Below are 479,785 nucleotides of genomic sequence, written 5' to 3'. Positions count from 1 at the left end.
TTGTTTTGATTCTGCGCTCCGTTCCACAGCGTTCCATTTCACTTTACTACGTTCCATGAGCTAAATGACGTTTGAACCATTTTTAATCTGAACGATGTGCAAATGAGCGGGGTACAAATTAAAAAGTGTTCAGATTAAATGTGGTCAAACCAACGGGGGTACCCGGTATTATTATAACTACACATGAAGTTTGAATTCTGGCAAACTTGCATGCACGTTTGTTGGCGGAAATAGTCAAATTTTGTATTTTCAACTATGATATTCTTGATAACGGCAATGCACACGCAAAAATGCAATTTTTGTTACGCTGTGTAACAGTAAAACGCATTCCGTCGGTGAAGAAGTAAAGCAAAAATAATAAAAATTACCGTCACGAATCAAATGCAACAATTCATCTTCTTCTTCTTCTTGGCATTACGTCCCCACTGGGACAGAGCCTGCTTCTCAGCTTGGTGTTCTTATGAGCACTTCCAATACAAATATTAGTAGTAGAACGCTAGTGGCGCTGTTGTCACAAAACTAAATTAACTTATAAATACCTTTAACTGTAGTTTTCTATTGTTTATTCAATGCAAGGTTGTAGAGGATGATTTGTGATGTTTTTAAAAAAATATTTGACACTTTGAGGGCCACTCCTCAGACTGTCAGCGCGTGGCAAACTAGATGTTGGTAACACGAACAGTAGCGACATTAGCATTCTTAGGTTAATGCTTATACTGTACTTCCACAGTTATTAACTGAGAGCTTTTTTTGCCATTTTCGCAGTCGTACCTATATCGTGTACGATTATACTCTATGCCCAGGGAAGTCAAAGAAATTTTCATTACGATAAAATCCTGGACCGACCGGGAATCGAACCCAGACACCTTCAGCATGGCTTTGGTTTGTAGCCGCGGACTCTAAACACTCGGCTAAGGAAGGCCCCCAAATGCAACACGAATCATATGAAACGTGATGAAAACGAAAAATATAAGTCATTAAAACGCAAATAAATGCATTTAAAACCATAGTTTGTACATAACAATAAAATAGGTCGCTTCCATTCAAGTTAAGATAAGTTAACTGTTATTTGAAAGTCAAAAAAATAGTCCCTTCCTTTCCATATAGAATTTCTTTGGCCGTCATTTTGTTATATATAAAAAAATGAAATGTGTGCTATACCTACAATGTCAGGTGATGAGGAGCTCTGGAAAGTAACACAAAGATGTGTGGAAATATTGAACCAATATTTTCAATGTTTTAACGAAATGTAAGACTGTAATCTTCCAGTGGTCGCGCGGTTGACCGCCGTCATAAACACCAAGCTGATGCTTTGTACGAGGAGCGAGATTTTTCCATTTTTGTTGTACAAAATACACCAAGCCCATTTTTCTCAAAATTTGAAATAGTTATTTATGCAACAAGTTGCAAAATGATGATTTTTTCAGCACGAGTTGTACATTTATCCAACGAGGCTCGCCGAGATGGATAAATATAACGAGTGCTGAAAAAATCGAGTTTTGCAATGAGTTGCATACAACATTTTTTGCTATTTCGAAAAATGCCGTTTCAGCTGGATGAACTCTAAAAGCACAAACAGAACCCACATGGGCCTACAGCCATGCGTAGTTTCAATTCAGCATTTTGCAATCACGTAGGCTGTGATAAGTACCCATGCATGTCACAAATTTTCACGCTCCCATCGGTATCATGCACATCTTTATTCCCTATTGGATGAAAGAACAGGTAAGACAGCACAAACAGTAGCTGACTACAAATGCTAGACGATCCGATCCCTCATCAGAATCGCCAGCTTGTGTCGGAACCAGATTGCACAACGGATATAGACTCGAGTGAAGTGACTCGCCGTGTAAACCAAATGGAAAGTCACTTCACTCTAGTCGAGAATTGTTACCTCGCTATACGACACCGAAAATTCTCACATCACGCCAGTCGTAGATAAACACCCAAATATCAGATGCAATTGTGCTTATTCTGTGCGGCATATAAAGAAAGACAAGTCGGTGAGGTATCGACTCGCTCCCATTTGAATAACATTAGTCGCCTAACGTCATCCTAGGGGAGAACGACTCGTCTCCACTCACAAGCCGCGCAGAACGCCTACCAAACCAGTACTGAAAAGTGCTACTTTTCAGCACCGAAAAGAGTGCTGAAAAGTAGCACTTTTTAGCATTGTTTTTTCGGTAGGAAAAGTAGGCCGTTATGTTGATCAACTTCTTAATGAAAAGTTGATTGATTTGCAACCGAATTGCAAAAAAAAAAAATGTTACTTGGTCTACTCTGACTTATATGGTCAGCGTTAAGTCAGAGTGGACCAAGCGACATTTTTCATATTTTTTTTTCAAAACTCGTAAAAGGCTTGGTTCAATATTTCTACACATCTTTGTGTTACTTTCATACTTTATAATGTGAAGTGATAATCATGAAAAATCATAATCCAATCCTCTGATAGAACGAATTTTTGATGGACTATGTGTACTTGGTCCACTCTGACTGAACTAAAGACCACCGTCCAGAGAGTTGGTTCACTCTGACTGAACAATTTCTAGGAAAATAACAATCATTTAATGCTTTCATGATCAAACTGTGTGCATATCTCTAAGATGAACAGATTATCAACATCAGTATCATAAATTCTTCAATAATCCATATCGTCAATCCCGGAATCAGTGGCATTTTGATATTTTGAAAATTAAGGTTTTGCAGGGTCAGGCCATTAAAAACCAGAAATATTCAAATATGTGTTCAGTCAGAAGGGACCAAGTGAAAATCTTGAGTACCGACCAAAATATACTGGGTTCTAGGACATTCCATACATACACCATAGAACTACGAAAAACTTTTATCGGACTTTGAAATCGACACAAAAAATGCAATAATCAATTAGTTTATTGCTTTTCAACACTTGGTCCGCTCTGTCTGCACAGAAATTGTTGCAATTTCTGATCACCCATCCAGATATGTTAAATGACCAAAAAACAAAATGAAATGCTTCGAATCAAATAATATTTATGAATTTCTATTGATGGATGAGTAGAAGAATCATTCGATGTCAACAAATCTGACAAATCTCTTGAAATGTTTTTCATTTCCTCGCATTCCTCAGCGTGTTGATTATTTTCGCTGTTATGGTTGTCCACTTGCTTGGTCCACTCTGACTGCATACTTTTATCGATTTTTATTGATCATCCAAAGTAAATTTATTACATATCTCTCGCAATTTACAGAATTCATCAAATCTGATCAAAGTGAAATGAAAGTAATTTCGCATCTAGTGAAAGAATAATCCTATTTTCCCGAATTTTGTACTTGGTCCCCTCTGACTTAACGCCGACCATATGTGTGCTATGGGCTGATTTGTTTGAGTCTTAAAGTAGTCAGCCACCATGCGTCTCCACCACCATAATTTTGCCTTACTATTGTGAGAACGCATGGCTTTGGTAGTTTTCCAAACCGTTCATTCAAACTCGCCCCTACTGCACGTACGCAGTCCAATTTTTCCTGTTGGACGCAACCAAACACTTGCACTTGCATTACTGCCGCAGCATTAACATAAGGCAACAGCATACCTTGCACCCCAGCATACACATCGGCTATCGGCGTGAAACATGATGCAAAACAAACGTCAACCCCACGAGGGCTGCAGATGTGTGCGTTCCATTTCTCGACCCAGACCGATCCGAGAGGGTGTCAAAGTTGGGCGAGCAAAGAAAGAAAAGTCAAATAACAAGAACAAGAGTGACGAGTTTTCCAGCAGCAGGACGGGCGCGATTTGGGCAAACTAATTTTCTGCAAAATCACCACCGAAAGGCAGCAGTTAATTTATCAATGAAATCGCCGCGGCTGTAATCGGTGAAGTGTGTTGCCCTAATTGAAAAGTTTCCGTGAAAAACCGCGCGGCCAACTGCCCTGGAACCGACCGACGACTGCCTCAGTGGAAAAGTGTTCTCTTGGTGAAAAGTGAAGTGAGACTCCCATCTTTTTTTTCCTCCCTGCTACAACTGCTGTGGTTAGTTACTTTGGGTGGATGGAAAATTGTTTGTATGAGTGATACTAGTGAGATCAATGGAAAATGTGAAAATATTTCACGAAAATCAGCACTTCTCGGAAAAAACTGTGTAGCAGACTTCAGTAAAACGGATATTCGAGAAAATCAAAACGACGATAACGATATCTAAATGGAACATCATTTAAGGGGGTGTACACTATCGCCAAAGGACTTCAACCTCAATCAATGCACAGCATCCGGCTTGACATAAGAACGTTTCAGGCAGTTCAGCTTTCAGTCATGGTCATGATTACTTGGAGATGATAATGGGGCATCAGGGCAGCTCGCGGGCAGCACCTATCAGATATAGGTGTTGGGGAGCATGCAATTTATTCGATTCGTGCGAATAATTCAATCAATTGTGTCTGTTTTATTTAATTACCGTGAGAAAGGTGCACACATATAGCAAATCTGTTTTCAAGCAATTCGCTCGCATAGGCGTAGTGAACGAAATGGGCAAGGGGGAAAATCGATAGGTTTGCAGTGAATGTTGTAGATGATGTGCGTGCGCGGAAAGTGTTCAACTGTTGAATAGTAGTGTTGAATGGATTGCCTGGAGCAAGCACATGAGTTCGCATCGAAGAATTTATAACAATGTATGACGAACAGTACCTTTATTATGTATCGCTTGTAGAGTGCTGAATATACGGAACGTTATCAAATTAAATAATTATTCATAACAGACACTTGAGATCTTAATTGAGGTTTACAATTTGTATGATATTAAGCTTTTTTTGTGGAACTTCCAACGGAGACAAACCTGCTACTCATTATTGTATTTCACGAGTACTATTTGTACAGTTAAGAACCCAGAGTTTTCCAAAAAAGTCTTCGATAGGATCCGGACCCGCCACTTTCAGCACAGTGTTGCTGAATAATTTTCCATTCACTGCTACACTTATTTGATCTTCTTTAAGAAGCTTAGACTTCATTTTTTCTTTAAGGCGAAGTAGGCCGTCATTGAAATTTGTACGCGTCGCTGATGATTGTTGCTAATTCATCTCACGATTTCGAATTAAGGGGACACGGGAGACCGTGTTATTTTCCCTATCTTTCGTCTCACTCTAACAATTATCATCAAAACTTTGTGGAAGCAAATCTCGAGTTTTAATGAACCGATAAAGCTGAAAATTTATCGGGTTGTGCACTACATATATAGAATCATAGTGATACATTTTCGCATCGATATATGGAGTGGTTCTTGGGATTTGCTTCCTGAAATGAATAGGATGATTATGATGACGTCCCGTGCGGCCTTAAAGAAAATCAGTTGGTTTTGTACTGACACAGCTGAACTAGCCCAGGGCTAAAAATCTCGTTAATAAAGATAGAAAAAAAAGCTGGAAAAGTATCAGCATATTTTAAGCATGTTAGCGCGTACAGTGATACTTTTTCAAGTTAATATAAACTAATAAGACTGAGTTTTTTCACTTTCAAATGCAAGCTGAAAAATCATCATTGTTGCCAAAACGAATGACGGGCTACTTAGCCTTAAACAATTTTGCAGAAAATGATACCATATAACAGGGCATGTAGCAAGTTACTTTTTAGTGACTCGACCAGGTCTCACTAAAAAGTAACTTTTTGCAACAAAATGTCACTAAAGTTACTTTTTTCAGAAAATTGGCCATTTAAGTCATTATTTTCGTGATGTGATGATAAAGGAATTATAGGCTGAGATAGCTACTCAAGGTCAAACAGCAAGATACTAACGTATTATAGAATTTTTATACACCCTTTGGATATTGGAATAAAAAAATAGAAAACTTTTTGTCGATAAATTCAAATTTTATGTCGAGGCTCTTTTAGTGAAACCTAGACACAATTTTAGATTTTTCTAGGTTGATTTTTGTTGCCAAGGTTTTTTTAAGATAATCATTCATGCATGAAGTTCTGCATAATTCCTTTGGCTTGATAAAAAGTGTAAACTAAAGGTTATTGTAAGACTAAATAAACAAATTACAAATTAAATGAGTAATTATTTTGAATTATTAAATTAGTAATTAGAGTTTCTGAAATAATTTTCGGTTGTACATCAATAGTAATCTTCATCCTTCTTTCTGAAAAAACTTTAGAACACTTCGTTGCAAGGTAAGCTAGATACTCGGAAATTCTATTCAAACATTACTAGAAGGATTTTTTAAACTTTTTCATTTCTTATATAGAAAAAAAAATGGGGTGGGTAATGTCTGTTACATTACTGCAGGGTTGACATAGAACTACTATGGACACAACATCGAACAATTCTGGGTCAGGCACTAACCACCGGAAACTGAATGCGTTTGCATTTGATTATGCCGCTCAGTTTGATACTAAAATAATAATTCTCTATGCAGAAGTGAAATTGAAATTTCCAAACCAAGAGCGTTACGTTGGCATGAAATATTTAAACTCTTATAACTTTTTGCTGGCTTAACGAAATCCCTTGATTAGCACCTCAATCAAAAGATAAGGCGTAAAAGGGTCATGTCGTTTACTTACTTAATCCCACATACCTGTCCAAATAGTTTAATAACTGTTTTAAAAGAGAACGTTGATTTCAAGCAAATCTATATATAGGGGTGCTATAGAAAAGTTGACGTTATCTGATTTTCACTCTCCGCTTGGATCGCATCTTAGCAGGCAATAGATTGGCTTGCTCTTACCGGGCGTGCTTCTCAGGCACAGACATCAATAGCGAAGGACCCCCCGTTAGTCTTGCTTCGCTCAAATCAAACTAATCGAGAGAAAATGTCGTCCGAAGCCAAAGCCACCACCGCTGCCGCTGCCAAGAAGAAAAAGAGGAAGCAGTCCACAGGAGAATGAGATGGTTGTGGCCGCTATCGCAGTCCTAAACTGTGGCTGTGGCTGGCATACGAAAAGGAGGAGGAGAAAAAGAAGTTCCTAAGCAAAACCCCACCCAAAGACTGACGCGATGAAGAAGCCGCCACCGCAAACCCCATCGGGCGAGGAGGATTTCAACCAGTACGTCGTCAAAATGGGTCCGTGTTACTAAAAAGTTATTTGTATATATATTTCCTAATGTGTAAATTACATACTTGCTATAATCTCTCAATTAATCTCGCAGCATCATACAATATCTGATTTATTACGAATAATCGACAATACGATCATTTGAGGATGTTTCCGAAGACGTTGCTGCAGTGCCGTCGGGATGCAGTAACAGCATAATACTCATCTTTTACATCCCTTGCCAAGACATCAATTTCATATACCTTATTTCCTATTTTGTCTATTTCTTCGCTTTCTGATCTGGGAAATAGGCTATATGACAACCAGAGGGATTAGTCGAAATCCGGAAACGTAGCTCAATCGACGATGCTCCTCCCTTTCGTATTCTTCGCCTTCTTCTGATCGACCAATCTGGGACACAAGGTATATGAAGTTGATGTCTTGGTTAGGGATTTACATATATTTGAAAATTAATGGACGCGTTCGGATGGACAATAAAACATTATTTCAATAGTTTACAATAAATGAAAAAAAAAAAAAAACACGAAAGCTTTGCCTTCGAGTTATGGAAATTGGAATTCGAAACCCAATACAAACGTTAAGGCAGCGTCCATAAATGACGTAGCATTTTTTTGGCCAATTTTTGACACCCCCCTCCCCCATCGTAGCCTATTTTCTCATACCTAATACATGGTTCGTAGCTAAATCGTAGACTCCCCCCTCCCCCTAAAATGCTACGTCATTTATGGACGGCCCCTAATATGAATGCTCTGCTTTATATAATATGACATTTGCAATGGATTTCTTAATTGAAACTAACATGTAGACAAATTTCAGATCAATAGATGCTTATTAAAACTGGTCAAGAAACAGTTTAGTGAACAGTATTTAAAATCTGTTGCAATTTTGATACATTTCTCAATGTCCGTACTTGCGAATTTAGGAAATGTTCCCCATTATATGATAAATCAACGATGCTGTTAGAAATGCTATACAATGCTGAGTACTATGATGTTATTACGGTCCGACGGTGCTGCAGCGGCGTCCACGAGTAAATTCTCAAATTCCATGAGATTATGTGGGATAAATTATGTGAACCAAATCAAGTTTTGTACAATACCGCTAGATTTAGATCATGCATGATAGATGAGCATGATACATAAGTCAGGAAACATTATTGAACAAACCCTTTTACCAACGTTTGATAAATATATTACGGGATGTTATCAGTTGATTGCCATGGTTAAACAGGGAAATCACAACGAAAGTGTATATGTGAATCTCTCTGTTAATACGACAAACCAGTTCAATATTCCATGAGTGCACATCAGCAACCGGGTAGCGGATCACAGGGATTTAGTTGGAATCTGGAAACGTAGCTCAATCTTGAAATCTTGAGCGATTTCCATTTCACAAGCCAGACGCTCGATAAGCAGCTCCTCGGATCAGCCACTCAGGGGGCTCTGGTATTGGTCCCTAGCGGGCTTGTTTCTTGACTCCACTACCGATGCTGAGTTTATCACGAGTCGAAATCTGGAAGCGCGTGTCGATTTCACAAACTAGATGCTGGTTTGGCAGTTTGAAGATTAACAGCTCAGCAAGTTTCTAACAGCAAGGTACTTCTCGCTAAGCAAGTTCGGAGGAGCTCTTACCAGCTCAAATGCGGATATAGAATGAAAATGAATCCGACAAAGGAAGCATGTTTTATAACCTTAGAATAGCAGATAATGCTCTTCGCTTTCCGATCGACCAATCTGGGAAATGGGTACGTGGCAATAAGGTGTTGAGCTTAGAATTACTTGAAAATTGCGGAGAATGCCAATACGTGAGACACTGATCGAACATGAATAGTTGAAAGAGTTGACATTTACTATATATATTCAATACTTAACTATTGATAATCAATAGTTTTCTTTATTATGAAGGTAAATTTCTGATCAATGAGTGCCAAAATTATTACAATTGTTCAATGAGAATGCCTTTTCAAAAACATTTTCAATATGTCGCAATTTTGTTACATGTGATAATTTTCCTAATCAACGTGTTCCCATAAAATATGGAACATCAAAGACGCTGTTGGAAATGCCACTCTATTTTACAATCGTTGTGAAATATTGAGCACTCACCCCGACGGCACTGCAGCAGCGTCCGCGAATATAGTCTCAAATTGTTGAGTCATAAATTATTCATGACAAATTAATTTTGTATGAAGCTGTGAAATTGATTTACGAATGCAAGAAGTCATAAATAAAGTCGGAAATATTTCTCTTTTAACTCTTTTCCATTAATTTGATGGCCCTGAAAAGGGCCGATGGCTTTGTTAGCTTTGATGCTTTTACAGATAAATAACACTGCGGGATGTTATCGGTTGGTTGTCATGGTCAAACGAAGAATCCTCAACTCAAATGTATAATTTGAGCAAGTTATTTGCTTATACGATGAACCAGCTGAATGTTTCGTTTCGTGGATGGCAAACAACAGCAACGGGTAGTGGATCACCGGGCTTAAGTAGAAATCTGGAAACGTTGCTCACTCTTGAAATCTTCAGCAATTTTACAAGTTCGACGCTCGATTAGCAGCTCCTCGGACCAGTAACTCAGCGTGGAGCGCAGGCTGTGTTTGTTTGATATCCTAAAGTTGAAGAACCGGCCTCGCAAATTCTCTCAATGATCATTTTGTAGCGTGCCTCTGCATATCGCCCATCGCTATGATAGCTGTTCCCCACTCGTGTGTGTTGGAACAGCTCTGGTAGATATTATAGGTACCTCTAATATACCTCGTGCAGCGCAACAGTTCTTTAGCATATTGACGAGTATGCGTGTGCTATCGATGCGGTTCTACGTACAGAGCTTCTAATTGCTAGAGCGCTTGATTATTTTATGGCTAACTTGTATCACATGACACCATCCTCTAAATTTTCGGGGTTCTATTCACTTTAATTTTCCGGAGGACCATATTGTGCAGTTTTGCTTGTATTTAGACGATGATAAGTCACCCCTGCCAGACAGAAACAGGAAAACAGACTCCGTTTTGGGAAAAGACGCTTCGGGTATGCATGAGCATTCCTTCTTTGTTAACGAACGACCAAAATTCCCAACGGGATTGAATACCCGATCTTCCCTAAGGTTGATTGCACCTCAACTGGTATCGCATATAGAGGTAGAGGAAGTTACTGGACAGTATTATATATGCCCAAAAATTAGGGTTCAGACCCACTTGGACACTTCCATGATTCACTATGGCATGGTTTTTTTTCTCGGCCGAATTTTCTGAAACTTTGCAATAAAAAGCGCTCTAATACGTCGCATATTTTAGCAAAATGTGAGCTGTAGCTGTAGCTTTCAAAACAGCCCACTGCCGAAGTGAATCAAAAGTGACAAGAATAGGAAAGAATATGATCCGGCTCTCTACCAAGATCACATAAGTTTTAAACCATTACGATTTGGCATGTTTCTTTACAATATTGTGGTAGATATAAAACTGTATTTTTTATCTACCTGTCTCATACTTAAGATAAATTTCATGCATTGCACAGGGCTGGATTCAGCATTAAGATCATATTTATTAGGAGTGCCCAACGTATGGCCTTCCGGCCACATTCCCAAGACATTCAATAACCTTATATGGCCCCTTGCTACGCTAATGCCTGTACATGTACATGAATTGTTTCGCGTCGATAGTGCAACCACATCAACAAAATCTCAATCGCTGAAGGCTGACTTCGATGAAATGTTAACCGATGCTTTTGCATGGAATTGAAACGTTAAATTTTGTTCCATTCAGTTCCGAGCGGCTGTGTTCATCCATAAGAAAAATCGTGACAAGTCTGGCTGGTGCTTTTTTGATGCAATTTCATTAACTCGTGACAGCACAGTACTGCAAAAGGAAGTTTAAAGGAAAACATCTGTTTACTTAGTGAAGTCTCTAACATAAATATAGGGACGATAGATGTATCTACACATTGCCGCTTATTCGGGAACGCAAGAGCAAAGCGTGTAGCGAAAAGGCTGATAAATAAATAAGATCACCTAATATAAACAAGTGTGAAAAAAACCGTCGTGTGGCGAACGGCATCAGAAACAGATCCACGCAGTCATTGCATTTCACAGAGCAATAAACAGATTTTGTTAAGAATAGTAAAAAAAACGATTTTTTCGAAGATAAACTTCAAAAAGAAAGGTCAAGTGGACAAAACGATAAGTAGAATATTCTTAAGGTGAAAAGTTTGTGTCGCTCTACAGAGCTACAGTTGTGGTGCTACTGTTCGATACTAAAAACTCTAGGGCCGATAGAAACGACACCGGAAGCCTCACCATGGGATGCACATCATCAGCTGAGGAGCGCGAAGCTATTGCTCGGTCCAAACAAATCGAACGAAATTTAAAGGAAGATGGAATTCAGGCGGCCAAGGATATCAAACTTCTGCTTCTGGGTAAGTCTTGCATTTGTTAATATTTTTCAATGATGTTCTAAGGTTAAACACTTTATGAAAAAAGCATTGACGTCGATATTAGCAATACCAGTCAGAAAGTCTACCAGGGCTGCCCAACCTTTTTAGCTCTTTTTCGACATAGGATTTCAATGCTAGTAATGGACCCCTTAGTAGCTGATATTCATTCTAGACGCTTTTCCGCAATGATATCTCAGACGCATATACGTTTTGTGGAGTCAACAACTCAGTCAACAACCAATTCAATGCCTTTACTTCATAGTACGTCTATGAAACTTACAAAATCTTTCGATTTTTCCAGCGAAATATGCATTTGAAAAACTGTTGTCCGAATGCCTATTATGGACCCTCCCGGGGTCCATAATAGGACTGTTTACAAATTTGACATTGCGTATTATGGACCCTCCATTTGATTCCCATGTAATCCGGCTCTCTGCCGACGAGCCTATTATGGACCCACCTGGAAATGCGTATTATGGACCCTCTTGTGTGGTTTCATTTACAAAACTGTTCAAATATCAAATATTTATGCATCTCAAACCAAATATTTTGCCTGAAACTGATGATTAACAATGTAATCGAAGTTCCCCCGGTGGATTTTCATAGGAATAAAGTTGCTTTGAGTGTTAATTTTATGTTTTTCTGTAGGGGGTCCATAATACGCAAAGGGTCCATAACCGGCATCGACTCCCTAAATGGTTGGTGCGTTCGCAAGAATAAACCGATATGAACAAAATTAGTCTCAAATGAAAGCTTTTTAGTATATTTGTGCAATCAATATTGCAAATTTAAAATTTATATCAACATCTTAGCTACCGATGCAATAAAGTCCAAAAAATGATGCGGGCCGCGGGCCGGACTGATTTTTACCTTTGCTTGCATCGCTAGCGAAGAGTTTGATACACATTTAAAAATTTCAGCATGGATCAGCATCATTGTAGTGTCCAGGATTCAGGGCGGTTTCTCTTAAAAGGGGAAAATATACAAACTGAAAATGTTACAAAGGGGGGATCTGCAGACAGACCCCTGAGGGAAGATTCAAATATGACGTCCATCTTTTTTTCAGAATATATAGTATTAAGATAAAGATGAATCGAAAACAAACCTTAAATTTTCAAGAGCACAAAGCTGGAGAACCAAACATCCGTTTAGGCTTAAAATCATATCGATTGGTGACAAAACGGTTAAGTTTTTAGCTCAAATGGGTGTTTGGTTCTCCAGATTTGCGCTCTCGGAAATTTGTAGTTTGGCTTCAATTCATCTTCACCTTAATTCCGGCAAGGGCCAGTGCATATAGCACTTCAACGGAAGAAGCCCGGATAAGCACGCCGGAAATTCTGCGTGCCCAAAACTGTGCTTGTACTACCTATTAGAGATGGGCGACTCACTCGTGAATCGTTCAAAAGAGTCGACTCTCAAAAATGAGTGAACGAATCACGATTCTTTTCAAAAGAGTCGCGATTCTCTAGCCTTGCAATATTAGGAAGGGAGTTTAAAAATTAAACTTTATAACATTTTTAAGTTGGATTTATCGTAATCAAAAGTACTAGACATGTTGCTTCATACATAAAAATGATATCATTCAGAAAATGTGACGTTATGTTTTTTTTCTGTTTATGATTTATTTTTGATTTTTTTAAATGAGTCACTGAATCGATCAAAATTGGACCAATTTGCCCATCTCTACATGGTCCTGACAGAAAGAGCGTCCGGTGGAAGTTCACTGCCAACCCACAAGCGTTGTCTCTTCATACGCATTGTGGACTCTTCTGATACCTCTTAGGTTTAATGTGAAACAGCTTGGAATCCAGCTTCAATGTCGTACATAAACTTGAAAAGCATAAACCTTACGATTGAAGCAAAAACAAATAAATTAGCTTCGTACACTACCAGAAAGCTTAACGTAAGAAAACCAGGAACGTTTGTACACTAATTCTTTAGTTTAGTGCCTTTGAAAATTTGAGAAAGGAGTCTAGTAGGTGAATTCCATTTTCTTCACAGAGAAAAAATTTTCTTCCATAATTACCCAGCAAGAAAATTTTCTTTTCTTCGGAGAAAATACGCGCCGAAATTTGCCCACAGTACTACAAAATAATCCCGTTCAGCAATATTTTGCTGAATTTTATTAAGCCGAATTCGTCAGCAATTTAAATTGCTGAAATTTCAGCAAGTTTGCTAAATTTCATCAAAACTGTGTTGGTGTTCAGCAGAATTTGCTGAAAATTTTAGCTAACAGAACTTCAGCATAAAAAATATAAAAAAATCAGCTCCGCAAAATTTACCAAAAAAAAAATGCTGATTGTAGCGACAAAGATTTGGCCGGAATCAGTTGATCTGTAGCTGCTTTACCGATACAGATCTATTTTTAACTTATCTATATTTACATTTACTTTTACTCTCTCCTACTCTTTTACTCTCACACCGAGCAGGTAGGAGAGAGCTCTGCTGTTAGTGAGGCTAGCTGCCTGCGAAGAGGGTCAGTTTGTCTCAGTCACCATCTGATACTGACGGAGGATGGATGTGCTCCCCAAAGCACGGTCCTCCGAGAGGCGTCTTCTGGTGGCTGGACGGGTTTTTTGTGGAGGGGCTGGGAATCGAACCCATGACCTTCCGCTTATGAAGCGAAAGCGTTACCTCAAGGCTACAGGCCCCCCATAGTACATACTTTTTGGAATTGTATTTTTTTTTTAATAAATCCGGAATCATGGGCAGTAGTATCGCAAAATTTTCGAAAATTCAGAATGGGATTTTGTTAACTGCACGTGAAACAAAAAGACTCAAAAAGATTCAAAAACTAGTTGGATAATTAAGTAGAGTGTCATCCTTTTGTTTAAACGATTATCTGAAGATCAAGTAATAGGATTTAATATTAATTTAATAATATTTTTTAATATTATTTAATAATATTAATTTAAACACTGCAGGGCTGATAGTATTAAAGTGCTTTGAATATAGGAGCTTAAGAGACAAGAATCAAAAAGAGACCGAAAATGGACTAAACTAGAAACAGAAAAACAAAGCGTAATCTAAATGGACCCAGTAGATAAGAGTTCGATTCTTTATCATATAATCAGGTCAGTATTTTTTTGGTAATTTCTCGTGAAATTACGGCAGGAGTTTATTAAGTGATTATTTTCAGGCGAATTCCCACAAGAATTTTTCTAAGTAATTCTTCCAATTATTTTGTTTTGGATGATTCAACAATATAACCCTGATTTTTTCAGGATTAACCATAGAAATTTGTAGCGGTATTCCGAAATTAATTAAATTAATTAGTATTATTGCATAATATAATAACGAATAGTAATATGATTCAGTCACTGTTGAAAAAGAACAATCCAATAAGTTGATAATCTTGCATACAAAAATGAATCCATATAGCTTGTAAGTAAATCCTGCATAAAAGTTCACTCATTTTAAGGTCGGTTCACTCACTTGGTGCGCAAATTACTCATCTCACGAAACATGCGTTCGGATCCGTTGGTTTGAGTTTTATCTCCCAACTGGAGCACTTGTCGTTGTAAGAATAAGAAATTACATAATCGAAAAATGATTTGAACGGGCTAGCAAGATGCGAAAAGTTTGGAAGGGAAAAGGACAAAACAACTGATCGGCTCATAAGGTAATCGGGACTCGTCTTTGATAAGATCGGTCCATGATTTCCGGAACGAAGACCAAAACCCATCTTGCGACCTATCTGAGGATCTACCAAAGTCTAACTCGTCCACTTTAATCTGACCCGTGGAAGAGGCAGCAGCGTGAAGTCTTCCTTTTAGTTTCGCGGTGTGTGTTCTAAGGTTTGTAAAACGTGAGAAGTGTCCCAAGTCAGTGTAATAAGTGTTAGTTTCTTCCTTTCCGATAGGTATAGTGCTAATTTAGCTAATTAGTAATTAGCCAGTGCGGTACTGTGCGTGATCTGGAGAATTCGATAAAAGGTAAAATTCAGTGCTATCGATTTATAATATGTAGCTAACCGAGCCGAATAGCCGTTCGACGGCTTTTATTGTCAGCTTTTGTTCGTCCGTTTTACCTCACGCTCCACACCCCGCGCCTATCGACCAGCCTTCCACGTCATTCTACCACACTGCTGACCCCACGCGCCAGCATTAAAGGTCCCAACTACCGGCCGGAGTTGGAAGGGAGTTGCTCCGTCAACCAAGCACTCCGGAAAGAGCTAATTTCCCGCCAAAGCTCATTACGCGCCGACGGCGGATTTGCCAATTCAGCAGCAAAGCGAGTGAGATATTCATCGTGTTCACTTGGGTGAATCAGCACCGGCGACGCGACGCAGCAGACAGGGGGACGTCGGTAAAGCAGAAGATAAAGTGAGTAGAAGCCTGATAATTGTTTGCATGCATGCAGAGCTTTAGAGAGTGAAAAGTTTGATAGCATGAAGGAAAAGTAGGTAGAATAGAAATCCGCACAGTTGAGTTCAGGAGAGAAGAGAAGAAAGCTTGGTGAAACAGGAAAGGAAGTAGGGTACCCGAGTAAAATGTGATGGCAATATATGTATGTTTAAAATTGAAGAATTTGTTGTTAGTTTTCATGTAGTTGAATGTGGTCTCAATTAGTTCCCCCGTTGGTTGTTACACTGGTCTGAAGAGTCTTCTCACGTTTCGGTCGTTTTGTTGTAAGGTCTAGTAGTGTTGTACTCCAAGTGTGGACTGCTTGGGAATCTCAGTCCCTCGTTGTTGCTTGTGAAACGTGTAGATTGATGTTTTCGAGATAGTTTGGCCTGTGATGAGAACTAGTCGCCCTTGTGTCATCGTTCGGTAGGAAGTCGGGTTCTTGATTACCTTTGCGTTGGTTACGAGTAGCGTTCTGATTACTTGAAGAACTTTGAGCATCTACTAGAACGTTCGGGTAGTTGAGGAAAATTGAACTCGCCCTGGGGTTTGAGTTTTGCCGGGCAATTAAACGACAAGTGGTCCTCTTAGGAGGTGGCGCGTAAGCCATTTGTTAATCAATATTTCGAACGCCCTAGTAGATCGGCTGCTCGGCCTCTCTGGCCGGCTACATTTGGCGCCCAACTGCAGGTTTCAAATTCGTTTTTTTTGTTATTTGTTCCAATTTTATGCAAGTATTTATTCGTTGTTATTTCATGCAAGTATTTATTCGTTAGATTAAAGTTCAGTAAGGAGTAAAGCCGCTTTTTGCTTTTAAACATATATAATTGTGGTTGTTAAGTTTGTTGTGGTTTTGTGGAGTATTAGTTCAAGATAATAGTTATATTAAAATGGCTGCCAAATTTCCTCGTGCAGACCACCTTACCAATGAAGAAGTAGACTATGAACTAATCATTCGGGGTAGAAGAGATGAGACTAAAGATGATTTGAATGTGAAACATCGACTACTCAGAAACTTATTTTTCGAGGATGTGAGAGAAAATAGAACTTACAACTCACGGTATACGATGGACCAAGAGTACGATTATATCGCAAGTAAACTGGACATTCTAAACAAAAGGTTACAGAAAGGCCATGATGATAAAAGCATCTCAAGGCTTAAGCATTACTTGATGAGAGTTGAACGTTGTGTAGCAGATGATCCTCGGTCATTACAGTTGAGAGATGAACTATGTCAGGAGATTCACTCGATTTTGAGTCGATTTTCGGCTAAGGATCTACCTACCAAAGAAACAGTAGGGTTGGAGCAAGAATCAGGAGCAATAGGAGGTCAGGGTATAGATAATCCGATCAGAGAACACGATAATAGCGATAAGATGCAAGGTAAAACAAACGAGCAGGATGAAGAAAATGCTGTTCAGCACAGAACTTCAAAAGGTTCTTTGGGAGCATTGCCCAAGGCCAATTCTGTTGCAAATAATGAACCATCACAGACGCTTTTAGAACAGGAAAATGAAGAACTTCGAAACAAAATTTATTTGCTTGAAAAACAGTTAACGGAAATGGCTTCCAGGGTACAGAACTCCACGGATAATATGCATATTCAGACTGTGCATGTTCAAAGAGAATATCCTTTGCGTCAAACAGAAGCGTTTCGTCGAGACCAAGACGTAATAAGGCACTCAGATAGACGAAGCACTCTAGGGAAAGAATTTTCAACGGGAGAAAACTATAGAAACTTAGAAACAGTTAGGAGAGATTTTCAAAATTGTGAACCAAATGATGGACCAGCTCAAGGGAATAGGCATAGTTTTTCGGCGTCAAATTTAGCAGTATTCAATGAACAACAGGAGAGTCAATTCAGCAATAGACGAAATCTGGATTATTCTATGGACGATAATAGGAATCGATGGAGAAATGAACCATCGGAGCACAGCGATAGGGGATATCCAGGAATAAGTCTAGACCATACACGGGGAAACAATGTGAGAATGGTAGGAGGTAGCCCTAGTCAACCACAACGGAACAGTCGAATTTTCAATAGAAGAAATGACGCTAGAACTAATTGGGATTATCTCGATGAAGAAGGACATAGCGAATACCCAAGAATGCTTGCAAGACGTCCAATTAATGAATTTGAAATTATCAACGCCGACAGGCGAATGGAGAAATGGCACTTAACATTTAGTGGTGATTCTCGTCAAAGATCTTTAGAAGATTTTCTCCATAAAGTGCGAAGACTCGCTCGAATGGATCGAATTGAAGAGCATGTATTACTCCAACGAATTCACACCATTTTGAGAGGAGAAGCATACGATTGGTATTTATGTTATTTGGATGAATTTCTAAATTGGGGAGACTTTGAGGAAAGAATTAGGTACATGTACGGAAACCCAAATAAAGACCAAGGCAATCGACAAAAAATTTATGAACGGAAGCAGCAACGTAATGAGACGTTTTTGGCTTTCAAAATGGAACTTGAACGATTGAATAAACTTCTCTCCACTCCTCTGGATCAGGGTAGGCTTTTTGAGATTATTTGGGATAACATGCGTCCCCATTACAGATAAAAATTAGCCTGCATAACCGTTAGGGACCTGAATATGTTGGAATATTACGCCTATCGTATAGATGCTAATGATTCGTCTCTGCGTCAACGAGAAGGCCCAATTAAAGTAAATAATGCGGTGCATAACATTCAAGTCGCTACTGAATCAGAAGATTCCTATTCGGCTGAATCAGAAACGGAGGAAGTCTATGAAATCGGAAAAAAATTTGACAAAACCAAACGAGTTACGAACAGAACCCCAATCAGCTCACAATCTAGAGCTAATCGGGAGAATGTAGAGAATACAAGCATACCAGTATGCTGGAATTGCGACAAGAGTGGACATCTTTGGAGATATTGCAAGGATCCAAAGAGAATCTTTTGCTATGCATGCGGAAACCCAGGTAAAACTACGGTTTCATGCCCAAACCATTCTCGAGAAACGCAGCAACCGGTTCAGCATTCGGGAAACTAGATTTGGGGTGTATTACGGGGAACCAGATCACTCCAAATGAAGAAAGTGTTCCCATGCTCAAACCCTTTGAAGACCCGTTCGCGCAAATTTGCGAAGTCAAAGTACATACTGGCAGTTGTCCCCACGTGACTGTTAAAATCTTCGACAAAGAATACAAGGCATTACTGGATTCGGGTGCAAGTGTCAGCGTAACAAACATTGCTGATATTGCACATAAACATGGTTTAAAGTTACACCAAAGTCCGTTCCGTATTGTTACAGCTGACAAAACAGCTCATGAATGTCTTGGGTATGTACATCTTCCAATAGTTTTCCGTGGTGTAACCAAAATCATACCTACTTTAATAGTTCCCCAAATCGCTAGGAACTTAATTTTAGGATGTAATTTCTGGGACGTTTTTGGGATTAAACCAATGATGAAAGGAGAAAATGGTTTTGAACAGGTGGCAACTATTACGGTTGAACCTCATTCGACTGAAACAATTGAGTTTTCTTTGTTACCCATTGAAACATTACCAATTCTCGAAAAAGTTGAACCAGACACGACGCTAGACATTCCAGCTTTAGAGCTTCCAGAAGCCTCCAAAACAACGCCTGAAACAATCGAGACGGAACATGCCCTGTCCGATGAACAAAGAATGGAACTTGCCAAGGCTATCAAAACATTTCCTTGCACTACAGAAAATCGTCTAGGTAGAACGTCGTTATTAGAACATGAAATTATTTTAAAGGAGGGAGCAAAACCTAGGCGGCAACCTTTGTACAGGTGCTCGCCGACGGTACAAGCCGAAATGGAAGCGGAACTGGACAGATACCGGAGAATGGATGCCATCGAAGAGTGTTCAAGCGAGTGGGCCAGCGCTCTAGTGCCAGTTCGCAAGTCGAATGGTAAGCTACGAGTTTGCTTGGATTCCCGAGGTGTCAATGCTTGGACAAAAAAAAGATTCGTACCCTATGCGTAACATGGGAGAGATTTTCCATAGATTAGGTAGTGCGAAGTTCTTTTCGGTGGTGGATCTTAAGGACGCATATTTTCAGATTCCTCTAAAAGAGGAGTCTCGAGACTATACAGCCTTCAGAACACCACAAGGATTATTCCGTTTTAAGGTTTGTCCATTCGGCCTTACCAACGCCCCTTTTACAATGTGCCGATTAATGGACCGGGTTATCGGCTTCGATTTAGAACCCAACGTTTTTGTATATCTAGATGATATAGTAATAGCCACGAATACATTCGAAGACCACATCAGGCTGTTGAAAATAGTTGCTGAACGTTTGAAAGCTGCAAATTTAACTATTTCGCTCGATAAAAGCCGATTTTGCCGAAAACAGGTATCTTACCTTGGGTACCTGTTGACGGAAGACGGTGTTTCAATCGACAATTCTAGGATCTCGCCTATTCTCGACTATGCTCGTCCTAGGAGCGTAAAAGACATCCGAAGATTACTCGGTCTCGCAGGGTTTTACCAGCGGTTTATACGCAATTATAGTTCGATAGTGGCACCAATTTCAGATCTGCTCAAAAAAACGAAAAGTAAGTTCATATGGACAGAAGCGGCAGAGAAAGCTTTTGGTGATCTAAAAGCGGCTTTGGTGTCAGCACCCATTCTCAGTAATCCCGACTTCAACTGTCCATTTGTGATTGAATCAGATGCCTCAGATAACGCGGTAGGGGCAGCCTTAATTCAACTCCAAGACGGTCAACCAAAAGTCATAGCATATTTTAGCAAAAAGCTCAGCAATACACAGAAAAAGTATGCTAGTGTTGAGAAGGAATGTCTCGGTGTTCTCCTAGCAATTGAGCATTTTCGGCATTACGTTGAGGGAACACGCTTCAAGGTTGTCACCGACGCAAGAAGTCTGTTATGGTTATTTACCATAGGGGTTGAATCTGGAAACTCTAAATTGCTTCGATGGGCATTGAAGATTCAATCATACGATATTGAACTAGAGTACAGAAAGGGAAAGAACAATATTCTGGCAGATTGTCTCTCGAGATCGCTAGAAACGATTGGAACGTTAGCGATAGACGCAGAATATCAGGAACTGCAAAACAAGATTAAGCAAGATCCTATGAAGTTCCCTGACTTTAGAATCGTTGATAATCAAATATATAAATTTGTTAAAATGGCCAACAAACTAGAGGACGGCAGATTTCAGTGGAAAATGTACCCACCGAAATCAAGACGATCAGAAATTATCAAGAATGTTCACGACCAGGCTCATCTGGGCGCTGACAAAACGATTTCGGCTATTAAAGAACGTTATTTCTGGCCCTCAATGGGGGTAGAAATCAAGAAGTTCTGTAGAAGTTGCCTGTTGTGTCAAACCAGTAAGGCCACAAACAAAAATACAACACCACCGATGTCAGAGCAGAAGAAAATGGTACAATACCCCTGGCAGTTTTTGGCCATGGATTATGTAGGCCCACTCCCAGCATCTGGCCGAAACAGAAACACATGTCTGTTGGTAGTCACCGATTTATTTTCAAAATTTGTCGTTGTTCAACCTTTTCGGCAGGCCACAGCCGAATCCTTGACACAATTCGTCGAAAATTCGCTGTTCCTTTTGTTCGGAGTGCCAGAAGTAATCCTTTCGGATAATGGTACTCAGTTCACCTCTAAACAGTTCCAATCTCTATTGGCTAAATACCATGTCAATCATTGGCGAACACCCAATTATCATCCCCAGATAAATGACACGGAGCGAGTGAACCGGGTTATCACTACCGCAATCCGAGCATCTATTAAAAAAGAACACGCAGAATGGTCCAACAACATACAATATATAGCGAATGCTGTTCGTAATTCGGTGCATGAAGCAACAAACTATACGCCATACTTCGTGCTGTTCGGACGTAACATTGTGTCAGATGGAAGGGAATATAGAAAACTGCGAGATGTTGACTCAACTAATAATCATCAACTAAAAACAGAAGAAAAGGAAAAACTACTAGAAGAAGTCAGGGAAAATCTTAAAAAGGCATACGAAAAGCACGCTTCATACTACAATTTACGCTCCAATAAGAATTGCCCAACATACGTGGTAGGAGAAAAAGTCCTCAAAAAGAGCATGGAGCAATCAGACAAAGGGCAAAAGTTCTGCTCAAAACTGGCACCGAAATACGTCCAGGCAGTGGTTAGGAAAGTAGTGGGCAGCCACTGTTATGATCTGGAAGACCTAAATGGAAAAAGGCTAGGAATTTTCAATTGCAAATTCTTGAAGAAATTAGTTCAGTAGAGCTGATTTCTTAATTGGTCAAGCTATGTAGCTCTCAACTAGTTGAGTAGTGACAATTGCACCATGATGCATTAGCTCTGGTTGCAGCGAACACGCTATGCCACCATTTGTGAAGTTTAGCATCAGACGTAGTCTGATGCAGCCCCCACAACAACTCTATTTACTGGGGGAATCCTTGGTGCGAGGACACCGTTCAAACCCAAGAAGAAACTTCACAAGTGAGTTGGTCAATGTTATCTATCGACCGCCTTAGGATAGTAAATTCTATTTACAATCAGGCTTGTTCTGGAACTGCCTATCCCCTCGACAAGAAGATAGAGCGAGTCCTCGATGAGTGCATCAGGACGATGACCTAATTAAACATAAACTCTGAGCTTAGAAAGCGCTGACGAGGAGTACCTTAAAGGGAAGTTCAAGCGGGAGTCTGAGATTGGGGATGCTCAGACGTTGATCGCATTAAAGACTCGGATGTCGTCCAAAGAGAACCGACAGTGAAGAGCAATCTAAGTCAATCGAGCTTACAGAACAGCCAAAGTTGCAAAAAGAATTTAGATACTAAGGAACTGTATTTTAAAATCCTATTCAGAGTCTTCTAGATCGTGAAACCAATCAAAAATGACGTTTTTCAAATTTAATTCATATACGTGGCCAATCAAGGGTATTTCTTTCATTCGATGAATGTTAGCAAGTAGTGCACATCGAGTCTTATGACTAATTTAGTACTTAAGGCTAAATGATTTATTACTCTCATTGTAAATATTTGTGAAAGTCTATAAATATAATTTTTATTTATTATTTATTAGATTGTTTATTTATTAATAATATATATATAGATTATTTATTTGATGCTTTATTTACATTAATAGATGGAATATTTATAGCTTTAAGAGATGTACTTTATTTTTCTTTTTTTTTTTTTGCTTATTTATTTATTTATTTTCTTTATTTATTTGTTAGATGATTTATATATTTATTAGATGTTTGTGTATTTATTTATTGCCCATGAATATCGAGGTGAAAATACGCTTGGAAGCTTCATTCCGTTTCGTCATCAAAGTGCCCATGAGCTTTTCCACATATGCATCGCTAGAACCGTTTTGTGGTAACGCCACTGTCTGATTGCACCTAAAAGAAAGCAAAATAATTAATGCATGCTCAATTATCAATCTGCAACTGGAATCCAACTTATCTGTCCAATGTAAAGCTCTCATCCAGAAACTACAATTCCCGTCCAGTCGTAGGTCCAAAAAAAACAGGCTATTTGTCCAGCGTTTCTTCAGCAATAGGCCGTTTCTCCACCAAAATAAAACCAAAATCGATGTCTGGTTCTGTACCGCATCCATCTCATCCATTCCATCGTCTACCTGAAGACAAACCAATCAATATACATTAATTCTTACCGTTCAAAATCCAAATGGTAACGTTATTACTTTTCTAAATTCACAATTAAAAATATAGTCTACTTCACTAATAACTAAAACTGAATCCACTGTTAAAACCACAACAACTTCGTAGCAGCTCATAATGTTTTGACGTTTCGGCGGTTCATTGCGAGTGATCGATGAACATGTTCATAGTTCATTAGCTGGGGTTATGTCGTTCATTTCTCACAAGTTTCATTTAGTCGAGTTAGTGTCTCGACGTGAGAAACATGAGAGAAGTGGTGTGTAGAAAGAATGAATTCAGCATATGTCGTATGTTGGGTTAAGTTATAATATGAAAGTGCTCTCTTCCTAGCCAATGCATTTGTACCTTAGAAAGATGGTGTACCGAGGTTCAGCCTCGATGTTCGATCTGAGGGCAAACAGTGAGGTGAATTTAGTTTGAAGTATGTTACTCATCATCAGGTATGGGGTAGCTTCATTCATAGATGAGCCGGTTACGTTGCGTATTGCAGCCTATGTGGGAGATTGGATAAGATTCGATCTCTAATCGATGTTGAGTTCGTTGTCGTCATTTTAGAGCATGGCTGAGCAAGTTTATTGATTACTTCAATGAACCAAAGAACCGTACTATATTGAAGATTTTGAGACAACCATTGTAAACATAAATTATATAGCTCATTTTCATATTTATTTATTTACATGGTTATTATTTAATTACATATTTATTTATCTTGTATGTAGTTAATTAATTTATTTATTCATGTATTTATTATTTATGTATTTATTTATTTATCTATTTCGTTATTTATTTATTCAGTCATTTTTTTTTATTTTTTTTTATTTATTTATTTATTAATTTATTTATTTATTTATTTATCTATTTATTTATTTATTTATTTATTTATTTATTTATTTATTTATCTATTTATTTATTTATTTATTTATTTATTTATTTATTTATTTATTATTTATTTATTTATTTATTTATGAACGTATTTGTTTATTTGTTCATACAATTGCTTGTTTATTTATTTATTTGTTATCCGTTAAATTCATATATTGATCGGATGTTGCGTTTTGATTGAAACTGTGTTTATATTGATGGAAATTTATGTATGAGAATAATTTATTTACAATGTGTTTTTTTGTCTCTAGTTAAGTAATCTGTTAAGTTTGAACTTACGAAAATTTGGTTGTACTCCTACAACCAAATTTTCGTAAAAGAAGTCCGGTGTTATGTAGCGGTATTCCGAAATTAATTAAATTAATTAGTATTATTGCATAATATAATAACGAATAGTAATATGATTCAGTCACTGTTGAAAAAGAACAATCCAATAAGTTGATAATCTTGCATACAAAAATGAATCCATATAGCTTGTAAGTAAATCCTGCATAAAAGTTCACTCATTTTAAGGTCGGTTCACTCACTTGGTGCGCAAATTACTCATCTCACGAAACATGCGTTCGGATCCGTTGGTTTGAGTTTTATCTCCCAACTGGAGCACTTGTCGTTGTAAGAATAAGAAATTACATAATCGAAAAATGATTTGAACGGGCTAGCAAGATGCGAAAAGTTTGGAAGGGAAAAGGACAAAACAACTGATCGGCTCATAAGGTAATCGGGACTCGTCTTTGATAAGATCGGTCCATGATTTCCGGAACGAAGACCAAAACCCATCTTGCGACCTATCTGAGGATCTACCAAAGTCTAACTCGTCCACTTTAATCTGACCCGTGGAAGAGGCAGCAGCGTGAAGTCTTCCTTTTAGTTTCGCGGTGTGTGTTCTAAGGTTTGTAAAACGTGAGAAGTGTCCCAAGTCAGTGTAATAAGTGTTAGTTTCTTCCTTTCCGATAGGTATAGTGCTAATTTAGCTAATTAGTAATTAGCCAGTGCGGTACTGTGCGTGATCTGGAGAATTCGATAAAAGGTAAAATTCAGTGCTATCGATTTATAATATGTAGCTAACCGAGCCGAATAGCCGTTCGACGGCTTTTATTGTCAGCTTTTGTTCGTCCGTTTTACCTCACGCTCCACACCCCGCGCCTATCGACCAGCCTTCCACGTCATTCTACCACACTGCTGACCCCACGCGCCAGCATTAAAGGTCCCAACTACCGGCCGGAGTTGGAAGGGAGTTGCTCCGTCAACCAAGCACTCCGGAAAGAGCTAATTTCCCGCCAAAGCTCATTACGCGCCGACGGCGGATTTGCCAATTCAGCAGCAAAGCGAGTGAGATATTCATCGTGTTCACTTGGGTGAATCAGCACCGGCGACGCGACGCAGCAGACAGGGGGACGTCGGTAAAGCAGAAGATAAAGTGAGTAGAAGCCTGATAATTGTTTGCATGCATGCAGAGCTTTAGAGAGTGAAAAGTTTGATAGCATGAAGGAAAAGTAGGTAGAATAGAAATCCGCACAGTTGAGTTCAGGAGAGAAGAGAAGAAAGCTTGGTGAAACAGGAAAGGAAGTAGGGTACCCGAGTAAAATGTGATGGCAATATATGTATGTTTAAAATTGAAGAATTTGTTGTTAGTTTTCATGTAGTTGAATGTGGTCTCAATTAGTTCCCCCGTTGGTTGTTACACTGGTCTGAAGAGTCTTCTCACGTTTCGGTCGTTTTGTTGTAAGGTCTAGTAGTGTTGTACTCCAAGTGTGGACTGCTTGGGAATCTCAGTCCCTCGTTGTTGCTTGTGAAACGTGTAGATTGATGTTTTCGAGATAGTTTGGCCTGTGATGAGAACTAGTCGCCCTTGTGTCATCGTTCGGTAGGAAGTCGGGTTCTTGATTACCTTTGCGTTGGTTACGAGTAGCGTTCTGATTACTTGAAGAACTTTGAGCATCTACTAGAACGTTCGGGTAGTTGAGGAAAATTGAACTCGCCCTGGGGTTTGAGTTTTGCCGGGCAATTAAACGACAAGTGGTCCTCTTAGGAGGTGGCGCGTAAGCCATTTGTTAATCAATATTTCGAACGCCCTAGTAGATCGGCTGCTCGGCCTCTCTGGCCGGCTACAAATTGCCTAAGAGATTCCACCAGGAATTTCTCAAAAAATTCTTTTGAATACTTTTCAAGAAAGGAAGTCCTAAGGCCTCCATGATTTTATCCGATGATTCTTCTATCGATTTCCTTAGTATAAAAAAGATTTAAGTTTAGCACATTTTCAAAAAATCTTTGTGAGGTCTCCTACAGTTCGGTTGAAGGATTATTGAAAAAACATATCTGAAGGGACTTCTTGTATAGTCTATGGAAAAAAATATCGGGATAATCCCAGAGGAAATTACTAGAAGTAGTATCGTTGGAGTGCTCAAGAATTTCCTGGAGAAAATCCTCTAAACATTATTTGAAAAATCGCTGGAAGAATTTCTGGGATAATTGGTAGAAGAATCTCTAAAATAATTTCTAGAAAGATCCCTGTATGAATCCCTGAAAATATCCCAGATGAAATCTCTGGACAAATCACTAGAAGATTTCTTGAAGTTGAGATGAAATTTTTGAAGAACCTGCAGAAAAGCCGCATAAAGTCTTTGAACATTTCTCAGGAGCCTGTCAAATTTAGCATCAGGATTAACTGCAATCGGAATGAGGAAAACAGAGACCTTAGAGACCTTCCATTTCTTTGTTATAACTTTGTAGATTAAAGTAGATGAAAAACCGAATTTAGTACTATACCATTTAATTCCACTAGAGTTTGTACCTTTGAAGATACGCGTGTTTCGACCTCAACTGTAAGGCCGTCTTCAGTGTCGTGTACTTACTAGACTCGACTTGTAGATTTGTCCTATTTTATTTATATGACATGTCACTGATTAATATTGGAGAAAAAGCATCTGGTATTGAAGTTTAATATCGATTATACAAGAACACAATTAAAACAAATCCTGAAGAAGACACAGTTTTGCAATGCTCTAATTTACTTTGCTACGTAGATAAAAAAAACCCTACTCTAAATAGGCGAAACATGCCGTTGACACTCCTACAGCAGTGGCTGTCGGCCTGGATAGCATAATAATGATCGAATCACCTAGATAAGACCAATCTAATTATAATTTCCCTCCCTTATATACGGCATACGCATGTTATCTACGTACTTCATACTACTGATTGCTGAATGGCCACTGTTGCTCTGAAATGATATCGATTGTATGCCGAGGAGGACGGTCGAAAATGAACGAATGGGGTTTTACAACTATTTTACTTAGTATTATACTTTTGAAAATAAAATTGGGAATCTAATTTGTTCATATGTTTGCTCCCTTTTTATGAGTGAATGTTAAAGCGATACATTCTGGCTTTAAGGTAATCTTAATCAAAGAGGGACAGATTGCACACCGTAACAAAAATAACATTTCAGCGTGTCTCAAGAATCAAATCTTGTGTCTTTAGTGAATTCAGGTTAGCTTAATCTGATTCCGCTTGAAGTAAATATCCACCACGTCTCAATTTTGAGGTCGCCAAAGTTGCATAAAACACTGGTTTTATCAATGTGCACATAAAATTTAAACATGATTTATCAACATTTTAGTGAAATAATCCATCAAGCATGTAGAATAGGACATAAACTTTCATGTAGGAAATTGTTTGGGTTAAATTGCAAGATTAATTTCGATGAAATTCATTTTTTCAACTGCTTGCAGTGTCCATGCATAATTACAATACTTCTCTATGGCATCAAAAATAAATTCTCAGAATCGAAAGTATTATGGAAATTTTGATAGTAATTCTTTTTAACATAAAAGGTTTGAATTCTGTGGTGAATTATGCAAATGAATCGTAATAAATGTGGGTAAACCTGCATGTGAGCTAAAGCTGCCATGTTATTATAGAAAACGGTAATGGAATCACAACCCTACATTAGAAAAGTAGCGTTATGTTGGTGCTTGGGATAAACAGACACTGATGATGTTGTGAGTTAAGTTATGAAAAAGATCTCGTAGGATTTGAATCCACGACTCTTGTAATTTAGACGAGCACTTAACCAAATAATGGAAAGTATGCACTTCAACAGAAAAGTAATCGCCTACCTCAATGCGTGGGAAAGTTCTTGCAAGAAATGCTCAAGAAAAGCATTTTTCTTTGATCGCAGTACGCAGTTGAAAAGAAATGTCAATTCAAATGGAGCTCACTGTAGAAATTTTTTTGATCATTCCTTGCGCAAAAAATTTTACTTTTCTTGAGCTGAACAGTTTACTACTATGCCACTTGGTGACCAAACGCAAAAAGGTTACTTGTTTTGAATTTAAATCTCAGTAGTCCATTATTATGTCATTAATCAGCAGAAACGTGTGTCAAATTATATGTTTAGAATGCACAATACTTCGAACAAGTTTGTACTATGCGTTGTGAAGCTCTCATCCCTAGATGTACCTACTTTATATTTCCCGACGGGCGGTGAGCAGGGTACGAAAAATTCATTTGTAGCTTAGAGCAATTTTCCGAGAAGAAATTTAAAGCTTCGAGGTGGAGCCTGCCAAACACAACCAACAGAGAAACAGTTTGCCAAAAGCAACAGCAAACCCATACGACATAAATTTTCGCCCCTCATTTTATTGGAAATCTCTTTCACCCATGCGGAACTACGCAGCGAAGGTTTCATGCCAATTTTCGAAAGGGAGTGAAAATGCCGAACGGTCCTTATCGTACTCAACTGGTGTCTCACGTGGTTTCCGCTGCGGTGCGGATTGAAGGTAACACAGGTGACGATATTCCGTCTATGGACGGCTGCCAGAAAAAAAAACTATATTATAGCCGTATTGGCATGTTATGGGACTGAGATTAGGCGGTGTCATACTTTGTATGCGAAGCATAACAAAAATAAGCAGGATTGAATCATTATCAACATTGGTGTATCACGTCAAGAAAAAATGCGCTAAATTAGTTTTCATGACATACGTTTCACTATTGACTTCCGTCGAGACAACATGATTTATACAAGCCAAAACTATGGCCATCATGAGCTTGAGTATTGATTATACTACAATTCGTAGAAGCTTCTCTCTGTGGTTTACCAGAATGATCCAAATTGCACAAATTTAATGATATTCATTGTGCTTTCATAGATTTTCTGAAAATAATGCATTTTTCTCTGTTGTCTACATTCGTTGAACTCAAATCTTGGTAGCAAAAAATGTTATAAGCTCACGTTATTAATCCTCGAAAGATCACTGGTTATGCTTGTAGATCTGTACGCTTTTGCTCAAAGAAGTTCTATTATAACCTTCAAAGGCCAATTACACAAGCATATATGGGTATAGATTTTATTCACAAACCTTCGAGAGATCGAGAGATCACTAGTTACGCTTGTTGATCTGAAGACATGTACTTAAAGAAGATTTTGGATAACCTTGAATAGTTGTTGAACTCAAAATATGGTTCTAACTACATATTTGAGCCTGTATGGTTATTATCCTAGTTTGTAAGATTCTGAAATTTCTTTCGTTACGCTTATCTGGTTTCAGCGTTACTGAAATATCTGGTAATTCTGGTAGCGTGCGTGTTCACTGGTTACGCTTTTAGATCTGAAAGCCTACACTCAAAAAAGTTTTGAATGTTTTTGAACTCAAAACATGGTGGAATATATGTTCAAGAGCCTATACCATGTTTTTTTTTACGCTGCAGCGCCGTCGAACCGTAATAACATCATAGTGCTTAGCATTGTATGGCATTTCTAACAGCGTCGTTGATTTATCATTATATAATGGGGGAACACTTCTTAAATTCTCGAGTACGAAAATTGGAAAATGTATTAATATTGCGACAGATCTCGCACACTCTGAGATAACGCCCTAAAAGCCATTGGTAACGACTTGTGTAGCTCGTTGTTTCTGAGCAAATGAAAGAATAAGCACCCAAACCAACATCACGGGCAGGTAGATAATGATCTTTTCTTCCCCATAGCGTTGTTAAATAACATGAAAATACATTCAAATGCTCAGAAACAACGAGCTACACGCATGGTTACCAATGGCTTTTAGGGCGATATCAGAAGTTATGCGAGAGATTTTAAATACTGTTCACTAAACTGTTTCTTGACACGTTGTAATGAGCATCTATTGATCAGAATTTTTTTACATACAAAGGTATCGACCGTGATGATAATTATATTTTGAATTTGTTTATCGGCATATCGGTCTATTTTGCTCGAAGTAAGAGGGAGCATGGAGAAGAAAGCAATGAATACTACCAGTGCGCATCGTACTTTCGTGCTGTGCGTACACGAATTCTCTCTGCTCTTGGAAGTTTTCTTAAAAACTACCTAAAGCAATAAAACAGTACTTTTCAGTGCTAAAATTAAAAACGGTACTTTTCAGTGCTACTTAAACAGTACTTTTCAGTACTATTTTTTCTACTATTGATCCCTTTACGATCCTTGTTTGGACCCGTGCCTTCGATTTTTCGTTGGACCCGTTGGCGAAAGCTAGCGGTGGTAATCCTTCTTGGACACCGTCTAGGGAAAAAAACCTCTCGAAGGTCACGTCTTTCTCGTTTATTAACTAAACATGGTATCAACAACTAACAAAAGGAAGGGTGAATCTCTGAATTCACTACTTCCTTCCAAAAAAGTGGGTTTTAAAACTGTCACTACACGTGGCAAGAATGGAAGAAAGGACGCTTCCCCGGAATGCGAAGTTTCTTCCAAGGGTGAAATGAATAATTGTATTGAAATGAGCAATCAGTTCGATGCTCTAGACAAATTTTCCGAACACCAAATCGAAGCAGCCTCTAGCCCAGGCTCTTTGATTCAAGTGAGGAAGCAAAGAGTGCCGCCTATCGTGGTCAGTTGTTCCGAATTTGGGGGATTTAGGCAGGAGATCTTGAACTCCATTAGGGGAATCAAGGTTTCCTTCCAAATCGCAAAGAAAGGAGACTGTCGCGTTTTGCCGGAAACTCTTAAAGATCGCGAACTTCTTCTCAGATATCTTGAAGAGAAGAAGCACAAATTTTTTACTTATGACGACAAAACTGAACGTTTGTTCAAAGTCGTCTTGAAAGGTCTCTCAAGTGACTATAAGTCACCTGAAGAGATCAAAAATGGAATAAATGATTTACTTGGATTTTCCCCAGTCCAAGTAATCATTATGAAAAAGAGAACCCAATCTGGCATTGTTCGGAAAGGGCTTTCTCAAGAATATTATTTAGTTCACTTTAACAAAAAAGAACTAAATAATATTAAAGCTTTAGAAAAAGCTAAACTTATGTTCGATGTCCGTGTGACGTGGGAACATTTCCAGAAACCTGGAGGAAATTACCAGAACCCCACTCAGTGCCGTCGGTGCCAAAAGTGGGGTCATGGTACAAAAAATTGTCGCATGGATGCTAAATGCATGATTTGCGGAGGTTCTTCTCACGCTAAGGACGACTGTCCTGTGAAAGAAGATACCAGAAAATTTCAATGCGCCAATTGCAAAGGCCCTCACAAAGCTAACTTTTGGGAATGCATTTCACGCAAAAGAGTCGTTGAGGCTCGTGCCAAGCAGATGAAGGATAATATCCGTTACGATAACGGTCGTTTCCGGAATTTGCCTGGTAGAGTATCGAACAATGCTCATTTTTCAGTTAACGATCGCTTGATTAGGAATCATACCCACCAGGAAGATCATAATCATGCTCATTCACAAACAAATTTTAATCCGTCGGGTAGCCGTTCGAATCTTTCAATTTCGAATGTATCTACCCACGGTAAATCCTTTGCCGATATCGTAGCAGGTAATTTGAACTCTTCCCCTGTTCGTTCCATGAGTACCCATTCTACTTGTTTCAAATCAAATGGAAAAAACCCTACCGCCACAGGTAACTCCTACCCCGCTTCTTCGTCTACCGAAAATTCCAATGGGAAATCATCAGATGATATGTCTGCCTCTGATTTTAATTTTCTAACTGAACAATTGAATCTAATGATTGATGCAATGTTCAAAGCCACCACTATGACTGAAGCAGTCCAAGTAGGTGTAAAATTTACAAATAAAATTGTTATTGGATTACGTTTTTCTAATGGATCCAAATAATAATTTAAATATTTTAAATTGGAATGCTCGTTCTCTGAATGGTAAAGAGGACGAGCTGTTTAATTTTCTTACAGCTAATAACGTGCATATAGCAGTTATTACCGAAACTTATTTAAAACCTGGATCCAAATTTAAAAAAGATCCTAACTTTTTTGTTTATCGTAATGATCGACTTGATGGGGCATGTGGGGGAGTTGCAATCATCATTCATAGGCGTATAAAACATCAACTGTTTTCATCATTTGAAACTAAAGTTTTTGAAACTTTGGGTGTTTCTGTTGAAACACAGTTTGGTAAATATACTTTCATAGCTGCCTATTTGCCTTTTCAATGCTCTGGACAGCAAGTTAATTGGCTTCAAACTGACTTACGAAAATTAACTCGCAATAAGTCAAAATTTTTTGTCATTGGTGACTTTAATGCCAAACATCGGTCATGGAATAATTCTCAAAGTAATTCCAACGGCAGAATTTTATTTGATGAGTGCTCTTCAGGATATTTCTCAATTCAATACCCTGATAGCCCTACATGTTTTTCCTCTTCTAGAAATCCATCTACGATTGACTTGGTCTTAACCGACTCTAGTCATCTTTGTAGCCAATTAGTTACTCATGCTGATTTTGATTCTGATCATGTCCCTGTTACATTTCAAATATCGCATGAAGCGATTCTCAATCCTATCAGCTCCACTTTCAATTATTTACGAGCCGACTGGAATATATATGAAACGTATGTTGACTCTAATCTTGATGTTAACATTTCTTTAGAAACTAAAATTGATATTGACAATGCTCTTGAAACTTTAACAAATTCCATTGTTGAAGCCAGAAACATTGCAATTCCAAAATGTGAAGTAAAATTTGAATCCGTGATTATAGACGATGATCTTAAACTCTTGATCCGTCTTAAAAACGTGAGGAGAAGGCAATTTCAACGCACTCGTGATCCTGCTATGAAAATTATATGGCAGGATTTGCAGAAAGAAATCAAGAAACGTTTTGCAGATTTAAGAAACAAAAATTTTGAAAATAAAATTTCTCAATTGGACCCCGACTCTAAGCCCTTTTGGAAATTATCTAAAATCTTGAAAAAACCTCAGAAGCCTATACCGGCATTGAAAGAGGAAAACAAATTATTACTAACTAATTGCGAAAAAGCTCAAAAACTTGCTATGCAGTTTGAAAGTGCACACAATTTTAATTTAGGACTTACTAGTCCAATTGAAAATGAAGTTACTCAGGAGTTCGAAAATATTCTCAATCAAGAGAACGTTTTCGAAAATTCCTGGGAGACTGATTTGGAAGAAGTGAGAACTATTATTAAAAAATTCAAAAATATGAAAGCTCCTGGCGATGATGGAATTTTCTACATCCTCATCAAGAAACTTCCAGAAAGTAGCTTATCATTTTTAGTTGATATATTTAACAAATGTTTTCAATTAGCATATTTTCCTGACAAATGGAAAAATGCTAAGGTTGTTCCAATTTTAAAACCAGACAAAAATCCTGCAGAAGCTTCTAGCTATCGTCCAATCAGTTTGCTTTCCTCCATCAGTAAACTTTTTGAAAAGGTTATTTTGAACAGAATGATGGCCCACATCAACGAGAATTCAATTTTTGCCAATGAACAGTTCGGATTCCGCCATGGACATTCGACTACTCATCAACTTTTACGTGTAACAAATTTGATCCGTTCCAACAAATCTGAAGGCTACTCTACTGGTCTTGCTCTTCTAGACATAGAAAAAGCATTCGACAGTGTTTGGCATGAAGGTTTGATTGTAAAATTGAAAAATTTTAATTTTCCAACATACATTGTTAGAATAATTCAAAGTTATCTGTCAAATCGTACACTTCAGGTTAATTATCAGAACTCCAGATCTGAAAGACTTCCTGTAAGAGCTGGTGTTCCCCAAGGCAGCATTTTGGGACCAATATTATACAATATTTTCACATCTGACTTACCTGAGTTACCTCAGGGATGTCAAAAATCTTTGTTTGCGGATGACACAGGCCTCTCCGCCAAAGGACGAAGCCTGCGTGTCATCTGTAGTCGATTGCAAAAAAGTTTGGATATTTTTTCTTCATACTTGCAAAAATGGAAGATTTCTCCTAATGCTTCCAAAACTCAACTAATTATATTCCCACATAAACCAAAAGCTCTTTATTTGAAACCTTCAAGTAGACATGTTGTCACGATGAGAGGGGTTCCAATAAATTGGTCAGATGAAGTTAAGTATCTAGGACTCATGCTAGATAAGAATTTAACTTTCAAAAATCACATTGAGGGCATTCAAGCCAAATCTAACAAATATGTAAAATGTCTCTATCCCCTTATTAATAGAAAATCAAAACTTTGTCTTAAGAACAAGCTTTTGATATTCAAACAAATTTTCAGGCCAGCCATGTTGTATGCTGTACCAATATGGACTAGCTGTTGTAATACCAGGAAGAAAGCTCTGCAGAGAATTCAAAATAAAATTTTGAAAATGATTCTGAGGCTTCCTCCCTGGTATAGTACCAATGAGTTACATAGGATATCCAATGTTGAAACATTGGAACAAATGTCAAATAAAATAATCAATAATTTCAGGCAAAAATCGTTACAATCTACTATTGCCACGATTAATGCGTTATATGTTTAGGTTAAGTTAGGTTAAGTATATTAAAAACTTTTTTTTCTCTTATAAGCAGGTGAAATCAACTCACCTGTAAAAAATCTGAACTGCTACGGCAAATGAAATGTAATATGTTGTTAACAAAATGTTAATAAAATCTTAGATTTGTTTTACCAAATTAGGATGATAGTGTTGTCTAATAACACAGAACACCTAGATATAAGAAATAATGAATGTAATGTTTGGAATGATACTAATAAAGAAATAAAAAAAAAAAAAAAAAAAAAAAAAGCAATGAATACTAGATGGATAGGTACCGTAAGGGAACGGCGAGAGAAATTGGATTAGATGTTGAAGCTTGTGTTGAAGAGGGTATACCCATATGAAACAGTATTACTTGAAACGTCCTTCCTTGTGGCTAACGTCCCCTATGGGAGCGGCTTGGGTGTGTTTTGAGAATGACACTACCAAGACAGCCAGGCTGTCCATGGGTCTCCATGCTCCCTCTTATTTCGAGCAAAATGGACCAATGCACGAATTCACTAATTTGATGTTCAGTGCGCATCGTACCTTCGTGCTGTGCGTACACGAATTCTCTCTGCTCTTGGAAGTTTTCTTAAAAACTACCTAAAGCAATAAAACAGTACTTTTCAGTGCTACAAAAACAGTACTTTTCAGTGCTAAAATTAAAAACGGTACTTTTCAGTGCTACTAAAACAGTACTTTTCAGTACTACTTTTTCTACTATTGATCCCTTTACGATCCTTGTTTGGACCCGTGCCTTCGATTTTTCGTTGGACCCGTTGGCGAAAGCTAGCGGTGGTAATCCTTCTTGGACACCGTCTTGGGAAAAAACCTTTCGAAGGTCACGTCTTCTTTCGTTTATTAATTAAACATGGTATCAACAACAAACAAAAGGAAGGGTGAATCTCTGAATTCACTACTTCCTTCCAAAAAAGTGGGTTTTAAAACTGTCACTACACGTGGCAAGAATGGAAGAAAGGACGCTTCCCCGGAATGCGAACTTTCTTCCAAGGGTGAAATGAATAATTGTATCGAAATGAGCAATCAGTTCGATGCTCTAGACAAATTTTCCGAACACCAAATCGAAGCAGCCTCTAGCCCAGGCTCTTTGATTCAAGTGAGGAAGCAAAGAGTGCCGCCTATCGTGGTCAGTTGTTCCGAATTTGGGGGATTTAGGCAGGAGATCTTGAACTCCATTAGGGGAATCAAGGTTTCCTTCCAAATCGCAAAGAAAGGAGACTGTCGCGTTTTGCCGGAAACTCTTAAAGATCGTGAACTTCTTCTCAAACATCTTGAAGAGAAGAAGCACAAATTTTTTACTTATGACGACAAAACTGAACGTTTGTTCAAAGTTGTCTTGAAAGGTCTCTCAAGTGACTATAAATCACCTGAAGAGATCAAAAATGGAATAAATGATTTACTTGGATTTTCCCCAGTCCAAGTAATCATTATGAAAAAGAGAACCCAATCTGGCATTGTTCGGAAAGGGCTTTCTCAAGAATTTTATTTAGTTCACTTTAACAAAAAAGAACTAAATAATATTAAAGCTTTAGAAAAAGCAAAACTTCTGTTTGATGTCCGTGTGACATGGGAGCATTTCCAGAAACCTGGAGGAAATTACCAGAACCCCACTCAGTGCCGTCGGTGCCAAAAGTGGGGTCATGGTACAAAAAATTGTCGCATGGATGCTAAATGCATGATTTGCGGAGGTTCTTCTCACGCCAAAGACGTCTGTCCAGTGAAGGAAGATACCACCAAATTCATATGTTGTAATTGCGGGGCTAACCATAAGTCCAATTTTTGGAATTGTCCTTCACGCAAAAAGGTCATTGAGGCTCGTGCCAGGCAGATGAAAGATAATATCCGTTACGATAACGGTCGTTTCCGGAATTTGCCTGGTAGAGTATCGAACAATGCTCATTTTTCAGTTAACGATCGCTTGATCATGAATCATACCCATCAGGAAGATCATAATCATGCTCATTCACAAACTAATTTTAATCCGTCGGGTAGCCGTTCGAATCTTTCTATTTCGAATGTATCTACCCACGGTAAATCCTTTGCCGATATCGTAGCAGGAAATTCGAACTCCTCCCCTGTTCGATCCATGGGTACCCATTCTACTTGTTTCAAATCAAATGGAAAAAACCCTACCGCCACAGGTAACTCCGCTTCTTCGTCTACCGGAAATTCCAATGGGAAATCACATGACATGTCTGCCTCTGATTTTAATTTTCTAACTGAACAATTGAATCTAATGATTGATGCAATGTTCAAAGCCACCACTATGACTGAAGCAGTCCAAGTAGGTGTAAAATTTACAAATCAAATTGTTATTGGATTACGTTTTTCTAATGGATCCAAATAATAATTTAAATATTTTAAATTGGAATTCTCGTTCTCTGAATGGTAAAGAGGACGAGCTGTTTAATTTTCTTACGGTTAATAACGTGCATATAGCAGTTATTACCGAAACGTATTTAAAACCTGGACCTAAACTCAAAAAAGATCCTAACTTTTTTGTTTATCGTAATGATCGACTTGATGGGGCATGTGGGGGAGTTGCAATCATCATTCATAGGCGTATAAAACAACTGTTTTCATCATTTAAAACTAAAGTTTTTGAAACTTTAGGTGTTTCTGTTGAAACACAGTTTGGTAAATATACTTTCATAGCTGCCTATTTGCCTTTTCAATGCTCTGGGCAGCAAGTTAATTTGCTCCAAACTGACTTGCGTAAATTGACTCGCAATAAGTCAAAATTTTTTGTCATTGGTGACTTTAATGCCAAACATCGGTCATGGAATAATTCTCAAAGTGATTCCAACGGCAGAATTTTATTTGATGAGTGCTCTTCAGGATATTTCTCAATTCAATACCCTGATAGCCCCACATGTTTTTCCTCTTCTAGAAATCCATCTACGATTGATTTGGTCTTAACCGACTCTAGTCATCTTTGTAGCCAACTGATTACTCATGCTGATTTTGATTCTGATCATGTCCCTGTTACATTTCAAATATCCCAAGAAGCGATTCTCAATCCTATCAGCTCCACTTTCAATTATTTACGAGCCGACTGGAATATATATAAAACGTATGTTGACTCCAATCTTGATGTTAACATTTCTTTAGAAACTAAACTTGATATTGACAATGCTCTTGAAACTTTAACAAATTCCATTGTTGAAGTCAGAAGCATTGCAATTCCAAAATGTGAAGTAAAATTTGAATCCGTGATTATAGACGATGATCTTAAACTCTTGATCCGTCTTAAAAACGTGAGGAGAAGGCAATTTCAACGCACTCGCGATCCTGCTATGAAAATTATATGGCAGGATTTGCAGAAAGAAATCAAGAAACGTTTTGCTCAATTAAGAAACAAAAATTTTGAAAATAAAATTTCTCAATTGGACCCTGGCTCTAAGCCCTTTTGGAAATTATCGAAAATCTTGAAAAAACCTCAGAAGCCAATACCGGCATTGAAAGAGGAAAACAAATTATTACTAACTAATTGCAAAAAAGCTCAAAAACTTGCTATGCAGTTTGAAAGTGCGCACAATTTTAATTTAGGACTTACTAGTCCAATTGAAAATGAAGTTACTCAGGAGTTCGAAAATATTCTCAATCAAGAGAACGTTTTCGAAAATGCCTGGGAGACTGATTTGGAAGAAGTGAAAACTATTATTAAAAAATTCAAAAACATGAAAGCTCCTGGCGATGATGGAATTTTCTACATCCTCATCAAGAAACTTCCAGAAAGTAGGTTATCATTTTTAGTTAATATATTTAACAAATGTTTTCAATTAGCATATTTTCCTGACAAATGGAAAAATGCTAAGGTTGTTCCAATTTTAAAACCAGACAAAAATCCTGCAGAAGCTTCTAGCTATCGTCCAATCAGTTTGCTTTCCTCCATCAGTAAACTTTTTGAAAAGGTTATTTTGAACAGAATGATGGCCCACATCAACGAAAATTCAATTTTTGCCAATGAACAGTTCGGATTCCGCCATGGACATTCGACCACTCATCAACTTTTACGTGTAACAAATTTGATCCGTTCCAACAAATCTGAAGGCTATTCTACTGGTCTTGCTCTTCTAGACATAGAAAAAGCATTCGACAGTGTTTGGCATGAAGGTTTGATTGTAAAATTGAAAAACTTTAATTTTCCAACATACATTGTTAGAATAATTCAAAGTTATCTGTCAAATCGTACACTTCAGGTTAATTATCAGAACTCCAGATCTGAAAGACTTCCTGTAAGAGCTGGTGTTCCTCAAGGCAGCATTTTGGGACCAATATTATACAATATTTTCACATCTGACTTACCTGAGCTACCTCAGGGATGTCAAAAATCTTTGTTTGCGGATGACACAGGCCTCTCCGCCAAAGGACGAAGCCTGCGTGTCATCTGTAGTCGATTGCAAAAAAGTTTGGATATTTTTTCTTCATACTTGCAAAAATGGAAGATTTCTCCTAATGCTTCCAAAAATCAACTAATAATATTCCCACATAAACCAAAAGCTCTTTATTTGAAACCTTCAAGTAGACATGTTGTCATGATGAGAGGGGTTCCAATAAATTGGTCAGATGAAGTTAAGTATCTAGGGCTCATGCTAGATAAGAATTTAACTTTCAAAAATCACATTGAGGGCATTCAAGCCAAATGTAATAAATATGTAAAATGTCTCTATCCCCTTATTAATAGAAAATCGAAACTTTGTCTTAAGAACAAGCTGTTGATATTCAAACAAATTTTCAGGCCAGCCATGTTGTATGCTGTACCAATATGGACTAGCTGTTGTAAAACCAGGAAGAAAGCTCTGCAGAGAATTCAAAATAAAATTTTGAAAATGATTCTGAGGCTTCCTCCCTGGTATAGTACCAATGAGCTACATAGAATATCCAATGTTGAAACATTGGAACAAATGTCAAATACAATCATTAATAATTTCAGGCAAAAATCGTTACAATCTTCTATTGCCACGATTAATGCGTTATATGTTTAGGTTAAGTTAGGTTAAGTATATTAAAAACGTTTTTTTTTTCTCTTATAAGCAGGTGAAATCAACTTACCTGTAAAAAAAAAACTGAACTGCTACGGCAAATGAAATGTAATATGTTGTTAACAAAATGTTAAATAAATCTTAAATTTGTTTTACCAAATTAGGATGATAGTGTTGTCAAATAACACAGAACACCTAGATATAAGAAATGAATGTAATGTTTGGAATGATACTAATAAAGAAATTAAAAAAAAAAAAAAAACTAATTTGATGTTTGAGCGGTGCCGAATTCACTGGTTTCCATGGACACATAAATAACACGGCACAGCTAAAACGTCAAATAGTGAAATCCTGCATCGGTCCATAGACCGATATGAATTTACATTTGAAAATGAGCTATAATTAGCTACCAAACTAGATAAATAGTTAAAAATAGTTCTGAACGGGAAATGAACGCGCGACCTCTGGAGCGACAGCGGCACGCCTGAGCTCTCTTGGCTGTCTCACCATCTTATTATTAGCTGACGAAAGTTAAACACGTGCTGCGTAAAATGAGTGTATCACAGAATCGCTTCGACGGTTGGCGGTTTCATCGAGAAGTGTTTGAAAGAGCAGTCAACAATGCGGAGCGTTCTCTCGGTCGCGTGATTGTTGAGCGTAGCTGGGTTTGTTTTGTGGCAGATTAATGTAAATTTCTAGCGGATTTAACTGAAATATAGTTGGAAGGGCCCTGATTGATTGACAGATGATCTTATTTGCTTCAGCTGTTGGCTAACGCTTGTAATTTACAAATGCCTGCCACAATTTTCCGTCGATGTCCACATTATGGTTGAGGTAAACGTGGAACATGATGATTTATTTTTGGCCGACGCACATAACATTGTGCCTCAGGGTGGGTGTACGGCTGTCAACTACAAACAAAGCTCGCCTAACAATCATCTCTCGGGCGGGCCGTCCCAAACAGCATCATCTCTCACACGGGGCGAACCAAACAGCACAGGTCGAACGCGGGCCATGTCAGACAACAAATGCTGATGCATTTCAACACTCAAACAGCGGGATGCCTAGCAGCGTTGTGAGCCAAACGAATACACCCACAAAACATGTACGGTAGGCGAACCTCGTTGCGTATACCCCCCCTGTTGTGCCTTGCCTTGTTGGGTGGCTCGAGAGGGTGCTTTAGCGGGTGGTTCGAGTGGGTGGCAACATTATGTTTACGTGCTCAATGAACTTTCACCTTAATATTCACAAATTTTTGCTGTGCAAATCAGAGCGTTCTAATCAACGCTTGTACAGTGTACCCCCGTTAATTTGAACGATACCTCATGCAAACCATTGGGGTTTATTTTTAATTTGAACATCTAGTCACCCTAGAACCGTGTTTCTGGTTACCTTTTTCACTGTTTTGTTTTGATTGTGCGCTCCGTTCCACAGCGTTCCATTTCACTTCACTACGTTCCATGAGCTAAACGACGTTTGAACCATTTTTAATCTGAACGATGTGCAAATTAGCGGGGTACAAATTAAAAAGTGTTCAGATTAAATGTGGTCAAACCAACAGGGATATTGGGTTTCGAATCCCGATTTCCATAACTTTTACGCACATGGATCAGAAATATTTAAAATTTGCTCGAAAGCAAAACATTCGTGATTTGCATTTATTGTAAACTATTAAAATAATGTTGATATTTTTACTATCCATCCGAACGTGCCTATGACTTTTCCAAGATATGCAAATCCCTAACCAAGACACGAACTTCATATACCTTGTCCCAGATTGGTCGATCAAAAGAAGGCGAAGAATACGAAAGGGAGGAGCATCGTCTGCTATTCAAATTGTGTAAAACATACTCCTTCGACTGATTCGGTTCATTTCATTTACACTTTCGAGCTAGTTAGCGCTCCTCGTGATAAACGCAGCATCGATACAGTCAAGATACAATCCCGTTAGGCACCAGTACAAAAAGCCTCATCAGGGCCGGATTTACAAATGTGGGGGCCCCGGGGCCGCAACCTTGTGGGGGCCTTTCCCCCAGAAAACTTTTTTGAGCTGAACTTTTGAATGGAATACGAGATAATTTCATTCATTTTTTAAGCTAGGCAAGGTTCTAACTACCAAACGTTAGTTTTAAACTACCTTGAAACCCTCATAAATGTACCACAAAATAATTTCAAGTGTGGGTTACCGTCTATTGGGATTAGAATTCTAGGATTGTAGATTATAGGATATCTTTCTGTAGTATTCTTTCGAGTATGGAAATTTGTTCATGAGTAATTTTTATGTAAAGGTTTTCACTGCTTTATAAACGTATGAAAATTGACTCATTCTCATGAAATTCTCATCGAGGGAGTGACATTGAATCAAAGAAATTGGATTGGGTCGTATTAGGAACAAGCAGATAAATTGTCCAATAACAATGATTATTATAAAATTTTAAAATAGTGTTCACTTTACTTTTTTTATCTGTATTAACGAAATTTTTAGCCCTGGGCTAGTTCATCTCGGGACCAACGGCTTTACATCCCTTCCGAAGAAGTCGTCACTGAAATTTTAGTGACTTTCTCGGGGATGGGATTCGATCCCAGGTCCTCGGCGTGAGAGGCGTGTGTTTCACTTTACTTGAAGTTCAATATTCTATGACACCCTAAATTTAAAAAGGAGTTATTCTTAACTTGACTACTTGTCTCAGAAATATACTTTTTAATTGGAGGCTCTCGACCTCTAGAAAGAGTGTTCTAATAAATGTCTGCATCAATATTTCAAATTAGGGAGTCGCCCCACTCACGAATCATTCAAAAGAGTTGACTCTCGAAAATGAATGAACGAATCCCGGTTCTTTTCAAAAGATTCATGATTCACTAGCCCTGCACTACCCATAACTGCATATTTGTAACATTCGACAAACGTAGGCATTGAATAAATGGAATACTTTCTTCTTCTTATTGGCATAAACGTCCTCACTAGGACAGAGATGGCTTCTCAGCTTAGTGTTCTTATGATTCCGTAAGTTGATCGAAAGTGTTTATCATTTGATGACTCTCCACAGTATGAACCCGGGGTTGTCAAAAATGTCGAATGTGACAAATATGCAGTTATGGGCAGTGCAGTTTATGAAAGGTCAGCTCAAAAATATCATGGAAAGTTTTTATTTTAATTACACCTAACATAGTGAAGTTCACCAGACATGTATAAGTAAATGAAGTTAGTTATATGAAGTGTGTTCTAATTTGAAAATTGTCATATTCGAGGTTCAATAACCGGAATGCATGATTTTATTTTCAATGAATCGATCAAAAAAGTCGAGTCACCTACGATTCGCTCCTAAATTTCGACCATTTTACTCATCTCTATTTCAAATATTAGCTTAGATATCTAAAATCCAACCATCCATCGTCACTTAATCGACGGAACTGTTGAATAAAATGGCATTTTAAAACTTAGGAACGAACATACTTTTATAGATTTTCTATGTCTTATACATTCAACTTATTTTGCCTTTTCATCATCGGTAACATTGATTCCATATTTTTGTGTGCTGTTCTTACTTTTTGTTTGAATTAAAAAATACGAATGGTTTGCTTATGACCGCCAAAGCGATATTCAAATAAATAAATAAATTGTTTTCTAAAGTATTGAAACCTCTTAAGCATACTTAAGAAAAACTTCGTTACACTTAGAATAGTTATTGGAGGGTTCTGTTTATAGTCGTTATTCGATATTACATAACTATTAACTATTCGGTAAATAAATTCTTTTCAATGCAATCTGTAGCATATTCAATAAATATTCTATATTTTTTTATTTCAGCCAATAAATTGACGCTCTAATTATATGACTCACATGGTTTTTGAGGTCTTTCTGAATCTTAAACAATCTTGTAAAGGCAGCTCAAGCTCATCCATGAAAATTTTAGTATTTAGCTTAAGTATTTTGATTTGAGACTAACTCGCCTAGTAATGTCTTTCAAATCGTTCGATGTGGTTCAAAAAAGTTGATACCATTTCATTGGCTTCTGATTATGATTTATGGGGCCCCCTGAAATGTGGGGGCCTGTGGACCATGGCCCCCTTGGACCCCCCGTAAATGCGGTCCTGAGCCTCATTATCGTCTGATCAGAGTTGCTGCCAATTTTCGGGCATGTAGAATCGCTCAAGATTGAGCTACGATTCCAGGTTTCGACATAATTCCTGTGGTTGTTATGCGCCATCCACTCCACAAGTTATTCAGCTGGCTCGATATACAAGCAGAGAATTTGCTCAAATATGCACTTGCGTTGCGTTGGTTTTAAGCTTTTGTCATGTTTTCAGAAAATCTTTGACCACGGAAGCCAACTGCTGGAGCGTACCACGAATACTAAAGTGGCAAGGTTATAGTATGAACGAGTTAGAAGAGTATAAGTACAATCGGTATTCTTATTTATATCGTTCAGAAACGAACATTTTTATATCTGGATGGTACAAAGTTTCTTCAGCTGTATGAAATAAATGAAGCGGACATCTTGAGGAAACGGAAGGAATATGATCGCGATCTCAATTTGGAGCAGATTGTCAAGGAGTACCTTCGTACTTGTGAGAACGAAGAAGATGGAGAGCACGAGAATGCTGCCACCAACAAGCATAACGAGTTTGTTCGAACAATTTGCACGGTTCCAAACGATGATGACATCGATTGCCAACAGGAACGCTAAACGCAGTCATCAGTAAGCGCACCAACGTCATGTTAAAAAAGAATTACTGCGCTGTGGTACGGGCTACCAATGTGGAGCAGCGTGACTTGATCTTGCATGTAATCGATGGACTACATAGTTATAACAAAATCAATAAGCCATTGCAGACTTCTTTTTACGCGTCCTGCAGGATGCGGTAAAACTTTCACGTTGCAAATCCTGATGGAGATAATTAACCGCTTCAGTCAGGCTCGCAACGCTCAGAAGAACGCGTAAGTCGCATGTGCTTTCATAGGAAAGGAAGCTGTTGCTATTGGAGGAACAACAGTGCACTGTGCTTTATTGATCACAATGTCAGAATAAAAGAACTCGAAGCTTATTTTTGAAATGCTTCAGATGTAGAGGAATGCTTTTTCATATACAAAAGCTGTTATCATAGACGAGGACAGCAAGATAGGAGGGGAAGTACTGAATACTATACACACGCGTCTGCAAGATATTACCGGAAATTATGACGAACCGTTCGGTGGAATCACCATCATATTCTGGTAAGTCACCGCAACTACATCCCGTATATGCAAGAGCCGTTTTCAAGCCAACTGGAAACTCTTTCCATGGTGCTGTTCTTTGGCAAGTGCTTAATTTCTTCCCGCTTGTCAAAGTTATGATGCAGTCCGATGTTGAAATTTGCAGTATACTTACAAAGATTGTTAACTGCCAGAAAAAGACTGCTGTTGGAACTAAATTGATCGAGAGTCGATTCCGTACTGTCGAATGGTGCAAGCAGAATGTTCCAGGCGCAATGAGACTGTACCATCGGAACATGGATGTCGAGAAGTACAATAATGATGCGCTCACTGATCAGGATACACTGGAGTATACCGCCGACGACGTATTTGCGAGATATAGGGATGCCGCCCAGTTGGCAAGTTCTCGCATCAAGCTCTACAAGATGAGCGTCGTTGAAAACGATGCATTACCGTACTTGCTACGACTCTCCGTTGGCATGTCATACACCATAACTACCAACGTTGATGTTGAAGATGGCGTAGTGCAATCGGTGAGCTGAAGTACATTGAAAGGGATGAAGTCGAATGCATCGTGAAACTTTGGTTCAAATTTGAGAATGAGGTGATTGGTGCTGCATTGAGAATTAAATCGAGGCCAGCTGTTTACTCGAGACCCGGTATTATGTAGACCGATTGAACACCCATCTCAAAACGATCGGCTAGTGTCATACTGAGCGGCATTATCAAATGCATACACATTCATCAAACATCCTATCATCTGCAAAAAGCTACTGCACTGTTGTTAGAGTCTGATCCAGAATTGATCGAAGTTGTGTCCATAGTAGTCCTACGTCAACCCCGCGGTAATGTAACAGACATTACCCACTCCATTTTTTATGTCGGTCGATGTCCCGCTTAAAAATAATTGCGTTTATTCAGAAAAAAAAAACCATGTAAAAAATGCGTTAATTTAAAGACGACTTAAAAACCGTGTTAATTCAAAAAATTTCGATAATTTTAGCATTACCATTAAGCATTTCGCACAAGTTCGTAGGTGGTACAGCCCTAGACCATTGTTTGAGGGTTGCCTCCTTCCCGTCCGTTACCAAAGTCAGAAATTTGGGACTGGCCTCTAACTCTGATTGACGACATCCTCCAATGGTCGAGAGCTGTCCATGCGAAAGCTGGGGAATAGGAAATTATGATTTATTGAACTTCTACTTAAGAAAGATGCAGAGAACTCTACGACCTCTCATAGGTGTTACGGGATGTTGCGGAATGTTGATTGAGAGGGTAGTGCTATAGAATACGTTCGGTAGACGTTCTGGTCGACAAATGTTATATATTTATGCACTGTGATCATGCGCTACTGATCAGAACAAACTCACTAAATTCCTTTTTCGAAACTCCTATGCAATCCGTCGCTCCTCTAACAATGAACACTACATAACATATACGGACACACTTGTTTTGAGCCGTAACTTTGCACTGCACGATCAAAATACACTTACAACGCAAGAAAACGACTAAAACTGTAGTTGACAATCCATCCTCAACGGAGCATCCACAAATCGCTTTTATTTTTTAAATCAACATGCTTAACACACACAGGAGATAAAAAACGAGTCGCAGAACGTATTCGATCGTTGGAGCCATCACAAAGCAAAACGCGCGAAAATCAAGAAAAAAAAATGAAAAAAAAAAAATAAACTCCACAAATCATCTTCAGATAATCTCCGAAAAGGAAAACAAAAACACTTATCACTTTGAAAAACATGTTTCCACAGAACATTTACACGTGACATAGCACCATCCGCCCAATCTAATTCTCACCAGTCAAATTGAGAAAAAAAGGCGGAACGAGATAAACGTGACACTAAAATCGAAAAACAGCCGCCCCCGCTGCGATCAACATTTCGATAACTTTATAACAAAAATAGAAATATAATTCGGGATAGGAATCACAAGTCCTGGAAGTTTCTAGTTCAAAGTATGAAACATAAAACTCTATAATTTATTTATTGTTCGTGTAATTTGAAATATGTTCAATACTAATGGCGTAAGCATCTTTGTAACTCAATAACCGTGTGTGTGAAAACCTTTAGGTAGTGTGATATTGTACTTAGGGTGTTACATCAAAAATCTTATCGAATTTACTTATCAATGGACAATGATCTTGTTATGAAGATGATGTATTCTCCATGCTAAATACATATCACAATTGCATTATATAAAATTGAAAACTATCGACCTACATTAGCCAAAGCATGCTTGGCAGCCTCCACTATCAGTTCATTTATAGGAATAGCATCAAACAGGCAACGATCGTAGACGGCATTCAGCATACTGCATCGATCCGCGAATCTAGAGGTTTCCAGCAGGTGTTGCACACAAGTGATTTTCCCAGACTGAGTCAGAGTTCTATTGCCAAATTGACTGTAAATGCTATCCATCAGAACACCTCCAACTTCATTATATAATCCAGCACGAAGAGAAAATATGTAAAGCAAACAATGCGCTTCTGGAACTTCGAGTACGTTCTCCACGGTTAATCGTTGAATCGCTTCTTGTGGAATATCTGCGATTGCAAAACACACGTTCAACGCACTTATCAACTGTTTTTGATTGAGGATTACGGCATGCACATTTCGGGCCAAATTTCCATACTGCTTATAGAAGCAATCGAACGTAACGTAGGCACGGGTAACGAAGTCACATTTGTCGACATAGGCCAAATTTTCTGTCAGACACATATCGGTTCGAGGTTCAAAAAGTGCTTCGTAGGCCGTTGGTTCAAAGAACTGCACGAGAGCAGATCGCCGCAATCCCGTTCCGTCGCTCCATGTATGCAGCTGCACCATCACACAATGGATCAGTAGCTTAGTTTGATCGTTGCACCGAAATTGGTCTTCAATGGATTTCTGCACGGTTGTTTTTGGAATGTTGAGAATTTCAGCGCATTCCAAAAGTCCTCGATGGAACCGTTTGAAAATAAAGCCATGCTCAGAGGTACTACAACTAACTATTGTTATGGACGTAAGGGTTAATAGATACTTTACTGTGAACATAGTACCTAATTGTATCACGTTTGAAATGCAAATGAGTTCAATTAACTTGAGGTTTCAAGTCTCGAACCAGTTCATTGTTTGTACTTTCAACAGTACGTGACTTGTTAGTCTTAGACGAATCATTATCAACTTGTATAAATCATATTTGATTGAGCTGTCATGTTATTTGCTTTTCTTTAAGGGGTGACCCATAAAAACGTTTTGCATACGGACATTTAATATAAATGCATTTGACAGAATAGACGTTTCTCATAAGGCAGGAAGTAGTATCATTATCAAAAGGCTTATGATTCCCTTTATGCCAAACGTTTATTATGCGAAGCCTTTCGTCCCTTTGTTAATGTAAGTACTTTGTATAATATTCATTCGATTTGTGAAACTCTTACAGTTACAATTCAAATCATCTTCATGGGTTTACTGAGTTCTAAGATGATGATTTGGAACGTCTAGAAAATATAATTAATAATCGATTATAGTTCTATGATGCTTTTTGAGAACTTTTAGCTTCCAGATACTACTGATTACTCATGATGTTTTAGATGATCTGCCACACCTAAAGAACTGGACGTAAAATATACCTTCTTTTTTATATACTTTACTTTGTACTTTGATGACTACAGCATAGCATTACGCCATTGTTAAGATCCATCTTCGTCGGTCTTGGGCGATATTTCTCTAGTTGCCCCAAGAGTTTAGGGTCGCTAAGTCCACTGCATATAGCTGTAGAAGTCTTAGCAATACCCCTATCGCTACTAAAATATGTTAAAATCTTGAAAAGCTCAACACATTCCATAGATCAAGCAAGAACAAACTAGAATAGTTACGATGCATAACTATTTTACTTAACAATTGGTTTTGTACTAGTTTTACACGAATCAATTTTGCATATTACTTTTTTTATATTTTATTGCTAAAATCAATGCTTCGTTAAAAAGCTGAATTTTTTTTTCTGAGTTTAGTATGTCAAAACAAATGTTTCAATGCAACATATCAAAAGCTTATGAGCTTGTGTTTCAAAGTAAGCAAATTATAGTTATATAGTTACAGCAATTTCCAATTTTAGCGTTACGTAATATTACCCGTTGCAAGAAAAATTTTGATTCCTGGAAAATCCAGGTCGATTTATCAGAAAATTTCCCATCAAAATCATCGTAGTCACCTCTGACCTTGTGCTATTTGAATTTATGTTTGGTCTCTGAGCGGTTCCTGTCGACTGTATTAAATGCCTCGACAATATCTATGTAACAAATTACTCAACGAACAAATTGAATAAATAGTCATACACTCCTCCCAATCCTTCCCCAGAAACAATTCCGAGCAATTACTCAACGCTCTCGCACATTTGATAACATTCGAATTTCCGCATAACTGAAGAAACACTTTTGATCAATTTTCAATGGATTTTGATATTCTGAATTCATAAAGCTTGCCCAACTAACCACCATTGCCAAATTCAATTATTGCAAATGAAACAAAGCTCGATGCCGGAAAATAGAGTTGAATTTGCATTTATCAGTTCACGAGATGACACTTCAGCCTTCCAAATGTTTACTTGTTTAGAAACGGTCTGCAATGGACCGATGCACGAGTTCACCAATTTGACGTTTGAGCGGTGCCGTATTCACTAGTTGCCATGGTCACATAAATAACACGGCACCGCTCAAAAGTCAAATAATGAACTCGTGCATTGGTGCATTGCTCGACTCGATAATAGATATCCATTGTTTCGGTGTAGGCAGATCAATATCTTCTTAGTCTTTTTCTTATGTTTCGCACATGAAATAAATTCCCAGGTGATAAGTTGTTTTTCGAAACTGTCTTCTTTAGTTGATCATATTTTTCGAAGACAACACATTTATTTCACATCAAATATTTGCCGACTAGCGCCATCATGATGGTAACTTCCGAACTAAAATGTTCGAGGCGAATATCTTCCTTTTTAATAAATCAGTGGACTGATATATAAGCGAATAATATGTGTGCCCACTAGTGCCATTTAGGTGAATTCCGAAGTAATAAGTTTTCAGGCGAATAGGTCTTTTTTAGTTCTTCAACTTTGTCAAAGGCAACAACTTTGTATCCAATCACTGGATTGAGACATAAGCAAAAAATATTTTGCCTATTAGCGCAACCTTGGGAGAGTTTTCCGAGCTGCTATGTTTGTGGTCGAATAGATCCCATTTAGTTGAACATTTTTTGTCGAAGACACTTATTGTGTATGTCACTACTGGACTGAGATATAAAAAATACAATGTTTGACCACTAGCGCCATCTTGTGAGTGTCGAACCAATTAGGTTTTTGTCGAAAAGGTCTTATTTTGTTGTTTAACTTTGTCGAAGACACCAACTTTGTATCTAATCACTTGACTGCGTTATAAGCAAAAAAAATCTTTGCTCACTAGCGCCATCTTGTGTGTTTTACGAACTTAAAAGGTTTTAGGCGAACAGGTACCGTAAAATCGGGTGTAATTGATCAGAAGGGTGAAATTGATCATCGTATCAAACGATCTTATTTATGCGTAATGGAGCACAAATATCAATGTAAGCTGCAATAAATGAACGTTGTTTGACGAAACAATTGTCGAATTGTGTGTTGTGAAGTGTTTTGCGTTGAAGAATGTTTATTACTATGGAAATAATGTAAAATTTCAAAATCATGCACGGTACAGTATTGACAAACACCTATAAACCAGTGTTGACCAGACTCATTTCCCCGAAATTCGAATTGTGAAGCCATGAACTGTTATAACTGTGCGTTGTATTCCTGAGATGGAGGGGGAGGTGGTTGGGCTTGAGTGTTGCACATGGGATCCGAAAATGCTTTTTCCGTAATGAAATAGTTGTTTCAATTCGTGGGAAAGAGAGGTTTAAGAAATTTTGATAATTTCCATCGGAGAATTGAGAATTGTCAGCAATATCTGAATTTCGGAATTCTAAGCGATATCCTCAAAATTCATAGCAAGCTCTTGGGTAGATGCCAATTTCTGTCCGGCACCAAAGCAAGATCCTGAGAATTTGAAGCAAGATCCTGTGGATTCTTAGCGAGCTACTTCTGAGTTCTGAACGGGTTTTTGTGGATTCTTAACGGACACCTGAAGATTCTTATTGGGCTCTTTGAAGTGCTAAGAAGCTTATTTGTGTATTCTACAAAATTATGGGCCACATTTATGGATCTTGGGGTGCTCATGCGGCTTGCGAGCCGCATGTTGAACATTACTTTTATTATCTCTTATTTAATAATTTCTAGATGAAAATCCTATGAAAATCTATAGAAGGCTTAAACAATAGTCTGTTCTTAAAAATATCATAGTTTTTAAGCACAGCAGTTGATTTAAGCTGTTTCTGTGCGCCTTTCTAACTGTAAATCATTTGATATGAGATACGTTACTATACAAGAAATATAAGTTTGTAGAGGAATCAAAATCCGAATCCTAGTATATGTAACATCTTCTTGGAGCAGGGACAGGAGTGACTTGATCGCCATTTAAATTTTCAACTCATTTTTGACTAATCGAAATCAAAATCATTAGAAGTTTAGGGCATTTATTCACCACAGAAATCACTACACGAATAACTGTGGAAAAGCTAATGTATCACTAAGCCTAAAACAGCATGGGTCCCTATTGGAACGTAATGTGACTTCGTTGTTCATTTAGAGCGAACTATTGCCCCGTACAATACAAACTTTTGCCGCGGTGAAAATTTCTAGGTTAGAATTCGTTACGCATGTTGATATGAAGGCCTTAGAACTCAAAATTTACTCTATGAACCAATCATGAAATACTTATATGAATATTAGTAACTCGAGCACAGTTGGGTAACAAAAAGATAACAAGTTGAGTTATCTGATAACAAGCATTTGATAACTTAGTTTGTTTTCATTGTTGGTGAATAAGCAGGCAACATAACACTACAGATATAATATAAATTTCTCATTATGGTATCATTTAAAACAGGTTGCTAAAATTTTTTGTTATACATTCAATTTTCTCCATTGATAACTCATTATGTTATCAATTTGTCATAAAGATCCAAGCAAAAATAAACAAACATTTGACGTCATTCACCCGTGGATGGAATCCTAGATCTGACGACTCTAAATTTGTTGATAATGAGGGTTTTCCTATTGATAACAAATAATAACAAAATTAATTCATGATATTGTGTCATCACTATTTAATGCGTTTGTGATTCGACTTTGCTCGGGAATGCTTTTAGAATGACTGTATTACTTGGATGTATTAATCATTAGTTTCAGTAATACAAATCGTATTGCATATTTCAAATTGATCTCAATCCTTTTTTGATCGCGTTTTAGATTAACTAATAATATTTATAGTAAATTTGTCTTAATAATCTGTTCAGAAGATGATACTATCATTTTTAGTTTAATTTTTTTCAACGAAACCGGGGAAGGTTAAATCTTATTTAGCGAACAAAAATTTCCTCGGTTAGCGAACTGATTTAATTTACTTATCAATTCAATTTACAAAACCCCGAACAAGTAGGCAAATTGAGGTGTAGCTTTTATAGTATAGCGAACTCTGCTATTGATGTGAATTTTCATTACACCGAATGTTCAATACTAATCCCTGATTCTTTGGTTCTCTCAATATCGAATGGCGTAGAGTCCACTATACCAAAAGTTTAAATTTCTTCGAGTTTAAATATCATGCAACAGTGCATCCGCGATTATGTACATTGCATTGAAGCTGTGCTATCTCGATTAATCTGATGCCGACCTGCATACCGGAGAGTCTGCTCGAGAGAACGTTGACGCCTATTAGTAAAAACGACAGATGGTTAGTATAAACAGCGTCATTGTTGTTCGCATTCGTCGCTAATATACATATCGCAAGTTGGTTACCGCTCACTCTTACTCTCCATATTTGGACTATCACATGCCTATCATAGAATGTAGTGCACAGATTGAACGCTGTGCGCACCGACGACAGCCGTTGCCGTTTAGAGTAAGGTGGGGCAAAATTTTGACCTTTGTGGATTAATCAGTATTTTCACAAAAACTATACCAGTCGAAAAGTCAACTACCAACATACTGGCTACAATTTTTTTGAACAGACTTGTGTCAAAATATTTACCCATTTTAGGTTACAACAGTTTCCAAATTGTTTGTACCAACGGTGCAAGAGTTCGAAACTAGTGTGGGCAAAAGTTTGCCAACTGAAATACAAAATATGAATAATTTTGTAACATAACAGCATTTGTTTTAAATTAAGTTATAAATCTTAATAACAAACTTTTGCCCCACTTTACTTTATATATTTTTTTTTCCTACGCGTTGAACATTTTATACATTCCGGTGAGCCCAGTTGCACGATCTCGGCCACCCTCTCTGAAATTATCAATGATGATTTGATTTGCAAACCGGAAGTGAGAGGGGAACCATGTGCAGAACACGGCGAAAACATAATTAACCGACCCGACTAGCGTTTTGTTGCTCATGAATTCCACGATTTTATCGTTACACTGGGACATCAGAGGAGTGCTTCCATCAGATGGGTCACTTACAAAAGACGTCTTCTATTTGGGTGGAGATGGTTTCAGCATTGCGTGAAAGTTCTTGTATGGATTATGAACAACCAAACGAAATGTGCGAAGAAGGATTCCTCCAAAAGGATTACGTGACGTCAGGTTTGAATCAAACCTAGCGTGGAACATCAATTTGGCGTTCATGAAGGAATGAATTATTCAGCTACAAGTAATGGATACTTTGGTTGGGGTAAAATTTTATTGATCATATCAATGAGCATGCGCTGCAGTTGATTTTTATATCACTGTGAACATAGGAGTACGTGACGCCACAGTGAATTTTATACCATAACAGTGGGAACACTGTGCGGATATAGCTGGTCAAATTTACACGTAATGATTACTGGGAACGACATATGCATGAAGGGCGGGAAGGCAAGTTTGGAACTGAACTCCTTAATTATTTTAATTTTGGGGAAATCTCTGGAGAAGCTATCCTCGATGAACTTGAATGAAAAACTTTGCGGAAATTGTAGGGAAATCTATAGAAAAATTTCAGAAGAAATTCTAGGAGTACACAAAGAATGCTTTGGAAAGTGTCTGGATGCTTTCATGGAGTTCTCGGAAGAAATCGAAAAATGTTTGGAGAAATATCTAGAAGAATTTCCGAAAATGAATGTTTTTGGAGACATTTCTGCTTTGATGGCCTAGAATAGTCTTTGAAATCCTAGAGAAAATCTAAAATTTACAGGATATCCAATGATTTTTTTCAAATGCCCGAATCTTCTTGATAAACTAGTGTAAGGTTCCTCACAATATTTCTGGTTACTTTCTTGTGGGGGTTTATACCTATGGAAAAAATTCTCGCAAGAATCGTAATATTCTGTATGCGCTTAAGAGATATATGGGGTCCATAGGTACTCAAATGCTTGCTGGAACTATAGAAATATTATTTGAGTTGTTATTGCGGTTCAAAATCCCGCATTAGGGGAATCAGGGTTTCCTTCTAAATCGCAAAGAAATGAGACTGCTGCGTTTTGCCAGAAACTCTTGAGGATAGCAAACTTCTTCTCAAACGTCTAGAAGGAAGGAAGCACATTTTTTTTTACTTATGACGAAAAACTGAACGCTTGTTCAATGTCGTCTTAAAAGGTCTCTCAATTGATTGTAAGACACCTGAAGAGTTAAAAATGGAATAGCTTAGCTTAGACATACTACAGATTTAAATGGTTGCTATTCCGTGATCAACCGAAGTCAGTGAAGATGCAAAAAAATAACTAGAAGTTTGGCTAGTATTGCCCATAATCTTCTTCAGAGTGCCTAGTTCAGCGCCTCTATTTATACGGTACCGGCCACGTCCTTACAGTCAGGCTTTTTTTTGACGTAGAAGTACGTCTTTCTTCTCTATACAGGAGTGAAATTGGAATTTCAAAACCAAAAGCGTTACGCTGGCATGAAATATTTTAAACGTTTATAACTTTTCGCTGGCTTAACGAAATTTCTTGATTAGCACCTCAATCGAAAGATAAGACATCAAAGCTTCATGTCGTTTACTTACTGAATCCCACATACCTGTCAAAATAGTTTAATAACTGTTTTAAAATAGAACGTTGATTTCAAGCAAATCTATAAATAGGGGTGGCTAGAGAAAATTTGACGTCATTTGCTTTTCACTCTCCGATTGGCTCGTATCTCAGCAGGCGACAGATCGGCTTGCTCTGACCGGGCGTGCTTCTCAGGCACAGACATCGATAGCGAAGGACGCCCCCGTTTGTCTTGCTTCGCTCAAATCAAACTGTCGAGCGAGCGAGAGAAGATGCCGTCCGAAGCTAAAGCCATCACCGCTGCCGCCGCCTAGAAGAAAAAGAGGAAGCAGTCCACAGGTGAATTTGCGGTCGAACTGTGAACACGGTCGGGCGAGTCATTCTCGCTTTGTGGTTCACCGCTTGTTTGCGTTCACCCAGCCATCGTCATCGCCGCCGCAAATTTCATCGGCCAAGGAGCTGTTCATCATTGGTGGTCAAGAAGCAATCCCGTTAGGAGCAAATACCAGAAGCCCCCTGAGTTTTGCTGGTCCGAGCAGTGTTATTTATCCGTAACAACATCGAAGCTAACAAAGCCATCGGTTCTTTTCAGAGCCATCAAATTTGTGGAAAAGAGTTAAAAGAGAAATATTTCCGATTTTTTTTATAACTTCTAATATTCCTAAATCAATTTCACGGCTTCATACAAAATTTCATTTGTCATGAATAATTTATGACTCAACCTTTTGAGATTGAACTTGCGGACGCTGCTGCAGTGCCGTCGGGGTGAGTGCTCAACATTTCACAACGATTGAAAAATAAAGTGGCTTTTCCAACAGCGCCTTTTATGTTCCATATTTTATGGGAACACTTTGATAAGGAAAATTATCCCATGTAACAAAATTGCGACATATTTAGAATGCTTTTGATAAGACATTCTCATTGAACAATTGTAATAATTTTGGCACCCATGGATCAGTAATTTACCTTCATAATAAAGAAAACTATTGATTATCAATAGCTCGTATTGAATATTTAGGGAATGCCAATCATTCCAACAATTCATGTTCGACCAATTTCTCACGTATTAGTATTCTCCACAATTTTCATGTAATTCCAAGCCCAACACATTATTAGCACATACCCATTTCCCAGATTGATCGATCAGAAAGCGAAGAGCACAAGAGGGAGGAGCATCATCTGCTATTCCAAGGTTATAAAACATGCTGCCTTCGTTGGATTCAGTTTCATTCCATTTCCGCTTTCGAGCTGGTAAGAGCTCCTTCGAACTTGCTTAGCGAGAAGTACCTCGCTGCTAGAAACCTGCTGAGCTGTTAATCCAGAATCTGGTTTGTGAAATCGCTCAAGATTGAGCTACGTTTCCAGATTTCAACTAAATCCCTGTGATCCGCTACCCTGTTGCTGTTGTGCACCCATGAAATATTTAGCTGGTTTGTCGAATAAACTGAGAACTTATTCACATCTTCTTCTTCTTCTTCTTCTTCTTCTTCTTCTTGGCATTAACGTCCTCACTGGGACAAAGCCTGCTTCTCAGCTTAATGTTCTTATGACACTTCCACAGTTATTAACTGAGAGCTTTCTTTGCCAAAGTTTCCATTTTTGCATTCGTATATCGTGTGGCAGGTACGATTATACTCTATGCCCAGGGAAGTCAAGAAAATTTCCATTACGAAAAGATCCTGGACCGACCGGGAATCGAACCCAGACATCTTCAGCATGGCTTTGCTTTGTAGCCGCGGACTCTAACCACTCGGCTAAGGAAGGCCCCAACTTATTCACATGCATTTGCAACTTTTTCTATTTTCCATACAAAATGACCAACTTTGGTAAGTTAGATCTCAGTTATTGACGTAGAAGTACGTCTTTCTTCTCTATACAGGAGTGAAATTGGAATTTCATAACCAAGAGCGTTACGCTGGCATGAAATATTTTAAACGTTTATAACTTCTCGCTGGCTTAACGAAATTTCTTGATTAGCACCTCAATCGAAAGATAAGACATCAAAGCTTCATGTCGTTTACTTACTGAATCCCCCATACCTGTCCAAATAGTTTAATAACTGTTTTAAAATAGAACGTTGATTTCAAGCAAATCTATAAATAGGGGTGGCTAGAGAAAATTTGACGTCATTTGCTTTTCACTCTCCGATTGGCTCGCATCTCAGCAGGCGACAGATCGGCTTGCTCTGACCGGGCGTGCTTCTCAGGCACAGACATCGATAGCGAAGGACGCCCCAGTTTGTCTTGCTTCGCTCAAATCAAACTGTCGAGCGAGCGAGAGACGATGCCGTCCGAAGCTAAAGCCATCACCGCTGCCGCCGCCTAGAAGAAGAAGAGGAAGCAGTCCACAGGTGATTTGCGGTCGAACTGTGAACACGGTCGGGATAGTCATTCTCGCTTTGTGGTTCACCGCTTGTTTGCGTTCACCCAGCCATCGTCATCGCCGCCGCAAATTTCATCGGCCGAGGAGCTGTTGACCCGCGCTTCAAAATTTCGACTCGTGATGAAATCATCAGCACAGTTCGATCAAGAAGCAGTCCCGTTAGGAGCAAATACTAGAAGCCCCCTGAGTTTTGCTGGTCCGAGCAGTATTATTTATCCGTAACAACATCGATGCTAACAAAGCCATCGGTTCTTTTCAGAGCCATCAAATTTGTGTAAAAGAGTTAAAAGAGAAATATTTCCTACTTTATTTATAACTTCTAATATTCCTAAATCAATTTCACGGCTTCATACAAAATTTCATTTGTCATGAATAATTTATGACTCAACCATTTTAGATTGTACTCGCGGACGCTGCTGCAGTGCCGTCGGGGTGAGTGCTCAACATTTCACAACGATTGTAAAATAGAGTGGCTTTTCCAACAGCGTCTTTTATGTTCCATATTTTATGGGAACACTTTGATTAGGAAAATTATCCCATGTAACAAAATTGCGACATATTTAGAATGCTTTTGTTAAGAAATTCTCATTGAACAATTGTAATAATTTTGGCACCCATGGATCTGAAATTTACCTTCATAATAAAGAAAACTATTGATTACACAGCGTAACAAAAATGACATGTTTGCGTGTCTCAAGGATCAAATTATGTGTCTTGGGTAAATTTGGGATTGCTGAATCTGATGCCATTTTCAGAAATGTTCCAGCACGTCACAATTTTTAGCTACAGGTCGCCAAAGTTGTATAAAACACTGATTTTATTGATGTTTACCTAAAATTTAAAGTATAATTTATCAAACTTTTTTGTGATCTAATCCACTAAGCATGCTATTTTGCATTTAAATTTTCATTTTGGATTAAATTTGGATGAAATTGCGCAATTAAATTTAGATTAAACCGATTTTTACGACATGTTTGCTGTCTCCATACAAAATTCTTCGTTTCTCTTATATGGGAAAATACAATACTTTTTTAATCCATCAAAAAACAACTTTTCCACATCGAAAGTATTATAAACTTTGCCGATAACTATTGTTATACACATGAAGTTTGAATTCTGTGGCAAATTATGCAAATAAATTGTCTTACAAGCTAGCAAACTTGCATGCAAGTTGGCTAAAATAGTCATTTTTTGCATTTTCAACAGCCAATATCTCAAAAACTAGACGTGCTATGAAATTTTTGAAAACGGCAATGGATTCAGCAACCCTTAATTGAGTGAATAGCGGTATCTTGCTGCTTGAGACAAAAACGTGTTCCGCAGTGTTATCAATAGCTCGTATTGAATATTTAGGGAATGCCAATCATTCCAACAATCCATGTTCGACCAATTTCTCACGTATTAGTATTCTCCACAATTTTCAAGTAATTCCAAGCCAACACATTATTGGCACAAACCCATTTCCCAGATTGGTCGATCAGAAAGCGAAGAGCACAATAGGGAGGAGCATCATCTGCTATTCCAAGGTTATAAAACATGCTGTCTTCGTTGGATTCAGTTTCATTCCATTTCCGCTTTCGAGCTGGTAAGAGCTCTTGATTAGCGAGAAGTACCTCGCTGCTAGAAGCCTGCTGAGCTGTTAATCCAGAATCTGGTTTGTGAAATCGCTCAAGATTTCAAAATTGAGCTACGTTTCCAGATTTCAACTAAATCCCTGTGACCCTGTTGCTGTTGTGCAACCATGAAATATTCAGCTGGTTTGTCGAATATACTGAGAACTTATTCACATCTTCTTATTCTTCTTCTTCTTGGCATTAACGTCCTTACTGGCAAGCATGGGAAACATTCACTCAAATATTGCAATTCTCTCGCTCACATCCACAAGCGGTCAAGAGCGAGATTGCCGTTTCTCCGAATTAGCTGAGTGTTTCAATTTCCAATGCGCTTTCTTCTTGTTCGCCGAGCGACAAGTTAGACAAAAACGGCAACAGAATGATTCACTACCGATTCCTTATGCCGAAGGCATCCGATTGCTGTAGCGAATGATTCTTTACATTCCGATTCCGCACGAGTGGCATTCGTATTTGAGAGCTGAAGAGCGTTCACTGACTGGTAATACACAAGGCGAAATGTTTCAGTGAACGCAAAATCTATACATTTCGCAGGAAGCTTTCAGTGATCGAATGGCGAACGCGTTCTTTCGTGTCTCCAATTTAAGAGAGGATAGGTGCTCTCTCCGCTCCGTATATCTTTTCATTTTCGGTTTATCTCAATCGTTTACGATTCGTCGGGATTGCGCTCACCCTAGTAGCGTTCGGCAGTCATTGAACATTCGGTGGCAGCAGATACTTTGCAGATATTTTATCGGTAGCGTTCGGGTGAGTGAGTGAATTTTCCCATGCTTGCTTACTGGGACAGAGCCTGCTTCTCAGCTTAGTGTTCTTATGACACTTCCACAGTTATTAACTGAGAGCTTTCTTTGCCAAAGTTTCCATTGTTGCATTCGTATATCGTGTGGCAGGTACGATTATACTCTATGCCCAGGGAAGTCAAGAAAATTTCCATTACGAAAAGATCCTGAACCGACCGGTAATCGAACCCAGACACCTTCAGCATAGCTTTGCTTTGTAGCCGCGGACTCTAACCACTCGGCTAAGGAAGGCCCCAACTTATTCACATGCATTTGAAACTTTTTCAATTTTCCATACAAAATTACCAACTTTGGTAAGTTAGATCTCAGTTATTTATGGAAATATTTTCAAATGAAACTTTCACAGAACATCAGATGTAACTTGAGTTTTAACATATATTTTTGAATAATTTTTCCAATCACAAGTTTATAAGTAATAACGATTTGACTAAACTGTAATTTTCGACGAAAAATTCAAAACTTTTTATCTTATTATCTGATAGCCTTACACAAAAACTGTCTTCAGCAAACTTATTCATCTCGTCAAAATCTACAAATTTGCTGAAGATACCATGAAGCTATTCCTTCAATATGTTTAGTTATGTCAATTATAAAAAATCGTCAAAAAATTAACTTTAGTCAAACCGTTACTGCTTTTCAACGTGTGATTGGAAAAATCACTCAATAATATATGTTAAAATTTCAGTTATGTCTGATATTCTGTGAAAATTTCATTCAAATCGGTCCATAAATAACTGAGATATAGTTTATCAAAGTTGGTCATTTTGCATGAAAAATCAAAAGAGTTGCAGTTTTTTTTCTCAGCGAAGAATCACACCATCAACGAAAATAGCGCGAAAGCAATAACCAATCGCGTGCGAGTAGCGAACGGAGTGACGAAACAACCAAGCGAGAACCCCACCACTCGCCATCGGTGAACGGAGCTCGAGCAAATAAAACCACTGGTTGTTCTGCTCCCAGCTCATTCACAAATCGAACGGCATAACGAACGGATCAAGCAGAGGAGCAGCAAAGAAGAAAGCCACAGCAGTGTGCGAGTAACGAACGGAACCAGAGAGCAACGAACGAAAGCAACAACTGAAAATCATTCAGTGGACAGATTAGTAGTCAGCGCCAACCGGCGACCTGTTGGAAAGTAACGCCAGCGAAATATACACCATCTGCCTCTCCTTACCATTCATATTATTGTACTTGATGAATTCAATGAAATGGTTTGGTTTGGCGATGGAGCAAAGAGTTATTTAGGATGATTTTATTTGACAAAGAGTTGTTGATAAATATTCCAATCAAAAAGAGTTGTTTTGAAAAAGTTCACTTTTAGCAGAATTTTCCTCGGAAAATTTATGCTTTACCAAAGAGTTGTTAATGAAATTCCTGCAGCAAAGGGTCGAGTTTCTCCCCACGAATATTTCCAGCCAGGACCAGTCATGGCCCCCGCTTCCAAAATTTCGAGTACGGAAATTGGAAAATGCATTAAAATTGCGACAGATTTTAAATACTGTTCAATAAACTGTTTCTTGACCAATTGTAATGAGCAACTATTGATCTGGATTGATTTTTCTACATGTTGTCTATTGCGTTAATCTGAGAAATAGGCTATATGAAATTGATGTCTTGGCAAGGGATGTACAAGATGAGCATTATGCTGTTTTTGCATCCCGACGGCACTGCAGCAGCGTTCTCGGAACATCCTCAAATTGTCGTATTGTCGATTATTCGTGATAAATCAGATATTGTATGATGCTACGAGATGAATTAAGAGATTATAGCAAGTATGTGGTAAGCACATTAAGAAATATTACTAGCTATACTGTGTTTATCACGAGAAGTTCTTACTAGCTCGAAAGTGTAAATGAAATGAACCGAATCCTGTTGTTGTTACAGAGGGATTTTAATCCGAAGGTCATTCGTCCCTTAAATGAACCGAATCTGTCGAAGATAGTAAGTTTTACAAAATTTGAATTGCAGACGATGCTCCTCCCTTTCGTATTCTTCGCCTTCTTCTGATTGACCAATCTAGGATAAGATACATGAAGTTGATGTCTTGGTTAGAGATTTACATATCTTGGAAAATTCACATACGCGTTCGTATGGACAGTAAAAATATCAACATTATTTTAACAGCGCACAATAAATTAAAATCACGCATGTTTTGGTTTCGTGCAAATTTTAAATATTTCTGATCAATGTTCAATGTGTTCTGATTTATATACTATGACATTTGCAATAGACTAACCTGTAGAAAAATTTAAGATCAAAAGTTGCTTATTACAATTGGTCAGGAAACAGTTTATTGAACAGTATTTGAAATCTGTCGCAATTTTAATACATTTTCCAATTTCCATACTCGAGAATTTAGGAAGTGTTCCCCCATTATATGATAAATCAACGATGCTGTTAGAAATACCATACAATGCTGAGTAGTATGATGTTATTACGGTCCGACGGTGCGCAGCGATAAATTCTCAAATTCATGTAATTATTTGGGGTAAATTATGTGAACCAAATTATAGTATACCGTGATATTTAGATCATTATAGATAATTCAGTAAACATCATCAAATAAACCCTTTTATGAACGTATGTTGGCCCTGAAAACGGCCGATTGAGCTTGGATGCTGTGACTACGAGTTTACCACGAGTCGAAATTTAGAAGCGCGGATCGGTCAACCTAGAAATCTTGAGCGATTTCACAAACCAGGTACTTTTCGCTGAGCATGTTCGGAGGAGCTCTTACCAGCTCGAAAGCGGAATTGGAATGAAACTGAATCCGACGAAGGAAGCATGTTTTATAACCTCAGCATAGCAGCTGATGCTCCTCCCTTTTGTGCTCTTCGCTTTCTGATCGACCAATCTGGGAAATGGGTATGTGCCAATAATGTGTTGGGCTTGGAATTACTTGAAAATTGCGGAGAATGCTAATGCGTGAGAAATTGGTCGAACATGAATTGCTGGAAGGGTTGACATTAACTAAATATTCAATACGAGCTATTGATAATCAATAGTTTTCTTTATTATGAAGGTAAATTTCAGATCCATGGGTGCCAAAATTATTACAATTGTTCAATGAGAATGTCTTATCAAAAGCATTCCAAATATGTCACAATTTTGTTACATGTGATAATTTTCCTAATCAAAGTGTTCCCTTAAAATATGGAACATCAAAGACGCTGTTGGAAATGCCACTCTATTTTACAATCGTTATGAAATGTTGAGCTCTCACCCCGACGGCACTGCAGCAGCGTCCGCGATTACAGTCTCAAAATGTTTAGTCATAAATTATTCATGACAAATTAAATTTTGTATGAAGCTGTGAAATTGATTTAGGAATATTAGAAGTCATATATAAAGTCGGAAATATTTCTCTTTTAACTCTTTTCCACTAATTTGATGGCTCTGAAAAGGGCCGATGGCTTTGTTAGCTTTGATGCTCTTACAGATAAATAACACTGCGGGATGTTATCAGTTGATTGCCATGGTCAAACGGGGAATCCTCAACTCAAATGTATAAATTTGAGCAAGTTAATTGCTTATACGACGAACTTCGCTCAACTTGCTGATTTGAGCGAAGCAAGACAAACGGGGAGGTCCTTCGCTATCGATGTCTGTGCCTGAGAAGCACGCCCGGTCCGAGCCAGACGATCTGTCGCCTACTGTGATGCGATCCAAGCGAAGAATGGAAAGCAAATGACGTCAAATTTTCTCTAGCCACCCCTATTTATAAATTTGCTTGAAATCAACGTTCTCTTTTAAAACAGTAATTAAACTATTTGGACAGGTATGAAGGATTCAGGTAGTAAACGACATGACCCATTGATGTCTTGTCTTTCAATTTAGGTGCCATTCAAGGAATTTCGTTAAGCCAGCAAACAGTTATAAGAGTTCAAAATATTTCATGCCAACGTAAGGCTCTTGGTTTTGAAATTCCAATTTCACTCCTGTATAGAGAATTTTTATTTAACTTTCAAACTGTGCGGCATAATCAAATGCAAACGCATTCAGTTCCCGATGGTTAGTGCCTGTGCTTTTACTGTTCATAAGTCGCAAGGTGGAACTTTCCCCGAGGTCGTGTACGACTATGACAAAAGCCAGGATCAGCAATTGGTATATGTTGGTTTGTCGCGGGTTACTTCATTGCAAGGACTATTTTTGTCAAACTCTACTTTTTTCAAGTTCCATCACGCCAAAGGCAGCAATTCTCCCAAGAGGGTTGACTTGAGGAATGAGCTGCAGCGCTTAGGCAATCATCGATTAGTGACGCTTTGAGACGAACTGCGTGAAATACTGGATCATAGCGGCCAAGCCTGCATATTTATGAGTATCAATGTACAGAGCCTAAATGCTCATGCAATGGATATTGCTACAGACCAAAGCACTGGACCGATTCTATCGATTCTAACGATCGAAGCACCCGAGCTATCAAACATCTAATCTACTAGAGGAGTTTGGCGAACTACCGCTGGAGCCAGAAACCGATCACCCAATCAAGCAACACAAGGAAGCAACGACCAAACAAACAAATTCAATCATCTGGCATTATTCCTGGAACACCAAACACTGGTTCTCGGACCCACAGAACGACAAATGGTTCTTTTCAGGACTACCAAAATGAGTCCAAAAAGAGAAAACTTCATCCGATCAATAACAACACAAAACTAGTACACTTACAAATTCATACACATGACAAATCAAATTATTGATCATCGTAGTTCTACGTCAACCCCGCGGTAATGTAATAGACATTACCCACCCCAATTTTTTTAATTTATAGTAGGGTACAAAAAAGCTTCAAAAGCCTGGGCTGTTGTGCGTTGGCACGGTGTGGGACTCACGTTAGGCGAGCTTAACCACTAAAAAACTTTCCCTACTGCTCCTGTGCCTCGATCCCTCCGGAACTACATCAGGCAACTTCACTGGGGGAGGGCTGTGCTCATGCACTTCTGTGCTCATGCACTTCGTCAATCTCAGCCTCTAGCTGTTCCACTAGTTCACTGTTGGAGCTTAATGTCGTCAAGAACGCTGCTCACTACGACATTTCTACGGTGTCTCTGCGACTACTCGTTTTGCCCGATTGGCGGTTGAAGATCTCGCCGGGGCTCTGGACAGCTTTCTGTGCTACGACCCATACTTCCATTGGGCTTTGTGCACTTCGTTGATCTTCGACGACTCGTTCTCCGCTGCTGCTGTTCGAGCTCTCCTGGTTGACCAGTTGGATGCCGAGGTCGGTCCAGTGATTCCGGTTGGAGGATGACGTCCGGTTCACTGACGCCCCGACGACCCAAAACTGGTTTGTGACGATCGATGCTACTCGGCCTAGTCCCCGACGGTGGAGCTATCCTACTCTGGGTACGCGCTTTTTCATGATTCGATACTGGCCGGTGGAGTGCCGAAGTCGGTCCAGCGATTCCGGTGTGAGTATGGCTTCCGGTTCACTGGCGCTCCGACGATTCAAGCCGGTGATACGCTACATACTACTCAGAGTAGTCCCCGGCGGTGGATCTATCCTACTCCGACAAAGATTTACCCGGCGGTGGAAGATCTCCCGAACCGATGCTATCCCGGCAAATGCTGAGGTTGGTCCTGCAGTTCCGGTGAAGGGAAACTTCTGGTTCACAGGCGCCCCGACGACCATTCGCCGGTGCTTATTACTCAGCTAGACCCCGGCGGTGGACTCAGCCTACTTCGATTCGACGTTGATCAGCCAAGCCGACCCTGGGGTTCTGCAACTCCGGTTGGAGGATTGCTTCCAGTTTGCAGGCGCCCCGACGACTGTTAACCGATACTACGCTACATCCGCTCTACTCGGTCTAGTCCCCGACAGAGGATCTAGCCTACTCGGATCGCGAGCCAGAGCTCTCTAGTCTTCACGCCATCTCCTTTGCAGCAATGACATAATCGTCGTTATTCCCCTGTTTACCGCATTCCAGGTGCTTTCATGCTGGCACATGTGCTGCACGATGTTGTCCGGATTTAGGACACTTGCGGTTTCTGGCATCATCTCGCATCGAATATCGAGGGCAGTCGAATATAGCATGCTCCGGTGTCTCCTTGATATTCGGACAGGCCGGGCAATGTGGAGATTCTGCGTGTCCGAATCTGTGCAGATATATCCGGAAGCATTCATGGCCTGACAGAAACTGGATCATTAAGAAGATAACTTCTCCATGTTTTCTGGTCGTCAACACCGACACGTTAGGAATGAGCCTGTGGGTCCACCTTCCTTTCTCCGAGTTATTCCACTCCTGCTGCCACCTGGCCATTGTATCCAACTCAATGGTATTCCTCACATTCCTAGTGTCCCTTTGCTGGTAGCATGCGATGTCCTCAGCCAGAGTGATGCAGATGGGGATCATTCCGGCGATAACGCACACTGCCTCCGATGATATAGTGCGGTAGGCACTTGCCACCCGTATAGCTAAGAGCCGGAACGTACCTGTTAGTTCATCTAGGTTACGTTTGGTTCCCAACGCTGCAGCCCAAGCCGGGACTCCGTACCTCAGTATAGACGATGATACGGTCGACAGAAGACGTCTCGTGCTGCTTCTTGGTCCTACAATATGGGGCATGATCCTAGCTACGGTGTTAGCAACTTTCGCTGCCTTTTCGCAGTCATAGTCTACGTGGCTGTTGAAGTTTAGCCTGTCGTCGATGCTTTAGAGAGCGCTTCGATGGGATTACGTGCCCTCTGACGTTGATCTTCAACTGCTGAACCGCCTTGCAGTTGCTGACCAGCACCACTTCCGTTTTATGATGAGCCAACTGCAGCTTGACTCCAGTCATCTACGATTCAATGGTGTCTAGCGATTCCGTCGTCAGCATCGCCACCTCCTCCACTGTCTCACCAGTTAACGCAAAAACTTCGTCATCTGCGGACCCGACGATCTCGACTCCATTCGGCAATGACAAGGTTAGCACTTCATCGTACATCATGTTCCACAGTGTATGGATCCCTGTGGAACTCCCACCGTGACTTCAATTGACATCCGTCCCTGGTTTGTGTTGTAGACCAGTACTCGGTTCTGAAAGTAACTTTGCAGAACTTTACCCAGATATACGAAAACCCGCATTCTGTGTAGGGCTGCGGCGATAGCCTCCCAACTGGCACTTAATTTTGCACATGTTTTTGGTATGGTAGAATAAGTTTTTTCCATAGAAAAATTGATCATTTTGACACAAGTGTAACTTTTGGCCTATAAATTTTTACATGCAACTTATTTGAAAAATTCTAACTTCGAAACTGTTGATTTTAGAGGAAAATGTTCAATGAATAAGTTGTAGTGAACCGTTTGGACAACAAAAAAGAAATGTACATTGATAAAATATTTTATATATTTTCATATAAAAATCAAAAATAAAACATAAATTTTAAATTACACACCCATTTTTTATATTTTTAAAATTTTCACCATAGAATCTTGATAGTAAAAATATGTTTGGGACAAAGTTTCATGATGGAGAAATTTTTAATAAAAAAGTTTTTCTCAGAAGAACTTTTGGTCGATTACGTATTATTATTAATGGAATTATTAACATGTTGAGTGCTAACAAGGTGTGAAACTCATTCTACTACTTAAAACCAATATGGCGTCAAAATCCAAGATGGCCGCCAGATGTTTTCACTTAAAATAATATTCATATTCTTTAATTGACGCGAAGAAAAAACTAACGATTGAAAACATGGTTTTCTGTTGTACATTGATTTTACTCGCCATATACGTCAAAATCGTAGAACATGATTTGAAAAATTGTTTATTCCATAGGGTAAATACCATTGCTCACCTAGTTTTTGCAGCCTATCTTACTCGTTTTTTTCTCAGCTTTCTGATGGTTTCAAAACCAGCGGTGCGCTAATGGTGAAAAAACAGATTTTCTGACGAAATTTAAAATGGTGGTCAAATTTAAAATATTAAGAGCTATGCTTCAATAGCCTCTCTCATAATGGAAAGTAGCAGATAAAACAATGTCAAAAATGAAAAACAGAGTCTGGACAGAATAATCAAATCAACTAATGAACAAACTTTAAGATTGATTTTCATTTTATTTAATATACTGTTTGTATATTGCGATAATGTTTTGGTAGGTTTAAGCCAGGGGTGTTCAGCCTTTTTGGCTTGCGGGGCACTTTTTTTATTGTTGTGTAGAGCACCTGGCATTCATCCCAACTCCGTTTGAAATCTGGATTTTTTACAAGCTCAAATCAACCGTATAATTCATATGGTAATCGTGAAGTAAGTACGGTATATGTTAGATGTTTCGAAGACAAACCTGAAATTCTCAAGAACATAAGAGTGAAGAACCAAACATACATTTAAGTTAAAAACATGATCAATTTGTTACTTGCTGTTGGTTTCCAGCTCAAACAGATGTTCAGTTCTCCAGATTTGTGCAAAAAAATATGAGGTTTGGCTTCGATTCATCTTCATCTTAGTTTTGATTTGTTTTTAACTTTAAATTCTAATCTCAAAAGATTTGTTTCATTTAGTTGAGAAAGTTTCCCAAGTAACAATTCCACAGCAATTTGGCATTCGTGTGGATTTATTAATGTTTTATGAGAGTAACGTGAATGCTATGATAGCTAGAGGCGACATTTAACGTTGCTAGAAATTAATATTTTGTAAGTCAGCTATTAGTTGTTTTCAAAACCTTTTAGAGACAACATATAAAGTTAAAATTTTGTGGCTACAAAACCAGTTTTATTGTAGCATATAATACCTCATTTAAACTGCTAGTGGTTGTGACGGCTATGATAAAAGATAAATATAATACACCTTGTTTTCATAAAAGCTGCTTTTGAACTGATTGACTTGCACTTGAATTTTGATAACTTACCTTATTTATGCCTCTCAAATCTGCATTTGGGCCGTTCAGATGCATTGCGAATGCATTGCGATGCATTGTAGACACTTATTCCTGATGAAAAAACGACAAACTGATGTCTGTTTTCATTGTTTTTGCAAATATTCTTGATAATAACATACCCAAACTGCAAACTTTGTTGAATGCTGCTTAGTTACCATAAAAAGCGAAAAAAAGCTGAATCATCTCCAATCAGCATTTATTGAAGCAATTTACATCCACAAATGCCGAAGCATAACCGTGTGCCCTTATTTGTGTATTTATGATGACAAAACAGCATTTGTCGATGGCAATCTATCAATTATGGTTCCGCCATATTAATTTCACTCCGGTTGCCACAATTTCATTTTTTCAAATCATATTATCTCCATTAATTTGCTCATAAGATGCTATGGTGAGATGATTAAACTGACTGAATATAATTTAAAGCACAATTACTGCCTAATCAAACAAAGAAATGTTGAATTCTTCACCTGAGGATTTTTTTAGCAATTGCTAAATAACTAGATATATGCCACTTTCAGAGGGGGCACAGGCAAATTCACTCCTTTCTCATCACATTTCACAATAAATCTCACTTGGCACTTAAGATTTAAGCACTATATCAAAAAAAAAATCACTTCAAATAAAAAGCACCACGAAATTTATTATCACAGACTTGATTTCAATCTTATTTTGTTTTGTTTACGTTGGAATAAATCCGGCAAGATCGACGTTATGATAAAATCATTTTCAAGATGAAGCGACATTCATCAAGAACAGGCGACCTCAAAATAGCTACCATTAATGCTATTTTGCTTTATTTGGTTGACATAAATAAGCACTTCATAGCCTCTTTTAGAATGGGCCAACTAGTCACGTTCTAGCCTCCAAGAGGTTTTGGGGGATGCGATGAAAGCAAAAGTTCCTTGACCGTGGTTTTATTTGCGTTTATTTATAGCACCCTGGAAGTAATTCGTAAAATCAAAATTGTTACTTGGGTTTTTTTTTACTTCAGACTTAACTGTGATGTGGCTCCTAAGTTAAACTTTATGTGTTTTTTCCGTCAAATTTGTCAAAATTCTTGGTTTGAAAACGATAAAATTGTTTGGCTAAGAAATTTTCGAACTTTTGTTTTGAGTTCGAGCTATAGAAACAACTGAGCGAGTTTCTATAGCGAAATATTTCTTTTTACGATTATATTAATTTGTTCGAATGGATTAAACAAACAAGTTCAGTATTCACGTAATTATTCATAATTTTGATGAAACTTGTGGTATACTCTTAATTTTGTATTACGGTATCAACATTTCGATTATTATCGAAGTTTTATGTTCCTCAGATATATTTTCGACGAGTTGTGATTCATAATTACGGACAGCTTCAAATTTCGGACACCTAGAATGTTTCAAAATGTTCTGTCGTGTTAAGTTGGATTTTCTTAATTTGAAAAGTTGTTTCCATCCTAAATTTAAGAAAACCCAACTGTCCCATACAAAAAATATGGCAAAATTCTCACCGACGGAATATTTTTATCATCCATTAATTAAATCTTAACCCTAATGTTGAAGGTTTTTGTTAAATATCCCAGGTACATGACGTTCAATAATTATCGAAAACACCGTGAATCGCAAGTCAGTCCCATCTGTAAAAAGTAGAAATAGGCTGTGAAGTTTCCAAAATCGTTTTCCATACGAATATTCGAAATATTCCAGAAGATTGGAACACGTTCAAATTTTGATGAAACTTTCGCATTTTGCTTTTCACTACGATATCATTCCGAGAAAAATATAAAGATGATCAAAATACAGTTCATTTTTGTGTTACACGGTGCGGAAATCTGTAGTGAGACAGATATGTGGTAACTTTTTATTATGAGCAATTAGACTTGCTGTTTTCTTTCATATTTTTCAGAACAAATCATATGATCTCATTAGTGCAGCTGAGATAGCATTATAAGATATGTTCAAAATTGAATTCAACTCAATTTTGACGAAAATGCAGATGGGACTGATTTCCGATTCACGGCAGTATAAGACTCGTAAAACCTTTGTTATGTTACCATAACAACTTAAGATTAATTAAAACCACCTCTAATCTTTTAAAAGCGCACATCTAGAAAACAGTACAGGGGTTTTAAAACAGAACTCTGGTTTGGTGTAATTAAAACAGTAATTTTAAGCAAAATTGATATTTCAACGCATCAGTATCAATCTTCAATGCTGTCGCGGAGCACCTACCAAGGATTTTTGGAGCTCGATATTTTATTCATTATTATGATAAATTTTACCAATCCATTGGTACTTCTGATAATACTGAACAATTCGCGGACGAAGTTAGATTTATGCTTAAATCAAATTATAGGGAAACCACAAATTTTCAAAAAAGTGAAGGCACGGAATATGAACGTCATAGGAAACAAATTTAAAAGTTTTAGCAAATAAATATGACCACTTAATTTCCCAACGTGTACTTGCTGATGCAAGGAACTGTCACTTGACAAGGTGAGCAACGCACACCAGTAACGAAAAGGGGGGTTGTTCGAATAATGGTTTGCCATGCCTTTATGCTAACCGAGAGAAGGTGGCTGGGTGGAAAATTTCTCACCGATCCGCGCGTGCTCTACAGCTCAACACGTCGATGCGAAAATCTCCCAATCAATGACAGATCGGTTTTCCTGTAGATTTCGTGCTCTCGGTAAACAAGCTGGATTGCTCTTTCTCTAAACGATTCTCCCGTTCGGTCGGTCGTTTTCCTGTGTGCTGTCTGTGCCTGTGGTCGCAGTCAATTCCAATGCCATCCGAATGTCGGTAGGCAACCGTCACACTGGTTCAGAACACGAAAAACATGCGTTTTTAGTTCTCGATGCTTAAACGTGATATTAAAAGGGTGGTGTTTTCTGAAGAGCCGGAGGGTGTCCATTTAACTTTTATCCATTCTATTTTTGTTCATTAGAACTTCTGTCCGTTAGACCTTCTGTCTATTCGGCCTTTTGTCCATTCGACCTTCTATTCTTCGAGTCAATAACTGGTCATTGCATATAAATAGAACGACCGAAATTCTCGTGTACTAATGGAAATATTACAATAGAATATAAATTACAAAAAAAAAACTTTTTAATAGAGATTAAATCTGAGACTATATATCAACAAAGCAGTTTAGAGCGTGAAAACAGTGTTAGCGTTAGCGTTAGCGTAGTTGCAGTTTAGAGAGTGAAAACAGAATGCATTAAGGAGCAACGCACGAGTTCACGTTTGAGCGATGACAAATTAATTCGTTTTCATTGTCACGTAAATAACAGGGCACTGTTTAAACGTTAACGAGTCATTTGAACAGTAAGTTATAATTTTGAAATAAATTATTTCAGTATTACATAGCCTGGTGCTGTTAGTCCAAAACCATTATGTCATCATTTTCCATTAATAAGGTTGTCGTCATTAAAAACATAAAGTGCGTATGAATATCACGTTTGAAAGTGAAAACTGCTAATAAGGACATTTTCAACTGGACACAAATTGTATGATTTTTGGAATACAAATCGTACATAGATACATACATACATACGGTTGAATATTCATCGAAAAATGTTCTTAAAAAACTTTTTTTATTACCATGAATACCTACTGTAAAAAAGGTCCCAATTTTAAAGATAAACATTAAGCTTTTCATAAACATTTTCTATAGCAATCCATGAAAATTTACAATGCTCAACTAGATATGACGTCTTTCTAGCGGCTTCTCTTCTTCTTCTTTCTGACGTTACGTCCCAACTGGGACAAAGCTTGCGAAGATACTCTATGCCCTGGGAATCGAGAAAATTTCCTTTACGAAAAGATCCTCGACCAGCGGGATTCGAACCCACGACCCTCAGCATGGTCATGCTGAATAGCTGCGCGTTTACTGCTACGGCTATCTGGGCCCCTTTATAGCGGCTTAGTATGTTTAATTGATGATTTGACTACCGTTTTGACTCATATTACGGACACCTAAAGCCTCAGTAAAGTATAACCGATTGAATACCTGTGCGTTATTAGGATTTCAAAGCATTTAACATCCGAGTGGTGGGTGAAGATTCGGATTCCACAGCTTGAATTGCCTGAAATAAACAGAAATTAATGATTTTCCTATGATTCTTATTCCGGACGCAACCTCACTTTTGCTTCATTTCGCGGGCACCTTGTTTCAAATTCCGGACAGCTTACGGAAAGCAAAACTCAAATACTTAAAGTATAAATTAAACTCCCGCAATCGTAAAAGCAACGTCAAAACTGTCTCATGTTTTCCCTACTTTTATTTTACATTGTTCTTTCGAATCATAATTTTATAATATTTATTGGCATTGTAGCTGAAAATAATTCCGTCAGAATTTTTCCTTCTAACTACCCCTTGAATGATTATGTAGATTCTATACTAGGATTTCGAGTAGTTTTAAGGCAGATCCATCCAACTTTTTTGGCTCTTATTCGACAAGTAGTTGATACGTCAGTTAAAAAAATGATCGTTTAAATAAATTTATGCTTGATATTTCCAGATAAATATAACAAATACAAATGAAATTCAGCCACGAAAACAAATTGCACTTTGATTGAACATCTCAAAAATAACTGATAATTTAGGAAAATGCGTTGAGCTGGTCTGCTTGCATATATTGCGACATCTAAAATTCCTAAATTCTAAAATATACAAATGCGGGAAAAAGCCGTTTTCGACATCTCTCCACACCTCTGAAACAGTATGTGTATGCATATTGCAGATTCTTCCATGACCTGTAATATCTTGAGGACACCCACTCTGCTCCTTCAGAGATATGTAATTTTCAATGGGCCTCAAATATATTCCGATCAAAAATTGAAATGTTTTTGATGGCATATACAAATTAGTTTATGCCAAAAGTCCATTATGTCTAACGTCTGCTACACATAATATCTTTATGTCTTACGTGTATTATGCCTAACATCCTTATGCCTATGTCTAATGTCTTTATGCCTAAAGGAGTGTACTCAACGTAACTTCGATATAACGTAACGAAAATAAAAATTGTGCAACGTTATATCGAGGTATTGTATGTATTTCTTTGTTCCAAAAAGTTGTGTACAGTTATAAAAGAAAGAATTTGTCTGAAAAAAAAAAAACTGTAGAGTGTGGTTCAGTTTTACCACCGACATTATCGTGCGTTTTGATTTTACACAACTTTTTAGAATAACAATTCTCGTATAATCTGCGATCTCGCCCTAAAAGCCATTGGTAACCGAGTGTGTAGCTTGCTGTTACCGAGCAAACGAATGGATTTACACGTTATTCAACAATGTTACGATGAAAAGCATGTCCTCCTTTTTCTCCCAGTGGTGATAGTTTTCATCGTGGTCCATTAATTTGCGTAGAAACAAGGAGCTACACACTCGGTTACCAATGGCTTTTAGGGCGAGATCACAGAACATGCAAGAATTATTATATCAAGTCGCGAGTTGTTGGTCTACTCAAATCGGCTTTTCCTCATCAAACGCTTCATTAAGCAAAAGCAGATGAAGCTAGAAACCAAACAAACAAACAAACAATAAACAAACAAACAATCACGTTTAGACATCGAAAACTAAAAATGCACGTTTTTCGACTTCTGAACCAGTGTGCAACCGTGTTGTGCCTGACAGCCTAGTTCACCTAACTGCTGGTGAATTTTTATTAATGTTTGTTCTCCAGATCGCGCACAGTACACACAGTAGTAGGTTATTCCGGTGCTATTCTCCCTCGTTCTCATTTTCTCCCATCAAGCGCAGGTGGGTGAGCTTCCATCATAGTATGCGTTCGGTGCTGGCGACTCTCGTCTTTCCTCTATTAACCAGTTCTCATTCAGTACGTCGAGCTTTTTAGGGCGGCTCCAGTTTTGTTTTAGTTTTCTCTCGTGTCTTATGGTGTTGGGAAAATCCTGCATGTTCCTGGAAAATTTCTAGATTTTGTGAAAATTTAGCAGCAAAAGTGCTGGAATTGTGCACAATTTTGGAGTAAGCATCATTTGGAAGCAGTAGTAAGTGAAATTTGACATGCAGAGTTGCGAAAATCGGTGAAATCTTAGTGGAAAGTTTGCGCGAAATCGATCTCTCATCCCGGGTACAAGCAAGTGTTTGTGCAGAAAAAAAGTGAGAAGAAAAGTGTTCAAGGTGCAAAGGTGGCGAAAATTTGTTACTGGAAAAGTTTGCCAGGTTGGATGTGAAAACCACGCTATGGCGGAAGACCCATGATTCAAGGATAACTCGTATACTTGCTAGTGTGCAAACGGATACTAAACGTTCTCACCGTGTCAGTGAAAAGTCGTGGGATTGTCAATTCCCGGGATATTCATGTGCCCATATTGTGCTATCATCCACCACCCCTCGAGGGGCTCATTGAGGGTGGCAGACGTTGACGGAAGACCACTTCAGCTTCCTTTGGCACTAACGGCCCTGTGTATTACCCATTCTTCTCCATCGGCGTGGTTGCTGGATTTTCCTTGATGCTTGACTTTTACCGCTACGGACATACACACAGCTCCAGACCCTGCCTGAATCCTGTCTGATTTTCTGCTATTTATTCCGTCGGCTCTCATACACGTTGATATTGATTTTTCCTTTCCACGCTTCATCGTAAACGTCGTCGTCTCCGTCGTCATCATCTCAAAGTAGCCTAAACTAAACGTTAGCACAGTGCGCAAAAATGACGTGTTTTATTGGTTTGAAATCGGAGTTGCTACCCGAGATCTGGCAGCTATTTGTACAAGCAAAACTGATTATCGATTAATCTGTGTGCTCTGGGGAGTTCTGGGATATACTGTGGCTCGGAAGGGATTTCCCGTACTGAAAAAAAAACATGTCTTTTTGCAGAGGTCTTGAGCTAGTATTGTTTGGTCATGTAAGCTGTATTCTACGTTCTGTAATTGAGTATTGATTGAAATCATATTTTTATTATTAAAGGTGTTGGTTACTGTACAGGAAAGCTTGGGCAATTACTTCAGACCAAGCTCATTTGACAAATTTCATAAAAATGTACCCTGAAGCTCAAAAGCTGATGTGTGAGTTTTGTTCAACCAAAACCGTGAAAGTTTATAGAAACTTATCATTTTTGATATTCAAGCATTGAAGATTACGTTTTAAATGTCGTTATGAGTGTGTCGCAGAACTATATATCAATCCCTAACTTGAACCCTAGGAATTAACTGTTGAAATAAATGCTGCGTAACGAAAAAGTGGGATTGCTATTCTGAGAACTGATTTACGTCTTGCATGTTTTCCCAAAATTCAAATAGAACTTTCGTGTTTAGAATCATATAGGTCTAACTGCAAGGATCGATTGAAGATCTATAAAGATAAGATTTTGTATATGATGAAGAACACTAATAGTACGTTTTGAAGCATAATATGGCATCATGGATTTTTTTTTCACAATTCTTAGATTAGCGTTTTAGTATTTTTACGGCTGTTTTACATTAACGCTACTCTCACGGATAAAAATTGCTTAGTGTTACTAAAGTGACCGTTAGCTCAATAAAATCATTCATTGTTTTCTACAACCAAATGGCTTGGTAGAGTCATTTGGTATATAATCTTGTATTTGGCCCAGCCCATGATATTATTCTTTCTGGCATTACGTCCCTGCTAGAACAGAGCCTGCTTCTCAGCTAGAGTTTGAGAGTTTTCTTTGTCAATTAATCATTTTTGTTTATATAGTTTAAAATATTTACAACCCAAAAAGAATTTTGACCAGTGGGGTTTGAAACTACGAGCCTCAGAATGCTCTTGCTGAATAGCTGCGCGTCTACTGCTACGGCTATCTGGGCCCAGTTTATCGTATCTTTTGTAAATTGGGACACGTTCAATGTCAAATGCATTAAAGATTTAAAAACCGTAATGGATCCGAAGGATTTGTTTCGATGTTCGTTTTCAATATGAAATCAACGGATTTTGATTACACAATACTTGGTACAACACTATGATATTATTAATCGATAGGTAGTTCAGAATTGGATCCGAAAAAAAAAACACATAACACTGCGGAACACGATTTTGTCTCAAGCACCAAAATACCGCTATTACATACTTAAGGGTTGCTGAATCCATTGCCGTTTTCCGAAACATCATAGTACGTCTAGTTTTGAAGATTTTAGTTGAAATTGCAAAATTTGAGTATTTCAGCCAACTTTCATGCCAGTTTGTCATCTTGTGTGGCAATTTTTATTGCTTAATTTGTCACAGAATTTAAACTTCATGTATGTAACAACGCTTATGAGTGAAGTTTATAATACTTTCTTTCCTCAAAAGCTATTTTCTGATGATTTAGAATAGTATTGTATTTTGCCATATGAGAGAAACGAAGAATTTTGTATGGAGACTGAAACCATGTTGAAAAAATCGATTTAATTCAAATTCAATTCTGAAATTTCACCCAAATTATATTTGAAATGCAAGTTATAGTCCTATTTTGCATGCTTGCTGGACTAGATCACAAAAAAGTTTGGTAAATTATACTTAAATTTCATGTAAACATCAATGAAATCAGTGTTTTATGGTGATTATAAAACGAAGCCAAACTTCAAATTTTCAAGCATCTCTCCATCCTCGGTTCTGCCCCACGCTCGCCAAATCGATACGCACTTGATCCGCCCACCTAGCTCGCTGCGCTCCACGCCTTCTTGTACCAACCGGATCCGAAGCGAATACCATCTTTGCAGGGTTGCTGTCCGGCATTCTTGCAACATGCCCTGCCCATCGTATCCTTCCAGCTTTGGCCACCTTCTGGATACTGGGTTCGCCGTAGAGTTGGGCGAGCTCGTGGTTCATCCTTCGCCGCCACACACCGTTCTCCTGCACACCGCCGAAGATCGTCCTAAGCACCCGACTTTCGAAGACTCCAAGTGGTTGCAGGTCCTCCTCGAGCATCGTCCACGTTTCATGCCCGTAGAGGACTACCGGCCTTATGAGCGTTTTGTACATGGTACATTTGGTGCGGGCGTGAATCTTTTTTGACCGCAGCTTCTTCTGGAGGCCATAGTAGGCCCGACTTCCACTGATGATGCGCCTCCGTATTTCACGGCTAACGTTATTGTCAGCCGTCAGCAAGGATCCAAGGTAGACGAACTCGTCGACCACCTCGAACGTATCCCCGTCTATCGTAACACTGCTACCTAGGCGAGCCCTGTCGCGCTCGGCCCCACCAGCCAGCATGTACTTTGTCTTGGCCGCATTCACCACCAGTCCAACTTTTGCTGCCTCGCGTTTCAGGCGGGTGTACAGGTCTGCCACCTTTTGAAATGTTCGGCCGACGATGTCCATATCATCCGCGAAGCAAACAAATTGACTGGATCTCGTAAAAATCGTACCCCGGCTGTTAAGCCCGGCTCTCCGCATAACACCTTCTAGCGCAATATTGAACAACAGGCACGAAAGTCCATCACCTTGTCGTAGTCCCCGGTGGGATCCAAACGAACTGGAGTGTTCGCCTGAAACCTTCACACAATTTTGCGCACCTTCCATCGTCGCTCTTATCAGTCTCGTGAGCTTCCCGGGAAAGCTGTTCTCGTCCATTATTTTCCATAGCTCTACGCGGTCGATACTGTCGTATGCCGCCTTGAAATCGATGAAAAGGTTATGCGTTGGGACCTGGTATCCACGAAATTTTTGGAGGATTTGCCGTACAGTAAAGATCTGGTCCGTTGTCGATCGGCCGTCAACGAAGCCGGCTTGATAACTTCCCACGAACTCGTTTACTACGGGTGACAAACGACGGAAGATGATCTGGGATAGTACTTTGTAGGCCGCATTTAGAATGGTGATCGCTCGAAAGTTCTCACAGTCTAACTTATCGCCTTTCTAGTAGATGGGGCAGATTACCCCTTCCTTCCACTCCTCCGGTAGCTGTTCTGTTTCCCAGATTGTGCCTATCAGCCGGTGCAGACAAATGGCCAGCCTCTCCGGACCCATCTTTATGAGTTCAGCTCCGATACCATCCTTACCAGCAGTTTTATTGTTCTTGAGCTGGTGAATGGCATCCTTAACCTCCCTCAAAGTGGGGGCTGGTCAACCGATATTCATGACATATCAGGAACTGCTCTTACTCGCATTGGTTGCTCCTGTCAAACTAATATTTAGTATAGTAATTTTCTTGCTTCTAAATTTTTTGTCATGATATTGTCTAAAAATCCATTCCTTCCCCCAATCCCACCTGACTGCAAGGACGTGGGCGGCGCCGTTATTGACCATGTATAAATAGAGTCACTGAATTATGCACACTGAAGAAGATGATGGCCAATCCCAACTGAACTTCTAATTGATTTTTTGTGCATTTTCACTGACTTCGGTCAATCACGGAATAGCAACCATTGATATGTGTAGTCAGTCTAAGCTAAGCTAAGCTGAGGAAAAGCTTACGGCATCCAAATGCCGACTTTTTTTTTGTAATTAGTTGAAACAAAGGCTGAACAGCTGTCTTGGAAATTGCCTGGGTTTTGTTTTAATCGAATATTTAATAACGACATACTCTTAAATTGCTTACAATTTTCGTGAAAAACGCGCATGGAGTAACGTTAATTGGATGGAACTTACCACCGAAGGAGAGGTCTTCGGGGAGCCCACCGGTCGCCCAATCCTAGGTATTCTCTGACGTGTGAATAGAGTTGGGTTCAGATTGTAGATTTGTCACGTACGGGAGTAGAGTCTGGCTTGAAGCGGGGTCGTTTGCGAGGGCGTCGTGGATGCTTCCGGGAACATTATTAGTCTTCTGTGGTGTTCGTACAGAGGGCAGTAACAGATTACATGTTCCGCTGAGTCGTGTACATCGCATTGTTCACACGGAAGAATCTGCCATCAAAGTTATAGGCAAAACGGTTATGTCCGGCTCTAAGGCGTGAAATTATTTTCTGGTCGCCGAGCGAGGAGAGCTCTTCCCAACTAAAAGTATCTCCCTTTACCTTCCGAATCTGAGCCGAAGTATTTTGATGCCATTCTTGAGCCCAGTAGTCTCTGACGGATTTAGCAACCCAGCGTTTTACGTCTGGAGGTGGGACGGAAAGGAAAAAGCGAGATATTTGGTGTCCCGTATCAGCTAACAAGTCTGCATCCACATTTCCTTGAAAACCGCAATGCCCAAATGTGGGACGGCCGTTTGGACTGTAAGGCTGATAGAACACTTGCAGAGTCGGTGAGGATAAGGATTGAAGCACTCGCTGGTGAGATGGCTGCATAAAAGATGGCCGCTGTTTCGGAAGAGAAAACCGAAGACTTTGACATAGTGTCAGATGGGTGTCGGAGATGCCGATACCAACTCCACGCTGGAAAAGAGAGACGTCTGTGTAACGGTGTATGTGTCCCGGGTATTTAGTCTGCAGAAGTTCCAGTACGGACTTTCTAAGCTATGGATATCGTTTTAATGATGTTCAGAAACGGTCAATCAAAATTCCTGAAGTCCTGACTGTTTTCTTGTTTGGAATGGGGTGCCCATCAATTTTGATTACTGGACTCACTAACTTGTGTCGCGAGTTACAAACGTGGCCGCGGACGCTTTTAGCTGCAGTGAGAGGAAAACCAACGGAAGAAGCCCATTTGTGTACTGCCGTTACTGTTGCTTGCGCTTTGACTCTAGTACGCCTAGGAGTATGACCAATGGCTACCAGCAAGATGTCGTCGGCATATATAAAAATGTAAATGTCTGGTGGCAAGTTTTCAAACGCTCCGTTCATCGCTACCAGGAAAAGCGTAACCACGATGACCAAGCCTTGTGGGACTCCATTAATTTTGGGAATAGGGATGACGAGACTTTCTCTCAATTCGTCCGGTAATGATCGCTGGTGCCACATACCATTGTCTAGCTCTAACAGTTTCGCCTTACCTCCAAGAGGGAGGATTTTTATGGGGGGGGGATAACCATTTCCAGCAGGGCCGGCGGATTTGCCAGTACTCGACCCGAGGGCAAAGTTGAGCTCTCGCATGGAGAAGGAGCAACTCAACTGAGAAGCGCCATGGTCCTCCGGAATCACAAAGTTGGATAGATTGGTTGTTAGTGATTCTTTGGCGGAAAACTGGATCGTATGCATCGAAGCTGATTAGACTACCAAAGTAATTTTCCAGGGCTTCGGCAACCGCAGAAGGCTCGGTGATCGTTGACCCTTGGATGTTCAGAGAAATCGGCGTGATTTTCCTTTTACCGCTAAGGGCGTGTGTACAGAATGAAACCGACTCCATAATTTTTTAAGTTAAATGCCAATTTAGTGTATTGGATATTACACATGGCTTATCTTGATTCAAAAATCTACACACGTTTTTGATACATTTGCGTAAGCTTTTTGGCTAGCCTTGTGTTATTGATGCCAGGTGGAATTGATCCCAAAAAGTGAACGGCGTCCAGAGGCCATTTTCCTGAATGTAACGAAATTTTAATTGCTAATCACATGACCACTACCGGTAACCAGAGGCCTCCTTAATTTATGCAATATACATTCGGTACACGTTTGGCTGGTCTGATGGTTCTAGCCTTTTTTTTTCTGTTTGGTCCTAGTTCCCTAACTTTGTTTGAGGACCGGTAACGACATGACGTTCGTGCTTCCCGTTTCATGGCGTTGTTTTCATATCGAACGTAAAACTTCCTTTTTATGTTTCCGTCCGTCGTCGTACAACGCCCACATGCGGGCAGAGAGCAATCGGAGAATACAAACTGTCGCCATTCGCCGAATTTGGCATTTGCTCTACTATTGAATGTATGCAACAGGGCGGTGTTTGGGTTTGCTTGTTTCTGAGGGCTATAAGAAGAGTTATATATTTGTATGTTTTACCTTTGGATGTTGCTGAAATCGAGGAAGGTTTGGTAGGGATTGGATCATCACTTGCTTCATTCTCTCATTATTGACTGTCATACATGCATAATAATTCAAGCGACTCAAAGGTATGTCAATTCTGTCGATGACTTTGGCTTCAAGATTATAACTTGTATAATAGCTCCGTTGAGAGTTTTTTTTTCGAGAACAATCGAATGTCAATAGGTCGTTACCCTTAGGCTTTCCCAACGATCACAAAAGCGTAAGATGCATCGAAGCCATACCAAGTTCTATATCATTCTAGCGAAAGATCTATTTAAAAATGTCCATCATAGTCATTACAATGATGTTAAAACTATTTTTGAATTTAAGGTGAAACAGTTTGGAATCAATTTCTAAGATTACACTGAAACTTCAAAGGCACAAATCACGCGAAGAAAGTATCCAACAACAGTGAACTTTTTATTTTGGCTTTGTGCACTAGCAGAAAGCTTAAAATAAGAAGATCAGAAACGATTACCAACTATTTCTCCAGTTTTGTGCCTTTGAAAACGTGAGTAGGGGCACAAGTCGGCCATTGTGACGGCCATATTTGGGTTCCGAGATGTTTCACCTTAATTGATTTTTTTGTTTTTATTAACGAGCCCTGGGCTAGTTCACCTCGGGATCAACTTACTTCCCTTCAAAAGAAAATCGTCATCTATAACGTTTTTGTCATAAGTGACTATTTCGGGGATGGGATTCGATCCCAGGTCCTCGGTGTAAGAAACGTGTGTTCTAACCAGTACACCAAGTTCGTCCCCAATTTGATAGATACAAAAGTCACATAAAAAATGCATTTTCAAGCCAAACAGCACTGTTTCGTCCAGTGAGGCATTAATCATAATTTCAAACATGACCACAGGTCTTCTGATAATAGCCATAACATTAACCTTTGAACCCAGCGATTAATCGAATAAGTGATTGATATAGCCCTAAACTGTAGAAGCCGAAGTTCAATACTCCATCAACCCCGTTCTCTATCAATTCAGCCTTTTCCAAATCTCACAGTGTCCAATTACTTTCCCGCCCGATCCATCCTGCACACCGTAACGGCGTTTCGTTCTAGTTTCCATTGATAAGCATCGCTGTACGGTACTTACTGGAAAATGCTGCTGGAAAATCAATCATCACGGGCTGTTACTGGTGATGATGCAGTCGAGCTGGACTGGCGCTTCTAGTTGCTATGCTACTGACGTCTATGGAAATTGTTTTTACTGTTGCTCACGGCCTTTACATCGGATTTTACTATGTGTGAATCCCCAACACAGACATTGGAGCTGGCTGGAGCATTCGGAAGGGGTTATTTTTAGCCCTTTGTGATGCGGTTCTCTACTGGGAGTCTGACCGCGGATAGATCTTTATTTATTCCGGCACTGATCTCAACTAGATTATATTTGTTTGCCATTTTCAACTGGATAGAGTTTCATATTTGTATACATCATACCTTTTATGGATAGTATACATTGTTTCAATGCATTGTTGACTGACAATTACTCGCCATAAAAGTGGGAACACTTTATTCCTGGTTTGCCACTAGGGAGCCATGTCGTTTTTACTTTATCCTTGAGGGCTAGAGTATGATGTAATAAAATTCCTTTATCACTCGCGGCGTTTGAACCTGACGTACTTTAAATAGTGCAAAGATTTTCGATGGTAAACTCATCTTCTTCGCACATGAAAAACGTTATTAGAAAATAAATTGTTCAATCAAACGAACTCAACTAACCGATAAAGATTCTTCTGATCGATTTAATCATTACAAACTTTATTAGACATCTTCGGGAAATGCTCACGTGTGAGAATAGTAGGAATAGTAAACTTCAAGACTGGTTGACTAACACCGGGCAGCATATGCTTTTCGCACCGAATTATAATAGTGGGAAATCCGGATTCTAATCGTTCCAGCTCCGGTCGGATCATTTACTAATGGTCAATCCATTATAGTGAGAAAATACGACGACTCATAAATACTTTCACACGTTCACGCTTCTCGGTGTGGACGCTGTTCAGGAGGGGTTCCCAAATCATTATTTTTTGCTCAGTAACTATAAAAGTTTTATAGCTGATATAAAAATATTTAGAAATATATTATATCTTATACTAACATATCATTAATTCCATTATGGAAAATTTACAATATCGAATTAGTTTAGCGCTGTATTTGAGCATTGCATAAAAAATATGGAATCCTTCATCAAATTTCGAAAAGATTTCACCGTTGGGTGAGTGACGTTACCTTTTTGTGACCTTTGTTCAATCTTCATAACTAATTGATAACATGATGAGTTATCAATGGGATAAATTGTATATGTTCAGAACTGATTATAACAACATGTTTCAAATTTTAACAAGATGAGATATTCATATTTATACATTTTTGGTATTTTCAATATTCCGCTAATCCACTCGGTTCATGGCCGCTTCTCTCCATCCTCGATTACGACTCACGCTCTCCAGATCCTGTTGCACTTGGTACATAAATCCACGTAGCTCGCTGCGCCCCTCGCCTTCTGGTTCCAACCAGATTCGTTACCCGGCATTCTTGCAACATGCCCTACCCAGCGTATCCTTCCAGCTTTAGCCACCTCAAGGGTACTGGGTTTACCGTAGAGTTGAACGAGTTCGTAGTTCATTCTTCGCCGCCACACATTGTTCTCCTGCACACCGCCTTACATCGTCATTAGCACCTGGCGTTCGAAAACCCCAAGAGCTTGTAAATCCTCCTCGACCATAGTTCCCATTTCAAGCCCGTAGAGTACTACCGGTCTTATGAGCATGTACAAACGTGCATTTGGTGCGGGGGTGAATCTTTCTCGATCGCAGTTTCTTCTGGAGCCCATAGTCGTATTTCCCGACTAAAGTTGCTGTCAGCCGTCCCGTCAGTAAGGATCCAAAGTAGACGAACCCATCAACCACTTCGGAAGTATCTCCGTCTATCGTGACACTGCTTCCTAGGCGGGCCCTGTCGCGCTCAGTAGGCGAAACCAGCATGTACTTTGTTTTCGACGCATTCACCACCTTCGCGTTTCATGCTGGTGAACAAATCTGCCACCATTCCAAATTTTATCCCAATAATATCCATGTCGTCCGCGAAGAAGACAAATTGTCCGGACCTTGTGAAAATCGTACCTCGACTATTAAGTCCGGCTCTCCGCATGTTACCTTCAAGCGCAATGCTGAACAGCAGGAACGATAGTCCATCACCTTGTAATCCCCGGCGCGATTCGAACGAACCGCAATTATCGCCCGAGATCTTCACCCAGTTTTGCACATCGTCCACAACGATGTCTCAATATGAGTTTCCCGGGAAAGCTGTTCTCGTCCATGATCTCGGTCAATATTGTCGTATGCTTCTTGAAATTTATGAACTGGTGATGTATAGGGATTTGATACTCATGGCATTTCAGGAGGATTTGCCGCACGGAAAAGATCTGGTCCGTTGTCGATCGTCCGTTGTTCGACGTTCATTTCGCTGCCATGGACAACAGTCAATTTATTTTCTGCATTCATCCGGTACCGTCAACTCTCACACACAGCACGAGGAGTAGAATGGTAATCAAGAAACACAAAAAACTGTCATTTGAATGTCGTCTGACACAATGAAATGTGCATTAATCATAAGTTTTGTATTTCGGTTCATATACATCAACAATAGTGTGATTCTAATTTTTATGTCGAATGAGACACACATACAGTGAAAATAGCGTCAATTACGAAAAATAACAGAAACAAACAAAACCGCAACATTTCCTAGCGAAGCTATCATGGTCAGAGGCATTGAATTGACATTTTTTCCGACATTCGTTTGATCGCTCGTGTTGTGAATGTTTATGGGAATTCGAATGAGACACACATACAGTGAAAATAGCGTCAATTACGAAAAATGACAGAAACAAACAAAACCGCAACATTTCCCAGCGAAGCATTGAGGCATTGAATTGACATTTTTTTCCGACATTCGTTTGATCGCTCGTGTTGTGAATGTTTATGGGAAGCACTGCCGAATATCAACGAAAACGTGTCGACTACCGTGACTGCTTACAACACTGGTCAGGCGGCCATCGATGCAACATCAAGTAGGTTTCATCGACGGCTTTAGATGATAGACGATGGACTATAATCTGGGATAGCACTTTGTAGGCGGCGTTTAGGATAGTGATTGCACGATAATTTTCACACTCCTGTTTGTCGGCCTTTTGTAGATAGGGCGTATAACGTATTGCTTCCACCCCTCCGGTAGCTGTACCGTCTCCCAGATTCTGACATTCAGCCGATTCAGACAAGCGGCCATCCTCTCCGGGCCCATCTTGATGAGTTCGGCTCCAATACCATCCTTGCCAGTGATCTTGTTGTTCTTGAGCTGTTGAAAGGCAGTATTGAATTCCTCCATTGTGTGTTTCCACTGTCCGCTGTGCTGAGGTAGCCATCACCTTCGCTGTCATGACCTTCTGTGTCTTTGTTTTTTTTTTTTGCGCCGTTGTTCGTATCTTGTGTCTGTCCGTCAATATGCTCTCATCCTTATCTCGGCATATCTCAACTCGGGGCATGAAGGTATTGTGGGATGCGTTGAGCTTCTAATAGGATTTTCGCGTTTCTTGAGAACGGTACAGCTACTCCAACTTTTTACATTCCACCTCTTTTACGTGGCGCTTTTTGTCCTTAAATAGATGGGTTTGCTGTTTCCGTTTCAGTCTGTATCGTTCCACGGTTTGCCGCGTAACAGGCTGCAGCATTGCAGCCCGCGCTGCATTATTCTCCCCCAAAACCTTCTGGCACTCCTTGTCGAGCCAATCATTTCTTGAACTTAGTGCCATCTATTGGACAATGCTTTCGCTGTTCTTCAGCAGTCTTCAAGAGGGGGCCCCATCGAGCTTGCCCTCAACAGGAAACGCTGCCTCAAGATGCTGCACGTACGCATTGGTGATATCCGGTTGCTTAAGCCGCACTAGATTGTACCCAGGCGGGCGACAGTACCAAACATCGTTGAAGACGGATAGTTTTGGGCGTAGTTTCACCATCACTAGGTAGTGGTCGGAGTCAATGTTAGCACCATGATAGGTTCTGACGTCGGTTATATTGGGAAAGTGCCGTCCATCGTTCTCGTTCGTCATCCGGTGGGCGCTGAACTTTCCAATCGTCGGTCTGAACTCCTCCTCCTGGCCATTCCGTGCCCTCAAATCTCCTATGATGATCTTGCCGTCGTGGCTTGGGCAGCGGTCGTACTCGCGTTCGAGCTGCGCGTAAAATGCGTCTTTGTCATCATCAGTGCTTCTGGAGTGTGGGCTATGCACGTTTATTATGCTGAAGTCATGAATCGGCCTTTGATTCTTAACTTGCACATTCGTTCATTGATCGGCCACCACCCGATCGAGCGCCTCTGCATATCACCCATCACTATAAAAGCTGTTCCCAGCTCACGTGTGTTGCCGCAGCTCTGAAAGATGGTATGATCACCTCTAAACGTTTGCACCATCGAACCTGTCCAGCACACCTCCTGCAGTGCTACGATGCTAAAATCGCGAATGTTCAGTACATCGGAGAGTATGCGTGTGCATCCGATGAAATTGAGAGATTTGCTTTTCCACGTACCGAGTTTCCAATCCCTATTCCGTCGCTGTGGTCTTTGCTGATTGTTCCGGTTCGTATTCTCTCGTTGACGTTCCTATGCTGATGTGTTTTTACGGTTGGCTTGCGGAGGACCATTCCACCTAAATGTTCGGAGGGCCATAGTGCGCAGTTTAGCTTAGAGTCCTTCTCTGGCACTCGGATGATGATCAGCCGCCTCTGACATGAGGAACAGACGCTGTTGTGAGCCGCTCCTAACATGGAGTACAGACGCTCCAGGTTTGCAAAAGCAAAAGCAAACCCCCCTTCCCTGTTAGCATACGACCAAAGTTCCCACCGACGTTGGTTGCCCGATCTTCCCTGAGGTTAGTCGTACCCCGGCCAGTACCACCAAGAGGTAGGGATAGGAGATGCTGGGCAAGAGGCTAAGGACCACACAATGGGGTCTATTTCATTCCTCCAGGTACGCGAGGTACCAATGGTACGCCATGCCCAGCCATTTACTGTGCCAGGCACTCATAATTGACACAACTATTATCGTTCCAAGGTGAAGAATTATCTGTTTTTCTGCTATGCACCCTCCTTCTTTTTTATTGATGAGATTCTTTCGAGTTATACTGTCCTCAGCATTTTTGAAAAGTCTGAAATTTTAAGCCACGTCCCTTTTCGGGGAAATTCTAGTGAAAGGGTAATTTGGGGAACTGGCATACATTGTATATGGTGGGTACTTGTGCACTTCGGATTATTGGTTACATCGAATAATAACTGCAGCAGAGAAATTCGAATAATTGCCGGAAGTCGTGCTCACTACGGACTGCACAAGACATTGCGATCTGGTAATCTTCACCACCGTACTAAGTGTGCCATGTAGGTACAAGATGTTTATAAAACCGGTAGTCCTCTACGGGTCTGAAACGTGGAACATTTTCAAAGAGGACCTGCGAGCGCTAGGAGCTATTGAACGACGTGTGCTTAAGAGATCTTTGGCGTAGGGGAACACTAGCACTAATGTTCGGCCTACAAAAAAATCCAAAATCGTATGAATAGGTCGAAAATTGGTACTTTTGCCCTATGGAAGAGAAGAATAAATCAGGAGCTTACGAAGCTTTACGGTGATATCGAGAAAGTCGCCAAACCTGGAAAGGTACGATTGGCAGGGCACATTGCGTTAACCACAAACCCGGCCGGTATAAGATGAAGAGGAGTGCAACGAGCTAGGTGGTTTGACCAATTGGAGCAGGATTTTGATAGTATGAGCTGGGCGCTAGCAGCCATGAACCTAACATTATACGTTACAGTATGTTACAGCAAACGCATCAGCTCAATTAGGTTTTATTTTCCGGGTGGTTAAGTCGTTCCGAGATGTTCATTGTTTGAAGTTCTTGTATTGTTGTTTAGTGCGTTCAGTTCTTGAATATGGATCGGTTGTTTGGTCTCCGTTTTACCAGAATGGAATTCAGAGGGTTGAGACCGTGCAAAGGAAATTTGTTAGATATGCATTAAGATTTTTACCGTGGAATGATCTTTCTAATCTCCCTAGCTATGAACATCGATGTAAACTAATTGATCTTGACTTGCTCGAAATGCGCCGAAATGTATCAAAAGCATTTTTATCTCGGATTTACTAAGTTCCAGAATTGACTGCCCCAGTTTACTGAGTCAACTTTAAATTAGTATAAAGAGTCGAACCATGCGTAGTAATGATTTCAAACGTTTACCGTTCTCGAGAACTAACTATTGTTACCATGCACCATTAACTAGTATGTGTCGTATTTTTAATAAGTGTTACAGTGTGTTTGATTTTCCTTTGTCTAGGACTACAATTAAGAAGTATTTTATACAAATTTTGTCTCTCGTCACGTGATGGATTTTAAGAATTTTATTTGTTAAGATTATATTTTTTGTTATATATGTATTGTTACTTAAACTTAAACAGGCTTTTCCCTGCTCCTAATAAATAAATAAATAACATTGTGGCACAATTCATGCCTCAAAGGACTTGGTACCATTAAAAGTAAAATAAATTTTACTTGGGAGTCAAGGAAATTCTCAGATGTTAAAGTTCTTTAAGACTCGAATTCAACCGTTTTTAGTAAGGTTTCGTTTTAACGATCGAGCTAAGGCTCTTAAATCTGGTATTAGTGGTTAATTGCAATGCAATAATGTTATATATTAATCAATGTGACTTACATTGTGATACTATTCGTAGTCTGAGAAACACTGTCCCACTGTTTTGCGTACCCCAAACAGAAATCAACGTTCGTTGCGAGCTATAGAGCTTGCTAGATGAATCACTTCCCTTTATTTCTGTTCTCGGTTTCGGTACCGTTTGCCGCGGAAGCAACGTTGGCTCTGCTGCCGTCTCAGTTCTCCGGCTGGACGGTGACGATGGCATGGAAAATTTACGGTGTAAATAATTGGAGCTGTTTTAAGGCGGTACGTCATCAGAAGCATTCTCCCGTGGTTGCAACAAATTATGAGCAAATTGTTTCTAGAGGTGAAGGTGGCCAGGTACAGACTCAGATTTCCATGATGTCTCATATTTCCATTTTCTCACCTAAAAAAATGTCTTTTATTCGTGTTTCATTTCATGACATGATTTCTAACACAATGGATATATTGTGCTGGTGCGTTAAAGAGCGTGGGACCTTCCTTAGACTAGTGGCAACGCTTGTGACTACAAAGAAAAATTTTGCTGTCCGGGTTTGGTGTCCGGGTTCGATTCCTGGTCGATAGTTTCTTTTCGTTTTCTCGTCAATAAAAACTGAATGGGAAGCCGTATTTATACAACAAATATGTCAAATGCAAGCTTTCAATCCATGTTATATGTGTAAAATATCAAAACTGAGCCAAAACCATTTTTTCGCTTTGAAAATCCCGTTGGTCAATATAGGCCAACGGAACCAGTTTTGGCCAGAGATTTATCTTCGGTTCCTAAATTGGCCAATTGCATTGATTTTTCATGAGAGTGGCCAAATTAGGAGTGCCCTGGCCAAATTAGGTGTATGGGAGGTAAAATTATAAGGAAAATTAATTGTTTTTCGTATGTTTTGAATCAATTTGGACAAGTAAATGAATGTAGCTCTATCATATGAATGTGATCTACTGCACATAAAAGGTTTCATGCTGATTGGCTATGTAAAACGGTGTATAATCCACTATGGCTACAACTGGCGTATGGCCAAAACCGGTGCTTCTACCCTATGACTTAATTTCTCTGACGTACATGCCACACGATTTGCAAATTAGAAAATGGAAACTTTGGCAAAAAAAAACTCTTAGTTAATAATCGTAAAAGTGCTCATTGAACACTATGCTGAAAACAAGGTTCTGTCTCAGTAGGGATGTAATGATTTAGTTATTCTGAGTTATGGATCTGCTGATTTGCCAGTGTGCAACTCTCAGATTACAGTAGCGAAAGTTTATTCATCTGCTGGGAGCGAATGGGAGGATTTTGGGAGGCCAGCATCCAGCAGCACCCGCTCGCTTACGAGATGCCACAAATACCACTACAAACCATGTGGCTCCATCGTTTATCGTTCTAGCAAAACCGTTAAAGCGGGGGGAGGGATAGCCGAAAGCTGTGTGGGTGTTGTGAGAATTTCCACCCGCTTCCGTTGGATGTTTGCATGTGGATGTGCCCGGTCAGTCAGGCAGTTAACTTTTTCGTAACTCAGCTGAAGGGGGAGCGATGAAGTGGGAAAGCTGCTGTTTTACACTTGAGGCTTCTGATTCGATAACACGATAAAATGTCTTAATCGTTACATAGCTTTTTATGCCGGTGTTCTTCTCCGTTATCTTAGATAGCGCTCTCTTCGTGAGATCTCCACAGAGCAGCAGGGGTTGACTCATCCACACAAGTTTAGAGAATAGGCACCTCTCTACACCCACACAGTCCTTCGCGTCGTTCTTCCTCAAGGTCATAGTTAACGAGGCTTTGCTTTCAAGCATTTGGGAATGTATCTGCTGGTTTTAATCTCAGATGGGAGAGACATAGATTTTGTGCTGTTGTTAACTCTTCTAAAGCTGGCGAAAATTAATTAGGTTATGGTTGTCTACGAGCTAGGGTACTTGTGGATGGGGGTGATGGTGATCTGTGATGTTGATTGGCTAATCTTGAGTTGATTGTTTCATTTGTATAGAAGGATTTTCTTCCGTAAACTCTAGATTGGTCCCAGACTAGCAAACCGCAAAAATCTTAAATTACAAATTCCCAAATTGTTCATTTGAACCACAAGAAACTCAAGGATTGAATAATGTCTCTTCAGTAAATTTGGGGTTAGTAAATCTGATTGTTTCAATACATTGCAGTTTTGTGTTTTATACAACTTGGGCAACATGTAGCTTATGTAACCAAAGTTGTATAAAATACTGGTTTCATTTGTGTTCACATTTAAATCAGCGTATGATTTATCAAACTTTTCAGTGATCTAATTCACAAGCATAGAGAAAAGGCTTAAACTTCTACATAGGATATTAAATTACATAATTAAATTACGATTAAATCGTTTTTTGCAACATTCCTACAATCTCCTTACAAAATTCTTTACTTATTTTATAAGGTAAAAGAGTATTATAAAATAACTTCTAAGCATCAAAAGTATTATAAACATTGATAATAAATCTTCGAGCTGTTTAGTGGAATACCTATAATTAAATGAAAAAAAAAAACTGAAATGAGTACAAGAGTTGTGAACTCTAGTGGAATTAAATAATATAGAACTAAATTATTTTATTTTCATTTAATTATAAATTTTGCTGATAAGAATTCTTCAAAACATAAAGTTTAAATTCTGTAGTAAATTAAGCAAATAAATTGCCATACAAACTGTTAAATTTGCATGAAAGTTGACTGAAATAGTTAAATAATGCATTTTTAGCAACAAATATTTAAAAAACTAGGCATGCTATGCCATATTTAATAACGGCAATCAAGTAACATTCAGTGACCAGGTATTTTGATGCTTGATATAAAAAAAAATCATCTTTGTTTACGGAAGAAGATGAAGAAACATTTATCATGTTACTTACGCCGTTATTCCAGCACATGCTTGATATATTTGGTCGTTTTTCTCGATGGAAATTTCAGGCTCATTTATACTTGATGCATTTTGCTCAACATTTCAGAGTACCTTCTTAGGGTTCAAATAAAGAAATTAAGGGGGTGTAACTAAGATTTTTCAAGTCGGTTTTTTATTCATATACACTGAGAGGCAAAATAAAGTGCCCACCTTATCAGTTTTCGAATTTCTCTCATGGATCTGGATCAAATTTAAGTTAACACACTTAAGTTTTTTTTTTTGATATTTTATTTTTGATATTCTTTTAAAGTTGCACTTACAAAATTTTGATAAAAAATAGATTTACTCAAAGAAAAAAGAAAATCAATTTGTATTGACAAAAAAATTAGTGCCAAAAACAGGGGCCCACTTCCTTCTTGGCCCCAAAAAAGGTGAATTAAAGAAAAATAAAAGCAATTTAATAGTTAATGTGTCCTCCTTTGGCCTTAATGACTTGCTGAAAGTACTTCGGCATGCTTTTCACCAGGTTTTTTAGGTGCTGTGGATCTAGTTCTTCCCAGGCGCGCTCCAAGGCTTCGAAATAATTATTGTTGTTGGTAACACCAGTTTTGTCAACCCTGGCATCGAGAATCGCCCACAAATTCTCGATGGGGTTGAGGTCTGGGCTTTGTGGAGGCCATTTCAGCAGTTTAATCCGACAAGACCGAAAGAAAGACTGAGTCTTCTTGGCAGTATGCTTCGGGTCGTTGTCCTGCTGAAATATAAATTTCTCTTCAAGGCCCGTCTGGATCAGCGAAACCTCCAGATTTTCCGCAAGATGTTGATGTAGAATGTAGATTTCCCGCAAGATGTTGATGAAGAATATCAAAAATAAAATATCAAAAAGAAACTTAAGTGTGTTAACTTTAATTTGAACCAAATCAATGAGAGAAATTCGAAAACTGGTAAGGTGGGCACTTTATTTTGCCTCTCAGTGTACAATGCGTCACGATAGAAGGCACCCTTCAAATTTGCATAATGGCTTCAGGAAGCTTATTGTTTCGGGTCTATTGGGTAGGCTCGACTAAGAATAAGTTCAACTAATGTCTATTTTTAAACCCTAAAAGAAATGATGTAATACATAAGGTTTTACATTATGTTCTTGACACCGTGCATTTATGACTTGTATGCTTTCGTATCAAATGACTGATGAATTGCTTGCATTATCTTTCACAACAGTCTAGACAATAAGTTTATTAGTGGGCAATGATTGAAGCTACGATATTATACAAAGTCTATGAGATTGTTTACACATGATGTGATGTAAGTGTATCTTAGATCTACAACAAAATCGAATCATTGCTGGTTATTATTAAGAACACATGCTCCGTCATTAGGCTTGGTGTAAGCGAGTGAATTAGAACCGGATATCCATATTATAGGTGACTGAAGAAGTTGAAGTGGTGATTCCGTTATATTGTCCGCCATAAAAGTGATCGATATCCAGAGAAGATGTGTTTTGATGGGCATAATAAAAATCTCATGCGCTTCATTTTTTGCAGTTTGATATCTGTTCTCCATCGTGAGAAGAAGTTCTGGTTGTAGGAAAAAAGCGGTTATTAGTGAAAATGTTTCTCTAGCGCATAGAGATGGTGGTCAAGCTAAAAGAATCTGTCGGAATCAGTGTTCAAATGTGCGACTGATACGAAAGCTCAATCTGTCGAATAGTTGCTCGGTCAGAGCTATAATATTGAAGTGAAGCATCATTCTTCGCACAAAATAGAGCGAAGAAGGTAGTAGAAGGCAGCGTTGTTGCCTAGAGTAAGCCGGAGGACGACGGTAAACATAACCGCAAAACGACGGTCGCGTGTTCTTTACCACTTTTCATTTGATCTGTGATTTCGGCCAAGCTGCTGCTGGCCGAACAAACCAAATTGTCCACGACGTTTTGTACGGAGGCAATCCGCATAATGGGGTGCGCACAATCGGCTGAAGAGCGTGCAGCGGCAGCACGAAGCCGCCTGATTGAGCGAAACCTCAAGGAAGACGGCATCCAGGCTGCGAAGGACATCAAGCTGCTGCTTCTTGGTAAGATATTAACACTAAGCAACATATCTGTTAAATACCTACAATAATTTTGATTTCACTAACGGTGTCTTAAGGCTAAATCATTTAACTGGCGATTAACAAAGTTTAAAACCAGATTCCTTGTCTTCTTATTGTTTTTCTAATTCCCTATCTTTCTGGTGTTATGTCCCAACTATCCCAAATGTGTTGCTGAATAACTGCGCGTTAACCGCTAAGGCTATCTGGGCCCCAATTTCCGATTAAAACCAAGTACATAAATATCAATGAAAATATCGCATCGGTTCTGATAGCCAATCAATCCTTATATTATTTCATAGTTTTTAGCCAAAAAAATGGTATGGTAGGTTTTTCTCGAACAAATTGCCAACTGTATTTGTATACACGGAGCTTATTATTGCAAAATAAAAACCTAGTTGAATTAAAAAAAGAACTCCAGCCGAAGTGAATCAAAAGTGCCACACAAGATATACGTCTCCCTAGGGGCGTCTTAAACCATGTGCAAGCAATAGTCAGGTCAAAGGCCTCTATCCAATACTCGATCAGATACATTAAAATCGAAACTTCACAAAAGTTGTATAATACCTAGATGACCCGATTTGTTCAGCCCCTTTTTTCAAAACGTTTTTCAGCTCTCCATTAAAAAGTAAACAAGTTATCAGAATTCTTTCTTCACTAAGTTATCCATACTCATAATAGCTTTAACTGGGTTGAATAAGATTTAAAGAAAATTTGATAATAAAACCTTGAGAGCAAATTTTTTTTTCGTAAATAGGGGCTGACAAAATCGGGTCAGTACTGTATCGTTACATCTTTGTTACTTTACAGTTTTCTGCACCTCATTCCTGCTTGTACTATGGTGTTGTTCACACATATGGCCCTCTGTTTAAACAATTTTCAATTTCTACTCATTTATCTCGTCGCTCGCTTGCGATTCTATCCATCTTGTCATTTCATTACATTCGTTATTCCCTTGACCTCTGAGTATAGGTATCGTATTCACCGAAAAAAGTCAATAAATTTTTATAATAATAAAGTCATGCGGTGATCTAAACCTTATAAATGTAGAATCCAATTGGCAAAGAAAGTGACGTTACTTATCGGATTTTTCGCGCCTAATCTCACATACCCTTAATTTGTCCAAGTGATCCTCTCCGAACTGAAGTTAGATTTAATCTTATGGCGTTATAATGTGGATCGTATTGAGAGAAAACGACACAAATCCTTAAAGTGGCATTTTGGACCATTTTACTCTACAGTTAGACGAGCTTGTGGTTCATCCTTTGCCTTCACACATCGTTTTATTGCACACCGTCAAAGATCGTCCAAATCACCTTAATGGATTTGTAATGAGATGCACATTTTAAGGCTATTCAAAGTCTTACCAGTAACTTTACAATTTTTGCTAGCACCACTGTGAAAACTTTTCCCAAATTTGAGCTTTTTCACGATTCTAAATCCTGTAGAAAAGTTGGTTGAAAATGGGGGTGTTTCAAAATGACCGAATGGATGGGTTAGTGCCATTTAGTATGGAAAACAGTGCGTCAGTAACCAAGCTTCTCCATGAAAATTCTTCAGAAATCAAACCCTGCATTGAATCTCAAGGGAAGACGGGGTAATAATATGCCCCTAAGGAAACACTTCATTTTAACTATGAATTTCGTCGAAAACGTTATATTTATTGGGTTTATGGGAAGTCGCATCAATAAACTCGTAATTACTAAAAACAGTCATTAGATTGCGAAAATCACATTGAAGAAATTAAATTTAAAGGAAATAAAACTATAGTAAACGATTTTTAAAACAGCGAGATATAAGAAACGCACCACCCAGTTCAAAACGGATTTTTTTTGGCACTATCTAGCTATTATTCAATTTATTATGTATGCAGCAGATACTAAAAAGTTTCTCGTTTAAGTTTGAATTTTTGAGGCATGATTTGAATTTCACCGATGGTTTTCAAGCAACCATTAAGTATGGCGTATTTTGCACCACATCATTTACTCCCAAGGTTGCTAAAACCCTTTTTTTTTAATTTAATTAGGCTGATACAAATATTAATTTTCTTTTATGTCACCCCCCCCCCCCCCCCTTCAAAAATCCGAAAATTTTGAAGGGGAGAAAAAAAAAGATTCATCATTTTTTTGACATCAGTTAGATTTTTTTAATTTTTAGAGTAAAAACCAGGTAAAATAATGATTCAGATGACGATTGGAAAAAGTTTAACAACTATAGTTAAAAATAAAAATTCGAAAAAATAACTTTTTTTTTCATTTTTAATTTTTTGTTCCTTATTTATTTTTATCCACCCCCTCGTACCTTCCAAGTGGTCTCGGACATAAAAAAAAAATAATATTTGTATAAGCCTTATTGTATGTGGAAATTGTGATTTTTTTCGGTGAGAGGCATTGGAATCGATAGAGAAATCGTATGAAATGATCGGGGCCCACCCAAGTAACAATTTAGATTCTGACTGGCTTTATTTATTTTTATGATAGTTTTATCGTAGATTTGCATATTCTTGTAGGTTTTATAGTGATTTTCACCCAGTAGAAATGATCTTGAACCGTTTTAGGTTTTAAATACTTCTTCAAGAACACTTCGGATGTATCACATAAAACTTCATTTTCAATAAGAACAAGTGACCTTGGCAATAGTTTTATGAAACTCTCGTTCTTATCTGTAAGAACGCGCTCGAGCGAGAGTAAGAACTCTTGGCCGAGAACACCATAAATTTCTCCCCCATCAATCAACGCACTAATATGTACACTACCCGTCATAAATACGGACTCACTAAAATAAGTATTGCAACACTCAGCTGAATATTGAATAACCCTGACAAGTTTAGCATCACCTCAAAACAGGTAATTTCACATTGCTTTATCTCGAGATCCGTATGACTTGCAAAGAAGCGATCTTCAGCAAAGTTGTACAGGGGATCAAGGACATCCGGAAAGCGAACAGTTTAGTTCGCAATTTTGCCGCTAGGTGGCGCTAGTGAGCATGTAAAATTGAGCATTTTAAACTAGTTCTAGCTTGTGATCCATAAGAGATAGAAGGTTCGGGTCTTCGGCAAAGTTGCTCAGGGGTTCAAGGACATCCGGAAAGGGAACAGTTTAGTTTGCGATTTTGCTGCTAGGTGGCGCTAGTGAGCATGCAAAATTGAGCTTTTCAAACTAGTTTTAGCTTGTGATCCATAAGAGATAGAAAGTTCGGGTCTTCGGCAAAGTTGCTCAGGGGTTCAAGGACATACGGAAAGGGAACAGTTTAGTTCGCGAATATAGAGTGAATCAAACCCGAAAGACATGAATATAAAGAGAATAAGACATTAATCACTTGGATATGAAGTCAATCAAACTTGAACCATGAAGAGATTCTGACTTGAATAATTTGAATATGATGAATATGAGTCCTGACTGAGTCACTCGCACATGGAGTAAGTCATACCAGAATCACTAGAATATGAAACAGATATGATACACTTGAATATACATTTGAACAGACCTGAATCACTTTAATTTAATACGATTCCATCCCTAATCACTTCAACTTCCAAATGTCAATGGATTTCTGAACAGCATTCTGGAAATTCTATCTTATCAAATTCATAATGTTAAGGTACAGTCATCCCTCCAGAGTAAACTGTTCCCTGGATGCCCTTGACTTTCCGAACAACTTTGCCGAAGACTCAAACTTTTTATCTCATCTGGCTCGAATGATAGAATTTGTTTCATATATTTAGTTAAATATGCATACTAGTGCAACCTAGCGGCAAAATTAGGAACCAAAAAAATTGATATTTGGATGTCCTTTACTTAATTTCTGTTCTTTACTTACCGAAGACTCGAACTTTCTATCTCTTGTGGATCGCAAGCTAGAACTAGTTCAAAATGCTCAGTTTTACATGCTCACTAGCGCCACCTAGCGGCAAAATCTCGAACCAAACTATCTGTCTTCCGGAAGTCCTTGACTTTCTGAACAACTTTGCCGCAGACTCGAAATTTCTATCTCATGTGGATCAAAAGCTAGAACTAGTTTGAAATGCTCAATTCTGCATGCTCACTAGCGCCACCTAGTGGGGAAATCTACAATCTAACTGTTTGTCTTCCGGATGTACTTGGCCTTCTTAACAACTTCACCGAAGACTCGAACTTTCTATCTCTTATGGATCACAAGCTAGAACTAGTTTAAAATGCTCAATTTTTCATGCTCACTAGCGCCACCTAGCGGTAAAATCACGAACTAAACTGTTCACTTTCCGGATGTCCTTGAACCCCTGAGCAACTTTGCCGAAGACCCGAACTTTCTATCTCTTATGGATCACAAGCTAGAACTAGTTCAAAATGCTCAATTTTACATGCTCACTAGCGCCACCTAGCGACAAAATCGCGAACTAAACTGTTCTCTTTCCGGATGTCCTTGAACCCCTGAGCAACTTTGCCGAAGACCCGAACTTTCTATCTCTTATGGATCACAAGCTAGAACTAGTTTAAAATGCTCAATTTTGCATGCTTACTAGCGCCACCTAGCGGCAAAATCGCGAACTAAACTGTTCCCTTTCCGGATGTCCTTGAACCCCTGAGCAACTTTGCCGAAGACCCGAACTTTCTATCTCTTATGGATCACAAGCTAGAACTAGTTCAAAATGCTCAATTTTGCATGCTCACTAGCGCCACCTAGCGGCAAAATCGCGAACTAAACTGTTCGCTTTCCGGATGTCCTTGAACCCCTGAGCAACTTTGCCGAAGACCCGAACTTTCTATCTCTTATGGATCACAAGCTAGAACTAGTTTGAAATGCTCAATTTGCATGCTCACTAGCGCCACCTAACGGCAAAATCGCGAACTAAACTGTTCACTTTCCGGATGTCCTTGAACCCCTGAGCAACTTCGCCAAAGATCCGAACTTTCTATCTCTTATGGATCACAAGCTAAAACTAGTTTGAAATGCTCAATTTTGCATGCTCACTAGCGCCACCTAGCGGTAAAATCGCGAACTAAACTGTTCGCTTTCCGGATGTCCTTGAACCCCTGAGCAACTTTGCCGAAGACCCGAACTTTCTATCTCTTATGGATCACAAGCTAGAACTAGTTTAAAATGCTCAATTTTGCATGCTTACTAGCGCCACCTAGCGGCAAAATTGCGAACTAAACTGTTCCCTTTCCGGATGTCCTTGAACCCCTGAGCAACTTTGCCGAAGACCCGAACTTTCTATCTCTTATGGATCACAAGCTAGAACTAGTTCAAAATGCTCAATTTTACATGCTCACTAGCGCCACCTAGCGACAAAATCGCGAACTAAACTGTTCCCTTTCCGGATATCCTTGAACCCCTGAGCAACTTTGCCGAAGATCCGAACCTTCTATCTCTTATGCATCACAAGCTAGAACTAGTTTAAAATGCTCAATTTTGCATGCTTACTAGCGCCACCTAGCGGCAAAATCGCGAACTAAACTGTTCCCTTTCCGGATGTCCTTGAACCCCTGAGCAACTTTGCCGAAGACCCGAACTTTCTATCTCTTATGGATCACAAGCTAGAACTAGTTCAAAATGCTCAATTTTACATGCTCACTAGCGCCACCTAGCGACAAAATCGCGAACTAAACTGTTCCCTTTCCGGATGTCCTTGAACCCCTGAGCAACTTTGCCGAAGATCCGAACTTTCTATCTCTTATGGATCACAAGCTAGGACAAGTTCAAAATGCTCAATTTTACATGTTCACTAGCGCCACCTAGCGGCAAAATCGCGAACTAAACTGTTCGCTTTCCAGATGTCCTTGATCCCCTGAACAACTTTGCTGAAGATCGCTTCTTTGCAAGTCGTAAGGATCTCGAGATATAGCAATTTGAATTAACCTGTTTTGAGGTGATGCTAAACTTTTTAGGGGTGATTCAATATTCAGCTGAGTGTTGCAATACTTATTTCAGTGAGTCCGTATTTATGACGGGTAGTAGACTGGCCCTTAAACAAAAAAGTTGTAAAACTCAACGGGGCACCCCCTAGATATGAGCCTTAGGGTAAGAAAAACGCTCTCTAAATATTTCAACTCAATTGGTTGCTCCACCAGCTGGCGCATTCGATTTGAAGTGTGTATGGGATATTCGTCTCAAATATATTGAAAATTGATCCTATGTTACTGTTTCGTTCCGTATACTAATTGTTCGCGTTCAAATAAGCCCAGAATGACAAATACACTAGTTGATATCTTAATGAACATAATTGCAGAAGGTTGTATCTGGATTTAATCACATTTTCATTACTCTTTCAGTTGTTGAAAGTTAGGCATAGATCAGCACTCCCGTACAGTCACTTATATGCATGCGACATGTGCCTCAGCTCGCCCAGCGTCATAGGTGGCTATGATGCGCTTAGTGGCTACCTTCAAGATATGATGAAGAAATACAATCAGTATTGCATGATATACTTCAGATGGTTAAAACCAAAATTTGTTAATTTTGATCATGGTACAATCTTCTACAATATTCTTCGCTATAGTATCAAGTAGTGATTTTGACATTCTGGGTCCAATTGAACGCGATCATCAATTTTCCTGAACCAAACAGTAGACGATGTGCTGTTGCTCATATGTTTGCGTTGAAAATCCCATATTAACTACAATTCAAATGCGCCAGCTCATGAAACAACCAAATGAGCTGAATTTTTCAGAAAGGCTTCCTCTAACTCCAAGAAATAGTTCTGGGGGGTGCCCCGTGGAATCATACAATTTTATTTTTCTCCCATACTAAGCTGGGCCAGTCTAACGGGTAGTGTACATTATTGATTGTAGTATTATAAATTCTTGCGTGGATTTTCGATCTGTTCTTCACGGAATCTCGTCGCAACCAGTTCCAGTGGTCTTCCTCCCCTTGGCCATGATATAGAAGCGGAACTGGACCACTGAACACCTCCTTGCAAGGTGGACTTCTGGATGTGGTTAAATGTCCGATTGCTTTCCCTGCTCAACATCTGGGCCTTATTAAGAAGTTATCCACAGCTGGTAATACTTACCTTTAGTCGTTTTGTAGCTTTAAATTTCATGCCGTAACAAAATCTAGCATGAACGTTTTTGTCCAAAAACGAAAAGTGTAAATAAACAAACGTCAATATGTGCTTCTCTCGAATAAAACGAACAAATCTTATTACGTTCTTCAAGAAGATCAGTTTGTCTTCATAAAGATCGCCTTAAGCCTAAGAACTCTCAAGTGATATTTGTTACGTTTGCCCGAGTTCAGCAAAATTTATCATGATTCTATGATGAGGTTGAGTAAAACTACCGCCATGATTGTAATAATCGATGCAGAGGCGCGTCCACGTTCAAAACCATGGGTAGGACAAACGTTGGCAAATATTTTGTACACAGTGAAGCCAAGAAATTTTTTTAACTCTGGACTGGAAATTGAAAGCCACTCTATTTGAGGGACTCAAACTACAAAACTTTCGAAAGATTTTCATCTTTATATAGTTGGTAGAGAGTGCCAATAAAATTAGAGATCGTTTGCCAGAAAAAAGAGACCAAAAAAGGCCGAAAAAACATAATAGGAGCCAGGACATAAGAGTTCGATTTTCATAGCACCAAAGCAGACATTTCTCTAAGATCTCAGACGTTTTATTTTTAATTCCTCGTGACAAGACAACAAGTATAACTGTATGTGTTTTTTCATAAGGTTTTTATCAAGAATTTATTCAGGTATTTGCTCTAATGTTTAGATATTACTCCGGGAATTTCTAAAAGAGTTTATTAAGTGATAATTTCCGAAAAAATTCCCGCGATTTTTCCTAGAGAATTTTTCTAAAAAAAAATATTTTAAATACCTCAAGAATACAACCTGAATGTTTTCAAGAAGAAATTGAATTCTTCCAAATATTGTATCAGAAGTCATCTGAATTCCTCCAAAAAATCTTCGAGAAATTTTTCAACAATGTCCCAACTTGTCCAAAATTTTATCCATTGATCCATCGATTTCCCTGGGACGTCCTCTAAGATTCCCGTTCTTGAAAAACATCTTCTAAAATTCAATCAAAAACTTTTCCAGAAATTTCTAGGGATTTTTACTTTATGAATCATCTAAGATTTCAACTAAGGATTTTCATGGAGATACCTTAAGCGGTTGCTCTGGAGATTCTATCTAATATTTCTACAGACTTTCAGTAATTCTTCGAGTATTGAATTTTTTTTAAGATTTATTTTAGGAATCTCTCCAGGGAAACGTCACGATTTCGAAAAAAAATCCGTGAGTTATTTCTAAAAGAAATGTTAGAGTAAAATCTGATAAACCTTGTGTAAGTTTAATGTTAAAGTAACTCTGAAATAATATCGGAGATGATCTAGCTATAGGGCAGAAAATCTCCTTAATGAAGGTAATAATAATAATAACACTGAAATGAATTCTGGACTCTTGAGGAAATTTAAGAAGACAATTTGCTAAGACAATGAAAAAACAAACGAATCTCATGATAGCCGAATTTTCCAAAGAAATTTCTCGAAAACATTGGAAATAATCTTTAAAGAAATTTGTGTAGAAATGATCGGAGGAATTGTTTAAAAAAATACTGTAGTACACACCGTTGTTAAAACTTAAACAAACTTTTGAAGATTGCATGGGAATTTCCAAAGGGGAGAACTTTAAAGAAATGTTTGGTAAAACTGCAAGAGTTAATCACTTGAAAATTGAAAATTCTTAGACAAAAAAAAATTCGAAGGAATGTTGGATTTCTGGGAGAAAACAGGTTCTTACAGGGTTCTTAAGCTGATATTTTTTTTAACACTGGAATTAAACTTTATGGATTTCCTCGGAAATAAAAACCCCTAAGAGTTCTTAAGAAAATCTCCTAGAGCAGCAACTGGAGAATTCTGATCAGTGCAAAAAAAAATCTGGAGGAAATTCTAGGCTAGTTTTGAAAAAAAAAAAAATCAAAATGAAATTCGAGGAAATAACTGAAGGTAGTAGCTTTGAAGTCCTCAAGTATTTCCTGGATCAAATTTTGAAGATGTTCTTCTGAAGATCGTTTGAAAAACCACTGGAAGAATTTATGGGAGAATTGGTAGAACAATCTCCTGAACTGGGGAATCTGAGACGAAATTCTTGAAGATCCTGTTGAACTCGTTATAGTCTCGGACGGTTTCTATGGAGCCTGTGCAATTTAGCATCAGAATTCAATACAAAAAGAATATGAGAAAAAGAGAGTTTAGAATTTGTTTCCCAGGATTTTCATTGTAGACATTCTCAATCGTTCTTCTCATGAAATTTGGGGGTCATGCACAAACCATGTCACGCTTTACTAGGTATAATAATACCATGAAAAATCTTATCGTGTCTTCGATCCTCTATTTAAATAAGTATGACGTTGATCGAGTTCATATTATATTGAGCAGTTGCCAAATAATTTAATTTATTTTTCAAGCTTTTTTCTTATCTTTTCTTTTTGTTGAATCGTGGGTAGGACATTCCTTTGACTGTTCTACCCAGATGTTTTTGTGCGTAGTACATGTCCTACCTGTCCTACCCACTTCCCGCGCCACTGAATCGATGCTTTGGCAAGGGAGCCATGATGGGAGAATGCATGTATGCTGGATTGTTCAACATTTTCGGGCACCAATTTGATAGAATTGTTTTTTTTTTCTGAAAATGCAATATTGCCGAGGCGCAATGTGCGTTTCGGGTGTTTCATGCATGATATTCACGAAGTAATAAGCGTGACAACCAAAACACAGGTAGGTGTCGAAAAAAAAGTGGAAAATTTTAATCACAGATGTTTTAACTTGCATTTTGTATTATTATTGATTGATAATTTTATGAAGAAGTATTCATAAATTCGTTAGTCAAACAAACACGATAAACATATTGTGAGTTTAACTTGTCTTGAGAACTACTTGTGGAAGGTTTATTGAAGTGTTGAGGATTACCATAAGTGATGATTGCGAGTTTTAAGAGATACTTGACAGTTGCTCTCCAACACCGTCTCTTGTGTGGGCCACTTTAGTCTTATGAGAGGTTTATAAATGGGCTAGTAGAGGTTTGTAGTATTACTGGTTTTATTTCTAGTATTATAGAGTAGTAGTAGAGAATACTTCAAGAATAGCATAAAATTAACTTTGCTACTTGGGCAGATAGCCGTAGAGGTAAACGCGCAGCTATTCAGGATCTTTTCGGGTTGGAAATTTTCTCGACTTCCCAGGGCATAGAGTATCTTCGTACCTGCCACACCGATATACGCATGCAAAAATGGTCATTGGCACAGTAAGCTCTCAGTTAATAACTATGGAAGTGCTCATAAGAACACTAGGCTGAGAAGCAGTCTCTGTCTCAGTGAGGACGTAATGCCAGGAAGAGGAGAGGAGAGGAGGAGGAGGATGAAATGATCAAAATTGACTAAATTCTTTTTATATTGGAGTTATTGTGGTGGCTCATTCTACCCCGACAGCGCATTTTACTCCTAGTTCCCTCTGGATTGCAGCTTTACCCTTAAACTACTTCACAAAGAACAGAAATAATCCATTTTACGAAACGACAACACTGATGATATTGATGTTACTTTCACACGTTATGACACCGCCTTCTGTAAAAATTTCATTCATAAAATAAGCGATCAGCTGTTCATGAACGTCTCGTAAAATGGACTATAAATGGACTAAATGGATCTAAACTGCACATGACAAAAACTCTCGGTCCAAAAGATTTCAAAAGTTCAATTCGATACACCTTTGGAAGAAAATTTGAGCCGTTAGTTGCCTGACTCGTCTTCTACTCAGTCATTTTGTATAGAGAAAAGACTATAAAGGAGGAGGGGAATTCCTTTCTATAGGCCTTTTCATGTGACAGGACCGTCTATGCATTTGTTCACATCGGTAGACGGCCAGTGCTTAAGCCCCAAGCACAATGTGAGCGGCAGCGCGGTACAACGGCAAAACGGCAAGCCCATCTTGAGCTACACTCTACTTGTCAAGTCAATGTTGAAAAGGATTTAGTCAACATGGGATTGATAAGTAATGTGTAGATCAAAATGGGCATGCCGTTCTGCCGTTGTACCGCGTTGCCGTTTACATTGTGCTTGGGGCCTTACATGGGACTGTCATCTTCATAGAAGAACTGTCAAAGAGCTTCCCGATCAGCTTATTTGAAACGTCTTGTGCCTATGGTCTACAATATAGACTCTATATGCTCGACTGCGTGGAAAGTCACATACACAGGCGACTGAGAGAGGAAACGTTGACGAAAACTTCGCTTTCAGTTGGCATATTTTTCTAACAAATGGAAAAATGCAAGGTTGTACCCATTTCCGAATTGTTTGGTGCTGAAGCTTCTAGCTATCGTCCAATCAGCTTGCTTTCCTCCATCAGTAAACTTTTTGAAAAGGTCATTTCGAACAGAATGATAGTTAACATAAAAGGAAATTCAGTTTTTATCAATGAACAGTTCGGATTCCGACATGGACATTCGACCATTCTTCAAGTTTTACGTGGTACAAATTTGATTCGTTCCAATATAGCCTTCAGATATTCAGATTCTACAGGTCTTACTCTTCTAGACATAGAAAAGACATTCGACCTGTGTTTGACATGCAGGCTTGATTGAAAAATTAAGAAATTATAATAGTAATGCTTCATCTCGACCGAGAACTTCCAGGAAATATCAATTTTATTTTTCATTTCCCGGAAAAGTTTTAAATCCTAGAGGGATCGAGTTTCTATTTTTTCAGAAATAGTATTTTCTGCTTTGTCAAATTACGTTTGTTAAAGTAAATCCATTTCATATAAGGTTTACATGATAAGAAATCAATGTTTTATTGCATTTTTCGTACTTAATAATCCTTCCATTAGTACCTTCATGTGTTCCACAGGGAATCAAGAGCAACGAAATTAAAAAAAATGGTTCGTAATGTTGTGACGATAAGCTTATTTTTTCTGTAATCCGCCAAACTCTACTTTTCAGAGGCACCACTTTGTGAATCGAACACGTTCTCTGCAATAAAGCACGTGCAATCGCGTTAACATTATTCAACAGACTAATTTCTTCGTTTCGCGGCGGTGACTTCGACCCGTAGAGGCTGGGTACCGACACCGACCTACGCTCGGTACGTCGTATTCACTCTAGCATAGATCCCTTCTTCCTTCTCACACTTTACGGTCGCATGCCGTTCATTCGCATCGCGCCTTCTCTAACAACCCGAAGCCGAATGCCCAGATGATTTCGTGTAGCTTTACGCGCTTCACTTAGCATGCAGATGCATTCGTCTCTACCCGAACACATTCCAATTCCGAATGCACATTCGGACGCTCGCTGCAGAGAAAACCCACCATAATCGTTTCACGCGGGAACTTTCCCATGATCTTATTTTTGTGTTCATTTCTTTTTTTTTATGGCAGGCTTAGTCATACACGCTTAACTTTTTCAAGTTATTTTCAATATATTTCAATGCAATCCATACGAAGCCTGAATCTACTACAATATTTCCCTCCTGTACTCTCTTCGATATTATTTTTGCGGAACAAAAAATATTTGTTAGTTAGCTAACTGCGCAATTATTATTTTTATCGACATGGAAATAGCATTTCGCGTTTTTCTAGTGTGAATTAAATATACAAAATAACATTGAAATTCACGCATGATTATTTCAATTTACTCCTTACATGCTTACTATGTACGAAAACTAAAGGCTTTCTTTGCCAGAAACAGGGAAGAAGTTTACTACTGTTCATTCAATCTTAACTCGTGATTTTTTTTTTAAATGAGAAACCCACTCATCCGTTTCCAAAAATTACTTTATATAATTCAAATCAAATCCAAATCCATTCCAAATCCAATCCAAATCCAATACAAATCCAATCCAAATCCAATAAAAATCCAATCCAAATCCAATACAAATTCAATCCAAATTAAATCCAAATCCAATCTAAATCTATTCAGATTTAATTCAAATCCATTGCCAATCTAATTTAAATTCAGTTCAATTCCAATCCATTCCAGATTCAATTAAAATCCAATCCAAATTAAAAAAAATCAATCAAATCGTAATTAAGCCAATCAAAATCCAATCTAAATCTAAATCCAATCCAAATCCAATCCAAGTCCAAATCAGATTCAATTCAAATCCAATTTAAATCTCATTTAAATTCAGTTCAAATCCAATCCATTCCAGATTCAATTACAATCTAATCCAAATCCAATCCGAATTCAATCCAAATCAGAATTAATTCAAATCCAATGCAAATCTAATTTAAATTCAGTTCAAAACCCAATCCATTCCAGATTCAATTAAAATCCAATCCAAATTCAAACCAAACCCCATAAAAAAAATCAAAATTTATTCTAAATCCAATCAAAATTCAATCCAATTTGAATTTATTCTAAATTAGGGTTTTGGTACCGGGAGTACCGGTACCGAAAGTACCGGTACTACCGACCAATTTTTGGTACCGAAATACCGGTACTGGAAAGCATTGAGTACCGGTACTTTCGGTACTGATGAAAAATCTAATAATCTTTTGAATCAATATTTTTTTTCACAATAAAGCTAAGTATGCTGTTTCGCTCAAGAAAAGTAAAGAAATTCCTTGACTGAAAGGGTCAAGAAATTTCCTACAGAGAGCCCCCTTTGAAGTGACATTTCTTCTCAACTGCGTACTGCGATCAGAAAAAAGTGATTTTCTTGACCATTTCTTGGGAGAAATTTTCCACGCATCGAGATAGGCGATTCCTTTTCTTGTCAGTAGCGAACCGGCCTTAAAGCCTGATTTGCTGCTGAACAGGAATCGCTACAGAAATTTCTCGCCGATTCCTTGCAGAAATTTTCTACAGCGACTCCCGTTTGAACTGCCAGTTCTTTTCAACTGCGTACTGCGATCAGATAAAAAGCGCTTCCTTGATCGATTCCTTGCAGGAATTTTCCATTCATCAGGAATCAGCGAATCAGGCTTAAATGGTTGACGACGAACTTCTCAGGTCGATCATATTAGCACGTATTATATGAAGGCTTATTCTAATAATCATCTTTTCAGCGTTTAGGATGTTTTTTTTTATTCATAGAAACTTTAGAAGCATGCTCATTGTTAATATCTTGTTCAAAACATGTTTTGAAACATTTGAAAAACACTAAGGGTGAAGAAATTGAACGGAAATTATTTAGCAGATCCTATGGTTACCAACAGGATTATCGAATGATTGATTATCGAATACAAATGATGAAGCTACTGATGATGAACATCAAGCTTTCTGACAACTAATTACAAATATTTCAGAATATTGAAACATTTGAAGGTGCTTCAGTGATGGCACAAGAGTTGATAGAAATTGTTTGGAATAATTCTTATATTACGAGTCTATTCAAAGCGAAATATTTGTTGATACTTCACGATGCATGGGCAAAAATTCTATCAACATCCAAATGGACCCAGAAAGAGCTTTTTCCGTGTCTGAAAGTTTTTTTTTTGAAAAAGTTCGCACATATAAGGCAGTAAAAGATTAAACTTTGAACATACTTTGTATTTTAAAATCAATGAAAAGCAAAGTGGTATCACGAAAAAGCTAATAAATAATTCATTTTGAACGATTCCCGGCACAATATATAAAATACACAAAACATCTGAAACTTTTTCGCATTTCCTATAGAACGGTCATAAAACGGATGATTAAAGAATATATTTGAATGAATTCAATACATATTTTTGAGTAGGTATTTCATAGGTTAGAAAGGTTTACTCATTATTATTTTAAGGGCCGATTTCTTCACCTTCGCTTAAGCCGTAAACCACGTTTACCCATAGGATTAAACCAGGTTTAAACCTAAGCGGTGGTGAAGAAATCGCTTATAAGACAATATTTTGCTAGTATTATTATTCATAAAAATATAGAGTAAGCATCAGCAAACTTGTGTTTATTAATGAACTTGAAAAAAATGCAAACTTTTTATCCAATTACACAATCTTTATATTTACACTGCGGAACACGTTTTTGTCTCCAGCACCAAAATACCGCTATTCACTTGATTAAGGGTTGCTGAATCCATTGCCGTTTTCAGAAATGTCATAGCACGTCTAGTTTTTGAGATATTGACGGTTGAAAATGCAAAAAATGACTATTTCAGCCAACTTGCATGCAAGTTTGCCAGCTTGTAAGGTAATATATTGGCTTAATTTGCCACAGAATTCAAACTTTAAGTGTATAACAATACTTATTATCAAAGTTTGTAATACTTTTGATGCGGAAAAGTTATTTTTTGATGGTTTAGAGAATGGTTGTATTTTGCCATATAGAAGAAACGAAGAATTTTGTATGGAGACTGCAAGCATGTTGAAAAAATCGGTTTAATCGAAATTTAATCGCGCAATTTCAATCAAATTATGTCTGAAATGCAAGTTCAAGTTCTATTTTGCATGTTTGGCGGATTAGATCACAAAAAAATTTGACAAATCGTACTTTAAATTTCATGTAAACATTAATAAAACCAGTGTTTTATACAACTTTGGCGACCTGTAGCTAAAAATTGTGACGTGCTAGAACATTTCTGAGAATGGCACCAGATTCAGCAACCCCAAATCTACTAGAGACACATAATTTGATCCTTGAGACACGCAAAAATGTCATTTTTGTTACGCTGTGTTATTGAAAAAAATCTTCCAGTACCGGTATTTTACCGGTACTACCGGTACTGAGAGTTACAGTACCGTAGAACCGGTACTCGTCAAAAGGGGTCGGTACTAGGAACCCTATTCTAAATCCAATCAAATAATAATTTCGTCAATCAAAATCTTATCCAAGTCCAATCCAAATTCTATACAAATTCTATCCGAATCCCAATCAGATTTAATCCAAATCCAAATCAGATTTAATCCAAATTTAATCCAAATCTAAATCATATTTAATCCAAATCTAAATCAGATTTAATTCAAATCCAATGCCAATCTAATTTAAATTCAGTTCAAAACCCAATCCATTCCAGATTCAATTAAAATCCAATCCAAATTCAAACCTAACCTCATACAAAAATCAAAATTTATTCTTAATCAAATCAAAATTCAATCCAATTTGAATTCATTCTAAATCCAATCAAATTGGAATTTCATCAATCCAAATCTAATTCAAATCCAAATCCAATCCAAATTCTATCCAAATCCAAATCAAATTTAATCCAAATCTAAAGCAGATTTAATCCAAATCTAAATCAGATTTAATTCAAATCTAATGCAAATCTTACTTAAATTCAATTCAAATCCAATCGATTCCAGATACAATTTGAATCCAATACAAATTCAATCCAAATCTAAATCAGATATAATTCAAATCCAATGCAAATCTCATTTAAATTCAGTTCAAACCCAATCCATTCCAGAATTCAATCCAAATCTAAACCAGATTTAATTCAAATCCAATCCAAATCTCATTCAAATGCGGTTCAAATCCAATCCATTCCAAATTCAATTAAAATCCAATCCAAAATCAAATCAAACTCCATAAAAAATCAAAATTTATTCTAATTCATATCCAATTCCAATCCAATTCGAATTCATTTTAAATCCAATCAAATCGTAATTTCGTCAATCAAAATCTAATCCAAATCCAAATCCAATCAAAATTCTATACGAATCCCAATCAGATCTACAATCTACATCAAATCAAAATCAGATTTCATTCAAATCCAATCCAAATCTCATTTAAGTTTAGTTCAAATCCAATCCATTCTAGATTTAATTAAAATCTAATCCAAATCCAATCCGTATTTTATTCAAATGCAATCCAAATCAAAATCAGAATTAATTCAAATCCAATGAAAATATCATTTAAATTCAGTTCAAATCCAATCCATTCCAGATTCAATTAATATCCAATCCAAATTCAAACCGAACCCCATAAAAAATCAAAATATATTCTAAATCAAATCAAAATCTTATCCCATTCGAATTCATTCTAAATCCAATCAAATCGTAATTTCGTCAATCAGAATTTAATCCAAATCCAAATCCAATCCAAATTCTATACGAATCCCAATCAGATTTAATCCAAATCTAAATCAGATTTAATCCAAATCTAAATCAGATTTAATCCAAATCCAATCCAAATCTAAATCAAATTTAATTCAAATTCAATGCAAACCTCATTTAAATTCAGTTCAAATCCAATCCATTCCAGATACAATTGAAACCCAATACAAATTCAATCCAAATTCAATCTAAATCTAAATCAGATTTAATTCAAATCCCATCCAAATCTCATTTAAGTTTAGTGCAAATCCAATCCATTCTAGATTTAACTAAATTCAATCCAAATCTAATCCGTATTTCATTCAAATCCAATCCAAATCAAAATCAGAATTAATTCAAATACAATGAAAATCTCATTTAAATTCAGTTCAAATCCAATCCATTCCAGATTCAATTAATATCCAATCCAAATTCAAACCGAACCCCATAAAAAATCAAAATATATTCTAAATCAAATTAAAATCCTATCCCATTCGAATTCATTCTAAATCCAATCAAATCGTAATTTCGCCAATCAAAATCTAATCCGAATCCTAATCCAATCCAAATCTAATGCAAACCTCCTTTAAATTCAGTTCAAATCCAATCGATTCCAGATACAATTAAAATCCAATACAAATTCAATCCAAATCTAAGTCAGATATAATTCAAATCCAATGCAAATCTCATTTAAATTCAGTTCAAATCCATTCCATTCCAGAATTCAATCCAAATCAGATTCAATCCAAATCCAAATCATATTTAATTCAAATCCAATCTCAATCTCATTTAAATGCGGTTCAAATCCAATCTATTAAAGATTCAATTAAAATCCAATCCTAAATCAAATCAAACCCAATAAAAAATCAAAATATGTTCTAGATCAAATCCAAATCCAATCCAATTCGAATTCATTTCTAATCCAATCAAATCGTAATTTCGTCAATCAATATCCAATCCCAATTCAATCCAAACCAATCTAAATCAGATTTAATTCAAATCCAATGCAAATCTCATGTAAGTTCAGTTCAAATCCAATACATTCTAAATTCGATTAAAATCCAATCCAAATCCAATTCAAATTCAATCCAAATCTAAATCCAAATTGAGTCCAAACCCAATCGAAAAAAATCCAAATTTATTCTACATCAAATCAAAATCCCATCCAATTTGAATTCATTATAAATCCAATCCCATCGTACCTTCGTCATTCAAATCCGAATCCAATCTAATCCATAAACAATCCAAGTGAAATACAAATCAATCCTAATTGAAATCCAATACATTTTAAATCCTCATCCATTGCAAATCTAAATCCAATCCAAATACAGAACAAATCCAATCAAAATCTATGTCAAATTATTCGAAATCAAATTAAAATCCAATTCAATTCAATACCATCTAAATCCAACCCGATTCTTATCCACATCCAAAAATTTCTTCCACATACATTTTAAGTTAATAGCAATTGTGGGTATTGAGCCAATCCAACCTTTGCAAATATATGACACATTTTTTTTAACCTCGGAGTCCTCTCGCTCCATGTTTTCTGTACTCGAAGACCTCCCGCTTCGGTATTTAAAAAATTACTACTCGGAGACCTCACGCTCCTGTATTGACGGACTTGTTTTATTTGTCGTGGAGACCTCTCGCTCCATTTTTTTTTCTAGGAGACCTCTCGCTCCCGTAGCTTCATTTGCTCTCGTTACAAATTCAATTGATTTCACTTCACTTTTTCGACGTTACTGCCACGCTATGTATTAGTCTGCCACTGAAAGTCACAACATCAAAAACTAAAATAATCCACGTGGCTTGGCTCATGGCCGCCATTTTACTAGCTCTGTATTTTATCATCCGTTCCAAATATTTGAGCTCTTATTGTTTTTTTTTTAAGTTCATGTAATTATCTGTTCAATTAAATACTTACGGGAGCTTAAACCACGCCATTGTCGTGACGATAAGCTTATTTTTTCTGTAATCCGCCAAACTCTACTTTTCAGAGGCACCACTTTGTGAATCGAACACGTTCTCTGCAATAAAGCACGTGCAATCGCGTTAACATTATTCAACAGACTAATTTCTTCGTTTCGCGGCGGTGACTTCGACCCGTAGAGGCTGGGTACCGACACCGACCTACGCTCGGTACGTCGTATTCACTCTAGCATAGATCCCTTCTTCCTTCTCACACTTTACGGTCGCATGCCGTTCATTCGCATCGCGCCTTCTCTAACAACCCGAAGCCGAACGCCCAGATGATTTCGTGTAGCTTTACGCGCTTCACTTAGCATGCAGATGCATTCGTCTCTACCCGAACACATTCCAATTCCGAATGCACATTCGGACGCTCGCTGCAGAGAAAACCCACCATAATCGTTTCACGCGAGAACTTTCCCATGATCTTATTTTTGTGTTCATTTCTTTTTTTTATGGCAGGCTGTATGACGCTTAACTTTTTCAAGTTATTTTCAATATATTTCAATGCAATCCATACGAAGCCTGAATCTACTACACGTAAGACATGTCATGTTATTTTCATTGGGGTTTAATTGGAGATGGTTACCTTCGCAAGAGTGTGTGAATTGACAAATGATTAAAAAAAATATGAATTCCACTCCCATCGTTTTACACATTGAAGATTGTTATCCTGTCAATTACTTTAATATACGCAAAAATAGTTGTTAAGAAGTATAATCAACTTACTCCAATATCAAATTTATTATCAACTCAAATTCACTCACTTCATTGATTCAGATATCCACTTGTTGTTAACTCCTGAGAGAGAGAAGACAGCTGGCTTAGATTGCGAGTTTCCAAAAGTCATGGGAACCTGTCACCAACTGTCACTGGAAAACCGCACATTCGAATGACAAAAAGTGAAAAACCGTCAAAATTTGAATACACCTAATTTAAATTTTTAAGTGTTTTTCAATGATTTCACATTTTAAAAAGTTGAATTACTAAATATAGTTGTGTGTTGGCAAACTTCTATTGATTATTTCATATACATACCATTTTCCATAGTGAACAACAAGAAGTGAATATAATTTTGACCAAAATAAGTTCATCCGATCGTTGAACACAACCCAAGAATAAAAAAATAAAAGAGGTCAAAGAAGGCAACAAAACATGCCAACTGTCAGTGAGCTGTCTCCTCTCTCTCAGGTTCTTCTTCTTCTTTCTGGCGTTAGGTCCCCACTGGGACAGAGCCTGCTTCTCAGCTTAGTGTTCTTATGAGCACTTCCTCTCAGGTTATCTCAAACAATACTTTCATAACTATCAATACCGTCGTTGGGGGTGACAATGGGTCAAAAAGGGATATGTGCGATTTATTTTTTGAATAACTATCGCAATTTAACTCCAATAAACTTCAAATTTGGTGTGTATGTACTCTGATGGTACATTAACAACCAACTGTTCAAAAAATTAAAGACAAATATTTATTCACCGCGGCACCACAAATGAATGAAAAATGACCCAATCTAACCCCATAGAGGGGGTGACATTGGGTCACTGTAATTGAAATAACTTGTTTTTGAGAATATGATTTCAAAACCATTCACAACTGAAAAATATTGACAAAAAACGATGCAAACAAGACAAAAAGATATCTAAGATGTTTCACAAGTATGATAAACCCACTTTAAAGAAATATTATACTGAAAATTGAAGAGCTATGAGAAAAAATATGTAAACCCAACATTTATCGTCAAGTTTACATAAATTTCATTGGTTTTTCTTTCAGATTGTCTTCAAAGTCTCATCCCAATTGCTATGAAGCCCATTCAGTTTTCCCAAAGGAGTACTGAAACAGTGATTATTTTAAACCTTCGTAAATAGTTAAATTTCGGTGCGACATTCCACGATCAATAAATTTCAGGCAGAAGTTGATGTCATAACTTCAGCGATCCAACTCATTTGTACTTCCGTGAGATGTTTCTATAATATGAAAACGCTGATAAATAATCAAATTTAGAAAAAAAAAAAAAACAGCCTTTTGATAAAAATTTACGATGTTGCTGCGCACGAAACACAGTTGTAGGTTTGAGAAGTTGTCAAAATGCGTTATATTGTTATTCAATGCACGGAATACTCAAGTAGACTTGTTTGATGTTTCAGAGATGCTGTATTTGGAAAGAATAAACACATCTTAATGAAAAAAAGAGAACACCCGGCACCGTAAAATGTCAAAAAAGTGGACTTGGAATTTCATTTACTATCGTTCTTGCTTGACCCAATCTCACCCCCATTTTCAATGTTTTAGACATCGTACCGAAAAAAATGATTTTTTGTGGGAAAATCGAACAGATTCCTGAAAATACCTGTGATGTGTAATGAAAAGACTTTCAACATTCTACTAATACAACGATAGAGGCTAGAGTACATGCGTGATACTTTGTACAGGAGAAATTTAATGTTGTAAATTTTATCTAGTTTCAACATGCAAGTTTTTTGATGTAGTAAACAAAAACTACTATTTCTAAAAATGTATATTGTTTTGAATTATGTGCAAAAATATGTTCTCTAACATTTGAATGATTAATTTTAGTAATATCAGCGTTATTAGCTGAAATATTTCACAAAACATATTTTTCCGTTTTGACCCAATCTCACCCCCTAGACCCATTGTCACCCCCATCGACGGTATCCGAAAACATTCACATAATAAGATAACCGTCACTCACGCAGGATACCATGTATCAAATGAAAGTTTGCCAACGCGCACTTTGTTATGATGTTTGCAATTATTTTTGAAGTCGATAAAGTAGCAACTGGTATTGAAAACTGGTGAGAAAATATTGCAGAACATTGTTTACATCATTAAAGGATGGTACAAATTATGTCACGCTAAATTTCAACTTTTTTGACCCCCCCTTTGTCACGTTTTTTGTATGAGTCTTCCAAAATGTTGTAAGGCTTGTCACACTTGGCTAAATCTACTCAAATATGCTTTTAGGCTACGCAGTCTATGTACGACGGCTTCATCCATTCCTTCCAGTCTTGCTCAGGGTGACACAATTCTAGAGTCGAAACGTCGGGCAAATAATGAAGCCGTTGTAAAAATAATTACTGCGTAGCTGAAAACCATATATGATTCAACCATACAGTCGTTTCTCAGCCAGCTCAATTAGACATACTTTTAGTCAATTATATTGACTGAGTAGAACTAGTTGAATTTTTGCGTTTATAAATTCAATCAAAATTATAGTTGTTAATTACTATGGGGTATAGTAATTTTTAATGATATACTGTCAGATCAATAATATGCAACAAGCTATACCCAAAATATAGCATATTTAACAGGAAAAAATATGAGGAACAATATATTTTGTTCTCCTTGTAATGTTACTGGCAACATAGCGTCAACATAAGGGAGACAATATAAACTACGCTACAAAGTACATCGACCACAATATTATAAAAATTAAATTATCAATTCGGTGGATGTCTCTTAGTAGACGGTCTCATATAGTCGCACTAGTGACTTTTTACGGCTTTTTATTGCGATAGACCCTTAACAACATTTTACCTTAAGGTAATATATTTAAAACTCTTTAGTCGCATGCAAGTGATGCTGTCCAAAATATAATCAAATTGTTGTTTTTACTGAAAATTTCCGCTCTATTGCAACTTTAGCAGTGCTGGCTGATTTTTTCACATTTTAGCGATGAGTCACATACCTACTACAATCTTGATGGAAGTACGCATGGTTTTGCAAATTGATGCAAGTTCTATGTTTTCAAAGCTGAATTATCTATTATAATTACCAGAAAAGTTCTGTTTGACGGTACAACAATTAAAAAATAAAATGCTCAAAGTTTTGAAATTTTATCAGAAAAATAATTTGATAATGTAACACCATTCTGATTCTAAACAACAATCTTGCAATATCTAACTGTCTAATTTTCTTTATTACAGGCGCTGGTGAATCTGGAAAAAGCACAATCGTAAAACAGATGAAGTAAGTATTCGTTGTAAATATGTTATGCAGCAAGTGTTTCATGGTATATTTTTTGTATCTTCTTTATAATTATATTCAACCGCTGATTATTTGAAGAAAAATGAGCTGGTTTTGAACTCTTACTCAAGGATGGAAAAAAATCGCCTCTAGCGACAAAAAACATATTATTTGAACGGTCTAAGAGGGCCGTCGTTCTCGCAGCAGCATGATTTCAACAGCTCACTACGCGCGCGTAGAACGGATATATGATGCATCCGATGCACTGTTTGTCGTGTCGTGGGACAAAGAGTTTATCGGATGTTTTTACAATTCGCGATAAATTTTTATCATGCCGCATTTGCTCTATTATTTTGCGGTCTAACAATGTCCGAACGATTTCGAAATCACAAACAGCATGTCCGGAGTTAAATCAAAAAAGTGGAAAAATCTTCAAAATAATAGAACTTTGATTCGCGAACAATTAATCGTTAGCACACATGCAACACGATGCAATATTCGGGGAGCATAGTTTGTTGTGATCACTTGACGACAAAAGGTTAATCGTTGTTGCTTTGATCGCAGGATAAAAGAACACCACAATGCATAATTTATTTTGTCATGATCACTAGATTTCCATCCTCCAGTCTTACTCCATTTACCTGATTATCACTCTGGGTTTGAATAACTACTAGTTCGTAGTATGCAAACTGCTTTTGAACTCGGTATAATATTTGGTAATCAAATAGATTTCGCGTATGGGCTAACCTCGCTTAGATTTCACTCCCTCATCCCAGTGTGGAACATGCTGGTGGAGCCGTTTCTGGGCCCAAAACCTGTAGAAAACTACGAAGACTACCCAAGTCTAGGCTAGCTCATTATAATTACCAAGAAAATAAGCTACATTGTTCATTCCACGGTAACAACTACTGTCTAAATACTATCAATGAGTCCCATACATGTCCACTAATGGGTACTACACTATACTTCTAATCAGTGATATCACAAAGACAGAGTTATCTGTAGAGGTACAGATTTTCTGATATATTTTGGTACAGATGACAGATTTTCACGAAAAGGTACAAATTGATACAGGTTTTCTGAATCGATTATTTTTATATAAATAAAAATAGAGTGGTGTTTGTATGTCACGAAATGGCTTGAGAACGGGTCAATGGATTAACGCAAGCTTTTCACAGTAGCACTCCGCAAGGGATGCTACGTGTTCTTATGAAGAAAATGTTCGGGGAAGTCTCCAGAATAATCGGGAAAATGGGAGAAGACTAAGGTGTTATTTTGTATGGGGGAATTCTTGACGTTTTTCAACATCCTACTTGATGGCAAGACGAAGTTTGCCGAGACCACTAGTTATCAATAAAAAATCCAATAGATATTGGAAATTATAAGCTTATTTCACAAAAAAAATACTAGGTAGAGTAAGGTGGGGCAAAAGTTCGACCTTAGTGGTATAATCAAAGTTTCCTGGAAAACTATAGCAGCTGGAACAAAACAAATACCATACAGTGAACCTTCAACATATTGGCTATAATTTGGCTGAATAAACTTGTGTCAAAAAAAGTTCGCTGGCTAAAACACAACATATTGAAACTTTTATGACAGGCATACTTTATACCAGTCGCAAACTTAAGTTTGTCGAAAAATACACACTAAATTTTCATAAAAAAAAACTTCCCAAGACAGGGTTAATTGTAATGTTCTCAAAAATAGCAGTTTTTCGCAAAATAAAGTGGAAATGTAAAATTTTGGTGACTTTTTTCGCACGATCAGGCAAATTTACCTAAATTTGTAGAAAATGTGTGGATTTTAGGCAATTTGCAAATTTTTCCGTGGGTTAATACATGGGTCGAACTTTTGCCCCGCTGATTCGAACTTTTGTCCCACTATGGGCTAAAAATTGTTTCCAAGCATTATACAAAAACTAATACACCTCAAAGCATCCTTATGATAGGCCTAGAAATGCCCTTACATAAAATATTGAAAAAGATTTTATCTCCATTTGATTCCATGCAACGAAAGTTTGACCGAAAATTACAATATGCACGACTAAAAACAAGAAATAACCATAATTTTTCCAAATCTCAATAAATTTTTATGATATTTGGAGTGAAAGTCTCTTACTTGAATAGAATTCGAACCACCATGATATTTATAAGTTTTGTTTTGAATTTAGCTAGAAATCTTAAAAAGAAACTGTTGCCCCACACGAACTTTTGCCCCCCTTTACTCTATTTATATAGAGTTTATGCTTTCCAACCCAACGTTAGTCAGAAGAAGAAATTATCTCAATGAGAGCTGTCTTTGGTTTTGAAGTTTTTATTTTTGGATTTAATAGAATTACAGATGGAAAGATTGTGTGAGACTCTACTATAGATAGATATAAGGCAACACTGCTCCTAGTAGTGTCACCTTAACACCGACGAAATGTAACGACAAACATAGTCCCTTTACCACCCGTTCCCTCATCAATGTGATTTGTTGTGTTTTTGAAAGGGGGTTGTTTATGGCTTTCGTTATAGCCTATTGAATTTTCCTAACATTCTTGGTCCATTATTTAATACGATTATATTGGAACATAAAAATAGTTGAAGGTTCCTATGAACGCCAGCATCATAGGTAGTATGTTTCTCGCTTATAGAATCAGTAATTCGCACGACATTCGATCTCTTGGGAACGTCTAATAATTACGCCACGCAAACCTATATACCTCTCCCTTCGTCACAATTTTATATGAGAGTTCAATTATTTTGTATGAGTAGTCATAGTCTGCTCTCCCCTAAAATCGTGTTGCAGTTTATGAATGTTCCCATTCAGGCGTATCAAACTAGGGTCATGTTACAAGTCAAGTGAGAAGGAGAGTCTTGATATTAAAACAACAATAGAATAACTTCGTGAAATTTATGGTCACCACACTGTACGCATACTATTTCCACTGTTACTTGTTCTGGTCTGTCACCACAAAAATCACGTGATACCATAAACGTTTATACAATCCACATCACGGAACAACCGTCCCTGGCGTGTACCGGCTTAGAAACCGGGTGAAACACGCGATCACGTCAATTTTCACTAATGTAGTATCGGATGGCAGGCGCATAAAATTTATTAGCATCTCTTCTGTGTACGTTTCACCTCATTTTTAGCTAGGTTCACTCCTAACAATGAACCCGTCACGGAAGTTTATTGATTTTGGTGCGGTCTTTCTTCGCCGTCCTGTTGAGTTCTTTCACTCTGATGCCAGACATAAATTATGCACAGGATTAGGGAAAGCTAAAGTTCAACTTTATGACATTTTTTTGTGTGCTGCGGTGCTGTATTATATTACCATTTCACTCGATGTCACAGCAGTTCACTCAAATTTTAGGGTAGAAGGACTCAAGTGGTTTATGTTGTTGATTGCCAAGCCAATACAGTGCGATTGGAAAAAGTAGCTTAGATTTTTCGATTTGCTAAAATGAAATAATAAAATAGGGTGACTGATCCACTGGTAGTGTGTGTCCAATAAAAGTGGTAGTGCGTTTAAAGCGTCCCGGTCAACTAGTCAGTGATTTTAGATAGAATCGATAACGATTCATTCTGAAACGTAGGCGATCACCATAAAGAAATTGTTGGTTGATCGGGGTGTTATAGGCAATTTTGATTTTTAGGTGTATTTTTATAACATGTTGTTTGTCAAAATAATAAGAATGCGTAAACATATCTTTGAATAAAGTTTGTAAATAGTAGAAAACAATTAATAACCTTAAGTTTGTTGCTACTTTGCACCAGTAGTAGTGATGCGTTCCTATTCGGATGTGTAAAACGAGCTTCCGTTATAGTTTTGGTGATTTTTTTTTCCCAATCCGTTAGCTCTATCACTGGCACAGGCGCCCTATTATAGCCAATTTCCTCGTAAAAATCCAAACGATTTTGAAAAGGATAATTTAAAAAAGGTAAAAAGAATTTAGCCCTTTAGGGATGGACGAATTTATAACTTGCTAAATGGTAGTTACTGCCGTTATACGTTTGATTGTCCCATGTTACTTTTCGTGCATTTTGACTTTTTATCATAAGTTTACTTTTGTTCAAATATTTCAAAATTGGATATTCTATGTAACTCATTACTACTGTACCAGGGAGGGAGATTCCGAATCATTTTCAAAATTGTATTTTGAATACTCTGCAGAGCTTTCTTACTGGTACTACAACAGCTAGTCCATATTAATACAACATACAACATGGCTAGCCTGAACATTTTTGAAGATCAAAGGCTTGTTCTTACGACAAAGTTTTGATTTTCTATTAATAAGGGGATAGAGGCATTTTACGTATTTATTACATTTGACTTGAATGCCCTCAATGTGATTTTTGAAAGTTAAATTATTATCTAGCATGAGCCCTAGATACTTAACTTCATCTGACCAATTAATTGAAACCCCTCTCATCATGACAACATGTCTACTTGAAGGTTTCAAATAAAGAGCTTTTGGTTTATGTGGGAATATTATAAGTTGAGTTTTGAATGCATTAGGAGAAATCATCCATTTTTGCAAGTATGAAGAAAAAATATCCAAACTTTTTTGCAATCGACTACAGATGACACGCAGACTTTGTCCTTTGGCGGAGAGGCCTGTGTCATCCGCAAACAAGGATTTTTGACATCTCTGAGGTAACTCAGGTAAGTCTGATGTGAAAATATTGTATAATATTGGTCCCCAAAATGCTGCCTTGAGGAACACCAGCTCTTGCAGGAAGTCTCTCAGATCTGGAGTTATGATAATTAACCTGAAGTGTACGATTTGACAGGTAACTATGGACAACTAATAGTGTATGTTGGAATTTTTTTTTTTAATTTTACAATCAAGCCTTCATGAAAATCACTGTCGAATGATTATTCTATGTCTAGAAGAGCAAGACCAGTACAATAGCCTTCACATTTGTGTGAACGAATTAAATTTGTTACACGTAAAAGTTGATGAGTGGTCGAATGTCCATATCGGAATCCAAACTGTTCATTGGCAAAAACTGATTTTTCGTTGATGTGGACCATCATTCTGTTCAAAATGACCTTTTTCCAAAGGTTTACTGAAGGAGGAAAGCGAACACATGGGACATTGACAGATTGAGAATTATTTTCCGCAAGTCGGTTTTAAGCAAATTAACTTGCTGCTGCCCAGTGGATTGAAAAGGCAAATAGGCAGCTATGAAAGTATATTTACCAAACTCTGTTTCAACAGAAACACCCAAAGTTTAAAAACCCATTGTTTCAAATGACAAAAAAGTTGATGTTTCAGACGCCTATGAATGGTGATACCATCATCATGCTCCATCCAGTCGATCATTACGATAAACAGAAATGTTTGGATCTCTTGAGATATAGGTTTCAAATATGTTTAAGGCCTTTTGGTGCGACATCACAAGATGGCTTCTTCTAAAATCATTGACACATTGTTATGATAGTATTGGTATTTGCAGTATCGATGAAATATAACTGCTCATCACCTGATTTTATGAAAAATTTATGCGAAGAAAAATGCTTCAGGTGGTATTTCAATATTTATTCAACACTTTCAGATATAGAATCAACAATTTAGCGATGAGATGAGATTTATATTGGCAAACAAAAAAATTCCGATCTTATGCCGCATTTCATTGCCTCACACTACTATAATTGTAAATAGAAGGTGCTTACCTTTTCCATTGTAATTCTGCAGCAAGCATTTGTGTTTGGATTCCATATTGCATTCACAACACTTCCACTAAACAAATATTTCATTCACTTTCCTTAAATGAACTCATTTCAAACGGGAATCAAATATTTATAAAGTTTTATTAACCACAACACTAAAAACTATACTGGCGGTGATTTTCACTTGCTGCAAATCAACCCCGCCACCGCACACTGAAACATGCCTGTGTTTGTAGTCTAATATTTCCAACATTTTTTTCCGTTGGAGTAATTTTCATCTCAGATAGGATGGGCATATCAAAGACACTTGTAACTTATACGCTATTTGTTTGCGATTGTCTCAAATTACAGAAACCATCTCTACGAAGCATAAAATCATACCAAGAGTTAATCAATTTGGGCCACCCAAAATCATGACAAGCTCCACAGTGCGATGCGTTGGGACGCGTCTATTGTGTGTGCACTGCGCTCAGCGATCGCGATGATGTCAGAGTTGCTGACTGTAAAATCATAGCATTTAATGTGAATTGATCACAAAAATCATTAAAATGTTATTAAATCAGTGATCTTGTGATAAAAACTATTTGCAAAATAATAAGTTTTATTTTTGCAGCAAATGTTCCGAAAACAAGCATATACCAATTGTTAGAAAAATCTGTCACCAGCCACCTGGCACACCGTCATCTCTTGCAAACATAAAATGTGCCAGTGCATAACAAAAAAATGCGATAAATCCAATAAAAAAAGAGAAATTCCATTGCCCTATTAAACATTAAATCATAATGTTTCCTTTTGATATGTACGATTGAAGAGTAGATTTTGATTTCCAAAACTCGTCAATCAACTAAATTTTCCATCTCTTTCATAAAAATATGCTTAACACAAATGTTATATTTTTTGTTTGTTTGTTTTGAAAATGTATATGGAAAGGCGACGCTACTACTATTACATTAATGATGATTCTAATGATTCTTTGAGTTACACGCCGCTTCACCTTAAGCAATAACTGCTACATGTAGGTTGATTAACGGCTTCGGCACCATTCGACTATTATCGGCAATTAATTTTTAATTTTTCTATTAAAACACACCAATGCAAACATTCAGATGATTCTTTGTTCTGTCAGCTCCTCACTGACGAGATTACCGAGACTGAACAAAAATCTTCGTCAAAGATGTGATCAATTAAAAAAAAATTCGCCTCAAAATGCGGCTGGAGCTGGCGATGAGATTCACCTTATGGACAGTGCCGGATTTGGGCTTCGGTAGGCCCAGGTGAGATCTTTTTAAAGGTACCCCATAATACAACATTTAGCACATTTCGAGATTCCACGAACTAAAGTATTGAATTTGAGTTTTGAATGAAATGCTCGGTCCTAGATATGAAGGCCCCAAATGCAAAGGGGCGTACGTGAAATCTTGACCAGTTGTTAGCAATAGATATTGCAAAAATCTCGACTTTTTTCATGCCTCCCAATTTCCCCCTAGGTTATTTTTCCGTCCAATAAGAAACATTTAATATTTAGAACAAGATTAGCTAGCGTTTTTGGCTTCTATATTATTTGTATGGAGTGAAAAATCGCCTTTTTCTGTTTATAAAAAAAATGCATATTTTTTCATTGAAATTTTAGAACACGAGCAAAAGTTGTATCAAGAATTTAACAGTTTTGACTCAGACAGGGTCATGCTACTTTGCCACTCTCTAAAAAACGCCCCTCTCTTCTTCGGACACTCCATATCAAGGAGAGTCTCTAGCATTCATCATTATCGCAACATCGAAAGTTTCTAGATGCTAAACAAACTGATTATCTGTTAGGAATACTTAAAAAATTGTTAGAAATTTCTTTTAAGTTATTCTGACCTCTGTTTTATTTTCGTCATTTTTTAGTGCCAATCAATCAAGTTTATCTCTTCTTTATAGTTTTTGATCCTTTTACTGGAACTTTTTTGACTATTGGCTCGCTATATGAATTGTCCGCCGTCAGCAAGGATGGGAGGTAAATGAATTCATCTACCACCTCGAAGGTATCCTTGTCAATCGTAACGCTGATTCCTAAGCGAGTCCTGTCGCGTTCGCGCCGCCCACCAGCATGTTCTTTGTTTTCGACGCATTCACCACCCCGACTCTTGTTTTCGCTCGCGTTTCGGGCTGTTAACCCCGACTCTCCGCATGACACCCTCTAGCGTCATGTTGAACAACAGGCACGAAAGTTCATCACCTTGTCGTTATTCCTTGGCGGGATCTAAATAAACAGAAGTGTTCGCCTGAAACCTTCACACAATTTTGCACACCTTCCATAGTCGCTCACTTATCAGTCTCGTGAGCTTTCCGGAAAAGCTGTTCTCGTTCATGATTTTCCATAGGTTTAACGTTTAACGATACTCTCGTATGCCGCCTCGAAATCGATGAACAGGTGATGCGTTGGGACCTGGTATTCACGACATTTTTGGAGGATTTGCCGTACAGTAAAGATCTGGTGCGTTGTTGATCGGCCGTCAACGAAGCCGGCTTGATAACTTCCCACGAACTCGTTTACTACAGGTGATAGACGACGGAAGATGATCTGGAATAATACTTTGTAGGCCGCATTTAGAATTGTGATCGCTCGAAAGTTCTCACAATCTAACTTGTCGCCTTTCTTGTAGATGAAGCATATTACCCTTTACTGCAGCAAAGTACCCGGCAGAACGTGGAACGTTATAGACGGAAACGGCACCAGCAGACCTGCCTCTTTTGGGAGAAAAAACGCCGCATGGAGGAGACGGAATGCGACGCGATGGAACAGCTGTACCGGTCTCGAGAAACACGTAAGTTCTATCAGAAGCTCAACGCATGACGCAACGGCTTCGTGCCGCGAGCCGAGATGTGCAGAGATAAGGATGGAAGCATTTTGACGGACGAGCATGAGGTGATCGAAAGGTGGAAGCAGCACGTCGACGAACACCTGAATGGCGCTGAGAGCACAGGCAATGAAGGATTGCAAAAGTAGGGGATAGTCGCAGTGTTGACCAGACTCATTTCTCCGAAATTCGAATTGTGAAGCCATGAACTGTTTTAACTGTGCGTTGTATTCCTGAGATGGAGGGGGAGGTGATTGGGCTTGAGTGTTGCACATGGGATCCGACAGTTTCGATCTCGGTGGGCCGCAATTCATGTTTCGGTGAAATGATTCGCACTCACTCACTCACTCATTTCATTTCACCGAAACTTGGCTCTCTGGGATCAAAATTGATCGATTTTGTGTGCAGTACTCAAGCTTAACCATCTGCTTTTCTATCTTAGGAGGATAGGGCATGGTTGTAGTAGTTCGTGGCTTCGTAGTTCGGAAAATGTTATTTTCGAGGAAATGAGTCTGAACAACACTGGATAGTCGTGCGTAGTGCGTTAATAGCCTCTACTTTGCTTAAAATTTAAATTGAAATATTTCATCGGCATACGGGTCTGGGTTCAAATGGTTGGAGTCAATATGAATAGCTTGCTTGATGCTGATCCATCTTCATGTAGTTTGAATATTGTAAAAACGTGAACATGTATGGTTTTAATCTTAATAAAGTTATACAAACATTCATGGAGCTATAATAATACCTAGACAGTTCGATGTATTTCTCTTTGATGTTCTTGCATAACATGTTATTCAAATACTTTATTATGGCTCATGCATTACACGAGATGTTGTATATTATACTAATAAACTTTAATATAACAAAATATACTCTCTGCTGCACAAAAAGAAGTATTTGGTGTTACTTGGGGAGTTGCTGGGCAAGAGGCTAAGGACCACACAAAGGGGTCTACTTTATTCCTTCAGGTACTCGAGGTACCAAAGGTTTGCCATGCCCATCCATTTACCGTGCCTCAATTGTGAGATATCATTTTCAAAATTTTTGTTTCCTTATATTTCCTAGATTTCATATAGTTATATAGTTTTCATAGCCGGATCGATTACATTGAAATTGCCTTCTCATCACAGATTAATAGTTTAAGATCGTCGTCTATTACAACTGATTCGAATTTTACTTCACTTGGTGTTGCAATTCTCATTGCTTCAACAATAGAACTTATTCAAGTTTCGAGGGAATCGTCTATATCAAATCTTGTTTGCAAAGAAATGTTAAAATCAAGATTACAATCTATGTATATTTTATATTAAGTACAATCAGCACTTAAAGACTTGTGCAATTTTATTTCATCCAAATGAGAACAAATTTCAAGGGGCATAAAAATATTAATGTTTAATGAATAAGTGATGTAGAGCGAAAACGGGTTTCAAACCTCATTTTATTATATGTACATTACAAACATTATCAACTTTTCCACTTTGCATGAGTAGTTTTATTCTCTAAGAGTAGCCACTTCCTCCATTTGAAGCTTTCTGAATGTTTCTTCAAAGGTATCTAGAGTTTCCATGTAGCTCCGATCACCTACAGAACCATAAATCCTTTTTTCTTTCATTGTATTTGAGCTTACCCACTTGTTAGGACTCTTCGACCAGGCACAGGATCCGGTTATGGCTTTCTTTTCTTTCCCCTCATAGACAATGGTGCCCGGCTGAAACAGACTTGGGTTCGGGATTGGGGTGGTGAATCGAGTGCAAAGGTGAATAGGCTGTTTGTATGGGCCACTGTTAGAGTCAGTGAATATAAAATTTCCTTTGTTTCCACGAAGCAGTTATATTTTCCACATTGCAGAGGCGCCTCTTTTTCTAGCTATGCGGCATTTAACGTCTGGAATTTCAGTTAAAAAATGTAGAAATGATTTATCGTGAATATTGAGTAATGAGGTTTTTGGTGTAACTTCAAAACTTATGAAAGTCTCGGTTTACTTCATACTTGAATTAGCTTGAGTGGTACTATTTCCGTCATCCTTCAAAATCTTTGGTTTCTCTGTTTAAATTGTGCTTGTTGCGCGCCGTCATATCAATCTGTTACTTTGTGTTTTACCATTTTTGTAGGAGAATGTTTTATGGAGCGGGTATAATTTCATTTCCCAATAGAATCCATGGAAAGACTTATGTGTTATGCATTTTCTTCCATTTAGTAGAGTTGTGAAAACATCTGTTTGTAATGTGAAAGTGAATGAAAAAGTGAGAACCCTGTCTTTTTTACCAAAGCCAAATCAGTTAAACCTCGACTTAGATATAACAGGAATAGTAATAGCTATTGCCTCAATCAAATACGCCAAAAACCTTTGTTGTCACTAGGTAGTTTAATCAGAGTTCCTCCTTCTATTATCCTTGCCATCATTTTCTTCAATTCGCGTCGGGCAAACACGCGACATACAGAAGCAGTGTCAAATCGCTACTCGATTGAATTACTCATTGAGGTTTGAGTATTAAATTCTCTTCGTTATACTCTTGTTGAAAATTCTTCACTTTCAGCTCATCGGTATGGAAAATACTTGTATATAAATTATGCTGGTTATATTGTTACCGTTTCTTCTTCCATTTCTGTCCATGCTGTTTTCCGGTTATCCTTTTTGTGATACGGTGAGTCTTTAGCTTCCACCGGTTGCATTTTTTACAGCCCGTTTAGTTCATTTCCGCTGTTGCTATTCTAGTTTAGCCCTTCGAGGGCAATTTAGTAGGTGGTTATCTGGTTGATGTACATCGTCGGGGATATTTTTGCACCATGCCAGAAGGATGTAACTATAGTGATAGATATAATATGCTACTGTTTCTTGGGGCTGACCAACAAATATGTAGACTGAACACTGACTATTTTTAGGGTTAGGAAGTGGAAGACTGCAATCATATTTGTAGTAAGGAATCGTCCATAAGCAACATGGTTATGAAGGACGAGAGGGGGATTGGGCCAAATGTTCACATAAAGCTATACTAGGGAGGATGTTGTAGTTTGGCACATAATTGTGTTTTGGGTTAATATTGAGCTGTGATCCTTCTACTATCCATTTTATCCAAATATTCTCCAAAAAATCATAACCGTTCATAAATAGTTGAAAATATATCATGACAATTTCCAAATTCTTCAACAAGTTTTGTCGAAATTTTATTTCAGAAGTTATAAACATTAACCTTCAATTCCGAAATAACCTCCTTAAACAGTTTCAATTGGTCCAAATTAATAAACTTAAAAATGGTTATGAACTTTCCAAGGAGCATACAAAACATCTGTCAAAGAGAAGGCTCCCAAAAATGGTTTAAATGATGTATCAATGTATCTGTAACTAACCTAACCAACTAATAATGTTAGCGCCATAAGCAAAGATCGTCTGCTTTCTGTTATATAACAGAGGAATTTAAATGACACTTATTTGCTACGGCTATGATAAAAAATTGATATAATACATCTTGCTGTCACAAAACTTTAAGCTAATTGACTTCCACTTGGTTTCTGATACATAAAATTTATTGGTATATCATTGATATTACAATAAAACCGCGTCAACAATTCCACGCCATACAACTCGATTCGCAGCTGCCTCCCTCCATCCTCGGCTGCGGCCTACACTCGCCAGAACTTGCAGCACCTGGTCAATCCACCTAGCTCACTGCGCCCCACGCCTTCTTGGACCGGATTCGTAGCGAACACCATCTTTACAGGATTGTTGTCCGGCATTCTTATAACATGCCCTGCCCAGCGTATCCTTCCAGCTTTAACTACCTTCACGATACTGGGTTCGCCGTAGAGTTGCGCAAGCTCGTGGTTCATCCTTCGCCGCCACATGCCGTTCTCCTTCACGCCGCCGAAGATCGTCCTAAGCACTCGGCGTTCGAAAACCCTAAGAGCTTGCAAGCCCTCCTCGAGCAGCCTCATGCCCATAGAGAACTACCGGTCTTATGAGTGTTTTGTACATCGTGCATTTGGTGCGGTGGTGAATCTTTCTTGACCACAGTTTTTTCTGGAGACCGTAGTTGGCACGACTTCCACTGATGATGCGCCTTCATATTTCCCGACTAACATTGTTGTCAGCCGTCAGCAAGGATCCGAGGTAGACAAACTCGTCCACCACCTCGAAAGTATCCCCGCCTATCGTGACACTGCTTCCAAGGTGGGCCCTGTCGCGCTCAGTTCCGCCCACCAGCATGTTCTTTGTTTTCGACGCATTCACCATTAGTCCGACTCTTGTTGCTTCGCGTTTAAGGCAGGTGAACAAATCTGTCACCGATTCCAATTTTCTCCCAATATTATCCATGTCGTCCGCTAAGCAAACAAATTGTCCGGATCTCATGAAAATCGTGTCTCGACTGCTAAGTCCGGCTCTCCGAATGAAACCTTAAAGCGCAATATTGAACAACAGGCACGAAAGTCCGTCGCCCTGTCGTAGTTCCCGCCGAGACTCGAACGAACTGGAGTGTTCGTCCGAGATCTTCACGCAGTTTTGCACACCGTGCATCGTTGCTCTAACCAATCTTGTGAGCATCTTGGGAAAGCTGTTCTCGTCCATGATCTTCCATAGCTCCACACGGTCAATACTGTCGTATGCCGCCTTGAAATCGATGAACAAATGGTGTGTAGGGACCTGGTACTCACGGGATTTCTGGAGGATTTGCCGCACGGAAAAGATCTGGTCAGTTGTCGAGCGGCCGTCGATGAAACCTGCTTGATAACTTCCCACGAACTCGTTTCCCGACTATGGGTACATGACATAATTATATCAGCATATGTTATAATGATATAAAGATTTTATCGAGGTTGTTACAAACTTGATGCAGGACGTTGTTAAAATAAAAAAATATAAGAAGAAGTTGTATGAACTGTAACACAAATATAACAAAATATATTGTATATATATCAAATACATATCAAAGTTAGTTATAATTTTTGATACAAAGTATCAAAAATATTATTTTGTCTGCTATACGGGATAACACATTCAGTTACGTGTTGTTTGATCAATTATAAGAAAATTCTAACAAAGCTCTATATTCGGAGCATAAGACAGTAAAATGAATGTTTTATATAAAACAAGCAATTTAAAATTGGGCTTATAGCGCAGCAACAAGTCAATTTTCAATCACTTGCAATTTAGGCAATAATTAAATTAAGATAAAAACAATTTGTTACCGCTTGGATGGATTAAGAAACCCAAGAGACTCTTTTTAAACTCCCTTATATGTAGGTATTTATATTTTATTTTAAAATTGATAAAAATAAACAAATAGAAATATCTATATAAATAAAAATAGAATGGTGTTTGTATGTCATGAAATGGCTTACGAACGGGTGAACGGAATTTTATGATTTTTTCTCTATTTTGTTCGTCAAGGGTTCCGACGTGTTTGTGTGTATAAAAGATCCAGGATATTCACCGGGAAAGTCGGAAAAACGAGAGTGAACGGAACTGTCATTTTGTATAGGACGATTCATAGCGGCTTTCAACAGCCTACTTGATGGCAAGACGAAGTTTTCCGGGATCACTAGTATTCAATAAATATAACATGTTTTGTTATATTTTTGTTTTAATATTTTCTTTGAATAACGGTGCCTAACAAAATTATATCATAACATGATATGCAAATCATATTCTGATAAAATTTTATTATATTTTTGTTATATGCCCTTAGTCGGGTTGCTATAGGTGATAGAAGACGGAAGAGAATCTGGGATAGCACTTTGTAGGCGGTGTTTAGGATAGTGATTGCACGATAATTTTCACACTCCAATTTGTCGCCCTTTTTGTAGATAGGGCATATAACGCCTTGCTTCCACTCCTTCGGTAGCTGTTCCGTTTACCCGATTCTGACTATCAACCGATGCAGGCAAGCGGCCAACCTGTCCGAGCCCATGATAAGTTCGGCTCCGATACCATCCTCGCCAGCGGCCTTGTTCTTCTTGAGCTGTTAAATGGCATCCTTAACTTCTCCCATCGTGGGAGCTGGTTTCCAATGCCCGCTGTGCTGACGTAGCCATCGCCTTCGCTGTCCTGACCTTCTGTGCCTGTGTTCTCTGCGCCATTTAGGTGTTCATCGTAGTGCTGCTTCCACCTTTCGATCACCTCGCGTCCGTCCGTCAAGATGCTCCTATCCTTATCCCGGCACATTTCAGCTCGCGGCACGAAGCCTTTGTGGGATGTGTTGAGCTTCTGATAGAGCTTCTTGAGAACGGTACAGCAACTCCATCTCTTGGTATTCCACCTCTTCCAGGCGGTGCTTTTTGTCCAGGAATAGGCGGGGGTGCTGTTTCCGCTTTAGTCTGTGTCGTCCCACGTTTTGTCGCGTACCATGCTGCAGCATTTAAGCCCGCACTGCATTCTTCTGCTCTAAAACCTTCTGGCACTCTTCGTCGAACCAATCGTTTCTTGAGCTCCGTTCCACATATCCGGCAGCGTCGTCAATGGCTGCTTTGACTGTCCTCCTGCAGTCCTCAAGAGGGGTCCTATCGAGCTCGCCCTCATCCGGCAACGCTGCCTCAAGATTGTACCGAGGCGGGTGTCGGTATCGTACATCGTTGATGATGAATAGTTTTGGGCGAAGTTTCACCATCACCAGGTAGTGGTCGGAGTCAATGTTAGCGCCACGATAGGTTCTGACGTCGGTTATGTTGAAGAAGTGCCGTCCATCGATCAAAACGTATTCGATTTGCGATTCTGTCTGCTGAGGTGAAATCCAGGTGTACCGATACGAGAGGCTGTGCTGGAAATAAGTGCTACGGATGAACATGTTCTTGGAGGTGGCAAAATCTATCAGTCGTTGGTCGTTCTCGTTCGTCAGCCGGTGGGCGCTGAACTTTCCAATCGTCGGTCTGAACCCCTCCTTCTGGCCAACCTGAGCGTTCAAATCTCCTATGATAATCTAGACGTCGTGGCTTGGGCAGCGGTCATACTCGCGTTCGAGCTGCGCGTAATATGCGTCCTTGTCATCATCCTTAAACCCACAGATGGGTCTAAGATTGGTGAAAATACAACAGCCGGAGTTTTTGGTCCTGGAATTAACAAAGTAATGCATATGGGGCACAGTTCCATTGTTTTTCAAGCAGAAATTCAAGCAATTATAGAATGTGCGATTATTTGAATTGAAAGAACATACAGATTTTCTAAAATCTGTATTTTTTCGGATAACGAAGCAGCTCTAAATGGCATTCACTTGTCAGTCGAAGCTAGTATGGGAATGCATTCTTTCTCTGAAACAATTGGCCAGTAAGAATAAAGTTACTTTATACTGGGTGCCCGGACATTGTGGAACTGACGGAAACGAAACGGCCGACAGTTTAGCAAGACATGGTTCTTCAATGAATTTTATTGGTCTCGAGCCATTTTGTGGCGTTTCAGAGTGCGCTATGATAGCAAAACTTAAATCTTGAGAAATACCTATGGTAGAACCCAACTGGAATACTACGGATACATCAAGACAAGCAAAAAGGTTTGTAAGGCTTAGTGGTTCTAAAGCTCATGTTATACTAAATTTTAAAAAAGGGTAATAATCGATCTGTTGACTGGTCACTGCTATATAAAATTGGGAAAATCCAATCTTCTGAATGTCGTTTTTGTCAAATCGAAAACGAAACTGCTCAACATATCCCGACTAAAGGATTGTAACAAAAATATAATAAAATTTTATCAGAATATGATATGCATATCATATCATGATATAATTTTGTTAGGCTCCGTTATCCATAGAACATAATAAAACAGAAAAATAACATAATTTGTTTTATTTCCCTTTAAGATATGTTTTTGTTCATTTTTAACAACTTTATAACAAAATAAATAGATAGTTATGCATTTCAATAATATACAATATTATCGTATATCGAACAGTATTATAATTTTGATACTTTATATCAAACATTATAACTTGGTTTGATATGTTTTTGATAGAATTAAAACACATTTTGTTATGTTTATGTTACTATTCACACACTTTTTGTTATAATTTTAGTTATATTAACAACATCCTGCATCAAGTTTGTAACAGCCTATGTTCGAAAAAAAACTTATAACATATTAATATATGCTGATATAATTTTGTTATGTACCCTTAGTCGGGATACTCTGCAGCTGTGGAGTTTTATTCAATCAAAGAAGATCAATGTTTGGAAAAGGGTTATTAGAGCCCCTGGAAACCTGGTAAAGTAATCCCAACAGGTTTATAGAATTTGTAAAACAAGTCAAGCCTAACTGGGATCGTGCGCTATATCAACCAATGTCTATCACACCTTAGTTGTGACAGGATATTTGATTAGCACCCAATCAAATATGAGTCATACCACAATATTCCTAAATAATGGACGCAGTTAAATAGGCTCTACAGAAAAGGAAAAAAAAGGCAAATTTATAAGCTCGAATGCCGAATCACAACGTTATGCTTTTGCCGAATCATTTGGTGAGCTCGTTTCATGCTTTTACTTTGAATGTACAATATATTCTTTTTCTTCTTCTTCTTGGCATGACGTCCTCACTGGGACAGAGCCTGCTTCTCAGCGTAGTGTTCTTATGAGCACTTTCACAGTTAATAACTGAGAGCTTTCTTTGCCAAAGTTGCCATTTTCGCATTCGTTTATCGTGTGGCAGGTACGATGATACTATATGCTATATGATATCAAAAATGAGTTCAGCAGTTCATATTTAAGCTTACACAACATTTTAAACACTCAAGGTTAACATGTAGGCATAGCCCAGTGGTTTGTTCAGCAACGACATTTCCAACTGTGTTGCTTACACCTTCAAAAAGTGTGAATATTTATATGCAAAACTGACCCTAATAAAAATGAAATAGTTCGAAATCATCATTAGACATCTATAAACTAGAAAACATGGAATGTCTGTGGTACCAACGAAACCTTCAGCATCCTTGGGAGGAAATGTATTTTGGTACCGACCTGACCAAATTCGCCCCAGTGATCAATTTGCCCCCGGGTTACGGTAACAGAGGATGGATGAGGTGTTTTCTATGGCCACAATGAAATATTTGACCAGAATCGTTAGTAGTCTTGGGAACATTCGCGGCTCATAACTTGTATGCTGCAACATATTTATTGTTAAATTACTGCAATATTTTTTAAGTACAAACTGATCTTGAAACTATTTATCTAACTATCATTTTCTCTTTCAATTTCAGAATCATTCACGAAAGTGGCTTCACGTCAGAGGATTTCAAACAGTATCGACCAGTAGTATATAGCAACACAATCCAATCGTTAGTGGCAATACTGCGAGCGATGCCCAATCTCAGTATCGCATTTGGGAATAATGAGCGAGAGGTAAGTGGGTTTTTTTTGCAGAGATTCAATGCTGTGCCAGTAATTCGATATCAGTGAAACAAACAACGCTTTTGCCGAAGCCGCAAACTCGAAAGGTTGCTCCTTTTGATTATGAGGGCAAATGACAGCGGCACGATTGACGTGAACTGAAATTCTTGTGTGGTTTGCCAACCACAAATGCTAATTTCAGTAGATGCATTAGGTGTTTGGTTTCGACGGTGGTATTGAGGATCCCTTTGACACGTGGTTAGGCTTATGAGAATATTCAAATGTTAAAATGTAGCTTTGTTTAATTGAAAATAAGTTCAATTTAACAAATTAAGATAATAATCGGAATGTAAATTTAAAAATTGTAAAACGGACAGGCGAATCAGCAGGAAACCCATTTAAAACGAATGTCATCAATGTACATACTCCATTTCTTTATGCTGATAAAAGCAATAAAACAGTACTTCTCAGTGCTACTTTTTATACACATTTATCCATTTTCGATCCTTGTTAGGACCCGTGCCTTCGTGTTTCCTGGACACTGCTTTAAGAGAAAACCTCTGTAAAGAGCATATAACTTTTTAAGTTTTCAACTCCTTCCTCCTCCCACTGGAGAAATTCTCGCTAAAAACTGGACGCCATCGGCACACATTGTTAGAATTCCAATTTTATGTCACTGATCACTAGTATATGCCAACACTAGAGGGTGATCATTTTGGTTTACTCAAATTGGTGGGCCCCTCGTACGCTAACGCCAGCTAAACAATTTGCGAAAAAGCCAATTTTTGATAAATTTTAGTTATTTCTTCACGTGATATGTTTAACAGCAAATTTATTGGCATCGTGTAGTGCAAAGATGTAAATTTCATTTGAAGCTAAAACAAATTAGGCAGCCATTTTAAATTTGTCCGCCATCTTGCATTTTATCAGAACAATCATTTTTTCATCATTGGCGCTCGTTTTGAATTCTGAGATCACCATCAGGAAGTTGAGAAAAAAAAATAGTAAGATATGCTAGAAATACTAGGTGTGCAATGGTGTTTATCCTAAGAAATGAACGATTTTCTAACGAGTGCAATCAATGCAAACATCATATTTTGCACAACAGAGAAACAAGTTTTCAATCATTGCCTTTTTTTTCGAGTCAAGTCAAACATAGAAAAAAGATTTAGAGTGAAAAGATCGGGCGGTCATCTTGGATTTTGACGCCATTAGCACTCAACATGTTGAACTTCGAGACTACCGCTGAAAATTGCTTACGCTCGCAATTCTTATTCTTTTTTTCTTTTTTCCTGGCGTTCCGTTCTTTCTGGAATAGAGCCTGCTTACAAGTTTAATTATTCATACCTTACCACAGGTTATCAATAGGAATTTCCTTTTATAATGCTTATTTCATACCAAAATGATTCTTCGGCATATCTTCAGGTTCAGGAAAAATCGTTGATTGAAATGCACAAACACATTTCAGCGGTTTCAACGAGAACTCCTAAGGGGTAAAATGAATAATATGGAAAATTGCACCAAGATTTCAAAGTATCCAATTCTTCAAATTTTCTGAGCAACAAATAAAAGCAGCCTCTGAGCCAGGATTTTCGACTCAAGTGACGAACCAAAGGGTGGCGCTCATCGTGGTCAATATTTCCGAATTTCCTGGATTTATTCAGGAGATCTTGAACACAAAGTACTGTTTTGATTCATGTTACGAACAGCTTTTAATTTCGGACATTCTACCTTGTATGCGAAATATTTCACATCAAATGTATCAATTTCTGCAGTTCAAAAGTTCTCACTTTCAAGGCTCATTTTTGATAAGCATTTTCCATAGATATAGGGTAACGGTCGTATTTTGGACCCCAAAGGAAGAGATTTTAGTTTTTTTGTCACAAATAATTAATTGCACAGCGTAACCAAGTCAAAGAACCTGCCAAAATGTAGAGAAAAACTTCCTCTACGAGATTAAAATGCCCATACGGTCATGTAGGATTCAAGAAACGTCAAAATAATTGAATTGTGAAGCATTGTTTTTCACTATTTTGGACACAACAATACATTTTGGACCCTCAAAGTATATATTTTGGACACTTGGCATTTTTTGTCGTTTGGCGACAAAGTCCACGACACTGGTTGTATGATATGCTTACCCATAGTCTAATCATTCGATTAACAATGGAAAACTGAAGAAATTCTACGCTTTTAGATCAAAAATTTGAAAAATGGTTTTGTTTACATTTGAAAAATTTCTGACGGCTTCAATTTCTGTGTGTAACGTGCTGTAACGGTTGGATGGATGAAACGATTAAATTAAATTAATTTCAGAAAAAATAAAAACATTTTCTATGTACAAACGGTTGATGCAAGTGCGGAATAGTCCTATCTTTCCAAATGGCATGCGAATTGAGTTAGTCTTATGATTTAAACTGGGAAATGATTTTTTCATGAGCTGTCCGGAATTCAAATCAAAGTGTCCGGAATATGAGGCAATAGTAAGGATCCGGAATAACTTCATGAAAAGTCCACACATTTCTGTTTATTTAAAAAAAATGATTGATGAGATATCGGCAACGCAGTCTTTTTTGTTAAAAACGAGTTTTATTATTTAACCCGACGTTTCGACGCTGGTATGGCGTCTTCTTCAGGGGAAAAATGATACGTTCCCCTGAAGAAGACGCCATACCAGCGTCGAAACGTCGAGTTAAATAATAAAACTCGTTTTATACGTTCCCCTGAAGAAGACGCCATACCAGCGTCGAAACGTCGGTTTAAATAATAAAACTCGTTTTTAACAATGCGTTGCCGATATTTCATCAATCATTGAAAATACAGTCGAACTCACAAAAGAAAACACATTCAAAATTATTCATATTTCGGGATCAAAATCTTCACCCACCATTTGAAAGTCAAGCGTTTTGATGGTTCGATAATGTGGAGGAATCATACAGAAAGATTTATTTTGAATGCTTTTTGGTGAGTTATACTTCACTGAGGCCTTCCCGACTAGCTGAAACTATCAAAATTATAACTTGATGTTTTATTTAGTTTATTGTAACACCGGTTGTTATAGATTAGATGCAGGATGTTGTTAAAATAACTAAAATTTTGCACTACAGCATATCATAATTATAACTTATTTGAGTAAAAATCAGTTAGGGTAAAAACTAAACATTTTTACTCATTTTTCGGGTAAATGTTTTTGAGTGTGTATGTCAATTTTTAGAAAAGCATAGCATAGCATAGCATAGACTGACTGTACATGTCAATGGTTGCTACTCCGTGATTGATCGGAACTGGTAAGAATTGCACTACGATCCAAATGAATAAGGGATGGGAGTTTCCGCTTACTCTCGAAGTGCAATTTTAGCAGATCTAATATTATTGATCAATAACGGCGCCGGCCAAGTCCTTACAGTCAGTTGGGATGGGGAAGGAATGTTAGGGTGTAATGGTTGTTGCTTCTAGAGACCGAGAATACCTCTGCATCTCCACAATCACCACGGGAAGGGTGTTTATTAGTGAGGGAGGAAAAGATCTGGGAGTCACCTCTGGTCGGTGATGCGATCCATGGACAAGGGGGAAATATACGACTTATATTTAAAGCTAGTTTTGTATTTTTGTCTCGAGAAGTTTTTGGTAGAAGCTTTTAAAAATACGTCAACATCTATAATGTCGAACAATTCAAAAGACGTTTTTAAAAATGACGAAAACTGAAAATTACATGTATAAATTTTAAATTATATGAAACAGGAATAACGCCGACACTTGTAGTGACGAACCATACATAGTTTGTTTGAAAATGACATATGAGTATTACTGTGCATTTTGTCTCGATATGGTAGAAGTTTTAAAAAATACGTCAACATTCACAATGTCGAACAATTCAAAAGATAATTTTTATTAATGTCAAAAAGAGAAAAATATATGTATATTGAAATTGTATAAAAAAAGCATAATGCCGACACTTATAGTGACGAACCATACAAAGTTTGATTTAATATTACATAAAAGTTACGCTTTCAAGAAAAAATGTGTTATCAGAAGCATGAAACGAACTCACCAGTTGGTAATCCATTCTCGACTGAACACAAAACTGACACTAACAGCAAAACTTCTTGGCGTACCGAAAACAAACCGTCTTGCTTGGGCCTTCTCAAATACCTACCCAGCAAGACGCTCCAAATCGAGGAAAAAAAAAATCTCCGGCGACGAAAACGCGCGAAATCGTGAGTAAAATCTATCGGCCGACGCAAACCCGAACTGTCCTGCTTGGGCCTCACGAAGCACTACCCAGCAAGACGCTCCAAAACAGGGAAAAAAATTCTCCGGCGACGAAAACGCGCGAAATCAAGAGTAAAATCTATCGGACGACGCAACACCGAACTGTCCTGCTTGGGCCTCACGAAGCACTACCCAGCAAGACGCTCCAAAACAGGGAAAAAAAAATTCTCCGGCGACGAAAACGCGCGAAATCAAGAGTAAAATCTATCGGACGACGCAACACCGAACTGTCCTGCTTGGGCCTCACGAAGCACTACCCCTGTGTATGTCAATTTTTAGAAAATGACAGAAATGAAATAAAAACAAAAACTATGTCTAAAACGGGAATCGAATCGAGACACGTACCGCACCACCGGGATGGACCAGACGCCCCTACCATTGAGGCTATTGGTACACTTGAAGTAAAGGGTGATACAAGCTCAGCTACGTTTCCTCGTCTCATATGAACATGGACTTGGTGTTTTTCAATTTGGTTTCACGTCAGAGCTTAAACAACATGACGTCACAGTTAGTGACGCAAATAAACGACAAACTTACTCGTTTTTGGTAAATGTTCTTCATACAACGAAACACAATTATAACATGTCCTGTTATCATAACAACCTAAGATATAATTTTGTTATTATGACGAATGTAGCTAAAATTCTGTTTCAGTTATAACAAGATTGTAACAAGATGTTATGATTTTTGTAACATGATGTTTTATAAAATTATATGTAACATATTCTGATATAATCATGTTATGAATCATTGAAAAACTAAAACGTCATATCTAAATTTCATCAACGAGAGATATTTATATCTCAATATGATATATTTATGGTATAATTTTGATAAGATCAGCTAGTCGGGTTAAGTGTTCGTAATATGAATCAACACGATAGACTTTTGCGTTTTTTTTCTCGGAAATCCGTTAAGATCGCAAAGTACTTCTCAGGGATTGAATCCTGAGAAAATTGAGAGAATCTCTCACGTATCGCTCTCTGTAACTATCATAACATGCTGCACATTATGAGAGACTGTTTATCGTATACTGCTACAAGTTTGATCAGATTGGGGGGATAGTAGTGCATGATAAAACCCCTCTAAACATGCTCCAAGCCTGGGGGATACTATTGTTATTGGAAGTTCGTGGATTGTTTATCGTGCCAGTAAAGAAAAACACCTATCCCCAACGGTAAACAAGCGAGAAAAATGGATTTTATCATCGCTCTCTCGTTGGGGCTCTCGCTCGCTGCTTCCATTTATCAGACTTGTTACACCTTGCGATACAATGACGATCGTGGACCGCAACAGATGGGATGTTTTTCTTTGCTTGCTTTGATCGTGCTTCATTCTCAAATGAGAGCGAATTCTGCAACGCCTGGTACTTCTTCAATATTTTAAAAAGAAGAAACATGTTTGTTTTACTTGCAATTACACTATTGAACGTCTCTCAAGAGATGACAAATCACTTGAAGAGAACAGAAGTGACATAAATGGTTTCCCGACTATGGGTACATAACAAAACTATATCACCTTATGATATTATAATATGAAGATTTCATCGAACATAGGTTGTTACAATTTTGATGCAGAATGTTGTTAAAATAACTAAAATTATAACAAAAAGTTCTATGAATTGTAACAAAAATATAACAAAATATGTTTTATTTCTATCAAACAATTATATCAAACTTAGTTATAATTTTTGATACAACGTATCAAACCTATAATACTGTCTGATATACGGGATAACACATCCAGTTACGAGTTTTTGATCAATTATGTGAAAATTCTAACAAAACTTTATATTCGGACCAATAGACAGAAAAATGTATGTTTTTGTATAAAAAAAAGCAATTTTCAATTGGGCTTATAACACAACAAGTCAATTTTCAATCACTTACAATTTAGTCAATAATTCAATTAAAATGATAACAATTAGTTTCCACTTGGATAATTTTAGAAACCTTAGAGAATTTTCTTCTATACTCCCCCACATGTAGGTATCTAATTTTATTATAAAATTGTTAAGAATAAACAAATAGAAATATATTCAATAAACATAACATATAATGTTATTTTTTTATTATAATATTTTTTTTTGAATAACGGTGCCTAACAAAACTATATCATAATAAGATATGCATATCATATTCTGATAAAATTTTATTATATTTTTGTTATATGCCTCTAGTCGGGTTACTTAAACTTGCCAGTTTAAGTAATCAAAATTGATAATACAATCGATGTTGTTGTATCTTGTATTGTCAGTGATGAAGTGCGTGGTTGGCCTGGTTACCCGACTTGCTATTATGTTATAGGGTTTTTTCGAACATAGGTTGTTATAAACTTGATGCATGATGTTGTTAAAATAACTAAAATTATAACAAAAAGTGTATGAATAGTAACATAAACATAACATAATGTGTTTAAATTATATCAAAAACATATCAAACCAAGTTTTAATGTTTGATACAAAGTATCAAAATTATAATATTGTTCGATATACGATAATATTGTCTATTATTGAAATGCATCTATTTTATTTTGTTATAAAGTTGTTAAAAATAAACACAAAAATATCTTAAAGGGAAATAAAACACACTATGTTATATTTTTGTTTTATTATGTTCTGTGGATAACGGAGCCTAACAAAGTCATATCATAATATGATATGCATATCATATTCTAATAAAATTGTTTTATATTTTTGTTACAAGCCTCTACTCAAGTAGTTCCCGTCAAGGGCACCAGCATTCAGGAAGCGCCAAAATGAGTGATGCAGACAGCAAAATTTTAAAAGAAAAATATTGAATAAAATCTAGCACTACAAAAATATTCATTGTTATGTTTTTTAAAAAATGGAACAATTTTTGATTCGATTTTAACAATTTATATAATTTGGTAGATGCCTGAAAGAAAGTCATGGGATTATCAATCAAAAAACATTGAACACTTTTAATCGTTATTTGATTGTTCATAGCAAAATAAGGGGAATAAGTTGACGGTGTTTGTGAAGTATCAAGGTGCTGAGCCGGTTTATCGCGTAATCCCAAGCAGAACATTTGCAAAATTTTGGGCAAGATTGTCACAGGATATTAAACAGGGTTATCCAGGAGTATGTACAGAAATCTCTTAGAATTCGGGAGACATGAAATGCTGAAAAGGTTTCATATAATTGAATGGTTTCAAATTATGAATCCTCGATACAAACCTCACATAATTCTGAAAGAGTTTCTCTCAGAATCCTGAGCAGGAATGTCGAAATATTTTATAACAGTTCTGCTTTAACACTTCAGTCGTCTCGTTGTTGTATTTTGTACAACAGTGGTGAAAAAACCTCGTTTATCGTACACAGTATCAGTGTCGGGGTTTTGACGGGGTCAAACCGCGCGACGACTGAAGGGTTAATGAAACAAATAAATTGAAGGAATAACTGATAATTTCCTTTGGAATATTGGTCTTAGATTATTTTGTAGAAATTATTGTTTTGAACTTTTATTTAAAATGCCTGGAATAGTTGCTGAGCCTGCATTTTATTTGTGTGTAACGCATTGCAATAAAATTTGTAACAAATGCTTTTAACCCGTATAGGCCTGAGTGAAAGCAAAAATTCTAAAACCCTCACCGCTCAGCGAATTCGTAATGAATTCAAATGATTTTTTGTCAGTATACTGGTACACATATCTAGTTTCTAGAAGTGGACAGAAGAACACGGAAATATTCCTGTGGTCGGAGTTATTCCGGTGGATCACTGGGTCAGGTCGGGTGAGAAGGGTACTGTGCGTTTGTGCCCCTGGAGGTAGGCAAATTTAAAGCCACAGATGTTTTCCGGAATCAGCTATAATGTGGTCACTACATGACGGAATTTAAAGTAAATTGCATCAGTATAAACCTTTTGAGAAACGATTGAATTGGATAACTATGAGTAAGGCATTTAATTTATCCTAAAAATGACCATTTTCGGGTCCCGGGACGCCTCAAACTTACGATAAAGTGGCCAATTTGTATCTGAACATCTATGGGAATGCATTTTAGTGCACTATTATGTTTGATTTCTACTTTTCGAGAATTGAAACGAATTGGTATTCAACAAATCTATAGCCGGTTCTTCCACACAGTTCGAACGAAACGTGTAAACATGACATGACATATAACACAAATTTACATGATTGCAGACTTAAATTTACATGACATCATGTTTACATTGCATAAATGAAGTTTACATGACGTGTAATCTCATTATTTTTAACTGTGCAGGCATTACGTCCGAATGGCCACACATGGTATATTTTAAACGGTGCAAAACTCTTCATTTATAAAGTTGAATGTCAGATCTTACTGATTTATGCAAATTAAAATGATTGCATTGTAAATAAATAAAGGTAACTTGGCATGTCCCAAAACATAGTTCTTTTTTACCCAACTTGACCCAGTGACCCTGTTGCTGTTGCAAACCTGGAGCGTCTGTACTCCACGTTAGGAGCGGCTCACAACAGCGTCTGTTCCCCATGTCAGGGGCGGCTGATCATCGTCCGAGTGCCAGAGAAGGACTCTAAGCTAAACTGCGCACTATGGCCCTCCGAACATTTAGGGGGAATGGTCCTCCGGAAATCTAGGGGGTTGGTGTCAGGCCCTGCGAGCCAGCCGTAAAAACACATCAGCACAGGAACGTCAACGAGAGAATACGGACCGGAACAATCGGCAAAGACCACAGCGACGAAAATGGACTAGCGATTGGAAACTCGGTACGTGGAACTGCAAATCTCTCAACTTCATTGGAAGTACTCGCATACTCTCCGATGTACTGAAGACCCGCGGTTTCGACATCGTAGCGCTGCAGGAGGTGTGCTGGACAGGAGCATTGGTGCGAACGTTTAGAGGTAATCATACCATCTACCAGAGCTGCGGCAACACACGCGAGCTGGGAACAGCTTTTATAGTGATGGGTGACATGCAAAGGCGCGTGATCGGGTGGTGGCCGATCAATGAACGAATGTGCAAGTTAAGAATCAAAGGCCGATTCTTTAACTTCAGCATAATCAACGTGCATAGCCCACACTCCGGAAGCACTGATGATGACAAGGACGCATTTTACGCGCAGCTCGAACGCGAGTACGACCGCTGCCCAAGCCACGACGTCAAGATCATCATAGGAGATTTGAATGCTCAGGTTGGCCAGGAGGAGGAGTTCAGACCGACGATTGGAAAGTTCAGCGCCCACCGGCTGACGAACGAGAACGGCCTACGACTGATAGATTTTGCCGCCTCCAAGAACATGGCCATTCGTAGCACCTATTTCCAGCACAGCCTCCCGTATTGGTACACCTGGAGATCACCTCAGCAGACAGAATCGCAAATCGACCACGTTTTGATCGATGGACGGCACTTCTCCGACATAACCGACGTCAGAACCTATCGTGGCGCCAACATTGACTCCGACCACTACCTGGTGATGGTGAAACTGCGCCCAAAACTATCCGTCATCAACAATGTACGGTACCGACGCCCGCCCCGGTACAATCTCGAGCGGCTGAAACAACCGGATGTCGCCAATGCGTACGCGCAGCATCTTGAGGCAGCGTTGCCGGATGAGGGCGAGCTCGATAGGGCCCCTCTTGAGGACTGCTGGAGGACAGTCAAAGCAGCCATTAACGACGCTGCCGAAAGCGTTGTCGGATATGTGGAACGGAGCTCAAGAAACGATTGGTTCGACGAGGAGTGCCAAGAGGTTTTAGAGGAGAAGAATGCAGCGCGGGCTGCAATGCTGCAGCATGGTACGCGGCAAAACGTGGAACGATACAGACTGAAGCGGAAACAGCAAACCCGCCTATTCCGGGACAAAAAGCGCCGCCTGGAAGAGGTGGAATGCCAAGAGATGGAGTTGCTGTACCGTTCTCAAGAAACGCGGAAGTTCTATCAGAAGCTCAACACATCCCGCAAAGGCTTCGTGCCGCGAGCTGAGATGTGCCGGGATAAGGATGGGAGCATCTTGACGGACGGACGCGAGGTGATCGAAAGGTGGAAGCAGCACTACGATGAACACCTGAATGGCGCAGAGAACACAGGCACAGAAGGTCAGGACAGCGAAGGCGATGGCTACGTCAGCACAGCGGATAGCGGAAATCAACCAGCTCCCACGATGGGGGAAGTTAAGGATGCTATCAAACAGCTCAAGAACAACAAAGCCGCTGGCAAGGATGGTATCGGAGCCGAACTCATCAAGATGGGCCCGGACAGGTTGGCCGCTTGTCTGCATCGGCTGATAGTCAGAATCTGGGAAACGGAACAGCTACCGGAGGAGTGGAAGCAAGGCGTTATATGCCCTATCTACAAAAAGGGCGACAAACTGGAGTATGAAAATTATCGTGCAATCACCATCCTAAACGCCGCCTATAAAGTGCTATCCCAGATTCTCTTCCGTCGTCTATCACCTATAGCAAACGAGTTCGTGGGAAGTTATCAAGCAGGTTTCATCGACGGCCGCTCGACAACGGACCAGATCTTTTCCGTGCGGCAAATCCTCCAGAAATGCCGTGAGTACCAGGTCCCTACGCACCATTTGTTCATCGATTTCAAGGCGGCATACGATAGTATCGACCGCATAGAGCTATGGAAAATCATGGACGAGAACAGCTTTCCCGGGAAGCTCACAAGATTGATCAGAGCAACGATGGACGGTGTGCAAAACTGCGTGAAGATCTCGGGCGAACACTCCAGTTCGTTCGAGTCTCGGCGGGGACTACGACAGGGCGATGGACTTTCGTGCCTGTTGTTCAATATTGCGCTTGAAGGTGTCATGCGGAGAGCCGGACTTAACAGTCGAGGCACGATTTTCACGAGATCCGGACAATTTGTTTGCTTCGCGGACGACATGGATATTATTGGGAGAAAATTTGAAACGGTGGCAGATTTGTTCACCCGCCTGAAACGCGAAGCAACAAGAGTCGGGCTAATGGTGAATGCGTCGAAAACAAAGTACATGCTGGTTGGCGGAACTGAGCGCGACAGGACCCGCCTAGGAAGCAGTGTTACGATAGACGGGGATACCTTCGAGGTGGTGGACGAGTTCGTCTACCTCGGATCCTTGTTGACGGCTGACAACAATGTTAGTCGGGAAATACGAAGGCGCATCATCAGCGGAAGTCGTGCCTACTATGGGCTCCAGAAGAAACTGCGGTCAAGAAAGATTCACCCCCGCACCAAATGCACGATGTACAAAACGCTCATAAGACCGGTAGTCCTCTATGGGCATGAGGCGTGGACTATGCTCGAGGAGGACTTGCAAGCTCTTGGGGTTTTCGAACGCCGAGTGCTAAGGACGATCTTCGGCGGCGTGCAGGAGAACGGCGTGTGGCGGCGAAGGATGAACCACGAGCTCGCTCAACTCTACGGCGAACCCAGTATCGTGAAGGTAGCTAAAGCTGGAAGGATACGCTGGGCAGGGCATGTTGCAAGAATGCCGGACAACAACCCTGTAAAGATGGTGTTCGCCACGAATCCGGTCGGAACAAGAAGGCGTGGGGCGCAGCGAGCTAGGTGGATTGATCAGGTACACCAGGACCTGGAGAGCGTGGGTCACAGTCGAGGATGGAGAGAAGCGGCCATGAACCGAGGGAATTGGCGAAATATTGTTGGCGAGGCTTTATCAAGATAATTGATGTAAAGCCAAATAAGTAAGTAAGACCCAGTGACCCACCGGAATAACTCCGGCCACAGGAATATTTCCGAGTTCCTCTGGCCACTTCTAGAAACTAGATATGTGGGCCAGTGAACTGACAAAAAATCATTTGAATCCATTCGGAATTCTCTGAGCGGTGAGGGTTTCATTATTTTTGCTTTCACTCAGGCCTATACGGGTTAATAATTTCTATACATTTGTTTTTTATATGTTTTTATCAAGTGATGTTTTCTTCTTGTAGAAATTTTCAACAATTTGATCTATACTAAATGCAAATTGAAACTTAAGCTTTGTCATGATAGTTTTTGAAGATTTAGATAGAAAATTCTTATTGAGGTCATCACAAAATTTTAACAAAATACGATAGATAAATGAAAATAAGCTTTAACTTTGACTAAGGGGCGCATATATAGAGGTTCGCCAAGGGCGCTATGAGGCAACGCTACGGCTCTGTGTGTTGTATATTGAAATTTCTACGAAAATATAAATATGAATTTTAATATCAAATATGCCAATCTCAAAAGGTGACCTCCAATAGTAAACATAATTTCAAAATCTCGAAGTTCATAGATTTGAATTAAATTTATGTTTTTACTTCATTAGTACCGTAATCCGGGGTAACATTGATCAGCGGGGTAACATTGATCGGAATGACTCATCTCGTTAAAAGTTCAAATAAAGATTTATTGATGAAACATTTTTGAATCATGAATGGTGCCTCTCTTTCTTATATTCATAAGCTAATGAAAATTAAGGTTTTTGCCAAAATTGCGTTTAGTTCATGCGTAAATTTGTCAACTTTTTGAAACAATGATTTCTATCATTTTCTCTGACACTACCGAAAATTAATGTCGCACATGAGTTCTGCAGACGATGTGATCAAGAAAAATACGGTTGTTAATAAATATGGCATCGTCGAAAACGATTACGTTGTCCAATCTTTTATAAGTTTGTTCAATTAGGCAACATTAACTAATTACTATTAAGAATGTAGAATTTCCTTAGGAAATTGCCTACGTTTAGGCGTATTCCGCAGTTGAAGGTGTTTTTAATTTTGAAAAAACTCAAAAAGTAAATAACTTGTAAGAGTTTGGTATTCATATTCGGCTTCAGGGGCCATGATTTTAGTAAATAACGACATTTCCAATATTACCGAACGTTGTTTACTTGGGTGATCAATGTTACCCCATATCGGCTAAATCAAAAAATCACTTAAAACATTTAATTAAACACGTTTAGATCTTTCGAAAAACAAAATAAAGTTTATAGTTAGGAGCGGTGGGTGCCAGTACTTGTTTTAAAAATATAAAACTTGTAACATTTATGTAAATGAACAATTTAAGAAAAACTCAAAAAAATTATCAATGCTACCCCGGGTTACGGTAAGTAATTTGTTGCTTATTCAAAATATATTTTGGCGTTCAGATGGGATTATTAAGTTGAAAATGGCATGCTAGACGTCTGACAAAACACTTCTTGTTATATGAGAGAAAAGAAAAAAAAACACGTTTTTGAAGTTGTCTTTTACACTTTTGAGGATCAACAATGAAACATGAATATATTTTGAAACATTAGTGTAGACATGACAATGATGCAGCAAATTAAGTGGCAGAAACTGGGGACAACACTTGGAAGACTAAAATAGTGTGTACCGTAATCCCGGGTAACATTGATCAGTTAATTTCTAATCTAATCTAATTTAATCTAAGCGCTTGCACAGCCAATATTGAATTGCATCCTGGAAATACTGGAATTTCTTCTAGTATTTTCTTGTCAGCATTAATGTTTGCGGAATATCGGTGATACTACACAAATATTAAAATGGCCAGGCCCACTGTGCAGACTTGGTCTTGAAGATAACTCAAAAGTTCACGGCGATCAGATTATCCACTTATGAATAATGTGATAGACGTAAATGTTGGAATTGTTTTAATGAAGAAACGGGGACAACCGTACCAACCGTCTCATTTCAGGGGAAAAGTTCAAATTGTTGGGAGTGGCGTTGCTAAGAATGTTAATGCACACTCCATTGTTGTCGATGCTCTTCTTTCAGGGATGGGACACAGGTATTTCTTCCTTATGTCCTGGCTCGGAAGCCTAGGCTAAAGCGCCGTTACTCGCTCTCTGAAACGAGAAGAAAACATTAAGGTTGACTATCTCACCCCTTTTTTATTTGCAGAACATATATAATCGCAAATGGTATATAGAATTCAAACATTACGATAGTTTGAAAACTATAGTTTTGTTAGGTCAGGTCTTCAACGCCCATTAATATTTAAATATATGCATTCAGCGCATTGATGCATCGATTAATGTAAAATTTAATTCATATAATAATACTCCTTTCAAATGCTTGAGAAAGCGCTCGGAACAGAAACAGCTTTCATAAATGAAGGAGATTTCGAAAATTAACAAAACAATAATGAATCTAAACAATTAACATAAGACTATACTAATAATGAACGATCTCACCATATTACAGTCGTCTACCATCATTTGAATTCCCTCCTGGATATTGGCTTCCGCCTGTGTTTTATCGCCAGTGATTGGATGTTTTGCTGGAGGGCACTTTGCACTTTTTTTTTGTGTACACAACAGCCAAATCCTTTCTCCTGTGCGAACTCCAAATCCTTCCGGAAAATGATGTTTCTTAGCAAGGCTAGTCACTTTCTAACACCTTTTCACTAAACAACAGGTAGGCAATTTCTGCATTCTTTAAGTAATTTATCTATTTTGCTGAATAAAAAAATATTTATGAAAATTTTGACAATGGAATCGTTTTTGACGATGCCATTTATAGTAAAAACAACATTTTCCTTGCTTACTACGTTTGCAGAACTCATGTGAGACATAAATGTCATGTAGTGTCATCCATAATCATGGAAATCATTGTTTTATAAAGATGAAAATTGTACGCATGAACGAAACTCAATTTCAATAAAAAGCTTAATTTTTATTAGCCTATGAATATATGAAAGAGAATTACCATGAATGCATTGAATATATTCCATCGATAAATGATGATTCAAACTTCTTACTAGGTAGGACATTTCGATCAATGTTACCCCGCTGATCAATGTTACCCCGGATTACGGTTTTTCAAAATGTTCAGTTTAAATCCAAAAGCATTAATTTTTCAGTTCAAATAGGGTAAATCATTTTTATGGAATCAACATCATTTACTTGATTAAAAAATATGCCAGAACCGCTATCTGAATTACGCGTAAAAACTGCAAATACAGTAACCCCATGCAGTTGAATCACCCACAATTTATGAATCAGCTGATTTTAGAAGACAAAATTATTATCAAACTTTTCACAAAACATCACAGAATCATTTGTACTGATGAGCAACGCATAGTGTTCAGCCATTTCAAGGCTTTTTATCTCAGTAAAAAAGCTCTTGATCGCGGTATGAATCAACAATATTACTAAATTCTTTTTGTAGCTATTTGGGCTGTATTATTGGCCAACTTTGTAAGCCTCTTGGCTATTGACGCTTAGCTGGAAACGGCGTTTTAAAGTTTGTTTCAAAGATTTTTCTTGAGAGATTAAGCCTCAGACAACATTTACAGATTCAATAAACATTGCTATGAGAGATAAATGCGTATTTAAACGGATTTGGCTAAGATTTTTGAGTAAAATACTTGATCAATAAATTGTGGGAAATATACACACCAGTCACAGTTTATGAATCAACGTTCAAACTACTAATGCTTAGTATTTCTAAAAATGGTTCTGAGTTTCAAATAATTTCCAATGTCAAATTTTGTTACGGGAGAGCAATAGTGGTTTGGGGCCGTTCATAAACTACGGATTATTTTGTGGAAAAGGAATCTGAACATACAAATGAATTTCCATGATGTTAGAAAAAACAAATTCTTATGAAAAAAGTTATTTAGAGGGTTCATAGTCTTATATGACTATAAAAATTGTGGACGTTGTTTATGTAAAGACTCAAAGATTATTATGTTGAATAATTTTTGGATAAATAAAAAATCCCTAATTTGCGAGGAACACAAAAAACAGTATAGATGTAAAAAATGTAAAACAATTGTAGCTACACCTCACAGGTTCTTCCTAATTTTGCTATAAAAACGGGTTATTGCTTCTGCAGAAGGACCAAAAGCAATGCGTGGGAAAGAAAACAACTGGTTTGCATCCTCTCTGATTGATATCAATACCAATTGTTTGTCATTTTTATGACCACTTTGGTTGCACGTTAGTTTTTTATTAACTCCCAGGCTGAACTGTTGGCTCTTTTATCAGACACATGGAGAAGTAAAAAATATTCATAATTTTAAAAAATAAAAGTATCGGACAACTTTACTAAAGTAAAAGAAAAATCGAATTCACAAATTTTCATATAACACATTCAGCTTCAGAATTTGCTTCTTCTCTTTGGAAGAATGATGATGACTGTTGTTCGACACGAGATTCAGCCGCAGTTTAGTTCGCTATGGATTGATCACAAACAATTTAGAAGTTTTGAACATGATGATCGATAGCAAAGGTCATCGATTTCATCATAACGAACTCATTGCGCAAATCGATCAATTGACCAACTTTAACATAATGATCATGACACAAGCTAACCATAAGCAAAACACACTGAATCCGTGTTGGGTGATAGGTTGACGCAAAAAGTTGGAATCTGTTATCGGTTGATGAATCAATCCATGAACCAAAACAAAGGAATTTAGTGTGTAACACACACGAAGTTTGCAAGAAAAACGTAGCAGTTCGATATGGACGTTTATGAATCGATCCATAATTTTAAACACACAAATCGAACGTGTGAATTTTTATCACTGTAGTAAAGGCAGTCGAAGAGTCAAGCATTTACGAGCTCTGCAATCTAGATCTAATTATTGTCTAATTACACTACCTGCCATCATCCTCCAAATAAACATGCTCCAGAAGCACATACATCCACAATTTCAATGTTCACTAGGCCCGCTTAGTAGCAACATTAAAAATCATGCAAAGTAAGGCAGATTCTTTAAATACTTGGTTCCGGTTCAGCTCCGGATATAATTAACGTTGTCCGAGGCGGTGTTCTAATAAGCATATGAACTATATAGCATTTAATTGCAAAATAATTGAAAGTAAGCACTGATTCATAAATCGTGTACACATTGATTCATATTTGTGGACAACTTTTTTGCCGATTCATAAATTGTGGTTTAAGACAACGTTGTGCATGAACTGCAGGTATATACCCCACTTTACCATTCGGCATTGATTTCATAAAAAAATATTGTTTATTTTGCTCCCCGACTAAGGGTACATAACAAAATTTTATCAGCATATGATATTATGTTATAAATTTTTTTCTAACATAGGTTGATACAAACTTGATGCAGCATGTTGTTAAAATAACTAAAATTATAACAAAAAGTGAATGAATAGTAACATAAACATATCAAAATGTGTTTTAATTCTATCAAAAACATATCAAACCAAGTTATAATGTTTGATACAAAATATCAAAATTATAATACTGTTCGATATACGATAATATTGTATATTATTGAAATGCATGACTATCTATTTATTTTGTTATAAAGTTGTTAAAAATGAACAAACAAATATCTTAAAGGGGAATAAAACACATTATGTTATATTTCTGTTTTATTATGTTCTATGGATAACGGGGCCTAACAAAATTATATCATAATATGATATGCATATCATATACTGATAAAATTTTATTATATTTTTGTTACAAGCCTCTAGTCGGGTCTCTATAATTTTCCAAATATAAGCTGAGCCTTAAATGATTCATAACTGTGGGACCAGTGTATATTGATCAATCAGATTCCCCATCGATTTTGTTGCTTTTACATTGATTCGATTGACTTTTTCCGATATTCATGAGCCCTTGCAAAAGCTCAATTATTGCACATATCGAAAACATCCTCATTCTATTATTTAACACATCTTTATTTTTGCATTTTACATCGAGCTGACTTGCTAGTATATTTGAAAAGGGCGTCATATACGACTAGTTTACATGATAATTCGTTGAAATTACTTTTTAATTATGATTCGTGGCTTACGGCTAACCAGCCGAGTGGAAGTATGAACAACTACCGTAAAACTAAACATTAATTTTACTTTACAATTAGATCAAATGGACAAATTGATGTGAAATTTGCGAAAAAGTTACACGTCTTCTCGTTAAGAATCGAATTCTCGTCTCCCTATTCACTAGATAGGGCACGTTGTCTTTCAATACGTAATAAATAATGCGCTCTCGGCTAGGAATTGCATATACAATAGAAAGCGTTGTGTTTGGATGGGCATTTAATTCTACCGAAAGAGGTGCGCTTTGCGAAAGAGCACCACGTGAATATTTAGCTGAAATCGAATTCAGGTTAACTTCTGCGTCCATATGTCCTCTCGTGGTGCAGGGGTAACGCGCCCTATCTAGTGAACAGGGAATCGTGAGTTTGATTCTCTTCATGAAGACGTGTAACTTTTTCGCAAATTTCACATCAATTTGTCTATTTAATCTGATTGCGAAGTGTATGTTATGTTTAGTTTTACGATAGTCATTGATATTAGTTATTTATGACACAAGTTGCAAATTGCAGATTTTTCAACATGAGTCGTACATTTATCCATTGAGATCCATCTAGATGGTTAAATACTACGAGTGATAGAAAACATCGAGTTTGGCTACGAGTTGCATACTTTTATTGCAATCCCAAAAATTGTCGTTATAGTTGATTTATTCCTGCACATCGATCCTGTATTCACTCAGAACTACTCACCTGAGTCGAATTCGGGTCGTCCAACGGATGTAGAATCAGAAACTATGGAGTTGACCCAGAGCAATTCGCAGGAAGCACTCAGGTATTAATTTGTCAACTACCAAAACAGAACTGAATTTTGATTTAAAAAAAAACAGATTTAATTTCTGTATTCTATTGCAGGTAATATTTAGCCCATGAAGTAACATTTTTGGTGGTATTTGAACCGCGCTGCATGCATTAGTTTAATTTAACTTTAAATACATGATTTGTCACCTTTAAATGAGAAAAAACAGCTGGTAACTAGAATGCAGTATAAATTTTTAACATTAAGATTGAGGTTTCGATCTAATGTCATGAATATAATATTCTAGAACATTGACAAGCGTGTATGGGTATTCCGGTATTGGATGTTCTTCAGTACTGGGAGATCTCGCCTTTCATAATCATCTTTATTCGAATTTGTACTCCTTTTTGGCGTTAGGTCCCAACTGGGACAAAACCTGCTTCTTAGCTTCCACGCTTATTAACTAAGAGCTTTCTCCGCATTCTGCACATATGCATTGAAAAATTTGATTAAATTTTGCAAACACTTCATGTACAAATCTAACAAATTTAATGAAAAACAAAACGTTTTCAAAACTTAGTAACATTTCTCAATCAAGTATGAAGCGTACACATTCTATAATTCGTATTAAACTTAACCAATTACTCAAATGCGGGACGCTTTACTAGAACAGTAGATCTGCACAACAATTTTAAAATGATACTAAATACTTTTTCTCCCTTTCAGTGTGATGCGAAAATGGTGTTCGATGTGGTGCAACGGATGCACGATACGGAACCTTTCTCGGAAGATCTACTATTAGCGATGAAAAGACTGTGGTCGGATTCCGGTGTGCAGGAATGTTTTTGCCGAAGCAACGAGTACCAGCTTAACGATTCTGCTAAATAGTGAGTACACATTGTAGCAAATTGATTACCGAAACCATTTGAGAGGATGACAAGTGATTTTGCGGTATAATTGGAGGGAGGGATTTTTGTCAGTTCTATTTGTAGGTGGATAGAAAAAAAAAAGTTATTCACAACTATCTCGTTATCTACATGTTAGTCTTATCTCAATTTATTCCATACATTTATGTACATAAATATTTTATTACATTCTCCGTACCCGTGTCGTGTGCATATTCGTTCACGGACATGCCGGTACGAACCCTTACATGCTATTATAGCTATTTTAACCCTTCAGCTTCTTTCATGAGCCGTATTTTACGCACATCGCCAGCTTACAGTCAGTCGGTGCGTTCGGTCAGTTTAAACTTCAGAGGCTTATCGGGGATATAGGTGGGGTTTACCTTGTAGGTTAACTTTTCATAGTTGTATTCCACATGGTACCGCCGGAACAACTACAAATGAAAAGAAAGGTCATAAAGGTCAGCACACAATAGTGGAAGATGTTGTTTCATGTACGGTGTTGGTGCTGCTAAGTTACCTTGGACAAAAGAATTTGTAGCTCGCATTCGGCAAATCGTCGTCCAATGCAGGTTCGCCGTCCGTAACCGAAGGGCAAACTAACGTAGGGGTGGATTTTCTGACCTGCGTGGGGACATCCGGCGTGTTCTTTCAGCTCGCCTCGTTTCAGCCACCGTTCGGGTAGGAAACGGTCTGGTTCTGGGAAATATTCTTCCAAATTGGATACCACCAGATGGGGAAAGATGACATGGGTCTGAAAATGTGTCACATGGTGAGAAAGCGGTGTATGGCAAAAGAAAAAAATATGATTTTCCCGGTGAAGGTTTCAATATGCCGAAACCGTCTACCGTCGAATGTATTACCCCCTTGGGAATGTGATATCCTCCGATAACGGCATCCGACTGAAGGCTCCTTCCGTTTCCGATTACAACCGGATACATTCTGTGGGAAAGAGAAGGTAGAAATTTATGAATCAGTAATGAGGTCTAGGTAGTCAACAATTGATCGAATGCTTAGCTTTGCGTGATTGTTCAATCTAATGTTACGATAGATACGTTCTCATTCCAGATTGTAGAGCCTGTCCACGTGGAACTTAGGCCAGTGAATCTTTGTAAACAAAAAAAGTCTTCTAGTCTTCACTCTGGATTTACGTTCCAACTGGGACAGAACCTGCTTCTCAGCACAATGTTCGTTTAAGCACTTCCACAGTTATCAACTGAGAGCTTTTTTGCCCAGTTACCATTTTTCCATATTGTGTGGCAAGCACAAAGATACTCTAAGATGCCCTAAGAAGTCGAGAAAGTTTCCTTTACGAAAAGATCCTCGACCGGCGGGATCCGAACCCACGAATCTAAGCTTGGTCTGAATAGCTGTGCGTTTACTGCTGCCGCAGTATGAACCCCTTTTTCGAAAACTTTATATCTGTTCCTTAGTTCTTCAAACATAAAAATGTTTTAAACATGAATGTTTAACAAGATATAGAGGTAATGGGGAAAACCTCACCAGGAATCCTCCCAAGGGGATTTGAAGAATCTTGCATAAATCATTTTTATTTTTCAACAAAATGGTAAAATCAAAAATTGTTATCACAGCTTATTATACCATATTAAACTTTAAATTAAAAATAAATGTTGGACAGATCAAGTTATGACAATTTTTACAATAAAAAATCGACAAAATTTTAAACATTCAACAATCCGTGATCCCTTTTATGAACTAGCTGAATAAAAATCCGCACGCACTCACCTCAGCGTTTCTTTGATGCACGCTCGCAGATATGGCATCGTTTCCAGCATCGAAATGGTGAATTTGGTATCTGGCGTCGGTAGACTGCGTTTGATTTCGTTAAACAAAATTTCCTGCTTGTCTGGGTTCTGGCTCAGCTGATAAATGGTCGAGGTAGCCGCAACGGATGTCTGCGAATGAGAAAAAAAAATACATTACACACATAGTTTACTCGCTGGTATTAGCGATATGATAGGTGGTACTAGCGGAACACTTCAGTGGCAATGCTGTAAAAGCGCATTTATTGGTCCTACTAACGACCGGCATTCTGGCTGTGGTTTACGTTGGATTGAGAATTCAAATTGCATTGAAAGGGTATATGGGTTGGCATACGTATGAAGATAAGTACCGATGAGTTTGGAATTTAACTTGTTTATCGAGTACGTAAGCGCAACAAATCGCCCATGCGATGCAGCGAATTAGCTAAGACACCAACCGAAGATCGTAGGTTACTGTCGCGCGACAAGTTTGAGCGAGGGGATCATGAACAGTGACGGATAAAACTTAAAGACCACTAAACTAAAAATTTCATTTTCACTGAAGTTCTTTATCTTAAGCATACTGCTGTTTTATTTTTGCGTTTATAATTTATTTTTTCTATTCTAGTTTACGAATAACGTATTTGCCAAACATAAAAAGCAAACATAGGTTATCATAGAAAACGTATGAACATTCACACTTAAACAGACTCTCTGAATTCCGTAATTGAAATCACCGAAAAAGATAGGTAATGCAAAAAAATACAGATGTTTCCGTGTATTCCGGCTTGATTACTGAAATCTGCGAATAAAATCACTGAATTTCGGTGAATTGATTCAAGATTAACGATATCGGTGACGATATTTACCAATAAATCGGTAAACAAGCTCAAGTGCTGACTTCGGCGAAATATTTAGCTGAACTGTCGGTAATGAGTACCTTGGAACAAGAAACGTCAAATTCGCCATAATGGTATTTTTAATCGGCTCTTGTAGATAAACCACGAACAAAACCCGTTTCTGCAAAAAGTTCTTTAATCTTTGCTTGAAAGAAGTGATTGGGAGCTGACGTTACAGGTTAGTAATTTATTTTTGGCTAACATATGACCAAGATTTGTAATGGGTATATTAACTTTTTACTACAGGATGTAAAGGAGCTAAAACTGAGGAAACTGGACCCTCCAAAAATGCGCCTAGATGGTGTAGAACATGTGTGGAGTAATGCTGACATCTGTGATTTTTAAGACGACTTTGCACCTCCAATTTGAAGTCTGCAAATGAAATAACCACCCGGCATGTTAGGTTCCTCAATCTGAGGTGATTATTCATGCCACAGAAATAAATGTTTGTATCGAAAATAAGAGTATGATTGGATTTTTTACTTTGCACAAATATCGGTAATTTTGCTTCGTATATCCAAAATAACCGATGATTCGGTAAATACCATTACAGAATTGGCGCGGGATTTCGGTAAGCACTACCGATCTACCGGTAGTTTTAACAGCTCATCTGTCAGCCTCAAATAACAGTGCTTTCGGATAACTTTTCGTTTACCGAGTGGATTACCGACCGTACAGCTGTTGTGATTTCGGTAAACGAACTACCGCCGTCGGTGATTTTTTCTAACTGTGTTAAGAATTTGAAAAAAGGCATGAAAAATGCATTAGGACCACTACTGCAAACGATTGTCTACCAAATCTATATAGCATTCAATATACCAATATAGAACATCGCGTTCACATTCGAAACCACGGGTAGCACAAACGATTGAAAAAATATCACATACACAGCCAATTCAGATTACCGACCCCAGTAAAATTTTACTGGGTTTTGGAACTACGGTTTTTTCGGTAATTTTTACGATTACCGAAAAAACCCAGTAAATCACAATATGTTTTGATTGATGGAAATTACTAACTTAGTCAGTAAAATTGTAGAGCGTTTTTACTGGCTTTCCAGTTTCCCATGCTCCATGTTTTGCTTTTTCAGATACTGTTTTTTCAGAAATCAATACAAATTAAAACCTAATCGACATGAACATGGACATCGACATGCATTTTTCGTACGAATAAACATCTACGGTATGCTCATATCACAGTGGAAGTAATCGAAAAATGTGTGACAAAATCATTATTTGGATGGTTTGCATACAAGAGGTAAACTCAATGATGCAGATGAATTTACCTCTTGTATGTAAACCAACCGAATTTACCAACGTAAGCAGTCCTGAGCCTTTTTGGTTGAGATTCTGACTAAATTTCGACTAATTACCACAAGTAAGCGCAAAATAAGTGCAGGAAAAGATTGGTTGCCATAGCCGTGTCTCCCGGCGCCGGACGATTTTACAACAGGAGATTCTCATTTGACACTTCCCCGCATGCGCATAAGTTTGTTTTGATTTTATTTCCCTAACGCTTTCCCTAACGCTTCCATTCTTCCACGCGCACGCCTTTCTTACGCCTGATACATAGGCAGTTTGCTAACCACAAAAGCAAACCTCTCTGCCATGTCTTTCCCTCAATCCATACACTCCCGCATGAACTGACGTGGATGCAGTGGAATATACGGTCTACGTGGGAGTCAGTTCAATGCATCATCAATTCCTCCCCCTTCCCCTCATTGGTCTGCATTATGACGTGGCAGGTGCCATTGTTGCCTAAAAATAGAAGATCACCAGCACTTATACACTGAGGATGCCTGTTAGTCCCAAGCAGTCATTCGGTTGGTTCCTTGTGTAAGTGCAGCTGATCTGGCGATACTGGAGTGCATCCACGGGCGGCCAATCAAGCTCAAGCTCAAGCTCAAGCTCATAATGCTGGAAAATTGGGTCAGACAGCAACCGTAGTTCAGTAAAAAGTAAAAATTATTACTGAACCTCAGAAGTTTTCAATCAAAAAGCTGAAAGTTCGGTATTTTAATGATTTACAATTCGTACCCAGTATAAAAAATACCGAACAAGCAAATCGTGATTGAGTGTGTAGCATAAAAAAACAGTGAACAGTAAAAGTGCTGTACATCTGTCTAGTTTTTTTGACTCTAGTTTTTTAATTCCTAGATTGTCATGAATATATAATATCATACAAATAAAACTAGATAATCATAATGGGCTGGGAATTTTACAAGCTCTATACGAATATTCAAAACATTCCGGAAGATTAGATCATTTCACAATCTCTTTGCCTTTCCGAGAAAATATAACGATGACCAGGAGACGGTTCCTTTGTTATCATACAGAGTAGTAATATGTACAGTACTGGACAGAATAAAGTACGCATTGGCCGTTTTTCCATACAAAATGGTCAAGTTTGGAGATCTGAATCTCAGCTTTTAGTGGTCCGATTGATCTGAAATTTTCACCACAGCCTAGATATAACATAGATTTTACTCAATTAAAATATCACTGCATTTGAAACACAATCTTTTAAATTATTGAAAATCTCTCAATTTGCAAAAAATTGCAAAATTTAATTTTGAAAATATTTTGAAAACAATCTGTTTTTCCGAAAAATGATGTTCTGCAAACTTGTGTGTCTTATCAAATTGTACATTTTTTCAGAAGAACATAATGCCCTAAATATTTTCATTTAAAAATTATTTTTACTTTAAAATTTTGTCATTTTTATCAAAATTTGAGATTTGCGATAACTTAAAAGTTCGTTAATGAAAAACTAGCCTTGCAAATTTTAGGTTACTTTCAAGCTGCAGTGAAAATTTCAGGTCAATCGGACAACTAGAAACCGAGATATAAGACTCCAAACTTGATCATTTTGTATGGAAAAACGGCCAATGCGTACTTTATTCTGTCCAGTACTGTAGTGGGGCTGATATGCGATTACCTTTCCTTAGGAATCTTCTCAAGAAAGATAATCGATTGAATGGTGTTTTTTTTTTTTTTAATTTTGGGCATGCCGTCTCATTAGAAAATATGCTGAAAACTGACATCCGCTCAATTGTGATTTATACAAGTTGAGAAAAATGTGTAGATATCACCGAAGTAGAAATAGACACTCCCGGAATAATTTTAAAATTTGTTGGATTCAGCTGAATGTTATTTGGTAAATGGATCAATGTGGAGGAATGGCTTTGAATATTTCGCTGGAATTTCTTCAGCAATTTTCATGCATATGGTAATTCTGACAAGAATTCTTTTAGAAACTCTTCATATTTTGATCCAATGAGTTTTCATAAATTCATCACGAATTAGAGCCAGAAATTCCTACGACAATTTAACCAAAAACATCTACAAGTTTGTCTCTATAAATTCTCTAGGAATGATGACACATCTTGTTGAATCATGGTTACGACAATCTTTAGACTACCCTACCCCTGAATCCTTATTTGCGTTATAAAATTAAAGTAAGCACTACTTTTGACTTTAATATAAGTCTTGTGCAAAAAAAAACATAAATACTATCAGTGCACCACATTCCGCTCATTTAACACAAGTTATTTGTTCAAATGTTTAACAAACAAAGACCATTGAGTTCATTAATACTATTTTCATGTTACAATGTGATACAACAGATTTCATGACGAATATATTAAGAAATGCACGGTGCCCCGACAGACCGTTATTATGCAAAAAAAAATTGTCCATTAAATCTGAGCACAGGGCTCGATTCCTGAGATCATTTTGCACTTCTGGGCAAATTTAAAAAAAAATCCTTATGAGCAATCTCGAGAAATCTCGATTTGAAGCTTTTGACTTGAAAATTCAATATAATCCATATTAAAAATTTTCAATAGCATATAAAAAACCTACAAAAACGCACAAAAAGTTAGCCAAACTGTTCTCAACTACTATATAACTGTTACCGTTGTTCTAATTATAAACATTTAGATCCAGTCACATAGGCTCGGCGTCATGATGACGATCAAATACGATTCCTTCGTTATGGGCGAATCTTCGTTCGGGAGCACCAAACCGACTAAAAATATGAACCGAATATACAGTAAACGCTTTCTTTATGTATGTAAGGGTAGCAAGCGGAATGAAGAAATATTTGCTCGTTGATGATTTTGGGTTGAAGTTAGTCATGCATTCTTTCGTCGATGACGAGACGACGCCCTGCCAGAGTTATTATACTGGATGACGTTGTTTTTTTTATTTCGTCGGTGACGAATCTTTTGATTGTCTGCCCTGCTTATACTCCTTGATTTTGCAGACGATGACTTTATTGGAATCGATCACAGTGCAGTAAAGCAGGGTTTTACCATTTTGAAGATAGATAACTAAGATAAGCTTGTGATGCCATTTACTCTACCCAAACGTATAAGGTCGCATATAGAGAAAAAAACAGGTTCAGATGTGTTGATGTTGAGGCAGTTCTTGATGGAGATGTAATTAAAGTTGTTGAAGAGCCATATACGTGTGACGTATGATAATAATGTTTCTCTTGTAGTAAAAACACGTGCGAATATCTCCTTTTGGATTACGTAACCAGCTTTTGGACCCGCAACTTGCAAATGGAGACGACATTTCTACACTGTTGCTTGATAAAGGCTTATCTGACTTCAAAGATCCATTATTTCGTTAACAACTTCGCCAAAACACCTCGCGGTCCTTTATCGTGCAACACTGAAAAGTGTTTCGAAAACTTAAGCAGTTTTTTAATAATAATGCAAAGAGAGCAACGATTAATACAAGCTTACCTACATGAAACATCATTGTCAATTTTCCCTGTATAAAACGCTTATTATTGGCTCTCTAAGCACATTTATTTAAGAATAGGAGCGAAAACTATTGAGCGAATAAAATAGGCAAACTTCAGTGAGCTGGTCATTTAGTACGAATGCCAGAAAAGTCGTGAATATTTCTAATTATAGCAACGGTAACAATGTTTTACTAGTTGAGAACAGTTTGGCGAACTTTTTTAGCGTTTTTGTAGGTTTTTTTCAGTGCTATTGAAAAATTTTAATATGGATTATATTGAAATTTTTAGTCAAAAACTTCAAATCGAGATTTCTCGAGATTTTTTCTAGGGATTTTTTTAAAAATTGGTCCAGAAGTGCAGAATGACCCTAGGAATCGAGCCCTGTGCTCAGATTTGATAGACAATTTTTTTTGCATAATAACGGTCTGACGGGGCACCGTGGAATGAACTATTTCGAATTTCGATATTTATCCTGATATTTTTTATGGTCAATCTTTATCCAGAATCATCCAGCCCCACTCAATGTTTGATAACAATAAAAAAATAACAATTTAATATGAATAATTTTCTGAATCAATTTACATGACTCTTGTTATTAACAAAAAAAAAAAATTGCTTCAGTAATTACTTTATTTTACGTTGTACAACTATAGTGAGAAAACCTTGCTTGTCTTACATAGCATCAGCGTGACTGTTCTGACTTCGGTGAATCATGCGACAATCGAAAGCTTAGCCGTCCAGCTGGCGATCAATTGGTTACTGTTAGAACTAGTTTCTTGTTGTATGCGATAAGCACAATTTTCCGACATCTCCGTTGCAAAAAGCGAGATACAAAAAAGTGTCAATATCCTGGATATTTGATTCCCAAAATTCGTTTTTTTTTTCTGAATATCCAAATAATGCTATTTCAGCTTAAAGGAGCATATTCACTGCATTCTGATTTCTCATGTTTTTGATGATACCCTGCTCGAAATGTCCGGTGATGATGATTTCCCTTATGAGGCTTCACTAAAGAAATCCATACATTAACTTTAAGTCGTTAATACAATTTACTTTAAGTTAATACATCAACATTGTGAAGAGAGCTGACGACTGAATTCTTCTTTAACGTGTCAGATGAATTGGCTCAGCAGGCTTATTTAAAAAAAAATCGAGCGAACTAAAATTTACTCGCTCCGACGTTTCGGTCCTGGATTGGGGTCTTCCTCAGGGATCTAAAATGTTTTTATTACATTTTCAAATATATACGCATAAATTATGCTGAACACGACTTGAAGACAATATTACTAAATTGAAGAATTGTTTGAAGACATTAACATAAACAAATTTATTACTCACGAAGAAATGATCGCTCTTGTCCTGTAACTTCTAGCCTGTCGTGTGGTCGGTATTGTTTTAACATTTGTTGAATCCTAAGTTATTGCACGTTGCGTTATTATTATTGTTTTTGCTGTATGTCTATAAAATCATTTACTCACTGATGTAGGTGGTACTGAACGCATACTGGTATCGTCTGATTTCAAGTAGCGGGATTGTTTGCTTTTTATTGCACCTAATGTTTCACTGTCGGGTGAACGCGAGTTTAAACTTTTCCAAATTCCAAACAATGAAAAAAATCTATTTGGAATTTTTGGGAGATTTTCTTTTGTGAATATCGTTGGTGTGTTTCATAGAAAAAAGTGTTGTAAATACTGAAATGAATCTCTGGTAATATTTTCGGGAGAATCTTAGGGAAAGAATACTATAATTCTCTGAGAAATGCCTGAACAAATTACTCTGGAAATTGCACAAAATTTCATATTAAGGGCCGTCCTTATTTGTGTTATAGTTTAAAATCACTACTTTTGATTTTAGAGTTTAGAGAAATCTATAAAAAAAAATATCTTTGAAAAAATGCAGATAGATCTGCGGAGAACCTATTTGAGAAATCATGAATTTTTCCCAATTGATTTATTTTAAATGCTTATGAAATTTTTGTGGAATATTACGAGGGATACTGAGAGTAACACCTAGAAGAATCGTTTATGGATTTCTTCTGGAAGTCTGGATAATTTTTGCTGTGATTTTTTGAACAATTCTGTAGAAAAACTTTAGGGAGAACTTCAAAAGCATTTTTCTTATGTATTCTCTGGAAGGATACTTTTTTCTTTTTTTATGCAAATCGATAGAGCTTCATCAAGACATTTTTTGGTGAGATCAGAAAGTCTGGGCATCATTTTCTGTGGAAACCCCAGGAGGAACTCCGTGAAACCTGGCAAAGGAGTTCTTGAAGAAAGTATTGAATAGTACGAAAATAATTCATAAAAAAATCCCCTAGGAATTCTAAGAGGAATCTCTTCAAATGCCTGAAAAAATTGTAAAGGAATCATAAAGAACATTCCTTCTGATTTTTTGCTAGAATTCTTGGAAGATTTTTGGCTGGATTACAAAAATAGTGAATTTGTAAATTTAAATTTCCAAATATCACTGATGTGCCACGAAATGAGATGAAACTACAAATAATTAAAATCAATACCAATTTGTTAAAACTACGAAATTTGTGAAAGTCGTGATTATTGTGACCGACATTACATCTGTAAAACAAGTATATTCCAGGCCCCCTAGGCCCCCTTCAGAAAAAAAATCCTAGCTACGCGAAAGTCAAGCTACTGTAACAACGTTATTAAAGAAAGCTGTATATTAAAATCGACTTTTTTTTTTAATTTTGTTGATTTTTTTGCATGAGCGGTAATTGGAACACACAAAATTGCTCATTGATTCAAAAACCGCTCCAAAGGTCTTATGTTGTTACTTTAAAGAATCATTTTAACAAATGAGAATAATGTCAGGCTTTTTCATTTGAAAGTTGTTAATGTTGTTGGAGCGGCTACTGGTGCACTGATGGTTTTTCATGAAGGAAAACTATAGGAACTTTGAATACTTTTGACAATTTATCCAAAATAATAATTTTCCATGCCATTGATTATGTTGCATGTTCCTGTGAGTGAGCGATAGAGTCAGGAGCAATCGGGCCCGATTCGCCTTGTACGAGTGAAATGATATTCATGTTCAGTCGAGGATGGAGTAACAACTGGTGAGCTCGTTTCAAACGTATGACAATACATTTTTATCGTGGCAACGTAAGGTTTTTATAATTGACAAACAAACTATGGATGGTTCATAGCGGATCTGCGGTTGTACGGTTTTCAATGCTCATGCTCATGATTTATTTTTATAAAAATTGTCATTATTAGTCGTTTGCAATAAACTGCATTAAATTAAGTAGATTAAATAGTGTTTTAGCTTCTTTTCAATCTACTATCAATATCATCACCGACTAGAGGTGACTCCCAGATCTTATCCTTCCTAACTAATAAACACCTATCCCGTGGGGATTGTGAAGATGCAGAAGTATTCTCGGTCTCTAGAAAATTCTTTCCCCATTCCAAGCGACTATAAGGACATGAATGGCGCTGTTATTGATCAATATGAGATCTGCTAATATGTGCACTTCAAAAAATAAGTGGAAAGTCCCATTTCTTATTCATTTGGATCGAAGTGCAATTCATACAAGTCAGTATATGCTATTTAGTTATATGCGCAATAACTATGCATTCTTCTTCAAGTTGAATAGTAAAATGAAAATATGGACGCAAAATACCGATGGCAGTATGTTAAAAATATAGCAATTCAGCAAATGGAAAAAAAAATAATGACGTGCTCCTCAAGTTTCGTCCCTCACTGTACGTTGCGCCGATGATGATACATACCGTGTCGACGCCAACCATGATCAAGTCCAATGCAAGCACGGCGGCAATTTTAGGGTTGTTGGTCTTTTGCAGGATTCGTTCGACTATGGAAATGTGCTCTTCACTTTTCACTTCAGAGCTATTGTTCATCTTTTCCATCGCGATGTTGATGTGTCGCATGCATAGCCTACAAGAGAATATCGTTATAGTGAATAAATAACAATTGAATCTTGGCTACGTCTGTCAATAAAATCAATCTAAAACCGTCGTTCACATACTCCCGGAAAGTGTCCAATGCACCGAGGTACTTTTTGTAGGCACTGGTCTTATATATCCTCCAGATGGGCATCCGCAGCTCAACCTCGGCAACGGTCCAGAAAAAGGTGTTGATTGAGTCGATGATTCGTTTCGATTCCTCGTTGCCCGTTTTCGAAACACAGCCAAGTCGGGTGTCCAGCGCAACACGTCCGATGGCTGGGGCGAATTACATGGAATGGGAAGAAAATCGTTTGATCAAAGCTGGGATTTTATTGAATTAAAGTGTTTTGCTTTTTTGGCTATTTACACTCGAGCGCCCACTTGTAGAGTTCATGGAGGAAATCGCCCGGCAGTTCATTGTTCTCGTCGCGCATTTCGTGTATTCTGCACAGTGCATATTGAGGGAAAGTATATGAACGGGTAAGAAAAGAAAGAAGAACAGCAATCGATTAATTAAACCCTAGTTTGGGCCATGTTCAAAATTTTCACTGTTTGTGAAACAAGATTGGTGAATGTGCAATGATATGGTAATGGCGAGAAGACCGAATCCTGCAGAACTTTTTTTTCGGCAGTATGTACAATTTGAAAGCAAGTCCGTCGTTCCGGACGATGCTGAGCAGACGTTCCCAACTTTGAAATAGAATAACTATACGGTAAGGTTATTTGGTCCTTATTGAGATGTGAACCTGGGAACATATTAAGATAGCATCGTCAGAAATTATGATTACAGAGCATTGTTTTTGTTGAATGGACACAGTAAAATAGGTAGGGCATCTGTGCCAGTGATAAAGGCAGTAGTATCCCGACTAGAGGCTTGTAACAAAAATATAATAAAATTTTATCAGAATATGATATGCATATCATATTATGATATAATTTTGTTAGGCTGCGTTATCCATAGAACATAATAAAACAGAAATATAACATAATTTGTTTTATTTCCCTTTAAGATATTTTTTTGTTCATTTTTAACAACTTTATAACATAATAAATAGATAGTTATGCATTTCAATAATACACAATATTATCGTATATCGAACAGTATTATAATTTTGATACTTTGTATCAAACATTATAACTTGGTTTGATATGTTTTTGATAGAATTAAAACACATTTTGTTATGTTTATGTTACTATTCATACACTTTTTGTTATAATTTTAGTTATTTTAACAACATCCTGCATCAAAAGTGTAACAACCTATGTTCGAAAAAACCTTATAATATAATAACATATGCTGATATAATTTTGTTATGTACCCTTAGTCGGGATGGGTTGAAGAATAAAATATCGCTAATTTATAGAGGAAGCTCCTTTTGCATATCTGAATACGTCATTCGAAAGCTTTTCCATTCTATTTCACGTAAAAATTTATCTCAGAATCTATGCTATCAATGAGCGGTGAAGGGCGTCCTTACGCTAGTAGTTGTTACAGTGCAAGAGCTTAACACCGATTATACATATGCAATAGACCTATTCATTATTTCAAAAATGTCTGGAAACTCCCTAGTCAACTAATACTTTAATTTTACATGTCGGAATGAGCTTCTGGCCAAAATTTCAGTCAATTTGGAGTAAATTTAGGTGTGCTTCAAACCCATTTTGTGTTTCTGGGCTATTTTCAAGCTTTTAAAAAATCATAACTACCGAAAAGAACACCAACCCGACTAGAGGCTTGTAACAGAAATATAATAAAATTTTATTAGAATATGATTTGCATATCATATTATGATATAATTTTGTTAGGCTCCGTCATCCATAGAACATAATAAAACAGAAATATAACATAATGTGTTTTATTTCCCTTTAAGATATTTTTTTGTTTATTTTTAACAACTTTATAACAAAACAAATAGATAGTCATGCATTTCAATAATGTACAATATTATCGTATATCGAACAGTATTATAATTTTGATACTTTGTATTAAACATTATAACTTGGTTTGATATGTTTTTGATAGAATTAAAACACATTTTGTTATGTTTATGTTACTATTCATACACTTTTTGTTATAATTTTAGTTATTTTAACAACATCCTGCATCAAGTTTGTAACAACCTATGATCGAAAAAAACTTATAACATAATAACATATGCTGATATAATTTTATTATGTACCCTTAGTCGGGGAAGGTGCTTACCTTTTCCATTGTAATTCTGCAGCAAACATTTGTGTTTTGGATTTCATATTGCGTTCACTACACTTCCACTAAACAAATCTTTCATTCACTTCCCTTAAAGGAACACATTTCAAACGGGAATCAAATATTTATAAAGTTGAATCAACCGCAACACTCAAAACTATTATGGCGGTGGTTTTCACTTGCTGCGAATCGACGCCGCCACCGCACACTGAGACATGCCTGTGTTATAGTCTAAAATATCCAACTTTTTGTCTGTTGTATTAATTTTTAGTGCGGATAGGTTGGGCAAAGCATAGAAACTTGAAATTCATACGTTGTTTGTTTTTCGATTCTCTCAAATTACAAAAACCATCTCTACGAAGCATAAAATCATACCAAGAGTTTAGCAATTTGGACCACCCAAAATAATTGAAAAGCTCCACAGTGCGATGCGTCGGGGTGCGTCGGGACGCGTCTATCGTGTGTGCACAATCATCGCGATCGTTGAGCGCAGCGATGTCAGAGTTGCTATCTGTAAAATCATAGCATTTAATGTGAATTGATCACAAAAAGCATTAAAATTTTATTAAATCAGTGATCTTGTGATGGAAAACTATTTGCAAAATGATAAGTTTTTATGATATGCAGCAAATGTTCCGAAAACAAGCATATAACAATTGCTAGAAAAATCTGTCACCTATCACCTGGCAACACCGTCATCCCTTGCAAACATAAACCGTACCGATGCATAACAAAAATATGCGATAAATCCAATTAAAAACAGAGAAATTTCGTTGCCCTTCATTAAATTGTAATGTTTTCTTTTGATATGTACGATTGAAGAGTTGATTTTGATTTCCAATACTCGTCAATCTACTAAATTTCCCATGTGTTTACATAAAAATATGCTTAACACAAATGTTATATTTTTTGTTTGTTTGTTTTGAAAATATACATAGAAAGGCGACACTACTACTATTACATCAATGATGATTCTAATGATTCTTTGACTTACACGCCGCTTCACCTTAAAGCAATAATGTTTACTCTTCAGAGTTAACCTTATCCGTGGTGAGTAATCATATATTGCCAAAACTAATATAGAATGATAATATTTTTAATATATGTTTCAGTGGCCTAACACACTGAAGTCTTTCTATATGGTTTGACTTCATTGGAAAATTATTGGAAGGACGATTAAACCACATTTTCAGCGTAAGTATGAGGTATCGTATCATGATTAAGTGATTCAAGCTGTTTATTTTTGTTTCAGCAGAAACATCTTCTTTTTTAGCAGACCATCCCGAAAAATCCAACAACTTAAGATGATCACCTATTTCCGGTAGAGCAATCTGTTTTTCATAAATTTTAAACCTAAATGAAAATAAAAAGTTTTAATGAAACGTTTATTTGTTTCCGCATTTTATTTTAATAATAATAATCACCATGGAAAATAATAATGTGTAGTGATATGTAGATTGGCCACACTGTCCTGGTATAATTTTTCAGTGTATATCCTGAATGACACTATGTGCTCGTGTGAGTGTATGAGTGCGTGAGGTACTGTACTAAAGAAGCATATGTATGAGTGGGGAATTGATTGAGACGAGTGAGAGAGAGTTCGAGAACACACGATAGAGGAAAACCGCTTCAGTTTGTAAAAAGCCACGAACGAATAAACATCGGAAAACTTTTAATATCCGCGTTTCAAAAGAAGTCCGAAAAAGTAAAGTTTTGGCCGGTTACATCTTCAGAAGTGGGATTGCCCTCGCGTTTACCGGAGGACCAGACTTGTGTGGAGGAAGCTGAATTTGGAATTGGCTGCAGTAATGGCGGATGCAAAACGGATGACCAAAGCCGAGCTCATTACTTGGCTGCAAAACCGCCATGTTGAATTTCCTCCTTCCGCTACAGTTCGGCACTTGCGGATCCTGTTTGAACAAGTGACGCTGAGAGATAAAATCAATGCTGAGAACGACCAACAAAATGGCGGCCACGATGAGGAGGCCGATTCGGCTAACGAGGAAAAACGTGAACTGGATGCTGAAATCCGCGTGCTACAGAAACAAGATGATGGAAAATTCCATCCTGTGGCATATTTTTCACAGCGCACTAGTCCAGCCGAGTCACGTTACCACAGTTTCGAATTGGAAACATTACCCCACTAAGGGTACATAACAAAATTATATCAGCATATGTTATTATGTTATAAGTTTTTTTTCGAACATAGGTTGTTACAAACTTGATGCAGGATGTTGTTAAAATAACTAAAATTATAACAAAAAGTGTATGAATAGTAACATAAACGTAACAAAATGTGTTTTAATTATATCAAAAACATATCAAACCAAGTTATAATGTTTGATACAAAGTATCAAAATTATAATACTGCTTGATGTACGATAATATTGTATATTATTGAAATGCATAACTATCTAATTATTTTGTTATAAAGTTGTTAAAAATGAACAAAAAAATATCTTGAAGGGAAATAAAACACATTTTGTTATATTTTTGTTTTATTATGTTCTATGGATAACGGAGCCTAACAAAATTATATTATAACATGATATGCATATCATATTCTGATAAAATTTTATTATATTTTTGTTACAAGCCTCTAGTCGGGTAGCCATTATTTACTCGCTCCGTAAATTTCGAATTTATCTGGAAGGTATCCAGTTTCGAATTGTGACGGATTGTAGTTCTGTAGCAATGACTTTGAACCAGGCCAACATGAATCGAAGAATAGCTCGTTGGGTTTTGGAGTTGGAAAACTACCATTACACCATTCATCACAGAAGTGGAAAGTTGATGAGTCATGTCGATGCATTAAGCCGCCTCCCTTCCGTTTCCGTTAAAACAGTTGAAGATTCCGCGCAAATTGTTTCCGCCATTGATCCAGAAGACATAGCGTTCCAGCTACAAATAACGCAAAATCGAGATACAGTGGGATTCCGTTTTTGGCAACAAAGTTGAAATTTTCAGTTGCCAAAAGCGGAACCGTGCCAAAATCGGAACCCATATTTCAAATTTTATTTTTCAACTATTGGTTTTGAAAACATCATTCCAATGTAAAAACATCATTTTTATGGAATCATAAGGCGTTGAGACTTCGAAAAGGTTCACTTCGAAGCATTTTCCCGAAGGGTTATACTATGAATCACGTAATGTTAAATCTGACAAACAATTTTCTGGTGGCGTTCTTACGCCAATTATTTTCAATTAAAATTAATTTTTAGAGGCTTTATGTATATTTTTTGTATAAGAGGGCCTTGTAAAACCAATAATCGCATAAATGACTTTTATTGAAGAACTGAACATTTTCTTAAAACTATGAAAGAATTTTTTGTTTTGTTTAAAGACGTATTTGCGAATCAAAATCAAAATGACATGAGCCTTTGGACTTAAGCGTAAATTTGGTAAATTCCGTGAGTTTAGAATTGCTCCTTCAATTTATGTTTCTGATTAAGTATTGAGGATTTTGCCCTCTAATAGACTCACACCTAAATAATTTTGTCACACCAAAATATTCTCCCACTATGTTTGCCATATATTGGATGGCGTCGTAGCTAACAAAACCAACAAGTAACACGCATGTAACGCATTATGTTGGATTGTACATTGAATGCAAGTTGCGTGCTTCTATTAAAGTGCCATAGATACTGACGTGTGAGTATTTATTTTTCCACGTTCAAAATGTGCACGAGAATCTATTCCTCAATAAAACGAACAATAAAGCATTTTATAATGAATGGTTGACTGCATCAAAAGGGCAAACATAAACATGAGATGATGCATACATGTGACTTGTAATTTTGTAGAATTTAATTTTTACTTGAAATAATTTTTAATTGAGCATATATGTTTTACACCTACCTTATGAAATCAACTGAAATTTACCCCAAGAACCTTATAGAAATCTTCAGGTTCTCATAAGAAATATACAGAAAAACGTTTGAGCTCTGAAGCATCTTGCCAAGCATCCGTAGGATCTCGCATAGTTCTCAGGATTTTGCTAAGGAGTTAACATCTTGGAATTCCGCTGCGATGTTGCTGAAAATCCTCATGTCTCCGATGAAAAAAAATCAAAGTACCAAATTCAAAGTAGTAATTCAAACTAACACACCTCAAATTCCTCTGGGAACCTTTTCAAAATCCCCAAGCTTTCGCCGGATATATTAAAAATACTACTATGAATTCGCATTACCCGCTTAAAATTTACAGAACGCCCTAGAGTTTATTAGGAATCACCTGATTTTGGACATAATCCTCCATAACCAATTATACACTCTAAGGGAGTTCTGTTTGATCTTTCGACCTTGACACTTGCTTTCGCCGGGGCGAGCGACGAGGGCAGGATCAAACATGTCGCGCGTCGGTCTCGTAAGTGAAAAAGTGGCGTGTCGGTGAGTTCGGTTGAAGAAAGTGAAAAAGTGCCGCGATCGGTTAGTTCTATTTGATCTTTCGACCTTGACACTTGCTTTTGCCGGGCGAGCGACGAGGGCAGGATCAAACATATCGCGCGTTGGTCTAGTAAGTGAAAAAGTGGCGTGATCGGTGAGTTCGGTTGGAGTAACTGAAAAAGTGCCGCGATCGGTTAGTTCTGTTTGATCCTTCGACCTTGACGCTTGCTCCTGGGCAGTGCGTCAAGAAAGCCCGAAAAGTTTTTTTTATTCTTTTTGGGTCGCGCGCTTATTTTTTTTTCCTGAGTGCTTTTTTATAGCCGAGCAAACGAGTGAAGCCGAAAGTGGATTGTGGCTGCTCAGTCAAGGATAACGGATCAATTGGTGAGCTTGTTTCATGCTACTATTTCTAATCTATAAAATATGTATGACTGCACATTCAATCGTTACAATGGTGGGATGTAAATATGATTTTTCAACAAACTATGGATGGTTCGTCACTGTGAGTGTCGACACAAACTCTGATTCATGATTTATTTATGTTTAACATTTTTTTTTTCAGAACACCTCTTATATACCTTTATTTTTGTAATTAAAAAAACTTTGAATGGTTCGACACTACAAGTGTAGACTTGCCAAAGGTTCACTTTATTCAACAAACTTTGGATGGTTCGCCACTGTAAGTGTCGGCATAAGAATAAGAGTGTTCTATGATGTCCCAACCAATCGAGTTTTTTGTTTCTTTTCAAATGAGTAAGATATAATAACACATGCTTTCGTCCTGACAGCTGTAGGAATATTACATTTAGGTATTTGTTCAACAAACTTTGAATGGTTCGTCACCTCAAGTGTCGGCATAATTTTCCTCTACATAGAAATTGTTCATATCAAATGAAAATATTATATTTACGTATAAGCATGTACGTATAAGCATCTCACAAATCATTGTTTATCATGGTCTAATCGCTTATCAAAGTGAATCCTATGACCCAACGATCCTCCCCATTAACAAACATTCCTCCCAGTAACCTTTGTGGAGATGCAGAGGCAAACACGGTCTCCAAAAAGCAAAGGTTACACACTAACATTCCTTCCCCCAATCCCACCTGACTGCAAGGACGTGGCCGGCGCCGTTATTGACCCTGTATAAATAGAGGCACTGAATTATGCACACTGAAGAAGATTATGGCCAATCCCAGCCGAACTTCTAGTTGATTCTTTGTGCATTTTCACTGACTTCGGTCAATCACGGAATAGCAACCATTGATATGTGTAGTCAGTCTAAGCTAAGCTAAGCTAAGCATAACCAATTATACACTCTAAGGATCCCTTAAGAAGCCCTCAGTGTCCACTTGGAATCTGCATCCTCATGAATTCGTTAAAATTTCTGAAAAGTCCCACAAGAACAAAGAATCCCTTAAGGATTCTCCAGTGTACAGTTAGAAAACTCATAGACTCAGCGCGTAAGGAACATTTTGATGATGTTGAGTCCCGTATCCTTAATTAACAATCTTGTACAGAATTTTGGATCGTCTCTTATCAAATCTAACGCCTTACAGAGTCCATAGAAAAGGGAGAACGTAGCTTTAAATAGTTGACGCAGAAAGATCATTATAAACACCAATACCACAGAAAAAAAGTTAAAACACTTTCAGTCGTATTTATCACACGCTTCAATGATATTATTGAGAAAAAAATTGTAGTTTGGACTGTATTCGCATTTGTCATGTTATTTAATGAAATTTATAAAAAATGAATGTTGTACATATTTGTATCTTTTATTGCGGTGTGTTTTTACATGCGCAATGCATGTAAATCCATAATAATAAAGACAGTGAGCCAAAAAGATGAGATAAAATTTATGATTGTAACTCTGTGTGAGTCATAGATTTTTTGTTGCTCTTATCTCGGTCGGGCTTTGTTCAAACAAGCTGTTCCAAATCTGAAGATCAGTGTTTTTTTATTGTATCACCTACTGGCAGACTGAAGTGCGCTGGTCATTAAATATGAATGCCTAAGAAAAGAGATTGATCTTTAGTTAAGATACTGGTGGAGATTATTGGCCTCATGAAACGTTGTCATTCTGAAGTAAATAAGCGCGTACGCGAGTCCTTAGTACCCGACTAGAGGCTTGTAACAGAAATATAATAAAATTTTATTAGAATATGATTTGCATATCATATTATGATATAATTTTGTTAGGCTCCGTCATCCATAGAACATAATAAAACAGAAATATAACATAATGTGTTTTATTTCCCTTTAAGATATTTTTTTGTTTATTTTTAACAACTTTATAACAAAACAAATAGATAGTCATGCATTTCAATAATGTACAATATTATCGTATATCGAACAGTATTATAATTTTGATACTTTGTATTAAACATTATAACTTGGTTTGATATGTTTTTGATAGAATTAAAACACATTTTGTTATGTTTATGTTACTATTCATACACTTTTTGTTATAATTTTAGTTATTTTAACAACATCCTGCATCAAGTTTGTAACAACCTATGATCGAAAAAAACTTATAACATAATAACATATGCTGATATAATTTTATTATGTACCCTTAGTCGGGAAACCACACAGTAGTTTATCGAATTCTACGAACTTTTGTCGAACACGGTTTTATGATTGGAGCAAGTTTAAACATAGTATGGTTGAGGTTTGTGTCTCGAGGTTCTTGAAAATCTCTATTTTTGGGGAGTGTTTTCTCTGGAAAGCATACCTGTATGAAAATGTCAGAATTTAAATTTCCAGACATGATGACTATGCACATCTAAAAGTTAATTCCGTTCAAAGTTACCATTTATCTTACGAAAATAAATTGTAAAAAATAGATAATTATGAAGCACATTTGTAAATCCGCTGTGAGTGAGCCAGAAGCACTACCATGAGCGTCAAAGAACATAAAAAATGAACACGTTAGCACTGCCTTTTCTCAGTCCATGATGATGATTGTTTTCAAATCGTTCTAAATGGTCAGTGAAATGCAATCAAAACAATCATCAATTCGAAAGAAAAAGCAATGCTAACTTGTTCAATTTATTCATTCGTCGGTACATGTTTCAAGCACGATTGAACTTTCATCAGGTTGCGATGCTGTGCTCGATCTTTGGGCATTTTTTGTAATTTATTGCCTCAAGCAACATGTAAGCAGTTGATGGTCAATGAATTCATAGGTTTATTATGTTTGATTCCCGTTGACTAGGGCTTGAAGAAATAATATCAATGTGTGTTTTCTATTCCATATATATTGAGAAAACTGTGATTTCTGGGTACTGTGGCGAACAAATCTGGATCAAACAATGTTAAAACTCAATTTAATCTTATTCCTTCTTTGACAAACTTTAACAGAATAAAATAAGGTTTCAAATAGTGGTAAAAGAAAGTGGTTTTGATTTTCCACAAGCCAGTTATGATTTTTCAAGCCCAAAAACACATATTTAACTTGAAGCATACCATAATCTTTATCAAATGAGCTGAAAATTTGATTAAACGATGTTCTTAGCATGAGAATTCAGAATACTACTTGACCGGAAGATTTACAGAGATTTGTTCAATTATGAACAGGTCTAATATGAAATTATTACATCATTACGATTATAAAAAATCCAATCTCCCGTACCTTTTTTACCATCATTACCATAAAAATAGTGTTCTGTGAAATTTTCAGCTTTTTCTGTAGTGATTTAAAGGTGGCCCCAAAAATAATGTAAGTTTATATAGAAATTACTATGAAGAATTTTTGAAATATGTTCCTAACACGTTAACACTAGACTGGCCCAGCTCAGTATGGGAGAAAAATAAAGTTGTATGATTCCACGGGGCACCCCCCAGGAATATTTCTTGGGGTTAGAGGAAGCCTTTCTGAAAAATTCAGCTCATTTGGTCGTGCCACGAGCTGGCGCATTTGAATTGAAGTTAATATAGGTATTTCAGCTCAAACATATGAGCAACAGCACGTCATCTACTGTTTGGTTCAGGAAAATTGATGATCGCGTTCAATTGGATCCAGAATGCCAAAAATACTACTTGATGTAATAGCGAAGAATATTGTAGAAGATTGTACCATGATCAAAATTAATAAAGTTGGTGTTTTAACTATCTGAAGTATATCATGCACTACTGCTTGTATTTCTTCAACATAGCTTGTAGGTAGCCACTGAGCGCATCATAGCCACCTATGACGCTGGGCGAGCTGAGGAACATGTCGCATGCATATAAGTGAATGTACGGGAGTGCTGATCTAAGCCTAACTTTCAACAACTGAAAGAGTAATGAAAATGAGATTAAATCCGGATACAACCTTCTGCAATTATGTTCATTAGGGTATCAACTAGTGTATTTGTCATTCTGGGCTTATTTGAACGCGAATAATTAGTATACGGAACGAGTCAGTGACATAGGATCAATTTTCAATATATTTAAGACGAATATTCCATACAAACTCCAAATCGAATGCGCCAGCTGGTGGAGCAACCAATTGAGTTGAAATTTTGAGAAAGCGTTTTTCTTACCCTAAGGCTCATATCTAGGGGGTGCCCCATTGATTTTTACAACTTTTTTGTTTAAGGGCCAGTCTAGTTAACACGTTCGTACTGTTATGTAAGTTCAAACTTCTTATCCAATAATAAAAACTCATTTCTCAAGCCCTCATGAAGGTTGTTGCTGAAGAACCAAGTTCCTTTTGAGCTAATTTTGTTTAAGTTTTTTGTAGATGTTTGCAGGGCTACTGTTTTCGCACATAATAGCGTCTGTGGTGGTCGGTATCGGTCGGACACATAACAATCATGATCGCGGTGATAATAAGCACTCAGAAGACGATAACTACGCAAAAGTACTATAAGAACGTAACATTTATTCGACGGTTAACTGATATACATATTCTTCTGAATTAATACGGCTATTTATTGGACACTTAGCTTCACTGTATTCTGCATTTCTTGACTTTCTGGTTTATGGACATTGCACATTCTGATTGGTTACTGGACACTTGACACTGATTGCTGTACTGTATACTGTCTAACTTTTGATCAGTTACTAAACGTATTTTAATATGGTATGGTCTTATATAGGATTCTAACGCATATTGACTAATTGTTCTGAACTGTTTTTAAGGCAATTCTGATGCGGTCAGTCACCTATCACTGATAATTGTGCATTGCAGTTGAATTTGGCGGTAAAACCACTGGAAGTGTTGAGAGTACATGAGTGCATATCACTTGAGTGTGAATGCGTTACGGTTACATAACAGTACAGCTAATTTAATCCGCACTATCGTTTCTGACTGGAATTGGGCGTGAACAGCTATAATGCCATAAGAAGCTAAATAATACCAAACAAACTCATGATTTTTTGTTTTTATCCGTCGGACTAAATTACTCTTTTCAGCTAATTACTTTATAATGCGTTGAAGAATGAGTTTTTACTATAGAATGATAAGATTGTACTTATATTCCAGCACTAACGTGTTTGGAACTTTTTTTTTATTTTCTCCATAGTAATTTCCATATAAACCTACATCGTCTTTGGGCCACCTTTGAATAATCACCTAGAAAGCTGAAAATTTCACAAACACTATTTTTATGGTAAAGATGGTATGAAAGATATGGGATATTGCATTTTAATACTTTTTTTAAATTTTGAACTGGCCTAATGCGATAGCCTTGGTTTGACTAGTCATGTATTGCTACGAAAATTTTGGGAAATAAGCCAACATTACTGTGCAAAATTAGTTTAAAAATCCCTGAAAAAAACTAATAAGAAGTATTTACATGAGACCCCTTTCTGAATTTATGTAAGAGATTGGTGAATTTTGTGCTATGTTATGCGATACATTTAAAAAACAGCCACTTATAATTATGGAATGAACACCGCCTCGTCAAAAATTCGACCAGATATCCTTCAGTCATATCAATCAAGAAGGCTGGTTTCAATTCATAAGAATTTTTTTTCCGTAGATCAAGTGCTTATTTTTAGCTTGATAGGAAGTAAGCAACTTCGAATTGGTCTAAAATTAGCCTAAGATTCCTGAAATAAGGAAGAAAAAAGAAAAAAAATTCAGCCTAAGATTCCTGAAATAAGGAAGAAAAAAGAAAAGCGATGGAACCTGCTGACAACGAATTAAAAAACGCATTTGGAGCTTGGAGCAGAGGCAAAAAACTTGTTTTGCAAGACAACCACTGCAATGTCAAATTATGTATCTGCTAGCTTAGTGACCAAACTTGAATAAATAATGAGCTATTGGGAGTTGGCGACAAACTATCCAATTCAAAATATATAAATAGCGGTATTTACCTTTCAAGATTTGCATGATCTATCCCACTCTGTCCAGTGTATATACTAATCTATACTGATTTATTTTCTAAACTTCGTCTTGCCATCAAGTAGGCTGCTGAAACATGTCATGGAACCTCCCATACAATATGACAGTTCCGTTCACGCTCGTTTACCCGACTTTCCCGGTGAATATCCTGGGATTTTTATACACACAAACACGTCGGAACACTTGACGAACAAAACGGAATTATAATCATTCAAATCCGTTGACCCGTTTGGATGCCATTTCGTGACATACAAACACCATTCCATTTTTATTTATATAGATTATCCTATGTTCTATACTGGTTTACTTCCCTAAGTCAAATAGTATCGCAACAAGTAAGTGTTCAATACACAACAAAGGCACCTTGAAGGTATAAAACATTTCAGGATATTCAAAGCGTCACAATATAGAGTAAGGTGGAGCAAAAGTTCGATCTTAGTGGTATAATCAAAATATCCATAAAACAATAGTAGTTGAAAAGAAATAAAAACCACACAGTGAACCTTCAACATATTGGCTATAATTTTGCTGAATAAAGTTGTGTCAAAAAATATACTCATATTTAGATATAAAAGTTTCAAAATTGATTGTCTTATACAAAATTTTGCCCCATCGGTGGGGCAAAAGTTCGAATCCAGTGTGAACCAATAGTTCGCTGATCAAAACACACATTGTCGACACTGTTTTGACAAAAATTCTATATATTAGCCATAAACTTATGTCTACAGATAAATTTTCATAAAAAAAACTTGCCCAACTTAGGGTTCTTTGTAATGTACCTATAAAATAGCATTTTTTTGGAAAAGTGAAGTGCAACAAATGGAAATATGAAATTTTGAATTAAATATGTTGATGACTTTTTTCGCATGATCGGGCCAATATCACTGAATTTCACGATAAAACTTGGATTTGGGGCAATTGGTATTTTATTCGCGAGTTTATATATGGGTCGAACTTTTACTTCGTTGATTCGAATTTTCGCCCCACTATGGGCCAAAAATTAGGCTCAAGAATTTATGTAAAAACTAATATACCTCAAAGCAGAGATGCATTTGAACGCGTTCTGTTCATGTTCTGTTCAAAGCTTGTGCTCACGAGAGCTGTGTTCAAGTTCAAACAATGTGCGTTGTTTGATCACAGTACTCTGTTCATCTCGTGGCAACCGTTTCCGTCATTCATTGTTTCCCTCAAACAAATCCAGACATACACAAATAATCGTATACATCGTTGATTGATTTGTGGAAAGGTGATATTCTATGTGATAATTGAATTGCTTATTCCTAAATTATTTTTTGTTCTAGCATCATATACCTATTTGTTAATACTAAAATAACGCCCAAAAATCGACAAAACAAGATGAGCCCAACGATAGCAGTATTCAAGACGATATCTATAATATTGCTCATTCCAGACCCACATTCGAGTGCTCGTGAACACATTCTGTCAAGATATACGAATTTTTAGATAGTTTCAATATGTTTAAATAAAAAATGTGCAATTCAAGGTTACCTTTTTATATCACCCGTTGAAAATCTGATACAATTTTTGAAATATGGTTTGATAATGATTGCACTACAAATGATTAACATCCACTGTTGAAATGTCTTCTGCTTTATAAACGATCTCATACGATCACAATTCAGCTTCTACGAATCTGACCGCGGTCTGGACTGTCTTCCGATTTTACACCACGTTTCATCAAAGGCCGTAAATTCAGTGTATCTGCCTATATTTAAGTGTTTTGGAATGATTTTTCCTTCATAAGTGATATTCATTAGCATTTATCGCAGTTTATAATTGATCTAACTAACGAATGCAACTGTTAGGATGCATTTATAGCCCAGTGAACGAATCCACTTTCTCTATTGGTTTCTTGTACGGCCGGTGGGCTCAGGCTATAAGCTAAATACGGAGCGGAACTCTTAGCTTGCGGTCTTGAATGTGGACCCGTAGAAGCATGAGATATTGTCCTGTGAAGACCAGGGCTATGTTGGATGCTCCGTCCAGATTGTCAATTCGCAAATTACTGCTGTATTAAAATCTACGTAGATTGTATGGTGAAACCTGGTGAAACTATGGACCAATGCACGCGTTCATTCTTTGAAGTTTTAGCGGTGCCGTGTTATTTATGTTACCATGGAAACAAGTGAATTCGGCACCGCTCAAACGTCAAAATAGTGAACTCGTGCATCCGTCCATAGAGTCAAAGTACATAAATTAGAGCATGAAAGATCACGATTCGGTGAGCAATCTAGTTATCATATGCCTGTTCAAAATGCTGAACATGAACACGAGAGCAATCGAAGAAACATTTGCGAACGCTCACAGAACATGAGCGTTCAAAATGCATCTCTGCCTCAAAGCATCCTCATTTACAGACCTAGAATCGCCCTTACATAAAAATAGCATGAGATTTTATTTTTATTTGATTTCATGCAATGATAGTTTGACCAAAAATTAAAATATTTATGTCAAAAATCATCACCCACTGTACTCTACACCCAGCGAAATAAAAAAAAGCGACAAGCTGTTTATTCAATGTTATGTAGAAACTGTTTTGCATATCATATCGATGTCTACTATAGCATCATCGCATATTAGGTTTACATATACTAGAACAATATTGAATTGATTTGTGAGGAACATTCACATATAAGCATAGATTCGTGAAAAAATGGCGTGAAATAAAAAAAACGCCACTTGAGATTTAATAGGATATTTAATTTTGTACTTGGTGCTCATGCTACCAAAAAGAGTTTAATTTGACTAAATAATATGAAAGCCGGAACAACGAGAAATTATGATACAGTAGCATCCTATGTATTAGAATTTCTCGATTGTTGATTACATTCTGTTTAAAGAACACTCTTCATGTTTCTTATTCAGGCTACCAATGCACTGTGATTTATTTTGTCGATTTTATGCGCTCTTTGAACAGCATCAAAACTGTTGTTTTTAGCGGTATAGCTTGTTCGGAAAAGTTTCTTGATATATCGAAACGCATCTTTTGATGCAAACATTTTTGTGATGAATCCACCTAGCAGTGAGATAGAGAAACTAATTTTTCCATTACAAAAAGATCTTTACAAAAGATCGAATCCAGACACCTTCAGCATGGCTTTGCATTATAGCCGCGGACTCTAACCACTCGGTTAACGAAGGCCCCAATGTATGATATCTACAGAGATTAATTAAAAAAATTTGCTACTAGACACATCAATATTTGCCCATAATGTGATAATGCATTACTAAGCCATATTTGTCATGTGCATCAATTTTACAGGACTGTAAAATTCATGCACATAGTCAAGTTCATGCTTTAAAGATCTATGCAATAAATAGTTGTTAATTCGCAAGAGTTCGAATTGGAAGAGTTCAAAAACGCAATCACAATATACCGTAAAACGGGGTAACTTTGATAGTGCGAGACCAACAACATATTAAACGAAATAACGAAGTTTCTGTTAATCAGTCAAGCAAAACGATTGCAAAAGTAAAAAGTTTTACAGTTAAACCTCCATGAGTCGATGTTCCATGACTCGATATCGACTCATGGAACCATACAAAAAACAAAATTTCATGGTTACTATGATGGTCCCCTCAAACAGCTCTCTATAGCATTTCTGTTCCATTACTCGATATTTCCATGAGTCGATTGTCCCTTCAGATATCGACTCATGGAGGTTTGACTGTAGTATGACACTCCATGTCAAAGCTGTTTTCGTTGGAATCAAATGCATTTGAGGATTTATATGCAAATCTTTAAAATTTATAAGGTTAAGCATTTTTGCAACGCTTACAAACAATCTGTTCTACGATCACTATTTGATGAAGTTATAATGAGTTCGTCACTTATCCTTGACAGCCTAGTTATATTAGAACAAGAATTCGGTCTCAAATCTCTTAGCGAAACCCAAATTTCCATATGGACCGATGCACGAGTTCACTAATTTGACGTTTGAGCGGTGCCGAATTCACTCGTTGCCATGGTCACGTAAATAGCACGGCACCGCTCAAACGTCAACTAGTGAACTCGTGCATCGGTCCATAGCGTTAAACGCCTAGAGGTATGCAACGCCCTATAAATGTTCCATAATTCATTCCATTTTTGTTCGATTTATACTCCATTATCAAAGTTATTCCAAAACAGAAAACCCACTTTCGATTATATGAAAAATAATATATCCATTCAGAATAAATCTTTTGGCAATCTGTCAAGTGCAATCGATAGCTAGGATGTCAGTACTTGTTTTAAAAATATTAATTGTAATTCTTTGAAACAGAATGCATAAATATTGAAGTTTGCTTCGAAAAACTATCAAAGTTACCCCGTTTTACGGTACTTGAATTACTTCACACAAAACTAGGCCTTATAAAATGATGTATTCAATCCTAATATACACTACTTATCTCAAGTGTAGCTACCTTTTACTTATTTTGTTTGAACATTTCTTATCACAAAAGTTGGGAACGTCTGTCAGGTACAGTTTGAACAATGGAGAATTTTTTTTTCTGAGAGAGAAGCACCATCCAACGTCAATCATGTCCCGTTCAGATTTTGCTTTGACAACGACATGGCGTTGGACAACAGTGCAACCGACTGACGTTTTGTTTTTTTTTTTTGCTGCTGGCTACATACTGAAGTGTAGTTGAGGAGGTGGTGGAGAACTAAATGTGGGTGCACATGAAAAGAATGGGTGTGTACTGTGCTAATCGGTAGCAAACTGGTTCATACCTGGCCATGAAGTCGGTGGAAATTTCGTCCAGAGGTGCGATGTATTTTTTCGCCGTCGTCGGTTGCAGCATCACTTGCTGGACCTGGGCACGGAAGGCGTCCCACTTTTCACCATGTCTGTTATCGGAGAAAACAAGAAAAGTTTATTTATCAATCAGTACTCATTAGGGTGGTTCGAATTAAAACAAATTAATGTAGATATAGATTAACATAGATATTGTAGTTATTACTGAAACTTATTTGAAACCTGAATCAAAACTCAAAAGAGATCCAAACTTTCTTGTTTATCCGAATGATCGACTGGATGGAACATGTTATTCCTATTATGTATTTCGTGACATACAAACACTATTCCATTTTTATCTATATAAATAATCGTGAGCCATTACGAACGGGGCAACGGATTTCGATGATTCTTTCTCCATTTTGTTCGTCAAGAGCTCCGACGTCTTTTTGTGTATTAAAGGTACAGGCAATCATCGGGAAAGCAGGAAAAACACGAATGAACACGAATGAACACAGTGAGGGAAGTCTCTCTTCGGCACTTACGGCAGCCAGTATTTATAGCTCAGAAATCCCGTAGGTACGAACAATTAAAAGGTATAAGTTATAAGATATAAGTCATAAGGAATATCGCTTGAGATAGGTAGACATGACAGTCCTTTCCCCTTTAGAAACTTTCTAATAACTCTTTAAAAAGCCGCCTTCACATCACAACAACGAACAATCGAAAATATATCCAACAAATTCCACAACTGTAACTTCAAAGTATTTATTTCATACTACAACATTCAATTCATTGGATTCATACTGCTCTGCTCAACATTAAATTTGACAACTTCGTCAACACTAAAGAACAATTTCGTTCATCTCAATATAGCAATCGCTTCACAAAAGAACAACTATGTTCACAATATACGACAATTTCGTCAGCTCTGAAGAACAATTTAGTTCGACTCAAATTGGTAATTTCACCACAATCAAATAAATAAAATTGGCAAACTCGCCACCTCAAAGAAAAACGATAATTGCCAACACACGTTTCCATGATCCTCGTCGCCACTTTTATATCCTGCAAATAAAGAATAAAATAATATGTTAATCAGCCCACAGTGAGGGAAGTCTCTCTTCGGCACTTACGGCAGCCAGTATTTATAGCTCAGATATCCCGTAGGTACGAACAATTAAAAGGTATAAGTTATAAGATATAAGTCATAAGGAATATCGCTTGAGATAGGTAGACATGACATATGGGACGATTCATAGCGGTTTTCAACAGCCTACTTGATGGCAAGGCGAAGTTTGCTGGGACCACTAGTTATTAATAAAAATGGAATGGTGTTTGTATGTCACAAAATGGCTTTAGAACTTGTTGTCAGATTTTGAAAATATTATAAAAAAAAGTTATATCCCTGAAGTGATCCGACATGTTTATGTATATGGAAAGCTAAGGATATTGAACGGAAAAGTCGGAAGGAAGGAACAACGGGAGCGAATGGAATTTATATAAATTTGAATAATAATACCATAAGTACTTATTAGAAGTATTAACATTGGTAAACAAATAAATAAAAACCGAATTGAGTATTACACTATCCAATTTCACTAGAGCTTGTATCATTTGACGGTCGAGTCTTGTAGGTACATGGCACTGGAGACGGCCTTACAGTTGAGGTTGAAATACGCGTTTCTGCCAAATCAAATGTAGTGTAGTACAAAATTCGGGATTCGTTTATTTGTAGATATTTCACTTAACAGCTTGAAAAATTATTAACATTGGTAAACTTTTTTTTAAATTTCATCATAGTAATTTTTATATAATACATCGTTTTTTTTTAAATCACCACCGAAAATGCTATAAGTTTCAGAACAGCACACTTTCATAATAAGGATTGTAAGGAAGACATGAGAGATTGGATTGCCAAACTTTTATTTATCCGTTACCCAGTACCCATTACAGGTCATTGTGCAGACGCCAATAAACAAAAATCAAGTTGAAGGTCGCTGCAATGCTTTACATAACTAGTTGCCGTTTCGAGTTTCGCTTTCGTTGGTCAACAGTAAAAAAAATGCACTTCGAAAGAAACCAGTTTTTTTGTTTTCGTCGGGTTCTTTCGCACGCTACGAACTCGTTGCGCTCGCGGCTAGCAGCATGGGTTGTGTTGCGGTAACCCATTCACTTACGGGGAAAATATTATCATGCCCCAGGAAAATGATAACCATCACTATTTTCTCGAAACAGCAATAAATGAAAAATAAATACAAAATGGCATTTGCGAAGATATTTTTTGTGAAAAAAAAAGAAAATCAACATTTAGGAATTAGACACTACTCAAGAAAATCTGAAAAAGCACTACAATATTTAAAAAGTTCCAAGTGAAAGTAGAAAAATGCACTTAAAATCTCATAAATATCAATAATCTTTGACAGGTTTTATTGTCAATTTGATTGTTTGCGATTATTTTTACCTTTCTATTAAAGTTTCTCAATTTTTTAAGTACTTATTTCAATTTTTCATTGAAAATTTTTGAGCTCTTATTCTTATTTTTGGCGTTACGTTCTCGCTGGGACAGAACCTGCTTCTCAGCTTAGTGTTCTTATGCGCATTTCCACAGTTATTAACTGAGAGCTTTCTTTGCCAAAGTTGCCATTTCGCATTCTTATATCGTGTGGCAGGTACCATGATACTCACTATGCCCAGGGAAGTCAAGGAGATTTCCATTAAGAAAAAATCCTGGAACGACCGGGAATCGAACCCAGCCACCTTTAGCATGGCTTTGCTTTGTAGCCGCTGACTCTAAGCACTCGGCTAAAGAAGGAAAAAAGGCACCTAAAATCTCATTAATTTAATTTTTAATGCTTATTTTTTCTATTAACTTTTCTTGATTTATTAAGTGCTTTGCTTCAATTAAAAATTTTCAAGTTATTTAATGCTTATTATTTTGTTGTACTTGAAACTTTTCAATATTTTGGGTGCTAACTGCCTATCTATATTTTGGGTGCTAACTACCTATCTATAGATTGATTTTTGATTGCTAGTTTCCAATTTATCATTGCTTATTTTTATCGATTCATCGATAGAAAAAAAAATGAAATTGATAAAAAAGTGATATAAGTGTTCCGCTTTTTAAAATGATTGTCAATTCGACTGCCATTCACTTACACTCCAATCAGGCCCATGTTGTCGCCGAAAAAATCTTTCCGCAGCTTGGACTTGTAGTTTCGAAGCGACGGCATCGCTGGGCGGTGTGGCTGGACTTCCTCCTTTTTGAATGTGTCTCGAATCAAATCGGCATCGAACACGAACAGCAGGTCCGGGTGTCCGATGAGGCCGCCGACCTTGGCTATTTTGCCAAAGTGTCGGTGCAGATCACACATCACTTTGTCCAGATCTTCGATACGGTACTGGCCTGGAATGGTTGGGAAAAAATATGTATTAGTGAACAGAAAAATCGTTGGAAAAATTTGCAATTCAATTCAAAATAGTAAATGATTAAGGGAATAACGTTACAGAGTATAATAATACAACAGTGGATTGGGAATATTCTGGTTAAAAATTTGACTCATTTGCTTAATTTTGCTCATTTACTTACATAAAATTTGGTGAAATTTAAATAACTTGAATTAATTTGGCTTCGATGATGTTCTGACTTTTATAGAATTCTATTTGGGAAGCTCAAGTTGATAATCAAGTTCCATAGTCGTAAAGTGCCCTTAAGATTTTATTGAGGATGTTGATAACCAAATGGGAATCATATGAAATATGCTAATGGGAAACTGTTTTCCAGCATAGCCAGATGTAACAAATCAGATCGACATTTGAACGAAGAGTGCTTTAGTCAATGTGCTTTGAAGACATCCGTTGTCACGTAAGTGGTTTTTGGGTGAAAGGGTGATAAAGCATAACGTTAAAATTTGAAACTTTTCAACGGGTCCGTAACGCTTTTTGTATAAAATTTTTTGAAATATTGTAGGAGTCGTAAACACCCCATCGATCCATCGAAACAGCTAAGCGCCGTGATCAATATTTATTTAAAAAAAAAACTATTTTGTCAAATAGTTCTTCTTCTTCTTTATGACGTTACGTCCTGCTTAGACTTTGTCCATAAATTACGTAACGCACGAAGGGAGGAGGGACGGGGTTGGCCTAAGCGTTACGACTCATACAAAATTTTGAAATTTTGAAAGACGAAACGTTATGGGGGAAGGGGAGGGAGTCAAATATTCAACAAACAATTGTAATGCGAGTAGCGTTAGTTCGAATATTATAATCATGTCCAGTTTCGAATAAGCCTTGTTAAAACATAATTGGAGAATACCAGCCACTCCCAGTCTGATTCATCATGCATACTAATATGAGAATATACCATCGAATCAACACCCAACAACATGGACCGCTTTGGCGCCGGCTTTGCCGCTAACTCGTGTAGTGAATGGAAAACAAAAGCTGAGTGTTTACGTGAAGCTCGACGCTAATTAATGGTTTGCTACACACCACGTAAACGCACGAGCATATGTTAACTGCAGCATTTTACTGGCAAAACGATGAGCCTCTTGTGGTTAGTCAGTCCAGATGGTAGCTGTTTTCTTACTTACATGCGAAAGGGGCTAAACCGCGAGCAGTTCTCATTTATTAAGCATGCAAAACACGCGAGCTGTTGATTATCATCAGTAGTGGCTCGTATCGACCGAATGCATGCCTAAAATCAAGATTCGGTACCCGATGCTTATGTGTTGTGCATTTTTTTTCACTACAAAGACGCACCGTCATCGAGATCCACGTGGGTGGTTTGCTAGAATTTAGGTTCTTCACACTAGCGTTGGGCGATATTGAATCGATGTTCCGAAAATCGATGTTTTGATTCCAATTAACTGATTTTATTAAAAGAGGGTAAAAATGAATGCAAATACATTTGGTCACATTTCAAGTTTCATAGATTTCAATTAGATTTCGATTCGAATCGATTCAAGAACATCGATGCAAAGGATTCGATTAAATTGACAGTTTAAATTTGAATCGATTCAGTAACATCGATGTTATGGAAAAATTTGCCCAACGCTACTTCACACCAGATAAATTGATTGCTAATTTGAATGGTTGGGTTTTAGACATGACGGCATCAACAAGTGCTGATAATTCCAACCCTTATATTATGTACCTTATGGGGTGTAAACAGTCCCTTGACGAGAAATCCACACCTATAACACTTACGCCACTATTTACACGGCATTTTGGATTTGTGTTTTCTGTTCCAAATTCGAGGTTGCCGGATATGTACCTTGTGACAAACCATTATATTTATGAATACGTCCTAAAGGCAATTGTCAACCGAATGTGTACCCGAGCAGGAACAAATAAGCCTCATTAAGGTTTTCGAAAGCTTTTGAGGACTGCTTCAGGTATTACACTACTATTGAGAACTTTCAATTCTTGAAAATTTATAATGTACTGCGTTACCTGATCGAATGATCAGTTTGGTGTTTGTAGAATTTTCATGAACTATTATTTGAGGTAGTTCAACTCTTATGCAGGGATCTTTCATATCTCATACAAGTAGTAAGTATTGAAAATTATCTGGTTGCTAAGATATTCGCTTGGATTGTACGACATTTCCCAGAAACCCATTCCCCAGAATGGGACATTCCCCAGAAAAAAATAAATCAAAGATTCTAGGACTGCCAAAATTTCGGTAAATGGACACCGATAGTATAGGGGAAGAGCACCAATTTTTGACCTAGCATTAGTTTTCAACCCATCCAGACGATTACTACTTTGTATAAAAATCCGAAAATTTGTACAATTTTTGTAGGTCGATAATTAGAGCTTTTCCCCTACAACATAATTTAACTGGAATTAATATAAGACCATAATAATGTTTCTATTAGGATAGTACATTCCTATATGGAAATCTCACGTTTGTTACACCCCAAATTGATTTATTTGGATCCCCAGAAGCTACTCTGAATATTAGAGTGGAATCCGTCAACTCAAACTCGTTTAACCCCTCCTTAGAGTTGATGAATTCCGATAATTTTTTTCTGTAGTTTCTTAGACCTCCAAAAGCTAAACCAATTTGGTCAATGTAACTGTGTGTAACTTTTTGTAGTCTGATCAACCACCCTAGTGTACAGCGGCTTTGATATTTTGTAGCCTTTACGTTTTGTTGCAAATCTTTTTAATAAGTGTTATAAAAGAAGAGCGGACTTCTGTTATGTAGTTCGGTTTCATTATTCTTAATGAGACGAAGATAATAAACCTAGGAAGAACAGTCAATGTTCAAAAGAACGGAGAATATTCTATGAAAGCATAAAAAAACTGCATCAATTTGTTTTGACAAGATAAAACATATAACACTAGTACAGATCACTCTTTTGAAAATACAATCAGATAGAACAGCATTTTTTTTAAAAGAAGAGTGGAGAATCTATGAAAACAACAAAATACTTAATAAAACGTGGTACCGTGCTGCATCAATACCCAGACGCTTAAGCAGGGACCTATGTTCAAATTCTATTTTAAATAGATCATCTCTAGAATTTAACAATGTTCTGTGTTGCAACATATAGATTCATATCTTATCTAAGTAACAATAAGGAGTTTTTGATAGAAAATTAAGATTTTATCATTTGAATAGTGAAATCAATAATTCTTGTCTTGTCGTTAAATCCGGACACCTAGAACAACCCTTGTCCTGAAATCCGGACACTTGTGAATCATAATCCGGACAGCTGTATAACTTCATGAAATATTTTCGTAATATACGTAATAAGCGTACCTTTATCCAATTAAACACCACCTTGTTATGTTATTGATGTACTCATTTACTCTACGTTGCCCAAAAGTATATGAAATATAATTAAATTTGTGTTTTTATTACCTCAATTGAAGTCATAGAATTCCTGTGGACGCTTGTATTTAGAACTGCGGTTTCACATAAATAATACAGGTTTTAAGAGGAAAACGGAGTAAGGGGTCACATAACACTTTAACTAGATCTTCTGCAAGTTTTCTCTTCAAGATACTATCAAAATTTTCATTCACATATGCCAATTTCAGCAATATAATATCTCGTCCGGATTTCGAGCCACTCGTCTTCGAACCCGGACAGTCAATTTAAACACTTAAATAATAGCATTTAACCCAAATTTATAAAGTTTCATGCCACTGTATTGTTAATTAACAATTCCGTTTGCACTAATGTTGAAAACACCTTTGAAAAACTTGAAATCAATCACAATATTATCATCCCGAACTGGATGGAGCTTCCATCGACGCGTAACCGAGAAGAACTTGCACTGCGAAGAAATAGTATCTGACTGGAGCAAATTTTTTGTTTTTGTTCTTATCTATTATTTGGCAATGGTTACTAGATCACAAGTTTTAGTGAAATGATAAACAATGTTAAAGGTAAAATTGATGCATAAAATTAAACATATTAACATATATTTTTTCCTTTATTTAATCAATGTTATCAGAGTGTCCGGATATTGATACCGTCCGGATTTTGATTCACCACGGTAAACGTGGTAAGCATTTTCCATCTGAGATTTTGGTTAGTGCGTCAGAGTACATTAGGGACTATCGACGTGGCATTATACTTTTTCGCCCTAGTATTTTTTTGTCCATTCAAACATCTTAAAATTTGTATGGGCCATGGCCTCGGCTTAGAGTTTCCAAATTTCCCGGGATTCGACTTCCCGGGAAACGGGAAATAAAATATTCATTTCCCGGAAATTTCCGGGATTCCGGGAAATCCTAAGAATCGTGAAAATGAAGCAAATTTCATGCATTTCTTTATAAATTTTTCGTTTTTCATGCATATTATATTTTAAACCCGTAAATCACTGAAAAAAGAGTAAGAATAATAAAATTACTCTTTTTTCAAGTAATTTATTTGTTTCTTCAAAAAATCTTTTGGTTTAAAGAAACACGGGACACCGTGTTATTTTGCCTATCTTTTGTCTCACTCTAACAATTATCATCGAAACTTTGCAGAAGCAAATCTCGGGTTTTAGTGAACCGATGAAGCTGAAAATTAAATGGGTTGTGCACTACATATAAAATATCAAATGATAATTTTTTCACATCAATATATAGAATGGTACTTGAGATTTGCTTCCTCAAATGGATTAGGTGATTATAATAACGTGACGCGCGGCCTTAATTTTGAACGAGAGGCTAACAAAAAAGTTTATAATATTAATCAAAATTCAATGCAATAATTAATTACAATTAATAGTAAAGCTCATTCTTAAAAAATCATCTAACATTAAAATTTTATCAAGCATAAACATATGAACCAACTGGAGTCTCACATTGATAATATGACTATTACAGTGAACAAAATCCATAATCCAAATTATTTCAGTTGAGGTTGATATACTCGTTCCTGTCTAAGGGCCCAAACTCAAGTGAAATTAAATGGTTTAGTACGTTTATAAGAAGTAAATTGTATGTTTTTGTTTGAATATACATGGTCAATTCTTAAATGGAATAGAATTTCTCGGGAACTATGGTATCCCCGGGAAATACGGGAATCCCGGGAAACAGGAATCCCGGGAAATATCATTTCACGAGAAATCTTCCCGGGATTGGATACTTTACCTCGGCTAGACTTCCCTGCCTCCCTCCATAGATGATTAAATGGTTTATGGACGGCCGCTTAGATGATTTGTCTCGTTCCATAAATGCCATATAAGGCTTCCACAATAAATTCTACTTGTTCTTCAAAGACATATATAAAATACAAATGCGATTCTCAAACATTTCAATAAGATGAACAGTCTACATAAGATATTAGCAGGCTCATTCACCCTAGCCTCGAATCAACCACAAGTACTTCTGTTTCCCAAGCTAATATGATTCTAAGAGTAATAAAATAATATAATGTAAAATATAAGATGATTCGGATGTGTTATGCACTTTGGCACCCGAACCTTCCAAATAAACAAGAAAAGTAAAACTGTATCGGAAATAAGTTGGAAACATATTCAATAGTCCTAAATTGGTAAATGTCTTATAATTGGTAAAACCTTGGCAGGAAAATATGCCCACTGCAAACATTTGTAAAATATATCAACCAAGAACAATAAGCTAGTTCATGGGAGTTTTTTATAAGGAAGTAAAAAATCCTTAATCGCAATGCTTTGTTTTCATATTTTTTATTTCTTTAAATATTAGATCTCACTTCTTCCAAATCAGTCCCAGAAAATCCCAAAATCAGTCTCAAAAACGTCCTTTTTATTGATTTAGCTGAGAAACTAGGTATTCAATTGGATTTGTGAGATATAAAAATTGAGTAATGTTAATTTTAAAATGTCTATTCATCTATTAATAAACACGGTTTTTATTGTTTTTAGCAGATCCTGCTTTATAAGTTTCATTGCAGGATTGCGAGTACGAGGAAATCGCGCTTTCCTTATGTTTTTAAGACTGACAAATGTATAAGATTATCGGAGTCAACATTCACTGCACATTTCGATATTGCAGTGCATCTTACTTCAACAATAGAAATTGTTCAAGTTTCGAGATGAGTTTTCGTATGACAATTTGTTGATGCTTAGTTATGTGTTCTCTTTCCTCAAACAGCCATAGTATTTAAAAACTTTTGGTCAAATCAAATTAAAAAAAAAATCAAGAATTGTACAAAGTTATTTGAAAATTTTCTAGTGAGTTATGCTTACATATTATTGAACATGTTTCTTGACATATCTGTTCATAAAAGCATAACTGCCCCGCAAGAAAACATAAGCGTTGAGAAAACAGCGCTTAAAATTTTCTCATACAAATTTTCATAATTTTCTAGAACAATACTCGTTTACCATCACCACACAGATAACTTCTATTGACTACACACTCCGAAAAAAATCATGTGATTTTACATCTTTTGGATGCACATAAAAGAAGCGAACCAAATGACGTGAATTTGCGTCACATTTTAAATACGAAGGCGTCTGATTCGGGAAATGTCAGTCATAGCGGCATTGTTTTCATGACCTTCATCATGTCAAATTACAACTTTCGTTCAATACATCTTTCAGAACACATTTCTACGTCATTTCATCATTTACATCATGAATCATTCAGTCGTAATGTGAATTACGTCCGCAGTAATTTTCATTATTTTTAAGAGTGTAGGTAAAACTACAATTTTCGTTTTTCAGTTGCTATTTGGGTTGATTTGGCTTATATGAAGACTATTATGCTTTTATTTTTTTATATGAGACTGCACTAATTTCATTTTTTCACATCTTTTTCAAACAAAGTGTGTTAATTTTTATAAGTATGCGTAGTAAAGGTATACGATGAAAAATGTGGTGGTTTGAAAATCCATATGAGACTGTTCTGCGTTTACCGGCACTCTCAGCCTGGGTCTAGGTCTGGGTAATTCCGCATAATGGCATATGTAATGAGTTCATTTGTCATAATACGCCATTTGACATAAAGGACATTTGGCATAAAGAACATTTGTCATAAAGGGCATTTAGCATAACTATTTGCCATAATGGTTATTTGTCATAATAATGTTTCATCAAGAACAGGCTTTTTTTGAAGGAAGGGATATAATTCTGTTCATGCTAAATGCCATTATACCAAATGATCGTTATGCCAAATGATCATATTCCAAACAACCATTTGGGCATTTTTTAAATTATCGGACAGGTTTGGGCCGGAGGTTTTCCGATTGTATGACATTTTTACCAGAGGGAGGCCTTTTGGATAAATGACTAAAAGTAAAATTCAAAAATTATAGTTTCCTATTTCCCCGGAAACTTATAGATGAATTTTCATAATTCATGCCTATGCAATTGTACAAATTCTTTCCGCATATAACTGAGATATTTGCAAAACCGTGATATTTGACGAATGAATAAGTCAAAGATATTGTTTTTTTTTATTTAATATGCATATTTTTTTTTTTTTTTTCGAGGCACTCTGTGCTCGTGGCCACTACTGTGCCGGAATCAGTTGATTTGTAGCTTCTTTACCGATACGATCTATTTTCAACTTATCTATATTTACATCTACTTTCACTTTCTCCTACTCTTTTACTCTCACACCGAGCAGGTAGGAGAGAGCTCTGTTGTTAGTAAGGCTAGCTGCCTGCGAAGAGGGTCACTTTGTTTCAGTCACCATCTGATACTGACGGAGGATGGATGTGCTCCCCACAGCACGGTCCTCCGTGAGGCGTCTTCTGGTGGCTGGACGGTTTTTTTTGTGGAGGGGCTGGAAATCGAACCCATGACCTTCCGCTTATGAAGCGAAAGCGTAACCTCAAGGCTACATACCCCCCATATTTAATATTTATCTCAATATTAATCCTTCATAAATGCTCCTAAGTTTCTGCTATTGTAACAATGATTCCTACAGGCACTTCTTCTAATAAATTATGTTATAATGGACTTTGATGATTTTTCGACAAATTTCACTAAATAATACTACTGATCCTTCCTTAAAATCTCTTTTAAATCGAAAATGTTTTGTCCAGATTTTGTTTTAATATTCCAAAAATTTTCACGAAAAATGATCAAAATTTTTCCCTCGGGTGACTTCCAGTAATTCATCAAGATATTTCTTGAAAATCATGCTTTTGGTTTAAAAAAAATCACTCCAATTAAGTTAGTAAGTAATTATCTTCTTCTTCTTTTTGCTGGCCTTGCGTCTCAACTGGGACAGAACCTGCTTCTCAACTTGTTCTTATGTGCACTTCCACAGTTATTAACTGAGAGCTTTCTTTGCCGCTTGTCCCTTTTTGCATGTGTATATCGTGTGGCAGGTACGAAGATAATCTATGCCCTGGAAAGTCGAGAAAATTTCCAACCCGAAAAAATCCTCGACCGGTGGGTGGCCCTCAGCTTGTTCTTGCTGAATAGCTACGCGTTTACCGCTACGGCTATCTGGGCCCCTCTAAGTAATTATCTGGCGTTGTTTATATAGGACATCTCTACAATTAATTGAGTTTTTTTCCATAAGAATTTGCAGATTTCAGATATATTTCCAAAACTTCACCCAGATGTTTTTAAAGAATCCTTCTACAAATCATAAAGGGATTATTCTAGGATTTTTTGATTCAATCAAGAATTGTTCCTTTGCTAATAGTTTTAGGATTTCTTATACGAACTATTTTAGATATTTCAAATATTCTGCATGAGATTTCTCTGAGTATTTCTTTCTGGTATTCATTTCAGAAGTTCGCGAAAATTCTTCAGATAAATGGCAATCTTTTTGGATTCATCATTGAGTTTTTCCAGACAGTCCACTAGATTTTTCTATGTTTTTAAAAGAAGCATCACAAAGAGTTTCTCAAGAAAATCAACCAAGAATTTTAGGAATATCGACAGAGTTCCAATCATAATTATACTTTTCGGCAAGTTTTTTTTTTTTTTCAAAATTTGTCATAAAACTTCAGAAGAATTTGACTAAAAAGTCCACTGATATACCTCTAAAGATTGTTTTTCTGTGATTCGCGCAACTAAAATTTCTGGACTTTGTCCAGCGATTTCACCAGATTTTTTTGTAGGAGTTGTTCGAAAAAAATTGTATGAGTCATCCAAGACTTACTGAATGTTTTTGACAAAATTTTTTGTGGGCTTCGTGGCCGTGCGGTTAGCGGCGTCAGTCGTTCAGGCGTATTGTACCACGAGGTGTGGGTTCGATTCCCGCTCCAGTCGGTGGAAACTTTTCGTCAAACGGAAAATTCATCACTGGGGTACTGGGTGTTACGTGTTGTCCGTTGCCTAATGTTAGTGATCGTTCAGTCTGTGCAGCCTATGGCTGAAGACGGTGTAAATTGTCTTATATCAAAATATTGAGGGTACATGAGAGTTCGTTAAAAATAGGCATATTTATTTTTTTAAGTCCAGCTTTTTCTGCGCAGGGCCACTTCACTAGTAGCTTGACAATAATCTACTTTACCCTATTGTGTAACAAATTTTTACGTAGCGATACATACTTCTGTTTTGAGAGCCTCCAAATTTCCGCACCGGGCAGCGAAAACTCTAGATACACCACTGTATGGTAGGATTCTATAAAAGCCACCAGAAAATTTGGTTTGCGTACCGAAACAGGATTACTGACAATCGCGAAATATCATTCACTCGATTATTTCTAGGAATGAGCCGCTCCTGCTTTTCATCATCGTCGAAATTAATTTGCAACGATTTGACTGATTGAGTGAAATCTAGTCATTTGTTCGATCGCAGAATGATTCTCCTTTATTGCAATATCCGATAGTCGAGAGCAAATGAATCTTCAAATGCAATAAATGTACCTACAACGAGTTAGCCAAGCATAGTCTAGAGAATTAAAAAACGATTTCCATTCAAGAAGTAGAATTCAAATAAAAGTTGAAAATTTGTACTAAATAACAGTAAATTTCAACAAAAAAGCTGATAAGTTGGTAAACTTTACATTTTACAGTCGAGAACCGTAATAGTAGTTTACGGAACAAGTTGCAGAATGATGATTTTTTTCAGCACGAGTCGTAAGTTTATCCAACGAGGCTTACAGAGTGGAATAATCACGACGAGTGCTGTAAAAATCGAGTTCTGCAACGAGTTACTTGCAACGGGGTGACTTGCAACGGCGGGTGACTTGCAACACATTGTAATTTACAACCAAATTTCACTATAAAACACAAAATTCAAAAGATTATTTTTTATTAATCGGTACTACAACACGTGTCAATTATAATTCAAGTAGTGGCTACAATTAAAGCAGCTATTAGGAATATTTTTACAAATTAAACATAATTCTTTTAAATGTCTTCAAAACTGATACCACGATTTCGAACCTCTAATCGTGGCCTAGAAACATGATACAGATTTAATCTACAAAATTAATACTCTGCATGTTGTCTCTACAACTAATAAGTGATAATACGACGAATTTTATTTTACGAAATTTTAGCAACAACTTTTCAATATAAATACTTTTTATAAAGATGTCCCTATGCGGGGTGACTTGCAACACTTAATTTTCATAGAATTTAGAGTTTTATAAAAGTGGAAAATTTTTGTATTAGGTCTACTTTACAATAAAATGAGTCACAATTCATCAATCATCTTCAAACACTTGTTAAATGTATTGGTAAGTAAAGATATTTGACCTTGATGATTTAACGCCTCATTTTCCCATACAAAAGTGTCTCAATCATTTTCTTAAAAATAGGTATTCAAAATGCTCTTGTACTGGTTCGAATGCTTTAAATACATGAATAATTATTCTTAACAAGTGCTACTAATGAAAAATATCAACATTTCGATGGCAAAAACTAAATTAGCACAGAGTGTTGCAAGTCACCCCGCATAAGGAAATTTGAAAAATTTCACCTTTTTTATGATTTTTGGTGTGATAAAATAATTCGATTCAATCTTCTGTCACTTTATTCTGTAAGCGGGTCGACTATTTAAAGTTCATAAAGGAATTCAGAGTTTATGATGACGTTTAGATCATGGTTTTGGTTGATTGAATTTGAAAAGTGTTGCAAGTCACCCCGTTTGACGGTACAACATTTTATGCAATTTCGTAGGAGACCACTTGAGGGTATCAGAAGTTATATCGAAATGCATTCACCATTATTTTACAATTTCAGAAACATTGGTGTTATGATTCAATACGCAACTCAAAGCAGTTGCGTTATGAATCATTACAGCACTGGTTTCAGTTGCGTAATGAATATTCGAGTACTGCATACTTCAGTGCATGAAAGTAGGCCATTTCATGACAGATTGGCGTGATGAAAAACGGCTTATTACGATGAGAAATTGCAAAATGGTTATTTATGCAACAAGTTGCATAATGATGATTTTTTCAGCACGACTTGCATATTTATCAAACGAGGCTCGCCGAGTTGGATAAATACAACGAGTGCTGAAAAAATCTCACATCAAGCCAGACGTAGAATAAACTCAAGAATCAGCCATTGTGCTTATTCTGTGCGGCATGTGAGGCAAGACGAGTCAGTAAGGTGTCGACTCGCTTCCCTTTGATTAACATTAGTCGCCTCACGTCACCCGAGGTGAGAACGACTCGCCTCGACTCACACGCCGCGCAGAATAAGCATGGCATGAAGAGACTGGGACTCTGGGTTATTCGGTTGACGCCTTGCAAAACAGTACTGAAAAGTGCTACTTTTCAGCACCGAATATAGTGCTGAAAAGTAGCACTTTTCACCACTGTTTCTTTTGGTAGGAAAAGTTGAAACAATATGGCACCTATATAAATGCATATTTGAGGGGCCCAGAAATGCGCAGCTATTCAGCAAGACCAAGCTGAGGGTCGTGGGTGCGATTTCCACCGGTCGAACATCCCTTCCTTAAGAAAGTTGAGAAGCAGGCACTGTCCCAGTTGGGATGTAATAGCAGAAAGAATAAGAATAAGTTCATATTTCTTCCGAGTTTCAGACGGTTTTGTAGAAGAAACCCTAATACCAATGTTATCATACGTCATTCAACGGAAGCCATAACTCTTACTGTCCTGTCCCACATCAAACTACCTTCTTCTGCCCGATAACGTGTGTAGATAGATCGATTGGGCCTAATCATAAATCGGTTTGATGGAGGAAAAATTCCCCTCTCGTCGCTTTTGTTCTTCATAACGTGCGACGATGACGTTAATTATTGGGTAATTTATTCATGAATTCAATTGCTCTACTTGTCTGTAATGTTGGCGCCCGCCGCCATAGACAATCCTTTTGCCGTCAATGGCGTATGGCGTATGGAAGACGGCGAGGAACTTTCAACCGATCCACGTTCCAAAGCTTAAAGAACGCCCATAGCAAAAGAAAATAACCATCGTATTTATGGTTTAACGCAAATGAGTCACTACGGCAAGGTGAGTCGTAATGACGAAAGGGATAAACATTACATGGCAATCCGATAATGTTTCAAGGTTTACAAATATTTGATAGTATAGATATCGATTTGTGATATGAATTGAAAATCGAGAATTGGTGTGAAACTCTCGGATATCTAAAAACATGTACACAGTACCAATCATTTGCTAGTTGATTGTACTCATCCGAGTTCATGAAGACCCAAAATGTTATAAGAAATCATACATATGTATGGATCAGTGAAAAAAAAACACCCAGACTATCATGAGTTTTTATCAGATATAGTCATTTGTAGATTCTAATTCAAGAGTGGTTTGGAAGATCTGTGTGATCTAGAATCGTACCTAAATATTTCCAGCAGTGTGCAATGTTCTCCTTCCGCCCTGGACTATAAGAGGCCTCTATTTTACAGTGAATTCTTTTTAATAGCGCTCACTAATTCATCACATGTCAAACCCAATCACCCAACTTGGTCGTTTCCACGAAGATGTCGCCATGGTCTCTGAAATCGAAACCGAAAGTGCATCTTTCATTGTTTGACCAATAAAAGTCAGAGACTGGAAGATTTCCATGCTCACTGTCCTCGAAAAAAGAATCCCATACACTGTAAGAAAAATTTTTTTTTTAAAAATAGTAGTATTATGAAAAATATACCCATAAGATTTATGCTTTAGTGAGCAATCATAGGCTTCAAAATTTTGGCAGGGTCTCACATTTTCCCATTCTAGAAACTAAACCATGTCTAGTAATGTAAAGTCAAACAAATGCAATATTATACCAATTTTGCTCGTGTATAATCGCTATTTCTCACAGTGTACGAAAAGCTTGAGTCAGTCTGAGCTGCTAATTTCAGTGACACGACGCTGCCGGCGAGATGAGCGGCTTTGTCGGAGATGTGAATGGATTTGTTTGTAAAGCCGATAAAAATGTGAATATGCAAGACCTTTTATATGTGCACCCATTTGGCGTTATATAACATTTGTCAAAAATACTTTCCACAACGACCTTGAGCGGAGATTGGCTGTCTCTAGTTTCTAGCACATTTCGGTTAAAGTTTTTTAACCTGCTATTGGCCCACTTTAGATGGTTGCTGCTATGGGGTAGTATTTGCTGCTTGTTTTGGGCGATCCAAATGTTAGCTTTTCTCGTTCCCTCATCATGTTTATTTCGACGTTGAACGTGGTGAGCCACAAACTATAGTGCGAAATGGTGAGGCATGATTGGACGCATGTTAATAGGGGTTCAAGTTGCTTCCCATTAACGTAAATTTTGTTTTGTATATTTTCCTTCTCAAGGCCATCATCGAACGACCTGAGATGTGGGACGTGTTTCTGATGGTTTTATTACAAATTTCAAAATCACAACAACATGATGTTGCCTTTCTCATAGAAATTTCTGTAGATCAAGGCTATATTAGTATTAATTTCTATGGTGTGCAGTCAAAAAGTTGCCAGGATAAAACAGAAGTTTTATTTAGAAATCTCCAACTTTGTATCGAACCATTCACTGTGGGGTATTTTTTTTTTAGGATAATGAAATTCATTAGAGGGCGATGGGATGTGTTTAACAAAAGATTGCGATAAACCATGAGAGGGAAGAAGAAATTAAAAGGATAAACAAGTGGTATCATTTTGGTAGGTTACTGAAATAAAAGCAGGCATATCCTCGATCTGATAGCCAACACGACTACAAAGCTAAGCCATGCTGAAGATATCTTGATTCGATCCCTTGATAGTCCACGATCTTTTTGTAATGGAAATTTCTTTGACTTCTATGGGCAATAAATGTCAACTTTCCTGTCACACGAGATACAAATGCTGAGAGCTTTCTTTGCCAAAGATACCATTTTTATACAAATATACGTGTGACAGGAATACTAACACTTTATGTCAATATAAGTTGAATCACCCCTTTACTATTTTGTTATCGTGTCCAACATATGGCTGTATCCTTTTCGTACAAAGTCGTGGACGCTGCTTCAACAAGGTATTTCTTTGACGGAATCCGTGTCTTTTAAAGACATTTTATTAATAGATTTTTTTTGCCTTTCCAAGGAAATCCGAACACTTTGTGCAATTTTTCGAAATATTGACCAAAGAACTTCAATCGATATTTTTTGAGGAATTCCCATAGGTATGCAATCTTTGAATACTCCCAGAATACACCCAGATACATTAGAGCTTTATCAGAAAATCTGCAAAAGTTATTTTGGTAAATTAATTAACTAATAACTCGTGGTAAAGATGGATAAATTATGGGTGAAATAATGAAAAAAATACACGGGCTCAGATTACAATCCAGGACGCTTCTATGCTAGACGAGCGCTTTATCAGCTAAGCTACCGAGCCATTTGGTGACCCAATAACTTAGATGGTTACATGTTTCGAATTCAAATCTCCACAGATTCTTTTCATAACCCATATCCATCCATCTACACACGCGCGCAGAACGAGTGCGATTTATTTAGTGTTGAAACTTTTTGCTGCCCATAAATGCATAACAATCTCACGCGAGTTTTCGTCAATTTTTAGTTAATTATGGGAAACGTGATTAAATTTCATGCACTTTTATGGTATTATAAGAATATATTGCGTTTGTTCTATAAATCACGTAAATATTACTAAAGGACCTATGTGCAAATGAGAGATTCTCTCCTCTCTCGCTCTCTTTCGATTATTACAGTGGAATACTAAAGCTTTTGGGAAGTTTTTCACCATAGATCGAAAGACAATTAACTTGACTAGCGTTCCATACAAAAAACGCAACAGAAGAGGTAAATGTGACTCAGTTATGGATTAAAAAGAAAGTAAACAAAGAGAGCCTCTCAATGTTAGATAGGTCCTTTAGAAACGTTGCGCGAGAAATGTTGAAAACAACATCGAACTTGGTTTGACCCACGTTACTAATAAACGCATGTCAGTCTCGCGACATGTGTGATAAGGACTTGTGATAAATTGTGTTGATAAGGAAAATATACTTATTCACAATTGTTGCCGTAACCCAGAGTGTTCAGAAAAAATCTCCGACACACTTTGACGGACAAACCGTTCGATTCAGCCAGATGAAATACGAAGCTTTTGGATTTCCTTGAATCGTCTTCCTCGTACTTGTAGCGACGCCGTCTTTGAACATCCACTTTTCCCACGCTCTGGCAAATTTAGCTGGTTTGCTCTCGTGAACCAATGCCCATGGCACCGTGTTAAGATGAATTCGATCTTTCTTCGAGCCCTTCTGTTTTTGTTCTCTTGCGTTTTTTTTTTTTTTTGGCGAATTCATCAACGGCCGTATAACTTCGGTCTGGATCCATTTCATCAGTCCTCGTCGCTACCCAATGCTACTTCTTCTGTGGAAACTAAACCCTGCCGTCGCCAGCAGCATTACTGCTATGCAATTTTGTGAATTCTTATTTAACTTCAAAACAACTAAATGTAGATTTATTGTTTTCAAATTCAAATTACAGTCACCTCTCCACATCTTGATATAGAAGGGACCATCGAGATAGGGAGAGATCGAGACAAAGAACAAATTTTTGATGAATACTAGATTGAAAAACACTCCGTTGCCAAGAAAGTAATACACAAACAGACGTCATGTTGCGCTTCTAATTTGTATTGAATCCCAAAACTTTGGTCTAGTAACCTTCGATATTGTTCATCTCGACATACGGAGAGAAAATTGAGAACGAAAAATCAACAGAAACGCATCGAGATATGGAGATATCGAGATAAGGAGGATATCGAGATATGGAGAGTGAAAATGTATGCAGACTGAAGGGACTTATGAAATTATCGACATATGGAGAGATATCGAGATGTAGAACATCGAGATGTGGAGAGTCGACTGTACTTCCCTTTCTCAGGTGTTGCTTGAAGTCCTATTCTCAAAAAAGCGGTCAAATATAAAATACGAACTTTTAGCATTTCTACAAAGATTGTTGAAAAACCTCATTATCAAACAGAATCCACAAGACTTTTACTTAGATGCAATCATTCATAAGGTTTATGCAAAATGTATTTACCACAAGTTTCGGATTGTTTCAAACTATTACTTTCAACCCTTTCTAGTGTTTTCGCCCCCAAATTTATGTTCGTTTATTTTCGCCCCCTTGGGCCTTAAAAACATCCTGAGGGAGGCGAGCACTTTGGGACTGCTGATTTGAACCGATAATTTGAAATAATTTCAATTGACGCCTCTCTTACAGATTTGGTCTTTTAACATTTTGAAGTCCTAGGGTTACTTACTTTACTTTTGCTGGCTCTACGTCCTTCAAGACATGACCTGCGCCACAGTGTTACGCCAATTAACTCGGTCCAGGGCTGTTAACCTCCAGTTTCTCGATCCACTTCCAAGATCCTGCTCCACTTGGTCAAACCACCTAGCTCGTTGCGCTCCCCCTCGTCTTGTACAGGCCAGATTTGAGGTGAACACCATTTTTGCGGGATTGTTGTCCGGCATTCTCACAACGTGTCCCGCCCATCGTACCCTTCCAGCTTTGGCGACCTTCTGGATACTGGGTTCACTGTAGAGTTGCGCAAGCTCGAGGTTCATTCTTCTCCTCCATACGCCGTTCTCACATACTCCGCCGAAGATCGTCCTAAGCACACGTCGTTCAAAAACTCCTAGCGCTTGCAGGTCTTCTTCGAGCATTGTCTACGCCCGTAGAGGACTACCGGTCTTATCAGCGTCTTGTACATGGTACACTTAGTACGGAAGTGAAGTTTACCAGACCGCAAGGTCTTGTGGAATCCGTAGTAAGCACGACTTCCGGCAATGATACGTCTTCGAATTTCTCTGCTGCAGTTGTTATCCGACGTTATCAATGATCCGAGGTAGACAAATTCGTCCACCACCTCGAACTCATCCCCGTCGATCCAGTGATTGGCGTTTTTAAACTTTCATAGAATACGTTGAAGAATTTTTAGAAGCTTATCAAATATGTCTTTGAATTCACAAAAAAAAACACATGCGAGAAATCCTTAAGGATTCATTCGAGAAATACTTGGGAAACCCCTTTGAGCGCTGCTTAGGCAAATTCTAGAGCTATTTCTACAATCAATGGTGGGGGAATCAATCCAAGAGAATCCTTGGAGGAATTGTATAAAATATTTATATGATTCAACAGTCATGTGCAATAAGAAACTTAAGGTTAATTCTAACCTCCAGAACTTTTCTAACCTAGAGTGACCCTAGCCGATAACTAAACCCGTTACACAACCGTGAAATTGATTAAATTCGCCTTAAATACTGTTGGTGAAAGATGAGTGTAGATACACTTTATAATATTACGATTCATGCAAACATTTTTATTAATAATACAGAACGGAAAGGTGTCAAAAATGATCGTTTCCGAGTACAATTTATTGAAATAAATGTTGAATTGAATTTGAGTTTGCAAAATCGATAAACAAAATACCGACAAACCCCATTCTCCTCACCCCCTAATTTTGGTGGATAATCTGGATATACCCTTGCCTGCTATTGATATCAGTTGAAAATTTCTTTCACATCAGTCCCAACGCTAGTATTGGGAAAACATTCGGAGGCCCAAATTATACGAATGACACCAATCAATTTGGAGGAAACATAATACGCGTATTTATAAAACCATAAAAGCACTTCGCATCATAAAGTACCGTGCCCCGATAACTCAGCACCGTAAATAATCGGTCGTAATAATGTCTCTGTAATTGAAATTTATCATGACTTGCAAACGCACGCCTGAAGAACAGACTGTTTTCAGCAAAAAACGGTTGCAAGCCAATAATTAAGATTGATTTCATTTGGTCCCGCTGCTCACCCAATAATGTTGGCACCTCATATGGGGCGGCGTGGAACCCAAGTGGCCTTAAGATTCGCGCTGTGGTGTAAATGTTATTGCTTTTTAAAACTCACATTAACAATTTCCCTCCAACTACTGGTGACACTTCATAAACATTTTGGGACCAAACGAAAATTTAAACCTATTCTTGTCGACAGATTTCCCTCTCGTTGCATGAATTGTCTGCGTTTGTGACCCGGATAATTGAGACGTATGCAATGCCATTTTTGGTACGTTTTGCATCTCACGTGACGCATTTGGACGCAGGACAACGAATAATTTATTGGGTGCGGTTGCAATGAATTTCGGTTACATAAGGTTTGATTTCTTTCAACACAGGGGGTCAGTACAACTTTTCCCTTTCCTTGGTCTTATCCTGCCATGGGAAGAGTAATCTTTTTGTGACCCACACATAAGAGTTATTGTGTGTCACAAGTCATACGTGTAGCGGTTTATTTCCCAATTACAAACCATGTTGAGCTGCTTAACTTCATAAATTTTCTGTACGGATGCAGTAAATACCATCCATCGATAGATGTACAGAAGCAAACGGTGGCGGCTAGCCGGTAAGCAATTACCTTCAACGCTTTGCTTGATTTCGAGCCATGCTTACAAAGTCGGTCAACTGTACAGAAAATGCAAAGTCATTGCTACGATGTCATCAAACTACAATTATGTGAGAAACGACCTTTGTAGCAGCACACAGTGAAAGATATAATGTTTCAAAGTATATCATAGATACAAGAAATATGATCTGTGCTCGGTTACCACATTGACCAGCCCACGATCGATGTGTTCTGAACTTACAACTGCTTAAAGAACTGGGTTTATTGTACATCGCAGGAGCGTGATAAGTGAAGGAACTGTTTACGTGACCGAAGGAACTGTTGACGTGACTGTCAGCTGGTTTACTTTCCGACGAACTGTATTTCGACAGATCATTTCAAACGCATATGCACTCACAGAAAGAAAAATCCATGTAAATTTTAGCGTTAAATCATGCACATAAAGGGAATGCCAGATCTGTCGTAAATTTACATTACACATCGTGTAAAATTACATCAACATCATGTAAATTTGTGCGAATTGTCGTGTAATTAGTTAGAGTCCATGTTGGATTACGCGATGTGTGGCGGAAATGTACACGATGTTGATGTAATTTTACACGATGTGTAATGTAAATTGACGACAAATCTGGCATTCCACTTATGTGCATCATTTTACGCTGAAATTTACATGGATTTTTCTTTCTGTGCTCGATTTTCAATTTATGAGTGGATACAGACATTTTATACCTTTATTGGTCTGTTTTACTTTTAATGTCTTCAATGTGATTTTTAAAGTAAATAAAAAATTTTTTAGCTTTCATGAGTACTAGATATTATTCTTCATCAGACCAATTTATTGGAATCGCTCTCATCGTAACAACATGTCTTTTGGAAGGTTTCAAAAATAGAGCTTTTGGTTTATTAAGGGCATGTGTAAAGTTTATCAAGCATAAAAAAAATGTGTGTGGAGAAAATACCAAAACATTTTTGCAATCTACTACAAATGGTACACAGGCTTCGTTCTTTGGCAAAAAGGTCTGTGTCATCAGCAAACAATTATTTTTCGGCATTCCTTAGCCGAGCGGTTAGAGTCCGGTACAAAGCAAAGCCATGTCGAAGGTGTCTGGGTTCGATTCCCGGTTGGTCCAGGGTCTTTTCGTTATGGAAATTTCCATGACTACCCTGCGCAAAAATTATCATCGTACCTGCCACACGATATACGAATGCGAAAATGGCAACTTTGGCAAAGAAAGCTTTTAATAATTGTGGAAGTGCTCATTGAAGTGCAAGTTGAGAAGTAGGCTCTGTCCCAGTGAGGACGTAATGCCAAGAAGAAGGAGAGTTTGCGTCAAAACACGGCTGTCTCTTTCTTTGCTATTTAGAAGGGAACCTTCCCCTAATGGAGTTCAAGATCTCCTGCCTAAATCCTCCAAATTCGGAACATCTGACCACGATCTGATCTCTTTGTTTCCTCACTTGAATTAAAGAGCCTGGGCTAGAGGCTGATACGATGTGATGTTCGAAAAATTTATCCAAAGCATCGAACTAATTGCTCATTTCGATGTAACTATGAACATAAACCATTTCACCCTTTAAATAAAGCGCGCATTGCGGAAAAACGTCATTTCTTCCATTTTTACCACGACAGTTTAAAACCCACTTTTTTGGAAGGAAGTTGTAAATTTAGAGATTCTCTCTTCCGTTTGTGACCTAGTGAGAGGTTTTTTTACCTAAGACATAGGTCCAAACAATGATGGAATAGGGATTAATAGGTATAAAAAGTAGCCTTGAGAAGTACTTTTTAATTTCTTTTAGTAATTTTAGAAACGCAAGCACGAAACACCCAAATTTGGCACTCTGCTGCAATTTACTTCTGCTCGGGCAGTCCTCAACTACTTACCAATCAAGGGAGCAAAGCGCCAGCTGTTCCCAATCAGGGGTAGTTCCTTTGGTCCCGGCACATCCGAGTACGGTTTCACATGGCCCCGATAGTCGGCCAACGGAGGTGGATCGATTGTGGCGGCGGCTTCGTTTGGTAGCACATTGATTGCAGATGAAAATGCCGATCTCTTGAGTAAAGAGTTTGCTATTCTTTGTCCTACCATGATGCTGGGGAATTAATTTTGCCTGTGGATAATGGGGAGATTCAAAAATACAACTTCATTAGAAAGCGAGACTGATGGCACAATACCTATATAAGAGTTTTTCTATTTATCCACGACAATTCTTATTAGGAAGCTAACGTCCGGTTAGTAACCGATGAGATGCTGAAACTGGATTTCGATGAACGGTAGGTAACACGTGGCTAACGAAAGAAGCGACTCCATTGACTTGGTCCCCACTAATATATTCGATTGGAACAGGTTTTCAAATATCAAATGTATTAATAAAGGGTGTTTCTTTCAAATCAACTGCCCATGTAAGAAAATTTTGTCTTAGACTCAGACAGAACAAGACAATATGACTCAAATATTTTGGTAATTGTGATGGTCAATAAATAAATACTATTCAGTTACAACCAATATTCAGCACACTAATTAGACACCATGAGTATGGATTTTTCCACACTTATCACATAGTCAGAATATTTGACAAATCAATGTTTGCAGACTTGGTTACGAGACCTTCTAGAGTAGGGTGATAATTTTTCGGAACGATTGTCAGATGAGATACAAAACTGCGTAAATCCAGTTGATTCCAGCACCCCAATCGACAAACTGTTGCAAATTAAGGCAAAAATATCCAACCGGAACAGTAGAAGATAAGCCATGATTTAATTGGCCTTGCGCGTTGCTAATATGTTGTTCACGAAAGAACCCGTTCTAATCAACATTCCGCTGTGATGAAAACAGCTGGCATTTTTATGAATGAAGTAAGTGGATGGAAGCCGATCAATAGTCTAAAATAAAGTCCTTTTCATCGTCTGTCAAAAAAGTTTTAAATTCATTAAATAATCAACTAATTCTTTAGCACAATCCTTATTTTAATAAATAGTTCAACAAATTATTCTCAATTCTTAATCTAAAATTAAAAACTTAAGTCTTAAACTGTTTCAGTTACTGTCATAAGCTGACTACATACGCGATACGAAAACCTCTACTGATGGCTATTACCACTAGTATAGAAGTAAATCATTGCTAACATTTAGGATGTTCCTCTTTCAGCTCTAACTGTTTCTTGAACATAAGAGCTAAGTATTTGTATATCGATGATGATTAGACCGGCCCTTAAACAAAAAAGTTGCTAAACTTAACGGGGCACCCCCTAGATATGAGCCTTAGGGTAAGAAAAACGCTCTCTCAAAATTTCAACTCAATTGGTTGCTCCACCAGCTGGCGCAATCTATATGAAGTTTGTATGGAATATTCGTCTCGAATATATTGAAAATTGATCCTATGTCACTGTTTCGTTCCGTATACTAATTGTTCGCGTTCAAATAAGCCCAGAATGACAAATACACTAGTTGATACCCTAATAAACATAATTGCAGAAGGTTGTATCTGGATTTAATCTCATTTTCATTACTTTTTCAGTTGTTAAAAGTTAGGCTTAGATCAGCACTCCCGTACAGTCACTTATATGCATGCGACATGTGCCTCAGCTCGCCCAGCGTCATAGGTGGCTATGATGCGCTTAGCGGTTACCTTCAAGCTATGTTGAAGAAATACAAGCAGTATTGCATGATATACTTCAGATGGTTAAAACACCAACTTTATTAATTTTGATCATGGTACAATCTTCTACAATATTCTTCACTATTATATCAAGTAGTGTTTTTGACATTCTGGGTCCAATTGAACGCGATCATCAATTTTCCTGAACCAAACAGTAGATGATGTGCTGTTGCTCATATGTTTGAGCTGAAAATCCCATATTAACTTCAATTCAAATGCGCCAGCTCATGGAACGACCAAATGAGCTGAAGTTTTCAGAAAGTCTTCCTCTAACCAAAAGAAATAAGCCTGGGGGGTGCCCCGTGGAATCATACAACTTTATTTTTCTCCCATACTGAGCTGGGCCAGTCTAATGATGATTTATTCTTCTTTATGAATAAACTTAATAAATAGTAGTTCATTTTTGTTTTCGATGTCGGCCACACGGCATTCGGCCAAATGACCCGGAACCGTTTTGCATCATATTTGAACAAAATGTAAACAAACTGCAATTTTGGTATTGTATCTACTGTTCTACAGTTTCGTACAGCTTGATTTGTTACACTCGAATCTACCAGCAGAAGATTTAACGAGATTTTCGACTGATATCTGTAGTTTTGAACCTTGAAAGCCTTCTTCCAAACTCTTAAACAAATATCGGATCCAAGACTTCATGTCACAATTTTCAACGAATTTTACTAGCGTGTGTTGAATCACTACTAAGAAGCTCAAATTTCTTAAAATATTCAACATAACTTCCATAGATTATGTTAAGTATGCACCTTAAGTATTATTGAAAAAAAAACTTATAGAAACCCAAAAAAATCTGTCAAATGATGGGATGGTTCTCGCGAAAATCTTCATAAAAATCCAGATAATCAATCTTTGAAAAAATGCTGGTAAGAGTTGTTGTCGAAATCTTCCCAACTAGCTGAACTGCATCGAAATATTGCAAAGATGTTTGATGTGCTTCTGACTAGAATCTCAATGGACTCAGTAGAATCCAGAAGATCATAGCATAATTCTTGCACAGCTTAAAAAAGGGTAGGAACAACCAGAGCCGTAGGGTTGTCTAATGGCGCCCTTTGCGAACCTCCATTTGTGCGCTCCATAGACCGAGTCAAAGCTCATTTTCGCTTTTCTTTTGATTGAACAAATTTAACTTGTTCTTTTTGGCATTATGTCCTCACTGGGATAGAGCCTGCTTCTCAGCTTAGTGTTCCTATGAGCACTTCCACAGTTATTAACTGAGAGCTTTCTTTGCCAAAGCTGCCATTTTCGCATTCGTATATCGTGTGGCAGGTACGATTATACTCTATGCCCAGGGAAGTCAAGGAAATTTCCATTATGAAAAGATCCTGGACCGACTGGGAATGGAACCCAGATACCTTCAGCATGGCTGTGCTTTGTAGCCGCGGACTCTAACCACTCGGCTAACGAAGCCCCCCTTGGAAACATCAAATCGCTCTGTAAATTTAATCAATTCTCGAAAACTTATTTATATAGACTCAAGTCAAAAAAGTATACAAACTTACTTTATCGATCCTACGTGTTTCGCAGACAAAATTCTACACGTTTCGCTCTGAACCAACAAGATTTTTCACTTTTAGAACGTTTAATTTACAATTTACAAAACGACGAAAGTAAGATTTTCAACTTTCGCAACCTAACCACTACTTTCGCCGCCCCGCTGTATGGAGAGACAAAGTGACTTAACCACGAATCAAAACAAAACACTACTTGAGTCGATTTTACACTGGTAGAAAAACGTCGCAAGTAACTGAATGAAACGGCTTATCATTTTGTCATAAAATTCTTGTGTGAAACAAAAGGAACTCCATAGTTTTTGAACGCGAGCTCATTGTATGCAAAATTTGAGCAATGTACAAGTCGAAAAAATGTTAAAAAGGTGATTCATTTTAAAACAGTTTTAGAAGGCAGGTCGTGATTGTTCTGAATTAATTTTCTCAAAACCGTATGGAAGTTACTTACGTCGATTTGAAAAAGTAATCGAGAATTGGTCACTAACAGCATGTGTTGAGTGTTGTGAGTTGAATTTTCAGCACAAACGGTTGTCTGGTTCTCTAGATTTATGATCTTGAAAATTCAAAGCTTGGCGTACGGTACCGACGACCGCCCCGGTATGACCTAGGGCGGCTTAAGCAACCGGATGTCGCAGCTGCATACGCGCAGCACCTCGAGGCTGCATTACCGGAAGAGTGTGAGCTGGATGAAGCCCCTCTTGAGGACTGCTGGAGAACAGTGAAAGCAGCCATCAACGATGCAGCTGAGAGCAACGTCGTGTACGTGGGACGGAGTCGACGGAAGGATGGTCGACGAGGAATATAGGCAGATTTTGGAGAAGAAGAACGCAGCGCGGGCGGTCGTGCTGCAGCAGGGGACCCGGCAGAACGTGAAGCTTTATAGACGGAAACGGCAACAGCAGACCCGCCTTTTTCGGGAGAAAAAAGGCCGCCTGGAGGAGACGGAGTGCAAAGAGATGGAACAGCTGTGCCGGTCTCAAGAAACACGCAAGTTCTATCAGAAGCTCAACGCATCCCGCAACGGCTTCGTGCCGCGAGCCGAGATGTGCAGGGATAAATATGGGAGCATTTTCACGGACGAGCGTGAGGTGATCGAAAGGTGGAAGCAGCACTTCGACGAACATCTGAGTGGCGGTGAGAGCACAGACAATGAAGGATGGGACAACGGAGGAAATGCCTTCGTCGGTACTGCGGAGGATGAAAACCAACCAGCCCCCATTCACTAGCTCAAGAACAATAAAGCTGCTGGTAAGGATGGTGTCGGAGCTGAACTCATAAAGATGGGCCCGGAGAGACTTGTCATTTGTTTTCACCGGCTGATAGGCACAATCTAGGAAACAGAACAGCTACCGCAGGAGTAAAAGGAAGGGGTGATATGCCCCATCGACAAGAAAGGCGACAAGTTAGATTGTGAAAACTTTTGAGCGATCACCATTCTAAATGCGGCCTACAAAGTATTATCCCAGATCATCTTCCGTCGTCTGTCATCTATGGTAAGCGAGTTCGTGGGAAGTTATCAAGCCAGCTCCGTTGACGGCCGATCGATAACGGACCAGATCTTTACTGTACGGAAAATCCTCCAAAAAATCGGTCCAAACGCATCACCTTTTCATCGATTTTAAGGCGGCAAACCATAGTATCGACCGCGTAGAGCTATGGAGAACCATAGACAAGAACAGCTTTCCCGGGAGCCTCACTTATAAAAGCGACGATGGAAGTGTACAAAATTGTACGAATGCTCCAGGCGAACATTCCAGTTCGTTTGGATACCGCAGGGGACTACGACAAGGTGATGGACTTTCGTGCCTGTTGTTCAATATTGCGCTAGAAGGTGTTATGCGGAGAGCCGGGCTCACCAGCCGGGGGTACGATTTTTAAGAGATCCAGTCAATTTGTTTGCTTCGCGGATGATATGGACATTGTCGGCCGAACATTTGAAAAGGTGGCAGACCTGTATACCTGCGCGAGGCAGCAAAAAATGGACTGGTGGTGAATGCGACCAAGACAAAGTACATGCTAGCTGGTGGGACCAAGCGCGACAGGGCTCGCCTAGACAGCAGTGATACGATAGACGGGGATACGTTCGAGGTGGTCGACGAGTTCGTCTACCTTGGATCCTTGCTGACGGCTGACAATAACGTTAGCCGTGAAATACGGAGGCGCGTCATCAGTGAAAGTCGGGCCTACTATGGCCTCCACAAGAAGCTGCGGTCAAAAAAGATTGACCCCTGCACCAAATGTATCATGTACAAAACGCTCGTAAGGCCGGGCATGAAACGTGGACGATGCTCGAGATGGACTTGCAAGCACTTGGAGTCTTCGAACGTCGGGTACTTAGGACGATCTTTGGCGGTGTGCAGGAAAACGATGTGTGGCGGCGAAGAATGAACCACGAGCTCGCCCAAATCTACGGCGAACCCAGTATCCAGAAAGTGGCCAAAACTGGAAGGATACGATGGGCAGGGCATGTTGCAAGAATGCCGGACAGCAACTCTACAAAGATGGTGTTCGCGTCGGATGCGGTTGGTACAAGAAGGCTTCGAGCGCAGCGAGCTAGGTGGGCGGATCAAGAGCGTATCAATTTGAAGAGTGTGGGGCAGCACCGAGGACGAAGAGATGCGGCCACAAACCGAGTATTGTGGCGTGAAACTGTTGATTCAGTGTTATCTGTTTAGATGTTAACTAAATAAATGAATGGTCGAATGTCCATGGCGGAATCTGAACTTGGCAAAAATTGAATTTTCGTTGATGTGGACCATCATGCTGTTCAAAATGACCTTTTCAAAAAGTTTACTGATGGAGGAAAGCAAACTGATTGGACGATAGCTAGAAGCTTCTACAGGATTTTTGTCTGGTTTTAAAATTGCTATAACCTTAGCATTTTTCCATTTGTCAGAATAATAAGCCAACTGAAAACATTTGTTAAATATATCAACTAAGATTTTCCAATAATTTGTTTACTATTTGTTTGCCTCTTACCTACCTACCTACTAGGTTATGATTTTTCTTACTTCATTTATATTTTCTTGTATACGAAACATTTTGGGAGTTCATATGATTATAAAAAGCAGCATGTTTTCTTTATCTAAATTATGGTATTTCTTATACGTAGAGTAAGGTGGGGCAAAAGTTCGACCTTAGTGATATAATCAAAGTTTCCAGGAAAACAATAGCAGTTGAAACAAAACAAATACCATACAGTGAACCTTCAACATATTGGCTATAATTTTGCTGAACAAACTTGTGTCAAAATATTTACCCATTTTTAGTTATAACAGTTTCAAAATTGATTGTCTTATTCGAACTTTTGCCCCACCGGTGGGGCAAGAGTTCGAATCTAGTGTGGGGCAAAAGTTCGCTGGCTAAAATCCAAAATATCGATCCTTTTATGACAGGCATACTTTCTACCAGCCGTAAACTTATGTTTGCCGAAAAATACACACTAAATTTTCATCAAAAAATTGCCCAAAACCGGGTTAATTGTAATTTACCCAAAAATAGCAGTTTTTCGCAAAACTAAGTGGAAATGTAAAATTTTGGTGACAGTTTTCACACGATCAGACAAATAAAACTAAATTTGAAGATAATATGTGGATTTTAGGCAATTTGCAAATTTTTCCGTGATTTTATACATGGGTCGAACTTTTGCCCCGCTGATTCGAACTTTTGCCCACTATGGGCCAAAAATTGTTTTCAAGCATTTATGCAAAATCTAATACACTTCAAAGCAACCTTATGATAGGCCTAGAAACGCTCTTACATAAAATTTTGAAAAAGATTTTATCTTCAATTGGTTCCATGCAACGAAAGTTTGACCAAAAATTACAATATTCACCTCGAAAAACAACAAATAGCCATAACTTTTCCAAATCTCAATCGATGTTTATGATATTTGGAGTAAAAGTCTCTTACTTGAACAACATTCGAACCACAATGACATTTATAAGATTTGTTTTGAATTGAGCTAGAAATCTTAAAAAGAAACTCTTACCCCACTCGAACTTTTGCCCCACTTTACTCTATACGTTAATGATTTTCTGATAAATGAGGAATTGTCAGTAATTCCCACAAGATTTTTTTTCCAGGAATTTCTCCAAGCATTCTACCAGAGATTCATTGTTTAACCTCGACTGTCCTGCTCTTCTCGGTGAAGTCTCTTTCAACGTTCCTCCACGGCGATTTCGTAGTTCCTCTTTATTGACAATTCCTTATCACAGGACTGCTTATGGTCAAAATAACTCTTTTAGTTTGTGTGTTAGAGCTTTTAATGACGTTAGTGATCGGTTTGATTTTAATTTGTCGAAAGTGATATTCAAAACTAGGATTAAAAATTTAGGTTTATCAAATTTTAATTAACTTTAAGACAGTCTGTACGTCGTAGACGAAGACGGTGAAATATATAATAATAATTCCCGTGAGATTATCATTTCAATTCGTCGAGAGTAATTATTCTGGAGATTCTGAAAATTGTTTCGCCAGGATTCTCCAAGGACTTGTACAGCAATAACTTAAAATTAAAATACAATCATGTCTCAGATATTCATCGAGGGTTTCTCCACGATTTTCTGCATGAATTCTTTAAGAAGTTTATCCATTTTTTTTTCCAAAAATGCTTACAAGGATTTTTCAAGCAGTTTGCAAGGGTTGCCAAGAATTTTGTTAATTATTTCAGATATTGTATCTCCGATTTCTTCACGTCTTATTCAAGGCCTCACAGTCTCTCATAGCAATGCTTTGAGTTGCTGTTTCACTTACGAAAAATAAATAAACTTCTTGAGTGAATCTTATAATACTATCCTTTCGTGGTAATGGCGTTCGGGGTAATGACCCATTCATGATAATGGCTTTCGCAATAATGTCATAGAGTCACAAATTTGCTTGCAAAATATTATTTTCAAATGTTAAAGCATTACATATTTCAGAGGCAAGACGATTTTCGCATCATTTCACTCTCAAAATTTGATATTGACACGTAACAGCTTGTCATTATTAATATTCATCGCAAATCTAACATCTCGCGTTGAGATTTTGTATTATTTATCTGATTTATATTGCCCAGGTGTCCGAGCTTGTCCAACGATTCATAACTCAAGTGATAGAAAGTCCGAACATCTGAAAACATAAATCAATTTGCATCAAAGTCAAAACTGCTTGGCAACCATTGGATCGTTTTTCGCCCAAACAATTAACGTGTCCATCGGTTGTCTGTAAATTAAAACAAGACACTTTTTTTGACTCAATTACTAACACCGAGCCTTGGATTCAAGCTGCCCAGATATACTGCTCAGAGGTACTCAAAAACCGGTTCCGTCTGGGCCAGCCTCTGGCAGCGTCTAGTGTTTGCCTAACCAATACGGCCCAACTGAAAACCCGTCAGATGTTTCCACACATCTTTGACCCGTAAAGTGAGCCGGCCATCAGATGAAGTGGCCAAACCGTCTAAACGTGAGGATGACTGAATTGGCAGCTGGTCTAGTCTTGTCTAGTGTACACGACGAATGCCAGTGGTTTTTTTATTCTCACATATCAACCTGTAAAAAAGGCATGAATCGAGGTGCAAATATATGGACGACACATTGCATTGTACGTTCCGACGAGTTCCTCGGTATTTGATCGTTTTACAGATGAGGTCATTTTACAAATTCCTTATAAATGTACTCAAGAAGAACGATCTGAGTTAATGGTAAATATTCAATTCATTAAACATTAATATAAATGCTTAATGTTTCCATTTGTTTCAAAAATTTATAACAGATTTTTATCATTAAAAGTGAAGTTGTATTCTAGGATGCATATTTTAATTAAAATGGCAATATTGCACAGCAAGTAATATCATAATGTCTATGGTTTACATTATTGTCCAATTACAAAAAAATTCTTGAATTTTTTAGCAAATTTCAAAATCCTTTAGTCGAATGCCTTTTCAAAACGAATTAAGTATCAATGTCTCCACAGCAATGTATTCGTCTTCCTACTACATATTTACTTATTAACTAGTCTCAAGCCTTTTCCAAAACATCAAATGAAAATTGCATTGGAACAACGAAATACCACTCGTGATCGTTGACGTCAAACAATACACTGACATTTTTTCACAATCAGGAACCTGTTATTCCGATGAAGTTTCTTCATACTAAAAACATAAACCATTCAATTCCACATCGCTTTGGACAAGGCGAGCATCCAATCTTGAGCAGGTTGACGCAAATATAAATGGTCATTCAACTGCCACCGCCGGTAGGATTGCTGGATGATCGAAAATTTTGAAGGTTGCAAACGGTGATGGTACAGAAAACAACACGACCCTGGCCTTTCGAAATCTATCTTTATTTCGCGAATATAGTTTTATGAAAATTTGTGCAAATTTGGACATATGCAATATATGTGTACAAGGACCATCAGGATTGGAAATCCTTTCCCTAATCAGTACACTGTAAATCAAAACTACGTAGAATTGAGTACGATTTACAAAACACAGAGCTTTTCTGATGAACACTAGGGTGATTAAAATTTTGAAAATGTTTGAAAATTCAATCTCCCATATGCTCCTTACCATCCTTACCATAAAAATAGTGTTTTGTGAAATTTTCAGCTTTCTAGGTGGTGATTTAATGGTGGCCCAAAGACAATTTAGGTTTATATGGAAATTACTATGGAGAAATTTTGAGAAATGTTCCAAACACGCTAATACTGTAATGTAAGTAGAAAAATATCATCCCATATTGAAAAATTATTCTTCAAACCTTATTGAAGGATGTTGCCCTAATGAACACACATATGTCAGCAATTTTCACGAGAGCTGCAAGGCAATCTTGTGTTAATTTCTTTTTTTTATTTCACAACCCGCAAAGATGCTGGAAAATTCTCTGTGTATCTTAAATAAAAGAAATAATGGAAGAAATCATCACAGACTTTTGTGTGTTGGTTCAGAAGAGCTATATTTTATGTGATTTAGCTATACATAGCCATATGAATATTGAAATAGACTATTTGAAGTGTGAAAGCCGTATTCGATCATGATTATTGTGTTTCTCAAAGTTGAATATTCCGAACTAAAATGAACCGTTCAATCATTGTGTATTTTTTAACGGCGTGAAGGATTATTTATGCACCCATGCCGATACGTTCTATAAAGATACGAAACTATCCAGACGATGTGGTTTCCATATTCCTAGAATTGAAATGCGTTGTAGGAAAGGCTTCTATTTTCAACGATAAGTCAAATGAACGGGTTTGGTGAGTTTGTTCCGTTTGAACTGCTTATTTTCAATGCAATCTATGCTGTTTCTGTATCACAGGGTAGGGTCAATTTATCTCCTCGTTTCAGAGAGCAAGTAATGGCTCTTAAACATGTTAACTAGGACACAAGGTGGAAACACCCGTGCCCGACCCTGTAAGATAAGCACGCATGGAGTAACATTCTTAGCTGCATACGTCCACTCTCAAAGTTGATAAACACATTTCATTCACGCTATTACCCAATTAAACACATAAAGTGTCGGTTTACCAATAGCCGCATAATTAAGAACAAGTATTTGTATAAAATCGAAAAATAAGGCCAGCTTTGAAAAAATGAAAACTATGGAAAGTCATGTTTTCTATTTAAAATCGCATGTGACACAAAAGGAAAATATGTGCCTTAGTAACATTACGTCTAATTTTTGTTCCTTTAGTAACACTAGTTCTATGGTGTAGGCAAAACTCACGTCAAAATCGTATTTTTACAAACCTTTTATATTTTTACATTGGACCAATATAATGGACCAAAAGCTTTCGATTGATGTAAAAAGTTCTTAATTCTCCCTTTATGTTGTATAATAAAAAAAATGTCTCTTAGTAGTGCTACTTTACGTACAAAAGGTCTACTATAGATGCACGGGAGCTTAAATTTTAATCAATATTATTTATTTCGATCATTTTTTGAACAAAATCGAGCTATTAACCCCTCTACCGGCAGCTTCAAATTTAACCGCAAGAAAAAAAATTAAATCACGATAATTTTTTTGTTTCTTGGTATGTTTGCACTATTTTTTTACAAGTTTTAAAAATACTCTTCTAATTTTAGAATCTGTATCATTGGTCATCTGGATCCAGAGTTATTCCGAAATTCCTTAGGGGACCGACGCTCAACCATAACGCATGCATATATCTCAGGCTACAGAATTTTTATCGTATTTGGATATTTACTCTGGGGTCATTCAAAAATGACGTCCATCATTTGGAGACCCCCACGAAAGTGTGACAGTACGTATATAAGGTATTGGAAAAAGCATGACAGAGGGGCTAGGGGGGGTCTAGAAATCCCGAAAAATGATGGACGTCATATTTGAATCGTCCCTCTTCGGAAGAATACATTAATGAGAGTATGAAGTGAAAAAATGAAGCAATTTGGAGGGCTTTGCGTTATTAGCATTTATATTGCTGGTACCACGCTGGCCAAATCAAAATCTTTAAAACTTCAAAACACTTCAAATTGTAATTTTCAGATATTTCTAAGAATACTTAACCAATTTGTATGATTGTTTTCAGAGTATGTGGGCTAAGCAATCCCATGTAATAAGGACATGGCATTGCTTAGCCCACATTTTATTTTTTCGAACAAAATGAAACGAAAACAATATGGCCGCCTAAAACATTCAGTATAGAAAATGACGGTCATAAACTAGAAGAGTTTTTTGAGAACTTGTGAAAAAATGGTTCAAAAATAAAGAGAAACAAAAAAGTTATCGTGATTTGATTTTTTTCTTGTGGTAAAAAAACGAAGCTGCCGGTAGAGGGGTTAATCAACGGTACATAGAAAATTAGCTCCTTAATATGGCTATTTTAAATTGGAATCTGGTCGCATCACTCGCTTATAGTTATTCCTTGTCATCCAAATCTTTCACATCTATAAGGGCGTCGGTGAATCACCGGCTCTTTTTTAAATAGGTGTCTTACCATTATTATTCTTCCTTTCCCTCGTAACAAGCAAGATGAATGTGATCGGCAATGGAAATTGTCATATCTTTCCATATCTAACCTGCAATTGGACAGCTGTTGCGTCTAAAAAAGTTTTGCATAAGCAACTGTTACAAGAGTGTTGAAGTTACTAACATAACAATTTTAGTCTGCAATCTACAAAATACTAGGTTACCGTAAATTGATGGCTGGGAAAGAAATAGATTACTATATGGCAAAACGTGTTCCAGTATATAAAATTAGCTATGGAGATGAACCAGCCCTGGGCTGAAAATCTCCCTAATAAAGATAATAATAATAATATAAAATTACTTAATTCACTGAATTCGGGTCCTCCTACTCGGAAAATGGTGTCAAAACTCTCACGACTAGTAAATAATAGCTGATAAGAAGTTTAAAAATCTGCATAATTCTCCTTCCTTTAGAATAAGAACGATTTTGGGAATAAACGGGTTAATGATAGAGAAACCGAAATTCTAAGTCTGTGTGTTTTCACAATAGAGTTAAGTAAGTCATATTTAAGCATTTGCGTAGGCCCTACAAATTTTGTAGTAAATCCTACAAAACCACTTAAGCTTTTCTGTGAGGTGTATCGTCAGAAATTTCGTCAAAAAGTTTCAGAATTTTCCAAAAGGAATTCAGAAACTACTTTCGGATGGCTTTCTCAGTCTGATAGTCGAAAAATGATGTTTTTTTTACATTCCCGACGTTTCGGGCGATGGGTTTTGGCCTTTTTCAAGGGGCGTAAGGTCTATCGTCTCCCGTTATAAATAGAACGGGAGAGGAAAGACCTTATACCCTTGAAAAACGTCGGGACTGTAAAAAACATCGTTGTTCGACTACCAGACTGAGAAAGCCATCTGAAAGTAGTATACAAGATCCAGTCGAAATTGCCATTCGGAATTAAAAAAAATATTACGAAGTAAATTTACAGCTTTCTCTCAAGTTTCGAACATGACTCATATTCCGCCCACTTGCTTTTAAGAAGTGGTGAAGATTTCATTTGAAATTTTCACAATTTCTTCATGGGATGATCAGGAAAAATCCGTGGAATAAGAACTACTAATTTTAAGAATGATTTTACGTTGGAATTTCAGGAGGAACTTAGTGAACGCTGGTAAAGGAGTTCTTCAAGAATGGACTGAAAAAGTACGGAAAAACATCATGAAGTAATTGCCGTGTGAATTTTCAGAGGAATCTTCTGAAAGCACATTTTTGAATACCTGAAAAGTTCATTGGATATTCTTGTTTTTTTTTTGTAAAAATTCTAGATGGATTGAAAATTACAAATATTACTGATGTGCAGCGATATGAAACAAAATAACAAATTTATAAAATCTATGCAAACTACGAAATTTGTAAAAAAAAACGTGATTATTTCGTTCGAAATTACTTCTGTAAAAAAAGAATTTGCTAGGCTCCTCTTAAGCCCCTTCCAGGAAAACCCTAGTAACACACATGTTATAATAGATACAGAATAACTATTATATGACTACATCTTGTCATATAGCAGTTGATATGCCATGATTATAACATGTGTGTTACTGGGGAAAATCCTACTTAAGCAAATGTATTAAAGCTAACACAACAATTCGAATATTCACACAAAATAGTTCAAAATGGTCATAGAAAACATTGAATGTATGTGATGCATATGAAATGTTTAGCATCTTTAAGAAGAATTGTTATACGGTTCCGAGCTGATCAAATTCGCAAAGATCATAGCGAAATTTTAATAGTCTCCATTTAAAAAATGTGACATAGGAAGGAGTAAGAGTTGGAAAATCTGATTTTTAATTACTTTTGTTGTTTCACCCTATAACGTTTTTAACGCTTTCAAAGTCATAGTACCCGCTGGAACAACTACCCCAAAGACAACCTGAAAAGGTGTATAGCGTAATGTTTCTTTTCTGTTACATTTTTCAACATAATTTGAAAAAGAATCTTGTGCTATTTTTTTTTTGTTTATTTATAATTTTTATTCAAGTACCTTTTAAGAGGTTTTGGACATAAAAGATAGTTAATATTTGCAGACTGAGGGGTACAGGCTCAAACATTTAGGTTGTTCAATTGAACACAATCTCTTTCACGAGTGCTAACCGTTGCAGCGCGTTGTTTGTTTGCTTGTCTCGCAGGAAATCACATTCAACATTTGCACTTTCAATACTTCACACAAAGCTTCATCAGTTCAACGCAAGCAATGAACCCAATAAATAGACATAATCAGAATGTTTCTGGTCGTATGTTAGTTAGACACATAATTTAAACTGTTGTACAAAACTTTTGTATAATTAGGACCAAGCACAACTTTTCTTTGCTAGTTGGCGGTCTTTGTGTTACATAAATTGTATAGTATTCTTTAGCATGACGAGACCGTACATTTCTAGACAGACTCTGATCATATTTACGAAAATTTTAGTTTAACTGCTTGTGAATTTTATGTTCGCATCCCCAGTTTGCAGCAACATAATGTCAGTATAAATAGATTATTCTTTGTGAAGACCCAACGATTGCAGTATAAAATATTTCATAAGCAAAACAAATTCCAATTTGTCATAATATTGTAAGTTCTGATATGTACGAACAACTTGTTTCTTGTTGCTTGCCTGTGTGACCTAATATGTTTTAATTAGCTCGTTTTGATCAACTTGCTGATAACTTGAACTTTGTAACAAAACTCCCAACATACTGAAACATCGCCAAGTTTGCGGGAAATGATACAAAATATCATTGAGTGCAAATAGCTATTCCAGTTTTCTGTCCAAAATTTAACGAATATAAAGACGTTTCTCACTGTATTTTTTTCTTATAGCTTTATAACAAAAAAAATCGACATCGGCAAAATTTGGACCAATAAAAGCCAAGACCCTCTTTAATTTGCTGCTAAAATAATTCATCGGGGAGTCCAGTGCAGCGTTTATTTATTTTTTAAGTTTTATTGTTTGTAATAGTATTTCAAACATCCCATGTATCAAACAATAAAGATGAGGTGAACTATTGAAATTGCTTTAGACTAAAATTGAGACTACGACTACATACGCCAAACAAATTTTTCCCTCCTAAAATTTCAGTTTGTTGCTCATTAACATTCTTCATCTTTCCAGCTTTTCGTCTCTAATGGAACAGTAGACTATTTGAGTGTAATTTCCTATAAGGATTTCCACAATTAACACCAGAGAGCTTTCTATGGCTTCCTTAGCCGAGTGGTTAGAGTCCGCGGCTAGAAAGCAAAGTTGTAAGTGTCTGAGTTCGATTCCTGGTCGGTGCAGGATCTTTTCGTAATGGAAATTTCCTTGACTTCCCTGGTTATGGAGTATAATCGTACATGCCACACGATAAACGAATGCGAAAATGACAACTCTGGTAAAGAAAGCTCTCAGTTAATAACTGTGGAAGTGCTCTTAAGCACACTAAGCTGAGAAGCAGGCTCTGTCCCAGTGAGGATGTAATGCCAACTAAGAAGAAGAAGCTTTCTATGCATATCGACCAGTTCGCTTTTATGACCATGAAGCCACAATACAACATTTCATAAATCCAATAAACTAATCCAACTGCCTACAAGACTCTCACTCAGCCTTGTTTTTTCAGTAACAAAGGTTATTTTTGTTTGTTGTTTTTTTTTCTGAGAACTAACAGAACATCGAATAAATCGATACGTTTCATTCATATAGAAAATGGACTTTCGAAAGTTCGTTCACATCTAAAAACATTGAACATGGCTATTATTAAACAGAAATCAATAAAATCAGATCCGAATATCTTGTTAACTTTATTGCTGTTTGCGTTTGTGGTGCAAATTTGGCCTAACAGTACTTCGAATGCGGTAAGACGCAATAATCAAAGGACACCTAGCAATCATCAAGCACAGTGTAGATAGACTCACACTCAAATCTCAATCAATGAGCTCTCCCGTGAGAGCAAACTCATTAGAGATCTGCTTCGCAAATTTCACGCTTGAGATTTTGATGCAAAATCACTCAATCACCACAAACCGTAAAAAATAATTCAGTCTCAAAACCCGAGCAAAACTCGTGAATGACAACGAGCCATGATTTTTTGACTGCTGAGTTGCGTGATTGACAGCTCACGCATGAAAAATCTCAAGCGTGAGTTATGAGAATATGAGTTTTTCAATATGAATACTGATCAAACATATAACCGCCAACCTAACAAAGAAAAATATATATGACATCGCAATTCCTGTGAAAAATCTTACCGCGTTTAATGTTCCCGCATTTCGTCCCCTTAATGCTACAACTAGATAACTCGAAAATCAAAATTTTGGGATGTGCCACTTTGAAAATATGACCGTTTTACAAGGTGACGGTTAATCGCAGAGGATATGGTTTAAAAATAAACTTTAACTTGTGTATTTTGAATCACACGCTTATGAGCTGTAGGTATTTTACAGATCTAATTAATAAAAATGTTTTGGCATATTGAAGTCAAAAATTTCAAATTTCGAGTTATCTAGTTGTAGCATCAAGGGGACGATTTGATATTTGTAATTCAAACGGATACAGCAATACATTTTTGCAAACTTAATAATGAAAATTGCCAACACTTACGAAACATGGTTCATATCTCAAACGGAAAGAAGTGTCCCCTATCACACAAAAAAGGGACAACTTCAATGCAATCCAACTTGTTAATCATTTATATCCAGCAGAACTAAACTACAAGGATTCGTAGAGCTATGTTGTATTAGGCTTTTATAAAATCGTCGATTTGAACGAATTTTGATGGAAAATGGTGGTTTTTGAAAACAAAATTTAAATCGGATCAACAAAGAAACCACGAGGAAAATATAAATGCAAGGTATGCCGGGGTAAGCTGAAAGTTGAAGGAAAAATGCAATGTTTTCAAAGTTACAGTCGAAAATGTATCCATCGAAGTTGGATAACACCATGAAAATTTGCCCCTATGTGAAATTCAATAAATAAATGACAATTCTTAATGTCTCAAAGCTAATAAATTCACGTCTTTTCCATAAAACATTCAAAACAATGGATCACTTAAAATAACATATTTAACACTCCATTTAAGAAAATTGTTTTAGGGTCTCCTAGTGAATTTTCAAAATAATTATGTGAGGATGACTCAAAAAAGATTTCGTTTAAATGGCGTGATAAAAAAATTGCAGAAACTAATTAACATTTTAACTATTTTTAAAGTTTTATATTTTTTCGAAAACATTGTACAAAAGGTCATCAACTTGAACTGTTCCATATGTTCAGGACTCCAAGGTTTTTGTATTGACAGTTATTTGCAGTGCTCAACATTTGATGTTTGAATTTCGGAGGCAACCCAACGTTATCATCAGCTATAAAATATGCTTCACGATGTTTCGACATGCCCTGCATACATTTTTGAGAAATTTTCATTCTTAGGTATATATAGAAAGCTATTCTTTCATCAATTTTACTGAAAATAACGAAATTTACATGAGATTCATTTTGCAATTGTCCCCAAAAGCCTAATTTATAAACCAATATATTGTTTTTGAGGGCTAATTAAAAAGAATTAGATTTTTGTACATCCATGAATATAAACGAATCTTCTATTAACGTAGTCTGCAACAGTTAGTATGACAGCCGTTGGAAATTTGTGACCTAAACATTGCTTGAAATGATAAATGAAATTACTATTCTTGGTGGAGGTAAATGGCTGGATAGTTGAGCTATTATATTACTTCGTTGAAAATTATAAAAAAGACTATGGATAATACTTAACTTTGCTGATGGAATAACATGACAATGTCAAAACCAATATCTCAAATTTGTTGAGCTGAACAAATCACTCTCAAGCATGTTTCAGATGAAATCATTTTTATTTGCCCCAAGTTTAACTCCGCATCGGACCCCGAACACCCTATCCAAATAAATAAGGGATGGGAGTTTCCGCTTACTCTCGAAGTGCAATTTTAGCAGATCTAATATTATTGATCAATAACGGCGCCGGCCAAGTCCTTACAGTCAGTTGGGATGGGGAAGGAATGTTAGGGTGTAATGATTGTTGCTTCTAGAGACCGAGAATACCTCTGCATCTCCACAATCACCACGGGAAGGGTGTTTATTAGTGAGGGAGGAAAAGATCTGGGAGTCACCTCTGGTCAATGATGCGATCTGTTGACAAGGGAGAAATATACGACTTATATTAAAAGCTCGTTTTGTATTTTTGTCTCGAGAAGTTTTTGGTAGAAGCTTTAAAAAATACGTCAACATCTATAATGTCGAACAATTCAAAAGATGTTTTTATTAATGACGAAAACTGAAAATTAGAGTAAGGTGGGGCAAAAGTTCGACCTTAGTGGTATAATCAAAGTTTCCAGGAAAATAATAGCAGATGAAACAAAACAAATACCATACAGCGAACCTTCATCATATTGGCTATAACTTTGCTGAACAAACTTGTGTAAAAAAAATTTCACATTTTTAGTTATAACAGTTTCAAAATTGATTGTCTTATTCGAACTTTTGCCCCACCGGTGGGGCAAAAGTTCGTTGGCTAAAACACAAAATATCAATACTTTTATGCCAGGCATACTTTCTACCAGCCATAAACTTATGTTTGCCGAAAAATACACACTAAATTTTCATCAAAAAATGTCCAAAACAGGGTTAATTGTAATACACCCAAAAAATAGCAGTTTTTCGCAAAACTTAGGGAAATGTAAAATTTTTGTGACATTTTTCGCACGATCAGGCAAATTTCGCTAAATTTGAAGATAATATGTAGATTTCATGAAATTTGAAAAATTTTCCGTGGGTTTATACATGGGTCGAACTTTTGCCCCGCAGATTCGAACTTTTGCCCCGCTACGGGCCAAAAATTGATTCCAACTATTTATGGAAAAACTAATCCACGTCAAAACATCCTTATGATAGGCCCAGAAACGCCCTTACATAAAATATTGTAAAATATTTTATCTTCATTTGGTTCCATGCATCGAAAATTTGACCAAATATTACAATATTTACGTCGAAAAACAACAAATAGCCATAACTTTTCCAAATCTCAATCGATTTTTATGATATTTGGAGTGAAAGTCTCTTATTTGAATAGCATTCGAACCACCATGACATTTCTAAGTTTTGATTTGATTTGAGCTAGAAATCTCAAAAAGAAACTCTTGCCCCACTCGAACTTTTGCCCCACTTTACTCTACATGTATATATTTTAAATTATATGAAACAGGAATAATGCCGACACTTGTAGTGACGAACTATACATAGTTTGTTAGAAAATTACATATAAGTATTACTGTGAATTTTGTCTCGATATGGTAGAAGTTTTAAAAAATACGTCAACATTCACAATGTCGAACAATTCAAAAGATAATTTTTAATAATGTCAAAAAGAGAAAAATATATGTATATTGAAATTGTATAAGAAAAAAGCATAATGCCGACACTTATAGTGACGAATATACAAAGTTTGTTTTTATATTACTTAAAAGTTACGCTTTCAAGAAAATATGTGTTAGCATGAAACGAACTCACCAGTTGGTAATCCATCCTCGACTGAACACAAAACTGTCACTGACAGCAAAACTTCTTGGCGTCCCGAAAACTAACCGTCTTGCTTGTGCGGACCCCTAACACCCTATCTACGTCACTGATACTGATATTTGTCAATTCTTCTACTTGTACATGATGATCATACATTACTATTTGCATAAAACTATCATAAACTAAAAATCTCACATGCTGGATTCAGGTTTTAGCAGCGTTGAATTTAGATACTTTACGGTGCTCTTACTCATATTACTTTTAAGGAGATTGGGGAGGCTTCATCTTTGTTTCTAAATACGTATGTAACTCTTAGTTTCATCTTCATTTTAAAGGTTTTCATTTTCTTCTTATTCATATCCAATGATATATCTCACGGAACATAAAAACTTGGTGACACTTGATTCTCTCTTGGAATATGAACAGAAGGATAAATTATTGAACTCGAAAAAAATCGCATATTTTTTTATTTTAGTTTGGAAGATTCAATTAATCTTTTGCTATGCACATTGATGCCAAATGAAGCTAAACACGGCAAGATGACCCAGCCTATTGCTAAAGGTCTCAATCATAAAAAAAACAACACATTTCAAATCCAGAGATACATGGCAATTCTAAGAAATTGGAAGTGTTTATTAGAATTTGTTTACACAAGCATTATAACGTCAGTAATCGTTCTGTGGCGTAGTTGGTTAACGCACCCAGTCTAGCGTATTGGGAGTCGTGGGATCGAACCCCACCAGAACGAGTCTATTATTTTTCACAATTTAACAGCTCAATTTGTCCAAATTGACTTTTGTGTCTAGGACCTTCAGGTATTTTCAAAAAACCGTCGGCTGGTTTGAGCCGTAATAGACACGAAAACCCAGTTGAGTGAGGGATCAAGTGTCGCCAGATAATCCATAACGAGGTTAAATTACTTTTATGTGGGGCATTGGACTTTTGAGAATGTGCTTACACTTTTCGAAGGGTATAGATAGCGTAACCTTTCAGTTAGAATCCTTTTCTTAGATTAAGTTAGAAATTACAACTACAAGAAAACCGTATATTTTATAACTTCTCGATAGTGACATTGCACTTAACAAAGGCCAGGGGATGTACCACAATAATTTAAATATTGGTTGCAGTGGTTTATGTACTTATGTAGGTGAAGAACTAGCCATTAATAAAGAAACAAAAAAAAAGTGGTTTATGTTCCAAACCGAAAAATGTGTCCCCAACCCATATTTTGATTTAAAAGATGTTACAAAAAACACATCTAGAAGATGGGAGCTTCTAATGTAACTTTGGTTTTAGTTATTTAAATCTCTATGTTTTGGAAAATTGATTCGTTTTGATAAATTTTGCGCTTAAAATTATCAACATTTTTCAAAGACATTTAAAGCATCTTTGTTAGATTGAGTTATCACAAACAAATTGCTACGTATGTATTATTATTTCATCTAATGAGTTTAAATCCCAGCTATTGTCTTGCATAGAGGCAAAATGTTGAGAGAGATTACCCGAAATTAAACTATTTTAGATTCCCTGAAAACAAGATAAGAAAAAAAATCCCATCCCTAATCATTATTGGAAGTTTAGATCAAATTTTACCCCAAACAACATATTCCACTCTTGTTTTCAATGGACACCCAGCTCAAATTGCGCGAGAGGAGAAATGAGAAAACATAAGTAGGTAAAACACGTGCCGGTCGCCTTTATCGGAGCAGAAAGTGCGCGGGAAAAGAAATGAGAAAAAAAAGTCGCGCCAAATCTGTTTCACTGCAGTCTGTCTACTGGTGGAAGATCAAGTTCATTTCATGAATGGGCGGCGGCGTGCACAATGTCTGTCTATGCTTTTCGCAGCTATTGCCAGTTTTCATAGCCAGAGGATGCTGCCGACGGTAACATGCTCGTAAAACAGATTAATAAGAAAAGGCGTTTTCCTCCCATTGTCGTCATCTGTTGATTATGACCACAACTAATGCGAATATAGCCACTCGGACTCGATAGGTGTGTAAATTGAATTATACACATGCTGAATAAGTGCGAAACAGGCGAGGAGGATGTAGGTTGCATAATCACTTTTCATCAGTAATTTCCGTTTCACTTTCGAGATCTTCGTCGGGCTGTATTTATTGTTTGGTTGCGAGTTTCTCACTCTCTTCCCTCATGTTGAAGTCGCTCGAAAACTTTTTTGTTTGGCGATTGTGTTTGATTGGTGAATCGGTGGTTATTCAAAATGAGCTCTATATAAAAAATTGAACAAATAGGTACATCGAGGTTCACTATTTTACCTAAAGCCGTCACGGTTTGGAAATGGCAAATGCAACCACCTGTGAGGTTATTATGGCAAAAATTTCAATGTGTATGTATTGCCAATGAATGCAAAAAAAACACTTACTTCCTTCGATTAAAACAGAAAATGGTACACGTTTGCTGTATGCTTCGTAATTCCGAGTTTTATAGTTGAAGAATTAGCAGGAACTGAGTGGTGCTGTAGTATCCAAAATTTTTTGCGGTCTGCCAATCAAGCGTTTGTATTCAGTTAAATTCTGTAATTCACAATTCACATAAAACGCTTCATTTATCTTTCCATTGAGCACTTCACAATATGCACTTGTTTCCAAAAATCTTCTTCAAATTTCGATCACATAACCCGATTGCGATCTCTCTTGAGCACCACTAACACGAAAGGTTTTGAAAACAAACCCAAAAATATCTGAAGAGTCTTCTGAGCACAAAATAGCCTCAAAGGCACCGAAGTAAGAAAACGATCCGCTCGCCACCAAACACCGATTATAATTAAACCCCAAGTCTCAGATATTCAACGCAAATCAGTCACCAATAACCAGCGAGCGAGCGCGACATCCACCATTCGTACACATTCGCAGTGTATTAACGTGTGACAATCGGTGAGCAAAATCACGACCAGCTTAGTGAACTGAACGAACAACTCCCAGCCCACCAACTCACGTCTCAAGAGTCAACTCTTCGCACACGACGGGCGTCTGTCTCACTTGAACACGATCCGCGATCGCGAGCTCAAACCGACAACGTTCTACGGTGAGGATCACCAAAAAAATTAACACACGCGGCGCGTCTTCGTCAGTACCTAGGTACTCAATTGATCCCCGCCTAATTCTGTGTACTTTTACACACGCGAGTGAACTCTCGGCGAACAATAAGAAACGGCCACGCTAGTACTTTGGGCACATGGCCGCTGGCTTGGAAGCAACTGGCAGACTGACTGACTGACGGCATGCCAGGCCGCCTCGAAGTGGCCAATGTTACCCCAATGGCCACCTTAAAAACCGACAGCGGCACAGTAGTTCGAAGGTGGCTAAAAACCTAAAAAATCTAAGCTATATTCTCTAACCGGTAATATATTTTTTCCAGCTTCCTCAACACTTTTGTGATTACATTCCAAATTTTGAAGCAGAATCACTGAATTTTGTTGATTTTTATACAACTTTTTTAGTGGACCGGCGACTTTTCAAGTAAATTTATATTTGCTAACCGCAAGGGTATCTTAAGAGAAGTAGCTCGTAGTTACTCAAAGAACACCTGAGTTGAATTAGAATTTTCACTGAATTCAAATACAATAATATTTACCGTATAAATGAGAGTTTGAAGTTTTGGCGTCGATATTTGTTCTAGATCGAACCACTGTGCGGCTGTGGTCTCAGCTTAGTGTTGTGAATTTGAAGCGCGATTCATACTCTTGCTGGTGCTGAGGCGACTCATAGCGCAATAATATGGAATTTTTTACCCGAACGTCATCGGTGAACGATAGGCACAGCAACGCAGCCCCTTCATAGCTGGGTGGGTTAATCATCAAGAAAAACAAACAAAACAGACCCCGTGTACCTTTGTAGCTATGTGTGATAGTGTATGTAATTGCGAGTACATTTTACTAGATAAGCTGAATATCTGTGCATTATGGATTGATAGAAAGCGTATTTCAAGATTAAGGTGAAGGTGCACACACCATTTAGTCTCAGTTGCATACACCATTTAGCCATACACCATTTAGTCTCACAAGCATGATCTGATGATTCGGAAAATGAATTGGGCTGAAAATGAAAATACAACCTATTATTTTCAGCACTATAGATCTACTGAACTTGTGACTTGGAGGATTATACCCCGTTTGACATAAGGTCGTTTGGCATGAATTTGGCATAATGGCCATTTGGCATAATGATTGACTTAGAATGAATACAGGCATTTTTGAAGCTTTTACCGGGATCAACACCACTGAGCGCATAGAAACAATTTTTTGGTAGGTGCTCAACAAGCGTGGTGTTCGTTCAGGGATTTTCCAAGTTATTAATACCAAAAATTGTTGTGATATTATTGTTGTGATATATGTTGTGATATTAGAGAAAAATAATTTTCTCTACATCCCAGAACATAGAGTATCTTTGAGCTTGTTGCGATATACATATTTGAAAATAATAAATTGGCAAAGAAAGTTAGCAGCTCATAGAATATTTCGCTGCAGATCTAGCTATGTTCCAGTTTGAACGTAATACTTGATGAAAATTACTTCATAAAAAAAATATTTGGAAAATATTAAAAGCTTTAGTCCAAAGATCTATTAATGCAGAATAATGCAAACATAGCCTATATATTTTATTTTTTGTTAAAATGTTTAAAGCTCTAACGCAAAAAATCACAGCATAACTAAAATGAAAAACATTTTTTTTAATGATAATATATGTGGCAAAACTTTTTAATAGCTCCAGCATATCTCGAAAGGAGATCATTCGTTTGCAAAAATAAAAAAGTTTAATATTGGCAGGTACTAAAGTTATTACCATTATAACAGAAGGTCTTGCAAGAATTGATAAATCAGATAAAAATGATTAACATTTAGCTTTACTAAATAATAAAATTTAAAACAGTATAAATATAAAGAACAGCCTATTTTTAGAAGAAGGCAAAATTTATGATTAAACCAATAGAAGATTGGACGCCAAAAATTATTGCTCCATAATAAAACGAAAGGCGCTAAAAAATTGCGTTCAGAATCAGCGAAGTTATTGTGCTACTTTTCCTCGAATGTCGTTTCTCCGAATGTCGGTCCCCCAAATGCCACTTCCTCGAATGACCTTTTTCCTCGAAAAGTGATGCAATTTAAAAAGGTGTTATAATAGTCTTCAGTGAATATAGTGAATGAGAAATAACGATAAGCAACCAATAGAAGGAGGTATTCTGTCATTCTCGGCTATACACATATTGGCAAAAATGCTGGGGACGGTAAAACTCGAAAGAATAGCCAATTAAATAAAGAGGGGTGCATATTAAATGGCCAGTTCCTTCACCATCCTGAAATGTATGAAGTTACGACAATTATGAGTGCTAATTTTTTTTTTGGGAAACGGAATATTCGAGGAATTGCCGATCGTGAAAACGACATTCTGGGAAGCGACATTCGGGAAAAAGTAGCACAACCCATTGAAATAGCTGCAGTAATCGATTTATCTTTTCGCTGATAACTTGAGCAGATCAATGTTGCCGCTTTTTTGTCAGTTGGAAACAAACAAATATTTAAAAAAATATATAGCTTCAAAGAACAGCCTATGTTAAAAGAAGGTGAAATTTATTAAAATTTAAATCAACCAGGACGGACCTGGTGTAGTGGTTAGAACACACGCCTCTCACGCTGAGGACCTGGGATCAAATCCCATCCCCGAGATAGTCACTAAAAAAATTTTAGTGACGACTTCCTTCGGAAGGGAAGTAAAGCCGTTGGTCCCGAGATGAACTAGCCTAGGGTTAAAAATCTCGTTAATAAAGATAGAAAAAAAATATACCTTTAATTATGATTACATCATATTTAGAATTAAAAACATAGAACATTAAAAGAGGGTAAACTTTTGCTAAAATCTTTAGTGCAATAATTTATTCCATTAGCGAAACTCTAAAGAAGAATCAATATTTGAAATAAGGGTGACTTCTGGATTAATAATAAAATACTATTGGCAATAACTTCACTAATATGCTTTAGTTTATTGAAGAGCATATCATTGTTGAATAAAGTGTGATTTTGTATCAATTGGCTACAGCCTAATGTCATCAGAAAGATTCAATAGAAACGTAAAAACGATGGATCCAGACGATCTTGGCAAATCATACTGCCAATAATGATGTGGTGGATTACAGATGTGGTTTTATGGTGGTTTGAACTTTCCTTTCCTTAAACTTTTATTTATAGAACATTCATGATGTTTGAAGAATTTCAAAGAGTATCGCAGCTTCAAAAAGGTTGAGACTACTGATATAAGATATAAATTCTTTTTTATATATTGCATTAGAAACAATAAATTTCTATTGTCCCTAGACTCTATCAATCAGATACCCCAAATTTGAATTGTACCCTAAGAAACATTTTCCAAGCAAAATGTATTTAACTATATTTTATGAAAATTTCATGATGGCATTGATGGCCTAGTTTTATTGAACACTATCAACGTTCTGTATAATCCTCATAGTACTATAATAAATTTAAAAACTACCGAAACTTATTTGATTCGTTTAAGGTTGGGTTAGGAATTAGAAAGCCAAAGCGGTAAATGCGCAGCTATTCAACAAGATCATGAATCTTTTCGAAAAGGAAGCTTTTTCAACTACTCAGCGCATAGAGTATCTTCATTCAAACGAATGAACTGGAGTGTTCGCCCGAGATCTTCACGCAGTTTCGCACACCGTCCATTGTTGCTCTAATCAATCTTGTGAGCCTTCCGGGGAAGCTGTTCTCGTCCATAATCTTATATAACTCTACACGGTCAATACTGTCGTATGCCGCCTTGAAATCGATGAACAAATGGTGCGTAGGGACCTGGTACTTACGGCATTTCTGGATGATTTTCCGTACGGAAGAGATCTGGTCCGTTGTCGAGCGGCCGCCGATGAAACCTGCTTGATAACTTCCCACGAACTCGTTAGCTATAGGTGATAGACGACGGAAGAGAATCTGGGATAGCACTTTGTAGGCGGCGTTTAGGATAGTGATTGAACGATGATTTTCACACTCCAGTTTGTCGCCCTTTCTGTAAATAGGGCATATAACGCCCTGTTTCGTCTCCTCCAGTAGCTGTTCCGTATCTCAGATTTCCGCCTATCAGGGCCCTTCTTGATGAGTTCGACTCCGATACGATGCTTGCCAGTGGTCTTGTTGTTCTTGAGCTGTTGAATGGCATCCTTAACTTCCCTCATCGTGGGAGCTGGTTGGATTCCCCTGTCTACTGTGCTGATGTAGCCAACGCCTTCACTGTCCTGACCTTCTGTGCCTGTGTTCTCTTTGCCATTCAGGTGTTCGTCGTAGTGCTGCTTCCACCGTTCGATCACCTCGCGTCCGTCCGTCAAGATGCTCCCATCCTTATCTCGGCACATTTCAGCTCGCGGCACGAAGCCTTTGCAGGATGTGTCAAGCTTCCGATAGAACTTCCGCGTTTCTTGAGAATGGTACAGCAACTCCATCATTTGGCATTCTACCTCTTCTAGGCGGTGCTTTTTGTCTCGGAATAGGCGGGTTTGCTGTTTCCGCTTCAGCCTGTATCGTTCCACATTTAGCCGCCTACCATGCTGTAGCAATGCAGCCCGTGCTGCATTCTTCTCTTCTAAAACCTCCTGGCACTCCTCGTCAAACCAATCGTTTCTTGAGCTCCGTTCCACATATCCGACAATACTTTCGGCAGCGTCGTTAAGGCTGCTTTGACTGTCCTCTAGCAGTCCTCAAGAGGGGCCCTATCGAGCTCGCCCTCATCTGGCAACGCTGCCTCAAGATGCTGGGCGTACACACTGACGACATCCGGTTGTTTCGACCGCACGAGATTGTACCGAGGCGGGCGTCACTACCGTACATCGGTGATGACGGATGGTTTGAGCGCAATTTCACCATAACCAGTTAGTGGTCAGAGTCAATGTTAGCGCCACGATAGGTTCTGACGTCGGTTATGTCGGAGAAGTGCCGACCATTGATCAAAACGTGGTCGATTTGCGATTCTGTCTGCTGAGGTGAAATCCAGGTGTACCGATACGGGAGGCTGTGCTGGAAATATGTGCTACGAATAGCCATATTCTTGAAGGCGGCAAAATCTATCAATCGTAGGCCGTTCTCGTTCGTCACCCGGTGGGCACTGAACTTTCCAATCGTCGGTCTGAACTCCTCCTCCTGGCCAACCTGACCGTTCAAATCTCCTAGGATGATCTTGACGTTGAGGCATGGGCAGCGTACTCGCGTTCGAGTTGCGCGTAAATTGCGTCCTTGGCATCACCAGTGCTGCCGGAGTGATGGCTATGCACGTTTATGATGCTAAACTTGAAGAACCGGCCTTTGAGCCTCAACTTCCATATTCTTTCGTTGATCGGCCACCACCCGATCACGCGCCTCTGCATATCGCTCATCACTATAAAAGCTGTTACCAGCTCACGTATGTTGCCGCAGCTCTGGTGGATGGTATGATTACCTATAAACGTTCGCACCATCGAACCTGTCCAGCACACCTCCTGCAGCGCTACAATACCGAAACCGCGGATCTTCAGTACATCGGAGAGTATGCGTGTGCTTCCGATGAAGTTGAGAGATTTGCAGTTCCACGCACCGAGTTTCCAATCGCTAGTCCATTTCCGTCGCTGTGGTCTTTGCCGATTGTTATGGTCCGTATTCTCTCGATGACCTGACCCCAATCCCCTAGATTTCCGGAGGACCATTCCCCTAACTGTTTGGAGGACCATAGTGCGCAGTCAGGCTTAGAGTCCTTCTCTGGCACTCGGATGATGATCAACCGCCCCTGACATGGGGAACGGACGCTGTTGTGAGCCGCTCTTAACATGGAGTACAGACGCTCCAGGTTTGCAGAAGCAAAAGCAAAAGCAAACCCCCCCTTCCCTGACAGACCAAAGTTCCCACCGGGATTGGTTACCCGATTTTCCCTAAGATTACCTGAAGGAAACCCCACATAATAGGCCTAGAGGTATGCAATTTCCTTTGAAATAAGTACATTTTCTGGAAGTAACCGGTTTTATATTGAAAAACAAAGATTCCAAGATTTCAAAGACGAGTTAAGTAGATCCTACTTAAGCTAACACAACATTTCAAATACACACAACTTGCATTTAAGCTTAGCAGCAGCGCATTGTTTAGTAGTTACTTCATCAACAATGCTTGTGACTTGTTTGAAAATGTCATGCGATTTTTTTTTTGTTTTTTTTTTTTTTTTTTTGAAGGACGAAATGGCTTAGAATTATTATAAGACATCCAATCATTAAACAACATTGCATATCTGTGATGCAAATAAAATGTTTAGCATCCTTGAGAGGAATTGTAGTTCGGTTTCGAACTGGTATTATGATACCCCTGGATTACGGTACATGACCTAAGCCGGCACTGTAAAAAAAACAGAAGCTCGTCCAAAACGAAAGGTAACTCCTTTCTATTAAGTTTCAGAAATATTTCCCATGAAAGTTGAAAATAAATCTTCATACAATAAAAAAAAAATAAAAAAAACTACTGCTATCTATAATCATTAGACTTTTAGTACGCAACAAAATTCTGTATAAAAAAGTTTAAACGTGATTGTGTTGAGCAAACTTTAGTTCAATTCTAAGGTCAATTTTGAATAAAAATTGTGCAATCATCAAACTCAAGTACCTACATTAAAGCAGAAACAGCTGTTATACAGTCACTAATCGCAACTTGGTCGTCTTTGGATTTGCAATCCAACGCCTCAGCTCATCAATCCAACTAGAGCTCCTCCGCTCAAATATATTATGTCGAGCCCGAAGGCTGCGTGGGTTTAGCAAGCGAAAGTGCCTGTACCGGTCTGATTTTTCTTTCGATTTAACCATATCAAACCTATCAACCATTCTAGGTTTACGATTCTGAAGTAACAAGTCTGGTCGAGTCGAATCGCCACTCGCGTCTATGTTTGTTCCACTATTTCGCACTCAAAGTTTCATTTCGTGTCAGACCAAGCGGTGAAACCGTAAATTGGCAAATTGCAAAAAAGAAACAAAAAACAATAAACTGGTGAAAATTGTATTGATTTCAAGCAGCATAGCTGCTGTTCAAAATGAACTCTTTCCCAATGGTGCCTCATGCACTGGAATGGCTGAAGTCGAGCAATTAGCAATTATGATAATTACCTAGACAAAAATGCAGCCATTTTTCCGCCATCGACGACAATGGCAATGCAAATGTGCAGCCATGTTTCGAAATAGTATCCAATAATGATGCGCACATATATCAGAGCTTGTGCATAAAATTTTGCTAGGGGCATTTTAGTTTGCCTCTTTTTGGTAGGTAATGTCGACTGATTTCAACAGCTAGCATCGCGAATGGCGCCTGGAAATCCCAACAAACCTTTCCCGGGTTAAACACGTTCCCCAAAAGCCTATCTAAGATAACCTTTGCATTCTCTCGCACAAATAAGCCACCAAGATGGAACCCATGATGATGGAGTTGTCGCTGCTCTAAAAGCACCTTCGAGCAATTGCCAGCAAAACCGTATGCAATTGCCGTAGAAGCTACCGCGTGATGAAACCGAAGGCAACCAAACTAACGAGCATTTAAAACAGGGGAAAATCTGTGATAAAAATTGTAAACAAATATTGCTACTTAGAAGAGTTTCAATGCTGTTTTTGATATTTCTTATATTTCAATGCTTATGTCTTGTTTTTCACGAAAATGAATATACCAAATTATAGCTTGTTTTAAATTATTTTATTGGCTATTTTTGGATATACTCATAATGGTTATCCTTTCCCCTGGTCATGATAATATTTTTCCCTGAAACCGGAGAAGATAGAGTCTAAAGCGGTTGTCTTTTCCAGTGTCTCTTAAACACACTCTCGCTTGCAAAGTTGACTTGAATAGTGTTTGGAGTGGTGCTGAGTGCTTTCTGCAAACATTGGATGCCAGCTGTAAAGAGACAGAAACAGATGAGAACAGTTTTGACTTGTGTATTTATCATAGAAACGAACAACGAGTCAACTAAACTTATACGCTAGTAAATAAATCTGATGAGGGGGCGAGGTCCAAATGCTACGTATGGACCGCACGTGGTGAACAGTGTTAAAAATCAACAAACTTTTTTTTGCCGATAGCTGGAATTCAGATTTTATTATTATATTCACTGTTCTACTGTTTAGTTCTACAATATAGCTATAGAATATACCAATAAAAATAAATAAATGATACAAGGTGAAATAATTGTTATAAATGCATCACTAATTTAACAAATACCTTTAAACTCTCGCCTGTTTGCTCGCCTTACTAGTGATTTTTAGTATTTTTTTTTCTTTTACAAAAGTGAAGTGAAGTGTTAAAGTTTAATTAGTAGTTTTTTTTTTCTCTAATAATCCCTTCCATAAATTTTGGGGAATCGTCTGTATTTAGGCGTATTTCACAGTTAGGATTGAAATAACTGAATGATTTATAAGAGTTTGATCCTCATGTTCGGCTTCAGGAGCCACTAATATACAGTATTAGATAAAACATTTGCAACTTGTTCGACTTTCAACACAAAATTATCAATTTGGTAGGCTAGATCTCAGCTATCTATAAACAATTATATTGAAATTTGATGTGGTGTGAAAAAACTTGAAGTTTAACATATATGTTTGTGCGATTTTTCCAATCACCAGTTGAAAAGTAACAACGGTTTAACGAAAGTGTAAGTAATTAATTCGACAAAAAATTATGAACGATTTATCTAAAAATAGGGTAGCCATACATAAAAACTGTCTTCAGCATACTTGTTCATCTTGTCTAAAACTACATGATGATGATGAATCTAATCAGGAACTTCTTCAACTTGTTAAGTTACATAAGTTATTAAAATTAGTCAAAAATTCACATTAAAAAACCGTTATAGCTTTTGAACGTTATTGCACTCGAAAATATATGTTAAAATTAAAATTATGTTTGATAACTCGGATATGAGGCTCCTAATTTTGTATTTTGTAAAGTAAATCGAATAAGTAGTAGTACAATACTGTAGTAAATCAGATATTTTTTGCATTTTGTTTCGAAAAATTTTATTTTGAAGTTTTAAAACAAGCAATAGTATCTTAGTTATAAATTGCCGTAGAAAGATTGCGTATTGATTCATCCTTTTTTCTCTTCGTCATCATATTTTATGAAAAAGTGAACAAACTTTTCTCATGTGAAATCCTTTCAGCTACAACTTTGCCAAACATAACATTTTGATTGAACGTCAGGATAAATTGTTATTCTTAATCATAAAGTGAGCTTGCATGTACCGTTTTGTCTCAAATAACGAACAGACTCATATTCCTAACACTCGGTTTTTGTATGGCGATTTGCTTGAAATGTTTCGCTGAAGTATGTTATCAAATTACTTGAAAATGGCAGTCGATTGCAATTCAATTTTACGTCTTCCAATTTATTTTATACCTCTGGAGTAGTGTTGATTCTCCAGTTCGCGGTCAGTAAAACCAGATACTAGGGTAAGTGTACCAGTTATGGACATAGTGGTTTCCTACTTCGCCATACGTGATTACCGTAATCCGGGGGCGAATTGATCACTGGGGCGAATTTGATCAGGTCGATACCAAAACACACTTTCTTCCAAAGATGCTGAAGGTTTCGTTGGCACCACAGACATTCCTTGTATTCTCGTTTAAAGATGTTTAATGATGGTTTTGAAGTATGTCATTTTTATCAGGGTCAGTTTTACATAGAAATAGTCACACTTTTTAAAGGTGTAAGCAATACAGTTGGAAATGTCGGTGCTAAAAAATCCACTGGTGCTATGCCTACATGTCAACTTTGAGTGTTTAAAACGTTCTGTAAGCTCAAGTATGAACTACTGAACTCATTTCTGATATCATAACGCATATCAAGTATAATGTTTTGCTAATAAAACCGTTTATTTTCAAATAATGTGCTTATTTCAAGGGAAATTGTCTACATTTAGGCGTATTATGCAGATTTGTAAGTTGTAAGAATTTTTATATCATTTTCGGATTCAGGAGACCCAAATTTAGTAGATAGGGAAATTGTTATTCTTTAACGTGCTTTTTTATATGGTGATCAATTTCGCCCCAGTGTAACATTGACATTTTTTGATATTAAAACTATTTTTGTGATATGTTAATTATTATTTCATGAAAAGTCGATTACATAAACTGTTAAAGATCAATGGAGTACTGGTTTTATCGAAATTATTTTGACAATATTTGAATTCCCAAGGCCAACACAACAAAAAGTTGTAAAATAGTGATCAATTTGCAGCCGGATTACGGTACTTTAATTCCTTCAAATTTTGAAAATTTTGGTGTGTTGTATAAGTTAGATTTAATATATATCTTGATGTTAAAACATTCAAAACGATTTAAAATGTGAAAGTTGACAAAATTTCCCATATGGCCAAATAAGGAACCACTATGGCCATAACAGGTACACTTTCCTTACACACGAAATATGAAATTACTTTTATTCGAACTGCCAGTTTGTCAACGACAATCAAGACAGGCTCGATGAAAATCGCTAGTTTTCTTTTTTTCTGATCCCGGTTTACAGTGACAGTTCATGGCAGCAGAATCTCGGCTTAGAAATTTCGTATCGATTTCTCCCTCCCAGAGTTAAACTAGCTCAGATAAATATGTTTGCGAAATTATTCATTTGAATACGATTTATTCGTGCTGTTCGGATTTTATGTCAAGATGTTCGAAACAGAATGATCACAGTGTTTGGCATTTGAATCAAAATTTTGTTTCATGAAATAGTTATTGAATACTCATAACAAAGAGTAAATTTTAGGGGATGCGAATAGATCACCTTTTCGTGGTGCGTTATAGGGTAAATATCTACCAGTGAACTCTAGTCCTGACTGGGGCTTATTCCTATATGAAACATAACGCTGAAAAATTACATATTTGGCACCCATCCACCCGCTTGTAACGCTTTTAATATGAAAATAAAAAAAAAAACTTCATGAGTCGTAACAACTACAGACCACCCCCTTCAGCGTTATGATATTTGTGAATCAGCCAAGGAATCAGCTACTGCTTCAAACGAAGAGAACAGGATGTTATAAAAAATAATCAAAGTAATAATGAATAATCAAACAAATACTTATGTGTCTGTGTTACATTTTAAATCTTGTTAAAAGTGACATGTCTCGGTTCTCCAGTTGCCGGGAATAATTTTGAAACGAGCAATAAAATTGAGTCGAATTGGACAATTTGTATTCTAATCGTTTGTTTTAGTTCTCTAGTGTTAAGAAGTAAAGACTAGGGTTCCGATGCGTGGATCATATCGGTGTCATTTCTTGATTTTATCGAGGGATCCAATTTTTATTGATAAAGGGACGCGCCTGTGGAAAGTGTACTCAGCACACTCTCCGAAGGGCATAATGAGAATTGTAAATGAAATGTGAGAAAATTAGAAGAAAAAAGAATGAACGAATATTTAAAGAATAAAGAATTCACAATTTTTTAAAAACTATGATTAACTCGTTCGATCACTTTGAAAGTTTCCTTACCTCTTCGAATATATCTTCATTATCACACTTATCATATTCACTACATCTGGTGAATTCAACATATCTATCTCACGCTTCAATTTGCTTCACATTGTGCTGATCTACTTCTTTTCTCGTCAAAAATGGATATAAGATTGGCATTTTTCAGAAAAATTGTTCCATGTGATGAAAATAGTAATTTTTTTCTGTTTCCAATGCCGTGCGCATCGCTACCATCTTTTTTTCCTTAGCAGCGCTAGTTATCTAAAAATACTTTCACATTTTTCGACGTTTTGTCCCTTTCGACGTCATGGCATTTGGTGTTTTGGGTTTCAACGTTTTGTCTTTCGACATTTTGTCCCTAAACCGATCGGAATATGAGTCAAAACGGTAATATGCTTTACCAACGGCGAGAAAAATAGATCAAAGTTATACAGTAAAAAAGCAGTGTTGCTCTGAAAGCAAATGAATGATAATCTCAACATGATTAAAACTTTGTTATGAATAATAACAATATATTCTTACGTTCCATCAAAATATGGTCTTCGGCAAAGTTGTAACTATGAAAATTTCACATGATAAGAATTTGTTCGCTTTTCCATAGATTAATATGACGAGCAGTTATAGGACTCAACACAAAAGGCTTGCATTTACCATAATAATTTCTATATAAACTTCAAATGGCGTGTGCACAACCAAATTTCTTCCAAATCTTTTTGTTCTTCTTTATTCTTCTTCACATCCATCTTAAACTGTTACTCAGTTAAGAATTACCTATATGAGTTTTTCCACAGTTATGAAGAACCAAAAAACGTGGTCAAAACTAAAAAATATATTATTTAGAGTCAGATTTGCATTTTGTTTGTTTACCTTTTCGTTATGAGGATAGCAGAGCTTTTACAGTCGAAGCTCGTTATAACGACAACTTTCATAGTGACAAAAGCTCTCTATGGTGACATTTTTCGGTCCCTTGAAAAATATTTTGATGTTATAACTATTCTTTATAGTGACAATTCCCTATTACGACGGTCCCTTGCGATGTCGTTATAACAAGCATCGACTGTATATGAAAAACAGAGCTTTCCTTAGCCTAGTGGTTAGAGTCCGAGGCTACAAAGCAAGGCCATGCTGAAGGTGTCCGGGTTTGATTTTCGGTCGATCCAGGAGCTTTTCGTAATGGAAATTTCCTTGAGTTCCCTGGGCATAAAGTATACCGTAAAATGGGGTGTTAAGGGATGAAAAAAAAATTTGACTCGAATTTCAAGCAACTTCTAGTCATATATATAAAATCCCAGAGTTGTCTGTCTGTCAGTAACGCTTTGAAATGTTTCATCGAAAAGTTTCGTTGAGCATTACAACAGCAACCATAAATCATTGTAAGTCAATTTTAATATTAGAACATTACAATTACAAATTGAGGAGCACTACAACAGCATATTCTAGAGTTTTCTGGAACATTGTTTTTTGCAGTGTAGTAGGAACTTGATCGTCGGATTAAACTTCAAGCTGATTGTAGTGCGGTCGAACTGGAATCGGGCTGGTGTTGAAAATAAGATTCAGAACGGGCTTCGTCAGATCCAACTCAGGTTTAAAATCGAATTCGACATATACAGACACGATAGGCATGAGTGAGATGAATGTGCGCCAAATATTCGAGTTTTTTCCGTATTTCCAGTGAAACCTCCATGAGCCGATGTTCAATAACTTGATATCGTCTCATGGATGCATACTAAAAACCCAATTTTATTGTTTCTTTTATATTCCTTTGGAACATTTTTCCAAACTATTCCCGTTTCATGACTTGATACTTCCATGAGTAGATGGTACATCATCACAACTGTGATTTTGTAAGTTGATAATAAATTATATAGCATTGCATTCAGCTAAATATTGTAGAAGTTTCAGCAAGATTCTACTTCTCTATTCATAGAATCTTCCGGAACTTTGAAATGTTCCACAACAGATGAAACACTACAACAGCATTCAAGGTTATTTCAGATTAGAATATTACAACAGCATTAAGGCCACGTGTTCCCATGAAGTATGGTCGAAGCATAAAGGAGATTGGGCAAAAATGTATGGGGTTTGGTCCCGGAATGTACACAAATGACTCATATATCATTTGATAGATCTAAATGAGACAAGAAAAAGTTGATATGGGGCCAAAAATATTCGTCGTGGGAGAAAAAAGTTATGTGTGCTAGAAAGATGTGAAAAGGGGTATGTTTTGAACAGTTTTCTATTAAATAATATTTTCTTGCGCAAATGTTTTGAACTCGTGCGTATGCATGTACTTATGCATGTTTTTATTTAATCTGTTTAGATTTTTCAAATATTGTGATTTGACACAGATTGATCAGATGTATTGGTGCAATGTGAATAATTAAGACATACGGAGATAAAAAAATAATAAGGATATAGGTATGTGCGATTGACAAACACGTCGCTTTAGGTAACAGGACACAAATATCAAATCGTATTATCCTAATTCAGTGTTCTAGTAATATGTTTGTATAAACCAGCGGTTTATGTACTCTGGAAGGAATTTCCAGACTATATCCGTTTTAACATTACTGTGGATTGGATTCTGTTCTACACCGGTAGAAATACCTCGCTTGTCGTACACAGCTTAAGCGTGCTCGAAATCTGCGCGACAGTTACCACACTTCTATCTTTGATATCAATAACATAATACTGTCATGCTACTGCCTCTCAGAGAAGGGAATCAATTGAACTGGAAGTAACTGTAGTATTTGACTGTTTGCTGTGTATAAACTGGCAATAATCCGAACAGAACAATTTCAGTTTTCTATCAATGTCAGTTCCATTGGCGACGCCTGAGCTCATGTGCCTCCACAAATGCTTCGATAAAATCGCTAAATACTCATGAGGATATCAATAATGTAAATGATCTGAAGTAATCACACTTGAGCTGGGAACAACTTTCATTGTGATGAACGACATGCAAAAACATGAAATCAGATGGTGGTCGATCAACAAAAGAATGTGCAGGTTGAGGATCAACGGACTGATGATGACAAAGACGACGAAAGCAAGGCCTGCCACCCAAGCTTCCACGTCAAGATCATCATGGGAGATTAGAACGCCAAGATGAGGAATTGAGATGGACTATTTGGCAGATCAGTGCTCGCCGACTGGCGAACATGAATGTCCTAAGCTTAATTGATTTACCGTCTCCAAGAATAGGGTCATTCGCAGCACCTACTTTCAAGATAACCTCCCATACTAATATAACTGGCGATCACTACTGCAAACGGACCCAAATCTATTAGGTATGGATTGATGGATTGCACATCTCCGACATAATCAACGTCAGAATCTATCGTGGTGCTAACATTTACTCTACCCTCTACCTGATAATAACAAAACTGCGCTTAAAACTCCCTGTCATTAACAACGAACGGTACAGGCGCCTGCCTCAGCAAGACCTTCAGCGATCGAAGTAGAAGGATATCGCCCTTCTGAAACCCTTCTTAGTTGTTCTACTACAGTAAAAGTAGCTATCAACTCACAGGTGGAATCATTGTGCGTTAATCATTTGGCTCCACGGCTTTCGTATTCCACTCGTAAAACGATAATGATTGACATTTTAACTTAAGACTGGTTAGATAATGTAGGAGTACATGTGACACTAAAGGTCTACGTATGCAGTATACAGCGTGAGATGGTTTATAGATTGTCATTGATTTAACCACATGAAATCCTAATACTACGCATATGTTACTGATAAGTTCAAATGAGCATTTCAATTCACATTTGACGTTTTTAAGGCTATTTATGCTGTTCGTTGAGGTTGAGCTGATAGTTTATTGATCTCTTCGCAAAATCTGTTCTGGAGAAATATGTACTTCATCAAAAACAATTAAGTCAGTTCTCTTATAAGACATCATACACTTTTCTATCACCGTTGTTTCCCAATAGTTTTTCATCGAATGAGGCTGACATTTTTTATTTGAAAACAAGTCGTAATGTTACCTTATTGCGAAAAAAAAGGATTGGTCGGTCAAAAAACTGCGATTAGTATAATGTGAGTAGCAGGGTCTGGTAGAAAACTTAACTGAATATACATACATATTTTATAACGATTTTAATGTTATTATGGTCTTACATCACCATGTAATATTTTCATCTCTGAACCAAAGTTCTAATTCACTTCTTTAAGACATAAAGCTTTTCAACATCATATAGGTGCAGAAAACATATACATATGTTTTTATTTTTATTCGATAAAACATATAGCAAAAAATAATAAAATACATAGAAAATCCATCTCATACCATGCGGAATAACTTTTTTCTCCCACGACGAATATTTTTGACCCCATACAAACTTTTTCTTGTGTCACTTAGATCTTTCAAATGACATATGGGTCATCTGTGTACATTCCGGGCCCAGATTTGCCCAATCTCCTTTAGGCGTTGTTGCGGTCGCTTTGAAAGATTATGCATAGCTCTTCGCTATAAAATTCCGTTGGAACGTGGCTAGCCACGTTGGGTAGCCTAGTATGTCAATAATTGAACAAAAAACAGCCCTACCATTCTCTCGTCGTGTATATCAGAAGCAAATACAATTATTAGGATCCTATGACAGATTTCTGAGATAATCATGGAAATGTGTGATTTTTGACTAAAATGCAAAATGGGGTGTTAAGGAATTTGAGTTTCGTAAACAAAACCATATTTAATTCTATTCTAATGCTTTAACTTTGTTTCATAAGTTATGTTCAACCTTAATCTCATAATACTTCAATATTATTGAACTTGGAACTCCTGCAAACGTAAACCGTTCTATTTTAACTGCTAAATCTTTTATAGTTATTAATCCTATTTGGGAACTTTCAATCCATCGTAAAATTGTCTTGAAATGATTGTTATACTTAAATGCAACAGTATCATAATCTATTTATTTGCAGTTTACGATTTTATAAGCTATGCAGATCAACTTCAAATATATTCCATAAAGATAATATCAACAAGCTTTTAGATCAAATAATGGAGATGGCCAATTTACCCTGTAAATAAAACACACTAAACAAAGTATTTGTCTGCAACACCCAGTGGCATGATCGAAAAAAATACTGAAGAAGAAAAGTGTACCTGTATGGAGCGGAAATCTAACGCTCACTCTGTAAAACAATGCGTTTAGTGCCCGACGCGGTCGCGAAGTATCTTAAGGCTAAGTAGCCCGTCATTCGTTCCAGCAGCAATGATGACTTTGCTGTATGCAATTTCGAAGTGATAAAACTCAGTCTTGATATTGGCTTGAAAAAGTATCACTGTACGTGCTAACATGCATAAAGTATGCTGATACTTATTCAGCTGTGTCAGTGCTAAACCAACTGATTTTCTTTGATCCGAAATCGTGAGATGAATTAGCAACAATCATCAACGACACGTACAAATTTCATTGACGGCCTACTTCGCCTTAAAAACAGCTCAGAAATGACAGTCTATATATAGAGAGTTTCACGAAGAGGCTTCTTTGAAATATTTTTCTCCTTGAAAACAGTCCCTATTGGTTTTGCTGGTCTGCTCGATAGGTAGATGGTTTGACAGTTCGATAGGTAGATTTGGTTTCCCTCTTCGCGCAACTCTTCATCTATAAACTCTGAGAAATCATAAAATATTATTATTGTTTACCACTTCATAGGACTACCACTAAAAGCCATTGATCTTTAAAAACATTTCCAAATAAAATAATCATTCAAACTTTCTAAACAGTCTACCAGTGTGATTGAACAGGTTTTGTGAATATAAATAAATAAATAGTATCAAGAAAAATTCCATATTTACTTTAATACGTTTTTATCAAGATTCTTACCGATTTTACCGATTTTTGAGATAATACATTTGGTGATATTTAGAAACAAACAAAATGGACCCCTTAACTTTTACAATGCAGTTTTACTTTACGGAACAAGCCAAAAGTATATTAAAATATACAGGGGATAGGCAAAATGATTGAGATAGGCAAAATTTTGCCCAAATTCAAATGCTTATAACTTTATGAAAAATGGATGAAATTGGATGCATCTGGAAGCAGTCGACGGCAAATTTGGTCCAGTTTTAGGAACTTCCTTGGCCATGCATATTGGCCACTGGACACCGGAGATGTTCCGGATTTTCTGAGGTCATGTCCAAATGTCATTTTTTCTGTCGCTTGTATTTTTGTGTGGTGTAAAGTTAGATAGATGTTTGCAATTTTCCTAGAAACTAGAACTAATAGGAAGTTGAATGTCACCGGACGTATTAAGATTGGTTGAAAATCTTCAGAAATATGACCATTTCCGTAAAACTGGTTCCGGAAAGCATGGTCAGTCATGTTTGTATTTCCAATCATGTAAATATTATCCGGAGCTATATCCAAGCGGACACCAACCTTAAAAATGATGTTTCCTGCAACGTATTCAGAACCATTAGATGCACAGACCACTCTATAGAATGTTCCAGGTGCCCTGGGGGAAGTGGTCAATTAGGAACATATCCGGAACCATATCAATATGGGCATCAAACTTCATTATTTTTAAAGGTTATGCTTTCCGAAGCATTTCCAGCATCACCGGCTGCCATAACCACTTTATAGTAGGTTCCAGGTGCCCCGGGGGATGCGGCCAATTCGGAACATGTCCGTTCATCTGTTTAGAATCACATTCTACCATAAACAGTACGATCCATGTGACTTGGAAAATGGCGAGCATTTTCAGAACCACAAGATATAATAATCACTCTATAGTATATTCCAGGGGCTCCTAGAGATGTGGCCAACTCGAAACATGACCTCATCCCCCAGGGCCCATGGAACCTACTATACAGTGGTCATATAAATAAGTTGCGCTGTAAATACTTCTATTAGCATCATCTTCAAAAATCTTGATGTTTTTACCCATATTGATGTGTTTTCGGGCATGTTTTGAATTGGCCACATCCCCGGGGCACCTGGAATCTACTATAAAGTGGTCATGGCAGCCGGTGGTGCTGGAAATGCTTCGGAAAGCATATCCTTTGAAAATCATGAAGGTTGATGCCCATATTGGTATGGTTCCAGATATGTTCCTAATTGACCACTTCCCCCAGGGCACCTGGAACCTTCTATAGAGTGGTCTGTGCATCTAATGGTTCTGAATACGCTGCAGGAAACATCATTTTTAAGGTTGATGTCCACTTGGATATAGCTCCGGATAATATTTACATGATTGGAAATACAAACATGACTGACCATGCTTTCCGGAACCAGTTTTACGGAAATGGTCATATTTCTAAAGATTTCCAACCAATCTTAATGCGTCCGGTGGCATTCAACTTCCTATTAGTTCTAGTTTCTAGGAAAATTGCAAACATCTATCTAACTTTACACCGCACAAAAATACAAGCGACAGAAAAAATGACATTTGGACATGACCTCAGAAAATCCGGAACATCTCCGGTGTCCAGTGGCCAATATGCATGGCCAAGGAAGTTCCTAAAACTGGACCAAATTTGCCGTCGACTGCTTCCAGATGCATCCAATTTCATTCATTTTTCATAAAGTTATAAGCATTTGAATTTGGGCAAAATTTTGCCTATCTCAATCATTTTGCCTATCCCCTGTATTACGGCTTAAATCGAAAAAGTTTAGTAACTTGGAAAAAGTAGAAAAGATAATCTCCTAACACCTCACTTATTTTAAAATAGAGACTTTTTCCATAAGATTTATCAAAACTTGAAATCTAGATAAAATTTTCAAAAGTTTTTGCCTGCGTTTTGATGTTAGTCAAATATACTTATCTTCTAAGTTACTCAAATATTTTTTTCAATATTGTTTCATAGTTTTGTAGTTAAATGTATTTAGCCTATAAAATTCGAACAAAAAGGTTTTGAATCGTTTTCAATATCTAAACTTCACAATACTTTATTTTTATAGACATCTCCTATCACATAATGCAGCTCACAATCCTCCGAACAAATCAAGCATTTCAGATGAATGATATATCGGCTTTCGACGTTTTTGTGACTTGTCAAACTTGATGGAGAAGTTCAATCCCTTAAAACCCCACGAGTCCTTAACACCCCATTTTAGGTAATCGTACCTGCCACACGATATACGAATGCGAAAATGGCAGCATTGGAAAAGAAAGTATTCAGTTAATAACCATGGAAGTGCTTATTGAACACTAAGCTGAGAAGCAGACTCTGTCCCAGTGAGGACGTAATGCCTAGAAGAGGAGATGATTATTTCAGAATGATGAGACTATAAAACATAAATATACACCGAAGTAGTTCGTTTTCGACATTTAGACTACTACGTGCGGATTAGAGGGAAACCCCCCAAACACGACATATTCGAATCGAATATGTAATAATCATATATCTAACCTTGTAGTGTTAATTTTCGATGCTAACAAATAAACGACCATGCAAATTATTAGGGCTTCTCCCATAGGAAGCCGGTTTCCGCGGTTTTTACGTTTTTGTGATAAACATTCTTCCACTGTGGAATAGGGCAAGGAATATAAGGTAGTACGGAAATAGAGCAGTATAAATGAGAAATATGTTCCATAGAGTGCAATAATGAGAATCCGTATAATATGTATTCGAGAAGAACCCCCTTCTTTTGCAAATTAAGAACAAAGATACATTCAATCATATTTGAGGAACAACTTAATGTCGCGACAATCGCTTGCTGCCGTAGTTTTGTTACCTCGAAAATTGGGCTTCTTCCGTTAAATTCAAAATACGCAAACTAGTTTTTTGTTTGCGAGAATTGAAGGGGCGATTGACTATGTTTGGAATCTGATATTTAAACAACCATAAAAACTCCTAAAATCGAAACAAGGTCAAGGTTCCGCCGTTTTAATTTTATTCAAATTTATACCGGAGAATCCTTCGGTTTTTTTTTTGCGTTCTCGTCTCGCGGTTCATCATCTCGCAGACAGATTGTTATTTGGGACGATGTCATTCGATGTAGAGCATAAAACGCTAATATAGTTCACATTTCCATATGCAGTTCAGCTGCTCAACCGCAAAGCGTCGTTGTTTGGCAAATTTCAAATCGATGTTTTATGTTCGCTTCATTGCGCTAACAAAATTGGCTAATCAATTCTCATAATCGTTTGGTTTTCGATCGCTGGATGGCAGCAGCCAGCAGGTGTGAGCATTGTTTGCACTTATTTATTGTATTCATAATGCAAGAACCAGTCCGCATAGCAGCTATCTGTTGCATTCATGTGGTTTGAGTACATGTCGATTATGATCAGGTATCCCAGGCTAATGGTATCATTTGAGCAGTCTGGTAAAAGCTACTTAGCCCATCAACTGACACGCGAGACGCGATGGCAAATAGCTGTTGAGTTGGATTCGGGTTAGGTTTCAAGTCGATAAGATTATTCATAGGTAATTGAAGAAAAACATAATGCAGTCAAGGCCAGATTCAACTGTGATCATTTTTTCATCAGAACGGTAATTTTACTTAAATACAATTGAAATAAGCGAATTGAATCGTGTAATAGACAAAATGTTCTGTAGTGCAACATAATCAGATGTACACTTCAGTGCAAAAGTTTAGGTTCACCCTCTTAAAACAAACAAAAGTGTTTTGTCCATAACTCTGTGATAACACGTCTAATTAAAGCACGACAGACAATGAATTAAACTTACTTCGTATGTGTTCTGACGAAAATATTTTTTGAATTTCTTTTTCCATATTTTCACTTAAAGTTGTGACATTTTTTCAAGAAATACACTGAAACAATATGTTGCTAATTTTCTCAATGCTGAGATTACCAAAATTGATAATTGATGCGTCATTAGAACCCTAATCTTTATGCTAGGAAGAGCACTCACAAAATTTTGGCGGAAAAGTATAAAAAAAACTATTCAAAATCAATGAAACAGGAGATCGAGTCATCGAGCAAAAGTTTGGGTTAGCCAAAGCCAAACGCAAATCATTTTCGTAAATAATAGTGTCATTTTCAACCGATTTTAATAGTTTATAGCTTATTTTAACTTATTTAATAAATAGTAATACGTACATGATTTTTCCGCAGAACATTCGTAAGTGCTCTTCAAAGAATATAAGATAATGGTTCTAATGGCGCGTTGATTTAAAGTTTTGGTCGATCCAATGCTGGGAAAATTAGACATGTTTTTCAAGTGTGTGCTTTGAAAAATGTCATAACTTTAAGTAAAAATTTAGTAAACAGAGTTCAAAAAATGTTTTTTTTTTTATCAAAATGAGCATGAGCATGAGCATGATTGACCGCCCGCAGTTGCTACTTCGTTATTGCAAGAACAGCTGTACTTACACAGGGAACCAACAGATGCTACTCAGGATCAGTAGCATCTTCAATATGTAAGCACTGAAGCTCTCAGTATTATAACAAACAATACCGGCGCCAGCTGCGCCCGAATGCAGGTCAATTTGGGGATGGGAGGGAAATGTTGACGTGTTACTTGCTTTACGGAAGCCGAGGAGTCCTCTGCACTTCTACAAGAAAACATTGAAAGTTTGGATATGGGAAAGGATTCGTTTTGGTGAACGATAAAGATTAAGTTTGAAACGAATACGTGAGCATATACACGGGTGACCGATACCGATAGTGCAATTATTACGCGAACCGGATACAATTGATCCGGATTCCGTCGCTCGCCCACAAAGGAGCAAGCAACAGATTCTACCGACCAAACACTACTGACGCGTTTTGTTTGTTTTGTTTTTAGCGTTAGCGTTAGCGTAGTTACGGTATACTTCGTAGATTGGATACTAGACATATTCATGTGTCATTTGGTAATTTTATTCAGACCGCTTTCAGAAACAAGGCTGGGGAGTAAGCCTGGTTCCAATCTTGAATAATATTAACAAAAGCATGAATATTGCTATTCTCGGCCACGCCCATCTTTACCGTAACTTGGAATAGGGGAAGGAAATGTTGATGTAGCACTTACTTAATGAGAGGCCACCGACTCAGCGACGCCCTCATAAGTGCTACGGAGGTGGGGGTTGGAAAGGTTATACGGTCAGGATTCGCCTGAAAAGCTGGCGATGGACCAAGAGCAATTGTTGTTTACTTTTTTCAATTGAATCTTTTGAATGTTGGCATTCAATAATAAGACATTGGTTTTATTTACTTCATTGATAACACTGCGGAACACGGTTTTGTCTCAAGCACCAAAATACCGCTAATAACCTAAATAAGGATTGCTGAATCTATTGCCATTTTCAGAAATATCACAGCACGTCTAGTTTTTGAGATATTAGCTGTTGAAAATGCTAAATTTGACTATTTCAGTCAACTTGCATGCAAGTTTGCTAGCTTGTATGGCAAATTATTTGCTTAATTTGCTCCAGAACTCAAACTTCATGTGTATAACAATACTTATAAACAATGTTCATAATACTTCCGATGCTCTAAAGTTATTTTTTGTTGGTTTAGAAAAGTAATGTATTTTGCTATATAAGAGAAACGAAGAATTTTGTATGAAGACTGTAAGCCTGTTAAAAAAAAACGATTTAATCTAAATTTAACCGTGCAATTTCAACCAAATTATATTTGAAATGAAAGTTAAAGTCCTATTTTGCATGCTTGGGAAATTAGATCCCATTTTTTTAAAATAAATCATTGTTTAATTTTTATGTAAACATCAATAAAACCAGAGTTTATGCAACTTTGGCGACCTGTAGCTAAAAATTGTGATGTGCTGGAACATTTCTGAGAACGGTATCAGATTCAGCAGCCCCAAATCTACTACACATAATTTGATCCTTGAGACACGCAAAAATGTCATTTTTTTTACGCTGTGTAATTATGTTTAAGTTTATTGTTTTATTACTGATCTATAAACCTGTTTAGTTATTAAGATGTTAGGGCTAATTAACTGCTCAATAGTAAGTAAAAGGCAGTACCGATCCCTCCAGGGTCATCGGAACCAACACATAAAAAAATGAGATAACGCGAAGATACGAATAAAAGAACAAAACTAATTACTATATTTTCACGATCAATAAAGTAGGAGTGTTATTTTCTGCTCAGCTGTTTTCAAGCAAAATCAATCAAGATTGATGATGAAAAGAATATACGTTAAAAAAACCGAAAAAATAATCATTTCTATATTTCAATACTGAAAAAAAACGCGCTTTTTAAATTTATAGTCAAAAACATTTTTAAAATAAATCCTTTTTAAAAACTACATGTGAAATATGTGGATGCCTTCGTGTGTGTATACTATTTTCAATGTATTTTAATTTTGGGTATAATTGAAGAGATCTCACCGCTATTTTGATGTTTCCTTGCTAATTCCAGTTTCACTTCTTTTGGTTCAAAATTTCAAAAACCGTGCAAAAAAAAAAGTAACACCATTTCTCGACGTTTCATGCAAAAATAAAGTTTTGGCGGAAAAAAATTGTGTGAGAATTTTTTTTGCACGGCCGTGTAAAAAAAACCGTGCAAAACCAGAATCGGGTGTATTACTGTCCACTGGTGCTTTATAATGCTACGTTACTATGTGACTCATTAGAGGTTGTTTTCCTTTTCCATTTTGTCACTTTTCACTTTTCGACTATTAGAAAATAAAAACTCATTCTTAGAAAACGAAAATATATTCATGCCTGCAAACTGAATGCTATCGAAAGCCTGAACATTATCTATTCTTAACACTGTTGCGATTTTAAACTTAAACCACTAAGCCATCTGAAATAGTTATTTATGCAACAAGTTGCAAAATGATGATTTTTTCAGCACGAGTTGTACATTTATCCAACGAGGCTCGCCGAGTTGGATAAACACAACGAGTGCTGAAAAAATCGAGTTTTGCAACGAGTTGCATACAACATTTTTTGCTATTTCGAAAAATGCCGTTTCATCTCGATGAACTCTAAAAGCACAAAAAAACATTGCAAGAGAACCCGCATGGGCATACAGCCATGCGTAGTTTCAATTCAGTATTTTTCAATCACGTAGGCTGTGACACAGTAGTACCCATGAATGTCACAATTCTTCTCGTTCCCATCATGTAGATCTATATTCCCTATTAGATGAATGAACAGGTAAGAAAGCACAGTGACTACACATGCTGGACGATCCGACCCCACATCAGTATCGCCAACCTGTGTCGAAGCCTGATCGCACAACGAATGTAGACTCTAGTGAAGTGACTTGCCGTGTAAACCAAATGGAAAGTCACTTCGCTCGAGTCGACAATTGTCACCTCGCTATAGGACACCGACAATTCTCACCTCACGCCAGACATAGAACAAACTCAAGAATCAGATGCAATTGTGCTTTTTCTGTGCGGCATATAAGGCAAGACGAGTCGGTGAGGTGTCGACTCGCTTCCATTTGATTAACATTAGTCGCATCACGTCACCCGTGGTGAGAACGACTCGTCTCGACTCACACGCCAGGCACATTAAGCATGGCATGAAGAGACTAGGACACTGGGTTGTTCGGTTGACGCCTTCCAAAACAGTACTGAAAAGTGCTACTTTTCAGCACCGAAAAGAGTGCTGAAAAGTAGCACTTTTCAGCACTGTTTTGTTTGGTAGGAAAAGTAGGCCGTTATGTTGATCAACTTCTCAATGAAAAGATGATTGATTTGCAACGGAATAGCAAAAACAGATTTTTTCGAAGTTTCCTTTTTGTCGATTGACCAGCCGAATCCATTTTGCACTCCGCGAAGTTAAAACGCACCGGATTTGAAAACCACAACCGTTTACCGTCGCAGCTTGCTACGATCTCTTCGTTTTGTTTGTTTTTCACCCGCAAACTTATTTTTTTCTGCAGCGCAACGCGAACCGGACACCGGATTCCGTCGCTAGCCCATAAAGGACCAAGCAACAGATACAACGGACTAAACACTACCCGGTTTTTATTTTTTTTTTAAATATCCATATAGTAAGAATAACTCATTGCCTTTCTAATGCGCCACAGAGAGTTTAAATAAAACGTGTAATCACAAAGATATGGACAAAACACTTTTGTATGTTTTTCAGGGGGTGAATCCAAACTTTTGCACGGGAGTGTAAAATGTTTGTTTTTCATAACAGTTTCAATTGTATTTACTTTTTTTTTATAGAATAAGAACGATGTTGTCTGTTTTTCGGATGTTATTTATATCCTACCATCGTATTTTATTAGAAATGTGAACTGTCGTTTTTTCTTTGAGCTTTGCAAGTTTTTAACACATAATAATGTGTAGTAATCTATATGTTTTAAACTGATTGGAGAATCCTTTCACTTGAGAGATCCTATGCATTTGCATTAGTAAGGATAGAAAGGAAAGGGGTCATCAATCAAATGTGGCTTTTTTATCTAATCGACTACAAGCTTCCAACAAACATCTTGAACAAATCATAAAACTATTCGCTCCAACTTGGATACTGATTGATATCAATACCAACCAGCACCACTTTTTTATTCAATGGCTGGGTATATATTACAATCTTATTCGCTTAAATCACTACCTCTACAATTCCTCCCTCGACATCTACAGTATGGCCCATAAAAAAATGCGAAAATCGTCATATTATTTACAATACACGACGCGAGACTGGACACAACACTTATTGTTCTTACAAACATCAATTATGAGTGTCGTCATATCATGTTTTATGGTAGTTTTACATAGAAAATGTAAATTAAACATACATATTATTCATTACCTGTATTGTTTAATCTATTTGGACTTAGTTGACATGATTTTTATCTGTTACTTTCACCTTACCAGAGAGGAATTGGAAGCATACCTTCAAATTTTATCTTGCGGACGTCGAGTTCAATATCTGTGTGATGAAAGCTTCTAAAACACCAACGATGACGTGAGATTCTTCACAGGCCTTGTCTCCAGCATACGCCCATATCAAATGATAGATTCGGTTCATACCTGGATCATTGGAGACACAAACATATTTTCGAAAAAAAAGGCTCATTTTGGAGAGCTTTGATTGAACCTTCGTATAAGTGTGATAAGCGGCTCCGTTTTGCTCAAAACCTATGAGCTGGTATTGATACAAGTTGTCTCTAACCGAAGGAACAAATTTTATCCTCAACAAAATAAATAAATAAAAAAAATAAAGGCTTATCAAACCTATAAGACACAAATGCCCTCAAAACTATGACCTTGGCAAAATATTTTATTGTGATCATGAAAAACATGTTCTCTAAGAACTCCTCCATCCTTTGATACCAAACAAACTAAAATTTTCAACAATAAAGTGTGATTTTTGAAGGTGGTAAGTTTATCACCAGAGTATACAATCAGACGCTGTTTCTAGCTTTGGCCGGACAAAACCGTAAAACTTCTTTGCTTTATTACATAATTTTGGACAGTAAGAAAAATATGACAAAAATTGTCCTGGATAGCGAAGTTATGTCAGAATATACTACAATAATCAGAAATTACATTCACTAGCAAAAACTATGAAAATAACGCTTGTGAATGCTATATTCACGTTCAAACAATTTTCGCATTTTTTTATGGGCCATACTGTACACTAGAGTGATGCAAAATTTGAAATTTTAGCTCCCCTATGCTTAAACGATTATAATTATGGTAAAAAGCATCCTCCCAAAGTTTGAAGTGATTTGGAAGAAATTTGACTGTGCACACGCCATTTGAAGTTTATATGGAAATTACTATGGAAAACGCCAATCTTTTGTGTTCAGCCCTCTATCTCTTCGTCATAAAATTTTATGGAAAAGTGAACAAAATCTTCTAATGTGAAATCCTCCCAGCTACAACTTTGTCGAAGACCACTTTTTGATTGGACGTCAGGATAAATTGTTATTCATCATCATAAAGTTGGTCTGCATGTAGCATGCTTCACCAACTGTTCGGCAGGCAACAGTGATGCTCCTGGCGGGAAGAATAGATCAAAGTAATCCAGGCTACTGTGTTCTGCAGCAAAAAAGCAGTGTTGCTCTGAAAGTAATTGAATGATCATCTCAGCATGGTTTAGGCTTTGTTATCAAATATCTCAAATTATCCTTACGTCCCATCGAAATGTGGTCTTCGGCAAAGTTGTAGCTGGGAAGTTTTCACATGAGATGAGTGTGTTCACTTTTCCATAGATTATCATGACGAGCAGTTAGAGGACTGAACGCAAAAGGTTTGCCTTTTCCATAGTAATTTCCATATAAACTTCAAATAGCGTGTGCACAACCAAATTTCTTCCGAATCACTTCAAATTTTGGGAGGATCATTTTCATCATAATTGACATCGTTTAAGCATAGGGGAGCAAAAACTTCAAAATTTGCATCAGTCTACTGTACACTGCAGGGTGTGTGATGTACCTGCTCCCCAACACTCCTCCTTACCACACAACCTTCGAACCGCACATCTGCCACTGAGCTCTTCCTGTCCTCTAAGCTTTTCTGGCGCCGTAGTCCTCCCAGCCTTGAGCTCCTCCTGGTCAGCTGCACCATTATCCTCTTGGTTCAAGCTCCTCTTGACTTCTGAGTTCTTCCAGCTCTTCCAAGCTCGCCCTCTCCGATCAGCTAGTATCCGCACCTTTAGCATCGTTCTCAGCATTTTGGCTTCCAACTCTTGGGCACCTCGTCCAGGCTCTACCCCCTCGTTGAGGTTCTGCCTCCTTGTCCAGGAGCTTCCTCGTGGTCCCTCATCGAAGCTGCCTCAGCGTCCGCCAGGCGTTCCTAGGCTCATAACCTGTTGAAAATTAACTACAAAACCACCAGGCTATTTGCTACAACCACAGACTACTTACTGATATCACAACCACTCTTTTATTCAATGTCTGGGTATATATTACAATTTCCTACGCTTAAATCACTATCTCTACAATTCTTACCTCAGACATATCCACTGCAGGGTTGTGTGATGTACCTGCTCTCCAACACTCCTCCTCATCACACAACCTTCAAGTCGCACATCTGCCACCGAGCTCTTCTGTCACCGAGCTCCTTCTAGCCTTGAGCTCCTGGTCAGCTGCACCATTATCCTCTTGGCCAACCGGTCGTCCACCAAGCTCCTGTTGACTTCCGAGTTCTTCCAGCTCTTCCAAGCTAGCCCTTTCCGATCAGTTAGTATCCGCACTTTTAGCATCGTTTTCAGCATCTTGGTCACTTTGGCACCTCGTCCAAGTCTCCCGTCCAGGCTCTACTCCCTCTTTGAGGTATTGCCTCCTTGTCCAGGTCCTGTCTAATCTGCCATGTGCTAAATCGTGGTCCCTCATCGAAGCTACCTCAGTGTCCTCCAGGCGTTCCTGGGCTTTTAACCTGTTGAAAATAAACTACAAAACCAACAGGATATTCGCTCCAACTGCAGACTGATAGCACTACCACTCTAAAAGGCCCTAAAGAAGCATAGCACGTATCAGACTAATTAGTTTCATCGGAAAACCATGTTGAGCATTCAGTTTTTTTTCTTTTTACTCAATCGTACGCCGCTTTAAATCAATAAACAGATGGTGAGTCAGGTGGTTGGTAAATGGCTGGGCATGGCGTACCATTGGTACCTCGCGTACCTGAAGGAATAAAATAGACCCCTTTGTGCGGTCCTTAGCCTCTTGCCCAGCAACTCCTATCCCTACCTCCTCGCGGTACTGGCCGGGGTACGAGTAACCTTAGGGAAGATCGGGTAACCAACCCCCGGTGGGAACTTTGGTCGTATGCTGACAGGGAAGGGGGGGTTTGCTTTTGCTTCTGCAAACCTTGAGCGTCTGTACTCCATGTTAGGAGCGGCTCACAACAGCGTCTGTTCCCCATGTCAGGGGCGGCTGATCATCGTCCGAGTGCCAGAGAAGGACTCTAAGCTCAACTGCGCACTATGGTCCTCCGAACATTTAGGGGGAATGGTCCTCCGGAAATCTAGGGGGTTGGTGTCAGGCCCTGCAAGCCAGCCGTAAAAAATCAAGCAACGAATAATCAACGAGAGAATACGAACCGGGACAATCGGCGAAGTGGTCAGCGACGTAAATGGACTAGCGATTGGAAGCTCGGTACGTGGAACTGTAAATCTCTCAACTTCATCGGGAGCACACGCATACTCGCCGACGTACTGAAGGACCGTGGATTCGGCATCGTAGCATTGCAGGAAGTGTGTTGGAAGGGATCAATGGTGCGAACGTTTATAGGTAACCATACCATCTACCAGAGCTGCGGCAATACACATGAGATGGGAACAGCTTTTATAGTGATGGGTGATATGCAGAGGCGCGTGATCGGGTGGTGGCCGATCAATGAGAGAATGTGCAAGTTGATGATCAAAGGCCGGTTCTTCAACTTCAGCATAATAAACGTGCACAGCCCTCACTCCGGAAGCACTGATGATGATAAAGACGCTTTTTACGCGCAGCTTGAACGCGAGTACGACAGTTGCCCAAGCCACGACGTCAAAATCATCATAGGAGATCTAAACGCTCAGGTTGGCCAGGAGGAGGAATTCAGACCGACGATTGGAAAGTTCAGCGCCCACCGGCTGACGAACGAAAACGGCCTATGACTAATTGATTTTGCCGCCTCCAAGAATATGGGTATTCGTAGCACCTACTTCCAGCACAGCCTTCCGTACCGATACACCTGGAGATCACCACAGCAGACAGAATCGCAAATCGACCACGTTCTGATTGATGGTCGGCACTTCTCCGACATTATCGACGTCAGGACCTATCGTGGCGCTAACATCGACTCTGACCACTATCTGGTGATGGTCAAACTGCGCCCAAAACTCTCCGTCGTTAACAACGTACGGTACCGACGGCCGCCCCGGTATGACCTAGAGCGGCTCAAGCAACCGGATGTCGCAGCGGCATACGCGCAGCAACTCGAGGCTGCATTACCGGAAGAGGGTGAGCTGGACGAAGCCCCTCTTGAGGACTGCTGGAGAACAGTAAAAGCAGCCATCAACGATGCAGCTGAGAGCAACGTCGGGTACGTGGGACGGAGTCGACGGAACGATTGGTTCGACGAGGAGTGCCAGGAGGTTTTGGAGGAGAAGAATGCAGCGCGGACGGTCATGCTGCAGCAAGGGACCCGGCAGAACGTGGAACGCTATAAACGGAAACGGCAACAGCAGACCCGCCTCTTTCGGGAGAAAAAACGCCGCCTGGAGGAGACGGAGTGCGAGGAGATGGAACAGCTGTGCCGGTCTCAGGAAACGCGTAGGTTCTATCAGAAGCTCAACGCATCAGCAGCACTTCGACGAACATCTGAGTGGCGGTGAGAGCACAGACAATGAAGGACGGGACAACGGAGGAAATGCCTTCGTCAGTACTGCGGAAGATGGAAACCAACCAGCCCCCACTTTGAGGGAGGTTAAGGATGCCATTCACCAGCTCAAGAACAATAAAGCTGCTGGTAAGGATGGTATCGGAGCTGAACTCATAAAGATGGGTCCGGAAAGGCTGGCCATTTGTCTGCACCGGCTGATAGGCACAATCTGGGAAACAGAACAGCTACCGGAGGAGTGGAAGGAAGGGGTAATCTGCCCCATCTACAAGAAAGGCGACAAGTTAGACTGTGAGAACTTTCGAGCGATCACCATTCTAAATGCGGCCTACAAAGTACTATCCCAGATCATCTTCCGTCGTTTGTCACCCGTAGTAAACGAGTTCGTGGGAAGTTATCAAGCCGGCTTCGTTGACGGCCGATCGACAACGGACCAGATCTTTACTGTACGGCAAATCCTCCAAAAATGTCGTGAATACCAGGTCCCAACGCATCACCTTTTCATCGATTTCAAGGCGGCATACGACAGTATCGACCGCGTAGAGCTATGGAAAATCATGGACGAGAACAGCTTTCCCGGGAAGCTCACGAGACTGATAAGAGCGACGATGGAAGGTGTGCAAAATTGTGTGAAGGTTTCAGGCGAACACTCCAGTTCGTTTGGATCCCACCGGGGACTACGACAAGGTGATGGACTTTCGTGCCTGTTGTTCAATATTGCGCTAGAAGGTGTTATGCGGAGAGCCGGGCTTAACAGCCGGGGTACGATTTTTACGAGATCCAGTCAATTTGTTTGCTTCGCGGATGATATGGACATCGTTGGCCGAACATTTGAAAAGGTGGCAGACCTGTACACCCGCCTGAAACGCGAGGCAGCAAAAGTTGGACTGGTGGTGAATGCGGCCAAGACAAAGTACATGCTAGCTGGTGGGGCCGAGCGCGACAGGGCTCGCCTAGGTAGCAGTGTTACGATAGACGGGGATACGTTCGAGGTGGTCGACGAGTTCGTCTACCTTGGATCCTTGCTGACGGCTGACAATAACGTTAGCCGTGAAATACGGAGGCGCATCATCAGTGGAAGTCGGGCCTACTATGGCCTCCAGAAGAAGCTGCGGTCAAAAAAGATTCACGCCCGCACCAAATGTACCATGTACAAAACGCTCATAAGGCCGGTAGTCCTCTACGGGCATGAAACGTGGACGATGCTCGAGGAGGACCTGCAAGCACTTGGAGTCTTCGAACGTCGGGTGCTTAGGACGATCTTCGGCGGTGTGCAGGAGAACGGTGTGTGGCGGCGAAGGATGAACCACGAGCTCGCCCAACTCTACGGCGAACCCAGTATCCAGAAGGTGGCCAAAGCTGGAAGGATACGATGGGCAGGGCATGTTGCAAGAATGCCGGACAGCAACCCTGCAAAGATGGTGTTCGCTTCGGATCCGGTTGGTACAAGAAGGCGTGGAGCGCAGCGAGCTAGGTGGGCGGATCAAGTGCGTATCGATTTGGCGAGCGTGGGGCAGAACCGAGGATGGAGAGATGCGGCCACGAACCGAGTATTGTGGCGTGAAATTGTTGATTCAGTGTTATCTGTGTAGATGTTAACTAAATAAATGAATGAATGGTGAGTCAGGTGGTGGGGCCCAGATAGCCGTAGCGGTAAACGCGCAGCTATTCAGCATGACCATGCTGAGGGTCGTGGGTTCGAATCCCGCTGGTCGAGGATCTTTTCGGGTTGGAAATTTTCTCGATTCCCAGGGCATAAAGTATCTTCGTACCTGCCACACGATATACGCATGCAAAAATGGTCAATTGGCAAAGAAAGTTCTCAGTTAATAACTGTGGAAGTGCTCATAAGAACACTAATCTGAGAAGCAGGCTTTGTCCCAGTTGGGACGTAACGCCAGAAAGAAGAAGATGGTGAGTCTTCAAATTATACTCCCGGAATTAATCTAGGATCGTTCGCAAGGTAAACTTTTGGTCCGTTGTCGAGCGGCCCTCTTGAAAACTAGCTTGGTGGTGGATACAGTCTCACAGGCTGTTGATTCTTTCCAACTGCTCGTCTAGCTGCTGGCGGTACTGTGCAGTTACTCCATCAGTCGCCAAGCGTTGGATATTGAAGGGCTGCGTTCTGTTAGTTTTGGAACTAATGGAATCGCTCGAATTTCAGCTACGACAAGATAATGATCCGAGTCGATATTAAGGCCTCGAAAGTCCTGACATCCATGACATCTGCGGATATTATTGCCTGCGAAGTAGGTACTGCTGGTTGCCATCCCTCTAGCAGCAGCGAACGTTACAAGCCGCAGGCCATTATCATTAGTAACGGAAGAAATCATCTTTATATCTTAACATCTTATTGGACACTCTCCGTAGGCCTTATCTAGGTTTTCAAAGAATTTATTCTTTATGTCATCGGGCTTTTCGTTCGTGTGCGCTGATATGCTGATCAAGCTGTAGTTGAAGAACTTGCCCTTCACCGAATAACTCGCTTCATCTGCTTCCCAATCACAATGAAACCAACTCAACGTGCTGCTCTATCGTCGCCGCTTTAGTATATGTGGTACTTGAATGAAGTGTTGGCGATGGGATCCACCGCTCGGAATTTACGTTCGCCGGTTTTGGGCCATCGGGTTTGGGTTTAGCTACGAAAGCTCTCAGTTAATAACTAAATTGAGATGCAGGTTCTTTCCCAGTTTTTGAGATATATGCCGTTGTATGTGTATGGCCCCTGAAAATCATATATTTCATCAGGGATGGTACACAAATTATGTCACGCTAAATTTCGACTTTTTCGACCCCCTCCCCCCCTAGAATGGATTTCTTCACATACAACGGCATATATCTCAAAAAGTATAAGAGATATAAAAATCGTGTCTTCGAGAAAGTTGTTTCAAATTTCCAATTCTACAACTTTGCCGAAGACACAATACGTCTGTCTAAATGTTATGAAAAAATAGTATTTCTATCTCACTGCTAGGTGGATTGATCACAAAGCTTTTTGCATCAAAAGATGCGCTTTAATATACCAAGAAACTTCTCTGAACAAACTATATCGCTAAAATTAAGGGTTTGGGCGCTATTCAAAAAGCGCTTGAAATCGACAAAATCCAACACAGGGCAGAGTAGGTATTTTTTTCTTTTTTCACTTTCTACGATTCTTTCAAAAGTGTAAAATATTACAATCTTATTTCTCTTGTTCTTCATCTGATTGCAACAAAATAAAGACACATGAAAATGGCATTCAAATCGTTAAACTTATGTCTTTTGACATATTAGGTGTTTAATCCTGTCTCTGCAATCCAACCAATATGTAGCTATAACTAGTCGGACATATTGTAATATCGGAGCTTACGTATTTTCAAAAGCATTTGAATGCTTACTATACTTACTGGGACAGAGCCTGCTTCTTAGCTTGAACAGTTCCACAATTATTAACTAAGACTTTTCTTTGTCTATTGATCAGTTTTGCATGTGTATATTGTGTGGTAAATACTATAAACATTGGGAAATTGAAAAAAATCGTTTACAACGTTCAACCAGCGAGATTTGAACCCACGACCCTCAGCTTGGTCTTGCTGAACATCTGCCCGTTTATCGCTAAGGCTGTCGGGGCCCAAACTGGTTGAAAGTGATTAATTGCTCGGAGGAGATATTTTTCGACCTGGCCCAGTCAGTGTGACAAGGTGCTGAACTGACCTGCAACCGAATGTTTGTCCTTTTGCGATTTTGCCCCCTAACGCACGTGGAGAGACGGCAGCCAGCCCGTGGTTGCAATTGAGGTCAAATACCTACATCTGCAAGCTTGCAGCTTTACGATTGCAGCACATCCACTTAAACATGGCATTCAAACCTGCTGAGCTGTAGACTACTGGCTGGTCCCGTTCGACCTACGCTGCACTCACTAACTTATGACAAACCGTAAAGGAGCACGGTCCAATGTGTGTATGATTAGAAAGTATGGGTAATCTATACTGTTGATTAGCGATACAAAATCATGAATGAGCCAGACCTTCTTATGTCGCGGAGACTAAGTTCAAGTCAGCTGCTAGGATAAATGTGAATGTTTGGTCAGTGCACTAAACTAGGTAGACTGTGGTGTAGTACTTTCCAAACAGTGGGTCACATACTATTCATTCAGAGTAGGATGTTTATTATATTTTATTATTTTTTTAGCTTTCATATGTTTTATTCATGTATAGAAAATTGATAAAAACTTTAAAAAATAGTATTGCTAATAAATGAAAACCCAAATTTAGTTCTATACCATTTAATTCCACTAGAGTTTGTAACTTTTGACAGACACGCGTATTACCGCAACTGTAAGGCCGTCTTCAATACCGTGTATTAAAGTCTAGTATCGGGAGTTTATTGTAGTTTTTTTTCCCGATTACGTATTCTATGACATATAAAACTTCAAAAAAAAACACAGCATAAGCTCATGTATTTTATAAAAACATTTTGCTAACAATCCTTCGTAAATTTTCTCTAATATTTTTTTTCTGGATACCTTTTCTACGAGTTCCACAAATTATACATACAATTTCTCAACATATTCATTCGAATATTTCTTTGCGAATTTCTTTAGTTCTTCTTCTTCTTTCTGGCGTTACGTCCTAACTGGGACAGAGCCTGCTTCTCAGCTTAGTGCTCTTATTAGCACTTCCACAGTTATTAACTGAGAGCTTACTATGCCAATGACCATTTTTGCATGCGTATATCGTGTGGCAGGTACGAAGATACTCTATGCCCTGGGAAGTCGAAAAAAATTCCAACCCGAAAAGATCCTCGACCGGTGGTATTCGAACCCACGACCCTCAGCTTGGTCTTGCTGAATAACTGCGCGTTTACCGCTACGGCTATCTGGGAATTTCTTTAGTATATCGCTCAAAATTTCTCTAGAGCCGGTTTTAGGGATACTGTCACAATTATTTCAAGAGTTTCTTTTGAATTTGATTAATATTTGTTTCTCGGAATATCGCCAAGATATTTCTTTGGACATTGTTCTTAGTATTTTTCTGGGAATCAGCCATACATGTTCCAGATTTCAATTAGGAATTCTTTCAATGATCTCTTTGGAGGAATTTCGTTGGAAATTTTAATGAAATACATCTAAGGCTACAAAGCAAAGCCATGCTGAAGGTGTCTGGGTTGGATTCCCGGTCGGTCCAGGATCTTCTCGTAATGGAAATTTCCTTGACTTCCCTGGACATAGAGTACCATCGTACTTGCCACACGATATAGGTACGAATGCAAAAATGGCAACTTAGGCAAAGAAAGCTCTCAGTTAATAACTGTGGAAGTGCTCATAAGAACACTAAGCTGAGTAGCCGGCTTTGTCCCAGTGGGGACGTTAATGCCAAGAAGAAGAAGATCTAAGGATTTCTCCAAAAGTTCTTTCAAGTATTTGAGAAAAACCTTTTTTTTTTGTTTTTTTTTCAGAAATTCTTTTAGGCATTTCTGGCATTTTATAATTCACATATGGAGTTATGTCTTATCGGTTTTCGTTACAAATTCTTCGAAAATAATCTGTTTGATTCAATTTCAAGATAACTTAACAGATACTTTAAAAAAAATCTTTTGAGTTTCCCATCAGTTTTTTGGCAAATATCTCGCAATATCCACTGCGTGATCATGATTAACAGTTAAAATTCCATGACAATAAGATAATTTGTGGATAAAAGAAACATAGTTCTCAAAACCGTACCTACGTGTTACGAAAAATATAAACAAAGATAAGAAATAAGCGTGCCAAAATCTATTAAATGAATTGCAAATGATCAATATTCGCAGAAAAACGTATTTCGTTAAATTCAGCAAACTTGACCGCAAATGGATGATAATGTTTGAGAGCCACTGCACTGCTGCTAGAGCGTGCTTTCTGAAGTTCACCTTTTGGCAAACGTGATCCTGAGCTTGGTTGAACGGCAAGTGTAGTACGAAGCGTCAAGATTGCCGCTGAACCAGCCTCACTGACTGAATCAACCTATGACATAACCAAGTCGGCGATCTAGTGGGTATGATAAGTATTTTTTCTATTTCTTTTCTCCTCGAAATTTGTTTTGCTAATATGCACTAAGTGATGGTAACCTGCTTCTTTTGCACAGCCAAGTACAATCTACTTCGAGCTCCGACATGATGATAGGTCTTGGGCTTGTTTTTAAACTCTGAGAAGTGGGTCATTTTTTTCGTGGTAGGATCAGAGTGTCCTACTATGAGCGACTGGGCGCTGAGGGCATTATTTTGGCAAGCGGTGAACCATCTGGATCGGGGTCATTAATTGTCGGCGCCAAAAGTTTCACCTCAATGAGGGCCTAGTGGCTGCATGTTGGCGTAGTCTGCTCTGCACTTTGACTTGTGCGGTGCTATTATAATTAGAGCCCTTGCAAGTACGTATTAGAGTTCGGATTAATGCTTATTTTGCATGTTAGAAGGCAGTGTTTCTCACAACATACAATTTTTACTTCTTTGATTGATCACTAACTTCAATAAGGCGGCGATACCAAAATGTTAAAAATCGGAAGGCTTTATGTCATCAGTTGTCACTTCCCAGCGCTAATGCGTATTAATGAACGAGTGCCATTGAACAGCTGTTAACTATTTCGAAGTTCTCAAACAAGCATAAGCATACCGAATGTTTGTGCAATCTAGATACTACCAGGTTGTGCTTTTAGCTCATCAAATGATGCAAGAAACTATACCATTGTTTCATTGGATCGTCACATCGAACGGTGCTTCGGTGGTCAGTAAACCAATTATTTGAGTTACCCCGAAAAAAAAGTCCACACGAACCCACGTCTCGCCTTGCATCGGAAGTTTGTTCAGTCATTAAGTGTCATCCGTAGTAATGTTAAATTGGATTGGCTAGTAAAGGTCAGAACAGTCGTAGATTGAATATTGCGATAAATGGTTTTTGGAGTATCCATTTCAGAGGAACAATAAACGTTAAGTGTCTGAAAAAACGATCATTTAAATAAGACGTTTGCTGTCGATAAGGGTGCATCAAACTACTTTACAAGTTTTACTGTTCAAAATTATTTGAAGTGTTCAAATTTTTGTTCATAATGAATTTTGCGAAGCTTATGTTTCGAACTATAGACAACATTTCTTTTTCGATTTCAATAAGATACTAATGATATATTTTTTTTACTCGTTCATTAACCCGTATACCCGACCAGTAAATTACAACAGAGTTGTAAGAGATTTCGTTACTCAGTTAACGCGCTTTTTCTAACAAAATATGTTATAATTTTGACTGGTTAGTAGTTAAAAAAACACAAATTATAATACAATTTCCTCTACGCTTAACAAAATTATAACAAAATATGTTATAATTTAAACAAAAATGAAACATTATGTATTAAATCAAACAAAAGTATAACTTATGTTGTTATTTTGCATAAAAGAATTTTAACAAAATTTATTATAAGCAATTTCTTTTAAATTTTTATAACAGGTTTTGTTATAATTTTGTTTTTAAATGAAACAAATTTGAAACAGCCTTTTTATATTATAACTGATTTTGTTTGAATTATGTTATAATTTCCTAACAAAAATGAAGTGTTTCTAACAAAAATGAAACAAAATTTGTTATTTGTAACAAATCTTGATATGATTGTTCTACAATATTGTTGTAATTCACTGGTCGTGTAGGCCTGAGTGAATGCAAAAACACTAAAACCCTCATCACTCAGCTAATATTCAACGGATTCAAATAGTTTTTTGTCAGTACCCAAGTAACCACTAGCCCGCTTATTCGCCTTTTTGGCATTATAGGGCTATTACTCGGCTCATATAGGACTTGTCAGCTGTATAATAGCAGCTTATCGGCACACAGGACGAATTATAGTGCTATGTGGTTACTTGGATATACTGGTACACATATCTAGTTTCTAGAAGTGGCCAAAGGTACTCGGGAATGTTCATGTGCCTGGAGTTATTCCAGTGGGTCACTTGGTCAAATCGGGTAAAACATTGAGATTTTCTTGGGTGATGCCAAGTTATCTTTATTTAATTCCAATGTCAATCATTTTAATTTGCATAAATCTTAAAAATCAGATATTTAACATCATAATTGAATAGTTTTTCACTGTTTAGAATGTGCCGGATGTTGCCACTCGGACTTAATTCCTTGAAGAACCGGCTATAGGTTTGTTGGATACTAAACCGTTTCGATGCTTTAAAATCTCTACTTAACATAGAAATCTCTACTTACATGAAATTCACTAAAATGCGTTCTCATACATTCTATACCATTACCCGGAATACCATTACCAGAAATGCAATTTACCGGAGGACAACTTACCGGAATGCATTATTACCCGGAAATCCAAATCTTCCATTTTCGATGACCTTTTTCAGCATATTTGTATACAATTTTTATTCTCTTTAATTGATGCTGGCACAAATTAACGCTAACAATGGACATTCTCGACTCCATCGGTTTCCATAAACATTTTTTTTTTTTTTTTTTTCAAAATACACCTCCAAACTGCTATGGACCAAATATATTGTTGTTCTTGACGGCGTAACGACTCAACTGGGACAAAGCCTGCTTCTTAGCTGTTCTAGGAGCATTTCTACAGTTAATAGCTGAGAGCTTATGTCAACTGATTATTTTTGCATTCGTTTATAGTTTGACTAGTAAGTAAGTACTCTATTTTATCAACCTCAGCTTGATCTTTTTGAATAGCTTCACTTTACCGCAATGTAGGCCCTAAGCTATGAACGAATATTACGATACGAAAATTTTGTTGAACATGTAATTTATTTGTGATTTAATTAGAAAATAATCGCTTGGTATAGATCGGAAAACTACCCGACTATGGGTACATAACAAAATTATATAAGTTTATGTTATTATGATATGATACGATGGTGGGGCAAGTGGATCATATAAGGCAAATTTTCAAGTCCCTAATACTCAATACATCTTCTTCTTTCTGGCGTTACGTCTCCACTGGGACAGAGCCTGCTTCTCAGCTTAGTGTTCTTATGAGCACTTCCACAGTTATTCACTGAGAGCTTACTATGCCAATGACCATTTTTGTATGTGTATATCGTGTGGCAGGTACGAAGATACTCTATGGCCTGGGAAGTCGAGAAAATTTCCAACCCGAAAAGATCCTCGACCGGTGGGATTCGAACCCACAACCCTCAGCATGGTCATGCTGAATAGCTGCGCGTTTACCGCTACGGCTATCTGGGCCCCTACAACTCAATACATAAGAATCAGAAAAATCGAAATATGTGACGATTTGAAATATATTAGTTCCTCATTTGTTATCCATAGAAAAAAATGAATTACATTACATGTATTCACGTTAGCAGTACATAACAATGAAGTTGACTATTGATTTTTTCTGTATCCACTTACCCCACGGTACCTTATTGCCAAAAATGCCGAGATCGGTGGAACTCGAAAGAACCGCCAACCAAAAAGAGAAGGGTGAATATCAGATGACCCGAAATGGAATATCCTTTTTCGGGGGATTTACATTTTCCTAACGCTGATTGCAGTAAATCCTGATTCAGAATTCTACAGGCAGCAGTGAAAAATTTAAAAACTTTATCGTGACCATTCAGCAGTTTCTTCTAGAATTTCGTCTCACATGTCTCGAAAAAAAAAATTAAAAACAAATCTTTCTAGTGATTTGTTCAAAGTTTTTATATGTAACACTTCCAGGGACTCACACAAGGATCTCAATTCTCACAGAAATTCCTTTAGTGATTTTTTTTTATCTTTATTATCGAGATTTTTAGCCCTGGGCTAGTTCATCTCGGGAACAACGGCTTTACTTCCCTTCTGAAGGAAGTCGTCACTTTAACTTGTTACGTCATAAGCGACTATGTCGGGGATGGGATTCGATCCCAGGTCCTCGGCGTGAGAGGCGAGTGTTCTAACCACAACACCAGGTCCGTCCCCTCCTTTAGTGATTTTTCAAAGGATGCTCAAAGGATTTTCTCGAGCAAATCCTTGAACGCTCCAACGATACTGCCTCCAGGAATTTCCTCAAGGATTACCCCGACTTTTTCAAAAGACTGAGAGTTCAACTGCATTCTCTAGTAGTTACTCTAGAAGATCCTGCAAAGATTTTTTGAAGGTGTTCTAAACGTAAATCTTGGAGGATTTACTAAGGAAATCGATAGAAGAATCACCGAATAAAATCATGGAGAATTTAGGACTATCTTTAAAAATATCTAAAAGAATCTGTGGAGAAATTTCTGATGGAATCTCTTAGGTAATTTCTTTGGTTGTCCTTGGAAAAATCCAGGTTATTTTCTTGAAATATCCGAAACAAAAATCTTGGAGGAAATTTACGAAAAATAATCACTTAATTAAATCCTGGTGAAATCTCTGAATCTTTTTGGAAAATACCTAAATTCCTAGAGAAAACAATTAAAAGTGCATACAGTAATACGAGTAGTATTGCAATTTTAGGGATAACTTTCCGTTCTACGGTTGAACAAAAAGCTACCGCAGCAGTCATATTACTGATTTGCACAAAGCATCATCGATCGGCTGCGATACCTTGGAAACCACGCTAATGATTGTTATTTTCTGCTGTTTTTCAAAGCTCTGCACTCTACTAGCACACTTCGATCAGATGGCTTCGTTCAATGATACAATTATTTTCAAGCCTGCGGTAGAACTTTGACAGCTGCGGTAGAACTTGGCGGCTACCGCAGAAAGGAAAATTTTCGAAAGAACCGTAATATCACTGCCGTAATGTAACGAGGAATTACAAAAAAAAAAACGAAATATCTAGCATGATTCTATGATGCAGAATCAAACTCTTATCTTCTGGTTTCTATCAGGTTGCGTTTTGATTTTCTGTTTCCTGTTTGGTTCATTTTCGGTCCATATTTTTCAACCTAGAGGCCACTAAAGTGTATATGTTCAAGGCACTTAAACACTACCAGCCCTGCAGTGTGATCGGTAGAGTCATTTTCAAAATAAATATTGAAATAATTTAACCCTATTACTTGATCTGTAGATATATAATCCGAATCGAATCTATTTAGTCTTAGTCTTCGTTGAAAAAGCTTTCGTTCCAGTTAGAAAAGTCACGTAAGAAAATCGTTAAAATTTAAAGAAAATAATGGCACTCTACTTGTTTATCCAATTAGCACCATTTCGCCACCACTAACACGTCTAGACCCACGATGATCACCAGCTATCATATACTTCGTTTTTGTGGTGTTGATCGCGAGTCCGATCCTCCTTGAAATGGACAAAGGCATCTTCCACTGCACAACGGTCAATCCCGATGATGTCGATATCGTCCGCAAAGCCAAGAAGCGTATGAGAACGTGTGATAATTGTACCGCTTCTCTGCACACCGGCTCTCCTGATAGCACCTTCGAGCGCTATGTTAAACAGCAGATTATAAAAAGCGTCACCCTGTTTCAACCTAAGGTTACGAACGATGACAAAATTTCGTACACATGATTTAGATCTGTCAAGCGTTGCACGAATCAAACTAATCTATTACACCGAAAAGCCATGTTCGGACATTATTTGCCACAACTCGTTTCTCTTCACTGAGTCTTACCCTGTTTTGAAATCTACAAACAGATGATGAGTTTACAAGTTGTATTCCCGAAATTTATCTAGGATTTGACGCAAGGTATACGCAGGGATCGGTCCTCTCAAAAACCAGTTTGGTATTCGCTGACAAAGGACTCCTCATGCGGTCTCAATCTGTTGAACAGAATTCCAGAGATAATTTTGTACGCCGAATTGAGGAGTGCTATCCCTAGGCAATTGGCACACTCCAGTCGATGCCTTTTCTTACACAAAGGGTAAATGAGACCATCCAACCAACTAGTAGGCATTTGTTCTTCTTCCCATATCCTCGAAATGATACAGTGAAGGAGTTCGTACAGCCGCTCACTTCCGTGTTTGAAAAATTCGGCCGAGAAGCTCGTCCTTCACAGCAGCCTTGGTGTTCTTCAACCCATTGATAGCTTTCTTTACCTCATCTAGTGTTGAAGGTTCCACAGCCTGTCCATCGTTATCGATTTGGATTCTGCTACATATCCACTTCCGTTATCTCCGTTCAATTATGACTCGAAGTACTCTTTCCACCTGGGGGCCACCATTGTTTAATCCGTCAGCAAGTATCCTTTGCGGTCGTTGCACATGGCGGGAGACGGCGCTGTTTTTCTTCACACATCATTAACAGATTCGTAGAACCGTCGCAAACCGTTCTGGTCCATAGCTTCTTGCGCCTGAACAATTGCAGCCTCTTCATGCTACTTTTGCTATCTGCGAAAAATCCGTTTTTCGGCTGCCCTTTCTTCTCTGGCGGATACCAGACATCAGCATCCGGCTTCTAGCCACGTTCTTCTCGTTCGTCATTCTTTGGCACTCCTCGTCGAACCAACCGTTCCTTGATCTTCGTTGAGCAGTATCAACCACTTTTCGCGCTGCTGTGCTCACCGCTCTGTGGACTGACACCCACAGATCGCTGAGGTTGATGTTCTCGTTGATTTCGCTAATCCGCTCGTCAAGATTTTGATAGTAGTCCGCTGCTAACAGGCGTTGGATATTGAAACGTAACGATTGTCGATTTATTTCTAGAACTCGATCGGTAAAGTTGCCAAAATCTCCCATCAGACTCAAAGAGCTTATAACAAAAATTAAACAAAATTTGTTGTTTGTAACAAACTTTGATATAATTGAGATGTAATGCTGTTGTAATCCATTGTGCGGGTAGATTTAGATGCTTTAGAAAAGTATTGTATCTTGTCATATAAAAAAAGACGACAGCTTACTTGGGCTGTTCTTCAAATTACATAAATTATCCGCCAAAACATAAAAAACCTAAGAAGGTGTTTTTTTTTCTTTTTTGCAAAAAGATGCAGAGAACACGTGTTTCTGAACAGAGAAACAAATATTTTTATACACAAAAATCATTGAATTCATAATCAAAAGAACGTTTTCGATTACATTTGGGGGACTGATTTGGCAGAAATTGGAGTTCTTGGTTGATATTGTTAACAAATGTTTTCAGTTGGCTTTTTTTACCTGACGCATGGGAAATTGCCAAAGTTGCACCAATTTTAAAACCAAAGAAAAATCCTACCGAACTTTGTTTTTTTCTATCAGTAAACTTTATGAAACAATTATTTTAACAGAATGTTTGCTAATACCAATAATTCTAAACAAAAATCGTTACAATCGTTCATTGCTACGATAAGTGCTTTGTATAATTATGGAAAGATTGTATCAAAACCTATTTTGTTTTGAATGTTGCTTAATCCGATACTTTTGCTTCATATTTTACGCTGTTGTACCTTAACCTTCCGTCAGTCGCTCAAAACAAAGTTACACCAGCGGTCGCATCGTGTACTGAGTACACGCAGAGCAATTTTGATTGTACATCCAAAGCTAGGCAAGATAGAATATGGATGTCTTCGACAAATTTTTTCAGTCCAACGGTACCAATTGGTCAGTGGACAGAAAACACTTTGGAAACATCCTCATCTTCCTGTGGCCATCGGATTGTGCCCCGGGGGAACCGATGTAGTGGACATTTCGCAATGCAACATCTCGTACACAAATATCTCAGGATCTAGATTTTTTAGCAAGATGGTGTCTTCGGCAAAGTTGTTCAGTAGGTCAAGGGCTAACATTTGATAGGCTGCTTGTTTCGAAATTCTGCCACCAGATGGTGCTAGTGAGCATTTAATTTTTCAAACACCGATATCTCAAGATCCTGATTACCTAGAAAGATGATGTCTTCGACAAAGTTGTTTAGCAGGTCAAGGACTAACATATGATAAGCTACCTAACAAGAAAAACTGCCACAAGATGGCGCTAGTGAGCATGCCATATTTCAATCACGAGTATCTCAGGATCCCGATTTTTTAGAAAGATGGTGTTTTCAGCAAAGTTGTTCAGTAGTTCAAGGGCTACCTTGTGATGATCTTATTGATTCGGAATTCTTTCAATAGATGGCGCTAGTGAGCATGATATTTTGAGAACACAGATAACTCAAGATCCTGGTTACCTATAAAGTTGACGTCTTCGACAAAAGTGTTGAATAGGTCAAGGTCTAGTATGTAATATGCCACCCAACTTGAAATGCTTCCACCATATGGCACTAGTGATCATGCTGTATTTTGATCGCGAATATCTTAAGATAATGATATTTTAGCAAGATGGTGTTTTCAGCAAAGATGTTTAGTAGGTCAAGGACTAAACATGTGATATGCAGTTTGATTCAGAATTCTTCCACAAAACAAAATTTTCGAATTGAATTATTTCAGGATCCTGGTTAGGAAAATAAAATTAGATTACAAAGATGGTGTCTTTGATGAAGTTGTTCTGTATATCATGGACCAACGTGTTAAGTGTAAAATATACCTACACAAAATTCTTCCACATTCAATTCAAAATGCAATGAGCCGTTAGATTTCAAATAATTCCATCAGGCTCGAGAAAGAGCTCCTGGTTTAATTTTTTTTCAAATACAGAATCTCAAGTTCCCGATTATTTTAAAACTTGACGTCTTCATCAAATTTATTAGGTAAAGAAAGTGCTCACATGTTATTGGCAATTATATTTTGAGTAACCCTGCGCCAGTGAGCATTTAATTTTCTGAACATCTTATGATACTGATCATTTGGGCTCATCAATACACGTTTTGTCAAATGTTAATACATTTCGCTACCAGTAAATTGATAGATAAGCACAAAATAAAATTAAAAAATTAAACATATAGTGTTCATTCTACTTCAAATTCTAGATTCAAATTGAACAATATTATTTTTATATTTAGTAGAAAAGTAGGACACTTTTCGTTTCTGGTGATAATCTAAATTCGTTGCTGCACATCTCGTGAGAGCACACTCTCGCAGTACTGGTTGGGTTTGATATTACGGCACGTCTTTATCCTCCGGAAAATCAGCTTGAGAGATAGGCTTATGATTATCGCCGTGACCGATAATTTCACTTACTGGTTGTTTACAAATAAATTCAAAGTGCTCTTTGTGCTAGTATAATCATAATTAGCCTCTGTACGTGCCATAAATTCTTTTGTTCTTTTGACTTTTACTGTGCGCCGTGTGTTGGTACTGTCTCGCTCTCTCTCACGGGCATTTTGAAAACAAGGCGCACAGTAAAAGTCAAACCTTTAATAGCATGCATAGGCTCATATGGTTATACTAGCACAAAGAGCACTTTGAATTGATTTGTAAACAACACAGGCAATATCTATCACATTCGAGGTGATTCGAACAATGTTGTAGTGCGCGTGTCATCCCGTGAGTCGCCATGAGAGACCGAGTTTCTCATATCACTTTGCACTAACACATCCATCTTTGTTTTTGTGTAACAGCTTTCTGCCGCCCATGAGCCTCTGTACGTGCCATAAATTCTAGGCTCATGAGCCTATGCATGCTATAAAACGTTTGACTTTTACTGTGCGCTCTGTTTTCAAGTTGCCCGTGAGAGAGAGCGAGACAGCACCAACACACGGCGCACAGTAAAAGTCATGAGAACAAAAGAATTTATGGCACGTACAAAGGCTCATTAGATATTTGATAGGCCTTCTCAATTTTTTTCAAATGGAAGTAAAAATGAAAAGCATCGTGTACTTAGTCTAGCACCAGTTTTAAGGCTATTATTCGCATTATTTAAACCAATCAATGTGCTTGAAATATACTGTTTGATAGCAGAAAAATATCACGTGCTACTGCAGTAAGCTATTGACAATTTTATCAGAAAATTCAATTGAATTCACAGAATAGATGTTTTCTAGAAAACCGATTACACCTTCATAATTATTTGATCGTTATTTTGTATTATTGTTTACCTTTCAGAACCACCGACACGTTCGGCATTTGTATAGAAGAACTGTCAAAGACCTTCCGAAACAGCTGATTTGAGACGTCTCATGAAAAGGCCTATTGCTCAATTGTAACCACCATTGACAGTTCTTTGATTTCAGCACAGACAAAAAGGCGTCACGCTCTCATAGGTGTCCATCGATTTTTTTAACGACCGATTCGTATATATGCGACCAACTGCAGGCTGCAATGATTTTGATCGTCATATTTTTAAATATAGTCAAACCTGTATTAGTCGATGTTCCATAGTTCGATATCGACTCATGAAACCATACTTAAAACAAAAAAATCATAATTACTATAATGCTCCCTTTTATCAGCTTTCTAAAGAATATCTGTTCCATGAGTCGATGATCTTTTGAGTATCGACTGGAAATTTGACTGTTCATGAAATTCTGAAGTATATTCTGATGGGATTTTCATGCTGAAGAGCACCGTTTTAGAATCACACGGTTCATTACATGGTAAACATGCATCAGTCTTGGACAGAAAAAACAACTTAGTTGAAGACGTCATTTTCATGATTAAGCGATCACGATCCTAGATATTTGGGTTGAAAATTTAGCATACTCAGTGGCACCATCTAATGGAAGAATTCCCAAACAAGTGTGGCCCATCACACGTTTGTACTTGACTTACTGAACTTTTGAGCCAAGAAGTTTATATTTGGATGTAATCGGGATCCTCAGATATTAGCAATCAAAATATGCATGATGAATAGCGCCACCAGTTGAAAGAATTTTAAAACTTGAGGTTCCTTGCATTTAGGCCTTCATCTTAGAACAACCTTTCCGAAGGGGTAATATATATTAGTAATGAAAATATCTCAGGATCATTTTTCTAAGCGATCAGGATCCAAATATATCTGCGTTCCAAAAATTGCATCTTCAGTTTCGTTTTGTGGAAGAAATCCGAATCAAACGGCACATCACATGTTTAGTCCTTAATCTACTAAACATCTTTGCCAAAAACACCATCTTGCTAAAATATCGTTATCCTGAGATATTCGCGATCAAAATACGCCATCTGTTGGTAGAATTTCAAGTTGGGTGGCTTATTACATGCTAGACCTTGACCTATTCAACACTTTTGTCGAAGACGTCAACTTCATAGGTAACCAGGATCCTGAGATATCTGTGTTCGCAAAATATCATGCTCACTAGCGCCATCTATTGAAAGAATTCCGAATCAAGAAGATCATCACATGGTAGCCCTTGAACTACCGAACAACTTTGCTGAAAACACCTTCCTTCTAAAAAATCGGGATCCTGAGATATTCGTGATTGAAATATTGCATGCTCACTAGCGCCATCTTGTGGCAGTTTTTCTTGTTAGGTAGCTTATCATATGTTAGTCCTTGACCTACTAAACAACTTTGTCGAAGACATCATCTTTCTAGGTAATCAGGATCTTGAGATATCGGTGTTTGAAAAATTAAATGCTCACTAGCACCATCTGGTGGCAGAATTTCGAAACAAGCAGCCTATCAAATGTTAGCCCTTGACCTACTGAACAACTTTGCCGAAGACACCATCTTGCTAAAAAATCTAGATCCTGAGATATTTGTGTACGAGATGTTGCATTGCGAAATGTCCACTACATCGGTTCCCCCGGGGCACAATCCGATGGCCACAGGAAGATGAGGATGTTTCCAAAGTGTTTTCTGTCCACTGACCAATTGGTACTGTTGCACTGAAGAAATTTGTCGAAGACATCCATATTCTATCTTTCCTAGCTTTGGATGTACAATCAAAATTGCTCCGCGTGTACTCAGTACACGATGCGACCGCTCGTGTGACGGGCCTGGTAAAAAAAGCTACACGAGCGGTCGCACTGGTGTACTGAGTACAAGCCTAAAAACTTAGGTTAAAAACAAGATGTTTTCGAATACTTTTCGTTGATTTTTTCGAAAAATTTCTTCTCTACAAGCAAGAAGAAGAGTAGATCTTGGAATAGGACCAACACCCGGATCAATTTGAAGGGATTTTCAACGTGTTTTTCGACTTTTCGCAAAGTGCGTGTACTCAGTACACTAGGGCGACCGACGGTGGGTTAATTTGGGCCGATTTATTGGCAACATGTCTCTCTCAGTTACTAATCCAATCGTGCAGACTCGATCTTCACGATTTAAATAACTTTGCCATGGTTCCATAGTTCAAAGCTACTGCAAAATTTACCGAAGCATTGTTTCTGCTTCATGATGATGACGACGCCGACAACGGTGGATTGCAAATCAGCTACTAATTTTTTCGCAGACTGTCATTAAGGGGCGTACCGTTTATTGTTTTTTTTTTTTCTTCTGTCGAATCATCTACCCTTCGCGGTTTAGAAGCCATCCGCGACCATTCTCAACCGTTCCACAATTTGGCAATCTCCCATGATGTAAAAAGCTTCTGCGTGGCGAGGCAATATATTTTGCCGGCCGAACACCACTGCCAGTCAAAGCAGCTGATCGTCCGACAGCAGAGCCAGTCAGTTTGGACCTAAATGGAACAAGAATGCCCACACCGGCCACCATGGGCGTAGCCAGGATTTCCATCAGGGGAGGGGGCTAAATTGATTGCTTTATAGAAATGCATGAATTTTATAGTAACCTTTGTTACAGAGATTCTCCCGTGAACTATTCCAAAGATTTCCATCGTTTTAAGGGATTCCACTAAACTTTTTTCTAAGATATCTACTAAAGATACATTCAATTTCTCAACAGATTTTTTCAAATGTTTCCTTTTGAATTTCTTGAAAAAAAATCACTTGGAATTCTTCTAAGGATTGATTCAGAAATACTGTCAATGTATTTTCATGAATCAATTTAAGATTTTTTTACAACGAGTTCTTTCCAATTTCATATAACTTCGTTATGATCTGAGAGAGACTCGCGAAGAGGAAAAATATCAACGTCATATGCAGCCCAGATTCCCCTCTCACGAAACGTCAAATGCAGCCCACCGTTTTTATGGCTGAAAAATTGAAAATTATTGTGTCCAAAGTAAAATGTTATTAAAAACCTCAGTCGGCGGAGCAGTTTTTTCCAAAGTTGCTGATAAATCTAAGCAAAAGATTAATTATTTCTAATGTCTGCTACGTTTGCTGGCATGAAATTTCACTCAAACGGGTATTTATGATTCGATTTGATGCAAACTCAATCATTTTTTGCTGAGATGTTCATGTGAGGTTTTGAACAGCATGCGCGTAATTGGTATAAACACTAAGTGGAATAAGAAAAAAAAAACTCATCAATCGCAGAAAAAGAAGACCGTCTTCGCGAGTCTCGTCTCAGGTTATGATTACATTCCATTACTCCTGATGTTTTTTTCTTCTGGGACTCAATCAGAGAGATATCTCTGAGAAAACAACTGAAAAAACTTTAAGTATTCCCTACAGTATTGGTATCTATTTAAGTATATCTAGAGATTTCTACATCAAACTTTCAAAGAACGCCTTAAAAATGTATTAAGGGTTTCCTCACGAAATTCCTTTAAAAATACTCGCCAATCCCCCCTGGCTACGCCCACTTCGGCCACTAATGCGGCCGGTCCTCAGTAATGGTGAAACACCGCCAACGACTCGGACTCAAATTTGTGTTTATGGCCACGACGCTGCAAATTTACTCATACGCAATGCATGGAAAACACATCATCAAGCTTCTCGACAGGCATGGCAAATTCATACGCGAAAAAACGGTTTGGCAGAACTGCTATAAATGTACAATTGATGGCTATGCTTCAAGTTGATTGCATTACGATCTGAAAGACCATAATAAAGTATACACATGAATCTTCTCCAGCCCATCAATACGTGAAGGTACCCTACTTCTACATACATCAGCAACAGGCATGTTGGGCGCCAATATTGCAAAATGAACAAATGTTTCACTGATTTAACTAGTTTCACATGTACCGCTTTTTGAAATAGCCCAACAGCGAGGAAAATGAAATTACTGGAGCATAAGGGCTATTTGTGACTATGTACACAGGGCGATGTAGCAACATTGAAACGTTCGTTTATTGAATTTGTTAACTTTCAATCGATAATCAATCAACTAATGCAATTCTTGCTTTTCGCTTTTTCTACTTACAGTTTCTTGGACGATCTGGATCGATTGGGTGCGAAAGATTATCAGCCTACTGAACAAGATATCCTGAGGACGCGAGTCAAAACCACCGGTATCGTAGAAGTGCATTTCTCCTTCAAAAACCTAAACTTCAAGTAAGTGAGCAATATATTATTCGTTTAATATCTGGGTGCATGAATCATAAAGTTATTGGAAGTTCATATTGTGGATTTCTCTGACGTGCACTTCTAGCATAACTCGCAAATAAAAAGGTCATTTTTGGACTATCAACACCTCTGTCTATCGGTGGGGTTTCTGCAAAAAGACTCGCCTGAGTCAACTTCCGATTGTGTTTATTTCCGTTCCCAATATCGCCTTTTTTTTCTAACATCTCGCCCATCAACGTTGATAACACGCTATCGTGAAATCAACAATCTGCATCTTTCTGGGCAAACGCAGTTTCAAGACTTCATCATACATCCCATTCCAAAGAACTGGACCAAACCTTGTGGGACGGTCGCCATCACTCGCATCTGTTTGATGATGGTCTCACCAGTCAACCGGGATTGACCGATTCGTTGCCGAAACAACGTTGGACCAACAACTGGTGTTCCTAAACGACGGCTTCCCCACTCGTATCGACCCGACAACGGGTAACATCTCAGCAATCGACGTGTCCATCTGTTCTAAGAGTCTGAAGGTTCACCTGGCGGACCTTGTCCGACACATACAACAGCGACCACTTTCCGATAACGGTGTGCATCTCCGGATGGTCAATCACCGAACAACACGACAGAAGTGACTGTATGACCAAGCTGATTGGTCATTGTACGAACACCTCAGAGAGATCGGCAACTTCAAGCTACCCTCCATGATTCCAGATGGCGAAATCGGCAGTTGAACGGAAGTCCATGGATTTTTCGCCTAACACCAGCGATGTGTATAATATCGACATCACCCTAGCCGCTCCCTAATGTCAGCCACCAGAGTGCCCGCGAGAGGCATGCGCGAAAACCGACTATAGTTTAGGATGTTAATTAGAGCCGGTGACCCACCGGAAAAAGTCTGCCTGGATGTGCAACATCTGCTTTCGACGCGCTTCCATCGATCGACCGTGGTATACACCGACCCAAGTAACACGCGAAACGTCTTTCAAAGAGATGCATTCTAAAAATGGTTTCAAATATGTATCAATAAAAGCATCTGTAACATACCTAGTTCTAGTCCCGTTGCATATTAATGTCAAAGCTCATATAGTTTCATTATCGTTCCCATAAACTTGCATTTCACCCCTTACGGATTCGGCAAGTTGCCTCCAAGCGCTAGAGGCGGGTAAATCCAAGCACCCCTGGATTCAGGAAATTGAGCGAGTAGCAAGGGCCAAGTCGATACTGTTCGAGTTCTGCCTGATCCCTGGGCATGCAGGTATAAGCGGCAACAGCGAAGCCGACCGACTAGCTAGGAGACAACCGGTCATCGATACCCCCATATCAGGCGAGAACGCGTTGAGAGCTGTCAAGCAGCTAATACGGTGCAAATGGAATGACCAGTAGTGTGGGACAAAATTTAGATTCTCACTCCCCCCACTTTTTGGATTTCATTTAGGTCCCATACCAACTGTGCAAAATTTCAGCTCGATCGGAGAAACTATATTTTAGCGCCAGTCGTTCAAAGTTTGTATGGGATTTACTGTGGGAAAACATACTTTTGCAAAGAAAAATCGCCAGAGGTCGCCCATTGACCTCTATAAAAATTCTGAACACAGACCTTGATAGGTATTTTTACGATGAAGAATATTGCCGAAGACCGCAAAACAATCCGACACTTGTGAAAAAAGTGTCAGATAGTCTATCTAGACTATCGGCCTTCTTCGGCCTAATGACCCTTTCGGCCTAACGACCCATTCGGCCTAACGTCATTCAACTTAACGACATTCGGCCTAACTGCATTCAGCCGAACGGGGTAAAACCTTCAGTGCAACGCTGCAGCGATGGCCTAGGTTGGCGGATAGATGTGATATCCTAACTACTGCGTAGTATCGATCCTTCGAGCACATTGGGATCAGTGCACGACTAGCATCGATGTACTCTTCCCTCATCACCACACAAGCCCATGACCTCCAGCGCCGTATGTGGTAGAAGAAGTGGCAAAGGCGACGAACGAAGAAGTGGCAGACGTCATGAAATCATTTGCGTCAAATAAGGCAACGGGACCGAATGGTATCCAGAATGTTGCTCTAAACACGGCAATCATTGCGAATCTGGACATGTTCAGAACAGCTATGCAACGCTGCATAGGTCAAGGAATCTTTCTGGATGTTGCTACTACGCCAGGTGACCCATTAGCGTATAGACCTATCTGTCTACTAGATACGACAGGCAAGTTGTTGGAGAGATTGATCCTCAACAGGCTAGTACCGTAAACAGAAGGGGCGGACGGCCTGTCTACTATGGACGCTATCCAGTCGGTCGTTCAGACAGCTGAGATGGCAATAGAGCATAAAAGGAGCGGTATCCGTTACTGCGCGGTTATCATTCTGAATGTGAAGAATGCGTTCAACAGCGCAAGCTGGGAAGCAATAGCCCACGCACTTCACTGCCTTAAGGCAGTGTTGATAGACTCGCACTAAAATGTCAATCAATACGCTCTCCCGAGAGAGCAAACTCATTAGAGATCTGCTTCGCAAATCTCACGCTTGAGTTTTTGATGCAAAATCAACTCAATCAACTCAAACCGTAAAAAATGATTCAGTCGCAAAACCCGGCCAAAACTCGTGAAAACCGAATATTGTTGTTAACGTTAGAAAGGATTACTATAATTTTACCAGACTAACAAGAAATTATTGCCGTGTGTGAATAAACTGTGGAAATACGAGACAATGAGTCAAAAAGGTGAGCTAACTCATCCGTGATTTTTTGACTGCTGAGTTGCGTGATTGACAACTCACGCATGAAAAATCTCAAGCGTGAGTTGTGAGAAATTGAGTTTTTCACAACACTGCCTTAAGGTACCGGTGCAGTTCTTCAGTTATGGCGAATCGATGAAGGAAGTAGAGTTAACAGCGCAATATATCTCCATAGTTGAAGAATGGATGAGGTGTAGGAAAATAGGACTGGCCCATCACAAGACACAGATGGAGATGGTAAACAACCGCAAGTCCGAACAAAGGGCACTCATCTTGGTAGGTGATTGCACCATAGAGTCCAAGCGATCCCTCAGGTATTTTAAGAGGAAATGATCGATAACAAGCTCAGCTTCACTAGCCAAAAATGCCTAAAATAACCGTCGTAATCCTAGACATTTTCATAACTTAAAATCACATCAAATAGACATTTGAAGTTTAAAAACAGGATTACATAAAACGTCCAGTTTTTTCACTACACTGTTGAAAAGGAATGTCAGCTTTTGAGCATCAGATGATAATTGGAGGTGTAATGGGGGCAGCCCGTATCACTGAACGAATTTCAGTTAAACATCGAATGATACCTTATCGATGGCTGCTTAAAAGAGATGAAATTCTTTCATAGTAAATTCGTGTTGAAAACAAATAAGAATGCGAGGTAAATGACTCTTCGGAAATTTTCCAAGCATGAACGTTTGTTAATTAATTTGAAAATAGATGTGTGTTGGCAAGATGGTTGAATAGGGCGGTTCAACATTTGAAAATGTTTGGGAATCCAATCTCCCATATATTTCTGACCATCCTCACCATAAAAATAGTGTTCTGTGAAATTTTCAGCTTTCTAGGTAATGATTTAAAGGTGGCCCAAAGACAATGTAGGTATATATGGAAATAACTATGGAGAAATTTCGAGATATGTTCCAAACACGCTAGTACTGTAATGTTTGTACAAACTTAGTAAACATCCATTCTTCAAAGCATAATAAAGAAATTTGCTGAAGAGAGAAATTCAATCCGACCGATAGGAGAAGATATATTCATGAGTTTGTTTGCTATTATTTAGCTTAATATGGGTTTATAGCCCTGCAAACATGTACAAAAATTCCCAAACAAAATTAGCTCAAAAGGGATTTGTTTCTTCAGCAACATCCTTCATTAAGGTTTGAAGAATGATTTTTCAATATGAGATGATAAGTTTCTACTTACATTACAGCACTAGCGTGTTTGGAACATTTCTCAAAATTTCTCCATAGAAATTTCCATATAAACCTACATTGTCTTTGGGCCACCTTTAAATCATTACCTAGAAAGCCGAAAATTTCACAGAACACTATTTTTATGGTAAGGATGGTAGGGAGCATATGGGAGATTGGATTTTCAAACATTTTTTTAAATTTGAATCGCCCTAATGGTTGAACACCGTGAATATGCTAATGCTAATCTATAGACGTACAAGCTCTAAGTGAGCAGAAAAAGGGTTGTACCGATAAGCCAAAAATGTTTTACTAATTCACACTACCGATGACTTCATTTGTTCTCTTCAGTTTCTGTGATTTTTAAGAGTTGTGTTCTTCTCTTTTTCAAATCGTGCCCCAAACTATAGTTTTAATCAAAAGCTGTTAAAACATCAATGCTTATCGTCTATCGTTCATCTCATCTACTTCCAGACTATTCGACGTCGGAGGACAACGATCGGAAAGAAAGAAATGGATCCATTGCTTCGAAGACGTCACCGCCATCATTTTCTGCGTTGCCATGTCGGAATACGATCAGGTGTTACACGAAGACGAAACCACGGTAAGTGAGCGCAGATTTGGTTGGTGACCCCTTTTCCAACCGTTTTCCGTCATCATCATTACCGGCAGCTCCACCAGCAGCAGCAGCATTTATGGTGTGACCTTGGCGGGCAAATTTAAAACAGTCCATTTCCCACGCCGAGGATCACAGATTTAGACAAAACAAAAACAATGATTGCATCGATGTTCCAAAAAAGAGTGGCGAAACAGTAAGCTTGCAGAGTATAATAACCATTTGTTTGATGTGTATCAAAGATTTTGTCACCGAGCTTGCAATCGCAACGTGAGAGTGATCCATCATTTGAACCTGATAAAATGGTGTCACGTTCATTCGGTGGTAATGGATGTCGACTTTGATTTAAGGGGATAATCGACATTAAAATTGCGATTTTGATATATTTTTCATTGCATTACATACTATTTCTCGATATCTTTCCCTGTGTCGATAAATTTTTCGTTACGATATCCTTGTTACCTCGATATCGATATCTCTTTAATATCTTGATGTGTTCTTGTTGATTTTCGTTCCCGATTTTTTCCGCATTTTGATATGCCCATTTTATCAAAGGCCAATTTAATTAATTCAAAGAAATTTGAGAACATGGAATGAAGTCTGCTTGTTTATTATTTTCCTGGTAATGGAGTTGTTTTCTAGCTAGTACTGCCCATAACTGCATATTTGTAACATTCGACAAAAGTAGGCATTGAGTTAAATTAAGTTTTTACATAAATGCACGGACAGCAGTTTTGGACCATAGTGGGGTTAAAAGTTCGGCCCATATGTAAACTTATGGAAAAACTTAAATTACCAAAAACGTACATATTAGAGTTTAATTTAGTGAAATATACATGACTGTGTGGAAAAAGCCACCAAATACCAATTTTTGCCTTACTTTTGCGGTGGGGCATTTTTAGGTACACTTTTTAACCAACATATGTATGGAAATGAGTTGAGAAAACTATGCATCACGATGTGGTCTTGGCTCAACCAGACATTACACAAGAGGAAGTTTATGTTTAAAATAATAAATTTCAAATGTAGTTCTCAAGATTGTATTTAAATTTTATATTAAAAACTGAAAAATAACAGAAAAAAGCTACTTTTATGCATAAAGGCGTATAACTCACTTTTGCAGCTACGAGTAAAAAGTGACATGTTTTCAATCATCATCTTACATCGTTAAGGCCAATTTTAATACATTTTAAAAGGTTTTGCATAAAAATTAATAAAATGGGCGTTTGAGATTATATTTATGCAATCATGTCTATATCATATGTCATTTGTGCAAATTACAGCTCTTTTGACCAAGAACAACCTTCCCTTCCATACCAACTGGCTTAATCTTCCAGTTTTAATTTTTATCCCGCATCTCCGTACAATAGGCCTTTTCATGTGACAGATCCGTCTATGCATTTGTTTACATCGGTGGAGGACCGGTGCTAACACGGGCCTGTCATTTTCATATAAGAACTGTCAAAGTGCTTCCCGTTCAGCTGATTTGAGACGTCATGTGAATAGGCCTATATGTACTGTGCAGTGCACACCGGTGGAGCAAAAGTTTTTTTCAGACAATCCATTTGGTAATTGCTATAACTTGAATATATTGACTAAAAATGATCATGATCATGATCATGCGACACTGGGCGATTGCTTACTTACCCGCATAATTATGAACCACATTTGTACTGTTTCCTATACAGTCTGCAACCACATGTGACAATATCTGAACAGTTCCGTACAACACTAAAATTAACAATAAACCAATCGTGCCATGAACGGTATCGCCGATCCATTTCTTGAGCAAATCACAGCAATGTAAACGGGTCAGAAATAGCTAACCTATATGATTCCAAGCAAAATTTGTAATGTATATATATATAATTATTGGTTCACGGTGCACTATAGTATTTCTACCGTATAAGGCACTGTTATTTCTTCCTTTTTTCCTTCAATTATCAAACAGTTGCTATTATTTTTGTCATGAAATTTTGTACTATTAGTACAAATCCACAACTACTCACTATCTCACTCATTCATAGCAGCCAGTCCGGAACGGACACAGTCTCACTGTCCGCAGGGAATCCGTTTCTTACCAAGCTGCGTCGGCGGGTTTAGTTGTTCCGGGTCTGATCACGTGTTATTGTTTGACTTCTTGTATAAATTAAATGACTTACCCAAAAACATCTAACAGAATTAGCAGACTTTTTGCAGAATATAAGAGATTTTATTAAAGCTGGGGATGCAAACACGCTAAAAATACTTATTTGAAATTCAGGGTACAAGTTTAACTGAATAATTTTAAATGATTTCAGCTTTTTACAAATCTGCATAAAAAATAATTACTTGGCATAAATAATGTATTTTTCTTACTTTTTGATTGATTTTTTTGAAAAAAAAAGTTATTTGCAATCGATTCGCAATATTTGCATAGCTACAGTGATTTTTTATAAGCGTGCATAATAAGCATCTCTATTAAACGACACTCACAAAACTAAACAGTTTACGAAACTGTTAAAAAATTGTAGTATATAGTGACATGTTTATGTGAAAGAGATTTGCGTAAATATAAGTACAAACCATTCCACTTCAGGTGAAGTTATGTTGTGACTGCGCAAATTTTCATTCTCATATGGTTCAACTATTTCTGCAAATTGTGATGTGTTGCGACTATTTGATGTACATTGCTTAGATTGTTTTTATTGTCAAACGCTTTTTGTTTCAAATTGTTCAATATAAAAACAACCGTTTGCAATATACTAAACTTAACCGATAAATTGAACACTGTTTGGAAACTTCTACAAATTGTATTTTTCTATGTGGGTTGTTTGTTGAGAACGATCCGTGTTGCCATATTTATTCTGTATTTTGGATTTGAAAAATATGTTTAATCTTTCCAGAAATTTTGTAAGTAAATCTGCATTTTTTTTACTGTAAAACGGTTTAAAAATCTGTAATCTTTGTAAACAGTCTTCTTTATTAAAATAAACGATTTTTTATGATTACTAAATATCTGCATATGTTGCATCACTGGGACCAATCCATCAAATTTTCCTTAATTACAGATCTTTTGCTTTTTTTGTTTCTGCCTAATTTGCGTTTTAGTTTATTTCTCTACTATACATTTATACCCTTGAACATTTGAAAGGTGAATTCAATTAACCTTCATTTGTTATGGTTATGTTATGGTTGACATAAAACCATAGATAAATAATGATAAAATAGTTTCATATATGAAAGAATAGGTTAGACACAACGAAAATTGATGAATCTACATATATTTAAGGATAGTCTTCAAATCCAATATGATCGTTTTTAAATAAAAACACGTGGATAGCTTCATTTATTCAGGTATCTTTAACTGTTCTATTTTTTCATAGAGTTCCATGCGCAATTTTCCACGAGAATTTCAAACAAAGGACAAGTTGTTCTAGTTCAAAACAAAGCTCAGAAAATTTCAAAACGATAGCCGTTCTGCCGTTCTGCCGTTCGTTCTATTTTATTTCAAAATATATGACCTAAAATCAAATATAATTTCATTTGAATGCCACATAGTCTTAATTTGGTTCTGAAAAGAAGCAGCTTTCTAAAAAATATCTTTTGAGATAAGAATCCACTTCTTGAAAGTTAGATCGAGTGACCAGTACACTATGGCCCAGAAATCAGTTTTACGCAGAAAGATGCATTTTAAGCTTTAGTTTTTATTAGTTAGGCCCTTTGTTTGGTGTTATTGAAAATTAGGGTGGCCCACATTTTTATAGAAATGGTGTAAATAACCTTCTTATTTATAGAAATTATGGTATACATGCTTTAGCAAAGTTGAAGAACATTCAATTTCAAGCAATTTTGTCAAAAAAAAGTCTTTTTATAGCTCTTAAACTGACCTATTTAGAACTTTTTCCCTATGGTGACATCGAAAACTGGTTTTCAATTCTAATATCTCATCAAAGTAGTTTATAAAACACTTTAAGTGCATTGAAAAAACATGCTGTTTTTGTTTGGGAGTTATTGTTGTTTTTCTCACAAAAACATGCCTACTTTGATTGTGAATATCTCTGATTGAGCCAAACATAAAAAATATCTTTAAGGTGATTATAAAACGAAGCCAAACTTTCGATTTTCCAGTGCACAAGAATTGAGAATCTGACAACAGTTCGCGTTGAAATCAATCAAATTGCTTGCTTGCTGGTGGTGACCAATGGGATAAATTTTCAACGCGGAGCGCTGTCAGCTTCTCAAGACTTGTGTTCTTGAAAATTTGAGGTGTTGGTTCATTCTATCACCTTAAACGGCATTCAAAGACAAAATAAAATTGTATATTATATCAAAAAATTACAGATGTGTTATTTTTGTAACTCCAATAAAATGCCTTTAAAAACAAAGGATTTTTATCACAAAAACTTAAATAATTTTAGATCTAAAGAAGATAAGAACAATCAAAGTCGTTCATAGACTATTTTGACGAGAAGTAAATATTAGAAAAAATAGAGTTGAAAAACTTATTTTTCTTGGTCTACCCTACAATGATTGGGTAAAAATGTTCTAGATTGATCAAATTTTGAGATACAGAAAAACTGTTTTCTAGGAAAGTTGATCTAAATTTGACGTTCCGTCGATAGGGGTGACAATGGGTCTAGGGGGTGAGATTGGGTCAAAACGGAAAAATATGTTTTGTGAAATATTTCAGCCAATAACGCTGATATTACTAAAATTAATAATTCAAATGTTAGGGAACATATTATTATGCATAATTCATAACAATATACATTTTTAGAAATAGTAGTTTTTGTTTACTATATTGATGTAACTTGTATGTTGAAACTAGATAAAATTTACAACATTAAATTTCTCCTGTACAAAGTATCACGCATGTACTCTAGCCTCTATCGTTGTATTAGTAGAATGTTGAAAGTCTTTTCATTACACATCACAGGTATTTTCCGGAATCTGTTTGATTTTCCCACAAAAAAATCATTTTTTTCGGTACGATGTCTAACACATTGAAAATGGGGGTGAGATTGGGTCAAGCAAGAACGATAATAAATGAAATTCCAAGTCCACTTTTTTACATTTTACGGTGCCGGGTGTTCTCTTTTTTCATTAAGATGTGTTTATTCTTTCTAAATACAGCATCTCTGAAACATCAAACAAGTCTACTTGAGTATTCCGTGCATTGAATAACAATACAACGCATTTTGACAACTTCTCAAACCAGCAACTGTGTTTCGTGCGCAGCAACATCGAAAATTGTTTATCAAAAGAGTGTTTTTTTCTAAATTTGATTATTTATCAGTGTTTTCATATTATAGAAACGGAAGTAAAAATGAGTTGGACCGCTGAAATACTGGGATTATGACATCAACTTCTGCTTGAAATTTATTGATCGTGGAATGTCGCACCGAAATTTAACTATTTGCGAAGGTTTAAAATATTCACTGTTTCAGTACACCTTTGGGGAAACTGAATGGGCTTTATAGCAATGGGGATGAGACTTTGAAGACAATTTGAGGGAAAAACCAAGAAAATTTATGTAAACTTGACGATAAATGCTGGGTTTACATATTTTTTCTCATAGCTCTTCAATTTTCAGTATAATCTTTCTTTTAAGTGGGTTTATCATACTTGTGAAACATCTTAGATATCTGTTTGTCTTGTTTGCATCGCTTTTTCTCAATATTTTTCAGTTGAGAATGGTTTTGAAATCATATTCTCAAAAACAAGTTATTTCAATTACAGTGACCCAATGTCACCCCCTGTATGGGGTAAGATTGGGTCATTTTTCATTCACTTGTGGTGCCGCTGTGAATACTTACTTACTTACTTATTTGGCTTTACATCAATTATCTTGATAAAGCCTCGCCAACAATATTTCGCCAATTCCCTCGGTTCATGGCCGCTTCTCTCCATCCTCGACTGTGACCCACGCTCTCCAGGTCCTGGTGTACCTGGTCCATCCACCTAGCTCGCTGCGCCCCACGCCTTCTTGTTCCGACCGGATTCGTGGCGAACACCATCTTTACAGGGTTGTTGTCCGGCATTCTTGCAACATGCCCTGCCCAGCGTATCCTTCCAGCTTTAGCTACCTTCACGATACTGGGTTCGCCGTAGAGTTGAGCGAGCTCGTGGTTCATCCTTCGCCGCCACACGCCGTTCTCCTGCACGCCGCCGAAGATCGTCCTTAGCACTCGGCGTTCGAAAACCCCAAGAGCTTGCAAGTCCTCCTCGAGCATAGTCCACGCCTCATGCCCATAGAGGACTACCGGTCTTATGAGCGTTTTGTACATCGTGCATTTGGTGCGGGGGTGAATCTTTCTTGACCGCAGTTTCTTCTGGAGCCCATAGTAGGCACGACTTCCGCTGATGATGCGCCTTCGTATTTCCCGACTAACATTGTTGTCAGCCGTCAACAAGGATCCAAGGTAGACGAACTCGTCCACCACCTCGAAGGTATCCCCGTCTATCGTAACACTGCTTCCTAGGCGGGCCCTGTCGCGCTCAGTTTCGCCAACCAGCATGTACTTTGTTTTCGACGCATTCACCATTAGCCCGACTCTTGTTGCTTCGCGTTTCAGGCGGGTGAACAAATCTGCCACCGTTTCAAATTGTCTCCCAATAATATCCATGTCGTCCGCGAAGCAAACAAATTGTCCGGATCTCGTGAAAATCGTGCCTCGACTGTTAAGTCCGGCTCTCCGCATGACACCTTCAAGCGCAATATTGAACAACAGGCACGAAAGTCCGTCGCCCTGTCGTAGTCCCCGCCGAGACTCGAACGAACTGGAGTGTTCGCCCGAGATCTTCACGCAGTTTTGCACACCGTCCATCGTTGCTCTGATCAATCTTGTGAGCTTCCCGGGAAAGCTGTTCTCGTCCATGATTTTCCATAGCTCAATGCGGTCGATACTATCGTATGCCGCCTTGAAATCGATGAACAAATGGTGCGTAGGGACCTGGTACTCACGGCATTTCTGGAGGATTTGCCGCACGGAAAAGATCTGGTCCGTTGTCGAGCGGCCGTCGATGAAACCTGCTTGATAACTTCCCACGAACTCGTTTGCTATAGGTGATAGACGACGGAAGAGAATCTGGGATAGCACTTTATAGGCGGCGTTTAGGATGGTGATTGCACGATAATTTTCACACTCCAGTTTGTCGCCCTTTTTGTAAATAGGGCATATAACGCCTTGCTTCCACTCCTCCGGTAGCTGTTCCGTTTCCCAGATTCTGACTATCAGCCGATGCAGACAAGCGGCCAACCTGTCCGGGCCCATCTTGATGAGTTCGGCTCCGATACCATCCTTGCCAGCGGCCTTGTTGTTCTTGAGCTGTTGAATGGCATCCTTAACTTCCCCCATCGTGGGAGATGGTTGATTTCCGCTGTCCGCTGTGCTGACGTAGCCATCGCCTTCGCTGTCCTGACCTTCTGTGCCTGTGTTCTCTGCGCCATTCAGGTGTTCATCGTAGTGCTGCTTCCACCTTTCGATCACCTCGCGTCCGTCCGTCAAGATGCTCCCATCCTTATCCCGGCACATCTCAGCTCGCGGGACGAAGCCTTTGCGGGATGTGTTGAGCTTCTGATAGAACTTCCGCGTTTCTTGAGAACGGTACAGCAACTCCATCTCTTGGCATTCCACCTCTTCCAGGCGGCGCTTTTTGTCCCGGAATAGGCGGGTTTGCTGTTTCCGCTTCAGTCTGTATCGTTCCACGTTTTGCCGCGTACCATGCTGCAGCATTGCAGCCCGCGCTGCATTCTTCTCCTCTAAAACCTCCTGGCACTCCTCGTCGAACCAATCGTTTCTTGAGCTCCGATCCACATATCCGACAACGCTTTCGGCAGCGTCGTTAATGGCTGCTTTGACTGTCCTCCAGCAGTCCTCAAGAGGGGCCCTATCGAGCTCGCCCTCATCCGGCAACGCTGCCTCAAGATGCTGCGCGTACGCATTGGCGACATCCGGTTGTTTTAGCCGCTCGAGATTGTACCGGGGCGGGCGTCGGTACCGTACATTGTTGATGACGGATAGTTTTGGGCGCAGTTTCACCATCACCAGGTAGTGGTCGGAGTCAATGTTGGCGCCACGATAGGTTCTGACGTCGGTTATGTCGGAGAAGTGCCGTCCATCGATCAAAACGTGGTCGATTTGCGATTCTGTCTGCTGAGGTGATCTCCAGGTGTACCGATACGGGAGGCTGTGCTGGAAATAGGTGCTACGAATGGCCATGTTCTTGGAGGCGGCAAAATCTATCAGTCGTAGGCCGTTCTCGTTCGTCAGCCGGTGGGCGCTGAACTTTCCAATCGTCGGTCTGAACTCCTCCTCCTGGCCAACCTGAGCGTTCAAATCTCCTATGATGATCTTGACGTCGTGGCTTGGGCAGCGGTCGTACTCGCGTTCGAGCTGCGCGTAAAATGCGTCCTTGTCATCATCAGTGCTTCCGGAGTGTGGGCTATGCACGTTGATTATGCTGAAGTTAAAGAATCGGCCTTTGATTCTTAACTTGCACATTCGTTCATTGATCGGCCACCACCCGATCACGCGCCTTTGCATATCACCCATCACTATGAAAGCTGTTCCCAGCTCGCGTGTGTTGCCGCAGCTCTGGTAGATGGTATGATTACCTCTAAACGTTCGCACCAATGCTCCTGTCCAGCACACCTCCTGCAGCGCTACGATGTCGAAACCGCGGGTCTTCAGTACATCGGAGAGTATGCGAGTACTTCCAATGAAGTTGAGAGATTTGCAGTTCCACGTACCGAGTTTCCAATCGCTAGTCCATTTTCGTCGCTGTGGTCTTTGCCGATTGTTCCGGTCCGTATTCTCTCGTTGACGTTCCTGTGCTGATGTGTTTTTACGGTTGGCTTGCAGGGCCTGACACCAACCCCCTAGATTTCCGGAGGACCATTCCCCCTAAATGTTCGGAGGGCCATAGTGCGCAGTTTAGCTTAGAGTCCTTCTCTGGCACTCGGACGATGATCAGCCGCCCCTGACATGGGGAACAGACGCTGTTGTGAGCCGCTCCTAACGTGGAGTACAGACGCTCCAGGTTTGCCGCTGTGAATAAATATTTGTCTTTAATTTTTTGAACAGTTGTTAATGTACCATCAAAGTACATACACACTAAATTTGAAGTTTATTGGAGTTAAATTGCGATAGTTATTCAAAAAATAAATCGCACATATCCCTTTTTGACCCATTGTCACCCCCAACGACGGTTTTACAACTTTGCCGAAGAATATATACCATTATTTTTGCAAATGAGAAAGTTAATTATAATATTTACGTGATAATGTGGACCACCCTAGTTTAAGATAACACAGAAAAAAGCTTGCATTTTTATTAACAATTTTATAGCAAATCGTTTTTGTCTAAAATTCCATTTTCATGCTTTAAATTCAAAATAATATAAAAATAAATTAAGAAAATCTTCAAAATAGTTGTATTGCCCTATCTTTCTTATTTCAGATTTCTCATCAACTCTAAATAACGCAATTTTTCATGCAAAAAGATTGTTGATATCTATTTTAGATCAAAAGAAGTTATTGAAGTTTTTCTGCTTAACATCCTTAGTTTATCAAAGCATTTTATTAGATTTACAAAAATAACACATCTGTAAGTTTTTGCTATTAAATACGATTTTATTTTGTCTTTTGAGTGCCTTCAAAGTATATTTTTTATGTTTGCCCAAACAAAGAGTGATATGCAATCTAATTAGGCGTGTTTAACGAGAAAAACACCAATAACTCCCAAACGAAAAAAGATAGCGAGTTTCTTCGATCACTAAATTTCGCATTTTCAATGCTCTGTGAGTGTTTCGAAGAATACTTTGATGAGGTGTTGGAATTGAAAACGCTAGAGCCTGAAAACCAGTTTTCGTTGGACCACTCTACACACCAAATTTCCTATCCATGTTTCAGCAATTTCGTTTGCTGAAATCATTTCAGCAATGCATAGTTTTGCTGGTAACCAGTACTTTTCGGTTTATTTACTGAAAGCTTTGACAAGTATTCAGCAAATCATATTGCCGAATTTCAGTAAATAAACCGAAAAGTACTGGTTACCAGCAAAACTATGCATTGCTGAAATGATTTCAGCAAACGAAATTGCTGAAACATGGATAGGAAATTTGGTGTGATAAGTCCAGCAATCCATCCAGCAAAATAATAAATTACTGATCATCCAGCAAAGTGAATTTCGATGAAAGTGACAGTTGTTATGCTGAATATTCAGCAATTCAATTTGCTGATCGATCAGCAATTGATTGTTTTTTTTTTGCTCTTCAGCAATTGAAAATTCAATTCGTTTGTTTTTATGATAGTAGTTGGTAATTTCCATATAAAATATTGTAAGACGGTTTGTTATTACACATGTAAAACACTTTTATTGTTATTCAATAATTGAACACTTAAATCGGAACAACAAAAAATCATGCGCTGGGGGAAAGAGATATAGCCGATCCAAATTTCTCTTGTCCAATACTGTCACCATCCTAGAATACGATCGCAAATTAATATTAAGCATTATTAAAATGTTCCTTACTTACCAGATATCACCTAGAATTTAGATATGTACCACAATCAAATTCAAATAAATAATGAAGTAAATAAATTTCGAACAAAAAGAGTGATAGAAAATTTCCGGTTGTGCGTTTGACAGATCGATCTGTTTGCTGGTTTACAGCAAAAAAAAAGATTACTGATGTAAAATCAGTAATAATCTTTACTGATTTACGGCAAACATTCAAATCTGTCAAATGAAATACTGTAAATCAGCAAAACTGAAAGCTTTGACAAGTATTCAGCAAATCATATTGCCGAATTTCAGTAAATAAACCGAAAAGTACTGGTTACCAGCAAAACTATGCATTGCTGAAATGATTTCAGCAAACGAAATTGCTGAAACATGGATAGGAAATTTGGTGTGTATGTCACCATAGGAAAAAAAAGCTCTAAATCGGTAGTTTAAGAGCTATACAAAAAAAACTGTTTTTGTCAAAGTTGCTTGAAATTGAATGTTTTACAACTTTGCTGAAGCACGTTTACCAGAATTTCTACAAATGAGAAAATTATTTACACCAGTTTTATGATAATGTGGACCACCCTAATTTCCAATAACACTAAACAAAGGGCCTAACTCATTCAAATGCTTTTCCCTGCGTAAAACTGCTTCCTGGACTTCTGTGCAGTGGTGCGTTTTACCCCGCATGAAAAAAAATTGAAATAATCACGCATTGTTTTCAATTGATTTATTGACACCAGAATGATGGACAATGATAGCGTATTCAACTATTTGATAGAAAAGTTGTTTATCTAATAGAACATGATTAAATAGCACATATTATCATGCCTTTCACAATTAAAATCCATTTCTTCCTTAACATGGACGTGATGCCCCAGCTTCCCTAAGTCTAAAGTTATGCACTGAGAACTTTTTTTGCATATTTGTTGAGTGTATCGTATAGTAAGCACCACAGAATCAATTGTCACCCAACACGCACCAATAAAGACATTGTCATCTCCCATTCTTGTTGCAACAATTTTATTCCGCAACATTAGTTTGTTACCACTTGATCAGAATATGACAATGATCGATCACCACGTGTGCAGCGATTTTCAGGGCTTTGCATTGCAATTTTCGAGAACTTCCTCCGTCTTGGCGAACATTGACACATTATGGAACAGCATCCGTAAAACAAATTTGGTTTTGTGTTTAAAATAACTGATTAATCGCGAGTTGAAAAGGTTGCAACAATGTTGCGCCCTGTTATTGTCATGACAATTTTGCTTGATTGTATCCCTATCCGCAAAAGTTGGGACAAACGGTTGTGAGCGAGCTTGCTTTTTTGTTTGTTTTTCGTCTGTAATGATGACAATTTGATTCACTGGTAAGCACCAAGATACTCTTTGCCATGAAAGGTCGAAACAAATCCAACCCGAAAAGTATTTTCGACCGGTGGGATTCAAACCCACGTTCCTCAGCATGGCCTTTCTCAATCGCTGCAGTCTTCCATAACGGCTATTGGTCCCATCGAGACAACGAGATATCATTATACGATCTCTGTAAAACATTTTTTTCCAGTACGGACAGCCCTACCAAATCATTATCTCCTAGGTGGTCTAGCTAAACATCTCTCAATTCAAGTGTGGTACTTGAAACTCATAACTGGCTCATGCCATCAATTATATAAAACAAAAAGCGGTGAATTTCTCGTGGTATTGTTTTCATGTAGAGTTCCGTTTTATGTTCAATTGCAATGGTCAATGTCGAACAAACCCAGTCTCTGCACTAGCTAGAGGTCTGTTGAAAATTTAAAATCATTAACGCAGCGGTGACCAGACGACAGTGATTCAATTTAAACGCGTCATGTTAACGCTCATTCTATCCCTTCAGTGCCGAGTTCACACCTTAAGCAAGGTAACACACGTTTCAAAGCCAGCTACACATCTAGCCTAGCTGGCCTCGTTCGTAGTTGGGGTCGCATGAACTTATGTTTGGACAGCAAAAGAAAAAAAAAATCTGCAAATTTGATCTTCATGAAGCGCCAAAAGCCAAGATCGTCACACTAAAATGCAAATTAGCCACGGGCGACAGAAAAAAGTACAAGGTCTGTTGTGAAGGAAAATGGCTACAACTATGTGAATTGATATTTCCAAAAATACGTGAATAGAAATTTTGAAACCCGGGGGCAATTGTCACGTTGTCCGAGGGTTACGGTCGCCTGAACTTGGAACACCTGAACATAAGCTTTATTGGATAGCCGTTGAATGGTTGCGCGTAATGAGTTATGAATCATCCGTACACGAGTGGTTAACTGTACTATGGAGTGGGATTACGATAATTATGGAGTTGCTATTTCTAGCCACTATTTTGTTTTATGGACGTATACAGGAATGATTATATTTTCGTAGATTTTGGAACTTGTATATCTGTCATCAAGTGGTCCACTACATAGATAGGTATTTTTTGTGTTTCATTCACAAGAAGGAAATTTGGGATTGATCATGTTTTTGATTGATTGATTAACTGATTACACTGCGGAACACGTTTTTGTCTCCAGCACCAAAATACCGCTATTCACTTAATTAAGGGTTGCTGAATCCATTGCCGTTTTCAGAAATATCATAGCACGTCTAGTTTTTGAGATATTGACTGTTGAAAATGCAAAAAAGACTATTTCAGCCAACTTGCATACAAGTTTGTCAGCTTGTAAGGTAATATATTGGCTTAATTTGCCACAGAATTCAAACTTTATATGTATAACAATACTTATCATCAGAGTTTGTAATACTTTCGATGCGGAAAAGTTATTTTTTGATGGTTTAGAGAATTGTTGTATTTTGCCATATAGAAGAAACGACGAATTTTGTATGGAGACTGCAAGCATGTTGAAAAAATCGGTTTAATCGAAATTTAATCGCGCAATTTCAATCAAATTATGCCTGAAATGAAAGTTCAAGTTCTATTTTGCATGTTTGGTGGATTAGATTATAAAAAAGTTTGATAAATTGTACTTTAAATTTCATGTAAACTTTAATAAAACCAGTGTTTTATACAACTTTGGCGACCTGTAGCTAAAAATTGTGACTTGCTGGAGCATTTCTGAGAATGGCACCAGATTAAGCAACCCCAAATCTACTAGAGACACATAATTTGATCCTTGAGACACGCAAAAATGTCATTTTTGTTACGCTGTGTTATACAGCGAAACAAAACACAGTTTTGCTTATCTTAAGGATCAAATAATGTGTCTTATGTAGATTTGGGGTTTCTCAACCTGGTGCCGTTCTCAGAAATGTTCCAGCACGTCACAGTTTTGAGCTATATGTCCCCAAAGTTGTGTAAAACACTAGTTTTATTGATGTTAACATGAAATTTAGAGTATCATTTATCAAACTTTTTAGTTTTCATTTAAGATATAATTTGGTTTAAATTGCACGATAAAGCTAAGATTAAATCAACTTTTTTTTAAAAACGCTTGCAGTCTTCTTACAAAATTCTTTGTTTCTCTTGTATGGTAAAATACAAAACTTGTCTAGAGTCTCACAAAATAATTTTTGATCATCGAAAATATTATGAACTTTTTTGATAAGTGATGTTTAACACATGAAGTTTGAATTCTGTGGCAAATTAAGCAAAAAAAATTGATTTACTAGCTGGCAAACTTGATTGCAAGTTCACTGAAATCATCGAATTCTGCATTTTCAACAGCAAACATCTTAAAATCTAGACGTGCTCTGATATTTTCGAAAACGGCAATAAATTAAGAAACCCTAAGTTAAGTAAATAGTGGTATATTGATTCTTGGGACAAGAAATTGCTCCGCAGTGTTACATTTCACAGTGGTCCAGGAATCAGTTTTACGCGGAAAGATGCATTTTGAGCTTTAGAATGAAACATTAGACAAAAACGGTCTTCTACAAAGTTGTTTGTATTAGTTAAGCCCTTTGTTTGGTGTTATTGAAAATTAGGGTGAACCACATTTTCATAGAAATTGTGTAACTAACTTTCTTATTTGTAGAAATTATACTATACATGCTTCAGCAAAGTTGTAGACCATTCAATTTCAAGCAACTTTGCCAAAAAAAGTTTTTTTGTATCTCTTAAATTGACTGATTTAGAGCTTTTTTCCTGCAGTGACATAGGGTGGTCCGAACAAAACTGGTTTTCTGGCTCTAGAGTTTTCAATTCAAATTCCTCATCAAAGTAGTCTATGAAACACTTTTAGAGTTTTGAAAAATGCGTAATTTGGTGAGTGAAGAAACTCGCTATCTTCTTCCGTTTAGGAGTTATTGTTGTTTTTCTCTCAAAAACATGCCTACTTTGATTGTGAATATCTCTGATTGAGGCAAACATAAAAAATATCTTTTGACGGCATTCAAAAGGCAAAATTAAATTGTATATCATATCAAAAAATTACAGATGTGTTATTTTTGTAACTCTAATAAAATGCCTTGAAAAACAAAGGATTTTAAGCAGAAAAACTTTAATAACTTTTGAACTAAAATAGATATCATCAATATTTTTGCACGAAAATTTGCGTTTTGTTAAGTTCTAAAAGTCATTCATAGACCGCTTTGACGAGAAATCTGAAATAAGAAAGATAGGGCTTTAAAACTATTTTAAAGATGTTCATAGTATGTATTTCTTTATTATTTTGCATTTTGAGCATGAAAATGAAATTTTAGACAAAAATGATCTTCTACAAAAGTGTTTCTCAAAATGTAAACTTTCATACTGTGTCATTTGAAACTAGGGTGGTCCACAATATCACACATATCATATAATCAACTTTTTTATTTGCAAAAATACTGGTATATGCTCTTAGGCAAAGCGGTAGAACTTGAAATTTTGATCAACTTTGCAAAAAAAAGTTTTTCTGTAGCTCAAAATTTGACCAATCTAGAGCATTTTTTCTCAATCATCGCAGGGTGGGCCAACAAAAATAAGTTTTTCGACTCTTGTTTTTTAAATATTATTTTCTCGTCAAAGTTGTCTATGAACGACTTTTAGAACTTAACAAAACGCAAATTTTCATGCAAAAAGATTGCTGATATCTATTTTAGTTCAAAAATTATTAAAGTGTTTGTGATAAAAAATATTTGACTTTCAAGTCGTTTTATTAAAGTTACAAAAATAACACATCTGTAATTTTTTGATATAATATTCAATTTTATTTTGTCTTTCGAACGCCGTCAAAAGATATTTTTTATGTTTGCCCCAATCAGAGATATTCACAATCAAATTAGGCATGTTTTTGAGAGATAATTAACAATAACTCCTAAACGGAAGGAGATAGCGAGTTTCTTCACTCACCAAATTACGCATTTTTCAAAGCTCTAAAAGTGTTTCATAGACTACTTTGATGAGAAATTTGAATTGAAAACTCTAGAGCCAGAAAACCAGTTTTGTTCGGACCACCCTATGTCACCGTAGGAAAAAAGCTCTAAATCGGTCAATTTAAGAGATACAAAAAAACTTTTTTTGGCAAAGTTGCTTGAAATTGAATGGTCTACAACTTTGCTGAAGCATGTATAATATAATTTCTACAAATAAGAAAGTTAGTCTCACAATTTCTATGAAAATGTGGTCCACCCTAATTTTCAATAACACCAAACAAAGGGCTTAACTAATACAAACAACTTTGTAGAAGACCGTTTTTGTCTAATGTTTCATTCTAAATCTCAAAATGCATCTTTCCGCGTAAAACTGATTCCTGGACCATAGTGCATTTGAGGTAAAAAAATCAAAAGTCTAAAACATAGGTTCCAGCAAACGATTTTTTATTGATTTAGTCATCATAGTTTTTGCAGCTTTTAAATATTTATGTTCGCAAAAGTCCCCATTTTTTGTTCAGCTTTGGAGCACGAAATAGAAGATCATCTTTCCAATCACGCCACACTTTGCACGTTATGGCTCAAAACAAAACGAAAAACAACTAAAAGGTGCAATTCACTAGACGTTTGATGTGGTGGCGCATTACTATAAAATTTCCGGTTCAAATATTTGGGAAATGGCATGTCGTTAACTCTTCCATTTAAAAAATGGTTTACGCCGTATGAAACAACCCTTATCGGCAAAAACTGTAGTTAATTAAATAGCGAACATATTTTATACGGCGCTGTCAGGATGCAGTAATCATCCAATAGTGCGGGCATAGGCGTATATGTACTGCAATCACACCTAGGGTGGGGGTATGCCCCTTGCGTATTGAAGATACATTTTTAGCACAAAAAATATTTATAAGATCATAAACTTATTGCTTGGTAAACTTTGCGTCCATGACTTATTTTTACAACAATAAATAGCTCTAATTTCCATAATTTTCAGCCGATTTCCATAAAATTTTGACACAACACTATTCAAGTTTAAGTGACCTGTAGTGGAAACCTCAGTTGGACGGTCGATTCCGGATTTATAAGGATGTTTCGTGGGGTCTGTCCAAGGTCATTTGAGACATTTCCATAATTATTTGCACGGATCGAATAAAACTATAGTGTTTGTAACTGAATCATAAACCATAAGTATACTTCAACTCTTTCAACTTATTTGGAATCATTATGGTCAGTTCCGGATTCCATGGAACTAGTTCATGGGGCATCAGTTGGGGACCATAATTTAATCAGCACAAACCATCAGTATTGATAGACTCACACTCAAATTTCAATCAATACGCTCTCCAGTGAGCAAAATCATTAGAGATCTGCTTCGCAAATCTCACGCTTGAGATTTTGATGCAAAATCAACTCAAACCGTAAAAAATGATTCAGTCGCAAAACCCGTTAAAAACTCGTGAAACCCCAATGTTGATGTTTACGTTAGAAAGAATTACTATAATTTTACCAGACTAACAAGAAATTATTGCCGTGTGTGAGTAAACTGTGGAAATACGAGACAATGAGTCAAAAAGGTGAGCCAACTCATCCATGATTTTTTTACTACTGAGTTGCGTGATTGACAACTCACGCATAAAAAATCTCAAGCGTGAGTTGTGAGAAATTGAGTTTTTCACAACACTACAAACCATATCATGCGTCACATCAATGTTCAAGATTTTACAACCGAATTGTAATACAATGCATATTGAGGCATGCATATTGTATGTAACATAGGGCCATCTACAAGTACTTCCGAAATATCCTGAAAAGGATATCAATCGACACATCGATGTTCAAGATTTTTCGCCAGGAGTATAATATGATGTAAATTGAATAATTTCTTTCAACATAGGGTTATTTACAAGTACGCCGGGGTGTTCTGGAGCCGATTCGGGGCATCTGAAAAAGGACATCAATCCAATGATTCTAAACCCTATCATGTGACACATCAATCTTCAGGATCTTTTCATGAAAGAAAATTCCTTTACTTCCTTGGGCAAAGAGTATCATCGTACCTCCATGGTCTTGGAATCGGCTCCAGAACATCCCGGAAGTACCGTAAACCGGGGTAACTTTGATAGTACGTGACCCACCACATTCTATTTATTTAGTTAACATCTAAACAGACAACACTGAATCAACAATTTCACGCCACAATACTCGGTTGGTGGCCGCATCTCTCCATACTCGGTTCTGCCCCACGCTCGCCAAATCGATACGCATTTCATCCGTCCACCTAGGTCGTTGCGCTCCACGTCTTCTTGTACCAACCGGATCCGAAGCGAACACCATCTTGGCGGGGTTGCTGTCCGGCATTCTTGCAACATGCCCTGCCCATCGTATCCTTCCAGCTTTGGCCACCTTCTGGATACTGGGTTCGCCGTAGAGATGGGCGAGCTCGTGGTTAATCCTTCGCCGCCACACACAGTTTTCCTGCACACCACCAAAGATCGTCCTAAGCACCCGACGTTCGAAGACTTCAAGTGCTTGCAAGTCCTCGAGCATCGTCCACGGAGTGCTTTGTGAAGCCCAAGCAGGACAGTTCGGTTTTGCGTCCTCCGATTGATTTTGCTGACGGATTCGCGCGTATTTTCGTTGCCGGAGATTTTTTTTTTCCCTGTTTTGGAGCGTCTTGCTGGGTAGTGCTTTGTGAAGCCCAAGCAGGACAGTTCGGTTTTGCGTCGTCCGCTTGATTTTGCTGACGGATTCGCGCGTATTTTCGTTGCCGGAGAATTGTTTACCCTGTTTTGCAGCGTCTTGCTGGGTAGTGTTTTGTGAAGCCCAAGTAGGACAGTTCGGTTTTGCGTCGTCTGATTGACTTTGCTGACGGATTCGCGCGTGTTTTCGTCACCGGAGAATTTTTTTTTCTCTGTTTTGGAGCGTCTTGCTGGGTAGGTATTTGGGAAGGCCCAAGCAAGACGGTTTGTTTTCGGGACGCCAAGAAGTTTTGCTGTCAGTGTCAGTTTTGTGTTCAGTCGAGAATGGATTACCAACTTGTGAGTTCGTTTCATGCTTATGATAACACATTTTTTCTTGAAAGCGTAACGTAATATTCAAACAAACTTTGTATGGTTCGTCACTATAAGTGTCGGCATTATGCTTTTTTCTTATATAACTTCGATATACATATATTTTTCTCTTTTTGACATTATTAAAAATTATCTCTTGAATTGTTCGACATTGTGAATGTTGACGTATTTTCTAAAACTTCTATTATATCGAGACAAAATGCACAGTAATACTCATATGTAATTTTCAAACAAACTTTGTGTGGTTCGTCACTACAAGTGTCGGCATTATTCCTGTTTCATTTAATTTAAAATATATAACGTCTTTTGAATTGTTCGACATTATATATGTTGACGTATTTTTTTCAAAAACTTCTCGAGACAAAAATACAAAACTAGCTTTAAATACAAGTCGTATATTTCCCCCTTGTCCATGGATCGCATCACCGACCAGAGGTGACTCCCAGATCTCTTCCTCCCTCACTATCTGTTTCTGTTCGGGATGAACCACTGCGACCAGTTTTCTTTGATCTTTTGTGGTATACCCGTGTCTTTTGTTTAGTGCATGTCGTTCTACTCCATTACTATTGAGAAATAATGAAGTAGTCGTTTTTTATACAAATATCATTCTTTACCATTTTGCATAGAGCCTCTTTAGAAAAAGATACCGCTATTTATACCTTTTGGAGAAAACAGTTTGTCACCATTAAACTCTCAAAAGCGCACCCCTTAATCAGGTTCGGCCAGTAAGCTGGTGGAATGATACTGATTTTGACCATGCATCGGTACTCTAGCGTATCAAATTATTGCTTCTACTTATAAGGTTCAAAGTCGTTTTTTGAAACTGTGAACAGGTTTCATCGCATGAGACATTTAGATTCCTTGAAACAAAAAGCTTATTTTAGAAGTTAAGAGGTCTGCTACTCCACTGATTCGGAATCGTTTCCCTCCTAGATATCGAAAGATAAACTCTTGAACTTGGAAAGAAATTGTCTCATGCGTTGAAACCAACCTCAGATGCTGATTGAGCTATTTTTCCACTTCGACCTCCTCATCATCTAGAACAAATAGGTGGGTCTTAGTGGCTTGTTACTCTCTTATACTCTGCCGACCGTAACTAATAAGTATTCACAAGAACAGATACAGCAAGAGTACAATTTGGTAGATCTTACCCCGTAACGCACCTCGAAAAGGTGATGTACCCGCGTTACGGTCCCTCACTAATAAACACCCTTCCCGTGGTGATTGTGGAGATGCAGAGGTATTCTCGGTCTCTAGAAGCAACAATCATTACACCCTAACATTCCTTCCCCATCCCAACTGACTGTAAGGACTTGGCCGGCGCCGTTATTGATCAATAATATTAGATCTGCTAAAATTGCACTTCGAGGGTAAGCGGAAACTCCCATCCCTTATTCATTTGGATCGTAGTGCAATTCTTACCAGTTCCGATCAATCACGGAGTAGCAACCATTGACATGTACAGTCAGTCTATGCTATGCTATGCTATGCTTGCAAGTCCTCGAGCATCGTCCACGTTTCATGCCCTTAGAGGACTACCGGTCTTATGAGCGTTTTGTACATGATACATTTGGTGCGGGTATGAATCTATTTTAGCCACAGCTTCTTGTGGAAGCCATGCTAGGCCCGACTTCCACTGATGATGTGCTTCCGTATTTCACGGCTAACGTTATTGTCAGCCGTCAGCAAGGATCCAAGGTAGACGAACTCGTCGACCACCTCGAACGTATCCCAGTCTATCGTAACACTGCTATCTAGATGAGCCCTGCCGCGCTCGGCCCAACCAGCTAGCATGTACTTTGTCTTAGTCGCATTCACCACCAGTCCAACTTTTGCTGCCTTGCGTTTCAGGCGGGTATACAGGTCTGCTACCTTTTCAAATGTTCGGCTAACAATGTTCATATCATCCGCGAAGCAAACAAATTGACTGGATCTCGTAAAAATCGTACCCCGCCTGTTGAGCCCGGCTCTCTACATAACACCTTCTAGTGCAATATTGAACAATAGGCACGAAAGTCCATCACCTTGTCGTAGTCCCAGGCGGGACCCAAACGACCTGGAGTGTTCGCCTAAAACCTTCACACAATTTTGCACACCTACTATCGTCGCTCTTATCAGTCTGGAGTTGAGAGATTTACAGTTCACCGTACCGAGCTTCCAATCGCTAGTCCCTTTACGTCGCTGTGGTCTTCGCCGATTGTCCCGGTTCGTATTCTCCCGTTGATTATTTGTTGCTTGATTTTTTATGGCTGGCCTGCAGAGCCTGACACCAACCCCCTAGACTTCCGGAGGGCCATTCCTCCTAAATGTTCGGAGGACCATAGTGCGTAGTTTAGCTTAGACTCCTTCTCTCATTAAGTGCGCATCGTACCTTCGTGCTGTGCATACACGAGTTCTCTCTGCTCTTGGAAGTTTTCTTAAAAACTACCTAAAGCAATAAAACAGTATTTTTCAGAGCTACATAAACAGTACTTTTCAGTGCTAAAATTAAAAACGGTACTTTTCAGTGCTGCTAAAACAGTACTTTTCAGTACTATTTTCTACTATTGATCCCTTTCGATCCTTGTTTGGACCCGTGCCTTCGATTTTTCGTTGGACCCGTTGGCGAAAGCTAGCGGTGGTAATCCTTCTTGGACACCGTCTTGGGAAAAAACCTCTCGAAGGTCACGTCTTATTAACTAAACATGGTATCAACAACTAACAAAAGGAAAGGTGAATCTCTGAATTCACTACTTCCTTCCAAAAAAGTGGGTTTTAAAACTGTCACTACACGTGGCAAGAATGGAAGAAAGGACGCTTCCCCGGAATGCGAACTTTCTTCCAAGGGGGAAATGAATAATTGTATCGAAATGAGCAATCAGTTCGATGCTCTAGACAAATTTTCCGAACACCAAATCGAAGCAGCCTCTAGCCCAGGCTCTTTGGTTCAAGTGAGGAAGCAAAGAGTGCCGCCTATCGTAGTCAGTTGTTCCGAATTTGGGGGATTTAGGCAGGAGATCTTGAACTCCATTAGGGAAATCAAGGTTTCCTTCCAAATCGCAAAGAAAGGAGACTGTCGGAAACTCTTAAAGATCGCAAACTTCTTCTCAAACATCTTGAAGAGAAGAAGCACATATTTTTTACTTATGACGACAAAACTGAACGTTTGTTCAAAGTTGTCTTGGAAGGTCTCTCAAGTGACTATAAATCACCTGAAGAGATCAAAAATTGAATAAATGATTTACTTGGATTTTCCCCAGTCCAAGTAATCATTATGAAAAAGAGAACCCAATCTGGCATTGTTCGGAAAGAACTTTCTCAAGAATTTTATTTAGTTAACTTTAACAAAAAAGAACTAAATAATATTAAATCTTTAGAAAAAGCAAACCTTTTGTTTGATATCCGTGTGACATGGGAACATTTCCAAAAACCTGGAGGAAATTACCAGAACCCCACTCAGTGCCGTCGGTGCCAAAAGTGGGATCATGGTACAAAAAATTGTCGCATGGATGCTAAATACATGATTTCCGGAGTTTCTTCTCACGCCAAGGACGTCTGTCCAGTGAAGATATCACCAAGTTCATATGCTCTAATTGCGGGGCTAATCATAAGTCAAATTTTTGAAATTGCCCTTCACGTAAAAGAGTCATTGAGGCTCGTGCCAGGCAGATTGATAATATCCGTTACGATATCGGTCGTTTCCGGAATTTCCCTGGTAGAATATCGAACAATACTCATTTTTCAGTTAACGATCGCTTGATCATGAATCATACCCATTAGGAAGATCATAATCATGCTCATTCAAGAACTAATTTTAATCCGTCGGGTAGCCGTTCGAATCTTTCAATTTCGAATGTATCTACCCGACTAGAGGCTTGTAACAAAAATATAATAAAATTTTATCAGAATATGATATGCATATCATATTATGATATAATTTTGTTAGGCTCCGTCATTCATAGAACATAATAAAACAGAAACATAACATAATGTGTTTTATTTTCCTTTAAGATATTTTTTTGTTCATTTTTAGAAACTTTATAACAACGCATTTCAATAATATACAATATTATCGTATATCGAACAGTATTATAATTTTGATACTTTGTATCAAACATTATAACTTGGTTTGAAATGTTTTTGATAGAATTAAAACACATTTTGTTATGTTTATGTTACTATTCATACACTTTTTGTTATAATTTTAGTTATTTTAACAACATCCTGCATCAAGTTTGTAACAACCTATGTTCGAAAAACACTTATAAAATAATAACATATGCTGATATAATTTTGTTATGTACCCACGGAAAATCCTTTGCCGATATCGTAGCAGAAAATTTGAACTCCTCCCCTGTTCGTACTATGAGTACCCATTCTACTTGTTTCAAATCAAATGGAAAAAACCCTACCGCCAGAGGTAACTCCTACTCCACTTCTTCGTCTACCGAAAATTCTAATGGGAAATCTTCAGATAATGTACCCACTTTCTCAAATTAAAATCAGCTGGGCATGGCATGTTATTCAACGAAACATGTGACGTCTTTGATTTTAATTTGAGAAAGTCTGCGTATAAGCATAGAATTGTAAGATGAAATAAATAAATAAATAAAAATAAATCGTCGAGTCTAGTACACGACACTGAAGACGGCCTTACAGTTGAGGTCGAAATACGCGTATCTGTCAAAGGATACAATCTCTAGTGGAATTAAATGGTATCCCGACTAGAGGCTTGTAACAAAAATATAATAAAATTTTATCAGAATATGATATGCATATCATGTTATAATATAATTTTGTTAGGCTCCGTTATCCATAGAACATAATAAAACAAAAATATAACAAAATGTGTTTTATTTCCCTTCAAGATATTTTTTTGTTCATTTTTAACAACTTTATAACAAAATAATTAGATAGTTATGCATTTCAATAATATACAATATTATCGTACATCAAGCAGTATTATAATTTTGATACTTTGTATCAAACATTATAACTTGGTTTGATATGTTTTTGATATAATTAAAACACATTTTGTTACGTTTATGTTACTATTCATACACTTTTTGTTATAATTTTAGTTATTTTAACAACATCCTGCATCAAGTTTGTAACAACCTATGTTCGAAAAAAAACTTATAACATAATAACATATGCTGATATAATTTTGTTATGTACCCTTAGTGGGGATAGTACTAAATTCGGTTTTTTCATCTACTTAAAAATAAATAAACGATAGAAGGTGATGTGTATGAGTTCGTCTACCTCGAACCATAGCTGATGGCAGTTACTTGAGAAATACGAAGGCGCATCTGTGGAAGTCGTGCCTACTATGGGGTCCAAGATAAACTGCGGCCGAGAAAGATTCAACCCCGCAGCATATGTATCATACACAAAATGCCAATAAGACTGGTGGACCGTTATGGTCATGAAATCAGACCCATGCTAGAGAAGGACCTGCAAGCACTTGGTGCCTTATACCAACGAAGGCTTAGATCCTTCTTTGGCAGAGAGCAGAAGAATAGGGTGTACAAGCTAGCCCAAATCTACAGCGATCCAGTATCCTTAATGTGGCTGTAGCTGTAAAAATAAGCTGGGCATGGCATTTTGTGAGTTTGCCAGATAACACAACCGAGGATGGGAAAAGGCAGCCACGAATCGAGAGGGTCGAAGTATTGTTGGTGAGGATATGCCAAGATAATTGATGCACAATCAAATAAACGCCAAATAAAGTCTTCAAGGCTGTCACCGCGGTGCACCGGTCGTGGATGGACTAGAGCTTCCACAGTTATTAATCGAGAGATTTCTTTCCCTAAGTTGCCATTTTCGCATTCGTATAACGTGTGGCAGGTACAATGATACCCTATGGCCAGGGAAGTCAAGGAAATTTCCGTTACGAAAAGATCCTTCAGCATAGCTTTGCTGTGTAGTCGCGAACTCTAACCACTCAACTAAGGAAGGCCCCACGAGTTAAATTTTTGAATTTACATTAGCAACGAGTTGGGCTTACGAATGTACTGTTCAAAATTGCACTCATATTGCAAAGAAGCACTGTCGCATATGCTTATTGGCTTTGACTTTATTTGAATTGATCGCAGGACACTAAATTAGGATTTCGTTAACTTGAAAAAAGAAATAGTCAGAAAAGGCCTAACTATCATTTCAACCAAAATGAACTGCATGGTTGCAGGTAGAGAAAGAGGCATGTCTAGTGATGTTGGCGCCGCAATTTCCATCTTCCCCTTTGGTTTTATTTTTCCTCGATTTTAACCATCTATTCCCTTTTATCTCGTTCCAGAATCGTATGCAAGAATCGCTAAAACTGTTCGATTCCATCTGCAACAACAAGTGGTTTACCGATACCTCAATCATTCTGTTCTTGAACAAGAAGGATCTGTTCGAGGAAAAAATTCGGAAAAGTCCCCTAACGATCTGCTTCCCTGAGTATACTGGTAGGATAAATAAAAAACTTCATAAGGGACTTTTAGATAACTAACTTTGCTTATTTTTGTACAGGTGGACAAGAATACGGTGAGGCGGCGGCATACATCCAGGCGCAGTTCGAAGCGAAGAACAAATCAACTTCGAAGGAAATCTACTGTCACATGACCTGTGCAACGGATACCAACAATATCCAGTTTGTGTTCGACGCTGTTACCGATGTTATCATAGCCAATAATCTGCGGGGTTGTGGTCTGTACTAAAAGGGGGTCCCAGCAACTGGACCACGGTTTGAGAGCAAACCTTCTGTTTTTGTTTCTTTGTTTTTGTATTATTATGTATTGATTGGATGAAGGGCCTGAAGGACGGGCGGTATTTATTACAAATTTGACTATAAATATTACAAAGTATATAGAATCCCACAAACAAAAGGAAAAGTTTATATTAGGAAGGAGCTAGGCAAGTCAGATAGAGAACAGACAATTTTTGAGTGGTCTCATTGCGCAAGAACGAAGAACAAAAGAATGAGCTTGAGTGTCTTGAATTTAGTAGGACACAGATGCGATAGCAGATGAGATTACTACGGAGCGAGAGGAACGTCGTTAATTGAGGAGAAATGCAAAAAAGGTATGAATATCAGTGTTCACAAAAACTTACATATTTCAGTATATCTTTTCGATTAATTGCAATCAAATACAGAAACCCCACATTCACGCGTACACGCTCTTATTCAAATCATTGAGGACTAGAAGCGTGTCGTCATTGCTGCAAATTGTAAAATGGGATGACTTTCTATCCCTATTTATTTGGAGCAGCTAGGAATGAAATAATCATTAAAATCACATTAAATTCACTTGAGCGCTCATTATAATTAAAATTACAAACCATAATTAACTTATACCCAGAAAAAAAAACGTACTCATACAAGAACCAATTTTCTCGTACAAGTATTCGCATAAATCAGAGCTACATTTGTATTTTTATAAGTCTTTATCTCGGAAGAATGGTTTATTTATTTTATACATTATACCTAAACACATGACGAGTAATGGATCTACATTTCTATTTATATTTATTTTAGTGAGTAATTTAAAAAGCCATGAACGTTTGGTTTTAGCACAAAGTATTGTAACGCTTTTGACGGTAATCCTACTAGAAAACGTGAATAGCAGAAAGTTACGGGATTTGATCAAAGCAAACCGCGGAGGCACAAACGCAATCGAATCGCTCTAAAATGCAGCATGCCATGCCATAAAAAAACCTTCGTTTTTTTTTTTAATTATTACGTAAGCGTTGCAATATGGTTCTTTATAATAGTGTAAATAGCTTTATAATTTTATATCAAATAGCCATCAAGAATACCCAAAGATAGGAGGACGGAAGTAGAGAAAATTATACTTAAAATCAAACAAACAAAATAATTTATTACATGCATGACATGGTCATTTCGCTTTTGCTTTCATACTTCTTAGGTAATGCTTCGACTTATAAAGCGTCAACTAAATATCATGTGGTAGTTTGGGTTAACCGATTCAGTGACACACATTCCTAGAATGCTTTTTCGTTTATGTAAAAACAAATCTGTTAACGGCGTCAACTGAAACAAACTATCTACAGAACATTTTCACCGAGACAATTCAATCAACTCGAGTACAAAAGAATATGAGATGTTAAAGAAAGTATTATGCTTCAAACATTCCTCGGTCGCCTCGCGGCCATTGGAATTTGAAAACAATCCATCAAAAATTTGAACAGGGATGTAAATGATGGCAGTGCATTTGGAAGAACTTTTGGTACGCTTTGATTCACTTCTTGATACCATGTGGTGGTGGTTTTGTTTCCCATTTCGAATATTACTGCACCATAGGATTAGATGAAAGAAATCATAGCCCTTTTTGATGCTTCTGGAAACTTTACTCTATTTTTATATTGTTCTTGGAACATTGAAGAATACTTCCCGTGTCAACTTTAAGGATGATTTTGTTTTACACTAATAACGTCAAAATTCATTGTAAGTACAGTTCCAACAGTAGCATTTGACGTCATGATACTGATGACACTGTTTTTGAATAAAAAATGACGGTTGACTTGCTACTCAAATTTTGTGAGTGTAAACTTTGTTGTACACTATAAATTAAATACAAAAATGTTACTCTTTTCAAACTTATTCGCATCACAAATTGAATAGCAATTTAGCTAAATATTTACCAAACAAATGTCGAGCTAACGAGTTTCAGATGATGAAATGCAAAATTTGTCGATTGTTTAAGATGCTGAAAAGGTAAGAGTGCCTAATTTCTCATTCTCTGACGAAGATCTAGTAGGCACATCATTTATGGAAACAATAGAAATGTTAGAAACTTATGCTAACAAACTTATGTACAATTTGTTTTACTTAGCAACGCACAACCAATTTGTAATCTATTTGATTTACCCTAGCATTCATTAACCCAGAATACAGTTTAGAAAAATGAGATCACGACTCAAGATGACACAATTAACATAAAAATTGAGAAAGAAGGAAAACCATGACATCATTTGTGCCAATTTTGTAGGGGAAATGTATGGATTAAACTAGATTTTGTACGCTAGTACTCACCCGCAAGCTCTACTTATGGTTCCCGTAGAAACAAGCCAACTGTAGCGCTCATTTTAGACAAGGGTTGCTATGATCGAACCCTTCATAAGAAATTCATTTGTAGTTTCAGTTCGAGAAAGCAACAACCATGTCGAGCATCAAATGTATAGCCCATAAAAGAAACAAACCCCGATATAAAAAGACCAAAACAATATTTAAGAAAACAAGAATAATAACTTCGTACAAATGAAAACATGTGTTAGCTATCAACCGTAAGATGTAATCTCTATTTTTTCTAAACTGTTATATTGTGTTGTTAGAGTCGTTCGTAAATTTATCAGCTTTAATTATTGGTTTCAACTAATTTTGACAATCGCCCTAGTTCAATTGTTGGTTCAATTCAAGTGCAACGTCGTGCCCATGTTTTGCATCTCAAATCAGTTTCCTTTAACAATCTATGCAGCTTTTCGCGAACTTAAAATCGAGCCTTCACTGTATTTTTTGACCCACAGTGCCATGGAAGTTGAATAGGACCGCTATTCAACTTTTATACAACAAACATGGTTTTTTGAGATATTCTCCTTCTTTTCATTCCTCAATCATAGAGAAATCAAACGAAGGTGAATAAATACTCAACTGAAATGCCTCGAAAATTGCAGTGACTGGCCTAACTAATTCGACTTCTTCTGCCGCATACAGCCGATTAAAGAGACACATCGTGCGATAGGCAAATCACTAACCTTTCCCAAATTTCTCAAATCAATCATCAATATAGGTAATTGCAAAAATGCTACCACTAACCCAAAATTGAACTCTAGTCATCGCAGCTACCAAACCTTTACTTGCGGCAAACAAATGAAAATGGCGCAACTAAAACAACTAGTTTTATTTTCGTCTAAGGAAACACAGATTCGTGTATTTTATAAACCAATGTCATGAAGCACAAAACCAATGCTTTCGCGTTAAAGTTATCATTTAAGACTTCGTACTTTCGCCAAAAAAAAAAACTTCACTGTTCACTAAAACTTTGACCTACTATCTAAAAGTCCGAAGATGGTAATCTTGCGCATTTAGCTAAATAATATAAAATCCATTCAAAGCGTAATTTCCAAATAATGCTGCTATTATAAAACAAAATTGAAAACTAATACAAGTTAGTATATATTTGACGAAATATATCCGCTTACAAAATATTATTAGTATATTTTTTGAAAAACAAAAAATAAGTAGTAGAAAGAACGAGAAAATAAAACATAGTTTTAGTAGCATAAGTAAGCAAGTCATTACAAAAAGAAACACTATTAAGCGATTGAAAGGAAAAATCTAGCATAGCACTGTAAAGTAAATTACAGAGAATGAACTTCAAACCTCCAACAACAACAAAACTAATATCAAACAACATCATCTCCAAATCAAAGAGATCAACAATAAGGCGATTCATATGAGGCAAATTACCCGTGAACAAAAATCAGGCCCTAAAGCACTGAGCCCGTTGGATCCAGAAAAAATCCCAACGGGATGCAGAACAAAAATTCTAGTTAAGATGGTAATAAATGAAAAAAATAGAACAACCAACGTTTAATCGTAAAACCAAGTTGTCGATGCACTATTTAAAACAAAGGAAATAAATGAGACAGAAATACGTTTAGCGAACAAAGCAAAACTTAACAACGTAGTCAAACTCGGAAGTTGAAAAGAAACAAAGCATTTAGTTATAAAATCAAACAAATAAGAGAACAAAAACCAATCGCACGAAAGCGATTAAAATCAACAAGAGAAAAGCAACAGAACTAGACATTCATCACCATTGCATTATTATTAAAACAAAACATATGTATCGCAGATAACGAGTCGAAAGAATTAAATCATATACTTTTTTCTTTTTGAAAAGGGCAAACATTGTTAACTAAGAAAAACCAAAAAAAAAACAAACAGCAGGCAAACAAAAAAAAAACGATGAAGCGATCATAAGCTATTTATTGCTACAAACCAGTAATATAGTACTAATTGGTAAGAAAAATAGTTCTGACAACAACAACCAAAATCCAATGTAATGAAAGTAAGTAAATTAGTAAACAAAACCAGCTACTTGAGGCATCACTCTGTACGAAATGAAGGCAAACCAGAAACACAATAGTGAAATAAAACACAGAAAAAAAAACAACATGAGAGGAAAACAGCAAAGGTAAAATATATATTTAACTTAATGTGTATGTAATTTTATGTGTGATGTAAAAAATCGGAACAAATAAATGCGTTTTAGCCACTAAAGTCATTAAACTAACTGAAATACAAGTTGTAAAGGTTATTGTTTATTACATCCATCTCCATAGGCGTTGAATTTGCATCACCGGAAGGGCAAACGACTTCAAAGGCATTATTTAGCAATTTCTTACAGAATATTTTTCAGAAGCGAACTGGCCTTGGGCTGAAGTCTTTTTAATGCAGAATGAATGCGAAAATGGCAACTAAGGCAAAGAAAGCTCACAGTCAATACCTGTGGAAGTGATTTTAGAACACTACGCTGAGTAGCCGGCTCTGTCCCAGTGGGGACGTTAATGCCAAGAAGAAGAAGAAATTTTGATATTAGGAATGATTTAAAATTTAAATGATTTGAACCTTAACCCTTTAACGGTCATGGTGTCTGTAGAGCACTATCACTTTTCTACGAATCCAACATAAACTGATTCAGTTCAGTTGTAACGTAGGTATTCGAATAAGATAATAAGTTTTTTTTTTTAACTCTCATTTTACTATTTGATCAAATAGTGTGCCGTTCTGATTCAAATGCCGGACAGCTTTCAATTCCGCACACTCTACTTTGTATAGGAAAGGTTTCACTTGTAATGTTTCAAAATTTGCCGTCCAAAAGTCCCCAATTTCTAGACATATTTTAATAAGAATTTTTCATAGCAATCCATGAAAATTTAGAATACTCGACTAGTTTTGGGAAAGTTGAATTTATAATTTTACTATTTTAGTTTTTATTTTCGTGAGTTGTCCGGAATTCGGAACAAAGTGTCGGTAATATGAAACAAAAGTGAGGTTGCGTCCGGAATAAGGATCATGGAAAGATTACTCTTTTCTATTTATTCAAGGTAATTCAAGCTGCGGAATCCGAATCTTCACCCACCAATCGAAAGTTTAGTGTTTTGAAAGCTTCATAACGCAGAGGTATAATACATTATGTTCCAATTTATATACTTTTTGATCGGTTATACTGCATAGATGCCTTAAGTGTCCGTAAAATCTGGGAGGGAGGCACAGATACTACACACGAAATATGATACAATTTTTTTTCCAAACTGCAAGATAACTCCAGTTTGCCAACGACAATCAAGGCAGGCTTGGTGAAAATCGCTAGTTTTCATTTGTTGTGTACCTTCGATCTTTCTGAACAAATATTGGAAAAAGGCCATAGTTTTCTATGCGTTTAATTTTCAGTTTTATTGAAAATAGTAAAAAGAGCCTCATTCCAATACGTTATATTCAATTAGAATAAACGGTGCTCTCGTGACGTTACTATTGAATGTGCATGAATAGATTCTAATTCGATTTTTGTTACTTTTGATGAAATGCAAAAATATGCTTTGGATAATTACGCGCTTTTATCATGTTTGTCCATTGTTTAAGATCCGGGCTCACAGTGACAGTTCGTGACAGCAAAATCTCGGCTCACTGTGACGTAGAGAAATTTTGTATTGGTTTCTCCCTCCCAGCGTAAAATGAATCAAAACGGTAACTATAGATAAACAATCAAGTAATCATTGGTTTGCAATCAAAACTTTTTTTTTTTTTTTAGATTTCGATAAATTTAAGGAATTATCTACAAGTTTTGTGCAAGCAAATTTTGTTTAAAGCATTTTCTCCCATCAAAAATATTGAAAGAAGTCGTAGGCGGGAAGGAGTTGAGGATCAATAACATTTCAATTCATATAATGAAAGCTCGTCTCATAGTGAAATCTGCAGAGACTTGATTCAAAAGATATTTTCATATTAATTTCGAACGCATTGAAATAGTTTTTTGAAGATTTGGGTATACACTACCTTACCTTGATACCTTGATGGCTACAGCGTAGCGTCACGCAATTGCCGGAAGTATTGTAGCGCTCCATCTTCGTCGGTCTCGAGCGATACTTCTCCAGTTGCCCCGAACGTTTAAGGTCGCCAGGTTCTCTTCCACTGCGTACAGCCAGAGTATACGTGGTCTTCCGCAAAGTCGCATACTTCTACCTGGTCCCTTGCTGACTACTACTATCACAATTCTTTATGCTGACATTCACACTAAGTTACCAGCCCACTGAAGTCTGCCGTATTTCACACGCTTGATAATATTCGCATCTTTGTACCAGGCTTCAAGTGCGGGGGTTTTTTTGTGAGACTCACCAAAAAGAAGCACACGATCATCGGTTTGACGTGCGCTTGAAATTAGACCTCTCTCTTCTCTCTCTTTTCCTGTTTGTCGCATCGCACGTACATAGGAAACCCGAGCGCTGTGCGACTGCATCGTTTGTCGCATTTAGCAATGTGCGAACCACATGCCACCGTAGCGCATGTATCGTCTCATGAGACTTAGCTCATGAGGCTTCCACATGTACACGAGGCAGTTGCGTAAATGTGTATCGCGTCTCCAGTTGAAAGCCGGAATCATCTAAACGCGAACCCCGATTTTTCTCTTAATCTATGCGATGAACCTAACGTCGGGCATAGTGCGCTGGACAGCGGATCTGGTGTGCTACACAGCGTACCTTTTCCGACGTAGCACAGTGTGTTGAATGTATGGAGATGCGGGACAAAAATCAAAGAGGAAGATTAAGCCATTTGAGCACCTTGGTATGGAAGGAAAGTTGTTTCTGATCAAAAGAGCTACAATTTGCGAAAATGACATATGTATAATATACGAATATTCGCAAAACTGTCCCAAGCGCCATTTTTTTTCCAAGAAAAACTTTTTAATTTGTACTTTTATTGCTCATAATGACGTAAGAAGTTATTTGCAAATATGTCTCTTCTCACTCGTAGCTGCAAAAGTGACTAATACACCTTTATGCAACAAAACCACTTTTTTATTTTTCAGTTTTAAATATCAACTTTAAATAAAATGTTTGAAACTACATTTAAAATAAAATTTGAGCATGAATTTGCTATGGATTAATGTCAGGTTGCATAGCGTTGCAAGATTTTCGGATTTTTATCACAAACAACTTATTGTCATACTTGTGCTGGTTAAGGAGTATACCTGAAAATAGTCAAAAATCTCGAAGAGTTGCAGGGAGTTGCAGCTGTATCTTTCAGAACTCTGAGACGACACTCTAAGAAACATGTATGTGCGTGATTTAGGGTGGAACTCGGTGGAACTTTTTTGAATCGATAATCAAAGTTACATATTAGTATTTCACAAGTTTGATTTCATAGCCAACCCAACGTGCCGATTTCTCATATTCAAAGCTAAAATTGGTATCTTATCACATTAAATATATTTTAGCAACCTTCAACAATGTTCTCTTTTAGATTTTGATTGAATAGATTGGGTTGAACACTCTCCTTATTAGTTGACAGGGATGCTGAAAACATGCGACAAACTTTAGTTATTCTGCTACTCTGACAACTGTCTCTTTTGACGCTTATTGTTATAGTGTTTGTGCTTTGTATAGCTTTTAATACTTGTTTCAATTACGGATGATATCTATTAACCCTTGTGGATACTTATTATCGCCGGATAAAATAAATTGAAATTTGATTTTTGTCTATGGAGCAGCGCACTGTGCGTAGCTCCGACACATGGTTTTGGAGAAAATCCGTTTTTCGCGTATCGAAAATTTCGATTTTCAACTGTGTGAATAATAGTATACGGAGAGGACGGCCAATCGGTATTCTAGGAGCATTTTCGGAACGGGAATGTTGTGGAAATCTCCGAAAACACTGTCAATAAGAGTACACTCAGGTTTACTATAAAATGCATTTTTATGACTCGTATTCCTACTACTCGCACTTCTATAAGACACGGATGAGCGTAGCCTGGAACACGGTTATATAAAAAAAACATCTCAATCAGTGAAACTAAAATTTGGCGCCAGTCGTTCAAAATTTGTACTTTTGCAAAGAAAAATCGCCAGAGGTTGCCCAGAGACCGTTAAAATCTCGATAGGTATTTTTACGATTAAGAACATTGTCAAAGACCGCAAAGTAATCCGATCTTTGTGAAAAAAGTTATCAAGCATTTACTATTTGGAAATTTGCCCAATTTTGTTATAAAATATGTGTTCATCAACGTCACCTTGCCAATTGGTTTTCATTGAATAACTTTTTTCAAAAGCGTCGGATTATTTCGCGGTCTTCAGCAATGTTTTTCATCGTAAAAGTACCTATAGAGGGCTATTTATGGAATTTTTATAGAAGACAATTTGTAACTTCTGACGATTTTTCTTAGCAAAAGTTAGTTTTTCCAATGTAAATCCCATACAAACCAGCCGTTCAATGGTGTTAAATTATAGTTTCACTGATCGAGCTAGAATTTTGCACAGTTATTATGGGACCCAAATGCAATCCAAAAAGTGAACTGAAGCGATAATCTGAATTTTGTCCTCACACTCCCAGAAAACCAGAAGTCGCAAGTTCACGTAATAACTCGTTTATTCAAATAAATTACATCAAACCCGCAATACACGGTGGTTGAAATCGTCAGATTGATGAGTTTCCTCGAATAAAATGCTTTTTCTGAGTTCATTTGTACATTTTGTTTCGTCCCGTACACTCGTACAAAGTAAGTCGAATCAATCCGTAGTAGCTGTCAAATCAACATTTATTATCATAAGGTAAGTCCCATAAGATCACAGGTTAGTTCGGTAGAAAATTTATACACTCGCATTGTATGCATCACATAATATATGCACGTCTATTGCCTTCACTTTTGTAGGTAGAAGGCCTTTTCACGACATTTTATAAGTGAAATTTTGCGCATACAAAGCCTCCAGGTGATTTCGTTATACGTACATTTTGGTTGTCTGGGCTATTGCCCAATGTACCGCTTGCGGGCCGCCTCCAACTTAATTTCATGTGGCCGCGAAGGTCTCGAACTTTTTTCTTGTGTTGACCCGTTCACCATTCTTCCAATCAACACAATAAGGCTGTTTTGGTTTTAAGTTTAGTTTCAAGCTATTTTTTTTTTTGAATCAAGTATTTATGATTTTAAAAATGGTTCAAAGAAATAATTGAAATATGTATGTTTTGCAGCTAGATTTTAAGCAAAACTCATAGGCTAATATCCTTCACAGAAGCTTGGAAATATTCTTTTACTGACGCCTGGGCGGGATTCACGCAGAGTCCATGGCAGGAATATAGACTTGCTTTTCATAAGACCTTGAACAGGATTCTTGTAGAATTCTGGACATGAATTTCACGGAAAACAGGATACTGGCAAAATCTTCAACAGGATCCCATAGACTTGAAGCCAGCATTTTTAAGAAATTCAATGTTTTTTTGTTGAAACCAGTGCTGTTTAATATCTCAATTATAGAGAAAAAAAATAAAAAGCTTATAGCACCTTTCCATGCGAAATATACCATCAGCAAATATAGCTAAACGTACCCCGTCTAAAGGCGGTGTTGGGTATTAGAGGGTTAATATTATTGACCTAGCAAACATTTTCAAACTTTCCTACATATAAATTGACGCTTATATTGAGCTGTTCGGTAATCCAATCCGCATGGTTATTAAATTAATTAACTCGTTACGCGTGGTAAAGATGGACAAATTATGGGTGAAATTATGAAAAAAATCCACGTGCTCGGCTGGGATTTGAACCCAGGACTCTTGTATGCTAGACTCGTACAGCATACAAGAGTCCTGGGTTCAAATCCCAGCCGAGCACGTGGATTTTTTTCATAATTTCACCCATAATTTGTCCATCTTTACCACGCGTAATGAGTTAATTAATTTTCCTACATATGTTTTTTTGAATTTATCCGTGTAATTTTTTTTATATTTTCCTTTCAATTTTTTGTATATATTTACGTCTATTGCAGTAATTCTAAAAAAGGTAGTCAGGAAAAAATCTTTGGATGAATCTTTGATCATTCAGAGAAACCCTACGAGAAATTCTTAAATAAGATCATTCAGATATCTTAGAAAAATTAAAGTTGAGCAGTCTATGAACATTTTTAGCATGCAATTATAGAAATTCAAGAATTTTGTCGTCAGGAGCTCGTGGTAAAATTCCTAAAACAAATCATTTTGAAATTTCTTGACAGAATTTCAGAATAAATGTCCCAAGAGTTCTTCAAAAATGTTGTTTTTTTTTAATTCATGAGGAAATCACTATAAAACTTCATTAAAAACAAGAATTATTCTTGACGGATTTTCCATGGAAAATATTCTGAACGAATACGAGGTGGTATTGTCGGCAGTATTATAATTTTTCATCTGGGGGATCTGGGGAACTTGCTCAGATTTTGGACGAATCCCTGTATACTTTTCTGTAATAAATTAAAATCCATAGAAATTCTCTGGACAATAACTTCAAGAATTACTTGAAAAACTTAATGAAACATTGGCCCGCTGAAAAATTTCTGGAATAATCTACGAATCTCCCGAAAAAATAAGGTATCGTGGGCGTAGGTGGTTTGAACAATGCATAATTGAATCAACTTTATATCCTGGAGAAATTAAGTAGTGCTTGATCTTTCGACCTTGACGCTGGCTCCTGCAGGGGCAGGCGATGAGGGCAGGATCAAACATGTCGTGCGTCGGTAGTGCAGTAGTGAGAAAGTGCTCGGTCCGTTAGTAGTGTTTGATCTATTGATCGTGTCGCTTGCTCCTGCGTGGGCGAGTAACGAACACTTGTTCGCGTACAATGCGATTATTGAATTATTTCGCGAATCCGGTTAGGCGTGATTATATCATGGATCGCATCACCAAACAATGGTGACTCCCAGATCTCTACCTTATCCCACTAACCCAATATCCTTTCCATGACAACTGTGAAGATGCAGAGGTGATATCGGTCTCTAGTAACAACGGTTGTCGAACTAACATTCCATCCCTTCCCCGATGACCGTAAGGACGTGGCTGGCGCCATTATTGACTTATAAAATTTGAGCTCTCGATTTGTGCACATTGAGGAATGGTAAGCTAATCCCAAGCCCCATTCATTAATTCCCTGTGCAACTTCGATTGTCTGGTCAATCAAGGAGTAGCAACTACGAATTGTACGGTCATCTATGCTTATGCTTATGCTATGCTTATGGAAAAATTACTTGGAGAAATTGTTGATGCAAGGTACAGTAAAATTTATAGATATTTAAAAAAAAACTATTGGGAAAATTCAAAATCCTTGAATTAAGAATTCCTAGAATCCGGAATTCCTAGGATGCAGTTCTTGTGCATATTGTGGAGGATTACTATGTATATTCCGAACCATTTCTTCGTGAAATTAAGTGGAAAATTTCCGATAAAATACTTCAAGGAATTCTCAAGACAGGAAAACGTCGATACTTATCAAATGTTCAAAAGTGGTCGAATCCCTGGCATCTTTTCTGAAGAAAATCTCAGAAGTTTTTAAAAATGAATATAAGAAGGGTTAACAAGTGGAATTTTTGGGAGATGCCTGTCGGATTTATTTTAGGAATATGATTTAAGTTTTATACATGAATAGCAGGAGATAACAATTTTATTTTCTGTTTTTGACTTTTCAACAACTATTTCAAATTTATCTTTAAACGTTTAAGAGGAGTTCATCGAGAAATTATTGGAGGAATTTCTGGAGGCATCCTCAGATTGATTATAGTTGAAAGAGTAGCAGGTGTGTGTGAGTAGCATGCTTGGTTCCAGTGGGAGAGTAAATGCAACAAAAATTGATGTTTGAATCTTGAAGAATGGTTTTTGTTGTTCATAAATCATGCTTTCAATAAAACAAAAAAACAAAGTTACGTTATATCGAGGTTACGTTATGTTGAGGTATGACTTTATTAAAATTCATTTGTGCACTTAAAAAAGTGGCCCGCTACACAAAATTCTTTCTGCGATTTGGCCCGCAGTTTGAAAAGGCCTGTCTTATGGGATTTGATCAATAGATTGCATTTCTCTTTCATGTCCACAATTTTATTTTGTATGGAGAAAGGCATCAGACATCGAATTTCTCTAGTAATGAAATTTTGACTAGGCTGACCATAAGCTAATCGGATAAAAATTAAACAATCTTTAAAGACGAAACGAACTTCAATTGTTGTTGTCCCAATCTATTCAATTAAAATCTTAAGTAAATATAGCTGAAGGTTAGTAAATATATGTTATAAGACAAGAACACAATAATTTGTCTTTGAATCTGAGCACTTTGATTTTGTTATGAAAAACTAACGTGTAATTGAATTATCGATTCAAAAAATTGTTCACACTAAATCATGCACAGACTTGTTTCTCAGTGTGTTCTTTAAGAGGTCTGAATGATACAGTTGCCACTATCTGCAACTTTCGAAGATTTTTGAATATTTGCAGTACAGTCCTTAACCTGCAAAAGTGTAAACATGGGTTGCATGAGATAAAAAATCAGAAAATCTTCTAACGCTATGTTGGCTACCAGACTCTACACCAGAGCAAACTTATGTCTAAAATAATATTAAATAATATGTTTAGTTCCCAAGATTTTAAAACTACAAATTGAACTTTAACACTTCACTTTTGCAAAAAAATAAAATACTAAAATCACTTGTAAGGCGAGCACAGGGCTGGTAGCAAGTCACTTTTTAGTGACTTGGTCACTTTTTTCGACCTGGTCATTAAAAAGTCACTATTTCCAACAAAAAGTCACTAAAGTCACTTTTTTCAGGAAAATGGTCACTATAGTCACTTTTTTTTCGTGATCTGATGATAATGAAATTTAAGGCTGGGTTAGCTTTTCAAACTAAAGCAACAAGAAACAGATTTGTTATTATAAAGACAAGAATAGTGTGATTTTGAAATCAATGTGTCAAGATTCTTGACTCAAGAAAAGTAGAGACTCCTGTCTAACTATATTATTATTGAATCCTTATTATGGGGAAGTTTAGCCCGAGACTGGTTCATCCCCGCCCTTCCGGCTAACTTTTTGGAAAAATTCAAGTGAATATTCCGTAGACATTTCCGATAGAAAATTTAAAAATTACCTGGTATAAACTTTGGAGAACATTCTGGCAAAAACCAGAACCAATATCTGATATGAGTAATCTACGGCTATACAAGAAATCCAAAACCAGGTTTCGGAAAATAAACATCATCAAAACTCCTCCGGAAGATAAGCCAGAGACGGCTAGGAATAACAACCAAAATAAATTATAAAAATTTGTCAGAAACTCGTCCAGGACTTCAACAGCAAGTACTATTTTTGCTGGAAATCATTTCAGATATCACATCAGAAATTCCAACGTGGCCGTGCGTTTAGTGTAACCAAGCATTTAACCGCATCGAATCAAGGAGTGTGGGTTCGATTCCCGCTTCAGTCTGGAAAACTTTTCATCAGGAACGTATTTCGATTGTGCCACTGGGCGTTGCATGTCTAGTATGGTGTTTCCTTCAAAGAGCAAATCGTCCACTGGAAGCATTAACGTGTCGGTGTCTTTTTTTAATACATGTTTCCATTGATTAACCTTTGACATTGTTGGTTACACGACTTTGGTCAACTATTTCCAAACAAAAAAACATGTTTCTATAATGAATGATAGAACATTGTTGGACAATAATAATTAATCAATAGTGTTATCAGTGGCTATTCTCTAACCCAACATCCACTTGTTCATGAATTTCAGCAACAAATATGTGCTTTCTATCGTTTACTGTTTACTTTATAATTTAAATTTGTAAAATTAGTCGTTTCACGGTCGTATATCAGATAAAACGTGAGGTTACGAGTCGCCACTGATTAATGTGATTATTTTCAATAATTCATTTATTGAAATGCTTATGAAATTCTAATTCTTTATGCACGACATTCAATTATGGTGATTATAGAACGAAGCCACACTTCAAATTTTCAAAAGCACAAGACTTGAGAACGAAACAGCGCTCCGCGTAGAAAATCTATCCCATTGGTCACCACCAGCAAGCAAGCAATTTGATTGGTTTTCAACGCGAACTGTTGTCAGATTCTCTCGTCTTGTGCTCTTGAAAATTTGAAGTTTGGCTTCGTTTTATAATCACCTTAATTTGTTCTTTTCTCGAGTTCGTTAATAATCACTTGTGTTCTGGAGTTTGTTGTTTATTTGGATTCTTTTTTTACAGAAATTCTGCCACAAATTTAGCATGAATTTCTATTTTTCGTGTATTTTTTAACTTTGAATTCTGCCAGGATTTTTTTTTCAAAATGTACTGAAATTTATTCTCAATTTTCGCCACAATTTTGTCTACAACCAAACCTTTTTCCTCGATTTATTTCACAGCTTTGTTAAGAAATGCTTCAAGTAATTCATTCTGCATCTCTACTTCAAAATCGTGCCAGTAATTTCATCATGTACAGGAGTTTTGTTAAGAATTCTATCACGAGTTTGTTTACCAAAGTTCATGTATTTATTTTTTTTTAATGAAATCAGAAATATAAAATAGTAACCTTATTTTAAGCTAATGTTCGTCTCGTAAGTAATGATAAATGAAATCTCGAAAAAGGTTATCTTTTTGACCATTTATGACAATCAAGTTTTATCTCGGACAGATAACTGTTACGAGAGATTTGAAATTACTGCAGTTCTCTACACTCTCAATTCGCCTAATATGTAGAATAGTTAATATTCACATAGACCATATTTTCATTTCTAGTCATTTCAATGACTAATACTTGTCACTTTTAGGTCACTTTTTGGTCACTTTTTGGTCACTATTGGGTCACTTTTTTGATCATTTTGGTCACTAAAGTCACTATTATTTTGCTGTCTGACTGCTACCAGCCCTGCGAGCAAATACCTTTAAACTCTAATATGTGTTGCTTATCTTGACAGATAGGCCTTTTTCGTCTGCGACTTACAGACTTCTTCAGTGTCGAGTAGACTGGCCCTTAAACAAAAAAGTTGTAAAATTCAACGGGGCACCCCCTAGATATGTGCCTTAGGGTAAGAAAAAAGCTCTCTCAAAATTTCAACTCATTTGGTTGCTCCCCCAGCTGGCGCATTCAATTCAAAGTTTGTATGGAATATTCGTCTTAAATTTTCGTGAGATTTCGGGAAGCCTGACTTTGTACACTTGATATTGTGTATTTCGTTCACTACTGGACAGCGAATTGCGGATTCATAAGTACGAAAAAGCAAATAAAAGTGCGGGATTGCATCGAATCATGTTGGTGTATTCAGAGCACTTATTCCTTGGACTGTGAGGAATAACCCCGCTGAAGACACCGACTCGATTTGCTGAAATCGCGTACTTTTATTAGAATTTCCGCACTTGTAAAAACTTCTGCGATAGTCCAGTGATGAATGAAATGCGCAATACAACTCGTGATTTATTCGTATGCCCTACACACGATTTACGAGTTTCTCACCGAGTATTGTCCGCAACACTGTAGGTTCCAAAACACCGAAGGCGCTCCAGTCTGCCTCTTTCAACGTCCACGCTTCGTGCCGTAGTCCGTAAAAGGCCCTATTCGCAGCTGCAATACGTCTTTTCACTTCGCAGGAAACGTCGTTGTCACATGTCATAAGTGTTCCAAGGTAAACAAATTCTTCAAGAACTTCAAACACTACCTCAGCACCTATATCACCAAGCCTGTCTCTATCTTTAACTGCAATCATGTATTTCGTTGTGGTAGAGTAAATAATCAGGCCTATCTTCGCTGTCTCCCTCTTCAGAGGCACGAAGGCCTCCTCCACTAACCTGCTATCGATTCGAATGAGGTCGATATCGTCCGCAAAGCCAAGGAGCATGTGCGACCGTTTGATATTAGTGTCGGTTCTCTACACGACAGATCTCCTAATAACACCCTCAAGTGCAATGTTGAACAGTAATTTCGAAAGTGTGTCTTCCTGCTTCAAATCGCCTAACGTCACGAACGCAGGTCACCTCGTCTGCGTCCCGAACACTTGATTTCGAACCATCCAGCGTAGCACGTATTAGCTTAATTAGTTCCGCCGGAAAACCATGTTCAGACATTATCTGCCACTGCTCATTTCTTTTCACTGAGTCGTACGCCGTCTTGAAATCAGTAAACAGATGGTGAGCCTGCTAGTCATACTCCCGGTATTAGCTAGGATCATTCGCAATTCAGTTGTTGAACGACCTTCACGAAAACTAGCTTGCTATTCGTCGATGAAGGACTTCTCCTGTTCACTTCCGTGCTTGAGAAACTCGACCGGGATCTCGTCCTTCCCAGCAGCCTTACAGTTCTTTAGCTCGCAGTTAGCCTTTTTAACCTCTCCTATGGTCGGTGGGTCCACAGTCCAATCGCCATCATTAATGGTCATCCTGTTTCTTGCTACATATCCATTTTCACTGTTGAACAATTCTGAAAGTGCTTCTTCCACCTGGCAGCCACCACCGTTTTATTGGTCATCAAATTCCCTTCTCGATGCACATAGCGGGTTCTTAGAAGACCTCTTGAGGGTATCAGAAATCATATCTGGGTGCATTTCCATACCTGAGTTGAATTCGGATCGTCCAACGGAAAAGAAGAAACTAGTTAACTAACTAAGTCATTGATGAATTCAGATCAATTCAATGGAAACACTTAGATAATAATTTCTCGATCCCCAAAATAGAACTGAAAAGTACTACTTTTAGGCACCGTTATGAAACAGTTCTGAATAAGCTTTTTTTGCAATTTCTCATCGTAATAGGCTGTTTTTCATCAAGCTAATCTGTCATGAAACGGTCTACTTTCCTGCACTGAAGTATACAGTGCGGAAATAGTCATTACGCAATTGAAATCAGTGCTGTAATGATTAATTACGCAATGCTTTCTCAATACGCAACTGTTTTGAGTTGCGTAATGAATCATAACACAATCATTTTTCAGAAATTGTAAAATAATGGTGGATGCATTCGGATATAATTTCTGATATTCTCAAGTGGTCTTCTACGAAATTGCAAAAAATGTTGTACGTAACTCGTTGCAGAACTCGATTTTTACAGCATTCGTCGTAATTATTTAGGGGAAGTGGTGGTAAAATGAACAGGGGTGGTAAAATGAACAGGGATGGTAAAATGAACAGGGGTGGTAAAATGAACACCATGCCTTTTACCACGAAAAAAAAAATTTCGATGATTTTTTATCACGCACGGACGATTTAGAGCATAAATTTGAGTGTTCAAATTGATACGTAGGTCAATTGGAAAGAAAATATCAACGAAAACTAAGATTTTAGAAAACCACGTTTGAAAATTAGAACTGACGTAACTTTTAGCTCGGAAGACTATAGGTTTTTCAGTGAGGTGAATATCGTTATGATATGATGTCAAATCTGATACCTTTAGAATTCTTTTTGAATGGGTTACAATCATTAATGGATGTATTTTCAGTGGAGCAATGAAAATTTTCAGAAATATTTGTTTTTCTCACGTTTTTTGCATGGTGTTCATTTTACCACCAACCGCTGTTCATTTTACCCACATAGTGCAGGTAAAATGAACATTTGCATCGTTTTCTGGTTGCGATAAAAATATGTGAAAAGTTAGCTACCGTTTTGATTCATATTACGGACACTTAAGGCATCAGAGAAGTATAACACAGCATAGAGCATACATAATAAATAGTTCTGTATGATTCCTCAACGTTATCGAGTGCCGGAAACCTTTAACTTTCGAATGGTGGGTAAAGAATACGCTTCCGCTACTTGAATAATTTAAAATAAATCGAAATGTATGGCCTTTTGATGATTCTTATTCCGGACGCTTCCTCACTTTTGCCTTATATTCCGGACACATTGATTCGAATTCCGGACAGCTCATGAAAATCATGGTTAGAAAGGTCAAATCATCAATTGAAATCGTTAAACCACTAAAGAGACGTCTATGGCAGTTGGGCATTATAATTTTGCATAGATATTTATGGAAATAGCTTATTGAAACGAGCCTCGAAAAAGTGAACTTTTGAACGGCAAAAATTGAAACGTTTCGTGTGAAATGTTTCCCATACAAAGTAGAGTGTCCGGAATAAGAAGCTGTCCGTAATATGAATCAAAACGGTATTTTAGTCTGAATCCATGTGGCTGCTATAGATTACATCCCTATTTTTGATGTTGTGCGATAGAACTATACAAATTCCTCGATTTTCTATCAGAAACAAGATGATTTCCTTAAGGTGTTCATTTTACCACCCCTACCCCTACGTAAAAAATTATCATTCTGCAACTTGTTCCGTAAACTACTATTTCATTAACAGTGTTTGTTGGTGAAAAAAGTAGGCCGTTATGTCGTTAATTTTTGTGTTGAAAAATCGAAAAAAAATGGTTATTGTTATTAGCGTTACCGTTAGCGTTAGCGTAGTTACGGTATACTTCGTAGATTGGATACTAGCAACATTCATGTTTCTTTTTAATAATCTCATCCTGACTACTTTCAAAAACAAGGCAGGGGAGTACACCTTGTTCAAATCATAAACAAGAATACTAAAAGCATGAATATCGCTATTCCCGGCCACGCCCATCTTTACCAACTTGGGATAGGGGAAGGAAATGTTGATGTAGCACTTACTTAATGAGAGGCCACCGACTCAGCGACACCGTCATACGTGCTACGGAGTTGGAGGTTGGGGAAGGTATATTGTCAGGATTCGCTTAGAAAGCTGGCGATAGACCATAAACATTTGTTGTTTAAGCGTTTTCAAATTAATCTTTTGAATGCCGGCAATCAAAAGAGAAAACAATAGCTTATTTATAGTATAAATAGTATTTCGCGAAATGCTTGTCGATTGTGCAGTAATATTTTTGCTCAATAACCAGTAAAAAGCAAAACCGATCCCTCCAGGGTCATCGGGTTGTATAAAATAACGATACGCGTAAAAAAAAAATCACGCCTATTGAAAAACTGTACTGTGCCCATTGAAAAACTGTACTGGGTGGTACTGTATTTTCAGATAATCGAAAAACGAAAGGAAGCGCGTTCGAACTAAACACCCTGGGATAACACAGTCGGTTTTTCTGCTCAAAATTATACGAAAAGCAGAATCGATCCCTCCAGGGTCATCGAACGGTTAAAAAGCATCCACAATCGATTGTTAGTTGCGTAACACCCGCCCAGACAGAATGCGCAATCTGAACATAATTATCAAACTCCGAAAATAACATTTTCCGTTCAAGAAACGATCAGAAGTTCCACGACGCGGACAAAAACGATCCGGAAGGCTCACAAAAGAAAAAGTATCATACTGGAACAAACTCACCGGATTGATTCTCTAAATTTATGTGCTGCCTGTCACTTCCGGATGGTTCGGTGAACTTAGGGCAGCCAAAAACCAACAGTACTGAGGACACAAATCAAACAAATCACTTTTTCATTTTTCACTTTTCACTATTCCATTTCTGAATGTAAAAACTGTCCTGCTTGGGCTTTACGAAGCACTACCCAGCAAGACGCTCCAAAACAGGAAAAAAACCTCCGGCGACGAAAACATGCGCGAAACCGTGAGCCAAATCTATCGGACGACGCAAAACCGAACCGTCCTGCTTGGGCTTCATGAAGCACTACCCAGCAAGACGCTCCAAAACAGAAAAAAAAAATCTCCAGCGACGAAAACACGCGCGAAAACGTGAGCTAAATCTATCGGACTACGCAAAACCGAACTGTCCTGCATGGGCTTCACGAAGCACTACCCAGCAAAACGCTTCAAAACAGGAAAAAAAAATCTCCGGCGACGAAAACATGCGCGAAATTGTGAGCTAAATCTATCGGACGACGCAAAACCGAACCGTCCTGCTTGGGCTTCATGAAGCACTACCCAGCAAGACGCTCCAAAACAGAAAAAAAAAATCTCCAGCGACGAAAACACGCGCGAAACCGTGAGCTAAATCTATCGGACTACGCAAAACCGAACTGTCCTGCTTGGGCTTCACGAAGCACTACCCAGCAAAACGCTTCAAAACAGGAGAAAACAAAACAAAAATCTCCGGCGACGAAAACATGCGCGAAACCGTGAGCTAAATCTATCGGACTACGCAAAACCGAACTGTCCTGCATGGGCTTCACGAAGCACTACCCAGCAAAACGCTTCAAAACAGGAAAAAAAAAAAATCTCCGGCGACGAAAACATGCGCGAAATTGTGAGCTAAATCTATCGGACGACGCAAAACCGAACCGTCCTGCTTGGGCTTCATGAAGCACTACCCAGCAAGACGCTCCAAAACAGAAAAAAAAAATCTCCAGCGACGAAAACACGCGCGAAACCGTGAGCTAAATCTATCGGACTACGCAAAACCGAACTGTCCTGCTTGGGCTTCACGAAGCACTACCCAGCAAAACGCTTCAAAACAGGAGAAAACAAAACAAAAATCTCCGGCGACGAAAACATGCGCGAAATCGTGAGCTTAATCTATCGGACGACGCAAAACCGAACTGTCCTGCTTGGGCTTCACGAAGCACTCCGAAAAAAAAATTGTTATTGTTATTGTTTATTAACTTAAAAATTTTGAAAGAGGGAAAAGCCCCTTTGAGTGATTTCCTTTCGAAATCTTTCTCAAAAAGGCATAAAACCTCTTTATCTTCGAAAAAAAAATCATAGCACCAAAAAAATTGAAAGCTTTGGTTTTGATTTATTTGTTAACGTAGATTCAGAATGTTTAACACATCAATTGTATGCCTTATTTAAAATGCCACCTGTTCTTATATGATATTGTTTTATGCAAAACGTCCCATTTGTTCCAGGTGCTGCTTATGAAAGGAGATGCCATCATATAAGAAATATACCTTAACTTTGATCAGTTGTTTATATTTCGACGCTACTCTACACACAGTTGGAAACTCGTACATTTCATTATCGTAATTAAGAAATAGTAGTACTATAGATTGATAACCGTGTTGCAATTAACCGATATATTCTTTCAAACATACGCGGCCATAAGTACACTCTAGGAAAACTGACTTTGTGGTCCGAAAACCAGCTGTGAACTAGGTATTACTTATGACAGTTTTTTTCATAGAACTCGCAAACAATCAATACAAACGTTACCTACTTCCACTCTTAAACAGTGTGTAGCTAAACATGTACAGGAGAAGTTTGACTTGACTTGTGTTTAACATGTCATTCTTATTACTTTGAAATTAACATTCTAAAACCACTAATTTGGGCAAAAGAGAAAAAAATAATATCACTATTCATCTTGTAAGCTAAGAACATACTATAATAATATAAAACATACAGCCTTTTGGGACGCAGGAAATAAATTCCTGTTTTATAAGCAAACAACCGAAAAATAATTTAACTGCTATTCCGCAATCGTGTTCATTGTGGTAGTTAAAGTACTGGAACTGGATGCGATGGCTGTGGACGATTCTCCACTTTTGGTTGTCTTTTGGGTGCTGTTGCTGCTATTGCTCGTCAGAAACGATTTCAGCTGCTACAACCGTTTTCAGTTTTCCGTAAAGTATGGATGGGCCATTGCCTGCTCGGCACTAAGCCGCAACGTTGGGCGACATATTAGCAGCTTTTGCAGTAGATCGCGGCCTTTTGAGTTGAGCCGAGGCACCACTTGGCTCCATGAAGTTGTTGGCGGGTATACTGAAATGATAGAGAATATCCAAAATATTATTGAAACGATTTTATAACATTGCACCATTTCTAAGAAAAGCAATCCCATCAAAATCCATACAGGGGTGAACGGGGCATGGTAAGCATATTATCTTGTCGAACATGTCTTTTTGTTTCATTTCGTTTATAAATATGAATACCGTAAAACGGGGTAACATTGATAGTTTTTTCGGAGAAAACTTGAATATTTATGCATGCTGTTTCACAGAATTATAGGGAGTCGATGCCAGTTATGGACCCTTTGCGTATTATGGACCCCTCACAGAAAAACATAAAATTAACATTCATAGCAACCTTATTCCTATGAAAATCCACCGGGGGAATTTCGATTGCATTGTTAGTCAGCAGTTTCAGGCAAAATATTTGGTTTGAGGCGCATAAATACAGATATTTGAACAGTTTTGTAAATGAAACCACACAAGAGGATCCATAATACGCATTTCCAGGTGGGTCCATAATAGGCACGTCGGCAGCGAGCCGGATTACATGGGAATCAAATGGAGGGTCCATACGCAACGTCAAATTTGTAAACAATCCTATTATGGACCCCGGGAGGGTCCATAATAGGCATTCGGACAACAGTTTTGCAAATGTATATTTCTCTGGGAAAATCGTATGATTTTGTATGTTCCATGGGTGTACTGTGAAGTAAAGACATTGAACTTGTTATTAGACTCCACAAAACGTATATCCGCCTGAGATATAATTGCGGAAAGGCGTCGATAATGAATTTCAGCTACTTAGGGGTTCATTACTAGCATTGACACCCTAATTTATATTTTTAAAACAAGTACTGGCATCCTAGCTATCGGTTGCCCTAGAGGTATGCAACGCCCTATAAATGTTACATAAATCACTCAATTTTGTTCGATTTATACTCTATTACGCTGTTCGACAAAAAAAAGTCGATCTGAATGCACAAAGACCGGACACCCCGTGCTTGAAAGTATAAAAATAAACAAATAATGGCCTTTTTCAGAACTTTCGTGTCTGCCTCAGGACATTTTTAAAATACACTTGACCATTTTGCATTTTTTATTTAAAAAATTAATCTAATCAATAACCCGAAACAGGACAGAACAGAAGAATTCATATTATGTTTTAAACTTGAAATTCAAAATGTAGAGTTGTATTAAGATTTGCATGGACTCCCCCCTTTTTGAACCCCATTTTTAAAGTATTGCAAATGATGGAACATTTGATATAAATGGTTGAAATAAGCGATTTTAGTGATTCTACAATCCACCAGCTATCTCTCCAGAAATATCGTGGCTTATGAACAACCCCTTTACCATACTATGGAACCGTCCATAAATTGCGTGTTTATTTGAGGGGGGGTCTGTTCAAAGGTTACGGTTCATGTGAATAAAAATAAAAATTTGAAGTTGACCACAAGGGGAAGAGGGATGAAAACTACCTAAAATATAACCACGTGGATTATGGAGGACCCCTTGCAGGTTATTTTGTTTCTTATTTACAATATCGAATTTTAGATCAAGGTGCTCTCCATAAACCACGTGACTTTTTTATATTTGTATATGGACAAAAGGCCACGACGGGAGAGAGGGATCTTGATTTCCAAAAAAAAGTCCATGTGGTTTATGAATGTTCCCTGACAGACCAGCGGACTATGAACTAATTTTTAATTAATCTTATGCTTGTATGATAACAACCGTGATGCTACCATATTTCGCGCACGTTCCTAATTTCGCTCACTGCCATTTTATTCATATTTCTTAATACAAATTGGACTACATTATAGCATATTATAAATCCATGACTGAAGAAGAATTATTCAAAATACTAGTTAACAAAAATTTCTTTCGCAACACATGTTTGAAATGTCAATGAGCGAAATTAGGAACGCGCGCGAAATATGGGTACTTTACGGTATACTATTCTTATGAATATCCTATCGAAATGGTGCCCGTAAACTGCTTTGTTCTGGGTGTTGAACATTGAAGGATAAACAATGCTGAAATTGAAGCTATTGGAAATCGGTACATTTCACTTTGATTAATTGTAAAACAAACAATGCTTGTGCCTCCTGGCCAACGATTTACAGGTAAGATCAATTTATAAAAAACAGACTTCTGGTACCTCAATACTACCCCATGGGAAAGAACCAGCCACCATCTTCGGTTCCCACTGAAGTGGTTCCCCAAGACAATTCAATTTTAGTAAACAAACAGTCGTTTCAGGAAAAAAAACAATCTAGAATGGCGAAAATAGATGTATGGGAAAAATTTGTTCAATACTTCTTTACGCTAATTTAAACATACATACATTTGCAAACGCTTGAAATTCAATACCGAGTCAGAATTAGGGCGAATGTGAAAACTTATACATTCTCCACAGACAAACAGACGTAACACTTAGAACAAATCGCGATCAAAATCATAGTCGAAGGAACATGTACGCCCAATGCTAAAATCGATGTGTTTGGCCGATCAGCCATCAGATGGCGGTAGTGTGTAAACGTCAAACGCGAACAAAAACGATACGAGCGCGGCGGGTGGTGGATTGACCTCCTACAATATATTTAAATCAACCGTTAAAAAGGTGGTCGATGGAAAATTATGAAAGTGTGACGTCTGTTTGTCTGTGCATTCTCAGTGAAATCGGTTTGAAGTTAAGCGGATATAATTTCAATTCTATAATATGTTTCTGATCCATTACAATATTACCTTTGTAGTAAACCATTTGATTTATTTTCATATTTTGAATAACATGTTAAAATAAATAAAAATGCATCATGCGCCGCCATTCATCAAATTTCAGAATGGTTGTGCCCCTCGGTTTCTCGTCTCCTTCAGTTTGACAGCAGCGATTGCGCCGTTAGACCTCGACTTTCTGGTTTGACTATCATCAGCTTCGCCGTTTTGTTACGCTCTTTCACACGAACCATCATCACTATCGTCCTTCTGCACTCTCAGTTTCAAATGCGCCCTGCTGCCACACTCAATCTCAAATGCGCCCGGGGAGAAGATGGGCGAAATTAATATCAGAGTTCGTATGGAAAGAAAAAATCAAATGCGCCTTTATGTTTTACTCATCTATTTCGTAACAAAACGTTATTTGTTTCGTATAAAACGTTATGTGCATTAAAGGATTGTAATTTATCAAATAAACTGTTAGGTGAATTAAACTCATTGATGCCGTTATTCTGGTACTGTATTGAAATATTTAATACTGAATAAAATCGTTTTTCTATGGTGAGCCTTGCAAACAGTTTGATGCTCACTACAAGAACATGGCTGCTTAGCAGTGGGCTGATAAAAAACGGTTGATTTTTGCTGTTGTCAAACTTGTTTTTTTTCGAGTGGGTAGCTAAATATCACCTTTGATATGTTTCTTCATTCAAGTGAAAAACAAGTGAAATATCAATGCAAGGTGAAAATGGATAATTCAAAATGTGATTTGGTTAGGAGTCTTTTGTGTAACATTTGTGGTTTTAAAATGCCAAGACACAAGCAAATAAACTTCACTATACTGGTAATTGACAAGTACAAGCAGTACTTTAGAAGGGATCCACAAATCAAAGATTTGTCTAAAATTGATCATTGTGTTTGCTATTCTACCCCATTACCCTGAATGCCAAAATTCTAAAGTGATGGAGCATCTGAAGGATCTTTTCCCAAAATTAAGTCACATTAAAGTTGAGATAAGCCGAAAATTCGATATATACTCAAAAGCACTGATTTTGATAACATGATGAAAAATCTGCTAATCAAAATTTCAAATTTGTTTGTGCTGGTTTTCTGGGGAACCATAGAGCTAACAACTACAAATAACTTATATGTAACATGATGGCTAGCTATAACAAACTAGACATTAATGTTACATTGAAGATGCATTCTTTGATTTGTCATCTTGCAAGATTTCCTTCAAACCTGGGAAATTTTTCAGACGAGCAGGGAGAGCGAGCACATTTAGATTCCATGAACATCGAACAACAGTTTAAAGGTAAAAATAACGTCAATGCAATGGGAACATATTGTTGGGGATTAGTTCGACAAAAATAGCCAGAAGAACATTAAGGGCAATCAACAATCAAAACAAAATATTTCGTTGTTCAATACATGCAATCAAATTTGTTTTGAAAATGTATATTTTTGATATTCGTGAAAATGCTTAAAAGTCCAATAACAATTAATAGGCATTTTTTGTGACCAAATGAAGTATTATTAATTATTATAGTAAACAAGAAACAAAATAATCTGCAAGGGGTCCTCCATGAACCACGTGGTTATAGTTTTGGTAATTTTCATCCCCCTTCCCCTTGTGGTCAACTCTTCAAAATTTTATTTTTATTTACATTAACCGTAACCTTTGAACAGACCCCCCCCCCCCTAAAATGAACACGCAATTTCTGGACGGTTCCATAGTATAGTAAAGGGGATGTTCATAAGCCACGATATTTCTGGAGAGATAGCTGGTGGATTGTAGAATCACAAAAATCGCTTATTTCAACCATTTGTATCAAATATTCCATCATTTGCAATACCGTAATCCGGGGTAACATTGATATTTTTTTTTAGTTTTTCTTAAATTTTTCATTTCACAATACAAATGTTACAAATTTCATATTTTTAAAACAAGTACTGGCACCCACCGCTCCTAGCTATGTACTTTGTGGGTAGCACAACCCTGTGCATCCGTGGAGAGTTGGAGAGTAAAAAATAAACGAGTACGAAGGCAAGTCGTAAATTCAACCGCGAACAGAACAGCCGCAAATAAAATTGTTATTGCAAAAGAAGAATAAAAGTTTCAGTTAATTAGCTCCGTGAACATTTAGGGGTCTATTTTATAAGTCGAGTCGATCAAAATGACTCGACTGGAGTCACTGTCGACCAAAAAATTTGCTCGACACGGGTCTATCACTCGAGCTTTTCGACAGTTGTCACTCTATGTGACTGGATTACTATGGACCGATGCACGAGTTCACTATCTGACGTTTGAGCGGTGCTGTGTTATTTACGTGACCATGGCAACGAGTGAATTCGGCACCGCTCAAACGTCAAATTAGTGAACTCGTGCATAGGTCCATGGGAGTCGATGGATGACATCTGAAATATGCAAGCTTACTTTGATCGACAGTGTTTACAGACGAGTCACATGAATCTACTCGATTTATAAAATAGGCTCCTTATTTCGATTTCCGATCCGCCACATTGGTGACCCCGACGAACGAGTGTTGTTTACGGTAGTCGATTCGCAGTTCGGTTCGGTTTTCCGCGGAAGTGTTTCGTCAACATGATGGAAGGAGCAAACGACGCCATTTTGGGTGATCAACAAGTCGACCGGATTGCCGCCAGCTGTGAAACTGCCAGATTTCTGGAAGAACGATCCAGATATGTGGTTCGCGCAAACTGAAGCGCAGTTTGCGTTGGCAAACGTAACGAAAGATGAAACCCGGTTTTATCATATCGTTGCTAAAATAGACCAAACCGTGATCTGCCACATCGCGGATTTGGTAACGAATCCCCCAGCGGCGGACAAGTACAAAGCGGTGAAAGAAAGATTGATTTCACGGTTTGCTCTTTCTTCGCAAGCGAAATTGGAGAGATTACTCGGATCACACGATTTGGGAGACCTCCGCCCCACGCATTTACTTGCAAAAATGCAGGAGTTGTCGGCTGGGCTAGCGGTAGATGAAAATTTGTTGAAGATGTTTTTCCTCCAGCGTCTACCGACGCATATTAGAGGAATCCTTTCCATTAGTGACGGAACCATCACGAAGTTGGCAGAATTGGCCGACCGATAACAGTCCGGCAAACATCGCCAGTGTCAACCAGCCCGTCGACACTATCGACGAATTGAAAACCCAAATTGCGGCCCTTACGGCTGAAATCAAGCGTATGAAAGTGCAGCCGCCGCGCCAACGTAGTCGATCCGTCTCGAGATCATCGTCAAGAGCTTCAAGTGGAGGAGTTTGCTGGTACCACCGGCAATATGGAAGCAACGCCCACCAGTGCCGAGAACCTTGTACGTTTTCTCCAAAAAACTAGTGCACAACCCACCTCATACGGCAGAGGTGGGTTGCCTACCGGCGAGCCGTCGTTTAGTTATCTTCGACAAGTCTTCCCAGAAACGTTCCCTGATCGACTCTGGATCTGACGTCTCCATTGTCCCAGCGAGTAAAAGTGATCGGTGGACTGGCGAAATCCCTCTTATATTACACGCAGCAAACGGCTCAAGCATAAAAACCTATGGACGAAAATGGTACTCCGTGGATTTAGGTCTTCGTCGAAAATACACATGGAGTTTCATAGTGGCGGATGTTAGCATGGCTATTCTCGGTGCCGATTTCCTGGCAAGTCACGGCTTGATGATTGATTTGAAAAACAGATCGTTGATAGATAGTCTAACACGACTGCATTCAAGTGGTAATGTGATGGCTGCTGAGGTTCACGGGGTGACATCGGTCGAAGACAATCGCCCGTTCCGCGACCTCCTCCTTGAATTTCGCGAGATCACCGTGCCTTCTTCCTTGCAACATTCCCGGATTACGCACAGTGTGACCCATCACATTGTAACAAGAGGACCACCCGTAGCCAGTAAAGTTAGGAGGATGCATCCGGACAAAGTGCGAGCAGCGAAAGAGGAATTTCAAACAATGATCGACTTTGGAATTTGCAGGTCGTCTGATAGTTCCTGGGCAAGCCCCCTTCACTGCGTGCCAAAAAAGAATAGTCAGTTTCGTTTCGTCGGCGACTACCGGCAGCTCAACAAGGCTACATCTCCTGATCGCTACCCAGTGCCACACATACACGATCTGCTACATTCGTTGAATGGTAAGTCCATATTTACAACGTTATACTTAGAGAGAGCTTACCATCAGATTCCCGTTGAGGAGTCCGATATTCCGAAAACTGCAGTAATAACTCCTTTTGGATTATTCGAGTTTACTCGAATGCAGTTTGGTTTGACCAATGCTAGTCAAACATTTCAACGATTTATGGACAAATTATTTGCAGATCTCGATTTTGTGGTGGTATTTATCGACGACATCTGCATAGCTTCATCGTCGATTGAGGAGCACCGCCTACACGTTCGAACAGTGCTGCAACGACTGAAAGCAAATGGGTTAGTATTGAACGTGTCGAAAAGCAAGTTCGCCCAAACTGAGGTTGAATTTCTGGGCTACGTAGTCAACAAAGATGGTATCCGCCCACTTCCCGAGCGTGTTAAAGCGGTCCAGGATTTCGGTCGTCCGACCACTGTGCGTGAACTCCGAAGATTTCTTGCCCTAATTAACGTATATAAGCGATTTATCCCCCACGCATCAAATATCCAAGGGGACCTGTGGGCGTTAATTCCGGGTAATCGGAAAAACGATACGAGGAAAATTCAATGGACAGACCACACTATCCAATGTTTTGAAAATTGTAAGCATTCACTTTCGGAAACAGCTCTTCTGTCATATCCAGATTCCGGAAAAAGACTTGGACTAATGATTGATGCATCTAACACGGCCGCTGGAGCCGTATTACAACAGCTAGAAGGGACGTCGTGGAAGCCACTAGGTTTCTACTCAGAGAAATTCAACGATGCCCAAAGGAAATATTCTACCTTTGGCAGGGAATTAACGGCGATGAAGATGGCCGTCCAATACTTCCGACATTTCTTGGAGGGGCGTGCCTTCACGATATTTACCGATCACCGGCCGCTAACGCATTCATTATCCTCAACCTCGAATGCTCGACTACCACACGAAGAACGATATTTACGGTTTATATCCGAATTTACAACCGATATACAGCACATCAGTGGAAAGGACAATACTGTAGCGGATGCACTTTCCCGGATCGATGCCGTTTCCCACACGGTTGTCAATTTCGACGAATTCGCAAAGGATCAGGAGAGCGACATTGAATTGAAGCAGTTGCTGAAATCAACGTCTACTTCGATGAAACTACAGAAAATAAATCTGCAACATTGCCGAACACCTGTATATTGCGACACTTCGATTTCGAATCAAGTACGACCGTACGTCCCCCTGAAACATCGGCACACTGTTATGGAAAAGCTACATGGTCTGTCCCATCCAGGCGTGCGCTCAACGAAGAAACTGATTTCTGATCGGTTTGTTTGGCCGTCCATGAAGAAAGACATTGGTAAGTTTGTTAAGACCTGCTTAGATTGTCAGCGTTCAAAGGTGTCACGCCATACAGTTTCCCCGCTTGGCAGTTTTGATATTCCAAAATCACGATTCCGCCACATTCATATAGACCTAGTGGGTCCACTACCACCATCTAATGGTTGCCGTTATCTGTTAACTATGATTGATCGATTTACTCGGTGGCCAGAAGCAGTTCCCCTGGAGAATATGACTTCAAATTCTGTGGCGGAGGCTCTTTGTGGATTTCTAGATTTGGAACACCCGAGTCGATTACAAGTGATCAAGGCAGGCAATTCGAATCGGAGCTTTTCGCTGAATTGAATCGGATTTTGGGAACTAATCACATTCGTACCACTGCATATCACCCGGAGGCAAATGGTATGGTAGAGCGATTCCACCGCACGTTAAAAGCAGCAATCATGACAACGAACTCTAAACATTGGCATCAAAACCTTCCGTTAATTCTTCTGGGTTTGCGAGTAGCTTACAGAGAAGATTTAAAATGCAGTTCAGCAGAGTTAGTGTATGGCCAAAACCTCAGGATTCCAGGAGAATTTTTCGACGAAGCTCGTCCCGACGCTAATCGAACGGAGTTTGCTCAGCAACTACAGCGATCGTTTCTTCAGATCAAAGCCCCTGCGGCATCGAACCATGGAAAGCGGAGCGTATTCGTTAGTAGTGACTTGAAGTCTTGCTCACACGTGTTTGTTAGAATCGATTATGTTAAGAAACCCTTGCAACATCCATACGAAGGCCCATTCGAGGTCTTGAAACGACAAGATAAATTTTTTGACTTGCTGATTGCTGGTAAACGCCAACGGATCTCTGTTGACCGGCTAAAACCAGCCTTCATGTGCAGTCCAGAGATCATCGAGCACCTTCCTGATGACAACAAAGTTAAAGTAACACCATCAGGACAACGCGTACGATTCCTGGTGTAATTCGGGGGAGGCTGTGGGTAGCACAACCCTGTGCATCCGTGGAGAGTTGGAGAGTAAGAAATAAACGAGTACGAAGGCAAGTCGTAAATTCAACCGCGAACAGAACAGCCGCAAATAAAATTGTTATTGCAAAAGAAGAATAAAAGTTTCAGTTAATTAACTCCGCGAACATTTATTTCGATTTCCGATCCGCCACAACTTTATTTTGTTTTTCGAAAGATTTAAACATGTTTAAATAAATGTCTTAAGTGATTTTTTGATTCAGCTGATATGGGGTAACATTGATCACCCAAGTAAACAACGTTCACTAATATTGGAAATGTCGTTACTTAGTAAAATCAGGGCCCCTGAAGCCGAATATGAAGACCAAACTCTTACAATTCATTTACTTTTTGAGTTATTTCAAAATTAAAAACACCTTGAACCGCGTAATACGCCTAAAAGTAGGCAATTTCCTCAGGAAATTCTACATTCGTAATAGTATTTAGTTAATGTTGCCTAAATGAATAAACTTATGAAAGATTTGACAACGGAATCGTTTTCGGCGATGCCATTTTCAGTAACACCTGCATTTTCCTTGATCACATCTGCATGAGACATGAATTTTCGGTAGTGTCAGTGAAAATTATAGAAATCATTGTTTCAAAAAAAATTGACAAATTTGCGCATGAACTAAACGCAATTTTGTTAAAAACCTTAATTATCTTTAGCTTATGAATATACGAAAGAGAGGCACCATTCATGGTTCGAAAATGCTTCATCAATAAATCTTTATTTGAACGTTTAACAAGATGAGTCATCCCGAGCAATGTTACCCCGCTGATCAATGTTACCCCGGATTACGATACTTTGAAAATGGAGAGGGTACAAAAAGTGGGGTGGGGGAGTCCATGCAAATATTAATACAATTCTTCATGTTGAATTTCAAGTTTAAAACATAATATGGCACATGAATTCTGCTGTCCTGTCCTGTTCGGGTTATTGATTAGATAAGATTTTTAAATAAAAAATGCAAAATGGTCAAGTATATTTTAAAAATGACCTGGGGCAGACACGAAAATTCTGAAAACGACATTATTTTTGTTTGTCCGGTCTCTGTGCATTCAGGTCGACTTTTTTTTGTCGAACTGTGTTATCAAAGTTACCGAAAATCGATTTTCGATTAAATGAAAAATCATATATCCATTCAACATAAATCTTTTGGCAATCTATCAGCATTAGCTGAAACAAGGTATTTGGAACTCAGAAGCAACCGTGCCCCAATACCGTATGTTGGCACCAGGCGATTGAATTCTAACATTATTTTTGTTCCTTTGTATGTGCAGCTTTAGTTGGAATTTGACATGGCTTCCTAAAGACTAGTTAATATGGTAACGTTTGTGACAATCATTTAAAAAAATAAATGATATAATATGCTAAAAATTAGAGCAGGTCACGGTATAATGTTTCAAATGTTTTCGATTCAAATCAAAACAGCTCTTACATGAAGTGTCATCATCTTCTTCTTCTTTCTGGCATTACGTCCCAACTGGGACAAAGCCTGCTGCTCAGATTAGTGTTCTTATGAGCACTTCCACAGTTAACTGAGAGCTTTCTTTGCCGATTGACCATTTTTGCATGTGTATATCGTGTGGCAGGTACGAAGATACTCTATGCCCTGGGAATAGAGAAAATTTTCTTTACGAAAAGATCCTCGACCAGCGGGATTCGAACCCACGACCCTCAGCATGGTCATGCTGAATAGCTGCGCGTTTGCCGCTACGGCTATCTCGGCCCCTATGCAGAAGTTGTGCAGGCCCCTATCCATGAAGTGTCATCCCTCCATGAGTCGATATTGAAGGGACCATCGACTCATGGAAATATCGAGTCATGGAACGGCAATGCTATGGAAAGCCTTTTAAGGGGACTATCTTAGTAACCATGAAATTTGATTTTCAATATGATTCCATGAGTCGATATCGAGTAATGGAACATCGACTCATGGAAGTTTAACTGTAATATTATTTAGTTTTGCATTCCTTTTGCTTAACCGATTAACAGAAATTATGACATTTCGTTTAGTATGTAGTAAGTAACGCACTATCAAAGTTACCCTCATTATAAAAGATACCCCGTTTTACAGTACTTAAAAAAGGCCTTATTTTTTAACTCACATTTTTCGTACGAATATGCATTAATTTTAAGGTATTCTTTATGCACGGACACTCAATTTACTCATACACAATTTTTAAAGTATTCATACAAAAAGAGTTACGAGGGGGTGGATGGGTATCGATAATTTATCCCGCTTTTCAATTATATCCCTTTGCTATATTAATATGCCACAATTGTGGAAAAATGCATTTTTTGCTATTAACACCAGCCGCTTCATGTTATCATAGTAAGCCATAAATTTCAATTTGAATAAATCCTCATTCTGTCTGTAACGTTAATCATAATCAGACGTGTTTTATTTCGATCTAAGAACCTTTAGGTTATTGGCCCAGCCGATTGGTTACCTTAGTAACGGCCAAAAAAGTGTGAAAATTTTTCACTGAAGGTTTCCGATCTTAAGATTTCTTCGCGTTCCTGAATCAAGAGGTCTCAAGCCAACGAAAACCAATCCGGTTCCGGAGATGGGAACGGAGGACTAGCCGGAGTTGGAGGCGGAAGACTACTCGGAAGCGGAGGTGTGACGCTGCCCGTTGTGGAACGGCTTCGTGGGCGAGAAAACTACTCGTCATGGGCATTTGCGACCAAAATGCTACTGATCCGTGAGGGAACGTGGGACGCCGTAAATGCACCGGAAGAAGGTGACCCGGAAAACGCGCTGTCTCTGAGGGCACTAGCTACCATTTGCCTCAGCATCGAGCCGATCAACTATAGCTTGGTGCAATCGGCAAACACAGCGAAGCAAGCATGGAACAACCTCAAAAACGCTTTCCAGGATGACGGGATGACTCGGCGGATCGGATTGCTGCGTAAGTTGACCAGTATTCGGTTAGGAGATTATTCCACCGTCTAAGCGTACGTCAACGAAATGATGTGCACTAGTCATAAGCTGAGCGAAGCGGGATTCAAGGTCGACGACGAGTGGTTGGCCAGTCTGCTGCTGATGGGACTCCCCGAGGTGTACGAACCAATGATAATGGGCCTCGAGGCGTCTGGAAGAAAAATTACGGCGGACGCTGTGAAGGCCAAGATACTGCAAGACGTCAAGGTTTCCGGCGGTTCAAGCTCGAGCGGACAATATGATGCGTTTTATTCCCAGCGAAAAGGATCGAAGTCGTCGTCCAACAAGGCCGGCGTGAAGTGCTATCGATGCAAGCGATTGGGGCACTACGCTGCGGAGTGTCCGGTGAAGGATGAGAAGAAGAAGCCCAAATCCGAAACGCATGCTGCGTTTACAGTTAGCGAGTCGTCTAGCAAGCGCGAGGTGAGTTGGATTTTCGATTCTGGGGCTACCTCGCACATGTGCAACGGTGGAGTCGCATTGGACGGTGCCAGTGAATCAAATTGTCATCAAGAGAGACGAAAAACAAACAACAAAGCAAGCTTGCTCACAACCGTTTGTCGCAACTGTAGCACATAAGGACACAATTAAAAGCAAAATTGTCATGACAATCACTGAGCGCAACATTGTTGCAACCTTTTCAACTCGCGATTAATCAGTTATTTTAAACTCAAAACCAAATTTGTTTTATGGATGCTGTTTGATAATGTGTCAATGTTTACCAACACGGAGAAAGTTCTCGAAAATTGCAATGCGAAGCCCAGAAAATAGCTGCGCACGTGGTGATCGATCTTTGTCATATTCTGTTCAAGTGATGATAAACACATGTTGCGGAATAAAATTGTTGCAACAAGAATAGGATGTGACAATGTCTTTGTTGCTGCGTGTTGGGTGACAATTGATTCACTGGACGGTGCGAAAGATGTTCAGCAGCAAATTAGCGTGGCGAATAATGCGGTTTCGAAGGTAGAAGCCGTTGGTAACGTGAAGCTCAAAGCGGATGTCGGGGATGCCACGTGCAATATTTCTTTGTCCAACGTGCTGAGCATCCCTGATCTGGCGATCAATTTGATATCCGTAAGTAAAATTTGTAGCAACGATTACACGGTGATGTTCTCGAAGGATGCATGTGAGGTGCGATCGGCTTCCAACAAGGTGGTGGCCATTGGACGAGCAAGTGGCGGTCTCTACAAATTGTGTGTAGCCGACGAACAAGTTACGTGCACGGCCAAGGAAGAATTCGATATGGAATTGTGGCACCGTCAAATGGGGCATTTGAACATGCACGGACTGAAGACGCTTCGGTCCATAGCCACGGGAATCGATTTCGAGGATATAGATGTGAAGCCCTGTGTTGCGTGTTTGAAGGGCAAGCACTTTCGTCACCCCTTCAAGAAAAGTGGCCATCGTGCATGTGAGGTGTTAGAACTGATTCACAGTGACCTGTGTGGCCCAATGGAGAATGCGTCGATCGGTGGCAGTCGTTATTTTCTAACGTTCATCGACGACAACAGTCGTAAAATTTTCGTCTATTTTTTGAAGTCCAAGAAGCAAGTGCTGGAATGCTTTCAAGATTTCAAATCGCTGGTGGAAAACGAAACCGGCAAACGAATCAAGCGCTGGCGAAATGGAGAAGTTTCTTCGCAAATCCGGGATTCATCACGAGGTAACGGTACCATACAATCCGGAGCAAAACGGTCTTGCTGAGAGAGCGAACCGTACGATAGTCGAGCGGGCACGATGCCTGCTGTTCGATGCCAATTTGGAGAAGCGTTTCTGGGCGGAAGCTGTTTCAACTGCTGTGTTCCTGATCAACCGATCACCGACAAAAGGTTTGCGAGTGACTCCGGAGGAACGATTCAGCGGTAAGCGGCCGGACTTATAGGAGCTACGTGTGTTTGGCGCAAAAGTGATGTGCCACGTGGCCAAAGCGAAGCGATTGAAGTGGGATCCGAAATCCGAACCTGGCATCTTAGTGATTAAAGGTTTCTCCCAAGTCAAGGGAGTTGATTTCAACGAAACCTACTCGCCGGTGGTGAGGTATGCGAGCATCCGTTTCTTGTTAGCCTTGGCGGCACAGCAAGACATGCACATACACCAAATGGATGCGGTAACGGCGTTTCTTCAAGGAGATTTGTCCGGCGAAGAAATTTATATGGAGCAGCCGGAGGGATTCATCGACAAGAATGCTCCGAAGAAAGTGTGTCGATTGTTGAAGGCACTATAAGGCCTGAAACAAGCGAGCCGTGTCTGGAACATGAAATTGGACGCGGAACTGAAGCGTATGGGATTCAAACGATCTAGTTTCGATCCGTGCGTTTATTTCAAGATTGATGGTGACACAATCCTTGTGATCGCCGTCTACGTGGATGACTTCTTGCTGTTTTCAACAGATGAGAAGTTGGTCGAAAATGTGAAAAAGCAGCTGATGACGAAATTCCACATGAAGGACCTGGGAGAGGCCAAACAGGTACTCGGTATGAGAATCACCAGAGATAACGACGCTGTTATGCTAGATCAAGAGCGCTACGTGGACGGACTACTGGAGCGATTCAACATGACTGAATGCAATACTGTGTCAACGCCCATGTACCAACATAACCGTTTGACGAAAACTGGATCAAGAACGGAAGAAGAACGGCAACGTATGGGAAACGTTCCATTTCGTCAATTGGTGGGAGGGTTGCAGTTTATCGCGCACTGCACGCGTCCAGATATCGCTTACGCCGTGAATGCAGTGAGTAGCTTCAGCAGTGACCCCAGCGAGGTGCATTGGATAGCGGCGAAGAGAATTCTCCGATATCTAAAGGGCACTAAGTCCATGAAGCTAACGTTCCGAAAGCACTCTTGTCCATCATTCGAAGGGTTCAGTGATGCAGATTGGGGTAATGACCTCGAGACTCGTCGTTCAATCACAGGATATGCGTTCCAATACGGTGGTGGATCGGTGGCATGGAGCTGTAGGCGTCAACCAACGATGGCGTTATCTACTACTGAGGCGAAGTACATGGCTCTGCCGGGGGCTACGCAGGAAGCAGTTTGGTGGCGTAGATTCCTTGGCGAGATGTTCCAAATGGATCTCACGGTCTCTATCTTATGTGATAACCAAAGCGCAATCTGTTTGGCACAAAAGGAGATAGGATATTCGCCTCGAAGCAAACACATCGACTTGAGGCACCACTTTATAAGAGAGCAACTCGAGAAGAATGCGATCTCGTTACATCACATCAAATCGGAGCTTCAGAAGGCGGACATTCTCACCAAACCCGTTCCTGGTGGTCGTTTTGCGGAAACTGTAAATAGTTTAGGAGTTACAGGTCGGACTCGATTATCCGGAGTATCGATTTTTTTTTCACTCCGGATAATCGAATCCTCCGGATAATCAAATCACTAACAAAAAATTGAAATCTTCGATAAAAAACTTAAATATTATCTTTTTTTGGTTGTTTTATTTATATGATGCGGTGGCGTAGCTAGAAATTATTTCTAGGAACAGTAGGTGTCTTTACAAGAAAAAGAAATTTTTTTGACCAGCATACACAAAAAAACACTTTTTCAAACCCCCCTCTTATTAAATACGTTCAAAACTGCGAAACCATTCATATTGTATATTGCAATACCAAATTATATCAGATTTATGTATAAAAATTGAAAAACAAGAACATCAAAAAACAAATTCCGGATAATCGAGTCTAAAATTCCGGATAATCGAATCCCGGATAATCGAGTCCCCGGATAATCGAGTCTCCGGATAATCGAGTCCGACCTGTAATTAAATTCACGGTTTAGAAGGGGATGTTATCATAGTAAGCCATGAATTTCAATTTGAATAAATCCTCATTCTGTCTGTAACGTTAATCATAATCAGACGTGTTTTATTTCGATCTAAGAACCTTTACTTCATCCGAAAGTTTCAACGGCACTGCTACTGGAGACTCGTCTTGTAGCAAGCTAGGGCAGCTTGAGGCCCACTTCCGCAGCTCAAAGCCGGACTTGGACAAAATATCGCTTATTTGTTCCTTGATGCATGTTGCTTCTTCTACGTCGTTGGCTCCTGACAGTAGATCATCCACATAAAAATCGTAAACGGTACGCTCAACTGCTGCGGGATGCGACAAGACATAATCCTTGGCGGACTACCTCATGGCATGTACTGCAAGGTAGGGTGCCAGCTTGTACGAACGAAACCGCTATAGTACCGACAGCAAATCGTTGTTGATATTCGGTCCAGGCAACAATCAATCGAAGAGTGAAACACCTGTTGATGTGGCGCACGAAGCGTCGAACACAACGCGCAGCTCTCTTGTACTGTTTATCACCACGTGATACGATAAGTAATAATGTTCCGACCTCTCAATTTCGTTGGCCGGAACTGGTTCCATATGGTCCATCTCCAAGTACTCACGCATGAAGTTAACATATTCTTGTTGGAATTCCGGGTTAGTTGCAAAGTGTTTTCCCATGGACGTGAGCCTTTTCGTTTCCGCAAACAGAGATTCACCAAGGGCGGGCTTACTTCTGCCTCGTCGTATCGCCCTGCTATGATCCAGCCGAAAACGGTACGCTGTGCCACCGTTTGGCCGGTTTCGTCCTTGACTTGACCTCCTTCTAAGAGGGCAAGAAAGACGTCCGAGCCCAGAATCACATCAATTGGTGCGGGCTTGTTGAAGGAAGACTCTGCCATTTCGCCAACGTTCTCCAAGAGCTTCACGTTTCCAATGTTGAATATTTGAGACAGAAGAATAGACATTAGCCTGCTAAGAACGTAGGCACTTGTTGAGATGACAACGATGTCATTGAATCGAGAGGCAAGATGAAACGTTGCGAAACCACGAGTAGCACCAACGGCCTGTTATCCGATGCCAGTTACCACAACCTTAACGTTACACCTGACAAGTTCTAGTTTTCGCACGCAATCTTCCGTAACCATCGATGCTTGAGCGCCGAAGTCGATCAGCACTCTAACGCGACCAAATGTACCGTCATCGCACTTGCATCACCGCCGTTGGAAACACCGGAATCGACGGTTGCTTGCCAACTACCGCTGCTAACGACGTAACCACTTCCTCGTCGTTGACTGGCGGATTGTGCGATTCACTTTTCACCATAGGAACTTCTTTTTCCTTGTTCGTGATCGGACATAACAACCAGTGATGTCGTTGTCCACATCCCGGAGTACGGCACACTGTCTTGGATGAGCATGATTTCGCTGAATGTGACGCTTGCAAGCAATTATAGCACAGCTGCCTCCTGAACAAATCGTCCCCTTAATGCTACAACTAGATAACTCGAAAATCAAAATTTTTTGATGTGCAACATTGAAAATATGACCGTTTCACAAGGAGATGGTTAATCGCAGAGAATATGATTGTAAAATAAACTTTAACTTGTGTATTTTGAATCACACGCTAAAAAGCCGTGGATATTTTAAAGATCTAATTAAGAATATCTTTTTGACATATTGAAGTCAAAATTTTCAAATTTCGAGTTATCTAGTTGTAGCATCAAGGGGACGAAATACACTTCTTTCTTTCAGGTTCAACTTCTTAAATTCTTCCCAAACGATTCGACTTCTAGCTTAATCTGGGATAACGCCTTAAAAGTCATTGGTAACCATGAGTGAAGCTAGTTGTTTCTGAACAAATAAATGAATAGGCATTCAAACCAACACCACTGGCAATCAGAGAATGATCCTTTCATCACCATAGCGTTGTTAAATAACATTGTTGTTGTTCCATTCAAATACTCAAACTACGAGCTACACACATAGTTACCAATGGCTTTTAGTTCGAGATCACAAGTATGCGAGGCTTCTTCGAGAGTGTCGAGCATTTCACACCTCTTCTTCACAAACGCCATCAACTCTTCGAACGTTGGGTTCTCGTTCTCGATCGGCTTCTCCGACCAAGCTGCACGGGAATCACGGTCCAATCTTTCCAACGTCAGGTAGATCAGCCACGCGACCCTTGGTATTCTACTCCTAGCGTATCTATCTGGTGGACTACATCGTCAAGGGTTGACGCGAGTTTGTTCATAGATTACGACGATGCCTGTGTGATTGTTGGCTGATTCATAAACTCCCTTACCAACGCAAACACGGTATAACGTTTTTTTGTCGTAATGACTGGTGAGTGCTAACTATGCGAATGCGTGGGATTGCATTCGCATAGTTAGCACTGGAGATGGTGAATTTGTTGACAATCTACCTCGCGTCTCCTTCCAGGTAGGAGAAAAGATATTGCATCTTCAAGGGGTCGCTGATGTCCTTTCGATTGTGTATAGTTGACACGTAGAGATCCTTGAATGTCATCCACTTTTTGCGTTCGCCATTGATTGATTGATTGCTCGCAACCGCACTTGGATGAACAATTCGATACCTGACCGTTGCTACCAACAGCTTCGTCGATTGGCTCGCCGCCATATTGTCCTACATCGCTTGCACTTCTAAACATCGCTGACTGATCCAGCAACATTTGCCGCTGCGTCGCTTCATCGCTTCCTTCCAATCGTCGGGGTCTGCATTTGTGCGCTGACTTGTCGTCGATTGCTCTTCATTGATTAAATCCTCGAGCATATCTTTAGCTTAATAGAAAGCTCCGAAAAACTCCTCCCGCACATCGAAAACCGAAACAATCGCCGCTGGATCCTTCTGGTTTTTCTCGATTTCGGCTTGAATAGCTCGGAAGGGGCCGAGTGGTTAGAGTCCGCGGCTACAAAGCAAAGCCATGCTGGAGGTGTCTGGGTTCGATTCCCGGTCGGTCCAGGATCTTTTCGTAATGAAAATTTCCTTGGCTTCCCTGGGCATAGAGTATTATCGTACCTGCCACACGATATACGAATGCGAAAATGGCAACTTTGGCAAAGAAAGCTCTCAGTTAATAACTGTGGGAATGCTCATTGAACACTAAGCTGAGAAGCAGGCTCTGTCCCAGTGATGACGTAATGCCAGAAAGAAGAAGAAGCTCGGAAGATGGCCGCTGTTTGCTGAAGCTGGTCCATCCGATCCGATGGAGGTCTTCCATGACTGAAATCTCTGCTTTCACACGAGCTATAAGCGCCGTTCGCTTGTTGATTAGCTTCTCCATATCCGGCCGAGGTGGTCCAAAATTGTTTTGGCGCCAATGGACTGTATTAAAACGCGGAAAATTAAACTTATTTAATACGAAAATTCAACTGTTTTATTTTTTGTTCTGTCTTGTACAGATTTCGAATTCACACTAACCTTTTCTTTTTCTCTACGAGAGCGCGGCAACATCCACAGAGCCGCATTCAGGATGGTAAACGTTGTTGCACTGAGTCGAGTTGCACCGATACCAACACAACGCTAACTAAAACTACGATGACGTCTACTGGTTACAGCATAACTGTCAGCAGAGAGCCGATGGAAACAACGAGGAAGTGTTGCCAGATTTGCCATCGTCGCAAAAATTACAAGGGAAATCTCTGGAGAAATTACTAAGCGATTTCCTGAAGCTTTTCCTCGATACAACTGATAAATTCATGAAGAACCTGTATAATATCGCGTAGGACTTTCCAGTGAAAAACGACTTTTTAAGTCTTGCACTTAAATAATTTCTAAGCCTTTAAAATAGATCCGTTACCAGCCATAAATGGTGCATTCTTAGAAATGGTGCATAATGGAGTCTTGTTGTCATGATCCTTGCTGATTAAACAGCGTAACAAAAATGACATTTTTGCTTGTCTCAAGAATCAAATTATATGTCTCTGTAGACTTGGGGTTGCTGAATCTGATACTGTTGTTAGAAGTCATAGAAGTGTTTCAGCATGTCACAAATTGTTGCTAAATGTTGCAAAGTTATATAAGAGATTGGGTTCATTGAGGTTTACATAAAATGTAAAGTACCTATGATTTATCAATTTTTTTTGTGATTTTATCCACCAAGCAAGCAAAGTAGGACTTTAGTTTTCATTTAAGATAAAATTTGGTTTAAATGGCATGATTAAATTTTGAACAAATCGACTTTTTCGACAAGTTTGCAGTCTCCATACAAAATTCTTCGTTTTTTTAATATCGGAAATTAGAATACTTTTTTAAACCATCAAAATATAAAATGATTTGTAGTTTTAACAGTTAATATCTCAAAAATTAAACGTGCTATGATATTTTTGAAAACAGCAATGGATTCAACAACCCTTAATTAAGTAAATGGCGGTATTATGGTATTATGGTCTTAAAACGTGTTCTGCTGTGTTATCATAAAAAGTTTATAACTCACGTGGAAAAGGTTTGTAATCGGAGAGCTGCGTGATTCCAGGCCAAGTGTCCTCGGTTGGAGTTCCTAGCAGTTTGAAGATTCGCTTCAGTTGATCATCTACGTCGGACCCGGGGAACAACGGCCTTCCCGCATTGGCCAGTTCAGCGAAGATACAGCCAGCCGACCACATGTCAATGCTAGTGGTGTACAGCTTTGCCCCAAAGAGCACATCCGGTGGCCGATACCAGAGCGTTACCACTTCAGCAGAGTAGCATTTGACTGGAATTCCGAAAGCTCTGGCCAGACCGAAGTCTGCCAGTTTTAGTTCACCATTTTTATTGATCAGTAAGTTCTGCGGCTTGAGATCCCGGTGCAAAACGTTGTGACTGTGACAGAAAGCCAATCCTCGTAGCAATTGGTACATGAAGCTCTTGACAACATCCGGGTCGATTTCACCATTGAGACTATCGAAATACTTTTTTAGATCCTGATCGCAATGTTCAAAGACTAGTGTCAGCTTCTTGTCGGAATGGAGGACATCATAAAGACGGACTATATTTTTATGCTTTAGTTCCTGAAAAAGAAAATTATTAGCTAGACTAAAAATTCTATTTTTAAATTAGTGACAACAAAAACAAAACTTTTTTAAATATCCCCGAGACCCAACAACATTTTTCAGTCCCCAAGTTTCCTATGAATAAACAAGTGTAATTTTGCCACACCCTAATACTCACTTTGAGCAGGCAAATTTCGCGCAATGCCGAACTAGGAACTCCTTCGTCGTCTTCATCCAAACGGACCCGCTTTAGTGCAACAATTTCCAAAGTATCTCGGTTTTTGCCTTTGAACACAGTCCCGTAAGTGCCTTCGCCAATTTTCTCTAGCTTTTCGTACTTTTGCATTTTCCTCAGTTTGCCGGCGATTTTCGTCAACCCCTGGGCAAAATAGGGCAGATTTTTTTATTATTTTGTTAATGAAATAGACCAAACGTGTCCACCTACCTCTATTTTAACTGTTTTAGCTAAGTCTTACTTTAAAAAGATGTTTAATTTAGCAAAACAGTGAATTTTGTAATTTTTTCAACTTTTTCCACCACACAACAAGCGTTTGACAACGCAAACAACACATTGAGCCGGAAGAAAATATTCGTGTTTCACTTCCTTCATGGCATTCCCAACCAGTGTTGCCAAATATTAGAACCGCCGGAACGGTTGCACATGTACACATTCATCAGAACAGTGACTGTTAATCTTTGTGATGGTCTGGGGGTGTTTTTCATGGAGTGGAGTAGTAAGCTTCGTGAAAACCGACGGAATAATGATGGCAGATTCCTTCATCAACATCTTGCGGAAAAATCTGGAGGTTTCGCTGATCCAGACGGGCCTTGAAGAGAAATTCATATTTCTCTAGAACAACGATCCGAAGCATACTGCCAAGAAGACCAAGTCTTTCTTCCGGTCTTGTCGGATTAAACCGCTGGAATGGCGTCCACAAAGCCCAGACCTCAACCCCATCAAGAATTTGTGGGCGATTCTCGATGCCAGGGTTGACAAAACTGGTGTTACCAACAAAAATAATTATTTTGTGGGCGATTCTCGATGCCAGGGTTGACAAAACTGGTGTTACCAACAAAAATAATTATTTTGAGCCTTGGGAAGAACTAGAACCACAACACCTACAAAACCTAGTGAAAAGCATGCCGAAGCGCCTCCAGCAAGTCCTTAAGGCCAAAGGAAGACACATTAACTATAAATTTGCTTTTTATTTTTCTTAAATCATCTTTTCTAGGTCAAGAAGGAAGTGGGCACTTTATTTTGTCACTACTTTTTTTTCAATACAAATTGATTTTCTTTTTCTTTGAGTAAAATTCTTTTTTTATCAAATTTTCGTAAGTGCAACTTTAAAAGAATATCAAAAATAAAATATCAAAAAAGATTTGAGTGTGTTAACTTTAATTTGAACCAAATCAATGGGAGAAATTCAAAAACTGATAAGGTGGGCACTTTATTTTGCCTATCAGTGTAATAACTGCTTATGAGTATAGCGAGTAACAAGAAAACCTGGTATTTTTTTATTTATCAATCCCATCTAGGTGCTATTCAGCACAGAACCGATAGCAAACTTTAGATTCATCAACCAAGTCCAGATGTATCTACCTCATACCGGTCGAAAAATGAACGATTATGTACTGGCGATTGATCCTACCTCTGAACTGGTAGTAAACCTCGGGATAAGAAAATAGCGATATAAAATGCATTTCTCAAATTTGTTCACAAATAAACTTGCTCCTTTGTCGCCAAGCAGAAATTTAAGTACGTTCCCATAGCTATAATTCCAACGTACTTTATTGATCATCCTTATATGAAATATAAACAAAACTGCACTACGAATCGCGGAACTGCCGATATTTTCGCTGGCTGCATGCAACACAGATTTTTAGGAGAGATAAATAATTGGACGAAGCTTTTAATTAACAGCTTAATTACGCTAGATCATTGCTCCCCGTTGCTCACGATGGTATTGGGACATAAGCAGAGACCAGTAGCGATTCCAACACAGGATATGAAATTGGATTACCGCTTTCATTTGTAGGAGGTGTACGGCCGGAAGAATTTGTTATTTCCACAGTTTGGACATCACCTGCATTCATTTTGCTGTAGAATAGAATTATAATTATGTAGATACAGCACCTGTTTAATGTTTCTGGTTGTCTTTACCTTCCGCAAGCCAGAATGAGTAGCCGACCTAGTTGACGAACTTCATACGGTAAATCACTTTTCAATGGGTTACTACCTTTGAAGAATACTAAGAAATGCCACGAATTTAACTTTGCTAAATACTGACAGCCACTCAATTATCAATTTTCATACTTCGGCTCGCACTTCAAACCTGTTTTAGAAAACTTTTTCGAGTAAAATAAATTTACAAATGATTGCTAACACCAGCACAAAATCAGTTTCCACGTCAATAATCACTGTTATCATTGTTGATTCGCTTTCCATATATCTGCATCTTCGTGCATCTTGTCAATCTTTGCTGATCATTTGACAGGAGATGCCAGCGGATGGAGCGAAAAGAATCTGATAAAAATGCACCGATCTAAAAGAGCTCACTTTTTCTAAAAGATCATCTAATCGGTTATCTGGATGTGTCGCCTCCCTCGGTTTTGACCTAAGTTTGCGTATTCCGAACCATTGTGCAAAACCTCAAATTAAGCTAAATGCACATCCCTAGAAAAGTATCCAGTGAAACACGCCGAAACTACAGCACGTCATCTGTCAGCCAGCCAGTCGAATCCGAAAAAGAGAAAAAAATCGTTTTCAACGCGAAAAGTTTGTGCAACGCTGGTGTATTTTGGAGAAAAATCGAGATTTTGGTGAAAATTCGCTGTGAATGTACGTTAAAAGTTGTGATAAGTGGATTACGAAACCGATGTGTATACTATTGAAATGTTAAAAGTGTTTTCTGTAAGGAAAATCTTGGATTTTCTTTTGGGTTTGACATCTTGCAGCTTGTGGATGATTGTTCTCCTCGCTGAGGGAAAGATTACACTCCCCTTTTTCTAATCAGATTTTTTTTTGTTGTGCTTTTGTTGCTTTCCATTCCTTTCTTATTTGTTTATGTTTTCTTGTTTTCGAGTCAAGAGATTGTGTTTCAAGAAGTTTTCAATCTTTTGCGGGTTGTGTCTTCCACACATGGAGGAGAATAAAGTCTTCGTCAGCGGCTGCAGACGAAAGTGACACGGAATCAAAGAGAATTCGAATGCCATAATCGATCCTTCTGTGGTAAAGTAAAAAGTGGGTGTTCATTTTGAATGGAATCGCAGGGTAAATAAACCCTGTCGTAGTAAGGCATCTTAGCGTTGCCAGTGGGAGGGTACTTTTCCCTTTCTTTATCGATTTATATTTTACTTAGCAATACAGAATAAGTTCCCAATCATTTCCCTCTTTATCATTAACCCTTGAATTCCCTCGGTTTTGTCTACAGTGCCTTCCCGAATTTGGCAACACAAGGAAAATACTTTTTATTGATTATTAAGTAGTGAAATCTGACATTTTGTGATAAAACAAAGTGAAAACACATCAAAATGAAAATGGTGATGAACATTACGAGCTAAGAAAGATAATGTATTAAGTACTATCGAGTAGAACTAACATATTTCTATTTTATTGCTTAACGTATTCGAGACTCAAATTCCGAAATCTCGGATTTTGTATAACGAGTTAATTGAAATGTATCACTGAAATAAGTAATCAAATTTACAGGAAATGGTATTACTTTGCAACTCAATTTTAATATGTAAAGACCTATTTTATACACTGGGAGTAGTAATGATTTTCGTTCGATGTCAGTTGAATAAGCGTAGATGAATTTATTTGCGAAACTATTAATTTAAATACGATTTATTCGTGCTGTTAGGAATTTGAATCAAGGTATTTGCTATATAAGGAAAACATTCAGAAACTTTGTGCATAACTCTTGATGTTGAAAGTGTTGAGACGTAATAATTCAAATATTTTCACTAATGATTAATTTTAAAACTACTGTCCATACTAGGTACTTCAACAATTCTACCAGCCAACAAACAAACAAACTATGCAATGCTACAGATTTATATCATGAAATATTTCATGAAATATGAAAATTCTTAATTTTGAATATATTTTATTGAACTATGAAATATATATCATGGCATCAGTTCCCAGGAAAAATAGTTTTTTTTTAATATACCGTCGTCGGGGGTGAGAATGGGTCAAAAAGGGACATACGATTTATTTATTGAATAACTATCGCAATTTAACTCCAATAAACTTCAAATTTGGTGTGTATGTACTTTGATGGTACATTAACAACTGTTCAAAGAATTATAGAAAAATATTTATTCACAGCGGAACCGCAAGTGAATGACAAATGACCCAATCTCACCCCATAGAGAGGGTGACATTGGGTCACTTTTATTGAAATAACTTGTTTTTGAGAATATGACTGCAAAACCATTCATAGCTGAAAAATATTGATGAAATACGATGCAAACAAGACGAAAAGATATCTAAGATGTTTCAAAAGTATGATAAACCCACTTAAAATAAAAATTCTACCAAAAAAATTTAAGAGCTTTGAGAAAAAAAATATGTAAACCCAATATTTATCGTCAAGTTTACATAACCTTTTCTTGTTTTTTTTTTTTTTTCAAATTGTCTTCAAAGTCTTATCCCCATTGCCATACAGCCTATTCAGTTTCCCCAAAGGTGTACCGAAACAGTGATTATTTTAAATCTTCGCAAATAGTTAAATTTCGGTGCGATATTCCACGATCAATATCCCTGGGCTTGGGATTATATTTTCCAGGGAGCGATGAATTTTGATAATTGATCGCTGTTGTTAGTAGTTTTGATTAGATGTTGGGTGAAGTTCAAAGCAATGGCATTATTACAAAATTTAGATTTTATCTTCTGACCCAAAAATTCTGGTTAAACTACTGTACTATGCAGTTGGGCTGCACTAGGCTATCGCTCATCAAAATTACTTTCACTTCGGGTCAGTGCGCATCGTACCTTCGTGCTGTGCGTACACGAATTCTCTCTGCTCTTGGAAGTTTTCTTAAAAACTACCTAAAGCAATAAAACAGTACTTTTCAGTGCTACAAAAATAGTACTTTTCAGTGCTAAAATTAAAAACGGTACTTTTCAGTGCTACAAAAACAGTACTTTACAGTACTATTTTTTCTACTATTGATCCCTTTACGATCCTTGTTTGGACCCGTGCCTTCGATTTTTCGTTGGACCCGTTGGCGAAAGCTAGCGGTGGTAATCCTTCTTGGACACCGTCTTGGGAAAAAACCTTTCGAAGGTCACGTCTTCTTTCGTTTATTAATTAAACATGGTATCAACAACAAACAAAAGGAAGGGTGAATCTCTGAATTCACTACTTCCTTCCAAAAAAGTGGGTTTTAAAACTGTCACTACACGTGGCAAGAATGGAAGAAAGGACGCTTCCCCGGAATGCGAACTTTCTTCCAAGGGTGAAATGAATAATTGTATCGAAATGAGCAATCAGTTCGATGCTCTAGACAAATTTTCCGAACACCAAATCGAAGCAGCCTCTAGCCCAGGCTCTTTGATTCAAGTGAGGAAGCAAAGAGTGCCGCCTATCGTGGTCAGTTGTTCCGAATTTGGGGGATTTAGGCAGGAGATCTTGAACTCCATTAGGGGAATCAAGGTTTCCTTCCAATTCGCAAAGAAAGGAGACTGTCGCGTTTTGCCGGAAACTCTTAAAGATCGTGAGCTTCTTCTCAAACATCTTGAAGAGAAGAAGCACAAATTTTTTACTTATGACGACAAAACTGAATGTTTGTTCAAAGTTGTCTTGAAAGGTCTCTCAAGTGACTATAAATCACTTTAACAAAAAAGAACTAAATAATATTAAAGCTTTAGAAAAAGCAAAACTTTTGTTTGATGTCCGTGTGACATGGGAACATTTCCAGAAACCTGGAGGAAATTACCAGAACCCCACTCAGTGCCGTCGGTGCCAAAAGTGGGGTCATGGTACAAAAAATTGTCGCATGGATGCTAAATGCATGATTTGCGGAGGTTCTTCTCACGCCAAAGACGTCTGTCCAGTGAAGGAAGATACCACCAAATTCATATGTTGTAATTGCGGGGCTAACCATAAGTCCAATTTTTGGAATTGTCCTTCACGCAAAAAGGTCATTGAGGCTCGTGCCAGGCAGATGAAAGATAATATCCGTTACGATAACGGTCGTTTCCGGAATTTGCCTGGTAGAGTATCGAACAATGCTCATTTTTCAGTTAACGATCGCTTGATCATGAATCATACCCATCAGGAAGATCATAATCATGCTCATTCACAAACAAATTTTAATCCGTCGGGTAGCCGTTCGAATCTTTCTATTTCGAATGTATCTACCCACGGTAAATCCTTTGCCGATATCGTAGCAGGAAATTCGAACTCCTCCCCTGTTCGATCCATGGGTACCCATTCCACTTGTTTCAAATCAAATGGAAAAAAACCCTACCGCCACAGGTTACTCCGCTTCTTCGTCTACCGGAAATTCCAATGGGAAATCACATGACATGTCTGCCTCTGATTTTAATTTTCTAACTGAACAATTGAATCTAATGATTGATGCAATGTTCAAAGCCACCACTATGACTGAAGCAGTCCAAGTAGGTGTAAAATTTACAAATCAAATTGTTATTGGATTACGTTTTTCTAATGGATCCAAATAATAATTTAAATATTTTAAATTGGAATGCTCGTTCTCTGAATGGTAAAGAGGACGAGCTGTTTAATTTTCTTACGGTTAATAACGTGCATATAGCAGTTATTACCGAAACGTATTTAAAACCTGGATCTAAACTCAAAAGAGATCCTAACTTTTTTGTTTATCGTAACGATCGACTTGATGGGGCATGTGGGGGAGTTGCAATCATCATTCATAGGCGTATAAAACATCAACTGTTTTCATCATTTGAAACTAAAGTTTTTGAAACTTTAGGTGTTTCTGTTGAAACACAGTTTGGTAAATATACTTTCATAGCTGCCTATTTGCCTTTTCAATGCTCTGGGCAGCAAGTTAATTTGCTCCAAACTGACTTGCGAAAATTGACTCGCAATAAGTCAAAATTTTTTGTCATTGGTGACTTTAATGCCAAACATCGGTCATGGAATAATTCTCAAAGTAATTTCAACGGCAGAATTTTATTTGATGAGTGCTCTTCAGGATATTTCTCAATTCAATACCCTGATAGCCCTACATGTTTTTCCTCTTCTAGAAATCCATCTACGATTGATTTGGTCTTAACCGACTCTAGTCATCTTTGTAGCCAACTGATTACTCATGCTGATTTTGATTCTGATCATGTCCCTGTTACATTTCAAATATCCCAAGAAGCGATTCTCAATCCTATCAGCTCCACTTTCAATTATTTACGAGCCGACTGGAATATATATAAAACGTATGTTGACTCCAATCTTGATGTTAACATTTCTTTAGAAACAAAACTTGATATTGACAATGCTCTTGAAACTTTAACAAATTCCATTGTTGAAGCCCGGAGCATTGCAATTCCAAAATGTGAAGTAAAATTTGAATCCGTGATTATAGACGATGATCTTAAACTTTTGATCCGTCTTAAAAACGTGAGGAGAAGGCAATTTCAACGCACTCGCGATCCTGCTATGAAAATTATATGGCAGGATTTGCAGAAAGAAATCAAGAAACGTTTTGCTCAATTAAGAAACAAAAATTTTAAAAATAAAATTTCTCAATTGGACCCTGGCTCTAAGCCCTTTTGGAAATTATCGAAAATCTTGAAAAAACCTCAGAAGCCAATACCGGCATTGAAAGAGGAAAACAAATTATTACTAACTAATTGCGAAAAAGCTCAAAAACTTGCTATGCAGTTTGAAAGTGCGCACAATTTTAATTTAGGACTTACTAGTCCAATTGAAAATGAAGTTACTCAGGAGTTCGAAAATATTCTCAATCAAGAGAACGTTTTCGAAAATGCCTGGGAGACTGATTTGGAAGAAGTGAGAACTATTATTAAAAAATTCAAAAACATGAAAGCTCCTGGCGATGATGGAATTTTCTACATCCTCATCAAGAAACTTCCAGAAAGTAGCTTATCATTTTTAGTTGATATATTTAACAAATGTTTTCAATTAGCATATTTTCCTGACAAATGGAAAAATGCTAAGGTTGTTCCAATTTTAAAACCAGACAAAAATCCTGCAGAAGCTTCTAGCTATCGTCCAATCAGTTTGCTTTCCTCCATCAGTAAACTTTTTGAAAAGGTTATTTTGAACAGAATGATGGCCCACATCAACGAAAATTCAATTTTTGCCAATGAACAGTTCGGATTCCGCCATGGACATTCGACCACTCATCAACTTTTACGTGTAACAAATTTGATCCGTTCCAACAAATCTGAAGGCTACTCTACTGGTCTTGCTCTTCTAGACATGGAAAAAGCATTCGACAGTGTTTGGCATGAAGGTTTGATTGTAAAATTAAAAAACTTTAAGTTTCCAACATACATTGTTAGAATAATTCAAAGTTATCTGTCAAATCGTACAATTCAGGTTAATTATCAGAACTCCAGATCTGAAAGACTTCCTGTAAGAGCTGGTGTTCCTCAAGGCAGCATTTTGGGACCAATATTATACAATATTTTCACATCTGACTTACCTGAGCTACCTCAGGGATGTCAAAAATCTTTGTTTGCGGATGACACAGGCCTCTCCGCCAAAGGACGAAGCCTGCGTGTCATCTGTAGTCGATTGCAAAAAAGTTTGGATATTTTTTCTTCATACTTGCAAAAATGGAAGATTTCTCCTAATGCTTCCAAAACTCGACTAATAATATTCCCACATAAACCAAAAGCTCTTTATTTGAAACCTTCAAGTAGACATGTTGTCACGATGAGAGGGGTTCCAATAAATTGGTCAGATGAAGTTAAGTATCTAGGGCTCATGCTAGATAAGAATTTAACTTTCAAAAATCACATTGAGGGCATTCAAGCCAAATGTAATAAATATGTAAAATGTCTCTATCCCCTTATTAATAGAAAATCAAAACTTTGTCTTAAGAACAAGCTGTTGATATTCAAACAAATTTTCAGGCCAGCCATGTTGTATGCTGTACCAATATGGACTAGCTGTTGTAATACCAGGAAGAAAGCTCTGCAGAGAATTCAAAATAAAATTTTGAAAATGATTCTGAGGCTTCCTCCCTGGTATAGTACCAATGAGTTACATAGAATATCCAATGTTGAAACATTGGAACAAATGTCAAATACAATCATTAATAATTTCAGGCAAAAATCGTTACAATCTTCTATTGCCACGATTAATGCGTTATATGTATAGGTTAAGATAGGTTAAGTATATTAAAAACGTTTTTTTTCTCTTATAAGCAGGTGAAATCAACTCACCTGTAAAAAGAACTGAACTGCTACGGCAAATGAAATGTAATATGTTGTTAACAAAATGTTAATTAAATCTTAAATTTGTTTTACCAAATTAGGATGATAGTGTTGTCAAATAACACAGAACACCTAGATATAAGAAATGAATGTAATGTTTGGAATGATACTAATAAAGAAATAAAAAAAAAAAAACTTTCACTTCGGGAAAATATAATTTCAAACTGGCGAGAAGATTACGAACTGAGGGTGGGTTAGGAGCACAATCAGACCATTGAATGTGCAATGTGGGGTAGTAATTGGGAATGCCATTGACAGTTTGTAATCTGGTTTGTAACAGGGCGCGTGCACCGGGTTGCGGATAGGAGCAAAGGGAGATCAATAGCATCTACCTAAAATAATAGAGCAAAAAGCCGTTCCATGATTAGGTAATGTTTAGCGATCTTCTATGGTGTTCTAGTACTATAAAATTCTTCACTCACTGGGAATTTTGGCCTTGATAATATCAATAGTGATAAAAACATAAAATAATACCTAATACTTAATAAGTACAATAACTTAGGTTTTGAAGACAATCAATGAGTGAAAGAACTACCTATTAGAAAAGCCACATCAGCTAAGGCTATACATATACAAATGTTAGTCATAGGGTCATGGCGAGCATTCGGCATGTATGTCTATGACTGATTCTTATCTAATAGGGGCACTAGTAGACCACGCGGACAATTTCGAAACAAATTATTTTTATACATCGGTCTTACGATCCGAAAGGCTCAGCTATGCTGCAAAGTCATTTTAAAAGCTATTCATTACTACTGTTTAATTGTTTATAATTCTAACAAAACTACATAATTAACTCATTACTAATCACTGTTCCTATATTCTCTTTTTCTCTCCTTCTTATCTGTTGCATGATTATGAGCATCACTAATATAATGCATGAGCATGCACAATAAGAATAATTTCAGGATTGAAAGCAGTACATGGATACCTGGATAGAATAGCTTCGAAAAAGGTGCTCAAAATATAATATTTCTGATCAGGGAAGTATTATTATCAAGGGTATGTAAAATTTTTCCATTATTAACACTTAGATCACACAGACAAATGAACTTATAATATCAAATATTTTAAAAATATTTTTATATAAATCAGCATCGTCAATCAGTGCAAAAACAGATAAAGTTTGTAAAGTTATCACCATCGATTGAATTGCGCTCTGTATAGTAATGTTCAATCAGTATCAAAATCTCCTAAAGCGTCGCATTGTGCCATCAGCAGCCCTTAGCATCACTCTCATATTGTTATTATTTTGTTGTTTATAAAATTTCTAGAAAGCGATCAGCATATTCTTTCTTACTTGTACAATGGCCGATCTATTTGGAATTTTAATAAGTCAAATCTAACTTCAAAACTCAAATTAAATTGCTTTCAGCACATTTACATTTTGCAGCATTAATCGCATTACTGTGTCAAGTCTTCTCCATTCCCTATACCCTACCCCAACCCTTCTTATCCTTTCCGATGGTGTTCAAGTGGTCCGCATAGACTATTACGGCCATTACCTATCCCTTCCCCCGGCTTTGGACTGACTTGCGCTCTCATTGCCCCACCAAACGCTGCAAAATGAAAATGAAATGATATTCCACGATCAATACATTTCAGGCAGATGTTGACGTCATAATCCCTGTATTTCAGGGGTCCAACTGATTTGTATTTCCGTGAGATGTTTCTATAATATGAAAACACTGGTAAATAATTTAATTTAATAAAAATCCATTCGTTCAAATTTTACGATGTTGCTGCGCTTGAAAACCAATTGCTGGTGTGAGAAGTAGTCAAAATGCGTTGCATTGTTATTCAATGCACGGAATACTCAAGTAGACTTGTTTGATGTCTCACAAATGCTGTATTTTGAAAGAATAAACACATCTTAATGAAAAAAGAGAACACCCGGCACCGAAAAATGTCAAAAAAGTGGACTTGCAATTTCATTTACTATTGTTCTTGCGTGACCCAATCTCACCCCCATTTTTGATGATTTAGACACCGTACCGAAAAAAATTAAATTTTTGAGGAAAAATCATACAGATTACGGAAAATACGTGTGAAGTGTAATGAAAAGACTATCAACCTTCTACGAATATAACGATAGAGGTTAAAGTACATGCGTTATACTCTGCACAGGAAAAATTTAATGTTGTAAATTTTATCTAGTTTCAACATACAAGTTTATTGATATAAACAAAAACTATTATTTCTTAAAATGTATATTGTTATGAATTATGTGTAATAATATGTTCCCTAACATATGAATTATTAATTTTAGTAATATCAGCGTTATTCGGTGAAATATTTCATAAATCATATTTTTCCGTTTTGACCCAATCTCACCCCCTAGACCCATTGTCACCCCCATCGACGGTACCACAAAAACATGCTCAGACTTGCGGTATTAACCACCACCTCAGTCTTGTGATGGGCTAGTCCCAGCCAGTGATGGAAAGTGGCGAACACTTCTTCTGAACTGGAACAAAAACAAAACCAAACGCTCCCGAGCGCCAGAGCGCTGGTTTACTAGCATTTGTCGGCTCCCGAGTAACTGAAACTAAAAGTGATTCGTGAACGTGTTCGGAGCTGTTCAGAGTCATATTGTGCATTTGGGAAAAAAAAACTGCTTCCCCTCCGAGATTTATGGTTTTCAAGGGCTTTTGACTACAATCTAGTAGTTTATTGTCGATGGATATACAATTAATTTGTCTGTCAAAACCATTATAAATCAAACCTTGCTAGGTTACTCGCGAGTAAACGCTCCCGAGCTTGTTGCTACTTCTTTTGACATGATCTCCCGAGCAAACGGGTGCGGACTTACTCACACCTAGCCAGTTCCCGAGTCTGTGATGTTTGCTATGCGTTGGTATACATCCGTGAGCTGCTTCGTGATGCGAACTTTTCCAGCACTGGTCTCAGCTTCCTAAATCTAATCCATTCCTTAACCCATATCCGCCCAGCGTCCTAAAAATAGGACAGAAGCCCCGAACGCCCAGCGTCCTATAAATAGGACAGTACTTGTAGTGCAAATATCTTGAAAATAAAGAGGTTTAGGAGAAAACTGTCTTCTGCAAAGTTGATCACAGGACTGCTGACTTCCACTTGGTAACTATTTAAATTCAAAATTAACAAACCAGGTGGCGCACAGACGCCACCAAATGTCGCATATAGAAGCAACAAATTAAACAACTTTCCAGCGTACAAATATTTGCTTCGTTTATATCTCAGTCTAGCGATGAGATACAAAAATGGTGTCTTCGTCAAAGATGAACAACTAAATAATACCTATTCGCATAGAACCTTATAAATTCGGAAAACACTCCCATGATGGCGCTTGTGAGCCAAAACTTTATTTGCTTATCTTAGTCCAGTTCTTCTTTCTGGCGTTACGTCCCCACTGGGACAGAGCCTGCTTCTCAGCTTAGTGTTCTTATGAGCACTTCCACAGTGATTCACTGAGAGCTTACTATGCCAATGACCATTTTTGCATGTGTATATCGTGTGGCACGTACAAAGATACTCTATGCCCTGGGAAGTCGAGAAAATTTCCAACCAGAAAAGATCCTCGACCGGTGGGATTCGAACCCACGACCCTCAGCTTGGTCATGCTGAATAGCTGCGCGTTTATCGCTACGGCTATCTGGGCCCCTAATCTTAGTCCAGTTATGAGATACAAAAATGGTGTGTTCGATGATTGGTAATCAACTAAATGAAACCTATTCGCATAAAACCTTATTAGTTCGGAAAACACTCAAAATATGGCGCTAATGGTCGATCATTTTGATTGTTTATCTCAGCTCAATGATAAGATACAACATTGGTGTCTTCGACAAATGTGTTTAACGGAATGAGATCTAGTCACCCGAAAACTTATTAGTTCGGAAAACATTCACTAGATGGCGCTAGTGAGCAGAGATTTTATTTGCATGTATCTCAATCCAGTTACAGCTTATGCTCGATAACTGGGCTGAGAGAACCTTCCAGTTAGCGAGCAGTGCTCGATAACTGGACTGCCATTCCAACGCACACACACATTCAAATAAAAATCGAGGGGGACTTAGATGCAAAGTTTTGGTTGGCGTCATTCGGTTTTGGAATCGCGTCGTGTTCGTGTCATTCCGTCATTGAATTCGCGTTTTAATCGTACCGTCTTGTAAATTTTGAGGTGAATTAAACAGTTTTCGTTCCTGCAATGGACATCCCACCGGGCACCAACCGCAAACGGAAACAAAAAAACCCTTACGTTGGTGGAAAAAGTTAAAATTATCGACGATTTCGAAAGAGGAGGTGATCGCACGAGTCGATCCAGTGCAGCGATTTTTTTTAAATGAATTTTCTAAAGTACACACATGAATTTTGTATGAATAACAATAAACCAGTTAAGAACAAAGCAATAATAACTATTTGTGATTTATTTCTCATTTCGACATATTGCACATTGAATTGAAAAAAAAAATTAAAATCTAAATGAAAAAAGACAAATTTACAATTAAAAAAATAATGCCGAAACCTTATTTTGCATTTGGCCCCTCGCCAGTTACGGGATGGTGAAAGTTTTTGACGTTTAACTGTTTTTAACTGGGCTACAGCCCAGTTAGCGAGCACCCAGTTAAAAAGCAGCCCAGTTAAATAGCACCCAGTTATCGAGCATTAGCTGTATTAGATATAAAATTGTTGTATTCGACAATGTTGAACAACTAAATGAGACCCATTTGCCTGAAATCTTTTTAGTTCGAAATACACTCAAAAGATGGCGCTAGTGATTGAACATTTTAATTGTTTATATCTCAGTTCAGTGATGAGATACAACATTGGTGTCTTCGACAAATGTGTTCAACTGAATGAGATCTATTCGCCCGAAAACTTATTAGTTCGGAAAACATTCAATAGATGGTGCTCGTGGGCAAATATTGTATTTGCTTGGATCTCAGTTCTGTTATGAGATACAAAATTGGTGTCTTCTACAATGTTGAACAACTTAATGATTCTTAGTCACATAAAACCTTATAACACTCACAAGATGGCGCTAGTGGGCAAAGATTAAATTTGCTAATATCTCAGTCAAGTGATTAGATACAAAGTTTGTGTCTTGGACAATGTTGAACAATTAAATGAATCCTATTCGCCTAATACCTAATAGTTCGGAAAACACTCACAAGGTGGCGCTAGTGGTCAAATATATCTCAGTCCAGCGATGAGATTCGAAATTGGTGTCTTCGACAAAAGTGTCCAACTAAATGGGATCTATTTGCCCAGAAACATTGTAGTTTGGAAAATCCTCCCAAGGTGGTGCTAGTATACAAATATATTATTTGCTTATATCTCAATCCAGTGATTGGATACAAAGATTGTGTTTTTGACAAATTTGAAGATCTAAATGAGACCTATTCGCCTTAAAACTTATTACTTCGGAAATCACCTAAATGGCACTACTGGGCACACATTTCATTCGCTTATATATTAGTCCACTGATTAAATCCAAAGAAAGCTATTCGCCTAAAACCTTCTTAGTTGGGGAGTCATTCTCATGATGGCGCTAGTCGGCAAATATTTGATTCGCCTATATTGAAGTCCAGTAATGAAAAATTTGGTATCTTCGAAAACGATAATCAACTAAAGGAGATATTGGGTGATATGAATAAACAACTTTGAACTTTACTACATGTAGCATCTACTCAACAACAAAATCCACAAAGTTTACTACACTTTTGGTATGAATAAAAAACTTTTCGAACATGTAGTACTTACTACTTTCGAACATGAGCAGTGACTGAAGCTGCACGTTAAGAAATTTCCATTCAGAGTGCAGAGTGATTCTGCACGTAAAGAACAATCTATTCAGAGTGACGCCTAAAATTAATACAATCATGCATATGAAGAAAATGCATGGAATCTAATCGATTACGCGACAATTTGCACAAATCATGAAGGTGCTGTTATTTGACAAAATTTGTAGTGTAATTTTGCGATTAGTCTGGTATTCTCTTTATGTCTATGATTTTATGATGATGGTACATGAAAGAATTTTCTGGGTGGTTTTCGGCCTTCGCCAACGCCAGTGATTGATGATTTTTTAAATACTAGCTTAACATCTATGAAGAGATCTTGAGATTACAGCTATCAAATTTGGAATTACATATTTTCTAGCACCAGTACTGAGATTCTGGTGAAATTGCGGTAAAATTTTGATGCTCCCCGTGTGTTTTCTTAACAGCATGTTGAATTCCGGAAGTTCTAAGTGTTTCTGCGATATTCTCGTTATTTTGGTGGGGTTTCTGATAGTGTCCTTCGAATGTCTAGAACTTAGAATGTCGAGATTTTTATGGGAATTGTAGTGATTCCATTGGTAGTCGTTAGAATTCAATGAGGATCTCCCCTAAAACACCAGGATTCCCTTTGAAATTATCAAAATTCTTGTCGATTTCACAAAAAATCCGATTGAAATCTATAAAATATTTACCGACATTCAAATCGTTTATATTAAAGCTTTGCTTTGAAATTCCAACGTAACTGGAGATCAACGGAATCTTAAAGGTTTTTACAATAATTACGAAGATTGATTTTCAGAATTACAAATATTCACACAATAATTCGCAGGAATCCCACCGCAATCTCATAGATTCTTACAGAAATACCGTCTCAAAGATACCCACAGAATTCCAAGAGATTAATATTCGGAATCCCATTCCCACCCCAATTCTAGTGTTTTTACCAAATTCCTAATATTTCCGCAATATTCCTAGAATGGTATTTAAACTTCCAGAATTATCATAAAAAATCCGACATCCCTATCGGAATCCCAAAGTTCCTACAAGAATTCCGGAATTCAAAAGGAAATCTGAGATGTCAGAGCAGTGTTGCTCAGACTCATTTCCCCAAAAATAACATTTTCCGAACTACGAAGTCACGAACTACTACAACCATGCTCTATCCTCCTAAGATAGAAAAGCGGATGATTAAGCTTGAGTACTGCACACAATATCGATCAATTTTGATCCCAGAGAGCCACAATTCATGTTTCGGTGAAATGAAATGAGTGAGTGAGTGAGTGCGAATCATTTCACCGAAACTTGAATTGCGGCCCACTGAGATCGAAACTGTCGGATCCCATGTGCAACACTCAAGCCCAACCACCTCCCCCTCCATCTCAGGTATACAACGCACAGTTATAACAGTTCATGGCTTCACAATTCGAATTTCGGGGAAATGAGTCTGGTCAACACTGTGTCAGAGTTTACAAGTAAAATTCCAAATTACATTATAAATATCTGAATTCCTACCGACATCCTAAAATTCCTAGAAAATAACATAATTATCGTAATGCCAGAATTCACACGGATATTACAAATTGCTACTGCCGGTAATCTTACCGGAATCTCAGCATTGGCGGGGCGAATGTTTTCGTAACCTCAGAATTCCTAAGCAAAACTCAAAATACCTTCCGAAATATCAAAACTCATATCGTTTTCCCATGATTTTTACTTAAAAGTAAATTATTCCATTCAATTCCGCAATCTCAAAGCATGTGTAGCAACCTCTGAAGCTAACTACCAGTAGCTTTGTAGTAAATGCTACCTTTATTCATAGCAATGCGTTGTTTGTAGTATGTTCGAAAGGTGTAGAAAGGAAAATGACACAAACATGTTCCACTCGTGTTCCACATATGGCGTTTACTACCGAGAATGTAGTAAACTCAACTTTACTACATTTTATTCATACGGCCCATTTTCGCAAAAAAAAAGGAAACAACCAATAAGAAATTGGTCTGCCTAGATCAAAACAATGGATACTTACTATCGATTCGAGCAACAATCGCTTATTTCGGATGCAATGCTTCTTACATTTTTAGATGAGCCTTGATACCATTTATTGAAGGCTAAAAATGAAAACACATGTTTCTAGCCGTCGAATGAAGAAGATGATCTTTCGAAGGGACTGAAGAACGAACAAAAACGACAAATTGACTTATCCATCCATGAGCTGAACTACAAGGGTGAAGGACGGCTGTCAAATGAGAGTAATATTAAATAGCCACCAACCTTAGTCTAGAATCAGTTTTATGGCTTAACGTGAAAAAGTAAAAAATATTATTCGCAAAATTGCAGGTAATAAATGCGCTTGAAAATTATTGTTTGCAAGCAGTAATTTTTTTTTAATTTTTTATTTTTTTTTTAATCCGTATTCAGAATAGGAAATCAGAATTCAATCAGAAAATTCTACTATATTCCCAAAATTAATGTTTTCGAGAAAATTGATTACGCTTTCACCATTGTTTGGTCGTAATTTTGTATGGTTGTTTACTTTTTAGAACCAGCGACACGTTGCGGTAGCAGTAAAGAGCCCCCCCCTTACTGAACTCACTCGGTCCAAGAATTGTGACACTTGAGCGGGCACGCTTCCGTATGCTCCCCAGGTATTCTGGCCCGCTCTATTGTCAAAAATCTTGGACCGCGTGGATTCTGTTTTATCGGTGGATAAGACCATACGCATCAGTGATGCAGTAACTTAAACGTTATAGACGAATAATGTTGACTTCAAATATTTACGTCTGTAAAGCATGTAATAGTTGGAGTCCAATATTTGACTGTCATTGGAACGAGTTCAAGGACTAACTTTTGATTAACACTAACGAAATTCTGATATTGCCAAATATATATTTCGATCGCTGTCAGATCCGAGCCACATTGTATACAAATAACCTCATCCAGAAAAGATATTTTGATGTTTTCATTATCAGCTGGCAAGTTTTATAAAATCTTGTTGAAGACTATTCTGAAACATCTGTAGGTTTTTTTATAATCAAAATATATGACGTAAGATTTTATTTTGTTTTTGGTATAAAGGGTGTACATGTATATGTACATATATGGAAATGTATGTAGGTCCTGTATGTAGGGGGAGATCCCCCAGTGCCGGACAGCACCCAATACCGGACAAAGTCAAAACATTGAGAAATCATGGTCCAATCAAGATGGTGTATTAGTAGCAAAGAAAGCTATTATGTAAACTAATGTTTACGTAGAATAACACATCCTTGAAATATGCATGCCTTTTTTAAAAAGTATAAAAGTTTGAAAATCTTTAAAAAATTGACGTATCTTCTTCATTTTGAGGCTGTTTAGTAATTATTTCGAATATGAAAAAATACTTTGGATCCCGCAAGCATGATCGAACATAATCCTAATTTGATAGTATGATTGTATTTTGTACCATAATTGAAGTAAATATGGACAAATTACAATTTTGGTCAAGCACCTCCTGTCCCTCAGTTTCGGACAGCTTGATTTGTTATATGATATTTTTGTAATTATTGCATCAGTGTCTCAAAATACTTTCATTTTTCATGGGTCCCGTCGACCATGGTATCAAACATGCAATAAAATTAAGAAGAATGAACATTCATAACGACATCGTAAAATGTACTATTTTTCATCATATATGAAAGAGGTTTTTGATAGGCATCTTGCAAACTAAGAAAAACTCAAATTATTTTTGTAGGTAAATGTTGCAATTGCATTGGATTGGTAATTATAAACTATTCCTTTAGTGTACACATTCAATGATGTTCAAATTTACAGAATTCGAGGCATTTCCAGATCGTGTCCGGTATTGGGTGCCACCTTTCAAGATCGATCAATTTGGTACTAAAATACATCATCAAAACGCAATGTCAAAATTCATATTTATATTTTCAAATTTATTTTTGTACAATATAAAAATGATAATATTTATCATAAATGGGTAACACGAGCCCATAAAATCAATATTTTTCGAATTATGAATTTAGTGGCTTAAGTGTCCGGTACTGGGAGATCCCCCCTATGCCTGTATCTTACTTACGTGGTAGAGCAGAAAATTGCATTGAAGTCACTAAGGGTCTGTCCCAATTGCGTTGTTAAAACGAGTCCGAACTTAAATTTGACAGTTCGGAAATTATTCCCCCTCTGATTTCGATCTGTCAAAAATAAGTCTGCTTCAGAGGAGACTTATTTTTGACAGATCGCGAATTATTTCGCTAGTTCGCGGTTGTTACTATGGATGCCGTTTACGTTTTTGTTCCCGCTTCGATTACCGATGTGGTCGGTCTGATCTTCCAGCTGCACCAAGGAACTCTTGTAAGTTAGTAAATGCAATTCGCCGGATTTTTTTCAGTATAAGTACATGCAAGATACCCTGCTTCGGAAGCAGGGCGCATTAGAGCGCATCCGGATGTGAATCGAATGCACCACTTCCGAAGTTTGGTATCTAGTATAGATTCCGAGAAAAATCCAACGTCGGAGAGGTGCCATTTCTAGCTTTTTACCGAGCTATAAAGCTTCCTTGGTGGGATAAGTTGTGCAATCCGGGTGGTCACCCAAAAAATTTTTGGGTTGGATGAAACGAATAGTTGCAGGGCTGTTAGCGAGTCACTTTTTACCTTGTAATTAAAAAGTCACTATTTGCGTCAAAATTTACTTTTTCAGATAAAGGGTCATTTAAGTCACTATGTCAAAGAAAGTATGAGCTGCGTTAGCTCCTCAAACTCAAACAGCAAGAAAATATTCTTAGCGATAATGTTTCACAGATTTTTGTTGTTTTAAAAGACATCAACTTTATTAATATGGGCCAAAAGGTAGGGATTTTTGGCTCTTTATGGAATGTTTCAGGTGAATATTTCTCAGAGATTTCTGTCGAAAAATTTGAAAAGAACTCTTTTGAATAAAAACTTGTGGTTTTTAATATCTACTTTGATCATTTAAGTCCATTTACGTAAAAACAGGGGGCTAGGAGGGTCTTAGCCCCACTAGAAAATATACTCTCATGCAAAGTATGGACTTTGTTTTTTTTTAGAGGATCTCGATGCGTGGGAAATATTTTGCAAGAGATGCTCAAGAGAGTGTAGGGAATACCTATAAATGGGTCAATTATAGTTTGATCGCAGTACGCAGTTGAAAAGAAATGTCAATTTAAATGCAGCTCGTTGTAGAAAATTTCTAAACCGTTTCTTCCGCAGAAATTTTTGCTTTTCTTGAGCAGAACAGCTGCATGGGAAATTCCCTTAGGCGGCATCCACAAATTACGTAACGCTCTAGGGGGAGGGGGGAGTAGGCTCAAGCGTTACGGTTCATACAAAAATTTGAAATTTTTCATACAAAAAAGCGTTACGGAGGGGGGGGAGGGGGTCAAAAATTTCCAATTTTAGCGTTACGTAATAAATGGACGCCGCCTTAAGGAACTGCCCAAGAGAACGCTATTTTTTTTTCTTTGGATTGTCGTACTTGACAGGCTAAGACCATTGGTTGGTCCATCTCGCCAAGAACGCTATTTTCTGACGCAGTTTGAATGAAATGTCAGTTCAAACGGGAATCGCCGTAGAAAATTTCTGCAAGGGTTCGACGAGAACTTTCTTGAGCGATTCTTTTCAGTAGCAAATCAGCATTAAAATCACCCAGCTGATCGGTTTTCTTTGCATAACTCTTTCCACAAGAGTTGGACTGCTTTGTGGCCTTGGGCAATGTTCTTCATCATGAAATTCACGATATGTAATTTCAAAATTCAGTCTGCGTTCAAATTTATGATAGAAGTCTATAATCATCCTTCGACGATTTTTCTTTGCAAAAGTGAATTTGCCATATTAGTATTATAAATCCCATACTAAATTATAGTTTAACCAAGCGAAGTGAAATTTCACACAGTTGTTATAGGACCTAAATTGGACCTGAATAGTGGGCTGTAAATTAAGGGGGAGAGGGTGTATTAAAATTCAAAATATTTCTTACAAGGGAGAGAGTACTTGAAATCTCATGTATGACGCCCTAGAGAATTAAAACAAAACAACAGTATTGTCACTCAAATTGAAAATTTATTTGTAGCATTCCAACAAGTGTCGTGCAGTGATGAATTTTCATGAACCTTGCTTCAATTTTGAATAAAAAAAACTGGTTTAAAATATTTGTAAAACGTTGATTTTTTTTCTTTAGAGTATTAATAATATTTGCCCACTCAAGAATTTTGCGCCCTCACTAATAATAAAGCATAAAACGCAGAGAACTCCATTTCGCGGTCTCTCTTCTGGTTTCACACTATTGCGGCGCTCATTTTAAATCCACATCCAGCGGCGGCGGTAACGCGTAGAAGATGTGCGCGTAATTCAAACGCAACGTCAAAACTCAAGTAGGCTTGGATTTTTTCGTGTGTCAAGGACGCAAATGTTTCAAATTTGCTAAATCTGAAACGTTTGGTGATTTTTATTATCACTGCGACGGTATATCGACATTTTCAGATAATCGCATTACGTGGATTTATCTTGCAAAGCACAATAATGACATTATGAATACGTGCAGATTTTCTTTTATTCCGACGAGACATTCATAACGTATTTGTCCATTACGCATTCTGATTATAATCCATCAGTAGAGCAGCAGCCACAAACTTGTAAAGCAGAAAATAAGTTTAAGTAAATTGAAGAATGAGAAACTCATCTTCAAATAACTTGTTTGATTATATTATGAATCAAGTATAAAAAAGGACAAAGCGTCGCAACTAAAGGCCCAAACGCAATGATAGCGGAACGGCAACGGAATGCGGAACCGGTTCGCCAGCAAGAATCACACCATCTCGACTGAGCTGTCAATGGATGAAAGTGAGCCAACACTGAATCGACAAGCAAATTATAGTTCATGCTGGCGAACCGGTTCCGCTTTCCGTTGCCGTTCCGCTATCATTGCGTTTGGGCCTTAACATGTGATAAGTGCGCTGTTGTCATAAAATACGTAAGAATGCAACGCCACTTTTGAACAATGATATCAAAGCACGGCGAGTTGAGGCGCGTCGCAAGTGAGTTGTTCGCTGTCCGTTTTGGTGTCCGATTGCGAAATGGGCCAGACAAAAATTAAATTTGACGGTTCGTTGATTAATTGGAGGAGAACTAATTTCCGAACTGTCAAATTTAAGTTCGGACTCGTTTTAACAACGCAATTGGGACAGACCCTAAATCATTTAGTTCTGGCATGCATCTTTCGCCTCTGGAATTTTCATTCTTTATGTTGCAATTTATTTATCAGGGTACGTCCATAAATTACGTCACGCAAAGTTTTGCCATATTCATCCTCTTCAATTTTCCTCTATATCACACTTTTTGTATGGATTTCAATATTTGTATGGGTAGTCACGTTTCCTTGTAACCCCCTCCATCCTCTTCTGTACGTGACGTTATTTATGAATTACCCCTCACCTGCAGATTTTTCAACTTGTTTACATTGTAATGGGTCGAAGAGCATAAAAATATATTTGATTAATCTCGAAAATAAACTTATAGAACAACTAGATATGGACGACACACTTTCAAGATTTTTTTGGATCCCCACCGTAGACTTGATTTGTTTTTGGTGAAATAATGTTTAATTTATGGGAATACAACTATGAATAACAAAAACGGAACTGAATTCCAATTGTGAGATACCTTGGGCGTTAACGGGTTAAATATAGTAAACTCTCCTTAAATCGATATTGTAGAGACCATCGAGTTACAGAGGTATCAAATTATGGAACATAAAACCAGTACAAATACGATCCAAGGGATCATCGAGGAAACCATGAAATTTTACTACGGTTTTCTAATTCGATATCGAGATACGAAATATCAAGTAAAGGAGAGTTGATTGTGTACGGCAATCTGGTGCTAATTACCTTTCTTTCATATGGCACACGCACGCATATGGATTGTTTTCATACGGAAACTGTTTCCGTATAAAACCAACAATCCAACCAACGTTTGTTTGCTGGGCTTGTCTCAATGTTTATACAGTTAACTCTCCCTTACTCGATATTCCGTATCTCGATATCGAGTTAGAGAACCATAGTAAAAGTTGGTTTTCATGGCTAACTCGATGGTCCCTTGGAACGCAGTTGCACTGCTTTTGTGTTCTGTAACTCGATACCTCCCTAACTCGATGGTCCCTTGAATATCGAGTAAGGGAGAGATGACTGTATTTTTTTGAAAAATATTGAATTTGAATGCGAATGGCAAATTTGGTCTAGTTAAAGTTACATTGATAGCTGAATAACAGCTTACCGTGACATGCTCTATTACCGTGAGGTTAATTATTCGTCAAGTATTAAACCCATTTAAAAAATATACAGGTTTTAGTTGCCTTTCATAACAACGATACAATACATAATATTATATGTATTTTTGAGGAAAAATAGTCTTCGATTTTTTTCATTAGATATTTACATAAAAAATAGCAATAATATCAAACACATCAATATTCCAAATACCGTGTGCCTCGATGATGTGATTCCAAATACCGTGCATAAAAATTCCAAATACCGTGCCCCATCCAATGTGCTAAAATGGCAGTGCAAACAACGGATATGTAAAATAAAATGGTTTAAAATGCAGTGGACTACTGGTTTGCTGTTTTATTGTTCAATTCACAGTACATCTTTTGAAAGTACTTGGTGATGAACGATAAATGTCGCATTCATCTAATGTGTTTTTATATTTTTCTTTGATCGTCGCTTAACTTTTTCTTCAGCTTGATGTTTTCTTTTCGTTTGACGTTCAATTTTCTTTCTTTTTTTTCCTTGAGGGCAGTAATTTTGATTTTCTCGATATTTTCCAGGTATTGATCGTATGCCTCGCTAGTTGCAACCGAAGGAGGATGCGGCTTCATTTTTGGTTTTGGTTTATCTTTCTTCTGAATATTGGGGATGCTGAAAATCTCTCGCATAACATCGGCTGGGTGCACAGTTGAACGAAACGATAGATCCAATGGCATGTCCTGTACAGGGGAACCTACATAGAAAATGTTTAAAAAGGTTGCAAAAATCTGTATGAAAATAAATTACTTCGATCTTCGGTAAGCCCTTCAAAAGGAGGCTCCGCGTCTAGAGATGACCTCACTGGTATCTGTACCGGAAAACCCGACATCGATGCCAACGGCAAACTTATTTGGCCGTATTTAATTTTCTGCCAGACTTCAAAAAGGGAAATTTCCTCTCTGGTACCGAACCACATGCCGGAGAAGATACTGCGATTGAATACATCAATTTGTTGCTGTGTCATGTAATTTTGGATTCCTGTTAGCAGATTTTCCTGGCCAGCAGTTGTTTGTGGCGCACTCGGAACGGAATCATTTTCACTGTTCTCTTTATTGGCCTCTACAGGGTTGAGTGGATGCAGAAGCACTGAACAGTTAACTGCATTTGCATCCCACGGATGTATACCACATCGTCGAAATCCGTTACTTAAAACTGATTTTAGATTGTCCATTTTTTCAACGGCTTTATGGAGTAAAGGAGCAATTTCACTGCATGGTAGTTGGTCTCCTACGTGATCAATCCTCCAATCAATTAGAAGTTGATTCCAGTATTTTTTGAGCGGCCGGAAGAAACTGACATCCAATGGTTGTGTGATTTGAGTAGTGTTAGGTGGCAAACAAATAAGGGTCATATTCTTTTCCTTACATAAAGCGATAGAATCTGCAGATACGTGAGATGAATGTCCGTCTACAAATATAATAACAGGAAAGGAAATTTTTTCACGCAGCAACCATGGGTAGAATACATCTCGAAGGTAAAGATAAAAGGTATCTTGAGTCATCCACCCAGAATCCGTTTTTCCGGCGGCCCAACCTTTTGGAAGTCTTCGATATATTTCACCGGGGATCCTTTGTTTATAAGGAAACAATGATGTGTTGGCGCAAGCATACCTGCAGCATTCCCGGCAAAAAGAGCCGCATATGACTCCTTATCGGAATTACCGACCCGCGTATGAACTTGCTTTCCGTTCGATTCCGCCAGAACCACGTCCCGCGTGGGAATAGTGCGGACAGCAGTTTCATCCATGTTAAAGATTTGAATGGGATTTTTCATTGTCTCCATCAAATGTTTTTCCTCTAGGTATGCAGTTATTTCTCCAAACCAGCTGTTGATTGTACCGGGTGTTACACAAGCTCTAGACCTTGCTAAGGAGCTTGCAACTCTACGCGAGATATTGGGATGACGTTTCAAAAATCCGGCTACCCACCTGGGTCCAGGTGTATCTTTTTTGAAAGGATTTTTGATCTTGGCTAATTTTACATACTTAGCTACGAATACTCTAAGACGCTGCGTGTTTATGGGAAGCCCAGCTTTCGCCATATCAATCAGCCACTCGACTATACGTTCCTCGTTCTCAAGTCTAATTACTGGCGGCGCACCTGGCGTTGGATTTGCATATCGCTGGATAATCTTGTCGCGAATCGTGCTCTCCGGAAATCCATACAAACGGGATGCACCGCGGATAGTTCCACCGTTTCTCACTCTATCCAGGGCATTGTTCATTCGGTCCAGAGAGTACAACATGCGTTTTTTTTGGAGTCATGTTCGGATGAAAATCGTTCCGCGGTATTAGGAACTACTGTGAATGGTGAAGTCCGAATTCCGTGTCAACAAATTCCTAAAAAAAGCGTAAAAATAAACATTTGTTCTACATATTTCATTACCTTTTTGAAATACAACCCCATAGGAGTGAAGTGAGTGCAAAATTGTCCATAAATTTGAATGAAAATCAGCGAAAATTGCAAATTTAATTTCACGCACAATCTTAGCCCATTCACTAATGGAAGCTTACGTTTGACAGTTCACAGCATGTGCTTTTGTTTTTGTTTTATTTTTCGTGGTGTGTGAGCATAAAATGTCAAAACAATCAAGTGTCAACATTGTTTTTATTACATTCCAACATTGTATAGTTAAAGTTAGTGCAAATAACTAGTAATATAAGAATATTTGTACATTTTTATGAAAAGCACGGTATTAGGCGATACACGGAATTAGAGCAGATCACGGTATTCAGCTTCAATGTTGTCTATGCAGCCTCTATTCACCTGAATAAACTATGTTACCGGGTGGTTGGGGATTATATCAGTAATGTATAATTCAGGAGAGAGTTTTGTATACCAATTTCTGGCCCTGGATTCTTCGAGAAGTTTGTAGTGAATAGTTTGCTAAAATTTCGGGAACGGTTTCGAGCTGAATTTCTGTTTACGATATTTTTAAAAACACCACCAAACTGCCCCAAACTGTTTTAGGAATTTGTTTGAATCTTCAATGAGTTTTTGCATGCTAGTTTCTTAACCAACACTCAAATTAAGTTTTTTTTTCTCGTGGCAGAAATAGAAAAGCTTGTGAATTTGAAACATGCAGAAATTTTCTTCAATCTGTAATTTCTTAATTTATACAAAATTGTAGCGTATACCTAGCTTATATTTGCATTTTTGAAACATAAGTAGTGTGATCTACAATGTTTTAATTTCTAGGCACACTTTTTCGCGTCATTTTTTATATCTACTGGAATTCAGTGACTTGGTTTCTAAAAGGGAGCCATTCAATCCATTAAGTATATTCACTTCTGCATATTTATAATTTATATTCTTCCGTCTTTAGGCATATTTTATTTTCAATTTTAGAATCACTTTTTAGTCACTGTTTTGAATAGTTTTAATTGCTAAAGTCACTTATTTTGCTGTCTGGTCGCTATCAGCCCAGTTAGTTCTACAGACAGGCAATGGCTACCACATCATGATACAGTGAGTGACCATTTGTTGATTGCAATTTCGTTTATTGAAATGCTTTTTAATTGTAAGTGCTTCGTAGAGACCGAATAGTAGCACTCAAGTATGACTCCTCAGGTGTGTCATAATTCAGTTGGAGCACTGAAGACGATTTTCAGCCCAGACAACTTTACCACTTTGAACTTAAAAGACATTTCCAAATAATTTAAGTCCACTTGCAATCTTTTACATTACTTTTGGATCTCAAATAAATAGTTTTTATTTAGAATTCTAAATTCTGAATTCTAAAAATATAAAAATCATCTTTACACGTAGCCCCTTACTTTCCACTCATATCTGGAGCTGCCTATGATTCCAACGAACTAAATTGTATGTTATCTTAAACAGACGAATCGTTTCATACGCTTGCATCTGGCCGATCTGAATCAGCGATATTCAATACTGGATTTTTATTTATCTTACGATTCCAGGCAATGATGCAGAGATCGTCGATGCGACACATTGAAAGATTTCCCGCGTAGTGGAAGAGCGTAGAACATCGCCATCGTTGTATTGATCACAAAAGATTGTGATTGGTATACACTTAGCATTTGACTCTGTTCATGATTGATGAGAGAGCACTGCTGCTATCAGCTGTGACGACGACTGTGGAAAATAGGAGCAACAAATCTCATTTATGAGTCACTAATGCGTACGCGATTATCAGCGCTAGAGGAGGAAGCAACGTGAAAATGTCAACTGCGAGCAGAGAAAATGTCGACTTGGAGTGCTTCTTGGTTACGAAGCACTCGTGGAAGGGCAAGTACAAGCGGATATTCTCCATCGGTTCTTGCGGCATTTCGACCTACAATCCAGAAAAGTTCGATCTCACCAACCGATGGCAGTACAATGAGATAGTCAGCGTGTTGCCAAACAAATCTGGAAATGTAATATATTACCAATCACTTGTGATTTTCAGCTCAAACTAATGTTTCTAATGTAATTCTAGACAACCAATGAGTTTGTGCTGAATTTGCGGAAAGATAAAAAAGTTGATACCATACGACTTTCCTCGGAGTATCGGAATGAAATTCTCACCTCATTGCTAAAGTTCTACAAGGATTTTTCGGAAAAACCAAAGCATATTCTGGTAAGTGTTTTAACTTCAAAGTAATCATTTATTTGTTTAATTCATTCTTTTGATTTCTGTATTTACCTTATTATGCGTTAGAATAAACCTATATCGCAGTTGATCATTTTCCCAACTACTATTCTGATTCAACCGGTTTTGAACCTAAATAGGCCAGGCATTAGACACCCAAAATTGTACCGCCATTAGATTCCGTTTCGGATTGGATTGACAAATAGAGTTGTTCGTTTACCCCTAGCACTCCACTAGGCATATCTCTAATTGTTCGTTTTGCTTTCTGTTTCAGGATGATGTAGAATATCCTACTGAGTCCTTGCAAAGTTCAAGTTCCTCGTCTTTGAACTCTGGTGTCAATTCCGGTTCATTGGCTTCGTCCCCAACGGGGGAATCTAGTATTAGCCTAAATAGTTGGATTAGGATACTAGTGTCGACACTGCTTTTGCAGCCAAGCGTTAGCAAATGCTTGCCGCACTATGAGCCCGAGTCTCAAGTGAGTCTTTGCTCTGTTTCTTTTTTTTTTCTTAAAGGAATGATGATAGCCATAATATGTCATATATATGTAATGGGTGGTGCACAGCATTGAATAACCTCACCAGTTTATAACAACCATAAACACTTTAGTTACTAACTTGGGATTTTATTGTTAATTGTACATGCTAGGATAAAATAACGAAATAAATGCAGGCCCGTTTTTAAATTTAAAGTTTACAAAGACTAAATCAAATTGAATAGTATTTGCTCGCAACATAAAGTGCTTACTTTACAAAAAAGCATCGTGTAGAATTCACATGACTTTGGTCGACTTTTTCCATATCAAATTTACGTTTCCGTGAAACGTGCTTGAACAAACATTGTTCCAAGATAGATTAATATTGCTAGTTGTTTATAAATATTAATTTGATCGTTCTTCGATAGGTCCACTATTGGGACAAACAGTTGCTAATGATCAACTACTATCAACTATAGACCCAATAAGCACAGAATATTATTCTAATAAACCATGGCATAGTTTTATCTAACTCATTTCGGCTTGTCTCTAGCTCGTTGAAATCAATGGAGCTCTGGAGATGGTGTATTTGATGGGAGTGCTCAATTCATAATTTTGTCAACGTGATCTAGAGAGTTGATATTGAGTAGTGGTGGTTCCTTTATGTAAAAAAATGCCCATTGTTCCTATAAAATAGGGAATGCTTCAGTGAGATTGTGTTTGACTCACTGAACCAAGTAATCATGTCAGATTTATATAGGTACACAAATAGGTACACTCCAAAAATTTGTCATGTTCGTATCATTACATTAAACATATAGCTTTTTTCATAATAATTTTCATATAACTTTTATCCAAAATTCATACAGATAGAGTTCATTATGAAAATCACGAAAATACTATGGGTATAAAAATCCAATGGAATTGTTTATTTAACATTTATTCAATACATATTTGCCATTCTTCCAATATCTCTTTATGCGGGATTTCGCACTCACTATCTTCAATATCATCTCATAGTTCTAAGTCTGTTTTAACAAGTTTGCTTACCGACCATACTGGTAAACAATTTCTGAAATAATGAATATTTTCCCTGATTTTTAAGCCCAAAACTAACTACCAAATAAAATAACTTACTACGATAACGTCAGGCAGAACCAACCGAAGGTTCATAGTTGTATGGAACTTTAGGCAAAACTCTTCAACGGCCAAGATAAAGGCTTATGAAGAGTGGTCCCATATTCTGAAATATATTACGAAAATAGAAGTATAATCGTTAAGAGCTGATTTCTTCAGCTTACCTTTGGTTAGAGCAATTTCCAACGATTCGTCTTGAAATCAAAATTTGCTAGCAAATTGTTTGCAGAGGCCATGTAATCGTGTAGCTAAATAAAAACCGATGTTTTTTACATTACAAAATCGGATACCATGTAAATGATTTTGTAATGACAGAAGGGATATGGGTGTCCAATAAGTTTTATGTAGAATTTAAATATTGTTATTGGACATTAATAACATCTATCTAAAATCTATCAAATTGCAATTCTGAAGCAAGTATATGATTTTTCAGATAAGTATAATCGGCTCTGGGTTATTTAGCATTATATTGCGCAGTTCCCACCTTATTGGACCCCGCACTTTAGAAGTGCGGGCGGGTTCATAAGTGCGGAAACGTCAAACCCTTTGTTTTCGCCGTTGGCGGGCAAGAAAAGGCAGTGAATCGGTTTCGCGCCAACGAAAATTGTTTACGTTTTAGCAAAAGCATGTGCTCTCAGCAGGATTGCTAGTTTGTTTATTTTATTTATTTCACGAAAACTTGCTTGTAAAACATTTGTAAAAGTATGTCAGCCACTTAAAATAGGCTTGTTCGATTATAATTAATTGTGGCAATGATGCAGTCAAATGCAAATCTGCATTTGGATAGAACAACCAGTGTAATTTGTCGCGTAAATGTACATTTGAAGAACTTTGGGTATGGATCCATTTGCATGGAAACATATTTGGAACCACTGCTTGGTGACCTTCGAAGTGCGATACACAACTTTCCCACACTCAAAATAATCCAAACGTCATTCTTACGTGAAAACATACGTGGTTTTTTTCCATCGCACTTTTCACGTAGCGCTTACGTGGATCATAGGTACCACTGAATGAACGCATGAACAAATAGACCTCATCAGTTCCATCGAAGTTTCACGTAGCTAGTACATGAAGTTTCACGTAGCTGCTACGAAGTGCTTTAGTGGATCCTAGATGATATTTTTATTGATTTTTATCGGTATAGTTAAATGAGACCAAATTCTGCTTTGCATTGGCTTTGCCAATTAAATAGTATTTCAATTTAAAAAAAAAGTATAAGGTACCGTGGGGCAAGTGGGTAATGGAATTCGCATAGTTGAGATTCTTCAAATTCTAGAGACTTTAAATTGAAACAAATGAGGTGGTATATATTTTTTAGCTTGACACCCACCAAATATAAGCAGCATGCTGAAATTGATTTTTATGAAAAATTGAAGAAAAAAATACAAAAAAAGTTTTTGAAAAATGTCTCCTTACTTTTCACTTGCCCCAAAAGTGGGGCAAGTGAAAAGTTTACCGTTTTGAACAATAAATTCAAAAACAAACAGTTATATTCACGATTTCTATTAGCTTTAACATTTGTTAATGCTTCCCAATGAACAATAACATAAGTAACATGTAAACAAAGAAAATGTTATTCTTTTCACTTGAATTTTCTTCTGTTCAGTTATGTTAGTTGAAATGATTCGACAACATTATAACTTCAACATTTCCAATGTTAGTTCTTAAATTATAGGACAGCAATCGCATTTCTACTTTGTAGAATTTCCACCGCTCGTTATTTGTTTTTGAGAAAGTCGGATATGACGTCGGATAACTCTTCGGGAGAAATCAAACGGAATCCTTCAATTACGTATTTAGAATCTTTTTTATGTGGATAGACCTATACCCCATTTTTATGTTTTGAACTAGCTTTACATAGACATTCCACGAGATTTCCGTGTGTTCTCTAATATTGCAACTTTTCAGTCAAAGTCTCCTTTTAATTGGCTGCCCGAAGTAGACATATTAATATTGTAATGTTTGGCAACATATTTTAGAGAAGTTCCATGATTTCTAATAGCTTTTAACGCTTGAGTATAGTGTTTCTTGAATTATCAGCACCTCATGTTTTTCTATGATAATTGTGAACCATGTTTACTTATGGCTACTTAAAGAGAAAACACAAATTCAATCTCTAATGATAAACTTTTCACTTGCCCCACCTGATAAGAAAATTGACGGTGTTTAAATTTAGTTATTTTTAGGTCTACGTCGAATTAATTCTAAAACTTTTTTATTGCAGTTTGAAACTGTCACAGAGGACAACTAAGAAGTGGTACAGAAAATTATTTTCCGCAACTTTTTTCCACTGAAAATATTAAAATAAGATTGTACGTCGCCAACTTGTTACGGAGTAACAGTTGACATGTTAACAATTTTTCGCTCTATTATGCAATAATGGCTGAAAAATCTCAGAAATTTCTTACCTATCGTAATGTTCTCAATTGCCTCGAAGGTTTACGCATGAGTTTAAAACGTTGATTCACATATCCAGTAAAATGTATCAATTGTTTTCACTTACCCCAATTACCCACTTGCCCCGCGGTACCTTAACTAACAAAAAGAATTCAAGTATTTATTGCATTCAATCGTTATTGCGAATACAATGTATTCACATTGTTTTCAATTGATAGTGTGAATCAATGTCCAATACCCACTGACCGACACGGTGGCATCCCTGGCCCAACTGCATTACAAATTTGTTCGGATTTGCTGTTCTATGTTTCGTAAGCTATGAAAGATATAAAAAAGCTATAAAATATTGATATTCTCCAGTATCTAACACATATTTACCATGAAATCAATCCAAAAGTTGTTTTAAAGTCCAGCAACTCCTGGAAAAACAAGCGGCCACCATTTTAAAAATTGAACCGAGAATGCACGCGATGTCAAAACAGAGAATGAACGCGATGTCAAAATGAATGTAAATGCCTACGTGATTTTCACGTAAGTGCGACGGGTAGCTTCGGTAACAATCACCCGGACTCCATTTGGTGATTATATATGCTCTAGTAATAATTACCTTGGTCAGGTGAAGATAAGGCAAAATGAATTTGGAATGATCCACGTGATTTTTCACGTAGCAATGACGTTTGGATTATTTTGAGTGCAATAATCCATTTATCAAAGCAAAGCACAATACCATTTTGCATAATACCATTTGGCATAATGCCATTTCGCATAACACCGTTTGGTATAAAGGACATTTGGCATAACGGTCATTTGGCATAATGGTCATATGGCATAAACAAATTTCATCAAAAACAGGCATATTTTGAAAGAAGGGATATAATCAAGGCTGGTAGCGAGTCACTTTTTAGTGACTTGCTCACTTTTTTAAAGCCAGTCACTTTAAAGTCTCTGTTTTGAAGCCATTTCAACTAAAGTCACTTTTTTTCGTCAAAAAGTCACTTTTTTCAACTATTTTAAGCTAAATTTTCTGGAGAAAATTTCGAATCGGCCTTTTTTTTTTGATTCAAGGTAAATTTTTAGATAGGTCATTACTAAATCAACTTCATGCAAGTCTCAAAATATTGATTCATGGTTTTCTTGTGAAAAAAGATTGGAAAAAAGTTAATCTTTCATAGAGTTAAACGTAATTTGTAATATTATCTAAGGCAGGGTTTCCCAACCGGTGGTCCTTGGACTACTAGGGAGCCGTGACGACTTCTCAGGGGGTCATCGAAGCAATTGCAAAAAAGGATGAATAAATGTAAAGAATCCTTTACCTCGTTTGTTTGGCAAGGGATTATTGTTAAAGGGGTACAGATGTTGGATATTCCTAATATTTAATCGAATGACTTTGCCACAATTACAACAGCTGTTATCCATACTTGTTACAAATTGTGAAGTACGTCATGAGGAAAAACGTGTTGTGAAATACTAATCAAAATAATAAAAAATACTCAATTTTCCATCACTGTCATGCATCTCAAATCTAAGACATATGCTAAAAATTGATCCAAAAGTTATAATTTTGAATTTATACAACAGCCAGATATGAGAAGAGTCTTCAAACTTGCAGATCGCACAAAATCAAATCGCGGGTCGTACTTTGGGAAAGCCTGAGTCAACATTATCACTTGTTCGAATACCGAGTAATATAGCAAATCCGATTGGGCGTGAACAAATCATAGAACCCTATAACATATTATTAATTCCATGATAACTGTACTGATGCAAAGGTATATCTACTCGGTCTGTTATCTACTCAGTCGGAGCTGTTATAGACATTCAAATCCCAAGTTCCTTTTATTGGATCTCTGTACAACTTTGATTATTCTGGTCAATAATGAAGTAGAACTTACGAAGTTGAGAAGGGTAGTAGAGGCTAAAAGTCCCCTTATCCTAATGGTGCCTAAGGGCATTCAAAAACTGAATAAACTGTCGTAATTGGTAAACTTTTATCATAATTTCATTGCATTATTTCAAAAAATATATATTTTATAATCATAAAATAAGGTTAGAAACATTTTCCTAAAGGAATGTTCATTTCAATATACCTTAATGCAAATGCCATTCGTCTACAAATCGATTATATGATCTTCTTTACAGAAATTCGATGCCTTCAAGCATCATTGGTCGGGTACTACGCTGCCTGCTGTGTTGGAAGTTACTCCTAGTTCGCTGGACCAACTAGATCCAACTACCAACACTGTGTTGGCGAGCTACAACTACAAAGATATCGATAACATCGTAGGCATTCAGGATTACAAGGATGGTATTGTCGTCGCTTACGGTGGCCACAAGAGATTACACCTGTTCCGGGTGGCCAACCACCACGATGTGGTGCAGATGATAGTGAACAATGCCCAGCAGTACTTGGGCATTGACGTTAAGGTTTCGAAGAACCAAATCACCCTGGATCAGTTCGAGCGAGAAAGATTTGGGGCATTCAGTGGCGATCAGCATCAGACATCGTTGTCGGAGTTCATAGTTCAGAAAATCACACCACGCCATTCGGAGCCTATGCGACGGATACTGTGCCTAACGGACACCACCATTTTGGAACGAGATCCCCAAACGTACAGCGTTTGCACTCTGCGACCGTTGATTGAAATCTTTGGACTCATCCGCTGCGATGATAACATTCAGAAGTTCTCTATCGAATATAAGAACGGTCTGACTAGATCTTATCTAACTAACGATCGGTGGGTATGTTTTCAATTGACAGAAGAGTTTCTATTGATTTTCCTTTTTTTTCTACAAAATAGTGACTCTCTGCTGGCCACTTTGCTGGATGCGGTTCGCTCATGTGGCAATCAGGATGTGCACGTTCGAATCTCGAAAACTCCCCGAGGCAAACGAGTCGGACCGCTGACTGCATCCGTCGACGAAGAAACCGAGGCAAACCTGTTGCGCTACATTATTAGCTGCTACCAATACCCAGTGAAGCGGTTTGACGTGTTGGAGCGATTCAACGCAAACATTCCATACAGTGGACTGAACTACAGTGTTACTCAGGATGTACGTATTTCTGGTATAGTTCATTCATTCATTCATTCATTTAATGGTATGACATTATAATTACAATAAAACCGTCCTCTGCTGTGACCCAGACTTGAAAAATCTTCTAGCACCTGGTAAGCCCATCGTGTCCGCTTTACTTCGTACGTGTTTGTACCTGCTGGATCAGAAGCGAACACCATCTTCGCAGGGTTGTAGTCTTGATTTCTTGCAACATGCCTTTAGAATGTAGGTTCGCCTTACAGTTCAGCGCCGCCACACATCGTGTATTGCATACCGCCAAAGATCGTACGAAAACTCCGAGTGCTTGCAGGCCTCCTTGAGCATCATAACGTTTCATGCCCATGGAGAACTACTGGTCTTATGAGCGGTTTGTACATGATACATTTAGCACAGACAAACATACGTCACACTTTCATCATTGTCCATCGACCACCTTTTTAACGATTTTAGCATTGGGCGTACACGTCCTCGTGACTATGATTTTGAACGAGATTAGTTCTAAATGTTACGTCTGTTTGTTTGTGCATTTAATGAAGAGACGAATCTTGTTTACGCAGGTTCCTCTGAAGCCCATAGTCGGCACGATTTATACAGATGATGTGTCTTCGTATTTCGCGTGTTCCACGACTAACAGTTGTTGGTCACCGTCAGCAAGGATCTAAGCAGTAGCGATTTCCTAATCTCAAATCTACCTGTTATACGAACAGAAATTTACAAATTTCGATCATTTATCTTTCGCATTAGGACAAACGCTCTCTCAGTGGAGATAGCGTGTTTTGACATGTTTGGCGCAACAAAATAGGATGCACGATGCAAAAATTATACATGCAATCGAATAATACCCATTTAATTTAATCATAGAACCATTTTAAAGAATTGCTTTGCTTAAATATTTTGCTCCTTTGCACCTATAGGCAAATACTTTCAAAGCTAATCGATCACTCCGACATCTGGTGGCTAGTCGAAGAAACGTCAAAAAAGAGGTTGGGCTGAGGTTGGGTGAGAACGCACCGTGTGCAGCATAGGAAGGAACACACAATTTACACTTTTTCACGGAATAGTTATTTTGTAGACGACCAGAGAGCATTAGAAAACATAATAAACTTTTGTTCCTTCGAAAATGTACAGACCCGGTCAGTGTTCATGTACGATTAGTGGGATAAAATTGGAAAATTGGTGTTTGGCAACATAGGTTATAAACTTCCGGATTCTTTGTTAGTGGTTAAATTTGTTGTGAAATCACGCGTATCACAAGCATAATGGTTTCAAATGATTATGCCAATACGCCTCCAAGCGCGAAACGCAACATACTGTTAGCCATCTATACCTTGGTAGCGCAACTAGAATTACATATTTCTCAGGAGCACATAAATGTACTGACAAGCCTCCAACCAAACCGTCTCTCAGCTCATCGAAATCCTAGTGTGCTGCGCTAGTCGGAGGCTCACGAAAATTCTAGAAGCACGCGCTTGGTGATGTGCTCTCGGGGAGACTCGTCTCATGCGCTGCTCGGCGCTACGGCTCGCCATCGGTATCCAAGTTGTGAAACAACTGCTTAGTAACGAAGAACCTCTACAACTATTTTCGCCTCATTATGCAGGTGTTTAGATGGCCTACATGATATGGACTCGCGATCCAAGAGTTACAATTGCGATCCTCGTTGAAAACTTTTGTAATCACTTCAATTATGGCGTTGAATTTTAAACAGCACATGTGACGGAGCGCATGAGACCGCAGTGAGACACATCTCAAGAAAAATGAGGGACACCAAAAAAGGTCTCACAATGTACAGCGCGCCCGTGCGCTTACAATTTTTTTTTCTATCTTTATTAACGAGATTTTTAGCCCTGGGCTAGTTCATCTCGGGACCAACGGCTTTTCTTCCCTTCCGAAGGAAGTCGTCACTGATTTTTTAGTGACTATCTCGGGGATGGGATTCGATCCCAGGTCCTCGGCGTGAGAGGCGTGTGTTCTAACCACTACACCAGGTCCGTCCCCAGCACCGTGCGCTTACAAGCAATGAGGCTCCTGCACCTAAGGCTACAGCACATGCACAGTAACTCTAAGCGCAACTAGTCAGATGATGAGAGATTTGATTTTTCACGCATCCATCACATGCCGCTGTGGGGAAAAATGTTTTATTTCCTGATATAAGACGGTTCACAGTGGAACAGTTAAGCGGAAAAGGTAGGAATATCCATTCTCTATGTTCTACATACGTTTGTTTTTTGTATTATTGCACTACTTTTATAAAAATTGAGATCCGGCTGGTAGGAGCACTAGTTTGAGGTTGGAAAACCAGGATATGTGAGGTTAGTTTCATTGGAACTTTCGCCTGAGCGATTTTTGCGCTTGAATAAAACACGCTTCGGGACATTCTCCGCTGCCCCTAAAAATACCATTGGGTAGATAAATGAATTCTCTACCATTGGATCTCATTCAATTTCATACATAAGTGAAGTAAGCGGTGAAAATAAATATTTTGTTCCAAATGTTTTGAAACTATGAATGAGTTTGACATTGCTCTCGTCAACCATCATCATGACGACAGCAGCACACCCCACCGGACGAATTGTCGTATTGGGAGCGAATCAATAACCGATTGATTATGACCTAATTTTTGGGTTGAAAAATTGAATTTTGGACGTAAACAAACATTGTCTTTGACATTTCTTTCATTCTTCCCCAGCGACCTCTATGATGGTGGCGCATTATACTTGCCTATTCGCTCCCAAGACGACAATTCCGGTGGGGTGTGCTGCTGCCGTCATGATGATGGTTGACGAGAGCAATGAGCCTCTGTACGTGCCATAAATTCTTTTGTTCTTCTGACTTTTACTGTGCGCCGTGTGTTGGTGCTGTCTCGCTCTCTCTCAAGGGGAACTTGAAAACAGGGCGCACAGTAAAAGTCAAACGTTTTATGGCACGCAGAGGCTCATGTCAAACTGATTCATGGTTTCAAAACATTGGGAACAACATATATATTTTCACCGCTTACTTCACTTATTGTATGAAATTGAAAGAGATCCAATGGCAGAGAATTCATTTATCTACCCAATGGTATTTTAGGGACAGCGGAGAATGTCCCGAAGCGTGTTTTATTCAAGCGCAAAAATCGCTCAGGCGAAAGTTCCAATGAAACTAACCTCACACATCCTGGTTTTCCAACCTCAAACTAGTGCTCCTACCAGCCGGATCTCAACATTTATGAAAGTAGTGCAATAATACAAAAAACGAACGTATGTAGAACATAGAGAATGGATATTCCTACCTTTTCCGCCTAACTGTTTCACTGTTAACCATCTTATATCAGGAAGGAAAATAAAACAGTTTCCCCCCAGCGGCATGTGATGGATGCGTGAAAAATCAAATCTCTCATCATCTGACTACACTGAGAAAAATCTACACGTCAAGGTCGTGTGTTTTACTTATAGATTTGCGCAATGAGGAAAACCACATGATTTGAGTGTGGTAGCCATATGGATTGATCATTGATTTCACGGTATAATAACATGCGTATCAACATTAGGTTGTCATGTGAAACAAACATGAATTTCCAAATATTAAATCATGAAAACCAACTGATTTGCTTATTGAATTCGAAATGTAGTAGCTTTAGATAGTGTGATAGAACATAAATGTCATGGGACTGAAAGAAGAAATTTGGTAGAAAAACTTTTGCTCCCCAAAATATGGATCCGAGGCTCCTCTGCTTGTCGCAAGCATTCTTGATTTTTTTTTTTCAAACTCGTGAGCCAGCCACAAGCGGGGCGCCGCAAATCCATAATTTGGGAAGCCAGGGATAAGCATATTCCATTTTTTTCGAAACTGAAAGCCAGGAAAATCTGTTATTGGAATCCGATTTTTCTACTAAACTATACATTATAATCAATGTTTTCCTATAGAAAGGTAGAATTCTCGTATATCGGTCAACTTCACTAATAAAAGAAAAATCGAATTCACAAATTTTCATCTAACACTTTCAGCTTCAAAATTTGCTTCTTCTCTTTGGAAGCATGATGATGACTGTCGTTCGACACGAGGTCCAACAGCAATTCAGTTCACTATGCATCCCATGGGTTGATCACAAACAATTTAGAAGCTTTGAACATGGAAATCGATAGCATAGCTCATGGATTTCATCATAACAATCTCATTGCGCAAATCAATGAATCGACCAACTTGAACATGATGATTATGACACAAGATAACCATAAGCAAAACACACTGAATCCGTGTTGGAGTGATGATCTATGCGTCCATAGGTTGACACATACGAATCTGAAGAGAAAGCTTCGGGAACTTATGTGGAAAAAATATGGAATCCCTGTTGTCTCGTTGATGAATCAATCCATGAACCAAAACACAGGAATTTAATGTGTAACACACACGAAGTTTGCAAGAAAATCATAGCAAATCGATATGGACGTTCATGAATCGATCCATAATTTTAAACACACAGATCGAGCGTGTGGATTTTTATCAGTGTAGTTGGCTAACAGTATGTTGCGTTTTGCGATTGGACATACTGTTAGCCATCTATACTTTGGTAGCGCAACTAGGGTAGAAGTACCAATTATGGCTATAGTTCCAATTATGGCAATAGTGGGAACAAAAAGAGATTTTTCTTATTGTTCTACTAGACTATAATGGCTTATATTCACAGGAATGATTAAACTATTTGTTTTTGATGGTAACAAAACCTTGAAAAGAACATTCGTGCAATAAACTTCGAAAAATGAAGATTTGAAAATTTTGCCTCACATATATGTCACCTTCTTAGCAGTTGGCTAATGGACCTCCGTTACGAAATATATGTTTTCATCCTGATAAACTGTTTCAACCGATGAATGTATGTTGCCTAGTGAGAACAAATGAATAAATTTAGCTGGTATGCAATCAATTCTACTGTTTAAAGTTGGAAATCGTGTTATTTCCACTATGTCGATAACTGGTACAAAGAGTGTATGAGAGCCCAATTATGGCAATACTCTGGAGGCGGTTTGTTTACATTTTTTGATCAGTGAAATAAAAGAAGTAAAGCTATTTCGCGGGTGACTTCCACGACGGGACGGTTCGGTAAGGCATTATCTTCATGTTTTGTACTCAATTACTAAGATTTTACAATCACACCTTCGAAAACGTTCGCAGGCGGAAGATGCTAATTTCATGGTAGAGAGGGGTTTTCAGCAACACTCGATTTTTGAATTTTCCCTCTTTTATCGTTAAAAATTGGCACTAAAAAGGTAATGTGAAATCATTAATGCTGTTTTGTATCATAATTTGCATTTACACTACATTTTGACTTCTTTTTCGAAAATTAATTTTCTCCCATGAACCCATTGCAAAAAATTGATTTAACATCTATTTAACCCAAAATTTTATTTTATGAGTGATATCTTCATTACATATTAGCGTTCATTGTGTTTGAGTTCATTTCGTGCAAATATTCGATAGTCCATAATTGGTACACTTTTATGTCGAATGCTAGGAACGCTATTGTCATAATTGGTACAAAGACAACGCTTTTTAAAATCCATTTTAAGAAGCTTAAAATCAATTTAGTACTAAAACTGTTTAAATCAACAGATTCGCAAGGCTTTAAACTAGTAATTGACACCAACAAGTCATGCTTGCGTTTCAGAAACGCGGTTACAACTTGATTTTTATCACTACTGTTGACATATTGCATCCATAATTGGTACACCTACCCTAGTTAGTGGATGAGAGATTTGATTTTTCACGCATTCATCACATGCCTTTGTTGGGAAAATGTTTTATTTTCCTGATAAAAGAATCTACAGCCAAACGGTTAAGTGGAAAAGGTAGAAATATCCGTGCTCTATGTTCTACATTCGTTTGTTTTTTATATTATTCCACTACTTTCATAAAAAATGAGATCCGGCTGGTAGGAGCACTAGTTTGAGGTTGGAAAACCAGAATATGTGAGGATAGTTTCATTGGAACTTTCGCCTGAGCGATTTTTGCACTTGAATAAAATACGTTTCGAAACATTCTCCGCTGCCTCTAAAAATACCATTGGGTAGAGAAATGAATTTTCTACCATTGGATCTCATTTAATTTCATACATAACTTCACTTAAGCGGTGAAAATAAATATACGCCTCCAATCGCGAAACGCAACATACTGTTAGTCATCTATACTTTGGTAGCGCAACTAGTCAGTGGATGAGAGATTTGATTTTCGACGCATTCATCACATGCCTCTGTGGGGGAAAATGTTTTATTTTCTTGATGAAAGACAGTCAACAGTGAAACGGTTAAGTGGAGAAGGTAGAAATTTCCATGCTCTATGTTCTACATTTGTTGGTTTTTTATATTATTCCCCCACTTTCATAAAAATTGAGATCCGGCCGGTAGGAGCACTAGTTTGAGGTTGGAAAACCAGGATATGTGAGGTAAGTTTCATTGAAACTTTCGCCTGCGCGATTTTTGCGCTCGAATAAAACACGTTTCGGAACATTCTCCGCTGCCTCTAAAAATACCATTGGATAGAGAAATGAGTTTTCTACCATTGGAACTCATTCAATTTCATACATTACTTCACTTAAGCAGTGAAAATAAATATATTCTTCCGAATGTTTTGAAACCATGAATAGGTTTGACATTGCTCTCGTGAACCATAATCATGACGACAGCAGCACACCCCAGCGGACGAATAGGGTCCTAAAGCCCTGTCTCAATTTTGATACCAAACGCTTAAGTTTAGGCTAAAAACACATGTTTACTCAATTTATAAACGATTTTTGTTGGTTAAAGTCAATAACACATTTTTTATATTGTTTTTGAGATTTTGTCACACCCCTTGGTTTAAACTCAAATTTTGGGTATCTTTTGTTTTCCGTGTCCCTTCCGAAATGTCAGATAGGAACAACCCCAGTGTTAAAACAAAAAGCCCTGTGGTACTTTTGTCGACAAAGTGAACGTCAAACATGATCAAAAGTGTCAAAGTTCATATTTGGAAAAAAATTTAAAATTAAATTTTAAATATGTTATAGCCGTTATTTGAGCTGGAAAAATTGCTAAAGTAGTTGCAAGAACATGATCTTTCGTATTATTGAATAAAAATAAGAATTCATTAAACATTTTAGGACCCTATTGTCGTTTTGGGAGCGAATAGTGGTGCATCAGTACCCATAGTGGAAGGTCCCATAAGAAATCAATGGATTGCGCCACTAAAGGAATCATTCTTAAAACGTTCCTCCACTAAAGGAACAGTGCTCCTATTATTGGAGCATGACGGGGTTGGTGGTCTGATGGCTACCGCTTCTGCTTCATATGCAGAAGGTCATGTGTTCAATCCCAGGCCCGTCCTTTTCCTCGTACTTTGTAGTTGTATATCTCTCACTTGCTTCTATCTTCCATTCTAAAATCTATCACACTCAAACTATTCGTTCATAGCAAACGCTAGAACCAGAGACGGACAAGAAACCGTTTCCCTAACGCTTCCTACTTCCACGCGCACGCCTTTCTTACGCCTGATAATATAGGCAGTCTGCTAACCACAAAAGCAAACCTCTCTGCCATGCCTTTCCCCCAATCCATACACTCCCGCATGAACTGACGTGGATGCAGTGGAATATACGGTCTACGTGGGAGTCAGTTCAATGCATCATCAATTCCTCCCACTTCCCCTCATTGGTCTGCATTCTGACGTGGCAGGTGCCATTGTTGCCTAAAAATAGAAGATCACCAGCACTTATACACTGAGGATGCCTGTTAGTCCCAAGCAGTCATTCGGTTGGTTCCTTGTGTAAGTGCAGCTGATCTGGCGATACTGGAGTGCATCAACGGGCGGCCAATCAAGCTCAAGTGCTCCTATTATTGGAGCAAAACTTTTTTTTCAGGTAAATTTCAGATAAAACGTGATTTTTATACATTAGAGTGACAGAACGGTTTGAAACCTACCGACTGATATGTTAAAATCACGTATGATTTTATCACCATGTTTTAGCAGTTTTCCCTTAGGTGCACCACTAATGGTACATTTGCCCTACTCAAGGTCCTACTTTGTTAAATTGACAAAATATCAAAGTCTAGTATCGTAAAGGGCGAACACGAAATTATTCCAACACCGAAAATGTCATGCCAATTTTCTTATACAGTCATCTCTCCTTTACTCGATATTGAAGGGACCATCGAGTTAGGGAGGTATCGAGTTACAGAACACAAAAGCAGTGCAACTGGGTTCCAAGGGACCATCGAGTTAGCCATGAAAACCAACTTTTACTATGGTTCTCTAACTCGATATCGAGATACGGAATATCGAGTAAGGGAGAGTTAACTGTAATGTTCAGAATCAAACCCAAATTTTAGGGTAGTTTTATACATATATTTACTTTAAAAATCAAAAGAAAAGTTAATCGATGGAGCCTTGAGAGTAAAATTGAAGGCATTTTCGCTTGATGCCCTCCATCAAAGTCTTTACAGTGTCATCCGGTATTGGTGATCAAAAGTGAGGTTAGGTTGCGAAAGTTTTTCAAATTGAAATGAATATTTACGGTTTCCTGTGCCTTAAGTTGCAAAAATCTTGTCAGTTAAATGATTGTGGTGATTTTTTTTACAAAGTTATCACTACAAATTATGATTAAGATGCACTAATTCCTATTCTAGAAGAGAGCCATCTACGCATTTTAGCTTTGCGTTAGATCACCAATCGATTTCCCAGTTTTTTTTTTTTTTTTTTTCATTTTATTAACATGTCCTTCTCGTTTTTGACTGTCTTCTTGCGCTTCCGAAGTTTCCGCTTCATTATTGCCCAGTACTGCTCTACCGGGCGCAGCTCCGGACAGTTTGGCGGATTCATGTCCTTTGGAACAAAATGGACAGAATTGGCCTCATACCACTCCAGGACACTTTTAGAATAGTGGCATGATGTCAAATCTATCCAAAATAGCGGAGCTTCGTCGTGTTGCTGCAAGCACAGCAAAAGCCGCTTCCCGAGGCACTCAGATTTGTAGATCTCGCCATTAACTGTTCCCTTTGTCACGAAAGGCTCACTCCTCAGTCCGCAAGAGCAGATGGCCTGCCAAATGAGCGAACTTCGACATTTTCTTCTTCTTAAATTTGTCGTCCACATCGAACTTGCTCTCGCCGGTGAAAAACTCCAACCCCGGAATTTGCTTAAAATCGGCTTTTATATACGTTTCGTCGTCCATCACACAGCAGCCATATTTTGTCAGCATCTTCTCGTAGAGCTTCCGTGCCCGAGTCGATTGTTGCCGCTCATCGCGGTTTGGGAAGTTCTGTACCTTGTATGTATGTAGTCCAGCTCTCTTCTATGCATTTTGGACGTAGCTCTGCGACATGTCGATCTTTTTAGCCAAATCACGGCTTGAGACGTTGGGATTTGCTTTGATCATCCGCTTCAGCTTTCCCTCCGTCTTTTTGTTCTCCGGTTCCGGTTCTGAGTTCTAAGGTTACGAGACGCCCCTGGATCCAAGGTAAACTACTCTCATTGCTTCGTACTTCAGGCGGGTGTACATATCTACCACTGTTTCAAAAGTTCTTCTATAATACCCATGTTATTAGCGAAGCAAACATTGGCTGAACCTTGTGAGAATCGTACCTTGACATGACACTCTACCGAAATATTGAACAACAGACACGAAAGTCCATCACCTTGTCTTAGCCCCCCGTGGGGTTCGCTCACGGGATCTGCACACCGCCCATCGCCGCTCTTATCAATTATATGAGAATCTCGGGAAAGCTGCTCTCGTACATAACCCTCCATTTTTTTTATGCGGTCGAAACTATCGTACACCTGTACCGCTGAGTCAATTCCAGGAAAAGCGGGAAAAGCCCCGGGAATTCCAAATGGCCAGGAAATACCCGGAAATACTATGGGCGAATCTAAAAAACTGCCTGTCAACTCGTAACCAGTTTTATTGAACAAATTCATATAATATCCATTTTCTCAAAAGGATACTTAAGGAATCCTGGCAATGTTCTTGGTGAGATGCTTGATAAATTTTCATCAATTTTTTAATGAGATCTTTGCAGGAATCGAGACAATAATTGGCCAGTTTCTTGAAAGCTCTTTGAGATATCGCTATGAAGGTAATTGGTAGATTGCTCATAAGGTTTCTGGTGGGTTCTTGAAAAGATCCTTAGCTGATTTTTCAAGATTCTTATTAAATACATAGCGGTTGGCGAAAAGTAAGCCAAAAACAAAGTCAAATTTCTTGGGAAATATATTGAAATTTTGGGCAAATTTAATAAGACTTTCGTTTGATGGTTTCTGGAGTTACCGATTATACTGATTCTTGATGAAGACTTGTCTGTATTACTAGTGCGAATAATCCCTAATCTGTGTTGTTGTTATTACAAGAGTTTGTATGGATTTCTGCAGATTTAGAGTGGAGTAATTCACTAGACACGAATTATTCTCGGCAAATTTGGACGATCTTTAATGGATAAATAAATAACAAAATCCTCTAGGTATTTTTGGGCAGATTTTTGTTGAGTTCTTGACAAGATTCTTGAGCAAATCTTTTATACATTATTTGGAAAATGCTTTTTTGGTCTATGTCGAAACTTATATATAGCGTCAAAGGGGAGCAGTAAAATGTTTTTATCGTGATATAATTTCTGTTAAAAAGATTTCTCCTTGGATCCAAAATGAATTTCTCCGGAAGAATTTCTTTAGGACTCAACCTTAGGCCATATCTAACACATAATTTCGAAAGCATTCTAAGCAGGTAATGGGTTGGCTATCAAACTTTGCCGTTTTGTGAAAATATATTGTAAATTTAGAAACACAGCAAAAATTTGTTCATATAATACCAAGATCTTATTTAGATTTTCCAACAAATAATTTGTATATTTTTGACCAAAACTCTTTCGAAATTCAAACCGTTTTAAGTTCACAGTAGTTTATAAATTTAATCAACAATAAATTATAAATAAGCATAATGAAATCCTCCAAATTTGACCATTTTGTATGGAAACGCAAACAAAAATATCAAGTCAAACCTTACTTCCACTCCTCCGGTAGCTGTTCTGTCTCACAGATTCTGACGATTAGCCGACAAGCAACCAACTTCTCCGGGTCCATTTCGATGAGTTCAGCTCTTTTTTTCAGTCATTTCTCTCACTTTGGATTTCCGTGCCCTCAGCGTTCATTGTAGAGCCTCTTTCGAATACATCGTGTCCGTCCAACAAAACGCTCCAGTTTTATCCCTGCAGCTCGCGGCACGATGCCTCTGCGGGATGCGTTGAGGTTTTGATAGAACTTCGCAGCAGAATTTCTTCAGATTTCGCTTCCTCCAAGCAGAGCTTTTTCTCATAGTCTGCTGTTTCCACTTCTGTCCATAACGTTCCACGTTCTGCCGAGTACCTTGATGCAGCATTTCTGACTGCGCTACATTATTCTCCTCCAGAATCATTCAATATTTCCGTCGTCTCTGTTCGACGTACTCAACAATATTCGCGCCTATGACGTTTATGACTGCTTTTATTGTACTCCCAACAGTCCTCGAGAGGGCTTCGGAAAGCAAATACCCTTTCCGATAACGTTTGTTCGAGATGCTGGGCTTATGCTATGGCGACGTTTAGCTGCTTCAGTCGCGCAAAGTCACATAGAAGCGAGCGTCGGTACCGTACATTATTAACGACGGAGAGCTTTGGGCGCAGTTCTACCATTATCAGGTAGTGGTCAGAGTCGATATTTGCACTACGATTGATCCTGACGTCGATAATGTCAACGAAGTTCATCGATCAACACCTTGTTCGATTTGTGATAAAGTTTGTTGTGGTGATTTTCAGGTGTATCGGTACGGAAGGCTATGTTGGAAGTAGGTGCTACGAATTGCCAAATTCTTGGAGGTGAAATCAATCACTCGTAGGCCGTTCCCGTTCGTTAGACATTAGGTGCTGAACTTCCAAATCTTCGGTCTGAACTCCTCCTCTAGCTCAAAATGCATATTTATTATTTTCGGTACATTCTTACATAAATAAATGCTCAGTGTTTAATTGTTTTCGTTATTTTTCAAGATATATGTGTGATGTTAATACAATATACTTTTTCAGAGTTTATTTTCAGAGAATAAGGAACGTCTGATAACAGCGGCACTTCAAGCCTTAGTTGGCGGAGGAACCAAAGAAGACATGAATCAGTTGAATAATGTTGAGCTAGAGGCGTCGTTCCACGTGCTTCGCAGGCTACTGGCAAGTAAAGTGGGCTTCGCATCGTTTACCAACCAGCAAGGGTTTCGGGAATGCATTGGTCTTCGTGTAGTCCATGCCCTCAAAAGGAACAATCTTGCTGTGACGTATGCGGCAATCGACATGATAAACTCGCTCATGCACCCAATGCATACGGAATACGATCTAAAGCAGGAACAGCTGAACAAATCATCTCTACTGCATTCAAAGAGTTTTCTAGAGCAATTGCTAGATATGTGGACAAAACACGTCAATTTAGGATCAGGAGCGCTAGTTCTATCTGCAATGTTGGATTTCCTCACGTTCGCACTTTGTGTACCCTACAGCGAAACCACTGATGGCAAGCAATTCGACATGTTGCTGGAAATGGTGGCGACCCGCGGGCGGACGCTGTACAAATTGTTCCAGCATCCTTCACTTGCCATTGTCAAGGGAAGTGGATTGGTTATGAGGGCATTAATAGAGGAAGGAGACACGGTTATTTCGAACCAAATGCAAACCCTGGCTCTGGACGAAGCGGCCTTATGCCATCATCTGCTGGTAGCATTGTACACTCCGGCACATGATTCCACAATGGCGACCCATAGGCAGTTGTCCCGGCATTTGGTAGGACTGTGGATCACAGATCATAATGATGCTATGTGCTTGCTGAAAAGAATATTCGTAAGTTTAATTGTATTGTGGTAAATGATAGATTATTATTTCACACGAAACCCATACTATTTCCAGCCGGCAGGACTGCTATCGTTTCTTGAAAGTGAAGATCCCGTACCAAAGGAGGATACCGAAGAAGATAAATTGAATTTCCGCGACAATCTCAAGCTAGCAGTGCAACATTCCAGTAGAAACAAGCGGCTGAATTATCTGATAGAGAAGCATCTTGAAGGTATTAAGCATTGGGGTCTGAATTTGATGGATCGCCAGGAGAAAGTTCAGCAAACAATGAAGAATCGCCCAATTGTGCTGCGCAATCGGCGACAGAAGAAAAAGGTTGGCGATGAAGTCGTGAACTTGCCACTGTTTTTCTACCAATTCAATAAGAACCATGCCATGCCCAATCTGATCTGGAATCACAAAACTCGGGAAGAACTGCGAACTTCTTTGGAGAATGAAATCCGACAGTTCAACGCCGACAAAGACTTGGCGGGAAGTATGCTGGTAGCGTGGAACTACGAAGAGTTTGAAGTAAATTATCAATGTTTGGCTGATGAGATTAAAATAGGGGATTATTACATCCGGTTACTGTTGGAAAGGGACGACTGGCCTCAAAATTTGGTGAAAAATCCGTGAGTCTTTATTTGCTGGTGCTTATTTAGTCGACACATACAATGACGTTATATATTTCAGCATTGAACTGTTCAACGCTCTCTACCGAAGGGTGTTGTGCCGAAACAGACTGAACGATGATCAGCTTACAGTCACATCGCTTCAAGCGCTGGCCAAAGTTTACAAAAGGTATTACGAGGAAATAGGCTATTTCAGCGATATGCCGTATATCCTTCAAATGTTAGACCGGGTAAGTTTAATACACAAGGTACCGCGGGGCAAGTGGGTAAATGGGGTAAGTGAAAATAATTGGTATTTTTTTACTGAATATGTGAATTAACGTTTTAAACTCATGCGTAAACCTTTGAGGCCATTCAGAACATTACGATAGGTAAAAGATTTTTGAGATTTTTCAACTATTATTGCATAATAGAGCGAAAGATTGTTGACCTGTCAAATATCACTCCGTAACAAGTTGGCAGCGTGCAATTTTATTGTAATATTTTCAGTGGAAAAAGTTGCGGAAAATAATTTTCTATACCACTTCTGAGTTGTCCCCTCTGACAGTTTCAAACTGCAATAAAAAAAGTTTTAGAATTAATTCGACTTAGACCTAAACATAACTAAATTGAAACACAGTCAATTTTTTTATCTGGTGGGGTAAGTGAAAAGTTTAACATTAGAGATTGAATTTGTGTTTTATCTTTAAGTAGCTATAAGTAAACATGGTTCGCAATTATCATAAAAATACATAACGTGCTGATAATTCAAGAAACACTATACTCAAAGCGTTAAAAGCTATTAGAAATCATGGAACTTCTCTAAAAGAGGTTGCCAAACATTACGATATGCCTACTTCGGGCAGCCAATTAAAAGGAAGACGTTGACTGAAAAGTTGCAATATTAGAGAACGCACGGAAATCTCGTGGAATGTCTATGTAAAGCTAGTTCAAAACATAAAAAGGGATAAGGTACCGCGGGGCAAGTGGGTAAATGGGGTAAGTGAAAACAATTGATATATTTTACTGAATATGTGAATTAACGTTTTAAACTCATGCGTAAACCTTTAAGGTCATTGAGAACATTACGATAGGTAAGAGATTTCTGAGATTTTTCAGCCATTATTGCATAATAGAGTGAATAATTGTTAACCTGTCAACTGTTACTCCGTAACAAGTTGGCGGCGTACAATCTTATTTTAATATTTTCAGTGGAAAAAAGTTGCGGAAAATAATTTCCTGTACCACTTCTTAGTTGTCCTCTGTGACAGTTTCAAACTGCAATAAAAAAAGTTTTAGAATTAATTCGACATAGACTTAAAAATAACTAAATTTAAACACCGTCAATTTTCTTATCAGGTGGGGCAAGTGAAAAGTTTATCATTAGAGATTGAATTTGTGTTTTCTCTTTAAGTAGCCATAAGTAAACATGGTTCGCAATTATCATAGAAAAACATAACGTGCTGATAATTCAAGAAACACTATACTCAAGCGTTAAAAGCTATTAGAAATCATGGAAATTCTCTAAAAGATGTTGCAAATATTACAATATCAATATGTCTACTTCGGGCAGCCAATTAAAAGGAAGACGTTGACTGAAAAGTTGCAATATTAGAGAACACACGGAAATCTCGTAGAATGTCTATGTAAAGCTAGTTCAAAACATAAAAATGGGGTATAGGTCTACCCACATAAAAAAGACCCTAAATACGTTATTGAAGGATTCCGTTTGATTTCTCCTTAAGAGAGTTATCCGACGTCATATTCGACTTTCTTAAAAACAAATAACGAGCGGTGGAAATTCTACAGAGCAGAAATGCAATTGCTGTCCTATAATGTAAGAACTAACATTGGAAATGTTGCAGTTATAATGTTGTCGAATCATTTCAACTAACATAACTGAACAGAAAAAAATTGAAGTGAACAGTATAACATTTTCTTTGTTTACATGTTACTTATTTTATTGTTCATTGGGAAGCCTTAACAAGTGTTAAAGCTAATAGAAATCGTGAATGTAACTATTCGTTTTTGAATTTATTGTTCAAAACGGTAAACTTTTCACTTGCCCTACTTTTGGGGCAAGTGAAAAGTAAGGAGACATTTTTCAAAAACTTTTTCTGTATTTTTTTCTTCAATTTTTCATAAAAATCAATTTCAGCATGCTGCTTATATATGGTGGAAGTCAAGCTAAAAAATATACACAACCTCATTTGTTTCAATTTAAAGTCTCTAGAATTGGAAGAATCTCAACTATGCGAATTCCGTTACCCACTTGCCCCACGGTACCTTAATAGGTCTATCAACATAAAACAAAATTAAATACGTTATTGAAGGATTCCTTTTGATTTCTCCCGAAGAGTTATCCGACGTCATATCCAACTTCCTTAAAAACAAATAAAGAGCAGTGGAAATTCTACAGAGCAGAAATGCAATTGCTGTCCTATAATGTAAGAACTAGCATTGGAAATGTTGCAGTTGTAAAGTTGTCGAATCATTTCAACAAACATAACTGAACAGAAGAAAAGTCAAGTGAAAAGAATAAAATTTTCTTTGTTTACATGTTATTTATGTTACTGTTCATTGGGATGCCTTAACAAATGTTAAAGCTAATAGAAATCGTGAATATAACTGTTCGTTTTTGAATTTATTATTTAAAACGATAAACCCAAAAGTGGGGCAAGTGAAAAGTAAGGAGACATTTTTCAAAAACTTTTTCTGTATTTTTATCTTCAATTTTTCATAAAAATCTATTTTTGCATACTGCTTATATTTGATGGGAGTCAAGCTAAAAAATATACACTCATTTGTTTCAATTTAAAGTCTCTAGAATTTGAAGAATCTTAACTATGCGAATTCCATTACCCACTTGCCCCACGGTACGTTACTGTAATGGGGGATTCCAACAAAAGGTTGTCAAACTCCTGAGATTTTTGCAAAACAAAAGTGAATGTTTGCCCAAAAACGCCACCTAGTAGTAAAATTAAAAATTAAATATGGCACCATCAGGAACAACTTTACTGAAGAAGTTTCGATATTATTTGGACAGTTTGTTATTCTTTCGAGATACATTAATGAAGTAATTGTTTGAACTATTACCAACATTTTTATCAGGTTTTCTTTTATTTTAAACATCGGCTGTTCTATAGAGTTCAGTGAGATTATTTACAAATACTTCAAAATCTTTTGGCCTAATGATGCTTTCAACACGTTTTTCTGATATATTCATCCTTTTGTTTTTAGCCTGATGTGTTTCAGCCTTTCGAAGGTAACCATAGCGAGTCTTGTTAATAATAAATTTTCATTTTTGTTTTCAGTGTTTATCACCAGCACTAAGGGACGCTCTGATAATTTTGATAAAGAACCTGGTTCTTCACAAATCCAACTGCCGTCCATTGGTGGATCATGTCAATTGTTTAGTGGACCTGGTAACTTTAGCACATTTACACACGGGCCGCGCGATGCCCAACACCAAGACCAATGTAATCGAGGCTGGCCCAAACATGAAGATGCACGAGGAGAAAGATTGGTATTACAACGTGGAACGAGAGAATGAGAAACCCGAGCGTTGCGGGCCAGTTACATTCTCCGAACTGAAAGAGCTTTGGAACAAAGGTGTCCTAACGCCAAGAACCCGTTGTTGGGCTGTTGGTATGGATGGATGGCGCTCATTACAACAGATTCCTCAACTCAAATGGTGTTTGATGGCCAAAGGCTCGCCACTATTCAACGAAACAGAACTAGCTCAACACGTTCTGGACATTTTAATCAAATGCACGAGCTTCTTTCCAAGTCGAGCGCGTGATGGCGAAGCAGTTCTTATTCCAGGACCTCGATTATCTCGCAAATTGTCCGAATTTATTTGCCTACCACACATCGTTCAGGTTTGTTTGACACATGATCCAGGCCTATTAGAGCGAGTTGCCACACTGCTTTGCCAGATAATGGAAGACAATCCAGAAATGTCTAAAGTGTATCTCACTGGAGTGTTCTATTTCATGCTCATGTACACGGGCAGTAATATACTTCCCATTGCTAGGTTCCTAAAGATGACTCATATGAAGCAAGCATTTCGCAGCGAAGAAACCACCTCTCAGTCAGGCATTATGCACCGTAGTATTCTTGGGCAGCTGTTGCCCGAAGCAATGGTATGCTTTCTAGAAAACCACAGCTCCGAAAAGTTTGCCGAAACCTTCCTCGGAGAATTCGATACGCCGGAAGTGATCTGGAGCTCAGAAATGCGACGAATGCTCATCGAAAAGATTTCCGCCCATATTGCCGATTTCACACCAAAACTAAAAGGTCACACCATGGCCCGGTATCCGTATCTGGCGATCCCAGTCATCAGTTACCCACAGCTGGAGAACGAACTGTTTTGCCACATATTTTATTTGCGACATCTGTGTGATACTCGCAAATTCCCGAATTGGCCGATTCCCGATCCGGTAAGATAGATGCACGATTTTTGCAAGAAAAACAATTCATAATCCACTGGTATTTGTCTCTTAGGTTCAACTGCTTAAACACACTCTGGATGCCTGGCGTAAGGAAGTGGAAAAGAAGCCATCTCAAATGACCGTTACGCAGGCGTTCGAAGATCTGGGAATTGATTTAGTTAAATTCCCACAGCCGGACGAATCCGTCATTCGAAAAAGTTATTACCGGTTGGCTCAGATGTACCATCCCGATAAGAATCCAAAAGGAAGGGTAAGTTTCCAATTAGTAATCGCATAGGGGTGATCAGGGCAACATGGACCGCCTAAGGAAAACGTCATGGAATGCATAGAAAAACAGCAGAAATTATAGTTTAAATGCAAGTGACTTGTACTATAAAATGTTATCTTCCATGTTACGCCGATAATTAATGTTAACATCAACTTGCAAATTATTTCAGGAACTTTTTGGAAAGCCATGTTTTTCTACGTGGTCACCAACCATATGGGACATTATGAGGCCACACTACGGGGCAATATGAGCCACCTCATTCAATCGAATGATTTTTATTTAAAACACTATAGAGAAGAGTTAGTGGTGAAGAGTACAATATTGGAAAGGAAATTGTATTAGCTTTGCTTGAAATTATTGATTCTAGCGGCTTATTTTTTAAAGATACATAATACATAGTAAATCGACCATGTTATACTAGTACTAAATTGCGATACTTGGTTCAACGTATTTTCTAGCAAAGTGTTCCACTTGTAATGGTGCATAAAGATGACTATGCAGTAAAAGAATAATCTGGTATATTTAGGCAATGCATTTTTATGTTCAAAACATCGTTTGTTTTGCTTAAATCTAGGTGGCTCATTTTGCCCCGCCCCTTCATCTTGAAAATAATATATTGTTTTTCAATACTTTTGTTTACGAACAAATCTAATTTCGCTCACGAACTGTTCATTATGATCTGAAGTTTTAATGGATTGGTAAAATTTACCAGAATAATAAATATAATTGTTTTATAGGCTTAATTAAAAACTGCCAAAATTATAAGCTTTCCATGACGAAGGACTAATTTTTACATTTTTGTAAATATCTTAAGTGTTCAAACGAATATTCTTACGGTTTTCATTGTGGTGGCTATTTGAGGCATCCTTTAGCAGATCATAATGCCACTAGACATTAAAACACTGTTTTTATGGTAAAAACCGGGGTGGCTCATATTGCCCCGTATGTTCATATTGCCCCCATAGCCCCTATCAGTCCCACTACAGACTTCCGCACCATGTAACACCGTGTTTTGATAATCCTTATATTTTGCTCGGAAAAATATTATAGTGAAAAGCAAATTGCGAACGTATCATTAAGGATAGAACATATTTCAATCCTCTGGATTTTTTTGAATATTCGTATGGAAAACGATTTTAGAAACTTCACAGTCTATTTTCTCAATGCCTATGCCCAATGCGTAAAAAAAGATTCAGTTTAGTCGACTAGTCGACTAGTGTAATCAATTATGCAACATTCTGGTTTATCATTTCAGGAAATCTTTGAGCGCGTCAATCGGGCCTATGAGTTCCTCTGTTCTCGTCGGGGCAATACAGATGGGCCCAATCCAAGCAATATTGTGCTGATTCTGCGAGCACAAAGCATTCTCTTCGATCGATATGCGGACGTATTGCAGCCCTACAAATACGCCGGCTATCCGCAACTTATCAAAACTATCCGTCTGGAAACGAAAGACGAGCAGTTGTTCTCGAAGACGGTCCCATTGCTTAGCGCTGCCTCCGAATTATGCTACCACACTGTGCACTGTTCTGCGCTGAATGCTGAAGAACTTCGACGAGAAGAGGGCATTGAAGCACTGCTGGAAGCATATTCTCGATGTGTTTCGATCATGGGATCGGACTCACAAAGAGATTCACTTCACTATGAAGTCATATCGAACATCACTCGATGTTTCGAAGTGGCATGTAGTTTCGAAAACTGTCGCAAAAAGATTCTCGAACTGCCACAGTTGATTGTGGATGTTTGCAGGGTGGTATATTTTAAGCATTCACTTTCGGTTAGTCTGGTCACGAGCCTAGCTGCCAACAACTACGATCTGCAGTGCAATCTCGTGCGAAATGGCGTATTGTGGTCTCTTATGATTTTCATGTTTGACTATGATTATACCCTGGATGAAAGTGGTGTATCGACAGAGGAGCAATCGAACAATCAACAAGTATCGAACAACCTAGCAAAATTATCTCTGCTGGCCTGTGTAGCCTTGGCCGGATATCAAATGACACTTTTGGATGACCCTAAACAAGCTGTTCATAAGTCTACACCTAAATCGAATCCCACCTCCCGGAGTGACTCACCACAACAGCTAGCGATCAGAAGCAATTCGCTAACCCAGTCACAAACCTACTCGCAAAATGCATCAAATCTCATACAGAACAATTCCAGTTTGATTCAGACGGCAGCAATCATCGATCGTACGCTGCAGGATAAGCCCGAATCCCAACCGTCAGAAGCTACTTCCGGCGAACTGTTGGAATGCGAGAAGGGATTGAGCAATAAAAAGTATAAGATATCACCCACCGCGCCCGCCAATGCAGTGGTTAAAAAAATGCTAGATCAATTGCTGACGACGTTCGTGGCGAACAAGATGGTTTCCGATAAAGAAACGGAAGTTTTGAAGCTTCTTAATTCCAACACACGAAATCCGTATCTAATATGGGACAATGGTACGCGTGCACAATTGTTGGATTTCCTGGAGTTCCAGCGCACCAATGCATCCAAAGAGCAGTACGAGGACGTTGCAGACATTTATGAAATAGTGAAGGGATTGTCTTTCGACGCTCACAGGTAAGAATGTGGTTGCATTTTCAAGTTTTGTTCTGTTTTAATTTATTTGATTTTGTCCAGCATTTAGGGTATTTTATTGTTATTCACTGATATTGTTTTGATCCTCCAATTCTTTACACAAGTTCACTTATAACAAGAATTTAGCGTTGTTTCCAAAATTGTTCATAGAAGAGATGCCTTCGACTTCCACTCCTGTTATTATGGTGTTCTAGGGTTTATCGGATTCTAGACTGCTTGAAAAGTTCGCTCTTCACTGAACATACTAACCGATGTGACGATGTGCTCTTAGTAGAATTCATGTGTTCATTAAAGTGCTGCTCCACCTTTCGATCACCTTACGTTTTTCCGTCAAAATGCTGAGATAGATGGACTTAGTTGAACCACATCCATGTCACACTATTTCAGATTTCACTGGACAAACTGTCATGGGCCTTCTTTTTTTCAAGTATCATGACATTTCTTATTGGCTATTGTTTTCAAAAAAGGCAATCTGCAGTAAATTTTACCTATATACCTACTTGACAATGGAATGTACGATTGCGAGCAGTTTATTAACTCCCGTTTGCTTAGTAGAAGGAATTAGAACAAATGTTTTTTGAGAATTACAGTGAAACCTCCATGAGTCGATATTGAAGGGACCATCGACTCATGGAAATATCGAGTCATGGAACAGCAATACTCAGGGTTGAAAAAGTCATCCTCATTCTACTGACAATCTACGGAATTGAGACAACATCAATTTCGTTCACCCATGCTTTACAACACATTGCAAATGAACTAATTTCATCTTCATGATTCCAGCACTGCTTCATTTTCATATTTTTCATTTCTATTTCTTGCCCACACTCATTCGTAATCGGCCTCACTGAAAATGAACCAGCAATTTGTCATATTCATTCAGTTGCAAGCACAGGTAACAAAAACAAAAGTTCAGTCCAATGAATTTCATTCAAATGACAACAACAGTGTTTTGATTCGGTTCGGTTGTTTGATAATTTATTTTGGCTTCCTCGAATTGATTCAATTAAAAATTTGTGCTTATCGGCTCCGCCATCGTTTTCGAAGCAGTTACAATATTAAAGGTAGGTTTGTTACTTGGTGGATTTGCTATTATTCTGATGAATGTGATTATATACCAGTGCTTCCCTGCCCGAAACGACGCTGCTCGGATGCAAAGAGGACTCCTCAGCCAGTGAGCAGCTTCTGCAAACTCCTTATGATCAGTACCAAGACGGGTACCCATCCCACGGCTTTCTAAACGGAGTCCCAACTATGGCCAACCAACTGCACCAACAACTCTAACTAGCTCCAGCCCAAATCGTCAGCCGCCGCAGTCCCGTTCCGACAGTGGAGACGAACAGGAATTTTTCACCTCGACGTGTAGCACCGAATCTTTCGCTTCGTCCCCCGGGAGTGACATCCAGCGACACCTGCAGTCAATGTTCTACCTACTCCGGCCGGAGAAAACACCCAAAATGACCGTCAAACTTAAATCGTTACGCACTGGTCGCACACGGTATCTGATGGTCGTATCCCGGCTGGACCAAACGAATCCTCCATCAGAATCAAGTGTCTTCGTTTGCTTCGGTGACACTGGCGACGAAAGTGAAGTGAAGGTAGCATGAAAGTGTGTAGTAACGGTTCCAGTGGATTTATCAATGTGGCCAATGTGGCAACGATAGAATATATTTAAAAGCGTGGGGTTTGTGGTCTGCACAAAGCAAGACTTCCCACTTACTGCAATAAAAAAAGTTTAACTCATTTTTTGTAAAGTTTACTGTACTTATGACATGTTTATAAACTGTGATGTGAATATACAAATAAATACATGTAGTCATTTATTTATACCATGTATATTATTCGAAATACTTTACCAACCCATCTACCGCACCATTAGCATGGTTTACTGTTACTGTTAGTGACAAACAGAGTAGTAATCTAAGATCAGTGTTTCTATCTTGGTGATTGTGGGGATTATCAGGCACTCAGAGTGGATAGTGTTCCTGGCTGACTATACGTCTCGTATTTAACGGTACCGTTTTGCAGATCCCGGCGGACTATTCCCCGTTTTAACATAAATTTTTAGTTGTCCCGTATTTTCAAACATGATGAGTTTAAGGTACAGTGGGGTAAGTGGATACAGTGAAATCAATAGTGAACTTCATATTTATGATCAGATAACATAAATAATGTAATTGTTACTTTATTCTGTAGATAACAAATGAGGGACTAATACATTTCTGATCGTTATTTGTTCCGATTTTTCTGCTTTTTATAAATTGATTATGAGGGACTTGAAAATTTGCGACAAATGACCCACTTGGACACAGGGTTTTCTTTTTGATTAGTTTCAGAAAAGTCTACTGTCAATACCCAAGCTAATGGAAATCATGGAATTGCTCAAACAGTATTTTCCCCAATTTGAATTTCATAAAAATGTTCAATGTTTGTGCATTATTCGTCTTGTTTTATCTTAATACCATATAATTGGCTTAACCAAAAAACATAACCATTAGGGTGTCTCATAATTACAATTTGTCAGATAATTTGAGGGTGCAATGACAGTTTACAATGTTACAATCAAACTTTTGTACGAGGGAGGAACTCTAAGAAATGACTTTTAGAGGTTGCCATGTTGAGATTTTTATAAAAAGTTTTAATTTTATGCGTATTGGAGTTATTCGAGATTTACTGCGAGCAGAAATACGACTTTTATTGTATTGACAAACTTATTATATTTTTTTGTGTAATGGACCTATGCACGGGTTCACTATTTGGCCTTTTTTGCGGTGCCGTGTTATTTTCGTGACCATGGTAACGAGTGAATTCGGCACCGCTCAAACGTCAAATTAGTGAACTCGTGCATTGGTCCATAAATAATGGTGATGTTACAGGCATATACAGTATTGGACAGAATATTTGTAACTTTTTCGTTTTCTCATGCAAAATGATGAACTTTAGAGGGTTGGATCTGAGTTGTTTATGACCTACTATGAATGATAGTTTCACAGTTCTTCAGGTGTAACTTAAATATCAACATCAATTTTTAAGTGATTTTTCCATGATTTTTCTGGTTCAAAGGCAAAAGCGGTTTGCTGAAAATGTTTTTTTTTTACAAATTTTCTTTAATTAACTTAACCTCAACAAATGGAAGGAATAACTTTATGATATTTTTTAAGAAAAGTTTTAGATTTTAACGAGCTTGCTAAAAACAGTTTTTGTTAAAGGTTTTTAGAAGGGATCTTCGACTCATGGAAATATCGAGTCATGGAAACGAATGCCTTGGAAAACTGTTTGAGGAGACCATCATAGTAACCATGAAATTTTGTTTTAGTATGGTTCCATGAGTCGATATCGAGTCATGGAACATCGATTCATGGAGGTTTCACTGTATACTGTTTTGATTATTGTGTTGAAAATTTCAATTTAGTCAAATTGTTATTTCTTTTAAACTTGTAATTGAAGAAAACTTGTAATATATGTTAAAATTAAAGTTTCTGAGTTCCAGCTCACCAAAGTCGAAAATCGAAAAATTTGCAAATCTATTGTCCAATACTGTACTTTTCTATATACAATACAGACATGTATCTTACAATATGATGCCATCTATCAAAATTTACCAGTCCTCATCATACCACTGACCATCAGATTCATATAGGCCTTTTCATGTGACAGGTCCGTCTATGCATTTGTTTACATCGGTGGAGGACCGGTGCATACACGAGGCTGTCATTTTCATAGAAGAACTGTCAAAGAGTTTCCCGATCAGCTGTTTTGGAACGTCATGTGAATAGGCCTATACGAAGCATAATCGTTACTAATAGTATGTAGTAAAAGGTGGGTGATACCGTGTTTTATGGGACCTGAATGTGCATATTGCGTTTATGAAAGAGAAATCTCGAAAAAGAGTTAGAATATACTAAATGCTTTCTGAAAAGCAAAATTTAATTATCGATTTATCGTATTTCGCAAACAAAATTTGACACATTTCATTTTGAACCTACTCGGTTTTCGCTTTTAAAACGTTTTATTTTCGGATTCACAAAACTACGTAAGTAAGATTTTCAATATTCGAAACCTAAACACTATTTTAATGTATGAATGCGACTTGATTGCATGCAAGTTTTAGGCGATGTACACGACGAAAAAAAAGGTTTGAAAAAATAATCGAGGAATAATGTTGTATGCTGGGGTGTGTTTGAATATATTTTATATATGTTCGAGGGTTTATGAAGGGTTTATGAAAAAACATTCAATCATCAAACAGTGATCTAATTTCTTTCGACTTCTTTCCAGTTGTAGGCCGTCGCAATAGCCTGCGGGAATAGAGCTTTGTTCAACTTTACTAATAGTATGTTGGTTAATGTATCCTCCGCGAGTTTGGTGCGAAGGTTGCTCAACACTAGACCAAGAACACTAAAGGCCCTTTCTACTGAGACCTGGTTTGATGGTGTGGACAACACAACCATGGCCACAGCATACAACTCGGGATGTGTTGTCTTACGTCGCAACCAGTGGTCCCAAACGTTGTAGTTAGAATTCTGGCGTGGTTCCAAGTCCAGTGACTGTAGTTGTTGTAGAAACTTCGTCTCGCTGGGTTCTCCATCAGTATTGACAGAGCCACCGTACATCTCAGTGAGATACTCATCAAAATCATCATTTCGTTCGGACTCTGACAGAGATTCGTTCCTTGTGCTTGAAGTGGATGCTGGCGATTGTAGTTGGCGAATCCGCTGCCATGTTTCGTTGATGTACCCCTGGAGATTGGATTCAAAAATGAATTAATTCAATGACTTATCGTTAAGGCCCAAGTAGAAATGGAGCAAATGGCAAATGAAATGAAAAAGCATTTTGCCCTTGAAATCAACAATTCGAAAAAAATAAAACGCACAGCCTTATTTTTGCAAATAAAACTGCTGTTTTCATTTTCTTTTCAATTTGTTGATTTTAAGGGCGGAGACTACTATTTCACTTTTAAAAATTTGCTCCATTTGTATTTGAGTTAGTCAATCAATGGTGAGCCAATAGGAACAGTATGTTAACAAACATGAAAAATAAGATTGTTTGAAAAATAGATTACCATAATTTCCATTTTCTCCTCAGGTGAGAAAAACTTTGATCCACGATAGTTGAATCGTGGATCAAGGAAAAGAGCCATTTTGAAAGCCCTTGATCCTCGAAGGGTTGATAGCCTTGTATTGAGCGAAGTAAGCAAGCCAGGAACGAATTGATTACCGGTGACCTTTCGCACTTCGCTTATGGCCCTTAGCCAAAGCATGTAAAAGTCAGGCAAAGAAACATGCTCCGCTTGCATCCTCTTGGTACAGATGTACAAAGGCTTGAATGCTTCATAGTAGTCGTCTATGAATTTCCAATGGTTGGTAAGATCTGTGAATATTGAAAATGTTTCACGTTTAGAGTGTCATGCATGTATGGTTATTTGAGACTTTCATGTGTTTTTCATGGTGTGCTTTTCTGAAAAGATTAAGAGATACGTACCAAGCTCTGGAAACTGAACAGCCAGTTGTTCGAAAAAAGTCCTCTGAGTTTTAAATGCCTCCACCATTTCAAAGATTCCACCCCATCTGGTTTGGCACCAAATTTGAGGATGTGTGGCATTGTGGTGGTCAAAATTTGTCTGGTACTTCATGTTTTTTGATTTTCTCGCCAGTTCAGTTAGACCTTTTACGCTTTCGTGGGACTTGTTCACAACATCCAGTATCGACAGTTGCAGAGTATGCACCGCACATCTCACGAGATTGATGCGCTCCTGGAATTCAACGCACAGTTCAGCGGAAATATCGCGTTCCGGTTCATGCTCATCTGTTGTCTTCTCAAAATCCTCATTTCCATCATCTAGTTTCTCCAACAACGCTTGCTCCAATTCTTGGCGTAACTTTTTAACAGCTGCCACCATGTTGGCCCCGTTGTCTACTGTTACCGAGAAAATATTTTCAATTGGCACGTTGTATTCAGCTAATGTGTCCAATATTTTAGTTTTGAGAAATGCCGCGGTCTGACTCTGTTTGACTTCGACCATCCCTAAAAAATGTATGTATTTTGTTAGTAGTGCATATGTGATCTATTTAAAATGCGTCAATAGTTTACGTTAAGCTTTCAGAGGGGAGGACTGGGGGATTTTTCAGAAGTTTGGCAGCTGATGACTCATACGTAAATTTTTATGTTACATAAAGTTACATAATGTGTAACAGAGGGTGGGGGGGGATCTTCATTGATTTTAAAATAAAGGGTAAGACGGATCAAGATGAGCACCCCTCAACGCCTAAGGTATCTCACAATTGTACTTAAGTCCCGATGTTGTTATCAATAGTTATGTTCCCATAAAATAAACACAGTTTCAGCAAAAAAATGGATCTATGGTGAAGCTTAAAAAAAAAAGTTGAAAGTATGTCGTCGCTATCTGACATTTCCACAAGGGGTAAAATTTGCATTTTGTTCAGACCTTTAGGAGCAGTAAGTATTGTAAAAAATAATATCGGTTGGAAAAGTTCAACTACCAAGGGGAGAAAATTTACGCTTACTACAAAGTGTCCATAATAAACTAAACTTTGGCTATGCATGGCTCCGTCGTTTTTCAAGCGATTTTCAATTGATTTTCCAGCATTGAAATCAGATATTATTCATGATCGTTATCCTTTGAAAAGTTATTTATATACATAGTATACCCAAAGTTATTTAACAAAATGTACTTCCTCGTTTTACTTGTTTAGGATTTATGGCATAAATTAAACAATTTATTATTCGTTTTAGGTGGGCTATAGCCCACTTAACGGGAGCCCAATTAAAACGAAGCCCATCTAAAGATAGTGCAACGAATGAAATTCGACTGTATAGTATTATTTTGAAAAATGACTTACGCCTTCATAAAGTTACTTATTTAGTCCTTACGTCAGATTTAAAGCACAATAGACACACAATTGCTTTATTCTTAGAAGACCTTTCAAAGTACATTGACAAGCATCAAAATTGGCAACACTGCTGTAATAAAATCGATTTTATTTCCCACATATTATTTCCATAATATGTTATTCTGAGATTACCAATGGAAATATTCGGAGAAAACCGTTTACAATTTGCTGTAGATCGATAAATATGCGTACATGATTTTAAAAGTATGAGACTTTTTAGTAAAACTATAATAAAAAGTAAAATTTATACTTAAGACTGTGGTTTAAACTCACGATTTAGCGCTCGTTTATACAAATATAGTTTCTTTAGTAATCCATACTAGTTTTGAATACGCTTTTTACTTTTCTCTTTGCTGGGAGTGAAAGGATGGTGTTTTAGCAAATTTGGCAAAAAATGGGTAAATCACTAAAGATACCTAATATCAGAGAATGGTGGAATATAATTGAAATTTTAAAAGCTTTACCTTTACAGGGTGTCTACCAGCTGGAAAAACCTGGAAAACCTGGAATTATCAGGGAATTTTGTTAAACCTGGAAAAAACCTGGAATTCTCAGGGAATTTCACTAACAATCAGGGAAAATTTCGTTAAGGCAGTAATTCATGGTAGAATGTGTACATAGCAAAGGATTTTCACGTCAAAACACCCCAGAAAATTTCGGCTGTGCCGCTATCAAAACGCTCCTTTAGCTGTTCAGCGAATCTTATCGACTTTTCAAGACATGATTGTCTCTATTTTTGATGAAAAATCTCTGAATTCTTTTCTTAATCAAAATAGTCTCTTAAGTTTGTTTTTACATATCTTGCTTGCAGTGAATTCTGTTGCAAAGTTATGTAGGCACCAGAGAAACCTTCAGAGACTGTTTCGAGACTTTTCAAATATTTCTTTAAAATTTTAATCTCAGATTTCTCGAGGAAAACCTTCAGGAATAATCCTAGTTGATTCTCCGGAGATTTCATCTGGAATACTTCCAAGGATTCCTGTCAGGATCCCTTCACAAATTCTTTTAGAGATTCCTCTACCAAGTCTCTTAGATATTCTCCCAGAGATTTTTATAGAAGATCTTGAGTAATTTATCCAGAATTTGCTCCAGGAAACACTTTATTTGGACTTTCCCTAGATATGTTTCCATTAATCCTTCACCGGAATTGTCTAATTGATACTCTAGGAGATCTTCTAAGGATGATTACTGTATTTTTTTCCAAGAAAAATCGCAAAGATCAATTCCAAAGTTTTTGAAAGAAATTGTTCAGAGGTTTTTTTTTCAAGAAACCCGACAAAATTTTCTACGTCATTTCATCCACGGTACCTCCAAAGAATTTGTCAAAATATCCTCGAGGGGTTGTTCGAGAAAATCTATTAATAACTTTTCAAAGAATTCCTCAAACTCGACCCTGTGTTTCATCATGGAATTATTCTAGACTATTTTTTTTTTCTAAAAATTAGTCCAGAATTTCACCGAATAATTATAATTGCAGTCGATTCTAGTACACGACACTAAAGTACGGCCTGAGTTGAGGTCGAAATACGCGTATCTGCCAAAGGATACAAACTCTAGTGGAATTAAATGGCATAGTATCAAATTCGGTTTTTCATTCACTTACAACTGCAGTTCTTCCAAACATTTCTCAATAAATCCCATGGAACTTACAAAAGTGATACAAGTTTAAGGTTCAATACTGATTAACACTGTAGCATTTTGCCAGAAAATTATACTCTTATATGCTCTTTTTACAATAATCCCAACAAAACAAGAAAATCTTCTAAAATTTCTCAAGGGTTTATGAGTCCTTCAAATAACCGGGTGACTTAAAAACTTACACAAGTTTCATCAGAGATTGCTTTAAAATTTTCTTTAGAAATACCTCACGAATTGAACCTTTTCTCAAACTTCTGAAATGCCTAGGAAAATTCCTGGAAGAATACTTGGACAAATCTTTGAAGACTTCTTTTAGAAATCTTAAAGAATTACTGTAGGAATTCCTAAAGAAATCTGAGTAATTCCTGGAGTCATCCTTAGAAAAATTTGAAGTTGAAATTTTAAAGAAATTATGAAGGATTTTTTTAGAAATCCCTACAGGCATCCTTGGAGAATCTTTTGGTTGAATTTTTGAAGAAGCTCTAAACGGAAGTCCTAGAGAATGTCCTAGGAAAATCGATGGAAGAATCACTGGATAAAATCTTGGAGGACTTGGGGCTTTCTTGAAAAACATCTGAAAGAATCAGTTAAGACATTCATGACATATTTGCCAAAAACCAGGTTGTGTTTTTGAGATATCTAAAAAAAAAATTATTCGACGAATTCCTTAGGAAAATTCTTGAAGGGATTCCATGGGAAATAATCACTACATGAACTCCTGGAGACATTCAAGAGGTGAGCGCATCGTGCTGCAAATCTCACAAATTAAGAAATCCATCCATCTATTCTAGTCTGAGTACATAATGAGTAACATCTGGATCTTTGGGCAAATACTTCAAATAAATTCTGGAGAAATTCCTTGAGAAAATAATTGAAACAAAAATGTCGAAAAACATGTTATACGACATTTAAATTTAATTGTGAATATTGTCTCAAACATCCGTAAGTTTTTTTTTCGCCCATTTAGCTGTCTTAAGTGGTATCCAAACTGACCATGAATACCATTTGAGATTCATTCACTGAACACGGGCCAAAAATGAATAGTGCATTATCTGTTTTTGCACATGTACGCTATAATCAATAAACTTTAAGGGTTAAGCATACTGAAGAACTTTAAAGTTCCGTTTAGTTTACAATGATGATCAGAGCTCTCACAAGCGATATAAAAATGAGTCTTCTTATCAAATACAATTAAGGCTTTGTATCAAATACAATTCAGTTGACAAAATATTAAGCTTTGATATTGTTCCACCTTGAAACCTTTCAAGGCTTGAAAGCTATTACTATTTCAACATTCATTAAAAAATTTGAAAGCTTTCAACTTTTGAATTAAATAATTTTGTCAATAACATTTTGTATATCTGAAATTTAAATTTTTTAAACCTGGAATTCTTTTGTAAAACCTGGAAATATCAGGGAATTTCATTTTTGTAAACGAGTAGACACCCTGCTTTAATAGAACAGTAAAGGATACAAATATACAGTTTGTTCAAAAAAAATGAGGATTTTGGTTCGGGAAAAATAATGTTAAACTTTGACGAACAGCTTTTCTTAGGAGTTTTTGGAAAAACTATTTAGCTCTTCAACCAAACGCATTTTCTAAGATCTTATATTTTCATAGCAATATACAGTTAACTCTCCCTTACTCGATATTGAAGGGACCATCGAGTTAGAGAGGTATCGAGATACAGAACACATATTTTTGAAAATTTTAAACTTTTTATAATTTTGACAAAATACATTCAAAATAGTTATTTTCACATAAAAACAATACAATTTTACCACATTTACCTATGTGACACTTTTTTACCGTTCAGCAAAAATAAAAAAAAATAGCAATCAAATTCATGAAATTTATTAACGTTTGGAGGACATTTGGAACTTTTCATGAAAATATCGAGTTAGAGAGGTAAGCTTACTTGGGAAACTGAAACAGATAGCATCGAGTTAGGGAACATCGAGTTAGAGAGGTATCGACTTACAAAGGTATCAAAGCATGCTAGATTGGGTCCCTTCAATCTAGCATGCTTTGATACCTTTGTAAGTCGATACCTCTCTAACTCGATGTTCCCTAACTCGATGCTATCTGTTTCAGTTTCCCAAGTAAGCTTACCTCTCTAACTCGATATTTTCATGAAAAGTTCCAAATGTCCTCCAAACGTTAATAAATTTCATGAATTTGATTGCTATTTTTTTTTATTTTTGCTGAACGGTAAAACGGCACATTTAATCGAGTTAGGGGAAATATCGAGATACAGAATATCGAGTAAGGGAGAGATGACTGTAGAATAATAGTTGAACGATACACAGAAAACCGATTACGATTTTATCACTAAATAAAAAAATAATAGCACAAACAAAGTGTCCACTTTATAAATGAACAGTCCTTATGATTCAGAATATACAACGCGTAGTAATGAGCAACCACAGACAAACAGGCATAACAGCTACAGTGAAACCTCCATGAGTCGATGTTCCATGACTCGATATCGACTCATGGAACCATACGAAAAACAAAATTTCATGGTTACTATGATGGTCCCCTCGAACAGATTTACAAGGAGTTTGTTTTCACGATTCGACATTTCCATGAGTCGGTGGTCCCTTCAGATATCGACTCATGTAGGTTTGACTGTAGAACAATTATCAATTCAAAACATAGTCACGTGAACATTTATGCCCAATGCTAAAAATACTTCATTTGGCCAACCACGGTGGTGGCGGTAATATTAGAATTTGGCGCTATTCTCCTGTGTGATAAAAATTATTAGAGTATTACTTCTGTTTGTCTGTGGAGCAAACATTGATAGCTAACAAATTTAAGGTATTGCCTTTCTTGCCCGCAGCATATTCAAGCCAGCAAGAAAACATATTTTTCGTTTAATCATTTTATTCAATAAATTATTTATTTTTTGAACCCTTTATTTTTATGGATGATAAAAAACATGTTCTTTAAACAGTTCCTTGTTATTAAAGTGCTCATCTTGCCCCGCCTTGTCCTAATTTAATGCAAAGTTTGTGCGCTGTCCGGTATGTGTTTTTATTATGCATTTTTTCCACTACATAATAGTCTGTGCCGATAGTCATGAAGTGCATAATTGCATTGAATCATTATTGCATAATTGCAATGCATAATTGATTCACAAAGAATGTCAACTCCGCTGAAGACACCGGTACAGTTCAATAGCGCACTTTTATTCCCGTTTCGCACTTGAAAAAACTGCTGCGATAATCTAGTGGCGGATAAAATGTGCAATCACAGACTAAAAGACGTAACACTTAGAATAAATCACGATCAAAATCATAGTCGCGAGAACATGTACGCCCAATGCTAAAATTACTGTACTTGGGCAATGGGCAAACAGGTTGCGGTAGTGTGTAAATTTCAAACACGAACAAAAGCGATGAGAGCGCTGCGGTTGGTAGATTGATCACCTACCACAGACACAGTACAGTGACGAATGTGTGACATCTGTTTATCTGTGATGCAATATTTGCGTTTTTTTTTCCTAATAATATTACACTTACCGAGAGTACGTATTACTACTTTATCCCCATGGGCGTACTGTACATTCACGCCAAGAATGTGCCGATTGTGACAGGATGCAGAGTCCACCTTCAAGCAAATAAGTTTTTCCTTCATCTCATCCTTCAAAATCTCTTTCACTCGCTGGGACATAATCCGCAGATGTTCTTTGACGGTTTCCCTGTTCAACGTGCACCCAACAGCTTGGCAAATAGGTTCCAGCAGCAAGCGGAAGCCGTCCCACTCGAAACACGACAACGGCAATCCATGATCGGTGACCAACCTGACAACCGCTTCGATCAGTAGCTGCAAATCAATAGCGATGGGGCGTTTTGCCACAACCCGAGGTTTCTTAGGAGGTGGTACATAATCCTTCAGCAATCCATTGGCGTTCGCGAGTTCGCTGTGCTTCAAGCGGAAATGTCGTATGAAGTTTCCCGGGTCATACTTCGACTGCACATAATTGCATCCTCCGTTCGGTTCTATGTTGCAGCGGGCTTTATCGTCGTCTCGTATAATGAAGGACGCGGCAATCTCCATCATGGACCGTTTTCTTTTCAAATTGCTCGAAGTAGAAGCCATTTTTCGCACAACACTTTAAAAAATTCCACAAAACAAGACCGGCGTTCCGCGTGAAAATTTCACTAGATTAAAATGAATTATGACCTTAGCGGCTCGATGCACTCAATGACATCGCGCATGAACTGAGACGTTTGCGGATGAATGTAACAAAAAGGAACATCCAAATGAAAATGATGAATGAACTCAGTCCATTCATCATCATCGAAAATGACAACCCTGATAGCGAAAACAAAGGAAGCGAGAAGATGAACTTGGTATCTCGTCGTCGTGAGAACGAAGATGGAGAGAGGAAATCATTGCAACTTTGAAAGCCCACACTGATATTATTTTGTTTTCACATTCATTTTGTTTCTTCAAATATTTGCAACCCTGGCAATACTTTGGAAAGCTGTTTGAAGGGACCATCATAGTAACCATGAAATTTTGTTTCCAGTATGGTTCCATGAGTCGATATCGAGTCATGGAACATCGACTCATGGAGGGATCACTGTATACCAAATGGTTGTTTTGTGAGTCGTTTTGTGAGGGCGAAAAGATATTCGTGTTCAGTCGAGAATGGATTACCAACTGGTGAGCTCGTTTCATGCTTTTGATAACACGTTTTTATCGTGGCAACATTACGTGTATGTAATTTTCAAACAAACTATGGATGGTTCGTCACTACAAGTGTCGACATAAATCCTTATCCATATTGAATATAATTGTAATAAATACATATCTTCCTTTTTCGTCGTTACTAGAAATTACCTTTGAATAATTCGACATTGTGAATGTTGACGTAATTTTACGTTCTACCAGAGGCGCGGCCACGTTTGGAACCATGGGTAGGACAAACGATGGCAAATATTTTGTGCACAGTGAAGCTAAGATAATGTTTAACCCTGGACAGGACATTGATAGTTACTTTATTTGAGGGGCATAAACGCAAAGGGGTAAAAGTGACATTTTTGTAGGTTTTGAGTGAGGAGCGTTCAAACGATATTTTCAGGTGATTTTTCCGCTCAACAGAAAAAAATAACATAATTTTTAGCAGAATGGCTAGTTTTTTTGACTCCCATACAATTTGTACAGAATGAAAATTGCTGAAAAAACTTCAAAGTAGTTTTCTCAGAACTAGGTTTTTGTCACTGACAACTCTTTGCTTCTAACCCCCTTATTTTCATGTCGTTATCACAAAACTAATAAGACGTTCAACAAGAGATTTCTCTAAAGATACCTTAAGCAATTGTTCTAGAGATTACTTCTAAGATTTCTACAGAAATTCATCCAGTAATTCTTTTATATTTTCCCAAGTATGTCTTGAATGTTTTTTTAGGAATTCTTCCAGGAATGTCTAGTGATTTTTTTCTGACAAATAAATCAATAAGGTATTTCTTCTAAAGTTCCTCTAATAAAACTTGAATAAGTTTTAAGTTCTCCTAATAAACAAGGATCTCTAAAGAACTCCTGGGCTCTTGAGCAATTTTTAGAAGATTTCCGAGATAATTTGCTACGAGAATCAAAACAAAAATCAATCGACTCTCGGGATACTATTCAGCAGGATTTTCTAAAGAAATTTCTCTCAAAACTTTGGATAGAATCTCTATAGAAATTTGTGTAGGAATGATCGGAGGAATTTTTGGAAAAATTGCTGTAATAGAACTCTTTAAAGAATTTTGGATTTTTGGGAGGAAACGTGTATGAAATAAAAATAACAAAACAAAAACACCAAACTGCTTGCTTTTACAAATTCAGTTGTTCAAATTTCCCTCATCTATTTTTAGATAACATATGGATAAACATCAAATGTTTTGTGAATTTGTTTACCGAAGTGACCCGGCTAATTGCAAAAGTTTTCAGGAGTAACTGAACGAGAAACTCCAACAAAAATTTCGCTGGAATTTCTTCAATTCTGAAAAAAAAAATCTTTCATAAAATCGTCATGCCACAAAATTTTAGAAGGAATTTGAACAAATCATTTTTCAGGAATGAACTAAGAAATACCATAGAGGATTGCTTCATTTGTTTTCTAACGGTTAAAGAAATTTCTTGTAGAAATTATTACAGTTAGTTTTCCAAGATTTTTGCTATAGACATTCTCAATCATTTTTTTTACAAGCCAGAACTTTTGGGGGTCATGCAAAATCATATCACGCTTTACTAGGCATGAGAATACCATAAAAAACCTTATCGTGCTTTCCATGATCCATGAAAATAAGTACGAACTTGATCAAGTTTCTGCTGATTTTGTTTATTTTTATTTTTTTGTTGAATCATGGGTAGGACAATCCTTTGACTGTCCTACGCAGGTGTTTTTGTGCGTAGTACATGTCCTACCTGTCCTACCCAATTTCCGCGCCACTGCGTTCTACCAATATCTTTTCAAAACAAAAATGGAAAACTAGTTTTAAGTCAGAGTCGTCTTCTTCTTCCTTATCCATGAATCGCATCACCGACCAAAGGTGACTCCCAGATCTTTTTCGTCCCTCACTAATCAACACCCGCCCCGTGATGATTGTGGAGATGCAGAGGTATTCTAGGATTCCAGAAACAACAATCACACACTAACATTACTTCCCCATCCCAACTGATTCTAAGAAATTGGCAGGCGCCGTTATTGTTCGATAATATGAGAGCTGTTAAAATGTGTTATTCTTTATTCATTTGGATCGAAGTACAATTCTTACCAGTACCGATCCATCACGGGGTAACAACCATTCACATGTACAGTCAGTCTATGCTATGTTATGCTGCACACTCGGTTGTTTGCTCGGTTCAATAAACATTAGTCGAACGATCGTTGAAATGTTTCCCTTTTGAATCTGTCAAATAAACCGAACTGCTCGGTAAATGTAAAAAGTACCCATGTAAGCTCGGCTCTACGCATGACATTTCGAAGCGCAATATTGAATATCAGACACGATAATCCATCACCCTGTCGTAGTCCCCGGCGAGATTCGAACGAACTGAATGTTCACCCGAGATGTTCACGCAGTTTTGCACACCGTCAATTCTGTCGTATGCCGCCTTGAAATTGATGAACAGGTGGTGAGTAGGGACTCGAGGCCTTTCTGATGGATTTGTCGCACGGAAAAGATTTGGTCAATTGTCGAGCGGTCGTCGATGAAAACTGCTTGATAACTTCCCAAGAACTCGTTTGCCTTAGGTGATATACGGCGGAAGATTATCCGGGATAGAACTTTGTAGGCGACGTTTAGGATAGTCATTGTACGATAGATAGATAGGTTCTGACTATCAGCCGATGCAGACAAGCGGCTAACCTCTCCGGTCCCATCTTGATGAGTTCGGCTCCGATACCATCCTTGCCGGCGATTTTGTTGTTCTTGAGCTATTTAATTCATTTCATTTATTTAGTTAACATCTACACAGATAACACTGAATCAACAATTTCACGCCACAATACTCGGTTCGTGGCCGCATCTCTCCATCCTCGGTTCTGCCCCACGCTCGCCGAATCGATACGCACTTGATCCGCCCACCTAGCTCGCTGCGCTCCACGCCTTCTTGTACCAACCGGATCCGAAGCGAATACCATCTTTGCAGGGTTGCTGTCCGGCATTCTTGCAACATGCCCTGCCCATCGTATCCTTCCAGCTTTGGCCACCTTCTGGATACTGGGTTCGCCGTAGAGTTGGGCGAGCTCGTGGTTCATCCTTCGCCGCCACACACCGTTCTCCTGCATACCGCCGAAGATCGTTCTAAGCACGTATTTCACGGCTAACGTTATTATCAGCCGTCAGCAAGGATCCAAGGTAGACGAACTTGTCGACCACCTCGAACGTATCCCCGTCTTACGTAACACTGCTACCTAGGCGAGCCCTGTCGCGCTCGGCCCCACCAGCTAGCATGTACTTTGTCTTGGCCGCATTCACCACCAGTCCAACTTTTGCTGCCTCGCGTTTCAGGCGGGTGTACAGGTCTGCCTTTTCAAATGTTCGGCCGACGATGTCCATATCATCCGCGAAGCAAACAAATTGACTGGATCTCGTAAAAATCGTACCCCGGCTATTAAGCCCGGCACTCCGCATAACACCTTCTAGCGCAATATTGAACAACAGGCACGAAAGTCCATCACCTTGTCGTAGTCCCCGGTGGGATCCAAACGAACTGGAGTGTTCGCCTGAAACCTTCACACAATTTTGCAAACCTTCCATCGTCGCTCTTATCAGTCTCGTGAGCTTCCCGGGAAAGCTGTTTTCGTCCATGATTTTCCATATCTCTACGCGGTCGATACTGTCGTATGCCGCCTTGAAATCGATGAAAAGGTGATGCGTTGGACCTGGTATTCACGACATTTTTGGAGGATTTGCCGTACAGTAAAGATCTGGTCCATTGTCGATCGGCCGTCAACGAAGCCGGCTTGATAACTTCCCACGAACTCGTTTACTACAGGTGACAGACGACGGAAGATGATCTGGGATAATACTTTGTAGGCCGCATTTAGAATGGTGATCGCTCGGAAGTTCTCACAATCTAATTTGTCGCCTTTCTTGTAGATAGGGCAGATTACCCCTTCCTTCCACTCCTCCGGTAGCTGTTCTGTTTCCCAGATTGTGCCTATCAGCCGGTGCAGACAAATAGCCAGCCTTTCCGGACCCATCTTTATGAGTTCAGCTCCGATACCATCCTTACCAGCAGCTTTATTGTTCTTGAGCTGGTGAATGGCATCCTTAACCTCCCTCAAAGTGGGGGCTGGTTGGTTCCCATCTTCCGCAGTACTGACGAAGACATTTCCTCCGTTGTCCCGTCCTTCATTGCCTGTGCTCTCAGCACCATTCAGGTGCTCATCGAAGTGCTGCTTCCACCTTTCGATCACCTCACGCTCGTCCGTCAGAATGCTCCCATCCTTATCCCTGCACATCTCGGCTCGCGGCACGAAGCCGTTGCGGGATGCGTTGAGCATCTGATAGAACCTACGCGTTTCCTGAGACCGGCACAGCTGTTCCATTTCCTCGCACTCCGTCTCCTCCAGGCGGCGTTTTTTCTCCCGAAAGAGGCGGGTCTGCTGTTGCCGTTTCCGTTTATAGCGTTCCACGTTCTGCCGGGTCCCTTGCTGCAGCATGACCGCCCGCGCTGCATTCTTCTCCTTCAAAACCTCCTGGCATTCCTCGTCGAACCAATCGTTCCGTCGACTCCGTCCTACGTACCCGACGTTGCTCTCAGCTGCATCGTTTATGGCTGCTTTTACTGTTCTCCAGCAGTCCTCAAGAGGGGCTTCGTCCAGCTCACCCTCTTCCGGTAATGCAGCCTCGAGTTGCTGCGCGTATGCCGCTGCGACATCCGGTTGCTTGAGCCGCTCTAGGTCATACCGGGGCGGCCGTCGGTACCGTACGTTGTTAACGACGGAGAGTTTTGGGCGCAGTTTGACCATCACCAGATAGTGGTCAGAGTCGATGTTAGCGCCACGATAGGTCCTGACGTCGATAATGTCGGAGAAGTGCCGACCATCAATCAGAACGTGGTCGATTTGCGATTCTGTCTGCTGTGGTGATCTCCAGGTGTATCGGTACGGAAGGCTGTGCTGGAAGTAGGTGCTACGAATGGCCATATTTTTGGAGGCGGCAAAATCAATTAGTCGTAGGTCGTTTTCGTTCGTCAGCCTGAAGCGCTGAACTTTCCAATCGTCGGTCTGAATTCCTCCTCCTGGCCAACCTGAGCGTTTAGATCTCCTATGATGATTTTGACGTCGTGGCTTGGGCAGCTGTCGTACACGCGTTCGAGCTGCGCGTAAAAAGCGTCTTTATCATCATCAGTGCTTCCGGAGTGAGGGCTGTGCACGTTTATTATGCTGAAGTTGAAGAACCGGCCTTTGATCCTTAACTTGCACATTCTCTCATTGATCGGCCACCACCCGATCACGCGCCTCTGCATATCACCCATCACTATAAAAGCTGTTCCCAGCTCATGTGTATTGCCGCAGCTCTGGTAGATGGTATGGTTACCTCTAAACGTTCGCACCATTGATCCCTTCCAACACACTTCCTGCAACGCTACGATGCCGAATCCACGGTCCTTCAGCACGTCGGCGAGTATGCGTATGCTCCCGATGAAGCTGAGAGACTTACAGTTCCACGTACCGAGCTTCCAATCGCTAGTCCCTTTACGTCGCTGTGGTCTTCGCCGATTGTCCCGGTTCGTATTCTCTCGTTGATTATTCGTTGCTTGATTTTTTTACGGCTGGCTTGCAGGACCTGACACCAACCCCCTAGATTTCCGGAGGACCATTCCCCCTAAATGTTCGGAGGACCATAGTGCGCAGTTTAGCTTAGAGTCCTTCTCTGGCACTCGGACGATGATCAGCCGCCCCTGACATGGGGAACAGACGCTGTTGTGAGCCGCTCCTAACATGGAGTACAGACGCTCAAGGTTTGCAGAAGCAAAAGCAAAAGCAAACCCCCCCTTCCCTGTCAGCATACGACCAAAGTTCCCACCGGGGGTTGGTTACCCGATCTTCCCTAAGGTTACTCGTACCCCGGCCAGTACCGCGAGGAGGTAGGGATAGGAGTTGCTGAGCAAGAGGCTAAGGACCGCACAAAGGGGTCTATTTTATTCCTTCAGGTACGCGAGGTACCAATAGTACGCCATGCCCAGCCATTTACCAACCTATACCTTGGAGCTATTTAATGGCATCCTTAAATTCCCCCATCGTAGGAGCTAGTCCCTTGTGCTGACGTAGCCATCATCTTCGCTGACCTGACCCTCTGTGCCTGTATTTTCTTTGCCATTTAGGTGTTCATCGTAGTGCGGCTTCCATCTTTCGATCACCTCGCGTCCGTTTGTCAAGATGCCCCCATCCTTATCTTCGGCTCACTTCAGCTCGCGACATGGAATCGGGATGCGTTGAGCTTATGATAAAACCGCGTTTCTTGATAACGGTACATCAATTCCATCTCCTAGATTTCCATATCTTCCAGACGGCGCTTTTATCTTACGATAGCTGTTTCCGCTTCGGTACCGTTCCACGTTTTGCAGCGTACAATGCTGCAGCATTGCAGCCCGCGCTGCATTCTACTCCTTCAAAACCTCCTGGCACTCCTCGCCGTAGAAATCATTTCTTGAACTTCGTTCCCCGTATTCGATAGTACTTTCGTCTGCGTCGTTAATGGCTGTTTTGACTGTTCTTTAGCAGTCCGCAAGAGAGGCCCAATCATCAGGTAATGCTGCCTCAAGATGCTGCGCGTACCACAGTGTCTACTATTGTGCTCTGCAAGATAAATCCACGTAATGCGATTATCTGAAAATGTCGATATACCGTCGCAGTGATAATGAAAATCACCAAATGTTTCAGATTTAGCAAATTTGAAACATTTGCGTCCTTGAAGAACGAAAAAATCCAAGCCTAATTGAATTTTGACGTTGCGTTTGAATTGCGCGCATAACTTCTGCGCGTTACCGCCGCCGCTGGATGTGGATTTAAAATGAGCGCCGCAATACCTGAAAAAACTGGAATTATCAGGGAATTTTGGCCACCATCAGGGAATATACATTGACATTCCTTGCTATTTCCCCGGAGAAATTCCTGGATTAATGGCTGGAAAAACACTTTAAAGACTTCCTTGGGAAATTTTTCAAAATAAAATCGAAAGAATTTTGAATTCTTGAAGATGCTTTAAACGGGAATGCTGCAGGCAGATAACTTGGAACAATGTAAATTTATGGAGAACTTGAAAAATTTCCCAAGGAAGTCTTTAAAGTGTTTTTCCAGCCAATAATCCACGAATTTATCCGGGGAAATGTCAAGGAAATTTTACAGATTTTCTTATGAGAATATTTTTGTTGAACAGTCGCAAAGAATTTCTAAAGAAAATTCTAGATTAATCTCCGACGAAACTTGTGTGAGTTCTAAGAATGCCTTGATGAATTCCTACAAGGATCTTTGAAAGAATTTCTGGAATCTCCATGAAATTCTTCATAGGATTTCCATGATAAATTTCTAGGATAACTAAAAAAACATTTGAATCTCCGAATTGTGTCCGTCCTTAGGATTTTGAAGAAATTTCTTGTAGAAGTTCGGATAGAATCCTTGAAGAAGTGAATGGTCCGTGCGATGACTGTAATAATTGCTGTAATATTTAGATGAAACGCCGGAGAAATTTCTGGAAGCGCTTTATGAGGAATCCCAGGTCGAGTTTATTGAGGCGTTTCATCAAAATATTAAAGCAACTAGCTTACCCAACGTGGCTAGCCACGTTCCAACAGAATATGGAAGTTGAAAATCAACTTTGCAAAGTAAGCCTTGCACTATAAAATTAAATCATCAGGTATCAGGTATTATAACTATAATATTAAATCATACTTTATAAATTAAAATTCAAATACTTGCATTTCGTCTTGCTCCACCCGTTTCAATTCAGCCCGATGTACCTTATGACCATTCTAAAAAAATCGCCTAAATTTATGCTCCAACCATACATCTATGACCATGTTGCCTCTATGCTGTTGCAATGTTCTAATATCATAACTATACAACTTTAAATGCTGTTGTAGTGTATCAAAAGCTGTCAAATTCTTCAAAAGTTCTAGAACATTCTGCTGTTGTAGTGCTCGTAGCGCTCAATGAAATATTTCGGTGAAACTTTTCAAAGCGTTACTGACAGACAGACAACTCTGGGATTTTATATATATGATTATTACAGTCATCGCACGGACCATACATTTCTTCAAGGATTCTGTCCGAACTTCTACAAGAAATTTCTTCAAAAATTCCTATAGGATTCAATTTGTCGATTCAATGGTTTTTTTCAGTTATCTTAGCAATTTATCATGAAAATCCTAGGAAGAATTTCATGCAAAATTCAGAAAATCTTCCAAAGATCCTTGTAGGAATTCATCAACGCATTCTTAGAACTCACCCATGTTTCGTCGGAGATTAATCTAGGATTTTTTTTAGGAATTCTTCGCGAATGTTATCCTATAAAAATCTGGGAATTTTCCTTGACATTTCTCCAGAGAAATTCCTGGATTAATGGATAGAAAAAACACTTTAAAGGTGGCACTTTCCTTGGGAAATTTTACAAAATAAAATCGAAGGAATTTTGAATTCTTGAATACGCTTTAAACGGGAATGTTGGAGGAAGTCATAGAAAAATCAATGGATAAATTTATGGAGAACTTGAAACAATGATTTCCTTGAACAATGTCAAAAAATATTTGGAGTAATTCCTGATTGAAACGTCGCAGTAATTTCTGCGGTTATCCTTAGAAAAAAAATTCAGTTCGAATTCTTGAAAGTACCTATGGTATCTGAAAGTATCTTGGAAGAATGATTTAGAAAGTTCGAGAAAATCACAAAACAAAATCCTGAACAGATCTTTGAGGTTATATGTTTAACAGTTTAATGTAGTAATACTTGTCGTAATGTCACGAAGCATTTAGAAAAAATATCAGAAATGTTCTTCAATATTGCTCAAATAAGGAATCAAACTGTCATTCCGTTCCTACTAGGATTCTTTTTGTATGCATAATACATGCATGGTCTCTTTTTGTTTCATATTTTTTTCAGGCAAAAGATCTGTAAAGTTCTTATTGTCAAGGCGATTAGTCACAATCAGCTCTGATATGCCCAAGATATACCTAGTCTGCAAATTTCCTGGGTACGTTGCTGATGGCTAAATATTTGAATCATATTTTAAAAGAAAGGTTTTCCCACATGATCGAATAGACTATTTTATCATATCTGAATTTGGTGTAGTTCACACATCTAGAACTAACTAATCATCTAATATTCACTGTTCGTCAATTATTTATGTATTTTAGAGAATTTTTTGAAACTAGAATTATTATTTTTTAATCCTGGAAATATCAGGGAAGTTCATTTCTGTAAATGAATAGACACCCCGGAACGATTTGGCGACATCTGATTTTATGGGTCGCGCTAGATTTTACCGAGACGGGCATCGGTACCGTACATTGTTGATGACGAATAGTTTGGGCGCAGTTACACCAGGTAGTGATCAGAGTCAGAGGGGTCTACCCCGTTTGGCATAATAGTTGTTCGGCTTAATGCCATTTAGCATAATCACCATTTGGCATAATAGCCGTTTGGCATAATTGTGAATAACATTGCATTTGATCAAATTGGTTCCATTGAACAAAGGAAGTTTTGATAAACTGCTCACGGTCGCGCTTTCCGCTGTCAGTTGTTGATGAGACATACTTCTAATCTTAATTTTTAAAGAAAATGAAGCTCTTTTAGAATTACATCATACGTGACTTTCGAGGCCAATATGTACGGAATATTATAGGCCTTTTTTCAACAAAAATGTTTCCAAAGCCGAAGATATGTCATGTTATTTGAAAAAAGAAGGAACATGATATTTTATGACGCATTGTATGATCGAATATTACTGTACCATTGCAGTATCTTACTTTTCAATTTATGCCAAACGACTATTATGCCAAACAACTGTTATGCCAAACGACTGTATGCCAAACGGAATTATGCCAAATGGCATTATGCCAAACGAGGTAACCCTGATCGGAGTCAATGTTAGCGCCACGATAGGTTCTGACGTCAAGAAGTTGGACAAATGCCGTCCATCGATCAAAACGTGATCGATTTGCGATTCTGTCTGTTGAGGTGATCTCCAGGTGTACCGAAACGGGAGGCTGTGCTAAAAGTATGTGCTACGAATGGAGGCGGCAAAATCTATCAATCGTAGGCTGTTCTCGCTCGTCAGGCGGTGTGCGCTGAACTTTCTAATCGTCGGTCTGAAGTCCTCCTCCTGACCAATCTGAGCGTTCAAATCTCGATTACTTTTTCAAATCGACGTAAGTAACTTTCATACAGTTTCAAGAAAATTAATTAAGAAGAATCACAACCTTTCTTCTAAAACCTCGAGGAACATTACTAAAGGACCTATGTACAAATGAGAGATTCTCTCCTCTCTCGTTCTCTTTCGATTATAACAGTGGAATACTAAAGATTTTGGGAAGTTTTTCACTATAGATCGAAAGTCAATTTCCTTGACTAGCGTTTCATACAAAAAACGCAACAGAAGAGGTTAATGTGACTCAGTTATTAATGAAAGAGAAAGTAAACAAAGAGAGCCTCTCAATGTTAGATAGGTCCTTTAGTAATGTTCCGCGAGAAACAGTTTTAAAATGAATCCCCTTTTTAACATTTTTTACCGTGTATATCGCTTAAATTTTGTTTGCAATCAGCTCGCGTTAAACACTTCCCACAAAAAATGTATGACAAAATGATAAGCCGTTTCAATCATTTACTTACGACATTTTTGTACCAGTGTAAAATCGACTCAAGTAGTGTTTTGTTTTGATTCGTGGTTAAGTCACTTTGTCTCCCATACAACGGAGCGGCGAAAGTAGCGGTTAGGTCGCGAAAGTGAAGAATCTTACTTTCGTCGTTTTGTAAATCCGGAAATTAAACGTTCTAAAAGTGGATAATCGAGTTGGTTTAGAGCGGAACGTGTAGAATTTCGTCTGCGAAACACGTAAGATTAATAAAGTAAGTTTGTTAATTTCTCTGACTTAAGTCTGTTTGAATAAGTCTTCGAGAAATAACATATGATGATCTTAACGTCGTTCCTTGGGCAGAGGTCGTACTTTGCATATCCCCCATCACTGAAAAAACTGTTGATTGACCGATGTAGGTTGAAAATTAACCTTGTTCGGGATTGAAAGCTTAGCGTGTATGGAAGACTAAAAAGGTCATTATCGAAAATCAACTTACACACTTTTTCGTTTACGAAATCTTTTGGGTCCTTGATTCTATTATATCTTTCATCAGTTTTTTTTTTCTTCAATCAGCCCATAATAGAGAATCTCAATTCGTATTTTAGGGACGAACTCAAAATCGGAGGCATCTTCATCCGAATCTACAACGAAATGCCAACGTTCCCAATCATCAATCCGAAAACGTTCGTAATCGATCTGCTGGAGTTCCTCAAACAGGCTTACAATCACCTAACCGCCAAAAACGTAAAACCACTGCCGCCTCCACCAAGTGGCAACACCGTCAACAGTCAAGGTATTCTAATTCCCACTAAAACATGGAAACCTCTTGTTCCGACCAAAAGCAACTCAGTGAACAGTAATATCATCAACAATAATACAAATACAGGTAGCCAACAGCAGAAACAACCGGACATCAATACCGTACTGAGTGAGTACAGTCGCGCAAGACAACGAAATCATTTGACTACTTCGGGATCGGTTTCTTCGGATGATTCCTCCAAGACGTACGACTTCGCTTCGAACCCGAATGCGATAAACCACATAGTGATGGCAATGAAGGCCCTCATTTCCGTCATAAAATCAAACACCAATGTAGAAATCCAGTGCATCGGACATTTTGAAATGCTGTTCGGGTTCCTCTCGTCCAGCTTGTGTGATCGAGATAAAATATTGAAATCGCTGGCCCTAGAAATAGTGTGTCTAGTGTCCCGCAATAAGGAATGTGTAACAGAAATCTCGGCCTGCGAAATATTTGGCCTTTATTTGATTGCCTTGAAAGATAAGGACCTCCGCGACATGCAACTGAAAGTGTTAGAGACACTGTCGGGACTGCTCAATGTTCCCAAAATGATCAAAGAAGGGCATTCGAAGGGAGCTGTAATATATTTGCTAGATCTGTTTTGCAATTCAAACAACCCTCAAATACGGGAATCCTGCGCTGAGTTGCTATCGAAGATGAACGCAGATAAACTGAGCGGACCGAAGGTAAGAGTTTTGTTTTCGTTTGTAACCCTTTTGAAGTTCTCATCTATTTTGAACGTACTTCTTTCAGATTCGTATTACGGTTTGTAAATATTTGCCATCAGTATTTCTGGATGCGATGATCGATTCGCCATCGGTAGCCGTTCAAATGTTTGAATCAACTCATGAACATCCGGAGCTGATCTGGAACGATCGAATACGAAGCAGTGTATCGGATGCCGTGCATGACAGTGCGGACAGTTTCTTCGCTCAGCAAAAGCAGAATCCGAAAACCATGTGGCGAGATCCAGAGGTTTTGCCGGACATTTGTTCCAGCGAGCTGGTGGTTTCGGGAGTATATTTAAGACTGTACATTTCCAATCCTGGATGGACTTTACGCAAACCAAAGCAATTCCTTGCCGATTTATTGGATTTCATCGTGGAAAACATCAGCCGGAATGGTGTTGATAAAAATATCCTAGATATTTCAACGACTGCACTGGTTTTGCTGTTGAATGCACAGCCAAATCTTGCAGACTCGGTTCCAGTTTTGGGTCATATTCCCAAATTTTTCCGTCAATTATCAGTTCAACCAAAAAGTGCACTCACCGTACTGCATCAATTGTCACTTTCAGAGGTTAGTACAACGATGAATTTACATTAAATGTTAAATTATAAGTTTTTCCTTTCTACAGATTTGCGTGAGTGCCATTTCCCAAACAGATTGCATCCTAGCGCTGAAGTCATGCATGGAGAGTCATCGAGAACTAGTGGCTATATCGTGTGAGACATTGAGTAGACTTTTCAAATGTCAACATGTAAGTTTTAAGCTCAATTTAGGTTTTCATTCAATCTACGTTTTCATTGAATTACTTGATATTTTTTGGGCCACAAGTTGCTACGCTACGGCGTAGATACCGAATTGATAATCTTTCTCCACTGGGATCGATCCTGTGCCAATCGCTTCCAATTGTCCTGAACGTTGATTGCTTTTATGTCCTCCTTAAGCCAACGTTTGGCTGGCTTAAAACTCATCCGCAACTCGCACACGATATCGATTCATCTAACGTTGCACTTATTAGTCTAATCAGTTTCGCCAGAAAACCATGTTCTATCATTATCTATCATAGCCAAGGCTCATTTATCTTCACAAAATCGTAGGCTACAAGTGTATTCTCGAATTTTATATTGAAGATTTGTCGCATTTGATCCGTCGTCGATCAACCCCCACAAAAATCTGAAAATATTTTGTACGCCGAAGAGAGGAGCCTCATACTAACCTCGGTACATAGCATAGTCTGTGTCCACTGATGAGAAAATGAAGCCCTCCTGTCACTTATCAGGCAGTTGTTTCCATATTTCCAACATATCGCTTTTATAGCTTCATCTAGCGGAAGGGGCTCCACAGTTTACCATTCGTCACTGATGATCTATCTGTTTTCAGACGTGCTAACGGTCTCTACATTCAACATAAAAGACTTACAAGTGAGAATTCTGCAACCATACCCCTGAGGATGTAACGCAGGTAGTGGGGAGATATTGCCCGGGGACGTGTCCCCTCTGCATGTTACGAGCATGCGATCTTCATTCATTTGTTTAGTTAACATCTAAACAGGTAACACTGAATCAACAATTTCACGCCACAATACTCGGTTCATGACCGCATCTCTCCATCATCGGTTCCAATGTGATATACATCACATTGCATCGGTTCTGCCCCACGCTCGCCAAATCGATGCGCACTTGATCCGCCCACCTAGCTCGCTGCGCTCCACGCCTTCTTGTACCAACCGGATCCGACACGAACGCCATCTTTGCAGAGTTGCTATCCGGCATTCTTGCAACATGCCCTGTCCAACGTATCCTTCCAGCTTTGGCCACCTTCTGGATACTGGGTTCGCCGCTTGGGCGAGCTCGTGTTGCATCCTTCGCCGCCACACACCTTTTTGCTGCACACCGCCAAAGATCGTCCTAAGCACCCGACGTACGAAGACTCCAAGTGCTTGCAAGTCCTCCTCGAGCATCATCCACGTTTCATGTCCGTAGAGGACTACCGGCCTTATGAGTGTTTTGCACATGGTACACATGGCGCGGGTGTGAATCTTTTTTGATCGCAGCTTCTTGTGGAGGCCATAGTAGGCCCGACTTCCACTGATGATGCGCCTCCGTATTTCATGGATAACGTTATTGTCAGCTGTCAACAAGGATTCGAACTCGTCGACTACCTCGAACGTATCCCAGTCTATCGTAACACTGCTACCTAGGCGAGCCCTGTCGCGCTCGGCCCCACTACTTTGTCTTGGTCGCATTCACCACCAGTCCCACTTTTGCTGCCTGGCGTTTCAGGCGGGTGTACAGGTCTGCCACCATTTCAAATGTTCGGCCGACGATGTCCATATCATCCGCGAATCAAACATATTGACTGGATCTCGTAAAAATCGTACCCCAGCTGTTCAGTCCGGCACTAACACCTTCTAGCGCAATATTGAACAACAGGCACGAGAGTCCATCAACTTGTCGTAGTCCTCGGCGGGATCCAAACGAACCGGAGTGTTCGCCTGAAACCTTCACATAATTTTGCACTCCTTCCATCGTCGCTCTTATCAGTCTCGTGAGCTTCCCGGGAAAGCTGTTCTCGACCATGATTTTCCATAGCTCTACGCGATCGATACTATCGTATGCCGCCTTGAAATCGATGAAAAAATGATGCGTTGGGACCAGGTATTCACGACATTTTTGGAGGATTTGCCGCACAGTAAAAATATGGTCCGTTGTCGATCGGCCGTCAACGAAACCGGCTTGATAACTTCCCACAAACTCTTTTACTACTGTAACAGGTGATAAACAACGGAAGATAATCTGGGATAATAATTTGTAGGCCGCATTTAGAAAGGTGATCGCTCGGAAGTTCTCACAATCTAACTTGTTGCCTTTCTTGTAGATGAGGCATATTACCCCTTCCTTACACTCCTCCGGTAAGTGTTCTGTTTCCCAGATTGTGCCTATCAATCGATGCAGACAAATGGCCAGCCTCTCCGGGCCCATCTTTATGAGTTCAGCTATGATACCATCCTTACCAGCAGCTTTATTGTTCTTGAGCTGGTGAATGGCATCCTTAAACTCCTCAAAGTGGGGGCTGGTTGGTTTCCATCGCCCGCAGCACTGGCGAAGGCATTTCCTCCGTTATCTCGTCTTTCATTGCCTGTGCTCTCAGCTCCATTCAGGTGTACGTCAGATTGCTGCTTCCACCTTTCGATCACCTCAGGCTCGTCCGTCAAAATGCTCCCATCCTTATCCCTCAGGGTGTCTACTACCTGGAAAAACCTGGAAAATCGGAATTATCAGGGAATTTTATTCAACCTGGAAAAAAACTGGAATTTTTAGGGAATTACGATTACAATCAGGGAAATTATTTTGAGGCATTAAAGCATGATAGAATATGTTCACGACAAAGGATTTTTGCGTCAAAATCTAGAGCAACAATTATTTGCGAGAAAATTCTTGTCTATCGAAAAAATGTTCGGCTGCGCCGCTATCAAAACATTTTTGAGCTGTTCAAGGAGGATCCATTCGAGTATAAAATTTTATCGACTTACCAAAACATGATTCACGATTTTGATATCTTCTTCTTCTTTCTGGCGTTACGTTCCAACTGGGACAAAGCCTACTTCTCAGCTTAGTGTTCTTATGAACACTTCCACAGTTATTAACTGAGAGCTTTCTATGCTAATTGACCATTTTTGCATGTGCATATCGTTTGGCAGGTACGAAGATACTCTATGCTCTGGGATGTCGAGAAAATTTCCAATCCGAAAAGATCCTCGACCGGTGGGATTCGAACCCACGACCCTCAGCATGGTCATGCTGAATAGCTACGCGTTTACGCGTTATCTGGGCCCCCACGATCACGATTTTAATATCTCTATATTTAATCAGTAAAAGATTAATATATCTAGGGCCGATAGCAGGTTTCTTTGTAGAGAATTGGTCTTTATTTTCATGCAATTCTCTAAAAAAATATTTATTTTCCTTATCTTGCTTGCAGATAATTATGATACTAAATTTCTTCTTATATTTTTCAAGAACAGCTCCAGGAATTATCCTAGTGGTTTCTCCAGAGATTTCATTTAAAATACTATCAAGAACAATTAAAGGGTTTCCTCCATAAATTGTTCAAGAAATTCCTATACCATTTTTTTTTTCAATAATTATTTAAATGATGCTTAAAGGTATTTCTCCAGAATTTGCTTCTGGAAATCCTCGAGTACTTCAATGTTAATACCTCCATTAATTTTCCCAAGGATAACTTTGAACAATTTTCCAAAAGACTATCCTAGGACTTCCTTCAGATATTTTTCACTAACTTTTCAACCGAATTCTTCAGATCTTTCTATGATTTCCACGGTTTTTTTTTTCAGAAGACCCATAAATGTTTATTTCAAAGTTTATGGTAAAACTCGTTCAAGGATATTTTTTTTTTTTTTTCAAAAAAAACACGACAATAACGCCATTTTATCTACGGTTATTCCAAAAAAACTGCTCCAAAAATTTCTCGAGAAATTATTCGAGTGAATCTATTAAGAACATTTCAAATAAATCCTCAAATTTTTCCTGTGTTTCAATATTGAGCTTCCCTAGTTTTTTTTCTAGGAATTTCTCCAGCATTTTATCCACGGATTATTGGAGCTCTTTCAAACATTTTTAAATGAATTACTCAAAAAATTCCCATGGAATATTCAAAAGTTCATTTAAGGTTCCACACCAGTAAACACCACAGGATTTTTTTCACGAAATCCTCCGATCATTCCCACACTTTTGTGGATTTCGTTCTATGTTTTTTCAGGAGTTCCTTCACAAAATCCTGCGGGATTTTATCCAGAGATTCAATTGATATTTTTTTCAATTATCTTAGCAATAATATAGAAAATCTTGTAAAACTTCTTCAACAGTGAGCTCTTATAGAAATCCTTACTCATAAAGGATGACTTAAGAACCCTAATATTCGCTTTAGTAATACGCCACAAGTTTTGTTTAAACAAATTCTCAGCTTCCTGGAAAATTTCATTCACATTTTCTTGGAGAAATACATTAAAAACTTCTGGAACAATGCTTGCAATTTTTTGAAAACTTCATTGAGAAGTTTCTTAGAAATATTGGATGACTTCCCAAAATAATCTTAGAAGTAATCTCTGGAGAATTTCCTGAAGGTATCCTTAGCGAAATTTCTAGTTAAAATCTTATGTAACTTCTGAAGAACAATTTTGTAGAAAATCCTGAAAAATCCTTGGAGACAACTGGAGTTGTTTCTACTGGGGTTGGTTCTTTTTGGGTTCTAACCGATTCTTTTTAGCAAGCACAACTAGGGTTATGGTGTGTCTAGCTTCAAGCTGAAATATGTTTTATTTGTTAGATTTGCTCAATAGGTTTTCTCATTTAATACTTACAAATTCGGTCTTCCAATAGTTTTAAGTAGAAACAAATTTAGATGAAGTAGTAACAAATTTAGTTTAAGTAGCAATTCTAGTCTATAAGTAGCAACAAATTCATTTTAATTGGGAATAAATTTAGGAATAAGAATTATAATACCAAAGGCGCGTCTTCACTCGCAGCTCAATGAAACAAAGTGATATGTGATGGCAGGAAACGTTATCTTGACGTGGATAGTTTCCGTACTCGCCGGTTGTCAACGCATAAGCTTCTGGCGCTGTGGTGGACCTGCTCACGCAGTGCTACCAGCCAGCACATCCTCCTCCCCGTAACACTGGTCACCGGATGTTCCGGGTCCAGTTTTACCGACCTGCGCCACATCCAGAATAGCTAACTTTGAGACTGGTCTACGAATCAAACCTCCACTCGTCTGAACCATTGCCTGCCGGATACGACCATCCTGCCCCTTGTAAACCTCACAAACGCGCCCTCTAGTCCACCCGTTTCTCCTTGTTTCTTCTACGACTAATACTAAGTCTCCGACAGCTATCGGTTTTACCTCCCCGAACCATTTGACACGTCGCGTGAGTGTAGGCAGATATTCACGCGTCCACCGTTTCCAGAAAACATCCGTCTGTACTTGAATTTGTCCCCAAGAGTTCCGTAAAGCAACTACTTCGTCCGCCGGTTTAGTCGCTGGCTGTCGTACGCCACTAGAGCTCCCCAGGATAAAATGATTGGGAGTAAGGGCCTCTGCTTCTTCGGAGTCCAACGGAAGGTAGGTCAATAGTCTCGAATTGTCAATCCCTTCAGCTTCAACTGCCAGTGTTATCAGTCCTTCGTCGTTCAGTCTCCGTCCCCCATTAGCTGCTTCCATCGCCACCTTTACGGAACGCACCATCCGTTCCCATGATCCGCCCATGTGCGGTGCACTGGGAGGGATGAAGACCCACTTTGTAGTGGTATTGGTGAATGTTTCTGCCATTGCTTCATTAATGTTCTGAATTTGTTCTCTTAGTAACCGATCGGCACCTCTGAAGTTTGTTCCATTATCCGAATGGATTTCTACTGGTGCTCCACGACGGCTAACGAATCGGCGTACGCTCATCACACAAGAATCCGTCGAGAGGCTGTACACGACCTCCACATGGACAGCCCGGATTGTCAAGCATGTGAATAAAGCAATCCACCGTTTAGCATTACTTCTACCGAGCTTAACCAGGAGTGGGCCAAATAGATCTAACCCAACGTAGCTAAACGGTCTAATGAATGAGGCCAAACGCGCAGATGGTAGTGGAGCCATTCTTGGTATTTGTGGTTGAGCTCGTTTAATCTTGCACAACTGACAGTCTTTTGTGAACAGCCTGACCATGGTGCGAAGTTTCGGGATGTAATACAGTTGTCTTATCTCGTTGACCACGGTTTCTGGACTTCCATGAAGATACTTTCGATGGAAGGACTCGATGATAAGGTGTGTTAACTTGTGTTTTCTTGGCAAGATAATTGGCAGCTTGGTGTCGTTTAGTACATTCCTTGCAGCCTGTATTCTACTGTCCACACGTAGCATTCCGCAATCATCGAGCATTGGTGATAACTGGTATAGGCTACTTGTTTTGTCCAACGCTCTCATTTGACCACTGGGATTTCGTAGGTTGTTTGTCAAGGTCACCATTTCGTCCGGGTAAGAATCCCATTGTACGGCACAGATTAGGTATCTCCAGGCTGCGGCCAATTCTTCCTGAGAAAGATAGGTTGACTGCGGAACAGTTCTCTTTCGACTCCTGCTTATGAACCGAAGTAGATATGCTGTAGTGCGTAATACTCGATTCCAGTTCGAGAATCTTTCCAAATCGATAACAAGTTTTACAACTGGTACCGCTTGATGGACGAAGATAGGACGAACTTCAACGTCGTCTTCCTTTAGTTTGGGAGACACAGGCCATTTAGATTCGATGTCTTTCAAAAATGTCGGTCCCTTGAACCAAACACCATCCGGGTTAAGATCTGGACCTTTTCCCCATTTAGTTGCGGCGTCAGCAATATTTTTCTTCGACGGTACGTATCTCCACTCCTCCACGTTGGTTTCTGTCAAGATCTCGCCAACTCGAACTGCCACAAACTGTTTGTATCGTCTTTTATCAGATTTGATCCACGACAAGACCGTGCTGGAATCCGTCTAGAACACCTTTTTTTCTATTCGAATAGAATGACCTTCAACGATCCATTGCATCAGTCGAACACCAAGAACTGCTGCCTGCAGCTCGAGGCGAGGTATGGATATTGGCTTGATGGGAGCTACTTTTGTTTTGGCAGCCACTAAAGAACAGCACACCCTTCCTTGTGGATCGACTATGCGAAAGAATGCTACGGCCGCATAAGCTTCCTCGCTCGCATTAACGAATATGTGGAGTTGAACATGTTGGTAGTATTTTAAAGTAGCTTGGTCAAAGTAACACCGTGGGAAATGCAGATGTTGTAAGTCAACTAGTATCTGTATCCACTGCTGCCATCGATTTCGAATAACTGCACCGATTTGTTGATCCCACTGGGTATTGCTACGCCAGATTGCTTGGAGAATGATCTTTCCCTGAACCGTAAATAAGGCTAACAATCCCAGAGGATCGTAAAAGCTCATCAAGCATTTCAAAACTTGGCGTTTGGTGGGAGCAACTCCTGTGGAGATCACCTTTTGTATTTCGTCTGGCATTATTGTTGAAAATCCAAGCATATCTTCATGAGGAGTCCACAACAGTCCCAAAACGCGTTCAGACCTTTCGGCTTGATGCAAATCCAGACTGCAAGGATTCAACGCACTCTTTTCGCCCACACTGTCCAAAACGACAGGACTGTTCGATTGGAAATTACGGATATTGAATCCACCATGGGCATGGATCATCCGAACCTCCTGTATTACCTTCGCTGCTTCTTCTTCGGTTTCGAAGCTTTCCAGAAGATCGTCCACGTAGTGGTTTTTCACAATGCTCTGAACTGCCCTTGGGTATTGCTGTCTGAACTCTAAAGCATTTTTGTTTTTAACAAATTGGGCTGATGCTGGAGAGCACGTTGAGCCAAATGTCGCAACGTTCATTAGAAAAACTTCTGGGGCTGTGAATGGATCTTCTCTCCACAAAAAACGCTGTGCATGACGATCGCCTTCCACGATTCCAATTTGGTGGAACATCTCGGCTATGTCAGCTGAAACAGCTATCGCAAATTGCCGGAAACGAAATAACACTGCTGGCAATGACGTCAATTGATCGGGTCCTTTAAGTAGCATGTCGTTAAGAGACACTCCATGTGATTTGGCAGCGGCGTCCCAAATTAGCCGGACTTTATTTGGCTTCTTCGGGTTGAACACCACACCCAACGGAAGATACCACACTCGTTTTGAATCAGCGAACCTCAATTCCTCTTCCGTTGCACGGTGAACGTAGCCTTTAGCTACGTATTCGTTGATTTGCTTTGCTATGTTAGCCCTCAATTCCGGTTGCTTTTCCATTCGTTTTTCCAAACATTCCAGTCGTTTCAACGCCATTCCGTAACTCTCAGGTAGTTTGAAATTGTCAAATCGCCACAGTAATCCGGTTTCAAATCTGCTTCCTGTCCGTTTCGTTGTAGTCTCCAGCAGCTCACTTGCTCTTCTGTCGTCCTCCGATACTATTGGTGGTGGGGATCGCGTTCCCACATCCTCTGCAGCAAAAAACTCCTTTACGAGACCGTGCAGAGCTTGGTCAGCCGAACACTCGCAGTATGATAGTTTAGAGATGCTGTGACTGACTGCGCCTGTCCGCCGTAGATGCACCAGCCCAAACGAGTTTTTACCGCTACGGGTTCGTTGATTTTGCCTTCTCTGGTTTTCAATGGAACGGTCAACCGTAGATTATCAACACCCAACAGTAATCTTGGAACGGCTGCGGAATAGCTTTTCATTGGGATTCCACGCAGATGGGAGTACTTCGTTGCCAAATAATCATAGTCTACGGTTTAACTGGGAAGCGTAAGAGACTTCACTGTACGAACTTCCTTGAGCTCGAAGAGGCGTTTGTCATCCGTGGTTATTGACAAGCTTACTGCTCGGGATCCATTTTCGGTTCGTGTCATATTTCCTGTCCACTTCAAACAAAGCGGAAGCTCCATACCTTCGACACCTAGCTGTCGCACCAGTCCTTCCTCAATCAACGTTAGTTGCGAACCATCGTCTAAGAATGCGAAGATCTCAATGCTTCTGCCTCCTCCACAAATTGTAACTGGGATTATTCTGAAGTAGAGCGAAGGATGAATTTCACGGTGAATGTGATTTTCCACGGCGGATACATTTGATCGTGGAAAATGCAAAAGTTGATGATGACGGTACGGACATGCGTTTACTCCACAAACTCCAGAATTTCGGCAAGCACGTCTACCATGAGCATTCAAACAATTACGACAGATTCCATGCTGCTGTACGAAACGACTTCTCCCTTCAATAGAATAGGACCTGAACACACCGCAATCCTTCAGCCGATGATTCTTTTGGCGGCACGCTGGACAGGCCTTATCACTTCCATCCCCACTACTCGCTGGTGGTGACTCCAGTTGATGTGAGTGAACTGCTACACGCTTCTGCTTCCACTTGTCCTCAACTTCGCTTTTCTTCACTCTGCTTGCCATTCCCGTGTAGAGCGTAACTTGACTCGCTGACTTCACTATTCCACTCATAAATTCACCAAATACTTTCAAGTTCACTTCACCTTTATTTTCAACAAACTTCACCCACTCCATCTTCATGTGCACTGGCAATTTGTCGACTAGTTCGATTAACAACGACGGGTTTGACAGATGAGCCTTTTGATTTGCAGCTTCAAGGTGGTCGCTCAAGCTCTGAACTGCCATCCCGAAGTCGATGAGAGATTCTAATTTCTCTGCTTTCGGCGTGGGGACGGAGTGGACCTTTTCGATGAGCGCATTTATCAAAAGCTCTGGGCGCCCGTACAGTAAGCGGAGCGTATCAATTATATGAGGTACTGATTCGGGGAGAAGGAGACGACTGCGAACCGCTTCCAGGGCTGGACCTTTCAGAGAGCGTTGTAGTCTGATTAAATTTTCGGCGGGACTGTAGCCACACGCCAGCGTAGAATTCATAAAGTTACTGATATATACTGGCCAGTCAGCTGGACTGCCAGAAAAAACGGGGAGGTCTCGGGGCATTACTTGCCTCGCCGCCAATTGCGAAGGCGTAGGAGTAAATGCATTAATATTATCCGGCAGGTTCATATTTTCAACAGAAACGAGCCCAAATTGTTTGGTAAGGTGCTCGATTGAACTCAGTTGGGTCTCATCGTTAGCATGCGTTGGTAATGTAGATGTTTGAAGATCGGACTTACCTGGATGTGGCGGCTTAGGGTCTAGTTTACCTGAGTTGGACGGTCTTACATCAAACCATTTTGACGCTGTCTCAGGATATTCCACACGACGTAGATTCTGCCTCCTGCTTGCATCCTTCTCCTTCTGCAGATCTAAAGCGAACGAATTTGGCCACGGAGGAGGGGCGGCTGCTTGAACCTGCTGCTCACCGTGCTGGGCTCTCAGTGGGATACTTTCGGGTAAATCGTTGTGTCCAATCTGCTCGATGGCCACTTCTTCCTTATCTTTACAGATATTCTGGGGTGTTGATTCTGTAAAATCTAGTCGTCGTGAATGCTTCGAGATTGCACCTTTCTTCTGCGGATCAGGAGCTGGATCTGCTATTTTCGGCAATGCTGCTGCAGTATCCTCATTTGCTTCGCCAAGCTCGTTCACCCACTGCTGCGTTTTTCTCACGTTACTTCGGTGGCTTGAACGGCTTCTAACACTGACGCCATCCTCTTGTTCCTCTTCCTCCAATGCGGCTTGGATGAGTGCATACTTCCGCTCCAGAAAACTCTTCTCCATATCTTGTTGCTCCTTTAGCTGCTTCATTCTCATATCCTGCTCCTCTTGAAGCATCTGTAGAACCAACTTCGCACGTTTTGATTTCGTCGAAGAACGGGATCTGGAACTGCTGGGTACTGACAAAACAGATCCAGTAGAACCAGTTGATGAAACACATTTACTGCAATTCCATGCTCGACCTTCCACCGAGTGTGTAACTCCTGCACATGACATGTGCCACCAAGCCTTACACCGATCGCATTGGACCAGATCGTCCACAGTATTCGGTCGATCGCAGTTCGCACAACTGCTTTCAGCAGGCGAAGGTGTTCCTCCTGTTGCCATACTAGCGAATTTCTTGAAGATTTGTTTCTACTGGGGTTGGTTCTTTTTGGGTTCTAACCGATTCTTTTTAGCAAGCACAACTAGGGTTATGGTGTGTCTAGCTTCAAGCTGAAATATGTTTTATTTGTTAGATTTGCTCAATAGGTTTTCTCATTTAATACTTACAAATTCGGTCTTCCAATAGTTTTAAGTAGAAACAAATTTAGATGAAGTAGTAACAAATTTAGTTTAAGTAGCAATTCTAGTCTATAAGTAGCAACAAATTCATTTTAATTGGGAATAAATTTAGGAATAAGAATTATAATACCAAACGGCGCGTCTTCACTCGCAGCTCAATGAAACAAAGTGATATGTGATGGCAGGAAACGTTATCTTGACGTGGATAGTTTCCGTACTCGCCGGTTGTCAACGCATAAGCTTCTGGCGCTGTGGTGGACCTGCTCACGCAGTGCTACCAGCCAGCACAGGAGTAGTTTCTGGTTGAATATTCCAACATGTTTAATCGAGACTCTTGGAGGATGTTCTAGAAAATCCGTTGTAAAAATCGTTCCCGGTTTTCTAGAAAAAATCAGAAATAATACATGAAGTAATTCCTGTTAGAATCCCTGATGTCTTCTTCTTCTTCTTTCTGGCGTTACGTCCCAAGTCAGACAAAGCCTGCTTCTCAGATTAGTGTTCTTATGAGCACTTCCACAGTTATTAACTGAGAGCTTTCTTTGCCGATTGACCATTTTTGCATGTGTATATTGTGTGGCAGATACTCTTATGCCCTGGGAATCGAGAAAATTTTCTTTACCAGTGGGATTCGAACCCACGACCCTCAGCATGGTCATGCTGAATAGCTGCGCGTTTACCGCTACGGCTATCTGGGCACCTACTAATCCCTGATGTATTGTTGATGGTTATTTAAAAAAAAAATATTTTGAGATCCAACACATTTTTTTTTTGAGAATTTCCTTATTTTTAATATTTTTTTTTCTTGGAGAGATTTCATAGGAAATAATCACAAAAAAAAACTTTTAAATAAAGCAATATATCCATTCATCAAACCTGAAAAAAAATTGTCGTAAGGCACGAGAAATTTCCAAAACAAGTCTTAGAAATATTCTCTGATAAATGTCTGGTCGTATAAAACTCTTTTCTCCTGGTTACTGTTAGGTTTCGTTTTTAGATTACTGTTTGGTCTCTTTTCAGTCTCTTTCTGGTTCCTGTTTCGCAACCAGAATAGCTTCATGCACAATATTTAAAATTATTGGAAAACTAGTGGTCAAGGCAAACTTTGTCTTGTCATCAACTAGCCTGTTGGAAAACGTCATGTAGTTCCCCATACAGAGTAACACATTAGTCTTCTCCCGTTTTCCCGATTATTTCGAGGACTTTTCTGAACATTTTCTTCGCACGAACATGTCGCACCCCTTGTCGAGTGAAACAATGAAAAAACTTATGTTAATCTGTTAATCCGCTCTCAAGCCATTTCGTGACATACAAACACCACATTTTATTTATATAGATTAAAAAAAAAAAGATTTTGGAAAAGTAATCTGGATTTTAAACAAATTTAAATTTACAATTTCGTAACAATTATGATTAACCCTCTTTTTCTTACGCCTTCAATCGACTATTTCATTACCAAAAAAGCGTTTTTATAAAAAAAAATGCTTGAACAAGTAGGGTTGCAAATGGGCTAACTTATTCGAAAACAGTCCAAAACTAATTACTTGTTTTCCAACAGAAACATTATTGTCTATCAAAAACATTTTTATTTGGAATAGTTGAGTGTTGAGTTTAATTGATGTGTATAGAATCATATTACGTAACTAATTTATCTGATTCAGTGTGTCTTAAGTTTGTCGAAAATCGATGGAGCCCTTGAGCTTCCATAGGAATGGGAATGTTAAATTAAAACTCTTGAACATTTACGAATGAAATGTTCAAGAGTTTTAAAATGAGTTCTGAAATGATACACTTGGAAGTTCCGTTATATTCGCGATGATGAACAGAGCACTTACTAATGAAATCAGAGACTCCATCATTGGCAAATAAAGTAAATTTGAGTAAAATTTAAACTTTGGTATTGTTAGCACCTTCATATTGAAAAAGCATCAGCATGCGTTGAAAATGTCTTGAAGTGAATTTATACATTATTAAATCAAAAACATTTCAAAATTTGTCATTATTTTGATTCAGCCCTATAAAATTAAAGTATTTCTTGAACCTGGAATTATTTTGTGAGCCCTGGAAAAACCTGGAAATATCAGGGAATTTCATTTCGGGAAACGAGTAGACACCCTGTCCCTGCACAACTCGGCTCGCAGCACGAAGCCGTAGCGGCATGCGTTGAGCTTCTGATAGAACTAACGTGTTTCTTGAGACCGGCACAGCTGTTCCATCTCCTCACATTCCGTCTCCTCCAGGCGGCGTTTTTTCTCCCGAAAGAGGCGGGTCTGCTGTTGCCGTTTCCGTCTATAACGTTCCACGTTCTGTCGGGTCCCTTGCTGCAGCATGACCGCCCGCGCTGCATTCTCTTCCAGAATCTGCCTACATTCCTCGTCCAACCAATCGTTCCGTCGACTCTGTCCCACGTACCCGACGTTGTTCTAGCATGCGATCTCTCACCATGCTCGAGCATGCAATTTCTCACAACAATGGCACGCGGACAATCAAACACGATATGCCCCTAGCGGACAAGCATAATTGAAGCACTCAGAAGATTCTCAGTGCCCGAATTTATGCAGGTACTGCACACAGCAACCATGTCCTGCTAGAAACAACGTCAGGTGAAAGTTCACTTCCCCATGGTTTCCTTTATACCAATCTGACACATTTGGTATTAGCCAGAATGGGTACATCTATCTTTAGTGAAGTTATCCCACTCGTGCTGCCAACCACTAAGTGTTGTCTCTTTACACACGTTGCTGACTGCTATTGTACCTTTCTGGAAAGTATTGAACACCTTCCTTGATGTTGAGCCGGTTGGGCGACATCGCTATGATGAATGCATACGGTCTCTTAATAAACCGTTCGGTATGCGTTTGCCAATTCTAAGCTCATGATCCTATTCGTGCTTTCCAATCGCTTTAGGTTTCTGCTCGTTCTTAGCGCTTTTTACCAGATTGGTCCTCTATATGTATCTCCGTAAGGATATCGCACGCCTGCCAGGAGCCTACGTTTGCTGGCATTTACTGCAGAGCTGTTAGACATCATCCTTGAAAGCGCCGCTATAGCCGATGCTCTTTTACAGGCATATGCAACGTGGCTAGCGAAGCTCATTATTCCCGGATAACTAAGGGATCGCTTGAACTATATAATGCAATCATCTACCGAGATGAGCGCCAGAACCAGGCTTTGTCCCAATGAGGACGCCAATGCCAAGAAGAAGAAGAAGAAGCTTACACAACTGCACTGGTACTTTGAGGTGATAAAGTACGTGGGCTATCGCTTGCGTTGTTGAACACATTTTTCACATCCAGAGTTACAACAGCGCAGTAACGGATGTCTCTGTTCTTATGCTCGATTGCCGCCTCAGCTGTCTGAACCACCGACTGGAAAGCGCCCAGAGTAGATTTAGCTTTCCTGAATCCTAAATGGTTGTTGGACAGGCCGTCTGCAACCTTCCATGTATGGTACTAGCCTGTTGAGGATCATACTCTCCAACAACTTGCCCGTCGAATCTAGTAGACAAATAGGTTTATACGCCGACGGGTCACCTGGTGGAATCCCCGCCTTTGGTAGTAGCACCAATTTCCGGAAAGATTCCTTGATCTACGCAGCGTTGCATCGCGAATCATGTCCGGATCCGCATTGACTGCCGCTTTTAGGGTAACATTCGGGATACCATCGGATCCCGGTGCCTTATTTGACGCTAATGATTTCATGACTCCTGGCAGCTCTTCGTTCGTCACCCTCGCCACTTCTTCTCCTTCATCTGTCGCATATGGCGCTGGGAGCCATGGGTTTCTGAAGCTGAAAGGCTCATTCGTCCGTGTTTATTCAACGCCCTTCCACACCAGGTACCGAGGTTCCAGTTATACTCCTTATTTCGTTGCCATGTCGGTTGCCGACAGTATAGTTAATTATTTCCCCTTTCTCCACTATTTACGGTTGTTAAGTAATTCGGTACCTTTTTTACCAATGCTACCTTACATCATGCTGCCCATTTCAATTAATTACAAAATATAAATACATTTTTCACAACCACCTTATAACTGCTCAACTCAGAATTGATGAAAATATTTTTCTTAGGACTCGCTCATACGACAATCGTTGGAGTGTCAACTGATCCCCTATTTGTTAGGGGCTGCTGGAGAGCCGCATTGAAGCTACTACGAACCCAGCAATGGTGAAGGCCCAAATTGTGGCTGCATTGAAAGCCATGACATCGAACCTTACCTATGGGGATCGCGTGGCGCACATACTAAATCAAAATCCAGTGTGGGCGGAGTATCGAGACCAGAAGCACGATCTCTTCATTACCGATACCAATGTCAGGGGCTATTTAACAGGTAAGAAACTAGTTAAAACTAACAAGGAACCTGTTTTATTAAGCATCATCCCCTATTTCACAGGAGCGCCGAATACCACCGCTGGATACCTGACTCAGGGTCCTGCTAAGAACGTAGAGGTGCTGACTTCACCACCACCGATTGATCGGGATGATCCGTTGTTTTCGCGTGGTACCAGCAACGATTCGTAAGTATCACAGCTTAGACTCGTGTTGCTTTTCCGCATCCTGCGAGCAGAACATGTGGCCAGAACAATTAGTCGTAATATTTCCCACACACGTGTGAACAACAACATTGAACCAGGGTCGCCATGTCGTCTAAATAGTTTATAGTCTTGTAAATGAACTGATAAACCTAATGGCTAGTTAGTATTCGAACGAGGAGAACTAAAATGATCTAATAGTGACATTGCATTATTCATCGGTTAATGAACGTAATGACGTGTAATATATCACCAGCAGAAAATAGCTTATAAAGTTTAACTACAAACTCTATAAATAAGATAATGGATTTTTATTATATTGTGATATTTTTAAAATGTAATTTATATATTGAAGTCACAATTACTTCGAATGAATAAAAGAACTATAAACTAGAATACAATCAACGTAGTCAAACTTATTTTATCACCATTCTTTTGATATCTATATGAAAGCTAACACAGTACACGGTTTCAAAAAATGGGAGCGAATAATAGACCTAATGTCTGTTTAAATCTAATTGAATTTATCTTCTTCTTCTTCTTCTTCTTGACATTACGTCCCCACTGGAACAGAGCTTGTTTTTTTCAGTTTACACGCTTACACGAAGTTGAAAACGATTCGCACAATATCAAGCACTTTTAAACCACCACATCGTGTGTGTAATTTTAACCCATTTTAAAACTTTCTGAAAAACTGCTCCTTCGCTGATTTTTCACAACAAGAAGCTTCGGAATATTAGGTATCTCTGTGTTTTGTGAAATTTGAGAAAATTAAGCAGAAACCAGCACAAAATCGACAACGCCAAGATTCGGACCATTACCTAGTTGCTGTATGTATGCGCTTAAAACATTCGACGGTAACGAACTCGCGTCGAAACCTAACACCGCGACTCAACATAGAACGGTTTCGGGACTCATAAGTAGCCCAAGAATACGCGCAGCAATTGGAAGTGGACCTATTCACGGAAGAGCAGCTTGGCACCGCAACTCTTGACGACGGCCCTGAATCAGAGAAACGACTAGTACGACGGCGAATACGAGCAGTAGAAAAATGGGAATGCAGCATGGGCGAGAATGTTGCAACACGTCACGAGAGCGAACGTGGCACGGTATAAACAGGCACGGAACAGACAAAACTCGATCTTCCGGAGAAAGAAGCGCCAGAAGAACGAGATCGCGAAGCGATGGAAGAGCGGTACAGCGCCAAAGACACACGGAAGTTTTACGAGAAGCTGAACCGTTTGCGCAAAGGCTTTGTGCCACTAGCCGACATGTGCAAAGACTGTGACGGAAAACTTCTCACGAACGAACGTGGAGTGGTCGAAAGCTGGCGGCAACACTACGAAGAGCTCCTTAATGGTGATGTGGCCAGTAGTGAAGATGACACGGAAATAACTTTGGGAGTACGCACGGAGGACGAAAGACTTCCGCCCCAGATATCCAAAACGTAGAAACAGAAATTGGACGGTTACAAAACAATAAAGCTGCTGGAGTGGATCAACTACCGAGTAAGCTGCTAAAATACGGTGGTGAAACACTGGCAACAGCGCTGCACTGGGTTATTTCCAAGATTTTGGAGGAGGAGGAAGTAATACCGGAGGAGTGGATGGAAGGTGTCGTGAGTCCCATCTACAAAAAGGTCGGCAAGTTGTTTCGATCGGAGAAACTTTGCAGCGGTGTTTGGTTAAAATTACTGATATGTGTAAAACGTGCGTGTCAATTATAACTTCTTTGAAATTACGCATGTGACTAAAAATTATAGTAAATGATGAAAGATTTAATCTATATATTGCCAAGACAAACGTTTCTTTACTGACAGGAAATAGTAATCACCCTGTAATTTACTCGTGAACTTTATAAGACAACGGAAATCATGCGGATCTAGTGTATTAATCTAACAATTGTTGGAAATCGTGCAAAACCCGAAATTTCCATAATATATTTAGCTCTTTTGTCGTTGTTTTCGTTGAGGTGACCAAACTGCCCCAATTTTCCTATTCATGAGAATGACTATATCCTGCAGTGTCAATCAATATAATGAAGATTAACATCAATCCTTTATTATTTTGATGTCGTATTGGGGCCGCTATTGAAATAATCGAACATAATCGTAAATCATATTTGATTGAACAATTAAATAATCAATTTATCATTGCCCATTTTTGCGATCTCTTATTTCGTTAAGTACAATCTTGTATACTTGTTTGGTTCATTGAAACCCCTGAAATTATATGCAAAGGTCACAAGTCACAAGTGCTCGTAAGAAGGAATTCATTGCACAAGATACTTACCACGGTTGCTCCATATTCTTCATATGGAAAAGATAATTGCCAAAATTTGTTTTCTGCGTTGCATTGCTAGCACAATTGAGGTTAGATTACTATGTGGGTGTCATCATTACTCGTCTAACAATATTTTACTGAACTATATCGTATCACCATCGAGTTTGAGGGGTATCGAGATACAGAACACATGATCCTTATTCTTCTTTTCGGTTCAGGATAATTTCATTCTAATTTGTTGGGCATTAACTGCCATTCTACGCATATTTGTCCCGCGGTCCATAAGGTTTGCATAGAACAAGGGACAAAAAGAAGAAGAAGGTATGTTGTAAGAACTCAGGAAAATAACCCTGCAAAAATGGAGTTCGCTTTGCATCCGGTTGAAACAAGAAGGCCTGTGGCGCAGTGAGTTACAGTACTGGACAAAACATTTGAAAAGAAATCGATTTTTCATACAAAATGGTCAACTTTAAAGAGTTTGATCTGAATTATTTGTGAACCGATTTGAATAAAAATTTTCACAGCGCATCATATATAACTTGGATCTTAACATATATTTTTCAGGTGCTTTTTTCAATCATCAATACAAAACCAATAACGCTATAACTAAAGTGCATTTTCTGACGAATTCTCATAATTGACATTACTAAACAAATTGAAGGAATAGCTTCATGGTATCTTTAAGAAATAAGTAGATTTTGACGAGATGTACAAGTTTGCTGAAGACAGTTTTTGTGTGGGATATTTCAGAAAGTTTTTGTGAGGAATAAATATTTTTGAATTATTCGTCAGAAAATTTCACTTTAGTCAAATCGTTGTTACTTTGAAATTCGTCGTTGGAAAAAATCATTAAAAATATATGTTGAAATTCAAGTTGTGTCTGATGTGCTGTGAAAATTTCATTGAAATTGGTGCATAAATAGCTGAAATGGGCTTTCCTTAGCCGAGTGGTTAGAGTCCGCCGCTACAAAGCAAAGCCATGCTGAAGGTGTCTGGGTTCGAATCCCAGTCGGTCCAGGATCTTTTCTTAATGGAAATTTCCTTGACTTCTCTGGGCATATCATCGTACTTGCCACACGATGTACGAATGCGAAAATGGCAAATTTGGCAAAGAAAGCTCTCAGTTAATAACTGTGGAAGAGCTCATAAGAACACTATGCTGAGAAGCAGGCTCTGTCGCCGTAAGGACGTTAATGCCAAAAAGAAGAAGAAGAAATAGCTGAAATCTAGCTTTTCCATCGTGCATTTTGTATAGAAAATGTTATGTCCAATACTGTAGGTGGATTAACTAGGTGCACCTGGAGAGCGTATGGGTTGCGAAATAGTGAGTCGACAACCAGGAAGGAGCGTCCAACATAGCTCTGCTCCTCACAAGCCCCTTCCTCACGCTTCCACGGGTCTAACGATGACAAAGACCGCCAGCTAAGGGTTGCGTACTTAGCTGGTAGTGCAACCTGGCCACTGTTGTCCTTCTGCATCAGCTAGAGTGAGGGGGTGCCAGGTAGGAGTTTGGGATTCTTACCTTTTCCAAGCGAAACTCGTACATACAGCCGTATGGAATACCACCTTTAGCACTTCCTTCGGGAGGTGGCCGAGCGTCTGGTCCATCTGACCAGGGGCTCAAACATGGTCTACCTAGGATGTGGCGGGGGCTCATCAGTGGGCTCAGGTTAACCTCTACAAAAAACCACATATCTGCAAGTAACCCTGAACAAGTGACCTGGTACCGCTTTCAAAGTACCTTAGCCCTCTGGAGTGCCAACCGGCACATCAGGATGGATGCCAGTAAAATTATGGTATACTGGTCACAACGCAGAACAACGGACAGGACACGGATTACGGATTGGATACGTCGACTAACAGTCGTGGGCTGGCAGCGTACTCTACTGTTCCCTGAGTAAGAAAGGGTGACACCAACTTGAAACGGCGAATAGGACTATGAGGAAACTGCCTCCGTCCTGATAAAACCTTGGAGGCCTTCGTGTACGTTCGAAACTCGTCACCAACCTCGGTGAGTGAGCCGGCCTGTCCAAATATCGAGGAGACACCGGAGCAGTTATATTAGACTGCCCTCGATTCAGGGATATACGAAGCGAGATGATGCCAGAAACCGCAAGTGTCCTAAATCCGGACAACATCGTGCAGAACATGTGCCAGCATGAAAGCACCTGGAATGCGGTGAACAGGGGAATAACGGCGATTATGTCGTTGCTGCAAAGGAGATGGCGTGAAGACCAGAGAGCTCCGGGTCGCGATCGGAGTAGGCTAGATCCTCCGTCGGGGACTAGATCGAGTAGAGCGGGCGTAGCGTAGTATCGGTTAATAGTCGTCGGGGCGCCTGCAAACTGGAAGCCATCCTCCAACCGGAATCGCAGAACCGACCCTGGCACTTGGCCGACCAACGTCGAGTCGGAGTAGGCTGAGTCCACCGCCGGCAAATGATCGTCGGGGTGCCTGTGAACCGGAAATTTTTCCTCCACCGGAATCGCAGGACCGACCTCGGCATCTGCCCGGCCAGCTTCGGAGTAGGCTAAGTCCACCGCCGGGGACTAGTTGAGTAGATCGCGTTGTTGCACCGGCAAATGATCATCAGGGCACCTGTGAACCGGAAGCTTCCCTCCACCGGAATCGCAGGACCGACCTCGGCATCTGCCCGGATAGCATCGGTTCGGGAGATCTTCCGCCGCCGTGGAAATCTTCGTCGGAGTATAATAGATCCACCGCCGGGGACTACTCTGAGTAGTACGTAGCGTATCACCGGCCGCAGTCGTCGGAGCGCCAGTGAACCGGAAGCCATCCTCCAACCGGAATCGCTGGACCGACTTCGGCACTCCACCGGCCAGTATCGAATCATGAAGAAGCGCGTAGCCGGAGTAGGCTAGCTCCACCGTCGGGGACTAGTCCGAGTAGCATCGATCGTCACAACCAGTTTTGGGTAGTCTGGGAGCCTGTGATCTGGAAGTCATCCTCCAACCGGAATCGCTGGACCGACCTCGGCATCCAACTGGTCAACCAGGAGAGGAGAACAGCAGCAGCGGAGAACGAGTCGTCGTAGAGCAACGAAGTGCACATGAGCGTCCAGTAGAAGTTCAACAGGGCTCTGACACGAGGCCAGCCCAAGGGAAGTATGCGTCGTCGCACAGAAAGCTGTCCAAAGCCCCGGCGATATGTTCAACCGCCAATTGGGCAAAACGAGTATTCGCAGAGACACCGTAGAATTGTCGTATTTATCAGCGTTTTTGACGACATTAAGCTCCAACAGCGAAGGCAAGAGGCTGAGATTGAAGAAGTGCATGAGCACAGCCCTCCCCCGATGAAGTTTCCTGATGTAGTTCCGGGGGGGATCGAGGCACAGGAGCAGTAGGGAAAGTTTTTTATTGGTTAAGCACGCCTAACGTGAGTCCCACACCGTGCCAACACACAACAGGCCAGGCTTCTGAAGTTTTTGGAGTTCTAACTTTTAAAGTTAGAAATAGTTTCAACTTTTCTAAAAAAGGAAGGATTTGATGAAGACTTGTAAGACTGATATTTGTTTAGGCAATTTTTGAGTGTTTTACTCTGCTTAATCGCTTTTCCTTGTTCAAAAAATTGCAGTTTTTCTTCATTTTCTTAGAAACTTTACTGAACGTAGTACGAAGTTGTGAAAAAAGTTTTTCGTTTGTAAAACATATTGTACAAGATTTCTATAATAAACCGATAGGATGTTTCCCAAGTAACCATGGAGCATTATATCATTGCTTATAAAAAGCAACTGCATTGCCGTAAGCCTACCATTAAAGTAGTTTAAAAGTGGAAAAAAGCCCTGATATAGCCGAACTAATACAAGAATGTTTATAATGCAACCAAGCAATGCATAAAGTAATATTAGTGCATTGACACATTTCTAATGTAGCGTTAATGCTCTTTTGCTTGACTGCTCTTGTAATTTTTCAGATAAAAGCAATGTCGCATCAGTATTGTTGATATGCAGTAGAATACGTGCAATGTTATAATGCTTGGTGTTACTTGGGTTGGTATTTCTGCAATTTTTTCTTACATTTTTTAGACCGAAAATTCTAAAATATAGGGTGCAGAACCACTTGGGCGCTTCCATGATTCACTTTGGCATGGGGGGTTTTCCTTGTCCGAATTGTCTGAAACTTTGCAATAAGAAGCACTTCAGAACGACGCATATTGTGGCCAAATATGAGCTTTGTAGCTTACAAAAAACCCCACTGCTGAAGTGGATCAAAAGTGCCAAGAATAGGATCCAGCTCCCTACTACTTCTTTTAGAGCTGTGAATATCATAGTCCTCCTTCTTTAAATATCCATCTGGTGAGCCAAACTACCAATTTCTATTTTGAATACCTCTTTTTGTATAGTTATTATCTATTGGATCTTTTTGTAGGCTACGCCCATTCCCAAAACTACCATCGAAGTTCATACCAATTTACCGCAAATTAGGGCACAGTCCGCGCATTTCATAAAAAATTTCACAACTTTTAAGTGCTTGGAAAAATACATACGAAGTAAGAATAATTCATTGTCTTTCAAAAGCGCCATAGAGCATTTGAATTGGACGTGTAATCACAGAGATATGGACAAAACACTTTTGTATGTTTTTTAGGGGGTGAACCCAAACAGGAGTGTATGTTTACGCTGCATTCTACCACATTACTGGTACATGTGAGAAACCTTCATGTAGACATGTTGTCACGATGAGAGGGGTTCCAATAAATTGGTCAGATGAAGTTAAGTATCTAGGGCTCATGCTAGATAAGAATTTAACTTTCAAAAATCACATTGAGGGCATTCAAGCCAAATGTAATAAATATGTAAAATGTATCTATCCCCTTATTAATAGATAATCAAAACTTTGTCCTAAGAACAAGCTTTTGATATTCAAACAAATTTTCAGGCCAGCCATGTTGTATGCTGTACCAATATGGACTAGCTGTTGTAATACCTGGAAGAAAGCTCTGCAGAGAATTCAAAATAATATTTTGAAAATGATTTTGAAGCTTCCTCCCTGGTATAGTACCAATGAGTTACATAGAATATTCAATGTTGAAACATTGGAACAAATGTCAAATAAAATTATTAATAATTTCAGGCAAAAATCGTTATAATCTTCTATTGCCACGATTAATGCGTTATATATTTAGGTTAAGTAAATTGAAAGCGTGTTTTTTTTCTCTTATAAGCAGGTGAAATCAACTCACCTCTAAAAAATCTAAACTGATTGGCAAATGAAATGTAATATGTTGTTAACAAAATGTTAATAACGTCTTAAATTTGTTTTACCAAATTAGGATGATAGTGTTGTCTAATAACACAGAACACCTAGATATAAGAAATGAATGAAATATTTCGAATGATACTAATAAAGAAATAAAAAAAACTGGTACATGTGATAGAAAACATCTTCACTAAGCTGATTTCGAGTACAGCCATAATGAATTTGAACGAATTTGTGCTCAGCACAATTTTTTACGGTTGTATATATATATATATTGACTGAAACGATTTTCTGAAATTTGTTACACATTAAATGATAGGAACGAATATATATGCATTATTCTTATTCGTATGATATTATGCACATTATCTGACTTTTGACATAATGTGGGAATTTGTCACCTTTCCGGAGCTACTTCTAAACTACTAAATGACCCCCATCACCTTTAAAAAGAAAAAAAAATATGATGGGTTCTCTATGAAATTTAGACAATTTTGATAATGTGAGCAGATGATGCTTGGTTCGACCTAATATTACTGGATGGCCAACCTCATTCTCAGCCAATTATCCCAAGTAACATTTCAATTAGTTTTGATTGGTTTTAAAACCAAGTTAAATCCAAAACTTAAACCAAGTTAATTACAAAATCTCTAATATTTCAACATTTGGAATGATTCTGTTACAATTTACAATTTTGGTTTTATAACGGCTCTATAGGCCAAGTTGCGATATTAATCAGACCAAAAAATGATTGCTTTTTCGCGGATGGATTTTTGGAAGTCGCGCTTTTTGCGGATAAGTCCCAATAAAATAGTTAAGGGTTCAACAACTATTTTAACATGCATGACATTGTAGTGGTTATGGTTAGAATGCCCAGCGAAATTGCTATATTCGGCGATGTGTGTAGAAGTTGAAGATTTATCGTGCCACTTGTGTACCCCTAACCGAAAAAAAGTGTTAGTTGTACTAAACCAATTTAGACCCGACGGGCGAAAGTTCGTGTCGTGGTCGGAAACGCAACGTGAAGATTGCACTTCGTCTCACACTCGTAAGTGTGGCGATTGCCATGCGACTGAACCGAGATGAAATCGGTTCAGCAGAAAGGAGTGGTAGTGGGCTTCCGTGGAATCGTCAGCATTCTGGTAACTATCGTAGTAGCGATCAGATGTGAATGTATTTCTACCATCTTTCGTTCACTACAATGGCGCAGTCAGTAGGACAGATGGATAGTTTAGTGATTCATTGTTTAATTGTGAGAAAGTAGTGATCAAATTTGTGATTTTCTTCAAAGTGTCTTAACAAAAAGTTGTTAAAAAATGCAGATAATGTTCGTTGCGAGAAAAGTGTACACTAGAACAAAATGGGGGACAAAGATTGGGTTTGGATGGAATTTGGATTGGATTTGGAACATATGTGAACAATTGAGTCTGGAGAAAAAGTGAGCGAGAAGAACGAAATGGGGAGCAGGGAAATTTGGTGGAGAAGTATGAGGGTTAGAAAAAAATATTAGTTCATGGAAATGGAGTTAGGGGACGGTAAGAACGCATGAAAAATAAAACGTGTGTGAATAATTGAGCCTGGAGAAAAAAAAATAAGCGAGTAAAAAAAAAAAATGACAGATGATGATGAAAAGCACGAAAAAAAATGGCACGACAGAAAAATAATACGGTTTAATGGATAAGATATGGAATGGCAATGTGAAAACAATTCTGAATACCAAGTAAATATGAATGAGAGAGATATGGAAAGAGAAAAAAAAACATGAGATAAGAGAAAGAAATTAACCTAAACTTGTGAGACATAGAGTTCAAGAGACAATATAAGAAAAAAAAATAACTAAATGCGTTTCAAACGTGATTGTTGCAAAAAAAATCTATAATGGAAGAACTCGAGCAAAAAAAAAACATGGGTTAAAAAAAATGAGCAAAAGAATGCCGAGACAGATGTTTTAAGAGAATATAAGTGAAAAAAAAATTGAGATCAGTTTCAAAGGAATTGACTGCAAAAAAAAAACATGCACGAGAAAAAAAATATATGACACGAAAGCTTGGTATTGGTATTGGAAAGATTAAGAAAAAATAATGAAAACAACATAAGAATGGACATTATTTGGCTTTAACTTGGATAAGATTTGAATTGGATGTGAGACGGATATAGATTGCTTGTGATTGAATTTTATCGGATTCTGTTTTAATGTGCATTGGATTTGATTTGAAAGTGAATAAGATTTGGATAGAATCAAAAGTGATTATATTTCTCTGGATTAGGAATGGGTAAGGATGGATATTTATTCTATTCGGATTGGATTAAGTTTGAATTTAGTTTTGGATTGGATTTGGATTGAATTTGGATTGGATTCAGATTGGATTTGAATTTGGATTGAATTGGGATTAGATTTGCATTTGTATTGGATTAAGATTCAATTTGAATTGGATTTGAATTTAATTTGGATTGGATATGGAATGGATTTGGATTGGATTTGGATTGGATTTGGATTAGATTTGGATTGGATTTGGATTGGATTTGGATTGGATTTGGATTGGATTTGAATTGGATTTGGATTGGATTTGGATTTGGATTGGAATTGGATTGGATTTGGATTGGATTTGGATTGGATTTGAATTGCATTTGGATTGCATTTGGATTGGATTCGATTTGAATTGGGTTTGGATTTGACTTGGATTGGATTAGGATTAAATTTAGATTGGATTTGGATTGCATTTGGATTTGATTTGGATTGGATTTGGATTGGATTTGGATTGGATTTGGATTGGATTTGGATTGGATTTGGATTGGATTTGGATTGGATTTGGATTGGATTTGGATTGGATTTGGATTGGATTTGGATTGGATTTGGATTGGATTTGGATTGGATTTGGATTGGATTTGGATTGGATTTGGATTGGATTTGGATTGGATTTGGATTGGATTTGGATTGGATTTGGATTTGGATTGGAATTGGATTGGATTTGGATTGGATTTGGATTGGATTTGAATTGCATTTGGATTGCATTTGGATTGGATTCGATTTGAATTGGGTTTGGATTTGACTTGGATTGGATTAGGATTAAATTTAGATTGGATTTGGATTGCATTTGGATTTGATTTGGATTGGATTTGGATTGGAATTGGATTGAATTTGGATTGGATTTGGATTGGATTTGGATTGGATTTGGATTGGATTTGGATTGGATTTGGATTGGATTTGGATTGGATTTGGATTGGATTTGGATTGGATTTGGATTGGATTTGAATTGCATTTGGATTGCATTTTGATTGGATTCGATTTGAATTGGGTTTGGATTTGACTTGGATTGGATTAGGATTAAATTTAGATTGGATTTGGATTGCATTTGGATTTGATTTGGATTGGTTTGGATTTGAATGGAATTTGGATTGAATTTGGATTGATTTTAGATTGGATTTGGATTGATTTTAGATTGGATTTGGATTGAACTTGAGTTGGATTTGACATTGATCGGATGTGAATTGGATTGTATTAACATTTTATATGAATTTGTTTGGATTTGCATTGGTATTGGATTCGATTTAGATTGGATATGGATTACGTTAGATTTGATTTGAGTTAGATTCATGGATAAACCAGGACTATATCTATTTAAAAATGAATTCATATGTGAATTTCGTGAGATTTAAATTGGATTTGGATATGGATTGAAAATGTTTTCGATTCGGGTTGGAAATTAATTAAATTTAGTAAAAATTTAGTGATCGGATTGGCTTGGTATTTGAAAAGAGTTTGCATTGAATCTAAGAAAATTTTCACGTAATGATGACTCAAACAAAATCGAAAACATGTTTTTGCAGAGTAGAGAAGGGGAATAATGTAGTGGTTATGGTTAGAATGCCCAGCGAAATTGCTATATTCGGCGATGTGTGTAGAAGTTGAAGATTTATCGTGCCACTTGTGTACCCCTAACCGAAAAAAAGTGTTAGTTGTACTAAACCAATTTAGACCCGACGGGCGAAAGTTCGTGTCGTGGTCGGAAACGCAACGTGAAGATTGCACTTCGTCTCACACTCGTAAGTGTGGCGATTGCCATGCGACTGAACCGAGATGAAATCGGTTCAGCAGAAAGGAGTGGTAGTGGGCTTCCGTGGAATCGTCAGCATTCTGGTAACTATCGTAGTAGCGATCAGATGTGAATGTATTTCTACCATCTTTCGTTCACTACAATGGCGCAGTCAGTAGGACAGATGGATAGTTTAGTGATTCATTGTTTAATTGTGAGAAAGTAGTGATCAAATTTGTGATTTTCTTCAAAGTGTCTTAACAAAAAGTTGTTAAAAAATGCAGATAATGTTCGTTGCGAGAAAAGTGTACACTAGAACAAAATGGGGGACAAAGATTGGGTTTGGATGGAATTTGGATTGGATTTGGAACATATGTGAACAATTGAGTCTGGAGAAAAAGTGAGCGAGAAGAACGAAATGGGGAGCAGGGAAATTTGGTGGAGAAGTATGAGGGTTAGAAAAAAATATTAGTTCATGGAAATGGAGTTAGGGCACGGTAAGAACGCATGAAAAATAAAACGTGTGTGAATAATTGAGCCTGGAGAAAAAAAAATAAGCGAGTAAAAAAAAAAAATGACAGATGATGATGAAAAGCACGAAAAAAAATGGCACGACAGAAAAATAATACGGTTTAATGGATAAGATATGGAATGGCAATGTGAAAACAATTCTGAATACCAAGTAAATATGAATGAGAGAGATATGGAAAGAGAAAAAAAAACATGAGATAAGAGAAAGAAATTAACCTAAACTTGTGAGACATAGAGTTCAAGAGACAATATAAGAAAAAAAAATAACTAAATGCGTTTCAAACGTGATTGTTGCAAAAAAAATCTATAATGGAAGAACTCGAGCAAAAAAAAAACATGGGTTAAAAAAAATGAGCAAAAGAATGCCGAGACAGATGTTTTAAGAGAATATAAGTGAAAAAAAAATTGAGATCAGTTTCAAAGGAATTGACTGCAAAAAAAAAACATGCACGAGAAAAAAAATATATGACACGAAAGCTTGGTATTGGTATTGGAAAGATTAAGAAAAAATAATGAAAACAACATAAGAATGGACATTATTCGGCTTTAACTTGGATAAGATTTGAATTGGATGTGAGACGGATATAGATTGCTTGTGATTGAATTTTATCGGATTCTGTTTTAATGTGCATTGGATTTGATTTGAAAGTGAATAAGATTTGGATAGAATCAAAAGTGATTATATTTCTCTGGATTAGGAATGGGTAAGGATGGATATTTATTCTATTCGGATTGGATTAAGTTTGAATTTAGTTTTGGATTGGATTTGGATTGAATTTGGATTGGATTCAGATTGGATTTGAATTTGGATTGAATTGGGATTAGATTTGCATTTGTATTGGATTAAGATTCAATTTGAATTGGATTTGAATTTAATTTGGATTGGATATGGAATGGATTTGGATTGGATTTGGATTGGATTTGGATTAGATTTGGATTGGATTTGGATTGGATTTGGATTGGATTTGGATTGGATTTGAATTGGATTTGGATTGGATTTGGATTGGATTTGGATTTGGATTGGAATTGGATTGGATTTGGATTGGATTTGGATTGGATTTGAATTGCATTTGGATTGCATTTGGATTGGATTCGATTTGAATTGGGTTTGGATTTGACTTGGATTGGATTAGGATTAAATTTAGATTGGATTTGGATTGCATTTGGATTTGATTTGGATTGGATTTGGATTGGATTTGGATTGGATTTGGATTGGATTTGGATTGGATTTGGATTGGATTTGGATTGGATTTGGATTGGATTTGGATTGGATTTGGATTGGATTTGGATTGGATTTGGATTGGATTTGGATTGGATTTGGATTGGATTTGGATTGGATTTGGATTGGATTTGGATTGGATTTGGATTGGATTTGGATTGGATTTGGATTGGATTTGGATTGGATTTGGATTGGATTTGGATTGGATTTGGATTTGGATTGGAATTGGATTGGATTTGGATTGGATTTGGATTGGATTTGAATTGCATTTGGATTGCATTTGGATTGGATTCGATTTGAATTGGGTTTGGATTTGACTTGGATTGGATTAGGATTAAATTTAGATTGGATTTGGATTGCATTTGGATTTGATTTGGATTGGATTTGGATTGGAATTGGATTGAATTTGGATTGGATTTGGATTGGATTTGGATTGGATTTGGATTGGATTTGGATTGGATTTGGATTGGATTTGGATTGGATTTGGATTGGATTTGGATTGGATTTGGATTGGATTTGAATTGCATTTGGATTGCATTTGGATTGGATTCGATTTGAATTGGGTTTGGATTTGACTTGGATTGGATTAGGATTAAATTTAGATTGGATTTGGATTGCATTTGGATTTGATTTGGATTGGTTTGGATTTGAATGGAATTTGGATTGAATTTGGATTGATTTTAGATTGGATTTGGATTGATTTTAGATTGGATTTGGATTGAACTTGAGTTGGATTTGACATTGATCGGATGTGAATTGGATTGTATTAACATTTTATATGAATTTGTTTGGATTTGCATTGGTATTGGATTCGATTTAGATTGGATATGGATTACGTTAGATTTGATTTGAGTTAGATTCATGGATAAACCAGGACTATATCTATTTAAAAATGAATTCATATGTGAATTTCGTGAGATTTAAATTGGATTTGGATATGGATTGAAAATGTTTTCGATTCGGGTTGGAAATTAATTAAATTTAGTAAAAATTTAGTGATCGGATTGGCTTGGTATTTGAAAAGAGTTTGCATTGAATCTAAGAAAATTTTCACGTAATGATGACTCAAACAAAATCGAAAACATGTTTTTGCAGAGTAGAGAAGGGGAATAATGTAGTGGTTATGGTTAGAATGCCCAGCGAAATTGCTATATTCGGCGATGTGTGTAGAAGTTGAAGATTTATCGTGCCACTTGTGTACCCCTAACCGAAAAAAAGTGTTAGTTGTACTAAACCAATTTAGACCCGACGGGCGAAAGTTCGTGTCGTGGTCGGAAACGCAACGTGAAGATTGCACTTCGTCTCACACTCGTAAGTGTGGCGATTGCCATGCGACTGAACCGAGATGAAATCGGTTCAGCAGAAAGGAGTGGTAGTGGGCTTCCGTGGAATCGTCAGCATTCTGGTAACTATCGTAGTAGCGATCAGATGTGAATGTATTTCTACCATCTTTCGTTCACTACAGACATGACGTTCCAAAATTTGAAAGTAACGACATGACATTTTCTTGTATGTCTTGTTTTTTCAATGATAGATTTCTAGGTCCTTTTCTGACGACAAGAACCTCGGTCAAAAATAATTAATTTGAGTGGTATTTGATATTGTTTAAAATTATTTATAACCGCTTCGTAGAACAAATGGAACCACTGTGCAATGTGAATTACATATACAAAATTACGATGGAAATTTACATGTCGGATGTTCCGGATTTTCGGAAGCGCGTAACGGTGTGGAGATACGTTGAGAATCTCTATTTAAGGCTAAGAAGCTCGTCATTCGTTTTGGCAGCCATGTTGACACAACAGCTTGAAAACTTAGTCCCCATAGATCATACTGATCCGGGAAAGTATCTCTAGGGAAAGTGTACCAGTTATGGCCATAGTGATTCCCTATTTGACCATATGTGAAATTTTGATAACTTTCACATTTAAAATCTTTTTGAATATTTTAAGGGGACACGGGAGACCGTGTTATTTTCCCTATCTTTTGTCTCACTCTAACAATTATCATCAAAACTTTGCCGAAGCAAATCTCGAGTTTTAGTGAACCGATGAAGCTGAAAATTTAATCGATTGTGCACCACATAAATAGAATATAGTGATAAATTTTTCACATCCATATATGGAGTGGTACTTGAGATCTGCTTCTTCAAATGGATTGGATGATTATAATGACGTCCCGTGCGGCCTTAACTTCAAGATATATCTTAAATATAACTACTACAACACACACAAGTTTTCAAAATTTGAAGACATTAAAGTGATCACGTATGGCGAAATAGGGAACCACTATGTCCATAACTGGTACACCTACTCTATATGCGCTGACATGCATAAAGTATGCTGATACTTCTTCAGATGCATCAATTTTGACATGATTCAGCAACAATCATCAACGATACGTACACATTTTAATGACGGCCTACTTCGCCTTAACCCTCTCTTTCCCATGGTAGCTCCAGAGCTCCACTAGTTTTCGACGAACTGGAGACAAACCGAATTAGATGATTACTTAGTAATAATTACTAGAATATTTTTATATACTCATCAGATTAATCCAAAAGTAAACTGACTGTTTCAATAATAAAACTATTGATAAACAATCAATTTACTATTGAAAAACAATCAAAAACTTTTTTACCGAATTCGAAAAATTAAGACCATTTGCAACATTGTTTGTTCAAGTACTTTTGATAAAAACGCTTTTTTCGTAAAGAAATAGTCGATCAAAGTCGTGGGAAAGAGAGGGTTAATGTTCACGTGAATACCTGTTCAACCATATATGAACGGTTCAGATTACCGTTTTGACTAATATTCCGAACACCTAAGGCCAACAGTGACTTCAAATGCATCTGATAGCCGTAAATTAGATGAGATTTGTGAAAATTGTAATAGTTTTGCAAAGTCTAACTGTTAGCTATTGGGTGTGCCGACAAATTTGTTTATTTGAACTTGTTTAATATTGTTTTTACGTGAAAGTATGGAACAACATTTTCATTCAAATGCCGAACACTGTGTTCATTCTGTCTCATATTCCGAACACCTTGATGTAAATTCCGAACAGCGCAAATAAATCGTATTAAAATCAATAATTTCGCATATAAATTTATATGAGCTAGTTGTACTGGTCTCGAACTAGACGTTAAAATTGAATTGTAATTGTCTGCCATTTTCTGGTAATTTGATGACATATTTCAGCGAAACATTTCAACCAAATCGTCATACAAAAAACGATTGTTCGGAATTTGAGACAAAACGGTACTTGTATGGTTATGAAACTACAGGTCGTCAAAAAAGGGCTTTTTTTTCGGATGTAGCTGGTTCCCAATAGCTACAGTGACCAACTCCGGATCTCTTGGAGGGTTTGTGAAACTAGACATGTAGGGCAAATGTTCCCTTAGTTGTGGGTGTTCCTATTCGCTCCCAAAACGTCCTTTCGTCCGCTGGGGTGTGTTGCGGTCGTTATGATTATGGTTTCCGAAAGCAATGTCAAACCCATTCATGGTTTCAAAACATTCGGAACAAAATATTTATTTTCACCGCTTAAGTGAAGTAATGTATGAAATTGAATGATATTCAATGGTAGAGAATTCATTTATCTACCCAATGGTATTTTTAGAGGCAGCGGAGAATGTACCGAAACGTGTTTTATTCTTGCGCAAAAATCGCTCAGGCGAAAGTTCCAATGAAACTTACCTCACATATCCTGGATTTCCAACCTCAAACTAGTGCTCCTAAAAGCCGGATCTCAATTTTTATGAAATTAGTAGAAAAATATAAAATACAAACGAATGTAGAACATAGAGCATGAATATTTCTACCTTTTCCACTTAATCGTTTCACTGTTATTAGTCTTTTATCAAGAAAATAAAACATTTCCCTCCACAGTGACATGTGATGAATGCGTGAAAAATCAAATCATCAACTGACTAGTTGTGCTGCCAAAGTATAGATGGCTAACAGTATGTTGCGTTTTGCGCTTGGAGGCGTATAGTTGCGGTAGTGCCGTTTTCACTGATTTTATCACTTTAGCTACAGAACCGACACTGCCAATCGACGTATTGGCTTGTTGATACACGGAATAGTTGAAAAGAGCGTTCAAATTGCTTTAAAACTGATAAAATATCACTAAAATTGCTAAAACTGTTCTTACTTGTTCCAATAGTTGCGGTAAAGTGTTCCTGTAGTAGAGGATCCCATAAGAAAACAACGGATACCGCAACTATAGGAACACAAATTAAAAATCTCGATTACTTTTTCAAATCGACGTAAGTAACTTCCATATGGATTTGAGAAAATTAATTCAGAAGAATCACAACCTGTCTTTTAAAACTGTTTTAAAATGAATAACCTTCTTGACATTTTTTCGCCGTGTACATTGCTTAAGTTTTGCACACAATGAGCTTGCGTTCAAAAACTAGGGAGTTCCTATTATTTCCCACAAATTTTGTATGACAAAATGATAAGCCGTTTTATTCAGTTACTTGCGACGTTTTTCTACCAGTGTAAAATCGACTCAAGTAGTGTTTTGTTTTGATACGTGGTTAAGTCACTTTGTCTCTCCATACAGCGGAGCGGCGAAAGTAGTGGTTAGGTTGCGAAAGTTGAAAATCTTACTTTCGTCGTTTTGTAAATCCGGAAATTAAAGGTTCTAAAAGTGAAAAATCGAGTTTGTTTAGAGCGAAACGTGTAGAATTGTGAAACACGTAGAATCGATAAAGTAAAGCTGTATACTTTTTTTACTTGAGTCTGTTTGAATAAGGTTTCGAGAAATATACCGCAACTATACGAACAGTATACCAATAGTGGAGGTATTATTTTTCACTGACATGCCGTGGATTACTGCGATGAAATCATTTTTCTCTTTAAGTTAATGGTCGTTTCTTCTCGTTGAAACACTAACATGTACATTAATTGCGCTTCTTGAATTTAGGCGATTAAATGAAGTTCAATCGTACTTAGTACCTCCACTATTGGTACATCTACCCTATGTCTTTCATTTAAGCACAACAGAAATCGGTCAACACAACTGTTTGAATGTTCAGTTCGAAAACGACCCTAAGTAACAGTTTGTAACTTTTTTGTAATGGGGGTTCAAAACTTTTTTTTTTAACAAAAAATAAATTTACCCACAAAAAAGGAATTGACAGAAAATTTCAAATTCCAATCATTAGTTACATTGATTTGAATTTTGAATTGGGTCGAAAAGGAGAAGCAAAAAAATGCATTTTTCAACTGTTTTTTTTTTTTTTTTTTTTTTTTTTTTTATTAGTATCATTCCAAACATTACATTCATTTCTTATATCTAGGTGTTCTATGTTATTAGACAACACTATCATCCTATTTGGTAAAACAAATTTAAGATTTTATTAAAATTTTGTTAACAACATATAACATTTCATTTGCCGTTGCAGTTCAGATTTTTTACAGGTGAGTTGATTTCACCTGCTTATAAGAGAAAAAAAAACGTTTCAAATATACTTAACCTAAACATATAACGCATTAATCGTGACAATAGAAGATTGTTGTAACGATTTTTGCCTGAAATTATTTATTATTTTATTTGACACTAGGGTAGGTGTACCAATTATGGTTGCAATATGTCAACAGTAGTAATAAAAATCAAGCTGTAACCGCGTTTCTAAAACGCAAGCATGACTTTTTGGTGTCAATTACTAGTTTAAAGCCTTGCGAATCTGTTGATTTAAACAGTTTTAGTACTAAATTGACTTTAAGCTTCTAAAAATGGATTTAAAAAAGCGTTGTCTTTGTACCAATTATGGCAATAGCGTTCCTAGCATTCGACATAAAAGTGTACCAATTATGGACTATCGAATATTTGCACGAAATGAACTCAAACGCCATGAAGAGCGAATAATAATGCAACGCTAATATGTAATGAAGATATCGCTCATAAAATTTTCCAAAAAATTTGGGTTAATAGATGTTAAATCAATTTTTTGCAATGGGTTCATGGGAGAAAAATAATTTTCGAAAAAGAAGTAAAAATGTAGTGTAAATGCAAATTATGGTACAAAACAGCATTAATGATCTCACATTCCAGTGCCAATTTTTAGCGAAAAAAAAGGGAAAATTCAAAAATCGAGTGTCGCTGAAAACCCCTGCTCTATCATGAAATTAGCATCTTCCGCTCGCGAACGTTTTCGAACGTGTGATTGAAAAATCTTAGTAATTGAGTACAAAACATGAAGATAATGACTTACCGAACCGTCCCGTCGTGGAAGTCACCCGTAAAATAGTTTTAATTCTTTTATTTTACTGATCAAAAAATGTAAACAAACCGCCTCCAGAGTATTGCCATAATTGGGCTCTCATACACTCTTTGTACCAGTTATCGACATAGTGGAAATAACACGATTTCCAACTTAAAACAGTAGAATTGATTGCATACCAGCTAAATTTATTCATTTGTTCTCACTAGGTAACATACATTCATCGGTTGAAACAGTTTATCCGGATGAAAACATACATTTCGTAACGGAGGTCCCTTAGCCAACTGCTAAGAAGGTGACATATATGTGAGGCAAAATTTTCAAATGTTCATTTTTCGAAGATTATTGCACGAATGTTCTTTTCAAGGTTTAGTTACCATCAAAAACAAATAGTTTAATCATTCCTGTGAATATAAGCCATTACAGTCTAGTGAAACAATAAGAAAAATCTCTTTTTGTTCCCACTATTGCCATAATTGGTACTATAGCCATAATTGGTACTTCTACCCTAGTGGTCCCGGCAAACTTCGTCTCGCCATCAAGTAGGCCGTTGAAAACCGCTATGAATCGTCCCATACAAAATGACAGTTCCGTTCAGTACCGTTTTTCCTACTTTTCCGGTGAACAACCTGGAACTTTTATACACACAAACACGTCGGAACCCTTGACGAACAAAATGAAGAAAGAATCATTCAAATCCGTTGCCCCGTTCGTGAGCCATTTCGTGACATATAAACATCATTCCATTTTTATTTATATAGATTTGTTCCAATGTTTCAACATTGGATATTCTATGTAACTCATTGGTACTATACCAGGGAGGAAGCCCCAGAATCATTTTCAAAATTTTATTTTGAATTCTCTGCAGAGCTTTCTTCCAGGTATTACAACAGCTAGTCCATATTGGTACAGCATACAACATGGCTGGCCTGAAAATTTGTTTGAATATCAAAAGCTTGTTCTTAAGACAAAGTTTCAATTTTCTATTAATAAGGGGATAAAGACATTTTACATATTTATTACATTTGGCTTGAATGCCCTCAATGTGATTTTTGAAAGTTAAATTCTCATCAAGCATGAGCCCTAGATACTTAACTTCATCTGACCAATTTATTGGAATCCCTCTCATCGTGACAACATGTCTACTTGAAGGTTTCAAATAAAGAGCTTTTGGTTTATGTGGGAATATTATTAGTTGAGTTTTGGAAGCATTAGGAGAAATCTTCCATTTTTGCAAGAATGAAAAAAAATATCCAAACTTTTTTGCAATCGACTACAGATGACACGCAGGCTTCGACCTTTGGCGGAGAGGCCTGTGTCATCCACAAAGATTTTTGACATCCCTGAGGTAACTCAGGTAAGTCAGATGTGAAAATATTGTATAATATTGGTCCCAAAATGCTGCCTTGAGGAACACCAGCTCTTCAGATCTGGAGTTCTGATAATTAACCTGAAGTGTACGATTTGACAGATAACTTTGAATTATTCTAACAATGTATGTTGGAAAATTAAAGTTTTTTAATTTTACAATCAAACCTTCATGCCAAACATTGTCGAATGCTTTTTCTATGTCTACAAGAGCAAGACCAGTAGAATAGCCATCAAATTTGTTGGAACGGATCAAATTTGTTACACGTAAGAGTTGATGAGTGGTCGAATGTCCATGGCGGAATCCGAACTGTTCATTGGCAAAAATTGAATTTTCGTTGATGTGGGCCATCATTCTGTTCAAAATAACTGTTGGCGATAAGAAACGAGAAAGCCCAATTTTGTTAAAACGGTACTTTATTGACGAGTTACAAAATTCCTGAAGTGCAAATCAAAACGTTAGCCTCAGTTCACGAAAATAACTGTATATGATACTCACTATAGTAACCTCTCGTTATCGCACAACAACTTGATGACGACGTATTTTAATTTAGAACTTGGAACCTCGTAGATTCAATAATATAATATATCAATGGCGTAGTGTTCTTCAGTAATTCTAATCCAATTCCTGTTTGTATATAGTATAGTATAGGTTCAAATTCATATTAGGTTCTCAAATTCACCGATCTTACCGTTTTAGGCAAAAAATATAATTAAATTAGAATGTAAGTATGATCAAATTAGATTTAAGTAATAGCAACAAATTTCAATATCGATTTCACTTTCATTTGTTTCCTTCTGCACCTACGCTTCGTTATTGTGTCTTTTGACCTTCAATGCGATCACCCCTTGATGTACGATCCTTTAAATCTATGGGTGTGGTTGGCGCACTCAGCGGTGTAGTAAGGTCGCAGTTAGGCGTGGCGTCATCAACACTCCCCCCTTCAATGCATCGAAGATCCGTCTGAGTTGCATTTCCTCCTACGCCAACGTCTAGCACGGCGAGCTTAACTGTTGGTCGTTCGTATATTCCACTGGCTGTCTGCACTGTAGCTCTTCTAACCTGGCCGTCCTGTGCTATCCTAGTAGCAATCACTCGTCCTTTGGGCCAGCAATTACGAGGAAGACGTTCGTCAACGATCACCACGATGTCGTTGATTTTAATTGGCTTTACTTCCGTGAACCATTTGGCCCTGCGAGTCAGGGAAGGTAGATAGTCGTGTACCCACTGTTTCCAGAACTGGTTGGCCATGGCCTGGGATTGGCGCCAGTTCTCCTTCAACGCGACGGGGTTGTCATCGAAGCAGGTCCAAGGTGGTACCCCATTGCATGACCCCATGATGAAATGGTTCGGTGTCAGTACAGGAGATTGATCGTCGTCGAGAGGAATCTCTGTCAGCGGTCTTGAATTTACGATTTGCTCTACCTCTATTAACATGTTTCTTAGCGTTTCTTCTGTTGGCGTACGATTTGGACGTAACCTGCCCAAGTTCTGCTTCACCGTTCTAACTAGTCTCTCCCATGCCCCACCCATATGCGGAGACAAAGGAGGAATAAAACTCCACGTCGTGTTCGTTGAGATGAACTCTTTCATGATCTTCTCTTGATCCAATTCTTTGAGCCCTGCCTTTAGTTCCTTATTGGACCCAACGAAATTCGTTCCACGATCGCTGTATATGGTTATCGGAGTACCCCTCCTAGCGATGACGTTGCGTAGCGCCATTATACAGGAGTCGGCGGATAGTGAGTGCGCGACTTCTAAATGGATGGCGCGTATAGTAAGACATGTTACTAAAACGCCCCAACGTTTCTCCGTTCGACGGCCGATGGATACCGTCATTGGGCCGAAATAGTCCACTCCTATGTGACTGAACGGTCGACTGTAGGCTGCAAGGCGACAGGGTGGTAAATCGCTCATCAGTGGCGCAATCGGACGAGCTCGTTCATTTTTGCAAAATTGACAGCTACTGCGAACTGATTTGTAGACCGCTTTAATGCGTGGAATGTAGTAGTGTTGTTTCAACTCATTTATTGCAGTCTCATGGTTTTGGTGAAGATACTTCTGATGGACGCCGAATACAAGGAGTTTTGTAACATCATGTCCACGAGGAAGAATGATGGGATTAATAATGCTACTGTCTACGAACCGGCAGGCGTTTGTTCGCCCACGACTTCTAAGAACTCCTTTTCCATCTATAAATGGGCAAAGTTGAAAGAGAGAGCTGCTTTTGGAAATTCGCTTTTCCAGTTGTCCTGATGGATTTGAAGACATCATCAATATCTCCTCGTCATATGCACTTCTTTGGGCTACCTGGTATAAGTAGCATTCGGCTTCCACCAGTTCATTGTTGGTGAGTGGTCCGATTGTTCTAGAAGTTTTTCGAATACTACATTGAAAATTCTTGATAGCTCTGAGCACGTATGCTGTAGTTTTTAATAGAGTGAACCACTGGCTGAAGCGGCTCACGTCGATGATCGGTTCAAGGGTCTTACCATGAAGGTGTAAGTACGGGCGAAGCTCAGTGTCGGTGATACGAATGGGCTGTGATGATGTGGGCCATTGTTCTTCTGATTCTAGGAGGAATTCAGGTCCACGAAACCATCGACTGGAGTTGGTTAGATCTGGAGTGTTCTTCCATTTCGTTCCCTCATCTGCGACATTTAGCTTCGATGGGACCCAGCGCCAGTCTCCAAGGTTCGTTGTATCTAAAATTTCGGTGCCTCGTGCTCCAACATACGGGCTATACCGTCGATGGTCTGAATGAAGCCAGCACATGACATCTCTGGAGTCTGTCCAGAAAAAACGTTTTTGGATTTTGGTCGTCAGAGATCCAACGATTGTGTCCGCCAGTCTTACTCCTATGACTGCAGCCTGCAGTTCGGAACGCGGTATCGAAAGAAATTTTAGTGGTGCCACCCTGGTTTTTGCTCCAGCTAGTGCACATTCCACGGTACTTCCTTCTTGAAATCGCAAGTAGGCCGTCGCCGCGAATCCATTTTCGCTTGCGTCTACGAAGGTGTGCATTTGCACAATATTGCCTTCTTCAGAAGATGTAATTGACCTGTAGCATCTAGGTATCTTGATATTGGCCACTTGAGGAAGAATTCGCAACCAAATGAGCCACTTTTCGAATTGAGAGTCGTGAATCTCCTCGTCCCATTCGACAGATGATCTCCAGATTTCTTGCAGAATGATTCGCAGAAACATCAAGAAGTGGCTGATTAAGCCGAGCGGGTCGAACACCATCATCAGTGTCCGTAACACCTCGCGCTTCGTAGGTCGTTTACTGCCAGACAACAGCGCAGCGTCGTGGCGGGAGGACAGTTTGAAAGTGAAGCAGTCCGATGAAGTATCCCACCACATTCCAAGAACCCTCTCAGTGGTATTGGCTTCCCCAATGCTCATACATTTTTCCTTGGTTCCCTCTCCTTCTAGTGCGGCCACAACCGCTGTTGAGTTCGAGACCCAATTGCGCATTTCGAAGCCTCCAGATTCGTGAATCATTTTCACGTCAGCCGCCAATTGTATCGCCTTCTCCTCCGTTTCAGCACTGATCAGCATGTCGTCAACATAGTGCTGGTGAATGATAGCATCGACGGCTTCGGGGTAGTTGTGCTCATATTTCATTGCGTGGGTGTTTTTAACATACTGAGCGGTACTGGGAGAACAGCACGCCCCAAAGGACATAACCTGCATGACGTATGTACTTGGAGACGAGTCGGCCTCGTTCTCTTTCCAGAAGAAACGTTGGCAGTGTTGATCTGCTGGCCTTATTTGGACTTGATGGTACATCTCGCGGATGTCCCCGGAGACTGCAACCCGAAACTCGCGGAAACGAATCAGAACTGACAGGAGCGAAGTTAACTGGTCGGGCCCTTTCAGGAGTACGGAGTTTAATGCGGAGTGTCATAGCCGGGAGATAGCCGCTGCATCCCAAACGAGTCTTGTCTTTCCGGGCTTATTGGGATTCACGACGGGAAACATAGGAAGGTACCAAATTCTGTTGTGACTTGTCTCGAGTTCTTCTGTAGTAAGCTTCCTTATGTAACCCTTGGCTATGTAGTCGTTTACCTTTTCCGACAGTGCCTGTGCTAGGTGGCCGTCCTTTTGCATGCGACGGTCTAAGCACTCCCATCGTCTTAGCGCCATTGGTTTACTATTTGGAAGTCTGACATTATCGTATCGCCATAAAAGACCCGATTCGTATCGTCCATTCGTGCGCCTAGTTAGTGTCTCCAACAAATCGTTTGCTCTGCGGTCTTCATTGGACAGCAATAGTTGATGCGGCTTGATAATTCCTAAGCTTTCTAGCGAGAAATACTGTTTCATGGCATCGTGAAGATCTTCGTTTGATTTTTTATCACAATGGCAGAGTTCCACACTGTGATGGTTGATATGAGTGAATGCGTTCGTATCTCTGGAACAGCTTCCATATATCGTCCATCCTAGCCGAGTCTTGATCGCAATAGGCTCGTTCAACTTTCCTTCGTGACACTTCATTACATTTCCCAAACTGGCATTGTCTAAACCGATCAGAAGACGAGGGCTCACATCTCGGTATGACTCTAGTGGCAGACCATCCAGATGGCGATATTTTTTCTGCAATTCAGGAACCAACAGCGTTTGTGGTCGGAGCTGCAGGTTTCTGACAGTGTGAACTGCTGAAAGCTCGTATTTATTTGTAGGATTACCTACACTGAAACAAGTGTTGCAGTAATGAGAACTATGAACGTGTTTTTAAATTTACTATTCCAACCACGATTGAGCTATCATGAACGCTTTTTATTTGCGTTTTGTTCCCTCTCAATTCAACCGCGTCGATAGCCGAGCGGCTAGCGTTCGCGCTTGGCAATCGCCAGATCCTCGGTTCGATTCTGGTCTGCTGCAAGTTTTTAACCATAATATAGTAATTTTTACTATACAAATGGTGCCATGGTAAAATTGAATACACAAAATATTCTAAATAAATGCGAATTTAGTCTGCACAAATCAAGTGGCGTTGTGTATTTAATTTAACCCTCTGATATAGTATTTTCAACCGCAACGCTGCTCTCAGTGTAGGCTTGAAATATGGAAGTTTACTACTTGCGAAAGGTCCTCTGTTCGGTTGGTACCTCCGGTCCATCGCAAACATAAAGACTTCTCAGGTCCTTTTACTCCTAGCTCGTTCGCCAGTCCTTGCTCCATCAACGTAAGTTCAGAGCCATCGTCTATGAAAGCATAGGTTCTCAGCGTCTTCGATGGTCCATGGAGGAGAACCGGGACGATCCTAAACAGGATTTCTGACTGCGCTTGATGGACATTGCACGTCGAACTCATATTGTTCATTGGATTATTTGAGGGCTGTGCAGACACTGTTGCTGGGGTAGGAGCTGTGTCCATCGTTTGCTTCCTTTCGCTATGCAGTAGAGGGTGATGCAGGAACGAACAACCATCTGTACCGCATTCCTTTCTCTGCTTACAGGGTCCGTTATGTTGCCTTAAGCACTTTCGACACGCTTTGAACTCCCTAATTACCGCCCATCTAGAATCACAGCTCAGCTCCTTAAAACGTTCGCACTGCGCAAGACTTGTGCAGCTTCCTTTGCAACCGACGCACTCTCGGACAGATCTCTGACTCGTTTGAGCATTTGACGAATTGATCGTTGACTCCTCTTCTGTGTGATGATTCAGATATCCATCCTTTTTTCCGCCTCTGGAACGATGTTCATTGCCGACTGAGATGGATACAGCGCTTGCGTCCTCCGCAATGGAACGTAACCATGAACTGAAATCCGACAAATTGGGACTAGGATTGTTCCGGCAATTTTTTGCCCAGTCTAGTTTCAATGTTGGTGGTAACTGTTCTACCAGCTCGTAACGTAGGGATGCATTGTACATGAAATCTCCTATTTCACACGCTTCAACTGTCGCAACTAAATTCTCGACACTTAGTGCAAACTGGATTACAGTGTCCAATCTTTCGAGGTTTGGAGGCTGTAGTGAGCGGATTTTCCTAACGATGGCTTGTATGATCGTTTCGGGCCTCCCGTAAAGCATTTTGAGTGTGGTCATTACTCTTTGTACGTTGGAGGGATGAAGCAGTCGGCACTTGACTGCATCCAAGGCTTTCCCTTTTAGGCACTTTCGTAGCCTCAGCATGTTTTCTTCGTTCGAAAATCCACATAGCTGAGTGGACGAATTGAAGATCGAGAAGAATAGCGGCCAGTCTTCTGGATTTCCGCTAAATTCCGGCAGGTCCTTCGAGACGGCTTGCCTGGCAGCCAGTTGGTTCCGATTTAAGGAATAGACGACTTCGTCGTTCACCACCGTGGGATCCACTGACCTAGTCTGTGATCGCTGGACCGGAGTTGATCCTTGCCTTGGAATAAAGTTCAGTGCATTCATGAAGGCTCCAGTTTCCCTCTGGTTTTCAGGCTGAAAATGTACTTCTGGTCGACCGTTGCCTTGTTGACGCGACATTCGCTGAATATTTTGAACCGTTGCTTCGCGTAGAGGAGGTAGAAACGAAATTCCCGGATGACCAGCGGTTTGAACACGATGCACTCGCTGGTAATTTGAAGCCGATTCTTCATGTGACGGTTTTGAAAATGGCATCGGGAAATTGAAGGTTCTATTTGACATTCTAGATTTTGTGTGCCTTGCAGAAGAGTGGGCCTCTTCGTCCGAAGAATAGTTCAAATCTCCTCCATCTTCCAAGTTTCCGTCGACAAGGCCAGAATCATCACCGCAGTTCTCCGTGTTGATCATCCACTGTTCCACTTTCGACGCATTATCGACAAATGATCTGACGTCACTTGCCGCAGATGAACCTTCACTCTCTAACTCTTCCAGCAAACTGTATTTCTGCTCCAGGTACTTC

At 38.3% G+C, this 479,785-nt stretch overlaps 5 protein-coding genes and 3 long non-coding RNA genes across 20 annotated transcripts; 4 read left to right on the top strand and 4 right to left on the bottom strand.

Annotated features, from left to right (window-relative positions):
- The first annotated feature begins 3,683 nt into the window (after positions 1 to 3,683).
- Positions 3,684 to 316,019, top strand: LOC5570867 (G protein alpha o subunit). Of its 13 annotated transcripts, none has more exons than XM_021843959.1 (9): positions 3,684 to 4,009; positions 11,161 to 11,432; positions 117,356 to 117,398; positions 135,077 to 135,218; positions 154,696 to 154,856; positions 281,330 to 281,458; positions 285,873 to 286,002; positions 311,174 to 311,327; positions 311,392 to 316,019. In XM_021843959.1, exons 2-9 carry the CDS (start codon positions 11,315 to 11,317, stop codon positions 311,577 to 311,579), a joined length of 1,065 nt encoding a protein of 354 aa, XP_021699651.1. In that variant the 5' UTR covers positions 3,684 to 4,009; positions 11,161 to 11,314; the 3' UTR covers positions 311,580 to 316,019. The 13 variants fall into 13 exon arrangements, with proteins under 13 accessions (XP_021699651.1, XP_021699646.1, XP_021699643.1 ...); XM_021843954.1 differs by having other exon boundaries at positions 11,110 to 11,432; XM_021843951.1 differs by having other exon boundaries at positions 10,940 to 11,432.
- Positions 25,217 to 26,192, top strand: LOC110676374. Its single transcript, XR_002500317.1, has 2 exons — positions 25,217 to 25,375; positions 25,427 to 26,192. It is a non-coding gene; the product is annotated as an uncharacterized LOC110676374 (long non-coding RNA).
- LOC5570872 (probable cytochrome P450 49a1) lies at positions 154,994 to 230,982 on the bottom strand. The gene is made up of 11 exons (XM_001659328.3): positions 230,132 to 230,982; positions 207,983 to 208,209; positions 187,044 to 187,290; positions 183,881 to 183,997; positions 166,585 to 166,661; positions 166,298 to 166,493; positions 166,041 to 166,206; positions 156,621 to 156,790; positions 155,738 to 155,816; positions 155,395 to 155,628; positions 154,994 to 155,308 (listed from the first exon to the last, which is right to left on the bottom strand). Exons 2-11 carry the CDS (start codon positions 208,185 to 208,187, stop codon positions 155,195 to 155,197), a joined length of 1,605 nt encoding a protein of 534 aa, XP_001659378.1. The 5' UTR covers positions 208,188 to 208,209; positions 230,132 to 230,982; the 3' UTR covers positions 154,994 to 155,194.
- LOC110676373 lies at positions 180,169 to 180,648 on the top strand. Its single transcript, XR_002500316.1, has 2 exons — positions 180,169 to 180,391; positions 180,447 to 180,648. It is a non-coding gene; the product is annotated as an uncharacterized LOC110676373 (long non-coding RNA).
- A 16,730-nt stretch (positions 316,020 to 332,749) lies between the features above and the next one.
- On the bottom strand, positions 332,750 to 355,019 carry LOC5570866 (cyclin-dependent kinase 5 homolog). Its single transcript, XM_001659327.2, has 4 exons — positions 354,860 to 355,019; positions 354,593 to 354,793; positions 353,880 to 354,432; positions 332,750 to 333,554 (listed from the first exon to the last, which is right to left on the bottom strand). The coding sequence occupies exons 2-4, from the start codon at positions 354,758 to 354,760 to the stop codon at positions 333,406 to 333,408; spliced, it is 870 nt and encodes a 289-aa protein (XP_001659377.1). The 5' UTR covers positions 354,761 to 354,793; positions 354,860 to 355,019; the 3' UTR covers positions 332,750 to 333,405.
- A 2,115-nt stretch (positions 355,020 to 357,134) lies between these two features.
- On the top strand, positions 357,135 to 452,438 carry LOC5570864 (dnaJ homolog subfamily C member 13). Its single transcript, XM_021843945.1, is given in 17 exon segments — positions 357,135 to 357,253; positions 381,867 to 382,322; positions 382,385 to 382,525; positions 388,689 to 389,284; positions 389,348 to 389,600; positions 401,654 to 402,451; positions 402,518 to 403,074; positions 403,136 to 403,304; positions 406,368 to 407,495; positions 407,560 to 407,757; positions 409,031 to 410,340; positions 434,817 to 435,696; positions 435,764 to 436,309; positions 436,368 to 436,490; positions 451,576 to 451,626; positions 451,628 to 451,835; positions 451,899 to 452,438. Coding segments are annotated over 16 exon segments (7,281 nt in total). The 5' UTR covers positions 357,135 to 357,253; positions 381,867 to 382,127; the 3' UTR covers positions 452,027 to 452,438.
- On the bottom strand, positions 386,696 to 387,241 carry LOC110676372. The gene is made up of 2 exons (XR_002500315.1): positions 386,928 to 387,241; positions 386,696 to 386,865 (listed from the first exon to the last, which is right to left on the bottom strand). It is a non-coding gene; the product is annotated as an uncharacterized LOC110676372 (long non-coding RNA).
- LOC110676371 lies at positions 414,449 to 415,760 on the bottom strand. The gene is made up of 2 exons (XM_021843946.1): positions 415,421 to 415,760; positions 414,449 to 415,097 (listed from the first exon to the last, which is right to left on the bottom strand). The coding sequence occupies exons 1-2, from the start codon at positions 415,652 to 415,654 to the stop codon at positions 414,612 to 414,614; spliced, it is 720 nt and encodes a 239-aa protein (XP_021699638.1). The 5' UTR covers positions 415,655 to 415,760; the 3' UTR covers positions 414,449 to 414,611.
- Positions 452,439 to 479,785: the final 27,347 nt, after the last annotated feature.

The sequence above is a fragment of the Aedes aegypti genome, chromosome 2 (assembly GCF_002204515.2).
Source record: "Aedes aegypti strain LVP_AGWG chromosome 2, AaegL5.0 Primary Assembly, whole genome shotgun sequence".
Lineage (NCBI taxonomy): Eukaryota > Metazoa > Arthropoda > Insecta > Diptera > Culicidae > Aedes > Aedes aegypti.
The sequence above is the reverse complement of the archived record's forward strand: the minus strand, read 5'-3'. Positions and strand labels throughout refer to the sequence as shown.

What these genes read in the sequence shown, in the direction of transcription:
- LOC5570867 (XM_021843959.1), top strand. Translation starts at nt 11,315, where the DNA reads ATGGGATGCACATCATCAGCTGAGGAGCGCGAAGCTATTGCTCGGTCC. An exon ending in TTCAAAAACCTAAACTTCAA is followed by an intron (nt 281,459 to 285,872) that starts GTAAGTGAGCAA and finishes ATCTACTTCCAG; the next exon opens with ACTATTCGACGTCGGAGGAC. An exon ending in TACACGAAGACGAAACCACG is followed by an intron (nt 286,003 to 311,173) that starts GTAAGTGAGCGC and finishes ATCTCGTTCCAG; the next exon opens with AATCGTATGCAAGAATCGCT.
- LOC5570872 (XM_001659328.3), bottom strand. Translation starts at nt 208,187, where the DNA reads ATGGTAGGACAAAGAATAGCAAACTCTTTACTCAAGAGATCGGCATTT. An exon ending in TCCACCGACTTCATGGCCAG is followed by an intron (nt 166,662 to 183,880) that starts GTATGAACCAGT and finishes TGCACTGTGCAG; the next exon opens with AATACACGAAATGCGCGACG. An exon ending in CTACAAGTGGGCGCTCGAGT is followed by an intron (nt 166,494 to 166,584) that starts GTAAATAGCCAA and finishes AATTCGCCCCAG; the next exon opens with CCATCGGACGTGTTGCGCTG.
- LOC5570866 (XM_001659327.2), bottom strand. Translation starts at nt 354,760, where the DNA reads ATGCAAAAGTACGAAAAGCTAGAGAAAATTGGCGAAGGCACTTACGGG. An exon ending in GCGAAATTTGCCTGCTCAAA is followed by an intron (nt 354,433 to 354,592) that starts GTGAGTATTAGG and finishes TTTCTTTTTCAG; the next exon opens with GAACTAAAGCATAAAAATAT. An exon ending in CGATTACAAACCTTTTCCAC is followed by an intron (nt 333,555 to 353,879) that starts GTGAGTTATAAA and finishes CTATCATTTCAG; the next exon opens with TATACCCGCCAACAACTTCA.
- LOC110676371 (XM_021843946.1), bottom strand. Translation starts at nt 415,654, where the DNA reads ATGCAAGCGGAGCATGTTTCTTTGCCTGACTTTTACATGCTTTGGCTA. An exon ending in AGGAGAAAATGGAAATTATG is followed by an intron (nt 415,098 to 415,420) that starts GTAATCTATTTT and finishes TCCAATCTCCAG; the next exon opens with GGGTACATCAACGAAACATG.